Here is a 576716-nt window from a genome sequence, read left to right as displayed (position 1 = left end):
CTCCTCCGTTGGTTTATTGAGAAAACGTTAATTCTGACTCGACTGGATAATTCGATCGAAAGACCCTCATCAGCGAAAATATCTCTTCTTTATAAACAGCCGGGGTTAAATCTCCCGAAAGTTCTTTTCCAGGAACATCAACAAACATCCATGTCTCGAAGATACGACCGATAGTTCAACGTTCATTGGTCGACGATATCCGGTCGCCTGCTAAAAATAACTTCCCGTCACTTGAATACCGGCTAATATCGAAAAGCGCCATCATTTCTCGTCGCTTCCAGAAAGAACGCACACAGTGACGTAAGCTCAGAAAGGATTGCATAATGTTCTAATATTAGACACGGCGAGTGACCTACTTATCACTCAGACCAGCGTATAATGAATACACGTTCAATGAATACAGTCGTTCGTGACATCACCACACTATTCAAATATGAGAAATATTTATTAATAGCAGATAGAAATAATAATCCAGATGCAATAACAAAAATTCAAATAAAAAGACAAAAGTACAAAAATTATAGGTAATCAAATACAAACATTAACACCCATTCCCACCAATGCCTAGAACCATGATTTTAACACCATTGGAAGTTGAGGACAATGTTAATACTACAGAACTGTACAGAAAGAGACTACATTCTTGCTATTCGTTCATCCATAACAGACAAAATCTTTCTCAAAAGATCACCATCTGAAGTCAGGATTAATGGTTACAATAAAGTCTTGCTAGAGACTTGGACAGCTAATATGGATATTCAATATGTCCTGGACCCATATGCATGTGCCATGCACATTGTATCTTACATTAGCAAAGGACAAAGAGGTATGAGTAACCTTATGCAGCGTGCAGCAACAGAAGGAAACATGGACATTAAACAACAAGTTCGACACATTGGAAACAACTTCCTAAATCATGTTGAAATGAGTGCTTAAGAAGCAGTGTATTTGGTATTACAAATGTCACTCAGAAAAGCCTCCAGGCACTTTGTGTTTATAAATACCTCACCATTAGAAGATCGAACCATTGGAATATATTCAACAGTTGACAGATTACTCTACAGATATTGAATGTGCTTTTTACGTGACCCGTCATACGGGATACAAAACGTCACGGCCAAACGGCACTACCAAACCATCCCATTCTTACAAACGAACCTCAGGTCAAGCGAGCCAAAAAAAAGTACATACGCTCACCGACCTGCAGAGACAAAACGCCCAACCCCCCCCCCCTGAAATATTAAAAAACTACAAAAGGACGACCAGCACGCAGCGAAACAAAACACCCTTCCCCAGCACACCACCGTCCAAAAAAGGCAGCCCTAGATAAACGGCGAAAATCGCCTTCAACCTGAAGGCGAATGTCAGACTTCACCGCCTCCAGGACTGCCTGCCAACTGGCAAATTTCCCCCTAAAAACAACATCACATCTATTCCTCCAAATAAGTTTTTTTACAACAGAACAAACATAGATAATACGCTGCAACACAGCAACGGAACAAACTGGAGGATCTAATCCATACAAGACAAAACCCTGTCCCACCGACCAGGAACGGTCTCCCGTTAAACGGTCGGTCCAGGACTGAAACCACTCCCACAAGTTCAAAACAAAGGGGCAATGCCAAAAAACATGGGCAGTACTCTCTAAGCTGTCACAGCCGGTCCTCGGGCACAGTCCATCACCCAATCGCCAGTGATACCTTTTCAGATTGGTCACCAAGGCACCGTGTGCAATTCTCCATGCAAGGTCACGGAGCCTGCAACCATTCAGCCTTGAATGCACCGAACGCCATACTTCGACAGGATGACGTCCCTGTACAAAAATTGCATTCAAGGCCCTATCCCGCAACGAACTGTGAACGAGGGCCGGCTGTGACAGGTCAACAGGGGGCAACTCAATCAGAGCGGAGCAAATGACACGCACCACCCTGTTTGGAGTACTACTATGCGGTTCTCTGTTGCTAAACAGCGCCGGGACCCATCGACGCAGGTGCAAACCGCCCCAAAAACGTACAAAATATGAACAAGGCAACCCTGGGTCAGTTACCGCTACAAACAACTGCTTAAATAACAAACAAGTTAACTTACTTCCCAGATGAACCACCCCTAACCCACCCTTCTCCAGTTTTTGGTACATTACCGCCCTTTTGACAAGCTCTGTACCACCCGACCAAATAAATGAAAATATCGCTCTCTCCAACCGCACTAAGACGCGACGCGGAATTGGATACACCGCGCCCGGGTACCACAAGATGGGCGAAACAAAACGATTAACTACGGTGACTTTCCCTAGGATCGAAAGCCAGCGGGTGCCAAAGGTTTCGAGCCTGCTCTCAAATACCTCAGCCCTCTCGCTCCAGGTGACATCACCAGGTGCATCGTAGCCGAACCATATACCATTAATTTTGATATTCTGATCCGACCACGACGCACCGAATGGTAAGTCTCTGTATCTCCAGCTACCAAGACGAAGGCCCTTTGTCTTTTCTGGATTCAACTTCGCCCCGGTAGCTCTCTCAAAAATAGATAAATCCTGCGAGAGTGCGCGAAAGGAGCCCAGACTCGAAACAACACATGTCACGTCATCTGCATATTGAGCGCATTTCACTTTGGCACCCCCTGGCACAACGAATGGAACAAGTCTGGAGTCCCTTTCCAAAAGACGAGAGAGGGACTCGCTAAACAAAACATAAAGTAATGGAGACAGAGGGCACCCCTGGCGCACCCCCCTCTCTACGTTAAAAACCTCCGAACAAAACCCATTTACGATAACAGAACTGAAACTTTCCTGATACAAAACAGAAATCCATTTACGAAAATTTGGGTGCAACTGAAACGTCTCCAATACATTCATTAAAAAACCGCGATCCACCATGTCAAAGGCCTTCTGCTGGTCCAGAGACACCAATGCACATGGCAGATCACGCTCAATAACAAAGTCGGTCAAGTCGCGCATCAACCACAAGTTCTGCTGGAAGCAATGACCCTTCACTGCACAAGTCTGGAGATCACCCACAAGATGCGGCATAGCCAGTGCAAGGCGGTTGCACAAAGCCTTAGCCAGCAACTTGTAGTCCACATTTAACAAGGTGATCGGACGCTTGTTACGGGGATCCAAGGGGTCCCCAGACTTGGGCAGCAAAGTAATCATGCCCAGACGTTGACTTTGGTTTAACAGTCCGTTTTGGAAGGCGTCCTCGAAGACGGCTCTGATGTCGGGTCCTATTATTGCCCAGAAGGTTCGGTAGAACTCCCTCGGAAGCCCGTCCGAACCCGGGGACTTGCCATTCTTCATCTTCGAAAGCGCCTTCCAAAGCTCAACAGTGGTTATTTCGCCCCCCAAAATATCATTGACATCGTGGGGAACGGTTTTTGAGAATCCCCTCAATAAATCAGCCTGTGCCGACAAGTCGACATTGCCACGCGTAAACAAACTCGAATACTACTCTTTATATACGCGGACAATGCCGTGAGGGTCACTAACCACGGTCCCATCAGTAGCGCGTACAGACGGGACGCGTCTGTCACCTGCCGATGAGCTAACGGACTGGTAAAACCTCAGTGAAGGGCGCTCCTCGGCTTCCACCGCTTCGACACGGGCCCTGACGCGGGCACCGTGGTACTTTTCATCGAGATAAGTCTGCAAAGCGATGACTGCCGAAGGGTCGCCAAACTTCACCTCCGCGCACAGCTTGGAGAATTTCTCTTCGACGCCGTGCGCGGGTCACGCAATACTGAATTGCGTAGCGTTTGATGCGCAACTTGACCTCATCCCACCATTGGGATGTAGAAGCAAAGGCCGGCTTCAATGTTTGCCATCCTTTGTACCTGGTCTCGAAACCCTGGCGGAACTCTGCCTCGCCAAGAATCCGACAGTTAAGCTTCCATAGGCCCCGCCCGATGGGGAAATTGGAAGGCAAAACAAAACGTGCTACTACAGTGTCATGGTCAGAGAGCGGACAGCTGAGCGTCTCGCAACCCGAAAATGTAAAACTTACGGGCGCATACACTCGATCTATCCTGGAGGCATCTTCTCCGTTAGGCCTCACCCACGTATACACCGTACTACACGGGTGCATATGCCTCCAGACATCGGCTAAAAGGTGTGCCGAAGTGAATCTGTCCAATTCTGTGATCCCAGCGTCGGGACTTGCAGACACAGAAGTTCCGAGTCTGTCAAGACCCGAGTCTGGGACACAGTTAAAGTCTCCGACCATGACACACGGCGCACTACCAGGAACAAAGGAAGGCAGCGTGTTAAAAAAATCTCGTCTAGCAGAAGGCCGATTGGGAGCATACACATTGCAAATGGCGATGTTACCCTGTGGATACTTGAATAAAATGCAAACCAATCGGCCCTCGTGATCCGTCTCCACCCTAGTGGCACAACCCGCCTGACGAGCTGACAGAAGGATGACAGTGCCACAGGATGAAGACGAACCAAACGAAGCATGCAGCTCACCACCCCACTCATAAGCCCATAGAGGGACATCTTCTTCCAAAATATGTGTTTCTTGCAGGCAAACGCAGTCGACCTCCATTGATTTACAATACTGGAAAATGCGACTGCGCTTGCGATGATCCCTCATGCCATTCACGTTCAAAGTGGCAACTGAAAGTGTATGGGCCATGAGAGGGCAGTGGGGCAAAACTACGAAGACGACGATTCCGTAAGCTTCAAGCGCGCCCTTGACGACATATCGTCGTCCGAGTCGTCACTTGAAGCCGACCTTTTAAGAGAGGGTTCCCCCATTTCGTCGTACCAGCTCGTCCCAGTGGCACGTTTCGGCTCGCTGATCACCGATTCACCGGAGTCGCTGTCAGACAGAACCTCCGGAGAATAGATGACCACCGATTCTCCGTCAGACAAAGCCTCCGGATCTGGCGATACCGGCGGCGGACTGGGGACGGAACTGGACGAGTTGATGGGGGAAGCTGGTGGAGACTTTCTCGGTGCGGGCACGGGGTTGGGGTCTGCAACGACGGGGGAGGGTGAACCAGGTGCAGGGGAGGGTAAAATCCCACCAGATTCCCCCTCCTCTCGTGAAGTAGTAGGTGCGTCGGAACTTGACTTACCCCCACTCTTAGTCCTAGAGACATAAGAGGAGGGACAAGCTCGAAAGACATGTCCCTCCTTCCCACATAGTGAGCACACAACCTCGTTTGGGCAAGCGGTGCTATCATGCCCAAGACGAAGGCAGCGCCCACATTTCTTGTTTGGGCAGCCCTTGGCTTCGTGCCCGGTCTCCCCACACCTGAAGCAGGTACGGGGCTGACCGGGATACCGCACGTGGGCTTTATGCCCTGCTATAAACAGGAAGGAGGGAATGTCCTGTTTCAGGTCGATCCGAACCTGTCGGTGCCCGTTCAACACCCCAGGGGCTTGTGCATAGGAGCACATTTTGGCAGCCTTGACAGCCCCGAACCGACCCAAAACCGTTACGACAAGTTCCTGCCGCACCTCTAGTCCTACGTGGATGATAGTTACCCATACGGATCGCTCGTATGGAGTAACTGTCATCCCCTCGACGTTACTCAGCGACGTGACACCTTTCTGACGGGCCACGTCACTGGTAAAACGTAAATCGTACGTATTACGACCCTGGAGAGCTTGTAAAGCATCAACCTCTCCAGGCACAACAACACCCTTACTCTTTAAAATACTAAAAACTTGCACCGGTGGAACCGCTTGTTCACCGGTGAAGGTCAACTTAACAATTTTCGAATCACGGCGCGATGCCATGATACCGAAGGTGGCTATGCCACAGAGGAGTAACAAAAACAAACTAAAGACAGGTTTAAACTTAAAACGATATACGATAACTATATACGACAAACGCACACACCCGCCTGGCGGGAAGTATAACACAGTACAGTAAGGTAAGAAAGTAGCTGTATCAGATGGAGAGTGAGAGCGAAAAACACGTCCGCACTCCACGAAAGCCAACTGACAATCTACAGATATTGAATGTATGGGACTTATCAGGAAGTATGCTGTCCGACCTAAAGCACAAGAACATTATTGCCTTGCAGACTTTGCAGCTTGGTTCGATATAACTAGTGACAACAAGAACAATGAGAGCACTCACAATGACTATGAATTAGATGAAAATGCTGATGACCCTTCTGTCAAATTGAACAAAGACAGCACTACCCATGACTATGAATCACATGATAATGCTGATAACCATGATATGCAGGGATACTGGTGAGGCCAAATGCTACACAGTTGGTTTAACAAGGAAAATGATGCAGAAAAGTACTACAGAGAGCAACTGATGTTATTTTTTCCTTGGAGATCTGAGAATAATATCATAGAGTCATGTGATACGTACCAAGAACGATACCTTCAGGTTGAATCCAAGATAAAAGACAAGGAAGCACAATATAACCACAGTGGAGATATCATTGACCAGGCAATTGATGATATTGAAAATGAAGAACACCCTGAGATGTATGATCAGATACCACCAAATACAGAACATATGAACAAGTGAAAATCCCATTGGGATTGAAATCAATAGTGCAAACATAGAAGAATAGCAAAAACCTCGCTTGCCTGATTCTGAATACAGAACTGTAGTACGCAGCCTGAACAAAGAACACAAACACTTCTACTATGTACTGCATTGGTGCAAAGCAACCAGAACCACTGTACACATTTCTGACTGGCGGAGCTGGTGTAGGAAAATCTCAAGTATTGAAAGCTCTGTACAATGCACTTTTGAAATACTATTCTTGCCAGCCTGGAAGTGATCCAGATGATACTCACGTTCTTCTAATGGCACCAACAGGCAAAGCAGCTCATGGTATTAAAGGCAGTACCATTCACAGTGCTGTACTCATTCCAGCTAGTCAAGAATTTCATTACCAGGCATTAACATCAGACAAGCTAAACTCACTTCGAGTGTTCTGAAGTTCTGAAATTCGAAAATCATTTTCATTGATGAAATACCTATGGTTGGTAATGGAATGTTTACATACATAGATAAAAGACTGCAACAAATTATGGGTAGCAAGAACATATTTGGAGGTGTTAGCATCATTGCTGTTGGTGATCTCTTTCAACTCAAGCCAGTGTTTGATGGATGGATATTTAATGATCTAATTTATGGAAAGATCTTTTTATGGCATTTGAACTAACTGAAATCATGCGACAAAAAGATGAGAAGAGTTTTACTCAACTTTTCAACCGACTAAGAGAAAACAGACAAACAGGTGATGATTTGAAGCTGCTGAACACTACAGTTTACAGTCGACAATGTTCCATCAAATGTTACACATGTATCAGACAAACCTAAGAGTGAATGCACGCAATGATGAAGTTTTTCCCAAACTAGACACTCTAAAGCTCATAATTAGATCTGAAGACATTGTCGTAGGTGATGTCCCAAACACAGTCAAACAGAAATTACTGACTTGCATAGCGAACAACCCTCAAAAGAAAATGGGATTATTCACTGAACTATCCTTGGGCATTGACCAACGAATTCACCTCTGTCTCAATGTTTCAGTTGAAGATGGAATTATTAATGGTGCTACTGGTATCATGAAGTATATAGAGAATGTACATGATCAGAACATTCACACTATATGGGTGCAGTTCGATGACATAAGTGTAGGTAAAGCATGTCGACACTCTAAAAGAGAACTGTATCATTCCAAGCTTGCTTGAACATGGACACCAATATCAAGAAGTAGTCAACAGTTCAGGATTGGTCGCACCAAAATGCAGAAGTTATGTGGAAACAATTACCCTCAGACCCGCAACTGCAAAGACAGTCCATAGATGTCAAGGAGATACCATATGGCAGGTGCTAGATCACAAGATTACAGTGACTTCCATAAATGGAATATACATTGTTGATCTTAATCCTGAGAAAATTAATGTTGATCGAAATGTAGTCAAGGAAGTAGAAAGCCTTCGTTCCACACGATAATTGAGGAGACACATTTCTGACATAATTCATGACAGCACAATCACATCTGCTGATATTCTACTTTTCACTGAATGCCATATATCAGAACCAATAACAAATGATGAGCTGTACATTGAAGGATTCACACTTTTCAAAAACATCCCATCTCATGCTCCTGTCTCAATCTCCCCATATGACACTGTAATCTACACTAAGAATAATATCACAACACTGACTGAACATACACTGAATACAAATAATATTGAAATCTCCCTGACAACCAAAGACACATGTGCTGGAAGTATTCAAATTGCACTAATGTACAGGTCTAAAAAGGTTCCCATGCAACAATTCCATGATGCATTGAGTAACTTTGTAAGTCACAGAGATCATTCACAAGAAACATTGATTATTCGTGATTTAAATGTTGATGTACTCGAAAACACGCCAGACAAAAACAGCCTTCTCTCTTTATTGACAAGAACATTCAAATACAAAGAAATCATACTAAACAAGTCGTAGGTGCTCACCTTACAACTAAAAACTGAAACATTTTCATTTAATTGTGAAAAAATACTGTCAATCCACTTTCTTACAGAACATACTGTACTTACTCACTCTATACTAGCAATTTATTGTCATTGTCATACACGATAGCCTCTTTTGTCAGGTACACAAAAGGGCCAGTTAGGAGACTGAAATAAAAAGGCGAATGGACAAGGCATCTTGCATAGTGGAATATGTTTGTCATCCATTAGTGACTACTTGCAGCTTGTTTGAGACAAAGAGATATTTGAGAAAACGAAATATCAATAGTCAGAGGCAAGTTACATCACTTTGAGATATATATCTGAAATAAGGGACAACGTAGGAAAGGCTGAAGTTGAGACCAGCGACCCTAGTATTCAAATACAATTACTTGTTAATTGTTTCCTCTTGAATTTTTCACAACACTATAGCTTTGACAACATGAATATCTGTAATTTATTATATATAACAAAGAACTTCAACAAGGTTACTCCTTCATCCCACACAACCCTTCAATGAAAAGACCTAATCACTGTCATAAATTATCATATACATTGACAGTCTTATCTTTACGTACACTATTTTAACTTATCAATTTTTATCGAAATTGTCTTCACAGATGGAAACAGTATCATCCATTTCTTACGGGCCATACCCAAAGGTAGTAAGAGTCCTTATGGTAGATACTAAAGAACAGGACAACAATGTTGTTATTGGAATTGCTGATCCCACCGGTGCCACTAAAGCAATCTGCTATGAGAACAAACTTGTCCCTAAATTACCCAAAAACAAGTGTCCTATTGCGGAACTTTGATAAGGGAAGATCACGCCTAATTGTAAACAAAACTGTACAAGTAATACCCTCAACTCCACTCAAGGAAATTTCAACTCCAAGAAATACCTGTATTAATGAAACCAAATTGACCCTTTATTGATCAGCTTGATAGACATCAATTGTGGGGGTTTCCAAAAATTAGGCAAATATTTGCAGCAAATATTCTACTTTTTGTAAAGGAAATATTGGCTAAGTTGGCAATGTCCGAATGTTGCTAAGTTGGAACGGCCTACTAAAGTGGCCGCTAAAAGTTGATAGGCATGGAATATTATAGACAGCTCTAATTATTACCTTCAATTCATATATATATTTCGTATTTTCATATTTTTTTGGGGGGTTGATTGCTAAAAGTGTTGATTTTGAAAACAGTTTGCGTTATTCCATTCAAGTTAACACAATGTTCAGTACCTGAAGAAAATGTTCTTCAAATGTAATATTTTGTGGAAAGACCGTAAAATGGTGTGACCTTACATCAAATTTCATTTAGGAGTTTTATTACATATTCCTCGCTAAAATGTTATGAAAATGAGGATGTTGGAACTTTGCAGTGTTCCGAACTTCGCTATACTGTATAATATTGTCTTGCCTGAACTACGTTTACAAGAGACTTAGTGACCATTACAGTGTGTGTGTGCATGCGTATTTGTGCGAACACCATAAATCTTAAACCATAGGAGCTATGTTGAAGAAATTTGGAAGGGCAACATCATTGTTTCAATTCACGCTAATTTGCCTAATTTATGCAATATTCAAGTAAGTGCAGTATTCGGAGATATATAAGAGGTATATTGTTGAAACTTGCATGCTATAGTAAACATTTAGTGCAAACAATTTTGGAGGACGCTTAGAGGTCATCAGGTCATTTGTGCTCAATTCACTAAACACTTACATACATGTATAGTAAAAAATACATGTATAGTAAAAACGATAGCTTGGGCTCGAATCTCTCCGTTGGTGAGCTCTGGACAGCAGTAGCAGCGATGAAGAAGGGAAAGTCCCCCGATGGCCTCCCTGCAGAGTTCTATAGGACCCTTCTGGGAGGTCCTCGGTGGGGACTTGAGAGATGTGTTCGCTACCGCTTTCCAGTTGAATTACATGAGCCAAACACAGCGGGTTGGAAATATTGTTCTTAGCGGATATGATGCCGGATATTGTAGGTCCTCTCCAGACTTGTGCTGTGCGAGGCAAGTGTATTCAACATAACCTCTGGTTGATGAGAGAGACTTGATCGAGTTTGTTAAAGTTCGTGATTTGCCATGTGCACTGGTCTCATTGGACCAGGAGAAGGCCTTTGACATGGTAGATCACGACTTCCTGTTCAGAACCTTAGAGTCCTTCGGATTGAACTCACTGTATATTCCTTGGGTCTCGTTACTATACAAGGACGTCACGAGCACTGTTAACGGATTAACTTCTGGTCCCTTCCCGGTTCGAAGGGGAGTCCGTCAGGGTTGTCCCCTCTCCCTGTTGTATGTTCTCTTCAGCGAAACACTCATTACCTCGCTGGACAGATGCCTGGGATTTCCACCCTTCAACGTACCGGTGGAGCTAGAGTTAAATGCGTGCAGTATGCCGATGTCGGACCTCGCCTCCTTCAAGCCTTAATCGAAGGTTTTGACCACCTTACAAGAGGCTACTGGTGGCAGACTCAACAAGTCCAAGACCAAAGGGCTGCGTTTAGGAGGTTGGCGCGGCCAATCCCTCCCGTTCGATGCTACTTGGTCAGATGTCATGATGAAGGTAAATGGCATCTGGCTAGGTTATGGTGCCCCGGATGCCACCACTTGGGCCGAGAAGGCTGATCAGGCGGAGGCAAGGCTCGACACATTCAGTCACAGGTGGCTCTCCATCCCTGGGAAGATTACAGTTGTTAATCGTTTTATTGTTCCTCTCCTTTGGTATCCTGGTACGATCATGCCTTGGTGCGATTGGAGAGGATCATTTTTGGTTTCATTTGGGGAAAGCGCAAACCAATCCTTGTCTAAAGGACCGTTCTGTATAAGACCCCCTTGAGCGGTGGGCTTGGTTTGGTCCACCTACCTAATCTCTTTTCTACCTGGGGAATGTAGCAGACAGCTTTCTGTGTTTGTTTTTCGAAAAATTAAAGACAGCTTCTACTAGCTTTCCTCAGATATGTTTATTTACTTACCTTTGTTTATTTTCAATCTTGCATGCTTCAACTTTCATACTCCCTTTCTTTCTATTATTCTCCCCCTGTTTTGATGATATGTACACTTGCTTCTAAGTATGCATAACTTCCTTTAATATTCTCATTTGCATAAATTCTTCACTTGTTATATACCTTGATTGACATTAGTTGGAGTTAACTTGTCCTATTTTCATTTATGAACTTAATTTCTCTACATGGCGCTGCGAGCAGGGTAAAAGTATGGACTTTTCATCTGCAAGTCAAGTTTCAGTTAAGATATTTTTCGCATCTCTTCAACCGTTAACTACCTTATCTGTCAAGTGTTCCTGAGTTGCTTAAATTAAGCATGGGCCTGGATTGAGCAAGCAGACTCAGTGTATGTAAAACATTATACAATGAAATCAAGATTTCCGTGACCCACTCAATAAAATTCTCAACAAAGAAGGAATAAAGTTGAAAATGTTGCACTACATGAAGAGAAAATTTATAGCAGTATTGATCCTTTTCTCGACATTTTTGAACATGAAGCTGCATTTCAATTTCTTCATTCGAAAGATGAGTGGTCGCTCTTATTGGAGCCTTTATGATCTGGTGCAGGATCCCCGAGTATTTTTTCGCTGATTCCCTTCAGTTGAAAGACTGTGCTGCAGTCAAATCCAGAATTGAAAGAAGAGCCCAAGGGCACTAAGGTTCCTTGCTTGTAAGGAATATTTACAAGGGGAGCAGCACTGTCCTAAAATTGTTATGTGGTCCGATGTACACACACAATATTATTGCTAAAAAAATAACAAATCCATCGTTGGTACTTTTGAGTACCTGTTGAGGACCAGGTGTCTGATATGACCACGAGTTGGCTGTTTTTACAGAACTCACAGAATCATCCGAACTGTACTTATTTGGTTTTGAGAAAACCTTGATCCGTAATAACTTAGCACACAATGGTTGCAGAGGAGTGAACAGAGGAGTGAATGAAACTATAGAGGTCACTGGAGTTGAACCTGATGTCAAAGGTCACCCAAATGAAGGTCGACTAATGGATTGCAATAGCGTAACTCCCAACCTTGATGGACATTTTGTTCTGAAGTTAATGCCAAAATATTAGTTTTTGACCCCTAACTGACCTTCCGTTGACATGACCGTTATGTTTGGAAACGATCCCTTACCCCATTCAGAAGTACTCCCAAAATATCAACCATGTCGGACCCTGTCAGTGGGAGTTTCACAAGTTACTGCACAGGAAGAAACACATCTTGACCCATAATTGACCTTTGGTGACCTTTTGTGACCATGGTGACCTTTGGTGACCATGATGGATATTTTTTTTAATTTGCCCCTACTTCATTCACAATTTGTCCCAATATATCAGCCGTGTCAGACTTCGTGACTAGAAGTCGTTGGAAAAATTAGCATAAGGTGGCGGTTTTTGGAACATAAGCAACCTTGGATGACCTGATGGTTTTTGTCAAAAAATATTCCCTTCGATGATGTGAAACCTATCCTAAAATTGTTATGTGATCCAATGTACACACACAACGTTATTGCTAATAAGGTATATGAAAACCAACCTTACCCCTCATAACTTGAGAACCGGGTGTCCGATTGAAGCGGGAGTTGGTTTCCTCTATATAGCACACAGAGCTTTATCACATAACAATATAATGAGCATATTTTGCGAATTTGGACATTTTTACTTCACGGACAGATGTAGTTTGACACACTGATTCCAAAAAGCAACATGACAAGTCTGTACACGACCATCCTAACTGTACTGATTACTTCGCACACGAAGGTCGCAAAGGGGTCAACCAAGGACAATTTTGATCGGAAGGTACCTTTTAGATCCGATTATAAGCGCGAAAATTCCAATAACCCCCAAAAATTATAAAGGTCACCGGAGGTCAAACGTGACCTACTGTTGTGTTTCTTGTTGATTCGGTTGATTAATTAGACATCTCAGGGTAATATGCAATAATCAGAAAAACGATGAAGGTCTGATTCGACTCCGATTTATTGAGATTTTCTCTGCGTTTGGAATATTTTACTGTCAACACACTCCCAGAACGTGACTCCTCTCAGTACCTGCAAAGGTCCTTCCAGAAGCTTCGCTCTGGTTGTCTTGACCCAAATCACATGATATATGAATGAATAATTATGAATCAACCAATCACAATACTGATGATTATCTTAGATGATTTTACCGAGAGGCATTGGAATCCTCTACACAACATCCCCTTTGTTTTTTAAAAAAAAGAGAGAAACTTCTCTTTTTGTTCCCCCCCCCCCAATCCAACTGGATAAGATTAATCAATCTAATCAATACAAATTATTGTTTTCTTCCCAAACACATAAACAACTGCAATAAGATTTACAACATGTTTACATAGTAAACACTGGTATGCTTAATGGAATGCACTTCATGCTAATTTTAAAATGTAACCTCTACGCTTAAAGTTGTTTGCTTGCTTTTAAGAATAAAAACAAATCTTCACTGTAAAAATGATATATAAATCTGTTCAGAGTCTACTTGACCTCTGTTAAGAGCAAGACAGTGTTTTAGGTAACCATCTTCACCTTCTTTCTCATTTCTTTTGAAAAACTTCACACTTACAATTCTTCAACATACAGGTGCGCTCTGGACGTGAGTGATCAAGTTGCTCCTAGGAAGGTACCAAATATAATGATTCAAGCAAAATGAAGTCCAACCTGTTTTGATTAACTCTCAAACTAACTTTCTGTCCGACTCATATCATGACATAACTTTCTTACAAGCACACATTTCCTTGAATAAAAACTTCTTGAACATTGTTACAAACCAAATAAATACTTGAAGACAACTGTCCTGGTCTGCAAACATATAACATGTTAATGAAATATTCATGTCTTATAAAAACAAAGAGTTTTCAAGGTATAAGCAATAATTAGGTATATATATAAATGTGGTAACATTGTAAGTTCAAAATTGTAAACATATAACCCTTTGAACAATTTTCTAGGATTACCAAACTTTTGAATCTTGGCATTCTCTAAAACTTCTTTAACCACCTTTTCGGTATCAGCGTACTTGTCTACTGACCACCAAAAATAAATTCTTGTATCTTTCTCGCAAGTTCACTTTTGAAATGAAAGTAAAATTTGCAAATGACCTGATTTGAACCTTGTCTTTTCAATATCCATAACAAGATTTGTTGGAGCTTCCAAAATTAATTTCAACTGTTGCTGTAGTTTCTCTTTGTCAGTAACACGTGGGATTCCCAAACCCTGATTCTCTGAAATATGTTTATAACATGTTCACTCAAATCAACTGCATCTACCTTATCACAACATTCTATGTCTCTTGAACAAACACCTGATAAGACTGAATCGTTTTCATCAATGAATTGAAGACTTTCAGACTGTGTCTTTTGGCTGGGGGTTATGTCTCTCACCCAAAGCTTCTTTCAATTTTTGAACATTTCTAATACTTTTGATATCATTAGAACTAATGAAACATGGTTTGAGACGATTGAAACTAAACACATCATTAAGGAATTCACCTGTTATAGAACATAATGAGTTCGATCTAAAACCTTATGAATGACCAAGGGTCCGCACCATTCTGCTGCAATACGCCTAGAGTTAGCCGTCAGGGAGGAAGAGATAGGCTTGAAAAGATATACCAATTGTCCAACAGTGTAAATTGGATTTTTCGACAACTTTTGAGACAACTCCACATTTTGCTCCACATTTTGCTGGTGTCTCTGAAGTGATAACCTTGTTCTTGAAATATTGCTGAATTTGTCCTTCAAATGAGAAACATAGTCTTGATAAGACAACGATAATCCTGACATTGGATTGACTTTCACATTTGTCAAATTTTGCGGTTCCCGACCAAAAACTAACTCATATGGACTATAGTTTCCCAAAAATGGTGATGAGAAAGAGTTGTACGCATAGCATGTTGTAGGAATATACCTTACCCAATCATTTCCGAACTGATTGAGAATAACCTTCAAAAAGTTTGACAACGTACGAATGTGACGCTCCACTTGGAGGCTTCCATGGTTTTCTACACTTATGACTTTCTGATCAATGTCTAGAGCAGAACATAACACAGCTAGTAATTTGCCTGTTAAAGATGATGCAGCATCTGCGATAAGGCACTGAGGTGGACCAAAATTGCCACTATTTTCTGAATGAATGCCTCACAGATTGTCTTTGCATCTAAGGTTTTCAAAGGTGCACATATCACAAATCTTGTGACCTCGTCGCATACAACCATAAGATGCTTAAATCCACTTACAGATGACGGCATAGTTTTGAAATCAAGACTTATTTTTGAAAATGGCTGATATTGATCTGGTACTCTCTGATGATACATTCGCAATTTATCTGGTTTGTCTCTGAATTGTTGACAACGTAAACATGGCTTCACATAATTGTTGATTCTTTCAAACATCTTCGGCATGTACAAATGTCGCCGGATGGTCAAGTAAGTTCTTACTGTCCCCTGATGACTACTCAAAAGATTGTCATGAAACTGTGAAATTAGTTTCAGACACATTCTCTGGTACTGCTAACTGCACATTGAAATCATTTTTCTTGTTACAGAAAAATAAACGAAACAAAACTCCATTACAGAGAATATACTCTTCAGACTTCAACTGAACTGACTTTGCAGACTTTCTGTCCTTGTGGAATGTGGAATGTTACTAGTACCAATTTCATTTACCACATTGTTTGTGATGGGTAGATTATCTTGGTTTTCTACTGTAGGTTGCTCTAAACTTTGAACACCTGACCTTGAAAAGTTAGTTTCAGATGACTCCTCAGAACTATCTTTATTTCCTGTGACTTCAGTTTGTTTTTCTGGAAACAAGGCAGGGATTGTGATTCCCATTTTCTTAGCATAAGAGCGGGTGACTTGGGTTGGCAAATTCAGGATAGCCATCACCATCTGCCGAAAATGCTACAGGAATGATTTGATCAATTTCGGAATGATCCTCTCTGGGTGATCTTGATAGAAGATCTGCCAAGACTATTTCTGTATCCTTGTTGTAACCAAATTGAAAGGAATAATCTGACAATTTGAGAAGCAGTTTTTGCAAACGTGGTTTAGGTGCTTCAACCTTAGATTTTAAAATCTGGACAATTGCTGAGTGCTCAAAGGCATTGAACGTACACCCCTTAAGTAAATGTCTGAATGCTGATACATTGATGAACAGTCCGAATAATTACAATTCTGTAACACTGTAATTCTGACATGCATTAGGCAGTATTTTGGAATAATAACCAAGTAGATTCTCTCTACCATCAACACTTTGGGTAATATAAGAACCTGTGGCAACTCTAGATGTATCCCTATACACTGAAAATGTACCTTCCTTCTTAGGTAAATGCAATATGGGAGGACTTGTCATTAATTTCTTAATTTTGGAAAATGAAATTTCACACCCTTCTATCCATTTAAAGTGCTTGTGCTTTCTGGACAAACAATGCAAAGGTCGCAAAATTAATTAATTGTACCCACAAAACGTCTAGCTTCTTTGGCAGAAGTAGGTCTTGCCATATTACGAATAGCTGCACACCTATCAGCAAGTGGCTGTATGGTGGCATTCCCTAACTCATTAACTGTAACACTATGTCCCATATAAATCACTTGTTTACAGAAAAACTTGCACTTCTTGGGACTAATCTTAACCCATTCAATGCAAGAGCCTGGAAGATACTGGCTGAATGTTGTTTATGCGACACTTTATCTTGACTGAACACTATTATGTCATCATGGTGCGCAATACAAAAGTTTCTTGAATTCTGCACTTGACCCATTAAATGATGAAACACCTGTATACTTTTGAGCACGTTTAGTCAAAGGCAAAGAAAAAATGCAGACTTAAGATCCATCACACTCAAAACAGTTGCATTTGAATTTCCAATACGCATCATGGTTTCCGCAAGTAATGGAAAAGGATGATTTATTCGTTTGATGCGTGAATTCAAGTATCTAAAATCAGTCACAACTCTCTTTTCATTTGTGCCTTTCTTCGACACAAGCAACACAGGTGAGGTGTAAGATGAATGACCAACACCAAGAATTCCCAAAGTAACTAGTTTATCCATCTCCTTCTCAATGATTAGTTTATCCGACTCAGTCTTAAAGTAAGGTCGAATGAAAAATGGTTCCTTGTTCTCTAGTTCAAAATCAATTTCATGACCATGACAAGTTCAAAGCTCATTATACAAGGAAAATGCATCCCTATGCTTTAATATCATATTGTGAAAATCTGATCTCTCTTCCAAATCAAGAATGCTGTCAGACAAATTCACATGCTTTCTAAAAACACCTGCCTCAGTCATATCCAGTAAAGGATCATGAGGATCTAGATGAGGATACTGCTCTTGGTTGTATTGTCTCAAAGTTTGTTGAGATGTGACTTTTGAACCTGAAGTAACCCTATGAGCAATATGTAAGAAGTTCAAAAACTCTCGAGTAACATCCTGAGTAATATGTGCTACATCATTCAGATTCAAATGAGCCACTGGTTTACTTCGTACAAAGAACTTCCTTATTTGGCTTGTATTTGTAACCCGAATGAAAGTTCTTCCTTTCCTTAAATTTACCAACATATCAGATGGGGACATCTGAGCCAAAAAACAACTTCATGATTTCTCAAAAATGATGGTACTCTAGCTTGTACAATTATTTTCTTTCTTTGACCTGGTTGAACAGTAACATTAGATACAGGTCTGAAATACACCTTCTTCGGTTTGATCTGAAAAGAGCCATCTCTGAAATTTAACATACCACCTAACTCTCTTAAAGTGTTATTTCCCAAAATCAAGTCTAACAGCACTTACTTTAAAGCGATGACTTTGAATTGTAATCTCAAAGTCGATCACATGCGAAGCAGTTAAGAAGTTACCATTGCCCAACTTGAAGTGAATGGGTTCAACTTTCTTTAACGTCACAGATGACAGATAATGTGATTTACGAACAAATGACCCAGAAAGGATCGACCTTGTAGCACCACTGTCAAATAAAATCAACACATTTTTACCACCTGGTAGTGTACCTTTCACACGATTTTTTGAATCCAAGTTAAGTGTAACATCAACATCCTGACCTAAATATTTGGCTGAGGTCACAGATTCTACACTTGGTTCTTGCCACTGGGGGGCCTCACAACGAGCGCTATTGCGGACTCCCCTTACTAAAAATTCTGATTACTCGTGTTGCCAGAACTACCACCTGAGGTATTAGTTTCCGCATTGCCACTATTGAAAAGTCTCTTATTACGTTGTTCCAACATATACTGTCTTTGACGACATTGTCGCCACTTGTGACCAGGTGATAAACAAAAATCACAAATCATTGCTCTTCGGGTATAGTCCCGATTTCGCCTGTTAGGAACATTTTGCAAGTCCCGTGTAGGGGGACGAGATCGATCACTATTCACGTGTGTCATGGGTCGTATCTCACTACTAGTGGCGGAGTATGACGTTTCATCCACATGGATGTGATGAGAATATAGATCAAAATAGCACTGAGCTCTATCAACGTAAGTCTGTAACTTGTCATTTGGAGCTGACATTAATACTGATGCTCTGCACTGGGGTGGAAGAGTACTCAAAAATTGATTTTGCGTGCTGCCTCTCTGATTTTACCTACATGCACTTCTGCACTGTTCCCTTCTGTATATGAAAGGTTTGAGAAGTCATTAACTAAAGCAAACTTTGACTTGCTTGGACTAAACCTTGCAATAAATGTCTCCCTCAGATTCTGGATGGAAGTGAATGTTTTGTCTTCAATCCACAATCTTGCCTGGCCGTGCAAAGTTCTTTTGAACATAGAAATAACTTTCAGTAAGTCATCATCAGACACTGGGTTATTCAACTTATGTGATTCCAGATAATCTCTAAAGAGCAAAAAGTGTGAAGTACATGCATCACTGTTGATGGAACTACCATCAAATCTAGTTGGGAAGAAATCTGTTTGCCGTAATGGCGGTGGCTGTGCCATGATACACATAAATAATACAACTTGAAGCAACATGCAAGCGTGAAAATGGGCGTATAAAATTTGAGAAAATTCACAAGCACAACTTACATGAGCTAAAATACAATGGTCTCACTTTAGGCTAAGTGACCTACTCTGTAGAGCCCAATACATTGTGATTTAGTAACACTAACTAACAGGTACAGACCAATTAATGTGAGAAAATAATTGAACTCACCACAACATATCCAATGTGAAAACAAAATTCAATTTCGAAATAGGTAATACGTACAATAATGCATAAATCAAGCAATGCATGAAAAAGAAAAACTGCTGACTGGTAGTACTGTGGTAGGATCGGTTCTGGTATGGTGATTCGGTACAGTATGATGATTCGGTACGTCATTCGGTACAGTAGTCAGTAGGTGACGATCACTCGATAATAACGTTAGGCCTATACAGTAGGCTAAGTAAGGTGAGACGCTACTTCGGCTAGGTCTTCCAAGTTCGAACTGAACTTCCGAATCGTCTCCTCAAATACGACGCGAAAATGTCTAGCCAGTATCGTCTGGCTCCAGCGCAGGTGTAAGATTTCTATCCAAATATGACAATAGGTTGTGGCTGGATCAGATAACGAAATGTACGTGTTAGGCTGCTATCGAAATATAACAATAGGTTCTGGCTGGATCAGATGACGAGATGTACGTGTTATGCTGCTATCGAAATATAACATTGGTTCTGGCTGGATCAGATGACGAGATGTACGTGTTAGGCTGCTATCGAAATATAAGAATAGGTTCTGGCAGCGATAAAGATAGTCACGAAACTCGCAAACGGGCAGTGAAATATCTGGCAAACTTTACGTTGGGCGCCATGTTGTGTTTCTTGTTGATTCGGTTGATTAATTAGACATCTCAGTGTAATATGCAATAATCAGAAAAAACGATTAAGGTCTGATTCGACTCCGATTTATTGAGATTTTCTCTGCGTTTGGAATATTTTACTGTCAACACACTCCCAGAACGTGACTCCTCTCAGCACCTGCAAAGGTCCTTCCAGAAGCTTCGCTCTGGTTGTCTTGACCAAATCACATGACATACATATTAATGAATAATTATGAATCAACCAATCACAATACTGATGATTATCTTAGATGATTTTACCGAGAGGCATTGGAAATCCTCTACACAACACTACACCTTGACGGACATTTTGTTCTCAAGTTATTGCAAAAATACTAGTTTTTGACCCCTAAGTGACCTTTGTTGACCTTTCATCACATGACCGTTATGTTTGGAAACGATTCCTTAACCCATTTACAACTACTCTCAAAATACCAACCATGTCGGACCCTGTCAATGGGAGTTATTGGTGTTTTGAATATATTGCTTTTTGGCATCTAAGTGGCCTTTGCGGGCACCAAAAACAATAGGGACCTTCCTCTTACTATGGGCTATCCACGCACCAAGTTTGATCATGATACATCTTTTCCTTATTGAGATATCGTGTACATAAGCCAAGCGTGACACACCACATAAAAAACATACCCCAAGTTGAATGCATAGTTTTTTAATTTCCAGATAAAATTTCCGTCAACAATTTCGCCGCTTGGAAAAATCTGCTAGTATGACTTTTGAAGATTATGTTGGTGAACGCACCGACCTGGTAATGAATGAATGGTGTGATTTTCCAGCTGATAAAATCAAATTTGCAAAAGAATTTCGAAAGCGTCGTCATCGAGCGCAACTACTTTTCGATTGTTTGGGATGACAGGCTACGTGAGAAATAACGTAATCTTGAAGCTAAAACCCATTCTCCTGATCGGTTTGCGCAATGTCGGAAAAATGACAAAGCCCTTTAGAAGTCGCCAAGAAAAGGGTGATGTGTGAGATTTTCAAGCAGAAATGAGCAGTCAAGTCAAGGAGTTTCTCAGACCAATCAAGGTTCGCTAAATCTAACTGGATACCGACAAAATTCCAGAGGTGGCTTTTCGACTAACAGAGGTGGCAGAAGATATACTCGCCCTGGTTTACCTAACGTACCGAGTAGTGTTGAATTTTCCCAAAATCGTCAGGACATAAATCCAATGACACCTAATTTGCAAATGCAAGGTAGTTGTAGTCTTTAAACCAAAGTTGACTGTGGTAAATATGTTAATTCTTTAACTGGTATTCCATATCTTGCACTTTTAGATTCAGGTGCTGCCTGTTCTATGATTAACACATTTGTGACCAAGGAATTCACCACATCCAATATTGATAATCTAAATTCTTGGAAAGGTATCTCTGTCAGGCAATATTGCCAATCAAGAATTTTCTCATGATTTTAATGTAATGGAAATGTCAACTCCTGTCCTTCTTGGGCGTGAGTTAATTCCAAAATTGCATATGGTGTATGATCTGATTGATTGAAAGTAAAAAATCACTTTGCAGTTTTATCCAATTGTTACTTTTAATCCTGTGCTTTTTAATTCATGAATTCAGCAAAACGAGAATTCTGAAGGTGAAATTGCTAATGATCCATTTCATGGTATGCTTGAGTGCCAGTCAAGATCTACCCACGCCAAGCAAGCCATTCAGTTGCATGAAATATGACAAAAATTGCTCCACTACAGAATTGGAAAGTTTAGCTACGGTTCGGGCCTTAGAAAATGGCACCATTATTTGGAAAAAAATAGCGTAACGACAATTTATTGTCATCATCAGGCTTTACAAAACATTTGAGAGGTCGACATGCTAGGTGGGTCCTAAGGTTACGGAAATGAAGTATCTGGCAGGTGTGGATATGGTAGCTCCAGATTGTTTGTCTGCAGCACCAGACAGTTCATTTTACTTTTTCCAGTTGTAAATGCGACAAGTCATGTATTGTTCAAGATATTGAATTATGGTTTTGGTACATTTTGTAGTCCAAGGAAGTTTGTCTCTGACAATGCGCAGCAGTTTTTAGCACACAGAATTCAGTATCTTCTGAAAGATTGGGGTGTTTCTCAATGTTTACAATGTTTTCATGCCAAAAATGATGTGCTGTAGGCTCATCATATCACCGAGTTTGAGTTTGCAATGAATGCAGCTGTTCATGATACCACAGGGGTTCTCCTGATTATTTGTGCTTTTTACGTGACCCGCCATGCGGGATACAAAAGTCACGGCCAAACGGCACTACCGAACCATCCCATTCTTACAAACGAAACTCAGGTCAAGCGAGCCCAAAAAGTACATACGCCCATCGACCTACAGAGACAAAACGCCCAACCACAGACTGAAACATTCCAAAAACTACAAAAGGACGACCAGCACGCAGCGAAACAAAACAGCCCTCCCCAGCACACAACAGTCCAAAAAAAGACAGCCCCAGATAAACGGCGAATGTCACACTTCACCGCCTCCAGGACTGCCTGCCAACTGGCAAATTTCCCCCTAAAAACATGACATCTATTCCTCCAAAGCAGTTTTTTTTAGAACAGAACAAACACAAATAATGCGCTGCAACACAGCGACAGAACAAAGTGGAGGATCTAACCCATACAAAACAAGCCCTGTCCTACCGACCAGGAACGGTCTCCCGCTAAACGGTCGGTCCAGGTCTGAAACCACTCCCACAAGCTTAAAACAAGTAGCCCACACAGATGGGAAGTGTCTGTCACCCGCCGATGAGCTTACGGACTGGTAAAACCTCAGTGGAGGGCGCTCCTCAGCTTTCACTGCTTCGACACTGGCCCTGACGCGGGCTTTTCATACTTTCGGTACTTTTCATCGAGATAAGTCTGCAAAGCGATGACAGCCAAACTTCACCTCCGCGCACGGCTTGGAGAATTTCTCTTCGACGCCGTGCGCGGGTCACGCAATACTGAATTGCGTAGCGTTTGATGCGCAACTTCACATGATCCCATCATTGGGATGTACAGGCAAAGGCCGGCTTCAAGGTTTGCCATCCTTTGTACCTGGTTTCGAAACCCTGGCGGAACTCTTCCTCGCCAAGTATCTGACAGTTAAGCTTCCATAGGCCCCGCCCGATCGGGATAGGACTAGCAGACACAGAAGCCCCGAGTCCGGGACACTAACTGTGTCCGACCATGACACATGGAGCACTACCAGGAACAAAGGAAGGCAGTGTGTTAAAAAATTCTCGTCTAGCAGAAGGCCGATTGGGAGCATACACATTGCAAAGGGAGATGTTACCCTGTGGATACTTGAAAAGAATGCAAACCAATCGGCCCTCGTGATCCGTCTCCACCCTAGTGGCACAACCCGCCTGACGAGGTGACAGAAGGATGACAGTGCCACAGGATGAAGACGAACCAAACGAAACATGCAGCCCACCACCCCACTCATAAGCCCATAGAGGGACATCTTCCAAAATATGTGTTTCTTGCAGGCAAACGCAGTCGACCTCCATTGAAATACAATATTGGAAAATGCGACTGCGCTTGCGATGATCCCTCATGCCATTGACGTTCAAAGTGGCAACTGATAAAGTATGGGCCATGTGAGGGCAATGGGGCAAAACTACGCCGACGAGGATTCTGTAAGCTTCAAGCGCGCTCTAGACGACATATCGTCGTCGGAGTCGTCACTTGAGGCCGACCTTTTCAGAGAGGGTTCCCCCATCTCGTCGTACCAGCTCGTCCCAGTGGCACGTTTCGGCGCGACGATCACCGAGCCTCCGGAGTCGCTGTCAGACATAGCCTCCGGAGACCCGACGACCGAGTCGTCGTCAGACAGTCTCCGGATCTGGCGATACCGGCGGCGGACTGGGGACGGAACTGGACAGGTTGATGGGGGAAGCTGGTGGAAACCCCGTGTCCGCTTCGCTGTGTGGTGGAGACGGTGCGGGCACGGGGTTGATGGGGGAAGCTGGTGGAGACTTTCTCGGTGCGGGCACGGGGTTGGGGTCTGCAACTACGGGGGAGGGTGAACCAGGTGCGGAAGGGGAACCCTCACCCGGTTTCCCCTCCTTGCGTGGAGCTTCCTCCGAGGCAGTAGGTGCGCCAGAACTTGGCGCCTTTGCTTGACCCCCACTCTTTGTCATAAAGACATAAGAGGAGGGACAAGCGCGAAAGACATGTCCCTCCTTCCCACAGAGTGAGCACACAACTTCGCTTGGGCAAGCAGAGGTATCATGCCCAAGACGAAGGCAGCGCCCACACTTTTTATTTGGGCAGCCCTTGGCTTCGTGCCCGGTCTCCCCACACCTGAAGCAGGTACGGGGCTGACCGGGGGGTAACGCACGTGAGCTTTATGCCCGGCAATAAAAAGGAAAGAGGGAATGTCCTGCTTGAGGTCGATCCGAACCTATCGGTGCCCGTTCAACACCCCAGGGGCCTGTGCGTAGGAGCACATTTTAATGGCCTTCACAGCCCCAAACTGACCTAAAACAGTTGCGACAAGTTCCTGACGCACCTCTAGTCCTACGTGGATGACATTTACCCATACTGTCAAACCTTCAACCCCACTCAGCAACGTGACACGCTTCTGCCGGGTCACGTCACTGGTAAAACGTAGATCATACGTATTACGACTCTGGAGAGCTTGTAAAGCATCAACCTCTCCAGGCACAACAACACCCTTACCCTTTAAAATACTAAACGCTTGTTCACCGGTGAAGGTCAACTTAACAATTTTGGAATCACGGCGCGATGCCATGATACCGAAGGTCGCTAGGCCACAGAGGAGTAACAAAAACAAACTAAGGACAGGTTTAAACTAAATAAGTATAGCACAGTACAGTAAAAGTGAAAGTAAAAGTGAAAAATTGGGTGTTAATCAGATGTAGAGCGAGAGCGAAAAACACGTCTGCACTCCACGAAAACCAACTACCAACTTATCTAGTAGTGTTTGACACGCATATCAGGTGTGTTGCACCGATTACACTTGTGATGGTACAAAAAAAATGGGAAACCTTACACCCAAAATGTGAGGAATCCTGGTTTCCCGGTGTGGGTTACTTTGGTACACCCGAAAGAGCGGTAAGGTAATATCTTCTGTCGATGACCCAAATGAAGGCAAACCGAGAGGTCCAACCAATGATGGTGATTCTTATATTCTCTGCACGAAACGTCATCACGACAACGATTCTCGAGCAATGACACGGCTTCTAACGTAATACACTAGCTCCGCCCCCTTGTTAATATTTCTTGCTTTGCGCGCGGGGGAATTAACAGACTGCACGTTGAAGTCATACGTACGTACGTATACCGTACCGAAACGTACGTAGACTATAGACGTGACGATGTACAAGAAGCTCGCACGAAAAGGTAAGATCATTTGAGTCTTTAATAATTGACCCCAAAAAATGAAATCGTAGTTAAAATTCTGAACTGTCAACACATTTAAATGTGGTGTCATACACTGGTTGTGTTATGTCTTGTTTAGCAAGCCGCATTATCACAAACTTGCCACTGAGACTTGCCTAATTGCAAATCGACTAAACTACCAATGTCCACGTTAGGCTAGCCAGGCTGTACCTTAGCTAACTAAGGCTAGTGATAATTGCTACTAGCCTAGCCTGAGTTAGCTTAGGCCTAGCCTAATTGTAAAGACAAGTGCATTCTCCAATCAGGGTAAAAAATAAAAACATGGTGCCGAGCCTAGACCGACTCATTTACTTTGTGGTCAACTAAGGAATGTGGGCCGTGGTCTAGGCTAATTAGGCCCCCTATAGTGTTAGCCTATAAGTAATAATACTCGGGAGTATTAATGTGAACATTAGGCTAGCAAACTAGGCCAGCCTAGCCTAAATACTACTAATTGATAATGATTATCTTCGAGATATGTTAGCCTATCACATTGTTCAGGTTGTGTGTAATTTGTTATGGTTTATGAAACATGGGAAGACTAGGACTAGGCCTAAGTAAGGCATTGTAAGGCCAAATAATTGTTTTAATTGTTTAGCGTCTCCGCTTGCTTCCTTTTTGGAGGCCGTCAGTTTTTTTCTCCAAAAACGGCAAAATTTAATACTGTTAAGTGTTAGGCCTAGCTTAACTTTTGTTTTGAAAAATTCATGGCTCACCCTAGCCTTAACCATGTGATAGGCCTATAATTTAATGAATATCTAATTTGATATTTCAACATTAATCTGGAGACAGGTATGCATTACTGAGTCAGGCCAAATTCAGTTTTAGCCCAGAAAAAGATGATAGACCTACTGTAGGGTAGAGTACCCAGAACTTGACCGCCACCCGGAACCCTAATTAATAACAATTAATTGAACAATCGTTATACATTTATGTGATTTATGTATTCCACTAAATTTTTCACATTTATTGCTGATGTTAAAGACCAATATCTTAGCCATTTTGATTATTAATACTGGTAAAATACAAATTAAAAAATGCAACTGATTTTTTTGGGGGAAAATTCTTAAAAAGAACTCTAAAAGGACTTGACAGTAATTAAAATGTGGTAAATATGTAAAAATAACTGAAATCTTTTCCATTTTCTGACTGCTACTATTTAGTGTGAAATCCTTTTAGACTTCTTTTCAAGAAAACAGAATTTTCCCAAAAAGATCTCATATACTTGAACCCATTTATAACTTATGCCTTAATGAAAGTCTTCAATAATTTGTCTAAAATGTGGTAAATATGTAAAAATAACTGAAATCTTTTGGATTTTTTGACTGCTACTATGTAATGTAAAATGATTAAACACTTTCATTAAGGCGTAAATTATAAATTGATTCAAGTACATGAGATCTGGGGTTGGTCATGTTTTGGAACGAACTTAATTGAAATTGCAGTATTCAACCACTATATGGGAAATACACACTGTAGCTGTATTAGCACTGTTTTAACACCAATATGTCATCAATGTTTGAACACACATATATGCCACGATGTTGGTTCCTAAATTATACCAAAATTATTACATAATAGCTTTATTCTTATTCAAGTCAACAGGTGCCAAACACTGAAACCTGGTACTGAGTTAACAATGCAGTGTTTTCTGCCTAGTTAGATGTGGCAGCATGAAACAAGTAATAAATTAATGGTCATACCAGACTAAAACTATGCACTTCAAAGAGGCAAGTAAATCACAAAACCTTGGTTTTCTGGTTATATTTGCATTCTCTTTCAGATTCATTTGTTATCCTCTGTGAAAACTGACCCAGTTATTCACTGACCCAGTAGCTCAACAGTGTTGGCATCTTAGTTTTATGCCATATGGTAGTGAGTACAATGTTCAGTATTACCAAATATCTCAAAACCTTTTCTTTTCTCTTTTTGGAGTCTAATCATTGCTGATGGAGAAGACAACAAAACCCTTAAAAGAACATACAGAGGTTATGAAGAAGGAATTTAAAACCCCCCCCCCAAAAAAAAAACAACGAATGAAAATAGCCTATGCTCAAAGGCGTAAATGAATTAACTCCAAACCACTTATTGTTGAAGTTCAAGAGAATTACCCTGCATTGTTTTCGCCATGCGAAATTGCCAATCAATTCAAACGTCTAACAGATACAGAACTTCACAAAAACATTGAAAGCTCTTTAAGCATGGCTGCAAGTAAAATCTTACCACAAGTAAAACTAAAGCCACAACTTTTGCCAATAGTGATGAAGCACCTGCAAATTGAGGACAAGACTGTTGCTGCACTTTTAGTCCTTCCAGTTGTGTTCGGAAACGAGAGTTTCTTCAAACTTTACGAGGTAAGTGATCAACAAAATCATTGCAACGTAGGTGATTTGTTTCTTCTCTAATTTCTAGACTTGTTATGAAGTTGCAAGGATCTAACACACTCATGTTGGCTTTTTACAATCTATGGACAAAACATTCAAAATAGTATCTTATGGGCCGTGGCTCTGAATTTCTTCCAGAAAACGATTCTTGTGGCACATTAATATGTAATTCACTGATAAAATGTCAAATTTTCCAACAAAGAAAAACAGCGCCCTCACTTCGTCAAATATAGAAACAATGAAAGCAATCAAATAGGTCTAGAATTATTTAAAGTGTTCGTATTTCATTGCTTTCATAGTTTTGAAAATTCTTTAAAAGTTGTTTGATGTACGGTTAGATGATTTCATTGGTAAGCATAATATTCTCTCTGAGAATCAATATAGTTTCAGGTCCGGTAGGTCCGCTAATATGGCAATACTTGAGCTTGTTGATAAAATTACATCTTCTTTAGACCATAAGAAAGCAGCGGTTGGGGTATTTAGAGATTTAAAAATGCTTTCGATACAGTTGATGATAATATCTTACTTACAAAATGAAATCATTATGGTTCTCATGGTCTGTTAAAGTTAACAATAAAGTCTGCTTTATTTAATCAATTGTGTGGGGTTCCGCAAGGCTAAATCCTTGGACCTAAACTATTAATTTTGTACTTGAATGATATTTGCAACGTTACCAATATATTGAATGTTATTTTTTTCGCAGATGACACAAACATATTTCGCAGTCATAGTGATATCAAAACATTATGTAATTTGGTCAGTACCGAACTTAAGCAGATGATTTGCATTTAAGAAATTATCATTGTATGAAAAGAAAACGAATTATATGATTTTCTCCAACCATACCACATGTAACTGTAAGAGTTGCGGGATATGGGGTTCTTGTCAGCAGCTAGCTGTACAACAAGATTATTGGGAATCCCCCTAGTGGTCACGATGTGTGAGGACAACTGACCACTGTATAACAAATACAACAGGCTAAAAACAAGAATAAGACTGGCTGTTAGGTATAGAAAATAGTTATATTGCTCGGTCACACATGTGTGCAACATAAAGAATCTTGGGAAAGTACTCTTTACTGTTACACAATTATTAACAATGAAAACTAGTGATATTGATACAAACAACTAGGGGTGTCAAGTGGCCACAAGACTAATACATGTATGTGCACATTAATAAAAAAGAGATAGAGCTTATCTGGCGGGCGGGTCTGTATAGTCCAGCAGCACGGCACAGCAATGTAGTAGAATAACTGGTAGGCACGGTGATGCAAGGTTTAATAAATGATGAATGTCCGATAACAGGAAATTACGAAATAGAAGGTGAGTAGTAAGAGTTCCGTGAATATACTTGGAAAGTGAAAATAGATAGGAGTGAGAGGTCCAGGAATACTCCAATAAAATATATATATTCAAAGAAATATTCTTCCCAAGGAGAGCAGGTAAAGTCCAGGTAAAAGATAGGTAGAAGAGTAGGTGACGTCCACGTAAAAGAGTAGGTGAAGTCCAGGTAAAAGATATGTTAAAGAGTAGGTGAAGTCCCGGTAAAAGATATGCAAATACAAAATGGCAACTAGCAGGACACAGCTCTCAGTTCCATATAATCCATTAAATAAACGATGGAATGTTCACAAACGTACAGCAATCACTAATTAACAATTAAATCCCCCAGTAAAGTTATATTTATGTAGATATATATGTATTCTTTAAGCACAAGATAGACAGCTTCTCTAACTATTTATATATATGTATACTGTAGTGTACAGACTATGATATCAAGGGTGGCTAATATACAAACAGGCCCTGTTGACTGGCTGACAACCTAACTGCCTCTCTCTCCTAAAACACCTTGGAGGAAGCTCCTAAACCACAGGGTAACAACATGTGACCCTTTTAACACCTCTGATTGGCTATAAACACCCTAGATACCAAGAGTAACACTTAGAACCAATCAGAGCTAAACATACAGACTAAATCTGCATACAAATGCTTACACTAAAACTGAAACAACTAAGACAAGGCATCCCTTATCTAAGAAAAGAAAGTAAGAAGAGAAGATGTTTACTAAAACCAGCAACTTGGCAGAACAAAGAAAGTACTGTTGCCACTGGCTCACTACTAATTATACAAGGGAAAATGAGCACAGGTTGTGGAAGAGTATAGGCATACCTATTACATAACCACTAGGAAGGAGAGAACAAGAAACAAAAATAGAGCTATTTACATAACAATGTCAACATTACCATAGATGGTTTAGAAATTGACCCAAGTTAACTGTGTCAAGTTTCTGGATGTTTTCCTTCACTGTAAACTTTCCTGGAAAGATCACATTTCCCATATTTCAAGTATAACTTTACAAAATTATTGTTGCGATTTTACATAGCTAGCCATGTTCTTGAAACCCATGCTCTGTATTCTTTATATTGCTATTCTTTATATTGTATTCTTTATATTGCTATATTGCTATTTTGCTTCCATATTTTAATTATTGTGTGGAAACATGGGGTAACACTTTCAAAACCAATGTACATCCATTATTTTGAAAACAGAGAAATGCTATTCGTATTGTCTGTCATGCTAAATTTGTAGACCCTACTTCCCCACTATTTCATAAGTTACGAGCACTTAAGCTTTTTGATATTATTGATTTCAATACAAGTATTTTCATGTATAAAGCTTTTCATAATAATCTGCCATGAGCTTTGCAAAGCTCTTTTGTACTTTTTTGTAATTTGAATTATGCAAGAAGCAGAAATACCAAGATATTTTCTATTTCCTTCTCCGGTGTTAAAATTTGGACGCTTCTCAGGTGGCTCCACACAACCATCGATATTCTCTTCATCCACGATGTTGACCGTTCAACCCGGCACGAAGGAGGATTGTGGCTGTTCACCGAAAACTACTGCGTATGCCGTCTCCTTGATCGATTCTTGCACTGTTACATTCAAACCATACTGTATGCGTGGCAACCAGCTGACCCATGGCGTATTCTCCCCGATGGCCTTCATTGCTGCTAATGTGCTTTCTAGCGTCTTCTTGCCGTTTTCTACCAGACCTTGGCTTTGCGAATGTCGGGGACGGCCTCGGACGAAAAGCACATCTCCACCACACTGGTGAAAAAGTGCGTGGAGCAATTCGTTCACGAACTCTCTGCCCTTATCACTGTGGAAAATCTTGGGAACTCCAAGATAACTGAGGACTCTTTCTTGTAACTTCTCTGCTACCTCTTGCGCTGTCTTTTGCTTCAGGGGGAAGATAACGTGATATTTCGAAAGGTGATCCATGAAGTGCCCGATCCACGGTTAAGGAAGCCGCTTGCGATGATGGGACGAATGGGTGGTCGGACGGTCTGTGGTACGGATAACTGGCAAAGTGGATAATTCTTGGACATAGCTTCGTGGAATCCCATTGAACATGCGCTGAACTTTCTCGAAAGTTTTCTTGTATCCGGCGTGTTGTAGCTCAGTGCAATGGACCTGTCGCACTACGTCAAACATCTTGTCAGCGGGAATAACTCTCTTGAAATTTCCGAGCCGAAGTGGATCTTTTTCGTCCGCAGGTACAACCAATGTGTCGACAATATCTAAGGCAGGAATATTGTGGATAGAAAACCGTTTCTTCTTGACCCATGCTTTGAAGTGAGGCGTAACTTTGTCTCCAGTAGTGAGGTGCCGAATTACGCTTTCGTACTTTTCTGTTGACTCTTCATTTTTACTATTGATGCGATCAGTTGAGTTGACTGAAAAGGGATGATGAATTACTGATAAAGTAATGAAAGAAGGTGATAATTTGAGTGAAATATCTATCCTCATGTTCGATAAAAAGAAATGATGCAAATATGACATTTTTTCATGAAATGGCTATTGGCTACCCATATTTATTCATTTCGTGTTGCGTGTTGGTGTGTTTGATATAAAGAAAAACCTTGACCCCTCCTGCCTTGTTCTTTCCCGTATAGGCCTACAGTTAACACTAGCAGCTTGCTATTAACAGCTTGCGCAATGTTAAGATCGGTGCGCAATTATAGGATCCTAACAACGCGCAGCGCAATCTTAAGATCGGTAAATTGCGCGGAACATATGCACCTGTAGTAGTTTCCCGTATACTAAGAACAAAGGCGGCATCGTCCACCGGACTGTTTACATGAAGCTCCGGCAGCAAGAACCAACTCTTGCAGCCAGCAATAAACCGATACCTAAATTACACATACTAGAGACCTCCCAGCTGAAACCAAATGCGTCCTCGCATTTAACGGCAACACAAAATAAAAATCCAACTTCAAGTTACTACCTACATCAGCTACTTAGCAACATTAATACAGTTCTGACCTGCATAAGACCCAAACAGAACACAAGAATGGAAAATCCATAAACAAGTAATAAAAATCCTGCATGTAAAAGTAGCCAAAAAATCTATCTTTCAGTGTCCAACTGTCCATAAACAAGTAGTAAACTTCAAACTCCGTGAAAAGTAAATACCGTAGCAGAGCTTCCAAAGTAACACTTAAAATATAAGTTACCGTGGTGAACAATGAAATTGGGTGGTTACTAAAAAATACAAACGAGCAGAAGTTTCGTGTGCTAAAAGTGTCGCTATAATTTCGTAATTTCGGAAGTAATGTAAGATACACTGCGATTATCAGGCAGGGAAAGTTTTTGCGTTTTCTTGTTACTTTATCTGCCTCACCTCTAAATTGGACGTGTGAGTTTTATTTCAAGCTTTGTGTTTCAATTTGTGGACCCTGAAGTTACTGTTTCGCAGGCTGACGGTTTCGCAAGCGACGTTCAGATCGGCTACCTCTTTAGCTCGTTTAAGGCCCTGTCACATCTCACCGGATTGCGCGAACGGACAAGAGTACGCGCAAAAAACAGTCATCCAGTTATTTCGTTTGGGAAAATTTTTCGCATCTGGGGGTTGCAACGTACCGGAAGTTAAAGGGTGAAAACGGATTACAAACGTACAAGAGACGGACAGCAACAGACGAACAACGGCAGAACAACGAACGAACTAACGAAAACCAACGGATAGTAACGTAATTACAACGGATTATTAACGGATAAAGAACATACAGAACGTAGGAGTACCGAAAAAGTAACGGACATACCGGACTAGTAACGGAGAAGAAACGGTGTAAAACCCGGGCCTCCGGAGTGCCTCAAAATCAGAACCCTTCAAACTCTCAGGGAGTGAACAGGCCAAGAAGTCAACATGACAGAAGGAGAGTCAAGCACTGGTTCCAAGGGGAAAGGAAGGCAAAGAGGACTGCAGCTCCCACTACCCAAGATGCAAGTGTCACAGAAGAAAAATTTACAGAAGAAGATGCCACAGAGAAAGAAGGCACAGTGGAGAGGTGGAAGTTGCTCCAGGGGGGGGGGGGAGACAACTGAGTAGATCCAAAAGGCATCGTCTCTGTCTTCTGTTGCTTCTGATGCCTCAGTCTAGCGCAAAGATAAGGATCCGCAAGTCAAGCCACCTGCATGGCAAGGAACAGGAGAATGAGGTCTTATGATGGGTAGAGGAGAATCCCTGCCTTTGGAATCAGAAGAACAAAGAGTACAAAATGAAAGAAAATTTATACAGTTCTCATGAAGTAAACCATGTGCTATTTTATTCTACATGAAACATTTCATCCCAGGGACGATAAAGTGCAACTACCATAGTGATGTTGGTGTGGACCTTTTTATGTGTGAAAATTCCTGGTTGCATACTCTCCTTGAGCACACTGATGCTGCTGCCCCACTATCTGCGTAAGCTAGGAGGGCTTCTCCATGAACTAAGATTTCAAAATAAGCTCCATCCAGCCTACATTCCATTCCTAAGCCCCACCTTCAATTATCTGCAAGTAATATCTCACAGGTCTCATTTCCTCATGATGAACATTATCAGAAACTATTATGTAGTTGAGTGTCTGGTCTTGGGTATTTGGGCAAGAATAGCTCATATGCCCCGACTGATGGCAGCTGTAGCACCTTATGTTTGGCATGTCAGGCCTTGCCGATGGGTCTTCTTTGGAGTGGAAGATGGTTAGGGTTTACAGTTCGTATAGTTTCTCCACATGAACTGGAATGCCTGTGGCTATCACGGGTCGATTTCTGCATGCCCAGCGTGCAACCAGAATATTGTCAGCCCATTCAGGTATGGTTGTCCACTTACACTCCAGTCTCAGGGTCTCATCACTGAGGGATGCAATATTTTGCTCTGCCACCAACTTGACCATAATGGCCACAAATTCATTATCTGATGACAGGGAATCTGATGGATTTGTTCATCGCCTTAGATATAAAGTTGAGCGTCTAAGCATACTGTGTAAAAGTTTCAGATGGCAACTTACTTGCTGTCCGGAATTTCTATAGGAATCGGCTGTTAATCTGTAGGCACTCAAAATGACATCCATTGTAATTTTGCTTATTCAGCTCAGTGAGGTCATAGGGCTCTACCAGTCAAAAAGGATTCCAATACAATAGTTCAATTCTTTGGTGGGATTGCTACAATTCCACACAGTCTTTCAAATGTGGACAGAAAGCACTCCACATCATCGTCAGAACTAAGTTGGTGGAAACCTTTCAGCTCATGGATTACTGGTCATTTTGGTCCTGTCGAGAATGCTGCACCTACAGTCAGATTTGGTATTGTCTGAACTTTAGTCTTCCTGCAACCATATATCTTAGGTGTGGATACCTCTCCTTTGATCCACTTTCAAAAGAACATTCCTGGTCGGAATTGGAAAATATAGATAACAAACTAATAGCTCTGGAGAGCTACCGTCTCTGCATGATACATGCACACTCAGTTAGTATGCGGTGTAAGAAATCCTGCCGACTACGCCAATGTAGAAACAACTCAAGAAATTCGGTGAATTCAAGGTTCAATGGTTGCAGGCTCCGTGATCTTGCATGGAGAATTGCACACGGTGCCTTGGTGACCAATCTAAAAAGGTATCATTGGCGATTGGGTGATGGACTGATGTGACAGCTTAGAGAGTACCGCAGGTTTTTTTTTTTTGGCATTGTTCCTTTCTTTTAAATTTATGGGAGGGCTTCCAGACCTGGACCGACCGTGTAACGGGAGACCGTAGATGGTCGGTAGGACAGGGCTTTATTTTATATGGGTTAGATCCTCCAGTTAGCCAATTGGCAGACAGTCCTGAAGGCGGTGAAGTCTGACATTCGCCTTCAGGTTCAAGGCGATTCTCGCCGTCTATCTAGGGCTGCCCCTTTTGGACGCTGGTGTGCTGGGGAGAGGTGTTTCGTTTCGCTTCGTGCTGATCGTCCTTTTTGGTTTTTGAATGTTTGAGTATATATCCTGGACGTCTGCACCCGGAAGAAAAATAGGTCTGTCGTCATCGATGGAACTCGAAAAATCATAATTGGAACTCCAACCTCGTTGTGAACGTCTCACTGGAGTAGGTGGTTTTTGGCGCCTTGGTCTATAGGGTTCAGACCAAACTGGTACAGGACAAGGTCGAACTTCACGTCTGTGTACTGATTTCTTTGGTCCAGTGGTGCCATCAGCTGCTTGGATGACGTATACGGCTTAATATGTAGGACGTGCCTAAAACTTTTTATATCTCCCCATTCATTAACCTTTTTGTGTCTTCCTGGTGGGTGATTCCTCAGATACACTCTTGTACCTAACTCTAGCGGCATTTCTTTCGTTTTTCTGTCAAAGTGTGTTTTTCTTACTTCGGCTTCTTGATGCAGTGTCTCACCTGCTTTTTTAAAAGCTACACGAGAGCTTCAGTATGGGAGGCAAGCCAAGCACCAACATCCGCCTCTTGGTCATTATTTCCATCTTGAGTACGGAGCAGGAAGTCTATAGGTAGTATTGGTTCACGGCCAAACATCATATAAAATGGAGAACAATGGAGAAAATCCACTTGATGCATGTTGGGTTGCTGGTCGGAATATAGCTGCTGGGGGATACCAAAACGGGAGAACCATTCTCGCATTAGGGTTTTTGCGGTCGTCTCTGCTGTTTGGTCTTTGGTAGCTGCAGCAATGGTACATTTTAAGAAAACATCTGTCATGACTAAGACATTTCTCTCTGCGGTGTACATCATGGTCCAGTAGAGTGAAATCGACTGCCAGTATCTCATTTGGTCTGGTTGCAAGCATCGGTTTCAGTGGCTCTCTTATCTTTGGTGGCATCTTTGCTTTTGTACACCGATCACAGTTCTCACATCAATGAGCTGTCAGTTGACATAGCTGGCCAGTAACATCTGTCCGGCAACAACTGCAGTGTTTTAGTGACACCTTGGTGTCCAGTTAAATCATGGCATGCCCTGAGTACATCTTTATGTATATGAAAATAAAAGTTCAAAGGAAGATGGACGGATAAGTCACTCTTCATCAGTGTAAACCTTGACATAGTAGCACTGAAATATAATCTAGGGAATAACAAAATAAACAAATAAGATTAGCTTAAATTAATCCAGAAACCAAAGTTACATTGTTGTTTCGATGATGTTACATGAATAATCTTATATGAATGTCACAAGTGTATGCTAAAACCAGGAAGAACACTATACTTCAAACAAAGTGTACATCAAATGCATTGAGATGTCACCAACAATATTCACATTGGCAGCTGATGACACAAATTGACACTTGTAGTATTCTTGTACTCAGCATACAGATACATCACGTTTATAAGGATTTCACATTTTTACTACTTTCAACCGGAGTTTTTTATCTTTACCAAAGACAAAAGGTAATTCTTCTACTCGAAGTAAATATGTAGTAAACTTGAAGTTAACTTCTACTCGAAGTAGATATGAGATCGTTCCAAGCTTCCCATCTTCAGATGTGATGTTTACAAGGGTTTCACAATTCGACCCATGACCCCAAATGTCTTTGCTTAGTAGCCTTCTTGTACTTGAGATTTGTCGAACATCTTGTAATGTCATGCCCTCTTTAAGGACAAACATCAGTCATATTACCGAAACAGAAATGTCAAGCCGTTTACATTAGGAATTTTAGACTCAAAATCCGAACCACCATACGGAGTATTGCTTTGGCTTTTATAAAATAATACTTTTCATTTATACCAATTGTATCCTATTTCTCAGCTTAAAACCTTTCAAACAAGTATAAATGATTATGGTTTTGTTTCCATTTCTACAAGGTGTAGAAGGATACTGTTTCTGATTACTATATGTACATTAAAAAATGTCACTTTCTGATCCAACCAAAGCATTCCCACATATAACCAATTGACTAGTCAAAATCACCGGTTATGACGTACTTTCTTTCTCAACTGCTCCTAGAAATTTAATGATTAAGCAGACACCAACAGTTGGACACTAGTTTGGCAAAGGCAATGGTAATATGTGTGGGAGTGATGTATTGTTACAAAGGTCAATTTCTCTTTTGAACACAGAATCACTGACATCTAACTATGGCAATACCATGGCAGATAGTGGCAAGATTGTTAACTGTCTTTGGTAAGGAATCACAAGTTCCAGTGTTCTTTGAATAGAATAGAAATATTATTTCACGGACTTGTAAGAAGTTCAAAAAAGAACGATTACATGAGCTGACAAATTTCTAGAGATGTGAACACCCAATAGTCACATACTTCCATAACAACTCCCTGCTTTAACAGTGAACCATTTTGGCCAACGGTCACTTGCAAAATTCGTGAAAGGTGGTGCTATCAGTAATGGAAGCATAACAGTGACAAGTGCCTAATCAAGCCATACCAAACGTAGGTGGCTGCATAATTCCACATTTGTTAGCTGAGTAGAAGGGGTATACGAATAAACAAACGTGACCTTCACACCTCTTTATTCTGCGCTGAGTATTATCACCTATCGTACCATCGTCCGTTCCCGTATCATATAAGATTGATTGTAACGAGTAACGGAGCGTATTATAATACGTATAATGATATGGATCCAATAGTAAATAAGCTACACAGGTCCGATGAAATATGTTCACCAATTCCCCGCGCAGTGCCCTGATATATAATATAATGTTCACTCCATTCGAGAGATCGTTGTTCCCGACGTAGAAATATAATGTTCCGAGAAAGAATAATCCAATGGAAAGAGATAAATTAATGGGCGAACAACTCGTTCCGTTCAGCACGATGGATCGTAGAGTTCTCCTGATATGAGAAGAGGGCACTCGAGTATATTACAAAACAGAGCCGTATAATTTAGAGAGTTTGGCCAAGTGGCTTTTTTGTGACGTCACATGTTTACAATGGACGCCATGATAGTTCCTTAACAGTTGCGCGAAATCGTGCAGAAACAGTGTGCCGTACATAACATATGTACAAGACCTATTCAGCTAGCCCATTATTGGTAGGCTAGTAGCGTTTATTTATTCGGAAGAAATGCATTTATTGTTGCACCACGATCGAAGAAATGTCAACGTCTTTCTTTTAACCGTTCGTCACGAAACGAGAAGTTGTTCTTATGATGGTCTACGACCAGGTAAGCGAAGTAACCATGCGAACTAGCCCACAGTAGTAAACTAGGCTAGTAGTAGTAGTAGTAGTAATACTAGTAATAAACAGGCAGGGTTAACTGCTTATGCTGATGGCTTCAAGTCTAAGTTAGCTGCATCTTTGTAGAGATGCAGTTGTACATTACATGTAGGACCCAGCCTCATGCCCACAGGCACTCGTAATGTTATGTAGGTTTATAGTACCAAAAATATGGACCTGTATTTATATACTGTACACCTAGTTAACTTTATGAGTACCTAGGCCTACATCATCGTATAAGGCAGGGTTAGGGTTTACCACTACAGTCTACGGAGTTACTATTGATTTTCAGTGGCTGATAAAAATGATAAAGAAAGTACACAGCTCCTTAATTGAAATTTTAAATCATTATTCATAAGAAACTGTATCACACATGTACAATAATATTGATTTGATCCGGGAAAATGAACAAATGGTCTATACTTAGAATGACATGTGTACATTAAAACTGTCAAATAGTAAGGCTACAACTTTCAAAGGACCTCTCTTACTTTTTGAATACATTGGCTATAGCTGGCTGGAATATTCTGTCAAATTTGCAGTAGGCTATACCCAAATGTTGTTTCTAAATTTAGTTAGCCTAAATAACTGAATTGTTATTTGATTTCAAAATCCTGGAAAGGCTTGGAACACCTGCTTTGGGCCGATTTGAATAAGAAAATTAGGATCCTAATGTGCCACTATACGTACAGTTTCTTTCAGCACACACAAGTTACAGCAAATACCAGTTTGCAGCACACAGTGTACACCGTATCGTATGTATCCAGCAAGGAGTGTGTGTGCTTTTTACGTGCAAAGAAAACGGACACGGACCACAGGTCAACAAAACCCAAAACAATCCCATTCTGTTTAACAACCACCATAAACCAAACTGAAAACCCACAAAGAGAAATCTCTCACTCACCCACAAATGTATACAATGTAGCGTTCAACGTGACGTGAAAAGGACACGGACCCAAAGGCCAACAGAACCAAAACAATAAAGCTCTACAAACCAGCCCCAAAAAGTCAGCTCCTAACCACAAACAGAACCCCCAACCCATATTATGTAACGACCACACAACCCCCCCCCCCCCCCACACACCTAACAACTAACCCACTCCAAAACTTCATCCGGGGTACGCCGTCCCGATAGTAGACAACAGGCCTGCGCATTACCTCCGAAGTTTTCCCAATATGGGTCTTTTCAGGAACCTAGCAGTGTTTCCCCCTTTTCTTACGAGCGAGCAGAATTCTAAGCTCCTCGTCAACCTTGATCGAGTGGACCATCGTGTCCGGTGTATCGGAAGCGGCTGGGGTGGAAGGGCCACTCGAGTCAATGAGACCAGTGGCCTGTTTCGTCTCATCAAACCAGTCGGAGGACTCCTAACCCATAACTAATAAGGCTGTAGTGCAGTCCTCCATTGGCGAGTCAGAATCTGGGCCACTTAATGTCTCTTTGGCCGGTTGACTCGGGACCCAACTAAGATCACCGATAGCGGGCGTAGCTACCGGTGAACCAGTACAAGCGGCATCCTGCGCCAAATGCCACTCCGCTAGCACCATCTCCGCCGTTTTGTCCTGCTTTGCCTCAGTGGGCAAGGCTGGCAGTCTCGGCAAGTTCGATCAGGGGAGAGGTCGGACACGAAAGGGGAAACAAAGCCTCCATCGGGGCGCTAGTGTCGGACACTGGGGCGATGACAGGAGCATTAGGTTGTACGGTGTCAGAGGCCGGGACAGGAGGCAGCCACTCTCGCGGCGTATGAGCGGTCTGGGCATGAACGGGCGAGATGGCCCGTTTTCCCACACGAGTTGCAAACGATATCCCCTTTACACTCGGCCAGGGTATGCCCAACCTGTAAACAGCGGCTACACCGCTTCTTTGGGCACAACCTGGCCTCATGCCCTTCTAGCCCACACCTCCGACAAGTGCGAGGCTGGCCCAGGTATGCAATGTGGGCCCTGTGCCCATTAGCCCACAAGGGGATATCTGACTTGGGTTGAACTCTTAACTCGTCTAGTCCTGGTCTTGACACCCTTACATTCAAGGAATTACGGCTCCTCGTAGCCGGTCACTTTCCTAAAACGCCCCAGTGTCCGCACAACAACCTGTTCAGACATGTCCAGAGGGAGATGGAGGACTGTCACCCACACCGAACTGTCATACGGTGTGACCTTCAGTCCCTCAACTCCCTCCAACACATGGACGCCTAGGACGCGGGCAGCCTTCGAGGTGAACCGAATTTCGAAAACATTCATACCCCGGAGAGGTTAACCTCTCCAAGGACATTTAAACCAACAAAACGCAAAAGTGAAAAAACCTGTCCGGGGACGACCCCAACCTCTCCCGAAAAACTCAAGAACACGGCTCCGCTGCCACGGCGAGCCGCCACGACAGCCAGGGGCGCGGCAAGCCACGCACCCACGAAAAGCAAAAACCACGCAACAAAGCCAAAACTACAGCAAACAAAATACAAACTATTGAAAGGCCAACGCAAAAAACACAAAGCGTGTGGTGAACGAAAAACGGAGAGCAGCCGAAAACACTTCCGCACTCCACGAAAGCAAGGACATTTTCTCAATTTGACTGTGCATAGTTACCAGTGCTGTGGCTGAGTGGATAAAAAAAATGGTGGCATATAAAGCAACGAGGCAGCTGACGGGGGGTGGGGGTGTGGCAAAATCACAAATCAGACTACAATACTAGCGTTCACGAAAGTACATCAGAAAGCAATAGACACAAGAATGTGTATGTTGAGTGATATCAATGACCGGTGCTGTGGACGAGAGGATAATAATAATAATAATAAATGAGACTTATATAGCACCATATCAGTAGACAAAAATCACTGCTGAAGGCGCTTTACAAAAAAAGGAAATTAATTGTAGAAAAGCACAAGTGAAAAAATTAGTGTCATTTGAAGCAATGCGGCTAAGCAATGAGGTGTTTCCGGGTTCGATACCCAGCGTCAGAGGAAGGTGGGTTTTGACTTTGACATCTAAGAGCAATCTGCGGTTACACCATCTGAAATGACTTTCTAAATTGAAAAAGAATCCAAATTTGATGTAAAATATTGAATTGGAAGCCACCTGACGTGTAAGTTGTAATCAATAAGCCCTGTGGATTTCTCCCACATTAGTGGTCGCTTAAACATTTCTCATTGCCATGCTTTTACTACGTAACTCTCCACCATACTTTTAACGCTGAATTTCTGTCTTATTTTCAGCCCTTAACTTGTTACAAAAGATGTGGAGACGGACATTCAGGTATCTTGAAAGCAGTTTCCCCTTTGATGTTGTGACACTCTGGAAATTGGCAGGTTGCAGTTGAATCGATAGCCAAGGTCAACTGTTTCTTGGCATTCCTCATGTTGATGAGGTCATCACTGCTTTACTTCCTGAAGGTCATTTCAGCGCTCTTCAGGTATTGGAAAGCCTTTTGACTTGGATGAAGGCGGTTACCTTCAGTGTACTCCTTATATAGCTTGTTAATGTAGCCAAAATGGAAGATGATGGGGAAGTGGATTGACTGCTGTCGAAACAGCTTGAGCAGTGATTATCTTTTCGCTTCAGTCTAGATATGCAATATCCAATGAGGTACAGTAGTATAAGCTGTTTTCTTCATCAGGTCAGGTGTGTCCCAGATGAATGTTCACCTCCGGAATATCATCTGGCGTTTCAAAACTGAACACTTGGGGTTATTGACATCTCGAGTGTCAGGCAACATTCTTGCTCTTGCTCCTTCATTGCTCCTACCTTTATGGCCAACTTCTGAACACCTGGCTCAAATCTAACTGTTTCCATCTTCCTTCACAGTGTTCGTAATGATGACAATGCTTGATTTTGTGAAAGTACTCCAGACCTTGATAGTTGATTACATTGACTGTTGTTATTTTGCTGATTTGGTGTGACTGATGGTGTTCATTTCCAGTGTCACGATCTTGAATAGAATGCAAAGTCAACATAAACACATAAGTTACTGCAATATGATATTCCTTTTGCTGATCAATATAGAAAAGCATATTTCTGCAAAACCGTTGGAACTAGTAATTAAATTAACTTACTCAATATATAATTGAGTACAGAGAGGATAAAACTATTCCCCTGGACTGGAAGTAGGAAAAAATCATTAGACTTGCCAATTTGAAAAAAAATTGACAATTTTTTCTTATGCTAAAATAAAATGATTGCATCTGCAAAACTGTTATATGCAGCGTATTATCACCGATCAGTATTGGGTCTTATCATGTGTTTCAATATCATCATTACCCTTCCTTCCAGTTTCGGTCCCTTTCTTGGTTATTTGTGAGACCAGTTTTGTGCCCGGGACCTTCTGTAAACTTGCTACTGTATATGATGTTACAAATTTAGAGAAAAACAAATGCTGTCATCAGCTGGGTGGCACAAAATATTTTTCTCAACTGCATGAATAGCAAGTATGATTAGTAATGTACTAACAGCATGATGTTAACATTCGACAGATAAATTTCCAAATTGGTGTGGAGGGAAACAGGAATAAAAAGAATGATGAAGGGATTTTTGTCAATAATGAAGGGTTTGCTTAATAAGAAGTGAGTAAGAATTAAGCAGATACATTTGAAAATTGCTGTGGAGGGAAGCAGGAATGAAATGACAATGTCAGAAGCATGATGAAGGGATTTGGAAGAAGAATGAATACTGTAGATTGAGTAAATGATGCAGAGTTGACTTAAGAAGTGAGCACCAGAGCCATGGTCTCAGTAGCCATGGAGTTGGAACACTGGACCTCCATGCTCCAAGTGCAACTAATCAAGTGGGAAACCTGGAGGTTAAAAACACCTATATGTATAAAATGTTAATGTTATTGTTTTCAATGATCATTTGCTTGAACAAAATTTAATATACTAACTTTGCCCTTTTCCAAGGTCAATTAATATATTACATCAGTAATACTTTCCAAGTTAATCATTAAACTGTAGTTGCAGTTCTTCAAGAATAGTTGTGGTCAAGTAGTACATTTTGTAGCACTGGTGGGACAGAACCTCTCTCAAGTACTCTCCTTCTTTTGGGATGAGTCCTACACTGAATTAATGTGGGGATGGCATCTTGCCCTCACTTTGACACCTTTCAAATTAAATTGGCCATCTTCAATATGAGCGTTTAAAATGAAAGTAAAGTTTTATAAGAAGAAAGTAACTAAGTAATATTGAAAGTCCTATTCTTCATGAAAATGACATAAATCAAGGTGGCACCAGGATTTCCCTTGTGGGCTCCCAAGTCAGTAGGGCAGGCTGACAATCACATAAAATTAATCTTCTCAATGGCCAAAGCAGACCTGCCAACCTAAAAAACTGTTCATCCTGGAGATTGCAAATTTTAAAGCAAGACGTTGGAAATTACCTGGTGATGCACGTGAGGAAAGTCAGAAATTTTTAACATACATGCTGATTCCAAACTCAAAGGTAAAACAAACTGTCATCATTGAAGACTTAACAGTCATAATTTTACAGTGAACTACAAGAGTTGGCAGGCACAAGGAGGCCTAGACAAGTATTTTTTTCTTTTGTAGGATAAGTTAGTTGGCGATGGACTGGACTTTTCTAGGCTAAACCCCAGAGTTAAGTCAGTAGGCCAAAGTGTAGGCCTAATGGAGTTTTCTGTAAATCTGAAACTGTAAGGCATAGCTAATTTAGAACTGTGCTGTATAACTGTTAACAATTCTTCATTCAAATTGCTCTTGCAGAGCCAGCTAAGCCTAGGCGCATATCCTAGGCCTATCTCAGGCTAAGCATAGCCCTAGATATTGTTATGCCCTTCGTAATTAGACTGTGGCCTATATGTGGCCTATGTTAGTACTTCTTTTACCCATAACTCAAATCGTATGATCGAGTGACGCAGCTAATTGTATGCATATAGGAAAGATTAGCCTAACTCAGGACTGCTTTAGTCAGACTTTAGGCCTAGCCTAATTCGAACTATGCTAGGCCAGGCTTTTTATATCTCAGACTGAGGCCTCGAATTATCAAGGCACATGGTTCTTCGATTTGATCTAAAATGGAAGTGAACAGGAAATTCTGGCCTTTTATAACCAAATCATGACGATCTAGTCTTCGATGATGAGGCCTAGACTATATGACTATCCTTGCCTCACACAGCTTGGCACTATTCCCTTCAGACTGCCAGACCAACTTTCGTCATTGGACGTTGGTTGGAAAGAAAGCACAAAAAAAAAAAAAACTCGATCTTCACTTTGCTTGTTACATCCCCAGGCCGCACATCAAGGCATAGTTGTAAAATTGAGAATTTTGTCTCTTTTCTTTAACAATATAAAATAATTGTTACGCAAGTATTGTACGTATTGCATGTTAGTGTTGTCTGCTCATCGCAAAAAGTTTTTCATTTGGAACTATCATGGCGGGACTTTTGTAAATTTTGGAAATAGACGGCTATGTTGCAAAATATATGAAAAGCTAGTAAATACAGAGTCACCACACATTCTGCTACCACATTTGATATGTTGTGCTGTTGGGAAGTTTTAATACAAGAGCACATGTATTAGCAGTTGGGTACATCTTCTCCAAGTCGTGTACAAAGTGTATCGTGGATGTTTCAGGAAATCCCAAGGGTGGTATTGTGTTAGCACCTGTTGAAAATACCAATATCTGTTCAAGTCTGACCCTGCTGTCCCCATCTGTGTAAATGATACAAATTTGGAAAAATTGCATTTGGGTTTTCTTGAAACTTTAGTAGTATCAATTTATAATTTCAATTTTTAGAATACACTGAAGTCTTTGCTATGCCAGAATTGCTAGCCAATAATGGAACTAAACTACTTTAAGCCTCTTGTTTCCTTCTTCTACCATAGGTTTTTCTTAATTAGTTTTACTTGCATACATAGTGTTCACTATACAGAGGGGCTATGTATTTGTACAGTATAATTGTATGTTGTCTGTAGCAGCAAACGTGTCATTTAACACACCCTCCACTGCTACCTCGTGTTGCTAGGAAACTATCTTGTTCTCCCTGGAAACGGCAAATCGTTAACACTGATACTGGCTTCTAAAAGTCATTGGGTATGTATCATGCTGAACTGTGGTGCTTACTTGGACAAAAATATGTTGCTGGTGGGTTTTTAGAGGTCTTGTTAATAATAATAAATACTACTAACCTCTTAGTTCTGTCGAGTTTAACCCTTCTTGGCGTCGGTCCAGAGAACTTGAACTGTCAGTTCCAGGATAGATCCGTATATATAAAATGATCCATAATATTGAATAATTGAATAACTGAATCCGCTAGTAATTGGTAGGTTGCATTGCTACACCCCACACATAAAGTGTCTGGTGGATTCCCGAAGAATATACGAAGTATGGGCCTTTTTAGCCAGCTATCGCTGTGGTGTAGGCAATGGGGTTACATCTCTATGTTCCGACGCCTCTATGTTCCGACGTCTCATCTGGAAAGTTCCATAAGTAGTACTGACAGATGATGGGAATCTATTGCTGGGACTCCTTTTCAGAAGACTGAAGTAAAAGAGTCCCAAACCAATGAAACATGGGTATAGGAGCATGTCTTGGGCAATTTGGAACGTTCCAGAAAATTTTTTTCTCCACAAAGGTACAGTATATGGCTGTTGTTTGCTTATCTGAGTATCCATGGAGATGTGGATGGCTGGTGTGGCAGAAAAGTTTCACATCCAGACACATTTTTTAGGCTTCACAATACTCACCGAAAGGAACGTCTATAACAGACAGTGGTGACACAGCAGGTGAGTCTTGCAAGCCTGAGGTGGCGAGCAACCTGCAAAATAAGGAGTTGGCAGTGCTATTATTATTATGATTATTATTCGTGCAAAAATAGGAAGTTTCAAATTTGACCTTCACAAATTTGACACTTATAGGGGATGCTCAGTCACAGTTACAATTATTTAACAAACGTATTGGAATAATAATCTTTCCACCAAAAAGAGAGCATGGGAGCTATGGTGGATGACAATTACGGGTGCAAACTGCTTAGTTGTGAGCTTTTCTTAGATATGATGGCAGCTGTGGTGGACCCTCCATCTGACACGACACACAGAATGAAACTGTTAGTGGATGGTAGGTCACAGTAGCAGTGAGGAGCTGTTCGAGATATGATGCAACTGACCGCTTTGTTTCCCCACATAGTTACTTTCATTTTTTGGCGAGGTGGATTGCTCAGTCACAGTATGCCACTTATAGTGGATGCTCAGTCAGAGTTACAAATATTTCCCTCTTGAAGTATTAGCTATTATTTGTTCATCTCATTGAGATGTAAGTAAACTGGTATTTTTATCCATGGAAACGTGGATGATCAAGTGTCAGAGAAGTATCATTGCTTGAGACACAATTTTATCTCGAATGTCAAATTTGTTTCAAAGGCATCACAATACTCACCAATGCAAAGTCTTCAACAGTCCGTGACACGACAGGTTAGTCTTGAAACACAGAGTTGGAGGAGTGAAACCTGCAAAATAAAAAGTTTGTAGTAGTGTTGATCTAGGCCAAATGGGCAAAAAAACGGAAATAAAAGCTTCATTCGAGTTTTTGGGAATATTTCGTCATATTTATGTAAAGGTAAGTTGATGAGAACAAAATATGAAAATTTGTTTTTTGGCTCATTTGGCCTTCCATGAAAAAATAAGCTGGCCTGACTGAAGGCTGCGTCATAAGTCAGGGAAAACGGCCACATTGTTGACTTCGGGACATTGGAATTTGATTTTCATGTTCAGGTAAGTTATTAGGAACAAAATAATAAAACTTGCTGACAATACACCCAAGGCTATGCCGAGTCAGGATAGTACACGAACAGCACCAGGTCTACCGTGCGCACACGAAAAGCAACAGGTGTAACGTTAGGCTAAGGATAGTGTATGTACAGTGACGTGACGGTCACACTGAATTCCTGAATTCGAGAATAGCTAAGGATAGTGTGTGTACGGTAACGTCACAGTCACACCGAATCCGAGAATAGCATAATTCGCTCACTGTTTGATGCACTTGTTCACTTGCAAATTGAAGGGCCGATCACACAACTCACCAATCACTTACTAATTGACCCGCTACTGCTGTGGCGTAACATCTACAAACTGTACACCTTCGTTTCATTACTTCGTGATGACTCATGAGTAAACAACTTTAATACCGCAGCGCTACGTCGACGAAGGAGCGCGATTGGCAACCTGATTAGCACATAAAACACAAAGCTCACGATGCGAAAAACAATCTGTAATGGATATTTGAAGATGATTTATTCTTAAGTTACCAAAACGCGACAATTCTATGAGAACTAAACCCCCTTAGGACAATTATAAACAAAAATTGATGTGTTTTCCGAAATTGTAGTCTAATCGAGCAGCAGACGATTGAGAAAAGTGATTTCAAACAATTATAAGCTTACCAAAATTATAGTAAGGATTACCCTTTAATCAATACTTATTGATCTTGTGCTGGGAAAACTCACCATGGAGGGAAAAGGTCACTTTATTGCAATCATATATCCACTCAAAGAAATTCACTCACATCCGTCGGGCTTACTGGAAATGACGTCAAAGAACGCTTACATGTCAATGTCGTTTGTATACCTGCATATCGAATATTCACGATCTTTATCATTATTACCCTTTAATCAATATTTATCTTGTGCTGGGAAAAATGACCATGGAGGAAAAGGGTCAGTTTACTGCAATCCACTCACATCCGTCGGGCCTACCGGAAATGAGGTTAAGAGAGCGCTTACATGTCAGATTCGTTTGTTTACATGAAAAATACAATTGCACATTACACCAACCGTCCTCTGGAACCACTGAAACGAGGACCAGTCTCAATGAACGCGTTAAGATGGCAACATCCTCAGCTCGGAAACAAGGGGCATTTTGTTAAGGTTGCAGACTAATATGTGTAACTGAATTTGATCTCTCTTGACATTGAGTTTGTAGCCTTGGTGTTATGTCTGAAATCATCCTGGACATAGTATAAACGCAATGCAACGTATATCAGCGGTGCCAGAGAGAAAGCATCAAAAGTCACCATCCCCACCCTAAAAATGGCAAAATTACAGCAAGAAATATGAGCATACCAATAGGTCTCCACCATGTCTTATTTTTCGCAGGGCATAGCTGGGTGCCATAACTGGGTGCATATCTCCCCAAATTCGGCCAAAGATCTGCATAGCCTATAGCGCAATTTTGCCTTACAAAATTTTCATACCCCTTCTCCACCAAGACGGTCATCTTAAAATTTTGACATTCAGGCAAGAATGGGTCTAAATCTAACGTAGGGTGTAGCTATAGTGGCGTAACTAGAGGGGCAGGGGCTAGCTCGACCTCTCAGGAGCCCCCCTGCTGCCCCCACCCAATGAGATGTCAGATTTTTTTATATTATCGCAGCCACACACACAAACACCTATCTTTACCCTCTCAATACCACCCCTTCCCAGATTAGGTCTAGTTACGAGGCCTCGAATTTTGTCATTTTAAGGGCAGGCCATTTTGGCCTTAGGTTCTGCCACTTGTGTTATGGCTTTATGAGTTGAAGGCCATCCAAGGCGATGGCGTCCTTGAAATTCGATCCCAGCTAGTTACGTTACTGGGTGTATCCTGGCCTCACCTTTACAGTTTCAGTAACTTTAGTCCAAACACCATCATTATAGTCTAGGGCTAGGCTACACTATTTTCGAACGCTAATTCACTAGCTGGTATTAACGACTCAACATCCACCAACCACCCCCACCCCCCCCCCTCTACCCGTCTGCTAAACGTCAGGCCAATATAGCCTTGTCCTCGATTACGACGTTCATTCCGTTACACTAGATACTATGTGATATGGAGTATTCGTAGTACACAGTCATGTTCAGTGGCTAATAAAGCCCAGCTTATCCTCAACCTCGACTCCGACCGTACTGTTCCGCTAGCAGTTTAGGCGTACCAAATAGACAGAGAATTGTAGTCTATAGCGCACCTGGCCGCGCCCATAAATTTGCTTCCCAGGACGAACGAGGTCAATCGATTTTTCATGATTTTACACAGAAAAAAAGCAAAATTACGGTTTAAGGTTAGGGTAGCTCCCCAGGGGTAATAGAGTATGTTCTTTCATCATCTGGGTAAAGATTAGGAAAAATTATTGAAACTTAGTTTTTGAAACATCGTCACATGTATGAATTCCAATAATTTGATTGGCCCTCGGCCTTGTTGGTCATGGGAATAAAATTACGCGCGCCGTGAGTTGTCGCTCATAATCGCTGTCAATCAGTCGTCAATGACAGGTGACATACAACCTTCCTCATAGAATTTGAATAGCATTTCTCAAATATCTGGGAAAAAACCTGCTCCACTTTTTAGCGTGAAAGTACTTTATAGAAAGCAAATAGTTGTGGGGCCGTTTCGTACAGTGTTTTCATTTCATGCGGAGGGCCATACTTTCCACGTTCGCGCTACAGCTAAAATTAGGTTTCAAGCCTAAGAAAAAACATGAAGATGTGGCGATTTTTAAGAAATGTTGGGCCACCTAAGAAACAAGTAGCGGTGATGTAGGAACTTCGGGATGATAAGGAATGATGAAGAGGGTAAGCCGGCCGGGGAATTAAAGACAGTGCCCATTATATAATTCTTAAAAAGTTGTGAGCCATTACTGATTATTTCTTGGATAATAAATCATACTATAAAGTAAAATAAATAGTGTGACAAAAGCGTATAACAATTCATTGACCTCCATCATTATTGCTTACATTTGAAAGAAAAGAAAACCTTGGAAGGACAACCCGGTTTTCTGAAGGACAAGCAAAATTTACTCTAGTAGATATATATGATGCAGTTGACACTCTGAATTTGACATTTCTTATACTGTGTCATTTGATACCTTTTTTGGTCAACGAAGAGATCACCAAGCGAAAATGCATCTGGAAATGCATACGATTCAACGATTTAGTCTTTCTCCAAAAAAGAAAACGAGTCCGGTTAAATGAGGTCCATACAAGGGTAGACTCCTCTCGGGGAGAAATAGCAATTAGCCTAAGGCTTCAAAACAATGACTTAAACAGAAAGAAACTGTACATGATATGGAAAACCAATAGAAGAAACGTTAAAGATACGTATAATGATAGCGAACCATCTTATGAGTTTGAAACGGGAATTGAAACTGAATGAAACAGAAATAACGACAGCAGAAATAAAAGCACCGAAGCAACAGGTTCTCATGTCTCCCCGGAAGATAGGTTGTGTTTATGCATGAGAGTTAATGATCCCAACTTACCTTACGTACAGTGCGACACTTGTCATGAGTGGTATCATTATCAGTGTGTGGGTTTCAAAGAAAATGTAACTTCATTGAAATTGCCCTTTGTTTGTCCAGTATGTAGGCCAAAAGATAAGATGAACCGTGTTAAATCAACGCAGTCAACGAAAGGTATCGGGAAAACAAAAGCCGTGGGTATACGGATACAACTGAAGGTATTGAAAGTGGTGGTGGTGACGACGATGGTGACAGTTAACACTAGCGACTAGCGACGATGTGAACAATGATAATCAACGTTAGCAGCGACAGTTGACGAAAAAACGCTAGATTTGCGAAAATAAAACCCCAGAAAACGCTAAATGGTAGTTTCCCTAACTTTCGTGTTGTTTCGAGTCAATTTAGCACAGATTCGTAGGAGGAATGGTCACCAATCACAAAATAGATTTTGAATAGTTGATTTGAGTGATAGTCTGACCCAGAAAATTTAAAAAAATATGGAAATTTTCGGTAGGAAATTCCGAAGATTGGACAAAAATACTCTAAAAAATCTGAAAATGGTCTATTTTTAGTAAATTTAACTACTTTTAGGCAAAAAACGATAGAATTACCAAAATTAGAAAAAACGTACGCTAGAACCCCACAAAAGCCAAAAAACGCTACATCTAGTGTAAAAACGCTAAAGCTGGTAACACTGATGATAATGACAACGACGTCGATGATGATTACACTAGTGGTAATGACGAGCACGTCGATGCAGGTTACAAAAATAGCGATGTGGAGGTAGTAGCAGTGATAAGAGACGAGGGACAATTTCAACGTGAAAGTGCTTCTAGTGGTGATAACGACGATGGTTACGGCGATGATAATCAGTGGTGACGTGCCCATTGGGGCCCGGGTGGGCACAGGCCCCCCCAAATTTTGTCAAAGGTGTCGTCAAAAATTTTCCTCATTTTCCTAAGTAGTCAACTGCTCTTTGATGGTCGTTGCGGATTTCCCACACACCTCAAAGACGCGCGGAAGCGTGCAAGCAGACTGCCATTGACTCATTTTGGAACGTAACTCAGCGACGTTTAATGAGAAGTGTCAGCAACTGAATTTCTTGTAGGGTCTACGAGAAATGGGGCTCCTGTTGACTGATTGGTCAATGGTTGTTAATTGTTGATATTCAGTCAATCGAAAGAGTTAAATAATTACTGGTTGATAACTAATTAATGAACCAAATGTGCCATCAACGCTGCCATCGTTGGACAATATTACGTAGTCCCAGAGTAAGTGCAACCCGCTACATTTGCCAAGTCGGTAAATTTTCCATGAAAAAATGGCAGTTTTTTTAATTGTTTTCTAAGTCTGTAACAAAGTTCGGAAACTTAACATAAATGTAGTGAACGGAGATCATAGGACTTCATCTTAAGTAATGCAATCAGTTCGCTCATGATCTGATAGGTAGTTTCGAAAAAAAAAGAATAATAATAATCATTTCAAATACAGTCACAATTAACCTGGAAAAGTAATCACATCGTTATCGCACGTTTTACCTTAGGTTTCGGTACTTTCTTTTTCTGCCCATGTTTTCAAACGGCATAGCTTTTTCTTGACCCATTCACCACTTCTCACGGGCATGGGCGGCGATCATGGATCAGCCAACACAAAGATGTTCCCATTTCTTAAATTTTGGGCGCTTCTGGGAGACGATGATTTGGTACAACTTGGTAAATGGCGATCCCTTCCTTGGAGAATATTTCCCAAAATACAAAATTGACGAAAATTTTTATCAATTTTAGGGGTGTTGCCTACTGCCATAAGGCACGGGAAGAGCCGTCTATTGCAATCTGAGGGGTCCTGCCAGACGAAAAATTGTTTTGTACGCTGCGCGCCAACCCGTGGTGGCGCTCTGCTTGGATTGTTTATCACCTGCTCACGCAGTGGGGGTGCTGATGTTTCTTGTGGGGGGGGGCCGGAGGTTACTATCTAAGCGGAGCGCCACCTTGGTTGGCGCGGATCGTACAGAGAAAATTTGATATGTCAGCACCCCCCAGATCGCAGGAGATGGCACCTGTGAGGCAAAATAGCAACCAAAAAGATGTGCAACTTCGGTGACAGAATTGCTAAAAAAGTTTTTTCTCTTTCATGCTGACTGGCCTTGCCAACTCAGCCAGACTTTTAACTTGAGGGAAGTTGGCATCATTGTCGTTTCAAGGTGTCAAGGCCTTTCTCCCACCTCAAACCCCTGTGGGCTACCAGTAGGTTTGCAGGATATGCCCACATGTCAACACGCATCGATGTTTCGGTAATGGTCCACATTGATGGCTCGGTGCTAATTAGGCCATTTATTGGCTTTCTTGAGGCAGCTGTCATCAGAATGTGGGTTTTTGTGCCAATCGATAACCGATAACATGTATTGTTATGTAAATTTCTTGTTCATATATCTAGAAACACTCTAAAAACAAATGAGTGGATTTCATTCCACTGGAGTGTGATCACTCGGCGCACTTCAAATTAAGAGTGAAAGTTAACTCTATTGGAGTTAACCCTCACTCCTAATATCAGTGAATATAACTCTATTAGGAGTTAAGATTTACTGCAATGGAGTGGAATTCACTCTTATACCGGAATGTGCTCAGTGATCACTCCCATTGAGTGAAATTCACCTATGTTTTTATAGGAAAAAGAATGTTGGGGGGGGGGGGGGCATATGCTACAGATAACGGCTGCCTGCAGGTAATTATGATCCCGAAACCTCAGCCCAAGCCGGACTGTTGTTAATGTCCAGACTACGGGGCCAGTGCTGCCTGGAGCTTGTGCAGTTGTGCCCATCCGAACTCTCTGATTACTCGGACTACCTCCTACCCAGCAAGCGGATTGAAATATTCCTGCCTAGAGAAGGAACCAACATGCTGTACATGTAGTTTGAATCTGACAAACATGAAGGGTCATAATTCTCCAATATGGATATTGTAGTATTGTTAATAGACTGGTGAAACATTGAACATGAGCTCATAACCATTTTATGTTATTCTAACAATTTTCAAATGTCAGATTTGATTAGCAGTGCCAAAACTATTTCCCAATTGTGGGGCGCTGTTTTTAGTCCATAACCATTGGCCATGCGGAGCATCATGCACACATTGACGACAATTCATACCAAGTCTTTGCTATGACCATCCTGAGGTTTAAACCCCAGACCTCTGGCTGCTACTGACAATTTTCAATTCTGCTTTTCTACTAATAAACCAAAATAGAACATTGCTGTAGTAGTTAGTAGTGCCTCATAATTATACACAAAACAATATCCATGCAATTGCAACCTCAAATTTATTATGTATACATATTCATATTTTCACAGACAGATGAAGATAAAAAGAACTGATTATGCCAAATAGTACCACTGATGAGCCACCCCCACCCCCTAATCAAATACAACATCAACATGAAACACTAGCAATGTACTTGCAACCTTAATTCAGTTACATATTATCAGTATATAATCAAGATATTTCCAACAATACACTTATTTCTGCCAAAAATGATGGCATTGTCTAACACTCCAATTATACACTAAACAAGAAATTTCAAGATACTGTTGTTTTTGTCACAGATAAGGTGGAGGTTTTAGACCGCAAAAACGACCTACTTGTTTCTGGTTCCTCTCCAAACTTCTCCGCTCCCTCTATTCTGTTATTAGTTTTGCTATTACATGAATCTTCACTTGTGAAAACAAAAGATAAACTATTTCCATTGAACCTTCATGCTTTGCCTAACAAACTATATTCAATCATTCCCAGACAGCCACACAAATGACAATCGGTAAACTGATGATCTTGCCAAATGTCAGGGAACAACATTTCTCATTGTTAATGTTAAGGAAAATTTTGTGACTGATATTAACACACCACCACTGAGCATGTTACACATTCATGCTAAGTATCACATGTTTACATGCTAAGTATCACATACACAGTATGCTAGCAGGATGACCTAGAAATGTCCAAGGCATAAAAAAAAGTTGAAAACTAAGGAAGACCCTGTTCACTTGATGTATCTTACAAAGTAATGTGCTGCTCTGCATGTCCTTAGTCCATGGCCAAAACAGCGAAGCTCACGATAAACAAAATAGTTGTTAAATTGGTTGGTGTTTGCATAGTACCAGACAAGACAAGGACTAATGGGAGGGATTGGGGCCCTCGAAATGACTAAATCAACATTTAACTTTCATTGGACTGTAGACCCTCACAATCTTACTAGGGGATTGGAAGCAAAGGGCTAAATTACTATAAAAAAACAAGTAACATGTTCACATTTTCAATACAGAGTCGGGTAAAGCTACCCGTACAACTTCAGAACATATACTCTACTACTAGTAGCAGTATATTGAGGTCAAGAAACAAAGTAAAAGGAAATATGCATCAGCATCATGGGCAATTATTTTTATGTGGAATTACAGACTGCACCACACATATGACATAGTGCTAGTCAGCTTGTGCAAAATTTAATCTCCTTTCTACTGAGGTAAGATATCCAACAAATACGCACATTATGGTTCAGTAGCCACAGTATGCTTCCGATACGCGATTGCTACCTGCTGTTATGCGCAGAAGCAAACTTCTCCACAAACAGCTCCGTGTTCAGACCTTCTGCCCTCACCTTCTCTATGGACAACATGCCCAGGTCACTAAGACGGTCATGACCCATGGAGTTCCGCAGGTACGTCTTGATGAGCTTCATCGCCGAGAAACTCCTCTCTCATGAGGCTGATGTGACTGGAATCACTGGTGCAATTTTCGTTAGCCGATACAGTTCGAAAAATGCATCTTGGTACGGCTCCAGGAAAATGAGCAACCCTTGCATGGTTGTTGGCACCATCTCCCCTTTTCTAGACTTTCTTTCAATCAGCCGTTTTACCTGGTGGACCTCATGCTTCAGGTCCTCCAGGGTAATCTTGTAAGTCTCCTGGATAACCTTGAGGCTCTCTAGATCCAGAAAGTTCTCGCTTGTAGGAGTCAGCGCATCAATCCCCTTCATCAGCCCTTGGTTTTTGTCGCTGAACCTTCGCTGTAGCTCCTGGAGCATCCGGTCAAGAACTGGGAACACGAAGTTTATCTTGAAGTCGGCTTTGGTGGTTGCCTGATCCCGCTGACCGGTGGCTTCGAGAACATGCTAATCATCCATGTGGCGCGATGGTCGTGTTGCCCGCCTCGTTCTGGGAGGCGTGAAGTCATCCTTACAATCCTCGATAAGGTGAGTCACGGTATCCCAAATCTCATCGAGACCCTTTCCAATCGTCCGCATGACCTGTAACTGCTGGATGACGACCGCTGACATGATACTCGCTGCAGAGAGGTCCTGGTCATGACGCTGGAACATGCTGGAGAGCGACTTACGTCTTCTGTAACAAAGCTGTCATCAGGACCAGCCTTGCAACAAAGTTCTCATCCAACTGGGCGAGTAGTCCTCTGGCATCCACTGCCCGTTCTCCACGACCTTCACTCAGCAGATGCAGCAAGCGAAGCACTGCTGGTTGCCTGGAGCACCTGGCAGGCATCAGCCCTGCACGCCCATCTTGTGTCGCTCAGTCGTTTCAGCTCTCTGGCCTGCTCTCCTGGAAACATCTCTCGCTGTATTTCCAGCCACTTCTGGTGGATATACGAACCCGACCCATACACGCATAGCTGCTGCATTAAGCGAAAAAATGTCCTGCTTCTATGACAGACTTGCATGCATCCACGATGACAAGGTTCAGTCTATGGGCATGGCAATGCACATACTCTGCTGAAGGAGCAATCTCTTGAACTCGCTTCGCCACACCAGACAAAGCTCCACTCATCACTGCTGCCCCATCATAGCCCTGACCAACAAGATTCTTCCTGTAGTCGAAGCCATATCCGCCCAACAGCTGAATGATGGTCTCACACAGAGAGGCAGCATCCAGACCATCCGTGTCTTTAAAGCAGAGGAAGCTCTCCTTGATTTTCCCACCATGGAAGTACCTCCCAATTAGTGACAGTTGCTCCGTTTTCCGGACATCCTTGGTCTCATCAACCAGAATGGGGAACTGCTCAGCCTCCAACATCTCTGCCAAGATCTCGTCGCGGAGCTTTAGGGCTAGGCTTGCCAACATCTCATTCTGGATCTCAGGACTCGTATACTTGGCATTCCGAGGACCCTCTTCCAGACGCTTCCTGATGATGTCATCATGGTCACTGACCAACCGCAGCAAACGTTTCAGATTACCAACAGTAGCGTCTTCCCGGTGGCCTCGCTGGGCAATGTTCTGCACCCCTGTAACGAGGATGATTTCACTGTCTTGATGAAGTGCTGGTTCTCCCGGACTTCTTTCTTGTGCTGCTCACTCAATAGCTGTTGAACAGAACCTATCTGCATGGAAAATAAAAAATATATACACGTTATTAGAATTGACAAATTGAAGGGAGCTCTTCCAGATCGACAAAATGATTCCCTTGTTGAATGGAATATGTATACAATAAGGAGACTATGAGAGTATGAGCAATGAAAAGAGGCAGACAGTGCTCCGGTTATGGAGGTCTTGAGACCAACGTTGAACTAACAATCAATTATGAATGCAGTTGAAGCTCGACAAATTGTTTTTGCTGTCATTATATACCGATTAACAATATGAAACTTTCTTGTAATGAGCAGTTGCATAAGAACAGGACATTCTTCTTGACTGGGCAAGCAGGGGTCGAAATGAGGGACCAGAGACCAGGGGTAACTTTTCAGCAGATATAGCCCCTAGTTTGTGGATTCTGGTACTGGACCAGGGATTATTTTGGTACAACCAGGGGCTTTGATCACTTCCTCGTGTCCTGCATTGAGGAGTACCACAACTTCGAATGAGAAAGTCAACCCCAGAGGCTATAAAACCTGGCTCACATGCATTATTACATACACAACAGTGTTATTCTGCTCTCAAAACATTAAAAAGTGCATGGTGCATCTGTTACTCCAGTGTGATCAACTGGAGAACTCTGGGCGATCTGCCCCAAGAACTAGCCCCTGGTCTATACAATTTCATCAGGACCAGGGGTTATTAATACATTTCAGGGGGCTCATCGCCCCTGGGCCCCCGCTTATCAAAAACCCCGTGGGCAAGGATACCACCAGAAATTATCCCATGCAATCTGGTAATAGTTTACTATTCCCAATTTAATTTGTTGGGTACATTTTCCAGTTCAGTTTGTCAGTAGGGGGTATCAGGCCGCTGGTGCGTGTGTTCTGGTACCTGTGGCTGAACTACCTCAGTCTAAGATGATCAGATGGCCTGTGGGATTTTCTACACAGCACTGTACTATGCCTGAGAATTGATTTAGGTTTAATATATACCGTATCTACACTACAAGTTTGGATAACCCGGCTGAAAAACTCCCTCCAAGCTGTTGGACATGACATTTTTCGAAGCAAATGGGCAACCTTGCCATACCATTTTAGGGTCTACTAAACTATTTGTGTATAGAAAACACAGAGTGGAACTGCAAGCCATGGTGAGGCTAGGAACTTGAACACAATCTGTATTTAATGTGCCCTCTTCAATACGACACTCTGGGTCTGGGGGGGGGGGAGGACTGGTCGGGTACTACCGTACTGCATCATTTTACTCACACCGAGCGAGATCAGCAATGTGGCAACAGGTCCCCGTTAAGTATTCCAAGTTCCCTCAAAGACCAAAATCAAATATCAGTCTCCTGAAGTCATGGTGCTGTGCAAATTGAGGTGAGATGAGTGTAACCACTTTCTCAAGTGTATCCAGCACCAGCACCGACACAGGTCTGCGGCAATTTAAATGAATAAATTCTTTCAATGACGACCAGGTAACCATCGCGTTGACATGGTAGTCTGCATCACGGAGCTTTGCGAACTTCCCCTTCTTCCCTTGAGCCTTCTTCCAGTTGGAAAATCCACCACTGGTGAAGCTTTCCTCAGCATGTATGTTCTGGCCAAGGAAGTGGCGACAGGCGAAGCAGAAGGCAGCATTGGAACTCTGAGAATATTCCAACCAAGGGTGCACTTGGTACCATGCTGCCTGGAACGCCCGCTTGTGGTCCTGATGCCTGGCGGGATATGAAATCTTTGGCTGTGTTGGACCATCCGATGGAGCCTGTCAAATGTCATCGGGACCAGGTGGCTTATGGTATTCTGTGAAATACAAAAACAGGAAGTGGTAAAGAAAGGGCTAGGGTTATATAAGATGGATGTTTCCACGGTCAACCTCGATGTTCAATCATCGTCTTCAACTAGCAGTGCTTAAATTACCTTTCCCAGCTGTTTATTTTTTTAATTCGATTGCTACGGGTTCAGGAATCCAATTAGGGCTCATTAAAGGCCAAAGATCATATAAATATGACTTCAGTTAATATTGTACCTTAGGGATAGTACACTAAGGTAATGTAAGCCGCAATTCGTAATTCAACCGAAAACTGCGAAAATGAGCAGCAACTGGTATTGCGCAACACGCATTGTGACGTCATGGGGTGGACCGCGGGAACCTCTGCAACACAAAGTCAATACGAAACATGTCCTTTTTGAAACCCTGCAACAAATGAACTATGGATGGGATCTAAATAAAAAGGTACCGAATTGTTCATAGAAAATGACAGAATAATGTCATCCATTTCTTTTTAAATATCACTTTCCGTCTTTCTGTTATAAAGATGCCAAATCTCAGCATTTAGTGTGTACAGGCTATGGGCGACCTCCGCACCGTGCCCCCATGACGTCATCGATTCCCAAAAGTAAATTGAAATAACTCAGCGATGCAACATGCTAGAATCTTCAAATGTGGGGTGTGGGGTTTTCACGTGCCCTCTTTCCACTTATGCTACTTTGAAGGAAATCTATTACATGACCTTTGGCCTTTAAGGAACCCTGGCTGTTTTGATCGTGGATGAGCACAAGCGACAACTCCCCTAGTGCTCAGATGACATCAAGGCAGGGGTGTAATTAATCCGAACCTGCTCCTGCCCCCCCCCCCCATTTCACGTCCCCATTTGACGGCACAATCAGTGAACTCCAGAAACCCACAAGTCCGCTGCGTTACAGCGGATGAAGGAAATCATGACCTCGCCCATCACAACTGCAAGCTGAGGTGTATGCTGGAGTGAAACTCGGGAGTGTTTGCATGCAAAAGCGTCACTGATACTGCTCTGCCACCATTCCGCCCAAAAGTGTTCTGAAAGTGCCCATTTTAACAATTACAATTGCCTTTGTTTGTCGGGGCTGGTCGTAGAGCAGCAGAATTTTAAGAAATAGCTAGCGAATTTTGATCTATTGAAAGCTTTTTTGCAGTGCTCTTGAACAAGGCATGTCTCATAGATGGACTCACTAGCACCACCCACGGGGACATATCAGAGGACTTGAGCACCGTATGTGGTTGACCCTACTGGGTAGTCTTCTGGGAGACATGATGATGTGACACATAATCACTGCTTTAGAAGAGAAGATAAGGAAGCAGCTGGCTTCATGTCTCCTTGATCTTAGAAGGTTTTCCACAGGCATTGTTCGATGACATAGTGTATAGGCTACATAGAGTTGTACGCCACAATCTTTAACCATAAATGCCCACAGCCTTTTTTCCAATTGTGGAGAATTTCACTGTTCTCCCCTACAATACTCTGCCCATACAGAGCATTACGCTTACAACAGTATACGGGCATGCCTTAGCAGTAGGCTGATAGTTTGGTATTGGTCTAAATTACAAAACAAATAACTTGCTTTTTAAGCTCATACCAGCATGCTGGTATGAGCTATTGCTACAGTGCGGCGTCTATCACTCTATCCGTCAACAATTGGTGAAACCGCTCCCACTCGCACAGTGTTTAATGGAATTTCATGAAACTTGGACACAAGGATCATTGGGTATAAGGCCATTAGAGATGGTCCGAAATTTGGGGTGAAAGGTCACCTGTGGGCCGTAATGGGCGATTGTGTGGAAATACGCAAAATGCTTCTTCTCCTACAGATTCCATGGTACAATGTTGAGGGTTTGTGACAATAGTACTATGGAAGTTTTACCTTCTGGGTGTTCATGAATTTGAGATCAAAGATCAACTAGGGGTCTTTTGTGGCCCGGGCCACGGCACTATATTTTCAAATTGCTTCCGTTCGTACAGTGTATGGCCAGTTATAATGAAACTTGGTTACAACGTTCCTCGGGATGAGGGTTACGAGGGGTGTTCGGAAAATTTAGGTCAAATGTCATTTAGGGGGTCATCGGGGTCATTCTTTGTAATATTTTCAAATATCTCAATCTCCTCAAGATTTGGATGGATCATATTAAAAGTTGAACTGATGATTGTTGGATTGTGTATGAATAAGGTGATGCCTAATAATTTTTGGTCAAAACTGAATTACAATTAATCCCCATTGTTGAAAAAAATCTCAGCCTTGACCTTTTTCCAAAGCTCCTTTAATTTGTCACCCAGTCTCTCTGCAGTGTTTGTTTACATTTGTGGTTAAGCTCTGCAGAGGCCGTTAGTGGAATTAAAGCAGGATTGGGAGTTGTTATTAACTGTTGAACTGTAAGCATGAGAGCCCTATAGCCAATCAGCACTTGCCGATTCTTAGAAGGCTTTGAGCCTGAGGTATGTAGGCAGCCAGCCAAAATTTTGGGAAGGAGTGCTTGTGAAGTTATGTCTGCTCAGGTAGAGGGGAGAAAGTTGAATAGGGTAGGTCAGTGGTGTATTGTTTGAGAGAGTGGGTACAATAACATTTAAAGGGGGAAAATAGGAATTATAGCCAGTGGTGTGGCCAGGATTCCGCTAACGGAGGGGGGGGGTTGCCAAAATTTTGGGAAGGAGTGCTTGTCCAGTCTCCCTTACTGGTATAAAAGGCCTTGGGTGACCTTTACTGTTGAAAAGGGCCAGATAATACTTGCTATAAACCTAACCCAGAACTGCCTGGGAACCATACATGTATAGAGCAGTACTGCCTGGGAGTCATGCCCAACAATGAACAATACTGCCTGAAAATTAGTCTTCTAATGGAATCTATTACTGCCTAGGAGTCCTGCTTAACAGTGTCCATTACTGCCTGGAAATAACTTTATATTTGGTATTAACTCTAACACAATGTCGCGTAACTAGGCGAGACTAGAGGTTTGAGAACCGCCTTGTTTATGGAGGGGGGAAAGGGGGGGGAAGCTAAAAAGTTGTCTTTCAACCTAAAATGTTTGGCCTCATGGGCCCAAAATTGGTGGAATCTGAAAAATGGCCTGACATTTTGTGGGCCCTACATTTTTGAGCTCGAAAAGGTATGAGCAAATTATTACAAAACTTGCCGAGGAAAAACTTGGTGTTGATCTCAAACTGTCCGACATCGATAGGAGCCATCGTATTGGAAAACCCAACGGAAAAGGATCAAGATCAATCATAATGAAATTCACCAACTATAACATAAAGTCACGTGTGCTAAGAGCAAGACGCAAATTGAAATCATCGGGCATCGGCATCCAGGAGGACCTGACTGCCAGAAACAAGGCACTCTTACAGAAGGTCAAAGACCATCTCCGTGTCTCATCAGCCTGGACCATAGATGGACGGATTTTTGCCTTAACAAAATCTGCAGATGGAGTTGAACTGAAGAAACGAATAAATGGATTGAACGACTTGAATAATTTGTAGTTCAAGAAGTAATTTGTATTTTCTTTTCGAGGACACTAGGACCTAATGAATCCAATTAACACTTTGGACTCGAACACTTCCAATGATATTTCTACAACTTTGGGAAATCCTACTCTTCTGAACCATATTTTTTCTGAGTGTGATTTAATCTCAAATGAAGATGATGATCAGGTTGATAATTATTCATCTAATTTTGATTCCTCTTTATATTCTGATGTAAGTGATTTACATAATCTACACAATTTTTCACATAGCACCTTTTCTATTATTCACCTTAATGCCCGTAGCTTAATGCGTAATTATGATACTATTCGCGATTTCTTGGCATCTTCATCATTTAAATTTACAGTTATAGCTATTACGGAGACCTGGTTGCATTCCGATACTAATCTTGATTTAATTCAAATCCCAGATTATACTTTTACGCATAGGGACAGGGATACTAAACGGGGTGGTGGTGTTGGTTTTTATGTCCATAATTCAGTATCTTTTACTGTTAGAAATGATTTGATGTCCAACCCTTTATTATTTGAATCTTTATTTATTGATGTAAAATTTGACAACAAATCTCTTTCTATAGGAGTTATTTATAAGCCCCCTGACATTCCAATATCCAATTTTAATGATGAACTGTCCAGTCTAATGATTAATTTAAGTGTTGTCAGTAAGACTTGCTATATCTGTGGTGACTTTAATATTGACTTGTTAAAAAGTGATCATGATTCTAATGTATCCAATTTCTTAGATCTAATGTATTCCCATTCTTACTTTCCACTTATTTCAAAACCAACTAGAATTACTCCACAATCAGCCTCACTCATTGACAACATCTTTTGTAATGATACTTTTGTTAACTTAAGCTCGGGGATTCTATTATCAGACATAAGTGACCACTTGCCTGTTTATTGTTGTAGGGATTTTAAGGCGCACTCATTACCATGCTCCAATAACTTTTTTTACCATAAGAGGACCAGTAAAGATTCTTTACGTAATATCAATTTAGAACTTTCTTCTGTTGATTGGAACCTATTATACAATCTCCGAGATGTTGATACTGCATATAACTTTTTTGTCGATAATATTAACAATATAATTTCTAAGCACTGTGTAGTTAAGCAATTTCAAAGAAAATCCAATACTATTCGCTCACCTTGGATAACATCAAGTATTTTAACTTCAATTTCAAAAAAGAATAAATTATATAAAAAGTACCTTCTTAATCCTTCCAGTACCAATAAATGTAAATATACTCTTTATAAAAATAAACTGACAAAAATTATCACATTAGCCAAGAAGATGTATTATGAAAACTGTTTCAAAGACAATAAAAATAATTTAAAGAAAACATGGTATACGATTAATAAAATTCTTGGTCGTACTTCAATCAATACTCCAATAGATAAAATTAAAGATAATGATTTGTTAATTACAAAGAAATTTGACATGGCCGAGAAATTGAATGACTTTTTTGCTAATATAGGTAACAACCTTGCAAGTTCTATTCCCACTTGTCACTCAAAATTTACAGATTTTCTTACTGATAGTACCCCATCATCTCTATTTCTCTCACCAACCAACTCCTCTGAAATTATCAATTTAATAATGCAATTGAAAATAGGCTCTTGTGGTCTTGATAATATTTCTGTTCAGTTTCTCCAAGAAAATCGTTTTATTATAGCTGCCCCTCTTACATATATTTTTAATTTATCAATATCTACAGGTGTTGTTCCAACTCGTACTAAAGAAGCTAAAGTTACTCCAATTTTCAAAAGTGGTGATAAGCTATCTATTAACAATTACAGGCCCATCTCAGTTCTTTCATCTTTATCTAAACTCTTAGAACGTATAATATATAACCGTACTGTACATTTTTTAGACAAGAACAACATTGTTACTGATAGACAATTTGGATTTCGTAAGGGGCGTTCTACAGATATGGCAGCTTTGGATGTTTCTCAATATATCATTAACGGCTTTAACAATAAGGAATATTCTTTGGGTGTATTTTTAGATTTTTCTAAAGCCTTTGATACTGTCAATCATGGAATTCTCTTCAACAAATTGTATCATTATGGTATAAGAGGGGTTGCATTCAACTGGTTTGTTAATTATCTATCCAATAGACGCCAATGTGTTCATATTGATAATCATTATTCTAATTTCAGTAAAATTACATGTGGAGTACCACAAGGGTCAATTTTAGGTCCACTGCTTTTCTCCTTGTATATAAATGATATTATAAATTGTTCAAACACCTTGTATTTTACACTTTTCGCAGATGACACCAGTATACTGTATAAACACAAAGATATAAATCATGCTGCATCTACTATAAATTTTGAATTAGCTAAAGTCTCTACTTGGTGTCAAGTAAATAAATTATCTTTGAATATTAACAAAACCCACTTTATGATTTTTCACCCAAACCACAAAAAAATCAAGAACATAGATATATGTATTGGCAACTCACAGTTAAAGCGTGTTGAGGTTATAAAATTCCTAGGTTTATTTATTGATCCTGCTCTAAAGTGGTCTTCCCACATCTCCAAGATTAAAACTACCATCTCAAAAACTGTTGGAGTCCTTTATAAAATCAAAGACTTTGTTCCAATGTATATTCTCAAGAACTTGTATAATACTCTCATACTACCTCATCTTAATTATTGTAATATTGTTTGGGGTAATGCATATTCTACCTACCTAAAGCAATTGCTTTTATTACAAAAGAAGGCTGTCCGTGTTATTACACAGTCTGATTTCTTAGCACATACCCCACCACTATTCAGCTCACTGAACTTACTAGATATTTTTGATTTACATAGATACCACTGTGCAGTTTTTATTTTTAAGTCTATTAATAATAAATTACCAGTCAATTTTAATAATTACTTTCATTTCAATTATAATATACATAACTACCACACCAGATCCTCTGGAAATTTATTTTCATTGCCCATAAATACCGATGTCTTTAAACGTTCCATCGTCTGTTATGGTGTTAATTTTTGGAATAGCCTAAGTCATACATTAAGAAATATTAAGTACCTTAATTCATTTTCATTCAAGTTGAAAAATCATCTTTTATACAAGTATCAACATCTTTAGATCTACATTTGTCTCTGACTTTAAGTATTTCCCACATTATCAAAATGCCTTTTTGTTTATTTTAGGGGTGGGGGGGGGGGGTATAGGTCTTCTTTGTTAGGGGCTTTATTATTATGCCCATTTACTTTATACTTGTTACCTTTATTTTTGGTGGGCTTCTTGTACAAGCTACGGCTTCCAAGCCCTTCCACCATTTTCTCTCCGTAATTTCCATTATTTTTCTTTTATTTGAATTACTACTTATTATTTTCTTTGCATGGTATTGTCTTCACAGTCCTATTATTATAAAAACATTGTGAGAAAATGGAAAAATAAATGAAATGAAATGAAATGAGCTTCTGCACCATTGGTGCTCTAGTTATTCCAGTGGTTTATCTCACGAGGGATCTATTGAGAGAATCCACTCTAGGCCTACACTAGGTTACATGACGGGTCCCAGACGTGAAAGACAGAGCAGATTGTCACAGGATAATGTGGCATCCACTATCCAACAATAGTTAAAATGTACAGTAGTTACCTTCTCGCTCTACGATAGGGCCGAGTGGTTCTTCATCTGACAGGTCTTCACTCGAATCTCTGTCACCATCTAGACTGCTTTCATCGTCCTCGATCTGGAATGATGTCCCTGGCAAATCATCTGTGGCTGTGCAGATCTTCTTATGCTGTTCCGTCTCTCTTGCAGGTGGCTCCTCACTCTGACGTTTTCTCATGGCAGAGAACATGGATCGTAAATCTGAACCTGCCATGACTGCACCTGGAAAATAAATGGGTCACTATAGTAAGCGGAGAAGAGCCAAGAAGGCCTCTATTCTTCATCCTACCCAAGGCCATGGCTAAAGATGACCGAAGGCCAGGAGAGCCCAGGGACTCTCCTAGTCCAGTGCCTCCATGATCAAAATCAATTTCTCACTGCTATAGTACTGCTAGTATTAGTATCGCAGGGTACACGTTCAGTGTACATACCCGTCGAGTGCGCACCTATTCCACCTGGAATTACTATTATCACCTTAGCAATGTGTTAAAATGTTAACACTGAATGCATCAGGATACATGTCAGCCAAAGAACTTTGACTAAAATTGAACTATTTCAGCTATATCTCAGTCTCCTCGCGCCGCAGAACGGACAACCTCCTCAAATATAACTTATGACGTGCGCCATCAATTTTTCGCGGTCGAAAAAGGCAAGGAAAAGATGCTGCATGTTTCCACCTTTATTTAAAAAATATAATATCAGGTGAATAATATATACAAGTGGGTTCTCGAACCGCTAGTCTCGCCTATTTCGTGATCAGTGTTTTTTCTGTTGCAATATCTATTATATTCCAACCATTTCAATCTAATGGGCAGGGAAGAGGGACATTTGCTTGTTGGCTGATAATAACTTTGATATCTAAAGCATCAGAAAGGCTGTAGGTTGCTGGCCACCAACTGCGCCACATATGGAAGGGAGGGTTTGATGTGATTGAAGTTCATTACCATTAAAAGCAACAGAAAGGCTATAGGACCGTACCCACAGAATTGATTGAACATCAGTGGAACTTGCAAAATGTGCAGAAATTATGCAAATTAGTCACATTATATGGCCTCTAGTGACCCCAACGCTACAGCCAAAATTCTTGGGACCGAAGATAGACCATTACCACCAAGTTTCGTGAAAATCCGACAAACTGTGAAAAATGGCATAAATTATGCAAATTAGGCTAATTAATTAGCATATTTTAGGCCGGAAATCTGATCCGTTCAAGTACTCCTTATCCTGTACCTATATGCTAAGCTAAATCATCATAGCTCATACGGTTCTTGCGTAATCCTGCTAACAAGCTGAAACAATAAATGACAAAAAATAGGCTAATTACATAACTCAATGGAGGTTTTTTGTGCCCAAAATTTAATCAGTTCATGCACACCGAACCCCGCTGCTACACAAGCCCCGAGTGTCCAATAAGTAGCAAGTAGGGCCTAGAGATGGGGCATCGTATTCTACAATTGTTCAGTTAGGCTGACAGCGCCGGACTGGGAATCAACAGAATATTGACCTGTGCAGAAACTGCAGTGTTCAATCACAAAATATCATGTTTACTAATACTTTAGACCTAGCGTTAAGCCTAGGCTACATGTAGGGCCTTGGCGTTACACGTTAGGCTGAAGAGTACAAAGGAACTTCAACTAGCCTACGGCACGACCGCATGAGGGAAGCCGCGATAGCTTGTGACAGGAAATACTTACCTACGTATTGTAATCTACAGCTCAGTCATCGGATGGAACACCAGTTTTATGCGGGTGATGCGGCTGACGTTCTACAGTACGTGCATGTTGAATAGTTCCGAAATCTCATATTCTGACTGTAATTTCTGAATAAATTTTATCATACGCGTGATCAGTACAGTACAGTGCATATCATCATAGACGTACGTACGTACTACGTACGTTCGTATATCAGACGCACTCGATACCGATACGATACGGTCCTGGAGAAACAATTTCCACTCATCATTTTTTAAGGCGATACAGTAGTGAGTAGTGAACAGGCACAGCCGCATGTTTGCAGCAATTTCCGAATTCCCAATATTTTATATCTCTACCAGTAGTGGAAAATCATGTTTGGACAGTTTCGTGGCCATAAAAAAAGTTGTTTTGTGGAATATTCAATGACATATATTCATTTGACTCGAGGTAATATATGAATACCTGATACCTCGGCTCTGTACAAACGGAGCCAATCTTTTGATATATTGTTGCGCTAGGTGGAAGCACTGAACATATTTTCAGCAGATATCGATATCGCGCAGCACAAGCACAAGGTTCGTGGTGTATGGTCGCATCGACCATTGCCATGTCATGCTATGTGACCATTCTCATGATTACTAGAGATATTGTATTATTGTTATTCTGCCAGATGTAGACGAGAAAATTGTGTAACTGTATTTCCGAAATTATTGAACGAAAAATATTAGTGAATGCACCGATGAGTTTTTGTTTCTTTGTTTTACATTTTTTCTTACCCCATTCCCAGTGGGGGGACAGCCAATTTCATGGGGGGCCTCGGCCTCACAGGCCCCCCCCCCGTAGCTACGCAACTGTGCTCACGGGCCCCCAAAAAAATAATTTTCGCACGACGCCCTTGATGATATTGCAGTTACAGCCGATTGCTGAGGCGACTAGCGATCATGTTACAAAGGATCATGACGACGAGGTGGACGGTGACGACCCTTTTAATGATGATGACGTTCTACATGTTGTTACGAGGGCCCATTGTAGCCTAACGCTAGTCACTGCTAGTGAGGAACCTAATGTTATAATATAGAAAGTATTTGAAGTGGCCTACGTGACAAATCAATATTTGAGAAATTAGGTCGGGTTACCGTATCAGAATGTTATTTATGTAATGAGCAATACACGATTGTTCTGGTATATTGCTTATGATGACACGCTGGTCTCTGGTTCCCGTCGGTTTACGTGAAATCCCGTTGTACGCTGTGCACGAAACTGGGTCTAATTGTTACTCAGATGTATCGAGAAAGATCTACATGATTCTTGACATGGCGAATCGTATAAAAACCCGCCCCAGATCGGAGAGTTTCTCAGTTTCTGAACGAATACAAGCGACGACACACTATACCATTCTACTATATATCGTCAGTGCTCAACTGCCAGTAGTTTCTGAGGGATTGAGATATCGATACCAAGATTGATTCTACACTGCCATTCAGAAGTTTGAAGAGGACTTTGCTGTGAAACTACAGTTTTCCAGTCGTTATTTCGGAGAAGGTGAAGAATTTCTGTGTCCGTTGAGGAAGTTCGTTACGCCAGGAGTTGGTGGCTATAAAGCTGATTTTGGACTCACTGTGGTAAAATTTAGTCGGCGAGAAGTTCCACTTGTGCTTCACTCGATTGTAGCTGGAAGTCCGTCTTCTATTTTGGAGCATCGCCGAAAAGAAAGTGACTGGTGTTTCTGGGATCGCGAGAAACTTCGTCGAGGACCAGTGAATTTCGCGGTACAACGGACCGAGAATCGTCGTCATCAAGGCCGTGGCCGCTGAGGGATATCGCCGTTGGAAGAGACCAGCGTGTTTTAAAGTGTATCCTATGTTGTTAAGTTTGTAATTTTCTACATATTTGTATTTACCACTTGTTGTTGGTTCAAGCTCCATTGTTCAATATAGTTTACGTTCTCATTCAAATTCTCTACACTCGTCAATTTGTCTGTGTTCTCTCAAAAACGAACCCAGGCTTGTGTCTCGTTAAAAATTAATTATCGAGACCTCTCGCATTCCAACGTAACAGTGTTAACGATGAGCGTGACGATTTTGGTTGATAAAACGATGCCGATAATGAAGGTATTAACAGTGATAGTAGAGGCGGAGGTGAAATTAAACGTCATAGTATTTCTGGTCGTGATAGCGAAGGTCATGTAGATGATTGGTGTGATGAAAATAGTCTTGATGACAATGAGGTCGACGATTGCGGTGTTTCTTTCGAAGATGAAGTAGATAGTGATAACGACGGCAAAAAGATTGATAATAGCGAATGTGACGACAATGATGCGATGATGACAATTTATACGCTAATAGCCAAAGGTAAAGTTGGTAGTAATGAAGAAAATGACTCTATAGATTGTGAGTATCATAGTGATTACTATATAGACAGCAGTAGTGACGTCATTGACTATAGTAACCACGAAAAGAATAACTTTAATGATGAAAGTGGTAATGTAAATAACCATTTTGACGATGAAGGTGACAAAGAAGATGGTGTCGACGAAAGTCATGGTGATATCGGGGCTAGTATTGATGGGAACGCCAACAGTGACGACGAAAGAAAGGTCAGAAATTCACCTGCTCATAAATTATCACATGGTTGGACTGAGATGATTGAAAGTAAATTCACCGCCAAGAACAAAACCTGTCTTGATTTTCAAAAGACAACACCACGTAAAGAAAGAAGAACTCTCCTTACTGGAGTGCCACTGCTCACTGCAAGTTTAAACAATGTTGCAGATACATTTTCAAGCTGAACGAACAGCCAAAGCCGAAGCAAAACGTCATTATATCTGTACGAAGATATGACAAAATTACGCATTCCATAAGTGAAACACACCTGATATGCAAAGAGACGCAAAATCGCCAGCAAGCTAGAGAAGGAAGAAACCGCAAATTGGTTTAAGCAAATGTTTCGTTCTCGTCCAGCATCTCGAAGAGCAGGGAACATTAATGAAATGAAATCCTTGCAGGTGCTTCACAAAATCCTTTGTGAATGCAGACAAAATTAGAATTTGTCTCCAATATTTTTCAACAGGTAAAACTGCTCCAAGAAATTGAAGAACTGGACAAACACAAGCAAATACCAGGATTCATTCAGTACTTCTCCTGCAATCCTTTCAAAGCAATTCTCTACACAGAGAAACAAGTAAAGTTATACCTTGCATCTCAAGAGAAGACTTTGTACTTCGACGCCACTGGATCACTGGTTGAGAAAATTCTAGAGAGTAAGAAACCCGTGTTTTATTACGCATGAGTAATCAACAGCCCACTTCCGGGTAAAGGAGCTGTACCAGTAGCAGAAATGCTTACCAATGATCATCATACATCAGAAATGTCATTTTCTCTCGAGAATTGTTGATAGCATGAACCATTTAACATCGTGGAAGATACTTATTACTCTTAAGAAATTGATAACTCCTGGGTGATGATCAATGTCGTGTTAAATGCCTTGAACAAAGAGGATGTTAAAACATATCTTGACATGTGTTGGCTAATTACAGCAACTGGTTCTTTTGCTTCCAGAAGGAAAACGTATCCTCACATATGTTCGGCACATATGATTCATCAACTGTCTAGGCAACTTAAGCAGTTAGAACTACCAAAGGATGTAACACAATTTGTGTTGTGTGTTTTTGCACTTGTTATTAATTGCATGTCTTTATCACAAGCAAAACAAGTATTTGAAAGTTTTGCCGTGTCTTTGGGTCGCCAAAAGAGATCAAGAAAGCAAGGGCAAAGTTGCAACACCACATAAACAGAGAAAACATTGCCAAAACGACTGAGGAAATTGTCGACACATCAGATGTACAAGCTCCAACCGTAGAAGACACTACATCAATAAGAGAGTCATCACCCTTCTTTCAGTATTTCAACCAAATATGGCAAAGGCTAAGAAAAGCCGACTGTAAAGGAATTTGAATTCCTTTATTCAAACATACAGTGATTGATGTCATAATGAAAGGAGTAATGGCAACATTTCCACTTTGGATTGGAATTATGCTTGGTGACTTGTCTCGACACAACTCCAAAGGAATGCATGAAGAATCGTCTGAGTCCCATGCAACAAACAACATGGTAGAAAAGCATTTTGAAAAGATAAAGACATGTTGCCAAGAAGGTTACGGCCCGGCCAGTTCATTAGATTGGAGTACGTCTCAATCATTGGCCATATGAGATTGAAATATTTACGCCATCATGTTTCCGTACCAGTAGGTCCCCGAGAAAAAGGTGTAAGTCTGACAGACAACAACAGGACAAATGGATTCGGAAAAGAAAATCTAAATACTTCAGCAGAGGTATTTCACCTCCAAATGTCGAACCGAGAGACCAAACGAGACCAATGAAAGATCGCAGTGCAAAAACATCGTTGCCTACTGGAAGTAAACGACGCCATCGGGACACCAGTCAAGAAAACGAACCACAGAATCGGGAATGGGCAAAGAAGGGTGTAAGCAGCCAGACAAAAACAGTGAAGCAGTTTTACCAAGATGGGGTGGCAATGCCACATTTAAGGGAGTCCGATTTTTCGTGCAAAATACGTGTCCCATTGATAACCTCTTGTACATATTGTATCGTGTGACTACTGAGCGTGCAGATATTCATCAATCTTGCAACAACAAGAATGGACAGGTAACATGGAACGCGTATGGATCCGAGTATGACAAAGTGATTCAACATCTCCAGGATATCCAATCCTCTCGCCAGAGCTCGAGTGCGACAAACAAGATGTCAGGTGCGTATCCAGGGGGGTGTTGGGGGCGCGCGCCCCCCCGGGTAAGAAAAAGAGAGAAAAAAAAAGACAAGAAAAAAAGCGGAGAAAAAAGAGGAGGAGGAGAGGAAGGAAGGGAAAAGAAAAAGAAGAAAGAGAGAAAAAGGAGAAAAGGAGGGAGTAAAAGAAAAATGCGAAGACACTGGGAAGAGAAAGAGAAACAGTGACATCATTACAGCGCTGAAGGGTAGCCAGTGACGGATCAATGATTTCGTAAAAGTGTGACTCACCCTACCCCTTACACCGACAACTCCATTTTTTGACGTTTCCATTTTCCTCTCTCACTAATGATCTATATATATACTATATATGGTCTATCATAACGCGTGTGTAGAATTGTGCTATGAAACCAACTGTGGCTGGTCTCGAACTCGACCGTGTCGTCGGGGAACATGACGCATTTTGGGATGGGGCGACCGCCCGCCCCCCCCCCATTCAGCATTTTTTTAAATGATATCGCTAAGTAATTTAAAAATAGAAAGTGCTTAGATGCAACTTACAAGGCCTGGGAAGTGTCATTTCCAGCGATCTGGGAGGCATTTTCGGCCAAAATTTGCTTGTACGCTTCGCGCTAACAAATGGTCCTGGGTAGTGCCATTTCCAGCGATCTGGGAGGCATTTTCGGCCAAAATTTGCTTGTACGCTTCGCGCTAACAAATGGTCCTGGGTAGTGCCATTTCCAGCGATCTGGGAGGCATTTTCGGCCAAAATTTTCTTGTACGCTTCGCGCTAACAAATGGTCCTGGGTAGTGCCATTTCCAGCGATCTGGGAGGCATTTTCGGCCAAAATTTTCTTGTACGCTTCGCGCCAACATATGGTGGCGCTACGCTTAGATAATTTGCCTACAGGCTTCACCCCTCCCTTGGCAAATTCCTCGCTACGCGCGTGTTCGAATTTGTAACGCAAACAGCAGATATCACATCATATCAGTGAGCATGAAAATGGCGTTCCAGGATGAAAAGCCTCAAAACTGTCCGACCTGCCTGAAAAAATAAGCAAAAATTTTCGCGCGCTTAGCACGCGTTCAACGTGTTAATGTCAATATCATATAAGCAAGCATCGGTTATTACATCGCATGCCATCGTGTACCGTACGGTCCGTTCAAATTGCGCAGTATACCGCGGAATGCTAATGTAAACAACGACATGTCTCATGTAGATGTATCAAAAAACATGGAGGTCCAATTATGTCAAAACTCTCTTTTACATTTGTAATGGCGAATTAGGGGCTGCACCCCCACCGCGCAGTGGCGGAGCGTCCATACGGTCAGGGGGGCGGATGTCCCCCCCTGACGGACTCAAATGGACTGCTGGCGCCTTTTTCAGCTCTTTACCACTGTTTACTTATTCTAGATTATTGACTTTTTTATTGCGCTCTCATCTACTTATTGACATTTGTCACATTTTTGTTGGTGTAATTTGGCGATGACACCTTATTCTTCGTTTATCTGCAGGCCCGGAAAGGGTCATTTCCGGCGATCTAGGGAGTATCTTTACTCAAAAAATTTCTGTACGCTACGCGCCAACCAGTGGTGGCGCTCCGCTTAGATAGTGTGGAAAGCGCCCCTACAGACCATTCTCGCCCCTCCAGACCAATAGCCCTAGCTCCGCCACTGCCGCCGCACTTCCTACGCCTATGTGTGTAGTGTTCGGTTTTCGGAAATATCTGCTATTTTTTCATTTCCTTCAACCAAGTTTTATAATAGCCGTTATAACAGGTTTTATTATTTGTACATGCACCAAGAAATTAACTGTCTGAATTTTCGAAAATTTATGACCAACATTCTGCATCACACTTCCCTCTACTCGTGCAATTTTGACCGGTCTGTTAGGGGTTGAAGGAAGTTTTTCTATATTGGTTGTCCATAGATGACATTTTTTACAACATTATGGGTATGTTTTCAAGTGAGTTTATTCACGAGAAATGTGAATTTTCAAATTCTAAACAAATACGGGGCTTGAAACCTTCAAAAGTGGGGTTGACGGGTATTGTGGGCCGCGACGTAGAATCACCTACAAAAGCAAAGACCCACAGGAGATGCGATCAGGTCGAACATGATGTGTGCCGGGTTGACAATCTTCAAAAAGGTTATGGATGGGAAAAAACTATTAGGAAATACTTGGTTCTCAGGCAAAAAGTGTACATCTGCTTGGTCATTTCAAGCCTGAGAAGTGCCGTTTCCGGTGATCTGGGGGGTATCAAAACAAGAAATTTTCTTGTACGCTGCGCGCCAACTGATGGTGGCGCTCCGCTTAGTAATTCGCGCCCCCCGGGTTTGAAAATCCTGGATACGAGCCTGGATGTATTGACATATCGTTAAGGTTAGGAAACTTGAAAATATTTCTAAAGTCATTTGTTGTTAAAAATATAAGTTCACACTTTCACTTTTTTAATGCACGTTCAAGACCCATTATATGCCCCTCCTGAAAAATATGTAGGAAAACAAGAGCATTGATGATGCTGTAGCTAAATTAGGAAACTGGTCCCTGGGAGAAGTATTTTGACCAATTTCCACGATTCCACTCGTATCACCTCACATAACCTTTAAACTCTGCTTCCTGAATGACTTTCAACCTACTTTGACCAAAATCAGAATAAATTTCTGGCTGGAGAAACATTGACATATTTTCATGACTTCACCCCTAATTCCTGTACAACGTTTGGCCCGTACTGATGACTGTCACCAACAATGACCAAAATCAGAATTTTCTGGTGGTAGAAGCAGTTTCATCTATTTTCATCATTTGACCTCTCGTAAACTTTGGTCCCTTCACTAACTGATGATTGTCAGCAACTTTGGCCAAAATTAGCATAAGTCCCTGGCAGGAAAAGCATTGGACTTTTTTCAGGAACTGAATTATTAAGACTCCCGACATGCAATCTGGTGCAACATTTTTCAACTTTTCAAGTCAAGTTTTGTTGACGAATTTTCTTATTTTTTTCCTCAATCTCTCTGATATTTTCTAGTTATACCAAAAATACAAATTCAACATTCCGCGGTGAGAAATTGTTCAATAATAAAGGGTCTTTAGGTGTAATCTGATGCTATAATTTGGAGACTTTTTCAGTAAATGTATGTTGAAATATTTTCTGACTTTTTGGTTAGTCTGTCTGATATTTACGTTTTTAATTACGGTGTTATGAACTAGTTATAAAATAATGGAATAGAAATGAATCCTTTGTGATGTGGCGCTATTGGTTTGGAAAAGGCACTATCGAAATTGTTACAGATCCCCTTAACGGGCTTGGCATCAACTTTAGGGGGGGGGGTGGGCCATGAGCCCGGCTCTGTCTTTCTAGAGGGCACCTTTGAAATTGTAAAAGGCCACTTTTGCATGAATTGCGAGAAAGTGGGGGATGTGCCCCATTCCCCCGGTTCTGCCACCCCTGGGTTGAACCAATGGCGGGGGGGGGGGCTAGTGGGTGTGGCGACCGAGAATCACCTACTCCCCTGCCCCTCCTGAGAATCGTACACAGTAAAATAAGAGAAAGATGTGGATGCCCTTGCTCCCACACCCGCCATTTTAGCTGGACCCCCCCGTTCACAAGTAAAATGGTGTAAATTGATTTTTTAGGAGGGAGGGGGGGCATATATAACACAAAATTACACCTTTAATACATCTAATAGTTCATTTAGAAGACAATTCACAAATGTACGAGGAAAACAAACAAAAATAGACCTTAATTGTAAACCCACACTCAGCATTATTATCTCTCGTGAAGGCTACACAAAAAGTTTTAGATATTCGTAATTATACTCTCTTAAGTTGTAAAAATTGTCTCCGTAGCGTTTTTTACTACGGAAGGTGTATATAGGAGACAATTCACAAATATCCGAGGAAAAGAAACCAAAATAGATCTTCAATGTTAGCCCGACCTCAAAATGATTATCGATAACTCTATCGTCAAGGCTAGACAAAAAGTTTTAGATAATCGTAATTATTTACAGATCCGTAGCGTTTTTTTTACTACGGAAGGTACATTTAGGAGACGGAGCTGTTGGCGAAAGAAGTAATATTTGGGAGACTACGTACAGTACCATACACTTTATGCACTAAGATTATATACTCGTACTGTAACCAGGGGTGGTGTAAATGGGAATGTATGTTGTTGATATGTGTGTTGAGGGTAGGCATCAGGGTCACTTGATTGTTTCCTTTTCGAGGAAAGGTTTATCTTAAGCTCAATTATGAAAGGTTACAATTCAAATAATAATAACACAGAAATATAGAACAATTAGAGGGAATGCCAACACTCTTCATAATGCTTTACAATGGGCCTATTTTATCCGTCATCCGTATCATCGTTTCTGACGATGCATTTAGTAATTACACAAGGTTATTAAATTGGTTGCACATGTAACGTGGCTGAATAGATATGCTAAAGACTGGCATACCCCTTTCTCTACCCACCTATGAGCTGAGATAAATATATCTTGTAATATAATAATTCGGCAGCAATGTGCGGATCTCTTCATGTTTTATATGATTATTCTTGTAACAAAGCCACAAATGTTGTCAATATAATCTTACAGATCACGTGTCACTGGGGATTGTACGAGCTTTTCCGTCAACCAATCAGGTCTCGGATTGCACAATTTACACAGACGCGCCATGCTTGATGTAGCCAGAATTACTCCATTCAAAACATGGCACAGTATCTCTTAGTGATTGGGAGGATCGAAGTTAAAAGACATTTCATGTTACCAATTTTTTTCTTATTAAGAAAGAAATTTCAGACACTGAAGTGGTCACGTTCCCAGCCAGCAATCCTAATTGGGCCGCAAATGGGGCCTAATCGGGCTGCCAAGTGGGCCCCAATTGGGCTTCCCAATAGGGGCCCATTCAGATTTGTCAATCCGTTCCACACAGGGCCCAATTGGGCCAACAGATTGGGGCCCACGAGTGGCCCAAACTGGTCCCACTTGGGCCAGACTAATTGGGGCCAATACCAATCCCATACGGGGACCAGCCGGGCCAGCTGTCTGGGGCCCACCTGGGTCCCATTCTGGGCCCAATCGTTTTGGCCCACACAGAACCCATACTGTGCCCAATCAGGCTAACTGCATGGGGCCCGAATGGGACCCATTTCGGGCCCAGTTGACTGAGCTTGACCCAAGTGAAACCCACACTGGGCCCAACTGGGCCAACTGTGTGGTCCAAATTTTAGGCCCAGCCGGTTCACTGTGGCCCTTGAAATAGTTCAGTTATCTACAGGTTCACCACCTCTCAGCATGCAGGAAAGTGGCTGAAGGCCACGTTTCAATCACGACCATGGGGTGGGGACGTAAAATAACAGTCCTGGGAGAATGCAGGAAGTGTTTGTAAAAGTGCTATGTTTGTCTCAGCGTGAAAGTGTAGTCGCCCCTATCATCCAAAAGGACGAGAGAAGAGCTGGATATAGCTTGGTTGCACTTGGTCCCACATGTTATAGCAGGTTGTTGAATGGGGGTGAAGAACACTTGAACCGTTAATGTACTGTCGTGGCACAGCAGAGATTAATTGCCTCAGATCCAAATAAAAATAAAAGTATTCATGTCTACATTCATTGAAATATATTTCTCAAGAAGACAACGATGAAATCTAAACAATAATTCATAAACTCCATAATTACATTTTATTCTAAAGAAAAAATATGAAATTCTCAGAACTGAAACTATATGCATCTTAATTGGAGGGCACATTTTGGCATTTGGAGAAAGAATAGAATGTCCAGGCAAACCCTGCAAATGTTAACGATGAGGGCAAGATGCTATATATTGCACATACTTATAAATTGAATATGCAATGCGAATATTGCTCAGGGCCAACAGTATGTATGCTAGATCATCCTCTGGATCAAATGGAATCATAAAAACATGGACTCGTTTCAAATCGTGACAGAAAACTGAACTCTTACTTTTTCTGGCAAGGTGAGAATAACATCTTCAATGTTTTATGACAAGATAAAGTGCATAGGTAATAAAAAATATTACTACAGTAAATTTGTAATACAAAAAAATATAACCTTTTGAATTTTTCCAAACTGCAAAGAAGTTGCAACTGTTGAAGTTAAAGAAAGGTAAAGGAAGGTAAAGAATTAAGAAATTAAACGTGTCATCTAAATATAAAAAAAACAACATAAGCAACTGTTGAAAGAAGTAAACCATGACATCATACTGTCAATGCTATTTACAGTGTTCATCTGGTAATTTGATAACTATCTCCAAAACTGCGAAACATATTCATGTGGGGTTTCAGCTACTGATAGAAGAAATTTTGCTCTATAGCATATACAGTAGTTTCATTCAGTGTTGGACTATCTTTAAATTGTATATATCGGATAATGCAGGTATCACCAGTGGCTGAGCTACGGGTATTGGTCAAGGGGGGCAAGATTGGTCTGTAGGGGCGCTTTCGACACTATCTAAGCCGAGCGCCACCACAGGTTGGCGCGGAGCGTACATAGATTTTTTGAGTAACGATACTTCCTAGACCACCGGAAATGACCCTTTCCTGGCCTTGCTAATTTGCAAATAAACGAAGAATAAATAGGTGTCATCACCAACAAAATGTGACAAATGTCAATAGGTAGATGAGAGCGCAATAAAAAAGTAAATAATTGCGAATAATTAAAAAGTGGTAAAAAGCTGAAAAGGGCGTCAGCAGTCCATTTGAGTCCGCCCCCCTGACTGTATGGACGCTCCGCCACTGGGTATCACATGATATCCTATGAGGGCTGTAGAATTCTTCTATCATTCCTCCTGAGGTTGGTCTGGTTGCCTTTGCCTCCGTACATTTCTGTAACCATCCCTGTCTCGAGCTCCACTCAACCACTTTGATACGGCCTTTTCCGCCTCCTGTCTGTTGGTTCCAGACGTTGCATCGTTCTTCTTTACAGCTCCTGGGAAGATAAAGCGAGAATTCAATGTACTGTAAATCACACCCCACACAGCAATCCCAATAAATACGGATGCTAAGGATACGTAAAATGAACATAAATTATATCTGATGCTTCATTGCATAAGCAGTGACCTCTTGAATGTTTATGAACCACACTGTCAGTTTGCATTCATCCTAGTTATAGAAGTAAACCAGTCATGGTTCAAGGGGAACTACTCGTCAACTGCAAAATAAGCAAAGGATGAAAATTAGGTACAATATTGAGCATGGTGGACATCGAGGAGAAAAACACAACTGATCTGTGACGAATGTAGGAAGCTCCTGAATATGATGTAGCCCCTGACTAGACAGCAGCACATATGATAAAGGGAATTCCTGATGCACAAATGCTTGGATTTGCTGAGCATTATCATTAAAGGTGAAAGGTCAATCAATGACTTAATTCAGTCCCCGAGTTGACACATCTTCCATGTTCGAGTACTATGGTCACGTAGTGTATCGTCTTCAAACGTTCACAGATTGAAGAACAATACTTAAAAACCTAGCTCTCTCTAATTTGGAGAACCACGCTGCTTGCATTTTTGTGTTGATTTAATTAATTGCTTGTCTTGGGCATTCTCTTACTCTAGTGACATCATAGAGGGTCCTTCACGCAGGTTCATAATAGAACCTATTGTACACACTATATGCTGCTATTTTGAACCTGGGCAGGAGAATTGAAAATGTCTTATGACTTTTGTGAACATTGGCATAGCCAGAGGGGAGCCATGCCCCCCCCCCAATCAAATTCTGAATAAAATGGTAATAGAACAAAAAAAAAACTTCAAATGATGATAACTGTTGCACCAGATTGCATCTGAGGGTACCTAAAAATTCCAAAAAAAATCCACCCCCTCCCCTTATACCCCTACCTCATAGTCCCCCAAACAAAAGTCCTGGCTATGTCAGTGGGAATTTGAACCCTAAACCACCCACTGAGAACACCTGAGTAACACCCCTGATATCTCACTGGATTGCCATACAATGCATTGCACTGAGCATTAACAGTTCCATGTATCACAGCTGATGATGTCACAAGATCTATTACATAAAAGTAGGTTTTCTTATTTCCACATGTAGTGACTGAAAAATGGCACAGAGCTTGGCTTTTCTTAATATACCCATAGTAAGTATTAGGCCAAATTCCGGTCTACATGTCCATAGAGACTTGTAATCCAATTTGTTTGGTTGCAATTTGATCTGCACTTTTAAAATGAGACACATTTCAGGCTACTTGACCTTGTTACGTGACCTGTGACCTCAACAACATGTGAAGGCACATGTGATCCAAGTTTGGTTGCAATCAGTGTTTGTGTGAATAAGATATGAACAAAACAAATTATACACCTTCAACACAAATGACCTTTGCCCTTCTTATGTGACCTTTGACTTAATTAACATATCAAAATACCCATACTGCACCTTTGATTTAAGTTTGGTTGCAATTAGTTTTTGGATGAATGAGATATGAATGACGCAAAAAGTGTGTACCAAAAGTTTGACACACACACATACACACACAAGCAAACAGACACACGAAGGATGCAGCCATTAGGTCTACTCCTACGGACGACCTAATAATATACAATAAAAAAAAATAAAGCAGTTAAAACAATAAAGCACATTACAAAATATTGAAACCAGTGATCGGACTTTGGTTTCATGGAATTTGACATCTTCACAGAATGAAGACTTAAGGAATATCCTGTATGCCTCTGCAATGCATCCTACTTTGAAAAGCAAATTAGGCTAAGTGATTGAATTGCTACAAAATATCAGCATTATCATGCCGAATCAGTCTGGCAAACTGTGCATTACTTCTGCATACATATAAATAATACTGCCAATTGTTTGTGCCATCCTTTGCCACAATTATTTGATGGTATTTTTTGGAAACTTACTATGTACGACTTGGAACAGCTTTGTTTCTCCAAATGCCACCTTTCTATTGCGCCCAATGAAGTTTCTTTGCAATGCCAGCTGTGTGTCCATGATGTACGTCATTATCCGCTTCGTCGTTTCCTGGACAGTTCTGCCTCCCAAATCTGCGAGGAAGTTTCCCTGGAAGAAAGAAAAGACAACAAATGATTGACAAAGTAATTGTCAACTTAATTGAACATAGGATTTTTTTAAAGATCATATAAAAGATTGTAAGTTTGTACAGAAGATGTAAAAATGTCTGCTCTCGAAGCCTCGCAGTTCCCTCAACAAATTTCCAAGTCAGTTATTTATCACAGACATGTGCAAGTTATGAATGTGGATACTTCAGTTGGACTACTGAACAATAGGTTGTCAGTTTGAATCCTCACAGATCGCAAAGCTTTTCTGTTGTACTCTAGGTCTAGGCATTCTATATACATGGCTCCTCTCTACCCAGGTACTAATATTGGGAACCTGAAAATAACTTAATTATACACAGGGATATCCATATCCAAGGGGTAGCAGGGTCACATGTGTATTGCAGTGACCTGGGTGGCACTATTGAGCTGGTGAGAAAACATGTTATGACAACAATACTGAGAAAAAAATTATATTCAAAGATGCTCAGTTCAGGCAAAAAACAGACACACAACTCATAATTCTAGTGAAAGTAGGGATGCAGCATTAAATGTTCGAGAATATATGGTTAAAGTCTAGACCCATCTGCAGTTGTCATGTAATGGAAAGCAAAGGGAAAACAAACAATTCCCAGAGAGCAAGCATGGTTCATGTCAAGTTGGTATAATTCCAGTGAACGAACATGGGACAGAGGACCTTGCCATTCTACCGCCTCTGCCATCTCTACTTCCAGAGATGCAAGAGGGTACAGACTGTACCGTATGGCAGTCAGACTGCCAATGATTCAAGTTTGCATGCACCTCTCCAAGGCTCCAAATTTAACAATTGGGTAAGTTGGGTTAATTATTAGTTAGTTTCTCAGTTACTTTAGGGGTAGCCCACTTCTAGAAAACATGATTAACCCTGCTGCCTCAATATTACCAACTGAAAACTGAGAGATACCGTAACCAGAGACTTGGTCTTTTCCTTGGTCTCTCCATTTTTAACATTCGAGGTAGCATAGTTTTATATAAAAATATTCACATCACAAAGTGTGATGTGATACCGCTTAAAATTAACCCTGATATACCCTTATCATGCTAGCCGAGCTGAGCCTGCAGGTACATCCAATTACTGGTTGAAGCACAGCTTGTAACTTCCAGGAGAGACAAATAACTGCCACGTCTGGTGATGCTCATTGATGGCCTGTACTTCTCCATTGTCAATAGCTCTTGCCATGTCTGTGATGAGGGTTACATGAGCACCATCCAACCAATGCAGTCTAAAGTTCTCTCACCTGTTCTTTATCATTTTCATTATTGTTAACAATTATACCTGCAATACCTATGATGCAATTAAAGATGAATGCACTTACCAACCCAGTTTGGAATGCTGGGTCAGCCAACTTCTCTTCAAATGAAGTCAACTCCGCAGGTGTCTTCAGTGGGAGAGATGCACCATCTGGTAGGGTAAGATCTTGGGCACTGGTTCTTCCTTCCTTCTTGAGCAAATTCTTGAACAGGCCTCCATGAATTCTTTGGGTCTCTCTTATATCCTCGAGAAGTCTGAGTACTTTTTGCAAGAAGGCCTTGTTAGTGGTCGGCCTCTCATGGTCACTGGTTGGGGTAGCTGTGGCCCCGACTGTTGTGTGAGGGGTGATCCTGACTGGTGTGAGAGGGGTGATCCTGACTGGTGTGCAAGGGAGAGGTTGTAGTGAAGGTGTTGAGCTCAGGATGTCGGTGGTTGGTGTAGGTGGTGCCGGCGTTGAGTGCAGTCTACTGCAAGATGGCATTGTTACACCCTGCGATGGGACAGGGGGCTTCTTCTGTAAGGACGATTTCTTCCGTTGCTTTGATTTCACAGGAGAGTCAACTTCGCTTACCTCGCTGTCTGAGGTAACGTACCTTGTGGTCCTTCTGAAAGAAAAAAAAAACAGTTGGTATGTAATGAGATGGGTATATATTCGAACCATAAATCTGGATACCATGGTAGGAATTAGTTATTGGCTTGGTGCCCGGGGCTCTTTTTGGACTGATTAGCTAATATTTGCCCTCCAAATGATCTGTCCTACACTAAACATATGGGCAATTTCGCTCTCCTGGCTCCACTATTGAGGGCTATTCAACCGCGCCGGAACGTTTGAAATGTTGGTGGGGCCAACCCAATTAGGTGTGGGGTACAGGGGCTCGCCTAACGGCACCAGAGTCTCGGGGGACCAACGGCGAAGCCCTGGTGGGGGTCCAGGGAGCGGAGCCCCGGAAGCTCCCAGAAATTCACTGATTTGAGAGGCAATTTTGGAACAAATTTATGACTCGTCTGATGTTTATATTTGTCTCCGAGGCTCAGTTTATTGATGCAAAATGACATTGTTTTGCATTTTAATCAAATCGAACATTAAAAATTATCTTTTATTTTAATTTTATGAGTGAACATTACTTTTGCTATTGCCAAAATGTTGGGGGCCAATTACCCACTTTCAAAAAGTTGAGGGGGCCATGGCCCCCCATGCTTACGGCGCCTATGGGGCTATTTTGCAGGTTTAAGGGGCTAATCGCCCTCTGCCCCCGTCTATTTCCTACCCTGCCCGATACTTGACTTGGTAGCCTCGTGCATATCATGTTTGAACCAGATATTGTGTTATTATTCCACAAGTATTATCTCAATAACAACACATTCTTTTCGATTTTAGGGTATCAATGTCCACTGTACTGCGGATTCTATGATCAACTGTTTCACACATGCAAAAGTACAAATGGTTTGAAAGTGTAGTACCACTACTAATCCACTACTCCCCAGGTCATCCACTACTCCCCAGGTTTCCACTCTGACAATTGTGCTTGACAATACCCATTTCTGTGTCATGGTTATGTACACTCAATAGACCATTCATGTTCCATGTCCGATAGAGACACTTTGTTGTATTCAAAGGCAATTCGATTGAAAGAATAGTCCAACACTGAATACAGTTTCTGGAAAATAAGTGGAGAGAATACCAAACTCAACAGTGCAACTCCTATTGGAATCACATCGCCGCTTATTGAGATATTGGATTTCAAAGTCTGTAGAAATGTCCGCTCCATTTTTGCACATTGCCACATTGGTGGTCTAGTTAAACTTTTGCCGAAATCTCTTATGTAAGTAAGTCATTACAATGTAACTGCTCTTCACGAAAAAGTTGAATACCAAAATGTTCATTATTTGATTTAAATGTTTTTTTTTCTTTGTTGACTGAATTGTTAACTTAAAAACTGCATAAGTGGAAGTAATATATGAATATAATGAATACCATAAGCTATTGTTGACAAAAGTTTAACCGTGACGTCATAGCTATGCTGATGCTAATCAGTGTTTATTCTGTAATTTGATAACTATACAAAGGGAGATATCTCCAAAACTGATTCATGTGAGGTTTGCATCTACTTACAGTGGAAATATTGATCATATGAAGCTTTTATTGAATGTTGGAGTATTCTTTTAAATCTTGCTTCCCTTAGAACCAAGTGCGTTTTGGAATTAATTATTCCTGATGGGAACGGAAAGAGGGCTTATATGAAAACTTCACCTGCTGTCAGCTGGGGAAGGGATACTGTATTTTGTCAGACAGTCCGATGAATGACTACTCCTTTAGCTACAGTACAATGTTACCTTTTTTCCTACTTGCTGGTTCCTCAACATCGGTTTGTAAATCTGAAGTGTCTTCTGCCATTGACAGCTTTACTACAGCACGATCATATGTACCTGAAACATAACAAATAGGGATCCTTCAATAATCATGACTATGGGCTGAATGCGGAAATTTAGATACCATACTTTAAGCCAGTTAAAAAGTTGATTCTCATCAATGACTTGAATGAAAAAATCCATTGCGAGGGCCTTTTCTTCTTTATTCCAGACCAACTTTTAGTGTGGTCTCATTGGCCCATTTCGGTACTATTAATCGTGAATCCCGAATTTATTGTTGTTCTTGTCAAGTCGACTTTCCATTGAGCAGGAAGGCCCTCACTCATCTGATAAAGACATTGTTTTTATACAAATTGAAGAGCTGTGATGTTTATATGACGGAATATAAAACAAACCAAGGTGTTGGTACTGTTGCCAAAATCACATTTTGTTAAAAGGCCTATGGACATGTAGAATACTTCATGAGTTCATAATGGGTATATTGAGGAGCCTAAGCTCAGAGCCAGTTGTCAGTCCCCATAGGTGTGAAAATGCTGTGACAGTCAATACACTGATCGACATGTGCGTAGCCATAAACCATAAAGAATAGATGTGTACAATTTTTAGGGACGCAAGGGATACCAGAAACAAACATTAATTTACCTGGCCTGTAGCCGATACACTTACAGTATTTATACATGCATATATGAACTATTTATATCTCAATGCCAAATTGCTATGGAAAACTTTCATGCACCAATTTACTCTAATATTCACACCAGGTATAAACCATGGTGAAAATGAAATATGGTTACAAAGCTAGAAGAGTCCTTGTTCTGAAAATATTGTGAATTGTGGATGCTGTGATGTCAGTACAGCTGACAAAGAAAACAATTGTGACAATTGTAACAATTTTACGTGTTGAACAACATACATAACAAGAGCCCAAGGGCACTGTGGTTTCTTGCGTAGGGGTATATGACAATACACATATTATCAAGCCAGATTGAGCTCAAATAGTCAAGTAATTGTGGTCCTACATGTACCCATAAAGTAACCAACACTATAGCCAACAATTTTGTGATCACAAATTGTGATCAGATTGTGATCTGTATATGGCGTCGAAAATGTAAGAAATATAAGGCAACCTACAAGCGGGTCAACAGATATGATAACATTGGTGACCACAGATGACATGACCGTTAAGTTTGAAAATGTTCCACCACCCCATTCACAACTTGTCCCAATATATCAACCGTGTCACACCTTGGCATTGGGATTTAATTGCATGTCTAAAAATTAACTTTGAACAGTTTGTATACATAACTTCACACACAAAGGTCACCTGGAGGTCAACCAATTGACATTTTGATCGGTGAGACCTTAATAGAGCATCAAAACTGTAAAAATTCAAACTTTTTTCTTTGCCCATTTTCTCCCCGTAAAATACTAGTTTTTTAACATTCATTGACCTTTGGTGACCTCGGATCACATGACCGTTAAGTAAAATATTTCCCTATACCATTTGCAACTTGTCCCAAAATATCAATTGTGTCACACCTTGGCACTGGGGGTTATTGCATTAAATGTCTGAAAATAAACTTTGACCTCGTATAACTTCACACACAAAGCTCACCTGGGTGTCAACCCATTGACATTTTTGATCGGAAGGTACCTTTGATATCCAAATCTAGCATCAAAACCAAACATTTTCTTTTTTGCCCGTTTTCTCTCAAAATAAGTATATTTTTTCTAATGTGACCTTTGACCTTGGTTTCAGATGTAGTTTGATCTCCTGATTCCAAAAAACAAAACGAAAAGTCTGTACAGCCATCCTTACTCCATATGTGATCAGAAGGTATATACCTTTGACATCTGAAAATAGCATCAAAACTGTAAAAATCTCCAAAACACGTAAAGGTCACCAGAGGTAAAATTGAGGTCAAGGGTCACCTAGATGCGGGTCGACAATTGGATTACATTGAAGCAACTCCCAACCCTAACGGACATTTTGTTCTCAAGTTATCGCAAAAATAGTTGTTTTTTAACATTAATTGACCTTTGGTGACCTTGGATCACATGACGGTTAAGTTTCAAAATGTTCCCATAACCAGTTCACAACTTGTACCAAAATATCAACCTTGTCGCACATTGGCACTGGGAGTTATTGCAGTTTCAATATTTGGGTTTTTGGCCTCTAACTGACCTTTGGTGACCTTCACAGGCACCAAAAACAATAGGGCACATCTTCTCACTATGGCGGTTCTATATACCAAGTTTGAGTCTTACTTTCCCTTGTTGAGTTACAGTGTACCCAAGCAAGTGTCACAGATGCACACACACCCTCACAAACACCAACCTGACTACATAGGTTCCTTTTGCTAAAGCAAGGAAGCAATAAATGGAAAGCACCCAATCACGCATTTTAGGGTTTTCCGGTGATCTATGCACATTTTGGAGAAAAGATACAGCAAATAAGCCGTATATTGTCATTTGAAATCGTCGAAAACCCTAATGCCTAGCCTAAAGTATTCAGGTAGGTAGTCTGAGTTACAGTACAATGCTAGTGGTTTTAACCATGCATGGTTTCATCCAGCTGTCAAATATATTTGCACAGAGTTACTTTACCACAGGTTCAACACATATTTACACTTTCTTTGCCTTGCCTTCCTTTAAATGACTGACAACTAAGTCACAACCCACCTGCTTTGCCAAGAATCCGGATAGTGTAGCGTGTCCAAGAACCTTGTGGACTTTCTCTTGCCCTGACCAGCCGATTCACGTTAGAAGATTTCTGTAAGGAAGGCCAGAAACATTCATCCTCTTCTGCGGAACAAAGCCAATTTGTTGGTATTACAGCAACGGACCTTGATGACGTAAATTCAACTACTACGAAATTTGCCATGATCTGTGAATAGAAAAAAAGTGAGATAGTACATTGTTGGAATTTTTTCAGTTAGTGGGGTCAGTCCATGTCAAATCTTTAGGTGGCTGGTGCAGGGATGTAAGTGCAGCGCAATAAAAAAAAAGGACAACTATTCGGAGACCCCGGGTGAATGCCGTCCTACTCCTAGCTGTGGCTACTTACACACTATCGTTATGTTAGGCTAGCTGAAAATTACAAATACGTCGCAGCGAACTCCGGAATAAAAAAACAGTCTCACATTCGAATGCGATCACGAATATTGACTATCATATGCGTATCCCGTAGATTTCCGCCGCTCACAAACATCACAAGCATTAATTCCGAAACTTATATCGAGCAACAGCAGTTACGAAGATATTAATTAGCAGTCCAATCAATGTGAATTCGGCAAGGTTTTATAACGACAGAAATGAGTGAGCTATGGCGATTTGAAGTTTCGCACATATGCAACGATGTTCACATGGCACAATGCTGTATACAGTGCAATTCGATGTACAGGATATGGTATTTTGGTTGATCGATGAGAGAAAATTTAAGTTAGCTTGCTGCAACTGGCCAGGCATTTTTGCCGCGTTGTGTCTTTGATATTCGTACAATTTTGTGGAACTTAATTGGAATTTAAAAAAAAAAAACGATTTCCGTAAAAATACGGAAGACTTACATCCCTGCTGTTGCTTGACCACTCCTGAAAATTATTATGCTTGCGCAGTTACTTTGTAAATCCTGTAAATTTCACCTCCAAAGCACTTCAAGTTATATAGTTATTGAATTATCACACTTTCAATTTCCGATAAATTAAGAAAGAGTGACTAATTGCCATTTTCTCCATTTTGGAAGCTCATTTCTGGGAACTATCCAGTAGACTGGATAGAATAACTGATTTCAATGAAATACTGTGGAATGTGGCCCCTTTGAAAATGCCCAAAAATGCCAACTTTCATGATCTTCAGTGAAAAATGTCCTATTTTCAGGGATTAATACATGCATTACACACGGCAGTGTAATTGTGAATGAAACAGGGATCACAGAAAATAATAAACGGCCTCTTCAAGTGTCAGGTGACAAACATGTGATGTGTGAGTGAAGAACTCCCTGTGTATGGTGCAAATGGGAATAGTACTATGCTGATACAAATTAATCCATGACAGTACAAATGTACAATAGACAATTTCTGTAGGTTTGGAAATCAGGAATTAAGGATGCAGTGAAAAATGAAAAGCAACTCAGCTACTGTACACCCAGAATCAAACCCCGGACTTCTCGCTTAACACAGCCAACTGAGCCAAGTGGTGGTCTTGACTCTCTATGGACAAGCTACCCTTTACTGAATAGAATTGGACATCCCAAGGGAGTTCAGTGGACCCTACAATTTGAAGCGACTCTTCCCGAGGATCTACTAGATATACAATCCAAGCCCCGCCCCTAATTGACGAATTAAACCCGAATCACAAATTCATCTAGTCAGAATACATGTGTTATTCACAACAATTCTAAACATGTGGCGCATGCATAAGCCCTATAAGGATGATTCAATTTCAATCTATCAGAAATTATGTTCAAGCCTTAGTGATGAACAATTTTTTTTATATGACAGCCCAACACACCTGATTGACTACTAGTATATATTCAGGAATGGAGTTCTTGAATGGAAGAAGAACAAATTTCCTGGATAGTTCAGAGATGTTGATGACTGAAATTTGTCCTTCGGGCCGACTCACAACAAAAGTGTCCAACAATGATGAATTTAGAGGGCTGGTATAAAACTGTGTCTTTGTGCGAAATTTTTCAACTACAGCAAGGCTTCCGCGCTCCCTTGAATGCAGAATGTTCCTGATGAGAAAGATGTCTTCATCATTACCAAAACAGTTGTCTCCTCTATGACAAGAAATAAAGAAGTTCTCCCCAATACATTGCTTATATTGTGTAAACAAATGTAAACCAGCAGGAAGCGGACCTCCTTGATGCATTTTCTTGAACAAACTTTTTTCTTTCACATTCCCCACAAAAATGTTCTGCTCTTTCTCTCTCAAGCGACGAAAAATTTGAGACAATGGATCCTGTGGTCTTCTCACCATCTTTTTTAACTGTCCTAAATAATTTTCATAGCTGAAAGCTGAAACCGAATCAAGTGGGCCAAATTTACGAGCGTCGTCCACTATATGTATCAAACTGTGAGCATTGTATCCTACAAATGCATCGCCATACAACACAGCAAAGTTTTTGACAAAAATGATGAGAAGTTTCTCAATATAATCAAGATGCAAACTGTACAGAGAAGAATTCAGAAGTAAATTGATGGAAACCGAGAGTGCCATAAAGTTCTGGTACAGATTTTTCTCCAAATGTCCATGTAATACAACAGGACCTGTATAAATGAGGAACTGACGAAATTCACTGGCCTTCTATTGCTTAATTTCCAATAAAGATCTTGGTTTCCTCGAAAATTCTCTCGGCAAATAACTCCGAAAACTTGTGAGTCGCTGTGAAATGGTATTGATAACATTCCCTGATAATCGAACAGTTAAGGGTCCTTCCTTCCACAACAGTAACAATCGTCTCACAACTCCGAGGCACACAAGGTGCATGTAGTCAAGAGGAAAGCTTGAAACTAAATCCAACTTGAGATCACATAAGGGAGATTGTTGGATAGAAGAGTCTGTCCACTTTCATTTGTCATTCGATTTTGTCTGTACACTCCACTTTGAGTGCACCTTTCGCATGCACTGTACCCTGTATGGCCTTTGATGCATTTAACGAATGCCCTTGCTGGTGCATCACATATAACAGAATCTAGAGAAACCGGATAGTGCTTTGAATTGAATATGATTCCATCAACTTCAACTTTTGACATCTCATCAACAAAATCTGTCAAAAACTCATTGACAGAACCAGGTTTCGTTTTACCTGAAAATAAACCGATAACAAAAGGGACACAATTTGCGATTTCTTTAATCTTCCCAAGAATCGGCCACAGTGCAACATTTGAGCTCCTGAAGAGAGGAACCCCATCAGTGTTAATTTGTAATGTTACTGTGTCTGAGTGAAAATTATTGGCAAACTTGAGTTAATCTTGCTGTTATTGATGTAACAATGCCAATATGTAGGTAGGAGCCACCAGCAATATTCTTAATGTGCATCTCCATTGGACTTGGGGTGCTCAGGAGAGATCTGGGATCACTCGGAAGGTTCAGATGGGCAAGAATTAAAATTGTTAGTAATGCCGACAAAGCTGCATGGGAAATATTGAAATTGCATGCCCATGCAGCCAACTGTTCTCTCAAATTGAAGTTTTCAGACTCGCTGTCAGAGCTCGAATCATCAGTATCGCTGGAGCTGAGCCCATCACTTTGAAAATCTATAGTTTCCAAATCATCATTGCAGTCCTCTGGTAATTCTGGTTCATCTTCCGAAGAATTAGGGCGTGAAGTATTCCTAGTTCTAATATTTGAGAATGATGAACTACTATTACTATTAGGCGAGGGTGGCGATGCAGTTGCACTGCTAGTCCTACCAAACTGTGAATGTTCAGTAATTGGAGATTCAACCATGCTTTCTGAAACATCCCCAAAACTTGCATTCTCAATGTTAACTAAATGTTCCTCCACTAATTTCCGTATTTTCCGCTTCTTTGTTCTCTCAGAATAAGTGGTAAGACCATCCATCTCCTGTAAGAAGGAGGTCTCATTTCTCAGCAATTAAACATATCACTACCTTTCTACAGATGCATATAGAGTCTATCCCATAGAACAGGAATATAAAAAATAAGGCTACAAAAATATTGTCTTGTGGAGTAAGGTGAGCTTAAAAGTATCAAAATATTTGATTTTTGTACTTTATCACTAAATTTTTTAGTGATGAATTGCTCCTAAACCATTGCTACATGGTACTTGATTCTTTCATAGGTTATTACAAACAATACATAATAATGATTACAATGCTTTCCTATCATATATTTGCAAGTTGTGCAACTCTAAATTTTCTATTTCATGCTGCGATTAAGCATGAGGAAGTGTCTCAGATTTTCTTCTTTCTTGCTAAGGCCCTAGACAGATTGATGGTTTTGAATATTTTGTGCAGGGAATATCTTTAAAAGGAATTTATCTTGCCACTTCTAATGACCAGTGGTGTGATAGTCTTTAGAAAAGAAGCAAAGATTGGCAAAATTTGAGGTTTTTCCTATGCAGCCTAACGCTAAGTAGGGCCTAGGCCTACCCTAGTATAGTATTAGTAATACAATTCATTCGTACTATCGTAGTGTGACCTATACCATAAAACTGTAGGCCCTGGCCGCCTAGCATATCACAGGGACTAGGCGAGATTGGCAAAATTAGTGCCATGAACGGAAGCTAATTCTTCCCATTTATTTTTTGGCGAGTTACCAATGTTAATGATTGAGCGAGTTTCGTTTTCATAACGCTAGGCTTACACAATCGAGTAACACTAACACTGTGGAGTATGGGCTAATTCAATTTCTCTAGCCTAGGCTAATTCCCAAACATTTTGATGAGTTAATTCACCCAAATGACTGCCACACTCACAGAAAAATATTGTTCCAAAATACTCGCCTAGTACCAACTCCTTTCGAGTAAATGGTTGAATTATGAAATATATTTCGATGGATTTCGTTTTTCGCTTTTCGGAAAGCGTTCGCTGTTAGTGTTATTTCTTTAGCTTTCTTGTACGATCGTTGAATGATCACCCGAGTGCATGGAGCAGGCGGCGTATTTTTTCCCCAGGACGAACGTGGGCATCGGCCAATCAAATCTCTAGATTCCAAACATGTGACGCTTTTTCAAAAAACATGTTCTGAATCTTTTTTCCTAGTTTTGACCACAGATTATGAACGACAATCCTTCATTTTCATTGAATTTGGATCCCTAACCCACTTCTAAAACCTTACTCTGATTTCAAACGAATTTGTAACTTCCTGAAAAAACCTGAAACCCACGTTCGTCCTGGGAAATAAAATATGCGAGCAGGCGTGCGATACGTATTGGCGGCAAAAAAACGCGCCTAAATTCGGGAATCAGTGTTGCCAGTTGGCATTGTCATAACGATAGTGCAATGTGAAAACGAGATAGATCAGCCGAAAGAGTGAAACCCAGGGGCGTATCGTACGGGGGGTGTGTGGGGGGGTCATGAGTTCGTCGGTAAAATCATGATGACCTTTTTTTTCTTTTCTTGTCAGTTTTTTCGGCTAACATTCTTACCAATTAAACATATTTTTCGCAGACTATAGTTTATAGAGGCTATGGTGAAACCGTCTTGCTCCCGAATGGGCCCGAAGCGGGCCAAACATGAGGGCTAACCTGATCAAAAACCGAGTCTGTCCCTAGTGGGCCACTGCATTGATGAATTAACTGTTGTCAAGGATTGGTGGCCTAGGGACGAACCTAAGCTTTCCAAAGCAATATACAAGTATGTGCTGAAAATCTCAATAATGTTTTGAAGTATGTTAACCAAAAGGGCCAAACTGTTTTGTGCCCGAATGGGCACTGAGTGGGCTGGCCCTGGCCCAACCAGGCCCAATTCAACTCAGTGAAACCCAAATGGGCCCCAACTGGGCCTGCTGGCTGGGTTGTTTGCGCTCATTAATGTTTCAGATATAAAGAACTCATTTATTGACTGAAAGTCACACAGGCATAACAACCTCTCCCTGCCGTGTCGTGCACTTACTTGATACAAGGCTGACTGTTAATCAAGTATGAAAAAAAAAAATCTCACCACAAAAGTCTTTTTGAAATCAGACAAACAACTGTCACAAATCTCCATTTTTTGCCATTTTGGCTTGCCAAGCAATTTTAGTCAAATTCAACTACTAAACACGACTGGTGGGCGTAGGTTAAGGTGGGAAATTCCCTAGATCGCGTAACTACGCAGAAATTTCCTAACATCACAAGCCTTATTTCATGAGCATTTTCATCATTTTCACCATTGAAATCAGAGCCATCCGTATGAATCCTATAAAATGGCAAAAAGATGTACTGGGAAGCGTCGACCAGACAAAAAGAACAAGTTAAGGGGGATCAACGTTCTAAAAAAGAAGAAAACCCAAGTTTTCTCTGCGTGGGAATTGTTACTTCTAGTGCAACAGCTAGGACACAGTACTATAGTATTGGTAATATTGGCCGAAACTTGCTGCGGCTAATCCGGACCTGTTTTCAGCTGGAACACCTCTTCTACCAGCTAAAACAACAGAAGACAGTGCGAAAGGTTAACACTTGATAGACGTGGGTCGACTTGGAAAGTGTTTGAAGTCCCTTCGTTTTTGCTCTGGAGGTATGTACTAACTACATCATTGAAAATTGTAATGTAGGCTATTTCTTCAAAAGCTGATTGAGAGGTAGGCTAGGGGGAATAATCAAAGCAATATCATGTATGCATAAGACATTGATAGGAATAGAGGGAACTAAACACAGCATACATAGTAGTGAAAGATATAGGGTGGCATACGGTTCTCCTTCAGGAACAGTGCCAAAAAGCAGCAGGAGAACATGTAGTTTTTTGTGGCTTGCATGTTGAAGAGCATGAATGGAAGTACATGTGGTGAGAAAATTGGGTCAATTGAGGCAATTTTAGACCCCTAAATGCCTCCCAGGAGCAGCGTAGGAAAATTGTTTACCACTGAGTGAAGAAGTTTGTTTACCAGTGACGAAAACTTCCGGCTCGGATAGCAAAAAGTCTTCATGTTCATGATTCGGAAAATTGATGGTGCCATGAAAGGCAAACTTGTCAGTGTTGGGTAGTGTTTACCTAGTGAAAACTTGTATGTAGACTAAATCACAAAAGCAATGTGGTCTCTAAGTCAATGGGGCATATAACGGGTGCTAGAGGGCCCTTTCTTTTACCAAAGTAGTTGCTATGGTGTGTAAAAATGGTTTTGAAGCAAACGTCTGAAAATGTCAAGGTTGGGTGATTTTTACGCAGAAATTAGTATTACAGCCTTCAAGTACCACAAAGGGCATGTGCTTTTCTATACATATTAGAAGATACTTTCGTGGAGTGCGGACGTGTTTTTCGCTCTCGCTCTTCATCTATTACAGCTGTTATTGTACTGTGCTGTGCTGTGCTATACTTCCCGTCAGGCGGGTGTGATAGCTTGTGTTCGTGTTCTTTCCTCAGTTCGTATATCGTTTGTATTTTCACTATTGTCTTTAGTTTGTTTGTTTTTTGTTACTCCCCTGTGGCCTAGCCACCTTCGGTATCATGGCATCGCGCCGTGATTCTCGGATTGTTAAGTTGTCCTTCACCGGTGAACAAGCGGTTCCACCGGTGCAAGTTTTTAGTATTTTGAAGAGCAAGGGTTGTTGTGCATGGAGAGGTTCATGCTTTGCAAGCTCTCCGGGGTCGTAATATGTACGATTTACGTTTTACCAGTCACGTGGCCCGTCAGAAGGGTGTCACGTTGCTGAGTAACGTCGAGGGGATGACAGTTACTCCATAAGAGCGATCCGTATGGGTAACTATCATCCACGTAGGACTAGAGGTGCAGCAGGAACTTGTCGTAACGGTTTTGGGTCGGTTTGGGGCTGTCAACACTGCCAAAATGTGCACAGGCCCCTGGGGTGTTGAACGGGCACCGATAGGTTCGATTCGACCTCAAACAGGACATTCCCTCCTTCTTGTTTATAGCAGGGCATAATGCCCACGTGCGGTATCCCGGTCAGCCCCATACCTGCTTCAGGTGTGGGGAGACCGGGCACGAAGCCAAGGGCTGCCCAAACAAGAAATGTGGGCGCTGTCTTCGTCTTGGGCATGATAGTACCGCTTGCCCAAACGAGGTTGTGTGCTCACTATGTGGGAAGGAGGGACATGTCTTTCGAGCTTGTCCCTCCTCTTATGTCTCTAGGACTAAGAGTGGGGGTAAGTCGAGTTCCGACGCACCTACTGCTTCACGAGAGGAGGGGGAATCTGGTGGGATTTTACCCTCCCCTGCTTCACCCTCCCCCGTCGTTGCAGACCCCAACCCCGTGCCCGCACCGAGAAAGTCTCCACCAGCTTCCTCCATCAATTCGTCCAGTTCCGTCCCCAGTCCGCCGCCGGTATCGCCAGATCCGGAGGCTTTGTCTGACGGAGACACGGTGGTCATCGATTCTCCGGAGGCTCTGTATGACAGCGACTCCGGTGAATCGCTGATCAGCGAGCCGAAACGGTGCCAGTGGGACGAGATGGTACGACGAGATGGGGGGAACCCTCTCTTAAAAGGTCGGCTTCAAGTGACGACTCGGACGACGAAATGTCGTCTAGGGCGCGCTTGAAGCTTACGGAATCGTCGTCGGCGTAGTTTTCCCCATTGCCCTCTCATGGCCCATACACTTTCAGTTGCCACTTTGAACGTGAATGGCATGAGGGATCATCGCAAGCGCAGTCGTTTTTTCCAGTATTGTAAATCAATGGAGGTCGACTGCGTTTGCCTGCAAGAAACACATATCTTGGAAGAAGATGTCCCTCTATGGGCTTATGAGTGGGGTGATGAGCTGCATCCTTCGTTTGGTTCGTCTTGATCCTGTTGCACTGTCATCCTGTCACCTCGTCAGGCGGGTGGAGACGGATCACGAGGGCCGATTGGTTTGCATTCTATTCAAGTATCCACAGGGTAACATCTCCATTTGCAATGTGTGTGCTGCCAATCGGCCTTCTGCTAGACGAGATTTTTTTTCAACACGCTGCCTTCCTTTGTTCCTGGTAGTGCGCCGTGTCATGGTCGGAGACTTTAACTGTGTCCCAGACTCAGGACTTCTGTGTCTGCTAGTCCTGACGCTGGGATCACAGAGCTGGACAGATTTACTTCGGCACACCTTTTGGCCGATGTATGGAGGCATATTCACCCGTGTAGTACGGGGTATACGTGGGTGAGGCCTAACGGAGAAGATGCCTCCAGGATAGATCGGGTGTATGCGCCCGTGAGTTTTAAATTTTCGGGTTGCGAGACGCTCAGCTGTCCGCTCTCTGACCATGACACTGTAGTAGCACGTTTTGTTTTGCCTTCCATTTTCCCGATCGGGCGGGGCCTATGGAAGCTTAACTGTCGGATTCTTGGCGAGGCAGTGTTCCGCCAAGGTTTCGAGACCAGGTACAAAGGATGGCAAACATTGAAGCCGGCCTTTGCCTCTACATCCCAGTGGTGGGATGATGTCAAGTTGCGCATCAAACGCTACGCAATTAAGTATTGCGTGACCCGCGCACGGCGTCGAAGACAAAAATTTTCGAAGCTGTGCGCGGAGGTCAGGTTTGGCGACCCTTCGGCTGTCATCGCTTTGCAGACATATCTAGATGAAAAGTACCACGGTGCCCGCGTCAGGGCCCGTGTCGAAGCGGTGGAAGCCGAGGAACGCCCATCACTGAGGTTTTATCAGTCCGTAAGCTCATCGGCGGGTGACCGACGCGTCCCATCTGTGCGCGCTACTGATGAAACCGTGGTTAGTGACCCTCACGGCATTGTCCGCGTATATAAAGATTATTATTCGAGTTTGTTTATGCGTGGCAATGTCGACTTGTCGGCACAGGCCGATTTGTTGAGGGGAATGTTAAAAACCGTTCCCCACGATGTCAATGATATTTTGGGGGGCGAATTAACCACTGTTGAGCTTTGGAAGGCGCTTTCGAAGATGAAGAATGGCAAGTCCCCGGGTTCGGACGGGCTTCCGAGGGAGTTCTACCGGGCCTTCTGGGCAATAATAGGACCCGACATCAGAGCCGTCTTCGAAGACGCCTTCCAAAACGGACTGTTAAGCCAAAGTCAACGTCTGGGCATGGTTACTTTGCTGCCCAAGTCTGGGGAACCCCTTGGGTCCTCATAACAAGCGTCCGATCACCTTGTTAAATGTGGACTAGAAGTTGCTGGCTAAGGCTTTGTGCAACCGCCTTGCACTGGCTATGCCACATCTTGTGGGTGATCTCCAGACTTGTGCAGTGAAGGGTCATTGCATCCAGCAGAACTTTGGGTTGATGCGCGACTTGACCGACTTTGTTATTGAGCGTCATCTGCCATGTGCATTGGTGTCTCTGGACCAGCAGAAGGCCTTTGACATGGTGGATCGCGGTTTTTTAATTAATGTATTGGAGACGTTTCAGTTGCACCCAAATTTTCGTAAATGGATTTCTGTTTTGTATGAAGAAAGTTTCAGTTCTGTTATCGTAAATGGGTTTTGTTCGGAGGTTTTTAACGTAGAGAGGGGGGTGCGCCAGGGGTGCCCTCTGTCTCCATTACTTTATGTTTTGTTTAGCGAGTCCCTCTCTCGTCTTTTGGAAAGGGACTCCAGACTTGTTCCATTCGTTGTGCCAGGGGGTGCCAAAGTGAAATGCGCTCAATATGCAGATGACGTGACATGTGTTGTTTCGAGTCTGGGCTCCTTTCGCGCACTCTCGCAGGATTTATCTATTTTTGAGAGCTACCGGGGCGATGTTGAATCCAGAAAAGACAAAGGGCCTTCGTCTTGGTAGCTGGAGATACAGAGACTTACCATTCGGTGCGTCGTGGTCGGATCAGAATATCAAAATTAATGGTATATGGTTCGGCTACGATGCACCTGGTGATGTCACCTGGAGCGAGAGGGCTGAGGTATTTGAGAGCAGGCTCGAAACCTTTGGCACCCGCTGGCTTTCGATCCTAGGGAAAGTCACCGTAGTTAATCGTTTTGTTTCGCCCATCTTGTGGTACCCGGGCGCGGTGTATCCAATTCCGCGTCGCGTCCTGGTGCGGTTGGAGAGAGTGATATTTTCATTTATTTGGTCGGGTGGTACAGAGCTTGTCAAAAGGGCGGTAATGTACCAAAAACTGGAGAAGGGTGGGTTAGGGGTGGTTCATCTGGGAAGTAAGTTAACTTGTTTGTTATTTAAGCAGTTGTTTGTAGCGGTAACTGACCCAGGGTTGCCTTGTTCATATTTTGTACGTTTTTGGGGCGGTTTGCACCTGCGTCGATGGGTCCCGGCGCTGTTTAGCAACAGAGAACCGCATAGTAGTACTCCCAACAGGGTGGTGCGTGTCATTTGCTCCGCTCTGATTGAGTTGCCCCCTGTTGACCTGTCACAGCCGGCCCTCGTTCACAGTTCGTTGCGGGATAGGGCCTTGAATGCAATTTTTGTACAGGGACGTCATCCTGTCGAAGTATGGCGTTCGGTGCATTCAAGGCTGAATGGTTGCAGGCTCCGTGACTGTGCCCGAGGACCGGCTGTGACAGCTTAGAGAGTACTGCCCATGTTTTTTGGCATTGCCCCTTTGTTTTGAACTTGTGGGAGTGGTTTCAGTCCTGGACCGACCGTTTAACGGGAGACCGTTCCTGGTCGGTAGGACAGGGTTTTGTTTTGTATGGATTAGATCCCCCAGTTTGTTCCGTTGCTGTGTTGCAGCGTATTATTTATGTTTGTTCTGTTGTAAAAAAACTTATTTGGAGGAATAGATGTGATGTTGTTTTTAGGGGGAAATTTGCCAGTTGGCAGGCAGTCCTGGAGGCGGTGAAGTCTGACATTCGCCTTCAGGTCGAAGGCGATTTTCGCCGTTTATCTAGGGCTGCCTTTTTTGGACGGTGGTGTGCTGGGGAAGGGTGTTTTGTTTCGCTGCGTGCTGGTCGTCCTTTTGTAGTTTTTTAATATTTCAGTGGGGGGTTGGGCGTTTTGTCTCTGCAGGTCGGTGAGCGTATGTACTTTTTTTGGCTCGCTTGACCTGAGGTTCGTTTGTTAGAATGGGATGGTTTGGTAGTGCCGTTTGGCCGTGACGTTTTGTATCCCGTATGACGGGTCACGTAAAAAGCACATATTTTCATTCATTTGGTCGGGTGGTACAGAGCTGGTCAAGAGGGCGGTATTGTACCAAAATCTGGGAAGTAAATTAACCTCTTTGTTATTTAAGCAATTGTTTGTAGCGGTGACTGACCCAGGGTTGCCTTATTCATATTTTGTACGTTTGTTGGGCGGATTGCACCTGCGTCGATGGGTCCCGGCGCTGTTTAGCAACAGAGAACCGCATAGTAGTACTCCAAACAGGGTGGTGCGTGTCATTTGCTCCGCTCTGATTGAGTTGCCCCCTGTTGACCTGTCACAGCCGGCCCTCGTTCACAGTTCGTTGCGGGATAGGGCCTTGAATGCAATTTTTGTAGAAGGACGTCATTCTCCCGAAGTATGGCGTTCGGTGCATTCGAGGCTGAATGGTTGCAGGCTCCGTGATCTTGCATGGAGAATTGCACACGTTGCCTTGGTGACCAACCTTAAACGGTATCATTGGCGATTGGGTGATGGACTGTGCCCAAGGACCGGCTGTGACAGCTTAGAGAGTACCGCTCATGTTTTTTGGCATTGTTGCTTTGTTTTAAACTTATGGGAGTGGTTCCAGACCTGGACCGACCGTGTAACGGGAGACCGTTCCTGGTCGGTAGGACAGGGCTTTTATATTATATGGGGTACACCCTCCAGTTTGTTCCATTGCTGTATTGCATCGCATTATTTTTGTTTGCTCTATTGTGAAAAAAACATGTTTGGCGGAATAGATGTGATGTGGTTTTTAGGGGGAAGGTTGCCAGTTGGCAGGCAGTCCCTGGAGGCGGTGAAGTCTGACATTCGCCTTCAAGTTGAAGGCGATTTTCGCCGTTTATCCGGGGCTGCCTTTTTGGGACGGGTGGTGTGCTGGGGAGGGGTTTTTCGTTTCGCTGCGTGCGGGTCGTCCTTTTGTAGTTTTGTGAACGTTTCTGTGGGGGGGGGGGGGGGGTCGCTGCAGGTCGGCGGGCAAAAAGGACAAACTCTGTTTCAATGCATGAAATACCCATAATGTTGTTAGCTTAGGCCTCAGGTTCATAATGGCGCTACGTTTAATAGTATCCTAGACCAACTCTACAGCAGCTGTAGCACAATGTTGTATGAGGTCTGTATCCTAAGTGGAGTGGCCGGTGAGTGCTAATATCTTGCACAGAGAATGTTTTGAGTGTTATCCACAAAGGTATGCATTTTCTGCTCCAGCATATGCGGATGAAGGGGTTTTTGAGCCTACTTACTGTCCTTAATTTTCTGTTGTTTTGTCAATTTTCAGAGAGAGTTCATGTGCTTAGTCATCAGCATTCACAGTTATTTACTTTCAATGGGTGTGATATCAATGGACTCAACTGGTTAGATGAGGTAACAACACATCCCAAAGAAGTGTGACAGCAAAAAGAGATATCCTGATGCTTCCTTTAAATGGACTGGATATGCTACTGAGATGAACAGTCTACCTAGATAGCATTTCAGTAAGTTTTCCTTTACATTACTGTACATACTGTTAGAGTGAGGCTGTGGTTTACAAATCCCGATGATCCGGTTTTGGCAAAGAACATTTTCAAGTCTCTTCTCTTATTCTTAGTAACTTAACAGTTGCACTGGAGTGACAGGCAATATCAGTTTAACATGTTCCAAACAGTTCAGGAATACATTGGGGTATGTCCTGTAGGTCAGCTTGGGAGGAATCAGCTGAGCTAAACAAAAGTAGTCTTCTTCCTTTTTCAGAGCCAGCGACGAAAAAAAACCCCTCCCCGCTCACCATTCTCTGGATGATCTTTCTGCAAGTAGGGCAAGCCAGACCAAGTGGACCGTCATCAGGGAAAACCTGCAAGAATCATAAATGCACCCAAATTGGTCACTGGAAATTTGGCTGCAGACGCAGACCTGGTTACTGCTTACACAGTATTGCTCATGTGTATTTACACATTGCACACTGAAATCTCTGAAAATACATCTTTATGGACTAAAAATGATGATTGCATATAATTCTGTTGTTGTTTATACTGTGACGACAAGAAAAAATATCATTTTGGTATTTAAAGAAAATCATCTCTCACTTAAGGTGGCATACTCCTATCCATTCGCTCGAAGTGCCAAAAAGCAGCAGGAGAACATCTTTTTTGACCTGTTACCAAACATGATGTAGTTTTTTGTGGCTTGCATATTCAAGAGCATGAATGGAAGTTACATGTGGTAAGAATATTGGGTCAATTGAGGCAATTTAAGACCCCTTTAGGCCTCCCAGGAGCAGCGTAGGAAAATTGTTTACCACTGAGTGAAGAGGTTTATTTACAAGTGACGAAAACTTCTAGCTCGAGTTGCGTTAAACGCTGCGTTAGTGAGAGATTGATGGATTTCAGTTGTTGTTTTACAGACTGGGCTTGTTTTTGGTTCTGTTGACATTTGGTCCGTGTCCGTTTTCTTAGCACGTAAAAAGCAAAACTTGTGGCTCGGATAGCAAAAAGTCTACAAGGTCATGATACGGAAAATTTATAGTGCCATGAAAGGCCAACTTGCCAGCTATCCGGTGATGGGTAGCGTTTAGGTAGCGAAAACTTCTATGTAGACTTACAGACCACATTACTCTTGTGATTTATCAGAGCCTATACTTTTCTTCCTCAATTGAAAGTGTGGCAGAGAAGAACACAAAAGAGCAAGCAAGTGTTTTTCTTTTGGTGCCAGCACCATGGTCTACATTTATTAGTGTTCAATAACATCCGGAATCATGCCAATTACTGCCTAATCGGAACATAATCGGAATCAGTAAAAAGTACGTGGAATACCAGTTATGTCATACCGATTATTCAAAAACATATGGAAGGTGAAAATATCATTATTCAAAAACATATCAATATCAACTGGTGTTCAAGGTTGTTCTGTTACTACGAAAGATTAAAATATAGAAACCCTCTATACGTCTATTGTCGTTGAAGAATTGGTACTTTAGGTAAGAAGCAATTCCCCAAATATTCATGAACAGAACAAGGTTCGGTTCCTAAACAACACAGTATCTTTCGACATACTTTGGGGAAGGATAGAAAACACAGTTGAGGAGCAGGGCTTCGACATTGCTGTGGCCGATCCAACACAGAGGAAAAGGAAACGTAGGCTACCTGATATAAGATTCACTTGGAAAGGCTATTCGGGTAAATAAAGAGGCTTAAGAGATGGCTGCCAGTGTACGAGTGGTCTTTATTGTCAAGCACAGTATAAGTAGTGGCGCTATGCCAGAACCACAATACATTTATATAATATTGTGATATCTCCCTTTTTAAGATTAATATGTAAAGTCGGCAACATGTAAACATGATGATAGTATACATTAATTCATGGAAGATGACTGCAAAGGATCAAGTGTTAATAAACTCATTCCTATGTAATAAAACTCACCAAACATGTTAATGAACTATTTATGAATCACGTACTCTGATTATTTACTTTAACTATTGAACTAAAACTTTATGCATAACATGGTTTGAAGAGTGACAATGATCACTAAGCACATGATGGACATGTGGTACATGGTAGTTTTGCTTTCAATCGTCTACCACTACGACTAGTTCGAGGGTGGTCTACTTGTGGTACAGGGTCCTCATTAACCTCAGGGTTGTTTTCCTGCTCTAGTGGAACTGATTCACCAAAGTCATAGTTTTCAACAAACGTCTCGTTTGTTTTCCTGATTACACGCCTGTTCCTCCTCAAATTTACACCTTTAACTCGAACAATATAAGACCTTGGGTCCTTAGTTTGTCTGATAATCTCACCTTGGTCCCAGTGTCGATGTGCTATTTTAACTCTGACCTTATCACCAGGTTTCAGGGGAAGCAATGGTTTAGCATGCTGATCAAAATGATTATTTTGTTGCTGCTTCAGATGTGTCTTCACATTTTTAGGCAATTTTGGCTTGAGTAAGGATGGTACAGTAGGGTTTTGGTTCGCCTCCCCATCAGCCTTTGTGCAGGTGATCCTGCATCACCCTGTGGGGTGTTCCTATAATCTAGTAATGCCAAGTAAGGGTCTCTTTTATCGTGTTTTGCCTTTTTGAGAAGTTGTTTAATTGACTGAACAGCTCTCTCTGCCATACCATTGCTTTGGGGGTAATGTGGTGAACTAGTGATATGTGTGAAACCATAATCTCCTGCAAACTGTTTAAATTCTGCAGCTGAAAATTGTGGCCCGTTATCACTGAACACTATATCAGGTAACCCGTGTCTTGCAAATTGACTTTTGAGAACATCAATGACACACTTTGAAGAAGTACTCCCTGTTAGACGTGAAATTTCAACATACTTTGAATAGTAATCAATCAACAGGACGTAATTCTCATTATACAGATGAAATAGGTCAACTCCAACCTTTTGCCATGGTCGGTCTGGTACATCATGACTCTTTAATGGTTGTTTTTGTTGCGATCTTTGATACTGATTACAGGTAGTACACTGTGACACAATGTGAGCTATTTGCGAGTTCATGTGTGGCCAAAAAGTGACTCCCTGGCCCTCTTACGGCAACTCTCAATACCTTGGTGACTACTATGTATCTTTGATAGCATTTCTTTTCTCAAGCTGGATGGAATAACAATCCTGTCCCCTTTTAGCAGGAACCCATCTTGAACCGTTATTTCATCTCTATACTGCCAATATTCATTCAATTGATTTTTTGACTTTTGATTTGGCCAACCAGCCTTTACTGTGTTCTGGAGTAATTGTAAAATTTCATCCTTCTTTGTTTCGTTTCTGATTTTATCTAGGATTTCATTGCTGATAGGTTTTTGACTGATCGTGTGTACCTCAAACTTATCACATGATTTTCCATACATAATTGCGGGAGCTCTGCTAAGGGCATCTGCAATATGTAATTCCTTCCCCGGTTTGTATTTTACCTGAATGTCATAATTCTGTATTTTAGTCATCATTCTTTGAATACGAGGTGGAGCTGAACCCAATGGTTTCTTATACAAGCATTCAATTGGTTTGTGATCTGTTTCTACATTTACATTAGGCTTAGCATAAATATATTCATGAAATTTGCTCGTACCAAACACAATCGCCAACATTTCTTTTTCTATTTGAGCATAGTTTCTCTCCGCCTTGTTAAGCGAACGAGATGCGTAAGCTATCGGGTGGCCTTCCTGGAACAAGCATGCTCCCATTCCATGTTGAGAGGCATCTACCGATACTAACACCGGTTTTCCTGGGTCATAGAATTTTAGCACCGGGGCTTCAGTTAGTGCTTTCTTTATTTCCGACAAACATGCTTTATGTTGGTCATCCCATACCCATGCAACATCTTTTTCTAGCAGTTGCCTAATTGGGGTACTAATGGTAGCTAAATTAGGAATAAACTTCCCCACATAGTTAACCATACCCATTACCCGTTGGAGTGCCTGTTTATTCTCTGGATCCGGCATCTCCAATATGGCCTGAATTTTCTCGGGGTCAGGGGATAATCCTTCTGCACTGATAATGTGCCCCATATATTTCACATAAGATTGTGCAATTTTGGATTTTGCCTTATTTAGGGTCAAATTACAATCTTTGGCTCTTTTCAACACTTCTTGAAGCCTTTTATTATGCTCTGCTAGATCTTTTCCCCAAATTAAGATGTCATCCATAATTACTTCGACCCCCGATATTCCCTCAAAGATTTGGCTAATTCGCTTCTGAAATACCTCTGGGGCTGAACATATGCCGAATGGCAATCTGCAGAACTGATATCTGCCATATGGGGTATTGAAAGTGACATAATGTCGACTATCTTCGCTAAGTTTTACTTGCCAAAACGCATTGCCTGCATCCAGCACTGTGAATATTTGTGCGTCTGACAACTTACCCGCTACTTCATTTATAGACTTCATAGGGTGGTGTTCCCTTTTGACAGACTTATTTAATTCGCGCGGATCAATGCAAATTCTTACATCTTTGTTAGGTTTCTCAACAATTACCATCCCATTCACCCACTCGGTTGGTTCAGACACTTTTCTGATAACCTGAAGTTTCTCCATACGATCAAGTTCTTCTTTTACTTTGTCCTTGAGTGCATATGGGATCCTCCGTGGTGGCTGAACTGTTGGGTTTGCGTTTTCATCGATCCTGATGGTATATTCATCCTCCAGGGTTCCCAACCCATTGAAAACTTCCGGAAAACTTGCTACTATATCGTCAGGTGTGACAGCTGAGTTCCCGTTGACCTCTGCACTAACTGCAAACGACTTCTTTATTAACTGCAAGGCGAGACATGTAGAAAGTCCCAATAATGGTACCAGATTTTCTTCTACAATCTGAAACTCAACAACATGGTATTTGTCTGCATGTTGCACCAAGAGCCGCTGTCGTCCTACCGTAGTGACCCGATGACCCGTATAGGAGACTAACCTCACTTTTGATCTCCTCAAGCCCTCTTGTGAGATCTTGTCGTAGATAGCTTTGGGCAAAATATTACACTCTGCCCCTGTGTCAATTTTCAGTGTGACCGGGAGTCTCATTTATGTCCAACTTTTTAGTCCATTCATCCTCCTGTGGATTGTTCTCCTTGGTTTTACCTGTCACCATTGATATGTAAAACTCCTGTTCTGAGTCACTGCTCGAGTAATTACTCGCCCCTTGGACTTTGTTAACAGATTTTTGCTTTCTCTCATTCTGGTGCGACTGCTGTTTTCCTCTACATTGTGCTGCAAAGTGTCCATATTTGCCACAATTTAGGCACTGTTTTCCATACGCGAAGCATTGTTTTGGCCCATGGCGGCGCCCACACTTCCGACAGTCAAACGTATCCGATCGCTGCCTACTTTGTTGGTTGACGCCCTTATTATTTTGTCTGTTTTTCGTGGATCCCCGTTTATTCTTCTCAGTTTGACATGCATGAATATGGCTAGTAACATTGTTCTCTTGCAGAGACTGCGCCTGTGTTTGACTAATTTCCGAAGCCCTGCATATTTGTATAGCAGTCTCCAGTGTTAATTTGTCATCACGCAGCAACCTAGCCCTTACTGCATCATTCGTGATTCCACACACAACTCGGTCGCGTATCAATGTATCAGTCAGTTGCGCGAATTCACAAGATTTCGCTTTCACACGCAAATCTGTAACGTATGTGTCAATTGACTCACCCGGTTGCTGATTTCTTTTATTAAATACGTGCCTTTCGTATGTTACATTTTTCCGTGGGTTACAGTATTTCTCAAGTTGTTCCCAAATCTTCCCCAGTTTTTTGTCATCGCCTGCTGTATCCCATTTGAATGTATTGTACACTTCAACTACCTCCGGGCCTGCCACGTGTAGCAGAGTCATGGATTGCACTGCATCATCCTTCTTACCCAGGTCGGTAGCTATGGAATAAATTTCAAAACTCTGTCTGAAACGGCGAAAGTTCTCTGCCATGTTCCCCTGTAGGGACATTGGACTTGGTGGGGTCAACTTGTCCATACTGTCGATTCTGACACCATATAAGATTCACTTGGAAAGGCTATTCGGGTAAATAAAGAGGCTTAAGAGATGGCTGCCAGTGTACGAGTGGTCTTTATTGTCAAGCACAGTATAAGTAGTGGCGCTATGCCAGAACCACAATACATTTATATAATATTGTGATACCTGAGAACTTCAGGGATGCCGTCATGTTGGAGTCTGTCGGAAATTTGGGGCGATCAGCTGACGGTGACTCAGATACGATGGGTACATATGTGAAGGATCGAATCCGAGTGAATTTTGTGTATCCTGTATTGGATCGCATCATTTCCGAGATGAATCGGCGTTTCAACAAACATGCATGTAATATAATGCGATCTTTGCCTTCATTCCATCCTCAGAGCCCGATTTTTGTTAAATATGAAACCATGGAAGGATTCGCCACAGCCTACAATGCCAACAGAGAAGACCTAGTGCATGAACTGCATTCAGTAAAACGTCTATTACAACGCCGTGAAAAGGAAGGGCAAGAACAACCTCATTCATTGTTAGAGTTCGCTAACTCCTTAAAACCATTTCAGGCCTTCTGGGAGATCTACAGACTTGCCAAAATTGCATTGGTTCTACCAGTAACATCCGCCGCATTCGAAAGGAGTTTTTCGGCTCTAAAACTCATTAAAACTCTCGTCAGGAATTCCGTGGCAAACAGCCGGTTGAGTAATCTGGCAGTACTTTCAATACAGAGTCAACGTCTTGAAAAGTTACATCTGGATTTGCGAACGGGCACAATAACAGGAGAATAGCTTTCATCTGATCTTAACAGTGTTCAGCTTGGTAGATTAATCAGTCACATCGACAAGTCCTCCAGGGTGTGGTGACTAGTACAAATATAAGGCAGTTATGTTTGCTTTTAAACAGTTTTAACACTTAGCTTCATGCGTGCTTTTTACGTGACCCGCCATGTGGGATATAAAACGGCACTACCGAACCATCCCATTCTGAACAAGAGCATCAATGATGCAGTATCTCAATACTGGAAATTGTTATATTGAGTATTAATTTCATATCTCTGCGTTGTTTATACAATTATCAATCATGGTTCATCACATAGGGAACTTGCGTTTGCCACAAAGTCTCTGCAGGTTACACTTCAACCTGCGAGTCTAACCATTAACGTTATTGCCTGTTGCCAAGAAGAGTTTAGTAATGTCATAGAATTTGTTGCTTTTGAAAATCCTTCGTTTCCCTTTGCTTTCCTTGTTAGGTACTGGGGTGGGTTTCTTTTTCGACACCATTGGCCCGGATCCTTTTCCAATAACCGGCTAAAGGCGACACGCCCTTGTGGGGTCTATACTCAGATTGGTGACTCTCTTCGTAGAATCAAAGAAGAGGGTGGGCCACATGTTCTGCTGAACGTGGCCCCCTCTGTGTTATACCCACCATTGTTTCGCTCAATGCTCGCGCCTGTGTGCCCGTCGGCTTGCCGGACCGCCATCTCTCCAGATGTGTGGCGGTCTGTGTGTTGCAAGTCACTAGATAGCCGTCTCAGGGACTTGGCGTGGAGGATTGCACATGGGGTCCTCATCACTAACCATTTTCGCCTAGTCAGGTGGCGATTAGGTGATGGGATTTGTCCCCGTGTGGGCTGTAAAGCCATCGAGACTATGCAACACCTTTTGCTGGAGTGTCCCTTTGTCCGGTTGGTGTGGGATTGGTTTCACGCCTTCGTGATTGGTGTTATTGGTTGCACACAGTGGGCCATTAGTAGTGATTTTGTTTTGTATGGTTTGTTGCCCCCTGTGTGCCCAACCTGGGTTAGGGATCTGCTGTTGTTGTTTGCCGCTGTCATCAGGAGACACATCTGGAACAGCAGATGCCGCCTAGTCTTCGATGGGGACGTCTGGAGGGCAGAGGATGTTGTCCCCCTCGTGCAAAGTGACATCAGGTTGCGCATGGAGGCGGACCATGCACGGATTCCCGACACTGCCTTCCGTAGACGCTGGCGCAAGCCTGTCGTCTACTATCGGGACGGCGTTCCCCGGATGAAATTTGGAGTGAGTTAGTTGGTAGGTGTGGGGGCGGTGTGGTCGTTACATAATATAGGTTGGTTTATTTTTTCTCTTTGTGGTTTGGGGTTGGCTTTTTGGGGCTTGTTTGTTTTGCTTCTGTTGGCCTTTGGGTCCGTGCCCTTTTCGCGTCACGTTAAACGCTGCGTTAGTGAGAGATTGATGGGTTTCAGTTGTTGCTTTACAGACTGGGTTTGTTTTTGGTTTTGTTGACCTTTGGTCCGTGTCCGTTTCTTAGCACGTAAAAAGCACAGAATTTAGATCCTTTTTTATGGCATATTCATCTTAATCAGTCTCTATTGGACATTTTGGTCATATAGTGATGATGTATCAGGTCTAGACATTAATGAGCTTATTTTTTATGTTTATTTGAAAAGTATTTCTGATATGTGAAATGTACAAAGGATCTTCTTGTTAACATATCTTCATAGTGGTGAATATGGATGTGCAATTTAGAACAAACTAAAGCACCAATGGTACAGAAGTTCATACCTTTTCAAGCCAAAAATGTAGGACCCACAAAACTTTTGGGCCCATGAGGGATACTCCCTCTCCCTCTTCGGTAACATAATCCTGGCCACACCACTGGCTGTAATTCCTTTTTTTTCCCTCTTTTAAATCCTTTTTACCCATTCTCTCCATTAATACCATAGACCTGCTTTATTTAACTCTCCCCTCTTTACCCGAGCAGACATAACTGCACAAGTACTCCTTCCCCAAATTTTGGCTGATTGCCTACATTCTTCAGGGTCAAAGACTAAGAATTGGCAAGTGCTGATTGTCCATAGGGCTCTCATGCTTACAGTTCAACACAAATTTAAACAACACTGAGTGTTGGAGACAAATTTAAGGATTTTGGAAAAAGGTGAGGACTCAGATTATTTTAAGGAATAGGAATTAATTGTAATTAACTTTTGACAATTATTATGTATGACCTTATTCATACACAATCTACAGTTCAACTTCGAATATGATTCCAAAAAAATTTGAGGGGAGAGATATTTAAAAATATTACAAAGGTTGTCACGGTAACCCCCTAAATGACATTTGACCTCAATTTTCTGAACAACCCTCATCCGCGGAACGATGTGACCAAGTTTCATTTGACATTACATACACTGAAAACGGAAGCAATTTGAAAATATAGGGTTGCGGCCTGGGCCACAAAAGACACCTAGTTGAGCTTCGATCTCGAATTCATGAACACCCTGAAGGTAAAACTTACATAGTGCTATCGTGACAAACTATCAACATCCTACCATGAAATTTTACACATTTTACACATTGACGCAAATATAACAGGAATGTGTTTTTCAAGGTTTATGAAAGTTTATTTATTCAAGTCAAAGAATGAAATGAATTTAAAAGTACTGAATTAAATTATGAAGTACAAAAGGTTAGAAAACAAGTGAATTAGATATAAGAAAATAGGTTTTATATTACTTAAAAAAGGCAGGAATTGCTGGTCATAATAAACATGATAAAAAATATGAAAACTTGATAATGCCCCTGGTTAATAGGACGAAAAGGGATAAGGTCATATAAAATGAATGAATTTAAAAGTACTGAATTATATTATGAAGTACAAAAGGTTACAAAACAAATGAATTAGAGATAAGAAAATAGGTTTGATATTACTTAAAAAAGGCAGGAATTGCTGGTCATAATAAACATGATAAAAAATATGAAAACTTGATAACGCCCTTGTTTAATAGGACGAAAAGGGATAACAAGGTGATATAAAATTTTGCGATTCAAAATTTATAATTAATGATATAGAAGTAGGTCACTTGGCCCAACAACCATTTTGCCCAACTGCCAAATTGTTGTTGGGCGAATGGCTAGAAAGCAACGATATCTACAATGTTAAAGATATATTAAAATGTGAATTAAACCTTAAAAATAAATAAATAAAATGTGGCGTTGCAGATAAAATGTTATATAGAAATGTGATATATAAAAAAAATAATTACTTTATTAAAATCTGAAAATAACAAATAGAAATGTGAATCGCGTAGATCTAATGTTTGTTTGAAGATATCTTATATAAAAAAAAAATTAGAAAGTCTCGATTTAAACCTGAAACTAACAAAAATAAACTAACAAAAATAAATGATTATTTCAGTTCAAGTTCCACGATCTCTTCTCCCTCCAGCGTTAAGTGGCAGTTAACCGGCATCACATTTAGTAGGTCATCTGGAGACATGTCATACTGTCAAACTTGTGTTTCTGACAAAAAGGGAAAGAAAAAAGATAAGGTAAAAATGTGTTATGTTATCATATTACTCTCATAGTTTTTTTATTGTACATTTTCCCTTGAAGTTTTATTGGGAATTTTGGTCCACTTCTAAAATACAGGAACAAAATTTTTGGTTTCGTCTATGTAGTGCAGCAACATCATATATAAGTTATCTCTCTTGGTTTATTTTTGGTTGCGTTTACAGTATTTATACTTTACTGGTGGAGACCCTAAATGACTGTCTTCCACTATAAAAAACAGGTATTTTGTACCTAATTTGGTCCACCTTCATACTAAATATGATATAAATACATGCCTTCTTGTTGAACTATAGTGTTACAAGGTTTCCACAATTTACTTCGTTATAGTACAAGTACAATGAAAAGGGACCACCCACCTGACAAGAATTACATTAATCAATGATTGCCTTGTTAAGTTATCATGCATATAAACCTGTTTCAAAATGTGGCCAGCCAGACTCCTCATATATATGCATGTCAATTTCAAAAACAAAATAAGTGGTATCAATATCTCATAAAAGTGTTAATAAATCACCATGTGGACGACATGTAATTGCAATGTTGAGTTTGGCTTATCCTAAGACCTTATTAATATCCATCACATCAGCAATATAATCTGTATGATTCATTTACTCATTATGGGACACCCACCCTCCACGTATGGCATAAATTATTCATACCTGTTGACTGTCAAAGCTTCACATCTTGAGGTATTTGTTACAAGCAGGTCGTCACAAATACCCTCTTAAGTATGATATGGAGCGACACTGTAAAGAATTTTAACTGTTAATGAAGTTACAAAATTGTTAGCATAACTTACTCTTCTAAGTCTACCCCTACAATTTCAAAATCTCCAGATCTTCTATGTTGGTTGGTTAGTATCTGTAAGAAAATGGCGAAAATGATGTGAGACAATATAGAGGGCTCGTGTTTGGAGAAGGTAATAAAGGTGTCTATATTATTATTGGGAAGGGTAGGTGTAGGCATGTTTTGAGTTTGCAGTTTGTCTTTTTATTGATGCAATCTCGTTAAAATTATGAAATCAGAATTATGAGATCTAAGGTCACTAATCTTTTAATGATGCTTATAACATAGGCTACTATGTATGCATGTATCCAATTTTTGGGACGGTCAGAACAAGATTTTGTTGGATAGTTCATGAAATTCAACCAATATATCCGGTCGGAATCGATTTTTCATTACACAAAAGAAAATCATTTATAAGAAGTACAAGTATGAAACAAAGAGCTAATCTTTGATCAAACCATTCAGGAAATTGAATTTGACATGTTGAACCTTTGGAAGGCATGGGTACAATTGTATATGAGCATAATGCATACCTTTACTGCAGAGAGCGAGGTTGTTTTTAGTTGATGTCTTTCATTAAAAATGTCGACCTCTACATTTGATATTTGAACAGTGGAGCCTTCGCTGACACCCGCAACAGATTCTGCGTGCTGGCCCCACAGCTTGCAGCATATCTTCTTTTTTGTCGACATATCCGACAAAATAACGTCCCTCCTCTTCCATGTTGCCCCTTCTTTAAGCTCGTACACCTTTTCATAAGAAATCAAAAAACAATTTAATGTTATGAAGAAGTAATTAGTTACAAAACATCAAAGTTACTAAATATTGTCACAGTATTCAAATTTCCTATTCTTTGTAACGATGCTGTTTCTTTGTCAATCCTGGTAATAATTATGAACATCTTGAGGGCTCAAAATATATGGCCTTTCTAAAGCGAATGGTTGTGCAATCGATGACGCAAATTCTTCTTCTCGTCCATTGATGATCGATTGCAGGGGCTTGACATAATGACAAGGACGCAGTATTGTGAGACCAAAAATGCTATTTGACATGATGCCATTCTCCACTAGGAACTACTGATATTTGAAGCTTATGTCAACACTTGGGTTTGGAGTCTCTGTAATTAAAAACTTCATTGAAATTTTCCTTTTCAATGAGCATAGGTTACCTTGTCCACCGTTCCCTCAATCGTTAGCCTCCTCTTTTTCGGGGAAGCCAAGGCATCTGGTATGGTGCATTTTGTGGCCATGAAAAATTCTTTTCATTTTTCCTTAGGTAAATCGAAAGTTTTCGATGTTTGGAAAACCTGAAATAAATAGACAAGGAACTGTGTGAATGCTATAAAATTGTTAAAAGATTCTTATTCTTAAGATGACTTATTATTAATTATATCAACATAATAAATGTCTTTGAGGTTTTAATTAAATCTGAAATGATTTGATTAGTGATTGAAGACTATTTGTAATCATAAGTTGCTGTAATCATATGTAGAAACAATCACCTTGGCCTTGTCTGCAGGCAGTAAAATTTCCCTTTGTTCATCTTGTTCCTCAAAGTTTTCGATAGGCTTTTGCCCACAGTCACAAGGAACACTTCGACGATGTCACTCTCCTGCGTCACTCCATAGCAAAAGTGGTTGAGCCCTCTTGCCTCAGGCTCGGTCAAAATGTTTATCATCATGGTACTCATCTGTATATCAGAAAAAAATGATTGAAAAGAGAAAGGTTACATATATACAATATAAGTGGAATGGCTATATCATACTTATTAATTTAAGTTAGTGACAAATCTGTTATGACAATTAATTGTAAATTAAACAGAGACTTGGACAGATTTGTGATCAGACCATGCGCAATGAATTGTTTGACATAAGGCAATCTGTATGTTTGAAAAGACTAAATCTATTGTAGTGTTGGATGATGTCGTAGGTTCATTAACACATTGAGTACACTTGAAGGTTGATGTCATGAATTGTACAATTCTCGAGTCGTGTTGAATGTTGCAATTGAAATCGCCTACAATAATAAAGCGCTTCTTTACATCTATTTGTTTGAACAAATGTTGAAGAATAAACTCCTTTAATTGTCCAAATGAACATGATGGTGCTTTATAAACTTGATATTTGTAAAAAGGGGTCCACAATTGTTAGTGTCATACATTCAAAAAGTTTAGATGTGTATTTCATGACATTGAAATACTTTAGCTTATTTGATACGAACATCGCTATGCCATGGGGGGGGGGGGTCTGATAACATTTTCTTGTCGTTTCGTTCAAAAATGTAGCCTGGTATCTCAAAGTTGTTATCAGTTGCTTTAATCTACTTTCAGCAATACATATCAAATCAGAAGATGTTATGATCTGGTCACTTTTAAGATGATTGTAATGCTTGTAATAAGACCTGCAATTTTGAAAACACAATCTCAGAACAGATGATTGCATAGAATACAAAGGTGAAAAGCATAGTATCATGGGCGCTTCTGTTGTCATTCGTTTCATTTCGACATTAACTGCTTCTTCTACTTTAATTTTCGACTCACTTAGTTCCAATGTATGGAGTCCGTTCATAGTTGTGGCTCTACTAAGTGCTACATAATGTGCATGTGGCATAACCCTTGAACCCATATGAACAGCAACTTCTGCAAGTGTATCTCCTTTTGCCTTATGAATAGTCCTTGCAGAAGCTGGTCTAAGGGCAAACTGTTGTCTTACTGCCATGACCTTTCTCTTAGTTACAAGGAATGTTCTCTTGATTGCGAAAATAGGGGTCCATTTGACATCGATATCAGGGGAATAATATTGTCTATAACGACATCTTGCTTCTCTACCTGCTTGTAGATTATCAAATTGGACCCATATGATACTTGGCCTTGGGTTATTAGAATCAAGGTATTGTAATTTTTTTACAACACAGCTACTACCATTTGTTATTCCATCATCAACATCAACGTTCACGACAGTTTCGTATTTATTTTCGACAGCGATTGGAAGAGCACCAAAAAGACCACAGGTTTTTGACGGATCTGTGGTATGGCAGCTTTTATTCCCTCTTTTATGGTATCCGTCATGTCAGAGCAAATTGAATCATTAGCAGAAACCAACAGTTTTTCTCTACGTGAAGATTGAAATGTCAGGTCGTTATAGGCGTTTACTAACTTATTAGAGGGAAACAATCTGGGGACAGAAGGATTTATAACTTCTTGCTGATTCACTTTTCTTTTTTGTAGCATGTCGATATCTGCTTTTGTATGAATACCTTTTCTTAACCTATTCAACAATTCAGCAAATTGTTTATCATCTTTTTGTCTCATAATTTGAGTTAATTCATGAACAGTAAAAAACTGTTTCGATAAGTTTGGCGTCAGAGGTCCGTAACCGCTGCCCAGATCTAAGAATATCCATTGATCCATTACAGGTTTTAGCTGGAAAAGATCTCCCACAGCAATTACATGAACTCCTCCAAATGGCTCTTTATTGCCCATAATTTCTTCAAGCCTTTGATGAACAACCATGAACTGTTTATTTCCTACCATCGAGATTTTATCTATGATTACAACTTTGAGGTTAGCATACTTCACTTGCAAAGTGTTTAATTTGTCTCCATTTAATTTTTTGTAGTTGAAGCCACGGTTTGGATCAATACTAAATGCTGAATGAATAGTTTGCCCTTGAATATTATAAGCAGCCTTTCCAGTAGGTGCACAGAGTAAAATTCTACATTCTTCGGGGTTGTCACCTTCATTCGAACATAATTGTCGATGTAAAGCTTGAAATAAAGTTTGAATAACAACTGACTTTCCTACTCCAGCTCCTCCAGTGAGAAACACATGCATAGGATCTCTTCTGGTCGTTATCCATTGCATAACATGCATAAAAAATTCTCTTTGCTTTGTATTTAAAGAACACAACGATTTAAAAAACAACTCATCTGAAATACGCCTCTGCACATTCTCAATAACTTGATTTGCAGATTGTAACCCAATCTCATTTGCTATATCTACAGATTGATGTGATTGTTTTGTCGGGCAATAGAAGGCATATTCAATACTTTCTTTCTTACCTCTGACTCATTTGATTCCATTTGTTGTGCTGCAGGAGCAACTGTCGGGAACTCATCTTGAAAGTAGTCTCTACCTACTATTAAATCTGCAAAAGTCAACGTTTTATTTGGCTCATACTCCTGCATCAAAGGGCTTATTTGACTAGCACATGACAAAAAACTTTCTTTGTACGATTTATATCGACCAAGCAATTCTATCTCTTTGCGCCATGGTTTGTAAAGCAATAACTTTTCTGTAGAAAAATTCTCAGGGTCTGTTTCCTTATTGTAATCGACAAATCGAATGACTTTTTGAACTTTACAAGACGAGATCCTTATACCTGAAAGTAAAGTGATGTTAACACTACTATTCGTGGGAAGATTTATATCTGTAGCATCATCATTTTAAAATGTAGGATCATCTGCATAATCATCTGAATACTTGTCTTCTAACTCTTTTGGAAAATGAACATTTAATTTTGAAACGTAATCAACCAGAGACCATTGTTCAAGAATTTTCGGCCTGGTGGCATAGCGTTTCAGGACGTTACCACATTCGATATCTGTAGCATCAGGATTCATTTCTTCAAGTTTCTCCTTACTCTTTAAAAGAAATGTTCTCTCTTCATAGGGAGATGTGTTGATAAAAACAATAGAGCGTGATGACCGTGTAATTGGCAATTGCAACAAAAGATATGCAGCTTCTTGTGCACTAACCTCCACAGCATTAACAAACTTGTTACCAATTATACGAACTTGTTTTCTTACATCTGAATTGCCTTCCCTTGCTTCATCCAACAATAGACTCATTCCTCTTTGTGATTTGCTCATATATGCCACAATATAAACAGCACATGCGTCAGTAACAAACTGAATGTCATGATTTGCTCCATATGTGCCTAACAAATTTTTCATGTAACAATTAACCCTAATGGCTGCAGGGGTACGCTCTAAAAAAATAGTTGGAGTTTTTATGCTACTACGGATTGCCTGTATGTACTCCTCTTCAGATAGATCAACTTCTTTCAGGAAATCATTGTAGGTCATATTTAGCTCCCCATCTTTAGCATCTGCTAATAATTTAGAGACATTTCAAAAGTTCTGGGTAAGTTTTCCATACTCAGCTTCTGTAATTTCAGATTTGATTGGATACAATAGCATCGTTTTCTGCATTGGAGGTTTAGGAAATCCAAACCTGCTTATTGGCTTGCCACCTTTTCGACAAGATCGTGAATGGTTATGTATCTGAAGTTTAAGCAGATCTGCTAGGTCAGGATCTACCACAGAACATGAAATGTATTTGTCAACAAATGATATTATCTCTTTTGAGGTACTACTGTTAACAGATGGAGCATTTTCAATCCAAAAAAGAATGTGAGCATGTGGTGAACCTCTGTGCTGAAACTCTATTCTCACAAACGAATGAACAATTTTCCCAATTGGATGCAGATTGGATTTAAGGACGTCTGAAATGAATACTTGTAGTCGATGATCAAAGAATCTAACACAGCTGACAGGATCTGATCTAACTAATCTACTACGTGTTTGCCAGTTCATATTTTCTAATTCTGCATCTGTATATTTGCGATTGTCGACCAATTCACCAAGAACTTTTAGCAAATCCAACCAACGAGTATCTGCTGCTGAGAGGGATACAAAATATGTGGGAAATCCAAGCTGTCTGACCATTGCTAGGAGGTCTTTCTTCATTTTTTCAAGGTATGGTGGTGAATTCCTGATACTCCTAAAAATCCTGTAACCCTCATCTAATTTTACAAGATTATTCATTGTATCCTGGTCCAAAATCTGTCAGAAATCTGTTTCATTTGTGCTTTTTACGTGACCCGTCATACGGGATACAAAACGGGATACAAAATCTGTTTCATTTGTATTTTCTTTAACTTGAAGAATACATTTGGTATGCAAGTAGCTACACGTCTATCCACACTTCGTAGTTACCACTTCATTTCTCTGAAATATGTAAATATGTAAATCTGTGGCTCTATCCTTCTTTGGCCACAAAATATTGTCGGAAAAGCAAGACACTCTGCGTCCGGGTCATGGAAAAAAGAAATCGGTGTGCTATTTTCTCCAGGAGCAATAGTCATAACCTGACTGCTATCATATTCTGGGTGACATCCCTATGTTCCGACGTCTCTATGTTCCGACGTCTCTATGTTCCGACAAATTGTTTGGACTCTAATTTTTTGTGACCAAATTTTTTTCGGACCCAAATCTTTCTGGGAGACTCAATCTTTTTGTCCCCCATTTTTCGGACCCAATTATTTTTGGGCCCCAAATTTTTTGGGACCAACATTTTTTCTGACCTACCTTTTTGGGGGACACAATATTTTGGACGTACCAAATGTTTTTCAGGAACTTGAAGGGCCCAAAGTTTGTTATGACCCAAATCGTGCTTGTGACCGAAAATTGCTTGTGACCCGAAATTTAATTGTTTGTACTCATTTTTTTTGGGACCAAAATCAGTTTGGTCAAAAAAAATTGTGGTCCGAAAACACGTTGGTGTCAAAAATTTTGGTCCAAAAAAAAATTTTGGTCATAAAAATATATTGGTCTAAAATAATTTTGGTCCGAAAAAGTTGGTCCGAAAAAATTTGGGTAAAAAAAATTACAGTCCAAAAAAATTGTCGGAACATAGAGACGTCGGAACATAGAGACGTCGGAACATAGAGACGTCGGAACATAGAGACGTCGGAACATAGAGACGTCGGAACATAGAGACGTCGGAACATAGAGACGTCGGAACATAGAGACGTCGGAACATAGAGACGTCGGAACATAGAGACGTCGGAACATAGAGACGTCGGAACATAGAGACGTCGGAACATAGAGACGTCGGAACATAGAGACGTCGGAACATAGAGACGTCGGAACATAGAGACGTCGGAACATAGAGACGTCGGAACATAGAGACGTCGGAACATAGAGACGTCGGAACATAGAGACGTCGGAACATAGAGACGTCGGAACATAGAGACGTCGGAACATAGAGACGTCGGAACATAGAGATGTAACCATATTCTGAAGCTGTGCTTTTTACGTGACCCGCCATGCGGGATATAAAACGTCACGGCCAAACGGCACTACCGAAACATCCCATTCTGAAAAACGAAACTCAGGTCAAGCGAGCCAATAAAACATACGCCCGCCGACCTGCAGAGACAAAACGCCCAACCCCCCACTCAATCATTCAAAAAACCACAAAAGGACGACCAGTACGGAGCGAAACGAAAAACCCCTCCCCAGCACACCAGCGTCCAAAAAAGGCAGCCCCAGATAAACGGCGACTTCACCGCCTCCAGGACTGCCTGCCAACTGGCAAATTTCCCCCTAAAAACCACATCACATCTATTCCGCCAAACATGTTTTTTCACAATAGAGCAAACAAAAATAATGCGATGCAAAACAGCAACCGAACAAACTGGAGGGTCTACCCCATATAAAATAAAGCCCTGTCCTACCGACCATGAACGGTCTCCCGTAACACGGTCGGTCCAGGTCTGGAACCACTCCCATAAGTTAACTACAAAGCAACAATGCCAAAAAACATGAGCGGTACTCTCTAAGCTGTCACAGCAGGTCCTCGGGCACATTCCATCACCCAATCGCCAATGGTATATTTTTAGGTTGGTCACCAAGGCACCGTGTGCAATTCTCCATGCAAGATCACGGAGCCTGCCACCATTCAGCCTTGAATGCACCGAACGCCATACTAAGGCAGAATGACGTCCCTGGACAAAAATTGCATTCAAGGCCCTATTCCGCAACGAACTGTGAACGAGGGCCGGCTGTGACAGGTCAACAGGGGGCAACTCAATCAGAGCGGAGCAAATGACACGCACCACCCTGTTTGGAGTACTACTATGCGGTTCTCTGTTGCTAAACAGCGCCGGGACCCATCGACGCAGGTGCAAACCGCCCCAAAAACGTACAAAATATGAACAAGGCAACCCTGGGTCAGTTACCGCTACAAACAACTGCTTAAATATCAAAAAGGTCAATTTACTTCCCAGATGAACCACCCCTAACCCACCCTTCTCCAGTTTTTGGTACATTACCGCCCTTTTGACAAGCTCTGTACCACCCGACCAAATAAATGAAAATATCGCTCTCTCCAACCGCACCAGGACGCGACGCGGAATTGGATACACCGCGCCCGGGTACCACAAGATGGGCGAAATAAAACGATTAATTACGGTGACTTTCCCTAGGATCGAAAGCCAGCGGGTGCCAAAGGTTTCGAGCCTGCTCTCAAGAACCTCAGCCCTCTCGTTCCAGGTGACATCACAAGGTGCATCACAGCCGAACCATATACCATTCATTTTGATATTTTGATCCGACCACGATGCACCGAATGGTAAGTCTCTGTATCTCCAGCTACCAAGGCGAAGGCCCTTTTTTCTTTTCCGGATTCAACTTCGCCCCGGTAGCTCTCTCAAAGATAGATAAATCCTGCGAGAGGGCACGAAAGGAGCCCAGACTCGAAATAACACACGTGACGTCATCTGCATATTGAACGCACTTCACTTTGGCACCCCCTGGCACAACGAATGGAACAAGTCTTGAGTCCCTTTCCAAAAGACGAGACAGGGACTCGCTAAACAAAAGGAGACAGAGGGCACCCCCCTCTCCACGTTAAAAACCTCCGAACAAAACCCATTTACGATAACAGAACTGAAACTGTACTGATACAAAACAGAAATCCATTTACGAAAAACCGGGTGCAAGTGAAACGTCTCCAATACATTCATTAAAAACCCCCGATCCACCATGTCAAAGGCCTTCTGCTGGTCCAGAGACACCAATGCACATGGCAGATCTCGTTCAATAACAAAGTCGGTCAAGTCGCGCATCAACCACAAGTTCTGCTGGATGCAATGACCCTTCACTGCACAAGTCTGGAGATCACCCACAAGATGCGGCATAGCCAGTGCAAGGCGGTTGCACAAAGCCTTAGCCAACAACTTGTAGTCTACATTTAACAAGGTGATCGGACGCTTGTTATGAGGGTCCAAGGGGTCCCCAGACTTGGGCAGCAAAGTAATCATGCTCAGACGTTGACTTTGGTTTAACAGTCCGTTTTGGAAGGCGTCTTCGAAGACGGCTCTGATGTCGGGTCCTATTATTGCCCAGAAGGTTCGGTAGAACTCCCTCGGGAGCCCGTCCGAACCCGGGGACTTGCCATTCTTCATCTTCGAAAGCGCCTTCCAAAGCTCAACAGTGGTTATTTTGCCCTCCAAAATATCATTGACATCGTGGGGAACGGTGCTTTTTACGTGACCCGCCATGCGGGATACAAAACGTCACGGCCAAACGGCACTACCGAACCATCCCATTCTGATAAACGAAACTAAGGTCTAGCGAGCCAAAAAAACATACGCCCGCCGAACTGCAGAGACAAAACGCCCAACCCCCCCCCCCCCACTGAAACATTCAAAAACGTACAGAAGGACGACCCGCACGCAGCGAAACGAAAAACCCCTCCCCAGCACACCAGCGTCCAAAAAAGGCAGCCCCAGATAAACGGCGAAAATCGCCTTCAATCTGAAGGCGAATGTCAGACTTCACCGCCTCCAGGACTGCCTGCCAACTGGCAAATTTCCCCCTAAAAACCAAATTACATCTATTCCGCCAAACATGTTTTTTTACAATAGAGCAAACAAAAATCGTGGGGAACGGTTTTTGAGATTCCCCTCAATAAATCAGACTGTGCCGACAAGTCGACATTGCCACGCGTATACATATTCGAATAATACTCTTTATATACGCGGACAATGCCGTGAGGGTCACTGACCACGGTCCCATCGGTAGCGCGCACAGACGGGACGCGTCTGTCACCCGCCGATGAGCTAACGGACTGGTAAAACCTCAGTGAAGGGCGCTCCTCGGCTTCCACCGCTTCGACACGGGCCCTGACGCGGGCACCGTGGTACTTTTCATCGAGATAAGTCTGCAAAGCGATGACTGCCGAAGGGTCGCCAAACTTCACCTCCGCGCACAGCTTCGAGAATTTTTCTCTTCGACGCCGTGCGCGGGTCACGCAATACTGAATTGCGTAGCGTTTGATGCGCAACTTGATATTATCCCACCACTGGGATGTAGAAGCAAAGGCCGGCTTCAATGTTTGCCATCCTTTGTACCTGGTCTCGAAGCCCTGGCGGAATTCTGCCTCGCCAAGAATCCGACAGTTAAGCTTCCATAGGCCCCGGCCCGATCGGGAAAATGGAAGGCAAAACAAAACGTGCTACCACAGTGTCATGGTCAGAGAGCGGACAGCTGAGCGTCTCGCAACCCGAAAATTTAAAACTCACGGGCGCATACACTCGATCTATCCTGGAGGCATCTTCTCCGTTAGGCCTCACCCACGTATACACCGTACTACACGGGTGCATATGCCTCCAGACATCGGCTAAAAGGTGTGCCGAAGTGAATCTGTCCAATTCTGTGATCCCAGCGTCGGGACTAGCAGACACAGAAGCCCCGAGTCTGTCAAGACTCGAGTCTGGGACACAGTTAAAGTCTCCGACCATGACACATGGAGCACTACCAGGAACAAAGGAAGGCAGCGTGTTAAAAAAATCTCGTCTAGCAGAAGGCCGATTGGGAGCATACACATTGCAAAGGGAGATGTTACCCTGTGGATACTTGAAAAGAATGCAAACCAATCGGCCCTCGTGATCCGTCTCCACCCTAGTGGCACAACCCGCCTGACGAGGTCACAGGAGGATGACAGTGCCACAGGATGAAGACGAACCAAACGAAGCACGCAGCCCACCACCCCACTCATAAGCCCATAGAGGGACATCTTCCAAAATATGTGTTTCTTGTAGGCAAACGCAGTCGACTTCCATTGAAATACAATATTGGAAAATGAGACTGCGCATGCGATGATCCCTCATGTCATTGACGTTCAAGGTGGCAACTGGAAATGTATGGGCCATGAGAGGGCAATGGGGCAAAACTACGCCGACGTCGATTCTGTAAGCTTCAAGCGTCACTTGAGGCCGACCTTTTCAGTGAGGGTTCCCCCATCTCGTCGTACCAGCTCGTCCCAGTGGCACGTTTCGGCTCGACGATCACCGAGCCTCCGGAGTCGCTGTCAGACATAGCCTCCGGAGACCCGACGACCTCGTCGTCGTCAGACAGAGTCTCCGGATCTGGCGATACCGGCGGCGGACTGGGGACGGAACTGGATGGGTTGATGGGGGAAGCTGGTGGAGACCCCGTGTCCGCTTCGCTGTGTGGTGGAGACGGTGCGGGCACGGGGTCGATGGGGGAAGCTGGTGGAGACTTTCTCGGTGCGGGCACGGGGTTGGGGTCTGCAAATACGGGGGAGGGTGTACCAGGTGCGGAGAGTGAATCCTCACCCGTTTCCCCCTCCTTGAGTGGAGCTTCCTCCGGGGCAGTAGGTGCGCCAAAACTTGGCGCCTTTGCTTGACCCCCACTCTTTGTCATAAAGACATAAGAGGAGGGACAAGCGCGAAAGACATGTCCCTCCTTCCCACAGAGTGAGCACACAACTTCGCTTGGGCAAGCAGAGGTATCATGCCCAAGACGAAGGCAGCGCCCACACTTTTTATTTGGGCTGCCCTTGGCTTCGTGCCCGGTCTCCCCACACCTGAAGCAGGTACGGGGCTGACCGGGGTAACGCACGTGAGCTTTATGCCCGGCAATAAAAAGGAGGGAATGTCCTGCTTGAGGTCGATCCGAACCTGTCGGTGCCCATTCAGGTGACATCCCTATGTTCCGACGTCTCTATGTTCCGACGTCTCAATGTTCCGACGTCTCTATGTTCCGACAATTTATTGGACTCTAATTTTTTTTGACCACATTTTTTTCGGACCAATTTTTTTGTGACCCAATTTTTTTTCTGACCCCATTCTTTTGTGACCCATTTTTTTTTCGGACCCCATTCTTTTGGACCAAAATTTTTTCGGACCCAATTTTTTCGGGCAAAATTTTTTACCAACATGTTTTCGGACCAATTTTTTCGGACCAATGTTATTTGGGACCCCAATTACTTTGGACCAAAATTTTTCGGACCAACAATTTTTTGGACCCATATTTTGGACCAACATGATTTGTGACCAATTTTTTCCTGACCCCTGATTAGGACCAAAGGACGGTCGGGACCTAAAAGTGGATCACCGGGACCTGCGACCCCTAACACCAACTCTTTCTTCGTCAGTCCCCACCCCACGGTCCGAAAAATGGGGGTCCAAAAATAATGAGTCTCCAAAAAAACATGGGGTACCAACAAATTGGGTCCGAAAAAAATGGGTCCGAAAAATATGGGTCCTAAAAATTAGGTCCAAAAAAAATGGGTCCGAAAAATATGGGTCCAAAAAATTTAGGTCCAAAAAAAATTGGGTGAACAAAAATTGGGTCCGAAAAAAATGGGTCCGAAAAAATGTTGGTAAAAAAAATTAGAGTCCAAAAAAAATTGTCGGAACATAGAGACGTCGGAACATAGAGACGTCGGAACCCCCATTCAACACCCCAGGGGCCTGTGCGTAGGAGCACATTTTAATAGCCTTGACAGCCCCGAACCGACCTAAAACAGTTGCGACAAGTTCTTGACGCACCTCTAATCCTACGTGGATGACAGTTACCCATACGGAACGTTCGTATGGAGTAACTGTCAAACCTTCAACCCCACTCAGCAACGTGACACCCTTCTGCCGGGTCACGTCACTGGTAAAACGTAGATCATACGTATTACGACCCTGGAGAGCTTGTAAAGCATCAACCTCTCCAGGCACAACAACACCCTTACTCTTTAAAATACTAAAAACTTAACAATTTTCGAATCACGGCGCGATGCCATGATACCGAAGGTGGCTAGGCCACAGAGGAGTAACAAAAACAAACTAAAGACAGGTTTAAACTTAGAACGATATACGATAACTATATACGACAAACGCACACACCCGCCTGGCGGGAAGTATAGCACAGTACAGTAAGGTAAGAAAGCAGCTGTATCAGATGGAGAGCGAGAGCGAAAAACACGTCTGCACTCCACGAAAGCCAACTGCCAACTCGTTAGTTCTTTGTATAGTTCATGTCAAACATCGCAGGTTAAAAGAAAGCTAAACATATTTCTTATAGTTATATATCTTATATCCTTATAAATAAAATATAACCTTATACAATTTTTATAGTCTTATAAGAGTTGTGATGCTATGGCCGGCTCCTCTTTTATACGTACCCCATTGAAAATAGATTATTTTTGTTTTTAATTCTTTTTTTTAGGGGGGGGGGGTTATAGAATATACCAAACAACCTGTTAATTCATAATGACGCTTCGTTCTAGAAATGCACAATATACACTGTATTCCAAATGAATAAGTCATGTGTTATCCCATTAACATTATGTTAAAATTATGGAGTCACACAGTTAATATATAAGTTGGAAACTAAACTGAATTAAAACCTACTGTAAGGCAATCAAACAAACTCACCCTGCCCCTTGCTCGGAAAAGCTGTCTGAACACCAGTACAATGCTAATGTGGCTATTACAAAATGAAGGCCTAATATATATTTTTTAAATGCACTAAGGCCTAAGTAGCCTTCAGCAGTTCAACAATGTGTATACGTAATTATACAAAAATACCTGGCGGGCAATCAAGGGCAGTCAAATGCAATCAAACAAACTTATCATGGCCCTTGCGCTTTTTACGTGACCCGCCATGCGGGATATAAAACGTCACGGCCAAACGGGCACTACCGAAACATCCCATTCTGAAAAACGAAACTCAGGTCAAGCGAGCCAATAAAACATACGCCCGCCGACCTGCAGAGACAAAACGCCCAACCCCCCACTCAATCATTCAAAAAACCACAAAAGGACGACCAGTACGGAGCGAAACGAAAAACCCCTCCCCAGCACACCAGCGTCCAAAAAAGGCAGCCCCAGATAAACGGCGAAAATCGCCTTCAATCTGAAGGCGAATATGAGACTTCACCGCCTCCAGGACTGCCTGCCAACTGGCAAATTTCCCCCTAAAAACCACATCACATCTATTCCGCCAAACATGTTTTTTCACAATAGAGCAAACAAAAATAATGCGATGCAAAACAGCAACCGAACAAACTGGAGGGTCTACCCCATATAAAATAAAGCCCTGTCCTACCGACCATGAACGGTCTCCCGTAACACGGTCGGTCCAGGTCTGGAACCACTCCCATAAGTTAACTACAAAGCAACAATGCCAAAAAACATGAGCGGTACTCTCTAAGCTGTCACAGCCGGTCCTCGGGCACAGTCCATCACCCAATCGCCAATGGTATCTTTTTAGGTTGGTCACCAAGGCACCGTGTGCAATTCTCCATGCAAGATCACGGAGCCTGCCACCATTCAGCCTTGAATGCACCGGACGCCACACTAAGGCAGAATGACGTCCCTGGACAAAAATTGCATTCAAGGCCCTATCCCGCAACGAACTGTGAACGAGGGCCGGCTGTGACAGGTCAAAAGGGGGCAACTCAATCAGAGCGGAGCAAATGACACGCACCACCCTGTTTGGAGTACTACTATGCGGTTCTCTGTTGCTAAACTGCGCCGGGACCCATCGACGCAGGTGCAAACCGCCCCAAAAACGTAAAAAATATGAAGAAGGCAACCCTGGGTCAGTTACCGCTACAAACAACTGCTTAAATATCAAAAAGGTAAATTTACTTCCCAGATCAACCACCCCTAACCCACCCTTGGCCCTTGCTCTGAAAATCTACCTGAACACCAGTTATTGAGCAGTACAATCCTTAAATGGATATTACTACAAGGAAGGCCATCAATTAAATGCACTACGTAGCATTCAGCAGTACAACTATGTGTATATGTAATTAGCGTGCAATACACTACATGCCGCCTACCTAACAACAGTACAGAAAATTGGTCGCGAGGGTTACCATTTTCGTATATCTAATATGTAGCTGCCATGAGTCATAGCCAATCTGCTACAAAACCAGACTTGGAGGCGGGGCTTAAACATTAAAAACAGGGAAACGTGAGCAAAAGTTCCCTACAAACAAGTTTTGGAGTGTGTGCAAAAAAGGCTTGCGACAACTGTGTTTCAGCCCGATTTGCCCATAAATCGGCGAAAAAGTCATAGAATGAGATACAATTCTGGAATAAAAAATAATAACTTTTCTTGGCCTGTATGATATATGCTTGCTGTGGAAATTCCAGAGAAAAAGAACTTTGTATGAAGACGCTGAACCATTTTTAAAAGAGAGAGTCCCACTTACTGTTACAATATCTCTATACATGTAATGTATTGAGATAATAATATATTCTTATACATAAATCGTGGGCAGCCGGCACGTGACACATCATTAGGTGAATAAACAATGTGTGCATCGCTTAACAATTTATTTATTTATTATTTTTATTTCAACTTTATTTTAAGAGGGTAGCTCGTTTAGCAATAGCTAATCTTCCACGAGGCCCTCTGATAAGACATATAATAATATAAAAAGTATGAAAGTTTAAGAAGTCGTAAACACATTAATAATGCTTAGTAAAATATTTAAAAAAAAACATAACAAAAAATAGTTTTTAAAAAGACATATAATAATATAACAAGTATGAAGATTTAAGAAGTCGTAAATACATTAATAATGCTTAATAATCTTTTAGTTTTTTTAAAATATTTAATAAACGTGTACAGAGTAAAGAAACTTAAGAAATTTGGTAAAAGTGAAGTAGGCCTAAACAATATCAGATACAAGGCGTTTAAAAATGGTTCAGATTTCTTGCTGATTTTACTCTTTGATCTAGTTTGTTCCAGTCTTTTGCGGCAATGCATGAAAAACGGTTGTTGTAAAAATTAGTGTGTCCGCCTGTAATGTGCAGGTTACGTGCAGTAGAGGATCTTAAATTATGATTATGAATGTTCGTAACTGGTTTAAACATCTCATTCATGTACTTCGGTCCTTGATCATTAATTGACTTGAAAACCATGGTTAATCTTCTATACATAACGTGTCTGTCAAAAGTCTTCCATCCCAGCCTGGCAAATAAATCACTTGAACAATCTTCATATGTAGCATTTAAAATAATGCGTGCAGCACTTTTCTGTAATTTAATAATTCTATCGGTACTATGGGCAGTGGTTGTTCCCCAAACTAGACAGCAGTAGTAAAGTATTGGAAGAATGTATCCATTATAATAAAGAATGCACGTCTAAATACTGTTTAATTCTTCGTAACAGAGCTAATCTTGTACTATTAGTACTACATAAATGTAATCAATCTAAGCTTGCCATGTCAGGTGAGCATCAATTCTGACTCCTAAAAGTTTTCCGTATCAGAATTCTCTAATACGATATCATTCATCTTGACAGAAATATTTCTTTGTCCTCGTAGATTATCATAGCGTTGTCTGGAACATGTTAACATTGATTTGGTTTTATTAGTATTGATTGCCATTTTATTATTCTTGCACCAATCGGAAACATTTTTAGCATCCAAATTCAACTTGCTTTGAAGAGATTCAACATTGGAGCTTGAAATGTGGAAAGTAGTATCATCTGCATACATGTCGGCTTTGCAGTGAGTTAAACATAGGCTAAAATCATTAATGTAGATTAAAAATAAGAGTGGTCCTAAGATTGACCCTTGTGGAACGCCATTACTAATATTCATACATGACGACATACTGACTTCTGTTCATTAAGTACGACTTAAACCATTCAATAGTAGCACTTGAAAACTGGTATAATTTCAACTTTTTAATCAGAATATCATGATTTACTAAATCAAACGCTTTCCTGAGGTCCAATAGAACAGCCCCAGTCAGTTCTCCTTTATCAATTGCTTCCATCCATAAATCCATGACATGTAATAGAGCAGTTTCGCATGAGTGCTTCGATCTGAAGCCAGATTGCGCAATTTCTAATAAATCAAATTGCTTTAAGAAACTAGTAAGAGCAATATGAACATGTTTTTCCAAAATTGTGGACAAAACAGGTAGAATAGAAATTGGTCGATAATTCGATAAATGTTGTCGTGAATTACTCTTGAAAATGGGTATTACCTTTGCGACTTTCCATCTAGATGGAAATGTATTTGTCCTAATACTTATGTTTATAATACGAGTAATACTTGCATATATATGGGGGCCGCTCATTCTTAAGACTTTAGCACTCAGTTCATCAACTCCTGTTGATTTGGAGGCATCAAGAGTAGTTAAACATTTAAATACAAAATTTTCAGATATACATGGAATTTAGAATGTTTTATCTGGAGGAATTTTAGGACAGATATGTCTTTCAATAGACGAACTATCAAAGTTTGAATGAGTTGTGTCAGTGTAGCTTCTTGCTACTGAAGTGAAGTACGAATTAAACATTTCTACTATATTAGCATTTCCAGTAATGTTCTTATCGTCAACTCTAAGTATACTCGGGCCTTCGTTGTTGGTGTCATGGTTCATTGATTGAACATTTTTTTAAATCTTCCAGATCTCCTTTGTGTTACCAACATTCTTTGAAATTTCCTTTTTGAAATAATTTTGCTTTGCAGATCGTATAAGACATGTTACCTTGTTGCGCCAGAATCGATATAAGTCAGGTTATTTCGTTTTGCAGAGTCGCGGCTTTTCATCGCATTCAACAGATTTATGAGAATTTGGAATAGTCTGCCTTGTCATAAGATTGTTTTTTCCAATTGAAATATTCTGGAAAATGATCACTCAATCGAATATTTGGAACATCTATATCACAAATATGATTTTCATTAGTTGCATAGATATGATGAATTATGGAGGCGGTGTGCTCCGTCACCCTAGTTGGCATATTTACTAATTGTTTAAAGTTAAAATGTTAATGTTAACTAATCGTTTAAAGTTAAAATTATCTCATTCCAACACGAAGGTATATTAGCGTGTAGATAATCAATATTAAAATCACCGATCATTATTATCTCCATGCATGAGCTATATGCTTTGCTAATCATTTCATGACAATGACCATACCATATAACCCTGGAATTTGGTGGACGGTAAACAGCACATACTAAAATTTTGGTAAATGGTAAGACAAGCTCAATCCATATGGCTTCAATATAATCACATTGTAACTCATTTCTCCTATTAAATGGAATGTTTTCATTGATATAAATAGCAATACTACCACCAGCTTTATTTAATCTATCTCTACGGATAGTATTATATAGAGGAACCGTGATTTCCAGATTTTGATAAGTATCGTTTAAAAATGTTTCGCAGCATCCAAATATATCAACATTCCTTCCATTTCTGTTTATAAGTGTGGGGATTTGATCTAGTTTAGGATGAAGGTGTTGGATGTTTATAATCCGAATTGGATACCCTTAGTTATATTTACATATTTACCTTCTTTACTCTGGGGTTGTATTGAATTAGTTGGGAGATCTTGACTTACATCACTCATGAGTGGGTCCTCATACGGCAAAATAAAATGGTCACATTTGTCCAATACATTAAAATGTTTAGGTGTGGGTGATATACTGACGGCACGCTCCTTCTGGCCAGCATCCTATCGGTTCCAGCAGTGGCTTGCCTTGTGACCGAGTCGATGACAGTGATGGCATTCTATCCTTCTTTCGAGACGGCAGTTTGCCTATACATGGTTGCGTTCACCACAGTTGAAACATCCGCGGTGATTGAAGTGGTCAGCAACTGGTTGGCGGTTTTCTTTGCGGTGGCATTCCCGCTGCTAATCTTGACGAGATGAGTTGGATGATCGTGGATGGCGATTTGGTCTACGGTGGTACTGACGTTGGTGATCGTTGTTTGTGAAACCACTCATCCGTTGCTGCCTATGTTCATATCTGGACGTGTTGTTGTGGATAGTCCCATTCGAGCGGTGTTGACTATAGAAGTTGCGGGAGGGATTTGAAACTCCCATATGCCGGGCATTCTCCATCTTTGAGCTCTTCTTTCGAATGCAGATGGGGCCTATGATCGTTAGTTTGTTGATCAGTTTAACGGTGCCTTTTCTGTTGAGATGTACACCATCGCCATGATATGAAGATAAGTGATTTCACCATCTGCGTATGTGAACGACGCCATATTGTCTAAAAACTTACAATCCAGCTTATTGGTGAGTTCCTTCCGGTGAGAGTTCAAATCTATAATTTGTGGCGCATGATCATCACTCCGCGGACAGGGGCCCGAAATATAGATGCTTGGACTATGCCCGTTCAGTAGCTGGATAGATGTGATGAGCTACTCGAAATCAGCGGAAATGTCGTTGACATTTGGATTATGTATGTTAATATCGTTTGTACCAACATTAATTATAATATGGCTAAATGTATGTAAATCTTCCCTTTGAGCCAGAAGAGCGTTTCTCACGTCCTTGACAGTGGCTCCCGGCAGGCAATTGACCTTCACGATCTCATCAGTAAAATCATCCTCAAATACATGTTTTCAAATAGAGTCCCCGATTATCATTACTGGTCGTACGGCTTGGGGTGGTGGTGTAGGTATAGATGAGACGCATTCGGCGTAGGTGTTATGGCGGACTCTGATTGTACATTACCAGTCTCTGTGTTTCTTGGGCTTGAAAGTTTCGCCAGTTCAGATTGCAGAGATATAATAGTTCTTAATGCCTCTTTGAGAGTTGGTGCTGCGTTGATTGAAGCAGGCCTGGAGTTTTAAAGCATCCCTGACAAAACCATCTTCATTTCGCTCCTTTAACAGGCTATTTTTCCAAACCAACACATAAGAGATGGTATACTACACCACAGAAATCGCAGGCGACATGCTTGGCTAGTTCACCATTGGGGTAGCGGCAGTTTGTTGAGCATGGGTCGATTAATGACGGCTCTGTCTGACACTGTGAATTGATTTGAGTGGTAATCCCGTAGCGTGTGTGATATGCTTCCATTGTGATGTACACACTAACTCACTGTAATACTATTGAGCACTGCTTGCTACGGTAGGCACTGTGTGTAGGCCTGTTAGGATGAGTTATTCCTGTATTGCACTGAGACTATTGCTTAAGATTCTCTAAAAATTATGGTTCAAATATATTAACAACATCCAAACCATTGGTATTATAACAACAAACGTTGTCATTAACGTTATCATTAATACAAAGCTGTTCAAATCGTAAAAAATAGCCGTCAATTTGTAAAAATATTGTAAGCTTTGACAATTGACCGCCTGCTTCCTTCAGGGTACCGCCTGCATTTCAAAATATGATAGCTACTGCTGGGCACAAGCGTGCTTTTTACGTGCAAAGAAACGGACACGGACCAAAGGTCAACAAAACCAAAAACAATCCCAGTCTGTTTAACAACCACCAAAAACCCAACTGAAAACCCACAAACAGAAATCTCTCACTAACCCACAAATGTATAAAATATAGCGTTTAACGTGACGTGAAAAGGACACGGACCCAAAGGCTAACAGAACCAAAACAATAAAGCTGCACAAACCAGCCCCAAAAAGCCAACACCAAACCACAAACATAAAACCCCCAACCCAACTGACTAACTCAAATTCATCCGGGGTACGCCGTCCCGATAGCAGACGACAGGCTTGCGCATTACCTGCGAAATTTTCCCAATACGGGTCTTTTCAAGCCCCTAACAGTTTTGCCCCTTTTCTTACGAGGGAGCAGAGTTCTTAACTCCTCGTCAACCTTGATCGAGTGGACCACCCTGTCAGGAACAGGAGGTCCACTAGCGACCATCGTGTCCGGTATAGCGGAAGCGGCTGCGGGTAGGGTCCGATTGAACTCCTTAGCCACAACTAATAAGGCTGTAGTGCAGTCCTCCATTGGCGAGTCAGAATCTGGGCCACTTAATGTCTCTTGGGCCGGTTGACTCGGGGCCCGACTAGTATCACCGATAGCGGGCGTAGCTACCGGTGAACCAGTACAAGCGGCATCCTGCGCCGCGTGCCACTCCGCTAGTACCATCTCCGCCGTTTTGTCCTGCTCTGCCTGAGTGGGCAGGCTGGCAGTCTCGGCAAGTTCGATCAGGGGAGAGGTCGGACACGAAAGGGGGAACAAAGCCTCCATCGGGGCGCTAGTGTCGGACACTGGGGCGATGACAGGAGCATCATGTGGTACGGTGTCAGAGGCCGGGACAGGGACCGCTTCAACCACGCCCGTAGCCACTCTCGCGGCGTATAAGCGGTCTGGGCATAAACGGGCGAGATGGCCCGTTTTCCCACACGAGTTGCAAACGATATCCCCTTTACACTCGGCCAGGGTATGCCCAACCTGTAAACAGCGGCTACACCGCTTGTTCGGGCAAAACCTGGCCTCATGCCCTTCCAGCCCACACCTCCAACAAGTGCGAGGCTGGCCCGGGTATGCAATGTGGGCCCTGTGCCCATTAGCCCACAAGGTAGAGGGGATATCATCTAGTCCCGGTCTTGACACCCATACATTCAAGGAATTCCGGCTCCTCGTAGCCGCTCACTTTCCCAAAACGCCCCAGTGTCCGAACAACAACCTGTTCAGACATGTCCAGAGGGAGATGGAGGACTGTCACCCACACCGAACTGTCATACGGTGTGACATTCAGTCCCTCAACTCCCTCCAACACATGGACGCCTCGGACGCGGGCAGCCTCCGAGGTAAACCGTACATCAAAACAATTCATACCCCGGAGAGGTTTACGCTGAAGCGCGTCAACCTCTCCAGGGACCTTTAAACCAACAGAACGCAAAACTGAAAAAACTTGTACGGTGACGACCTTAGCCTCCCCCGAAAAACTCAACAATACGATTTTGCTGTCACGGCGAGCCGCCATGACAGCTAGGGGTGTGGCAAAGCCACGCACCCATACACAAACCAAAACAAACCCAAAACACACAAACTACACTAAAACAAACTGTAAACTAATGAAGGGCCAACGTAAAAACACAATAAAGGTGTGGTCAACGAAAGGTGGAGAGCAGCCGAAAAAAACGTCCGCACTCCACGAGAACTGAACGGAACTTAATTCATGAGGGGTTTATTTGCTGCATCGAATGTTGTTGTAATGTGCTATAGTGGCAGAAACACGTTTAACAATGTCTTCAAGGGAAGATAATAACAGCAAAATACTTACAGAATGTTATCCCCTAGCTCTAATGTCCCTGAATCACAAGCTACTCGACTTAAAACATCCGACATCTTTCAGCGGTCGTTCTGTCACCTAAAAAAGGAATCAACAATAAACAATCCTCAAGAGGCAGAACAATAAACAAGCAGTACAAAACACTTGTCTCCAACACTAAGACTTGAAGAAAACAAAACCACATGCAAAATGATGAGAAGATCCGAGCTCATGAATATTCATAAGTCAAGAAGAAAAATGGAGATTGGAGATGCTTTAGCAAGTGCTCTGTACAAAGGTTCACAATCTAGGTGATATAAGTAGTGATATACTCTGGAATAGGTTACACATGTATACGCCATGTACCTGAAAAATATCTGTAAGAACTATACATCTCGATGAATGTAATTCCCAAACCCAAACTGTAGCCTAACATATGAAAATTCTACTGGAAAAAACAACCGTGAAACTCGTATATCAGTTTAACGCAGTAACACTAGCATACATTATGCACGAACATGAGCACTGTATGGCAGAACAAGACTGGCGACAAGAGTAACATTAAATCACGGATAATTCCAAAACCATTGCATTAAGAGGAAAAACCAACATATAAATAGGTTCAAAACTCACCAGAAAACATCACACTAATGATCATATCAAACAAATTACGGCATGTAAGCTGAGCTTCTCAAACTATACCGACAGTGACAAACAGGTTGTCTTTATCTCTTGTAACTAACACAGCTCAGTTCCTCCTCGAAAATAGAGGGCGTAGAGGCAAACGACAAGGTCAAAATCACGAAAAGCACACGATTGTTCTTCAGTTTCCTTAGGGCAGCTAGCTCACCTTTGCTTTTTAACGTGCAAAGAAAACGGACACGGACCAAAGGTGAACAAAACCAACTCACCTTGTGCGATGTTGGAGGAGTGTAGCTTTCGACATCATGATTGATGGAATAAATGACTTGGTCCTGTACTCTGACGGGACAAAATGTGATGAAAAATTAGCCATTCATCATTGGCTGCTACTTTTGGGTGCCGCCATTTTCGCATAAGCACCGCAGACTTCGACATATAATACCCTACTGGTATCTAAGAAATCTCCTGTTCAGTATGAGCCGATTGCAGTAGTTTCTTAATTTGATCGTCAGCTTTTTGCCTTTCGATGAAGTGTTGTTGATCTAAAACCAATGGTTTTGACCAATCAGCATTTTTGGCTGGATTCTGAATTTGATTTCCTCGAGATAAATCATTAACATTTTCAAAGAATGTTCTGCCAGATGGAAACATTCATCACCTGTTGGAATATTAGTATCGTTCACAATAGGTGCTTTAAGGGCCCTAGAACGAGTTGTTACACATGCCGGAAAAATACCACGAAATTCTGCTAACAACCGTTCTGTTTCCTCATAGGACTGAGGTTGGTTACATACATGAACACTGGGGGAAGAGTGCACTTGGCCACTAGCAATATCATTGCCAAGGAGAAAATCTTTACCGTCGACCTCTCTGCTACTCCAATCTCGACTACATTAGAGACATAATCACAATCGAGCTGAAGTATAACGAGGGGGCTCTCGCGGTATCCTCTCCCATACCCCTTACTAACACATGACTGGTTTCTACGCCATGACTTGGGGAAAACACATTACGCAACATAAAGGAGCGTGATGCCCAGTATCCCTCAAAATATGAGTTTCTGAAGAATCATTAGTGCCTGGCCTAGTAAGAGTGCCAACTGACATAAAATTATCGTAGCCATGTGGTTTGAGCTTCCCCTAATTGTCTCAATTTAACTACTAGAAAGCTTAAGCTCAAATTAGGGGAAGCTTTTCGAAAATTTGCTATTTTCCTTAACATAGTTCGATTCAATGAGTGGGATCCCATAATTAATTTTTTTTTACTGGCAATAAACGCCGCTGGCTTTGAAATTTCCCTCAACCATTTAAAACAACTTTCATAAACATGGCCAATTTTGTGACAAAAATTGCACGTGGGCCTATTTCTGGAACCTTCATTTACAAAACTGCCCCTCCTTGCGTCAGAATCATTGCCCTCTCCTGATCTATTTACCCTTTCCTTTTAAATATTTTGTAACTCGGATCCTGGGATTGACCAAATGAGCTCTTGTGAACAAGCTCATAATCATCTGCAACAATGTCAATTTTCTCCATTTGCTCTACCCCCCTATCTGAAAGATCAGGAAAGATGAGGTCATTGGAAGACAACTTAAAAAAAAATTCCATCAAAGTTACCTCTCTTAACAGACCCAAATGAATTCCAACTTTCTTACAAGCAAGTCACTTATGAAACAGTTCCGATTTTGTTCTACTAAATTCTACATGCGTTCTGACTTTTAAATAGTCTGAACCTACAAGAGTAGGCTACGACAAGGACGTGTGAACGTATTTTGCTCTTCCTGTAAATACACTATAAAGCAATGTGTTCCAATATTTGTTAGGCCACTCTAACTTTCTCGCCAAAATTTCAAACGATTTAAAAAATCTCTCTACGTCACTTTCATGAGGAACTAGCCTTATGTTCTTAGAGAAATCAAAAGACGATGTGACTTTTCGTTTCCAGCGCCATTTCATGTTGTAATTCCTTCAGTGTTAAATTCTTTCTCTATCTTTAACTTTTCACTTTCACGTATCTCTCTTTCGTTTTGCAATTCTAGTTCCCTAATCTTCAATTGGATTGTTAATTTCTTTAATTCTTCGCCTTTTTCACTAGATTTTGGCATATCCTCCCCTTTTCCTTTGATGAAACCCCATTCTAGTTAATGATTACCAACTATACGCTTCAACTGAGGTTTCTAAGCAGGAGGGGGGGGGGGGTACACGTTGTCAGTCCGAAAATAAAAAACACGTTTTCAGTCGGAAAATAAAATATATATATCTATATCTATATATTGTTTACACCCATTGTAGTATATATGACTTTAATGAAAGAGCCTTATGTATTCTTTGTAATCCGTACTCCTGAGAATCTGTAAGTGTTAATTAAAAGACCTTGGGCATGCCCAGCAAAAAATGTACCGTCATTTACCGCGGTAAACTATGGTAAATGTGTGGTAAATGGGGTAAATGTGTGGTAAATGGGGTAAGTGTGTGGTAAAATAAAAAGTGCGGTACATTTACTGCGGTAAATTTACTGCAGATTTACCGTGGTATTACCACGGTAAAAGTAGGGTAAAAGTGCGGTACATTTACTGCGGTAAATTTACCACAGTTTTACCATGGTATTACCGCGGTAAAAGTGCGGTACATTTACTACGGTAAATTTACCGCAGTTTGACCATGGTAGTATACCGCGGTAAAAGTAGGGTAAAAGTGTGGTACGTTTACTACGGTAAATTTACCATAGCTTTACCATGATATTACTGGAGTAATTAAGTAGGGTAAATTTATATGGTACATAAACTACATAGGTGAAATTCCTACAATTGTGCCATGATTAACCACAGTAAAATTAGGGTAAAACTGTACAGTGCAATTATACTATGGTAAATTTACCATAATTGCACCATGATTTTACCACAGTAGAACATATATGGGTCACACTATGAAACATGATGGTACATTTTACAGCAATTTTTGCATGATTTTGTCCCACACTTTTGCAATACTGATAAGACAAACCTTTTGCCAGCTTATGTTCTACTCATATCTTAATGTTGGCAATGTAAATTACCTGTGGATATGAGTTGAATTAAGAAGAGAGACCAACTGCTATTCTTATATGTTATAGTATGCATCTCTTTTCCTAAAAAAAAAAGCAGAAGATATCTACATAGAGAATTCCTTCATGTAATCCCTGGTAAATTTGAGACAACATTTAATGCTTTTTTTCATCATGAGGAGAACCTAAAAGCCTTTAAAATGAAAAAAAAAAGAACTATATAAACTAGCACACATGAGGCATAGCTTCTGTGCCTCAACACTGAACACACAAAAATTGACCAATCAGTGTCCTCAGATTTGGGTATTTTCTGTCAGGTCCATTAAATGACATGACAAGTCTATGTATCTCACAGTCCACGCTCCTGAAATCATGGCAACCAACAGAAGGCCGTACACCAATCGCCAGACTACCGTTCTCCACAACTCCAGTTCAGAGAAAACCAGAAGTCATCGTGACTCGCATCCACCCCAACATCCCAGCAGAAGAGATCCTCCAGGAGATCCAAAGCCAGGGTTACAAGGCCAAAGCTTGTAGACGATTTTCCCGCAAAGGCACCGATACACCGATTTGGAAAGTGGCTGTCACACTCTCCACCACGGCAGAATGTAAAGACCTCGTGTTTAATGGCATCACCATCCTCGCAAGCAGATACAACATTGAGCACGTAAAGGACACCAAAGCTGCCATCCAGTGCCACAACTGCCAGAAATTTGGGCACTACGCCTCATCATGTACGAACCCCAAGACTTGTCTACGTTGCGGAGGTACGCACAGTCTTGCAGAGTGCACAACACCTCGTGAACAGCCAAATTGCGCAAATTGCAATCAACAACACATTGCCAGTTACAAAGGATGTCCCAGCTATCTCAAAACAGCCAAGCAACAACAACTGAAGTCAACGAGAAACCCGGCCTCCTCTCCACGCTCCAACATGATAAACAACCAAGAAGATATCATCAAACAACTGCAAGACCAACATAATAAACAACTCATAGAAATCAACCTGAAACACCAACGAGAGATAGCAGACCTGAAAGCCAAGCACGACACCTTACTGAAGAAAACGCATGAGGACAACGCTGCGTTCTTCCACCAAATGCGAGAACACACCACCAAACAGATAGAGATCATCAAAGAAGACATCTCCTACTTCACCGCCGACATACTCATGACCATCGCCACATCAGGGACCAAAGAACCAGACCAGGATACTCACCTACACTCCATCATCACTCAGAAAATGAAGTCGCATCTTTGTCTCATCATCTCCAAGGAAACTCTCCGGGCCAAAATTAGCAAAAGATCGATGGATAAACTCACCTCCACCAACTCCCACAAGAAACATTAAGTGGCGGTCACAAGCAGAAACTCTACCATCCACCAACATGGAAAACAGAAAACAGAAAACTCCATCAACAACAAAATACAGGAAATACAGGATTACCTTAACGCTGAAAATATCGACATAGCATGCTTCAATATTACCTTCAACAACGGTAGTGCCGTTTGGCCGTGACGTTTTGTATCCCGTATGACGGGTCACGTAAAAAGCACCTTCAACAACGGAAAAAAATCATGGTACTATGTATCTACTGTAGTCCTACCAAGGCCTTCCCACACCAATTTCTTAACGACATCAGCAATTCCACAAAGCACATCATCATTACCGGAGATCAACGCCAAACACACAACATTAGGGTGTCGCTCGACCAACCTTGCAGGAAAACAGCTCATCAACTTACTCTCAACCAACAGCCTCATTTGCCTCAACACCGGTGAACCTACAAGGTACCCATCTACAGATTACGGAACCCCCGAACAACTGGACTACTTTCTCATCTCTACCAACATCTATCAACTGTACCACACCCTCAACACCGGTAAAGACCTCGGATCGGACCATTTTCCAGTCATCCTCCAACTGAACACCACAACCAAGAAAACCGTTTTACAGCCCAGACCGAATTACAAGGAAGCAGATTGGTCCTTTTATAGGATTCACATCCAGACCAATACTAAAAATTACAAGAACATCACAACTATACAAGAAATCGACAATGCAGCCGAAGAAATAACCAAAGTTATCACTAACGCCAACACAATCGCAGTTCCCGCACATCCGCCAATCAGAAGATTTCAACTCCCAAGACATATCATCCACCTCATGAAACAACGGAGACAACTTCGGAAAGCATTCCAGCGTTCCAAGAATGCAGACATCAAAGCAAAACACAACAACATGAAGAAAATCACGGAACGCATCCGCAAGCACAAGGAAGATCAGTACAACAACAGAAGTAAACAACTCTCCAACAACAAAGATGCCAAAGATTTCTGGAAGACAGTCAACAAAATTTTCAACATCAAATCGAAGCACAGGAATATTCCCACTCTTAACTACGAGGGTCACGCTGCAACAACAGACGAAGAAAAAGCAGAAACCATCAGGAACTACTTCAGCACAGTCCACTCGATTCCGGATAAACCACAATACAACAAAAACATCTACAAACTAGCCCACTTCATCAAACGAGGATACCACTCCACCTACCATCCACAAGAAGATGTTTCAGAAGAAGACCAAGGACCTAAAAAGATATCATTGGCGATTGGGTGATGGACTGTGCCCTAGGACCGGCTGTGACAGCTTAGAGAGTACTGCTCATGTTTTTTGGCATTGTTACTTTGTAGTAAACTTATGGGAGTGGTTCCAGACCTGGACCGACCGTGTTACGGGAGACCGTTCATGGTCGGTAGGGCAGGGCTTTATTTTATATGGGGTAGACCCTCCAGTTTGTTCGGTAGCTGTGTTGCACCGCATCATTTTTGTTTGCTCTATTGTAAAAAAACATGTTTGGCGGAATAGGTGTAATTTGGTTTTTAGGGGGAAATTTGCCAGTTGGCAGGCAGTCCTGGAGGCGGTGAAGTCCGACATTCGCCTTCAGATTGAAGGCGATTTTCGCCGTTTATCTGGGGCTGCCTTTTTTGGACGCTGGTGTGCTGGGGAGGGGTTTTTCGTTTCGCTGCGTGCGGGTCGTCCTTCTGTACGTTTTTGAATGTTTCAGTGGGGGGGGGGGGGGTTGGGCGTTTCGTCTCTGCAGGTCGGCGGGCGTATGTTTTTTTGGCTCGCTAGACCTTAGTTTCGTTTGTCAGAATGGGATGGTTCGGTAGTGCCGTTTGGCCGTGACGTTTTGTATCCCGCATGGCGGGTCACGTAAAAAGCACATAGAACAACTCGAAGCCACACAATGCAGAATAGCCTACCATATGTCACAGGACACAGACAGTGATACAATAACAGCCATCGCCGACATTTCATCAGTCATCGAAAGATTAAACCAACTAAGGGATAAATTCCTAGACAGAGTCGCAGTTCCTACACACCACCTACACCAATTCACCAAGAATCAGCTGAAACAAACACCGTTCGTCCTTGATGCAAGTCCACTCACCGGCCTGGATCTTGAAATTTGGGACCCCCAACTCTCAGAAGACATTTAATTCCAGCTCAGAAACCAGCCAAGTACATCACCTTCAAATTGTATCCTCTGTGACGTCCGTCCGTACCATCCGAAGAACCAACCATCCCGTTCATGTATCTTTCCTCCTTGTCAGCTTCCAGAAATGTTTCTCCGACCCGGCCCACAAAGTTCATATTTTCAGTTCTCTCAAACCTTGGAGTCTAATTTTTACCGGCCAGGGGCTTTCGCCCTTGGGTTGCTGAAGCACCTTACGGTGGAAACAGCGTAATACTAGACATAAGTAAGTATCTGCAGAGTACTCTTTAGGTAAGAAGTTTGAATACAGAGAGGTGGTGGTTATTTCGGAAGTAAGTTAATGCTACATTATGTTTCAATAGTTTATTCATCAATGGATCATTCTGTAGGTTGTTTTTGTATAGTTTGGTATTAAATTCTAAGAGTAGGGTGAATAAGGATTTTGTGTTTCCTGCGAGAAGAACGTGAGAGGTAGCTATATAAGAAGGGATTTTTAGGGCAAGTCGGTAAGCTGTGGTGTGGATTCTACTTAGGATTTGTTTATTGGAGTCTGAGATGGTAAGCAGAGAGATGCTTCCGTAACTGAGAATTGGTTTTATTTTGGAAACCTGATTGAGATGGGGAGAAATGATCATTTAGTTCTAAGTGAGTTCTAGTGCGGTTATCAATTATTCTTTCAAAAATTTTGCCAAGGGCTGGGAGGAGCCTAATTGGGCGTTAGTTTTGTATTTTGGTGCGGTCTTTATTTGGTTTAGGTATTAGAATCATTTTTGCGTATTTCCACGGGGTTGGGAAATAGCCCAGTCTAAGTAAATCGTTCAAAAGAGGGATAATATGAGAGTTGATGAAAATTGGTGGGGATTTTTTAAGCATTAGGTAATTAATATTGTGAAGACCAGGGGAGGAGGTATTTTTGCATTTTTTTATAGCGCTATACCAATCGTTTAAGTCTATTTTTTTTAGTAGGGGAATGTTATCGTTGAGATATCATAAGGGGGGTTGGGGGTAAAGCTGAATGCATTTCTGCTAATTGTTTGGTCTATTTCTTGTTTCAAACTGTTATCGTAAGTGACATTAAAGAGACATCAAAGATATTAAAAATATTTTTAAAGTGTGATTCAATTAGCTTAATTTGATCTTGTGTATTTGTGATCAGGTTACCTGCACCATCTCTAATGCCTTGGTCTGAGTTACCAGTGTTTGGGGTTAAAATGGGATTGATGATATTTTTAAAGTTTTTCCAAAAGTGTTTTGGGTTTTTGTCATTAATGATCGATTCGCATTTGTTTTTTTCACACTTCTTACCTAAAGCCTCTCCCCTTTAGAAAGTCCATTTCCTAAGTGGGTCTAACCCCCAAACTCCAGGTGTACTTATACACTAAGTACAACTCCAAAACCCCAACTAAGTAGCAACCACTTCCGACCCAAACAATAGAAACCGCTCTGTCTTCTTTTCCCCATTTAATTAGAAATTCCTCCCCCTTTAGTGATCCATACCTAATTGGCTCCTCAGCTCCGACCTGTGTATTTATGGCTTCTTAACAATGTTAATCGAACAATACTTCACTTCTCAGCATCTCCCTGTTTGAATAATAGACAACTTTCCCTAGAAAGAAAAAAAAGTGTCTATTCTACAAAACTTAAATATTATCCCCCGTAGGACCTCTTGCGGAGTACTCTCTTCATTGAAACCAAGTTTTTGAGGACAATTGGAGATCAAAAGTCCAATCTGGACTACCAGTTAAGTCTAAAGAAGATAGTCAGGAATCATACCAGCTAGGGTTATTGAAATTCAACAAAGCTTTCTCATGTGTGAAACCTCCATGGATTTGATGAATTAAAAACTGTTGCATGCTACAACTGTGGACTTACATGTTAGGCATACACCCATTAAAATGAGGGTAAAGGCATGTACCCAAATTATGATACAATACACTAATGGGTGAAATTCAAAGAAATTTATGGTGTACATGCTGATTGAAATTAGGACAAAATTATGCTCAATGTGAGGTAAAACTGCCCTACAAATAAAACTGTGGTAAATTTAGGGGTAAAAGTCCCTGTTGTAATTTGTCAGCTACCATTTAGTTTGTTACTTTAGCAGTTTTCTGCAGTTATTCATATTTAGTCTGTGTTACTTGCTCAGTTGTTTAGTTGTTAGTTGTAACTTGTTTACCTGTTGTTATTTAGCCTTTTATGTCAGTTCCTTACATTAATAAATAGAAGCCAACATTAATAGCTGTGTTTCGTGACTTATTTTGGAGCTTGAATGTTTTTCTTTGAACAGTCCATTTTCTGTGAAAGTTTCCTTAATTTACGGTGGAAAGTTCCTTTAAACTTTACAGTTTGGCGGCAACGCTACAATATTATATATTTTTGACTGCGAAGAGTCTCAACTAATTGTTGACTCCACTGTCGAAAAAGAAGCTTTGTTTTGCTTTGTTTCCCCGGCTGCATTCGTGAATGATTAAATCCGATTTTGGTCCAACCGAAGTTTGCAATAACACCACTTCGTATGCGTACAAGAAAAATTCTGCTTTTGACACCCGCAGATCACCGGAAATGGCACATCTCGGGCGGGCTTGAAAATGACCAATTAGATGTTCACTTTTGCTTGAGTAAACGTCAGCCCCACTTTTGAAGGTTTTTAGCCCATTATTGGTTCATTAATATTGCACAACATTTAATCTATGGACAGCCAATACATTAAAAACCTCCTCCAACCCCTAACAGACCGGCCAAAATTGCACGAGAAGTGGGTAGAATGTTTAGGAATGTTGGTGAGGGAAATTTGTTCTCTGATACTATCTAAGCGGAGCGCGACCGTATCGCGCGTAGCGTACAAGAAAATGTTGGCAAAATATACCTTCCAGATCACCGGAAATAACACTTCCCAGACCCAACGATGCTCCCAAACCTCCTTAGGTTTTATATCTCATGGCTTAGGAATTTAGTTTGGGGAAATGCATGTGCATCTGCATAAAAAAATCAGGGGACAAATAATCCAAATAATAATAAATTGGAATTTTCGGTCCCCCTGGGACCTACGTCAGCAATACTTGGCAGTCGAATGAAAAGTACTAAATTGAACACAATGAAAGTATGACGCTAAATAAGTGTAAGTTGCATTAATGTAATTAATTTGCATACTGATAGTTGTTAAGGGGTCCCAAATCTGTGTAGAGGTCGGTGATGTGAGACGGAAGATCCAATCGATTTCTTTACGTCTACGTTCAGTAGTTCATTTGAAGTTCGAGGCAAATTTAAATTATTTAAATGTCGGAAACTGAATCCTGCCAAATTATCACGAACAGATTTTTTCGTGATTATTAAAACGTAAGCGGAACCGGGAGCCTGTTTCACCTACATAATTGCCGTCTTTGCAAGTACACAATAGAAATGTAAATACATTAATAGAATCACAAGAGAGGGAAGGGGGGGGGGGTCTAAAGTCAACATTGGGAATCTTGAACACGGTGCCTTGGGGAAATTGTCTGCGGAGGTGGAAACTGAGTAGGGGAGTGTGGAGTCAGGGGGACCGAAAACTCGTATATATTTTCTATAACTTATGACTCATAATTTACAAATAAAGAGTAATTATTTCGGTAATAATAAATATAATAATATATTATAACAAAATGTATAGATATATATATATTTCATAACTGACAAATAAGGAGTAAAGTTTTAGAAAATATATTTAAATTTTCGGTCCCCGTGGGACCTTCGTCACCAGTACTTGGCAGTCAAGTACTAACTGTAACACAATTAAAGTATGTGACGCTAGGTAAGTGTGAATTCATGGAATTAGAACCAAATAAACCATGACTATACAGGAAACGGATTAAGGAGCAAAGAACGGATTACATGTTTGTCGAACTGGTAGTTGTTAAGGGGTCCCAAGTCTTTGTTGAGGCTGGTGATGTGAGACTTAATACGAAAGATCCAATCGATTTCTTTAATATCAGTTCGCATTATCAGTTGCACTATCGCACAACCGCACTATACACATTCATGTATTGCATACTATCGTATTGTATCGTATTGTTATTATCGTGAAGTGATTGTGATATGATGACACACGCCCTATATCTGCCTTTTAAGTCTAATGTGCGGTGCACCGCCGCCCCTTAGTTGTTTCATGTGCCATACTTCAAGTTCCGGCTAACGGGCCGAATATCCGAATCTGATTGGTTGGGAGTGATATTTACCTGTAATTTTCACTATTGACCAATCAGAAGTCATGATTATACAGTGCATATACTATTGGCCTATACACTGTGAAAGATACATGCACAAAACACACATTATTGAAAGAACACATGACCCTACCCGTATAGCCGCGCAATAAAAAGTTAGGTATCACCAGACGTACCGTGATATTCATCTGATAATCATGGCCGCACAACGGGGCCATATCCAGCCTATTCTTATGGAAGGTTTGAAAAGAGGGGGAAACATCCTTGTTTATGACGGGTATCGTTATCAGAAAAATAAGACAGCCAACAACAAGATCTACTGGCGTTGTGCCCACATGGCATGTAGAGCCCCTGTACACACGGACCACATCGACTTCAACAGCATCAATGCGCGCGTGAGAATACAAGAAGAACGACTTCCACAACATAGCCACGAACGCGATGACGATCTTATCGCTAGGACTCTCTTTACGCAACGGGGACTTTGCAAACGCAAACGACCCATCGATGCCCATTCGGAGGGCGTACACATCGAGGTCCTCCGCGAGAACAACCAGTACAACATCCCACGATTTCCAGAGCTGGAACCGCGCTTGCAGCGCCATAGGAATAGCTTCTGGCCAGGTGTTCCAAGAACGATTCACGACGTTTAGATAGAAGGCATCTGGGCCGAAAATTTACGGGCATCCTTAGAGCCCTCCCTCAAGCGGGAGATCGTTGCTGAGACCGGCCAGCAGTGGGAATGCCGGAATGTCACCACCGACTTCGAGGCGGGCCTGGTGCAAGCAGTTAGAGCAGTGCTACCACAAGCTCGATCCAGTGGATGCTACTTCTGCTCCTAGTTGTATAGGAAGGTCCAGGAGCTGGGACTGGCTGCTTCTTACCAGGTCAATTGTAGACTGAAAGCTTGTGTACGGAAGTTCATGGCGTTGGGATTTCTCCCTCTACTGACCGTGCGGCAGCAGTATGCGTAAGTATATATTAGTTATTCTCCAGTATGCCCCATTGTAATTTCTATGCCTCGCCGCGTGCTCCCGTCGCAAGTGGGAGCAAGTGGGAAAGCTGCCTTATAACAGGCTTGACGTCTTCGCACCCTTTTTCAGTAGTCACACACTCATACCGAAAAAGTTTTAGTTGATGAACCTTTGGGGGGGGGGCTGGATCAATAGGCCCTGCCAATGGGCCCACCCACTCCATCTATTCAAAACAGAAAATAACTGGACCCCCTTGATTACAATGTTTGTGATTTAAAACGTCTATTTAGCAGGAAAAATAACAAAAATCATCAATATACTCCTGTGGATTGATATTTTTCGAGCCTCCCTAAATCAATCATAATATTAGATTTCAGTCTCAAAATGATGAAACAAAACTTGCCAAATCATACCAGTTGTGTGCATGCTAAGACCACAAAAATTTGCCCGCAACTGGAGTGACTGGGCCCTCGAGGGCTCCGAGTAAAACTCAACCGTTTGTCCCCCTGTCCTCAGAGGAATAACTTGTTTTTTGGTGACCAAACTTCTTGTTTCCTGAAAATGTACTTCATAATAAATACTCAAACGGGTCGAAATGAAAGCACCATTTTGCATCCTAAGTCTAATCAATAACAACAGTTGCGCTCCCCTATCAAGAAATCCTGGATTACCTTACCAACTATAGGCTACTATGTTATAAGTAATATTAAAAGTATTATTTTTTTCGACTCGCTTTGCGCACTGAACAAAATGTAGATGTCATATTCCATTTCTTGTACTAATTTCTTGATACGCCTTATAGAAATTCTCAAAGGGGAGGGGTGTTTCCCCTCCATTTGACCCCTCGCCCAGGATACTCCTCAGTAAAAAATGAAGTATACCGGCAAAAATTACCCTTTGACTGTACCTCCTGACGAACGACCCCAGAAACTTAATATAAAGTAATATCCAACAATATACCCCACCATTTTTAGCACGCAATCGTGTTAGTCCTTTGCTGGTATTTTCATGTAGTGTGATTTGTTCAGAATGGGCCGTTCATACCAATCATTTGTGCTTGCTTCTTCTTGTCTTATGGCGTCATTTATTATGTAGGATAAACCAAGACATATGATAAACCCCTTTTTTGCGTACTGTACTCAATACCGTATGGACTGTTCAATCCATATTTGGATGTTTTATAACCTAAATGCATGATCATATTTTTATCCTTTTAGCACGTTATCTACGGGCCGACGTGCTATGGCCCTGGTTGCTCTGTTTCCGGCTCTTGGACAGTTCGTCGAATATTTTGACGAAACATAAATGGGAACATGTTCCCACCATGGTTCTGGAAAACATGGGCAAGGCCAATGTCGTCACGAAGCAACAACTCAGTGTAAAGTAAGTTAAGCATAATGCAGTATACAGCTCGCGTATAACTACGCGTAGACTTACCGTATACTCTACTTTTTATATACGCGCGTAAAGACTTACAATCTAGTATAATGTGTAAACGTAGGGTGTTCGCAGCCGCTTTGCAAAGCAGAGCATCTTTGGGTTATAATAAACAGTGATGAAGAAAACAGTCGGTAAACTCAGTATCGCACCAAGCCCAATTAATGACTTTGAATTTTCAACCACAGAGTTAGCATATACTTAAGTCGATAAGAATAAGCGAGACAAAGTAAACAGCGCAACTAGGAGCACAAACGATCGATGCAATCAGTGCAAAAACTTTAGCAACGAAAGTATAATAATTAAGACAATGTGCCCCAGTCTGTTACGAATTTGTTTCTGCATGTTTCTCGTACTGAGATTTGAAGAGAAACTAGAGCACCAATGGTGCAGAAGCTCATACCTTTTCGAGCTTAAAAATGTAGGGCCCACAAAACTTTATGGCCCACCAAATTTCAGGCCATTTTTCAGATTCCACGAATTTTGGGCCCATAAGGGATAACCCCCCCCCCCCTCCCTCCGTTAGCAGAATCCTGGCTACACCACTGGCTATAATTCCTATTTTCCCCCTTTAAATCCTATTTTCCCCAGTCTCTCAAACAATAGCACAGACCTACCCTATTAAACTTTCTCCCCTCTACCTGAGCAGACCTGAAGCACTCCTTGCCAAAATTTTGGCTGGCTGCCTATATACCTCAGGCTCAAAGACTTCTAAGAATCGGCAAGTGCTGATTGGCTATTGGGCTCTCTTGCTTACAGTTCAACAGTTAATAACAACTCCCAGTCCTGCTTTAATTCCACTAACAGCCTCTGCAGAGCTTAACCACAAATGTAAACAAACACTGCAGAGACTGGGAGACAAATTAAAGGAGCTTTGGCAAACAATGGGGATTAATTGTAATTAATTAACTTTTAACCAAAAATTATTAGGCATTCACCTTATTCATACACAATCCAACAATCATCAGTTCAACTTTGAATATGATCCATAAAAATCTTGAGGAGATTGAGATATTTGAAAATATTACAAAGAATGACCCCGATGACCCCCTAAATGACATTTGACCTCAATTTTCCGAACACACCTCGTAACTCTCATCCCGAGGAACGTTGTGACCAAGTTTCATTATAACTGGCCATACACTGTACGAACAGGAGCAATTTGAAAATATAGGGCCGCGGCCCGGCCCACAAAAGACCCCTAGTTGATCTTTGATCTCAAATTCATGAACACCCTGAAGGTAAAACTTCCATAGTACTATCGTGACAAACCCTCAACATTGTACCATGGAATCTGTAGGTGAAGAAGCATTTTGAGTATAATATCACTTTAACCATTAAAAAACACATTGCAAATTATTCTTCTTTCAGTATAGGTGCCCGAAAAATGATCAGCATATTGCCCCAATTTCAGAAAAAAAAAATTTTCAGCCCCCCGCCTCCTACGCCTATGCTACCCTCTAAGGTCTAACTTCCAAAATTACACTCAGCCCCCACCAGAGTGTACCAAAAATCATATTTTGTACAGGGGGTATAAGGAAAATAGTTGTATTAGGTTGCATTTCTTTGTCAAATATTGTATATTAAAGTTTGGCCCTATTGTTATCTTTCATTTCAACATTCCTATTGAGGGGCACCACCAGATTGTGGGCGGATGCATAATTTTGCATCATAACTGGCCATACACTGTACGAACAGGAGCAATTTCAAAATATAGGGCCGCGGCCCGGCCCACAAAAGACAAAATACACATGCACTTTCACAGGAAAAACTCTGTGGGCCTACAATGCGGGGGATTCTTCAAAAATGCGGGTGACTTGGCAGCACTGTTTTATCCTTCTGTAAATATTCTCACACCCCAAGTTGCGTAGTCGGAAATGTTTCATGTGCGATGTTCCGAGGTGAAGTGTCCGCTTTCGTTTGGACAAAAAATACAATTTATATGCATCTTGGTGCGGAATAGAGCAGTGTGTCGTCTAAAATTAAAAAAAGGCCCCCACTATATATTGGTGAATAGGTAATAACGTGATTTCAAACAATCCCTAGGCTCAACCCATGCAACAACAAGGATATTTAAGTGACTAAGCACCATCCATGACATCCTACGACCGAAGAACGCACAGGCCCGTAGTCAAGGGGGGGGCGAAAGGGGGCGCCGCCCCCCTCGACATATTTTGGCCCCCCCAAGACAATTTCAAGCCATAAAAATAAAATGTCATACTCTATTTGTGAAATGTACCAGCCTTGCATAATTACATATATATTCTGTTTATCTGAAAACAATCCAATACCAGTAACAGGCCATAAGCTTCCATACATACCCCATATCATGTGATATAAACTAACTTGTTACATACCAACGTCGGCAAAGTCGGCTATTCCATGTCACCTTGCCTTGAAATAATTTTGACGCTGCACTGCAATTAGTTTCATGCACCCTCGTTCCCTTGTATGTACTGGTACGGTACGGTATTACTCGTACTCGTAATCTTGCGCACCCTTTCGACACACTCCAACCAGAAAATTCAGGCTCACACTGTTGACTGCTCCGGTGCTCCCCCTTCCAACCAGAATGTGAGTACACGGCACAATCATGTTTATTATGACGACAAGTTTCACATCTATTCTTGTGCTTGTACAAACATGTTGTTAGTGCGGCTATTTTGATGTTTACAGGTCGGTCAATCGTTTTTCACTAGCCTAACTGTTAGGCTAGCCTGCCTGGGCCCATGGGGGCCTTACGTTAATTCTTTTCGAGTTTTTGTACTCTTGTGTACTAGGGCCGTGTCACACAGTCCGAAAATAGTCATCAGAATTGTAACAATCCACATGCGTCTAACTTACGGGGGGCAATTTTACAAACGAGTTGAAGTCGTGGTTTTCCCACACATGACATATTACGTATTGGATTTGTACAGGGTCCAGTTCCACGACATTATTTCACTATAGTACTGTGCACTGTAGCTTTGTGAGAGGAACATGCACATTCAGTCCCTTGTATCCCCACATCGGGATATAATGGTTTTGCCTTCGTCTCCGCCGGATCCGCCGCCGCCGGACGCTTTTCGCCTTAGCGCTCTCACGCTCCGAGACATTAACCGATCGACTTCAAACTTTGCAGATGTGTTCGCCTAAGTAAAATCTCGGATGAGTTCGAATTTGCACATGGTCGCACCCCTGGGGGCAGCTAATTTGCATAATTTGCGCCAATTTTTGTCCGATTTGAATGAAAATTGGTATATGGAGGTAACATTAGATGCAGAAAAAGATGGCACTAATTTTGAGGTCATCCGAGGTCAAATTGGCGGCCATTTTGAATTTTGTGACGAAACGCTTAAATTATCACAGATCTATGGTCTTTATTCATGTTCCCTCAATTTCCTTGCACAGACAACATACTGCACAATGGCCAACAGTCGGCCCGCCAACTTGGACAAGTGGTTTGTAAGAAAACAACGCACACCCGGACTGGAAACCGAACCAAGTGAGCCAAGGGCAGCAGTCCAGGCCCAGGATCAACCAGGCAGTTCTACCAGGGAGACTATCAGGCGTCCCACAAACGTTCCATTTCCAAGTGATGCAAACAACCGTAGATTCCACCCCGAGTGGTACGACAAATATGATTGGCTGGAGTATTCTGTAGAGAAAAATGCTGCATTTTGTTATTGCTGTGGAGTGTGATTGGTTACAAAGCATGGAAGACTGCATTGGGTGACAAACGGAAGGGGCTGGAAAAGCACAACTTATCAGCTCCTCACATCACAGCTATGGTGTCCTGGAGAGAGAAGGAACTGCGGGTTGAGAAAGGCTGCTCTATTTCCACATTGGTGAACGCAGATGTTCTTGAGAAACGTCGGTACTATGTCCGGTCAATTGCGGAAATCATACAGTTCATTGCTGTGAATGAACTTCCACTCAGAGGAGACTATGATATCACTACCCATAATGAAAGGGGCTTGTTTGAGAAACTTTTCCAGTTTACCTTAAGAAAGGACCAGAAACTTGCTGATATTGCAAAAGTCATGCCGAGTAATGCAACCTATCGATCACCGGAAATCCAAAATGAAATAATAGACACACTAGCAGATATGGTCATGAAAGATGTTGCTAAAGATGTGAATAGCACATCCACGAAACGATATACACTTCTAGCGGATGGTGCGCGTGATAAGAACAATGTTGAAAACATCTCGGTAGGCGTACGCTTTGTTAAGGAAGGAAAATGCATGGAATCTTTGGTAAGAATGCCCCATACCACAGAGCTAGATGCAGAAGCATTGACGGAAGTGATTTGCAGCACTTTGGAATATGCAGGTATCCCATTGGATAATGTGATTACCCAGTGCTACGATGGGGCGAGTGTTATGAGTGGAGACAAAAGTGGGGTTCAGAGGCGCATACAGGAAAAAATTGGCAGACAAGTGCCATACGTGCACTGCTACGATCACAGAATCCACTTGATAGTCATCAGCCTGGTGTCATTCATACAAGACATTGGCATATATTTTGACCAAGTAGAGATGCTGTATAATTTCTTCAGAAAGCCGCAAGTAGCAGCCTTGTACAGTGGCACACACATCAAGCGTGTTCTCGAGACACGTTGGTCCGGGCACCTCCAAGCAACCAAGGCCATCGCTGATAACTTCACCAAGATAATGGAAGCACTTACTGCCATCAAGCTAAATACATCAATGTTTGATGGGGAGACCATTGCCACTGCTACAGGCCTTCGACAGACGATCTCGGATTTCAAGTTCCGGTTTCTTATGGTGTTCCTAAAAGAACTACTGGAAGTAATGTCGCCGATCAACAGAATGCTGCAGGCACGTGAAACAGACCTGATCGAGGCATTCAACCTGGTGAGTGCTACGACTGGAGAGCTGGGCGATCTGCGGTCAGATGAGCATTTCACAACATTTGTGGCAAGTGCTCATAAGCTAATGGAGGCGGAAAGTGATGAGATTACTGGACCCGAGACATCCCGCCCAAAGCGTGCTAGATTACCCAATGGTCGTCTGGATGATTACGTAATCACGGAAGCTATCGGTAACAGGAGTGCTAGCGCATCTTCTCAACAAATGTCCAAATTAAAAGCCACCATGTATGAAGCAGTTGACATAACACTGTCGGAATTCAGACGGCGCTTCAGTGACAATGCATGGCTCTATCAAGCAACTTCCGCTGCGAGCCGAAAGTCCGAAGATTTCTTTCATCACGAAAAGTTAGCCCCGTTGGCAGCGCTCGGTGTTACAGTACCATCTGAAGCCGAACTTTCCGTGTGCAAGAAATTCCTTGATCGCAGCCTTCCTGTTGCAGACTCGAGCGACTCTAATGCTGTACTCAAGAAAGTGTATGAGCAGAGAACTGCTTTCCCAGATACCTACAACATGTTGGCAGACATCTCAACGTTTGGAAGTAGCAGTGCTCTCTGTGAGAGTACTTTCTCTACAGAGGGCAGGATTGATAAACCTACACGTCGCTCAATGCTCACAAGCCGGAAAAGTAACTTGGTCATGCTTGCATTCGAGAAAAAGAGAACAGAGGCCTTGAACCTGGATGAATTTTTGAGCATATTTGCACAGTAGCAAAGACACTTGCAATTGTTCTGAATGACTACAGCAGTACGGTGCTAGGTCAACTCCCACCCGGACAATTACCACCCATAGCGAACCCTAACTTTAGACCCTAACCCTAACCCACTAACCCTAACTCTGACCCTAAACCTAACTCATTGACACTAACCATAACCCCTAACCCTAAAACTAACCCTAATTCTGACGAAAATAAAGCTTCAGTTGGGTGGGAACTGTCCGGGTGGGAATTGTCCGGGTGGGACACGACAGCAGTACAGAGTACATGTGTTATCATTTTCACGTATAACACCACAAATTGATGTATGGGACTGAATTCATGTGGTTCAAGATTATCGTATTCGTTTACTTAAAGTGTAACATAAATTTCAATGTGGATGTGGACTTGTACAAATATCAACCATTATTGATATCAATGCCCAGTAACAATCTGTCAGTAGCATCTCCCTGCATGGTCGCACTAAGTCGTGTGAAAGATATTTCAATTAGCTGTTTCATGCTGTAGATTTCACCCTAGAACCGTGGGTGGGTCACTGTGAGACAGAAAAATCCGTTTGGCCAATTCCATAACTTAGCCATTGAACTATGAAAAGAAGCTCATGTTTGGTATATGTAAGGGCACATTCGCACAGTCAATTCTAGAAGTTTGTATGCATGTGGCAACAGGGATTTTAGAGCATTTCAAAAATTTCTGGATGTGTCTCACTGTGCCCCAATTTGTGGGGCACTGGGCACAGCGAGACATTGTTCTCAAAAATAGGAAACACAGGGGATTAATAGAATACCTATTCGTGTCTTTCTATGTTTTTTGTGACTGCTGACTATAAATACACAAAGAACTGGTGTTACTCTCAACATGAATCCCTACCCATCTGGGCTAAAATCATTTTATTATAAATGATTTGATTTGACACATGATTTCAATACATGAAAACCCTTTCAAATTTGATGTTCAGATGTCACAATTGAGTCCGAGAAGTGCTATTTCCAGTGATCTGGGGTGTTGTAGGCATCAAAAATTTTCTGGTACGCTCCGCGCCAACCGATGGTGGCGCTCCGCTTAGATAGTGTACCGATTGTTTGCCCCCCTTGGACAACTCCCAGCCCCCCCAGGCTGAACTCCCTGGCTACGGGCCTGAGAACGCAACCGTGCTTGCTGGTGATGACTTGCCTAAATGTCCGTAACTCCCACCTCGCATTCCAGGGTTGTTTATTGGTGATATTATGGCATTTAAACTGCTTTCATTCCCAAACTGAAAATCATTTACGGAGTGAAAACGTGTATTCAGGGCGGGATTTGAGTTGTGAAGTGGGGGGGGGGGGGGCAAACCTGCCAGCAAGACTATCTAAGCGGAGCGCCACCATCGGTTGGCGCGGAGCGTAGAAGAAATTTGGTGGCTTTACAAACCCTCCAGATGGCCGGAGACGGCACTTCCCGAGTGCTCTAAGCTGCATGTACCCATCCTTGAAATATGGATCTCATGTCTGCAATTGTATCTAGATAGTTAATTATCGTTTAAAAATTTGAAGAAGATTGATAGTACAACATATGGTCAGATGGTGATGTACAACTTTTGTTATACGTCACTATCTAAGCGAAGCGCCATTATCGGTTGGCAAGGAACTTCGAAATTTTCGATGAAAGGTACCCTTAGATCGGTAAAATTAACACCCGTATAGGCTTTAAATTGCATCTAAACAATTAATGAACGTCTGTAAATTTAGGGAGGAAGGATAGAAGAACTTATATGGTGATGTACAACTGAAGCTTATACGTCACTATTTAGGCGGTGCACCACCATCAGTTGGCGCAGCGCGTCGAAATTTAGGCAAAAAGTGAATCCTTAGATCAGCAAAATGACACCTCTGGTAACAATAAATCGCATCTAGACATTTCTTTCCCCATAAAATTATTAGTATATTGTGCATTGGACCGATCAAGAATATGTAACTTGGCAAATATTGGGGGCTGAACATACCTTTTCCCTCACTTTTTTTTTCACGGGGGACAAGCCCCTCAAGTCCACCGGTTCCGTCGCCACTGAATTCGGGGGAGGGGGGTGACTTTGTGGATTTTACAATGCGACTAGGTGCAACATGGAGCAATATTTACGGGGCATTTCATAGTACTGGCTGAGATTTTGAAAATGAAATTATTACCTGGCAGTACCGGCATTATGTTTGAACTATTGCCAGATTATCAGGCAACATAGAAATGCATAATAAATACTTGAATGTTACATACAGCAACGTTGAATATCAATTCCTGAAGCTAGCACTGTAGCACATGCTGCGGATTCATCACATGCAGAATTGAATCGCTAGTGTGTGAGCTCCAGGATTCGTAACCTGTGCTACGAACCATGCATGTGCTAGCTCCAGCTTCAGTTATTCATGCATGCTACATGTTACGATGTTAAACACAAATTCGAGTAGATTCGAAACAAATAGGCCTATTTGGTACAGCTGTTGTGGGGGAATAATTTCGATTAGGGTTGTGCACAATTGTCTGCAAAAAAAGGCAAAAAAAGCTAACTAAGGTCTGAGAGGTGTACCCCGCAGGAGGTACTGTGATACTAAGAGTTGGCATTCGTGGAGTGCAGACGTGTTTCGCTCTCGCTCTTCATTTGATACAGCTATTATTATCACTGTAGTGTTCTATTCTTCCCGCCAGGCGGGTGTGGTAGCTTGTGTTCGTGTGTGCGTCAGTTCGTATATCGTTTGTAATGTAGTTTAACCAACCTGTCTTTAGGGGTTTTTTTGGGGGGGGTAACTCATCTGTGGCCTAGCCACCTTCGGTATCATGGCATCGCGCCGTGATTCTAAAATTGTTAACTTGACCTTCACCGGTGAAGAAGCGGTTCCAACGGTGCAAGTTTTTAGTATTTTGAAGAGTAAGGGTGCTTTTTACGTGACCCGCCATGCGGGATACAAAACGTCACGGCCAAACGGCACTACCGAACCATCCCATTCTGACAAACGAAACTCAGGTCTAGCGAGAGTAAGGGTGTTGTTGTGCCTGGAGAGGTCTCCAGGGTCGTAATACGTACGATCTACCTTTTACCAGTGACGTGACCCGACAGAAGGGTGTCACGTTGCTGAGTGGTGTCGATAGTTTGACAGTTACTCCATACGAACGTTCCGTATCGGTAACTGTCATCCACGTAGGACTAGAGGTGCGTCAGGTAACTTGTCGCAACTGTTCTAGGTCGGTTTGGGGCTGTCAAGGCTACCAAAATGTGCTCCTACGGTTGTTCAACGGGCACCGACAGGTTGGGATCAAACTGAAGCAGGACATTCCCTCCTTCCTTTTTATTGCCGGGCATAAAGCTCACGGGCGTGCTTTTTACGTGACCCGCCATGCGGGACACAAAACGTCATGGCCAAACGGCGCTACCGATGCCGGCAGCGTAATTTTTTTTCCTAGGAGGGTTAGGGGTAATTATCATATATAGGCGTATCCAAACCCTAGCGCATGCGTGTTACCCATAGACACTCGTTACTCATCGCTCGCTGCAATACACATGTGTGGGCCGGGTGTACGTGGGCAGTATGTACGCTGTACAACGCAATAGATCTCCGCTGTACAGTTTTACAATGCAGTTTGCCTTTTTGGCCAAGGATTACCAAGTGAGAATTGAAGAAAACAAGTGAAAGAAATACAAATTAAAGCGCGATCAAATCGTCACCCTCAATATCATCACATAATTATTTTTCATTTGTACAATTAAACAATGATGCAAAGCAGATAAAGTACCGAATGACTGATAGTTCATAAAAGCAGGCTTAAGTTTGTATGTAGGCCTACTATATTAGTACCATGTACATGTTACACTTTACCGTAACATTAAAGTTTACCGTGAAGCTAGAAATACATGTAATGTAGGCTAGCAGATTAACATTAACCAAATCATTAAATTAATGTCAGTCGCGCACAATGATGACGACAGATGAAATCCGTACATTGTGTCTAAAATCTGGGTGAGAGAATTACTTTAGTAAATGCAATTGTATCGAGTAACTTTACATCTAGGGCGAGATTCCAGCTGAAGATTGGCGCAAGGATTGTCAGTCGAACAGGTCTCCATTGTTGCACGAACGCATATACGTATATATGTGTGCAAAACGTGAATCGCGTCGTACACACTGTATGTACGACTACTACTACTAGCTATAAACTTTAAACGAGTAACACGCATGCGCTAGGGTTTGGATACGCCTATATATGATAATTACCCTTAACCCTCCTAGGAAAAAAAATTACGCATGCCGGCATGGGAATTGTATTTGTTTCTAAATAAAAAATTATACACACATTCCTGGATTTGGTATAAAATGTGTGTGCATTCAATGCGAGTCACCATTAATACTAAACAGAATGTTTTATTTGTGATCTCACATGTTTTTATTCTTCGAAACACGTCCTCCTGTTATGACCAACTTTCTTACACTTTCTGCAGGTTATGTGGAATTTGAGACCTCTCTGATGCTTCTCCTCCAATAGTTGTAAGCTATTTTGTTTGAACATTATCTGCTTCAATGCTTCAACACCCTTATGATTGGAGGATCTGAAATACCACCCGGTCATCCTGTCATTGAGCTTTTCTAAGCCCTGCTGAGAGAAATGGGACAGATTACCATGAAGTTCAAAGGATTCGTTAACATGGTAAACAAGTACATGCATGTATGGCGTGACATTAGTGGTGATGTACACAAGATTGAAAGTATTAAAGCCAATCCTTTGTTGTTTCACGGAAGGCTGGAATTTCATCCATTGGGATTTTGTCTTTGAGCATGGTGACAATTGTTACAAATCTAGTCCATAGGGACGTAATCAGTTCTAATTTTGGATGTCCAGGGATCATTTCAGCTAGATCTATATTGTTCAAAATTTTCCAGTGCTCTGGACCTGTCAAATCGCGAGAAGATACTTTTTGGGACTCTTTGTTCACATAGAACTGCCACTCGATATTGAGCTTCTGTACAAAATTCTCGAATCGTCTCATGTTGGCACACTTTTCTGGTGAATAGAGGGTTGAGGAAACAGAAAGGTTATCTCTCTTCCTCAACTCCGTCAACAAATGGTTGAACAGCTGATCAGCAACACGTAAGAATAAGTTCAAGGTGTCAGGAACTACATGGGTGATTGGTATATTGGGGAACAAGGGAGCATGGCTGCAGCTAAACTGAACACTTTTCTGTTTCAACTGAAAGCATTTTACAATTTCCTCAATGGACCGTGCACCCAAGGTGACATCTGTCATCGACCACTGTTTTCCAGTATCAAAACGTTCCTTGGCCGGACATTTACACCATAGACATGAGAATGCCGAACCAAAGCCATCAATACCCATGACTAAATTAAGAAATTTCAAATCCCCACCCAGGAAAAAATCCACTCTATAAATATGTCCATCAACGTTCACTTCTTGTAGGTTGTTAATTTCACTAATTATATCCCCTAGGCCCTCCTTCAGACAATCATACTTCTCAGGTACCTTTACTATACCTTCTTCTGGAGTAACTTCCTGTTACTCCAGAGCAGGCCTGTTCTCCAATAATAGAGAATACAAAGTTCAAAACATGAATTCGCTTGCCAATCCTTGTTCCGTCTCCTGAAATCTTTACCTTAATCCTCCCATCTTGGAGAATATCTTCATCTTGTTTGCTTGCAGACATTTGTCTCAGTTTCACAGTTAACCTTCCTTCAATAGATTGGTAAACACCATTGAAACTTCCAGACACTCCTTGTACATTCGACTGGGCATTAACATCCTTTATGCGATTTGAAACAAGCTTTTCAGTTGGTAAGCTGTCACAACTTTCAGCTAGTTCGTGATACGCTCTACGTGAAATATTAAACTTGTCTACTAGGTGAACAGCCCTATCAGTTTCACAACGGCCTTTACCTTCGCGGTTATCAAAATAAAGTTCCACCTCCTTACTGTGTTCATCTTTAAAGATGACGAGGACTGGTGACATCCCATTTTGTCTCAAGGCTTCCACAACATTTTTAGCTCTATTGATTTCCTTTTTCTTGTGGCGTCGTTTCTGGAAGGCACTATATTTGTGTTTGTCCTTTGTCTTACCCCTGCTCCGCTTTTTCTTCCCATCGGTTCCTACTTCAGACTTGAAGTATCGATGTTGCCTTGACCAGATCTTTCACCACACTGGTCGCAGTTTCCAGTTCATCCTCCAACAATTTTTTCCGTTTCCGTTCCTCTGCGCAATCTTCTTGTAATTTCCGCTTACGTGGTGTATCAGTTTTGTAAGTAAAGTTGATGTCAGATGTGGAGGACTTCAGTTTCGCTAGCAATTTCTTCAGTTGTGTACCTCCTTTACACTTCTTCACTTAATGACATAAAAAACTTTACTTTCAAGGTCAGGGTTTTCATCAATGGATCAGTTATGCACTTTCTCAAATGTGATTCCATTTTGGTTAAAAATTTCTCGTATCATAGACTCAATATTCTTTTCTGCCAAGGGATCCACGGTTTTGACTAGCTGGTATAGGTAATAATTGTTGACCGGCACATGAACTTTATCTGGGTTGTCCACATGTAGAGCAGCAGTGACCAATGACAAGTAAAGACAGAACAGGAAACATAGTCTGGAAATGCTCACTTGGGAATCCATTGTTCAGCTGTGGAGTTACATTTCTCACTTCAGTACCTCAACCAAATCGGCATGAGTGCCATTGTCTTTAACAAATTTAAAAACAAACATGAATCCTCGATGGAGTAGACTTTGGCAACCCGTGGCGGAATATTCTACTACAGGTTTCCTCTCATACATTTTAAACTGAACAGAACCATCCATTATAAAGCAAAAATCTGCATGCGAATTCAGAATTCTGCGGTGCCACCCACTACCAAGAAAACAATCCAAGTCGGTCGGTCAGTTGATTTAACTTATTTCCTCAAATGTTTCTTTTTGTATTGGTATCTTTATTTCCGCCATTGAATCTGTTTTGCGATTTGAAGATGAAGTTGCTTTTTGAAGAGTTCCTTCGCATTTGGTTCAATGCTGGAATTGGGAATGTCTAAAATATCACTAAAATGGCGCCATTCATCGTACTTTCTTGGCCATCCCTTGTAATGGACCAGTGCACTGTCTTGTGTTTGTTCCAAAATTTGAAGTTCAAAATATTTGCTGTGCACCATCTTACCTCTGGAGTTTTTCGAGAAGTGTCCAACTTAATTTCACTCTGTAGAAGGAGACGGTAGTTTTCTTTTCTCCTGGCTTCACGAGGGTGTGACTCGCGTGGTGGAGTCATAATGCCACATTCTTGCTAGGAAAGGAAAGGGGAAAATAAATGAAATATCAAATAAATGCAATCAAATAACTTATAGTGACAGGTAGGGATACTTTTTAAGAAAAAGTCGCCCAGGAAAGAACCTGGGCACGAAAACCAAACTACCAAACGACTGATCCGCTCTCAGCCTAGACTTGCCCCAAGTCTCTCACGTGATTCTCTCTTCCACCTCTCATCTAATGCCTGTTCCGATCCTTCTCTCAGTGACTCCATAACATTGTACCGCTATAATCAGCCTACTTCTACTGTTCCTTGCAACACGCCCTCAGCTCACACGTACTTGTTTCAAGTGGTTCGTGTGCTTTCTACATACACACGCACGTAAGTTGACGTAACGTACTGTTACTGAAGCGGTACTGTTCGATCGAGCTGCCTGTCGTGAGAGACTTGTCTCTTTTGGTTCTGTTGACGTCATCATTTTAAACTTATTTGTTTTCGTCCCTCAAATTTCGGTGAAACCAATCAGCTTCGGTATTGTATGACAGTTGCTGCATATTCATTAATTAAGATAAATATTCACATCTTGCTGTGAACGTCCACCCCACCGCGTCGCGACGCACGATCTCGGAATACTGGACATAAATGTACATAGGCCTATACAAACGTACACAGAGCAAGTGTTGTAAACTAATAATTATGTCTAATCCAATGCAATGGACGAGGCACTCATCTTAAACTCCATACAATTTGCCTCTTCGAAGTTGGGAATACCAAAAGAAAACGTTCACGATGAGCAAAGGGATGCGTTGATTGGTTTCTTAAAGAAATGGGACGTTTTCGTCGGATTACCAACAGGGTACGGCAAATCACTAATTTTTCAAGCTGCGCCGATCGCATTAGATTTCATTTACGATGTGAAAAATAACGTTAGTAGTGGTAACACGAGAGCTGCTAACTGTAATAATAATAGTAATACTAGCAACAGCAGTGCAAGTCGGAATAATTCGGCCAGTTGTAGTACTAGTTGTAGTAGTAAAGTTACTACTCTGAGGTCCATTATTATAATAATTTCACCTCTTGTATCACTGATGAAAGATCAGGTTACATACCTATGTCATAAAGGACTGAACGCTTTTCATCTGGCCGGCCCTTCTTCGGCAGAACAGAAACAAAAACTTGAACTCGGCTATTACAATTACATTTTCACTAGTCCTGAGCAGTTATTCAAACAAGGACTGGAATTTCTAAAGAAAACGACATACAAAGAGAGGCTGGTTGGCCTTTTTATAGATGAAAGCCACTGTGTAGCAAAATGGTGAGTAGCCTAGGCCCAGGGCCTAGGCTACGCCTGTAAGTTGTAAAGACTAGTAGATGATCCTAGCCTAGGCCTATATTATATTTCTCATCAGTAGCAATTGCAAAACATGGTACCCTGCTAAAGACTAAGTCCTTAAACAAAAGTCTGTGTTACCTGTTTTCTCGGCACTAGATGCATGGTACAGAGTAGGTTTCACCGTGCTGTGTAAAAGAGCAGCCCATCCTACCCCACCTTTTCCCACCCTGACACTCTTTTACCCATCCTGCCCGATTTCTCTAGGTTTCTAAAATCTTCCAGTGCAAGAATTGTGTAGTAGACTGTTCTATTTCCTAAAACTTATAAGGCTCTTGAGAATCATGTGACAGTAATTTTCTCACTCAATTGTACAATTTACGAGGAGCAACTGCTTGGCTTACCTTGAATGTGTAATATTTAAGTCCTAGAATATCATAAAAGGTACTGTACTTGGAAGAGAAATGAGGAAAAATTTGTGACATTTGTGACATATTTAGCTATTGCTTCAAAATAAGTTTGGGGCAACTGCTTTTGACCTTTAAAGACAGCACACTGTGTGTTTGCCTTGTATGATTGCTCATGCTCAATTACAAGGTTACATGCAGTCATTATGTTAAAAGAATCAAATTTATGTTTGCTGTGTAGGCTTCAAATCATAGCATACTTTATGAGAACCCCATACAGCCAAAAAATTACCACAGTTTACCATGGTAAAAATAAAAATTTACCATGGTAAACCAGGGTGAATTTTTGGCTTGTAGCTATGAATTGTCTAACATATATTTACTGGCAATGTACTATGTATTGTATCAGGAAATATGTTAAAAGCACAACCCTGTAGTTTAGTAAAGTCCTGCACTACTATGCTATGTCTTCATGATGGCAATTAATATACCACAACCAAAAATTACAGACCAGTTGCATGCTAGTGCTAAATTTTACCACATGCTTCATGAATGGCATTGAACAGCAGCTATACTCACTGTAGCAGATAAAATGATCACATATTGAAAGTCTCAGGCAAACAAACCTCATGCTCATTACCATCTTACTTTCGTACAACTGATATGGAGTTAATTTTTATATTTCAAGAAAATGTACAAATAAACCCACCGGTGTTGTTTGGTTTCGTTTCTCGTATGAAGAATTAACAATGGTGCTGTCAGTGTCAGGCACATTGGTGAGACTAGCCCTATCCGTATCAGCAGTATCTGCGTAAGCTAACTGTCGACGTTTCGATGATGGTTTAATTGCATGGGGAGGTCCTCTACCAGCCCCTGTCATGGGACTATTGACCATTCTTTTCGAAACGATAACATCTTTACTTGATCTTGCTAATTCATAAGAAGATTTTAAACTTTCTTCTACCTTCTTCAACTTTTCAACGTTGTCGAGTTTCGTTTGCATTTATTGCAAATATGTCTAGCAACAGCGAGTACGTCTTCTTCCGTTGTTTGCAATACGTTAGCAAGTCTCTTCAATAACGTTAGTGGGGAATCTGATGAATTTCTCGGTGAAGGAATTAACGAAAAATATTTCTTCGAAAGCAATAGGTCTTGAACACAAATGACGCATTTGCGAAATCTTACATCTTCCTGTCTACCAACTCTCCTGCTGTATAGTTTTACTGGAGTTTTCGCATCCATTTGCCTCGATACACAACGACTTCGTTTTACCAGTGTACACAGTGCCACTTCAGGGTCTAGGCTAGTCTATAGGCCTATGTATTTATACACACATTCCCTGACCACATTGTCTGTATTTACTATACTAAGAACAGGTGGAAGATTCATTTATCGCGTGCACTGTACAAATTTCCCCACACAAATAGCACGCTTATATTAGATGTTAATCATATCAATGCTTGCTAAAAATAATTATTGACGTACAAAATATTAACTTTTGTGTGAAATTTATTTCAAAAGGCATATTAAGTTAAATCATTTATAAAATAATAAAGTATCACCTTTAGATAATGAACTGTCTGTTTACATATTGGAAACTTTTCATTGGCTACAGAAAATAGTTGAATATTCATATTGGAATACCACCGGCTCAAAATGTGACGTCACCAAGACCAAACGTTACAAGTCTCTCGGGGGCGTATAGTATGAGTGTAGAATAAAAGCCCGCTCGTATCATATACGCTCGCTGTGCGTGTTGGTCGATATGGAACGTGAGAAATTGTCGTGCTTGGTGGCGGTGCAGTCGGAGAAGCCTTGAGAGGGTGTCATTATAAAGAGAGTGGACAGTGGAAGAGGAGGGGAGAATCATATAAATCCTATTAGCTGCAGTGGGAGAGAAAATCGCGAGAGACTTGGGGCAAGTCTACTCTCAGCCCCAATCCCCTTCCATCGGGACTGTGACTGTGTGATCATCGTCAGGTGTGTATCACCATTCCCGAAAAGAACAGATACTACACATGATCTTAGCCAAAAGGCCGAGAAGCGACAGGTAGGGATGTACCGGATTCCAAATTTTAAGATCCGGCCAGAGGTTATAATGGCAACATCAATAGGAAGGGTAACAGGCCTAGGGGCCAGGCACATACCCAGGACTTTCTATTGGGAGGGGGTGAGGTATGCTTCCATCTTTGGTTAAAACTTCAATGAAATGGTCACTAGATGGAAAATATTTTGACTTCAAAGGGGTTGTGTGGGACTCATTCCAGCATTATAATTTTTTTTATTCTCTGGCAATTTGTTTTCACCCCATGAACCCATGGAATGCCCCCCCCCCCCATTCGATACCATTATAATATTCAAATGTTCTATAGTTAACAGGCAAATGGCCAGGCTTGAAAATATCAAAATATGGGTGGAACTTAAATTCTTGGAAGGAGAAACGTGCACTCACATTTCTTATGGTTTTCACTCACTTTCATATACACAAAGGACTATGATGATAGTCCGAATTTTATTGGTGTGCTCTTTCATTTTGGTTTATTTAGTAAACTAAGGAATCACTATTTCCTTTTGGACTCTTGGTTAATCATAATACATATTACTTTCCATTTACTTGTGCTGACAGATGCTCATAACATTTTGAAAAAGATCCGGTTCCGGCCGGATTCAATCCATCACATTTTCCAGTAACGGCACTATAATTAATTCCAGATATATCCAGCTTTTTGTCATTTTCCTCATTTTGGAAGCTCACTTTTTGCAATTAAGGAGCATTCCCAAAAAGGGTGTGATCCAGGCTGATCCTGTATGCACACAAAACATTATTTCCCAAAATATTTGAAGAATAGTGTGGAATGACGTGCAGTTGTTTTTGATACAGTACAGTAGCAGGCGACGGTATGTTAAGTGGTGGTGGGGGAGGGGGATTGGGAGACGGGATGGGGCACCATAGCATCAAGAGGTGGGGCGCAACATAACCTAGGATACTGCATCCATGGGCAGAGAGGACAAAATTAAAGTGGTGGCTTTGTTTTGTCGAAAGGTGGGACACACCTAGTTACTTAGCCTGCTCAGGGTTGCAAGACCCTTCCTTCACCAGCCCCGACTAGATTACGGTACGGTACTGGCATGCCAACTTTGTGAGCTTAATTCCCCACAAATCCATTTCATTCATTCTCAGTCATATCCATGTAGGCCCGTTGTTTCTTGTTCATGCACTTGTCAATTGTATGACACACCTACTATACCCCTGGCAAGGTCTGTCATTGTTGAGCCATTGACCAATTACAGGTGACTCACATGTGTGTCACTTGACCTAAATTGTCAGTCACTCATGTGGGTCATTTTTTTCCAAATGTTTGTCAGGTAATTGAAATATGTGTGTCACTTCTGTGACTCTACAGTATAACAAGTCATTTTACAAAAATTATATGCCGCACACTAGTCAATGACGGACCTTGCAGCCAGGGGTATTGGGTGTGTCTCATACAATTGACATGTTCATTTAATACAGCTCATTATTGAATTCATTACTACTTTTAACATACCCGTACTGCATACCAAGTATAGACTAAGGCTGTGCCACACCAAGGAATTTTATTATAGAGGGGCCAGCTCACCAAAAACTCACTGTTATGTGTAACCCTATATGATGAAAACCCCTATGATGAAAATTAATGCCCTGCATGACTACAGCATCATGAGTATACGTCTTACATTATATATCGTGCCAGGGGCAATTGCAGAATACCAGTGAACTCAAAACGACCTCTTTTATTTTTAAGGACTGGCTACACCGTTCAAGACGACTCGTGAAAAAAAGCCCTATGAAACAGTGTTACAATTTTTTAACAAGAGCCCAAGGGCACTGTGGTTCCTTGCTTGGGGTATATGACAATACACATAGTATTATGAAGCAAGACTGGGCTTAAAAAGTCCAAGTAATTCTGGTCCTGCATGTTCCCATAAAGTAACCAACACTATAGCCAACACTTTTGTGATCACATAATGTGATCGGATTTTTTATCAAAAGGCACTTTTGAGATCTAAATATGGCGTCGAAAATGTGAGAAATATAAGAGACCTACAAGCGTGTCAACAGATATGATAACAATGGTGACCTCAGATGACATGACCTTTAAGTTTCAAAATGTTCCACCACCCCATTCACAACTTGTCCCAAAATATGAACCATGTCACACCATGGCATTGAGATTTAATTGCATTAAATCTCCAAAAATTAACTTCGAACTTGTATGTAACTTCACACACAAAAGTTACCCGGAGGTCAACCAATTGACATTTTTGATCGGTGAGACCTAAATAGGGCATGACTGTAAAATTGCAAACATTTTGTCTTTGCCCATTTTCTCCCCCCATAATACTACTTTTTTAACATTAGCTGACCTTTGGTGACCTTGGATCACATGACCATTAAGTTTGAAAATATTCCCCTATACCATTTGCAAGTTGTCCAAAAAAATCAACCTTGTCACACCTTCGCACTGGGAGTTATTGCATTAAATGTGTGAAAATTAACTTTCACCTCAAATAACTTCGCACACGAAGGTCAAATGGGGGTCAACCTATTGACAGTTATGATCAAAAGGTACCTTTAAGATCTGAAAATAGCATCGAAACTGTAAAAATCCACAAAACACGAAAAGGTCACCAGAGGTCAAGGGTCACCCAGATGCGGGTCGACAAATTGGATTACATTGAAGCAACTCCCAACCCTAACGGACAAATCGCAAAAATACTACTTTTTTATCATTAATTGACCTTTGTTGACCTCGGATCACATGACCGTAAAGTTTGAAAATATTCCCCTATACCATTTGCAACTTGTCTGAAAATATCAACTGTGTAACACCTTGGCACTGGGAGTTATTACACTAAATGTCTGAAAATTAACTTTGACCTCATATAACTTAACATACAAAGGTCACCTTGGGTCAACTTACTGACATTTTTGATTGATGAGACCTAAATTAGAGCATCAAACTGTAAAAATTCTAACATTTTTTTCTTTGCCCATTTTCTACCCCCAAAATACTAGTTTTTGGACATTAATTGACCTTTGGTGACCTCGGATCACATGACCGTTAAGTTTGAAAATATTTCCCTATACCATTTGCAAGTTGTCCAAAAATATCAACCATGTCACACCTTGGAACTGGGAGTTGTTGCATTAAATGTCTGAAAATTAACTTTGACCTCGTATAACTTCGCACACGAAGGTCACACGGGTGTCAACCAATTGACATTTTCGATCGGAAGGTACCTTCCGAGGCACAACTGTGATCCAAGCACGTTTCTATGTCGTAAGTGATTTTGTAGGGGTAGTAGCGTTCGTGTTGAGGTATCTCTATACCGAGTTTATCTACAGTGCGGTATGTGTTTGGTTAGATTACGGTTTCGAGTAAAAAGGCGTCGACATCGGGTGCAGCTAAACGTTTTGGCATAGTGTTCTATATCGGTGATATAAGAGAAATGATCTTCGAAATAATTCAGGTACATGGTGGTTTGATAGCGACAGGGAGATCTGCGCAGCAATTCGGCTACAGGTTTACTCTTGTGTAAGAGGTGTTCGGTATCAGTGCTACATTTCAACTCGTATACATATATGTTACATTCAAATATTTTCTCAAGTTGACCTAATTCTAGAAAAGTAACACCTTCGAAAGCATTTACACTTGTAGTCTGCCCGTCGAAGGTATTTTGATATCGATTATACAAGGCTTCTGGTGTTTCCGAACTAATTCCGACAGACTTAAATGATGAGCCAAACATCTGAAAAAAACATAAATTATCTGTGTAGAGTGAATTTCTTCTTTTGTTGACTGCCATCGATAAAATATACCTATGATCTACAATTTCTCGGGGAAGATTGTGAGGTGGGGCACCTACCAATGCAAACGGTCTTAACTTATTAACGTAAACGGTCATGTTGGTGATTAGATCTAACACCCATACAGACTCTGGTCTTTGATTTCAAAGATACCGCTCGACATCAACCTGCTCAAACAGAGACATAAATCGATCGATATCACTGCGTTGTCCGACAACAATAGGTCCATCGAACAGTCTATGGTTATTGAAAGAAGAGTGAAAGTATCTTCGTTCACCTCTCAACTTGTTGCGCAGCATAAAACCAAAAGATGCATTTAACTTAAATTGTGTGGTTTGATCGTGGTAAACTTAACCTAAAATTATAAACATCTTGAACCCGGTTGTTTCTTCGATGGTGAGTTCTGATGGCGCCCCAATTATTTCTATATAACTGTTGTAATGGAGAATCTTCCATCAATTCTTCGAGAATCGCAGATGGTATCCTCGTCGAGATCGAAGTCTGGTGCTGCTTGTGGTAAGGCTTGTGTCGACACAATTCCCGCTCTTAATGATGGTACGAACTGTTGTACCTCAAAGAAAGAAAAAAATAGATAAAATTAAAAAATAATATCAAATAAATGCAAATAAAAAATAATAAAAATAAATCAATAAATAAAATAAAATAAATAAATTAAATAGAAGAATGAAAACTCACCTTATTTGTACTGCTTGAACTGGGAACGTCTTCCAAATCCACCTCTTGTTTGTTACTTCGATTGGGATGACACTTCCCCTCTTTTCATGACGTTTTAAATTGGACTTAGTTTTAAAAGTCAACCAACAACGTTTGCAACAGAAAACGGGTGTCACATGTACCGTTTTGATATGACGCCGGAAAAACTTTTGTGCAACCCGTTTTTTCGCACGATAACGATGTTGGTTTTCTCTTCTTTATATTTGGTTGGGGTTGTACTGGGGAGAACACCTCAAACGGCTCACTGAGAGGAGAGGACGGTTGTGCTGTAGCTGTTTCTGAGGGATCTTCAGAGGGTGTCTCTACCGTACGACTTGCCCTTGATAAATAAATAAATCAAATAAAGAAAGGACAACTTGGGCGTTTCAACATGATGACTAGTCAACACCTATTTTACTTGTATAACCATTAGGCCTACGTGAATTAATACTGGGAGTGTAATATACGGAGAGTTCGTTTGAGGGTTGAATTGTTTTGCGGTTCTAATAGTCGACCCAATCTGAACGAAGGAGCAGTCGTTTATTTTCTTAAATCGTGAATTGCTTCAAGTTGTTTTCGCGAGCGAGTGCTTGTGAATGATGGTCAGATCTCCAAAGACATTCGTTTATATCAAGTAAACTCTTAACCGTTCACATAGTAACATGAAACATTTCTCAACCTGAAATTATGTTGGGTCACACTACGATTAATCAAAGGTTTTGTGACGTTTCACATATGACATATCAACTCATACATGGTTAGACATGACCCCTTAGTAACCTTCCTTAGGAACGCAAACAGAGTTCGCATATATACGGCAGGTAGAACATGGTTTGTTTTTAGCCATTGCATCATCAGCATTTGCATACATACATATGTATGTATGCATATATACCACCCCTTAACGACTAATGTTTTAATCTTCCTTAGCAACGTGAACAGTGTCCACACGAATAGTGGTGGAGAAACATGTATCAACACGACTAGGTGTTATTGCATCATCAAACCTCCACATACAACATAAGGTGCGTTCGACTCCTCTACTCGAGTTACACGAGTTCAGCTGATAAACGTTCGGCTTGTGGAAACGTCACGAAAACGTCACAACTCGAGTAGCAAAAAGGTAACCACCTCCGGGGGTCGGTTACTTATGTAGGTATGACGTTATTTACGTCACAATTAAGATGGCAACACACGAAGTAACACTGCCTTCGGGCAAAACAGTGCCAGTTAAGATACAAAGTGGCCAATAGGAAACATTCTCAAAAAGTAAGTTTGTTATGGGTACAGAGTATTAAGTACCAGAGATCTCCACGTCAGTGTTTACGGCCCATTTGGCTTGTAAACCAGCACATGGCCCTTCATTTTGACCTACGAATAAGATCTCGAACGTGTTGACAACTGACATGCATGATCGGTGTACCGTATCTGTAGTGTAGGCTATTACTCTGATTGAGATTCGTCAACATAAGATTATTATGAAAGTTAAGAAGGTAGGCTAGTACCCTCCAGAAACGAATAGTGCTAGACATTACAGGCTATCGAACGAGATCCAGCGACCCATTGTTGCCTGTTAATGTTACGATAACAAATATAACCATATATTTGTACTAGTAAATTGACAGTCAAATTAGGTAAGCTATACATGCATAGTCTACAGAGATAAAACATTCCAGATTTATAATTAGGTCACGCCAGCATCGCATAGATTAATTGGCCTTCGGCAACCAAAAGTCCTACGTTTGGTCAACAAGGTCATAGGTATGTTCTGTTTTATTGAAAATTTTGTTGATCCTACTTTTTCACCCGGGTCCACTTGTAGGCCTGCCAGTAATATTTTTAATGACTGCTTAATATTCTGTCTGGCCAACAGTATAAGAACAGTATTAGAACAACTGTGTAAAAGTTTGATCTCACAGTAAGTATCAGTTTACAGTTGTACTCTGTGTGCATCATATTTTAAATATATTAATCTTCTGATTTCCAGACTTTGCAAGAGTTGTGCACGTTCTACAAGACTTACCGCTGGGTGTAAGCTACCCGGTAGAACTTGACTTCAGTGAGAAGGCTGCAGTAAGTACACCAGCTGCATTGAATGACAATCTTCTCCAGCCTTCAAAAGCTTCATCTACTACAACCATCACACCATCTACCGAAACCAAGACAAGTGAACCAGTAGCGTCATGTACCCCATATACAGACTTGGTTTCATGGGAAGATAGCCAGGTAAAAACTCTACTGAACATCATAAAGAAGGACCTACTGAAGCTGAAAAACAAGAAACCAATCTGGAAAAATATTTCATCTGAGCTGTCTGACACACTTGGTGTGAAAGTAACTGCTGATCAGTGCTATGACAAATACAGAAACATTAAACAGGCTCTGCGCAAACATGAAGATAAACGTCGTCAAACAGGTAATGGTCAACCGAAGCCGTTCAAATTTCCAGACATTTATGATATAGTTGGTGATGACCCCTCTCTTCAACCAGCCTATACCTGTGATTCAGAGGGAAACATGTCAGAAATTGGGGGCCAGCTAACAAGTGATGAGGACACAGAACCCACGCGTAAGAAGATTAAAACTCGAAACCGGTCATCTCTCATAGTAGATGAGATGAAGGGTATGTTCATGGAAAGCCAAACACAGTTGCAAGAAACCCTAATGGCTATGCACAATGAAAACAAGGCCCTTCTTACAAAACTTATTGATAAACTGTAGATGCATTTGAGCTGAGATAGCATAGGTGTTTTTGTTGAACAAGTTTACTCTTTAATTTTTGTTCTTTCTTTTATTAACTTCATGTATTAACTTCATCTTGAAAAGAGGTTGGATTTTACAAAAGGAGAAACTACTAGACTACATAATCAAGACAAATGTTGTACTAGAAAGACAACCTTTGGAGAAGTTGTAACATATTTTACAAGAAAAAAAAAAGGACAAAAAAAGTTATCTATAATCTCATACTTAAAGAATTATAAGAGCTGCCTTCAATTGTTTGTTGTTTTAATTTTATTTGCAGTAATTGTTCTGTTAGCATCATGCTTTTTATCTGCTAGAAAGCAAACAAGCTTATAATGTTAGTTGAACAATGCCATAAGCTCCTGTCGCCTCTCCTGACCCTGTTACTTCCTCGTTGTAAGGATAATCCTGCTGCTCTCTGTCATGGTCACGGTTTTCTTGAAACTCCTCCATAAGCTCATCGTCATTCATGATGCACACATTATGAAGGGTGCAGGCTGCCAGTATGGTCTTACAAAGAAATGTTGTATCCTCTGCTCTAAGAAATTGTAGGCGAAGAAACCGCCCCTTCAAATGACCAAACGCACGCTCTATGACATTCCGTTGGCGACTCAATTCTTGATTGAATCTTCTTTGCTCAAATCCCAGATTTCCATAATCTCTAAAGGGAGTTATGAGGTACCGCAAAAGTGGGTAGGCAGAATCACCTAACAAGTAATATCCAGGAGGGAATTTGTTATCATCCCCCCATTAAAGAGCAATTTCTGAACACTCTTGCATCGTGAACACTGCCAGGTGCTTTTTACGTGACCCGTCATACGGGATACAAAACGTCACGGCCAAACGGCACTACCAAACCATCCCATTCTTACAAACGAACCTCAGGTCAAGCGAGCCAAAAAAAGTACATACGCTCACCGACCTGCAGAGACAAAACGCCCAACCCCCACTGAAATATTAAAAAACTACAAATGGACGACCAGCACGCAGCGAAACAAAACACCCTTCCCCAGCACACCACCGTCCAAAAAATCGTGAACACTGCCAGGCCATCCCGTCAGGACGTGTGTGAAAAGTAAATTACTGGTACAAACTCCCTGTAACTGCATTGAATAGAAGTGCTTCCTATTGAAATATGACTGTGGGATCTCTCTTGGTGCTGTTATTCTGATGTGTGTGCCGTCGACTGCACCAAGGGTATTTGGCAGCCTCCCAATCCTTCGGAATCCTTCAGATACAGCTCGCTTGCTAGCATGACTAACTGGCCAGGAAACAAGTCGTGGCATAACATCTGTAACTATGGCTTCAGCAACTCTGCAGCAAACATTGTGATATGTGGACTCAGACACCCCAAATCTGTCAGACATTGTCCTGAAGCTCTCAATGTTGCCTATAGAAAAAGAAAATGTGATCTTACTGAAAGATTATTAAGCCACTCTAAAACAGCCCAATCAAAGCCTGCACGACGGCCTGGCATCTAGGTAAAGCTCATATGGACCTATATATACATCGGCATGCTGGCCAGGGTACTTTACAAAGAGTACGTTCGGGCCGGACCAAGCTTATAAAAGTTGTTTACTAGCATAACTTTATGATGACTGATGTATGCGGGTCAATGGAGGCACGTACAGGGAAAAGGATAGTGTTGTAGGTGCAGTACCAGTGTCACACCATTTCTTGGAATGATTTCAAGGGAGACCACAAAGAAAAAGCAGCAGCAACTATAGGCGTACTTACCAACGAACCACAAAAACATTAGGAGCTGTTTTTTCAGTGTCACTGATTTCGTGCCGCCTAGGCAGTTTTCAGGCGTTGGAACATTCGAGCTCGCTAATTGATTTATAAGTATTTCTGCGGTGGAGCTGTCTAGTCTAAAGTGAAACGTGAAATCAAGGTCGTCATATCGATGCACAATGTTTTCTGCAAATCCAACTACTCGAGGAACCTCTTCCCTTTTCAGCTTTCTTGCCGACATGACTGGAAAAATCGCTTTAGTATGCTGCATAGCAATTAATTGTTGCATCTCACATTCCTGGAGATAAATCTGTAGAATCATAGCAATGCAAACTTTTCTCCTTCTTGTCTGGGCATCCATGCTCTGTTGATAACATATAAACCACGCTATCAATACGACTACTTCATGACGTTTTGCCCATTCAGTCGTTCGTGTCGTCTATTCACCGCGCATGCGTAACGAAGTTAACTGACGTCGAGAAGATTACTCGAGTTGCTACGCGAGTAGAGGAGTCCAACGCACCTATGGACACCTCTCTTGACAAACAATGAAATCATCTTTCCTTAGTAACTCAAACAACTCAAATAGCGCATGTGCGAGAGCAATCGTACGCAGCAGCATGGTCACTCGACCTTTTCGAAAGAGTTATCTCCCCCAATGGACGGACGAAGTATTTACCATCGCAAAACGTATAGCTCGTACACCCCCAGTATATGAATTGAAAGATTACAACCAAGACAACATCGAAGGTCACTTTTACGAGCAAGAACTTCAAAGAATATCAAAAGCAGATCACACTTATCGCATCGAGAAGGTACTGCGTCGTCGCACTCGTGGTGGAAGTAAACAATATTTTTTTCAAATGGAAAGGCTACCCAACAAAATTCAACAGTTGGGTATCTGACGTGTTTAATTTGAAAAACATTCAAAGTGCACCGTCCGTGTTAGGTTTGACATTGCTTTTGTAGATTTGACGAAGACAGCATGGCTTCTTCCTTTTACGTCACACTGCCTAGTAACGCTTCTCCGGAAATTTATCCCGACAATACACTTTCACATTATCGCGTAAAACTCCCTCAACCTATTTCACTGGAGGGTCAGTGGGAGGTCGGTTTGACCGAAATCTTATATCCTCACCAATTGTATAACATTGACGAAGACTGTAAGTACACATACACCGTGAATGGACACCAGTGGTGGACGAAACCATTAACACCTGGTTTCTACAGGGATCCTTCGACGCTTTTGGAGACAAATTATGTGGAGGAAATCCGTTACCGACTGGATAGACAAACGGACTGATAAGTATCCAGCTAGCGGAAGGAGCACAGGTCAAGTTTGAGGGCCGGTTAGCTGAGATTTTAGGTTTTCCATCCACAAGTACAGTAACCAGCAGCAGCACTTTTAACCATCCATTTGATCTGAAACATAGTCATCACATTTTCGTGTACAGCGACATTATAGAACCACATGCTGTGGGGCACACCAAAGTGCCTCTTATCCGTGTTGTGACCGTTAAAGGAAAATACGGTGAGGATATCAGTTCTGTATATGACAACGTTTACTATCACCCAGTGAAGCAAAAATATTTTAATACCATCGAAATTGATATAAGGGACAATACCGGTCGCAAAATACCATTTCTTCGAGGCACCGTCATCGCGACACTTCACTTTCGTCTTCGCAAAGCTCCACAGTTTATTTCAAGATTTTCAAGAATAAACACCATGCGTCATTCACAATTTCAGAGTGATCCTCGAGACTACGAAAACCACTACCTACAACAGACAGGTCGTGGTTTACCGGTCTTTCAAGGGGCCCGAGTTCAAAAGGGACATGGTCTAGGTAATGTGTTGGGAAGTCTGTTTCGCTCAGCTATGCCTCTCTTGAAAGAAAGGTGTCAAGTCATCGGGGAAAGAGGCTTTGCGTACCGGCGTCGAAATTGCAGGTGATGTTCTAGACGGACGATCTATTAGAGAATCTGCCAGGAATAGAGGTGTGGCGGCCGGAAAACGAGTGGCAAAGAGGGCAGTGTCCTCGGTGGTGGGTTCAGCAGGTGTTAAAAAGCGTAAACGTGCCACCTCCTCTGGCAGAATCAAGCGAGCCGGGACAGTCAAAAGATCTCGAGACATTTTCGACTAAACACCTTAATTCATCATGGCTCTGCTACACGAACACTCCTGCGAATGCAGCAAGTCAGAATTGGACCTTTTTCTCGTACCTCCTACGCAAACCAGTTTCGAGAAAGGACAGTGGGTAGGTATCACCCGATCGCCAATCTCACGGATAATGGACCCATCGAATTTTAGGTTTCGGGCTCTTCGGAAGAATACATCGACTTAGCGCAAACCCAACTATACGTCAAAGCAAAGATTACATTGTCTGATGGTAATGATTTACCGGAAGAAGCCAAAGTCGGACCGGTCAATCTCTTTCTCCAGTCTGTTTAGTCAAATCTACGTTTCTCTTAATGAACGTCTCATAACACCCTCAACACCGACATACCCGTACCGTGCCCTGTTGGAAACACTCTTGAGTTACGGCTCTGAAGCTAAGGAGAGTCAACTGACATCATCCCTCTTCTAAAAGGACACGGCCGGTTATATGAATGTAGCTGAGTTCCGCCAATCTCGGACTTAAGAAGCGAACCACATTTACGACACAGAGTAAGACGGTCGATATGATTGGACCTATTCACAGCGACATATTTTTTCAAGAGAAATATCTCTTGAATGGAGTAAACATGAAGTTAAAACTCATCAGGAGTAAAGATCAATTTTGTCTCATGTCTGCCGATAACGGGAAACAATACAAAGTCGTTATCAAAGACGCATCGTTATTTGTACGAAAAGTGAAACTGAATCCATCTGTAGCCATTGGACATGCGCGAGCCCTCGAGAAAACCACCGCTAAATATCCCATTCAACGCGTTCTTACCAAAATGTTCTCTATTCCTACCGGTAACATGTCGTTCATTCAGGATCATATTTTCCTTGGTCAACTTCCAAAGAAAGTGATCGTGGGATGTGTGCTTAATACGGCTTTCAACGGTTCGTATACGCTTAACCCGTTTAACTTTGAACACTTTGGGCTCGACTTTCTAGCGCTGTATATGGATGGAGAGCAGGTCCCTTACAAGCCTTTGAAACCAAATTACAGTGCAGATGGTGGAGCTAATTACATCAGAGCCTACCACACATTATTTTCCGGAACCGATAAAGCACAGCACGATGCAGGCAATGCCATCAGTCGAGACGATTATCTAAACGGTTACACGTTGTATGCGTTTGATCTGACACCGGACCTGTCTTCGGGCGGACATTTCAACTTGGTCATGCCGTCAGACTTTCTTCAAACTTTTAAACCTGGTTTTCCGTGTGCCGTGGTTGTCAATTTAGATTCTAGTGACAAGCCTTGGAAGGCCCTCTTCATTTTGCAGAAGCAACAAGGGGAGATGTTTGACTCTTTTGGTCTACCACCCTCGATATACCCAGACTTGGCGCATTTTTTGGATCGAAATTGCATATCGCTTCATTTCAATAGTCAACGTCTACAGAACTTTACATCAACCGTTTGTGGGCAGTATACCATTTTCTATCTTCTACATCGCAGCCGAGGTTACGAGTTGGGCGAGATCGTGTCTTGGTTTTCTCTAAAGCAGGATGACAACGATGAACATGTACATAACTTTATCGCAACCCACTTTTCATGTGTGAAAGAACCTATCCGAGATCTTTCCATCATCAATCAGAGAGCTATATTTTCAGGGGTTGGTTTGAAGGGTGTACGTAGGATGGTGGTGTACGTAGGATGAGGGAGGGGGATGCAAGGGGGTAGAGTGGATAGGCGAGTATCATGGAAGATTAGGTTTGGTAGTTATTGTTTTGTTTTATAATTTGCTATGTTTGCTTGCTGTGCCATGCTCTTTTTTTTCTGTTTCTGACAATAAAAAATGATAAGGCCAAAAAAAAAACAGATTATCGCGTTTGTCTTCTTTCTATGTCATTTTGCATAAAAAAATTAGATACACACACACATAACAACAAAGGAAATATTATGTTAAACTGCAACATTATATTTTATTAATACACTGACAATTTAAAGCTCGTAAGTTAATTCAAATGTTTCTGGAAATGTGATCTGCTCCATCCAATCATAGATCAGTTTGTTTTGAATAGTCCAACGAAGGTTTTCATCCAGTGTAGATTTTTCCATAGCCTCTCTTGACAGTTTTGGGGATTGGGTCCAAGCTCGACGAAGATCTACCATTTCAGTGATGATGTGTACGGGAGTTTCCTTCAAATAGATCCGAGAGGCACCAACAATCCACGACGTCTTAATCAAATGATTAAAGTCTCTAAAATAACCGGAATTTAAGTTCTCAATCCAACCATAATTCAGGCAAGCGTGATCTCGTTGTGCGGGGTATCCTTCTTCGCAACCTTCACAGGTCTTTGTAAGCCACTGATATATGACTGAATCTAACATGGCCGCGAACACAAACTCTACGATGTTATTTTGAATATTGATAACAGCGATCTCGTCTGAGAAGTAAAGAGGAGAGAGGTGGTATAAGTTCACAGCAAACTCAAGAAAATATATATAACGTCATATGTGCTGTCACTTGCTAGCCACATTTACTTCGTTCAATTTCTTTTTTCACTCTACAGCGTCATTGATAGCCTCAATTTGCTCGTAAAGTTTGTTCCATTCTGGAATTCTCAGATTAAGACCTCTCTTGCCCGCTATCACTGGTATCTGTTGGTCGTGATAGTGATATTCTCTGATACACACATACACGATACTTTTAAAACGTTGGATCACAAGAAAAAACTGCCCTCCAAGATGATATCTTCTTTTCATGCTCACGTCGACGTTACTGTTCACATGGATATCAATTTCGGCGTGAATGACGTGTTTCTTAGCATAAAGTTTTTCCCAGTGACAGGCACGTAGATTTATTCCCCTTTTCCCTGGTAAAAACATATCTTTCGCTCCTTTCTTTGTAAAATATTCTCGTATGTTACGGAAAGTAACATGTCGCTTACCTCCCAATGAAAATCTGGTGACCGATTCCTTTTCAAGTTTTTGTTCTGGTTTACCCAAAGGGGATAGGTTGAGTTTCAGTTCGGTAGGGCGTCGAATCTTCTCGGGTGAAAACATCACCCCGTCCTGGTTAATATTCAGCAAGTGCCATTCAGGTTGTACTTCTTCATTCTCCTCGATTATATCAAGCTCACTGGTATTCAACTGCGTCTTTACCACGGGTGGCAAATAAAATTTGAGGGTCAGTATTCATGTTGTCAGGTTGCATGGTGGCCATATTAAGAAAAGTAAGTTCAGCTCCTGTTGGAAGTTAGAAAATTATCGCAACGTAAAAGTCGACTGGCAGCTTCTTTGACTAAGTTTGAAATGAGTGTGTGTTGAAACCTGCTGCTTTTAAACACGATATTTCCGACTGTTTGTTGTGGCAACCTTCATAGAGCTTTGTCTAACACATTGTTTGTCCTTCGTTACCCCAAGAAAATACACCTAAACACATTCTTTCTCCTATAGACCCCTCGGTTTGTTATCGCAACAAGGAAAAAAAAAACATTTATTGTCTACATAACATTTATTGGCTACATTTTCCTAAAATAGCTAATCCCCTCGACAAGGCCAGAGAAACAAAGGTCTGTCTGCTTTGGACCAGGTGTTTGTCGGTTGTCTTCACAACCACCAAAACATTTATTGTTGCAATTGATAGCTAATCTTTACCAAAGGTGAAGCCTTAACAACTAACCCTGTCTCTGTTTTCATCGGTTGCTTCTTCTCTGGCCTTGATCTATCAAGGACATAGTGCTTTTTACGTGACCCGTCATACGGGATACAAAACGTGACGGCCAAACGGCACTACCAAACCATCCCATTCTTACAAACGAACCTCGGGTCAAGCGAGCCAAAAAAAGTACATACGCTCACCGACCTGCAGAGACAAAACGCCCAACCCCCCACTGAAATATTAAAAAACTACAAAAGGACGACCAGCACGCAGCGAAACAAAACACCCTTCCCCAGCACACCAGCGTCCAAAAAAGGCAGCCCTAGATAAACGGCGAAAATCGCCTTCAACCTGAAGGCGAATGTCAGACTTCACCGCCTCCAGGACTGCCTGCCAACTGGCAAATTTCCCCCTAAAAACAACATCACATCTATTCCTCCAAATAAGTTTTTTTACAACAGAACAAACATAAATAATACGCTGCAACACAGCAACGGAACAAACTGGAGGATCTAATCCATACAAAACAAAACCCTGTCCTACCGACCAGGAACGGTCTCCCGTTAAACGGTCGGTCCAGGACTGAAACCACTCCCACAAGTTCAAAACAAAGGGACAATGCCAAAAAACATGGGCAGTACTCTCTAAGCTGTCACAGCCGGTCCTCGGGCACAGTCCATCACCCAATCGCCAGTGATACCTTTTCAGATTGGTCACCAAGGCACCGTGTGCAATTCTCCATGCAAGGTCACGGAGCCTGCAACCATTCAGCCTTGAATGCACCGAACGCCATACTTGGACAGGATGACGTCCCTGTACAAAAATTGCATTCAAGGCCCTATCCCGCAACGAACTGTGAACGAGGGCCGGCTGTGACAGGTCAACAGGGGGCAACTCAATCAGAGCGGAGCAAATGACACGCACCACCCTGTTTGGAGTACTACTATGCGGTTCTCTGTTGCTAAACAGCGCCGGGACCCATCGACGCAGGTGCAAACCGCCCCAAAAACGTACAAAATATGAACAAGGCAACCCTGGGTCAGTTACCGCTACAAACAACTGCTTAAATAACAAACAAGTTAACTTACTTCCCAGATGAACCACCCCTAACCCACCCTTCTCCAGTTTTTGGTACATTACCGCCCTTTTGACAAGCTCTGTACCACCCGACCAAATAAATGAAAATATCGCTCTCTCCAACCGCACCAGGACGCGACGCGGAATTGGATACACCGCGCCCGGGTAGCACAAGATGGGCGAAACAAAACGATGACTTTCCCTAGGATCGAAAGCCAGCGGGTGCCAAAGGTTACGAGCCTGCTCTCAAATACCTCAGCCCTCTCGCTCCAGGTGACATCACCAGGTGCATCGTAGCCGAACCATATACCATTAATTTTGATATTCTGATCCGACCACGACGCACCGAATGGTAAGTCTCTGTATCTCCAGCTACCAAGACGAAGGCCCTTTGTCTTTTCTGGATTCAACTTCGCCCCGGTAGCTCTCTCAAAAATAGATAAATCCTGCGAGAGTGCGCGAAAGGAGCCCAGACTCGAAACAACACATGTCACGTCATCTGCATATTGAGCGCATTTCACTTTGGCACCCCCTGGCACAACGAATGGAACAAGTCTGGAGTCCCTTTCCAAAAGACGAGAGAGGGACTCGCTAAACAAAACATAAAGTAGTGGAGACAGAGGGCACCCCTGGCGCACCCCCCTCTCTACGTTAAAAACCTCCGAACAAAACCCATTTACGATAACAGAACTGAAACTTTCTTCATACAAAACAGAAATCCAATTACGAAAATTTGGGTGCAACTGAAACGTCTCCAATACATTCATTAAAAAACCGCGATCCACCATGTCAAAGGCCTTCTGCTGGTCCAGAGACACCAATGCACATGGCAGATCACGCTCAATAACAAAGTCGGTCAAGTCGCGCATCAACCACAAGTTCTGCTGGATGCAATGACCCTTCACTGCACAAGTCTGGAGATCACCCACAAGATGCGGCATAGCCAGTGCAAGGCGGTTGCACAAAGCCTTAGCCAGCAACTTGTAGTCCACATTCAACAAGGTGATCGGACGCTTGTTACGGGGATCCAAGGGGTCCCCAGACTTGGGCAGCAAAGTAATCATGCCCAGACGTTGACTTTGGTTTAACAGTCCGTTTTGGAAGGCGTCCTCGAAGACGGCTCTGATGTCGGGTCCTATTATTGCCCAGAAGGTTCGGTAGAACTCCCTCGGAAGCCCGTCCGAACCCGGGGACTTGCCATTCTTCATCTTCGAAAGCGCCTTCCAAAGCTCAACAGTGGTTTTTTCGCCCCCCAAAATATCATTGACATCGTGGGGAACGGTTTTTGAGATTCCCCTCAATAAATCAGCCTGTGCCGACAAGTCGACATTGCCACGCGTAAACAAACTCGAATAGTACTCTTTATATACGCGGACAATGCCGTGAGGGTCACTAACCACGGTCCCATCAGTAGCGCGTACAGACGGGACGCGTCTGTCACCTGCCGATGAGCTAACGGACTGGTAAAACCTCAGTGAAGGGCGCTCCTCGGCTTCCACCGCTTCGACACGGGCCCTGACGCGGGCACCGTGGTACTTTTCATCGAGATAAGTCTGCAAAGCGATGACTGCCGAAGGGTCGCCAAACTTCACCTCCGCGCACAGCTTCGAGAATTTTTCTCTTCGACGCCGTGCGCGGGTCACGCAATACTGAATTGCGTAGCGTTTGATGCGCAACTTGACCTCATCCCACCATTGGGATGTAGAAGCAAAGGCCGGCTTCAATGTTTGCCATCCTTTGTACCTGGTCTCGAAACCCTGGCGGAACTCTGCCTCGCCAAGAATCCGACAGTTAAGCTTCCATAGGCCCCGCCCGATGGGGAAAATGGAAGGCAAAACAAAACGTGCTACTACAGTGTCATGGTCAGAGAGCGGACAGCTGAGCGTCTCGCAACCCGAAAATGTAAAACTCACGGGCGCATACACTCGATCTATCCTGGAGGCATCTTCTCCGTTAGGCCTCACCCACGTATACCCCGTACTACACGGGTGCATATGCCTCCAGACATCGGCTAAAAGGTGTGCCGAAGTGAATCTGTCCAATTCTGTGATCCCAGCGTCGGGACTTGCAGACACAGAAGTTCCGAGTCTGTCAAGACCCGAGTCTGGGACACAGTTAAAGTCTCCGACCATGACACACGGCGCACTACCAGGAACAAAGGGAGGCAGCGTGTTCAAAAAATCTCGTCTAGCAGAAGGCCGATTGGGAGCATACACATTGCAAATGGCGATGTTACCCTGTGGATACTTGAATAGAATGCAAACCAATCGGCCCTCGTGATCCGTCTCCACCCTAGTGGCACAACCCGCCTGACGAGCTGACAGAAGGATGACAGTGCCACAGGATGAAGACGAACCAAACGAAGCATGCAGCTCACCACCCCACTCATAAGCCCATAGAGGGACATCTTCTTCCAAAATATGTGTTTCTTGCAGGCAAACGCAGTCGACCTCCATTGATTTACAATATTGGAAAATGCGACTGCGCTTGCGATGATCCCTCATGCCATTCACGTTCAAAGTGGCAACTGAAAGTGTATGGGCCATGAGAGGGCAGTGGGGCAAAACTACGAAGACGACGATTCCGTAAGCTTCAAGCGCGCCCTTGACGACATATCGTCGTCCGAGTCGTCACTTGAAGCCGACCTTTTAAGAGAGGGTTCCCCCATTTCGTCGTACCAGCTCGTCCCAGTGGCACGTTTCGGCTCGCTGATCACCGATTCACCGGAGTCGCTGTCAGACAGAACCTCCGGAGAATCGATGACCACCGATTCTCCGTCAGACAAAGCCTCCGGATCTGGCGATACCGGCGGCGGACTGGGGACGGAACTGGACGAGTTGATGGGGGAAGCTGGTGGAGACTTTCTCGGTGCGGGCACGGGGTTGGGGTCTGCAACGACGGGGGAGGGTGAACCAGGTGCAGGGGAGGGTAAAATCCCACCAGATTCCCCCTCCTCTCGTGAAGTAGTAGGTGCGTCGGAACTTGACTTACCCCCACTCTTAGTCCTAGAGACATAAGAGGAGGGACAAGCTCGAAAGACATGTCCCTCCTTCCCACATAGTGAGCACACAACCTCGTTTGGGCAAGCGGTGCTATCATGCCCAAGACGAAGGCAGCGCCCACATTTCTTGTTTGGGCAGCCCTTGGCTTCGTGCCCGCTCTCCCCACACCTGAAGCAGGTACGGGGCTGACCGGGATATCGCACGTGGGCTTTATGCCCTGCTATAAACAGGAAGGAGGGAATGTCCTGTTTCAGGTCGATCCGAACCTGTCGGTGCCCGTTCAACACCCCAGGGGCTTGTGCATAAGAGCACATTTTGGCAGCCTTGACAGCCCCGAACCGACCCAAAACCGTTACGACAAGTTCCTGCCGCACCTCTAGTCCTACGTGGATGACAGTTACCCATACGGATCGCTCGTATGGAGTAACTGTCATCCCCTCGACGTTACTCAGCCACGTGACACCTTTCTGACGGGCCACGTCACTGGTAAAACGTAAATCGTACGTATTACGACCCTGGAGAGCTTGCAAAGCATCAACCTCTCCAGGCACAACAACACCCTTGCTCTTCAAAATACTAAAAGCTTGCACCGGTGGAACAGCTTGTTCACCGGTGAACGACAACTTAACTATCCGAGAATCACGGCGCGATGCCATGATACCGAAGGTGGCTAGGCCACAGGGGAGTAACACAAAACAAACAAAAGACAGGATAGTGAAACAACAAACGATATACGAACTGAGGAAAACACACGAACACAAGCTATCACACCCGTCTGGCGGGAAGTATAGCACAGCACAGTACAATAACAGCTGTAACAGATGAAGAGCAAGAGCGAAAACACGTCCGCACTCCACGAAAGCCAACTGCCAACCAAAGTTAACAGTGCCCTCACTCCTTTTCCAAACTATTTACTTTATCTGATGTGATATCCGAATCGGTAACACGTGCGCACTCACACGAAACAGAAGAACGATAAGGAACGGTCTCTATCAGTTACACCAGGGAGCTGCTACTCTAACCGTATGGGGTGTTCGTGAATCGTAAAAATAAAAAAAAATAGCTTGTTCACAGGCGAGCCGCGAAGGGATATCTTGTAGTCAATTGTGAGCCGCCACATCTTAACTCGTTTTTATTTTTAAACCTAATCCACGAACAAACCACATCCGATGTGCCCTAATCTCCTCCAGACTCAGACATGCAACAATCAATAGTCTGCACCCAAACAAACATCAACTCGATGGATGTCAAATCTAATTACGTCATTCCCCTTGCCAATCTGTATATGATCCCTATCGTCATCCCTTATGGTCATCTCTATAAAGATGACCATAGGGGATGATCACGACGTCATCCCATCATAACAAATGACGTCATACCCATTAAAACAAAGGGATCGAAGGGAGGTAGAGATCACGACATTATAGTACTACTTCCGGGAAGTAAATAATTTTTTTTGTATTTAAGCAATTGTTTGTAGCGGTAACTGACCCAGGGTTGCCTTGTTCATATTTTGTACGTTTTTGGGGCGGGTTGCACTTGCGTCGATGGGTTCCGGAGCTTTTTAGCAACAGAGAACTGCATACTAGTACACAGGGTGGTGAGTGTCATTTGCTCCGCTCTTATTGAATTGCTCCCTGTTAACCGGTCACGGCCGGCCCTCGTTCACAGTTCCTTGCGGGATAGGGCCTTGAATGCAATTTCTCTTGAACCCCCTCAACACTGAATTTCCCCCTCTCGACTACAATTGGTTAGCACTATACTGTATCCCACCAGAAAGGGAATATTTCAGGGAAAATCTGCACCTTGGTGGAATATTTCCTGAAAACTTGCAGGGTTGGGTGGGGGGTTCACAGGCCAAGTTCCTACACCTTAATGACTTTCTTGCTTAATAGGCATGTGGGTGCATGTTCAGAGTTGATAGTGTTAATCTAGTCTGCAAAATTAAAAAAATGATTGAAATCTATAGTGTTCACTTACTTATTTCTATAGAGCTGGAAAATAACTTTGTCCTGCACCCCCTGTAAAAAGTCAGAATAAAATAAAGGGTAAAGTTGAAAGAGTCATACCATAACCATAAATCTCTAACACAACCCTGACATAAGCTTTTTCCTATTTTTGGGGTTAAAACACTCCTGGTCTCTATCTGAAACTTTGTGTGTGAATTTGCTCAAGAGCTTGAAGACTGTGTATTACTTAATTTTTGGTTTTAAGTTACATTAAACTATATTTATCTCTTCAGGATATGGACTTTTTAGTACAACTTTGTGGTCCAAGGGATATTTTCTCATTGAGTACAGAGGGATCCTTACCAGTGAAGAAGAAGAAGCATTGCATTCAGGGAATGAAGCAACTTACCAGTACTATTTCTGCTATAAGGGGAAGAAAATGTGGTAAGAATCTGTCATTTTTGGTTCCTTGCTTTAGCAAAAGGAACCTATGCAGTCAGGTTGGCGTGTGTGTGTGTCTGTATCTGTGACGCTTGCTTGGGTACGCTCTATCTCAATAAGGGAAAGTTGGATTGAGGCCAAACTTGGACTATAGATCCGCCATATGGAGAATGTGTGCCCTATTGTTTTTGGTGCCCACAAAGGTCACCAAAGGTCAGTTATGGTCAAAAAACCGAAAATATTAAACCTGCAATAACTCCCAGTGCCAATGTGTGACAAGATTGATATTTTGGGACAAGTTGTGAACTGGTTAGGGGAGCATTTTCAAACTTAACGGTCATGTGATCCGAGGTCACCAAAGGTCAATTAATGATAAAAAACTAGTATTTTTGTGATAACTTGAAAACAAAATGTCCGTTAGGGTTGGGAGTTGCTTCAATGTTATCCTTTTGTTGACCCGCATCTGGGTGACCCTTGACCTCAATTTGACCTCTGGTGACCTTTACATGTTTTTGGGGATTTTTACAGTTTTGATGCTATTTTCAGATGTCAAAGGTACCTTCTGATCATAAATGTCATCAGGTTGACCACGTGTGACCTTTATATGCGAGGTTATATGGGGTCAAAGTTTTTCGGTCGGAGTTAGGATGGTTGTACAGACTTGTCGTTTTGTTTTTTGGAATCAGGAGATTAAACTACACCCGAAACCAAGGTCAAAAGGTCAAAGGTCACATTCGAAAAAATGTGCTTATTTTGGGAGGAAACGAGCAAAAAAGAAAATGTTTGGTTTTGATGCTAGATTTCGATCTCAAAGGTACCTTCCGATCAAAAATGTCAATTGGTTGACACCCGTGTGACCTCGTGTGCGAAGTTATACGAGGTCAAAGTTAATTTTCAGACATTTAATGCAATAACTCCCAGTTCCAAGGTGTGACATGGTTGATATTTTTGGACAAGTTGCAAATGGTATAGGGGAATATTTTCAAACTTAACGGTCATGTGATACGAGGTCACCAAAGGTCAATTAATGTTAAAAAACTAGTATTTTGGGGATAGCAAATGGGCAAAGAAAAAATGTTTGAATTTGTATAGTTTGATGCTCTAATTTAGGTCTCATCAATCAAAAATGTCAATAAGTTGACCCAAGGTGACCTTTGTATGTTAAGTTATATGAGGTGAAAGTTAATTTTCAGACATTTAGTGTAATAACTCCCAGTACCAAGGTGTTACACAGTTGATATTTTGAGACAAGTTGCAAATGGTATAGGGGAATATTTTCAAACTTAATGGTCATGTGATCCGAGGTCACCAAAGGTCAATTAATGATAAAAAAGTAGTATTTTTGCGATAACTTGAAAACAAATTGTCCGCTAGGGTTGGGAGTTGCTTCAATGTAATCCAATTGTCGACCCGCATCTGGGTGACCCTTGACCTCAATTTGACCTCTGGTGACCTTTTCGTGTTTTGTGGATTTTTACAGTTTCGATGCTATTTTCAGATGTTAAAGGTACCCTTCTGATCATAAATGTCAATGGGTTGACCCCCGTGTGACCTTCGTGTGCGAAGTTATATGAGGTCAAAGTTAATTTTCAGACATTTAATGCAATAACTCCCAGTTCCAAGGTGTGACAAGCTTGATATTTTTGGAGTAGTTGCAAATGGTATAGAGGAATATTTTTAAACTTAACGGTCATGTGATACAAGGTCACCAAAGGTCAATTTATGATAAAAAACTAGTATTTTTGGCGATAACTTGGGAACAAATTGTCCGTTAGGTTTGGGAGTTGCTTCAATGTAATCCATTTGTCAACTCGCATCTGGGTGACCCTTGACCTCAATTTGACCTCTGTGACCTTTTCGTGTTTTGTGGAATTTTACAGTTTCGATGCTATTTTCAGATGTTAAAGGTACCTTCTGATCATAAATGTCAATGGGTTGACCCCCGTGTGACCTTCGTGTGCGAAGTTATATGAGGTCAAAGTTAATTTTCAGACATTTAATGCAATAACTCCCAGTGCCAAGGTGTTACAAGGTTGATTTTTTTGGACAACTTGCAAATGGTATAGGGGAATATTTTCAAACTTAATGGTCATGTGATCCAACGTCACCAAAGGTCAGCTAATGTTAAAAAAGTAGTATTTTGGGGGGAGAGAAAATGGGCAAAGAAAAAATGTTTGAATTTTTACAGTCATGCTCTATTTAGGTCTCACCGATCAAAAATGTCAATTGGTTGACCTCCGGGTGACCTTTGTGTGTGAAGTTATGTATACAAGTTCAAAGTTAATTTTTTGACATTTAATGCAATTAAATCTCAATGCCAAGGTGTGAAATGGTTGATATTTTGGGACAAGTTGTGAATGGGGTGGTGGAACATTTTAAAACTTAAAGGTCATGTCATCTGAGGTCACCAATGTTATCATATCTGTTGACACGCTTGTAGGTCTCTTATATTTCTTACATTTCCGACGCCATATTTAGATCTGAAAAGTGTCTTTTGATGAAAAATCTGATCACATTTTGTGATCACAAAAGTGTTGTCTATAGTGTTGGTTACTTTATGGGAACATGTAGGACCACAATTACTTGGACTATTTGAGCCCAATCTTGCTTCATAATATTATGTGTATTGTCATATACCCCAAGCAAGGAACCACAGTGCCCTTGGGCTCTTGTTTTTATTTCACTAATGTAACTTACTTTGATTTGTAAAGAATTAATGAAAGAAATAAGTGACCAGAAGAGATTGAGCACCTTGGAACCCAATGATATTATATAGTGTAAGTATACTATTCCAAGTTCTGTAGATCACAAAGTGTAAGAAACCTAACTCAAAATTTTACTAACATAGGTTGCCAATGATATTTTGGCCTCGGCAATGGTTACTAGAAAAGTTTGCACTGTACAAATTCAAACCCAAGTTCAGGTCACATTATATACCTATATGTTGGATAATCATGCACAGTGTGACTGATGGTCCATTGAGTATTTTGTACCTTCTATCTTTTCAGCGTTGATGGCACAGATGCTAGCTGTATTGCAAAGTATGAAAATGATACAAAGAAATGTAATGCTCATGTGAAGCTGCTGGAAGTAGATGACCATCCTTACCTATGTATTTTTGCCTCTAGAGATATAGCTCCGGGTGAAGAATTCGATATGATTATGATGTAAAGTCTCTCCCTTGGCGATACCCCCAACATAAGGTCACTGACAAGTATGCTTTGTGGAAAAATGTTTTGCATTTCACTCATCAGTATTTTTTTAATTGTTTCAGACATTACAGTAGGCCTAGATGCTTATTTAGGATTCTGTGACATAAAGTGGCATACTGCACAGAAACATAATTTTGCAATGTCCAATTACGTAGCACCATGTATCTGCCTAAGTGCAGTGGCGAGTGAAATTTGAGTAGTAGATTTTTCGTCACTGTCACCAAATAGTGTATACTGTTTCAAACATTTTTAGAGGCCTGAAAACCTTGAAAACATGATTTCTCATGGTAAAAATCGTCGATACAGGTTAAACTCTGAAATTCCTTTTACATTATATCTAACGCTGGGAATCGTGGATACCTCTAATTAGTCAGGTTGCTTAGCAACAAATTTTAGGATTTAACGTTACCGGCCGGACAAAGTACCAAATTTGACATGGAGTTTCTTTTCGACCTGTCTATCGATTTTATCCGTGGAACCCACTTAATCGGCTCCGAGTTTTTAAGATGGCGGCCAAAATCCAAGATGGCCGCCAGAAAAAAAGGAAATATCATATATCTGGCTGTAAAAATCCGAAATGAACACATGAGGGGTCAATTCAGATGTTTCCTAGGATCACGGAGACAGATGATGGTCATGGCATGTTGCTTGGGCAACCCATTTCCAAGATGGCGGCCAACATCCAAGATGGCTGCCAGAAAAAAAGGAAATGTCATATATCTGGCTGTAAAAATCAGAAATGAAAAATGAGGGGTCAATTCAAGTGTTTCCGGGGTCACTGAAACAGATGATGGTCATGAAACGTTGCTTGGGTCACCCATTTCCAAAATGGCGGCCAATATAACAGAAAATGCACTTGTTGTCACTGTTTAACTCAAAGATATTCAGATACCATTTGAATCATACTTAAGGTAGTATTTGAAAGGTGAACTGTACTTATTTGGTAATTGTCATCTTGCAGGCCATTGCTAGGTTAGCAGTTGGCCTAATAAAACTTTGGTTATAGTTCTGCCTGCACTACCAATTAGCAACATGCTTGCTTAACAAAATATAAGATGACAATATGTCGTAATCTTATGAACAAAGTATAATGTTACAGAATTCCCTACAATCTAGGTGTCAATGGATTCCACCCCCCCCCCTTTTTAATCCCAACCTGGACGTACTCGACTTACTATCATCAGTAACACATGGTTTAAAGAAAAAATATGATGAAAAAAAAGTCATCAAATGGTGAACCTTTCTTTCATGGTTGAAGCACAATTTCTCAAACACAACATACTTATGTAAACATAGATCATACCTTCCAAGATTCAATGTGACTGTCTTTTCCAGGGACACCAAAGAAGAACTTGCTGTGAACAGCACATTTTTCTCTTATTTTTACAAGTAAGTCCATTGCCTCCACCCATTCTGGTTTCAAGACCAGTGGAACTCTTCGTCCCCTTTTACCAGTCAGTTCAACCATGTGAACTCTATAAAATATTGAAATTAAAACAGTTCAATGAAAACCAAATATAAATATATATATATAATAACAGACGCAGTTGTACATCTTTGAACACAAGGATGAATGCAAATTGTTGGAAACATGTTTCTCATTATGCATGTTCTTTTTGTCTTTTGGATTTGGTAATTAAAAGAAAAATTAATCATATTAAACAGAGGGATAGTTAGTTGTAAAATACATAGCTTTCCATGAAGTTTTATTCCATATGAGCTATTCACTTTCCTCTTGATGTCATTAAAATTTGCTTCAGGTTTTCACACGTTTCCTTTATTGATCAATGAACATAAATTTTTATTCAAATTTTCCTGCAATTTGGGAAATAAATTTAGTAAATTCAAACACTCACAGGACACTCCCATTCAAAAGATGAGTTTACATCCAAAAGTCCTAGAAATTGGTCTAATGCAAGCGAAAGATGTAAACCAGCTTAACATATATTTTCTTCAAAAGTTATTGCCATCACCCCATCTTCACTATTATTTGCTAAGAAATATACCTGTCTGCTATTTGCAGCTCCAGGGCGCTGAGGGCATTCTTCATCTCCTCGTTTCTTATCTCTCGCCACTTTGGCCGTTTTACGTAGAAGGACAGGCTCGTTGCTTTTTACGTGCAAAGAAAACGGACACGGACCAAAGGTCAACAAAACCAAAAACAATCCCAGTCTGTTTAACATCCACCATAAATCCAACTGAAAACCCACAAACAAATCTGTCACCAACCCACAAATGTATACAATGTAGCGTTCAACGTGACGTGAAAAGGACACGGACCCAAAGGCCAAACAGAACCAAAATAATAAAGCTCTACAATCCAGCCCCAAAAAGCCAACTCCAAACCACAAACAGAACCCCCAACCCATATTATGTAACGACCACCCCCCCCCCACACACCAAACAACTAACCCACTCAAACTTCATCCGGGGTACGCCGTCCCGATGGTAGACGACAGGCCTGCGCATTACCTGCGAAGTTTTCCCAATATGGGTCTTTTCAGGCCCCTAGCAGTGTTCCCCCTTTTCTTACGAGCGAGCAGAGTTCTTAAGCTCCTCGTCAACTTTGATCGAGTGGACCTCCCTGTCAAGAACAGGAGGTCCACTAGCGACCATCGTGTCCGGTATAGCGGAAGCGGCTACGGGCCACTCGAGATCAGTAGCCTGTTTCGTCTCATCAAACCAATCGGAGGACTCCTTAGCCACAACTAATTAGGCTGTAGTGCAGTCCTCCATTGGCGAGTAAGAATGTGGGTCACTTAATGTCTCTTGGGCCGGTTGACTCGGGGGCCCGACTAGTATCACCGATAGCGGACGTAGCTACCGGTGAACGGTATCCTGCGCCGCATGCCACTCCGCTAGTACCATCTCCGCCGTTTTGTCCTGCTCTGCCTCAGTGGGCAGGCTGGCAGTCTCGGCAAGTTCGATCAGGGAGAGGTCGGACACGAAAGGGGAACAAAGCCTCCACCGGGGCGCTAGTGTCGGACACTGGGACGATGACAGGAGCATCATGTGATACGGTGTCAGAGGCCGGGACAGGGTCCGCTTCAACCACGCCCGTAGCCACTCTCACGGCGTATGAGCGGTCTGGGCACAAACGGGCGAGATGGCCCGTTTTCGCACACGAGTTGCAAACGATATCCCCTTTACACTCGGCCAGGGTATGCTCAACCTGTAAACAGCGGCTACACCGCTTGTTCGGGCACAACCTGGCCTCATGCCCTTCCAGCCCACACCTCCAACAAGTGCGAGGCTGGCCCGGGTATGCAATGTGGGCCCTGCGCCCATTAGCCCACAAGGTAGAGGGGATATCGGACTTGAGTTCAACTGTTACTCGTCTAGTCCTGGTCTTGACACCCTTACATTCAAGGAATTCCGGCTCCTCGTAGCCGGTCACTTTCCCAAAACGCCCCAGCGTCAGCACAAGAACCTGTTCAGACATGTCCAGAGGGAGATGGAGGACTCTCACCCACACCGAACTGTCGTACGGTGTGGCCTTCAGTCCCTCAACTCCCTCCAACACACGGACACCTCGGACGCGGGCAGCCTCCGAGGTGAACGGAACATCAACAACATTGACACCCCGGAGAGGTTTCTCCAGGGACCTTTAAACCAACAGAACGCAAAACTTAAAAAAAATTGTCCGGGGACGACCTTAGCCTCCCCCGAAAAACTCAACAATACGACGAGCCGCCATGACAGCTAGTGGTGTGGCAAGCCACGCTCCTACCAAAAACAAAAACCACGCAACAAAGCCAAAAATACACTAAACAAACTACAAACTATTGAAAGGCCAACGTAAAAAACACAAGTGTGTGGTGAAGGAAAAGTGGAGAGCAGCCGAAAACACGTCCGCACTCCACCGTCCACGAAAGCAAACGTAGAAGGAGGGGCTCATCCTGGCCACCTCTCCTTTTGTTAAATGTAGTGGCCAGCACAAATGTGCTTTTTACGTGACCCGTCATACGGGATACAAAACGTCACGGCCAAACGGCACTACCAAACCATCCCATTCTTACAAACGAACCTCAGGTCAAGCGAGCCAAAAAAAGTACATACGCTCACCGACCTGCAGAGACAAACGCCCAACCCCCCACTGAAAGGACGACCAGCATGCAGCGAAACAAAACACCCTTCCCCAGCACACCACCGTCCAAAAAAGGCAGCCCTAGATGAACGGCGAAAATCGCCTTTAACCTGAAGGAACTCATCCATTGGAACTCATCCAGAGTTTCACTCAACTTCTTCTGAACCTCCTGGAATTTTTCATAGGTACAGGATCTCAATTGTTGAAGGTCTGATGTGGACGGCAGTCCATCAACTATATTTGAAGAGGTGTTCTTTCAGGCGTTGCAAGGCTGGAGATGAATTTTTTCATATCCAATCTTGCCCTTCCATAAGCTCCTGGAAGGACACCGCCTCCTGTTTCATTTCATGGTTTTTCAGCCTGATCGCCCTTCCACGCTTTATCATGCAGCACTTAACAATAGAATGTCCAATGTGGAGCCCATACGAAGGGCTGGTGAACATCTTTACTCCAGCAACAGTTTGCTCTTGTGCATCGCCACAAACACCCCTCACACAGACCACCACATCGTAAAATCTGCTTGCATCAATAAGTTCCATCAGTGATGTCTGTCCATTTGTTATCTTGAATGTTATTAGCAGTCTGGCCAGCTGCCTCATTCTCTGAGAGATCACGTGCCGCCTCAATGCTCCAAGTCTTTCTAACAGGGAGGCGCCAAACATCAATATGAGCTCATCTGCCTCCAACATCCTCTTCTCTTCATCGTCCCTTATTTTGGAAATGACTTCTCTTGTTAAGTCCTCGAAATTATCACTCAAGAAGAGTGTGTCTTTGCCATGAAGGGCACCACTCAAGAGCATTCTGCATTTGGCAGTGAGCGTTGTATCATTCGTCCAATCTGGATCCATTTCACTTTTTCCAATGGAAATGTGTTCGTTCAGGTTGCAGACATGCCTCCACAGCTCACTGATTTAAAAAAAACGTGGCACTTCAGGCAAGGCAGATAATCTTCCACAACCTTAACATGATGGGACCTTCTTACAACTATGAGTTCTCTAACTCCTTTTTTAAAAACCTCCACATTTTCGTAGGGCCTCCATTTTTTGGGATCCTCTCTCTTTGTTTGAATCAGTAATGGCATCTGCCACAACAGCCTCTGTATCAGCGTGGATACTCAAGTGGCGAGCCATCTTACTTGTTACTACTTTCGCACAGACGAAACACGACTGAAACTTCTCATAACTTCTGCCTCCGTTGGTTTTAGTGTATACTGGTAGAGTTACCCTTGGATATATTGTCACTGTTGAGCTGCAGGCGGCTGAAAATATTTACGGGTTAAAAAAAAAGGAAATTGTTATATACTATGAGCATATAGAATATACTGGATAATTCAATTTAAAATATGTTTTTCAAATTAACGCAAGACATTTTAGATGTACGTAGCAAATTCTTACTGATACTCGGAACTTTATTTTATATCCAGTGCATCTTGCAATATCTCTCTAACAGATGAATTTAAAACATAAAAATTGTGCAGTCTGTCAATTCGGATGCCTTTCAAGGGTTTTACCTGAATTTGTTGTATGTTTTATTACACACTGGTATTATGCAAAATCGTAGCATATAAGCAATCTTGAGGGTCTAAATCATTCCTTTTTGTCTATATGATGTGCTTTATCTGCAAAACGGAGATTTTGACTGTTTAAGGGTTTGAATAATGTGATGACGTCACTCATTTTGCTTTAATTGCCAGCTACCTTCAATGATACACAAAATTTCTGAAACTCTCATATGCTATCAGGATGCAGGAAATCGAGTAGGAATTATAAAAAGAATAATCTTTTGCTGCTGGAATGTTGTTTTAAGCAATATCACTGAAACAGATTGGAAGTCTCATCCAAGGCGGTTTTGCTTAAAAAATATGAAAAAAACTGTTACAGGTTATGTGATTTAACATATGTATTGACAAAATCAACTGTAGAAATGAAAGAAACATGATAATGGGCGAAATAATTGAACTACCTACACTTTCTTGTTTTGATGAATACTTGGTTCTGAATTAAAACAGTGAAGCAGCCACATGTGTGACAAACAATTTATGAACGTAATACTTACAGTTTTGGTTGGTACTTGGTTTTCGTGGAGTGCGGACGTGTTTTCGACTGCTCTCCACTTTTAGTTGACCACACACTTTGTGTTTTTTACGTTGGCCTTTCAATACTTTTGTAGTGTAATTTTGGCTTTGTTTCGTGGTTTTGGTTTTTCTCAGGTGCGTGGCTTGCCACACCACTAGCTGTCATGGCGACTCAGCGACAGCAAAATCGTTTTGTTGAGTTTTTCGGGGGAGGCTAAGGTCGTCCCCGGACAAGTTTTTTTAACTTTTGCGTTCTGTTGGTGTAAAGGTCCCTGGAGAGGTTGACGCGCGTCAGCGTAAACCTCTCCGGGGTATGAATGTTTTTGATGTAAGATTCACCTCGGAGGCTGTCCGCGAACGAGGCGTCCAGGTGTTGGAGGGAGTTGAGGGACTGAAGGTCACACCGTATGACAGTTCGGTGTGGGTGAGAGTCCTCCATCTCCCTCTGGACATGTCTGAACAGGTTGTTGTGCGGACACTGGGGCGTTTTGGGAAAGTGAGCGGCTACGAAGAGCCGGAATTCCTTGAATGTAGGGGTGTCAAGAACGGGACTAGACGAGTTACAATCGAAGTGAAGTCCGATATCCCCTCTACCTTGTGGGCTAATGGGCACAGGGCCCACATTGCATACCCGGGCCAGCCTCGCACTTGTTGGAGGTGTGGGCTGGAAGGGCATGAGGCCAGGTTGTGCCCGAACAAGCGGTGCAGCCGCTGTTTACAGGTTGGGCATACCCTGGCCGACTGTAAAGGGGATATCGTGTTAAACTCGTGTGGGAAAACGGGCCATCTCGCCCGTTTATGCCCAGACAGCTCATACGCCGCGAGAGTGGCTACGGGCGTGGTTGAAGCGGACCCCGTCCCGGCCTTTGACACCGTACCACCTGATGCTCCGTTGATCGCCCAAGTGTCCGAAACTAGCGCCCCGGTGGAGGATTTGTTCCCCATTTCGGGTCCCACCTCGTCTGCCAGCCTGCCCACTGAGGCGGAGCTGGACAAAACGGCAGAGATGGTACTAGCGGAGTGGCATGCGGAGCAGGATGCCGCTTGTACTGGTTCACCGGTAGCTACGCCCGTCATCGGTGATATTAGTCGGGCCCCGAGTCAACTGGCCCAAGAGACATTAAGTGGCCCAGATTCTGACTCGCCAATGGAGTCCTCCGATTGGTTTGATGAGACGAAACAGGCCACTGATCTCATTGACTCGAGTGGCCTTTCCACCCTGCCCGCAGTCGTTCCGCTATACCGGAAACGATGTTCGCTAGTGAACCTCCAGTTCCTGACATGGAGGCCCACTCGATCAAGGTTGACGGCGTACCCCGGATAAATTTTGGAGTGAGCTAGTTGTTAGGTGTGGGAGGTTTTGTGTAGTCGTTACATAACATGGGTTGGGGGGGGGTTCTGTTTGTTGTTTGGAGTTGGCTTTTTGGGGCTGGTTTGTAGAGCTTTATTGTTTTGGTTCTCTTGGCCTTTGGGTCCGTGTCCTTTTCACATCACGTTAAACGCTACATTATATATTTGTGGGTTAGTGAGAGATTTCTGTTTGTGGGTTTTTGGTGGATGTTAAACAGACTGGGGGATTGATGTTAGTTTTGTTGACCTTTGGTCCGTGTCCGTTTTCTTTGCACGTAAAAAGCACACTTACAGTTTTGCATACCCGAATTTGTGTCTGTTTCTGTTAGATCTACTTGGGAAGCTAGGGATGGACAATCATAATCTTCTCCAATTAAGAAAGTAAAACATATTGATGTGAAATAAAGTCCATAAAAGTCTTCATATTCTTCTGGACTGCTGTCCAGGAAACCATTTTCTCTGTTTGAGAGAAAATATATGCAAATCAAGAACAAGATTGCACAGTTTTCCCACAATGCAATATATCAATACTTTACAACAACAAAAAACGGTTTCTCCTGCCGGAAAAAGGGTGTTAACATACTCATAATAATTATTGCCATAGCTACGAAATGATGTGCTGTCTTTTGGTGGTTCACTATGCTATATTTTGAGATACTTGCATAAAATTAAGTGACATCCCTTGGTAAACTTCCCATATATATATGATATCTTCAGCGAGAAAAGTTAATGTCCTTTGTCATGTTATGTAGCCGTTTTCTCAGTATCTTTATATTTTGAGCTGTACAGAGTTACTGAAATAGAAGTCATCTTTAGCTTTCAGTATTGATTTCTTGCATCTCAAAACAGTGAAGCAGCCACATGTTATTTAACACAGAAAGTGTCAACTTAATACATAAGTTTCCATGCCTGAGTGTGTCTCTGTTCCTGATAGCTCCAATTGAGAAGGGAGTGGCAAAGGTGGCCAATTATCATCTCCTGAAGATAAATTAATACATTAGTGAAAAATTAACTTCTTCTGTAATCCTAACAATAAACCCTTTCACTTATACAGGTTACTACCAACTAGTAGTGAAAGAAATTTATTTACAGAAAGTCCAAAAATTAAGATTTTCAGAAATGTGACCTTCATTGTGAAGGTGTCATGTGCAAAAGATGATTTGGTTTCTTGAAAAGTTATCGTAAGTTTGTGTATGTATCGAAACATATCAAGATTCTGACATTCTTACCAAAGATATCAGCCATGAAATTTTCTTGACGGGGAGGTGGTGGTGGCGGCCACTCGTCATTCTCTGATTCTACACAGAAAAAATATAATTGGGTAAGAAAATTTAATCTGTGGCAACTTAAAAATTCAAAATAGTGGCAGAAAGTACAGTGTATGCATCCTCCTTTCACCTTTTTGAAGCTTAGCACTTTCCAAAGTTTCCTTTACTCATTTTGCGGATTTTCAAAGGCATATTCACATTATTAACAGACAGCAAAGGTTTATAGATGCAGTTGTTTTACTACATGAATAAGTATGATTGGTGTGTGGATGGGTTCAATAGGACACACGCAAGAATATTGAATGTGCGAGAAAGATATTACATTTCCTAAATTTCTTGTTGCATCATTCAGTTCTCGGTTCTGGGTATGTATGTAGGTGTTAGAAAAGTTTACAGGGCTTGAGCTTTGAGCTTGTGAATCATGTTATGTTCTTTACCATGAATAAATATGAAATCTGTTTTTCCAGTTTCATAATAAACTAATAAGCTAACATTGACCTACAGGGTGATAGGCAAGTGGAAACATATAAACAGACTCATAAAGTAATGCCAGCGATGATGTCATGCTCACAGAATAATTTTGTAATGACTACCATTTCGAGAAGATGTTGACAACACTTAACAATCAAATTGTCAACCAACCAAATTGTGTTTTGAATGCTTATGAAGCATAAAGGTCGATAGATTGAAGTTGATGTAGCCCTGCTTTATCTAAAACAATTGCTGCACAACTTGTAGGTTAGGATGTGAGAGATACATTGTATACTATTCTGATAATGCAAGTGCATCATAACTTCTCTGTAGATGTATGTAGTGATTAGCCACTGAGTTTACATTTTGGTGAGAAGAGTTTGATTGAGAGATTATTGATACTGATTGAAAGACATTGCCAGATGAGGATATTATCTTTATTCCCATAAACAGTATAATTGTCTTTGCAAAGATTTGAGGACATGAGGGTTGTGTGGAAGGTTGAAATTTCAATAGCGCAAGTAGGATCATTATTTACTGTAGAAGTTGTCATACCTGAGAATGTCTCTGTTCCTGTTAGATCCAACTAAGAAGGTAGTGACAGAGGTGGCCAATCATCATCGTCATCACTATCATGGTCATCGTTATCACCATCATGGTCATCGTCATCACCATCATGGTCATCGTCATTGTTATCACCATCATGGTCATCATCATTGCAATCGTTATCACCATCATCGTCATTGTTATCACCATCATGGTCATCATTGTAATCGTTATCACCATCATGGTCATCATCGTCGTCGTTATCACCATCATGGTCATCATCATCGTCATTGTTATCACCATCATGGTCATCATCATTGTAATCGTTATCACCATCATGGTCATCATCGTCATTGTTATCACCATCATGGTCATCATTGTAATCGTTATCACCATCATGGTCATCATCGTCGTCGTTATCACCATCATGGTCATCATCATCGTCATTGTTATCACCATCATGGTCATCATCATTGTAATCGTTATCACCATCATGGTCATGGTCATCATCATCGTCATTATCACCATCATGGTCATCATCGTGACCATTATCACCATCATGGTCATCATTATCGTCATCACCTTCGTGGTCATCATAGTCACCATTATCACCATCATGGTCATTAACATCGTCACCATTATCACCATCATGATCTATGTCGTCATGACCACTATTGTTGTCATCATCAGCATCATTATCTCCTCCTGAAAATAAGTTAAAGTTTGTAAACAGAAGAGATATTGTACTACACTTACCATTAAAAAAAAAAAACACTTAAACTGTAGGACACCTCAGACCCTTTTAAGTTATTGGAATGAAGGTTGACAGATCTATTACGGTTACCTTATGGTAAACCAAAAGATAGGTTGGGGGATACCAATTGATGGTAGGGGAATACCAATTGGTGGCAGGGATGAAAAACATGTATGATTTTATGTGTGTCTGTGTGTGGATGGGGGATTGGGCATGTGGTTGTATGTGTTAACCGAATAGTTTGTCAGTTGGGAGGGGGGGGGGGGTTTGCAGGAGTGATACGTAACCATAATCTCATTATCATGATGCTTTCGTTTTTGGCACAAAGAACAATGTGTCAACAATATTGTTGCCATGAAGAACATTTATTATGAAACTTTTGTGCTTTTTACGTGACCCGCCATGCGGGATACAAAACGTCACGGCCAAACGGCACTACCGAACCATCCCATTCTCAAAAACGAAACTCAGGTCAAGCGAGCCAATAAAACATACGCCCGCCGACCTGCAGAGACAAAACGCCCAACCCCCCACTGAAACATTCAAAAAAACACAAAAGGACGACCAGCACGGATCGAAACGAAAAACCCCTCCCCAGCACACCACCGTCCAAAAAAGGCAGCCCCAGATAAACGGCGAAAATCACCTTCAATCTGAAGGCGAATGTCAGACTTCACCGCCTCCAGGACCGCCCGCCAAGTGGCAAATTTCCCCCTAAAAACCACATCACATCTATTCCGCCAAACATGTTTTTTCACAATAGAGCAAACAAAAATAATGCGATGCAAAACAGCAACCGAACAAACTGGAGGGTCTACCCCATATAGAATAAAGCCCTGCCCTACCGACCATGAACGGTCTCCCGTAACACGGTCGGTCCAGGTCTGGAACCACTCCCATAAGTTAACTACAAAGCAACAATGCCAAAAAACATGAGCGGTACTCTCTAAGCTGTCACAGCCGGTCCTCGGGCACAGTCCATCACCCAATCGCCAATGATATCTTTTTAGGTTGGTCACCAAGGCACCGTGTGCAATTCTCCATGAAAGATCACGGAGCCTGCCACCATTCAGCCTTGAATGCACCGAACGCCATACTTCGGCAGAATGACGTCCCTGGACAAAAATTGCATTCAAGGCCCTATCTCGCAACGAACTGTGAACGAGGGCCGGCTGTGACAGGTCAACAGGGGGCAACTCAATCAGAGCGGAGCAGAAGACACGCACCATCCTGTTTGGAGTACTACTATGCGGTTCTCTGTTGCTAAACAGCGCCGGGACCCATCGACGCAGGTGCAAACCGCCCCAAAAGCGTACAAAATATGAACAAGGCAACCCTGGGTCAGTTACCGCTACAAACAACTGCTTAAATAACAAAAAGGTCAATTTACTTCCCACTTTTGTTACGCATATTTGCTTGTTTGAATGCTGGAAACTTTTAAAGACATCATTGCACATTGACAAGTTAATGTTTTTGTCTTTCAGAGATATTTGATTTAGTTTAAAATAAAAACAGCCTGATTAGAAGTTCACAACTGCATGATGACATCATAGCCCAATATTTGGTCTGGCAGAAGTCACACATTCATGTTTTGGAAGGGAAATATGCTGTGTTGAGTAATTTGTAGATAAATGTAGACTTAACAGTTGTATCCAGACAATCAAACGAATTAAATCGATATTCACCACAAAACATTTACTCCAATAGTTTGAGTGAGATGACAAAAACTAACCCAATTCAAATTTCATTTAACTACCTTCCAGTTCTCGACACATTTCTTTAACATTACATGAGACCTGCACAAGCTGTTAATACAAGAATAATATACACTTCTTGACAACAATATCTGCTACACATACCACTGTGACTAAAGACTAACATTTTATTTCGACAGTCTCAAAATGACAAAATACAAATGAAATATATCACGTCCATGATATCTCACAACTAAAATTGAAGTTTGACTTACCTCTGGTTCCTGTTTCCATGGAAGGATTACTCTGGAAGCGAGAGGAGTAACTGCTGGTACCTTTTGCAGCAAAACAATGGGTTGGAACGATTTGATAGTTTTCTACAGGAATGAAATTCAACAAAAAATTGATGAGATTAAGTTGTAAATTATTTATCATGATAGCTTCTTCCAATATATCCTTTACCATGCGAAGAATGTATGCAAAATTTGGATGGTATGGCAAGGATGATACCTGTACTTAATAACAACCAAAAAGCTGATCAATTCTGTTCTAAATTAAAGCTTTTTTTTAAAACAAAACTACACATGTTGTATTTTTGAAGAACAATACAACTATGCTTCCACTGCTAATCAAGAAAAGTTTTCTAAAAAATGCTGTAAAGCACATACTTATAAGATGAGGAAAATGTGCAGAACAAATCTTGCCAGAAGATACACTTTAAATTTAGACTTGAAAAGTACAAAGTGTAACAATTCAGAAGGCTTGTTCACAAAGTTTTTGGTTTTTCGACAATGTCCTGGCCAGATTAATAAGTCAGTGCTGCTTGAAGAATCATAGCTGAACATTAAACGAGGAGAATAAATAATTCATTTATGTAAATAAGTACTTTTTAAGAAAAAGTCACCCAGGAAAGAACCTGGGCACGAATACCAAACTACCAAACGACTGATCCGCTCTCAGCCCCAGTCCCCTTGCATCGGGACTGTGACTGTGTGATCATCGTCAGGTATGTATCACCATTCCCGAAGGGAACAGATACTACACATGATCTTAGCCAAAAGGCCGAGAAGCGATATGTAAATAGGTAGAAGATATGGCTAACATTAACATTTCAAAATTTATCAACAGTGAAGTTGACATAACATTGGTGACATAACTTCATATCATTAATGAGGGTACGATGAGTTTTATAAAGATTGATTTAAGCATGGAATGATACACAGAAGGATTGCAACACTCCTTTAGCTTCTACATGGGAGCTCAAACAAACCAAAAACCTGAATGATGACAACACCAAATCCACCATCAGATGAGGGACAAAGTCTCTCTTAAACTATGTGGACCTCTAGCTTTCTATACTATTGTTACATGGTATGAAACCTGACCAAAGCAGTTGCTGTTCTTTACATAACTTGAATGATAAACATACCATTTCATCTACGTTGGCCATGCCGTGGCTTGGAATGCTTGCGCAGATATCTGTGAACATATAAACATATAATGTTATGGGGCATAAGGTCAATTGGTGAAGCTACCAACAGTGCTAAAGGGGGGGGGGGGGGGGAGTGGGTTTGGGATGGACCCTGATGGTTAACAATATTACAATTAAAGGACAGAGGCACTCACTTAACTTCAGTCAGAGAGGAGCAATGATGGGCAGCTTCTTGTTGTAATCGTAAAAGAATATTATACTGTGACAGATCAATATGCAAAAGATGTGAAAAGGTGTGCAAGTTAACCAAGCTCCTATCCTTTGTGATTTTTGGTGAACTCGTTACATAATGCCAAGGCCAAGTTTCAAACTTATGGACCTTGGGTGGTGCTCTGTAGAACACTAGCCAACGCAGCACATCATTGTTACTGAAAGCAGATTTTGAAATGATTGCATTGAAAAGTTGTGTTTCATAACAAAGTTATTTTAGCTATTTGCCCGAACGAATGTCACGATAGCCAAAGTAGTTCGTATTGTTCGGTACACAGTTATAGCAGTTTCGTTTTCAAAACATAAAGTTATATTTAGGTTTTTCAGAGGTAATTATGTACTGGATTTAGAAAATTGTAATATCATTCGATAGTTGACCATCAATCAACATTTACACAATATACAATATAAGCAATTTCATATCTACACAATCAGAAAAGATAATAATGAATTAAGTGTGAAGTTTAACATGTTTCATTCATGTACTCTTAGACAGAATGCTATAACAGCACACAACATATCAATGATGGAAACTAATCATGCAAAATAATGAAAGTTTCATATCTGTAGCTTGCAGTTAAAACAAATGCTGTTCAAAATGAGTCATAGTTGCAAAATTGGTGATTTGAAGTCACAAAAAAGGGGACTTCTAAAGTACATTATGCTATAGGCTAAAGAAAATTATAATCCTGCATTTATGTTAAGGTTTTCCCATAAATCAGTCACATAATGTCAGCATCCATAGATAAACCAGAATACAACATGTAACATATGTCTTACATCTTAAAAAAATTGCTTCATTTGAAGCACATTAGTAAGTAGTGATTATTCTGATAACAAAACAACTTTCCTGAATGCTGAAACTGATTTGAGTTCTGCACATAAATCATTTCGATGGAACATGCAAGAAAATTTAGCACAACAGCATGCAAACCATAGGACTTAGGTTTTCGTTTGAAGGCATAAATTATTAACAACAATCATCTCAAAGTTGATTGCACATGACTAACCAAACATGGATGATATAACATAATGGGGAATAATTAAGCAAAAGAGAACAGCATTCAATTTGGTAGGTGTAACGTAAGTACTCTTACTACATACATATTGGTTGCTCTGATACTGCATACTATTACACTAGTGTCAGTATTCAACAAAATCAACCTCACTACCCTGCATTTACACTGGGCTCGGTGTTTCCCACCACCTTGCACTACAGATCAATAACAGCAAGGTTAGCCGCCTCAAAATGAAGAACCATGGATACCACACATGTGATGTGAAAGAGATTGTTATGTTCTTATACACTGCTGTAATAATTCGTGCCCATTATTAGAACACTACGCTGTTCTGTACCCAACACTCACTAGGAATGCCGTAGATTTATCATCAAAGTAGATAAAGATGTGAGACTGAATGATATAGATCTCCGTGTGGTATATGATGATGTTAATGTCACATTAATGAGACAAAGAGTAGGAGTGTGGCACTGAGAAATCTGAATGCTGCATTGAACTTGAGAAGAAATCGTTTTTTAGCAACATTCTAATGTTCTGATAAAAGAATGGGTACAGAGCTATTTTCAGCACTAGCAGTGACATTTAAAAAATAAGCACCCTTTAATGTGCTTTTTACGTGGTCCGCCATGCGGAATACAAAACGTCACGGCCAAACGGCACTACCGAACCATCCCATTCTGAAAAACGAAACTCAGGTCAAGCGAGCCCAAAAAATACGCCCGCCGACCTGCAGCGACAAAAACGCCCAACACCCCCTTGTTGTGCTTGTTGTGCTCTGGCAAGTCATTCCACGCACTAAATACATGCTGTACTGGCCACAAGTATGCCAGATATTCAGATATGGTCACTTTTGCTCAAATTGGCTTTAACTTTGACCCTGGGGGACTATACCTCACTGAGACATTGTGTTCATGTAGAATGTGTGAAAACAGTTTGGCAAGTAAAGACCTCCTAGAAAGTACTTTTGAAAACTAGCAATTTTAAGCATGCTATAATTTGGGGCCAATACAGACTACATTTAGAGTGGCCAAACGCAGTGTCATCTACATACCAATGCACGAAAGTCCTTTCCGTGTTTTGGATATCATAGGTAAGTGGCACACTGACAGTGATTTACATCAGTCCACTGCTCTACCAGTTGATGAGGTTGCTCCTGCAAGAAATAACCAAAAATGTACATGTGGTTAATAATAGGCACAATGCAGGTATCAGAATATGCTGGCTGAAACAAATTAAAGATTGTGAGAATCTCCTTTGCCATCTAAATTGTGTTCCATGATTTAAAAGCATAATCAGATCAGTCATGGTGCAGCAGGCCTTTGGTTGAAACAGCACATTTGAAATAATGACATCTATAATGAATCAAGATGACCTTTAACGGCTTCAAACTTCTGAACGCCCAAGAATCAACTATTTCGAAACAAACTCATTATTACTGTGCATCAATGAATGAAAAGGTGTGCATCTTTATTCTCTTAATTGGGAATTTCAATATCTCAAATTTATTCCAAATGTAAATATCACAATATAGTAAAATTATATGAAGAATGTTTATCAGTACTTCGTTTCCTGAATTACAAAAAAATATAACTATAACTAGGGGCCAGCTGAAGAGATTTTACATTATTGTTATCCATAGGTCAGTTGCAAATCACGGAAATAATTAACACTGCTTATTATGTTTTAACTTTCATTATAGTAGCCACATAGGAGTGAACAATTTTTTGTGGATTTCAATTATTTCCAACTAGTGATCTCAAATGACCTCTAAAATATATCTGCAGATAATTGTATGAAGGAACTGTTGACAGACATTTCCAGCACCATGTTGAAACACTGGCTACTTATCATACAGTTCATTGGCTTGAAAGAAAATATTTTGGCTACTTGGGATACATGGAGGATTATTGCACAACAAAATTAGTGCAATGAGAGGTTTTGATGACTACTTTGTACTAGGCTTTTGTGTGTTAGTAACCACAACTAGCTGTACAATAGTTGTTGTGAAATGGGTGTAAATAATTGATTTGAAGAATGATGTCTTTGACACGTTGCTGCAATACTGTATGTTGTCTTTCTTTTATTTACGAACTAGATTCAACCATTGTGTAAGATTTCTGAAAGGAAAAAAGGAAGAAAACAGTGAAATAGTAGCATAAAGCATACTTAGTAGTAAGAAAGTCATGCCACAACATGGTTACCAGTTTTTCCCCCCAAAACGGAGAGAAATAAGCCCAACTGAAATAATATGTAACCTTGAAGTATGTGTTTAAAACTTACGGCACTTAAGGGCATCCGTAGTAGCCTTATCAACATAGGACAAAATAGTCAGCCAACTAGCACCCGTGACCTCTAAGTGAACTTATAACTTAACATATACATAAACAAGTACAAAGTAGGTTAATAGCAACTGTATACATCTTTCGACCAGTATCAGGTCATAACGAAGAACGAGCTCAAAGGCCTAACCAAGCAGAACCATAGTAGCCTAGCGCTTTATACAAATAATACGCTGAATAACTCCACTTAACACTCCCCTAATAAATATACAGCTAAAAAAACCTTGAAAAGCAACTAAACAACAACATACCTTAACATCTCCACTGAACGTTATACGTTTGAATATATAAAATGGAATGCAAGGTTGCACCGCAGCGCGGTTGTATGTCTCGTTGAAAGGCGAGCTCTACAAGTAACTATACAACACATGGTAATAATAAAAAGGAAAGTTAAAGTACGGAAACTTATACACAACATAGAGGGAAAACAATTACACGACAATAGTTATGACCCAAAGCACCATTTTTGATACAATAACACTATGGCATGATAAACACAGGTCAGTCTACTGTACGTGACAATACATACCTCCATCGATACATACCTCTATCGATTTTAGAAGATACCTCTAGATATTAAATTTACTTCATCAGAATCGTATTCCTTGTTTCAGCAACACAGTCTTGGCAGTAGGGTGTTGTATCTTTGAGACATTGGTAGTAATGGTTACTGAATCATTCACATTGTCTTTTGCACTTTGCTTACATTCTTTACAAAATGAAATATTGTAGGGAGTTGCCAAAATGTGACAGAAAAAAAGTGAACTCAAAATTTCTAAACTGCATTCGTAGAAAGTAAATTTTCTGCAGATGTCATGCAAATATGGAAACACAAAATTATACATCATACCAACACTACTTATTGATCTACACCTTTAGCCTTCTACAGTACATTGATATATGCATCATTTAGTTAATTGTTGTTTAGGTATATAATGAACTTCAGTAGCAGTTCTTAACAATTAATTGGATGGAATCCAATACAACTTTCATATTTTCTTTTAAGGTTATTCGTGACATGGCAGTTGAGGCCAAATGTGAAAATCCTCAGCTGATTTCCACAACAACAATGAGGAAGTATACTGCCACTGTGCATCAGGTATTGTGTTAACGAGTTCGTCATTTGTATTAAATTTAGATCACCCTGCCGCAAACTAAAATGAACTGTCTTCCTAAAAAGTTGAACTGTTTTCTCCTCGCATCAGCACTTTCTTTCCGTTGTGCGCGTGTGTGTGTGTTCCTTGCTGAAAGCTTAGCGGGAATGCATCCAAGTACTTTGGGGGTGTGTGTTACCTGACAGTTCAGTTTGTATGCACGATAAACTCAACAATGGAAAGATTGATCGATACCATACTTGGTGTGGGTGACTCATAATACTTAGATGAATCTTATTTTTGTTGCTGCTCATATGATGAATATTAATGAGGTCACATGGTGAAATAAAAAACCTTAACATTACAAGAACTTTAGCATTAGTCTTAAGTGTCAGTTTTTTCAAACTTGTTATAGTGATAAAACTAGATTTCCTTAAGATGTTGATATGTGTTTTTATTGATATCATGCATATTTGTGAGGAGGCGGGACTTAGCATTATAACTGTAGCAAATGTTTGTATGCCCAATAATGTTACAAGGCAATGAATAATCACTACCATACCGGTGGATTGCCCGAAGTGAGTAAATAAACCCTGTGGATTTTGGTGCCACTGGGTCAAATGTTGCAATCTTCAAATGACAATAAATTTCACAACCATAGGCTTGTATATCTTCAAAATTGGTATGTGCTATAGGTAGATACTGACTACCCATGTTGATGTGTTTTGAAATTGATATCATTAATATTAATGAGGGGCATGGCCTAGCATTATTTCTTTTACAAAAGTTCAGGAATTTGCTTTTATTTTCTGAAACATTTATGTTTCTCTGAATGTACAATCCATATGAAGCAGCAACCATGAAATGTTGCCATTCTGGCCTTTTCATCTTTTGAATCTCAAACTTAGTGAATCGATGTACTAACAGATTTCAGCATTGAAGAAATGTTGAATGGTTATTTGTTTAGGAAATATCGAAGAATGTGAGCTGCCTTAATGCTTTCATCTATAGGACCCATATTAACTGTTGTTGCATGAACATGTTTAACAACATGCAAAGTCATTGACAACAGTTTGGGGAATGATTTATTATACAGTTGCTGAGTCTTCAAGAGGGAGAACTTCAATGGGTGTCAAACCATTTAGGTCACAATGGTGACATCCATCGAATGTCCTATCGACTCCACGAGTCTACAATTTAATGTACCAAAGTTGCCAAACTATTGATGGCAGTGGAGTCGGGAACAATTGCCCAACACAAAGGTTCCACATTGAAAGACTTGGAGGTTAATGGTGAGTACACAAAGCATATGAGAATAATGCTACTGCTTTTCTGCTTCATATGAAAGTCTTCTAAGATTAATTGAGGTGAATGGTGAGACATATGTCAGAACACATGGTTATATGGCTGTCTTTAATATTTAGAAATATTCAAATTTTACTGTTTACTGACTTGAATAAGAAGGGACAGTTGGCAGCTGAAGTCATTTGGGTTTGGGAAGAAAATGATGTCAAGCAAGAACATATTCTTGTTGCTTCCTTCAGTAGCACTATTGTAACCAATTCCCAAAGTTATGTCATCATTGTGATGATATTTAACCACGAATGATAATTTGGATAAGAGCCCAAGCACAGTCAAGTTGATTTCCGGCTAATTACTACTATAGGTGCAATACATGTCATCAGTTGACTCATAGGGTAATTAGAAAACTTTCCAAACACAAGTCTTATACTAACAATGGAGGGTATGTATAGTAACGAAATATCCAAAGACATTGAAGTCTCATGAGGTGGTTTAGGCTCTAGAAATTGTCAATCAACTCTGTGTCAGTCGGCAGAAGACTGAAAATTCACACCAACTGCGGTTTGGGCAATGAGAGTTCCGGGTGCCCTAATTAATTGGAACTAACCAGAACTCTGTCTGTGACTGTATGTCAGTAAATCAAATATAATACATTCTTCATAGTAAAGGCAACTATATGAAGATCACAAACGTTTTTAATTATCTTTCAGATATTGAAATCACGTTGGAGAACAGTGAAGACAGTCAGTTGCAAGTTGGGGGAGGGGGTTGGGAAAAGGTGGAAGTCACATCCCACTTTACGAATCTTTATCAAAAGTGATACTCATGAAGTGAAAATTGAATCAGGCTCAACAAATTGTTCCTCTTAATCTGATATCTTTCTTCATGTTCATATTTGTTTATTATGCTTTCCTTGTGGTTTGCTTTTGAACTTGGCTTTTACTTCTTTTGCATCCTTTGCATATTTTCTTCTTTGTTTCCTAATGCACTCTTCCTCTTTGTAAAATTCAAATTTTGGTGTAATGGCCTTTTAGGGTAGGTTACCACTTTGCTGCTGTAAACAGAGCTTTACCCTCACAAAAGTGTAAAACATAAATATCCAGCATTAGCAAATGCATGAATTTCATGTGTTTAACCTTCCCTGTACTTGTAATTCACGTACAAGCTGTACCAGAACCACACCCTAGCAAGCGTAGAAGACCATGGGTGGAAGAGAGTGAAGAAGACACCACACCTAGTCCGAGTGGTAAGTGTAAAAGAAAGTAGGCTTGTTTCATACTTTGCAAGTGATGTGGTATGAGAGTGTGCCCCCAAAGATAGTTGATAATACTGTTAACTATGTGAGTGCAGAAAACATGCAGACAAATATTCTGCAAATTATCTGTATGAATCACTAAAGACCTATTTTATGCCATGTATTTTATGTTTCCAGGGAAACAAACATTTATGCTAATGTAACAATGGTTCAAATGAACAAGCTCAATGTATACTGACACTGTAGCACATTATCATTGACAACAGTTCTGTTGTGCATGGTGTACTAGTTAGCTAGCTGTACGGTGGTTTAAATTTGGGGGGTGTGGTATGTACATGCATAAATATCGAAGCATGTTATGAGGCGGTAGAAATTACAGAACTTTTGCACTGGGGACTCACCACTTCAGACTTGCTCACTTGTTTGTGCTTGCATAATATGACAATGTACCCATACAAAGCATGTAAGAAATCTGACCGTCTGAAAAATATTTAAAAGGAATGTACACTACCAATTATAGTACACAAGTCAGATCAATATCTACTTTGACTTCTACAAATGCTAGGCCTATAAGTACTGTACAGATGTTTTTTTTTCTTATTGATTTTTAATTGTTTATTTTCTTTCTTTTTCTTCTCGAAAAGAGAGTGAAGAAGACACCACACCTAGTCCGAGTGCTAAGTATAAAAGAAAGTAGGCTTGTTTCATACTTTGCAAGTGATGTGGTATGAGAGTGTGCCCCAATGATAGTTGATAATACTGTTAACTATGTCAGTGCAGAAAACATGCAGAGAAATATTCTGCAATATAAATATATTTCCTATTTTCAGATGAGATGGCGGCAATGAAGAAAGAAAGAGAATCAATTGGTGAACAGGGGAAATTGGAACATTGAGGAGTTTTAGCAAGGAATATAATAGTAATGTTTTGCCAGGTTTTGCAAAGCTAATGAAAATAATAGAAAAGCACTCGATTTTAAAACAAAGAAACCCAGCACCAGTGAAAAGCCGCTTTCAGTATATGCTGAAGAAGAAATGGCATAAATAAATATAAATCTGCACCTTGTGTAACTATTTATGTATTTCAATACTTTTATTTTCAAACTTAACGGTCATTTGATCCGAGGTCACCAAAGGTCAATTAATGTTAAAAAATAGTATTTTGGGGGGCCAAAATGGGGAAACATAACAATGTTTGTATGTTTATATTTTTGATGCTATATTCTCGGTCTCAGCGATCAAAAATGTCAATGGGTTGACCCCAGGTGACCTTTGTGTGTGAAGTTATGAGGTCAAAGTTAATTTTTAGACATTTAGTGCAATAACTCCCAGTGCCAATGTGTGACACGGTTGATATTTGGGACAAGTTGCAAATGGTATAGGGAAATATTTTTCAAACTTAACGGTCATGTGATCCGAGGTCACCAAAGGTCAATTAATGTTAAAAATAGTATTTTGGGGGGAGAAATGGGCAAAGAAAATTTTTTGGAATTTTTACAGTTTAATGGTCACACCGATCAAAACTGTCAAGGGGTTTAATTCGTGGGTGACCTTTGTGTGTGAAGTTATACAAGTTGAAAATTATTTGTTAGACATTTAATGCAATTAACTCCCAGTGCCAAGGTCTGACACGATTGACATTTTGGGACAAGTTGTGAATGGGGTGGTGGAACATTTTCAAACTTAACAGTCATGTGATCTGAGATCAGCAATGTTATCCTATCCGTTGACCCGCTTGTAGGTGACCTAATATTTTAGAAATTTTGGACGCCATATTCAGATCTCAAAAGTGCCTTCCGATCAAAAATCCGATCACAATTTGTGATCACAAGTGTTGGCTATAGTGTTGGTTACTTTATAGGTACATGTAGGACCACAATTACTTGGACTATTTGAGCCCAATCTTGGTATGATAATATTATGTCTACACTCTAAAAACACTCTGGTTGAATAATCCTGGTTAATTTTTCTAACACTGTTTAAATCAGAACACTTTACAGTCAACCAGGATATTGATCACTCTGGGTACTGTAAAAGAGCCTTGGCATCTTGACAATTTTCCACGTCAATGTACGTTGGCGGGTTTAACAATTACAAAATTCACTACATATGATATATATGAACGCTTGTCTTTCAACTTTAGTTTGCCCATCGCAGATCGAGTCAGTAAATTCAATTGCCGAAATGGATGAATTTGTCAAAGGGAAACTTGAAGAATGGAATCTATCATTCCTAGGTGATATAATTGAAAGTCAGATATTAGTTCATCGACATATTGATATAATATTCGTAATAAATAATGACGAAATGTTACTTGTCTTGTTGGGTTATTGCGAGTTGGCCTAGCGTTATGCTACTCGGATAACGTTGGCCTAAGTACTACGTTAAAGTGTGTTAGGCTATGCCTAGTGTTATCAGCTATGGCATAGGCCTAAGTTTTAATCCTAGCCTAACGGAACTAGCCCAGGAGTATTAATTACTATTGTGTGCTAGGCCTTGCTATGATTCAGGGGTCGAATACCAAAAAAGGGCATGCATCAGGTGCTCCGTGCATTTAGAGTTGAGCCAATATAGTTAGGCCTAGCGTTAGGCTAGCCCAAATCACATTTAGAAGTTTCACTCATTACAGTGAAGCTCTAATCTCTGATATTATTCTAGGCCTAATTCAATCACTTTTTGCATCCACGGGTATATGTTGTTATTAAGTTTTTGGCCCAACTTCGGAATTCGTGGTCAATTTCATTGCTCACCTATGAAGCTAGTTTTCATTTTTCCGGTGAACGTTGTCCAACCAATAACCTGATTATAAACTGTTCATCTTGGTATGTTTAATTTTGATTTCAACTAAAATCAGTAAATTTGTTAAATATCATGTTTTGTTCACCTGCTGAATATTCCGTTTAGGCTAGTGAAGTCAGGGAACAGGGTTGGAAGAAACTGGACTGGAGAGGATTGACCACGTCACTACCCAGATCCTATTTATTACCCGAATTCAACATTTACTGTCAATTTTTCACGTCCGGGTGGGTAGAGAGGCCTGGGTACCCGGGTACAAATTTTCTACCCGGTGCAAACACTAATATTTTCACTCATGCTCCCCCATGTACGAATCCTGTTCAACATTTTGTTAAGGCGTTTCTTAAATGAAAGGGCCTAAAATAGGAAGTACATAGTGATACCATCTCTTTGATGTTCCCGAAAAACTCCATGGAGACACCGTACAGGCCCTTTATATATTTATCTAGGTCAAGGATTCAGTTTTCCCACGAGAAGTTTTAACTTATTAAATTTAAAAAAAATCTTATTCAATCATGTCACGGCCTTTTCCAAAAATAGATTGTGTCTGTAGAACATTCGAGAAGGTTCTACACACGTGGTATGGAAGTTTCCATAAAAAAGGGGGTGGACTTCCAAACTCCCATCCAATCAGGGCAGATCAGTCATTTAACCACTGATTTTTATATCGTTAAGCTAATGCAGGATGAGCAGGTTATTGGCTGCCTTGTGATTATGCGAAGTGAGATTTTCGGTAGAGTAAAATATAAAAGGCGGCATGGGTACCGCAAGTTCTTTACTTCGTCACTCATTTCATTACGTAATTGACGGAGTCAGATCATTGTAATTTTATTACAGAAGAGAATCGACAAAAAGAAATTATACCGAATGACTAAACAAATCCGATCTTGTCAACTTGTTTTTCTGAAAACTCATTGTTTTCTTCTATCTTCCGTTCGAAACGTCTCCTGAAGAAGCATAAAAGACGGCATCAACATAACCCCAGTACCTTTCTATCGCGAGTCCCGATATAATATTAAATGTCGGACGCACCGGGCTCGTCATAATATTACATGCTGGAGATCGGTTGCTTTCTTCAGGAACAAAACGGTAACGAAACTTTTCACAACTTTCGTTCGTTACGCTCAATAACGAACAGGAGATCTTTTGGCCCGAAGTACTAACGAGGAACACAAGGTATGTTCACGACATTGCCTAACGGACACACTCTACGATGGAAGTCAGCCTATACTAGCCTAAGTCTGTACACCGGATGCCGGAACCACTGATCTGTTAACTAACGTAATCAACCCAGCAATAGCAGTTCGCGCTTGAACATTCGCGCAACTAGTACGTAGCATACTACAGCTCTAAACATCAGAACTGAACATTTTCGCAATCTAAGCCAAGGCTGTACCCGATGTTAACGACGAACGAATCTGCAGTTATTTCGAGATGTAGGCCTACCTGCTACTACTACTGCTACTACTAACCGAGGGACTTTAATCATCGTTTGCAGAACCAGTTCTTAGTTAAGGGTGAGTGAAATCATGCCAATTTATATCCCAATACCCCCTATTTGAGATCAGAGTGTACCGATAAATTATTTTAATCTTGTCCATGTATTGCATATTTGTATTTCCGTCGATAGTGTGTTCAAATAAGACTAGGCTCAGGTTTTATACTCGTAACTAGCCTAATTGTATTCGGCATAATGTCCGTCGGTGAACAGGAAACTTCGACCTCTGTTATGCAGAAACATGGGCCCACTGATTTTTTTGGCCATCACGATTTTTGTAGGAAAATATTCCAACACGGGAAATAATGAATTTTCTCCATGAAACGGGATTGAACATTACAGGCAATCCAGACAGGATGTTGCAAACATTATATGGTTAGTATGTATAACTGCATATTGCCTAAGTTCAGATGAACAGGTGATTTAACCCACGATTGTATGAAAGGAATGCGTTATGGCAATTACCCGCATACCTATTAAGTGGAAGTCATTGTACTGTATTGGTGTAACAATATAAGCTTTATTGTTAAAAACACCACCAAGTGACCTATTTTCATCTTTTATAACAAATGTGAATTGAGTATACCTTATTTCTCCTTATGGATTCGGTTAAACGTTTACCCGGCAATTAGAACATATCCGGAATATCACCAACATGGGTTTTCATATATTGAGAGATATTTTAAAGATATTTACATTGCGTCATTGATGTTATATTGAAGGCTATGCAGAGACGGCATTGGTGATGTGCAACTTTTGCTTACAGCAACAGTTAGCCGAGCAAATGAAAGTATAGATCTTTTGAGGAAATTATGTATGTTTTCTTTTCCTCAAGTATTCATGCAAAAGTAAATTTCTTCATGAAGCAAGAAGTTGAAAAGACAAGATGTTAAGTAATATGTCAATTTGAAGAAATATCTGTTGATGTCATAGTCTATGGGGTCTCTTTTATGGTATCGAATATCTAGTACTTTGGTACTTTACTAGATCATTTCGGAGTGCATACCTACGGTCACCATGCTATTGAGTCACATTTTGTTGATTTTCTTCAAGTGGATGTATATGATTCACAAGGTTTCAAAGCAGTTTAGAAACTATGCCTTCATTAAAGAGGAGATTTGTAAATGAGTTTGTAATATTTGAAAGTTCTATTCTTAGTATACGATTTTTTTTATGCAACGCTAAGGTGGTTCTGTTCAGTTAAAAGATAACTAAGTCCAGTACTCTCTGATCTCACCCCAATCACGGCATGATTTCACTTTTGATATAAATGTATTATTGATGTATGAAATGCATAAATGTATTTTGTAAGAGATATGCATATTTTGCTGTGTCATGCAACTTTCAGATACCTTAATGATGTTTATGTTAGATTACATCATATGATGACATGAATATCGAAGAGGTACACCCAAAAAAATTCATGTAGATAGTGTCAATGTATATACCATATCATCATTTTAATAATTCGTAACCAAGATGTTAACCTTTGAGATACATGCAGACCATCTATTGAAGTCAATGAAGATCAGTGAATGTGCTTACACTACCTTCCTGAGATTATGATGAGTTAAAGCAGTATGATGTTAACATTTTTGAGTATCCAAAAATTTTAACAGATTGAGGGGGATGTTCTCAAATAGTGATACCATCTCTTTACTTCGTCATCACTTCTTCGTCACTCATTTGATTACGTAATTGACGGAGTGAGATCATTGTAATTTTATTAGAGAAGAGAATCGACAGAGAAGAAATTATACCGAATGACTAATCAAATCCGATCTTGTCAACTTGTTTTTCTGAGAACTCATTGTTTTCTTCTATCTTCCGTTCGAGACGTCTCCTGAAGAAGCATAAAATACGGCATCAAGATAACCCAGTCAGCACCTTTCTATCGCGAGTCCCGATATAATATTACATGTTGGAGGAGCCGGGCTCGTCATAATATTACAATATAGCTTTATTTAGCCTATGGGTCAGTCCGCCCATGCTTATGTGACGTCGGTGGACTAGAATTTAGGTACAGTGCAAATGAGAGGAGATAGTTGCAATGTATTCAATGACCATTAATGTACATGTATAGTAACTAGGAAGTAATATTGAAGTTTTTCGAATACTACTTGTAAAATCTGCAACAAATTCATATTTGAAGACTTTGGTATATTTCTCAAAGTGTAGAATGAGTGGAATAAATTTCAAGAGTCCTTGGTTAATGCTTTATATTAAAACAAAAAGGCTATGCACTTTGTTTGTTGTTCCTTAAAAAATCCCTCAAAATAGTCTATTTTGCATCTCACCATATGAAAGAATATGCCAAATGGTGCACATAACACATGGTAACATTGTCTGTAGCAAATTATTACATGAACACCCTCACATGTAGTTGTATCAATGGAACATATCCATTGTGATATTGGAAGATTTGCAGCAGCATGGTGCAGGGATGTAATGTATACTCAGGTGGATCACCATGAAACATATATGAGAGCCATAGTATTTCTCCAATATTTGTTTCTATTCTTTTCTGATCTTGAATCAACCTCATTGTTGGATGAATAATAATGTAACAGTCATGACTTACCACTTCACTCATTAAGTAACAGTCATGACTTACCACCTCACTCATTACATATTAAACTTATGTGCTTTGTTCTCTCTTCCTGAAGAGACTTACGTGGACTCCAGCATTTGTTAAGGAGGTGTTGAAATATGCTGATTCACAAGGAAAGTGGCAGTGTTACCTTAGTATTGATAGACAGTCTGGATTCAGGGTAATAGAGGAAGAATGGAAAAATTTCATACATCTATAGAGTATTCTATAGCAGAAGTGAGTACATGGGCCAAAATGTTACTCGTTGAAAGCAAAATAGCAATTAAAATTGCACATCGGGGCGCGTTTTTTTTTTCCAGGACGAACGTGGGTTTCAGGTTTTTCAGGAATTTACAAATTCGTTTGAAATCAGAGTTAGGGTTTAGAAAGTGGGTTAAGGATACAGTTTCTATGAAATTGCACGATTGTCGTTCATAATCTGGGGTCAAAACTAGGAAAAAAGATTCAGTACATGTGTTTGGAAAAAGCGTCACATGTTTGGAATCCAGGGATTTGATTGGCCGATGCCCACGTTCGTCCTGGGGGAAAAAATACTCCATCGGGGCAGGCTGACTAGGGGATAACATACATTGTCTTTTATCCATCATATCCGCCTGCCTGACGAGAGTGGTTGAGGAGGCTGTACCTGATGGCTTGACAGGAAAATATATAGGCTACATCTATAGTTACTGAGAGAAGGGAGATTACATTGTAGTTGCTGACTGGACCAACAGCGACAAGAACATGAAAGCAACCAGGGCCATCTCACAGTGGCGATGATGGTCCGTCTGCTGCTGTGGCATCCTCATCGAGATACACCAAAAAACCGCCAGGTAGTCCGGACTACACTCCATCAGTTCACTCATCTGATGAATCTGAACATGACAAAGATGACCCTTGAAGGAAATTTCAAGATTGATAGTAGATTAGTCTGGAAAATTAATTGGTGCTATCACTTTCTGGAAAGAGGACCATTATTAATTTTAACACCAACACTGGAGCAGTCTGGAATGTGTGGTGAGGCCATCAGTCCTTACTTCAATAAGCGTATACAAACTGTATCTGGTAGAGTTGTCACAGCGGTATGTGAACAAGAAATAAAGGCACAAAGAAGTAGTTGGATTTAACAGAGTATATTACATCTTCACTTGGCTGGATATCTGCTACTGAATACAAATGGTGAAAGTTGCATCTTATAAACTCTTTTACCATGGATTACAAGGGGATGGGACAGGATGTTACTCTGTCCACATGTTTACTTCACTAAATAAACGGTGGTTAAGCTACTGAGACAATGACCACACATCCTGCTAAAGATTACATGATCCATAATATTAGGTGCACAAACAGGTGTAGGGGTTTTGTTGTAATCATTAAAAAATATATTGAAATTGTTCAGGCACAAGTTGTCAGGTAAAAGCTGACCCATGTATCCACACCAATCGAGGTGTATCAGCTGTCGCGTTAGTTGGGCATCCAAAGACTTGACTGACAACTGTGCATTGTGCCATGACTATTGACCAAAATGGAGTGATTGGAATGCCTCTATCTAAATGGTATGTTTTCATGAACTATTATTATATTATAATATTATTCTTCATATCTTTACTATTGTACAGATTACGTATGGAACTGTTTGACTGCTTGCACAACTTCTGCAGAAGTGGAATTCTGGGAGAGGAGTGTCCTGTTCCTGTCAGAAAAGAGCCACCACCACTTGCAAGCTCCTATGTTCATCCGAACAATGAGGATGCCATAAAACAACACCGAAGCAGATTTCAAAAGCTTTGCTGAAGTGGTTGATGGCCTCCCAATTTCTAATTTTGTTTCATTGTAATTGAGAGCAATGGACTCTGTGAATCGTCTGTTCACATGATGTATGGCACAGCTGCAGAGCAGTGATAATTAACAGGTCGCTACCAGCCTTTAGGGAAGTTGCTAAAGTCTTACATTAAAGTTTTACTTACATTATCAATTTCATGCTGACTTAATATTTGTATGCGAATTTGGTGTTCCAAACATGTTGCCAATTTTGGTTTTTTCTCGAAATGAATTGACAGAAATTTGCTGTTTGTTCCCCGCATGGGATAAAATGTTCTTTTTTTCCCATTGTACCTTGATATTCCATGGATTAATGAAAAACATTGATTGTCATTAAATTTTATTAAAATGGAAGCCTACGCTCTGTAGATCCCATTGACATAGTGGTTTAGGCTACTTTATTCAAACTATTGTATTTTAACCTAGTATATTTGAGATTTCAATCATGCAGATTTTGTGTGCAGGCTACTAGAAGTGACAGCTTCGCTTACAAGAGAGAATACATAGAAAAAATTGACTTGAGTATTTATTATTTATTACTGTTATGTACTTCCCAAAACTTGAACATGTAAAAATTCATCCAAGATTGTAGTTAATACCATGAAGCAGAAAACTGTATGGTGGAATTCCAAAACAGACAGGACTGGACCCTGTTTCATTAAACTTTGCAGAAATGACAGTTTCACTTGGCATACAAAGTCCACATTCTCACAGTCTTGGTAATTTAAACCCTTCATACTGTTGAGAAGGAAAAGCTGCTCGAATCCTCCTTACCGCACAGGATGGGAGAACAACAAGAACCTCTTTCCCTAAAAATTGCCAGCACATCCGTACAAGTTGTCTGTATGCTGTGTGTCTGTATTTCCTGTAAAATAATCATATGAAAATCAGCTATGAAAGATGAAGACACACATGTTGTTTTTGCACAAAATGTCCTAATCAGAAGTAGGTTTTCAACATGGTGCACACATTTTCTTCATCTAATCTATATGTTAATGTAATTCCCTCCACAACAATACTAAACTATGAATACAAGCACACCCTCTGTATTGTTACATCATTCAACAGCAGGTCAGAGCAATCAATAAAGGTATAGAACAAATATAATGTATTCTCTACTTACTCATGGATGCTATTTTCCTGTGCACGGCCACCATACTGTTGGCGGTACACGTAGTATGCTGTCTGTAGCACCCATGGGTTCAGGCACACAGCTTCAAAACCTGTGTGTAAGGTGATGCATGCAGCACCTTCTTCATCCATCACATTCCTTACTTTTTCTATTTCCCTGCAGCATCTACAGTCCCTTGCTTCACTAATTTGCCACTACAACTGCTATTTGTTGTGCACTCTTCCAATCGGCTCCTTCAATCTACTAACCAAATGAAATATGTCTGTGTGACATGTTCCTGGGGCATGTGCTGCAACAACTTTTAAGGAAAATAGTAACTTCCTTAACTTAACTTGACCGCACTCTCATGTTAATTTTGCTGCCCCATGAACAAATTGGCCAGCTAAGAGTATAAGCAAAGTTAGGAAACATTTATCGGTTGTAGGCCTAACTAGTGACACAAGTAACCTATACAGTATAATACGCTAGGCGTAACGTTACCATTGTGTTCCGTCAAGACGATCAATTTCGACATCGCTGTCCGATCCCGCTTCCTCTTCGCTGGTCTCCGGTTCGAACATGTAGGGAAAAACTTCCCCACGATCGTCGACCATGTCCTCCATTTCCCTGCCTTCTTCGGTATTGCTATCTCAATACTGTGTGCCAATGCCACCGGCAGCCATTTGGCGATATGTATAAGCTATGCTGTGTATGCTGTGCTGTGTATATGCGTACTACAGTGCGTGTATAGAAACTGTGTGTGGTAGCAATAAGCAGTTCCATGCGACGATACCATGCACTTTCGACTTGGTAAACAAATGACGTCATTTGTTTTCCACTTTCCCTGAACGAGTCAATGTAGCCGATTTTTGCCGAGTTTATGTTGCTTGAAAGGAAGAAAATGCAAGAAATTTATGAAAAAATAAGTCATTATATGTTTTGTTCGAAGTCTTATGTATCACAATTTGTGATTTTTCATCTGAATCCAAATCTTAACTTTCTTGTAACACACTGCTGAAAAAGGTAATATTTTCGATAATTTTGAGATTTCTGCATACCCAATGCACTGCGCTGAACATATACAATTTGCACTCTTCTGCGCTCCCCCCGTGACGTGACTGAATCTATTACGTAATAGTACTTTTTTACCGATTTCTACCCCTTTGGAGACGGAACAAAATCGCGGTGTTGGGTTTTTCGTAATGTAAGAATTGTTAACTTTAATATTATGTAAAGTCAAGTCTACGTGTCACTTGACCCTTTAAATACACTTACGTGAATGTGTAGGTCGTTTACCTTTCATCACATTTGTCATATTTATTGCAAAAGCATTATCATTTTATGATATTTTTCTAACTAAGATCTCGTGTTAAGAGAAGTTTGGGGCCATTAAAAGAGGCTATTCACTACTGTGCTAACAGAATTGATAAATAGGGATTTTCAGTCCATTTTATTGATGACTTTATTGGTGAGTTTAATTTGTCTCAAATACAACAGCACGTGTATGTAAGTTGAGCTTTTTCAATTATTCACAGTATTTGACGAACAGTTTTGTGATGGTAATAATATATGCTTATATATGTTGTATTGCAGTAAATGTATACATGTTGGTCAGGGGTAGTAGATATGTGCAGCTGTTCTCTTGAATGTGGGGCTTAATGTAAAATTTCAATTTAATTTGGCATGACCCCATGCACATGATCTGCATAATATTTGGTATGAAGCTATACTTAAACAAGAATTTATATAGTACATAAGAAGCATTTATATAGTACATGGCATAATCTCATATTAGTGGTGCCACCAATTTCAAATCAGTCAGATAGCCTATATACAATATGTGTTCTTATAAACATGTTTATACTGTACGCGAAGGACACTTTGTTAGTATCAAACTTGAATTTACGCTGGTCTTGAATCGTAAATGAGCCCTATCGTTAGGTCTTCCAATAGTTTGTCTTTCCAATATTTTGTAAGCATGATATAACACATAGATTATTTGGTACAAACTAGTAGTGTGTAAGTGTTAGATAGGACAACACATTATGTCATTAGGTATTTAAGTGATGTTGCACAAGCTCATTTTAAATCAGCTACAGGTAGAAAAAATAATTGAAAACTGGTCATTCATGTAGGTTTATGTCACATTGGGTACAAACTATACGGTAAACCTGTAGGTACAATATGGGTCATTCCATGTCAAATCACGTATGGCTGTTGCTGCACCCTATCCAAAAAATCCCAAATTTTGTGTATGATTGGACCATAATGAAATTAGCATATTCTGAACATTTCAGTTGCATTGCTTTACAAGTAGCCGATTTATCACACCTTGAAATTCCGCAATTTGTCGCCACCATGGCATTTTGGCATTTTCTTGACTTTTGAGGTCTCATTTCTCAGCAATTAAACATTCTACTACCTTTCTATCACAGATGCCTATAGATTCTACCCCATAGAACAGGAAAATAAAATATTAGGGTACAAAAATATTGTCTTGTGGAGTTAGGTCAACTTAAAAGTGTCAAAATGTTACATTTTTGGAATTTTCACTAAAAAAGGTGCTATTTTTAGTGATGAATTCCTCCTAAACCATTGCTTCAGGGTACTTGATTCTTTCACAGGTTATTTTGTTCTAGTACAAACATTACAAAATAATGATTACAATGCTTTCCTATCATATGTTTGCAAGTTGTGCAACTCTAAAGTTGCTATTTCATGCTGCGATTCAGCATGAGGTAGGGGTTTTGATGCCAATTTATTACCAAAGTAACCATGTTAGAGCTGTCAGGGTTTTATACTTTCATTTTAAGTATAAAGTTCTTACACCTAAACAAATTTCAGAGTTGTAGCTGTTCTCAATATTAATTTATGAAGTTGTTAAGCTGCTCCGATGTACAAAAGAGGTCGTCTTTGACGGCCAATAACTCCAAAACGCGTCATGTTGAAAAAATCTGATATTTTTTTCTGGAAGAGATATAGTACTACCCTCTTTGTACAAAGAAATTCAGGAGGGTGTCTTGCCTTATTTTGAAATGAAAAATCGTCAGTTTGGGATTTTTACATAAAACGTTCTTGCCTGTTTTGATGTTCCATGTGTTTTGAGCCTGGGTATTGTACTGTACTTTTTGTACTATTGTTTTGTACTATTGTACTATTGTTTTGTATTGTTGTTGTATTGTTGTTTGTTGTATTGTGTATTGTGTATTGTGTATTGTTGTATTGTTGTACTATTGTTTTGTACTATTGTACTATTGTACTATTTTTTTCTGCAAGAGATATAGTACTACCCTCTTTGTACAAACAAATTCAGGAGGGTGTCTTGCCTTATTTTGAAATGAAAAATCGTCACAGTTTGGGATTTTTACATAAAACGTTCTTGCCTGTTTTGATGTTCCATGTGTTTTGAGCCTGGGTATTGTACTGTACTTGAAGGTCATTCAATTCAATACTGTGCAGTTTTTAATTTCATTTATATGTACGGAGTGCCATGAGTGCCAGAAGACTATGCTTAAACCTAAGACTAATATACACACTTTACATACAGTGTATGTACTTTACACACTGTACATACATGTATGTACTGGTTGAAATTCATTTGATAGTAAAGTCTTGTAATTCAACCAATTGTATATGTACAGTGTGTATATAAGTGTTAGGTTTAAACATAGTCTTCTGGCACTTATGGCACTCCGTAAATATACACCCTGCACAGTGTATGTGCTTTTTACGTGACCCGCCATGCGGGATACAAAACGTCACGGCCAAACGGCACTACCGAACCATCCCATTCTGACAAACGAAACTAAGGTCTAGCGAGCCAAAAAAAACATACGCCCGCCGACCTGCAGAGACAAAACGCCCAACCCCCTCCCCACTCAAACATTCAAAAACGTACAGAAGGACGACCCGCACGCAGCGAAACGAAAAACCCCTCCCCAGCACACCAGCGTCCAAAAAAGGCAGCCCCAGATAAACGGCGAAAATCGCCTTCAATCTGAAGGCGAATGTCAGACTTCACCGCCTCCAGGACTGCCTGCCAACTGGCAAATTTCCCCCTAAAAATCAAATTACATCTATTCCGCCAAACATGTTTTTTTACAATAGAGCAAACAAAAATGATGCGGTGCAACACAGCTACCGAACAAACTGGAGGATCTACCCCATATAAAATAAAGCCCTGCCCTACCGACCATGAACGGTCTCCCGTAACACGGTCGGTCCAGGTCTGGAACCACTCCCATAAGTTGACTACAAAGTAACAATGCCAAAAAACATGAGCAGTACTCTCTAAGCTGTCACAGCCGGTCCTAGGGCACAGTCCATCACCCAATCGCCAATGATATCTTTTTAGGTTGGTCACCAAGGCACCGTGTGCAACTCTCCATGCAAGATCACGGAGCCTGCAACCATTCAGCCTTGAATGCACCGAACGCCATACTTCTGCAGAATGACGTCCCTCGACAAAAGTTGCATTCAAGGCCTTATCCCTCAACGAACTGTGAACGAGGGCCGGCTGTGACAGGTCAACAGGGGGCAACTCAATCAGCGCGGAGCAGATGACACGCACCGCCCTGTTTGGAGTACTACTATGCGGTTCTCTGTTGCTAAACAGCGCCGGGACCCATCGACGCAGGTGCAAACCGCCCCAAAAACGTACAAAATATGAACAAGGCAACCCTGGGTCAGTTACCGCTACAAACAACTGCTTAAATAACAAAAAGGTCAATTTACTTCCCAGATGAACCACCCCTAGTCCCCCCTTCTCCAGTTTTTGGTACAATACCGCCCTCTTGACAAGCTCTGTACCACCGGACCATATGAATGAAAAAATCGCCCTCTCCAACCGTACCAGGACGCGACGCGGAATAGGATACACCGCGCCAGGGTACCACAAGATGGGCGAAACGAAACGATTAATAACAGTGACTTTCCCCAAGATCGAAAGCCAGCGGGTGCCAAAGGTTTCGAGTCTGCTCTGAAATACCTCAGCCCTCTCGTTCCAGGTGACATCACAAGGTGCATCGTAGCCGAACCATATACCATTAATTTGGATATTCTGATCCGACCACGACGCACCGAATGGTAAGTTTCTGTATCTCCAGCTACCAAGACGAAGGCCCTTTGTCTTTTCTGGATTCAACTTCGCCCCGGTAGCTCTCTCAAAAATAGATAGATCCTGCGAGAGTGCGCGAAAGGAGCCGAGACTCGAAACAATACATGTCACGTCATCTGCATATTGAGCGCATTTCACTTTGGCACCCCCTGGCACAACGAATGGAACAAGTTTGGAGTCCCTTTCCAAAAGACGAGAGAGGGACTCGCTAAACAAAACATAAAGTAATGGAGACAGAGGGCACCCCTGGCGCACCCCCCTCTCTCTACGTTAAAAACCTCCGAACAAAACCCATTTACGATAACAGAACTGAAACTTTCTTCATACAAAACAGAAATCCATTTACGAAAATTTGGGTGCAACTGAAACGTCTCCAATACATTCATTAAAAAACCGCGATCCACCATGTCAAAGGCCTTCTGCTGGTCCAGAGACACCAATGCACATGGCAGATCACGCTCAATAACAAAGTCGGTCAAGTCGCGCATCAACCACAAGTTCTGCTGGATGCAATGACCCTTCACTGCACAAGTCTGGAGATCACCAACAAGATGCGGCATAGCCAGTGCAAGGCGGTTGCACAAGGCCTTAGCCAGCAACTTGTAGTCCACATTTAACAAGGTGATCGGACGCTTGGTATGGGGATCCAAGGGGTCCCCAGACTTTGGCAGCAAAGTAATCATGCCCAGACGTTGACTTTCGTTTAACAGTCCGTTTTGGAAGGCGTCTTCGAAGACGGCTCTGATGTCGGGTCCTATTATTGCCCAGAAGGTTCGGTAGAACTCCCTCGGAAGCCCGTCCGAACCCGGGGACTTGCCATTCTTCATCTTCGAAAGCGCCTTCCAAAGCTCAACAGTGGTTATTTCGCCCCCCAAAATATCATTGACATCGTGGGGAACGGTTTTTGAGATTCCCCTCAATAAATCGGCCTGTGCCGACAAGTCGACATTGCCACGCGTAAACAAACTCGAATAGTACTCTTTATATACGCGGACAATGCCGTGAGGGTCACTAACCACGGTCCCATCAGTAGCGCGTACAGACGGGACGCGTCTGTCACCTGCCGATGAGCTAACGGACTGGTAAAACCTCAGTGAAGGGCGCTCCTCGGCTTCCACCGCTTCGACACGGGCCCTGACGCGGGCACCGTGGTACTTTTCATCGAGATAAGTCTGCAAAGCGATGACAGCCAAAGGGTCGCCAAACTTCACCTCCGCGCACAGCTTCGAGAATTTTTCTCTTCGACGCCGTGCGCGGGTCACGCAATACTGAATTGCGTAGCGTTTGATGCGCAACTTGACCTCATCCCACCATTGGGATGTAGAAGCAAAGGCCGGCTTCAATGTTTGCCATCCTTTGTACCTGGTCTCGAAACCCTGGCGGAACTCTGCCTCGCCAAGAATCAGACAGTTAAGCTTCCATAGGCCCCGCCCGATCGGGAAAATGGAAGGCAAAACAAAACGTGCTACTACAGTGTCATGGTCAGAGAGCGGACAGCTGAGCGTCTCGCAACCCGAAAATGTAAAACTTACGGGCGCATACACTCGATCTATCCTGGAGGCATCTTCTCCGTTAGGCCTCACCCACGTATACACCGTACTACACGGGTGCATATGCCTCCAGACATCGGCTAAAAGGTGTGCCGAAGTGAATCTGTCCAATTCTGTGATCCCAGCGTCGGGACTTGCAGACACAGAAGTTCCGAGTCTGTCAAGACCCGAGTCTGGGACACAGTTAAAGTCTCCGGCCATGACACACGGCGCACTACCAGGAACAAAGGAAGGCAGCGTGTTAAAAAAATCTCGTCTAGCAGAAGGCCGATTGGGAGCATACACATTGCAAATGGCGATGTTACCCTGTGGATACTTGAATAGAATGCAAACCAATCGGCCCTCGTGATCCGTCTCCACCCTAGTGGCACAACCCGCCTGACGAGCTGACAGAAGGATGACAGTGCCACAGGATGAAGACGAACCAAACGAAGCATGCAGCTCACCACCCCACTCATAAGCCCATAGAGGGACATCTTCTTCCAAAATATGTGTTTCTTGCAGGCAAACGCAGTCGACCTCCATTGATTTACAATATTGGAAAATGCGACTGCGCTTGCGATGATCCCTCATGCCATTCACGTTGAAAGTGGCAACTGAGAATGTATGGGCCATGAGAGGGCAATGGGGCAAAACTACGCCGACGACGATTCTGTAAGCTTCAAGCGCGCTCTAGACGACATATCGTCGTCCGAGTCGTCGCTTGAGGCCGACCTTTTTAGAGAGGGTTCCCCCATCTCGTCGTACCAGCTCGTCCCAGTGGCACGTTTTGGCTCGACGATCACCGACCCCCGGAGTCGCTGTCAGACAGAGCCTCCGATGACCACCGAGTCCCCGGAGTCGCCGTCGGACAGAGTCTCCAGATCTGGCGACACCGGCGGCGGGCTGGGGACGGAACTGGACGAGTTGATAGGGGAAGCTGGTGGAGACTTTCTCGGTGCGGGCACGGGGTTGGGGTCTGCAACTTCAAGGGAGGGTGAACTAGGTGCATCCGGCCCCCCCTCTTTGCGTGGAGCTTCCTCCGAGGCAGTAGGTGCGCCAGAACTTGGCGCCTTTGATTGACCCCCACTCTTTGTCATAAAGACATAAGAGGAGGGACAAGCGCGAAAAACATGCCCCTCCTTCCCACAGAGTGAGCACACAACTTCGCTTGGGCAAGCAGAGGTATCATGCCCAAGACGAAGGCAGCGCCCACACTTTTTGTTTGGGCAGCCCTTGGCTTCGTGCCCGGTCTCCCCACACCTGAAGCAGGTACGGGGCTGACCGGGGTATCGCACGTGAGCTTTATGTCCGGCAATAAAAAGGAAGGAGGGAATGTCCTGCTTGAGGTCGATCCGAACCTGTCGGTGCCCGTTCAACACCCCAGGGGCCTGTGCGTACGAGCACATTTTGATGCCCTTGACAGCCCCAAACCGACCTAAAACAGTTGCGACAAGTTCCTGACGCACCTCTAGTCCTACGTGGATGACAGTTACCCATACGGAACGCTCGTACGGAGTAACTGTCAAACCTTCAACCCCACTCAGCAACGCGACACCCTTCTGCCGGGTCACGTCACTTGTAAAACGTACATCATAAGTATTACGACCCTGGAGAGCTTGCAACGCATCAACCTCTCCAGGCACAACAACACCCTTACTCTTTAAAATACTACAAACTTGCACCGGTGGAACAGCTTGTTCACCGGTGAAGGTTAACTTAACAATTTTGGAATCACGGCGCGATGCCATGATACCGAAGGTGGCTGGGCCACAGAGGAGTAACAAAACAAACTAAAGATAGGTTGGATAAAATACAATATACGATGACTATATACGATAACGATATACGATATACGAACTGGCGCACACCCGCCTGGCGGGAAGTATAGCACAGTACAGTGAAAAAACAGTTATCAGATGTAGAGCGAGAGCGAAAAACACGTCTGCACTCCACGAAAGCCAACTGCCTGGCTGTGTATGTACTGTACGAACCACTGTACGCAACCAATTTTTTTTGTATTTACTTTGCTATTATTTGTGGTGTTATCTCAAAGTTGTATAAAGCTTCTACTTTTCTTATTGCATGATTTCCGACGCTTTGAATTTTGTAGTTGACCTTCATGTGAGGTCTTTTGGCCTCTAATGGTACATCAATATTGTATGTGAAGTCTATTTTTGTTAACAATATTCTCACAGTGCTCAGACTTGGGTACCTGTCGTGAACAATTAGATTTACATTTACTTTTGTTTGCAAATCTCCTGGCTTTCAATTTTGCTGATGGAATTTTATTTTTAGTTAAAGCCTGCGTCCTGCATTTATACAGTTGTTGATGGTTATGTTTTCTCAAATGCTGTATTGAAAATAACATGATGATAATGACTTAAAGCCAAACATGTCAATTGATCCTAAAGAAGTATGCATGACTGATTGTATTGAAATTGGTTGAAGCACACAGAGATAAGGATTGACCTAAATTGCGTAAATGAGAGATGAGATTTTGTATATTACTAAAGTAAAGGAGAACAGCACTGGCATTTTCAGCAAGCAATCCATGATTATTTTTACTGTGTGAATCAAATACTCCATATTTATCATTTGATTGTTTAAATATTGCTATGATATATTCTCCAAGAACCATAACATTAGTATCAGATACACACAGTGCATGTTGAAGAATAATATCAATTGGTTCCAAAATAGATTTAGACCATGAATCATCATTTGAAAACTTGCCATATATACTTGTGAAAAATTTTACATTATCCCTTGAGATGGAAAATCATCTGTAGTTAAATATTGCGAAATTTCAAGGTGATTCGTGAGTATTAATCTTTCTGTTAATAATTTGTCACCTTCTTGTAAGATTCTATCAATATGAGAGGTAGTTATGACTTCATATATGTTGATTAAAACAAGAGCAATAAGAGCATTGCAAGAAAATTGTCTTCCAGCTGTGTACTCTGAGAACTGCATGTCTCCCTGATGAAATGTATCTATGACTATGTATGTAAAAAAAAATATCTAGAGTAGGAACTTCATGAGATGTTGGTGTCAGACAATTGTGTAGATGTTGTAATAGGGTTTTTGGGTTCAACCTTCCTGCACGTGACCTCCTAGATTTGCGGGGCATTATGTTTTATATTAATTATTTGGACATTTTTGTTTAGATTATATGTAATATAGCTGTTTTGGAAATAAGTTTGGGCTATGAAAAACATGTGTACAAGCTAAGTGTAATGAGTTATTGTTATTAAGTATTATTAATCTGATTGTACAAAATGATATGTTTGTGATATTCATTTTGGCTATGGAAAACTATATATTGTTGCTGTTGCTATGAAAATTTGTATGGTGTATGTCAAAACTATTGCAATCGAACAAAAGGTAGATTGAAAAGTGACACAACTCAGTTAAAATGAAACTTTAAAGCTAAAGAAACTTGAGCAATACAGAAACTTTTAAAGAAATTAAAAGTAAACTTTTTCTGATTTGAGTTAAAATCAAACTTTATTCAAACTTAATTATACTATACCTTATGAATTGGATGTAGGTTTGAGATGTAGAGACAACAGACGACACCTGTAAAGAAAAAGAATGTATTAGTATGAATACGTTACAATTAGACATGCAATTGTTGTGCAAACAATTTATTCCTGCAATGGAGCATCAGAGACCATAGTGATGGGAAAACTCTTTGCAGTATATTTGTAATGTCCAAAATGGGCACATAGTATTTCGTTATACTGTAGCTTTACTGCCAAATTGTACAAAGTTTAACGAGACTGTTCTACTGAAAATTGAGGAAACTTTCACGGAAAAGTTGACTGTTCAAAGTATAACATTGTAGCTCCAAAATAAGTCACAAAACACAGCTATTAAAGTTGGCTTCTATTTATTAATGCAAGACACTGACTCAAAAGGCTAAATAACAACAAGGTCAAGAAAAACTGAATGAATAATTACTAACAGCTGACACAACTAATGAAGTTAAATTTTCACTTTTTCCTTCAAAATAAATAGACTCCCATGTTATGTACATACTAATAAACTATTTCCACAGCCTTACAGAGTGATGCTTAAATCTGTTGAAAAATACTATTTTTTAAATAATTTTTTCACTGAGTGAGTAGCAAAATAAATGGTAGCTGACAACTTACAACTGGGATCTAGCTACTGCCACTGACTACATCCCTTTTTAAACAGAACCCATGCCCAGCTACTGACCACCAATTCTGATAAGCTAAGCCAGCAGTCTTCGCACCTTTTTAGTCATAATTGATCACATGCATACAATGAAACTTTCCCAGGACTAATTAATAAGATAACAGCATGCAGCACATTTCCAAATATTTAATGAAGATAAGATATGCTTATAACACTCATTCTTATGGCTCATTAGGTTTTTAATTAACACTTACAGATTCTCAGGAATACAGAGTACAAAACTACATAAGGCTCTTTCATTATAGTCATATATACTACAATGAGTGGAAAGAAGTTTGTGTAAGAAAATTTAGTTTCTCATCACACTGAAATCGCAACAATACTTCAAAAACTTCTTTTGAAAAAATAATTACAAAAATAGTATTTTTCAACAGATTTCAGATTTAACCTGGCATGTGGTAGTCGCCAAAAATGTGTCAGACAGTCAATTAAAGAAGGGCCTCCTAAATATGTTTTTCACTTGGTCTAAACAGATACATTAACTTTGATAAAATGAAGAATGTTGACTCCCTTCTATAACAAGCAAACCATACTACTAGGACCCTAAATTGAAGCTTGATAGGGGAGCAATAAAGATTTACCACAGATTCCGAAGGTCGTCACGATATTATTACAGAGAAGTTGCATAATACCCTGTAACTCGGGAATATCCCCTGTATACATTTAATACAGACTCTTTCAAATATTGACATTTTTTCTTGTATCCCAGAAACTTTTTCATACATATGTTTCAAATTATTCTAAGCGTGAGGGGAACAGACAGACTGACTACGATGGCCCCAGTTGCACGTACTTATATCTCAAAATCCTCTCAAATTCTGTTTCTAAACTATGAAGGGTCCATCTAGTAATACTACTACTAATAGGCCTACGCTAGTTTTACTCGTAAGTAATATATTACAGTAAGAGTAATGCGAAGTTAGGAACAATACATAGTCTGAACACCTTCATTTTCGTCATATTTCAGCATGAGGAAAATAAATACCTACCAGCTGAAATATATGTAATAAAGGCTCCAGCTGGGCCTAGTTGCATTAACACCCCGCCACAATTTACCTGCCCCCCGTAGGCCTAAGTGGCTGCTAGGTGGCTACATTCTTAAATGGCTATGTTCTTGATAACGATGCAATCGTAGCCACTATCCCTACTCCCCTCTGACTTGAAATTATTTTCTACTGTTCCCTGTACAATATGATACCTTAAATGAGAAAGATGCAACTGGACCCACCCTAGCCACTCTTCCTACACATTGAGATTTAACAAAATTTTCAGCATTTTTCTGTTTCAAAAGATAGGGAGAAATGAGAAGACTGTAATTGGAGCCATCTAGCCACTCTTTCTACTCCCCTCACATTTTTCTTTATTAAAAGATAGGCAGAAATGAGACAGATGCAATCAGAGCCCTGGTAGCCACACTTTCTACTTCCCTCGGTCTTGAAAAGAATATAAAAGGATAGGCAGAAATGAAAACCAAGCCATCGTAGCCACTATCCTTACCTCCCCTCCAACTTAAAATTGTCTTTAACATTTGTTTGTATAAAAAATAGGCCGCAATGAAAACGATGGAATTAAAGCCATCATAGCCACTCTGCCTGCGACCCTCAGACTTAGAATAATTTTCAACATATCTATGAAAAAGTTTCTGGGATAGAAGATAAAAATGGCAATATTTGAAAGATGTTTATTTCAGTTTGTGTTGTCTCTGTTTAGACCAAGTGAAAACAAATAAATTAGGAGGCCCTTCTTGAATTTTTTACATGGCCGCCCGACACATTTTTGGAGACTACCACATGCCAGGTTAATTTTTAACTTTTTCCTTCAAAATATGTAGACTCCCATGTGATGTACATACCAATAAACTATTTCCACATCATTACAGAGTGATGCTGAAGTCTGTTGAAAAATACTATTTTTTCAATATATTTTTCCCAAAAGAAGTTGTCTAAAATCTTGTAGTGATTTCAGTGTGGTGAAAAACTACATTTTCTCACATTAACTTTTTTACACCCATTGTGGTATATATGACAAGTCAAATGACCCTACAAATTTCAGTATCAAAATTCAATTGTGCCTTTCAGCTCCTGTCTATAATATAATGCAACAAATTATAAAGCTAACTCAACAATCTAAACCAGTAAACCATAAACACATGAACAAAAATGCTGATGACAACTATTTTCCAATTTCTTCACTGATAACAGGAAAACAAGTTTCAGCCGAAGCAAGCTACACCATCATTGGCATAGATAACGAAGAGTAAGTTCAATTGACATAGATAATTTCATCATCACACATGAGCATTAGTGTCCTTCCTTACAAGAAAATTGACATCCTCACCAATTACCATATTTAATAGAAATTTGAACAAAACACCAGCCTACTATTAAAGTTCAAATCAGATATGGTTCAGTTGTAGGTTAAAAGCAGATTGAGTTTTGGAAGAAAAAACAGCCTTCTGTACCTTTGTTTTCACTTTCTGTAAAACAATCAGAAATATCTCGGTAGCTGCGGACCATTAACAATCACTCCAATGTTCAACAAAATTCTGTGATTTGTTCTCAATCTGGTGACCTCAAATTCAAGCATTAAAAGAAACTCTGTGAACCAAGATTCATATATATCATTTTTAGCTCATACCTACAGATTTCGTGGTACAATGTTGAGGATTTGTCACGATACTACTGTGGAAGTGTTGCTTTCAGGTTGTTCATGAATTTAAGATCAAATGTCAACTAAAGGTCTTTTGTGGCCAGGGCCATGGCCCTATGTTTTCGATAAGACTCGTAATTGATGGCCTCCAAATTACCTTCGAAATAGTTGCCACCAACTGTTGACTATATGTACCAAGTTACATGTTCATACCAAGTTTCATATTGATTCAACAATGTCTGGTAATTTGCTCCTGGTGGGCAAAAAATTGACGTGCAAAATTTTCAGCACAATGTACCCTTACCGAAATCCCAGATCTGGCTTTATATCTGCTTTAATCTGGCCAGATAAAGTTTTATTTGGCCATATAAAACTGGATATAGAGTCAATCCAGATATGCAGATAAAGTTTTCTCTGGCCATATAAAGCCAGATATAACTGGATATAGTGTCAATCCAGACATGCAGATCAAGTTTTATCTGGCCATATAAAGCCAGATATAACTGGATATAGTGTCAATCCAGATATGCATTTCAAGTTTTATCTGGCCATATAAAGCCAGATATGACTGGATCTATAGTCACTCCAGATATGCAGATAACACTTTAGACATACAGCAATCATAATAATAATTACTTTGAGACATGAAGCTTGAGTTGCAAAATTTTATATTGACTTTAAAGGAGTTGTCAATTAAAAGAAATGTGTTACAGTATTTAACCTGTCAAAAATGGCTGAAAAAGGAAGGACTGATAATTCATGAATTCATGCATGGCTGTGAAACTTGTTAACTTTTAATATATGAAATCCATGACATGACATGACATGACAAACTTTAACCTTGCTGACTGTTGAGAATAATTTCTAAAATATTGGTTCCATCTCTTTAAGTCATGTATGAAATAAGTCCAAATACACTCAGTGCATAGTTAACAGTCTCTTGATCTAGTGTGAAAATGAGCTCAGGTACAGACAGAACCTCACAAAATGTACAGTTAAAATATAACACTTCTTTTCTCATCACCTAACTTTATCACACCATTTTAATGGTGTTGGACTGAAGGTTCTTCAGGAAAGTTTTGAGCTGTGACTTATGCATGTTTCATTCATCCCCCCCCCCCTTACAAGAAAATTGAAAACTATATATTGTAACAAATGTTCCTTCAAATTGAATGCATGGAAATTTCAGATTCCCATAGGCAGCAAATAACTTTCAAGCCTTATCCTCACTCTTAACACTAAGCTCAGTTCAGAAGAAGCTTCAGCCACATTTCAGTGCTTTAGCAAACTGTAACCTATAGATTGTACTCGTATTCATTTGGAGCTTACCAATGTACAATTTGCCACCAACTTCCATGAACAAAACCTTTTCAATGATTGCACTAAGTGGCACAGTGACTTTATTAGCCATTTCCTTAACTACAATTAGATGTTCAACTTCGTAGTTTGTTTGCCTGTCAACAAAACCTGGATTCACCTCTTTTAAACAATTAATTATTACATAGCCTTGCTCATTGTGCTTAAGGAAAATTTCCATCTGACCAATCTTTATATGTTGGCCATCATTATAAAAAACAGTGCTATTGTTTCTTTTGAGCAAATGGCTTCCATTTTCTTCATACTCTTTGCTGTGCAGCATTTTGTTCTTAACTACTGCTCTCTTGTACAGTGGTACTCTATGGACCATTGGTTGACCAATACATCTAAATGCAGCTTCTGATGCAGCAGGGCTGAGAGTCTCAACTACTGGTTTACCCAATAGGAAGAGTTCTGGCCCTACTGGTTCTCGATTTTGAGAATTAAGTTTCCCATTAACTCGGTTAGCTAGTTCAATCACGTCACCATCTTCTCCCATGTGCTGCCTGAAATGTTTTAGCCTTCTCATTATTTCTAGAGCTCCAACCACCTGTAGAAAGACAAAATTGGTAGTTTAGAATTGGGAGTATGCACTGTGCATAATATACTGATGCTAGTAAAATGTGGTATGAGACTACGATCAAACTTAACAACAAGCAGTTTAAACTTGACCTAGTACAGGGCAATATACACTTTCAAATTCCATTTTACCTTTCCTATACCCTGGTCTTGCCCAAGGTATTTGGTCAACGAGAGCTGCACAAAAAATTGTTTAGTTTAGAATACAAAACTACAATGATATAGCATGATATTGAGTTGGGATGATGAATAAATTGTAAACTGAAACTTTGTGCTATGGGGTATAATTCAATATGCAGAGAATGCTAACATCAACATAAAGGTCACAACATAAGCACTGTGCATTTCCCACTGTGCATTTGTTTTAATGAATATTACTTCTGTTGAAATATTTCATGAAATTACCTGCAACTGAACAGATTGGGTGCCATGAATAAGTTTCTTGAAAATCTGATTGTTGTTTTCAAAAGGAAATGCTGAATGTGCCCAAAGAGGTCCCCATCTTTGAACAGTAACAGCTAGGTGTGTCAACTGATGTACATTGAATGAGCAATGTTCCTTTCCATACAATCCAGCAACATCTTCGACAAAAGAATCCAAGAAATGCTTTACCAATTGGACATTTCGCTTATTCACAGAAGATGAAACAAGCATGGAAACAGATACAGAGAGCAACATGAAATGCTGCAGGTAATATACCTTGTAACACAGGTAAAGAATACCATAACAACCAGTTTCTGTACTCTGAGGCTTTCCAATACTTTCGTGTGTTCAACGAACGTGGTGTTCTGGTGATCTCGTTTAGGGGCCGTATTGAAAGGAGTCTTTTGTTGACGTCACTGGTACGATTCCCAATGTACCACAAACTTTGGTGATAACTAGAGTCAATCCATATTGTCATCATAGATCTCACTACTCCAAGAAGGACACTGTGCATGTAATCTGGAACAAAGCTTCTCCCTACAGAAAACATTGGAATGCATGAGGTTACAGATGGACCTTTAATTCCTTTTTCCGGTATGCCACTTTCCAAAGCAATTTGTGCTTGACGGGCTATCTCTTTGTCGTTTCTCATATTTGCAGGTGGGTTGGATAATGGATAAACCCGTACTGTCCCATTACCCTTTGTAACTGACTCTGCTTTCTGTTCACATAGTCCGCAACCGTAGAATCCATTAAACTGGCTCATGTTCTGAAGTGAACATCTTGCAACTGCATCACAACTGCAGACAAGAGTGTTAACATACGAGACAACATTTGCCCTTGTTTCTGGGTGAGTCCAATGAAAGCCTTCATTGAAAAGTTTCGTGCAACATTCAACAAAAGGCTTCAGAAAAATGTCCATGATTGGTTTTTTTGTAACCAAACCAAAGACCACTGAAAAAGGAAAATTTATTTCTTAAAAGTGGAGGTAGTTCCAGTATAATGCACTGTATAGGCCAAAGTTGGAAAGATGATGATTTCAAAATTGGTAAGCCATCGCAATTCCATAAGATTGATAAGTCAAACAGATTCCGTTCAATTTTCTTATATTCTGTTCCATCATAGACATCTTCATAATTTTCACCATTTTCTTTTGTACGTTCTTCAGGGTAGCTCAAACGCTCATACAGCCTATCAACTTGCATAAAACTTTTCATAATTTTTTCTTGGGAAATGTCTATAAAAATGCCACAGCTGCTTCTTGGTGTATTAACTAATGAGTTGTTACAACTAGGACATTCCTGAGCAACAATTTCATCCTTCTTCCCTAAGTAGGTCTGGCAATGATCACAAAATCTATGCAAAATTAATGGTGCATTAGAATCACTAAAAAGTTGCACAAACTTATCGTATGAACTTGGAAGTTTATGTCCACAAGGTAGCAGAAAGCCAATCACAAGTAGTAAGTTTTCAATGAAGATGTGAGATGCAGAGAATGCCATGCACACAGACATTATGAGGAAAGCAGCTGCTCTGAGAGAAACAGAGGTTCAGATGACTGTTCGGTAGCATTTCCACTGCTCAGGTCATCACCTCCGTCAAAATTTCCATCACTAAATTCAGACTCCGAACTTCCGCTTTCCAAGTGTTCATCAGTGTTGCATCCTCTGTCACTGTTATAGACCGGCAGCCCAGTACACTTTGATCAAACGAACGAGGTAGCAATATCTGAGTATTGGAACATTTGTGGAAAAACCCAGTATATCCAAAAGTGGATGTCTGCCGTGGTCGCTCTGCTGCATGTGGCCCCTGGGCCGGTTAAAGGGGGCCCAAAAATGCATCTGACCAAACGAACGAGGTACCACTTGAAACCAATGTCAACTTAAGGCATGAATGCCACATAGTACTGAATGGCCTATGCCAGACAAATTTTATGCTGCTAAGGGCCGCCAGACGCCCCCAAATATGGCCCAAATGCCCATTAGCGTAGCATTGACCCAGATTAAATAAGCAAGGTACCACTCAAAATCGGTTCATGAGTACATGGAGCAAGGGATGACACATCCAGGTGAGGTATAGTGCAAATATATATACCTCATTCTCCGCAGAAAGATTATCCACGACCTACAAAGAGGAAAAGAATGAATACAATTCTTTAATGATTGTTCTGGCTGCCAATAATGATATCAGAGTGAGGCAAAATAATAATAAACATCATTTGTGAATGATTGTATTGTACTTGTTACCATGATGATATTATAATGTGATCGCTATTAATGTGTCGATGAACATTTCGAAGAATGTGAACAAACATTATATTGTATTAAAACTTATGCCATTATCGTAGCTTACCTCATGTGTCAAGAAGTAGAATAGCTCGGTCTTGTTATCAGCCAGTCGCAAGAACTCTTGCAAATTTCCTGGGATCGTGTTTGATGCTGCGACACGTCTTCGAATACCCTTTCCTCGCTTTTCTCGTGTGGTGGACTTGAGACTCCCTTCTAAGTAAGCATCCCAAATGATGTCAATTCTTTTCACTGTTCTCAGCTGAGCTTTGATGTAAGGTAGAAACACCTGTGTGGCATATTCTTGGAAGGTTTTGGCACTGATTGGCTTCAACATGTTGACTATTGCAGCACCATCCAATATGATGACATCGACTGGTGAGGTTCTTCACACAATGTACAGAACGCTTCAAGACATTCTGCAAGATCATCCTTCGTCCCAAACCGGAGTTTTCCAAGCTGAGACAACGATGGTGGGTATGCGTGATTCTCGTGTCTGAAGAAATTGTGTAAGTCTCCATCCCTTGTTTGACAGGAAATGTACAGCCGTAAAAACAATGCACAATCACTTTTAAGTGATGACAAAATTTGCTTCGATTTTGTTTGAAGTCTTCTTGGTGGTCGGCTAAACAATGGCAGTTTGTTTCTGCTGATAGGATCAGATACGGGTGTTGTCCGTTGTGTAACTCGCTCTGCCATGTAAGTTTCGTACTGTTCCTGGCCTGTTTTCTTTATAGTACGAACAGTTTCGGCTACTGCTGGATCTGCAATGTCTCTAGTATCAAGTACTAAAAGGTCACAGCTCTCTTCTGTGAATGGGTTTCCCATTTCGTCAATTACTCGAACAAGGGCCTCCACCATCTTAGCAAATGCACTTTGTACGGCAGCAGTATGTTCATGGTGCTTGAGATTGCTTGAACTAGCATTATGATGGCTGCAATCGAGGCAATTGACGTCAAATTCCTCAATAACCCTCGCCACTTCAGGTCCTGCCACCATCCAGCGCAGTAGAGCTCTCGGGTTCTCCAATCAACCAATTGCTCCCCCGTTTCCTTTCACAACCTTGTTGTTTTGTTCGTGGGCATGGTCGATGGCTATTGCCGAGAGTGGACGTTTGGTTTTGCGCACAACAAAGCCTCCTTGAGCGAACTGGTTGGCAATGTCCGGGTGGTGTTTATGCAACAGCATCATATCTCGAATGTGAATAGGTACCCATCTTGAATAGTGGTGTGATCCAGTGGAAAAAAACCATGGAGTCAACGCTACTAGGGAAGCGACATAGAGAGAGAAGTTGGCAGTGCATTACGCAGTACTGGAATTGTGGGGAAGTCTCGGATCGTCTAATGCACCAATCATCAAAAGGTATAGGCTCAATTTCTTCACTGTATGCATCATATGCATTGTGCAATAATATGGATAATGCACTGGCACTAACTTGGTGTGCATGCCTCGTTCTTTTCACATGTGACGTCTTAAGAATTGATTCAGCTGTTCAAGCTGTAGCAACTTCTGCTAGGGTTAGTGCGTGCGTCCAACCACTGCCATCAAGGAAATCTCCAATAGTCGTTAATGCGACCGACTCAATGTGCAAGCCTCCTAGGAGAATTACGAACCTCTTCTCCCCATATACATCCGGCCAGTTCCACTGGATCTGCATGGCAATCGTGAACAATGGTTGGTCCAGTGTTAAGACAGGCACTTTGTCCATTGAGTGACGAATCATAGCCGCAGACTTGGAATCATATGTGAACAAAGGCAGCAATGACGTGATGGTGACATCAAAGTCAGGTTGTTGTTCTGCATCAGAATGGAATGCAGCCCATGTGATGGGATCATCAATAGTTTGGACCTCTTTGTTTACAAGCCGATATGTAGTGTTTTGCCACTTCTTCTCCTCTTTGATGGCAGATTTAATAAGGTGCCCATCATTTGTGAGTGTACCATCCACAGGAGGGCTAGTGAGGATTTTCTTCGTCATGGTCACATGCGTCAAGTTGGTGTAAGATTCAGGAAGTTGTGGTGTTTCCTTCTTCGACATACTTGGTTGTAATTGGTCAGATTTGTAACGTTTTATTCCATCGGAGGCTTCCACTCACCATTGGATTCACAATGTCAGAAAACATATAAAAACGCACTTTGGTTATATTTTTATGTCGACCATTCACAAAGATAGGTAAATAAATAGAGATTTCTATTCAGACGGCGGCCATTTTGAATTTCCCTCTGTAACATACGTAACAGGGAAAATTCGGCTTGGCACTATATCTTAAATCATCAAGTATGCCTTCAACTTGATATACACCAATTTTGGTGCTTTTACCACAAAACCCACAATTCGACTAAATTTTGACACGTATCCGCCCCACTATTAGGTTATCTAACGAATAATCAACGCTTCTGTGTTTAATGCTATCGCTGTACGCACTCTGGCTTCGCTTGTATTAAACCCAGAGCGTTGATTATTCTCTAGATTGTTAGATCAACATGAAACTTGGTACAAAAGTTTATTGGAGCAAATTTGGTAATTATCATCAAAGTTGACGGGAAGTATATGTTATTAACCGCAGCAGCTATATTGACATGGTTTGCTATATAGTTGTAGGCTCATTTGTTCTGGACAGTGGCGGCGCCAAGGGGGGTGGGGGGCTTTAGACCCCCCTCCCCCCCCCCGCCCCACTGAAGTAGTCAGCCCCCCCATTAGCCCCCCCCCCCAACTGAAACAGGCAAACAAACAAAAACCTCATTGAAACAATATAGCCTACCCAAATTTTGTCAGCCATAACGCAGTGCTACAATGGTCAATGGAAATTTTGTTCTCATACGGCAATGTCGTGTGCGTTTCACAAACAGCATGTATACAGACTAAAACAGGAGTTGTGTCAGAGAGCGCGATATAATAATTGAGCAAAGGAATTGGATCTTTCACAGCAGGTAATATTTTAGTGATACGAAAACTGTGAATTGGTATCTTCCATTCTAATTTGACTAAAGTTACATAAAAAATGGTGACAAAAGCCTTGCTAAATGCCACCATTTTGCATGTAGGCCTTTCCAGGATTGGGAGAAATTTCAAAAGGGGAGGGGGCACCCCCTCCCCTTATACCCCTCCCCCAGGACGGCGATCACTCAATATTGTAAGCCACCCAAAAAATTGGCTCAGCCCCCCCCCCCCTTAGCCTCGCCAATTAAGAATTCCTGGCGCCGCCACTGGTTCTGGAACTGGTGATTTGCATGGATACCGATGAAAAACCACTGATAGCTCAACCAGGCGAGACACTTGGAACGAATCACCTTGATTTATTTTTCAAGAAATGTTCAATAGCATTTTACATCGGTGGAAATACTGTAGATGGAGATACAGCTGCATTGCTGCTCTTGTTGGTTAAAAGGTCCCTGGAGAGGTTGATGCGCTTCAGCGTGAACCTCTCCGGGGTATGAATGGTTTTGATGCTGCCCCCGTCCATGTGTTGGAGGGAGTTGAGGGGCTGAGGGTCACACCGTATGACAGTTCGGTGTGGGTGACAGTCTGCCATCTCCCTCTGGACATGTCTGAACAGGTTGTTGTGCGGACAATGGGGCGTTTTGGGAAAGTGAGCGGCTACGAGGAGCCGGAATTCCTTGAATGCAATGGTGTCAAGACCGGGACTACAACTCAAGTCCGATATCCCCTGTACCTTGTGGGCTAATGGGCACAGGGCCCACATTGCATACCCGGGCCAGCCTCGCACTTGTTGGAGGTGTGGGCTGGAAGGGCATGAGACCAGATTGTGCCCGAACAAGCGGTGTAGCCGCTGTTTACAGGTTGGGCATACCCCGGCCGAGTGTTAAGGGGATATTGCATGCAACTCGTGTGGGAAAACGGCCCATTTCGCTCGTTTTGTGCCGCGAGAGGGGCAACGGGTGTGGTTGACGCGGTCCCCGTCCCGGTCTCTGACACCGTACCACCTGATGCTCCTTTCATCGCCCCAGTGTAATTGCCTTCACTGTTACACTCGGTCCAGAAGGAGCCCTTTGACCCACTTGCGGGTTGTTCAATCCAATTGGATGCTCATTGAGTTGTTTCCAGCTCATCAGTAGGGGTTGAAGGCTGTTGCGCGTTTTCTTGGTTAGGAGGCACTTCTGTCTCGGCAGCCGCGGTCCCAAGTGGTCTCTGAAGATTGTCCTCGGGGTTCGTCGGTTAGTGCGGCTGGGATGTAGTCCTCATAAGTGAAGACTCTGTTGTTGAATGGCCAGAGTCCACACACTCTAATCCCATTCACTGACTTCTCGACGGTTGCTGATCTGTTGTATGCGGAGGCGAATATCTCAGCAATGTCATAACAATTGATACGCTTTCCCTGTTTGGCAACCACCCATGTGTCTGCTGATGCGTTGAAGCCATTCTTCAGGGCTTTGAAAATTGTCTTGTCCAGTGGCTGCATTTTGTGCGTGCAGTGGGGTGGTAGGGTTATCATGACAATCCCATTTGCGCGAGCAAACTCCACAGCTGCCAGGGTTTTGTGGCTATGGTGACCATCTAGGATTAGCGCATGTTTCTCTTCAACAGATGGCTTTACAATCTCGTAGAAATGTCGCAGCCATTTCAAGAAGCTCTCTTCATCGGTCCAGCCACTCTCAGTGCAATGGCCGATGGCTCCAGCTGGCCCGTTTTTCATTAAGGTGTCCACCACGCGCTTTCTGGGGAAAATTAACATGGGAGGAATGTAAATTGCAACGGCATTGGTAGCGCAGATAACAGTGACGGTTTTTCCCAGGCTTCTGAACATTTGACACCCTGGTCTCATCCATGTTCCAAATCCGTGCAGCGCTGTACTCGTGGCTTGTCAGAACACCTCTGTAGACGTCAAAAAACTTCTCAACTTGTGGCCTGTTAAAGCCAACCGCTCTAGCAATGTTCATCGCTTCCGGTTTACGGATGCCAGCTCTGGGTGTCGTGACATGAAGCCGCTCAGCCAATCTTAACCAGCCATTTTGTTGTCTGTGTTGAAGCGATGTTTTATCCCCATTTGATTAGGAAAATCATGGGCTAGTCGTCGGACATATTTCGTCGTTAGACCAAATAAAGCCTTCTCCATATCCTCAATCTTTGCCACAAGATCAGATCAGCCTCATATGTGTTATTTATATCTAGCCGGAATCTTCCCAAAACGACCGACCCTGGCTTAGCAAGCCTTCCATGGTGACATACCATACGCCTTTGCGTTGACTTTAAAGCGGCACCTTCAGCGATAGCCGCAAGTGCCCTCTGTAAGTCCTCTTGTGTATAGGAGGCTCGTTCTGTTTTACGTTTGTACGTACGCGGCATCTTGATAACTCTGTATGTGAAGAAAGGAGAAAGCCTATAAAGATAATGCATTAATACATATCGAGCCTATGCTCTCGGAGTAAAACGCCTCCTCCTTTGGGTAAAGAGCCTGGGGGGGCTTTTTACCCAAATGCACAGTAGGCAGTATGCCCCAATGGGAACCATTTCTAGATTAGTGCAGTCATGGCTGGTCTACGTGAGGAATACAAAACTAGCTATGGAAATCCTCGTAAATCCAAATAATCAGACAAACAAAATACATACACGTATATTGTATGGTCCCCTGGACCTGTTATGACTCATATTGTGACCCCAAATTTTATAACAAATACTTGCAAAAGTGAAACTTTGCCATAAAACTGACCAGCAGTTGTTGTGAGACTCGTAAACCCGTGGTAGTCATGTGTGCGATGAGTCTTTATTGATGAGGGCAACAGGTACCTATTATGACATCCCATTCAGCCAAAAGCGCAGGGAGGATTTTCCCCCAGTCCACCCTATTTATTTTGCTTCACTTGGTATGTAGCTACGCTAAGCTTAATTCTAAGGTGAAACCCAACATAGAAAGTCACATTCTGTTTTGGTAATTTATTTAGTATGCACAATATAGCCTATGGTATGCAACATTGTACCATGTGTTCGTCAGCATTAATTTTAGTATTTGTTTTCAGTAGACCTATGCTTCAGAGATGCGTGGAATACCCTTCTGCCATTGTTGGTAATCTTTGCAAGTAATACATAGTGTATTGAAATCCAGCTTTTGTCCTTCATCTCCACTTCACCTTCTACAACATCTACGTTGAGAGCATTGACAGGAAATCAGCCTACATATAAACTACCTTCAGTACATACAGTTACAGTAGTCTCTTGTTAGCTCATTAGCTGATTACAATGAATAGCCCATGTTGACACCTGGTAGTCCTTCCTCTCCTTAAGTCGAAATATATATATATGAGATGGTGATTAACTTCCTGGACATCCAGCCCAGGTGGCCCTGTATCAGAGTGAATTTAGAGAGTCAGGACAATACTTTGATAAGTAGCATTGCTTCATGGTTCCTGAATGCCCCATGCCAAAACCTAAAAGCTCGTTCATGGTAACAGTGGGCTGCATGGACATCCTTCAACTACCCTGCCAGGTAACATCATAATTTTTTATAATAATTGCTCATGACGGTCTGTGAATAGTTCTTCATTTCTTGCCAAACGGCCAAGATTGTCATGGAAATTTTGTGCGTGTGTATTTGTGTAAATGGTAAGACAACTGCTTGCAAACACAAAAGGTAAATATGACTATGAAATATATTGTGGCAAAGAAACCCTGATAAAAGTTTGCATAATCAAACTTAATAGTTAACATATCACCACAAACTTTGTCATTCTTTATATGTGGCGAGAAAGCACTTGGCAGCCATCGATTTCAACTATCACAGAAACCGTCCCAAAGAATGATGGAGATGGGAATGATGAGTAAGTGTTTCTTTCTATGCCCTCATTATATGCTTATTTAATATGTGTAGTGAATTGCATAAGATGTACAACCCATTTCAAATGATACCTGTTAGGCACATTTGTGACTCACTTAACAACTGAATATTTACATGACTACCATAGATGCAATTGCTGCTTTCTGGATTCATTTATGTCTTAAACCAATGGAACGCGAAAAGGGCGACCTTATTTCGTTGTCTAAACTAAGTTTGTTGCTGTCTAAACTAAAAGTTGTTGGTGCTGTTTTTACCATGTTGTTGCCTAAACTTCCGTTGTTGCCTAACCTTTTGTTGGTGCCTTAACTTTCGTTGTTGCCTTAACTTTCGTTGCTGTCTTAACTTACGTGGTTGTCTAAACTTACGTTGTTGTCTAAACCTACGTTGCCGTCTAAAATTGGTTCCGTGGTGTAAATGAAAAAGCTTTCGCTCGAAATTCAGCTCGCGCTGCAAATGCTTACTATACGCACGTATAGCAATTAATATTTACAGAGCCATTAGTCGACAGTTATGGCGGAAGTCGACCAAATTAAGCATTATATTTTCTTGGCATTCACGAACAGGAAGATTGCAGATTATATGGTGTTGCGAGAAGTCGGGATTACTGCACACTTCAGTTCGATTTAACCTTTTCACATTGATAATTTGTTTGTATTTAGTTTGCGGTTACTCAGAAACAATTATCGACATTCCTCGTCCGGTCGAGTAGTTTACCGTTACAAATATTTTACCGCTTATTGTTAAAGCCTGACAGTCGTAAGTTCATATAACGTGTTTTATTTCAGTATACTGCCAAAGAAGTAAGTTGTTGGTTTGTAATGACATTTTATGTAAAAGTAGCGGGAAATTTAGTATGTTTAGTTTGGTCAAATTGCACGTTTTTTCGATCCAATGAAGTGCAGGCAGGGTTGACTTGCGCGAATTATCAAAGTATTCTGTGTATGTATATGCATTGGTTCATAGACTATGAGGGTTTTAATGACATTTATTTGAAATTATCTGTGTATTAAAAATGTTTAAAGTGCTATTCAGAGTTAAGGACTTTTGCATAATCATTTCACTAATGTAACCTACTAAGTGTAAAGGTTAAGATTAATTAATTTGTATTCTCTTTTTGTTTGATCCCAGATTGAATGAAACTCATATAGACAAGAATAAAGATATTTATTCAGATCAGTCATACAAGTTGTACGCAGTTTACTAAAACCCTGTGTACTCTCTAGTCTTCGCCGGTCCATACGGGATGTTCTGAAAGGACTGTAAAAAGTCCGAGGAAACAAGCAACCTTCGAAACAAAGATGTTGAAAGTGCTTTTTACGTGACCCGCCGTGCGGGATACAAAACGCCACGGCCAGACGGCACTACCGAACCATCCATTCTTCTTACCAGCGAAACTCAGGTCAAGCGAGCCGTAGGCCCACGGACCTGCAGAGACAAAACGCCGAACCAGCCACTGAAACATTCAGAAAACTACAAAAGGACGACCAGCACGCAGCGAAACGATTTCAAAGTTCACTTCTCGTGGAGTGCGGACGTGTTTTCGGCTGCTCTCCACCTTTCCTTGACCACCTTTGTGTTTTAACGTTGGCCCTTCATTAGTTTACAGTTTGTTTTAGTGTAGTTTGTGTGTTTTGGGTTTGTTTCGTTTTGGTTTGTGTATAGGTGCGTGGCTTTGCCACACCCCTAGCTGTCATGGCGGCTCGCCGTGACAGCAAAATCGTACTGTTGAGTTTTTCGGGGGAGGCTTAAGGTCGTCCCCGTACAAGTTTGTTTGCAGTTTTGCGTTCTGTTGGTTTAAAGGTCCCTGGAGAGGTTGACGCGCTTCAGCGTAAACCTCTCCGGGGTATGAATTGTTTTGGTGTACGGTTTACCTCGGAGGCTGCCCGCGTCCGAGGCGTCCATGTGTTGGAGGGAGTTGAGGGACTGAAGGTCACACCGTATGACAGTTCGGTGTGGGTGACAGTCCTCCATCTCCCTCTGGACATGTCTGAACAGGTTGTTGTGCGGACACTGGGGCATTTTGGGAAAGTGACCGGCTACGAGGAGCCGGAATTCCTTTAATGTAAAGGTGTCAAGACCGGGACTAGACGAGTTAGAATCGAACTCAAGTCCGATATCCCCTCTACCTTGTGGGCTAATGGGCACAGGGCACACATTGCGTACCCGGGCCAGCCTCGCACTTGTTGGAGGTGTGGGCTGGAAGGGCATGAGGCTAGGTTGTGCCCGAACAAGCGGTGTAGCCGCTGTTTACAGGTTGGGCATACCCTGGCCGAGTGTAAAGGGGATATCGTATGTAACTCGTGTGGGAAAACGGGCCAGCTCGCCCGTTTATGCCCAGACCGCTCATACGCCGTGAGAGTGGCTACGGGCGTGGTTGAAGCGGACCCTGTCCCGGCCTCTGACACCGTACTACATGATGCTCCTGTCATCGCCCCAGTGTCCGACACTAGCGCCCCGATGGAGGCTTTGTTCCCCCTTTCGTGTCCGACCTCTCCCCTGATCGAACTTGCCGAGACTGCCAGCCTGCCCACTGAGGCAGAGCAGAACAAAACGGCGGAGATGGTACTAGCGGAGTGGCACGCGGCGCAGGATGCCGCTTGTACTGGTTCACCGGTAGCTACGCCCGCTATCGGTGATACTAGTCGGGCCCCGAGTCAACCGGCCCAAGAGACAAAGTGGCCCAGATTCTGACTCGCCAATGGAGGACTGCACTACTGCCTTATTAGTTGTGGCTAAGGAGTCCTCCGATTGGTTTGATGAGACAAAACAGGCCACTGATCTCATTGACTCGAGTGGCCCTTCCACCCTACCCGCAGCCGCTTCCGCTATACCGGACACGATGGTCGCTAGTGGACCTCCTGTTCCTGACAGGGAGGTCCACTCGATCAAGGTTGACGAGGAGTTAAGAACTCTGCTCCCTCGTAAGAAAAGGGGGAATACTGTTAGGGGCTTGAAAAGACCCGTATTGGGAAAATTTCGCAGGTAATGCGCAAGCCTGTCGTCTGCTATCGGGACGGCGTACCCCGGATGAATTTTACATAATATGGGTTGGGGGTTTTCTGTTTGTGGTTTGGTGTTGGCATTTTCGGGCTTGTTTGTGTAGCTTTATTGTTTTAGTTCTGTTAGCCTTTGGGTCCGTGTCCTTTTCACGTCACGTTAAACGCTATATTTTATACATTTGTGGGTTAGTGAGAGATTTCTGTTTGTGGGTTTTCAGTTGGGTTTTTGGTGGTTGTTAAACAGACTGGGATTGTTTTTGGTTTTGTTGACCTTTGGTCCGTGTCCGTTTCTTTGCACGTAAAAAGCACACATTTCAAAGTGCAGTGAATGGTACGTCTGCCTAGTACTAGTAGTACATTATCTATGTTGAGAAATAGAATAAGTTCTAGGCTAGTAATATTGTATAGACTAGTAATATACATGACATCCGTAGCACTACCAGTACCAGTAACAATGTTATTATTTATAATGGTTGCCAGTCTAGCAAACTCGTCCCCTCGATATACATGCCCTGGCAGATTCTCCGCTCTAAATTCCAATCACGTACCCCATTCACAAACTTACCCCAAAGATCAAGGTCTAGAAACATTTTTGATCATGCTGAAAGCATTTCTACTTGAAAGTTGTAAGGCATATGTAGCAAGAGGGAGACATTTTCGATCGTGCTGCAATGCATTTCTACTTGAAAGTTGTAAGGCATATGTAGCAAGAGTGACAAATTTTTGGGGTGGGGAGGGGTGTTACAGTCGCCATCTCTAGCGTTGTTAGTCGTTCAATGTGCTATTTTCTGCCGTATCGGCGTTCCACTCTTTCCTTTCTAAAAATTAATTTTTGTTGTTGCTATGTAGTTTTACCACACTGATGCTACTGCTACAATTTACTAACGATATCATATAATTTCAATAAAATTTAGTGGCTTCAGTCCCCGAAGGAAGACATAAGGTATGATTGCAACATATTATTAATTGTAACCTTTAAGACCAGAAATGTTTTGTTTATCGTTTTACTGTGGCTCCTTGTATTATTTCTTGGGCCGAAATTGTGCACTTGCTCTCCGTAGTATTGCATCCGATTCCTAGTCATGTTAATTTGTATAGTACAGTGTGTAAGGCGTATATTTCTCTATGACTTCAGTGTGTTAATATTAAAGCCTAAGCTTATTATCTTGGAGGTAAATGCATATTATTGACTGTGTGTGCTTACGCACTGTCGATTCATGTCCCGTAGCCTACATATGTCATATAAGTTCCAACTGTGCAAGTGTGAGTAAATCTTATTGGTTACACCTTAATCGTATTCGTTTGCACATGTCCTTGAGTTTGATTGCATATCCGGTCCGGCCGGACTATCCGGACGAATAGTGAGAAATTATCCGGTTCCTGCCGGATATTTTTCAAAATCTGGCCTGAATTATTCTTTAAAAAGGTGTTGGTATTAACGTAAATCAATGTAAACTATTTCAACAAATTCTGTAATAATATGAAGCTATATACAAGAAATACAGTTTGCAGTGAAATAATTTCTTGCAGCCTTCATCATTGTGCAGTTAAAATAGACCATTCATATACTTATCAGTCAAAATACTGTTCCATTGAATCTTTACTTTCCCACTATTGTTGACAATTGTGTGAAATAATCTCTTAGATAGACAGACAGACAGACAGACAGACAGACATAAAAATTAAAGTTATAAAGATACATTCAGAATACAGTAAAATATTAGTATAAACAAAACACAGAAGTTGAATGAAAAGGTAAGAATATGAAGAACAACAATATCCATACATGTGAGAAAAATATACACATCTAACAGCCCTCAGGTTGAAAAAGAAACAGAATTGGGTACAAAAGAAAACCTGAATCTGTTATGCTTAGACCGTGGCATGCGAAGTCTGCTGCCTGAACGGCAGAATACATAGTTTTCGAAAAGAGGATGTGTATGGTCTTTTAATATTCCATGGGTTTTCTGGTGCACCATATCAATGTAGAGTTCATAAATAGTTTTTAAACCAATATCCCTCCCAATAGTACGGCTGGCAGCCCTTACAACCTTCTCTAATTTAATCGAAGAATCCTCTGTAAGCAGCCCGTAAAAACATATAATACTAAAAGTCAGCACGCTTTGTATCACTGACTGGTCAAAAAGTAAAAGAATAGTGTTGTCGACATTAAAATATTTCAGTTTACGTAAAAAGTACAATCGTTGGGAAGCTTTTGATCTAATTGCATCAACCTGGTCTTTGAAGTTAAGTTTACAGTCAATGATAGTACCTACATATTTATAGTGGTGCACCCTTTCCACAATCTCATCATTAACCCTGATTTGAGCATGATCATGTGGCTGTTTTCTGAAGTCAAATACTATCTCCTTAGTTTTTTTGCCATTCAATTTTAGGTACTTTTGGTTGCACCAAGTAACAAAATCCTCGATTTCCTTCTCATACGGAGCAACAACATCGTTGTGCAGGTAACCGGTTATCACTGTATCATCAGCATATTTAATAATAGAACAGACATCGTGTTTACTTCTGCAATCGTTAGTGTATAAGCAGAAAAGGACAGGAGATAGACAGCATCCCTGAGGGGCATCCCTGAGGGGCATCAGTACTAACGGATCGAACATCAGAGCAAATGCCATTTAATTAACAAACTGTGGTCTGTCTCTTAAATAGTTTAAGGTCCACAGCAGTAACCTGCAATTTACACCCATAGCTAACAGTTTATTAATTAATAAGTGCGGCTGAATGGAGTTGAAGGCACTCGAAAAGTCAACAAATGTAGCCCTAACAAAAGAATTTGGAGTTTGCAAGTGTTGAAAATTTTTATGCAAAAACAATAGGACTGCGTCATCAACACTTCTATTAGCTGTACATGCAAATTGCATGGGATCTATGGTAACGCCACTATCATTTAACAAAGTCCTAAGGATAAGTTTTTGGAGACATTTCATTACGGTAGAAGTAAGTGCCACTGGACGATAATCAACTGATAAAATAACCCTCTTTAAATCATTGCACTTATTAAATAGAATTGCACGAAGAGAAAGCTGTTCTTCATTAAAATCGATCTCGTCAAATCTACAATAAAACTGATTGAGTTCATTAATGAAGTCCATAGTAGCATGTGCAGTGTGTGACTTTTTCAGTTTATGACCAGTGATGGTGGACATGACTTTCCACGCTGCGCGACTGTCGTTGCACTGAAATTTACGTTCAAGTTTCTTTCCATACTGATGTTTACACCGTTTGATTTCTCTTTTAATTTCCCTTTGACGAGTTCTCGCTGTTTCGTAATCTTTGTTATGGTAGGTCACGTGTTTCTGTTTCATCAATACCTTCAAATCCTTAGATAACCACGGTTTACTGTTCGGGAATACCCATCTTGTTTTAGTTGGAACAATGGATTCAACACAAAAGTTAATATATTCACTGACAGCTGTAACCCTATTGTTGGTGTCGTCATCTTGAAACACGCCCAGTCGGTGCTTTCAAAGCACCCACGTAACGTCTCAGTGACTTCATCCGACCACTCATGGTATGTAGTCTTAATCGGTTTCTTTTGTTTGACCCTCTGTCTGTAAAGTGGAAGTAAGTACATGGTATTGTGATCGGAATTCCCAAGGGGTGAGCAGAGTTTGACCTTGAATTGAGTTTTAACGTTGCCAAAACATTTATCTAGGATAGCATTCCTTCTTGTACATTTGTCAATGTACTGTACAAAGTTAGGATAACTAAAGTCACCAAAGAAAGCTGTCAATTGTTACTCATTGTTTGCGGTCATCGCAGTATGCAAATTGTAATCTTGGCACTTTTATAAATAGATGAAGCAATAGACTAGAAGAGTTTCCACCAAATGGGGTGCCAGTCACAAAACAAACAGTATCTAATGTTCTCACAGAAAGAGATATTATCTCTTGTGACCATGAAAATTCCTAAAAGTTCATGAAAAACCTAAGTGTTCTCATGAACATTCAATTCCATTTAAAGGATAGATAAAAGACAGATAAGAAGTTTCTTCCACTTCTGGAAAGATGCAATGGTTTATTTTTCTTATTTTACAGATAATATTGCAGTGTAAAAATTTGTTAGCAATTCTAAATCCAGATAGTAGTGTTATTACAACAATTAAAAAATCTTTTTATTCAGTAGAAAGTATGAGATTTGTCAAATGTAGCTTCCCGTTTTAAAAGAAACTTCACAGGTAGTATGCAGTATTTTTGAAGATGATATGCCAGAAATTCCGAAAGCGCTCCTTATCTCGAAATGTAGCATGAAAGGTCGCCTGAAGAGCTTAAACTCATTGAACTCTTCAAGAATGTCCTCCTTGGTTATGTTTTTACCATCCAATAAAACTGCAAAGTGGTTAACAATGTGCTCAACCTCATCATTACCAAATGCTTGAAGGTCTCCAGCTTCATTTGGCCACAGTGTAGTGTCCAGTATTTTGAAGCATTTGAAAACAGGACCTTCTGTTAAATCTCCAAAGCGGTCTGTTATGCTGTCTCTAATTCTCTGTTGATAAGTTAGCACATTCTTCTGAAATGCATTTACAATACCACCTGGTGCAGCAGTCAGCTTGACTCCACGATACTCAATATCTGCTGTGCTGAACTGATCACGGCCACTTTGAGTGGCTTCAAAAGCTGCTCGAGGCACAACAGATTTAACACCAATTTGGTCTGCTTCAGTTTCCGCAGAAGACCAACCACCTTTGCCTTTTCAGTAGCCCCAGTGCTGGCGTCCTCAGCTATATTCTCAAAGTGAGCTATTATATGACTGTATCAATGCAGCACAAGCTCTTTGCTTGTGCTGCACCCACCGTGTTCCATTTGCTTTTGTGGTCGCAAAACTGTTTCATCCAATTATGTCGGCTAACGCTGTCAGCTATCTCAACTTTTCAGGGCTTCTGTGATAGAGTGCATAAATGGATAACAACACGTTCATAATTTCCTCCAAATATGTACCTTTGAACGAGTCTTTAACGGCTAACTCTAGTCGATGATTTAGGCAGTGGATACTCAACAACCATGGAATGTCTTGTTTCAAAAAAGTGGCTAAACCTCTGAGTTGACCGAGGTTTACACTCGCACCATCAGCCATAAACCCTATCAATATGTTCTCTAGGTTTGTGATGCCTAACTCAACAAAAAAATCTGAAAGCATATTCTTCAATCCAACAGCTGTGCCATCATTCACCACTGCCAAACCCAAGAAACTGCAAGTGATTTGGCCTTCTGTATCCACAAAGAGCACAAAAATGGATTCTTTCTCTGTTGCAGAGGTATCAGTTGCCCCATCTATCAATATTGAGAAATACTCTGCCTTGCAAGTTGTTCAGGAAAATCATCTCTAAGTTGAAGCATATATACATTCGGTAAATTCTTTACACTTGATATCAGTGTGATATGTGTTTCCCACATCCACACCATGTCTCTTCTCCAACTGAACAAAGCTTGGAAACTTGTTGAAGGCTATCTCTTCCTTAGCCAATACATATGCAATGCCAACCAGTTTTTTCACCCTTTCTTTCTCTTCATCTTGTCCAGCAGCAAATGCATTTCCAATGGGTGTTTTTGTGAAAAAGTTGTGTAATGATGGACCGCCAACTTAATAGCTCACTGTCGCTTTGTGCATTTCAGGTTTATTATGATTCGCGACATTGTCCTTTTTCAAATTCTGGCTGAAATTTCGATGTCCCTTGAGTCTGTTCTCATATTTCCTGCAAACCGCACAATAAATTTAAGTTACTTTGACCTCTCCTTCTGCTTCAAACTTCAACCAAGTTTTCTTCGATCAAAATCCTCACCCCACTTCAGTACTGTGCTTTCTTAACGGCCATCCATCGATTGCATGTGCTTGACACAGTCACTCACTCTCGTTCAGTAAAACATGTTCCACGGTGAATTGACGATTGTGCATTTTCCAGAAAATTGCTCAAGTTATAATGGCTGTTAAGTCACAACAATGACTGTTGGAAAACTCCGGAAAAAGTAGACTGCCGGAGTCGCTAAACTATTCAATTTGTAGCAGACGACCGATTCGTCCCAAGGAATGTTTACACTAAAGTTTCAAACATATCTTTCCACTTTTAGAGGGAATGCAATTATGCAAGCATTCACGATGTGGCATATTGCGCAAGTAACGTTTATATTGAATTTCGCCGTTGGCCCCATAAATAGTTCACAAATATCCAAAATCGTGATGAATTTCAATTTCATTGTAGGATGTTCACGACATTGACTAAAATACGTCAAAAGTGCGCGAAATCATGTATATCCATGCTACAATCACACCAGGTTGCCGCCTAGCTTGCCAGTTACAATAGTTTGCAGTTTTTATGTCAATAAAATAGTGGAAGCATATCCCAAGTAAATATTCCGAGGCTAGCTACCGATAGCAGCAACTCGCTTATTATCCACTCCTATTGTCCGCCATTAGTATTGCTTATGGGCGGCTGCTATTGTCCGCTGTTATTGGTAGCCAACTTCAGCCCGCACCGGTGGATCGGAGTACGAGTGCGAAAGTAACGTTATATTATTATTATTATTGCGGTAGCCGCGTAGGTCAGATCAGGCATGGGCCTAGGCCAAGTAAATTATTTGAATCAAATGGGAAAACAAAACTCCAAAAGTGTCAGATAAAATAGTAAATATGAGTGTAACATTTCGTGTCAATGAATCGTGCTCTGTGTGATGTGGTTATTTGGGACTTTAGGCTGCTATACTCTAGGTGTGTGTAGTCCAGGGGCCTAACTTGTGTTGTGCAGCAGTTGCGCGATACAAAGTATCATCTTGCATCGCAAATGTTACTAATCGCATCGCAAAGTGCGATACCGCTTAAAATGAACCCTGGTGGTAATACTTCTAGCCGTGCACTGCGGGTTCTTGAAGGGGAAGAAATCACACTAGTACTTGAAAGACAGGGTTAGGGTGTGAGCAACTATCTTATTTGTCAATCTACACTATAAGTCCATACTGTACATTCGTATACAATATGGCAGCCTCCATGAATAGACAAGTGATTCTTTCAAATTCTGTTTTTCGCAAACTAAAAAAGATACTTTCATGGGAATTTCTATCACAGTGTGAACATTTATTTATTCTCAGAACCAGAGTACATGTATCCTGGATATCATCAGTGTGCAAGGCATCTTGCTACATTACACCAGTGTACATCTTTTCTTCAATCATTACCATGAAAGTGAAGATATGTATTTTCTGTTTAGATGCAGAGTTGGATGAGATGGTGAAAGTTGCTGTTGGGAAGAATCCATCCTTTTGTGCGAAGATGGAATTTGCCAAGGGGGGGGGGGGGCAAACTATCTAAGCGTAGCGCCACCATGAGTTGGCGCGAAGCGTACACCAAATTTTTGGCCGATTAAGGCCTCCCAGATCGCTGGAAATGGCACTTGCCAGGCCTTGTAAGTTGCATCTAAGCATTTTGTATTTTTAAATCTCATGTTCTGGAAATTTACTATTGTCACTATAGCCTAAAAAAGACAAGTAATATTTTTTTTGCTTTTCTGTTCATGGTGCGTCCCAGGGGGTTCAATACGGGGCGCAGGACAAATGACCGAAAACGGGACGATCACGTCAAATACGGGACGTCTGGTCAACCTGGCTGTAGCCCCTAAGCAAAGTCTAATTTTGTTGCAATAATGTTGGGAACGTTATGAAAATCCAGAGAAAAAATTACGGTATAGGCTCCAGATTGCATATGCTACAGTGTGTTAAGATAATAGATTTTGTCCACCTGCAGGTTGGATATGCAATGCATCGGTATTGAAAAACGACGGTTCAAATGATACGGTAACACTGTTATTCGAAATTCACGGAGATTGAAAGGTGTAAATCTTGGAGGTAGAAAAGAATTCGCCGAAAAAGCTCATGCCTGTGATAGATGTGGCAAAATCGAAGCTTAACTTCAATAATTTTAACCGTTGAGAACAAATCGGGCAGATTATGATAATAATATACTCCTGCAATGATACCTGTCCAGTAACTAAAACAATCTCTAGCTTAGTTTGTCCACAGTTGGTAAGCTGTAACTACCTATTCAGCAATCAGCCTACAGCATTAAATTCAGCCGTCGGACTTTACTTCTGACAAACATGTCTAGCACAAATTCAGCATCGTCCACGCTCAACATTTGTGGGTGGCAGTTCATCAGTGCCAAGTCTGTCAGACGGCATTTGCTCATCGTGCTGCGGGTCCAGGTTTCCAGTCGCCTGAGAGTGGAAAATGACCTCAGCTGCTGCACTAGTGACTGGCTGACACGCACAAATGTGGAGAAGGGCGTGAATGGTGGGGAAGCAAAGTCGATCACATAAGGCAGCTACAGCATCCCTAGGACGTTCAAACTCTGGCCTATTTAGCCACTCTTGTCTCCACACATTCCATTCGCCAAGTGCTTGCTTTGCTGAAGTCTCTGGAAGGATATCAGAATAGAATGTTGAGTGCATTTAATAGCCATCTGTCGTCCTCATCACGTGTGGATCTTTCTGTGATGTAGTGAGGGATTAAGTTGGAGAGCTACATGGCTTGCTTCAAATGCCTGGTGAATCTGCTTTTCACATTACTAATGATGTCATCGAGTAATGGGATATATACAGTTGTACGATAGTAGGCTTTACTGTCTGACACTGCTGGATTCGACCTGTGTTCCTGTTTAGTGCATGTTCGTGGAGTTTATCGCATCTCCAGAAAGGGTGAAAGTGCACTGTACACACGGCTAAACTCTGCGTCAGCATTGGTCCTCTTCTGTTCAAGTACATCAATGACAATCTGTAGCATAGACACTGCACCCAACATGTCTTGATTCTCCATATGAAACTTTACTGCCAGGGGTCGTAAATTAACCATTCTGTCCGCTATACAATGTAGTGATGTAAGGAACACTGAGTTCTTGGTAGCTAGTAATAATGTGCGGCTCTTTGATGAACTTGATACATCACTCCACTTTGATATCTGATCAAGTGTCAGGATAATGGCATCGTATATCTCAATGAAGGTATCTAGGGCTTGATGACGTTCCACCCATCGTGTTTCATATAGTTGCATCAAGCGTTTGTTTTTTACTAGGGGGTAGCTGCTGCTTCAAAGACTGCAAACCTTTTAGCACCAGCATTTATGAAGTTGATGATCTCACGAACGGTTCCATACATGTTGCGAACTGCCTGCAATTTGCAGCTACCCACCACAGCCAAATTGAATGAATGGCTAGCACAGTGCGTGTACAAAGCTGTAGGATTTTTCTCTAAAATTACTACTGCTGCTCCCCTTGTTTCAGAACTCATTGCAGCAGCCCCATCATAGCCCTGTCCTACGCAGTTGTTTATGTCGAAACCCATCTTTTCTACAATCTCGCTGATGGCTTTTCCAATTACACGTCCTGTGAGTTTTGGTTCCATAAGTTCGTCCTCCTTTAATGTCTTGAAATCCAAACTGAACGACTCCTGTATAATGTCCATGGGAATCCATTAAGGTGGTTCACTGACATCTTCCTAAGTTCTACTGTGTTACGCTTTTTGTGACTGGAAGTTGGCCAGATGAAATTTCCAGGAGGCTTCCACTGGTTCCCGATGATGAAAAGTTTCCATGCGTCACATATTTCACCATCACTGGTCAGTAAACCAATGTCATAAGAAGCTCATAATAGACCTACATCAGATGCAACAATCCATGCCTCTTTGTCATGTCCTGTAAACAAAGAAAATACCTTATTTAGCTCAATGTGTCTAATAGGCCTAAACAGGGTGGTGACTTGGATATTGGATAGTATTTTGGATATTGGATAGATTTGGATATTGGATTTGGATATTGGAAGTATATTGGATAGACCCATAAATAACTGTATTTCACCCATAAAAATTGATAAGGATAGAATGACGTCATGCGACATATACTGAAGCCACTCATAAAGTAGTGTCGCTTTCTGTGTACGGCGCGTAAACTAAAGTGATAAAGTTCACATAAATTACTCAAAATTGTGATATCGCGTGCCGCATTTGGGTGCAAAATCGTCGAAAATGTCGCAGTGGACTGTACTTTCACTTTTTCTTTCTTAGGAAGCAATAGTAGAGGCAATTAAATAGGAATCTTCAATAATTTACTAGTGTCGTCTGCTAATTTGTTGTATTCTTATTTACGGGACCTGGGATGTAGTAAGCCTAGACCCCTATACCGGCTACGGTTGTCCTTAATTACAATGTGAGATATTACAAAATCCTTATAAACAAAATCATCAAAACCTCATATTACTTAAAACTGTGTCCCTAACGATAGATACACATGCCAGAATCACATGGGATGACTGTTATGTCCTGGGCTTAGCCTATCACTAACACTTCAATAATAGGGACATAGGCTAGCATAACTTAGGGTAGGCCTATGTACGTAGTCGTAACCTTGCCATGGTGTAACTTAGGTTAGCCTAGGTCATAACTTAAGCCTAGAATATTTCAGTCTATTGTACCAATATTCAATTGCATTCTCCATTTTCAATGTATTCCCAACAGTCTAAATTGTTGCAAAAGGGCATAAGCAGTATAGCCTATAGCCAGATATCTGAGTTTTGAGGTAGGCGCCAATTGCCTGCTCAGCCTTGCCTAGGTACGTTGTGATGGACAGTAAATTTAAAGGCTATTTTGCCTAAATTTACTCAACTATGATTTTAAGGCCTAATGATATTCACTTACCATGCATGGTCAAAGCTTTGTAAGTAAAACCTAACAACGACACTCAAGCCACTTCTCGTGCTAGCATCTTAGTTCTTTGTAGACACCCACTCTCACTCGATAAGGTGGGATATGTTATCCTGCATAAACTACTACCCACTTTGCAACATAAACATTAAACTGAAAACTGCATGCATACTGCATGGAAGTATTACACAGAAGTAGCTATGTGTTGGAAGGGGAGGGGGATGCTTTTCTACAGCATTTTCCAGGGACAACTATGACATTATCCAAGTGGAGAAGTAAAATAATACAATAAAGACAAATGTTTGCCATGAGCCGCTCAGATACCAGAAATGACATTAACAGTTGCATTAAACATGAGCCGGGTGTATAATGTTCAAAGGATAATTAAAAAATAAGTCAACACACTAGATTACACTGTTTTATAATCTATTAGACTTCTCTACTGCTACCAGGATGTGAGAGACCACAGAAGCAAACAGCTCTCCAAGTAGTGATAACCTCTGACCCTTTCTATTACTTACTGTTATCTTACCCAGTGAGAGGAGTAATAGACAGGGCTGATTGTCTCACTAGGGGAGTTTAATATACATGTTGTGACCAAATTTGATTTCCAGTTTGGTCTTTGCTCCTTCAATTGGTTTATAGCGCCCTCGTTTTGAGTGAGTGTAACTTAGATTTACTTCAGCCATCTTCTTCGGGCTGTTGCTGTTTTTCAGATGGGTGTTTCGGCAGCTTGGTTATGCAATTTAAAGGTTTAGGCGGGTTAATAGTTTCCTTTCTTTATTTTATTGTCTATTGACAGCTTTCTTGGGATATGGGTTTTCCTGTGAGGTTGCTAGGTTTCTTTTTGGTACATGTGACTTTGCTCTTTCTTCATGGTGATAGTAGAGTGTATTCCTATACTTTATATATTAAATGCATATATGTCTTGTTGTATTCCAAGTGTAACGTTAGGACTTAACATTGTTCCCCTATCAAGCCGTCCAGTTCCGTCCCCAGTCCGCCGCCGGTATCGCCAGATCCGGAGACTGTGTCTGACGACGACTATGTCTGACAGTGACTCCGGAGGCTCGGTGATCGTCGAGCCGAAACGTGCCACTGGGACGAGCTGGTACGACGAGATGGGGGAACCCTCACTGAAAAGGTCGGCTTCAAGTGACGACTCCGACGACGATATGTCGTCTAGAGCGCGCTTGAAGCTTACAGAATCGTCGTCGGCGTAGTTTTGCCCCATTGTGCCCTCTCATGGCCCATACATTTTCAGTTGACACTTTCAACGTCAATGGCATGAGGGATCATCGCAAGCGCAGTCGCATTTTCCAATATTGTATTTCAATGGAAGTCGACTGCGTTTGTCTGCAAGAAACACATATTTTGCAAGAAGATGTCCCTCTGTGGGCTTATGAGTGGGGTGGTGGGCTGCATGCTTCGTTTGGTTCGTCTTCATCCTGTGGCACTGTCATCCTCCTGTCACCTCGTCAGGCGGGCTGTGCCACTAGGCTGGAGACGGATCACGAGGGCCGATTGGTTTGCATTGGTTGGTATCCACAGGGTAACATCTCCCTTTGCAAATGTGTATGCTCCCAATCGGCCTTCTGCTAGACGAGAATTTTTTAACACACTGCCTTCCTTTGTTCCTGGTAGTGCTCCATGTGTCATGGTCGGAGACTTTAACTGTGTCCCAGACTCGGGTCTTGACAGACTCGGGGCTTCTGTGTCTGCTAGTCCCGACGCTGGGATCACAGAATTGGACAGATTCACTTCGGCACACCTTTTAGCCGATGTCTGGAGGCATATGCACCCGTGTAGTACGGTCTATACGTGGGTGAGGCCTAACGGAGAAGATGCCTCCAGGATAGATCGAGTGTATGCGCCCGTAAGTTTTACATTTTCGGGTTGCGAGACGCTCAGCTGTCCGCTCTCTGACCATGACACTGTAGTAGCACGTTTTGTTTTGCCTTCTATTTTCCCGATCGGGCGGGGCCTATGGAAGCTTAACTGTCTGATTCTTGGCGAGGCAGAGTTCCGCCAGGGTTTCGAGACCAGGTACAAAGGATGGCAAACATTGAAGCCGGCCTTTGCTTCTACATCCCAGTGGTGGGATGATATCAAGTTGCGCATCAAACGCTACGCAATTCAGTATTGCGTGACCCGCGCACGGCGTCGAAGAGAAAAATTCTCGATGCTGTGCGCGGAGGTGAAGTTTGGCGACCCTTCGGCAGTCATCGCTTTGCAGACTTATCTCGATGAAAAGTACCACGGTGCCCGCGTCAGGGCCCGTGTCGAAGCGGTGGAAGCCGAGGAGCGCCCTTCACTGGGGTTTTACCAGTCCGTTGGCTCATCGGCGGGTGACAGACGCGTCCCGTCTGTGCGCGCTACCGATGGGACCGTGGTCAGTGACCCTCACGGCATTGTCCGCGTATATAAAGAGTATTATTCCAGTTTGTTTACGCGTGGCAATGTCGACTTGTCGGCACAGTCTGATTTATTGAGGGGAATCTCAAAAACCCGTTCCCCGCGATGTGAATGATATTTTGGGGGGCGGAATAACCACTGTTGAGCTTTGGAAGGCGCTTTCGAAGATGAAGAATGGCAAGTCCCCGGGTTCGGACGGGCTTCCGAGGGAGTTGTTACCGAACCTTCTGGGCAATAATAGGACCCGACATCAGAGCCGTCTTCGAGGACGCCTTCCAAAACGGACTGTTAAACCAAAGTCTGGGGACCCCTTGGATCCCCATAACAAGCGTCCGATCACCTTGTTAAACGTGGACTACAAGTTGCTGGCTAAGGCTTTGTGCAACCGCCTTGCACTTGCTATGCCGCATCTTGTGGGTGATCTCCAGACTTGTGCAGTGAAGGGTCATTGCATCCAGCAGAACTTGTGGTTGATGCGCGACTTGACCGACTTTGTTATTGAGCGTGATCTGCCATGTGCATTGGTGTCTCTGGAGCAGCAGAAGGCCTTTGACATGGTGGATCGCGGTTTTTTAATGAATGTATTGGAGACGTTTCAGTTGCACCCAAATTTTCGTAAATGGATTTCTGTTTTGTATCAAGAATGTTACAGTTCTGTTATCGTAAATGGGTTTTTGTTCGGAGATTTTTAACGTAGAGAGGGGGGTGCGCCAGGAGTGCCCTCTGTCTGCATTACTTTATATTTTGTCTAGCGAGACTTGTTGCATTCGTTGTGCCAACGTGAAATCCGTTCAATATGCAGATGACGTCACATATGTTGTTTCGCGTCTGGGCTCCTTTCGTGCCCTCTCGCAGGATTTATCTATCTTTGAGAGCGCCACCGGGGCGAAGTTCAATCCGGAAAAGACAAAGTGTCTTCGCCTTGGTACCTGGAGACACAGAGACTTACCATTCGGTGCGTCGTGGTCGGATCAGAATATCAAAATTAATTGTATATGGTTCGGCTACGATGCACCTTGTGATGTCACCTGGAACGATAGGGCTGAGGTATTTGAGAGCAGGCTCAAAACATTCGGCACCCGCTGGCTTTCGATCTTGGGGAAAGTCACCGTTATTAATCGTTTTCTTTCGCCCATCTTGTGGTACCCGGGAGCAGTGAGTCCAATTCCGCGTCGCGTTCTGGTGCGGTTGGAGAGGGCGATTTTTTCATTCATTTGGTCGGGTGCTACCAAAAACTTGACAAGGGGGGACTTCATCTGGGAAGTAAATTAACCTCTTTGTTATTTAAGCAATTGTTTGTAGCGGTGACTGACCCGGGGTTGCCTTCTTCATATTTTGTACGTTTTTAGGGCGGGTTGCGCCTGCGTCGATGGGTGCCGCCGCTCTTTAGCAACAGAGAACCGCATAGTAGTACTCCAAGCAAGGTGGTGCGTGTCATTTGCTCCGCTCTGATTGAGTTGCCCCTGTTGACCTGTCACGGCTGGCCCTCGTTCACAGTTCCTTGCGGAATATGGCCTTGAATGCAATTTTTGTACAGGGACGCCATCCTGCCGAAGTATGGCGTTTGGTGCATTCAAGGCTGAATGGTTGCAGGCTCCGTGATCTTGCCTTAAGGATTGCACACGGTGCCTTGGTAACCAATCTAAAAAGGTATCATTGGCGATGGACTAAGCCCTAGGACCGGCTGTAACAGCTTTACTGCTCATGTTTTTTGGCATTTCTTTGTTTTAAGCTTGTGGGAGTGGTTCTAGACCTGGACCGACCGTGTAACGGGAGACCGTTCATAGTCGGTAGGACAGGGCTTCGTTTTATATGGAGAGTAGACCCTCCAGTTCGTTCTGTTGCTGTGTTGCATCGTAATATTTGTGTTTGTGATATTTCAAAAAAAGAAATTATTTGGAGGAGCAGATGCAATATAGCTTTTAGGGGGGAAATTTGACAGTTGGCAGGCAGTCCTGCAGGCGGTGAAGTGTGACATTCGCATTCAGGTTGAGGACGATTGTCGCCGTTTATCTGGGGCAGCTTTTTTTGGACGCTGGTGTGGTGGGGGAGGGGTGTTTCGTTTCGCTGCGTTCTGGTCGTCGTTTTGTGGTTTTGTAAATGTTCGAGTGGGTTGTTGGGGGGGGGGGAGTTGGTTTCTGCCAGTCGGTGGGCGTATTTTACTTTTTGGCTCGCTTGTCTTGAGTTTTCTTTGTTAGGATGGGATGAACGTGGTCGCATATTATATACGGAAGAGGAGGTTGTTGACTGTTTGGCGAACATGATAGAAGGGAAATTGTGCAAGAAAGGTTGCTCTCCCATCTTCTGAAACAGTAAGAGGGCCGGGCCGGTAATATTTGATTTGAAGATATGTAACATCTTTGATAGGAATTGTCCATCATACGTTTTGCTTTATAAAATGTTCGGTTTAGTGTTTGGGCTACTGGGGAGAACTGTACTAAAGAAAGTAAATATCATATCTGGAGGTAATAGTACAGTTGTTGACACACATAGCTTTCCACATTTGCATCGTGAGACTATTTCTTCTGTACATAAATGGTAAAAACGTTGGTAACATCGAGGGCACAAGACGGTTGTTTTCGACACTGGTCAACATGTTGAAGAGTTATTAAGCATTTAACTCTTTTCACGGTGCCTTTCCAAATTTTACTTGCTTGACACTTTTGGGTTTGGGATATAGTAGTATACGTACGGTTTGTAGACTCCTCCATAAATGCAGATTTCATTTCCGCAAAAAGTTTCTTTTGAATTCACCTGCTGGATTTGTCCATTATTATGGATTGCGCGGTCGATTTTGGAAGTAGCTTCAGGAGGTGGACTTTCTTCGGGCATGGTATTGTCAGGTTGAGATTTTGCCATCCTTCAATTTTCGTGGTTTGGTCCCTGACGTGCAAGATTCTTTTGCGCTCTGATAGGTGCAGTATTTTTGATCATCTTTGAATAAAACAAAAGATATGCATTTTCTTCAGTAAACTGTTGGTTCCATGGACGAATACGAGTGTCATCAATAACAATAAAGTTGCCGTCGTCTCTTCTGCAAACTGCTGTAAAATTGCCAGTGTTAGTGCATTTTCCAACATGTACAATTGATTCCAGTGCTCATAGTTGTAGATGTAACATACAACGTTTCCTCGATGTCGAAAGGGTTTTTCACATTTTGTCCATATTGATCATATCGTGGAATGACAACAATAAGCAGATCAGGCGCATAGGTGATTTCTTTGTGATTGATAAACTGTTTTTGAGATCCTCGACAAATCTCACTGTGACAAGGCATGTCACTTCTTTGTCCCATATATTCAGGTTTACACATGTTTCACAGTCCGTTCTTACTGATAGAGGTATTACAAGTCTCACATGTTAATACGTTGGATATTTTAATTTGAATCGGATTTCGCCCACAAATACGAAAGAGAGGTACCATAGCTGAAGTTGAACAAAGCGGTGGCATAGTGACAGTATGCCAGTCGGGCACCCATACGGATATAATAGGTATTTTGTGAACAAGCTGTCTGGATTTTTAAAAAAAAGTTCAAATGATCTGCATCTCGATAAACATTGCATGGTAGAATTGAACCAACAATTGTTGCGTGAATTTTCCATTTGTGAGTGAAGAAGTCTGGTAGGATGATGCACGGATATTGTCGCTCGCTGTCCAATCCAGGGTTACTACAGAACATTTACTGAGTGAGGCGTTTGAATGAGTTGATGGTTTCCTCGGTAATGTCTGACGAAAGTTGATTGTTTGAGTTCTGGTTTGTCACCAGTGGCGTAGCTACGGGGGGCCTGGGCCCCCATGAAATCGGCTGGCCCCCCACTGCCACCCCCCACTGGGAATGGGGTAAAAAAAATGTAAAACCAAAATTATCAGTGCGATTGACTAATATCTTTGGTTCAATATTACACAATTTTCTCGTCTGCATCTGCCAGAATAAGAATAATACAATATCTGTAGTAATCACGAGAATGGTGACACAGCATGGCATGGAAATGGTCGATGCGACCATACACCACGAACCTTGTGCATGTGCTGCGTGATATCGATATCTGTTGAAAATATGTTCAGTGCTTCCACCTAGCGCAACAATCTATCAAAAGATTGGCTCCGTTTGTACTGAACCCGAGGTATCAGGTATTCATATATTGCCTCGAGTGAAATGAATATTCCACAAAACACTCTTTATGGCCACGAAACTGTCGAAACATGATTTTCCACTACTGGTAGAGATATCAAATATTGGGAATTCTGAAATTCCTGCAAACATGCGGCTGTGCCTGTTCACTACTCACATATCGCCTTAAAAAATGATGAGTGGAGATTGTTTCTCCAGGACCGTATCGTATCGTGGGTATCGAGTGCGTCTGATATACGAACGTTCGTAGTACGTTCGTACGTCTATGATGATATGCACTGTACTGTACTGATCACGCGTAGGATAAATTTTATTCACAAATTACGGTCAGAATATGAGAAGATTTAGGAACTATTCAACATGCACGTACTGTAGAACGTCAGCCGCATCACCCGCATAAAATTAAAAATTGTCAGTAGCAGCCAGAGGTCTGGGGTTTAAATCTCAGGCTGGTCATAACAAAGACTTGGTATGAATTGTCGTCAATATGTGCGTGATGCTCCCCATGGCCAATGGGTATTGGGAAAAAACAGTATATTAGGAGTGAGGGTTAACTCCAATAGAGTTAAATTTCACTATTAATTTTAAGTGCGCCGAGTGATCACTCCAATGGAATGAAATCCACTCATTTGTTTTTAGAGTGTTGCTAGATATATGAAGAAGAAATATACATGTTATCGGTCATCAATTGGCACAAAAACCCATATTCTGATGACAGCTGCCTCAAGAAACCCAATAAATGGCCTAATTAGCACCGAGCCACCAATGTGGACCATTACCGAAACATCGATGCGTGTTAGTCTTCCGTCCCCTTCCTCTAATGCTATTTAAGTCCACACGTGGGCATATCCTGAGTTGGGAGAAAGGCCTTGACACCTTCAAAACGACAAATTATGCCGTCTGACTGAGTTGGCAAGGCCAGTGAGCATGAAAGCGGAAAAACTTCTTTTGCATTTCTGTCACCAAAGTTGCACATTTTATTGGTTGCTATTTTGCCTCACAGGTGCCATCTCCTGCGATCTGGGGGTGCTGAAATCTCAAATTTTCTCTGTTCGCTCCGCGCCAACCAAGGTGGCGCTCCGCTTAGATAGTAACCTTTATCGTAGTCTTTGTTTCAGCTGTGCGCACTTTTCTCCATATCAGTATCGACGCAGTCAACACTCTTGTTCAGAATCATGTCGGAATTTATCTTTTTCTTTAGATGCGAGGTCTTCGTTGTCCTGTGTGGAGTGCGGTATTTTTGGTAAATATAATTGTTGCATGTTCTTCTTTCTGCAATGGGTGCTTCTGCATCACTTTGCCGTTCATAATTTCGATAAACATTGTCTATCTGTTCATCATTTCGATTAGCAACATTGTTTTGATCTTTTAATCTTTTGATCTTTGATCTTTTAATCAGTTCGAAAAGCGTCATCTATCCGTTGACCATTTCCATTGCATCATAGGAAGAGACTCACTTTGGATTCCCATTGTCGTCAAATTCTCTGACATTCCCATTAGTTATTCAAACCACAAACATAGTGAATTTTCTCATCATTTACAATGTGTGTAGGAATCCCAACACATTTGTAATGGTACCACATTTTGCATCTCTGGCATTGCAAAAGTATTGCAAAAGTTGGTTGTAAACTGATCGACAAATGCAATGCAGCTCTCGCTGAGATGTCCACATTTGTGTAGCGTTTGACTTTCCGAAAACGACACTCTTATTATTGTTTTTTCTTGTAGTAAACTGTTTCTTGGTTGTTGATTAGGATGCAATGTTTCTTTAGCTTCCAGTACACTTCGGACGTTCCCTCGATTTTCTTCCCATATCGTATACGACCGATGAACAGATTGCGAATGTTTGCTCCTTGGCCATGACAATTTCAAAGCGATCTTCTTCCAGAACTTCATATCCCATGGAGGTATATATCCAGCTGATTTCAAAAGTTCTTTTGATATCGTACAGCGAACTTCGTTATAATTGACTCTGTTGCGCAATTTTGCTACTCTCTGTGTGTTTCTTTCTTCTGCTTGCTTCCATTTTGCACATGTCTATCTTTCGATCCTCCCTTAAGGGTGCCGCCAGCGAAATTATTTTTCCCACTTCGACGCGGCCACATTAGCATAATGGGCGTGGACTAGCGGTCGTTTTTACGGCTTATTGGTCCACGTCACAGACTATGCAGTGATATCATTCGGGTGTTTGTTTGGGTGCTGAAAGTTCTCAATTAAGTTACATGTCAGGGATTCTAGTACACGTACCAGTATAATAAATAGTATAGTACAGAGGGACATTGCTATTTAGGCATAGTTATAGCAGGTAGCTGCTACTCTAACAGTAGCAGACGCAAGTGACAACTGTTTAATAAAATGGGTAGAATATTTCAAGTGCGTAACAATACCCAGAAGCGTACGTAAACTAATGATGAAAGCACGTAGGCTTCTTACTGCCGTTTAAAAGGGGGTTCATTTATAAATCAACAAACAATTTAGAATGATGGATAAAACAATATGCGACACGATACAATACATGTATCTTTGTAGGTTTTTAGCATTGAAAGGTCAGTGGGCCTACCTGGTGTAATATGAAGTGGCACATCTAACTTTGACGCCAGAACTTGTGAAGGACGATTAATCAATACCACGGGAGGTTCATTTCTAACTTTTCCAGACCCTGCTGTCACGACCGTAGCACAAATCCTCAAAAAGCATTGGGGGGGGGGGGGGCGAGGGTTGCATGCACTCTGATCCGATGCTCTCACATGCATGTTGTCGAGACTCATACATCGAACACTTTTTTGGGCGAATGGTCCTCGGAGGGGCACCAATGCCCCCAACGTCTCGGAGAGCATGTAAATCTGTAAACATTCTGCTGACGCCACTTAGTCATGTTTCTGTCTCCTCTCGATTTAACTACAAAACGCAAGCGGCAGCGATATGAGCTTAATTATCCATGTAGATGGCAAGAATATTTGTTTTTTGGTATCAGTTAAAGGTCATTGAAGGTCAGGAGAGGTCCAAATTGTGAAAGCTTGTGAGAGACACGATATCAGAAGATTCCAAATATTGATTGAAGTCCCAATTAAAGCATGTTTTTGTATTAGTTCAAGCCAATTTCAGGTCTAACAGTTTTGGGTCATTAAATGGGAATGGGAGGAGCACCATTGACGGTAATCCATTAGTTACTCGCATCAGTTCTACTTTCTACTCAAAATTTGTCAGTAGTCCATGGATGGTCAAAGTTTTTTGCTAACCAGGAAGCCATGAGGCTTAGTGATTCCTTGATTGCATTGACCTTTGATAGTCTCAAGAGTACCTCTGACACCAATAGAATATGGGCCAGGTAGTTATTTATGGGAACCCATATGCCGAGTTTGATCCACTTAGGGGAAGGGGAGGAGGAGTTATTGTGTTAGCAATCCAACATAGGCCAAAACTGGCCACTGGTCTACATCAGAAACAAGAGGGTTCTTGTACTCCCATAAGACAGCTACATACCAAATCTCTGCCTGATCGGATCAAGCACTCGGGACTTATCGTGTTAACAAGATTTCCATAATTTGACCTCTGTTGACCTCAGAGAATCTCTGACCTGGCCCCACAACAATACGGATCATGTACTCATTATGGGGAACACACATCCCAAGTATGAGCCTCATATATTCAAGTGGGGGCAAGTTATTGTGTTAACGAGCCAGGCATCACACACACACACACTGACATGGCTGCATAGATTCCTCAACTGGAGTCAAGGAATGAAAACAATTAGTGCATAATATATTCCTAGATTGAACAATTTTGAACCATTATCAAAGCATTAAATAAAAATATGAGCATAATCACTACCTTTCTTTTAAAGAAATTACATTATATGGAATTCACAGTCGTATATTCCGACTGGCCTCTTGTAATACCTGTAGTAGGGTTTGCTTTTCACAAAATATAAGAGCCATATCACAGATATGGACAACAAGCTAAAAGGTGGGAAATTTTCCAAGAAGAATAATACAAGTAGACAAATCAAGGTTAAGGCAACCCATGCACATGACTACCCACTTCAGCTCCCAACTCTAGATTTTTAGATAGATTTTAGATTTTTTCATTCTACAAAATGTAAATTGCATCCCCATAATTTATGTGGGTGAACTTTGCCCCCCCCCCTGTGCCCCTCCTGGCAGCGCCACTGAATGTTTATGTTCGGAATCGGAGAACAATAAGAGCAGGCCATGAAATAAATAAACCGTGTGAGTTCTCTGTACTGAAAATAATATGTGAATCAGTGCACAAGCCGCGCCCCCCATCCTCCATACACACACCACCAGCAATCCACTCATATGACTACCCACCCAGTACCCACCCCAGTCCAAAACTGTGTTCTTTTTTTCACCCACTTTTTTTTTCACTTTTCAAAACGTTGAATGCAACCCCAAAACTTTTGTGGGGGCACTTTGCGCCCCCCTCCCCATTTGGCTACGTCACTGTTATGTGGATAGGTATGAGCTAAATCCCCCTAGGTGGGGGGTTGGTTACTTGGGTTTCATGTCAACATACTCACTAGGTAAAGTGCAATCTGATAGACCCTGTACCAATACATTGTACAATAAAAGGCGCCAATGCATGCTGAGTATCGCAAGGAATTTAGACACAGGTTCGCGTTTTGTTAACGATTTCAAGTACCTGTGGGATTTAAGGAGCGTCATGGCATCCATCTCAGCTTTATTTCGCTGCATGGGTCTTTCCCAATGCTACATTCTCGGCTACACAGTGTCAGGGAATGTGGCGCAACAGATCTCTTCTTTGGCATACACTGCAGTGATGGTGTTGCTTTCCTCTTGCCATAACCATGGTTCAGCCACAAGGCCTTTGAAGGTCGGCCTGAACTGACTCTACGTCCCCCCCCCCCCCCACATCGCCATTGTCCTTCTAGACACAGCAGTGGACTGAACTCCAATTTTTGAGGAAGTGTGGAAGGATGCCCTTCTTTTTGTCTTAGAAGTGACAACATTTTTTCCAAACATGTGCAATGCACTTACAAGATGACTGTCAGTGGTTATTTTCTTATAATTGCCAAAGAGGGCTGTCACTGCTTTTCCAAATTCCTCCGGGCTGGAGTTCAATTTGTCAGTCATGTCATCAAATACTTTGCCAAGTTCTGCTTGAAGATTTGGCTCCGAAGATATAGTTCCACTCATATCTTGCCTAGAATGATGCTGTCCGGATGAACCGTAATCTAGGACATCATTGGTATGCTGGTCATCATTGCCAGTTGCTTCGACAGTGGCAGAACAGGGGCGTCAGTTTGTAGTTTGCTTTCGTGGAGTGCGGACGTGTTTTGGCTGCTCTCCACTTTTCGTTCACCACACACTTTGTGTTTTTTACGTTGGCCTTTCAATAGTTTCTAGTTTGTTTAGTGTAGTTTTGTCTTTGTTGCGTGGTTTTGGTTTTTCGTAGGTGCGTGGCTTGCCACACCCCTAGCTGTCATGGCGGCTCGCCATGACAGCAAAATCGTACTGTTGAGTTTTTCGGGGGAGGCTAAGGTCGTCCCCGGACAAGTTCAGTTTTGCGTTCTGTTGGTTTAAAGGTCCCTGGAGAGGTGGACGCGCTTCAGCGTAAACCTCTCCGGGGTATGAATTGTTTTGATGCTCGGTTCACCTCGGAGGCTGCACGCGTCCGAGGTGTCCATGTGTTGGAGGAGTTGGGGGACTAAAGGTCACACAGTATGAAAGCTCTGTGTGGGTGACAGTCCTCCATCTCCCTCTGGACATGTCTGAACAGGTTGTTGTGCGGACACTGGGGCGTTTTGGGAAAGTGACCGGCTACGAGGAGCCGGAATTCCTTGAATGTAAAGGTGTCAAGACGAGTTAGAATCGAACTCAAGTCCGATATCCCCTCTACCTTGTGGGCTAATGGGCACAGGGCCCACATTGCATACCCGGGCCAGCCTCGCACTTGTTGGAGGTGTGGGCTGGAAGGGCATGAGGCCAGGTTGTGCCCGAACAAGCGGTGTAGCCGCTGTTTACAGGTTAGGCATACCCTGGCCGAGTGTGGGAATCTGGCCCGTTTATGCCCGGACCGCTCATACGCCGCGAGAGTGGCTACGGGCGTGTTTGAAGCGGTCCCCCTCCCGGCCTCTGACACCGTACCACCTGATGCTCCTGTCATCGCCCCAGTGTCCGACACTAGCGCCCCGGTGGAGGCTTTGTTCCCCCTTTCGTGTCCGACCTCTCCCCTGATCGAACTTGCCGAGACTGCCAGCCTGCCCACTAAGGCAGAGCAGGACAAAACGGCGGAGATGGTACTAACGGAGTGGCATGCGGCGCAGGATGCCGCTTGTACTGGTTTACCGGTAGCTTCGCCCGCTATCGGTGATACTAGTTGGGCCCCGAGTCAACCGGCCCAAGAGACATTGAGTGGCCCAGAATCTGACTCGCCAATGGAGGACTGCACTACAGCCTTATTAGTTGTGGCTAAGAAGTCCTCCGATTGGTTTGATGAGACGAAACAGGCCACTGATCTCATTGACTCGAGTGGCCCTTCCACCCTACCCGCAGCCGCTTCCGTTATACCGGACACGATGGTCGCTAGTGGACCTCCTGTTCCTAACAGGGAGGTCCACTCGATCAATGACGAGAAGTTAAGAACTCTGCTCCCTCGTAAGAAAAGGGGAACACTGCCAGGGGCCTGAAAAGACCCATATTGGGAAAACTTCGCAGGTAATGCGCAGGCCTGTTGTCTACCATCGGGACGGCGTACCCCGGATGAAGTTTTGGAGTTTTTTTTTCAGGTGTGTGGGGGGGGGGGGTTGTGTGGTCGTTACATAATATGGGTTGGGGGGTTCTGTTTGTGGTTTGGAGTTGGCTTTTTGGGGCTGGTTTGTGTAGCGTTATTGTTTTGGTTCTGTTGGCCTTTGGGTCCGTGTCCATTTCATGTCACGTTCAACGCTACATTGAATACATTTGTGGGTGAGTGAGAGATTTCTGTTTGTGGGTTTTCAGTTGGGTTTATGGTGGTTGTTAAACAGACTGGAATTGTTTTTGGTTTTGTTGACCTTTGGTCCGTGTCGGTTTTTTTCTTTGCACGTAAAAAGCACACAGAACACTGCATCCCGTTCAGCCGAGTACTCAATCCAGGAGTATGCACTGTACCACTCCTTGTTGAAAATCCGTTTCTTTTCACCGTATGTGGTCTGAGGGAAGTCCTTCAGATGTGGCTGTTGTGGGTCCTCCACCGGTGATTGGTTTATATCAGCTGGGTCTGGTAGTGTCCGTCTTGGGGCAGTCTCCTTGGCATCGGACCGTGGTTGTTGTGGTGTATCTTGTCCTGTGACATCTTCCTCCTCTGCAAACTCGAGATGCTCTTCAGCCACATCCTCTTCACCACCAGATTCTTCCCAGATCAGCTCTTTTACAGTAGTATCTGTATCAACGAGCGGAAAGTGAATTTAATAATATTCAACGCCACCCATGTACAACCGTGATTGCTAATGCAAATGCTAAACATGTTGTTTTCATACGCCATACGTTCGGCGTGTGACTTATTTTCCAATGCAGCAGATAAGGACTGTGTGTGGAGGTACGGAACCACAATCTTGGTTATGGACTAGTCTAGGCCTAGGCCCAGTTCCGCAAAATTAGGGCCGTGCTTCAATTTCTCGTATACTAGCGCAATCTTGGCATGTATGACGCAGCAAAGCCGGCTCAAGTTGAAAAAAAGAGTGACCATCTGTAATAGTCTGTTTTTCGTACATTCCCTAACCCTATGATCGTGGGTTTTTATACCCTAAACCTCATGATTGTCCCCTAAACCAATTATTGTTATCAACAACAGCTTATTAGAATAACAATTCACCACTTTACCAATCTGTAAAAATGTTTTCAGAACGAAAGTCCCTTTAATATTTTCAACTCAAGCCGCAAAGACGAACGCTTTCCATGTGTCCGCCATAACGTTTAGCCTAGGACCGTACTACGATGTGGTAGGCTAGGCCCAGCCTATGCTACATTCATTATGCTTATCATCTCTCGTGCCTTCATGAACGGCAGCTGCAGGCGGTTCAGTAACATTCTCGATATCGGTCACATCGGTTCGTGGTATCTTGCTTACTAGTTGGTGTAATCGCCGGCAGGTCCGATTTCCTCTTGACGAATTTATCCATGATCAAACTCAATACATTACACACATGATTTTAGTACACTGGATTAGGACAACGAAAAGTCGAAAACAGGTTGAAAATTGTGGACGTAGTTCGCTCGTTTGAGAATTCTGGAATGGGCCGGGAACGTGCAACATGCATAGTATGTTGTCGGATCGAATACTCGTTTCAAAGTAGGATTTTCGACCACTGTAGTTGAAGGTAGTATCGCTAAGAAAACAATTGTAAACTCGCCCTAATGGTTTCTGAAACTTTGTTGCATATATTGCGCATATTTTCTAATCAACTCCGTATGACTGGGTCTGTACTCGGAGAATAAAAGACAAAACAGTCGCATCGAAATCGCTAGTACGTAGGCTACACCACATTCGGCAACGCGACATTCTGCAGCACGCAAAATTTTATTTCATAGGACGGATAAGGGTTAATCAATTTTTTCAGGGATTGTCAAATGTGTTTGGAAATCAAGGTTAGACTTCAGAGCAACGATATTACTCATCGGTCCAGAAAAAATAAAGCGCGTTCCTTCATATTCTGATGTCAGAATCATGAGAAAGGTCCAGAAATAGTGTTCTCTGGAGAGTAGGGGTGGCCTACTTTTCAGGAATTTGATTGGACTGCACCTAGGTATTTTCTGAATATTCGTCCTACTTCCTAGGAAATAAAAACACGGCTGCAGCACAGCCAGAACAGGGAAATTCATTGTTTTGAACGATGAGTCATGTAGCTCGCGAAGCGGACTTGTATATCCGCTGGTATGGCGTGAGCACTGACACATTCAATGTAAATATCGACACCTGTTGCGATGGCGCGGGTTACGAATTACGACTTCGATACCCGACGGCCAAGGATAAACTTTTTCATTTCTTTCGCAGCTCATTTCAAGAAAATACGAATTACTGTGCTTCTTTGTCCTTATGAAAAACCAATTCAGATGAAGGGAGTTGAATATAACAAAATATATATATTTTTTTAGTAACCCAAATCTCAGATGGGGGGCACTAGGTTTTCCAAGGGGGGCACATGCCCCCTGCCCACCCCCCCTGGCGACGCCACTGCCAACCGCACCAGGACGCGACGCGGAATTGGATACACCGCGCCCGGGTACCACAAGATGGGGGAAACAAAACGATTAATTACGGTCACTTTCCCTAGGATCGAAAGCCAGCGGGTGCCAAAGGCTTCGAGCCTGCTCTCAAATACCTCAGCCCTCTCGTTCCAGGTGACGTCACAAAGTGCATCGTAGCCGAACCATATACCATTAATGTTGATATTCTGATCCGACAACGACGCAGCGAATGGTAAGTCTCTGTATCTCCAGCTACCAAGGCGAAGGCCGTTTGTCTTTTCAGGATTCAACTTCGCCCCGATAGCTCTCTCAAAGATAGATAAATCCTGCGAGAGGGCACGAAAGGAGCCCAGACTCGAGACAACACACGTGACGTCATCTGCATATTGAACGCATTTCACTTTGGCACCCCCTGGCACAACGAATGGAACAAGTCTTGAGTCCCTTTCCAAAAGACGAGAGAGGGACTCGCTAAACAAAACATAAAGTAATGGAGTAAAAGGTCTCCAATACATTCATTGAAAACCCACGATCCACCATGTCAAAGGCCTTCTGCTGGTCTTCCCCGGGTAGGGTTTGGAGTAAGTTGGTTTTTTCTGTTTGTGGTTTTGAGTTGGGTTTTTGGGGCCGGTTTGTAGTGTTTTTTGGTTTTGCTTCTTCTGTTGGCCTTTGGGTCCGTGTCTTTTTCACGTCACGTTAAACGCTACGTTAGTGATAGATTTGTGTTCGTGGGTTTCAGTTGGGTTTTTGGTGGTTGTTTTACTGGTGCTTGTTTGTGGTGCTTGTTTAACAGACTGAGATTGTTTTTGGTTCTGTTGACCTTTGGTCCGTGTCTGTTTTCTTTAGACGTAAAAAGCCAATTAGCAGGTGTGCTTAGTAGACATACTGTATAATAACTTACCAGCTTTGTTGATATTTTGGGGGGCAATTGTATACCCTGTTGCAGTTATAGAACCATAAGCAATCAATTAATTCTTTTCTCTCTAGAGACAGGGTATGTAATGATGTTAATGTTTTCAGAATTTTTACAGGAAGAGGCTGAGGATGGCATGCTCCTCCGACAGTGAGGATGTTGAAGGCTAAGATTAATAATAAACTCACCCCCAAACATATGTTACTTTGCTCCTTCGATATTCCGCAATTCGCAGTGTCCACTCGAAGTTCGGGTCCAAACAAAGATGGCGGCGCCTAACGATATCTTCACGTGTGTACAATAAAACGTGGCTCACGTAATGGAGCCTCCATTCAGACTGACACTTAATCCAGGCCCGTCCTTCGTAGTAACTCACTGCTCTTCCTAACCGAAATGTTTATTTATATAATAATTCGGTTACTTGTCCGAAACGTAATAATTGCTCGCTAGTAGTAATAACTCTGTTAATACGCTAGGGTCTGACTTGCTCGCTACCGCTGCGTATACAGTACTGTAAAGGCTATGTAGCTCGCGGCGACGATGAATACTGGCTAGTAGTCGCGGACTTGTATTAGATAATTGCGAGATGTAGGCTCGAATATGAAGAGATGAATGATGATCCCTTGACTGTATAAAATCTCCACTAATTACGCTCCAGCTACTGCTGAATATAGCGTTGATATGTAGTCATTAAAAAGGCTGATTAGTACGTCTCTCCGGTATCAAATCTTACATGCAAGTGGTGTCACGCTAGAAGATGCATAGCGAGAAGAGTACTGCTGATTACGCAAGTCCATTATGCAAAAGGGTGATGATCACTACAGTAGCTCCCCCCTACATAGCTGAAGGATGAAGCAATCGATAACAAATAAATAGTGATAGTTAGTTATGCAAATTAAACGTCAAACCTGATGACCTGTAAAAATTTCTTTGGCCAATGTACCTGACGTCCTGAACGAGTTTTGTATACTGGTCGCTCGGGTGGTGACGGCTTGCTTATGATTTGTTTGGACTTCGTAGCTGTCGCGTCCGACTCGGGGCTAGTAGAAACTTTAGCGCTACTAACCTGTCGAAGTCCTCGCTAAGATAAGCTACTTTTAATCGTTCTAAACTAACTGAATCCTCCTCACCGTTGATGTCTAATATAAAATATTTTGGTGTCTTCCTGATGACTTTGAATGGTCCTTTATACGGGGCTTGCAACGGTTTCCTCACTGCATCTGTTCGAACCCAAACATGTGTACATGTGTTAAGGTCCTTATGTACATAACTACTTTTGTTGCTGACAGATGGCCTGGTCAGAGCCGGTTGTAACTGTGCCATATGCTGCCTAAGGCGTTCTGCGTAGTTCCAAGGGTCTGGAACTTCTTTGCTTTTGAGTGGCTCTTTGAACTCACATGGTTAACTGAGAGGGGTTCCAAAAACCATGTCAGCAGCACTACAGTTCAAATCCGCTTTGAGTGAAGAGCGTATACCTAACAGTACTAATGGTAAGGCTTCCGTCCATCGATCAGGGTGATACTGCGCCTTTAATGCATTCTTCAGTTGTCGATGAAAACGCTCTACTAATCCGTTAGACTTGGGATGGTAAGCGGTTGTCCTAATGCGTTTACATCCTAATAATCTGGTTAGGTTAGGCAGATTCAAATTGCGAACCTCTATCTGTCGTGATGATTGATGGGGACACCAAATATGGAGACCCACCGTTCTATGAATGCCTTCGCTACAGTCTCTGCAGTAATGTTAGATATAGGTATGGCCTCTGGCCATCTAGTAAATCTGTCTACGATAGTTAACAAATAAGAAAAACCGTTGGAAGGTGGTATTGGACCAACAATGTCTATGTGGACGTGAGAGAAACGGGGACCAGGTGTCGCGAAGGTGCCTACTGGTAATCTAACATGGCGATGAATTTTCGCTTTCTGACACTGCATACATGTTCTGGTCCAATCTCTAATGTCTTTGTTAATGTCGTCGTCGTCCTTTTGTAGCGATGCAATTACATCAAAATCTATGCTTTCTGGAGATGGCGATGTGATTGCGTCGATTGTACAACGAGATAAAGCATCCGCTACAACGTTGTCCTTCCCTTTAATATGACGAATGTCCGTTGTAAATTGGGAAATAATCTAAATGTCTGATCTCTCTTGGTGAATACCGATCAGCATTGACCGAAAATGAACGGGTCAGGGGCTTGTGATCCGTTAAAACAAAGAAATGTCTACCTTCTAGCGTATGCCGAAAATAACGAATAGATAGATAAATCGCGAGTAACTCTCGCCCGGATGTGCTATACCTGGTTTCTGCAGGTGCTAAACGTTTCGAAAAAAATGCTATTGGTTGCCACTTACTGTTCACTAGCTGTTGGAGTACACCTCCTATGGCTACATCTGATGCATCGACCATTAAACATAAAGGGTCGCTGGGTGATGGATGTACTAATAATGTTGCCTCTGCTAATTTCTCTTTGATGAGCTGAAAAGCAGGAATTTGGGCTAATGTTAGTTCAATGAGCTTATTGTTGAAAGAATGTCTGTGAGCGGTTGTACTATATCTGCACAGTGAGGTATAAAACGTCTATAACAGTTGATGAATCCCAGGAATTCTCTTGCGCAAAGAGTTGGGCTGTGGAAAGTCTACTATAGCCTTAACTTTGTCCACGAGTGGTCTTATACCTTCACTGTCCACTTGGTGGCCTAAGAACTGCACCAAATACACACTTGCTAGGGTTGATGACTACTCCATACTGATCAAGTCTTTCAAATAATTGCTTAAGATGTGACATATGCTCTTCCGTTGATGTACTAGCGATGAGGAGATCATCGATATATGCATATACAAATGCTAGTCCACGCAAAACCTGATCTATAAAACGTTGAAATGTTTGGGCAGCATTGCGAAGTCCAAATGGCATGCGTATGAACTCGAAGAGACCGAACGGAGTGGTAATTGCCGTTTTATGTACATCTGTTGGTTCAACTGGGATCTGGTGATAAGCTCGAACGAGATCTATTTTAGAAAAAATGGTTTTTCCCTCTAATGCTGCTGTGAAGTCAAAAATATGGGGTATAGGATAGCGATCGGGTACTGTAGCACTATTCAAAGCTCTGTAGTCTCCACATGGGCGCCAATCGCCCGACTTCTTAGATACCATGTGTTCAAACTCATCCTTTGCTATTTGTAATTTCTTCCCTGGTGATCTCCTCGGTCTTGCGCTACGGGGAGGTCCCTCTGTTATAATATGATGTGTAACATCATGCTAAATGGCAGTAGCTTTATAATTGGGCTTAGTGATGCCTGGAAATTGTTTCAATAAACTATGGTAACCATCAGTTTCATTGCTCAATGAACATGTAGGGCTAGGTGAAATAATGGAAGCTTTCATACCAGTGGCATGGAGAGATGTCTTACTGTCTATCAGTCTGCGATGCTTGACGTCTACGATAAAAGAGTAATGATCCAGGAAATATGCACCGAGTATGGCTGTACGAACATCGGCGATGGTGAATATCCATGGAAATGGCCGTCGCAAACCTATGTCTAAAATAAGAGACTTCTCACCATAAGTAATAATAGGTAGTTTGTTAGCAGCTTCCAATACAAAAGATGATGGTTTCTTCTTCTTTAAGTTGGATGGTGGAATAACACTATAATCTGCACCAGTGTCTATTAGGAATTTAAGGCCTGTTTTACGGTCATGAATATAGAACAAACGACTGTCTTTACGGCCAGGCGATGACGTCGCCACTAATCGCTGGCCTTGTTGTTTGATACTTTTTAAGAAAAAGTCACCCAGGAAAGAACCTGGGCACGAAAACCAAACTACCAAACGACTGATCCGCTCTCAGCCCCAGTCCCCTTGCATCGAGACTGTGACTGTGTGATCATCGTCAGGTGTGTATCACCATTCCCTAAGGGAACAGATACTACACATGATCTTAGCCAAAAGGCCTTGTTGTTTGATGACTCTGTAGGGGTCTTGTCCTTTTGTATATGAGCATGGAGGTACACATTTGTGAGCTTTAACTCCATATTTGTAATGATAGAAACAAGGTCCCTCTGGATCGTGGTCGTTATACTTGGAACGTTGATTGCTTGGAGATCGACGCCAGTTCCTATTGGGACTCTGTCTACGATCACCACCAGAAGTACGTCCTCGTTCACTAGAATTACCTTGATTGCGTACTTGATACGTCAACGACTCAACTCTATTGCTTAATTCGGCGATCATGTTGCGTAGCTCTGCTATTTCGCTGTTCGCTGATGCTGATGGGTGCGTTGCGATTGGGCTAGCTGAGTGATGCTGGGTCGGTGGCGCATAATGTGCTGAAGGTGGTTGTGTGTAATGTGCTGTAGGTGGTGGAGATGGCGTGGTTATGGCAGCGATATGTCACGTGGTGGGGGTTAACGTTACTTCTACTATTTTGTCAGCCAACTGTGCTAGCTCCTCCAACTTGACAGTCTCACTAGTTGAGGCAAGAATCAGCTGCATATTGGTAGGAAGGCGCTGAAGGAATAGCTGTTTAAAAAGACTATCCTCCAACGGCTTCCCAGCAAGTAACTGCTGCATCCTGCGCAATAGCTGTGTGGGTTTGCGATCCCCTAATTCTTCTGTGACGAGCAGCTTGGTAAAACGCTTCTGCTCTGAAATTTACGTACGTTTGATCAGTTCCTTTTTTAAGGTGGTATATTGGTTCGTTGTAGGCGGAGTTATGAGCAAATCTCTAACCTCCAAGGCAATGTCTGGCTGCAGGCTTGCTATGACATGGCAAATTTGGTTGCCTCGGTTGTTATACCCCTAGTTGCAAACTGTGCTTCTAGCTGAACAAACCAGACTGTGGGGTCGCTTGCACCTTTATACTGACCGCATGAAGAAGGGTACTGGCACTACCCCCGAAGGGTCTACTGGGGTTGCATCTGGTTTAGACATGATAATAATATATAGTATACAAAGTAATGTTCGCAGATAGTGTTACGATAGGGATTGTTTACAGTGCTAGCGTTGTCGACTACGATGTATGTATTCCTTGAGGGCCTGGCGTTCCGCTGCGAATGCCCGATAAGTCTCAATGAACTAACGCTGCTTCAACTCGATTTTGCCTGTTTTTACGCTTGCTGATTCCACGAATAAAGGTATGCCAAGTTAGCTTCCGTGTTGGGTGGGTTTGTTGAGCTGAATGATTCTTTCATTTGAATCGTCTAAAATTGCATCCAGTTCAAGCTGTATAGAATGTAACTCACTCTCTACCAGGATCTTAGCATGTTTAGATTCTTGGAATTTCGCAGAAATAATTGTAGGTATAGTCACAAATGTAACAACAGTCCTTGGGTGTTTACTAATAATCTGTCGCTTCAAATCTGTCAATAGTGCGATGAGGCCATCCGCATTCAGAGAGGATCTAGTGAGAACGCGCTTATGCGATCTACTGTCCGATACGAAGGCTGTCAGATTATTGATGCCTGCAGCAATCTTTACGACTATCCAGTCATGGGCACTGTAGGTCCCGAGCTTTGCTAAAGTTGGAGCGACTAAATACTGTATTTTAGCACCTCTACGAATAAGAAAATCTATGCTGAAATTATGCTCAGCAGGCTTTCTATAACTGTCAAATGAATGAGCTCTCGAATCAGCTACGAACAAACAACGTACATGCCCCGGCATTGGCTCTATGTAATTATATACGACAAGTGTGTAACTACACACTGTAGGATATGCTGCTATATGCTACGGTGCTAAATCATAAAATGCTAGTGTTTATAAAATAACGTTGTACTAGTCTGGGCTGTACTGCACAGAATGCACAGTTAATAACTATGAACAGGCGCACTACTGTATAGCATAGGCTACCGTACTAGGATGTCTTTACTTATACCCAAAAAAATGTCACCTTCTCAAGGTAATTTATCAGTTCGAAATCACACGTAAATATCGAAGAAGTATCACGTCGGGATCACCAATGTTGAAGGCTAAGACTAAGTCTTCAGGAAGCCAAACATTTGCACCAATATTGACCTGTCAACAGAAAATATGACATACATACAAGCATAGGTACAGATATAATAATGTGAGTTATTGTAATATTGTGTCGAGCCCGGCTCCTCCGATAGTGATACTTTATCGGGACTCGCGATAGAAAGGTACTGGGATATCTTGATGCCGTATTTATGCTTCTTCAGGAGATGTCAGAACGGGCGAAAACAATGAGTTCACAGAAAAACAATTTGACAAGATCGGATTTGATTATTGATTCGGTATAATTTCTTCTCTGTCGATTCTCTTTACAAATAAAACTAAATTACAATGATTTGACTTGACTTGACTCCGTCAATTAAACAATTAGAAAGAGTGATGAAATGGTGACGAAGCAACGAACTGATCACGGAGCGCTGACGGAGTGATAAATTTTCTGATCAAGTCATAAATTTGCTGACAGAGTCCTAAATTTCTGACCTCCTTTTTCTTTTATACCTTCCATAAAAATCCTCTGCGCACAATCAGTAGGCAGCCAATGACCTGACCATCCTGTATTAACTTAACGATATAAAAATAAGTGCGCTGGCACTGATCTGCCCTGATTGGTTGGGAGTTTGGAAGTCCATCCCCTTTCTATGGAAACTTCCATACCACGTGAGAGAACCTTCTCGAATGTTCCACAGACATAATGGAATCTATTTTGGGAAAAGGCCCTGTACCAAGATTCAATAAGATAGTTAAAAACTTCTCGTGGGAAAACTGAATCCATGACCTAGATAAATACATAAGAGGCCTGTAAGGTGTCTCGATGGAGTGTTTCGGTAACATCAAAGAGATGGTATTACTATTTCATAACATTATCGTGTGCTATATCTGTACCTATGCTTGTATGTATGTATGTATGTAACATACGTCCATATTAAAATTTTATAACCTATTGGGTGGTAAACATTTAAATATAGGTCCTCAAATTATAAGCCAGGAATACGACAGTTACCAAAAAATTATAATTTTGCACAGTATAACCTAAATAATTTTTCAAAATTGTTCATAATCATCCCAAACAATCATCAGTAACAATTTCATGAAACTTGTGAAGCTTGCAAATAAATGATATACTAGACTTGTTTTAGAACAGGTTATGAATTGTATCATGTATAATATCATAACATAGTTGGGTACGAAAGTTTAACTCACTTTTCCATCTTTTTTCTCCATGGCACTTGTTCCTTCGCTTTTTTGACTGCTGGAGTATACAGGCGTCAGAGAGACTTTAGCCCTTTTTGGACTCTCGGAGGAACTCTGTGGTCCTGCAAAGGGTACATATAGTTCATCATTTGAAAAACATCTGGAGGCATAAAACCTATCAATTTTAATGCGATGGGGTCCCAAGCTGTCAGAGAAACTACCAGAACGAAACTATTCATTAAATGGATAGATTAAGGTACACTGAAGAACAAAATGAAGACTAAGAAGTCTATAAAGAGGCATGAACTGATTAGCTAGACAAGGTTAGATAAATTGGATATACTACATATTTTATTCAAATTTATATACTACTATTATATTGTAAAACACACAACATCCAAATCAAGCAGCTTATTAGTATTTTAAAGAACAATCTAATTGCCCAAGCCATCTTGATGGGGCAATTATATTATATAGTTTGATTTAGCGTAGTTTGGTGTTACTTTAAACATTGAGGAATAACTTAAAGTTTTGTGAGGGTTTGGTGTTATCACATCAATTCAAAGTATACAATGGACCCTTTAATCTTAATTAAGTAGCAGATTTTTGCCAGTTGGTCATGTGATTATCCTGAGCTCCTGCATATAATCATTAGAAACATTACTGTTCAGCGATCATAAGTATATAGAAAGATCATAGTCACTTTTACAAACCTTCAGTTTCAAATTTGTCCAGAAGTGCAGCTTGCAATCTCTTCTTCAGCTCTTTGTATTCATTAGCCTCTTTCCTGCAATCTCCAAGTTTTCTCCTTAATTTTTCTGATTCAGCTACAGAAGCCTGTAACTGTTTCCTCAAATTGGGTAACTTCTGCTGCAGAACTCCCTCTTGATTAGCAGTGATATCTCTGCTGTCTAGGGTCCTCTTTTTTTGGGTGTTGAAGAGAACAACGGCGCATCTTCTTTCTCTTTCAATCTTTGCCCCAACATAGACCGTAATAATGACGTTGTTGCTTTGGAAGTCTGCTTTCGTTTCTCTTTCTTCATGGCAGAAAAGGGGAACAAAGGAAGGTTTTAAAGAAAATTGTAATGTTTCATTTCAGCATACATGAGCTACAAGTTTGTTTAACTTGAAACAGTTCTTTACCACACAAAACAAGAACCATGAAATTAAGATACCATTTACAATATATTTGAATGAGCTGGAAAAAGGAGCATGACATTTCTTTTATAAATATTTGGGGTGCTTTCTATCATGCTTTCTATGATTTCTATCATATAAAGCTAAAGATATACATGACACTGAAACTAGACTCTGGTTAGTAAACTGACTATTAGTGTTTGTCCTCAATACCACTGTAAAACAATGTACATCAAATAAAGTTCCATATATGCTCTCAAATTGTACCTTTTCTTTTGCCAAAGTCAAACGCTCAACTTCAGCATCATCATCCTCCTCTTCCGTGGTTGCATCTACACTGGTGTCATACATCACGGGGAACCGCACCCTTGACTTCGATAGTTGGTCTTTCACTTCTTTGATTGTTCCTGGAAAAAAGAAACAACAAAGTTAGAAGGCTAGTTGTTAGTAGATGGCTGAGCATCCACTTTTCAATTCGATGAGACAACTGTCAAAATTCCCTTCCTTTTCAAACAATCTGTTTAGGCCTAGAGAAGAACCAGCATTTTGTTAATTATTTTGTTTTCAGTTGTTTTCTTCTTTTCTTCCTATAATACTTACGTCTTAAATACTGTTGACTAGCCAATATAATTTGATCAGCCCACAGTACCTGTAATGTAAGTCTGAAAGTCTAGCCTTGCTTGCAATATCACAGACACATTAGATTCACATGGGAAAGTACAGGAAATCTTTACCAAATTAATGTAGATTTTAAATAAACTCTATAACCCTAATTCTCATTATTTGTTTGAAATAAATTAAGGGATTGTGTGACACTGTGCAATCTAGCCCTAAAACCAGTGTTAGCTTGTTTTTAGAATGCAGTTTGGTGTTGAGAGTGCACAATAGAACTAGGCATAGAAGCCTAGGCTACTCACTGTCTTGACAATTGTGTATTACGAAACGCCAGCCTAGAAAGGTTAGGCCTACACATACTGCGTACACAATTAAGATACTAGGCCTAACGAATAACATTAGTTCACGGTAATTTTGAGAATTTGGACTTTATAGAACTCGTCTTCGTCATTATCGTCGCCCCATTTCACCATGTAGGCTTTTCCCTCAGTGAAATCTTCAATATCCTTTGGCCTGAACCGCTTGATGTCTTCTATTTTGACGATGGTTTTGACATTGCCTATGTTTGGTTTTTGGAAGACAAACTTTGGTATTACAGGTAGACCGATGGGGGCAGTTCATTCCATTTTTCTAGAAACCTTCTCTGATGAATGATAGCTAAGAACCCTTCACCAAAAAATATTTTGTAAATGAAGTCACTTGTGTTACTGTTAGGATGATTGTATAAGACTGTTCCAAGTAATGCTAACGCTGTGCGGAAAGCTGGCGTTGTTTTGCGGTTTCAAAATTTGAACGTGGTCTTGATGTCAAAGGTCAGCCTCGTACAAAATGTGATTATCAGAAATGGAGTAAATAGTGTGAGGCCTCCAAACTTTAAAGTTTTGTCTCATTTCAAATAAATGATATGACTAATTAATACTATTTCTTTGAAAAAATTATAAATGAGTAAGGATTGAATCCCAATCTAATGTATACATTATTTAGTTTTCATCTCGATCTTGACTTGGCAATATGCGGCTTGCTTTCACATGTGAATCACTGATCACAATATAGATCATTGTTGTGAACGCATACCGTACCAATTAGAACCGCAACTCAGTCATACCTGGACAAAGTCAAAAGAATGCCACCAAAAAAGAAGGATTACCGGACATATTTTGAACCAGAAAAGGAGTTTAATGTACCTTATTCAACCAAGACACGTTGGAGTGCTGGAACTTCCGATGAAATGGGAAGTCGAGCTGAATCATTTGAGGTACCTATAATACTAGTGTACTATACTGATCATCTGCCCATGCTTAACCCACAGGCTCTCGTAACGTAAATAGCCTGGTAGGCTACAGGGGTTTTATTACTATACTATACTCACGCATATAATCTTAATGAGCGTATGTGGCCTAGCCTATCTAAGCATATTTAAAGCCGGTAGCCTTGAAAGGCCCCAATTTCGTAATATATAACGTTTTCTATTTGCTGCAAGTTTCAAAAAGTTCTTTTATGGATGTATTAATTCTTGAAGTTGCTCCTAGACTTTCTATATGAACACTCAAGATGAATGAAAATCCCATTGAGATAAATTTCCTCAATCAAGAGTGGTACTGTAAGGTTGTGAAACAGTTTGAAAATGTTGATCAAAGGTTGAAAATCTGGCATATTTGGGGTCAATACAGAATGCCTTTGCAGCCTGTGATACCCAACAACTGATTTACATGTTAATCAGTAGAGTGGATGAAATTGTAGGCATAGTGTAAGCAACAAAATACAAATGTATGTTGGTTGTTACACAAATAGGCCTATAAAGCATGTTTCCTGTATTGTTGATTATGTAATGGTGCAACCAGATATTAACATGCATGCCTTATGACTTTGTTACAGGAAATAAAGTTAATCATTATACTGAACACTCAAATTATTTTATACTTATTGTCTACAGTAGGCCTAAACACTTGATGCTGATAATTCACCACACGATTAAATTGGAGGAATTTAGCATTTAGACCCAAGTTAGATTTGTACAAACAAGTGTTTTATGTAATCTGTATACATACTGTACCTGTGCCTATACAGTGCCACTGGAACGATAATACGGTATGATGCATGATAGAAGACATTTTGCACGTGCTTGATTATTTAGTTTCTATACATTTATTCCTAATTCTGAGGCTACTCGAAGAGGATCCGATGGTGATGACTCATTTTGCCAAGAAATATTGGAGAAAGAGTCTCATCATGAACCACCTGATGATTTTTCCTTAGACGTTGAGGATGAACAAAGTCATTTCATGGAGTATTATGAAGAGGTGAGGATTAAATTAATTGTAAATTGGTAATAAAATTGTACAGTCTGCAACAAGACTAGGATAAATGGACACCCAAAAAATAAAGGTTCATGAAATTAAAGTTAAGATGGTGGCTATTTTGGTGCTTACTCACATCCATACCTAACACTACCAGTGGAAAAATTTATAACCTGTGCACTCAACAAACTGCATCTTTTAAGTCATTTAAGTCACATTTGCTTAATAAATCATGCAATATGCTTGCAAACCATTCATTTGAGGTTTCTGTAGTCATTCTATGAATATCCAACCAATATGACATCTCATCATTGTGTTGATGAGCCTTCTCTCTTGAAAAGGTTTTTTCTTGTACATTAATGTATATTAATTGTCATACCTGTACTAGGAGTTGTATTGGATAGTCTACAATATATTAAAATACACCTTTGCCTACATTCACCCTAATTGACAGTATTACAATCTGACAAAGTTTTAATTTTTTTAATTTCAATGCTGTACTGTACTTTAATGTTACTTGATTTGTCCGATATTGATGATGGGTTAGGTCTGTTTGGACATGACGATACCTTAAACGAAGAGACATTACCTGGCATCAGCACTACTAAAGGAGAAGTTCTGCTGATGGTAATGGCATATGCCATGAGACATTGCTTGTCATCGGTGGGAATAGTACACCTACTAGAACTTATCGATGAGATAATGGGAAGATCAGTTCTACCCGCTTCGAAGTATTTATTCCAGAAAGTGTTTCGGAGGAAATCTGTCCATCTTTCATTCCATTTTTACTGCTCAATTCTGTCTCTCATTTTTATGTACATATTATGGACATGCAGAAGAGAACATAGAATGTCCTCAGTGTGGTACCCCTTGTGACACTGGAAAGCTCTCTGGTGATAATTATTTTATTACTTCATCTGTTGGTCCTCAATTGAAATGTTTACTAGAGAGGCCAGATATTACAAAGCACATTGATTACCGGTTCACACGTCAGAAAATCAATGAAGACAGCTACGAGGATATATATGATGGTGAAATTTACAAAGAACTAAGAAAGGAAGGAAACCCATTAAATAATGTAAACAATTTGAGCTATTCCTTCAACAGTGATTGGGTTCCACTCTTTTCCTCGTCCAAGTATTCTATGTGCCCAATATTTGTAATGCTAAATGAACTACCCCACAAATTAAGGGAAGGGAACCTTATATTAGCAGGTGTGTGGTGTGGAAAATCTAAAGCAAAAATGGAAGTATTTTGGCAAAAGTTTGTAAGTGAGGCAAAGGAACTAGCAACAACTGGAATTCAATGGAAAAAGAATGGTGTTGAAACCCATAGTAAAATATTTGGTCTGTGTTGTGTTGATGCACCTGCGAGAGCTTCAATGCAAAACACAATGCAGTTCAATGGGTATTATGGATGTTCCCTTTGTTACCACCCAGGGAAAATTTGTAATGGTGTAGTAAAATACCCTGTTGATGTTGTAGCCAACAGTGATAGAGAAGAGGATGAAATGTTGAGTGATATGATTAAAGCTGTTGATGAGAATAGAATTGTAAGGGGTGTAAAAGGACAAACACCATTAGCAAATATTCCACACTTCCCTGTCGTTTGGGGTTTTCCTCCAGATTTTATGCATTGCTGCTTGTTGGGGGTGACAAGACAACTAGCGGAACTGTGGTTCAGTAGTCCAGCAGGAGAGGATCACTACATAGGCAGTACAGCTAATATTGACTTGTTAAACAACAGGCTGAATAATATCCAACCTCCAAATGTAATTATTAGAACTCCCGGCCTATATCAATTGCTCGCTAGTAGTAATAACCCTGTAAATACGCTAGGGTCTGACTTGCTCGCTACCGATGCGTATACAGTACTGTAACGGCTATGTAGCTCGCGGCGACGATGAATACTGGCTCGTAGTCGCGGACTGATGATTAGTACATCTCTCCGGTATCAAATCTTACATGCAAGTGGTGTCACGCTGGAAGATGCATAGCGAGAAGAGTACTGCTGATTACGCAAGGATGTGGGCAAGTCCATTATGCAAAAGGGTTATGATCACTACAAGGATAGCGACAGCGAAGAATTGGATACAGCTTACATGAGAACCAAGAAAGCAACATCAAAATATAAGAAGCCTGATCGAAAGTGTCCCTTCTGTAGAAATGAGGTAAAAGCTGCTCTGAGGCTTCCAAAAAGGAAATGGAGAAGGCATTCGATATGTTGAGGAAGAAAGGAATTCTCCATGCCAACCAACTGGACTTTGGTAGTTATTATCACTGTACTGTGCTATACTTCTCGTCAGCTTGTGTTCGTGTGTGCGCCAGTTCGTATATCGTTATCGTTTATCGTTTGTAGTTTAACCAACCTATCTTTAGTTTGTTTCTTACTCCTCTGTGGCCTAGCCACCTTCGGTATCATGGCATTCGAAAATTGTTAAGTTCACCTTCACCGGTGAACAAGCGGTTCCACCGGTGCAAGTTTTTAGTATTTTGAAGAGTAAGGGTGTTGTTGTGCCTGGAGAGGTTGATGCTTTGCAAGCTCTCCAGGGTCGTAATACGTATGATCTACGTTTGACCAGTGTGACCCGGCAGCAAATTTTTTTCCCCAATTTTTTTCAGCCAATCTGATTGCTCGTGACGTCAGCATCAATAAAGGCATACACTGAGTTACACGCTGACACTTAATAATCTCTTGATTTCCCTGCAAACGCCCTAACTTTACTTTTAATGCTTGGATAACATGTTGACCTATCATACGCTACATTCTATCGGGTTCGTGTTTACGTCATCCAAGATTCGTCAGCCGTTCTATTGAATTCGTTTCGTGGAATGGGTAGGCCTACACCAAAATCAACTTCACGACGCGAGTAGTCTTGAATGAATATACGCAAAACAGTATAGTGTACAATATGATATATTACCGTCACTGCACTGTGTAGCATGGTGGGCTCATAGTTGAGGCAGGCACTTAAGGATTTGATCAACGATGTCTATCAAGGAAAAATCAAGATCACTCAACCGTATGTGTTTTTCATGTGTAGTTCCTCAGAAATGTTATGATCTCAAAATATTTAAGGTTCTGTGCTTATGCAACATACACTTCAGCAGAATTTGACCACAAAATATCTGCCGTGTCAAGTTCTTTCATACCCCTAAATTGACACATTCGTCGATAAGCTAACTGTAGTGTAGGCCTTAGTATACATCCATTGACTTTATATGCTGTTTGTTATGCCCTGAGCATCTAAGCTCAGACAGGTCAGGTCCAAGAGAGTAGTGTTATCATATTGAGGTAATGTTGGTTATTTTTAGGGTGTAAGATTTCCAAATGCCCAAAAAACGTGGAAAACTAGGGGAGAGGGTTTTAAAAGTTTCGAAAGTGCAACAATTTGGCCGGCAAATAGCTGAAATGGATTCAAACTCATGAAATATCTAATTCTGCTAGACTGCAAAAAGTTTAACTGGCCTGCTGTATCGTTGCTAGTAATAGTTGAAGGTGCGTCAATTATGAAGCCTTTACTATACACAGTTTTACTACCCCTGTACGAAACTTTCACTGTGCGATGCTATCGATTAATGCCTTCACAGAAATCTTCGATCAAAGTAGATCATACAATACTAGTGAGCGATTGGGCGATGGACTGTGACCAAGGACTGGCTGTGACAGCTTAGAGAGTACCGCTCATGTTTTTTGGGCACTGTTGCTTTGTTTTAAACTTATGGGAGTGGTTCCAGACCTGGACCGACCGTGTAGGACAGGGTATTATTTTATATGGGGTAGACCCTCCAATTTGTTCGGTTGCTGTGTTGCACCGCATTATTTTTATTTGGTCTATTGTGAAAATAAACATGTTTGGCGGAACAGATGTGATGCGGTTTTTAGGGGGAAATTCGCCAGTTGGCAGGCAGTCCTGGAGGCGGTGAAGTCTGACATTCGCCTTGAAATTGAAGGTGATTTTCGCCGTATATCCAAACACATGTACATATTTTTACGAAAAGCTGCGGGTAATTTCGAACGGGTATATCTAAGTGAAGGTTTCTATGGTGATGACATAACTTCTCCGACCAATCATGAGCGACTATTTACACATAATTGCAAACCTGTTTGGGAAAAACAAAATTCGCGACCCGGCAGAAAGGTGTCACGTTGCTGAGTGGTGTCGATGGTTTGACAGCTACTCCATACGAACGTTCCGTATGGGTAACTGTCATCCTCGTAGGACTAGGAGGTGCGTCAGGAACTTGTCGCAACTGTGTTAGGTCGGTTTGGGGCTGTCAGGGCTACCAAAATGTGCTCCTACGCACAAGCCCCATCAAAAATTATCAGTCCAAAATTATTTGGTATTGTCGGAATATAGAGACGTCGGAACTGTATAGAGACGTCGGAACATGGGGATGTTACCCTTCCGGTTAAGATAGTATATGATTTAATACGTAGCATACACCTGCATTATTTTTATGTGATTGAGACGAGCTCGCATCTATATTTAGATCAGTGATTCATAGTCTATGAAAGTAACACGCATATTGCCAAATGAAGATAAAGATAACAACAATTAATGTATAAATATTATGATGATTCAATACCTTCTTATTTATTGTTTCAATTTTAAATTTATTAATTAATTGTATTTACAATATTCACTGACACGAAACTCTGAAACTGGGAGGCCAAAGACAATTTTCTCCAAATCTGATAATCACATTTTGCACGAGGTTTAAGTTGACCTTTGACTTCAACACCATATTCACTCACCCAAGAAGGTCTATAGAAGAATGGAAGTATTAACCGCCATCAACGGCCTACATGTTATTCCTTAAACTTGGAGGTAAAACTAAGTTAATTGTTATTTACACAAGTATTATGGTTAGTGTTACGCTACGCAGTACGTGTAACCGTTGTTAGGCTGGCGATTCGCAATACACAACTGCAATGACAGTGAGTAGCCTAGGCTTCTACTGGGTACTGCAGTGCATTCTGCAGTGCAAACACCAATTAACATTGTGTTATGTGTGTATTGGACTAGATCGAACAGTGGCACATGATGTTCTAATTTATTTGCAAACAAATGCTGGCACTAAGTCTCAATAGTTTACTTGAAGCCTACACTCATTTGGTAATTTTTTTGGTAATTTCCCATGTGAATCTAAATGGGTAGGGTATGTGATATTGAAAAAAAGCAAAGCTAGACCTTCAAACTTACAGTTACAGTAGGCTGAATAAATTATGTTGGCTAGTCACCAGTATTATTTACTACCACTAGTAACACTAAATCAAAACGACCAAAAGACAAACTTAGTGTGACAAAGTACTGGTGCTTTTTACGTGACCCGTCATACGGGATACAAAACGTCACGGCCAAACGGCACTACCAAACCATCCCATTCTTACAAACGAACCTCAGGTCAAGCGAGCCAAAAAAAGTACATACGCTCACCGACCTGCAGAGACAAAACGCCCAACCCCCCACTGAAATATTAAAAAACTACAAAAGGACGACCAGCACGCAGCGAAACAAAACACCCTTCCCCAGCACACCAGCGTCCAAAAAAGGCAGCCCTAGATAAACGGCGAAAATCGCCTTCAACCTGAAGGCGAATGTCAGACTTCACCGCCTCCAGGACTGCCTGCCAACTGGCAAATTTCCCCCTAAAAACAACATCACATCTATTCCTCCAAATAAGTTTTTTTACAACAGAACAAACATAAATAATACGCTGCAACACAGCAACGGAACAAACTGGAGGATCTAATCCATACAAGACAAAACCCTGTCCTACCGACCAGGAACGGTCTCCCGTTAAACGGTCGGTCCAGGACTGAAACCACTCCCACAAGTTCAAAACAAAGGGGCAATGCCAAAAAACATGGGCAGTACTCTCTAAGCTGTCACAGCCGGTCCTCGGGCACAGTCCATCACCCAATCGCCAGTGATACCTTTTCAGATTGGTCACCAAGGCACCGTGTGCAATTCTCCATGCAAGGTCACGGAGCCTGCAACCATTCAGCCTTGAATGCACCGAACGCCATACTTCGACAGGATGACGTCCCTGTACAAAAATTGCATTCAAGGCCCTATCCCGCAACGAACTGTGAACGAGGGCCGGCTGTGACAGGTCAACAGGGGGCAACTCAATCAGAGCGGAGCAAAAGACACGCACCACCCTGTTTGGAGTACTACTATGCGGTTCTCTGTTGCTAAACAGCGCCGGGACCCATCGACGCAGGTGCAAACCGCCCCAAAAACGTACAAAATATGAACAAGGCAACCCTGGGTCAGTTACCGCTACAAACAACTGCTTAAATAACAAACAAGTTAACTTACTTCCCAGATGAACAACCCCTAACCCACCCTTCTCCAGTTTTTGGTACATTACCGCCCTTTTCACAAGCTCTGTACCACCCGACCAAATAAATGAAAATATCGCTCTCTCCAACCGCACTACGACGCGACGCGGAATTGGATACACCGCGCCCGGGTACCACAAGATGGGCGAAACAAAACGATTAACTACGGTGACTTTCCCTAGGATCGAAAGCCAGCGGGTGCCAAAGGTTTCGAGCCTGCTCTCAAATACCTCAGCCCTCTCGCTCCAGGTGACATCACCAGGTGCATCGTAGCCGAACCATATACCATTAATTTTGATATTCTGATCCGACCACGACGCACCGAATGGTAAGTCTCTGTATCTCCAGCTACCAAGACGAAGGCCCTTTGTCTTTTCTGGATTCAACTTCGCCCCGGTAGCTCTCTCGAAAATAGATAAATCCTGCGAGAGTGCGCGAAAGGAGCCCAGACTCGAAACAACACATGTCACGTCATCTGCATATTGAGCGCATTTCACTTTGGCACCCCCTGGCACAACGAATGGAACAAGTCTGGAGTCCCTTTCCAAAAGACGAGAGAGGGACTCGCTAAACAAAACAAAGTAATGGAGACAGAGGGCACCCCTGGCGCACCCCCCTCTCTACGTTAAAAACCTCCGAACAAAACCCATTTACGATAACAGAACTGAAACTTTCCTGATACAAAACAGAAATCCATTTACGAAAATTTGGGTGCAACTGAAACGTCTCCAATACATTCATTAAAAAACCGCGATCCACCATGTCAAAGGCCTTCTGCTGGTCCAGAGACACCAATGCACATGGCAAATCACGCTCAATAACAAAGTCGGTCAAGTCGCGCATCAACCACAAGTTCTGCTGGATGCAATGACCCTTCACTGCACAAGTCTGGAGATCACCCACAAGATGCGGCATAGCCAGTGCAAGGCGGTTGCACAAAGCCTTAGCCAGCAACTTGTAGTCCACATTTAACAAGGTGATCGGACGCTTGTTACGGGGATCCAAGGGGTCCCCAGACTTGGGCAGCAAAGTAATCATGCCCAGACGTTGACTTTGGTTTAACAGTCCGTTTTGGAAGGCGTCCTCGAAGACGGCTCTGATGTCGGGTCCTATTATTGCCCAGAAGGTTCGGTAGAACTCCCTCGGAAGCCCGTCCGAACCCGGGGACTTGTCATTCTTCATCTTCGAAAGCGCCTTCCAAAGCTCAACAGTGGTTATTTCGCCCCCCAAAATATCATTGACATCGTGGGGAACGGTTTTTGAGATTCCCCTCAATAAATCAGCCTGTGCCGACAAGTCGACATTGCCACGCGTAAACAAACTCGAATAGTACTCTTTATATACGCGGACAATGCCGTGAGGGTCACTAACCACGGTCCCATCAGTAGCGCGTACAGACGGGACGCGTCTGTCACCTGCCGATGAGCTAACGGACTGGTAAAACCTCAGTGAAGGGCGCTCCTCGGCTTCCACCGCTTCGACACGGGCCCTGACGCGGGCACCGTGGTACTTTTCATCGAGATAAGTCTGCAAAGCGATGACTGCCGAAGGGTCGCCAAACTTCACCTCCGCGCACAGCTTCGAGAATTTTTCTCTTCGACGCCGTGCGCGGGTCACGCAATACTGAATTGCGTAGCGTTTGATGCGCAACTTGACCTCATCCCACCATTGGGATGTAGAAACAAAGGCCGGCTTCAATGTTTGCCATCCTTTGTACCTGGTCTCGAAACCCTGGCGGAACTCTGCCTCGCCAAGAATCCGACAGTTAAGCTTCCATAGGCCCCGCCCGATGGGGAAAATGGAAGGCAAAACAAAACGTGCTACTACAGTGTCATGGTCAGAGAGCGGACAGCTGAGCGTCTCGCAACCCGAAAATGTAAAACTTACGGGCGCATACACTCGATCTATCCTGGAGGCATCTTCTCCGTTAGGCCTCACCCACGTATACACCGTACTACACGGGTGCATATGCCTCCAGACATCGGCTAAAAGGTGTGCCGAAGTGAATCTGTCCAATTCTGTGATCCCAGCGTCGGGACTTGCAGACACAGAAGTTCCGAGTCTGTCAAGACCCGAGTCTGGGACACAGTTAAAGTCTCCGACCATGACACACGGCGCACTACCAGGAACAAAGGAAGGCAGCGTGTTCAAAAAATCTCGTCTAGCAGAAGGCCGATTGGGAGCATACACATTGCAAATGGCGATGTTACCCTGTGGATACTTGAATAGAATGCAAACCAATCGGCCCTCGTGATCCGTCTCCACCCTAGTGGCACAACCCGCCTGACGAGCTGACAGAAGGATGACAGTGCCACAGGATGAAGACGAACCAAACGAAGCATGCAGCTCACCACCCCACTCATAAGCCCATAGAGGGACATCTTCATCTTCTTCTCTAGCCTAGGTCTAAAGAGACTTGTTAAGTGAGCAAGCAAAATAACAACTAAAAACAACTAGGCCCACAAATAAGTTGGCTTAGTGCATTTGTGTTTGTTTAAAATGTTATCATTTTACATCATAAAAACAAACAATGATGTAGCCTATGTTTTATTATGTCTGTAGTCTGGGCATTTGATTGTGGTTGCAATGATGATGACACGATGGTTCAAATGTTCAGCTTTATACAGTCTGCTTCAAACTTTGGGATTGTTTTTTGAGACTATTGTGGAAGCAAATCTCACATCACTTTGTGGTAACCACATTATTTAATTTTCTTCAAATCATGATTACTTCTGCTTTGCTGTTTACTATTTCCAGGAAGAATTGAAAAGCCGAATATCCAGGTCAAGGGCGTGGTTTCCTGCGATGTACAACACCAGTGTGGAGGCAACAACAGAAGAGAACAGCCTAAAGACAATGTTTTAAGATGATATATTTGTATCCTTTGTAGGACAAAATAGTTTATCCGAGAGTCCAAAAAGCAAAGGAACAAGTGCCATAGAGAAAAAAGATGGAAGAGTGAGTTTAACTATTGTACCCAATTGTATAATGATATTAAAGGTACTTTTGATATCCTGTTTAAAAAAATAGGCTGGTACATCTTTTACGTGCAAGCTTCATAAGTTTGGCCAAATTGTAGATTTGGGATGATTATTAACATTTTTAAGCTTGGTGTTTTGCCGTGCAAAGGTAATAATTATTGTGCTTTTTACGTGACCCGTCATACGGGATACAAAACGTCACGGCCAAACGGCACTACCAAACCATCCCATTCTTACAAACGAACCTCGGGTCAAGCGAGCCAAAAAAAAAGTACATACGCTCACCGACCTGCAGAGACAAAACGCCCCACCCCCCACTGAAATATTAAAAAACTACAAAAGGACGACCAGCACGCAGCGAAACAAAACACCCTTCCCCAGCACACCACCGTCCAAAAAAGGCAGCCCTAGATAGACGGCGAAAATCGCCTTCAACCTGAAGGCGAATGTCAGACTTCACCGCCTCCAGGACTGCCTGCCAACTGGCAAATTTCCCCCTAAAAACAACATCACATCTATTCCTCCAAATAAGTTTTTTTACAACAGAACAAACATAAATAATACGCTGCAACACAGCAACAGAACAAACTGGAGGATCTAATCCATACAAAACAAAACCCTGTCCTACCGACCAGGAACGGTCTCCCGTTAAACGGTCGGTCCAGGACTGAAACCACTCCCACAAGTTCAAAACAAAGGGGCAATGCCAAAAAACATGGGCAGTACTCTCTAAGCTGTCACAGGTAATAATTATTTGGTTAAGCTGCTATTCCTGGCTTATAATTTGAGGGACCTACATTTAAATGTTAACCTCCCACTATGTTATAAAATGTAAATGTATGTTTATGATAATGTCATGTGCTATATCTGTATCTATGCTTACATGTGTATATTTTATATTTTCTGTTCACAGGTCAATAATGGTGAAGATTTTTGGCTTCCTGAAGACAAGTGGGAGGCCATATGTATTTAAGAGAAACACTCGTGAAGACTTTACGTCGATTTGGGGTACCAACACTTTAAAACGAAACTCGTTGGGAAAGCTTGCCCAAGATTCAACAGTGACAGAGATGCAAAACCGCCATTGTCTCCCGCGAAGGTTAATGCTATGAAAGGTTAGTCATTATGAAAAGCTTTCCAACAAGTAACCATTTATATTACAAGCTGATGACTTAGTATGACTGATTAGATTGCATGCATAACCTCACTTGAAATTTCAAGTTTGTACAATTATGTTCATTGCTGTTGGTAAGCATACTACCTTTATGTTGTTATAAGTTCATGGTCACTAGAGGTGTAACTCCACAATGCTTGTCAATGCTATAACTCCAAAAAAGAAAGTTGCTTTAAATCATGGTGTATATTTTGCCCCTGGAGGGTTTCAGAACTTTGTGATTGTCAAAATTCAAGAATCCATTGTTGGTTCAACTTGAAAGTACATCTTTCAATTAGGTGGGAAGGTTGTCCCTTTGGATTTGAGACAAAAGAATGTTCTTGGTTACACTGTGATTGCCAGTCCATTCAGGTTGGATACCAACAGAGATAAATATCGTGAGACATTCTAAACCCTTGGAAAGTTTCAACTTAACTTACCATGAAAGCACTCATCTAGCAATACAAGAGATTTTTTCAGTCTAAGGATCAAACTGTTACTGTCAATCATGATAAATCAATTCTTAAGTGTTCATTCACTTTGTTTCTTGCAGCACACTTCTTGGAACGTTTGAAAGAATGCTGCAATTTACTGAGGAAGCTGAAAGGTTCAGCAAATACATATGCGAGAAGCTGACATCAATCGTAAAACAAAGGCCTTGAAACATTAGTATCATATTATTTGTTTTCAACGGTTATTGCTTGCCATTAAGCAGTCTTTAGTTTCATTCAAAATGACAGCATATGCAATGCTGTCACTTACAAGTTCACTTTTCAGAGGAATGTTTCCAGACAGTTCTTTTTTCAGAGTGGGATTAAACCCATATTATTATTTGGTATTTAACAGTTATTGTTTACCATTAAATGGTATTTAGTTTTTTATTCAAATTCAGGAAATGGAAAGTATGTTGCTGTCACTTACAACTGAAGTTTTCAATGGAGATCTTCTGGACAGTTTTGACTTGTAAGTGGTTTAACCAACACTATTATAGACTCATGTTGACTTGGACTTGGCAAAGTCATCTTTCCAATTTTGCTTCTTTTAAAGAACTAACATTTCTAGTAATCAGTATGTATAAATGCCATTAAACAGTATTCAGATATTTATTCAAACTCCAGAATAGACAGTATATTGTCGTCACATATGTGTTCGAGTATAAATATGCATTAACAAATACATGTTTTGTAGGTAAATAGGTTTTTTGGAAGTCTGATTAATTCCCTCCAAAAGGTTACTGTCTGCCTAGCATGCAGAATTGCAGACTACAAAAGTTGGTAATGCTAACTTTTGAATAACTTTTTTCTATTGAGCTGTTACTTTTATTTTCCTATAATTATTGAGAAAACAAACATTTATATTGTTTTAACAGATATAAGTTCCTTTCTTACTTGCCACAGCAATACATGAAAACATTGTTTTCATGAACATGTTTACTTGGTATATCATAATATAGCTATTTCTTTTGAATGCGTAATATCAAAGTGTTTACTTCAAAAGTTTGCTTTCTTCTTAAACTCAAATTTATGTTTTCTTTTTCATTGCCCTTAACTTTGAATTATTGTGCGGTACTAATAATATTGCCATTCATGTTTCATCCATTAACTTGCCTTAACTTTATTGGAGTAAAATGATATTTTCAGATTTTTGTTAACAGTGATTTTTAATCCATCTGTTGAAAGTGTCCCTCGCCTTTACTTGCTTGGTAAGTGTTTGACCTACATCATGTGCAACTGTGAAAGTTGGCTTTCGTGGAGTGCGGACGTGTTTTCGCTCTCGCTCTTTATCTGTTACAGCTGTTATTGTACTGTGCTGTGCTAAACTTCCCGCCAGGCGGGTGTGATAGCTTGTGTTTGTGTGTTTTCCTCAGTTCGTATATCGTTTGTTGTTTCACTATCCTGTCTTTTGTTTGTTTTGTGTTACTCCCCTGTGGCCTAGCCACCTTCGGTATCATGGCATCGCGCCGTGATTCTCGGATAGTTAAGTTGTCGTTCACCGGTGAACAAGCTGTTCCACCGGTGCAAGTTTTTAGTATTTTGAAGAGCAAGGGTGTTGTTGTGCCTGGAGAGGTTGATGCTTTGCAAGCTCTCCAGGGTCGTAAATTCGTAATACGTACGATTTACGTTTTACCAGTGACGTGGCCCGTCAGAAAGGTGTCACGTTGCTGAGTAACGTCGAGGGGATGACAGTTACTCCATACGTAGGACTAGAGGTGCGGCAGGAACTTGTCGTAACGGTTTTGGGTCGGTTCGGGGCTGTCAAGGCTGCCAAAATGTGCTCCTATGCACAAGCCCCTTGGGGTGTTGAACGGGCACCGACAGGTTCGGATCGACCTGAAACAGGACATTCCCTCCTTCCTGTTTATAGCAGGGCATAAAGCCCACGTGCGGTATCCCGGTCAGCCCCGTACCTGCTTCAGGTGTGGGGAGACCGGGCACGAAGACAAGGGCTGCCCAAACAAGAAATGTGGGCGCTGCCTTCGTCTTGGGCATGATAGCACCGCTTGCCCAAACGAGGTTGTGTGCTCACTATGTGGGAAGGAGGGACATGTCTTTCGAGCTTGTCCCTCCTCTTATGTCTCTAGGACTAAGAGTGGGGGTAAGTCAAGTTCCGACGCACCTACTACTTCACGAGAAGAGGGGGAATCTGGTGGGATTTTACCCTCCCCTGCACCTGGTTCACCCTCCCCCGTCGTTGCAGACCCCAACCCCGTGCCCGCACCGAGAAAGTCTCCACCAGCTTCCCCCATCAACTCGTCCAGTTCCGTCCCCAGTCCGCCGCCGGTATCGCCAGATCCGGAGGCTTTGTCTGACGGAGAATCGGTGGTGATCGATTCTCCGGAGGTTCTGTCTGACAGCGACTCCGGTGAATCGGCGAGCCGAAACGTGCCACTGGGACGAGCTGGTACGACGAAATAGGGGAACCCTCTCTTAAAAGGTCGGCTTCAAGTGACGACTCGGACGACGATATGTCGTCTAGGGCGCGCTTGAAGCTTACGGAATCGTCGTCTTCGTAGTTGCCCCACTGCCCTCTCATGGCCATACACTTTCAGTTGCCACTTTGAACGTGAATGGCATGAGGGATCATCGCAAGCGCAGTCGCATTTTCCAATATTGTAAATCAATGGAGGTCGACTGCGTTTGCCTGCAAGAAACACATATTTTGGAAGAAGATGTCCCTCTATGGGCTTATGAGTGGGGTGGTGAGCTGCATGCTTCGTTTGGTTCGTCTTCATCCTGTGGCACTGTCATCCTTCTGTCAGCTCGTCAGGCGGGCTGTGCCACTAGGGTGGAGACGGATCACGAGGGCCGATTGGTTTGCATTCTATTCAAGTATCCACAGGGTAACATCGCCATTTGCAATGTGTATGCTCCCAATCGGCCTTCTGCTAGACGAGATTTTTTTAACACGCTGCCTTCCTTTGTTCCTGGTAGTGCGCCGTGTGTCATGGTCGGAGACTTTAACTGTGTCCCAGACTCTGGTCTTGACAGACTCGGAACTTCTGTGTCTGCAAGTCCCGACGCTGGGATCACAGAATTGGACAGATTCACTTCGGCACACCTTTTAGCCGATGTCTGGAGGCATATGCACCCGTGTAGTACGGTGTATACGTGGGTGAGGCCTAACGGAGAAGATGCCTCCAGGATAGATCGAGTGTATGCGCCCGTAAGTTTTACATTTTCGGGTTGCGAGACGCTCAGCTGTCCGCTCTCTGACCATGACACTGTTGCCTTCCATTTTCCCCATCGGGCGGGGCCTATGGAAGCTTAACTGTCGGATTCTTGGCGAGGCAGAGTTCCGCCAGGGTTTCGAGACCAGGTACAAAGGATGGCAAACATTGAAGCCGGCCTTTGCTTCTACATCCCAATGGTGGGATGAGGTCAAGTTGCGCATCAAACGCTACGCAATTCAGTATTGCGTGACCCGCGCACGGCGTCGAAGAGAAAAATTCTCGAAGCTGTGCGCGGAGGTGAAGTTTGGCGACCCTTTGGCTGTCATCGCTTTGCAGACTTATCTCGATGAAAAGTACCACGGTGCCCGCGTCAGGGCCCGTGTCGAAGCGGTGGAAGCCGAGGAGCGCCCTTCACTGAGGTTTTACCAGTCCGTTAGCTCATCGGCAGGTGACAGACGCGTCCCGTCTGTACGCGCTACTGATGGGACCGTGGTCAGTGACCCTCACGGCATTGTCCGCGTATATAAAGAGTACTATTCGAGTTTGTTTACGCGTGGCAATGTCGACTTGTCGGCACAGGCTGATTTATTGAGGGGAATCTCAAAAACCGTTCCCCACGATGTCAATGATATTTTGGGGGGCGAAATAACCACTGTTAATTGAGCTTTGGAAGGCGCTTTCGAAGATGAAGAATGGCAAGTCCCCGGGTTCGGACGGGCTTCCGAGGGAGTTCTACCGAACCTTCTGGGCAATAATAGGACCCGACATCAGAGCCGTCTTCGAGGACGCCTTCCAAAACGGACTGTTAAACCAAAGTCAACGTCTGGGCATGATTACTTTGCTGCCCAAGTCTGGGGACCCCTTGGATCCCCGTAACAAGCGTCCGATCACCTTGTTAAATGTGGACTACAAGTTGCTGGCTAAGGCTTTGTGCAACCGCCTTGCACTGGCTATGCCGCATCTTGTGGGTGATCTCCAGACTTGTGCAGTGAAGGGTCATTGCATCCAGCAGAACTTGTGGTTGATGCGCGACTTGACCGACTTTGTTATTGAGCGTGATCTGCCATGTGCATTGGTGTCTCTGGACCAGCAGAAGGCCTTTGACATGGTGGATCGCGGTTTTTTAATGAATGTATTGGAGACGTTTCAGTTGCACCCGGTTTTTCGTAAATGGATTTCTGTTTTGTATCAGGAAAGTTTCAGTTCTGTTACCGTAAATGGGTTTTGTTCGGAGGTTTTTAACGTAGAGAGGGGGGTGCGCCAGGGGTGCCCTCTGTCTCCATTACTTTATGTTTTGTTTAGCGAGTCCCTCTCTCGTCTTTTGGAAAGGGACTCCAGACTTGTTCCATTCGTTGTGCCAGGGGGTGCCAAAGTGAAATGCGCTCAATATGCAGATGACGTGACATGTGTTGTTTCGAGTCTGGGCTTCTTTCGCGCACTCTCGCAGGATTGATCTATTTTTGAGAGAGCTACCGGGGCGAAGTTGAATCCAGAAAAGACAAAGGGCCTTCGTCTTGGTAGCTGGAGATACAGAGACTTACCATTCGGTGCGTCGTGGTCGGATCAGAATATCAACATTAATGGTATATGGTTCGGCTACGATGCACCTTGTGATGTCACCTGGAGCGAGAGGGCTGAGGTATTTGAGAGCAGACTCGAAACCTTTGGCACCCGCTGGCTTTCGATCTTGGGGAAAGTCACCGTTATTAATCGTTTCGTTTCGCCCATCTTGTGGTACCCGGGCGCGGTGTACCCAATTCCGCGTCGCGTCCTGGTGCGGTTGGAGAGGGCGATTTTTTCATTCATATTGTCTGGTGGTACAGAGCTGGTCAAGAGGGCGATATTGTACCAAAAAATGGAGAAGGGGGGACTAGGGGTGGTTCATCTGGGAAGTAAGTTAACTTGTTTGTTATTTAAGCAATTGTTTCTAGCGGTAACTGACCCAGGGTTGCCTTCTTCATATTTTGTACGTTTTTGGGGCGGGTTGCACTTGCGTCGATGGGTTCCGGCGCTGTTTAGCAACAGAGAACCGCATAGTAGCACACCAAGCAGAGTGGTGCGTGTCTTTTGCTCCGCTCTTATTGAGTTACCCCCTGTTGACCTGTCACGGCCGGCCCTCGTTCTCAGTTCCTTGCGGGATAGGGCCTTGAATGCAATTTTTGTACAGGGACGTCATCCTGTCGAAGTATGGCGTTCGGTGCATTCAAGACTGAATGGTTGCAGGCTCCGTGATCTTGCATGGAGAATTGCACACGGTGCCTTGGTGACCAATCTGAAAAGGTATCACTGGCGATTGGGTGATGGACTGTGCCCGAGGACCGGCTGTGACAGCTTAGAGAGTACTGCCCATGTTTTTTGGCATTGCCCCTTTGTTTTGAACTTGTGGGAGTGGTTTCAGTCCTGGACCGACCGTTTAACGGGAGACCGTTCTTGGTCGGTAGGACAGGGTTTTGTTTTATATGGATTAGATCCTCCAGTTTGTTCCGTTGCTGTGTCGCAGCGTATTATTTATGTTTGTTCTGTTGTAAAAAAACTTATTTGGAGGAATAGATGTGATGTTGTTTTTAGGGGGAAATTTGCCAGTTGACATTCGCCTTCAGGTCGAAGGCGATTTTCGCCGTTTATCTAGGGCTGCCTTTTTTGGACGGTGGTGTGCTGGGGAAGGGTGTTTTGTTTCGCTGCGTGCTGGTCGTCCTTTTGTAGTTTTTTAATATTTCAGTGGGGGGTTGGGCGTTTTGTCTCTGCAGGTCGGTGAGCATATGTACTTTTTTTGGCTCGCTTGACCTGAGGTTCGTTTGTAAGAATGGGAGGGTTTGGTAGTGCCGTTTGGCCGTGACGTTTTGTATCCCGTATGACGGGTCACGTAAAAAGCACTGTGAAGAGTAATTTTAAACCTGTTGAAACTCATCGCCACCTGTTTTCACCAGATAAACTTGTTGAAAACAATTGAACCTGTGGAAAATCCTAGTTAGTAGTTAACAGTTAAAACCTGTCATAACCAGTTGAAACCTTTAATACATGTTGTAACCTGTTGAAACCTTTTCAATACCAGTTAAGACCTGTTGAAAACAGTTGAAACCTGTTCATACAGTATGTTATTACCAGTTAAAAGCTATTGTGCCTGTTGAAAACAGTTGATACCATTTAATACCTGTTATTACCTATTGGGTCCTTAGCTTAAGAAAAAAAACTCGGGGGGCAATTTGGAGATCTGTTGGTTTAATGCGCTCAATTTCGACAGCGTAGCGATTAACTGAAGAGAGTAAAAAATGAAGCAAAAGACATAGAAAATAAATTGCTACTAATTTCTCAATATACTTCCCCTTAAACTCTAGAGGACTTCCAAACTCACTACCCCTTTAACTCTATAGGACTTCCAAACTCACTACCCCTTTAACTATATAGGACTTCCAAACTCACTACCCCTTTAACTCTATAGGACTTCCAAACTCCCAAGAAACTGCATATACATAACATAAACTACATAACAACATCCCTGAAAAATATGCATTGTCAAATAGATCACCTTTGATATAAACCCTAGCCAAGTCTAAACTACAAACTTGATAAACCTCCAATTTCCCCACTGCTTGCCCAGGGAAGCTAAACTAAACGAGAATCTTAAAATTAACCCAAGCCCAATAAAAGTACGTATACTCCTGCAACAAACGATTACGAAATAACATCTCACCGAAACAATTTCCCCATCTCCACGTAAGAACCGAAACGTAAGCACCTGACGTACTGTAGTTCACAACCGTAAACTGGAAAAACAAAATACAATTAAGAATAAAAACATTTAATATATAAAGTATCTCCATGAAGAAAGAGCAGTCACATGTACCAAAAAGAAACCTAGCAACCTCACAGAAAAACCCATATCCCAAGAAAGCTGTCAATAGACAATAAAATAAACAAAGGAAACTATTTACCCACCTAAACCTTAAAATTGCATACCCAAGCTGCCGAAACACCATCTGAAAAACAGTCCAAACAAGATGGCTGAAGTAAATCTAAGTTTCACTTACCGAAAACGAGGGCGCTATTAACCAATTGAAGGAGTAAAGAGTAAACTAGAAATCAAATTTGGTCACATTACCTGTCACCAAATACCAGTTCAACAGGTATTAAGTGGAATTTTCACCTGGGGGGTTGTGCCACTAGGGTGGAGACGGATCACGAGGGTCGATTGGTTTGCATTTTATTCAAGTATCCACAGGGTAACATCTCCCTTTGCACAGTGTATGCTCCCAATCGGCCTTCTGCTAGACGAGATTCTTTTAACACGCTGCGGAGACTTTATCTGTGTCCCAGACTCGGGTCTTCTGTGTCTGCTATTTACTTCGGCACACCTTTAAGCCGATGTCTGGAGGCATATGCACCCGTGTAGTACGGGGAACACGTGGGTGAGGCCTAACAGGGAAGATGCCTCGAAGATAGATCGAGTGTATGTGCCCGTTAGTTTTAAATGTTCTGGTTGCGTCACACTGAGCTGTCCGCTCTCTGACCACGACACCGTTGTAGCACGGTTTGCTTTGCCTTCCATTTTTCCGATCGGGCAAGGCCTATGGAAGCTTAACTGTCAGATACTTGGCGAGGAAGAGTTCCGCCAAGGTTTCGAAACCAGGTACAGAGGATGGCAAACCTTGAAGCCGGCCTTTGCCTCTACAACCCAATGGTGGGATGATGTCAAGTTGCGCATCAAACGCCGCGCAATTAAGTATTGCGTGACCCGCGCACGGCGTCCAAGAGAAAAATTCTCGAAGCTGTGCGCGGAGTTGGAGTAGAGACCCCTCGGCTGTCATCGCTTTGCAGACTTATCTCGATGAAAAGTACCATGGTGCCCGCGTCAGGGCCCGTGTCGAAGCGGTGGAAGCCGAGGAGCGCCCTTCACTGAGGTTTTACCAGTCCGTTAGCTCATCGGCAGGGGAGAGACACGTCCCATCTGTGCGCGTTACTGATGGGAGTTTTTGTACGCGTGGCAATGTCGACTTGACGGCACAGGCCGATTTATTGAGGGGAATCTCAAAAACTGTTCCCCACGAGGTCAATGCAATTTTTTTGGGGGGGGGGCGGAATAACCACTGTTCAGCCTTTGGAAGGCGCTTTCGAAGATGAAGAATGGAAATTCCCCGGGTTCGGACGGGCTTCCGAGGGAGTTGTACCGAACCTTCTGGGCAATACTCGAACCGGCATCAGAGCCGTCTTTGAAGACGCCTTCCAAAAAGGCACTGTTAAACCAAAGTCAACGTCTGGGCATGATTACTTTGCTGCCCAAGTCTGGGGACACCTTGGATCCTCATAACAAGCGTCCGATAACCTTCTTTAACGTGCACAAGTTGCTGGCTAAGGCTTTGTGCAAACGCCTTGCACTGGCTATGCCGCATCTTCTGGGTCATCTCCAGGCTTGTGCAGTCAAGGAGCAGGCCTTCATGCTCGTCAAAGTGAAGGAGATCCTCGCCCAGAAAACTGATGCTGGATTCGAACAGGAGTGTATGATGTTCCGGGACGAAGCAAGTGACCTGTACACGACCTGTATCCAGTACTTGGAGGCCTGGACCCAGGACATGTAAGATGGAGAGCTGTCAACGTTCAAATGGATGTCACTGTCCGAGATGCCAGAATGGGACAACGTGGAGGCCACTGTGATGTACCTGAAGAGGATCGGTCTGGGGAAGACAGATGCCAAATGCTTCGACGAGCTCTGCAATCTTCAGACATTCTGCAAGAACAAGGCACAGGATGTGGACTTCAGAGACGCCCTTGCCCACCAGAAATGGTACCTGTACTGAGGAAAATCAGATCCTCAGAGAAGTATGCATAGGTCCATAGATTTTTTGGACTCTAATCTGCCCTGTAGCACAGTACACTTTTTGTTCATTTTTTACTAGACTTGGAGCCAAACCATACCTGACTCAAGTTGTGGACCTCCCTGAGTCCCTATAAGAGCGATTAAGATTGCACCATTTTGCATCTAGGCACAGGAGAGGGAGACCTGCACCGACCGTTTAACTGGATACCGTTCCTAGTCGGTAGGACAGGGTTTTCTTTTATATGGGGTACACCCTAAAGTTTGTTCTGTTGCTGTGTTGCAGCGTATTATGTGTTTTTTCTGTTGTGAAAAAACTTGTGTGGAGAAATAGATGTCATGTTGTTTTCCTGGAGGCGTTCAAGTCTGACATTCGCCTTGAGGTTGAAGGCGATTTTCGGCGTTTATCTGGGGCCGCTTTTTTTTGGACGGTGGTGTGCTGGGGAGGGGTGTTTCCCTTTGTAGTTTTTTTTAATGTTCCAGTGGGTGGTTGGGCGTTTTGTCTCTGCAGGTCGGTGGGCCTATGTACTTTTTTGGCTCGCTTGACCTCAATTTCGTTTATACGAATGGGATAGTTCGGTAGTGCCGTTTGGCCGTGACATCTGGTATCCCGCATGGCGGGTCACGTCATGCACCAACTGCAGATGAAAGCGGATACTCCTAAATATGAAAGAGAAAGAAGAACAGAAGCTGAAAACCCACTAGTGATGTGTGGTTTATGTCAGGGCTTTTATAGCTCCAAGTTCGTCACCAGACACCAAAGCATTTGTCAAGGAGATTCATGCCATTATCAATGACTAAACCTGACCTAACACCTGGTCAAAATCCTCTGAATTTCACGAAGAGATACTTTGAAGATTCACAAGTGATGAAGTTGGCAAAATATGCCGCAAAGATCCTGTAATCGTTTCTATTGGGCAGAGACTGTGGGATAAGGGTTGAAACAAAGCAGATAAGTCAAAAGTCTGTTACGTCTGACATGAGAAGAATTGCTTCCCATGAAGATTAAGAAGCAGGACAGCAACAAATTTGTCTAACTTTGTATTTGGAGATGCAACATACCAAATCAACAAGAATAGGCAAAGTAATCTCAGAAAGCCAGCAGCTCTTTAAGTTGAGGATATCCACAAGTTGAGAAAATTCATGCTGTCCACAATCAGAAGCATGACGAATTCCTCATCTGGGATTCTCATAACTTCAGGAAGTTACATAATGTGCTATTTTCAAGACTGGCTTTGTTTAATGCAAGGCGTGGTGGTGAGCCATGCATACTTTCAGAGTGAAAAGAGGCAATCAGTAATGCATGGATTGATCAACAAAAAGCTGACGAAATTTATGATCCTCTCGATAATCACATGCTGAAGAAGTTAAAGGTCACATATCAGACCTGGAAGGGAAACAACCACCTTGTGCCTGTTCTCTTCCCAGAGGACTGCATAAAGTGTATGGAGGTGCTCACCAAAACAGATGTAAGATCATCACCTGGGGTATTGGAAGCTAATGAGTACGTCTTTGCTTGTATCCTGTCATCCCCAAATCATGTCACTGGCTGGGCATGCATTGAATTGCGTTTGCGGTGATGCAGATGTAACCAACAAGGCAAGACTGAGTGCTACCAAGAATCGCCATAGAATAAGCACTCTATACGCAGCTATGGAGATTCCAGCATCAGAAAGAGCATTGTTCTTCAAACATATGGGGCACTCCTCCACCATCAACGAAAATGTCTATCAGGCACCTCCTGCTGTCATGGGAGTTGTTAAAGTTGGCCGCAGCTTCATAAATTGATGTAGGTAAAACATGCTATTTAAGCATTAATATTAAAGATAAGTAAGTCATGTCTATTGTAAAACCATACCTGAATGCACCTAGTTGCCATTAAGCTGAGATTATGATATTGGTGCATCATTAGGGCACGTACAGACTTATTTCAATAACATTTGTCTGGTTTTGCAGTTTTACCTCACATTCATCACTCTTTACAAGATGAGTCGTGTATAAGCATCGACCAAGTTCTGTCTTGGAGTAGAGGCTCAGTCGTAGTCGCAGTGGCGAAAACATTTGAGAACAAACCAACACCAAACAACGATTAGGTTCGTAGTTTGCTTGGGTTCTTAGACTGTGTTCGCAGTCTGCGTAGTTTGCTTTCGTGGAGTGCGGACGTGTTTTTCGGCTGCTCTCGACTTTTCGTTCACCACACCTTTTTTTGTGTTTCTACGTTGGCCTTTCATTAGTTTGCAGTTTGTTCAGTGTAGTTTGTGTGTTTTGGGTTTGTTTCGTTTTGGTTTTTGTATAGGTGCGTGGCTTTGCCACACCCCTAGCTATCATGGCGGCTCGCCGTGACGGCAAAATGGTATTGTTCAGTTTTTCGGGGGAGGTTAAGGTCGTCCCCGGACAACTTTGTTTTGCTTTTGCGTTCTGTCGGTTTAAAGGTCCCTGGAGAGGTTGGCGCGCTTCAGCGTAAACCTCTCCGGGTATGAATTGTTTTGATGTACGCTTTACCTCGGAGGCTGCCCTCGTCCGAGGATTCCATGTGTTGGAGGGAGTCGAGGGACTGAAGGTCACACAGTATGACAGTTCGGTGTGGGTGACAGTCCTTCATCTCCCTCTGGACATGTCTGAACAGATTGTTGTGCGGACACCGGGGCGTTTTGGGAAAGTAACCTGCTACGAGGAGCCGGAATTCCTTCAATGTAAGGGTGTAAAGACCGGGACCAGACGAGTACAACTCAAGTCCGATATCCCCTCTACCTTGTGGGCTAATGTGCACAGGGCCCACATTGCATACCCGGGCCAGCCTCGCACTTGTTGGAGGTGTGGGCTAGAAGGGCATGGGGCCAGGTTGTGCTCGAACAAACGGTGTAGCCGCTGTTTACAGGCTGGGCATACCCTGGCCGACTGTAAAGGGGATATCGTATGTAATTCGTGTGGGAAAACGGGCCATCTCGCTCGTTTATGTCCAGACCGCTCATACGCCGCGAGAGTGGCTACGTGCGTGGTTGAAGCGGTCCCCGTCCGGGCCTCAACTCCCCTTCGTGTTCCACCTCGTCCCTGGAGGAAGTTGCCGAGACTGCCAGCCTGCCCACTGAGGCGGAGCAGGACAAAACGGCGGAGATGGTATTAGCGGAGTGGCATGCGGAGCAGTACAGGCAAAGGCCGGCTTCAATGTTTGCCATCCTTTGTACCTGGTCTCGACACCTCGCCAAGAATCCGACAGTTAAGCTTCCATAGGCCCCGCCCGATCGGGAAAATGGAAGGCAAAACAACGTGCTACTACAGTGTCATGGTCAGAGAGCGGACAGCTGAGCGTCTCGCAACCCGAAAATTTCAAACTCACGGGCGCATACACGGAGGCATCTTCTCCGTTAGGCCTCACCCACGTATACCCCGTACTGCACGGGTGCATATGCCTCCATACATCGGCCAAAAGGTGTGCCGAAGTAAATCTGCCCAGCTCTGTGATCCCAGCGTCTGTCAAGACCCGACTCTGGGACACAGTTAAAGTCTCCGACCATGACACATGGTGCACTACCAGGAACAAAGGAAGGTAGCGTGTTAAAAAAAATATCGTCTAGCAGAAGGCCGATTGGGTCCATACACATTGCAAAGGGAGATGTTACCCTGTGGATACTTGAATAAAATGCAAGCCAATCGGCCCTCGTGATCCGTCTCCACCCTAGTGGCACAACCCGCCTGACGAGGTGACAGAAGGATGACAGTGCCACAGGATGCAGACGAACCAAACGAAGCATGCAGCTCACCACCCCACTCATAAGCCCATAGAGGGACATCTTCTTCCAAAATGTGTCTCTTGCAGGAAACGCAGTCGACCTCCATTGATTTACAATACTGGAAAATGCGACTGCGCTTGCGATGATCCCTCATGCCATTCACGTTGAAAATGGCAACTGAAAAAGTATGGGCCATGAGAGGGCAATGGGGCAAAACTACGCCGACGACGATTCCGTAAGCTTCAAGCGCGCCCTAGACGACGTCGTCCGAGTCGTCACTTGAAGCCGACCTTTTAAGAGAGGGTTCCCCCATCTCGTCGTAGCAGCAGGTGTCATTTAAGGCTTCCAATGGGATTTGCGAGATCTGTGCTGATCGGCCAAAAGACCGTTTTTTCATGCCCTGTGGGCATACAGCATGTATGCCATGTGCGGTGTTTTTAGAAAAGGAAGGATGCCCTTACTGTAAAGGGACAGTTGACAGGATTGGTCATCTCTTTCAGTAATACATTCATGCAAGAGTGATTTATCAGTGAGCCATCTCGAATGTGGAGTGTGGCATTTTTAAACATTAGTTTTATGGGACCTCATCTTTCTTCACATCTGGTATAAAATCAGGTATTATATTTTGGATGGCCATATGATTTCTAATCATTGTAATAACTTTAATGCCATGTTCAGAAATTGGAGCTTGAAGGTCACTTACAGATCAATTTGGGTTAATTCTTGAAACACTTATGCCTTTTTTCAGCAACAGTATTTTAGCATTCATGATAGTTGGTCATAGTATAGTGATCATTCATCACTGACTTATTCGATGTTCAGGAATTTGGGGTGCATAGAGGATCATCTATCATTTTTAAGTCATTCTTGAAACACCTACTTTGCTTTTGAGTTCACCTGAACAAGATAGCAGATAGCAGAACATTGGTGCTCTCTAATTGTTCCAAAGGCAAGGAATCAGGAAGCCTATGATCTACCTTATTATTAATTGATGCTGAAATTTAAAATACCGTTCAGTTGTCTTGTTTGTTGTTGAATTGTTGAGTTGTCAAGTTTCTTGTTGTTGTTCGAGAATTTTAAATGCTTTTTATATCCCTCTTATATATTATATCATCTGTGGTATGGATTCTGCACTTTTTGAAAGTTACTTGCAGTCACAATGATGCCTGTCTTAAACAGGTCCGTGCAACTGTGACCTTAGTTGTACTTTCCAAAGTAGTTGAAATTTGAACTAGCAGCTTAGTTCTATTCGGTCCATTTATGGATCGTGTTGTGATTATCTTTAACACTTTTAGTTGCACATTTCATACATTTTTTTCGACATACTTTCTTGTTGTTACAAGTTGAACACGTGTATTATATGCTTCTTGCAATGCAGGCTGTGGCATTAAATGGAGTTGTGCATGGTACACGGAGCTTTGGTGATTACACCTTATCTTCCCACATCTTACTGGAAGCTTGATTAAAACACTTGTTTTTTTATGGGCTTTTGGTACTGCCTTGGCATTTTATTTAAAGACTTAAACATTCTCTTTTTATTTTATGAATAATTTATATATAAGTTTAACATGGTAATGCTTGGTACAAAACTCGTCAAAAGGATAGAACTCAGCAAAATGCCAATTTTATGAAATTTGACAAGTTGTCGAGTCTCGTCAAAATGTGCTGAATTTTCCATTTTGATTTTTTTTTCATTTTGCCCAGTAAAATGTCAAAATTCAGATTATTGTCATCTCTCAAAGCAGGTGTGATGTCATCAAGGCAGTTTATAACAAAATTTTCTTTTTATATTTATTTAGAAATCAATTTTTTTGTTTCAAAAGTTAACAAAACCTTTAATACAAAGAATCAAACATCCCCTCCCCTCCCCACCCCCAACAGAAAGTTCAATGTGGATGTTCTCTGAAGGATAGTTCATGAAGGTAAAAAAAATCGACCATTCTGCCCAGATGATATCACACATATTGGTGTTACCAGATGCTGTATTAAAATATATAAAATATTGGTGCTATCAAAAATATTAACTGGTGCTATAACAATAATGTTAACAACATGATAGCAATTGCAATAACAAACAAGGTTGTTCTCGAACCTCCAGTCTCGCTCACCTGTTTATGAGACGGAGGTTTTCACTGTGATTGTCAACATGCTATGATATACGCATGGTAAATTGGGAGATTTTTTTGTATATAAAACATCAATCTGGAATTGTTCTGAAGACCTTCAAATGACTTTCAAAATTGTTGCCAACAAATGTTTACTAAATGTACCACATTACATGTAAATCGAACAATGAACTGATACTTTGACCCCAAATGACCTGCATAAATTTGGGCAATAAGTCTCGACTATATCCCCCTAAGTATGAATATCAAAACTTACAGATTTTTAGATAATGTAATTATTAGTAGTATCATTAATCTTATCCTAATTAGCATAATTAATTAGCATGTGTGGTGCCAAAAATCTAATTAGTTCAAGTATCCATGTATATCCTACTTCTTACCAGATTTGGTCAATATAGCTTCAATGGTCAATATAGCTTCAATGGTCAATATAGCTTCAATGGTTCTGGACATATCGTGTTCACAAACCTAATTAATCCACATTCATCATTAATCCACATTAATTACCTTATAGGACAATGAAATCAGTTTGAGAACCCATGCCCCTCGTGCACGCTACCAAGTTTCATCATAATAGCTCCTACGTCGGTTCAGGAGATCGCGGGCTGGAGGTATTCATATTACAAGCTTATTTCATCTAAATTACTAAATTTACTTAATTAGCATATATGACACTGGAACAGTGTTCGACTTATGGCCAAAAAATTGCATAGCAACAAATTTCGACAATTGCTATACAATATTTTTGTTGCATAGCAGTTCCCCAATATTGAATAGTAGTTTTTAAATTACCACAAACGGACCAAATGTTGGCGATCAATGTATTAACTAGAAAATGTTTGTTTATTATTATTATTTATACTAGTGTTGCTACGATAACCATTTTCAATATCGGTATCGGCCGATATTTGCAATATCGGCAGCATATCGGTATCGGTAAAATTTTGCCTAATTGCCGATAACAGCAAACCGATATTGAACTTTTCTTTTTAACAGCAGAGCTACCTGTACTTATTTATACTTGCAATGATTGGCCTACACACAGCATTAGTGCAGCATATATACACTGTACTAACCATTCATTTCCTCAAAGGCCTTCGTGAAAACCTTGAACATGATGCATACAGTAACTGCACAGTTCAGCAGTGTTGGAAAACCCTGTTCAATTTCCCGCGAACACACTGCCGATTTCCCGCCGTTGTTCGCCTGCCTAGCACGCGTAACGTGCGAGCATAAAGGCGTGGTGTCCAGGGGCCCGTCTTAGGGCTATGGTGGGGTCATGGGGTAGAACCCCTCGTGGGGATCCTGGGGGCGAAAGCCCCCGAAAATTGTCATTTTTTTGCGATGTCTGGCGATGAAAAAATTCGCAGTTGAGGATGCAAAATACTGACAACTTTTTTTATTTCAATTGTCACGAAACTGATGAAAATTTTTAAATGACAAGTTTCAATCTTTAAAAAGTGCAACTTACAAAACTTCCGATATTATGAAACAAACAACGTTCAGCAAAGCCCCGTTTCTAGACTGCCTAACAATGAATAGCGTGCACTATGCGTACATTTTTACAACTGCAATGTTTAACCCTATACCCAACTACTGTACCACGGTACATGTGCTGCGAATTTGCCCAGGTACCTTCCCAACAACTGTGAGCTCATCCCCTGTGTAACACCTGTTTGTTAACATTTTTTTGGCGCGTTGCCAGGGAACCTTTTAGTTACGTGAGATCCGTAACCGCCGAGGTGGTTAGGCTATTTGCTTTACACTTAAACTATGGTAGGATATTATTTTTTCAGCTTTTTTTTCGCTATACGGTCAAGTGAATAAGTTGTACATTGAGTATAAACTCAATAAATTATAACTTCTACATTGTGATCGACAGTTCGTAAGTTAAGGTTTGAGTGTTTGCTCCCAAATCTGACTAGGAATTTGTATCGCACAATTTGGCACAATGTGCGATGCTGATTTGGAAACGTCTCGCAAGTTTGTCGTTTTGGATCGCATTTTGCGATGCGATACCGGAAAAATCGAACACTGCACTGGAAGTATAATCAGTTCGAGAACTCATGCCTCTAGTACATCCTACCAAGTTTCGTCATAATAGCTTCCACGGTTAAGGAGATATAAAAGCATGTCAGAAGCTTATTGATCAAAATTAATTACCCTACCAAGTTCCATCATTATAGCTCTTTAGGTACAGGGCTAAGCATGCATGTTACAAGTTTATGCACACACACACGCCAAAGTTATCCCAAAGTCTCTTTCTGATAAATCCGGCAAGACAAAAACAATACAAATGAAATATGATGGTGAACCCTAAATAGCTTTTAAGGAGGACGGATGGCTTAGTTGGTGGAGCTCCTGCATAAGCGTACGGGACCATTTGAATTTGGAGAAACTTTTCTTGCCCGAATATTTGATTGCTGTCCGAAATTTCGATGGCCGTCCTGGGGGGGGGGGCCTAAGGGGAAGGGGTGTACATGTGGAGAATCGCCAATCTTCCATGGTTGGAAAAAATGACACCCCTAGATTGCCGGAAATAGCACTCTCCAGAGCTTATACGTAGCTTGACATTGTGGTTGAAAATTTAGACAAAACATTCTCTGCACCTTAGAAAATCTGGAATGATATCGAGTATAATTTTAATGGTTATTACTGTAATCCGGTAATTTTAAGTAGCCTATATGGAAATTTCCTATCCATGTACTTCAACTAACTTGTAAGAAGTTGCACTGCATATTATGAATGAAACAACACGCATCACACGGCGAGGTATATATGGCTGATTATTCCAGTAACCCCCCCCCCCCCCAAAAAAAAAAGAAGAGAAAATGGGGTTAAATTGGGAATATTTTATATAATGAATAAATCGAAGGCTAATGTTGAAAATGCACATACACTTATTAGTCAGCCAAAATTTTTCGCAGTCGGTGAAAGGTTTTCATAACCTACTTTATAAATTTTACGCCGTTGTTTAGCATATATACGTACGCAAAATACTAGGGCGGAGCGCGCTTTTTGTTTTTGTCTCCGGAAACTTTAGTCGGCCTAAAATTTGTCTAACAAATAGAATAATGGTTTTCATGCTCTTGACGTGCAAAAATTTAGGGGCAATCTTTATACCAGATTCGGGCAGCACAGTTGGGCAAACCAGATTCGGGCAAACATTAAAGTATAACTTTCATTGAATACACTGACTACCGTCAAAATGCCAGTAAAGTAGTTGCGCCCGAATTGGGGAAGCTATTCTGCCCGAATCTCGTACGCATATTAACTCGAATTCCAAAGTTCCAATCCTCGCAAAAGAGCCGGAAATTTTTCCCGTTGTCTTGGGCACTTGAAGACATGCACTTCACATCCACTGCTGCTCTCCACCCAAGTGGTTATTGGATACCCTGTGAGGTGTGGCTTGTCAGGATTTTCCCGACGAGGGGGCCCGAGTTCCCCGACAAAATTCCCCGACAAAAAATGTTCTTGTACACATTGTATACGGTAAAGCCCCTATTTCCCCCCCGACGGAAGGTAATTTCCCTAGCTGTGTGTTCCCTAGCTGTTTGCAATGTCACAATGTTACGGACATCGGCTGTTAGCTTGAGAAATATCAAACTCAGAGGCGCTCTGTGTACGTACGGCATGACCGCCCATTACACGAGCGCCTAACGTTAGGCGTTACCCTAACTAATTGGCCGTACTAATATTTGGCTCGAAATATTTCCCATAATGCAATATTCTTCAAATTATTGGCTGGAGAATATGCCCTGTTTGCATGTGTTTGAGGCTCGAGTCCATTTTTCCTGGACTGGATTTGGGCACCCTGGAATCGGACTTGGATTTTGGCACCCTGAACTCGGATTTGGGCATCTCGGACTTGGACTCAGGCACCTTGGACTCAGGCACCCTGGACTCGGACTTGGCCGAGCCCATTCGAGTCCAGTATTTGTTTTAAATATATTTCATCTATGTGTTGGTGTGCGATAACGTCCCCTCCACATAATAATACCATAGCCTGTGTTATGTAGTGCATTCACTATTCAGGGAATTTGGATACCTACCTTTCATGGAACATTCCCGAAAATGAATTTAAGAGTCATTCATTATACCGATTATATGAATTATGATATTAATAATTTATAACAAATATAATCAGTCCCAATTATATTTCACACTAATGGTAATTAATTGGTATAATCCATTGCCATGATTAAATTTAGTAGGGGTACGAGTTGACTCTAAATGTTATTATCTATTACACATGGGTTGGTCGGATGGATGGACGGACGGGTAAACATAGAGAGAGAACGAAAAACGTGTAAGATAAAATCTTATAAAAATGAATATGTTCAATATGTCAAGATACCGGATCCGACGTACGATTTCTGTTAGAGCTATATCTTTGCTAGACTTCAAACTCTTCGAAAATTTCATTAAGAGCCACATATAGTCCAATTGCTTCTGTCACATTTTCAGACATTTAAAACTGGTCCAAGTCACCAACTAATTCCGTTAGTGCTTTCGCAAAGAAATCATGGCAACCGTACCGTGGCAATGTTTCACAGTACTCTCGTTGGAATTGTGTCAAGTCTTCGTCAGATTTATCGAGGCTCATCTTGTGGTCTGTAGCTTCGAAAGCTTCAGGGATGTAAGTACATCAGATCAGGCTTACCAGAAGGACACGCATGTTGTCTTTGCTGTCTGTTACAGTGCTGATTCCATTGAATAACAATGCTGTCCAGATCCTTTTGAATGAGTGTGACAAAACAAAACCGTAAACATTCCACTTGTATCGGGTTGCATTCTTCTCAGTTGAGACCACATGCATTCAGTTCGTTGATTAGCAGTTGAGCGACCATATAGGAAACTATTTTCTTTTGCCCTTCCGTCTTCATGGTGCCACCGCAGTGCGACTTGCAATCTATGAACTATGGTGTTCTCACTTCCTGGACCTGCACGAACGATTTTGGGGACACCCTGGGAACGACGAATGAAATCTGTAATAATTTGCAACTAATCTTGGGTTGTTATTGCTATGACCAGCTTTAAGCCACAGTAATCGTCTCGAGAACCCGTCAACGGCTCCGTGTATTGCGATGCCGAAAGGCTTTAACTTATCATAGCCATCAATGTGAATTGTATGGTTTGGTCCAGGACACATATACACACGACGTTGCAATCGATGAGCAGATCGTCTCGATACGCCATCTGGGTCGATGATGTTAAGCATGCTTCTGGTAGTATCTTGTGTAACTTTCAACCCATAAATATAATTCAATCGATGCCACATAAGTCTATAGCCGATATTACGACCACTGCCTTCTAATTCACGAAGAATAACTTGGGCTATGTCCTCAACGGAAGACTCTTGCCGGAGTCTTCTTAAGTTCAACTGTCGCAGTAACCGCTTTAAGTGCCGAATGACTGATACTAATGTTATGAGACAACCCCAGTAGTGCAACAATTTCCTGCCACTGGAACCCTTGCATGAAGTTATGTTCGATTAAAGGCATTCTCAACCCGCGGCCAATTGCTCCTAAATCTGCAGCTGTGTATTCTAGTGGCGCTGGCATAGTTACGTATAGTTTGCAACTCCGATTACCTGTAGGGTAAATAATAACATATTATTGTATCATTGTATGATTATCTCAAACTCTGACCCGCATCCCATGGATCATACTTTTTTAACTAATAACATTATACATGCACACCACGTGACCTTGACGTGACATCCCAGCTGAATTCAGGGTACAAGGGACCAGTGCTACCAAGCTCTATCAAATCCGCGAGATTTTTTCCCAAATCACAGAGTGGTAAAGGGCAATGACCAATTAAATTGTTGAATCCAATCATGTACGTGACGGTTTAAAAAAAATCTAAATGCTTTCCCTAATTTTGACTCCGGTTTATGAAAGACCATGCTCCAAACTCTTACCCTAACTCTTTTTTTAACCCTAAACGTTTTGTCGAGATTGCAACCAGTCGTCTAAATGACAAAGGTAACGTGAAAATAGACGTTTTGACGTGATGCATTTCGTCAAAATTTGTGCATCTCGCTAATTACGTCATTTTTTTGGACTTTGGCATTTTGTCAAATTTGTCAATACTTTCGTTTTCATGAGTGGTTCATCTTGCTAAAAGTATCTTTACTGAATTTTGTCATTTGACGAGTTTCATGACCATGCAGTGTTAGTGCTAGGATCACAATTTAGGGGGTTCCCCCTTCTAAGCGTAAATTTGGACTTTTAGTAACGTTTGAACAAGTTTGCTACTTTTTGCATTAACAATTGACTGTTTGGCATCAGTACACACAAATTGGAGCTGATATAAATATATGTAGATATATATATATACATATGTAGATATATATATATATATACATATGTAGATATATATATATACATATGTAGATATATATATATACATATACATATGTAGATATATATATATACATATATATATATACACATGTATATAGCTTGGCAAATTTTGTAGTAGTATATTTGACCTGTGCAAAATTTAGCTATTAGGGACCCATCAAGATATATCTCGTTTATTTTATCGTCCTATCGATATATGTTTTACTATCGATGCTCTTTTAATCCTGGTAAAACTGACCAATGGAACTGTTACCTTGAAAGTCACAATTTCGATCCCTATCCCTTTCGGTGATACATATACTGATATCCATGTTCATATTGACGCATTTTCATTTGGTATACAAACCTTGTGACGTCATCACCGCGCAATGTCGCTAAGTGTAATGTAGAGCTCATATGGACGTATGTACAGTGTGGTAAACGTGTTGTCCGTGTGGCCGCAAGTGTTCACACTGTATGCAAGCAAGAACGGTAAACCTAACTTTTGTTCGCGAATCGGCGCGGTATCCATGTTACACTATCAAAATGAGAGCCGTCGAGATTGACTTTGGAAGCCTAGGTAATACCGTAATACTTTCTTGCAATTGCTAGATATTAATTCCTTTACCAAATGCTTTATTGACTAGCCTAGGATTAGTAATAGTATAAAGTAGGCCTCAGTTCCCTGTGCAGCTGGCTGATTATCAATCACAATTTGTGCAAATTATAGCTCAGCTCTCACTTGTCTCACTCAGTGTAAGCCTAACATTAACAAGATCTAGCCTAAGTTACAGTAATGTTAGTTTTGCCCTAGATAGGCTAAACTTCATTTTAATTACATGACCTTTGCCCCAAAAACTCTACAAAAACACAAATAGTGATGAATGATGCTTACATAGCACCGTTTTTTGATGCAAATGATACAGTAAATATACCCTAGGCCTAAGTTAAGCCTTAGCCAACAGTAGCCTATTGCTGAAGACAGGCAAGGCTGGACAATGCTTAGCCTACATTAGTAAAATGCCTTATTGTCTAGAGCTATTGTGATTTTTTTGCCCACAATTAACTTAAAATACAAAGCCAATTTTCAATTCTGCCCAAAAATTTAATTTATAACAGCTAGCCTTAAGCAGGGTAGGAATTAATATTTGGCTTTAGGGGACTAGCCTAGTTTGGATATAGAAAAGTTGAAACGCCCCCTTAATGTATTTACGAGGGCTTTTTTAAGGTTTAGGGGGGCTCTTTTCCAAAGTTCAATATATGCTGTTTATGGAAATGGTTGTAAGCATTCAACAGGATAAAGTCAGCATAATTGCCCTAAATAGTGTTGCGACTGTATAGCAAGTTCATTCAAAGTTTGATAGCAAAATTTGCGAGCATTTAGCAAATAATGTCAATCCACCGAATATATGACGAAAACCAATAACCCATGAACTGAAATAGAAAACACAGGTTTACTTCCACTGGTGACTTTTCCTAAGGCATGTATGTTTTCGTGTGTGGATAAAATCACATACCTTCCAAACAACTGCCAATTTCCAGCAAATTTAAAGTTGTAAACAAAGCTATGCAGTTTTTGTTTTGTTTTTGCAAACTGATGGTTAGGCTACATTTCCCATTGACTTAGTGTGGTTGTTAGGCTAATATTTGGTTAAAAATTGCAAGTTTTAATGGATATTTTTAATTTTTATTTTCAACACAACTTCAGCGAGTAAACAGATGGATAGGTAAGATTACCATGTTGACCTTCTTCACCTATGAAGTTAGGCTACTATGTGGTCTGAGATTTGTGGGGATTTTAGGTTATTGGCACTGAAATTGCTTAGTGGAGGCCGTAACCGCAGTAACTACTGTATGCGGAGATTGTGCGTGACCCTCCGGCACTGCTTCAAGTTTTATGCGGTATTGTGAGAACTGTTTGCGCGATTCGCGATGCTACTGCAATGCCTAGCTAAAACAAAAGCATGTCACAATTAATTTTACACAGACACCTGATATAACGAGGGCGATTTTCATAAGGGCGAATCGTCCTTCGCCCTGCTTATTTCCGACCCTGGCCTTGACATTTCACTTCCATGCTGTGCCCGTAGAGGTGGGCAAATGTACGCACAAAGTTAGGAGGGGCACATTATTAGAATAATCCAGTAGCATAGTGGGCTTGTTATTGAGGATTTTAAGGATTAGATCAATGATCCTAATGAAAGATAATCCACAACAATCATCTGCAAGCATTTTTCATGTTAGACCAAATAGTATTTCCTCCAAATATATTGTTCACTGCATACATAATGTGTAGAATTGGGCGAACTTTGACCTCAAGATGTCGCTTTTCCATCACAAAATTGCCCATATGCTTGGCCTATACAGATATTCATGATTGACAAACTTAGCATCAGTTTGTCCAGTTTTAAATTGCATTTTTTTCTTTTAATAGATTATAGTTTAAGGAGGTTCAAGGTTTAAGGTTCAAGTTTAAGGAGTACATATTTCTGCTTTCTTTAATAGGGTTAGATATGCTGGCCTACTGTTCCTGGGGTGGTACTCTGATAAATATGGAGGCACCTCAATTAAGGTTCCAAGTCAATGATGGGCCTAAGCCTGTTACTATAAACCAAGGATAGTTAGGACACAAGTGCTTATTAACATGCGGGAGGGGGACGGTTGACCAAAAATTAGGAGTCAGAGCTGTTTCGCTGATGAGGTGTTTGTTGTGCAACTTTCAGCAACATTTTGCTTATTTTACCTGTGGCCTCCTGACCTTTGACCCTTTAGCTAACTTATGACAACATAAAAGTTTTCTGTCTGATATAGGCTATTTCACATATATGCTATATGGTGAAGTCAAAATTGACCCCCACTCATACACAGACATCAAACATTTTTTTATTCCCCCAGCCCAGTTGGTACTTGCCAGCCAATGGCATACGGTTATCATAAGGTACCCCATTAAGTGCCCACTAGCCCACCAGCTTACAGTTCTATACCACAAGGGATGGAAATTAGGCTACTTGTCTGTTTACAGACCATTGGTTTGTTCAAAAACAGGTGACCCAATGGAATAAAACATCTCCCTGTCTCTAAATGTATACAAGGATGAGATAATAAAGTTACAACACAAAAAGTGACAAATATTTTAGCTCCTTGTGAGAGTGTGGTATTAAGGTGGTGATAACTTTATTAAACAGATCATGGAACATACTTCTTTCTAAAATTTTACAGGGCAGGTTGCGAATGAAGACCGAGAAGAGGCAATGGGTAAGATCAAAAATTATACTTGTAAGAGAAAGGAAACCATTTCATTGTGTTTGGATAAAAGCTTTGTCAATTGAATGATGGAAACAAAAGGACCCAGTAATAGCGCAATTGAAAAGCTTCATGTAAGAAATTTTAGAGGCTCAGCCGTAAGTGTTTGTTTTGTGGATATACTATTTGGTGTCCTTAATAGCTAGGTATGTAAGGAATGTGCAATCACACAACTTTTCATGTGGATTTTGCGATTATTCCTCCATGTTTTTCTCTGGGCACATGCATGCAATGGTAGACAACTTTCACTGAAACGTATTCCTCATGGAAAACAACCCCAGCGAAGTTGTAACCACCTAAAATATTATTAGTGTTTGGATGCACCATTGACCACCATAGAGTGGAGGACTGGTAGTCCTGGGGGAGGGGTGAGGGGTGATGGTTCGAATATCCTATCTAAGCCTCAGTTTCTTTGTATATTTCAAATTTCATAGAAGTTTCTCCCAGCCAGTCAGTAGTTCTAATATGGTGACTCATGTATTAATGTTGTTAGTTCATTTCTTGCTGTGTCCAGCAGAACAGGTGGCTGATGTTCAACAGAGAAAAAAGAGAGCAAGAAGAGAATCCCCATCCATGACCAACAAGTCACCTGTATGTAAGTATGACAGTTTATTATACTGGATATGTAGGGGCACCAAGAATTATGGGAAGAGGGATAAAATGGCAAGAGATGATGTCGAAAAATATGAAATGTTATTAGATTAATCTTCAGCAAATTGAGAATAAAGTCAGACTTAAATGAGGGAAGTCAATCAGCTCCTTTGCATTTTGCAGACTAGATCATTGCCTAATAAATAAAGTGATGTTATTGCAGTTTGTTATCAAGTCAGTTCAAACATAACATAACTGATTTTGTCGAGAAAAAAAAAAGATATTAGAGGGACACAGAAAAAGTTATTAATCTTAACTGAGACAATTACCTGCACTGACCTATAATATACTGAAGTAGAACATGGTAGAACTAGATGTATTAATGTAATAACTGGTGAGGCTTATATTCCTCTAGCTATGCTGTAGATTTTGAAAGCTACAAGTCATGTTCCATGTGAGAAACAGTTATCAGCTTGACATTGTATTAAAACTTTTGTATTTTGTATCTGCTTTAGCTGTTCATTACTCTCAAGACTCAAACATCTGCATTATATCCTTTATGAAATACATTTCCTACCTCGAAACAAAGAACTACAGAACTGTAGTAAACTTACCAGACCCTATAATAAAATACCTATGCTACATCATTGACCTACTCGATATCAAAAGAGGTATTAGTTAACAGTAGCAACTGGCTGTTTGACTTTTGTCATGCAGTCTTACCAAAACTATAAATCAGCAATCAAATTGAAGAATATAGAGTGTAACTTAATAACTAATAAATATACCCCAAATATTTATTTCTTGTACAGAAGGACTCTCATATGCATGTGGCATACAAGTCAGAACTATGTTTTCCCTAATTCCAGTTCCTTTTCTTTCTCAGGCAAATGTAATTGCATTCCAAATGAATTATACTGACAGTCTTAATCTCCCTGACACATGCAATGGTTAACAAGTGGTTACTTTACACAATAACAGAAGGAAGATAACCCTGCAGACTTTGACCTCATAATGCTTGTGTTTTGTAAATTTGGTTGGATGGATCATTCAATTGATATAAATTATCATTATGAGAGCAATTGGGCCACTAAATTTAATAAGTTACAGTAATATACTGTAATTTTACATGTAATTGCTAGTTGAGTCAAGGGATGGATATAATTTGGTGCCATCAGTTCTACTTATTTCCTGGTGTCTGTTATCATTTGGTTGAATAAGATAAAGTAGTTGCATGTTTTAGGAGAGATGAAAAATCTGTGACGTTTGCTTCAAGATGACTATGCAGCTACTGGAATTATCAATTAGTCTTGAAGCATAGAAATTTTAAAAGGCATTGAACACTCGCCCCAAACCGCGTGAGGCCATCTGAAAAAAAGTTAACTTTCTGTTGCTTGTAAGTGACCTTTTGTTCGTGTGACTACAAAATGCAGACAGTTCAGTAATGAAATGCGATACCTTGTTATCTTTAGCTGGACCTGAGATGTCCATCGCTGTATTGGTTTTTACACTATGCTGTGGGTATTGATCGCAGCATTAACATGATTGCCTTGTAACTCTCAAATTTGATTCAAGTTTCTTCATCGGCTGTTATGTCGTATTCTTCACTGAGCATGTCAATTTGGCCTGCATTCAGGCAAAAGGAATATACCAATCACTGCAGTATTGGAATGGTGACAAAATGCTGATCAAATAAGAATTAATATTTACTTTTCTTCACAATACAACTTAATCGCCCTTGTGCGTGGGATCAGATCCTCCTTGCATACTCACAAGGATCGGCAGGAAGCAGCTAGGGTAAACTGATTTCGGTAGACAGGACACACTTGGTTATATATGCTCCATTAGTTTACTTTTGGGCAAAAATTAATCAGTTGCAGTTAAAGGTGGCAATTGCTCTTATTGTGCTATGGAAATCTGTTTAAAACAATAATATTGTTTATGCTTTAGTTTTGTTAGTTTTTATTTTGGGTAAATGCAATAATCAAATCATGTGGAAATCTGGCAAATGAGTCAAAGCAAGGACGGACAGCTATTGTGAAAGAAACACCATTAGATGAGCTCATTTGGCATGCAAACAGCTGGAGTTTATTTGAAAAAAGTAAAAACAAGAAATGCGTACAATTCTTTGTGGGAATCAACTGAACCAAGGAAATGTTTGCAGAAGTGCTCCCATAATAAAGAAGATGTTTTTATGCTTTGTTTACACAGATGACTTTAGGCTTTGCTTGTATAAATATTACTTGAGCATAATGATGCACCTTAGTAAGAAAGCAGGCTAAATTTAGTTGGCACTTTTTCTGGATTTGAAATGACAGAGTAAAGTTTTATTTAAGGACTGGAGACACTCTTCCAGTACCTTGTTTTTATCAATTCGTATGTGATGAAAGGAAGGTTGTTATTACTGGTGCACCTTTATATAATGAAGAAAAGGTTTATTCCTATTAACAAGTTATACAACTTCACATACCCTGACCAGAATAAGGTACATGTGGAGGATTCCCAAGTTTCCTAATTGCCTCTACAGCTAGCTGCTGCAGCAATCATTTCCAACACCAGACAAATTGGGTATTAGATGTTTTTTGTACACATATATTCAGACATTATGACTGCAATAGTTTCAAATCTGCTGAATATTAATGAGCATTCGCAAGACAACACTTCCTCTGGTTGCTTTACCTAGTGTTGTATGTCAGGCGTCAGGTACCTTCCATGGTGTATAACTGTATCATCAAACATGATTTCATATATAGTTCTTTCTCATTTTTGAAGTCATGTTCAAGATCAATTAACATGGATTTCACTTTTTATTTTCCTCATTTGTTTCAGGTAGGAAATACATTAAATGGAGTGAAAAGGCTTCAAAGTGTGTGGTGGAAAATTTTGACTGTTACACCAAAGGACTTGCAGAAAAGAAGCTCCAAAGTAAGTATGCATGCCTAAGTTAAGGCCTGATTAAATTATATAACACATGTTTGCTTTATCTCATGAATATTGATGAGATCAAAACACTTAATGTTAATATCTTTAAATTGGGAAATCAGGCAACCGTAAGGTGTAATTTCTTCAAACATATTCCAATTGCAAAAGTACAGCTACCAAATGTTGGAGGTTCTTCAAACTTTGTTATGTTGACATTGGCAGATATTTGGAAACCTGCTGATATGTGCTGTACAACTTATATCAAGCACGAGGGACAAGTCTTAGCAGTATTTGCAAACACAAATTTTGCTCTTGTTTCTATAGAGCTTTTTGAAAAAATCCTTATGAAACTAATCAGTGAACATCAGCAAGGAACTGTGTTTTCATTCTGGTTGTGTTCCTGTCAAAAAGTACCACTGGAGTTACCTTTCATGATCCTAACCCTCATAAAATTTTATAAGCAAAACAAAATCATTTCTAATTTGTAGAGTGATTTTTTTCCCAACTAGGTCGCAATGAGATTGAAGATTTTCTGGAGGAAGGAGCAATAGACCATATGTTTGATTGGTGGACCGTCAGAACAAAAATATTCAACGAGACTAATAAACATAGATTTAGGGAAAGGGCGAGATCAGTAGAGATGAAGATGTTATAGATTAAGTGTGTTCTACGTTTACTGTGTTGACTGTAATGGATATAATAAACACTGACAAGGGACGTAGCTAAGGCCTGATGATTAGGGGGGGGGGGGGACTACTCACATGAACAATTTTTCAATTGTTCACTTTATTCCAACTGAGTATTTGGAATGAAGTGAACAATTAAACATTTTGCAGAACATTTTTCAATTGCTCAGATGGAATGAAGTGAGCAATTGAACATTTTGCAGCAAATGTCCAATTGACAAGATATGATAAGTTGTCAATGAAACAATTTGCAGAAAATTGTTCAATTGCTCAGTTAAAGCAACTGAGCAATCCAACATTTTCCTGATTTTTGATAAGGTTTTATCTTGTTATCTAAAACAGTTTACTAAAAATGCCAACTTATGGGGCAAGAGTTTTCTTATGTTGATGGCACTTTTAAGCTTCTGTAGATTATCATTTGAGTGTTTTATTGTATTCCATAGAGACTATATATCCTGAACTTACTTGAAGGGTCAACCCAACCAATAGCAAAATTAGTACTTATATAAACCGAATTGAAGCTGGCGAACCTTGTACAGTTGTTCTATTAGGCATTTGTTTTTAGAGCATTCAGAAACATACAGAGTTTTGTATGGTGGAGTATAAGGGTCGCGAGATACAATTTCTCAAAGTGGCAAGGAAAATGTGGTAAATATGACTGATTAAAGGTCAATTTTAACCGAAATATTTAGGTCATTCACAATCACAAGAATATATGAATAGGCCTAGGTAAATTGGAGTGCGACAGTCAGAAATTCTGATTGTCGCACTCAAATTTTCCAATGTCAGTTTTACCAAGATTTGGGGGGGGGGGGGTTGAGACACTCCCAGAACCCCTCTCGAGCAAGGTCCCTGCCACTGCAGTGTGGGCACATATGTTTAGCTGTTCTAGTGTTATAAAAAAGTAGAGAGAAGGAAGAGAAACCTGCTAATGAAGAGCTTCTGTGTTCCAACTTGATCTCATTTTCTCTATTTTCTCATAACTTGGGTAGCTAGGCTACTGAAAGTATTCTAATTTAAACTTTAAGTGTTTACAATTGATGGGTATGTTATTTGCATTATTGAAACACAACGTAATGGTAAAAGAAAAGATACTTACAAAGTTGTAAACAAGAATAACAAAAAGGAGCTTCAAAGATTAAAGGGATAAAGCCCTTGATTTTTTTTTTTTTCAGTTTAATCATGTACTTTATAAGATTATTCATTGTTATATAGCATAATAAAGGTAATCTGATCCATTGAAGGAATATTCTTTGATGGTAAGACACTATCGATAGAGATCAAGCATACCTGTATGTATGTTTTTAACTTTTTATGAGTGATGTGAATATTAACCTGTTCAAGTTTATATTGAGTGGTATCAATGTTCAGCTGTTCAAGTGTGTTAAAACAAAGACAGAAGTGAGAAGCGGCTGCAAATTAAGAGTTTCTTCCAGTTTTAACTGAATACATATTTTTTTTAATGAGTGGTTAAACATCCTATATGTGCCATTTTAAATTAAAGTAATGCACAAGAGGTAACATCACTTGATAAACTCTCAGAGTTATGTACAGTGAGCATTACCAATGTGTTGCTGATACTTAATATCGTGAACTCATATGTTTCAATCTGCAACAATCTTTACCTGCATTAGCGGGAACAGAACAAGTTATAGCAACATATGTGACAGTGAGTTGCCAAATTAGCATTGTTTGGTGTTTTCTGCCTAAATGAGCACTTTGAATGCGCAATGATAGAAGTTAATACTAAAAGCAAAATTTGCCTGTTTAAAAAGGGTTCTCAGTTGACAGCCAAGTTATGAGAAGGAGGTTATGGTTGGCTGTATGTTTGATAACATAGACAAACTTAAAATACTACGTTGAACACCAATTACATTTTCATTACTATTTTCTTATGGGAATGTACTTCTTTGCTCAAATAGTTTGATGCATAAATTGCTAGTTTGCATACAGGGAAAATGTAAATAAACAGTACCTTGTTTCGCAAAGGGAACCTCTTAGAAGTGAATGCAGAGGTCAACATGTTTAAAAGCTGTATGTAATGGTGCATTTTCACTGCTGCTCAATCAGTATTGACAGCCCAGTATCTGTTGCCTCATGTTTATGACATGGCTAATTTTCCTTTTTTTCATCAAGATAGGTCAAGTTTTCCTACTATAGATCTGTTCATGTGATTATTAAATGTTAGTTCACTGTTTAAAATATTTGAGAGATGTTGAGGTAGTTGTACCTTTCTTTTGCTGTATATTAAAAGCATTTCTGGTCACCTGTCTATTCTATTCTTTTTTATCTCATCCTGATAAAGCATGCTAATACTTACTAAAGATCACTCACTGATCTGCTTAAAGTCAATCATTGGTATAAACCAACACACATGCAGACAAGGATACATTGCTTGTGAGAACCTGTACACAAAGCTCTGAACAAGATGCAAGCAGGCAGGTGTAGTTCCAGCAAGTAACTCAAGAATTATACCACAATTGACAATCGATTACGTAATCACAGAAACTTTTTTTTTTCAATTCAGCAGATTTTCAAGCTTATTGTATTGTGTATTGTTTTTCAAAAATACTATGTAATTTTATTGGTCATTGAAACTTCTCACGGAGCACTCACAAAGAATTCACATAAGATATGAATACTTTGCTATACTATGACTCTTGTCAACACTACTGCTAAAATCTAGTTTACTATGTATGTTTTATTCAAGATTTCAAGGCCTTATGTTTCCTTCATTTAATAACCAGCAATGTTAACAGAAAGGGATCCACACTTCTCATGTGGTGTACTTTTGTATTATGTTCTCATTCCAAATGTTCACAAGTTGACTAGTATAGTGTACTCCTGTAAACAACACAAAATATGCATTTAACTTGTATTTTCAAGAGTGTGTATGAGTAATTGATGACCTTTGGAATGGTTCATACTATGGAGATAGTGTCAATTGCATATAGTATACTCTGCACCCAATGATCAGTTTTAATGTACATTAATTTCAAAGCTGCTGATTTTCATTTATTTTTGTTGTTCACTTGCCATAAGGATTTTATTAAAATTAAATGAAAAATATCTTTGTGCTTGAATGTTTCCTTTCTTAGTATTTATGCTTTCTGGCTTGGTTTGTGAAGTAATGTGATCATATGTATTGTGTTTCTGGTAACATTGAAAAAGGCTTAGGGAACATAGGCTGTGATGGGGGAGGGAAAGGATGTATGATTGATGAATTGCTGACCAATGTCATTGAATATGCTAGACATGGATCTTCCATCTAGCCAAATGGATTAAAGCCATATCCGTCAAGCTAGTCACAAGTCTGCCCCCCCCCCCCCACTCACACAACCCCAACATTTTACTCGCTATGCACGCTAGTGGTTCAACAATAGAGCCAAGAGTTTACTGAATAAAATCAGTGGCAAAAAACCTTCACACCCATAAATACAGCCGCCCACACCCCCACCCCCCCCACCAACACAAGAATGCCTCTTATAATGCAACGCGTACCCTCATTTAATGTCATGTGGTGACCACAGTATGCCTGAAGTATACTGGCTTTGTAAAAGACCAAGCTAATTAGGTTTTCCTCGGTGGAAAAATTTGAGCAAGCTATGTCTGAGGTTAAAGCTACACAGATAAGAGAGGTAGAAGTGTGCCATGAACACTACAAACAGACTGCTAAGACTAGAACTTCGTAAAAGACGAGAAGGAAAGCACCGTACTTATCAAAATAGCTACTCCGAGGGAATCTGACCGACTTTTGCTAATTATACATTGACAGCATTTTCTGATCAAGAATAGTGTTCGACCGATAAAAGGTTAGATAATCGGCATCGGGCCGATTATCAGACAATCGGTAACCGGCATCGGCAAAATCCATTGCGCTACCGATTATTTGGAACCGATTATTAGGTTCCACATCAAGGATTGTATTTTTACGCGCTTTTGATTCACCACAACTACAACGGGAGAAGTTCCATTCAGCGCTATTCATAGCCGGCGAAGGTGCGCTGCTAATCTACCGTGAAGCGGTATCGCAAGTCCCTCACGCGAGTTTGTACTAATGCTGTTCAATATACTATCCAGTTTTAGCAGTTAACATCATACAGTATACTCGCGATAAGCTTAGAGGGACGACGTTATTATTATTTTTTCACTTCGCTTCTTGCATCTAACGAAACCTCCTGTTATCAGGTTCAACGATTGATATGAAAGATTATTTGTTTCGAGTAAATGTAAAACCAAATCAATATACTTTTAAACCACTTTGGCCATTTCACCGTAGGTGAAAACTGGAAAGTGAGAGTGGCATTACGCTTTGTTCATTGTGAGTTCTACGTACATTAGGCTAGTCTGGCTAGAGAACTGTTGAGCTAACTGTTTAGTTTGAAAATACGCCCAATTTTCTACAAATGCCATAAAATTATGCAATCAAGGGCCCAAATACTCCTAAAATTCCCTAGAAAGGTTTGGCGACAGTCCTCGGTAGTTCTACTGCATTACCATTTGTGATTACCAATCACTGATTAGGCAAATATTCTTACGCATATTTTTGCGAAAAATCCGAAGCAACTTTTTTTCCCTGACCTAATGTACTATACGTGCTAAAATATCACCTTTGCAGTAATTAAACTCACCGACTAAAGCATGTCTGATTTCCAGGGACTTTAGTGTGTGGTTTTCCCACGTGTAGTTATGTCAATGGAGAAGCGCCATTGACTTACTGTGTATGCTCGTTTAAAGAACGTTCCATCGGAAGGTTTCCCTCGCATATGGCAAAACTTGAAGCAAACGTTCGGGATCGTGTTATCTTTTTCAATAAAATATTAAAATAAAACTGCCTATCCACTAAAGGTTATAGGCATCGGCCCGATTGTCACAGAAACTAATCGGTACTCGGTTAAGCTGATTATCATGTCGGTCGTACTCTAATCAAGAAATCTTTACCATAATTTGGGTTTTTGTCACACCGTAACATTGGAAAATAGTGTTGTTATAAACTAATGAAATGTGTATACTGAATTGAAAGTTCTACATTAGCTGGTTATATTTTGAGCAAATTTATTGCTTAAAATTGCCGATAATTCAGTCAACTTTTTTATATTAAGATTCTTTCCTATAACATGCAATGAATGAATGGCACACACACTTAAACCGTATACCGATCGGAGAGTTGTATCAATGCATACATTATGTGAACATATGTACTGTACTCTTAACTGTTAATAGAGGGACATATGCAAGTGTCTCTCTATCGTACTAAAAATTGTTTGAAGTACGTAAAGAAGACACAGTTACTATCGCTTTTCTGATATATCTGTCAATGAATTGCATAAAAGATGCGATCCAAGTTCCATGTACTGCTATCAATCCCTCCAGTCTGCGGTGAATTTATCCTTAACGACGCATTTGCATTAAGACTTATATGTGGCTTTATATGGAAAGTCCATCCAAGGTGGTTTTTTTGACGGAGTCCTGGTACTGTACACATATATATATATATAACCCTAGATATATATATATATATATATACATATACATACATACACATACACATATATATATATATTTATTTAATTTTTTTTTTTCATCCGTATTTTAAGTTCTCGTATACACATCTATTGGTTTTCGGTGTGAATATGAACTTTGTCATACGTTGACAATTAATATTTAAATTAGCTTGATCACCCAAATTATTTCTCCAATACCTCGGGATTGCCAAAACAATACTCAAGTAATTAAGATAGGAAAAATGTTCAATGTCGTGCTTTTCCACGAAGTCCCTATACTGTAGTATGGTACCATCCTCATTAACAAAAATTACTAACATAGTACGCACCGGCTCTAAAAAGTCTTTCATTGTAAATGATCTGTTTATCAATCTTGATAAAAGAATTATTTAGGATTATTTGATTGCCATAATTAACTACAGGAATATTGTAATTATAATGAGCCCAAGCTTGACAGACCTCTTTTACAAATACATTTGAAATATCATTAACATCTGTGTTCTGAAAATGACAATTAAACAAGAATCTACAGCCATGGGCCTTCAAGCAGTAATCAAACAGATCCTTCCACGGTCGATGATTATCATCTTCATACATTTTAACCGAAGATGTTTTTAAACTTGTTGCAAACAAGGCGACGTCAATCATACGTAGCCCACCATCTTGTTTATTATTCAAGAGACCGCTTCTCCGTATTTTGTCTGGCTTATTATCCCAGATAAATTTATGAAACAACATATTTATCTCTTGAAGAAAATTCACAGGAGGAGACGGCAACACTGTAAGGATATACACCAATTGGGACACTGCGTTTTAATAATAATAATTTTGCCTATAGGAGTTAAATCTGGCTTCGACCATTGATGAATAGGATTGTTTATACGAGATAGCTTTGGCAAGTAATTTAACTTGAAGAAATCTTCCGAGTGATGCGTGCAAATAATACCAAGATAGTTGACCGGACCATGTGTAATAGGAAAATTAAATTCATTGAAATAACCCGGGTAATTGGGGACTAGGGACCCTGTTTTTACGTAAACAATCAATCTGAAGAAGGATTTTTTGGATTCTCTCTACTGTATTTCGTCGATCATCTCACGGATTCAAACAACATCTTTAAACTTGTTTTCTTACTCCCATTCACCTTTCACCCTTAATCACAACTTTTTTATATCTCAATTCCAAACCTAGCGCCCTCTACTCTCGTTTTTAAATCCTTCAGAACAGACCCCATTAGAAAAAGTATGACTTACTCATATTAACCTGCAATCCTGAGCACTTGGAAAAAGTTGCTAATACTGTCATGACTTCATTAAAAGTGTCTCTGCTACCATCAGTTATTATAACACTATCATCAGCATATTGGGAAATTTTGAATTCGCTAGTACCGACTCTAATACCGTTGATGGCCCGATTTATATATACATATATATATTTATATAAATATTATATATATATATATATATAACCTACAACAGATCGCCTTTGAATGGTTAATAAACAGTAGAGACTGTAAATTCAGCTAAAACTCGGCTTTGCCTCGTTCGTTTTCATACTAAATTTAGAGTCTCGATTGTTTATTCCCCAGTAAAAGCCTCCTGGTTGCACTTTATTTCTTAAACACCTTACAATCCTAAGCAGGCCATTAACAATGGGGAGTTAGGGGACCATTTTCACAGTTTAATATACTCGAGTATTTTACGAGTACTTATTAGGCCTATTACCAATTTACGCAAGTTTTGGTATTGAAATAATTGAAATGTAATGGACAATTTGTGACCAGATATGCCTGACTAACCCTTTGTAGTTTACTCTACGTTATTATCTACTTGGAAGGCCGGGCTTGCAGCAAGTGTTGTCGCCTTTCGTTGCATCGAAACAACAAAGCTGTAAATACTTTGAAAGTGACAAAATAGGCACTTACCATCAACGAATCATGTTTTCTGGGGCCAGAGGATGGAGGCAACACGAGAACTGTTAGCCTGTTTGAATACTACCCATGTTGGCTGCAATATACTGCCACCGATCCCTTGTTAATACCCTATATACGCATATGATATATGAGTCGCACATTGCAGAAACAAGACATGTCAGCAGCCGAAGGCCAAGCACTTGCCGAACTCACGGTTACCACAATCAAGAATATGCGCACCGAAGAATGCTATCATCTTTTCTATGCTAAAGTTGAGCAATATGGAGAAACCGCAATTGTGTATGGTTTTGACAATTTATCCTTTACCGACTTCTTCACGTTTCTTAACAGTAGTTGTACTAGAGGTCATTGTCTTAAACTCCAAAAGTCGCATAAATATTCGACATAACTTTTTTTCTAATAGGGTTGTGAATGAGTGGAATGGTTTGCCTGAGAAAGTTGTACTTGCAAGTAGTGTCAATGGGTTTAACAATGCTTTGGACAAGCACTTTAAGCATTGTAATCGGGTCTGAGTGTTTGTGTCTTCAGTTTTTTCCCTCTCTCTCTATAGGGTCCTTGATGGGGACTTAAGTGTCCCTCCTGATCCTTTTTTCTACTAAAGTAAACTAAACTAAACTGCTAAACTGCGGAAACGTAAAGCACCTCGCCGTTACGAAGTTGGGATGGGATGGGATCACAGTTCTAGTGTAGCCGATTTGACCAGCCCGGATATGCCGTTTACCGTAACTTGGAGTATCCTCTTGTCAATGTCGCCAACAACTCAGACTACACAAGCTACTTCCAAGAAGTGACATCATTCTACAGGGATGACTTTGATGCCCATTTGTCTCTCCTCTAAACTTGAAATGTTAAATTTTCTATTTCAAGAAAAGGTCACACTGCAAGAGTGTGTGTCCAAGTTGGAGCTATTACACCAGACCAAAAGACATTCTTCAGTGAAATCTGGCGTGTTGTCCACCTCATTCTTGTCGTATCTCAGAAGCACCATGAGCCAGGCAAGATTAAATCATGTGATGCAACTGAACTTGAACCGCGAGAAACTTGTTCGAATTAAATTACATGATATTGGGAATGAATCTGTTCGAGGTAATGAACATCGATTGCACCATTTTGGGACCTCTGATATGTAAATTAAAACTCGTTAGCCTTCAAATCTTGTTTTTTCATATCACACATGTGAACTGCTATTTCATGCAATCTGGAAGGTATATTTTTCAATAATTTTCAATAATGATGACGGCAAGTAGGCTAAATGTGACTACTCTGGCATGACAAGGTGTTGTTTTCAAGCTCAGGAAGTGCCATTTCCTGCAGGCATTTTTTCAAAATTTTATCCATTACGCTACGCGCAAACCATTGTGGCGCGTAGCGTAGTTTGACCTAAATATTTATTCGCTGCTTTTATTGACTTTAAAAAAGCAGCAGCACTTGTTAACGTTGATTATTCATAACAATTATAAAACCAGGAGCTTAACTCGCAAACCGTGCACTCAACTTTTCAAACCGGGCGCTCAACTTTTCAAACCGGTCGAGAACCCTAAAGCACAAAGTTGTAACCAGTGTTACCAGCGTCAGCGTTTTCACACTACATTTAGCGTTTTTGGTCTTTCTAGCGTAGGTGTTTTACAAATTGGACAAATCTAGCGTTTTTTGCCAGAAATTTATGGTTCAGAAACAAATTCGACGTATCCGAAACATTCGAGGTGAAATTACCGCTTGGCAACACACTGCATGAAACTATTTATATGTTACTGTTACACAATTTTATCGCGGTCGAAAATTTATTAGGAATAATGCACAACGTGTACGTACAGCCAGTGAGATGTTATGAAAACAACTCCCTGATATAATGGATATATTTGACCGATGGTTCAGTACTGTAGTTTAGTATGGGGAAATAGTAATGCCAGAAATGTTCTCAGACTTAGTCGTTTACAGAAAGCTGCAGCAAGAACCATTCTCAATGCAACATTTCATGATAGATCTGAAGACCTTTTTAAAACTTTAAACTGGTCCTCACTTGAAAAACAATTAAAATGTAAAAGATTGACAATGGTGTATAGCTCTTTTAATGGTCTGGCTCCACAGTATGTTGTGGAAATGTTCCGCCACACAAATAATATACATAACCACTCTGTAAGGTCCACCACACGAAATAATTTATTTGTAGAGGCTGGTAATACCCAGTATCACCAGAAAACATTTTGATATGTTGCTGCTAAGGAATGGAAGGAATTATCAAATAAGTGTAACAATGCCAAGCCTTGAAATACTTTGAAACGTTCTATGCTCTTAATTTATATCTTTTCATTTTATTTCAGGGCCTCGGGGAGATAGCTTTACGCTAACCGAGTATACCCTTTAATGTTAATAAATAATAATACAGCTGAGGCGCACGTGTGCATGTAGCGGGACTGTGGGAGCTATTTTGTGAGTAATGTACACACTACATACATATCCTTACCGCGGATTCAATAGCACTGTGTTACCGGGACCTGGGGTTTTGATGCAATGACGTGTTATCGATAAGTATTTGTTCCCTGAGTTTCGGGATCGAGACTGCAAAAATGAGCTCACATAGGAATATCAATAAGCCAGCTGCGGGCTGCAGTCAAGCATCACCACCGCCTTAAAAGGGAAGTGGTATAAACAAAATTTCAGAGAAGCGTGGCTTTGTGATCCTGAAAGACTGGGTTGCAAGAGATGCCACTGAATCTCTTGCCATCTGTAGTAATGTAATATTGTGACGAGCCCGCTCCTCCGATAGTAAAACTATATCGGGACTCGCGATAGAAAGGTACTGGGATATCTTGATGCCGTATTTATGCTTCTTCAGGAGATGTCTCGAACGGGCGAAAACAATGAGTTCACAGAAAAACAATTTGACAAGATCGGATTTGATTAGTGATTCGGTATAATTTCTTTTCTGTCGATTCTCTTTACAAATAAAACTAAATTACAATGATTTGACTTGACTTGACTCCGTCAATTAAGCAATTAGAGGCAGTGATGAACTTTCGGCGGAGTGATAAACTTTCGGCCCCCTTTTCCTTTTATACCTTACTTCTATAAAAATCCCTCTGCGCACAATCAGTAGGCAGCCAATAACCTGACCATCCTGTATTAACTTAACGATATAAAAATAAGTGCGCTGGCACTGATCCGCCCTGATTGGTTGGGAGTTTGGAAGTCCATCCCCTTTCTATGGAAACTTCCATACCACGTGAGAGAACCTTCTCGAATGTTCCACAGACATAATGGAATCTATTTTGGGAAAAGGCCCTGTACCAAGATTCAATAAGATAGTTAAAAACTTCTCGTGGGAAAACTGAATCCATGACCTACATAAATACATAAGAGGCCTGTAAAGGTGTCTCGATGGAGTTTTTCGGTAACATCAAAGAGATGGTATTACTATTTCATAACAGTAATCCCTACCCTAATTGGCTCTTCAGTTCCGACCTCTTGCTTATTTCTGGCTTTTGTACAATGTAATTGAAAAATTCTTCACTTCTCAACATCGTCCCTGACTGAATAATAGACAAGTTTCCTTAGGAAAAAAAGTGTCTTATACAAAACCTTATTATTATCCCCGTAGGACCTCCAGCGAGGTCGAACAGGGGTAAACACCTTTTTTATTGTTGTTGAATCTCTTGCCACCATTTGCACAGTGTGCAATTGTAAGTTGCTGGACGCGAACAAGACAGGGCTACTAAGGCACAAAAAGTCTAATGAACATGCCATCAATTTCACTGCCAAGCATCGGCGATTGCTTTAAACGACCCAACGGAACGGACCCAGCAGAAAAGGCGGATGCAACAGCTGAAGCTTTGTTCGTGGCATTCATGGCAGACCACAAAACGCCATTCCTTCAGGCTGACCATTTGAAGCGTATGTTCCCGTACTGTAAAATTGCACAATGAAGATGAAAAGGAGCAAGGCATCATATGTAATGCAGGTAGGTGTAGCGTATGAGGAGAGCGAAGCATTATATGCTCATTGCAGGGAAAATAAATTTTCTCTGCTAATAGATGAGTCTACTGATATTTCTGCCACCCAATTTGTTGCTGTCGTTGTGAGGTTCTTTCACAACCGACAAGTAGCCGACGCCTTACTAACGAATGTTGAAGAGGAGGATAGTAGCGCCCCGGGACTATACAACGCTGTAAAGAAAGTGTTCGGAAGTGACAACTGTTCTACAATGATGGGAGCACAATCGGGGTTTCAAGCGCGTGTTAAAGCAGATGTGCAAGGCGTTTTCGTCATGGGGTGTGTATGCCATTCGTTTGCTCTCTGTGCTAACCACGGCAGCAAGTTCCTCCCGTCATGGCTAGAGTCGCTTGTCAAAGACATATGCTGTTACTTCTCTCGAAGCAGCAAACGCAAGCATCAGTTTAGCCACATTCAGGACGTACTTCAGACTCCCCAGCACAACATTCTTAAACTCTGCCAAACCCGATGGTTGTCTCGGTGACAAGTTATCCCACGCATCTTACAACAGTGGGATGCATTAGTGCTATTCTTCCAGTCAGAAGCACGAAAGTACATCAGCAAGCAATAGACACAGCTTCAGCTATAATTGTCTGAAGGTGAGATCATCTCACAGCTAAAAACACACAATGTGTAGTACTGTATGGTATTCTGCAATATTTATGATCACGGTAGTAATCAGGTTTGGCCATATTTGTAGGTGGGGTCACCGTTATTTTCACATACTTTTAACAACAAAATTCATGCTACCTTCCAGATCTGCTGGAAAATAATTAAGTAAACTCATTGCAATATTATGACATCAAACTTCTTATGAGGTAAAAGATCTACTTTTGAAAAACCAATCTCATGGTGTTCGTGTTAATATCTCGAGAGTTTGCTGACTTCTCTGGATGAGGATGAGAGTTTAGCTTCTTTAGTGTATCTACTTGAGAGGGTGATATTATTTCATGGGGTTTTCATTTTCTTAAGTGACACGTTTAATCACATATAACAAAAATCAACCGGGTGCATTCAACGTGTACAGTAGTTAAACAAAGCTTTCAAAGAGTGCACAAGTAGGCTTGTGCTGGTGACCATTGTGTACAGTATAAATTGATGTGAGTAGCCGAGTTAATGACAAATCATTGAAGTGTACTTCAATGCAGAACAGCATACTGAAAATAAATCTATTTGGGTTTAAAATACTATGACAAACTTATGTCCTTTATTTACTTGATTTTATTAACCAAATGCCTCATTTACATGCTTTTACTACTGTACCTAAATCTCCACCAGACTTTTTTTCGATGAATTTCTGTCTTATTTTCAGCCCTTACCTTTGTGGAGATGGACAGTCAGGTATTTTGAAAGCAGTTTCCCTTTGATGTTGTGACACTGTGGAAATTGGCAGGTTGCAGTTGAATCGATAGCCAAGGTTAACTGTTTCTTGGCATTCCCCATGTTGATGAGGTCATAACTGCTATACTTCCTGAAGGTCATTTCAGTGGTCTTGAGGTATTGGAAAGCCTTTTGATTGGGTTGCTTGATTGATGGGAGGGTTGCTTGATTGATGATTCCCATGTCACTGTTAACTGCAGCCACGTGTATACCGATCTTCGTTATTTCTTTTATTTATTAAAAGCTTCACAGCAGCACCGTCATAAGAACAGCCTGTGTAGTGGTAGGCTACCACTTGCTTCCAACGACTGATTATCCCACTCAACATGACACTAGGGCATGAGAAGCATTGCCAACATGTCCTGAACACTTGGGGTTGTTGATATCTCGTCTAGTTTCAGGGTGTGTGTAAAACGAAGACCTCTGAAACGAAGACCGAAGATAGAAGACTGCAAAAATCGAAAACAAATAAAGATGTCTTCGTTTTTCGATCTTCGTTTTCGAGATTAGCAGTATAGGCAAATCTCGGAAAGGAAGACCGAATAACGAAGACCTGCAATAATAATCATTTAAAACAGATACAATCGTCATGAAACTCTCGGAGTAGATCATATAAGGTTTAATGGCCGTGTCAGCCCTAGGAACGGGGAGTGGGGATTATGAAACCATCGGTTACGTGGTAACATGGAGGTAAAAACAGCTGTTTTTACCTCCATGGTGGTAAGGCGCAAGTCAGGTAAGCTTATGGGCATCCGTACAACTATACTCTATTACGGCTTTTTCATAATTGCGGTCACGATTGACTTTATTTGTCAGGTTTCCTTCCCTCCTTTTCTTCATATTGTCTGTCTCATCTTCATTGGAAAATGAACATCCAATAAGCATTCTACCAATAGTTGCAGATACAAAACGAATTTAGGTTGAAATATCGAAGTCCTTGTTTTTCGATCTTCGTTTTCGATCTTCGCAGTACAGGCAAATCTCGAAAAGGGAGACCGAATAAGGACGACTTCGATATTTCAAGCTAACTTTGTTTGGTATGTGAACCTATTGGTAAAATGCTTATTAGATGTTTATTTTCCAAAGAAAATGAGACAGACAATATGAAGAAAAAGATATCAGGAACCCTGACAGATAAAGTCAATGGTAATTTTGAAAAAGCCGTAATAGATCACAGTTGTACAGATGCTGATAAGCTTTAATGACTTGCTCCATACCACGTTACCAATGGTTTCATAATCCCCACTCCCCGTCCCTAGGGCTGACACGGCCATTTCGAGATTTGCCTATATTGCGATTCTCGAAAACGAAGTCTTCGTTTCAGATGTCTTTGTTGTAGAGATTTCACCAGTCTTCTGTCTTCTATGTTCGTGTTTGAGGTCTTCGTTTTAGACACACCCTAGTTTCAGGCAACATTCTCGCTCTTGCTCCTTCATTGCTCCTACCTTTATGGCCAACTTCTGGAACACCTCATTCAGAACACCTGGCTCAAATTTAACTATTTCCATGTTCCTTCGCAGTGTTCTTAATGATGGCAATGGTTCATTTTGTGAAAGGTGTACTTGAGACCTTCATGGTTGATTACATTGACTGTTCTTATTTTGCTGATTTGGTGTCACGATCTTGAATAGAATGCAAAGTCTAAATAAATACATAAGTTACTGCAATATGATTATTCCTTTTGCTGATCAATATAGAGTAGCATATTTCTGCATTGAAAGTTAAATTAGTGTTCTTATTATTGGTTCCTTGCTTTTTGCAAAGCAAGGAACCTATGCGTTCAACTTGGCGTGTGTGTGTGTGTGTGTATGTGTGTGTGTGTGTGTGTGTGTGTATGTGACGCTTGGCTTGTGTACACGATATCTCAATAAGGAAATGATGTATCATGATGAAACTTGTTGGGTGGATAGCCCATAGTAAGAGGAAGATCCCTATTGTTTTTGGTGCCCGCAAAGGTCACCAAAGGTCAGTTAGATGCCAAAAACCAATATATTAAAAACAGCAATAACTCCCATTGACAGGGTCCGACATGGTTGATATTTTGGGAGTAGTTGTGAATGGGGTAAGGCATCGTTTCCAAACATAACGGTAATGTGATCGAAGGTCAACAAAGGTCAATTAATGATAAAAAACTAGTATTTTTGCGATAACTTGAGAACGAAATGTCCGTTTCTACCAATAGTTGCAGATACAAAACGAATTTAGGTTGAAATATCGAAGTCCTTGTTTTTCGATCTTCGTTTTCGATCTTCGCAGTACAGGCAAATCTCGAAAAGGGAGACCGAATAAGGACGACTTCGATATTTCAAGCTAACTTTGTTTGGTATGTGAACCTATTGGTAAAATGCTTATTAGATGTTTATTTTCCAAAGAAAATGAGACAGACAATATGAAGAAAAAGATATCAGGAACCCTGACAGATAAAGTCAATGGTAATTTTGAAAAAGCCGTAATAGATCACAGTTGTACAGATGCTGATAAGCTTTAATGACTTGCTCCATACCACGTTACCAATGGTTTCATAATCCCCACTCCCCGTCCCTAGGGCTGACACGGCCATTTCGAGATTTGCCTATATTGCGATTCTCGAAAACGAAGTCTTCGTTTCAGATGTCTTTGTTGTAGAGATTTCACCAGTCTTCTGTCTTCTATGTTCGTGTTTGAGGTCTTCGTTTTAGACACACCCTAGTTTCAGGCAACATTCTCGCTCTTGCTCCTTCATTGCTCCTACCTTTATGGCCAACTTCTGGAACACCTCATTCAGAACACCTGGCTCAAATTTAACTGTTTCCATGTTCCTTCGCAGTGTTCTTAATGATGGCAATGGTTCATTTTGTGAAAGGTGTACTTGAGACCTTCATGGTTGATTACATTGACTGTTCTTATTTTGCTGATTTGGTGTCACGATCTTGAATAGAATGCAAAGTCTAAATAAATACATAAGTTACTGCAATATGATTATTCCTTTTGCTGATCAATATAGAGTAGCATATTTCTGCATTGAAAGTTAAATTAGTGTTCTTATTATTGGTTCCTTGCTTTTTGCAAAGCAAGGAACCTATGCGTTCAACTTGGCGTGTGTGTGTGTGTGTGTATGTGTGTGTGTGTGTGTGTGTGTGTATGTGACGCTTGGCTTGTGTACACGATATCTCAATAAGGAAATGATGTATCATGATGAAACTTGTTGGGTGGATAGCCCATAGTAAGAGGAAGATCCCTATTGTTTTTGGTGCCCGCAAAGGTCACCAAAGGTCAGTTAGATGCCAAAAACCAATATATTAAAAACAGCAATAACTCCCATTGACAGGGTCCGACATGGTTGATATTTTGGGAGTAGTTGTGAATGGGGTAAGGCATCGTTTCCAAACATAACGGTAATGTGATCGAAGGTCAACAAAGGTCAATTAATGATAAAAAACTAGTATTTTTGCGATAACTTGAGAACGAAATGTCCGTTTCTACCAATAGTTGCAGATACAAAACGAATTTAGGTTGAAATATCGAAGTCCTTGTTTTTCGATCTTCGTTTTCGATCTTCGCAGTACAGGCAAATCTCGAAAAGGGAGACCGAATAAGGACGACTTCGATATTTCAAGCTAACTTTGTTTGGTATGTGAACCTATTGGTAAAATGCTTATTAGATGTTTATTTTCCAAAGAAAATGAGACAGACAATATGAAGAAAAAGATATCAGGAACCCTGACAGATAAAGTCAATGGTAATTTTGAAAAAGCCGTAATAGATCACAGTTGTACAGATGCTGATAAGCTTTAATGACTTGCTCCATACCACGTTACCAATGGTTTCATAATCCCCACTCCCCGTCCCTAGGGCTGACACGGCCATTTCGAGATTTGCCTATATTGCGATTCTCGAAAACGAAGTCTTCGTTTCAGATGTCTTTGTTGTAGAGATTTCACCAGTCTTCTGTCTTCTATGTTCGTGTTTGAGGTCTTCGTTTTAGACACATTCTCGCTCTTGCTCCTTCATTGCTCCTACCTTTATGGCCAACTTCTGGAACACCTCATTCAGAACACCTGGCTCAAATTTAACTGTTTCCATGTTCCTTCGCAGTGTTCTTAATGATGGCAATGGTTCATTTTGTGAAAGGTGTACTTGAGACCTTCATGGTTGATTACATTGACTGTTCTTATTTTGCTGATTTGGTGTCACGATCTTGAATAGAATGCAAAGTCTAAATAAATACATAAGTTACTGCAATATGATTATTCCTTTTGCTGATCAATATAGAGTAGCATATTTCTGCATTGAAAGTTAAATTTTAGTGTTCTTATTATTGGTTCCTTGCTTTTTGCAAAGCAAGGAACCTATGCGTTCAACTTGGCGTGTGTGTGTGTGTGTGTATGTGTGTGTGTGTGTGTGTGTGTGTATGTGACGCTTGGCTTGTGTACACGATATCTCAATAAGGAAATGATGTATCATGATGAAACTTGTTGGGTGGATAGCCCATAGTAAGAGGAAGATCCCTATTGTTTTTGGTGCCCGCAAAGGTCACCAAAGGTCAGTTAGATGCCAAAAACCAATATATTAAAAACAGCAATAACTCCCATTGACAGGGTCCGACATGGTTGATATTTTGGGAGTAGTTGTGAATGGGGTAAGGCATCGTTTCCAAACATAACGGTAATGTGATCGAAGGTCAACAAAGGTCAATTAATGATAAAAAACTAGTATTTTTGCGATAACTTGAGAACGAAATGTCCGTTAGGGTTGGGAGTTGCTTCAATGTAATCCAATTGTCGACCCGCACCTGGGTGACCCTTGACCTCAATTTGACCTTTGGTGACCTTTACATGTTTTTGGGGATTTTTACAGTTTTGATGCTATTTTCAGATGTCAAAGGTACCTTCTGAACATAAATGTCAATAGGTTGACCCCGTGTGACCTTTATGTGCGAAGTTATATGGGGTCAAAGTTTTTCGGTCGGAGTTAGGATGGTTGCACAGACTTGTCGTTTTGTTTTTTGGAATCAGGAGATTAAACTACATCTGAAACCAAGGTCAAAAGGTCAAAGGTCACATTAGAAAAAATGTGCTTATTTTGGGAGGAAACGAGCAAAAAAGAAAATGTTTGGTTTTGATGCTAGATTTGGATACCAAAGGTACCTTCCGATCAAAAATGTCAATGGGTTTACCCCCGTGTGACCTTTGTGTGCGAAGTTATACGAGGTCAAAGTTAATTTTCAGACATGTAATGCAATAACTCCCAGTTCCAAGGTGTGACGTGGTTGATATTTTTGGAGTAGTTGCAAATGGTATAGGGTAATATTTTCAAACTTAACGGTCATGTGATCCAAGGTCACCAAAGGTCAATTAATGATAAAAAACTAGTATTTTTGCGATAACTTGAGAACAAATTGTCCGTTAGGGTTGTGAGTTGCTTCAATGTAATCCAATTGTCGACCCGCATCTGGGTGACCCTTGACCTCAATTTGACCTCTGGTGACCTTTTTGTGTTTTGTGGATTTTTATAGTTTCGATGCTATTTTCAGATGTTAAAGGTACCTTCTGATCATAAATGTCAATGGGTTGACCCCCGTGTGACCTTTGTGTGCGAAGTTATACGAGGTCAAAGTGAATTTTCAGACATTTAATGCAATAACTCCCAGTTCCAAGGTGTGACACGGTTGATATTTTTGGAGTAGTTGCAAATGGTATAGGGTAATATTTTCAAACTTAACGGTCATGTGATCCAAGGTCACCAAAGGTCAATTAATGATAAAAAACTAGTATTTTTGCGATAACTTGAGAACGAATTGTCAGTTAGGGTTGGGAGTTGCTTCTACGTAATCCAATTGTCCACCCACATCTCGGTGACCCTTGACCTCAATTTGACCTCTGGTGACCTTTTCGTGTTTTGGGGATTTTTACAGTTTCGATGCTATTTTCAGATGTTAAAGGTACCTTCTGGTCATAAATGTCAACAGGTTGACCCCTCGATGAGCTTTGTGTGTGAAGTTATACGAGGTCAAAGTTAATTTTCAGACATTTCAGGCAATAACTCCCAGTGCCAAGGTGTGACAAGGTTGATTTTTTTGGACAAGTTGCGAATGGTATAGGGGAATATTTTCCAACTTAGCGGTCATGTTATCCAAGGTCACCAAAGGTCAGCTAATGTTAAAAAACTAGTATTTTTTATTTAGAAAATGGGCAAAGAAAACATGTTTGAATTTTTAGAGTTTTGATGCTCCGTTTAGGTCTCACCGATCAAAAATGTCAATTGGTTGACCTACGGGTGACCTTTGTGTGTGAAGTTATGTATACAAGTTCAAAGTTAATTTTTAGACATTTAATGCAATTAAATCACAATACCAAGGTGTGACACGGTTGATAATTTGGGACAAGTTGTGAATGGGGTGGTGGAACATTTTCAAACTTAAAGGTCATGTCATCTGTGGTCACCAATGTTATCATATCTGTTGACCCGCTTGTAGGTGACCTTATACTTCTTACATTTTCGACGCCATATTTAGATCTCAAAAGTGCCTTTTGATCAAAAATCCGATCACATTTTGTGATCACAAAAGTGTTGGCTATAGTGTTGGTTACTTTATGCGTACATGTAGGGCCACAATTGCTTGGACTATTTGAGCCCAATCTTGCTTGATAATATGTGTATTGTCATATACCCCAAGCAAGGAACCACAGTGCCCTTGGGCTCTTGTTATATAAAATGTTAGTACACAGAGGAATCAAACCATTCCCCAGGACTGGAAGCAGGAAAAGATCATAAGACTTGCCAATAAGAAGAAAAAATAACACTTTTTTTCTGCTAAAATAAAGTTATGGCATCTACAAAACTCTTATATGCAGCGTATTATCACCGAGCATTTCTGGGTCGTATCACTTATTTCAATATAATCATGACCCTTCCTTCCAGTTTCAGTCCCTCCTTGGTTATTTGTGAGACCAGTTTTGTGCCCGGGACCTTCTGTAAACTTGCTACTGTATATCATGTAACAAATTTACAGAAAATGCAAAAGCTTTCATCAGCTGGGTGGCAGAAAATATTTGTCTCTACTGCATGAATAGTAAGTATGATTACAAATGTATTTACAGCATGTTAACCTTCGACAGGTAAATTTCGAAATTTGTGTCGAGGAAAACAGGAATGAAATGACAAGTGCTTTTTACGTGACCCGCCATGTGGGATCATAAACGTCACGGCCAAACGGAACTACCCCACTCTGACAAACAAACCTCAAGTCAAGCAAGCCAAAAAAATAAATACGGAATGAAATGACAAGTTCAGAAGCATGATGAAGGGATTTGGAAGAACAATGCATACTGTAGATTAAGTAAATGATGAAGAGTTGACTTACGAAATGAGTACCAGAGCCATGGTCTTAGTAGCCATGGAGTTTGAACACTGGACTTCCCAGCTCCAAGTGCAAAGCTGTAAATGAACTAATGAAGTGGGATTGTTTTCAATAATCATTTGCTTGAACAATACTTTCCAAGTTTATCATTACCATCATCGTTATGGGGGATCTCAACGCTAAGGTCGGCAAGGATAACACCGGGTATGAGAGGACAATGGGTGTACATGGGCTTGGTACACAGAATGACAATGGGGAAAGACTGTGCTGAATGGGCTTGTAATAACAGGAACACTATTTCCCCACGTAGACATCCATAAGGCAACATAGGTATGGGCAGATGGTAGAACAAAAACCAAATTGACCATCTTTTGATCAGCGGACAACGGAGGTCGTCTGTCCTGGACTCTCGAGTAAAGAGGGGAGCTGACGCCAACAGCGACCACTATCTGGTGAGGACTCGCATCAAGCTACGTCTCAGCTCATACAACAAGAAGGCCAAGCCGAGATTAAACGTGGAACGTCTGTAAAAATCAAGAGACGAGGAAAAAGTACTGTAAAGACCAAGCTGGAAGAGACCAGGAACGAGAGCGAAGATATAGAGGAGGTGTTGGCGCAGCAAATGAATACATAACGTCAAGTCTGCGGAAGTGCTCGGTTTTAGAAAGGGGAAAAGCAAGCCATGGATAAGTGACAACACCTGGAAATTGATAGATGACAGGAAAGGCATCAAGACTAAGATCGAAAGTACCCGCTCAGAAAGAATAAGAAGCAGAATGAAGGAGGGTTACAAAGAAGAGGACAAGAGGAGGTGGATATCGGAGAAAGCAGAAAGAGCACAGAATGCAGCGGAGAGCATAGTGTGAAACAGCTGACAAGACAAAACACCAGACAAGCAGCAGCAGTGAAGAACAAGAATGGAGAGCTGCTAAAGAATAAAGTGGCGAGGTTAGGGAGGTGGAAAGAACATTTCCAGGAGGTGCTCAACAGAGATGCACCAGAGGAACCACCACAAGAAGAAGAGGAAGAGACAGAAGAGCTTGACATCTCAGTGGAAGCACCAACTATCCGAGAAATAAAAACTGCACTGAAGGCCCTCAGAGACGGTAAAAACCCCTGGAGCAGACCAAATTTCAGCAGAAATGCTCAAAGCAGACATTGAGCAAACCAGCCTAGAATTAAAGCGGATTTCTGACCTCATTTGGGAGAAAGAGACGGTTCCTACACAATGGACAAAAGGACTCATATGCAAAATTCCGAAAAAAGGTAACCTTCAAGAGTGTAACAACTGGCGAGGAGTTACGCCTATGGCCAGCAAAGTGCTCAGCAAGATCCTTATCACCAGGATACAGACAGGTGTGGATTCATCACTTAGGGAACAAGCCGGCTTTAGGACTGGAAGAGGAACTGTCAACCACATATTCATCCTCAGGAATATTGTGGAGCAAGTTAACGAATGGAATGCTACACTGTACATCCACTTCGTGGACTTTGAAGAAGCCTTCAATTCCATACATCGAGAGAGCCTTTGGAACATCATGCACCAGTATGGAATCCCCCAGAAACTGATCCAGATGGTCAAGACCCTTTATGAGGACTTCCAGTGCTCTGTCATCGATGAAAATCAAAGAACAGACTGGTTCCCAGTGATGACGGGAGTGAAACAGGGCTGCTACATGTCAGGTTTCCTCTTCCTACTGGTAATTGACTGGGTCATGAGGAAAACTGTAGAGGGTGATAAGACTGGGATCCGATGGAACTTCACAACCATGCTGGAGGACCTCGACTTCGCAGATGATCTCGCCCTTCTATCCTCAGCAATGAATCACCTTCAGCACAAGACAACCAAACCGGAAGACAATGCAGCCAAAATTGGACTTAAACTGAATAGCAAGAAATGCAAAGTCATGAAAGCCAACAGCAAGACTGGTGACAAAGTGAAGGTCAGAGTGAACGAAGTGGAAGAGGTAGAGAGCTTTAGCTATCTTGGTGCAAGTGTTTCAAAGGACGGTGGAGGCACAGCAGATGTCAAGAATAGAATAGCCTTGGCCAGCGCACAGATGAAGCGACTATCAAGCATCTGACAGGCCAGCGACATCAGCAGAAAAACAAAAGCCTCCCTTTTCATGAGCCTTGTCTTGTCAGTCCTACTTTATGGATGCGAGACTTGGAAACTGACAAAAGGAGAGGAAAAGAAACTTGACATCTTCCAGACCAAATGTCTAAGGAGGATTTACAAGATCAGATGGCAACAGCACGTCTCAAATAAGACAGTTCTAGAGATGGCAGGGGCAGAGAAGATCAGCGAGGAGGTGAGGGGACGGAGATGGAAATGGATCGGCCATGTGCTGAGAAAAGACCAAAACGACGACTGTGCTGTGGCCCTCGGATGGACTTCCTTTAGAAAGAGGCCGCCCGAAAACCACGTGGCGAAGAATGGTGGAGGCGGAGCGGAACTGCGCAGGCTGGAGTACATGGAATTCTGCACGCCACGCAGCTGCAAACCGGACCCAGTGGAGGATTGATCTCCTGGACTTGTGTGCCTTCTGGCACAGACAGATTTAAGATTAAGATAAGAAGTTTATCATTAAACTGTAGTTTCAGTTCTTCAATTGGTAATACTAATACATTTCGTAGCACTGGTGGCACAGAACATCTCCTTTGGGATGAGTCCTATGCTAAAATAGTGTAGGGATGGCATCTTTCTTAAGCTTCCGCTTGCCTTCACTTTAGACACCTTTCAAATAGGGTATTTTCAAAGTCAGCCTTTAAATGAGAGTAAAGTTTTATAACAAGAGAGTAATTAAGTAATATTTAAAGCCCATTCTTCACGAAAATCCTATAAATCAGGGTGGCGTCAGGGTTTCCCTTCTGGGCTCCCAGTTTCCAAGTCAATAGGCAAGGCCCACAAATGACAAAATGAACTTGGAGATTGCAAGTTTGGAACCAAAACGTAGGAAATTACCTGGTCATGAAAGTGAGCAAAGTAAGAAATTTTGAAGATACATGCTGATGCCAAACTGAAAGGTATTACAAACTCTGAGAATTTGACAATAAACTATAACAGTTCACAGGTACAAGGAGGCCTAGCCAAGTATTTTTGTCTTTTGTAGGATAAGTTAGTTGGAGATGGACTGGGCCTTTTCTAGGCTCAACCCTAACGTTAAGCCTGAAGGCCAAACGAGTTTTGGAGTTCTCTTTCTAATGGAGTTTCCGACTGAAACTGTAAGGCCTGGGTAATTTAGAACTATGCTGTATAACTGTTAAGTCTGTTAACATTACAATTCTTCATTCAAAGCGCACTTTCATAGTCTAGGTGTTTATCCTAGTCCTATCTGAGGCTATAAGCATCGCCATTTGTATTGTTATGCCCTCCGTAATTAGACTGTAGGTGGCCTACGCTAGTACTTTTTTTTGGAGGGCATTGTGGTCAAGTGGTTTAGGCAGTGGACTTGTGATCTAAGGATTACCGGTTCGAGCCCTGGCCAGATCATTACGTTGTGTCCTTGGGCAAGGCGCTTTATCTCCATTGCCTCTCTTCATCCAGGTGTACAAATGGTGATTTCGGAGGTAAGTTGTAAATATTGTTGTTTGCGCCGGTTTGTGGCTGCACCCTATGGGAAGTCCCCCGGGGACACGTGCTTGTGGTGCCCCAGGAGAGATTGATTGTGCACACTTTGGTGTGTAGGTGTGACAACTTACCAATGACCAGGGTTAAGTTGTAAAGTCGTGTGAGAAGGCCTTGGCCCTGAACAAGACTGTAAACCTAAAATTAGAAAATTATTCTTATACTTTTTGGCCCGATAGCTCAAGTCGTATGATCGAGTGACGCAGCTAATTGTCTGTATATAGGTAAGTTAGGACTAAGTAGGCTAGCATTGGTCTAACTCCTGTCCTACTTCCTAGACTAGCATTGGCCTAAAAGCCAGGCTATTTATAACTCAGTCTTAACCTCGAATTAGCAAGGCATATGCTTGTTGGCTTTCATCTAAAATGGAAGTTGACAGGAAATTCTTGCCTTTTAGAAACAAAACATGACGATCCTAGTCTTCGATGATGAGGCCTAGGCTATATGCCTATCCTCACCTCACACAGCTTGGTACTAAAATTCCCTTTAGACCGCCAGCCTGTCCGACCAACTTTTGTTTCCCAAATCTTTCGTCTTGGACGTTGGTTGGAAAATAAACTTCACTTCGCTGGCTACATGTATGTATTGCATTGTTAGTGTGATCTGCTCATCGTTTAAAGTTTTTGATTTGGAACTATCATGGCGTCCTATCAGGGCGTTTGACCTCTCGACCAATCAAAATCGGTCCCCAATTGGCCAAACTCTCTAAATAGACGGGGTCTGCTTTGTGGAGCCCAAATGACACGGAGTTACAGATTTGATTTGTTAGCCAAAAATTGGTTGAAAAACCGTATATAAACGGTACACGAGAATTTGCTTCCCGTTTGGGTGTTAATAACACCCTAAATGATACCGTCCCCCGAGGTTTATTCGTATGGTGTGATAGAGGGTGATGTCAGCTACAACGGGCACCCGAATGATACCGAGTTACAGATTTGATTTTAGCCAAAATGTTGAAAAACGGTATATATACGCTATGTTTGACTTTCAGTTGCCGAGTTAATTGTTAATAACCCCCTGCCCGACATCGTCCCTCAAGGTTGATGGCATACTTCGGTAGAGTATAATGTCAGGTATAACGTTCACCCCACCCTTCTGCATGTTTCCCATTAAGATTTGTTTCCAAATATGTTATCTTTAACCCGAAACTTACGCTTTTCGCTGATAATTTACAGCTGGAATTTGGCTATACCGTGATAATGAGAGTTAGGCTATACCCTGACTTTGGGGATATTTTATACTCCCTTCCATAATTACGAGTTTGAATCATTGACAATAAAGTATTTAATGCATGGAACGTCCAAAAGCCTGTCTTTCCCTCTTAATTGCAATCGATTGAAAGCATTCGATCATTGAATTTGCTTTAAACACATCACTCTTTCCACACGGCCCACCGCGAAGGCCACTACACAACTCCATAGTATCATTTGCACTTTGTAGCATTTTTAATCAGGGGATACAGCGCTAGCTCCTTATGTCACTGAAAAGTTTCCCCCGCCTTCGTATGTCAATTTCACCTCGCGCTCACTGCAAAAACTGGCAGACGACCAACTGTTCAACGCACAACCAATTAGCCTAAAGTTGGTGGGAGATGGAGGGAAATGGGGGGAGATGGAATCTGCGATGTTTTGTAACGTAACTCTACTCTTTGTTAGCTAACGTCCCACCCTACTTCCTCCTCCTATAGTTTCTTACGTTCATATACGTTAGACTATTCCCGTTAGTCTCTCCTTAACGTGGGTTTTTCAGACATGTCTCGGAACCACCTTAAATGTGCGAACTGTTTGTTGTTCCGCCCGGGTCGGGCGTGGGATGATCATGACCTTTGCCCAAGATGCAGGACTTGCAGTCGCAGAGACCCTTGCCTGGTCTGCATCGTGTTCACGCCAGCACAATGGCAGGACATCGACACCTGGGTAGCAGGCCAGAGATCTAAGCTTCAGGACAGGTAAGACCTAATCCCCGAACCCAAACGGTTCCCCTAGAGAGGAGGGAGTCGCAGGAGAGACAGGAGATAAAGAGGAAGTAAGAGAGTTGGCGGGAGTTGAAGTGGAGAGAGGCCATGAAAGGGCCGGAAAGGGAGAGAGAGGGAGAGAGAGATGCAGTTTCATGGCTGCGTTTTTGGTCCGTTTCATCCAGCAAATGCGCAGACGGGCATCAAACGCTTTTGGTGATGTTGGTTAGTTTGGTGATGTGGTCCGTTTGGTTCATCGTTGTAGACAAACAGGCTCGTCCGCGATGATTATTTGTAAATTACAATAAATAAAACGTGCTGCGCGACCAGTTCAACTCAACGTTGTTGAACGCGATATTTCACCGTATTTCCTACTTACCGGAAGATATTATGGATTCTTTGTGGGATGATGTGTGGATAAGCGGCTTCTTTCTTGGTGGGTGAAGTAGAAATAAACTTTTCTTTCTATTTACCAAAGTTACTTTGAATTTGATATCAAGTTAGCGTGAGACCTATGCCGTGGCATAGGACGCCTTACGTGTTACTATAGCCGTATGTACTGTAGGCCTACATGGTACTTCGCATACTGATTCCGGTTATGCTTAAGCATAGGTTCGGGGTTTTCGTCTGTTAGTTAAGTAAAGAAAATAGACATTTTCTTCGGCCAAATCATGATATCATGTCAAGAAATAAGTCATTCATCATGCCTTTGTAAAGGTGGTGCCTAACGTTTTCCCATGGCCTGACAAGACAGTGATTCGCATAGGATACGCTTATATATAGGCCTAGCGTAACTTGGGCTTGGTGTATAACTTTTGGTCTTTAGTTTAGATGAAGCAAAATGTACGCAATCATGATATCTTGCCGAGATATGAAAGTATAATCTTTTAGAAATTTTATGTGTATAATGTACTGCAGTCTTTTCAAAACAAGCTGTAGGCCTAACTCTCCTCCCAATTGTGTCAAGCCTCAAGAGTCAAGGAAATTAAGACGATGTGTCAAAAATATTTCGAACAGGGGGAGTAGCCTAAGCCTTGTTTCCAGGTCTATGTGGTTCAATGCTGGTTATTGTTAAACAACTACTGAGTCTAAGTTTTACACAAATTGACAATCTAGGCCTAGGTTGATACAAGCACACAAAATGGAGGCCTAGGTCTACCATGAATGACACCATGTGTCCAACCCAATTTTGGGAAAGAGAGATGCATAAGATATATCCATGGCAAGAAATACAAAAGTTACATTGAAATACTTAAAACACACTCATTAATGTGACATTTGAACAATAACTTCCAAAACAGGTTACCGTAACACAAGATGAAGTTCCACAATTACTCTCACATGACTCTGTACAGGAGGTGTGAATCTACATAGGCCTCGACCTAATTACTTAAGGCTACGGTGTACCAAAGTGTGCTGACTGAGTATAGGCCTACTGAATATCAAACCAGGTACAAAAAATTGCCCCAACTGGCAAGTGAGAACAATAAGCCCCCTGTTGCATTCATGACACCAGGGTTTACCACATATATTATTTAGCCTTTCATTGACGCCTATAGTAACATTAATAAGCCTCCTACAGTTAAGCATACTAACTTTTCACTCTCTTATCTTTATGCTTATCCCATAGCAATATATCTTTTTGCAATTTCGTTATATGTTATGCTTAAGTTCAAATTTTCCACCTTGCATGGGGCCTTAGGTTGGCCCTTAAGTTAGACCTTATTCTCTAAGTTAGCAGACTTCTACCCTAGGCTTGGCTCAAGTATATATTTCTACTTAACAAGTCGGTGCCCCTTTGGAGGTTAAGTTGTACAGTCATTGTAGGCCTAGCATATTATGTTATATGGATAACTTAATGACAGAGGATACAAAAGTTTGTCAATGTCATGATTTAATTTTAAGTAATGTGAAGAGCAACTTGAAGGTCATGTTTGGCACTGTGTGGTTGCTTCAGTAGAGGATTTCCAGTATATACTGTTCGTATGCTTTTAAACATGAAAAAAATCTGTCAGAAAAAAGCCAGACAAGCTGCTTCTGCAAATCATAGTGTGTACAGTACCTTTCATACATTTTGCTAATTCCATATCATATTTATTTATTTATCAACAGTGTTAAATATCTTTTGCAACAGGTGATTGAACTTGATGATGATGGCATTTATAGTCCCAAGGTACTGTTCCTGTCATACAGAATGGTATCCACACAGATGATCAGATATCTTACGTGGTGTCCAGCTACTGTTCCGTTAGTACAAAATGCTACACACAGTTGACCAGAACAACTGTGTATGGTGAGTGTACATAGTACAGTCAAAATAACGTTATAGCAAGTGCCGTGGGAAGAGAGGGAGGAGGTAACCAAATAGTTTATTCGCCAACTCTTCAACAACAAAAGAAAGTAACTAATAATATAATATCTTAATTTGTAGTCAGCAGGTCTTGACTACTAGTTGCAATTCACAAGACCCTACTAAATTGGTAACATTGTGCAAGGTGGCAGTGCACTTAGAGTCGATCTATAGAAAAATAGAAAGTCTCGCTTATCTTAATTATGTTGACGATGCTGGCAGTAGATGTGACAGGATATCAGAAAATGAAATTGGTAATGAATCGGTACAAACAGCTTTTTTGAGAAGTATATTTAAAGCGATACCTTGCATACTTGCATATGTGTCTCCTCAGCATAAAGATGTAGTAATAATTTTATAATTGTAATTGTAAACATTACACTCACCCTTTTCACCACATCTCCTACCAAATTTACAGATGCAGGCCATAAATGGCAATAACACAGAGCATGAAAATGGGCCAAGATAGAGAGAGTTCACATAGAGATGACCATTGAGTATGCGTAGAACGACATGGATATTTGGAATACATTCTTTTGATACAATGAAAAGGTAGTTACTAAAATTGTAAAATTAGTGTGTCCAACAGTAGCCTGGGTTTGATGGAGCTCATACAATGAAAACATTAATGAGAATGCTTCTTCTCACTGACAGTGGTTGCGTTTGTGAGTGGACTGCATAAATTATCAATTAATGTAGGCTTCAAGATGAGAGTCCTAACAGTGAGTCACAGACACTACACAACATGTATGGGTCACTGCCATTTGTATTAGTAAATGACAGTAAAATATACTGGAATAAACATCTTAAACTATGGTTGGCTAGTACATAAACAGGACATTAACTATAAGTGATGTTCATGTCTAATTCAACCAAGCATAGGAAGAATTGCTTTCTGTCTTTCTCTCTTTCATTACTCCAAAGGAAGAATAGGTGTATCAAAATCAGTATAAATACTATCTATATATATACTATTTGCAAAGGCTGTTATCTCTCCATTAGGAATATTGGTCGCATACATCATTACATTACTGAAGACACATGCGCATTGCTTGTCCAGACACTTGTAACCCTCAAAATTAGATAACTGTAATTCTCTTCTGCAGTCTGTGCCACCATCGCTCATTGATAGCTTTCAACGCGTATAAAAATCAGCAGACCGCCTGATTACTAGTGCTTTATGGGTACGAACATAGTTCGTTAGTTATTATCCTAATTATAAAGTACAGAAATGACAGATTAAACTTAAATCTTTCAAGTCATTCCCCTTCCTGTTAGTGACTTTTATTATGAAATTGAAACCAAAGTAAAATCTAATATAACAGTTCTGAACTTGGGTCAATATGTCAATGACTGGGGGGGGGGGGGGGCTAAATAAAGGGAAACACAAGCATCTGTTCACTTCATTGCACCATTTAATATCCAAATATGTGAAGAATGTTTGATACACATTGTATTTAATTCTTTGTTGCATGTGGAATTTATGTGTTTCCTACATCCTAATGTGTTGAAATATTGCTTACAGGTTATTCCATACAGCTGAAGGGTTTACTAGGATCATTCTGAGATGGCCAGTCCTTTGTTATGGTTGTTCAATGCATGATACTAACCAGGAGTTTTTGTTATGTTTGAAATCTCTATTCTTATTTCTTTCTAGTTACCATATCATACATCTCTAAGTTGAGTTTTATTGAAACAGGATATCGTTTGTTATCTTAGACATTTAAAAGCTTTCGGAGACGTTCTGAAAGGCTCTAGGTTAGAACGATTGCAGTTTATGGGAAAACAGCAGTGGTTAGTCAGGTCTTTCTATGACTATACTAGTCTTTTTGTAAAAAATCCGCATGGGTCATAATAATTAGTGTTACTATGTGCTACGAAATCCTGACCCTTCTTACTTTGGAGCGTTACCATAGTTACTGGGGTGGTCCCACTACGGCCATCTTTTTAGGGTTCCACCGCTAGGGTGTCCCCTTCCCAAAATAGAATGAAACTCCTAGGTGTGGCACTTCTCCGGGTGGTAAGGGGGTAATTTTGAATCAAAAAGGCCAAACATCCAGCACAGAGTCTCAGTAGCATGTGCCATGAAGGCATTAAAAGCACACTCTGAGGTAGGAAATTTTTAGAGGGCGGGCCAATTTCATGTTTCGATGGTTAACCGTTAATCACGTGACACGGTATTTGTAATATACTGCCAGCGTACAGTGTATGTAAATATACGTAATATATAGCACAGTTTCATGCAGTCGTAGCATAACACACGTAACGTGTATATTGCGGCCGCGTCGCCGCGCTGTTGAGGTGGAAGGCACATGTTGCTTTATTGTGGGTCCCAATGCCAAAGGCAGTGAGCGACAAAACGGACATGAAAAGAAAAGTGTACTTGAGCTGGTGCTACGTACGTGGACTGGGTCTCCAAAACGATCTACTGCAGCAGAGATCGGGGATCGACAAAATGACCAATGCTACCTTCGCGGAGCATTTACTGGCATGGCAGATCATACGAGAAGGTAGGCAGCAAATTATGCTAACGACTAACGTTATATATTCACTATTTAGGCTACTGCATACTGTTTTCCAGCCGAAGTGTTTGGTCTGCCGTAGGCTTCATTGTTATATTCTTCAATAGATCATGCTAGCTAGGCCTACTACTACGAGTACTACAAACTAAGGCAACTAATACACCGAGAGACATAGGCTAATACAGTAGTAGTATACCTGTAGTCAGTTTTGCGAAGTTTGGAACACTGCGAAGTTCGGACACCCCTAAGAAATACGCGATTTCACGATGAGACAACCTACAGCAAGAGCCAATTGCACGAAAAACTACGAAGCTACAGTTATTTTCTCTCCAAAATGACCCAACCATATCAAGTATAGTTTCAGGTGATTTATACCATGAGATATAGTTTTGGGGTGTTTTAAGGCTTAGGTGTCCGAACTCCGCAGTGCCCATGCTACTGCAGTGCAGGCTGCTGTACAAACTGTAGCCTAGCCTAGGCCGAACATTTCATGAAGTGTTATTTATGCTTTTCTACTTATATTCGCCTACTAAGCATGATCAGTATGGAAGTGTGCGGTATCATGTGTTTGGTTTATGATTCGGTAGCTTTGCAAATATGAATAGGACTTAGCCTACATTAGTGTAATATGGATTTGGTAGGGAGATCTCCCGACAAGAAAATTCAACTCGAAAGAAATGCAACTTCTCATGAGCGGAGCAATAGCAAAAGTAGGACTACTGTAGCCTAGCTCCAGGCCCAGATTTATAAAATTATGCACCATGGAGGGCCTGCCTCAATTTGATGGTTATTCCTGTCAAGAGCATTTTTAATATGGGCATATTTATTTTGTAACTGTAAGTCTAGTATGCAATGAGACTTTATTGCGTATAGGCCCGTCCCTCACGTAACTGTTTTCATTTCCTACTCTACTTTACCAGCACAATTATAGAGTTGCTAGCAACAAATAAATTAGTCTGATAACTTGAAAATTTACTGCATATTTGCATGCATGGTGACATTGTCAGTTATAGAGTACTAATTTGTGTAGCCATTTCAGTTTTGTCTTTTTTGTGTGTCTGAGAATGGGTTCTTAAGTGGTGAAATAACCTCGAATCTGCTGAGCAACTCCAAGATGAATTAAGTTACTAAGGCATTGGGTTCTTTTACTTTTTTAAGTCTAATATGCATAGGGTAGGATATTTACTTTGCTTCACTTGTTTGTCAATCCGCATAGCCACTTTAGCTGTGGATGATTCTCCACTTGCAAAGAAAAAATTTACGCATTCATTTAAAGGCCGTGGCTATTCTTACGACTAGTCGTAACAATTACAACAATTACAACATCGACGAATTCATGCGCAGTAAAGTAAATAAAGCAACTGCGCATGTAGTAGGGGTAAACCTAACCCAACCCTTAACCGGAAAATATTGTTACTCCTAGTCGTAAAAAGAGCCACGTTAAAGCAACTGAGCATGCGTAAAAGGGAATTATTGTTACGACTAGTCGTAAGAATAGCCACTTTGTAATTTAAACTCTTTCACCCAAATTAGAGTTTGCCTATAATACTCCCAACTTGGTATAGTAACTTAAAAAAACGGTAGCGGCTTTTCCTGTAACTGTAGTGTAAAGTGATAACTGAAGTACTAAGTTTTCCAAATTAATTCAAAACTCAAAAGCCTTTTCAGAAAGAAGCTACACTAGCTCTACAGGCTCCTTTGTTGAATTAGTGAAGGATAGTAGATATTGTTCACATGTTTATGCATTCATAACATGATAGTTTGCTATCATCGTTGTTTAATCATAAAATCAAGGACAACATAAACAAATCAATGTCACCAATAATTGTGAATGCCAGCATTTTATGTTCGACAAAATTTATCACATTTCATTTAAAGGATACACCATGCATGGCACATTGACGGACACTGAAGCACATATTGTACTTGTAATAACGCACCAAATATGCGCTACATCGGACATGACGCACCATTCCGGGGTCGTTGAGTCCGTCTCACAATACTTGCTAATTTCATCATGAGATAGAAATTAAAGACATTTGCCAAAATATAACAACATCATAGGCTTCATAGCTCTACACATAATCTGATCATGCAGTTCCAAAAATTATACAAAATGATACTACTGATTTGTGAGAGGACTAGAATGGTCACCCATTATATACCATATCATGTTTCTATAGTATATATCTTTTAAACACTTCATTGTTTAGGGCACACCTGTAGAATATTCCGTAATTTTTAGTCTTGGAAATAAGCGCCTAGCTATATTTTTGAAAGCAATTATGCATCCCTGAACATGATGAAATTTGGTGACATATTAGTGTATGAGCAAGCCTACTGGGACATTGCCATTGTAACATCAAACGTTATGACATTTAGTGTATGTAAGGTATTAGTAGATGAGTTATAATACTGCAGGTGTATACTACTAACATAGAAATAAGAAATATAATAGAAATTGTTGCACATCACTAGTTTAGGTTTGCACTATATTAGTAAATGGACCATTGTTGAATACTTGAAGAGTTGACACTATACATACTGTAAATCATAAAGCAGATGTGATGAATTTATGCTGCCAATAGCAAAGTTCTGTATTAACTAGTAGTCTTATTACTGTTCTGTGTTTGCAAAATTGATTTGAATTTTTGACTATTTAGTGAAGGGCAAAATGTGGTATTCAGTAATTTATGTTGGAAGTTATATAATTCACTATGTCAGGGATTTGCTCACACTGGGCACCTACTGTACGCCCAGCAGTTCTGAATGCCGCCCCGCACAAACAGTATTTAACCTTTTTCGCCCAGCACTTTTTGATGATAATTTAATAAGTTTTACCATAACCAAAATCTGGTAGAATATATGGCACAGAATAGGAATATAGCACCACCTAAGCATACTTCATGTGCAAAATTTGTCCATTTGGGGGGGGGGGGTACCCCACCCATGAAATCCCTCTCCCAGGGTGTGGATCACACTACCGCCCAATCTGCCTGGCACTCAAATATTCATGAGCACTTCCCTGCTATGCGTACAGTATGCATTCTGATATATTATTAACTTTGCACATCCCGGTAGTATTTGTCTTTTTCAGTTGAAGGTGTGTGCCCAATTAAGAAACTCGAGAGGTTGGTATCCAAATTGATCAACCAGAAAAGATAACACCAGTTCCTCACAGCAATGCTCTCCAGCAGCTATACCCCAGTGCAGACTGGTAATTTTTTTATGTACATACTGTAACCATTCCATGCTGTAAATAAGTCTACATTTTAACTACAGTAGGTCTGCAGTCTACTACTGTAGGACTGTATATGACTAACCAGATTTAGGACATTGGACACATTTATTCATTTATTGTATTATGTTATATTAATGACATAGACAAGTAGTGCTAAATATGGTGCTAATACAGCCACTGGAGGTCTGTAAATGTGAGGGACCCAAAAATGTTCAAACCCCACAAGTTAATGATAACAGTACCTGTAGTATTTTTCCTTATCTCTGAAAAATAAAGACATTTACCAATCTTGTAGAATGTGCTACCTACCTGTCTGAAGCAGTTTGTGTTCAAAAATTGGACATTTATTCTTTTCTCTTTATGTTTTCTTTTTATGTTCATGATGATGTGGCATCATTCGTACATACAGTACAGTACTTGCACTGCTTAAAGAAATTTACTCTTAACTGCCTATACTGTAGTTGTCACCTGATCAGGTTGTCATGTGCATATAGTTTCATATCAGCAAAGACATTGACATTTTTGGCAAATTTTTAGTGTGAGCTATATTTCTAGTTTAACGTGTTAGGGGCATCATTAAGGGGTCTACTTTCACCCAGATTTGAATTTTTATTTTTATTTATTACAATGAGTGCAAGTTACAATCTCAGTGAATAAACAAACATAACATTTATGCTGGCTCCAACCCAGTTACCTTGGCTATTAGCCTGAATGTCTCTTTTGCAATTAAAATCAAATAAATCATATCTTGGAAAATCATTTGAACAGGTATATCTTTGTGACACTTCTGTCCTCACACAATGCCATAAATATGTCTTTTGTCCATTTTCATTTCACATTACAGATGTACAGAACATCCTTTAGAGGAACAGTACAGCACAGCATAGCGTTATGGCATGATGGATGTTTTGCAAGCAGATATAAGGGTTGGAACTGGAAGTATTTGTGTTGGATTGTTTCATTAATAAATGTGTGCTTCTCTACTTTACGTAAGATGATTGTCATATTTCTTGTTCTCCAGTGAAAGCTATGGATTTGCATAGTGAACGTTGTTAACATGGATACGGACAATTTTGAAATAGCTGATGTCAAAGCAGTTTCTCAGCTTATTTAAATACCATACATCAAGGACACAAGAGTGGACAATGGGAGTAACAAGTATCCAGAATGCAGATATCACAAGGCTTCAAGACAATTTAACAAACTGTACCATAACAGACAACAACAAACATGGTGTCTCAGTAAAATGAAGTTACTAAGCTAATGCAATGTATCATAAGAATTTATCTTCTCCATGGTGTCAAACATTGATTGTTGCATTCAGTGCGTTATGTATCCTTCTCCTTTCTGTAGTATTTAGCATTGATTTGCATGATCATTCATAGTGTAAGTAAACTACATAATTGATGTCATCAAAGTTACAACTGTGTCATATTAAATAAGTAAATGATTGAATTATTGGTTTCACTACATCTTTTTAATTACTCTAGCCTGTTCAGTCATACCAGTAGTTCTAATGTGACATTGATCTTGGGTTATTTATTGTTGGTACAGAATAACTTGTCTTTAATTTGTACTGTGTGAGATCAATTTAACATAACATATTTTGTGATGTCATAGAGTGTTGAAGAGGTACTGTAACTTGCAGCTAGTAGTGATAAAACAGTTCATTCAGTGCTCTCATGATAACCCCAGTCGGGCCCAGTGGCAGATGGAGATAGTGGCAGATGGAGATGTTTGAAATGCAGTGGACATTATAGGGTCTTTTGAAGTTTTCGCCAAAGTTCTTTTCCTTGTAAAGCTGCTATACTTACTGTATCATGGAGAAGTTCCACAATGGAGGCATGGCGTCTCCTAGCCTTATTTGGGTATATGTCCTTGCATTCCGTATTTGGAACACTGCCCTACTATTGTTTGTATTGCTTATTCTAAAGTTAGGTAAGTCAGTATTGTAACATGTTTTTATTTTTAACACATTGATTGCATCTGTACAGTTCTTACATTGAGTTAAACTATATACCATAACCATGAGCAGGAAAATCTTACCACTATCTCAGTTGCATTTCTTAATGTTCAAGTGACCATATTCATACTTTAACCAAAGCATTTCTTCCATATTAGATAGTAGTAGGTTACAGGATATTTTCAAGGTGGGCTATGTAGTATTGTCCCCAATTTAGCATGCTATAATTGCTAGAATATTTAATATGTTCCTAGAGGTATTTACTTTCCAAATTGTTCTAAGGCATTCTAATTGAAAGCATAAGATGCCTGAATGTCCCAGTGAGGTAAATTTCCTGGAAGGTGGTAATAAAACCAGTTTCAAAACTTTCACCAAAGGTAACCATATTTGAATATCTGATTTATTTGGGGCCAATACAGCATACTCTGGTCGAGAGTTCGCGTGGAAGCCACCATATGTTTGTAGTAATGCAGTAAAATGTAGTAAAGGCAGCTGGAGGAGTCCAGTTTACCCCTGTGCCGAAGGTCATTCATCTTTTAGGTTTTTTTGGAGAACACTTTAACCTTCCCAACCACAGAGCTCCCAACTGACCCACAATTCGCGGGTTGGACCCGCATTGTAACACCCAAAGCCCCTGACCCGCTCAAGCATCCCAAAAACCTGCATTGTAATTGACAAGTATACATAAAAAAATTGCATCAAATTTGGACTTAGCAACCGTCATTTCTTTAGCATTTAGCATAATAGAGTATAAAACCTCCTTTACATCATCATTTGAACCTGAAATTAGGCTATATTTCATTTCATTGGGGCGATCAGCGAACATTTTCATGCCACGGTCAAGAATTAATTATCATCTACTACTCAATTTATTGATGTAACACACCAAAAAAAGGCATATTTCTCCGAAAATTGTGGGTGACAAAAGCCTTTGTAGGTGCCACCAGTTTACATGTAGGCATCACCAGGATTCCAAAAAAAAAATAAAAAGGGGAGGGAGACACCCCCCATATACCCCTCCCCCAGGACGGCAATTCGTGGCATGGACCAGCATTTGCCTTCTCAAGAGTTGGGAGCTATGCAACCATACCATTAACGACATGTCTCTATAGGCCCAGGGGATTGAATCCTTAGGTAGCCGTCCTGAGCTAGTGCGAATCAGCAGAGAGAGGTTGTGGATGCTACGCCTTCGCACCATTCAACCTCATGGGCTCAACATTCAGGAAGGACATGACTAACTTTTCTTCATTCCCCCTCCTTCTCCCCTTACCCCCCTCCCCCATTACTCTCTTCTCATAGCTTTTTCCACCCCTTTTTTCTCCACACTTTTCTGTCGTTGTCCTTCTCCAGTTTATTCCCTACCCCTTCCCTTAATCCTCTCTTTGTCCCTCCACTGTTTATCTCCTATCTATCCTCTTCCCCTGTTGGTTTTTATCTTTCATTCTTCTCTCCATCCCTTGTCTACTAATCCCCTTACATCTATCTCTTTGTGTTCACCATGCTCATTAACCTGTATTATGTGCGTGTTTTTTATACACAGGCTCTCTAGTGGATAAGCTGTTTGCTCACTGTTTTATTTGATTTTGAACTCAAGTATTGAAGAACGTTAGGCCAGAAGCAAGTCGTTTCGTCAAATAACAATACATAAGCAGCACACATTCAGTGACATGTTTATATGCTGCTACGAGCTGGTATAGCGTTTTCCCAGCAGTACAATATGCACTGTTACATATAGCAAATCGAAAAATTGCGTAACTCGAATAGCACACAGTACAATTACACAGTGTGCCTATAGGTTACGCAACACTGAGAGGCAGATTACAATCTCGGAAATCTGATACCTTCGCGGTAACGGTACCCATTTGCGTATGCTGTTTATAGCTAAGGATGAGAATGCCATATTAAAGAAATGAATATGTTGCCGCTGTGAGAAGAGGGCAGCATTGTTTTTATTTTTTAATCGGGGAATACGTTGAGACAAGATTTTTGATTTTAGCAATTTCCTACCTGAGAGTGTGCCTTTAAATACCCCCACCACTCCCCACGCCTCTGAACCGTCAAAATAATCCCAGATCCATATTCAGCGCCCCAAGTAGCACCAGATGAGGTGTAATTCGTTCGTTTTGAAAACACCAAATTTCGGGTTCCCGCCCCAGTGATTTTTTCCTCCTAACGCCCCCACACAACACCCAATTCCAAAATAAACTTCAGAATCGTGATCAGCATGTGAAGAACTACCAGAAAAGATCCACATTGCCCGCGTCTTCGCGACAAAAATTATTTTCACCCCCAAAAACGTAAAAAAAAACAGTTTTGGCCAAAATTGGCTCAAAAAATTGATTTCGTCAAAATGACGTCACAAGGGGTAATCGATGCTCAAGAAGCCCAAATCTGCAATTCCTAGGTCCATATCTGCTTCTGTTCGGGAGATACGTGGTCCCAAAGGACCTGATAGAAATACGTGTTCTTTATAAATGCAAAAGTTGGTGATAGGGATCGCAGGTCTCGGTTGTGTATTTTTAGGAGCCGGTCGTCCTTTGGTCCTTATTAGGGTTCTGACACTTTGTACCAATAAAATATAAAAAGTAAATATCATTGAGATCCTATTTGAGTATAAAGTAACCCAACATGAACAATAACAGGTCATTTGTCAATAGAGTAACAGTAACGAAATGCAACCTAGACTGGTAGCTGTTGGTTTTAACAATCTACAATAAGTGGCCCTTCGAGTAGAATTTATGCAATGGTTTGAGTTGCAGGATTTATCTGCTAATAGCTATTAAAAGCAATCCCACAACTCCTGTCAGTTATACTTTTAGGATTAGTCCAGGTGCCACAAATGTTTATCTTATATGAAAGAGGACAATAAAAGAAACCCAATAATGAAGAAATTATTCCAATTCATTTTCCGCTTAGGAGATTTTCAAATTAAAAGTTCTATCTGATTGTGTAGAAACTGCTGAAATCAGACTAGCTGTCACGTCATATCCTCACGTACCTGAAAAGTATTATTTTATGAAATTTGATCAGGTTATTTTATTAAGTTAAAAGTAATTTTATGAAAATATTTTGTACGATTTTATGACTTTTTTTTACTTGTTATTGGTCCAAATCTTGTGAACCAACAGTTTTCTGGACCAAATTTGGATAATGCCATCGGGCTCTTGTATTAGCATATACTTTAGTATAAGAATTACTGAATGGTACCTGACCATGTGTGATACTATGAATATTCAGTAGAGTCAGTGTCATACTGTATCAACTGAAGTTGGTATGATGATAATATTGGGTGATGACATAAACAACATATTTGACTTCATCAATTGACCATAGTGCCCATTGGGCCATTGTTTTAAATCGTTCGTAGAGTTGCAGAAACTTTAATGTCCATTGTGACTACTGTCACATATATCAGCTGTACATTTTATATGTTATTAGTCTAGCCTCCGTCAGTAATGGGGAGTGGGTGGTGTATTTTATAGGCACTGATCACCCCATCCTTGACCGAGAGGTGTTCATCTACCATCTGGATGCCCGAACTTTTCTGAATCTCTGGATGCTTTCAGTTTAGGTCATGTTTAGTGCACACCTCCCACCGCACCGCTTATGTGCGTTTCTGGGGTGAGGGGGCCAGCGATCCCCCCACCCGTCAGTAGTACCTAAGCTGCTGTGAACCACTAGTAGGCCCATGTTGATTTCTCTTATAGTGCCGCACAGCCTATATTAGCTCTTGAGTTATCTTCATGGGCTATTGATCACGATACCTTTTTTTAAATGGATATATGGTGCATCGTTAAGTGATTTATTGACTTTACATTTACACTACGGCTTGTAAATACACCGTGTTGTTGCCGTGGAGATGAAGTCCCTACCAGTAGTTTAGATTTTTGATTTCTTTCTTTTTGTCTTTTAAGTGTTTGTCTTGTCATTGTACCTTCCATTGTACTGTTTTCTCTTTACATTACTTTGCTGACAAAAATACAGTAACTTTCCCCTGTCCCTGCATGTACAAAGCTAAAACTAACACGGCTTGTAAATACAGTCTTGTTGTCGTGGAGATCAACTCCCTACCAGTAGTTTATATTTTTGTCTTTCTTTTTCCTTTTTCTTCTTAATTTACAGATCCCAGTGATGTATTCCTTGTCTCTCTGTTTGTCCTATGTGGGTTTTCCTATCCTCTAACTGAATAGTTGATTGATAGTTAAACCCACATAGGAAAAAAATAAAGCGAGAGAAGACAGGAAGGGAATACACTTTACTGAGATGTGTAGCCACTGTCAACCATCATAACTTTGTCAATAGTTTGTCAATGAGTTAAGCTGTATAAACCAACTGCTACCTCACTACCTCACTGTCATAACGGCACATGACAGTATGCATACAGGCATGTAAGCTGTACTCATACTGTCATGTGCCGTAGAAACTTCTAAGTACATTCCTTCTCTAGTCATAGAGAATTTGTGTTTTTTTGTCTTTAATTTCATAATTAACCTTTAAATTAGGGGTCATTTTTGTTATGTTATGTGCCAATTGTAGGCGGAAGGGGGTTATTTCATTTAGAGCAATGGTTGTCTGTTTTATTATGTATGTGGATCTTAATGTGTATTTCTGTTTACTTCTCAGGGTGTCTGTTCTCAGGGTTCTGTGTTGTTTTTGTTTACTAATTATTTCAATAATGATGCATTTAATTTAATTGTAATAGTTTTTATGAATTTCAATTTGTACAGATTCATGAATTTGAATTGTAAATGATTTCAATAAATAGAAGAGAAGAAAGAAATAAGGTCTTTAGTCTTATGTTGGAGTCATTTTGTTCTGCAGACATAATTTCACAGTGCTGCTTAAGCTTAAGTATTTATTTGTTTTTCTCAGCTATAACTATGTTATTGTATTTATAGCAGAATTTGCATGTCAGCAACAGTTTCAGCTATTCAGTTCAAATTTTCACAGAACCTCTGTTGAAAAATTAGCCATTAATGCATGAAGCCAGATATTGATTACCATGTGTAGTTATCAAGTAATGGTCATTTCTCTAGCTCGCCAAATGAAGATGTTAATTAATTTAGTACTTAGAGAGGAACAAAAGGCGTCGTTAGGCACATTCGAACAATTACAAACAATTACCACATTGTAGAAAATGAGTTGTTAACTTATGTTTTATTCTTCACTTGAAAAATTGAGTGTTAAGCAACATTTAAAGTGCTAAATTCGAATTTACATCACATACATTACAATCAAAATTAAACACAATATCCTTTTCACTATCATGCTTTCTTTCACTATCATACGAAAAGTATATAATTGAAAAGTAAATATGACAATATCATTGAGATCATATTGGAGCATAAAAATAACCCAGCATGAACAATAACAGGTCATTTGTCAATAGAGTAAAAGTAACGAAATGCAGCCTAGACATTTTGATTAAAATTTATGTAAAGGTTTGAGCTGCAGGGTTACTCTGCTAATAGCTATTGAAAGCAATCATATCGCATAACTTTCGACCTACCCCTATATATATAGAGGAATATTTTGTCACGAGTTTGCCTTTAAAATTCCACTTTGTTTTTACATTTACAGACACATACAATTGTTACAATAGATATCACATGACTTGAATACCGTTTGGAAAACATGCATCACAATGTGCTTTTTACGTGACCCGCCATGCGGGATATCAAACGTCACGGCCAAACGGCACTACCGAAACGGTCACGTCTCTGTGTTCCGACGTCTCTATGTTCCGACGTCCTGTTTGGACTCTAATTTTTTTTGGACCAAATTTTATTCGGACCCCATTTGTGACCCAATTTTTTTTCGGAACCCCCATCTTTTTTGTACCAACATTTTTTTGGACCAACATTTTTTTGGACCAACATTTTTGGGTACCCCATTTTTTTTCTGACCCCATTCTTTTGTGACCCAATTTTTTTGGACCCAAGTTTTTTTCGGACCCAATTTTTTCTGAGCCCATTCTTTAGTGACCCAATTTTTTTCGGACCCCATTTTTTGGACCAAACTTTTTGGGGACCCATATTTTTTTGTGCAAAATTTTTACCAATACTTTCTGACCAATGTTTTTCGGGACCCCAATTACTTTGGACCCAAATTTTTGGGACCCAAATTAAGTCCGAAAAATGGGTCCACAAAAATTAGGTCCCAAAAAAATTCGGTCCACAAAAAAATTTGGGTGAACAAATATTGGACCAGAAAAATTCGGTCCGAAAAAAATTCAGTGCAAAAAAAATGGGCCCGAAAAAAATTGGGTCCGAAAAAATTGGGTCCAAAAAGAATGGGGTCCGAAAAAAATTGTGTCACAAAAATGGGTCCGAAAAAATTTTGCCCAAAAAATATTTGCTCCAAACAATTTGTCGGAACATAGAGACGTCGGAACATAGAGACGTCGGAACATAGAGACGTCGGAACATAGAGACGTCGGAACATAGAGACGTCGGAACATAGAGACGTCGGAACATAGAGACGTCGGAACATAGAGACGTCGGAACATAGAGACGTCGGAACATAGAGACGTCGGAACATAGAGACGTCGGAACATAGAGACGTCGGAACATAGAGACGTCGGAACATAGAGACGTCGGAACATAGAGACGTCGGAACATAGAGACGTCGGAACATAGAGACGTCGGAACATAGAGACGTCGGAACATAGAGACGTCGGAACATAGAGACGTCGGAACATAGAGACGTCGGAACATAGAGACGTCGGAACATAGAGACGTCGGAACATAGAGACGTCGGAACATAGAGACGTCGGAACATAGAGACGTCGGAACATAGAGACGTCGGAACATAGAGACGTCGGAACATAGAGACGTCGGAACATAGAGACGTCGGAACATAGAGACGTCGGAACATAGAGACGTCGGAACATAGAGACGTCGGAACATAGAGACGTCGGAACATAGAGACGTCGGAACATAGAGACGTCGGAACATAGAGACGTCGGAACATAGAGACGTCGGAACATAGAGACGTCGGAACATAGAGATGTAACCACCGAAACATCCCATTCTGAAAAACGAAACTCAGGTCAAGCGAGCCAATAAAACATACGCCCGCCGACCTGCAGAGACAAAACGCCCAACCCCCCCACTCAAACATTCAAAAAACCACAAAAGGACGACCAGTACGGAGCGAAACGAAAAACCCCTCCCCAGTACACCACCGTCCAAAAAAGGCAGCCCCAGATAAACGGCGAAAATCGCCTTCAATCTGAAGGCGAATATCAGACTTCACCGCCTCCAGGACTGCCTGCCAACTGGCAAATTTCCCCCTAAAAACCACATCACATCTATTCCGCCAAACATGTTTTTTCACAATAGAGCAAACAAAAATAATGCGATGCAAAACAGCAACCGAACAAACTGGAGGGTCTACCCCATATAAAATAAAGCCCTGTCCTACCGACCATGAACGGTCTCCCGTAACACGGTCGGTCCAGGTCTGGAACCACTCCCATAAGTTAACTACAAAGCAACAATGCCAAAAAACATGAGCGGTACTCTCTAAGCTGTCACAGCCGGTCCTCGGGCACAGTCCATCACCCAATCGCCAATGGTATCTTTTTAGGTTGGTCACCAAGGCACCGTGTGCAATTCTCCATGCAAGATCACGGAGCCTGCCACCATTCAGCCTTGAATGCACCGAACGCCATACTTCGGCAGAATGACGTCCCTGGACAAAAATTGCATTCAAAGGCCCTATCCCGCAACGAACTGTGAACGAGGGCCGGCTGTGACAGGTCAACAGGGGGCAACTCAATCAGAGCGGAGCAAATGACACGCACCACCCTGTTTGGAGTACTACTATGCGGTTCTCTGTTGCTAAACAGCGCCGGGACCCATCGACGCAGGTGCAAACCGCCCCAAAAACGTACAAAATATGAACAAGGCAACCCTGGGTCAGTTACCGCTACAAACAACTGCTTAAATATGAAAAAGGTCAATTTACTTCCCAGATGAACCACCCCTAACCCACCCTTCTCCAGTTTTTGGTACATTACCGCCCTTTTGACAAGCTCTGTACCACCCGACCAAATAAATGAAAATATCGCTCTCTCCAACCGCACCAGGACGCGACGCGGAATTGGATACACCGCGCCCGGGTAATTACGATTAATTACGGTGTCTTTCCCTAGGATCGAAAGCCAGCGGGTGCCAAAGGTTTCGAGCCTGCTCTGAAGAACCTCAGCCCTCTCGTTCCAGGTGACATCACAAGGTGCATCACAGCCGAACCATATACCATTAATTTTGATATTTTGATCCGACCACGATGCACCGAATGGTAAGTCTCTGTATCTCCAGCTACCAAGGCGAAGGCCCTTTGTCTTTTCCGGATTCAACTTCGCCCCGGTAGCTCTCTCAAAGATAGATAAATCCTGCGAGAGGGCACGAAAGGAGCCCAGACTCGAAATAACACACCTGACGTCATCTGCATATTGAACGCACTTCACTTTGGCACCCCCCTGGCACAACGAATGGAACAAGTCTTGAGTCCCTTTCCAAAAGACGAGACAGGGACTCGCTAAACAAAACATAAAGTAATGGAGACAGGAGGGCACCCCTGGCGCACCCCCCTCTCCACGTTAAAAACCTCCGAACAAAACCCATTTACGATAACAGAACTGAAACTGTACTGATACAAAACAGAAATCCATTTACGAAAAACCGGGTGCAAGTGAAACGTGTCCAATACATTCATTAAAAACCCACGATCCACCATGTCAAAGGCCTTCTGCTGGTCCAGAGACACCAATGCACATGGCAGATCTCGTTCAATAACAAAGTCGGTCAAGTCGCGCATCAACCACAAGTTCTGCTGGATGCAATGACCCTTCACTGCACAAGTCTGGAGATCACCCACAAGATGCGGCATAGCCAGTGCAAGGCGGTTGCACAAAGCCTTAGCCAACAACTTGTAGTCTACATTTAACAAGGTGATTGGACGCTTGTTATGAGGGTCCAAGGGGTCACCAGACTTGGGCAGCAAAGTAATCATGCCCAGACGTTGACTTTGGTTTAACAGTCCGTTTTGGAAGGCGTCCTCGAAGACGGCTCTGAGGTCGGGTCCTATTATTGCCCAGAAGGTTCGGTAGAACTCCCTCGGAAGCCCGTCCGAACCCGGGGACTTGCCATTCTTCATCTTCGAAAGCGCCTTCCAAAGCTCAACAGTGGTTATTCCGCCCCCCAAAATATCATTGACATCGTGGGGAACGGTTTTTGAGATTCCCCTCAATAAATCGGCCTGTGCCGACAAGTCGACACTGCCACGCGTAAACAGACTCAAATAATAATCCTTGTATACGCGGACAATGCCGTGAGGGTCACTAACCACGGTCCCATCAGTAGCGCGCACAGATGGGACGCGTCTGTCACACGCCGATGAGCTTACGGACTGGTAAAACCTCAGTGAAGGGCGTTCCTCGGCTTCCACCGCTTCGACACGGGCCCTGACGCGGGCACCGTGGTACTTTTCATCGAGATAGGTCTGCAAAGCGATGACAGCCGAAGGGTCGCCAAACTTCACCTCCGCGCACAGCTTCGAAAAATGTTCTCTTCGACGCCGTGCGTGGGTCACGCAATACTGAATTGCGAAGCGTTTGATGCGCAACTTGACATCATCCCACCATTGGGATGTAGAAGCAAAGGCCGGCTTCAATGTTTGCCATCCTTTGTACCTGGTCTCGAAACCTTGGCGGAACTCTGCCTCGCCAAGAATCCGACAGTTAAGCTTCCATAGGCCCCGCCCGATCGGGAAAATGGAAGGCAAAACAAAACGTGCTACTACAGTGTCATGGTCAGAGAGCGGACAGCTGAGCGTCTCGCAACCCGAAAATTTAAAACTTACGGGCGCATACACTCGATCTATCCTGGAGGCATCTTCTCCGTTAGGCCTCATCCACGTATACACCGTACTACACGGGTGCATATGCCTCCAGACATCGGCTAAATGGTGTGCCGAAGTGAATCTGTCCAATTCTGTGATCCCAGCGTCAGGACTAGCAGACACAGAAGCCCCGAGTCTGTCAAGACCCGAGTCTGGGACACAGTTAAAGTCTCCGACCATGACACATGGTGCACTACCAGGAACAAAGGAGGGTAGCGTGTTAAAAAATTCTCGTCTAGCAGAAGGCCGATTGGGAGCATACACATTGCAAAGGGAGATGTTACCCTGTGGATACTTGAATAGAATGCAAACCAATCGGCCCTCGTGATCCGTCTCCACCCTAGTGGCAAAACCCGCCTGACGAGGTGACAGAAGGATGACAGTGCCACAGGATGAAGACGAACCAAACGAAGCATGCAGCCCACCACCCCACTCATAAGCCCATAGAGGGACATCTTCTTCCAAAATATGTGTTTCCTGCAGGCAAACGCAGTCGACTTCCATTGAAGTACAATATTGGAAAATGCGACTGCGCTTGCGATGATCCCTCATGCCATTGACGTTGAAAGTGGCAACTGAAAAAGTATGGGCCATGAGAGGGCAATGACGCAAAACTACGCCCACGACGATTTTGTAAGCTTCAAGCGAGCTCTAGACGACATATCGTCGTCTGAGTCGTCGCTTGAGGCCGACCTTTTTAGAGAGGGTTCCCCCATCTCGTCGTACCAGCTCGTCCCAGTGGCACGTTTTGGCTCCACGATCACCGAGCCCCCAGAGTCGCTGTCAGACAGAGCCTCCGGAGACCCGATGACCACCGAGTCCCCGGAGTCGCCGTCGGACAGAGTCTCCGGATCTGGCGATACCGGCGGCGGACTGGGGACGGAACTGGACGAGTTGATAGGGGAAGCTGGTGGAGACTTTCTTGGTGCGGGCACGGGGTTGGGGTCTGCAACTACGGGGGAGGGTGAACTAGGTGCATCCGGTTGCCCCTCTTTGCGTGGAGCTTCCTCCGAGGCAGTAGGTGCGCCAGAACTTGGCGCCTTTGATTGACCCCCACTCTTTGTCATAAAGACATAAGAGGAGGGACAAGCGCGAAAAACATGCCCCTCCTTCCCACAGAGTGAGCACACAACTTCGCTTGGGCAAGCAGAGGTATCATGCCCAAGACGAAGGCAGCGCCCACACTTTTTGTTTGGGCAGCCCTTGGCTTCGTGCCCGGTCTCCCCACACCTGAAGCAGGTACGGGGCTGACCGGGGTAACGCACGTGAGCTTTATGCCCGGCAATAAAAAGGAAGGAGGGAATGTCCTGCTTGAGGTCGATCCGAACCTGTCGGTGCCCGTTCAACACCCCAGGGGCCTGTGCGTAGGAGCACAGTTTTGATGGCCTTGACAGCCCCAAACCGACCTAAAACAGTTGCGACAAGTTCCTGACGCACCTCTAGTCCTACGTGGATGACAGTTACCCACACGGAACGCTCGTATGGAGTAACTGTCAAACCTTCAACCCCACTCAGCAACGTGACACCCTTCTGCCGGGTCACGTCACTTGTAAAACGTACATCATAAGTATTACGACCCTGGAGAGCTTGCAACGCATCAACCTCTCCAGGCACAACAACACCCTTACTCTTTAAAATACTAAAAACTTGCACCGGTGGAACCGCTTGTTCACCGGTGAAGGTTAACTTAACAATTTTGGAATCACGGCGCGATGCCATGATACCGAAGGTGGCTGGGCCACAGAGGAGTAACAAAACAAACTAAAGATAGGTTGGATAAAATACAATATACGATGACTATATACGGTAACGATATACGATATGGCGCACACCCGCCTGGCGGGAAGTATAGCACAGTACAGTACAGTGAAAAAAGTTATCAGATGGAGAGCGAGAGCGAAAAACACGTCTGCACTCCACGAAAGCCAACTACAATACACAATGTATTATTTATAATTGAATTTATATCCGTTTTAAAACGTGCATGTTTGGTGATTTTGATCTTTTATGGACAGAACGTATTTACTAATCAATCATTCCATTCCCAAGGGCGTAGGGACCGGGTGGCTGGGGGGCGTTAGCCCCCAGTGTAAAATGTGGAGTATCATTCCGCCCCCCCCCCCCGCTTCGCGGGGGGGTCAGAAAACCCCCTTTTTCAGTCAGAAAACCCCCTTTTTCAGGCCAGGTGAAAATACCAAATTCAGTTTACACTAATGTAAGCAATGGGCACCCTATCTCTTGTCCAGAAAGGGGAAAAAGTGGCCTAAAAACACATATTTGTAATTTATCCATCAACTGATCATATGTGACAGTTTAATACTTTGTTCAGTTTGTTACAGTGTTCCTAAGGGAGATCAAGTCATCCATTAGCATATGATGGTACACAAACAGCAGAAATGTAAAAAATGAAGTGTTAACAATCTTGTGTCACCTCCTAAACATTCATTTACAGTTTAATTCAAATTTAACATTATTAATAAATAAAGTACCTTTTAAAAGATATCATACTGGTTGCTACACCTCTACAGAAATACTGTAATATGAGTTTTAGCCAAGGAAGATGTTTATTGGATAAGTACAGATCACATATTCCAACTAACCTGTTTTAGAGGTGACGCATGTTAACGGAAGGTCAAGAATCTCCCAGAATTTAAAACGACTGGTCATGTTGTCACAAATGAGAAATATTTGAGGGCCAAGATATTAGACACATTAGTTAGTGTAATAATGCAACGTTACTTAACAAAATTTACACTGCTTAACTAAAACTTAGTTGCAGTCAAACTTACGTACCAATTGTTAATGGTTAGCTTAGACCCTTCTTCATAATATCAACCAAATAAGAACTGGAAAATACCTTCCACCAAAAAGTACAGGCTGTAACAAAAACAGTGTAGTTGAGAGTGTACGGCTAAACTAGCATATTTTAAGCATACTTATGGCCACCAAATCCACCTGAAGAAACTGAGGAAGTTTGTTAAAGTACCCCAAGGTAGACTTCACTTAGGATGGTAAAATTGCAAAATATCTTCGAATTCTGGTATTTGGTCACTGAGTTACAAAGCAATACACGTGGCAATATTATAAGATGCACCAGTTATATCGGATTCAATCCCCTTGTTTAAATAGACTGTTTTAAATTTTCTGTAGCCAAAAAAAAAACATTGTTGTAAGTGCACAGAAGTCTTTTCGTTAATTTTACCATAAAGGTTGGCAAGACAGAACCAAAACTTGAACTATTCCACACTCCATATATATATATTACTGTAGTCCTTGAAAGTACCATCCTGTACTACATCTTTGATATTGGATTTTGCACTGTATCTTTTTTTGGTGTTATTATATATTTCCATTATTCCCTTGACCTCTTCCAAAGTAAACATGGCCCTTTGGCGTTTTTCTAGAGTAAGAAAAGATAGCTGTCAATGCCTAAAGTAAATAACCTACTCATATAAACTGAAATGTCTCTTAGGAAGAGGGACTGTCCTGTCAAGGTATTACTATATGTAGCTCTATTAATTTATTCCTACTGTAATGCCGCTATGTGCGTCTCCATTGGAATGAAATAAATGTGTAGCAGTAGAGCATTCTCAAAATATAGAACATGGCAGTACTTAAGAATGCTTTAAATCTTTTCAAGATAAGTGATGTACATTTATGCATCTGGCGAAAGGTTATCGAGGATAGTGCACCGAATTGCTAGTTGTCTGGACACTTTATACTGAACTCATCATTACAAGTAGGAAGACTTTTTTTTCTAATACACCATAACACATCTGCTTCATGTGGTGTACCTGTGAATGCAAGACTACCTTTGCTAGGCAGCCTCTCAAACACCTCCACTGTTTCTCAAAGATTGATTACGCTATACTTACACCTTTGTCTGTGGACGTTGAAGGTAATGTGCTGAACTGTGAATACAAATATATAATTACCTCAATAACTCCTAATGATTGTATATGAATGAAAATAGATGCTTATCTTCAAAGTGTTTTTTTTTCAAAATCAACTGACAGTCAAAAACAAAGATCCATAGTAGCACTCTGATGTTTTAGCGATTTTATATGGATATTTAGAGCTAATAGTAGTATGATTCTGCACTTATCCTTAGAGACCAAGATGTAGGTTGGGGTGGGGTGAGGCGGGTAAGGTTATGTTATTTATACGGAACTCGTATCGTAGGGTATCTTGTAACCCTCACAAGGCCCACATTGTAACTGTTCACTTGCAATTACTGAATGACATTTCAATTTGTTTTACAGTTTATTTCAATGGAAAAATTACGGTGGTTCTTTGTGCTTTCAAATAGCAAACACGTAAAGCTGTCCTTTATGAAACAAATGCAACTTTGTTTAAGCTGCTTATCTGACGAACCGTCATAAATGAGGTTTCAGCTAAATTTTTCGAAAATGTTTCCTTAATAAAGGAATTGAAAGAATGCAATAAAACATTTATCTGCTGAAGACAGATTTCATTCCTATATGCTGTAATGCCTACCTTGATTTCAAGAAAGTAATGATGTATCTCGTTTCATGTCATTGTTTTAATATTTTATGAGACGTTTGAACTTATACAAATATGAATTTTACAATAAACCCTACCTTCATGAAATAGGACTCCTCCCCGTACAACTCCATCACTGCATCTTGGAACTCGCCCAGACTTAGTTGAGTGATTACGCCACTGCGGTGGCCAGACACTAAAAGAATTAATGTGATGAGAATATTTCTGACACTGGCCACCTGTGACCTCTCAACTAAGTTGGGAGTGTTCTGTAATGCACCTGGAAGATAAGTGTTATAAGATTTGACAAGATGCATGTGCAGTACTTACATATCCATTTTATGGTTTTTTTTTTATTCCATGGAATATATAACACTAAGGAATTGTACTAGATGGTGTATGTATGTGAATGAGATGCCTTGGTTTTTATACAAAATATTAAAAAGTATAGAGTTGGAACGTTTTATTTCTTATGTAGATGCACCTATAATGTTGAGGACAACAAAGGTCATTTGATGTCAACAGAGGTCAATATCGGGATAAAAACAACTTATTAACTTGATAAAGCAACTTGGATAAACTTCACACTTGCTATGAAGATCCAGTTTAACAAGTGCTATAGTTCTTTCTTTTTCTGTCAATATTCCCATACAAAACTGATTTACAGAGGTCTACCTAACAAACCTTGTTTTCATATTTGCTCAAATTATACAACTTTGGTGAACTCCACAATTTGTGTGTGGACTGGCCAACAAGATATCCCTATTCAGAATTTGAAACCTTCAAAACTTTGTAAAAGTCAGGAACTTCATACTGGGTTTACCGATCCACCTTATTAAAGGCTTTTGTGTGCAGTGCCACCTTAAATGCTCTCACAAGACACATGGCTCGGTAGGAATCACTAAGCCAAACGGCTTTCTTCTTTTGTGAAGCACGCATGTACTTTCTACCACCCCTCCTCGAATCCATTGTAAATGGTTTAGGTCCAAGCATACACATAAATGGCATACTGTTACTTTTCATGTTGACTAGTCATCTGTTAGGTAAAGGAATATTTTTTGTTATATTTTTGCTTTAACTTCGATTGGTTGGAAGGATGGGTGTTACCATTCAAATTACCTTTCTGCCATTCACTATTTATACTTAATTTAATATTTGCAGACTTACGGATGGTTGCCTCAAGCTCAAGGTAGACACTTTCCTTAAACCTTGCCACCTCATTTGAAGGAAGGACATCTGTTTGTATGGAAAGATACATAAATAATGTAATATGTTGTTTTGATTATATCCAGTGAAATGGTCCTGGCGTGGAAAAGAAGATACAGAGATAGATTAACAATGGAATGTAATGATATTGTACTTGTGAAGTGCTTTATGAATAATGCTTATGGTTAAGAAACAAAAGGTGTATGTATTAAATCTTGTTTTACTGAAGGTCTAGTCTAGTTAGATTATTTCATAAAGAGAAAGGAGTGCATGATCATCTGTTTAAAGAGGCACATTACATTGTAATATTACCAGTTATCTTTGCCCCCAGTTCCAACTCCCTGCGGACAGTCTGTGCACGGAGTGAAGCTGTGAAGTCATCTGCACTGCTTTGCGTATCACGAATGGTGGCCCTGCTGTTGATCCCTAAGACAGCTTGCCACCTCCCTATTTGCAATTAAAAAATTGCAGAGCTTCTTCACAGAAAGAAGGTAGCTTCCAATAGTTTTGGGTTGCTTCGCTTCTTTCTGTAAAGATTCCACAATTTTGAAACAAAAGAGAGATAGATGCATTACTTACAGAGGTCTGACTTACTGTTGTTTGTTTAGCGATAGTCCTGTTGTGAACATGCATTAATGATTAAAGAATATAAAAATGTGCTTTCACATCCAAAAAACCCCACAAAGTTCACTTTGCAGATGTAAGCATTCAACTTCACATGGAAGGTTGTGTCTCTCCTTTTCATACTTGGCATATGAATGCATTTTATTTGAATAGAAGAGCTCAACTGTTGTTGGTGTAGGTCCAAGGTCAGTTTTGGAAATAATAGAAGTGAAAGTTTGTAGTACCTTATAGGTGTATTAGGGGTAATCAGCTGCATAGTGGTCACGCTGAGACGTCTCAGTAGGGCCTCCACCTGCTTTCGATGCTGCAGTGCAGACTTCCTTGCAGCAGCAGTGTTCCCTCCGCGCACCTCATAGTACTTCTGGAACTGTCCTGTGAGAATTAAAAGAAATCATATATATACTACCATTATGCTCTTACGATTGTGCATGTAACGTTCAAGATAAATCCACAAAGTGATAAGTTAGTTTTGTTCCAGTTTTCTTAGTTTGTATGCGTAGAGATAGGAGGTATATGAATAAAAAGTTCCGTCTACAGATAACATTGAAATACTGATTGCCTCAAAACTGGGCCCAATATGTTTAGATAACTACAAGAGGAATCAAAATAGATTTCTTTTATTTACCTAAAGTGTTGTCCTGCAAAAGCTCTGTTGACATCTCAGGATATGTTATTGAAGAGGCAATTGACCTTTCATCCTGGGCAGTCCTGTTACTTAATAGCAGCATCTCACTATATAGGCGGGTGTCTCTCTGTAGGATCCGAAAAAGTAATGATAACGAAAAAGTAAAAATATGCTCTGCATTATTACAGTTTACCAACCAGAAGAAAGATGGCATCATGAGGCCCATTTCAGCAGTACTTTCGGACCATGGATAAGGAATCTTGGTAGCTATAGGACTTGTTAGTAAAGTTCACTTCCAGGCTAAAGTCCAGCCACTGGGAGGGGTTCCTTTGTCTTTTGATGTTATTTACTTCTGGATTTGCCGGGAAAGGGGCAGTCCCTCTCCCTGTGAAGTCAGTTTCCCTTTCCATTGGCTGGTTCTTTACATGTTTTTGCTTCTATTTGACAGGAAAATACGCATGTCAACAATTGCACCTTCTTCAGTTTCCCCTTAATTCAGTTTGATATATCCACCAAGTTGCAGGATATTAGATATCAGTTCCATGCAGCTGAATCAGACTCCCCCCCCCCCCCCATTGTCACAGACAGAGTCATGAAATTACGGAAAATGACAGTGAAACGCCGATGACAAAGACTGTATAGTCAAGAGCTTGGTTAGTTTTATACTAGATTCACTGAAGTTACAGTCTTATTTGGTATTTCCGTAATACACTACTCACATTAAGATTGTGTACCCCGGCAAGATGATGGTTAATTCTCTTCAACCCTTTTGCAGGACATCCAGTCATAGGACAGTCCCGAAGTCGCCTTCCACAGAGAATTGGCTTACCGATAGGCATTCCTCATATATATATATACAGAAAGAAAGTTTGTACAATGTTGCATCCAATACCTAACGACAAAATGTTACATTTACAAAACAATTTTAGAGAAGGCCCTGGCATATTTTGTCTTTAAATTTTGAGGACTTCATGTACAGAACTGCCAAAAGTAAGCTATGCCTACACTGCATTGGGCCTTGACCCTTTATTCTAAAAGCTATTGCAATATACAACAATAGTAATATTTAAAACAAACTACAATGTATGCTTACCCTACCTTATACAATGTTATTTTCAATTTAACCCCCCCCCCCCCACCAAAGGGTATTTCTTGTTAAACCATTACAGCTTCCAACAGAAACAAAAGTAGACATAGTGGAAATTACTTTTCTCTTGCGGCATACAACATTCTTTGCCTTTCTTTGGCGCCTCGTATGTTGTGCACTCTGCGTAAGTGGGTGCCGAGGTACCGTTGCCCACGGTAACACAGGGTGCACAACCGTCTCCTTCGTCCCTGGGAATATTAACAGAAAAACCATGAAATTTATGGTACGTATCAATTTTTACTTCCTGTGTTGTGTATGACATAGAATAAAGGTGACCCTTAAAAGGTGTGAAGACTCGCGCAAAAAGAAACATCTCATGCCGGTAATCTGACCTAGTTTCAAATGAGGTGTAACAGAAGTGTTAGACACCACCATCGATCCCAGATAATACACACACAGCTTGCTACCTTCGATAATTAGACACTAGTGTACAGTCAGTATACATACAGCTGCGGTCAATGCCCACAGCACAGTAAACGAACAATACAGCGATGGACATCTCAGGTCTAGTTAAAGATAAGAAGGTATCACGTTTCATCATTTTTAGCGACACAAACAAAACGTCACTTGCAAGCAAACGAAAGTTAACTTGTTCAGATGGCCGCATGCGGTTTGGAGCAAGTCTTCAATGCCTTTAACAACCTGCATTTTATCATTTAAGTACACATTTCCATTCATTTTAGTATGGATCTTTAAATGGATTACCTAGCAACATGATATCATTCCAATAGAGCAATTAACAGCTTTAAGTTGAGTTTTAAACTGCTCTCTTGCCGAGGATTTAAGTGCCTTAACATCAACTGCTAATAATCCATGTTCTCAATATGAGATCATACACACATGCTTATTGAATTCAACGAAGCAGATTCCTGCACTGAGTGCTTTGGCTTGCACACTATATTAAATGCAGCTTTACATGTTGTATATCACCACTGATTGGCTTATCATTATCCATACTGATCCTCCAAAATTGTTATTCTGAAGGTCAACTTAAAGTAGTTTCAAATTTATCCAGTGGCTGGACCAGCTTAGGCAATTGTGGTAGGTTGTAAAGGGCAAAAATAATACTGATATGAGGGAAGAGGTTCCATCATTTTCAGGATTCTTGCCTAAATAACAAAACTCATTTATAAAATGGTGGTATATCATTTTACATTTTTCAATTTTTCACATGAAGGATTTGTATCGGAAGCTGTTTCTAGTACAAATCATTAGCCTAACTCTATATAGTTTGGATAGGTATCAGATCTGTTTTAGGGGAAAGGGGCTGCACAGAAAATTTTCTCCTACCATATCAGCACTACCACTGAATTGAGTACTCCATAAAATCCATAAAAGGATTACATAAGCAATCAGTTTGAAAATGCTTTTCATATTCATTTGGCATGCCAACTAATTACTTACTTGTACATTGCGATGAGAAGGCAAACAGGACCTACAATGAAACAGAATCCATAGGATGAGCCCAAACAATATGAGATTGCTGGTCATGCTGAAAATCTTAATTGCACTTAGGATTTATGTTACTGTTTATTCCTCCTGCATGAACACATAATTAAACCAAAGACATCCACATGTTCTTGGCTCAAAACTTTTTCCTAGCTTTAGCCCTATATTCACCAGTTTTAATTCCTCCTGTTCGATTAATTCATTGTTAATTCTTCTCTGAGAGCTACAGTTTTTTTTTCTCTGTTTGCTGCAAACTTGCCCGAACAAATACACAGACCGTTTCTAACCAGTTCATTATTTAATATTACAAAGTGGTGTTACCTGTAATGGCTGCACCGTACCTTATAGTCGTATCTCTTTTTTGCTATTCATGCATTTGGAGAAAGCAGACCAGTCTACCAACAAGAGCCCAAGGGCACTGTGGTTCCTTGCGTAGGGGTATATGACAATACACATAATATTATCAAGCAAGATTGGCCTCAAAGAGTGCAAGTAATTGTGGTCCTACATGTACCGATAAAGTGACCAACACTATAGCCAACACTTTTGTGATCACAAAATGTGATCGAATTTTTATGAAAATGCACTTTTGAGATCTGAACATGGCGTCGAAATGTAAGAAATATAAGGTCACCTACAAGCGGGTCAACAAATATGATAACATTGGTGACCACAGATGACATGACTGTTAAATTTGAAAATGTTCCACCACCCCATTCACAACTTGTCACAAAGTATCAACCGTATCACACATTGGCATTTGCGATTTAATTGCATTAAATGTCTAAAAGTTAACTTTGAACTTGTATACATAACTTCACACACAAAGGTCACCCGGAGGTCAACCAATCGACATTTTTGATCGTGACACCTAAATTGAGCATGAAAACTAAAAATTCCAACATATTTTTTCTTTGCCCATTTTTCCCCCCAAATACTTTTTTTAACATTAATTTTTAACATAATTAACTTCGCACACGAAGGTCACACGGGGGTCAAACCATTGACATTTATGATCAGAAGGTACCTTTGACATCTGAAAATTGCATCGAAACGGTAAAATTCCCCAAAACAAGTAAAGGTCACCAGAGGACAAGTTGAGGTCAAAGGTCACCCACATGTGGGTCGACAAATGGATTACATTGAAGCAATTTCCAACCCTAACGGACAATTCATTCTCAAGTTATCGCAAAAAGAACTACTTTTTTATCATTAATTGACCTTTGGTGACCTCGGATCACATGACCGTTAAGTTTGAATGTTCCCCTAACCAGTTCACAACTTGTCCCAAATCTCAACCTTGTCGCACATTGGCATATCATATGTTCTTTTTCCAACTTGGCACATTAGAATTCAAAATGATAGTTACCTGATCATCTGCTGGTTTACTTTGGCACCAGACTGTAAGAAGATTAAATGAACAATTCCTCATTATTAGAGCAGACAAAACATTTTTCTTCATTATGTGGTAATGGGCAAACTACGACCACTTTTGGAGACCCTGGAAAATAGCAATGCAACTGAATGGGTGATATGGGGACAATAGGTCAAAGTTGCAGACTGTTTGATATTTTGGCAATCTTTGTGATCCTTGTTGTATACAGTGGTCGAAATACAGTTTTATGTCGCTTAATAAATCTGGGCTTAGCTTTTTATGCAAAAAGCATAATTCTATTTTCAAATACAGAACTATAGTTCATGGAAGAAACCTTCAAATATTACATCCAGGGGCTTTATGAAATAAACACAATTCTGACAAGGGGGAGGAGATATCAGCTGCCCTTGCACCCCTCGTTCAGGTACCCCCCCTCCTTTCAGACATCATATCCCACCCATGGTTATTTATTTTATGATTCTTATCTGAAGCTTTTAGTGTATTCCTCAAAAAGTCTTCTGGCCAACAGTGTGGCAAGTTCACCTTTCCTGTTGGTGGGGGCAGTAAGGAGTCGCCTGGACCAGGGAATACCCCCGCCGGCATTCATGCCATAGAGGTGAAGAAGGATGTTGTCTGCAAGATTGTCAGCACCATCATTCAACACCTGGCATCGCACCAACTCACTAGAGCTGGATTGATGCACAAATGACATAAATGTCACAGCAGGCTCCCTCTGTAAAATTGTTCCATTGTTTCTTGGAAAATGGTTTCCAGGCGACAACTCTTCTGTAACTCGTACAGGAAAGTGACAACTGCAATGAAATTACAAGAGAATCAGCGTTTTAACATGCAATGTGTTTCCGATAACAAAATTGTAAATTGTTAGCAAAACTACTTGTGTACTTGTGTATGTGCATAAAAAGCTACACAAGTGCCAGCATTTGGCATCTGACTTCTGAGCACCTTGAAAAGTCGGGACACCCCCTCTCCCATTAGACCCGGCACTCGGGAAGTCCTGGGCACCCCTGCAGTCCAAGCATGAACAAAAAACCATGACACTGCTTCCCAATCAAGGTTCAAAATCATACTGAACTTAATCCATTCACCACCAACAGCTTAACGATTTTGATCACTAAAATATCAAATTTGGTAAAATAAAATGGTATTTTCAGACAAAAGTCACATTGTCAAGATCAATCTTCAAGATTATGAGCTAACATGTTCATTTATGTTTACGAAAAACAAACAACATTAAATTGAGCACATTTCCGGTGTAAAACAACGTGTGGCAACCCTAATATAGGGAATTGTGAGGAGATGTTGACTGAAGAAAGAGGATAAAACAAAGATAAAACTTAAGAAAAGAAGAAAAGGAAAAGAAACTTACAGAGTAGTTAAAGGCAACCGTCACACGTGAACAAGTTGAAACATTTTAAAGTGATTTTACACTGAACGATAGACTCATCACCTAAGTACGGAAGCGTATAGGTGCCATCACATCACAAAGAAATAAGTTAACAAAATGCAGAATATCGTTACTTTGACAACTTAGTTCTCGTCAAAATACAGCAAAATGTTATTAAATATTGGAAATTGTTATTTTGATGAGATAATATATCTGGTGAACGGAACAATTTCTTGCAAAATGTTCGAATGCTGACTTTTTCTAAGTCTGCAATGCAACAAAATATTGCAACTTGTCATTTTGATGAGATAATATATCTGGTGAACGCAACAATTTCTTGCAAAATTTTCGAATGCTGACTTTTTCTAAGTCTGCAATGCAACAAAATATTGCAAAATGTTATTATGATGGGATAATTTATCTGAATAACGCAATCATTTCTTGCAAAATGTTAGTTTTGTGTTGAAAAGTCCATTGATCCCATACATGCATTTGAAGTGATATAGAACGTCATCAACCGTCCATACATTGCAAGGAAGTCGTGCAATCATGTCTTCAACTAGTTCGTCGGAGGGCGATGATGAGCCGAAAGATGCACGAATGGAGGTGTTGTTTTGTATGGGGGACCACAAACATGTTGCGTGGGTCCCGAGTGGGGAAAAAGCATCTGTTTACGAGAGAGCGAAAAGGGTAAGTTGCAACTGTAGGAATTTATTTTGCCTAAGTTAGGCCCTACGTTAGCTTTATCATGTCTGAAGACTGAAGTTCAAACTAGCTAGGCCTATGCCTTATTAAGTTAATAACGGTCATATGAGTGCCTAGGCCTAGAGTAATTAGGCCTAGGCCTAGGTTAACATACGTGTTTATTTGCAATTATAACTAGAAGTAAGTCACAAATGTAACTTACAAAAGTTGCAGTAGCCAACCTAACAGGTCAATGACGGAGACTAGTCAAAGCAGCTATAGTAAAGGCTTAGCCATACTCACAATCACAGTATAGATAGGCTCAAACAATTACTTTACAGTGCAGCCCCCATAATTTTGCATGCATTCTAAAAGATTGTGAGTTTGGTAGACTACTTTCTCAATGCTCTGTACTCTCGGCCAAATAATTCTCAAAACTCAAAAGTTGGGGAAGTTTCACATTGTACAATTGGGCCCTGAGAACCTACAGTACAGACTCTGTCTTAATCACTATCATTATGGAAAGATGGTCCTATAGAAAGGTGTATGAATTAAAGCCAGAGGTGTAATATAGTTTGATCTCATATTGCAGGTGAGTACAAAATCTCGAATATAGGACTACGAGTATGAGTACAAGGTCACGAGTAGGCAGTGGCGTAGGAAGTTACTTTTGAGTGGGGGGCTGAAGACTGATGGCCGGCCTGGGGAGGGGTCTAAGGGGAGGGGGTGTCCCCCTCCCCTTTGGATTTTCTTGCATTTCCAGGTGGCCTCAGATGCAATTTGGTGCAATATAGCACACTTCAACACCCACTCCATTTTGTAAACTTAATTTTGTATTTTCACCTGGCCTTAGATGCAATTTGGTGCTCCAAATTAGATTTTTTTTCTCATTTGGAAATGAAAAAGGGCTTTTTTGACTTGCGAAGTGGGGGGCGGAATGATACTTCCGCCCCTCCATGTTTTTCACTGGGGGGCTTGCGCCCCCCGGTTCCTGCGCCCTTGTGAGTAGGAGTATGCTCAGCATTCATGTCGAGTAGGAGTACTTGATTTTCAATCCTATGAGTACGAATACAATTCCCATGAGTACGAGTATGAGTACGAGTATGAGTACGAGTACAATTTCATGAGTGCGAGATGAGTACAATTTCATGAGTGCGAGATGAGTACAAGCTTGACGTTTGACGACATTCCTATGACTTAAGAGTAAAAGCATATAAGCACTTGTAAACCAGAATGAATGTATTACTTCTTTCATGGAATGAATCACTTTCCAAAGTGTTTAAGACACTAGTGGATACTAATTACTATACTGGTTTAATTTTTATTCTCTCTAGACCTTCCAAGAATTTGAACTGCAAAAATTCCAGTTACAAGTTTTTGACAAAAGCTGGGAAGAGTGGATCGATGTCGACGAGAGTCATGTTGTTATGGATAGGGAGAAACTAATGATTGGTTTGTATTTTAATAAAAATTTTAATTGCATTTTTGTTTGCCATGAAAGTAACTAAATGAACCTATTGCATTAAGGTATGTGTCTGGGTGTGGGAGTGCATGTGGGTGTGACACTCTAGTTTGTTTATGTGATAATACTCAACAAGGGAATGATTGGTGGTATGGTGATACTGGTAGAAGGCTAGAAGCCATCACATGCTGATGTGTGTTGACATTTGATATGCATTTTTATGAGGAGGAAGAGCTTAGTATTATTTGCTTAGGTGACAAAAGTTTGTATGTAGGCCTACATGGCCCATAATGAATATTATTGGAGCCATGTGGTCAATATGTAAAAATCTTCAAATTGTAATAACTGTCCAACCATAAGTTGAAATTTCTTCAAACTTGGTATGGTGATCTCTAGTTTGCAACTTAACATAAATGCTGATATGTGTTATAATTGATATCATGCATATTTATGAGGGGGTGGGGCTTATTCGTTCTTGTAACAAAAGTAATTTTTTGGGCATGAATTTGCCCTTGTTTTATGAAAACTGAGGCCTTCTTAAAAGTGATCTGGTGAAAGTAATCAATGAATAGCAGAAAGGAACCATGAAGAGTTTCCATTCTAATTGAATATCACATTGTTAAAGAATGTTATGTATGTATGCATTCATTCCAAACTGTAAGTCACAGATTGTCAGCAGTATGCTGGAGAAAATGTAATATAGTCTTGCCAAGTGGTTTCCCAGTAAAGGATAATATTCATCAATATGAAACTCATTTAAAATGGCAAGTACTAAAGCTAAACAGCCTAACTTAGTTTCATTTCATTGAAAATGTATATGCTTTGAGAAATTATCATAATCAACAGAACATTTATCAGACAAAGAAGTATACCACTGACAGCACACTGACAAAGTAGTGGCTACAGTAATTCTGAGTAGCAAAAGAAGTTGTATTAATGAACAGTTCCACAGGAAAAAGTATTAAAATATTAATTAATATAATATAAAATATTCAGTGCACTGTAGTTCCACATTCTGTTTCCTCAAATGGACAATAAAGTTTCTATCTATCTAAAGGTGTTCATGCGACAGTACTATTATTGCTGATTTGGTCATGATAGCCTGCTATGTCTGCATGCCAAATATCTTCCATCATGATATTTGTTTAGATGTTTTGTCTTATTTAATTCCTTCTAGTGATTGGCAACCATTCATTTCATGAGGAACCATCTAATGGTAAGTGATGCGTTCTTATTGATGGGCAGTGATGCAGTATATGCTATATGTATAACCTAGAAAGACTGACTTGTAAGTGTGTAAGTTAGCATGCATGTTGCTGTGCATCATAATTCTATCTAAGCATATTATGTACTGTACCTCGATGAGTGTGGTTGGAAGGGCAAACTGTTGAGTCAAATCTGCTTAAGTAAAATTGTATTTTACTCAAGTGTCATAGCTTAAGTGAAATAGAGTGTCGATTTTACTTCATCTGGTGAAATAGTACTTTACTTTTAAAGCAGGATACAATTTAAGTAGAATTCAATTGTATATTACGAGAGTAGCATACAATTTAGCTTAAGTAAAATTTAATTCAACCCAAGCTTACTACGAAATTGATTATATTTCTTAAGTAGAATACGATTAAGCAAAGTAGAATTACTTAAGAATTTGGAGGTACATGTTAAAATGGCTTGCCATATTCCCATGCATAGAAGAGACTGTAACCTGTTGACATTCAGAAAAGTGTTGTCAAATGCACAAAAGGACACTATGACATTGACACAGTGTAGTAGTGTACTACAAGTTGATTTTGATGTTGGGCATTCTGTACCTGCCACTAGTACTACAATGAAAGACCCCAAAGTGAACTAATTGAATCGATTCCTGAGACAGTAAACAGAAAGCAAAAAGATACTTATACCATTTGTGCTGAGACACATTAAAGGTATGCTGTATTGGCCCCAAATGTGCAAAATTTTCAACTATGGTGACATTTGGTGAAAATTCTTAAACTACTTTCATTACCACCCTGGAGGAAATTTACCTCACTGGGACATTCAGCCATCTTGTGTGTTCATTTAGAATGTCTGAGAACAATTTGGAGAGTAAAGACCTCCTCCAGGAGAGTACTTTTTGAAAACTTGTAACAATTATTGCGTGATATAATTTAGGGGCCAATTGCAGACTACCTTTAAAGGAAAACAATAGGACGAGGATATATTCGCTCAACTTCAAGAATTTGAGACTACCCTATAATCAATGCAAGGTGCATGCTCATCAGCTGTTTCTATGACATTTCAATGAAATTTATCATACCAGTTCTGGGACTTCAAAAACATATTTTTAGTAAAAACAAATGAGTATTAATATTTTGGAACATGGGCATTCTCTAGCAATTGTTTTGAGTTACAAATTTATTCCTTAATTGATTATGTGTGTATGTAAGTGTGTGTGCTTATATGATGCCTTGTAATTTTTTTCATGGAAGTCAAAAGGTTCAAGTCTGAAAACCTTTAAAGTACAATATCTCAATAAGTGAAGTAGCTTGAACTTCAAACTGAGTATGTATAGCAAGCCCTTGGTGAGCAATTGAATGCTATTGCATGGTTTTCATAAAGTTCAAAGTTCACTTGAGATTATAAGTAAGAGGTTAACTCTGAATATAGTCTGATCACTGAAAAAAGTGCTACCTTCTATGTATACGTAGTCCAGATAATATACTATTTTCCCTTCGAGTTGAAATCTCGCCAGGCCCTACATGCACAGTCTTTGGAACAATTGTGTTCCCTAAAAAAATAATTTGTTATAATCTTGGAATATGGTTGTATCAATTAATTTTTAGGATTTAAGTCGAAAGCTTTGCATGGTGAACTGATGTGGTACCCACTTGCATACATGTGTACTTTGTTTTCTCAAATATTGTGGTTGGTTTTTTATGACAGTACTAGTATTTTGTTCCTTTCCTTTGCACACTGCAGAGCATAAGCGCCCAAAACTGAGCCACCTGGTTGAAAGTCTCACAAGGAATAATGCTAATCAGGTATTTTGATTTTAGTTATCAGTTATGCATCGGTGGTTGAACTAACCATGCATGGAGCTAAAAACCTCCATGAACTAACATATCTAGGGACATAAGGGAGATTTTGTCTCTCAGGTACCCCAAAGGCTCTAACTAGATCTGGTACCTATCCAAATATATCTAATTATGCTTATTGTTTGTATTAGAAACAGCTTCCAGTGCATTTCATCAGACTTATATATCCCCTCCCAAAGTATACCTTTCCCACTTGAGTCCCCCAGATTGCTAAGGTTGGTGCTGCCACTATTATCGATGTTTTGTATATGCAGACTCCACATTTGAGATGCTATATTGTATTCATACTTTCATTGCTGTACAAGTGAATTAAGCTTTTTGGAGATGAGGATCACTTTATCTCACCTATTCTAGGGTAAAGGCATTTTCAGAAGACAGAAACAGACAGATTTGTTACTGTTTAAAACTTTCAGCTATTTACTAATAGCTGCATTAATTTACAACATAACACCTTGTCAAATAAGTCGTGCATACATGTTCATGAGTACAATTAAGTTAATGAAAATACGGTGTTAAAGTTTGTTGCATTATTGAAAAGTTTCTTTAAAACAAACACAATGACTATAGTCTAGACAAGAAATACAGTAACAATATTTCACATATACAAAAGCCAATCCTACTTTGGTAAATATTACCTTAGCTGTAAATGTTATGTCTACTCTACATGTACTTTATTGGGCTTGAAGAATTTCTTGGCATGGATACAAAACATATTGTATGGTACTAGTAATCAAAGAGTGAATGAATCTATAGCTAGATTAAGAAGTGGAATCTTTCTTCATTATTTGCATGTAATTAGTGTCACATGCAATTTTCATTTAAATTGCCATGATGGGAATCAGTTGTAACTTTCATACAAATCACCAAGTCCCTGTGTACTGCACACTGTTCTTTCTCTTTTCTAACACTGTAGGTGTTGTCCGCAAACCAAAGCCACAAATAAAGCTTCAAATAGGATGGCAACACTACAACAGATATAAGAGAGGATATAGCCAGGTCAAAACACAGAACGGAGGAGGAGTAGCATATGTAATGCTAGATAGATCAAGTACCTTTGAGAATGTTCTTGACAAAGCAAGAGACCTTTTTTTTCATGGGAAAGCAGCAGAGATGCAGTTTAATCTTGCAAATTCCAGAGGCCACACGTTGTGTTCCAGTGACTTCTCACTAACTGACATACACTTGGAGGGTGGGAGCAGGGCAAAGGTTTACCTGTTCTCAAAGTTCAAGGTATGACAATTTCTAATTTTCTTATCAGTGGTATTTTGAAGGAGGAAAAATAGTTGTGAAAAGCATTATAGGCCTACACAAATGGTCAATGTTCTTTACAAATCATCAGCTGTACCCATGTCTCCTGAAATGTCCATTAAAAACTGCCTGGGGTGTTGAATTTTCATCATTAATGTCCTATATTGATAGAATTGTTAGTTTTTATTCCACCTTCCCTTAAATTTGGGACATCAAGTTATTCATGATGTATGCCTGCAGACTCTGCCTTCTTTTCAAATGAGGGGCAAATCTATCAATTGGTCTAATACAAGCCGTATAAACAACATGTGGCATCAAACAAAAGCAAAGTATGATACATTTCTGCAAGTTCTTTTTGCAAGAGTTCTCCTCAACAACTTATCCTCCTTTAAAATTCCCTGGCATTATAGTGGTGTTATAGTGATAGCTCAGTCAATATTCTTGTGCTGGTATAGCCGCAGCACAAAATGTTGTTGCATTCAGCATTCATTAATTTTACAACAAAGATATATATTTAGCCCTGGTCAGTTGTCAGTACCATCACTTTTTCATTCCCTGCCGATGGCAAAAGGAATCTATGCGATAGCGTGTGTTTGTGTCATATACCTTTTGGCTTGTATGAAACATATCTCAAGATATAAAGGTTGCTTGAACTTCAAACTTGGTTTGTAGGACCTTGGTCATTACATTATCCCTGTTGTTTTTCATAGAGGTCAAAGGTCAGTTGAGGTCAAAGAGGTGTCTGCAAACCTTATAAGCACAATATCTCCAGAAATGAAATGTAGGTTGAACTTGATGAGAAGATGATCCTTAGGGCATCAAGCCAGGTCAATTGAAGTCAACAGAGGTCAATTACTACTTAAAAAACCATTGTAAACAACGTATTTTGTGGAGGTCAAAGTCAACAGAGGTCAAAGTATAAAAACCTTGTAAGCATGATAACTCAATAAATTGAAGTGTGTTGATTGAATTCAAATGTGGTATTTAGATTGCACTCGGGGAGCATGTGACCGACATGCTGTCCTGGTGGAATCAATGTCAACTGGTGAAAATTGCAAAAACTGGTCTCCAAAGTAAATGCTGCTTCTCATACTTACCCGGCCTGCAGGAATTGCTAGGGCAGTTGGCCTTATTATTTCTTCCTTGCTGGAGGCTGCCGAAACTATGTAATGGTAATGGTGTGTGTATGTCTCAGTGTATCCATGTGTGTATATGTGTCAGATGCCTTGCTTGTAAACTCATGCATTATCTCAAAGGGTAAAATATTGGTTTAAATTTAAATTTAGTGTGTGACTACCATTCGCTGGTGATTTTCATGGAGGTTGAATTCACATGAGGTCAACAGAGGTCAAAGTCTAAAAAACATGTACACATGAAATAACTAAAATGTCGATTTTGATGTAAATTTATTTTATGTAGATTACTCTTGGTAAATAGATAACGTTTTCAATAATCACATCAAAAGTCATTTGAGGTCATCGGGAACTTCACATTAGTACTGAAAAAGAATAGAAGGTTTTATGTCAATCTCATATCATGTAATTATGACCAGGCACACAAGGTCAACAATTTGAAAAACTGTGCTTATAGACAATGAATCACTAAGCCACTGCATTCTGAAGGTGGGGTGAATGTAGAGTGTACAGGTTGTGTAGTATGCCCCCCCTTCCCCCAAGGGTGCAGAGATATGGGACCTTAGGTACATTCACCCTGTGATACAGTTTCTCCCTGATCCAAAGCATTTAACTTCTCATTGCATTGATCCAGACACCATCACCTGCCTGTGAAGCATCTTCACCTGAAGCACCTGTGAAGCATCTTCAGACCTACCTGATCCAGAACTTGACACTGATTTTCCAGTTTTACCATCAGAATTTTTGGATTTCCCATCTGCAGTCTGTAACCTACCAGGACCCAGCCACAACCAACCCTCGCAGAGTGGTACTCCAACGGTATGGCCTGTAATCGTTAAATGTGTCACGAGTGTACTTCTTTCATTGGATTTGAAACTTTAAGTAATACGTAGTTGGTTCTTGCTTTCTTGCTGATGAACTGTCATGCAAATTTTATTTCTAAACAAGACTATGTATAATATTATGAAAACAAACAAAAGGTTTATAATATCACTGCTGTAAAGTTAGAAGCAAAATTAAATATTGATTATCCTTTTTGTTTTAAACTGGTTTTGGGTTTTAGTGAAATCGTAATGCAATCATTAATGGTGTGTGTGACTGTGTGTTGTGATGCCCCAGCTTTATAAGCACGATCATGAGAAGGGAAGCTGGAAAGATCTCATATTTGGTGTATTAAAAGGTGAACCAAATTCAGTATGGAAGCCTATTGCTTTTGGTGGAGTCTTTTAAAAGTCATTTGACTAGGTCAACAGGGATGAAATTGTGAAAACCTTGTAAACACGATATCTCCAGAAAGGAAACTTGGACAGGTCTCATAATTTGTACGTAGGTAAACCACATTTAGTACAATTAAGAAGCCTCTTGTTTTTGGTTGAGGTGAAAGGTCATTTAATTGTGATCAACAGTGTGAACTTGTGAAAACTATGCAAGTTAACACAATTATCAAAAAGGAACCTTAGGCGATCTTATTGTTGGTATAAGTGTACTATATATTGCATACAAGTATAAACCAGCAATGGTCATTTTAGGTCAGCAGTTGTCATTGTCGATATAAATGTTTGTCACATCTCAATTCCTTTGGATGTATCATAACTGTACTAAGAACAAGTATGTTATACACCCGCACAATACAGTATATTAGATTCATTAAAGATTCTCATGTTACACCATCGAAACCACAATTCATTAGTGCATTCTGGTTTGTATTGAAAACATTGCCCTAGGCACATTCATTTTGGAGATTAGGCAGTGCAGGTACTGCAGGGTGACTGCTGTATGAACCGTCTAGTCTTATAGAAAATAGAGCTCAGCTCTATTTTCTATATGAAATAGCTGCATGGTCACCTTTTCTCTTCTTTTTCACAACCAGATTGCATTTAAGGAAAGTCAAAATAGAGACACATCCTGTTCCATTTGTGCAGACAGAGAGAGAAAATTTCTTTGTGCCATGTGGACATTCAGTGTGTAAGCAGTGTGCAGAGCGAATTCTTCAAGAACATCAGGATTGTCCATTTTGTAAAAACAGTATTTTAAAGATCGGAACATTATTCTAAGATGATATAATTATGTTGTTGTGAAGTGTTAAAGCATTTGTGAGCTTATAATTGCTCTCTTTGGGATTATTTGTGATAATTTGGGGATGGGGGGGGGGGGTTAACATGACTGCTGCTTCGAACTGATCTGACGGAAACAGATGTTACTCAGCCTCCGGAGGTTGAAAAACGGCTCACTATATAGACTGAATATTACAGTGAGTTTGATGAATAATTTCTTGCCACCTTATTCAATATGTACTGTTATAGTTATATGAAAAGAATGATTGTCCCAAATAATTGTTAACTAATTGTACTTAATATTAACAACATAATTGTTTTTTACCTTTTAATATACTGATCATTGCATAATCACCTGCAGGACAGGATACGATACATCATACAATAAAAGCCAGTTGTGTTTGCAAATGATACGATCGTCATTTCCTGTATAATTTCTTGCTTTCAAAACTCCTTATATGTCTACTGTTGCAATGTTACCTGTTTCATTTGTCAATGTTACCTCATCTATGACCAAGACTCTAGATGGTATGGTATTCCCATAGGAAGGTATGTGTTTTCAACTTAACGTATCGTCAGCCAGTGAGTAATAATCTGAGGTAATTTCAGACTGAATTTTTCTTGTTCATTGGGGTCACCCAACTGTTTGACACAGAAGCCACACAAATTTTTCCTTCCAGGCGATCAACCATTCTCACTCTGAAGTGTATAGAATTTTTAAACAAAGGCTTATGTTTAAGTCAATGTGATTGTATAAAGTTGTGTAAATTTTGTTGTGGTAATACTCTTATTTGAACCGGTTTCAGATGGTATCGCATTTTGTCTATCATGAGAGATATTTTGTTAATTATACTCCAGTGACAATGGGGCTCTTTTAACATTTCACACAAACGTGGGGGAATTCATACCCCCCCCACCCCGGTTCATACACCTACGATTTCCCCTGTTTAGTGGCTTTACAAGATTGAAATTTAGCTTTCAATGCAGAGGTAAAAAGCGTAGGCTAATGTTAAAAAACTTTTTCAGTCATTCAGTGGAAAAAAACTGGAAAAAAAATAAGAGGCTAATCGGCGGAGCTGCATGTTGGAACGTGGCGCTATCAATTGGAAAGAGTCCAAATCAGTTAATTGTTGACGCAGGTAAGCAAACATTTAAGCTACAAACTGCTGTTTTGCGGTGCCTGGCTAAAGTTGGGCCGCACTCCCCACCCCTTACATTCAGCCCCTCCCCCTCTCACAATGGGTACTCAAATCACTTCTTACAAAATATATTTCATTACTTTGCACCCCTCCCATTAGACTCCACTTCCAGGACACATTTCCCTCAGGGCTGTATTTACCAATCACCTCGATAATTTATTACTTACCTGCCCCTTTAAAAGGCCCATTCAAATGTGTAATAACCGAGTGTGTTTTGGGGCGTACCTTTTACATCTGTTTCCAGTGACGTGAGTAAAACAGAAATCCTGTCCTGATTCTACCTACCAAGATATGGACACTGGCACACCTCACATTCTTAACTCCTCAGCATATATAGCACTATCAGAATGCCCAATCGTGCTTTTATAACTGGTCACCGACATAAAAAATTATTACCCTCAATTATGCTATTTCTTTTATTTTTTAAATTTCTAAACATAAGATCTCAAAATAAATGTCTATATATAGATGCAACCTACAATGCCTAGCTGGGAAGTGCAATTACCAAGGGCGGCGGAACCGGGGGGGGGCACAGGGGCACGTGCCCCCACCCACTTTTCCTCAGGTTAAAAATGTGCCCTTTTTCTACATAAAAATTGAGGTGTCTCAAGTTAGCAAGAGGCCAGGGAACCAGAATGAACACTCGGCAAGGGCCGTTTCCGGCCTTGTGGGGTTTTTTTAAAACCAGAAATTTTCTTGTACGCTCCGCGCCAACCGATGGTGGCGCTTCCCTGAGATAGTCGTGCATATAACTTTGTAAATCCTGGCTACGCCACTGACTTTGAATAAATATCCGTGGGTCAATCTCAAAGCTATTTTGAATGGAAAAAATTTGTTAAGATATTTAACAAGGAATAAAATCTTATCGGAAGATTCCTACATTAGCAAGTAGCATGATTTCACCTCATTTTCAGTGTCTGAAAAGAAAACTTGTTCTTTGCTTCCCAATTTGCACATTGGATATTGCAGTGCTAGTATATGCATATTTTCCTTGAACGGGGGGGGGGGGCGTTGATGGAGTGATGTGTATACGCAAATAAGATAATACAATAGGAGTTATAAATGGTACTAAATATAAGGCTGCGTCAGTCCAATCGAATTTCTGCAAAGTGCCCTTTGATGTCGGTGCCCCCCCCCCCCCCAGATTAAAAGTGCTTCCACCAACCTTGGCAATTGCTGACAATCTGGGAGGACTTGGCAAACATTTCTTTGGTGCACTACGCGCCAACTGATGGTAAAGCTCCGCTTGGATAGTGTCGTATGATGGTCCTTGGAGAAATGCTGCCCCCCCCTTCCCCAACACACACACTGTGAACTTACGTAACAGGAGCAATAATGATCGTCCAGCTTCACCCTTACCGTACTGGCAAAGTCCTATGGGACTGAAACTAATACAGAAATTGTTGTCAAATTGATGTAGATAAAATCGATTTTAAAAAAATTATGTCTTTGACACGTTGCTGCTGTGTGTGTGTCGTCGTGTCTCCAATACCTCTACCCCATCAACATATCAATGCCCTCTCTATACCCTCTGGCGGGAAATCCTGGTGTCAACCCGAACTACATTCCTCTGTCGGTGCATTGTTATCTGCCCCTCCAGTTGGGGAACCAGCCCACACCACCACACCGTTTGGAAAATCATATCACCACAATGCAGATGGTGATCGCGTGTGCTGAACTTTTACAAACTGCCCTATAGATTCACAAACCTCAATGAAATCCCAGGGAATTCGATTCCACAATGGCTTGATTGTTTCAACGAATACTTTTGTTTTATTTAGCAAATGGTTCCACTCTTCATCTCATCATGTGGCACATTGGTCAAAAAGAGACATTGTTTGGACATGTATATGTGTAGGCCGGGTGCATGCACAGAACTTAATGGTGCATTAGCTTGTGATTACAAGTAAATCAGAGTCGTAATTACCGTGAACGCAAAATCTTGACGAAATTTCTAACATCATTAGCTGTATACTTTCCTATTATTTCAATAAGGATTTACATAACTATCATTTTGACATTCGTTTGGAAATGTATAATTTAGATATCAGAAAAAGATCTTGACAATCGCCAAAGACATGATAGAGATGAAACAGAACAAAACAAGGCTGAAGTTAACTGTTTATATTGCAACGTGTGAGGGCTACCACACGACTGGAGTACTTATTAAAGTCAAAATATGAAATTAATTTGCCCAAGTAAACAAGTAAAGCGAACTTCTTAGGTAACTTTACAACCTGCCAAGCCGCTCAGCAATTGAAATGTGATATGGGCAAGGAAAAAAGAGTCAAATGACTAAGTGATCAAAATTCCATATTGCTGACCAGAAATGTCTAGAAGTACAAGTAAGTACTTACTTAGGGCTACCTACATACCAAGTTTGAGGTTCAATCAACTCTTACTTCTTCAGAAATCTTTTTAGAAGCTTTCAGATGTTGACCTCTGTTGACCTCAAATTAACTTTGACCTCCATCGAAAGCAATAGGTATCATCTACTGAACCAAGGGCTGCGTAATACACACCAAGTTTGAAGTTGAAACAACTTGTACCTCTTCGGATACCTGAGTTACAAAGTTTTCAGAATTTAACTTCCGTTGACATCAAATGACCTTTGACCTCTATGAGTTACAATAGGGATCATTGCTAAAGAGCATTGAGAGCGTTTGGTATAATGCGCTACATAAAAAAGTATTATTGTCATTATCTACTCAACAAGGGGTGACTACATAGTTGTTTGGAGTTGATGCAGCTTCTATTTCTTCAGTTTTCTAGGTTACATACATGCATAAATAAGGACATACGTACATACACACATGCATACATACATACAAGGATTCAAACGGAAAGATTAAAAACAATGCAAAATGCATTGAGGTTTCGATGACTTCAATGCACTAGACTTCTGCTTGTTAGTATAACCAGAACTAGCTGTTACAATAACACTATGGCATGCTAACACAGGTCAGTCTGTACGTGGTTGTACACACCTCCATCAAAAACAGTAGGGCTCTTGTACTCAATGTTATGAATCCGCACACCAAGTATTACAAACCAAACCAAATCTCTAATAACTTCGCACATTAAGGTTGCAGAGGAGTCCACTTATGGACAATTTAGATTGGAATATGCCCACAAAACTTCAAAGAATCAACTTCAAAGAAGCTAATACAGGTCACTGGAGGTCAACCTGAGGTCAAAGGTCACCCAAATGCAGGTCTACTATTGTACTACAATAGCTTAACTCCCAACCTTAATGGACATTTGGTTCTCAAGTTATTGCAAAAATACTAGTTTTTGACCCCTGATTGGCCTTTGTTGACATTGGATCACATGACTGTTATGTTTTGAAACAATCCCTTACCCCATTCACAACTAGTCCCAAAATATTAACCTTGTCACAACTGTCAATGGTAGTTTCACAAGTTATCACTCCATGGAGTGAAAGCAAATCTCAAGTTCACAGGTGCTTGACCTAGTTTCTCCTTGGCAGCTGGCCAAGAAATGTTTTGAAATTCGTGGTACCTGTGCAACTTACATCCAACCAGAACTACCAATGATCTACAAATATTTTCTAGAGAAAGCATGCTTCGCCATTCAAGTGCACTATTCAATCGAAATCACATCAACTCTTTAGAAAAATATCCATACGGATGAGTCACAAGTGTTGAAGTAGCTCTAGCACTTTTATATATCTATGGTCTGCAAGCAAGCCTTGGAAGACACTGTACATGTATGTAGATATGTACATAGCAATTCAGGACTTCTAGCGACACACTTAAGTCAATGGGGATATTGTCGCGAGTTCAGATTCAAATCTACGGATGCCCGTAAGATCATTTTCAATTGTCAGTAGGCTCTCCTATTCTTATGAGGCGAATCGCCCATGTCATATACTTATAGGCTGGACGATGGGAGATACCGTATATTATGAAAAGGATTTTACAAGTTGACCCCTGGTGACCCTAAATGACCTTCGATATCCACCAAAAACGATAGGCTTTTTGTACTTAATGTGGTCAACCTACATACCAGAAATGAAATCAATACAAGCTTTGCTTCTTGAGATATCATGTTTACAAGCTTTTCACTATTTGACCCCTGGTGACCCCAAGTGACCTTTGACCTACACCAAAAACAATAGGCTTCTTGTACTCAATAAGATACTCCTATGTACCAAATATGAGAACTGTCCAACCTTCCCTTCTTGAGATATCGTGTTTACAAGCTGGGCGTCACAAACGCACACACATACACACACACACACATACACACACGCATGATTGCAAAGGTTACGATTATCATCGAAACCAAAAACAACAATAATTAATCACTTAAAAATTCAACGATGTCTTGGTACAACTGAATTGCCTCTTCGACGGTGTCAGGTAGCTGGTCATTTCCAATTTCCCCAAATAGTTCATGAATCACCGCAAGTAGTTCGGGGCTGCAGTTATGTTGAGGATACACAGAGCAATACTGACGTTCAACTTCTGCAAGTTCTTCCATTGAAGCGTTAAGAGGCATCTTATAATCACGAGTCTGGAAAACTTCTGGCGTGAAGTACATAACATCTGGTATTTCTCGAAGATTGCGGTACCTTGGACTTCTTATTAAATGTTGGTTCCATTCTTGGACAACACGGTCGAAATCACGTTGTATGAGCCTATTAAAGCATAGTCTTATGCAATCCACGTGGATCGGGTTGCTATTGTCAAAACTTCCATTATCTTTCATACGCGAAAACAATTGCATCCAGTAGTTTGCGGACATCCTTCTTAGTTGTCCCCACCATGCCTCGATTCTTTGGTTTGCAACTGAACGTCCATACAAGAAACTTTTATAGCGCCGAAATGCATCATCATGGTGCCATCGTAAAGCTACCTGTATGTCACGAACAAGAACATTCTCGGTCCCACGATCGCCACGTATTATTCTTGGCATTCCTTCTATACGTTTGACAAAATCAATGAAAAATGTTGCAATTATTTGTGGATTGTTATTAGTTTTTCCAACATACAACCAGAGAATTTTTCGAGAAAATCCGTCAATCGCTGCATGAACAGCAAATCCAAACTGCTTCAGCTTATCATATCCGTCTATGTGAATGAGATAATTCGGTCCCGGACAAATGTATTCTCGACGAATTATTCGGCGACTACTCCTCAAAGCTACTCCTTCTGGATCCAAGCCACGTAGAACAATTCGTGTTGCTTCCTGCGTCACTGGTAAGGAATAAGTTGTACGAAGACGGTGCCACATAGCTCGATAACCTAAGTTTTGACCGCTGCCAGCTAGTTCGTTTTGAAGAACTCTAAACACGTACTCATAATTCACTGCAACATTTCGTCTTCGTCGCCTGTGATGGGCAAGAATTCTACGTAATTGTCTTAAACTAATGACGTCAACCCATCACTCCAGTAATGTAAAATCAAATCGTCCCGCAACAACGGTGCGCCTATACCTAATTCGACGGCAGTGTACAATGGTGGATGTGGAGCTGATATGCCAGGGATGAGTAGCAACAGAAACAAACATATCTATAAAATCAAGAATAAATAAAGGGGAAAATGTTCAGAAATGGTCACAATGCAAATTGGGAGGACAACGTGATCCAAGAAGAAAAAAGGAACCTGGCTAATAAAGTTGCTAAGAATTTATCACCATATACGACAGAGTCACTGCATGGTGGAGTATATCACTATAGATGATCTTTCTTTTCAAATAATTAATTTCCCGAAGACCTCGTCTTCCGACAGTATTTCCTGAAGAGTACATTATAATTACATATGATAGCAATAATCCTCATCATTATTGACTACATAACATAGCCATTAACGGAACTACATTTACACGAGGTTGCCAGTTTGGTGGAATTGTATTTTTCCACGCTAGAAGTTCTTTTAATTGATCACCTATAGAGCACTTAATGTTTCTGCAGTTCCTTATTTCATATACATAGCGACTTTTTCTCTTGTCTCCATATGCCCAACAGATACTCACTTAAAGGAGGATAGGTAGCTGAGAGAATGTCTTTAATCGGCCAAAAAAAAAACTGTTTATATTTGAATTTCCTTAAAAACGGGACGTCAATTAACTTAAGAAAAATTCAAATATAAACCGTTTTTTCTGGCGATTAAAGAAATGTCTGGTGGAAATTGCTTCTGCTGAGGCAGTTTTATTTTAAATCTTTGCAGGATGCATATTTATAGCTTCCAATGTTACAAAATGTACAGTACATTTAAACCCTGACCCTTGAAAACGTACTCATCAATAGTTTGATATGAATATATTCAAGAACGCATTTAAATTTAACTTACCATACATGAAGTCATCTTCGTTTGTTTTTGACGAGTCTTGAGATGTACCGTTTAAACACGCCTCACTACAGTCAACGTACCGTACCGTTAACACAAGGTTGCAGTATTATTGTGGCAGTAAAATGTCAGTAAGCGAATATCCTGAAGAGAATTGTTGCGTTCACCAGATAACTCATCCTCTCAAAATAACATTTTGCAATATTTTGTTGTATTGCAGACATAGGAAAAGTCAGCATTGTAACATTTTGCAAGAAATTGTTGCGTTCACCAGATATATTATCTCATCAAACTGACAATTTGCAATATTTTGTTGCATTGCAGACTTAGAAAAAGTCAGCATTCGAACATTTGCAAGAAATTGTTGCGTTCACCAGATAAATTATCTCATCAAACTGACAATTTGCAATATTTTGTTGCATTGCAGACTTAGAAAAAGTCAGCATTCGAACATTTTGCAAGAAATTGTTGCGTTCACCAGATATATTATCTCATCAAAATAACATTTTCATGTGTTTTCACGAGAACTAAGTTGTCAAAGTAACGATATTCTGCATTTTGTTAAGTTATTTCTTGGTTATGTTAAGTTATGTGATGGCACCTATACGCTTCCGTACCTAAGGGCGCCAGGAAATCTCATCGCGTGTAGAATAGTTGGATTTAAAAAAAATAATAATCCATGCACCCTTGTTTAAATGTCATTTCATCACTTCAGAAAGACTCTGCTCCCATGCCTATATGAGTGGAATGATGCGTCAATCACTTTAAAAATTATAAGGTTATTGTAAATGGACCAATTACTGCGTGTAACGAAAGCTTATCAAATTACACCTCACCAATAGATGCTTTGCGTCAATACCAACATGTAAAAATGCAACACGTAACTCTCACCCAGAACAAGATAGGAGTGGTTGCCCCAACTACGGCAAGGTATATTTTGAGGGCAAAAATGTATAATTATGATATGGGGGAGGCAGGTACGTCGCTAGAGAGGGGGGGGGGGATGTCTCACCCCAAACCTTGGTGCAACTGGCGATAGTTGTAAAATTTGAATTTCCGATTGTCGCACTTGAGTTTATCTAGGCCTATTCATATATTCCTGTTATTGTGAATGAGCTATGAAATTCAACAATTTCGGTCAAAATTGACCTTTAATCCGGCATATTTACGACGTTTTCCTTGCCACAAGTTGTATCTCGCGATCCTTATACTCCAGCATACAAAAATTCGTATGAATTTTAATACTGTACAAAATTCCTTATAGAACTACCGTCATAGGCGTAGGAGCCAATTTGATTGGGTGGGTGGGGGGGGGGCTCTGACAACTTGTCCGAAAAATATGTGTTAGCTCAGTGGTTAACAGTGGTTAACACCGGTGCCTTTCAATCATTATAAGGTCCCCGGTTCGAGTCACTCCCAGATTAATGTGTGTCGTCCAGTTACATAGTTGTTGACAATTAACAATTCATATTCATGGACGTTAAATATGAATGTCAGAGACTGACTTCGGTCAGCGGCTTTCATATGCCAATTACGCTTCCTCGCGAGTTCCTGCTTGCAGGAGGATCTAATATACATACATACATACATACATACACAACATTTTTCGCGCGCATTCAATATGTTAATGTGCATATCATATAGGCATACATCGATTATTACATCGCATATAACATAACATCGTTTTCCGTGTTATTACACTTCCATATTGGTAAGAATTAATGTGGAAGTCTTTACAATAATAATTATGGTAATAATAAGTTTAACCATTGAAAAATACATTGCAATGATTTTACTTTCAGTAGGTTTGATCAGAAATATTACCCCTTTTAGAGTTACCATCAACGGTTTCATTTTTAGTGTTCCTTTTTGAGAATTTAAGACATATATTTGCGTTGAAAATTATGTATGATGGAATTGTCTGCCTTTTAAGATTGATGCACAGAATAATAACAATGAATAGTAAAGCTGTGAGACTGAAAATGATACAAACTTGATTTTAAAGTAAGAAATATTTATTAAAACCTAATAAATAATACCACGCAAAGATAATCAATGAAAATTTAAAAATGAACAGTTAAGTATTGTATATGTAACACCAAAGATAACAAACACATGGAACAAGCACCTATGTGGAAAAGGGGCCCCTATTACAAGTGAAACCTAGAGAGTGTGTTTTAAACTGACAAAATTGGTCTCCAATACTTTTGTCCTTATTTTAATTCCGACGACCTTTAGTTCTAACACCCATCTTATATACATGACTGAGTAAAATCGTTCCAATGACATCATCTCATGGCTTGGGAAAGTCAGAATGAAAGGACTGTTAGCATTACATCCCTCACCCATAAAAAAAAAGCGAATTCAAAGAAGTTAAAAATAATCAACTACAAATTAGAAATATAACAAGAATTGAATCAATTCCAATTTATAATATACAAACATTCACGTCTAGCATTATCTAAAATAAAAAAAATAGCATGAAAAATCCCTTAAAATGCGGTGGAGGATGCTGTGACCATACAATCTAGAATTCTAAAGAGCTTCTCGATATATAACATTGATTTCAGGTCAACTGATGATATAACATTCATCTCAGGTCACCTTATCACAACCATATCTCACATCTAAACACCTACTATAGCAAATCATGCCTAACCAACAATTTTTTTCTCATTTACCCAAGACTACATGTATACAAACACTATCATTTGAAGCAAGAACAAACAATCAATTACAATTAAAACATTCACAAAGACTAAGTGATAAGCGTTATTTCAATCAATAAACAAAATGAAAAAGTTCCATATAGGGTGGAGGGTGGGAATGACAATACCACCGAACACATTTTAAATACCACCTGTCTACTCGAACAATTTTCCTACTTTAACCAACAGTACACCTCCCCCATAGACAAAATAGGTGTATACTGCAAAGTATCATATGAAGCAAGAACAAACAAGCAATTCCAATTTCAATATATACAAATATTTTATGTGATCATTATTTGAAATAATTCATCTCAACACCACTTAGCATCCCATGTGTACTGTCAGTCTACTAACAACAATTTTCTTAGTGATCCAACAGTGTAACCCCTGACCCAGATTTAACAGAATAGATGTTGATCATGTGACCCTTCCAAAAAGGTTGCTTAAACCAAAGTGCAGTAAATTCTTCTTTTATCATAAACTTTTTAAATAAAAATATAGAAATATATATTACTAATATTAAATATATTAGTATTACATAAATTAATATTATGAAAAAGCTGAGAGCAACCTGATGACTGACCACAGTTTTTATTTTCTCAGAGTTTATTATATGATAAATTTGCAATGAAAGGGCTTTGCCCCTGGAGGAATAGATTTTCGAAAAAATGCAAATTTGCTACCCTTCCACCCCCTCAAAATATGTTTGAAAATTTATCAATGCATTACTTTTTCATCAGTCACTCCCAACCTAAAGAAAAATGCTGAATCTACACAAGGCCTAGCAAAGAACTCTAAATCTTGAAACCAATTTTTTGGTTTAAACCAGATAGATTGTGCTTCCAAGCTTTTGTATAGTCGCTTTCATTTTCCAACTCTCTTTCCTGCTATGGTGTGCTGGAGCTGAATTCGCTTAATGTTGTATGTTGAGACCGCTCGTGGTTAATCATCTATTGGATAGCGACTTTTCTTACAAAGGTTACCAACTTAGCGGGTACCTTCCTATTGTCAGTGATGTCCAAAATCGCCCTTTGTACATATGTAAATGTCTCGGGTATTCGATATTGACAACCTAAAACATACGAATGAGATGAATGACGCTGTCCACAAAATCTCCTTCCTTGACCACTTGGGACTCAGCAGCAATTGCACTTTCACTGATTAGCAATTTTGTGGTCGACACTCGGTGTGCAATCTTTTGAAATTCGTTTGAAGTCTGAAATGAATAAAAACAATAGATACATACAAAATGTCATAATGCAACAGGTTTATACATATGAAATAACTAAGTAAGATGATTAAATAAAGATGATAACTTAAGTGAGTTATATTGAGGTAACATCACTTCAAGATCGATTGTTACCTCAAATGACATCTACCACACAATAGATGTGCTCAAGTTATATACACTTTCGTATAATCTGGTATATTTTTACAGCCCTGCTGACAAAGAACACTGTACATCTACCCTATACATATCATTAGATGCACCAAGTGCCTAACAAGTAACGTTGGGCTTTAGTATACGGGCTAAGATACTACAGATGCTGTACGCTCATGCAAGCCTAACCATTTCCACCACATCAACGAACCCGACGTGACGAATTTGACCACGAAAATACAGAATTTATCAAATACTTTGAAAGAAATGCGTTTCACTTTGGTTGAGCATAACCTTCGGTGCCATGAAAGAGCTTATGTGACTTGATTTCATGGGTGCAAGCTGTTTAAAACTCAAGATATTTACCTCGTTGGTAACCTGTATGTTATAGCGTATGTGCGCTTTTGTCAACAACAAAAAAGCTTGCAGAGATAAACATTATCTGTTGGACAAAGTAACAGTAACTTTCCGGATAACTTGGTAAAACGTTTATCCGTATATTAAGTAATAGAAAGGAGTTCTGATAGATTTTCTTTCATCCAGCTAAATTTCTCCTTTCTTACGCGTAAAAACCAGGAAACCTTGCGTTCTACGTTGGCTTTAAACAAATCGTTTTGTGATCTCAACTGAGAAACATCCTATCCCTCTGTAAACAATAATTAAAATCAAGACAAACCTTTACGATTTCTTTTTCAGTGTATGAGCGGAATGGTATCAATCGGTTTACAAGTTTTAACGTTAGTGTTTAAATTGACCAATTACTGCGCGTAGCGAAAACGTACAATATACTCATCGCATAAAGCGACTGGACATTTCATTTCAAGTATTTACTACGCAAATTCGGCCTTCTGCATCCTTTACAACTAGCGATACGTAGTCTTTAATTGTGGACTTTTATACCGTGGACGAGCCTAGCGAGAATTGTAGGAAAAATCACCTAAAGGACCAACCCAGACGCCCTCTAAAATTGTAACTTTGACCATTGCGCGATAGCGCTACTTCTGTCGCTAAAAAAAGCATATAGATAATTGGCGGACGACATTTTCAGATAATATCCTCTTTTCATGAAGGAACCGCCTCTAAAAAAAAACCCGTCGATTTATCAGTTTGTACATCACTTCTGTCACATTTTATTATAACCCTAGGGTTAGGGCCATATTTACCATGAAATACCGAATTTTGACATCGGATCAGGTCAATGATGTAGAAGAACGTGTCAGTTACTGTATATGTTTGTCATTTACCGTTTTATTCAGTTTAAAATGAATGAAAGGGCATTTTTGGAGGTAAATTGACAAGGGCATCAAAAGGACCACTCAAAAGCCTTCCAAATTTGAGTAAATTATCATTCAAAAAATTGACGCCATGGACACATACTTCATTGTAAATGTATAAGATTTGAAAATATCGTGGATAACAAAATGGTCTTTCTGAAAGTACCAAATTTAACACAATAACACAATGGTATCAAAAGTTTCATGATATCATAACACCCTTATACATGCATCAAAATTGAGTCTTTGCTACCGACCAAGACGTACCTGCATTATACGTTTCAGGCACACATTTTATGAGGTTTACAGTCAAATTTGAAGTAAAGATAGGCATATGAGATTCTCTTTTTAGTCTATCGCCGATTTTTTACAAGAAAATCCGGACTTTATAAGCCATGAATCAAACGGACCATTCTATTGCGCAACGACACTGCACTGTAAACAATAGTTAGTCAATATGACTACAAAAAATTAGTCACAACGATGCCTCTATCGACCAGTTTGATCTAGTCATTTGACTATATAACATTAGTTTTGTGACTAATTAAATCAAGTTTTCTGACTAATTAAAATTAGTCCTACTACGATGCCTCTATCGACCAAAGCTTAGTCCAGCGACCAAAAATATTAGTCATTGCAACTGTGACTACTTATTTAGGTGACAAGACTAGTTTAAGATTAAGTACTTTTTAGTTAAGAAATAAGATAGTGACACACATTGTAAGTTTGATGGTAATTTTTATTAACATTCAGTATTAATGCAAAATGTGAGAAATAAGCATTCCATTTAAAATTCATCTCATAAAGATGTAACAAACACTAAAGGTTTAAGAACATTTAAAACTGAAATTAATATTTATTGGACAATTGGGAAAACTTATCTTTACAAAAATGTCAAAATCTTCTCCGAGAAAACATCTTGACACTACTCATGGGATTACTTTGAAACGCTCCTAAGTTGGCAGTGTTCAACAGTTTTCAAACAATTAGATCATGCATCATTATGGGCTCCATAAGTTTCATCAAAGTAGCAGCATGGAAAAGATGTGGAGAGACAGATAAAGGGAAAGTTTGGGAGTAAACAGCTCAAATATAAAAATAGAACTTCAGCCAAATAAATTTTCTTAATTAATATTTTAATATAAATATACATTATACATTATTTATAATTTATTTATAAAAATAATACCCCATGTCAAGTCAAATGGTATAAAAAGGCCTTGAGTAGCTCTATATGACCTTAGCTGTTAAAAGGGCCAGAAAATTTCCTTATAATCATCTCGAATTAGGATGATAAATAAAAATATGACCATGACAAGCTGAACCAAAAAGTGAGCTTTAAAGAGAACCATTGACCAGAGATTAAATTTCTATGTCTAACAACATCTGACAACTACATTTAAAACAAAGAATAATATAAGTACTTTTATGAACTTGGAAGTGATCTTATTCTGAGTTTCTGACCATGAGATGTCATGGTACAATATTATTGCAGAACATGCAAGTTGAACATGTTGTTATCTTTGAAGCAACACTAGGGTGGAACAGTAAACAAAGTATAGTTACATTTCTAGAAGTACTTTATCACAAACCATAAGCTATGTCTTGAATGGTAGACAATTACCTTGTAGGTCAATTTTTTGGGGTACATTTTAAATGAGGTCCCCACATTCAATCACACTAACCTCATTTAATCATTGTAATTATTTCCAAGTATACTGCAGAAGTCTTTGTTAAAGACTTGCCCGATATATCGAAAATCATTTGCTGATAATTTGAACTTTGCTTGATCCCAAACGTGTGCGCAAGTACACAAACAATACTCTTATACACTACACTTATGTGGGGCTTAGGCATGCACTATAGCATACTAGTAGTATGACCGGTGTGCATTATTGAATATAACCGGTGTGCAGTATTATGTGTACGTGTATGGCTAGACAAGTATATTTTTGAATTACCTCGCAGGGTACCCTATACACCGGAGTAAATAGAGGCAATTGAGATTAAGTGTCTTCATTAAAGATACATACAAATCGACCAGGTTGGTACATGAACCCACGATCATGGAATCATGTGTTCAGTGCCCTAGCCATTCCACCACAACTTCTGTATGTCTTTACGTACTGTGGTTATTTCACTGATTGCATAATGCGCACTGTATGTCACGGATTGTTCCTTATATTGAATGTACGGTTATACTATCATAACTACTACAAGAACAAGACACAACATTTCTATACGTGCACACACCATTGGGGTGAAAGTTCAAGCTACCAACATATGATATTTACATATTCATATTTATTTTTTATACAACTCTCATAACTGTGTTGTCAACTGGGAGTCCATCCTGGATGTTTAAAATCATCCTCTGGTGGAAGTTTAGGGTTTTCTTTAGAGCTGTTGGATAAACCAAGTTAAATATATAAAATGTAGCCAAGTAGATAGCAAAAGCTGACATGAAATTGGATGATTCTGTGACTTTGAAGCCATCAACTTTAACTGTGTAGCTGCTGACTTCTTCTTCACCTTCAAACATTTCCATGATCACTGGAAGTTTAACTTCATGCTGCCAACAAAGAAAATGAAATGAATAAGTAACCAATTATTTTAGGAAGCACAATGGCAGATTCAGGATGGGATTTGAACCCATGTAGTCAAAGCAAACGTCATGTTTTTAAGAATGATTGTGCAAGTCACCATATTACATGTGTTATTATTTAATATATAGTATGTTTAATAATAGCATTAAAGACGATATCACATATCATTGACAAATTTTGTTAACATTATGAGTAATTTGACCTACATGGATAAATTTCAATGGTATCACAGTACAAACGTTAAAATGTCATTAATATGCAGTGTTGCAGTTGTGGTTGAGGCAACAGCCTCCGAGGCAGAGTCCACAGCCTCCAAGGCAAAAATTTAATGAATTTATTTGCCTTTATATATTATTAAAATTTCCTTGCTTTTCTTCAAATACTTTATTCAACTCAGACAGAACTAGTTGTTCATGCTAAAAGGTCCGTTTCCATTTATTGTTTAATGAAACTCATACACATATCAGTTTGTCTTTTGTTTCCCTTCAATTTAATTATATAGGGGGAAGTTAATGACAACCCATAAGAAAAATATGAGATCAATTTAGGGTAATCATATATATAAGTTACTTACAGTTTCATCAACCACCGAGAGCATATTTTCCAACTTCTCGTTAACAAGGGTTGGTACTGCAATCACTGCAGCATATTTAGTGGCCTCTATAAAAAAACATAGGTGAAACTGTTTTGTAATTCCCTGTAATATTAAATATCATGATATCCTCACTCCTCAGAGGTGTTTTCTTACAATATATTTGAAATACAAATGAAGACAAGATCAGATAGGCCTAGCTTATTACATTTTAAGTTTGAACATTATCAACGGTTATGTGAGTGGTGTGGCAATGGACACACTTGACTCACACAGTTAATACAAACCATCAATTTGACCTGACTGAAGTGTTACAGAGCCCTCTAGCAGTGGCTACCTAGAATGGGTGGGTCCTTCTTTAGTCCCCCATGCAGGGATGCCACTCTGAGGAGGGGTCTAAGGGGGGGTATCCCCTTTGAGAATATATCTTATTATGATATAATTTTATTATTATTTTGGGGGCTGTGTGACGCTTGGCCCTCCCCTGACTGTTACCCTGCAGGGCGGACTGCCCCCCCCCTTACTACGCCATGGCTCTCTAGACCAGCGGTCGGCAACTTTTTTACCCATTAACTAATGAATATCCCAGGAACCAAGCCACGACACAAGAGGTCCTAACGCCTAAAAATATTATTGCTTGAAAATGTCATGTTCTATTGATGTTAAAGTACACTAACGACTCACATGGTGTTGTTTATAAACACTGATCATACTAAGGAAGCGTTGTTGTTTATGAACAAATTTCCTGTCGGTGTTCGCTTGATATTTTTTCTGCTCTAGACCATACCTTCATGCAATAAATTACTAACCATGCCTTGTGCTCTCATCCTTATATTTGAAAATGTCTCCAATAGCTTTGTCTACAAGGTTTGGTCGGCTTTTCTTATTCTTGACCGTTGCTGCAATAGCATCAGCATATTTAGTGAAGCCATCATGTATCAGGTCCCTATTGAGGAGGATCCAATTCTCTGCAATTCGAAAATTATCTGAAAATTGAACAAGATTGAACATTACATTTAATAACTTTACCATGCTTTTGGTACTCTCAACCCTAATTTTGCTTTCCCTACTCCATCCCACCCCACCCCCCCCCCCAACCTAAACAGAGAAAAGAAGAAAAATTAGACCATGGATCTGTCAGAGCAGGCGTTCAAACCCCCTCATGAAAAAATGGTCACTAAATATATATATATACTGCTGACATACCTGAACATCTCCTCTTGACATATTTGGCTGGTTGGCAAGCTTGGGGTAGACTTTAAACAACTTCTGAATAATACGCTCATACTGCATAGTCTTCGGGTAACTATGAAAAAATAAACCAGAAAACCAAAATGTTTAGTGATTCCTTGCCATGTTAAAACATCAAAGGTAATTGCACTGCACAAACTGGCACATATCAAATTTATTTCTTTTACTGAACTATTTATTCCCTCAAAAAGCACTTACTAAGTATATACTTTGACTGCATTGTAGATGGCTTCCAGCATCGCAGACCGTTCTGCTTCTTTCAGAGGTGGAGACCCAGTTTGAAGTTTATGAACAATAGCCGATGAAAACTCTGGTAGCTGAAAATGAAGGTCCCAGTTGGAGTCAGTACAAGTTGAAAAAATTGTACTTGCAGATGAGGTTGGGAGGTTTGGTAGTGGATCTGTCAACAGTGATGGTGACACGTCACTAGCAAGAGGGCATCTGTACAAACAAAATAATGATATATATAACCAGAGATGCCAACCTCTTGACACAAACTAGAGCACCAATGGTGCAGAAGCTCATACCTTTTCGAGCTTAAAAATGTAGGACCCACAAAACTTTATGGCCCACCAAATTTCAGGCCATTTTTCACATTCCAGCAATTTTGGGCCCATGAGGAATAACCCCCCCCCCCCTCCGTTAGCAGAATCCTGGCCACACCACTGGCTATAATTCCTATTTTCCGCCTTTAAATCCTATTTTACCCACTCTCTCAAACAATACCACTGACCTACCCTATTAAACTTCTCCCCTTTACCCGAGCAGACCTGAAGCACTCCTTGCCAAAATTTTGGCTGGCTGCCTACATACCTCAGGCTCAAAGACTTCTAAGAATCGGCAAGTGATGATTGGCTATAGGGCTCTCATGCTTACAGTTCAACAGTTAATAACAACTCCCAGTCCTGCTTTAATTCCACTAACAGCCTCTGCAGAGCTTAGCCACAAATGTAAACAAACACTGCAGAGACTGGGAGACAAATTAAAGGAGCTTTGGGAAAAGTTTGAAGGCTCAGATTTTTTTAAACAATGGGGATTAATTGTAATTAATTAACTTTTGACCAAAAATTGTTAAGCATCACCTTATTCATACACAATCCAACAATCATCAGTTTCAAGTTTGAATATGATCCATCAAAATCTTGAGGAGATTGAGATATTTGAAAATATTACAAAGAATGACCCCCTAAATGACCATTGACCTCAATTTTCCGAACACCCCTCGTAACTCTCATCCCGAGGAACGTCGAGACCAAGTTTCATTATAACTGGCCATACACTGTAGGAACAGGAGCAATTTGAAAATATGCGGCCCGGGCCACAAAAGACCCCTAGTTGATCTTTGATCTCAAATTCATGAACACCCTGAAGGTAAAACTTCCATAGTACTATCGTGACAAACCCTCAACATTATACCATGGAATCTGTAGGAGAAGAAGCATTTTGCGTATTTCCCAAAAATGGCCCATAACGGCCCACATGTGACCTTTAACCCCAAATTTCGGACCATCTCTGATGGCCCTATACCCAATGATCCTTGTGTCCAAGTTTCATGAAATTCCATGAAACACTGTGCGAGTGGGAGCGGTTTTACCAATTGTTGACGCATAGAATGATAGAGTGATAGACGCTGCACTGTAACAATAGCTCACACCAGCATGCTGGTATGAGCTAAAAAACAGACTGAATATACTAAAATGAAAAACAGATTTTGGAGATAAAAAAAATCTGATTTTCACGAAAATTCAACACTACCACAGGCCCGTTGGCCCTGGGCCAGTAAAATGTCAGAAAAATGTTCTACTGTTAAGAACAGGCAAGTAAAATAATGACAAAGTTTTTTGGTTTTGCCCTGCATCTGCTAAAATGAGCATATTTTGCAAGATTTGACCTTTGACCTCAGGGTCAGATGTAGTTTGACACGCCGATTCCAAAAAGCAATATGACCATCCTAAGTCTGTATGACCATCCTAACTGTACTTATTCCCAAAAAATCTATATACCAAGTTTGAGTTAAGTCCAACTTTCCCTTGTTTAGTTACAGTATACCCAAGCAAGTGTAAGGTCCACCACACGAAATAATTTATTTTTAGAGGGTTGTAATAGCCAGTATCACCAGAAAACATTTTCATATGTTGCTCTTAAGGAATGAAACGAATTATCAATGAAGTGTAGGAATGCCAAGTCTTCAAATACTTTTAAACGTTCTATTTTATATTCATTGTCGTCTTATTTTTTATTATTATAATTATTATTATTTTATATGATTATATTTTTTCATTTCACTATTAGTTAGTTTATTTCTGGTCCTCGGGGAGATTAGCTTTACGCTAACCGATTATACCCTTTAATGTAAAATAAATAAATATATAAATAAAAGTTTGTAATAATGTACCCGGAAAACAAATGAGACTCGTAGCTAAATGTCAGTGCAATGCATTTTGAACGGTGTTGTAACAACAGTCGATCAGATACTGACAGTCTATAGGCTGAGTGATGCGTTGCTGGACGTACGCACGTGAGCTGTACAGTAGTAAACAATCTAAATCGTACGTACTTGAACGATAAATTATTTATCATTCTAGTTGGTAGGATTTATATTGTTTATCATAGACAACACTTTTTGTATGCGACGCACGTGTCGTTACAGGTAATTCGGATATATCACGAAACACATGCATGCTGTGAAGACGTGTAAAACCTAAAAATTTCATGATAATTATTTATTGTAGGCCTATAGTAATTTATAGAGAGCAATATCACAGAAAAGTCCGTCAATGTCACATGCAAAACCGTGAAACAAATATAATACTTGTATAACCCCTTCCACATACTGTCCAGTAACGTTAATCAATACACTTAAGATTTCGCAACTGTGATTGGCTGTGAGTGTACGTAGTATAACACGCCACAGGGTGGGAAACTTACGGATATTGTAACACAGTTACGTGAATGGCGCCAAAAACTTCTGTAGTTATGTGAAAGAGTATTTTGAATGACATGAACGTAATTCGTGTATTGTTTGCAGCAGCGCACATTTACAGTAATAGGCTAGCGGAACTTGGGCAATAGCCAGTGTAAGCTATCTTAACCCGAACAGTGTAAGTTTGACGAGATCTCAATGGCTAGCCGAAACCCAGTCCTTCTGACAATCAGATTGAGCATAAATTTTTTTGTTTTTGTATTATTTGTGTTCAATTTCAATTTTGGTTGAAAATTCGGAAGGACTACCAAGTTTTTGGCAGGACTACCAAATCTCTCAAAATCTTTGAAACTGGTAGTCCTTCGGACAACCTCCTCAAATTCCTGAAAATCAAACACTGATATTTATGCTTCTTCCTCTCCTTCATCTGCTGTGTTCATTTTACTCTTTATAAGTAGTACTTAAACTTTGAAAACATTACTTTCTTTGTTCTGCCTGTTTGCTCTGTCTGTAGTAAACAACTTCCCAACTTCCTGCCTTTTTTCTAGAAACAGCGTGTCCCGTATTCGTATGCAAATGTGGTATTTGAAGGGTAACCCTGATTGGTTCTGAGTGTTGCTACTAGGACCAAGGGTGTAGTTGGGCCAATGAGAGGAGTTAAGTTGATCACATGTTTATATGCTGTGGTTTAGATGCTGACTTCCAGGAGTCTTAGAAAGAGAGGCAGTTTTCTTTTGAGCCAGTCAACAGGGCATTAATAAAATTTGGGCACTCTTGAGGTTAAAGTTTGTCCACTGTGTAGATATATATAGAGTTGTTGTTAACTAAGCTGTCAATCTTGTCTAATAAATTGTATCCTAACTTTACTGGGGAAACTATTTGTTGGAGGAATTATTTGTAAATTGAATATACATCTTGTTTACTGTGCCTATTCACACTTATGGAATTGATGGATCTGAGAGCTGTCATTATTAGTCGCTGTTTTGATAATATCGTACCTGGACTTTCTACTCTCCTTGGAAGGACACCATTCGAACTTATTTGTTATTTACTGGAACTTCATCTATCGCTATCGTCGCTTTTTGTACTTGCTGTTATCTACCGGACATTCTTTATATTGTACCTGGACTTTCTGGAAGTTCATCTAGCGCTATCGCCCACCGTCGCGTTTTGAAGTTGCTGTTATCTGCCGGACATTCATTGACCCTTTTATCATTTGTGGTGCATGTTGAGATATAGATCACCTCATATGTATATAGGAATCTTCTCACTGCACTCATTTTACTTGTATGCACCCGTGTTCACACTTGGAATTACCCACAATTCCCTAAAAACAACAAACGAGAGATTATAACAAGAGCTTTATTTGTACACTTATCGAGCGTTTATTTCCTTTATTATCGTGACAATCGTCGATTATGGCAGCGAATTATATCCAGAACTCAACAGGTTATGGGCCCAGCAGGTTCCAGAGGCTCGTATTCAATGGTAATCCGGACGATTACGAACTTTGGGAAACGAAATTCACTGCTTACCTCCGCACACTGAAGTTGAAATGTGTGTTAGCGACCGAGCCGCCTACCGAACCAGTCCAAGCGGTCGAAGAATATAACCGCAAGAATGAGGAAGTATACGCAGAACTAGTGCAATGCCTGGATGATAAAAGCCTAGGCCTCATAATTCGGGAGGCAGACAACGATGGTAAGAAGGCCTTCGGGATTCTCCGTGAGCATTATCAGGGTACTACGAAACCGAGAATCGTGAGTCTCTATATGCAGCTCATAAACATTCAAATGGCTAAGAATGAAAGTGTGACTAGCTACATCATCAGAGCTGAAAAGATCATTGGGGCTCTGGAACGGGCAAAAGAAGTCCCTGGCGAGAAGCTCCTGATATCAATACTTCTCAAGGGTCTGCCGGCGAGGTATAAACAATTTTCAATCCATGTCACCCAGTCCAACGAGGACATTACTATCAGCAGATTTAAGGTGGCATTGAAGAATTTCGAGGAAACTGAGTGCTTTGAAGTAACGGACAGTGATAAAGAGGGGGATGCAATCCTCAAAATGACTAATCAGCGGACATGTTATGGTTGTGGGTCGACCGCTCATGTGGTAAAAGACTGATGAAGTAAACAAACAATGTAAATACCACAAAGGGGCCAAACATCTGGAAAAGGACTGCAACCGGCACAAGATGGTCAAGGACAGAGTCAACGTTACTTCGGAAAAACACCCAGGTAACACTGACCACACATTCAATTTCTCAATCAGTGAGGGAAAGAAGGGCAACGGCCTGCTTGTCGATACGGGTGCCACTTCCCATGCATTGAACGTTGACACTTTCGTGAGTGTCGATCCAAATTTCGCACCAGGCAGCCACTGCATCGAACTGGCGGACGGGACAAAACTTTACGGGAGTGCCATCAAGAGGGGGGATGCGAAGGTCTCGCTGGTAAACAGTGACTGTAAAATCGTGGAAGTCATCTTACAGAACGCGCTGTACTGTCCGAGCTATCCCAAGAGCATATTCTCTGTGAAGTCTGCGACAGCGAATGGAGTCGAGTTGACGTTCAACAAGGACCGGAGCTGGATGGAGAAAGACGGGATGGTCTTCAACATCGACATCGAAGATGGGCTGTACTATCTTCAAGTAGGTGAGGAAACGGAACAAATGAACTTGTCCATAGATCATTGGCACAAAGTCATGGGACACTGTAATCACAAGGACATAATCAGACTCAAAGATGTTGTGATCGGAATGAAAATTGAGAAACAATCACAAGGGGAGGATGTATCATGCAATGTATGTGTTGAAGGGAAGTTTGTAAACACCCGAAACAGGGAGTCAGACAAGAGAGCAAATAGCCCATTGGAATTAGTACACACCGACTTGTGTGGGCCGATAAACCCCATTGCAAAAGATGGCTTCAAGTATGCCCTGTCATTTACCGACGATTACTCAGGTTTGGTATTTGTTTATTTTCTCAGATCCAAGAGCGACTCAGTAACTGCCTTCAACCAGTTTCTGGCTGACTGTTCCCCAATTGGGCGGGTTAGGCGCCTCCGTTGTGATAACGGCGGAGAATTCACTAGCAAAGAATTCACGTCACTCCTGAGAGAAAAAGGTATCAAACAAGAATTTTCATCACCAGAATCACCTCATCAAAATGGTACTGCATAAAGGTACTGGCGCACACTTTTTGAGATGGCTAGGTGTCTCCTGCTGGAGGCTGACCTCCCCAAGCACTTATGGACCTATGCTGTCAAAACAGCAGCATACATCAGGAATCGGTGTTTCAACAGTAGGGTACAGAAAACACCATATGAAGCATTCACAGGAATCAGACCAAATGTGGGAAACATGCATATCTTTGGATCACTTTGCTATGCATACACCCATGACACAAAGAAACTTGACCCAAAAGCCACACAAGGTGTATTTGTTGGTTATGACACTAAAAGTCCAGCCTACCTAGTGTTCTACCCTGATGCTGATAAAGTACAGAGAGTAAGGCTCATTAAGATTGTCTCCAAACCAACCAGCAATCAGGAAACACAGACACCACAAGATCTTGTCAATGAAGATGAAGTTCCCATCCGGGAACGGGCTGCGGCCACAAATATAGGCCAGTCTGGCCACTCTGGTGGGGCAATTGAAGGAAGGTCAGAGGATCACTACCAATCCTCAGGTCAGAACCAAACTGAACTTGGAGAAGTAGAAGAAAACCAACAGACACCAGATGTTCAGAATGAAACTGATCAATCCAAAAGGTACCCTCAGAGGAAGAGGGCACCACCCAAATACCTAGAAGACTACAAAACTAACTGTGAAGGGGATGATTCATTGTTCAAAATTGGGAATTGTGATAAAGTCCCTACAACTTACACTGAAGCAATAGGTTCAGAGAGCTCTGTAGACTGGAAGACTGCCATGGACAATGAAATGAAGGCTCTGGAGGAAAATGACACCTTCAAATTTATGAAATTACCAGATGGCAAAAATGTAGTTGGAGGCAAATGGGTATACACCATCAAAGACTCTGCACAAGGCACCAAGTCCTTTAAAGCCAGGTATGTGGCAAAGGGATATAGCCAGATAGCAGGGGTTGATTATTTCGAGACATTCGCCCCCACCGTGAACATGACTTCTGTTCGCGCCCTGATGCAATTAGCAGTTCAGCAAAACCTGACAGTACATCAGATGGATGTCAGTTCCGCCTATTTGAATGCTGATATTGACACAGAAATATTCGTGAGACAGCCTGAAGGGTATGAGGTGATGTCTGAGGATGGTGAAGAGCTTGTTTGGAAGTTGCAAAAGTCTCTCTATGGTCTCAAACAGTCGGGCAGAAACTGGAATCAACTTCTACATGAACATTTGACAAGTGAGGGATTCCAAAGAAACCCTGCTGATCATTGCTTGTACCACAGAGGGGTTGGGGATCAGGACATTTATGTCTTAGTTTGGGTCGATGACCTTGTCATTGCGGCCAGTAATGAAACTCTCATGAGTAAATTTAAGGACTGTATGAAAATTAAGTTCAAGATGAAGGACTTGTTGGAGATATCATATTTTCTGGGCATAAATTTCATACAAGGAGAGGGGGAAGTTTCAATGGACCAGAGTAAGTACATCATGAAAATTTTGGACAAATTTTCAATGTCAGATTGTAAACCTAGATCCACACCCTGTGAAGTGAAAGTTGGAAATCATAGTGATCAAAGTGAGAAGGTCGACCCCAAGAGGTACAGGGAAATTGTGGGTAGCCTGATATACCTAGCAACTTGTACTAGGCCTGATATTGCTTGGGTGGTGGGGAGACTTTCCCAGAATCTTGCAGACCCCCGGGTAGATGATCTGGTGACAGCCAAACATGTGTTAAGATACTTGAAAGGCACAGTTGAATACAAGGTTAAGTACCGAAAGTCTCATCCAGAGTCAGTCAAATTGACTGCCTATAGTGACTCTGACTGGGGAAATTCAGCAGACAGGAAGAGTACCACGGGGTATTGTTTCTTCCTGAACGACGAGAGTGCCCCTATATCATGGAGGGCAAAGAGGCAAGCCACGGTTGCCCTCTCTACCTGCGAGGCAGAATATATGGCTTTGGGGGCAACTACCCAGGAAGCACTCTATCTTCTTCAGTTGTTGGGGGGTATGTTTGGGGACAAACTGCATTGTGCATACATAAAAGGGGACAACCAAGGGGCCATCGCTCTTTGCAAGGACCCAGTATTTCGTCAGAGGTCTAAACATGTAGATATCAAATATCACTTCATTAGGAGTGTGCTGAAGGAGGGCAAAATTCATCTGCAGTACTGTCCCACAGAACAAATGGTTGCTGATCTACTTACAAAACCAGCCACAAAAGCTAAGCTGCAGACATTCAAAAGGTTTATATTTGGAAGTTAAGACGTTTTTCATTATGAGGTGAAGAGGGGGTGTTGAGATACAGATCACCTCAAATGTATATAGGAATCTTCTCACTGCACTCATTTTACTTGTATGCACCCGTGTTCACACTTGGAATTACCCACAATTCCCTAAAAACAACAAACGAGAGATTATAACAAGAGCTTTATTTGTACACTTATCGAGCGTTTATTTCCTTTATTATCGTGACAATCGTCGATTATGGCAGCGAATTATATCCAGAACTCAACAGTGCATACCACTAACAAGTACCAGTCATTGGGTGTCTACCATTTAATTGAATAACTTTGGGACACAAAAACCGTTCAATAGGACTTATTCACGTTGTCAACAGGTTTCTAGTCACCAACAGCAGAGCAAACAGCCGACAGGAATACAGTGCTACTGGAAGATACAGACCCGCCTGCCGGATAAGCCTATCTCTTATTTTATTAACTTACACAATGTACTGTAACTTGTGGTCACTTGGCACTCCCCTAGTTAATTGTAACTTTGATCCCACAATTAAGTGTAAATTGATACCTGTTCTAAGTATATTTGTATAACAGTGTGTTAATTTGAAGTATACTTTGCCAAGTTTCTCGAGTTGCATATTTACTTAAATACTGAGGCCGAGTTAATATAGCCTAGTTACATACTGAATCTAACAGCAAGTGTTATTCTTCATTTAATAGCCTGTTGTATTCAAAATACAGTGGTTAGCTCTCCTTTGTAACCAAATTGTAACCACTAGGTTCCGGGAGTAGGGGGAATCCCATCAAGCCTGCCGGTCAGCTCGCTGCGGGCAAGAACCCCATAGGCCTATCTCGCATCACTTACATATGCATAAATTGACTCAAGTCAAAGTGAACACTGACCCCAAACCCCTGATTGAAGCACAACCCAAGCATCACTGTGACAAACACTAAATATTCTGCAATTGAATCTGTAAGAGAAGAAGCATTGTATTTCCATAAAATGACCCAAAGTGCATAGAATACCACTGACCCACCCCCCCCCCAAAAAAAAAAATTAAATGCCTCACCACTACTGATGATCCAATACCCATTCATCATTGTGTCCAAGTTTCATGAAATTCTGTCCAAGTATGTATGCACTATGCAGGATGTAACTTTGAAACAAATTGTTGACAGAGTGATAGAGATGGATAGACGCAGTAAGATCACGATAGCTCCCACCTAATATGTGAGCTAAAAACATGTCTGCTGAGCATATTTTGCAAATTCGAGTCACTATGCGTCTGTTACTATTTTTTCCATTCTTTGGCCACAATTAGCCAAATTTGGCATTATTTAACCACTTTGGACATGGATTAGGAGAAACAAAAATTCTTACCGATTACAACTTGAAGTGCATTGAGAAGCAGATAACAAAATTATCAAAAACTTTGTGTCAGTTGGAAATGCTTCTTGGGGTTCAAGGTCCCTCCATTCTTCAAAGCTCCTATGCCAACACTGCAGCTTAAATTTTTCCTTCAGTTGGAACACTTCAGAAGCCTTGACTTCCAATTGTTCTTTTGTATTACTGCCTTCTCTTCTATTTTTTGGTTTTCATTGCCATACATGAAAAGATATCTGGAATACAAAATATAAATTTTCATAGCAAAACGAATACATACCAGGTAATTAAATGCCACTCCATTGTGCCATTTAGGATTTACTGTAGGAACATGTTTACTTGAGAATTTATTGCACATAGTCAAACTACCACTTACCAGTGTGGCAATTTTATTCAATAATGGTGAGCTGTTTTGATTTTTCAATAATATATGTTTATTTAAATAATTGAGCCTTAAGAATAATTCTTGTCTGTCCCATTTGTGGTTGTATTTAATGAGAGAGAACGAATCAAGAGAATAAACAAGCACGCAACTGTGAATAGTGATTCCTTGCCATATTTTTTGAATTTTATTATTGAATGCTGACAAATGTGAATCAATATTGTGAAGGTTGCAGCAAATCTGATTTTTGGCTATCTGACAGTCCTGACAAAAAATTTATACACCACTGTGTTTTTGTTGAGTCAAATGACAAAGTTAGTGGTGGTATGTTCAGGTATGTTTACAACCCGTTGACAGTGGTGTATGCTTTAATGTCACCAAAAACTAGCAATAAGACCCAAAGGCACTACTATGGTAGTAGGATGTAATGTCTAATTACTATAATACTTTGTTCATTTCCCTGGCATGGATACACACTGAGAGGATAGTGATCCAGAAGACTGTCAGTAGTTCTTAGTGAATATTGGCCGGTGTCATTGAGTACGTAAGCATGAAGATGATTGCAGTAATCAGATGTAGTAGTTTGCCTACACACAAAATAAACCATACCACCAATCCAGCAAATAAGTTCAACAATGCCAAATTTAATTAAACCCTCTGGACCTACATCAGTGATCACTGCACATCCTTTCCAATAGGAAGTACCATTGCATTCACCTTTCTTTGCTGTGTAGACCATTTCTGCTTCACCAGTAACTGGTAGCAACACATCCTGGATGGACTTAAGCATTAACCTGATAGGATAGAAGCTGCCGGGTCCCGGCGCTGTTTAGCAACAGAGAACCGCATAGTAGTACTCCAAACAGGGTGGTGCGTGTCATCTGCTCCGCTCTGATTGAGTTGCCCCCTGTTGACCTGTGACAGCCGGCCCTCGTTCACAGTTCGTTGAGGGATAAGGCCTTGAATGCAACTCGGTGCATTCAAGGCTGAATGGTTGCAGGCTCCGTGATCTTGCATGGAGAGTTGCACACGGTGCCTTGGTGACCAACCTAAAAAGATATCATTGGCGATTGGGTGATGGACTGTGCCCTAGGACCGGCTGTCACAGCTTAGAGAGTACTGCTCATGTTTTTTGGCATTGTTACTTTGTAGTAAACTTATGGGAGTGGTTCTAGACCTGGACCGACCGTGTTACGGGAGACCGTTCATGGTCGGTAGGGCAGGGTTTTATTTTATATGGGGTAGACCCTCCAGTTTGTTCGGTAGCTGTTTTGCACCGCATCATTTTTGTTTGCTCTATTGTAAAAAAACATGTTTGGCTGAATAGATGTAATTTGTTTTTTAGGGGGAAATTTGCCAGTTGGCAGGCAGTCCTGGCGGCGGTGAAGTCTGACATTCGCCTTCAGATTGAAGGCGATTTTCGCCGTTTATCTGGGGCTGCCTTTTTTGGACGCTGGTGTGCTGGGGAGGGGTTTTTCGTTTCGCTGCGTGCGGGTCGTCCTTCTGTACGTTTTTGAATGTTTGAGTGGGGGGGGGGGTTGGGCGTTTTGTCTCTGCAGGTCGGCGGGCGTATGTCTTTTTGGCTCGCTAGACCTTAGTTTCGTTTGTCAGAATGGGATGGTTCGGTAGTGCCGTTTGGCATCCCGCATGGCGGGTCACGTAAAAAGCACAGTATAGCGAAGTTAGGAACTCTGCTAAGATCGGACACCCTCATGCTCGTAATATTACCGAAAGGGAAAATGAAAACCTACCAGTTTTCAAATGTGTAATAAAAACCATCAATAAATTTAATGTTAGGTCACAACCGATTTACGATCTTCCCACAAAAAAATGACCTTTGAAAAATATTTCCGTCAGGTATTTCAACATTGTGTTAACTTCAACCTCGCAAAACAACACTTTTACCAATCAACCATAATGTTCGGTGAATAAAATGAATATATTATAAATTGAAGGTAAGAATTAGACAAGTCTATATGAAATATTTAATGTCCTAAACTTTTGGCCGCCATTTTAGTTGGCCGTTCCAATTATACTCCGACGTTGTCAACCTAGGCATAGGGTAGGCTGAGCCAATATTTTCCTGTACCGAAAATACAAAATTTTTCCGTAAAATATTTACCGGAATTTCAGAAACTTTCACAATTTATATCTGCTGAGCAGATCTAATGAAGAGTGAATTTTGTTTCACACGGGTATTTCTTCAGTTGAATGGTTGAAAATCCTCTCATATTCTCTTTCTAAACTATGCAGGGTCCATTTAGTAATACTACTAGTACTAGGCTAGTTGTATTCGTAATTAATATATTACAGTAAGATTAATGCGAAGTTAGGAACATGCATAGTCTGAACACCTAATATTTCAGCATTAGAGCCAAAAAATACTTACCAGTTCAAATATATGTAATAAAGGCTCCAGCCAGGCCTAGTTGCATTAATACCCCGCCACAATTTATTAAATGGCTACGTTCTTGATAAAGATGCAATCGTAGCCACTATCCCTACTTCGCTCTGACTCGGAATTATTTTCTACTGTTCCCTGTACAAAATGATACACACAAATGAGAAAGATGCAACTGGACCCACCCTAGCCACTCTTCCTACACATTCAGATTTAAACAATTTGAAAAAAGATTTCTGTATGAAAAGATAGGCAGAAATGAGAACGCTGCAATTGGAGCCATCTAGCCACTCTTTCTACTCCCCTCACATTTTTCTTTATAAAAGGCAGAAATGAGACAGATGCAATCAGAGCCATGGTAGCCACACTTTCTAGTTCCTTCGGTCTTTAATAGAATGTAAAAGGATAGGCAGAAATGAAAACCAAGCCATCGTAGCCACTATCCTTACTCCCCTCCGACTTAAACGACTTAAAATTTTCTTAAACATTTGTTTGTATAAAAAATAGGCCGCAATGGAATTAAAGCCATCTTAGGCACTCTGCCTACGACCCTCAGACTTTCAATATTTTCCATTATTTCTTCTGTATAAAAGGATAGGCAGAATTAAGTACGTGTAACTGGGGCCATCATAGCCACTCTGCCTGCTCCCCTCAATAATTTTCAACATATCTATGAAAAAGTTAGTGGGATAGAAGAAAAAAAAAGCCAATATTTGAAAGATGTTTATTTCAGTTTGTATTGTCTCTGTTTAGACCAAGTGACAAAAAAAAATTAGGAGGCCTTTGTTTAATTTTTGAAATGGCCGCCCGACACATTTTTGGAGACTACCACCTGCCAGGTTAATTTTTAACTTTTTCCTAGTTTTTTAAAGTATTGTAGTGATTTCAGTGTGGTGAGAAACTACATTTTCTCACATTAACTTGTTCACACCCATTGTAGTATATGACTTTCATGAAAGAGTCTTATGTAGTCTTTGTAATCTGTACTTCTGAGAATCTGTGAGTGTTAATTAAAAAACCTAATGAGCCATTAGAATAAGTGTTATAAGCATATCTTATCTTGATATAAAAGCTGGGGAAAGTTTAACTGCATGCTCTTATAGTACTAATATTCTGCCCTCTCTATTGTGCACAGCCCTGAAAGCTGCATTCCAAACCAAGTCAAATGACCCAACAAATTTCAGTATCAAATTCAATTGTGGCATTCAGCTCCTGTCTATAATATAATACAACAAATTATAAAGCTAACTCAACAATCAAAACCAGTAAACCATAAACACATCAACAAAAATGCTCATGACAACTATTTTCCAATTTCTTCACAGATAACAGGAAAACAAGTTTCAGCCGAAGCAACCTACACCATCATTGGCATAGATAACGAAGAGTAAGTTCAATTGACATAGATAATTTCATCATCACACATGAGCATTAGTGTCCTTCCTTACAAGAAAATTGACATCCTCACCAATGACCATATTTAATAGAAATTTGAACAAAACACCACCCTACTATTCAAGTTAACATCAGATATGGTTCAGTTGTAGGTTAACAGCAAATTGAAAGTTTTGGAAGAAAAAACAGCCTTCCGTTACCTTTGTTTCACTTTCTGTAAAACTATCAGAAATATCTTGGTAGGTGCGGACCATTAACAATCGGTCCAATGTTCAACAGTATTCTGTGATTGGTTCTCAATCTGGTGACCTCAAATTCAAACATTAAATGAAACTCTGTGAACCAAGATTCATATATATCATTTTTAGCTCATACCTACAGATTTCGTGGTACAATGTTGAGGATTTGTCACGATACTACTGTGGAAGTGTTACTTTCAGGTTCTTCATGAATTTAAGATCAAAGGTCAGCTAAGGGTCTTTTGTGGCCAGGGCCATGTCCCTATACTTTCAATAACACTCTTAGTTGATGGCCTCAAAATTACTTTCGAAATAGTTGGAAATGTACGAAGTTACATGTTCATACCAAGTTTCATGTTGATTCAACAATGTCTAGTAATTTGCTTCTGGTGACCAAAAAATTGACCTTCAAATTTTCAGCCAATTACTTTGATGTTGATCCAACAATGTCTGCTAATTTTACCTCAAATGACCCCTGGTGACCCTTGGAATTTTCAGCACGAAATGTGGACTACATGTACCAAGTTTCATGTTCATCCAGCAGCACTTATAGGGCCCAAAGAGTTTTGATCTATGACACATACCTAACATATGTATCAAGTTTGATTCAATTCCATTCAATACTTTTTGAGTTATGGACATTTGTTACGAACAAGGAACAAAAGGAAAAGGAACAGAATCACAGAAGGAGAAACATGATGATTTCTTGAGCTGCTCTCTCGCAACTAAAATGTACCCTGGTTCATATCATATCTGCTCTGACCAGGGGACAGTAGAACTTGATTTGAATTTCAGCTTGAAACTTCTTCAAACATGCCTTTTGCTGATCGCTGATTATCAGTAAACATGCAAGTGTACCTTCCGAACTGTGTCCGACAACCTTCTCCCTGTCCTTAGAAGGAGACACTTACAGTATCTTGAGTACCTGTACCAAGGAAACAAATTCATCTGCCCTAGTTTATTTCTTCTCAAATTTCAGACTAGACAATATCTCCATCATCACAGAGTGCGGGAACACCTTCGATCTACCTTCCAGTCTGCTCGAAGTCACTGGCCTTGACCTTATTGACATGACTCCGCTTCAATGTCAATTGACAGTGGAAGGAGATAACGTCAATGTCAATTGACAATAGAAACTAGAGTCAAAGATAAACAGTTTACCCTGTTGCTACAGGTGTATACAGTAGTTAGCAAGACATCATTGGCGATTGGGTGATGGTCTGTGCCCTAGGACCGGCTGTGACAGCTTAGAGAGTACTGCTCATGTTTTTTGGCATTGTTACTTTGTAGTAAACTTATGGGAGTGGTTCCAGACCTGGACCGACCGTGTTACGGGAGACCGTTCATGGTCGGTAGGGCAGGGCTTTATTTTATATGGGGTAGACCCTCCAGTTTGTTCGGTAGCTGTGTTGCACCGCATCATTTTTGTCTGCTCTATTGTAAAAAAACATGTTTGGCGGAATAGGTGTAATTTGGTTTTTAGGGGGAAATTTGCCACTTGGCAGGCAGTCCTGGAGGCGGTGAAGTCCGACATTCGCCTTCAGATTGAAGGCGATTTTCGCCGTTTATCTGGGGCTGCCTTTTTTGGACGCTGGTGTGCTGGGGAGGGGTTTTTCGTTTCGCTGCGTGCGGGTCGTCCTTCTGTACGTTTCTGAATGTTTCAGTGGGGGGGGGGGGGGGTTGGGCGTTTTGTCTCTGCAGGTCGGCGGGCGTATGTTTTTTTGGCTCGCTAGACCTTAGTTTCGTTTGTCAGAATGGGATGGTTCGGTAGTGCCGTTTGGCCGTGACGTTTTGTATCCCGCATGGCGGGTCACGTAAAAAGCACAGTAGTTAGCAAGTCAAAGTAAGAAACTGACAACCAGGGCTCGAGCCGAAGGAATCTATGCAATCATGAGTGCATGTATTGGTATGTGTGTGTGACACAAAGCTTGTAAGTAGGTTTTATCGCCACTCCAAAAGTGGATTGAGGTCACACTTGGTACAGAAGTTGCCCATCACTAGTAGACGATCTCTATTTATTTTGGTTCCAATGTCATGAATATTTATGAGTGGAAAGGGCTTAGATCGAATTCCCGGAAATGTCAATATATCGGCAACTGCATGTCCGATTTTGATCAAACTTTGATGGCATTGGTAGGTGGTTAGGTACGTTTGTGTGGTACAAAATTTCATATCATGAAAATTCTGAAGGTTGGAACGTTGTGGAATTTTGCTCATGACCAGACGTTATTTGTTTTTACAAAAGTAGCCCCTGTTATTTGGTCATCTGTATAATCGGGTTAAACATTCGTTTTTACAAACTATTACTTTTCCATTAGACACGGTTTTCCATAACATGTGATACACTTCTTCATTTGGAAACTATATGCAAAAGACAGCTGAATCATATTCATGTACAAATTTTTGACTGAAGTTATTGACTTCATATCATAATTCCAGTCTTATCAAACTATCTATTTCCAAATAAATTATTTCGTATTCCTTGCCAGAGGCTCAAAGAATCTATGCAATCATGATTGTGTGTCAGGATGTCCTCCTGTAGGTATCAATACAGGTTGTATTGTATTGTAAACCTGATTCAGTAAATCTAGGTTAATGGTATTTTTTTCGCAAAAATGAGTATCTTAAGCAAGTGTACAACAATGAAACTTTCTACATACGGTTCGATAAGAAGCCTACCAGACAACGTCAGTAGTGACCTCATTCTGTTTGGGAACACCACCATTCAAAACGCGGTGTTTACAGATTTCTGGTTGTAACGTGCAGTATACACATATACCTTTCATTATCTTGGGCAGTCTCAAGGAAGTAGTGTACCCCCATTGTTTATTTATTGTTCCAGTAATCCAGTAATAAGAGGTTGAAATTAATTTTCCACATGAAACACAGCTATGGTCAAACTTCATATTTGGTGGATAGGTCCACAATCAGTGGTGGCTGTGCATGATATTAATTCAGAGAGAACAAACCGGAGGGGGGCTTTTACCTTCACAACATATCATTTTATACTTCCCCAGTCTTCTCAACCGATTCTTTCCCCCAAAATAGTACTTATTGATCATGTGTGCTCCAAAAGTCACCTATATTTCAACTAAAAAATTTATATCAGCTTGCCGACATGTAATATCCAACACATTCCTGCCATTTAGTCTTTACACAGACTATGACATTGTTATTGTTTTAAGTTTCTTTTATATTCCTTTTACATCGTTTCTTCTTCTTTATTTTTATGTTTATAGTTCTATCAGCCATTTCTAGAATAGTGTTGAATAAAACGAGCCTATAAAACAAACAATTACGACTATGTCATTTCTGTACATTTTAATATGTTGAAAATGCTGAAAATTTGAGGTCAAATTACTAGACATTGTTGGATCAACATGAAACTTGGTATCTTCTGCCAACATTTGGTGCTGCAAATGGGGAGGTCATTGTACTAGACATTTATTCATGCTTGAATAGAATCCTCAAATTTGATTGGTGTTATCGTGAAGTTATCTAACGAATAATCAACGCTCTGTGTTTAATGCTATCGCTGGATGCACTCTGGTTTCGCTTGTATTAAACCCACATACACCCTAATTGTTAGATCAACATGAAACTTGGCACATAAGGTCATTGGAGCAAATTTGGTAATAATCATCAAAGTTGACAGGAAGTATATCTTATTAACCGCAGCAGCTATATTGACATGGTTTGCTATATAGTTGTAGGCTCATTTGCTCTGGAATTGGTGATTTGCATGGATACCGATGAAAAAACCACTGATAGCTCAACCAGGCGAGACACTTGAGACGGATCCACCTTGATTTATTTCTCAACAAATGTTTCAATTTTACATCGGTGGAAATAATATAGATGGAGATACAGCTGCATTGCTGCTCTTGTTTATTTGGTGGGGGGGGGGGGGATTATACCACTGATATTGGAAGGAGTTTCCTCTTGGAGTTTGCAAAAATTTACCCATAATCGATTTCGCCCAAATGACGCAACAGGGGGGGGGGGTAATCGATACTCAGAAGCCCCAATAGGCTTTTTACCTCATATCCACATGATTTGTCTCCTTTGAAGCGGCCTAGCTCTTGCAGGGTGCATGTGAAGCGTCAACATGTCTTGAAACTGTAGGTATGGTTTCCCCTAACCCTAATATGCAACCCCCCTCTGCTTCTTTGTTTTTGGGGATACCCCTTGGGTCCCTGTTCCCCTCCCTAGGTTTTTTGCTCCCTACGCCCCAAACAACACCCAATTCCGAAATAAACTTCAGATTTGTAATCACCGTGTCGCGAACTACTAGAAAAGATACATATTTATCGCCTTTGCGACAACAAATTTTTACACCTAAAAAAAACTCGCATTTTTGGCCAAAATTTATCAAAAAATGGATTTCGTCAAATGACGTCCCAAGGGGGTAATCGATGCTCAGGAGCCCAAACCTGCAACTCCCAGGTCCATATCTGCTTCCGTTCGGGAGATACGTGGTCCCAAAGGGACCGATAGAAATGCGTGTTCTTTATAAGCCCCCTCTCTGAAACACCCATCGACTTTAAAATTAGTGGAGTAGAAGACACCCTTGTCTTTGTTATACACCAGTTTCGTGTAATTATCGGACAGGAAAAAGCTTTTTGTCTATATGATTTCTATCTGTGCCAAAAATAGGTGTTATTGTCTTGAAAAGTTTTAAGTACCTCTTTTCGGTACCCCTTCCTTTCCACCGAGGGTATGTGACAGGGCTATTTTTTGGGTTATGTGGGAAACGAGAGTCCTAGGTACGTGAAGACAACTCATACGGTATTATTAATTATCGGGAAGGGGGCATAGTCTACGTTTCGAATGCCCCCTCAAAAATAGTCGTTTTCACCGGTAGTAGCTACCCTATACAAAGACGCCTGCGCTGACGTCAACATTTGATTATTTTTTTTTACCACCAGTAGTGAGTAGTAGACACACATAGGTGGATGCACTGTCAATGTCAAGTCCGAGGCCACTTCCCCTAGGGGCTGTAGGGTACACGATTTCGCTGAATGTCGGCTTTTTACCACATGTCGACATGATTTGTCTCCTTTGAAGAGGCCTAGCTCTTGCAGGACGCATGTGAAGCGTCAACTATGTCTTGAAACTGTAGCCTCATTCCTTGTTTGTTTTTGGGGACACCCCTTGGGTCCCTGTCCCCCTCCCCCTACCTAATTCCGAAATTAACTTCAGATTCGTAATCAGCGTGTCGCGAACTACCAGAAAAGATACATATTTATCGCCCTTGCGACAAAAAGTTTTTGCCAAAATTAACCACAAAATGGATTTCATCAAAATGACGTCACAGGGGGTAATCGATGCTCGAGCCCAAATCCGTTCGGGAGATACGTGGTCCTACAGGACTCGATAGAAATACATGTTCTTTATAAGCCCCCTCTCTTGTCCTCTCTAAAACACCCATCGACATTAAAATCAGACGTGGAGTAGAAGACACCCTTGTATTTGCTACGTAGCAGACAAACTTTTAAGGGAAAGATTGAGAAGGGTCGGTAAGTCTCCTCCAACGTGAAAAGGGGCCCTTAATGAATTCTCCTTCTTTTAGTTCAATTTGACTTTATGAACGAAACATATATATGAATGGAAGCGTTGAGCAGATAGAAAATGCAGGTCATTGGCAGGAATGCTATTGCCAGATTTGATTTTCCTAGGAATTTCTTATAAGCAATGAACATACCAATCATCTTTTTGTATTTATTGCTTACTTCATCCCTTCTGTTAAATTTCAAGTTAAACATCAGAAACCATATGAAATTCCTAGCCAACCACAATTATAATTGTCGAGTGTAGTTCACTATGACCAACCTGCTAGTGTAGTGCTTGCATCTTAAATTTTAGCAAGGTGTCACACTTATCTAATTTTATTTATTTATTTGTTTGCCACAAAAGTACAAAGTGGAGGAAGTCTTAACAATGTGGAAGACTCCCTGAAGAAAGAAAAGAAAAGAAAAACAAAACAAAATATATATATGTGTATGAATACATACATAGATATAAGTACAAATTAAATGTTCAATATATATATATATATATAGTAATTACATAGAGGTATCATTTAGTTTTAGTCAGTAACTAGCAATTATTTCCTTACAAAACCACTTCTTAAAGGATGTGACTGACTTTTTACTCTTTAAATCGTTCATTAGAAGATTCCATGTTTTTGTTGCACGGTTTTGTAGGCTTAAAGTTCCAGTGGTGGTATTGTAGAGATTATAGTGGGCATGATTAGCATGCCTCGTGTTGTGATTATGTACATCTCTGTTACTGGTTAAAAAATTGTCAAAGGCAGCTGGTAGTAATCCATTCCAGGTCTTGTAGGCAAATAATGCAAGCTTAACTTTAATGAGATCGTGCAATTTTAGTAAGTTGAGTTTCTTAAATAGGGGACTGGTGTGCTCACGTGGGGCTGAGTGTGTTATGTGTCGAATGGCTGCCTTTTGCAGTATTATAAGATTGTTAAGGTTGGTGTTGTATGTACCAGACCAAATAATGGAACAATAAGTGAGATGCGGGACAACCAGGGTCTGGTATAGTGTTCTGAGTATGTTTTCCGATAGATAATATTTCAAGTTAGATAATATGCCAACATTCCGTGCAATTATACTGCAAATAGTTGAAATATGGTTGCGCCAGCTAAGTTTACAATCAATATTTACACCTAAAAACTTGGTAAAATAATTAAGCAAGTTTATCCATACATATATCTTTATTCCAAATAAGTGTATTACGAGTATTAAAGACAATGTAATTACTTTTTTGTACATTTAGTGATAATTTGTTGGCTAAAAACCAATTACAGAATTTATTTAATTCATTTCACACGTTGGAAGATAATGTGATTATGTCGTCGCTCTCGAAGAAAATACTGGTGTCATCAGCAAAGAGAATGATTTTGGCTAGTTTGGAGACATGACAAATATCGTTAATATATAGAATAAATAACAAAGGACCTAAGACTGAACCCTGTGGAACGCCGCAACGAATTTTAGCAAGATCGGATCTACAGTTTTTATACAAGGTATACTGATATCTGTTCGAAATATAGCTTTCAAGCCAGTTGAGAGTAGTTCCTCTAATGCCGTATGAAAATAATTTATTGATTAGGATGGTATGATCGATCGTGTCAAACGCCTTCGGAAGGTCGAGGAATACACCAATGCAATTTTTGCCATTATTAAGACTACTATGTAAACTGTTAAGTGCATCTGCCAAAGCCAGTTCAGTAGAATGTTCGGGTCGAAAGCCGTACTGTTCTTTACAGAGAATATTATATTGGTTAAGAAAATTAAATATGCGATTGAACATAAGTCGTTCTATGATTTTAGAAAAACAGGAAAGCAATGAAATCGGTCCATAATTCTCATATACATTTCAATCTCCCTTTTTATAGATTGGTATAAAAGGAATAACATTTTTTATAATACCAGGTTTGAAATCATCATATCCTGCTGCTTTATTGGGTTTCAAGTTGGAAGTTGCAATTTTAATAAGTTCTTCTTCAGTGACTGGGAATGTGAATATTGAATGACTATTGTTATCACAGATGGTTTCATGTGATTTACCTTTGTTTTTTATTTTACTAGCAAGCGATGGTCCAAGATTTACATAGAAATTGTTGAAGTTATTCGCAATGATATTTTCATCACTGGTTTCTTGGTCACCATCTTTGAAAACAGCAGGATATGATGATTCTTTACGGTTGTTGTGCAACATTTCATTAATAGTACGCCATGTATGATTTGTGTTATTTCTGCTCTGATTACTTGATTGAGCTTATTACGATACGTTGTATACATAGACTTGTACATAACTGTAGGAGACTTTAACTGACGTCTGTAAAGTTTGTGCTTCCTTTTAATGGAAGTCAAAATACCATTCGTAATCCATGGGTGTTTCTTTCTACGACGCTGTTTATGATTGATTTGGCGAATAGGAAAACAATTATTATAAGTTGAACTGAGATAATTAAAAAAGGTATCATAAGCAGAATTGACATCATTTTCGTTTAAAACAGTATCCCAATATGTGTCCCTTATTTCAGAAGTAAACCGCTTTACGTTGTTAGTATTGTAATTACGTCTATAGATGGTGTTGTTAGATCTGATTTTCTTCCCTACCACTTTTAGAAATATCGGAAAATGGTCACTTATATCAGTGATGAGAACCCCTGAAGTAATCGTAGAATCATCGTTTGTAATGATGTTATCTATCAGGCTTGTAGTAATGCTACTAATGCGAGTTGGGACAGTTATTGTAGGGATGAATCCGTTCGAATAGAGAATATTTAAAAACGTAGTTGATTTGATTGCATTCGTTAAATCAATATTATAATCTCCCATTATGTAGGTTTTACAGTTTTTATTCGAAATGATATTGAAAATATTTTCCAGATTAACATTAAACTCATCTAAAGAACCATTAGGTGGTCTGTAGACTATGCCGATAAGAAATTTATCTTTTTAATTTATATTAGTAGTCTCTATAAAGAGAGATTCTATAGAATTATTAAAAATTGATAGGTCGGGTCTACAAATAAAACTTATATCTTTATGTACAAATAGACAGACTCCACCGCCCCGTTTATTGTTACGATGTTTTTCAACAACTTTGTAATCATCCAATTTTATGAGGGGAGAAAAATTATCATTGAACCAGGTTTCTGTGAATCCAATTACCGTAAAGTCATTATTTAATACAGAAATGAAAGTGTTAACATCGTCAAACTTATTCTTTAGGCTACGACTGTTGTGGTGGTACAGTGATATACCGTGATGAGGGGGCAGATTGTTATAAGAGTCTATGTTATGGTACTTACACGAGACATTATTTTCCCTGAGGCCGTGACGCCATTAGTGATAACATTAAAATTGGTAAGTAAGAGAATATAAATCTTATTTTGGTTCTGTTCGTTCCCTTTCCCTTGTGTGATATCGCCTGGTGGTTGTGACGTTGGGCCTGGGGATGTTCTTCCTCTGTTGCTGGTTTGTGCTATTCTTTTTTACGACTATCCAGTCTGCTCCGTCATTCGATGACAGGGTTCGCTTTATCTTTGCGCCGACTTGTTGATTTAATTCGTTCTCCGTTATCGGCTGAAATTTAGTCTGCCGACTTCTCTCTTTCAGGTCACTAATACATTCCTCATCTTTATCTTTTGTTAATACCCCAGTATTCGCAGGTCTCGATTCACTTTCCTGTGCTTCATAAGTCGTTGGTTTCTCTGTGTCCTCGTAATTGTCCCTCTATAGTGATTGCGTACGGTAGAGACTTTACACTGTTTGGTAATTCGAGTCTAACGTATCTGATGCCATTTTCTATGTCGGGGTAGTCTTCGTAATATTTACGTACCCATGGGGATCTTAGTCTGCATCCGTATTCTTCCAGTTTTCCGGAGATTTCATCATCGGTAATGTACATTGGGACTCCAAAAACACTTACGGTTATTATGGTCTTGGTCACTCCCATGATGTCACATACCTCATTCCCTATTTTTAATCCAGTTTCTTGAATAAGTTCTCAATCTTCTTTGTTTTTTACCGTTAAGATCCACTGTCCTTGAGTCTTAACACACCCGAGAATATTTTTCTTTCCAATGTCGTTGGCCAAAGACTTCAATATGTCCGTAGATTTCAAATTGGCATCAACAAGCTTCAAACTGTTGGTTTTCAACACGAAACTATTTGGCGGCATTTTCGCGGATCCGGTACTCATTTTCTGAGATAAAGCCTGGCGCCAAGTGGCGCCTTGGCACTTGTATCGTTTGAAAAAACTTGTACAAATTATATCGATGTTTTGCCAAATTCGTAATAAAATCCTCCTGTTTCACAGGATAATGTTAAATGCCTCAGAATGAGGCCAGAAAAATGCACGAAAGACAGAAAATAAGTAAATAATCGAGAGCCGTTGAAGAGATGTTTCCGCTCTGATGTCAATCAGTGTGTATCTATCAGTGTATCAGTTATCACCTTCACTTGTAATGTCAAAAAAGTCATGACTAACTACAGAAAGTTTTAGTCATTTAGTCTTTACCTTACATTATCATACAGCCTAGTTAGTATAGGCCTAGGCTACTGTAAGTGTTATTACTGTATTAACACCGTAAGTTAGTAAGGCTTGGCCTACACGTTAGTGTTACAGTTGGGGACTACAGTTGTACACACAGCTAGACTAGGTCTACGCAACTTAGAAGTTAGACATAGGTTTTATGTGCAATTTCAAATTTCAATTCAATTGTCAGTGATCACTTGTTTTGGCTATAATTTTATGATCTTCAGACGGTTACAGTACGTAGTATCACATTTTAAGGCTTCGAATTCCTCGGTAAGACACGTGATGAAGGATGCACACCAGCTGATATTCTGCTCTATGAATGATGTATACATGGAAAGAACGTATTGAATAAAGAGACAGGCGAAAAATAAAATACAACACAATCAACACGTTGCACATGGTTTAAAACGTTTATTTCAAAAAGAAGGAAAAGTTTGGGCCGATTCACTTCAAGAACTAACTATGCATTTGGTGTGAGCCGGAATGGCTTACCTCGTTAAGAAAGTTTTGTTGAGAAAAGGGGCATATTTTACGAAATATTGTAGTACGTTGTGAAAGATGTCAAAGGAATTAAAATATTAACAGATACGAAGATTAACAAAACAGGGAAACTGTTAAAACTGTGTAAACTATGAAGTTGGATGAAAAAATGGACGATGTTTTCCTTTGATTGTTAACCGAAATTGTTGGAAACGATAACTCTCGCCGAATTGGCGTCAAAGAAGTGAAAACGAAGTCGAAGATACATGCAGTTGGAATGTGCATTGGCAACGACCAAACCATTATGTGCGAAAGCATCAAAAGGACCAACAAGTTACAAGCGTATTAGATGCTCTCTATGACGGAAAAACAGCAAAAGGACCACCGCGCTAGGTGGAGAGAGAAGTGGAGAGTTTGCCACCCAAGGTACCGGCGCCGTCCGGAGATAATACCAAGGGAAAAGGGCAAGGGCAAGGCTTCGGCCAAGACAAAGCCCGTCAGGAAAACGACCGGAGCGGACAGATCGTCCGGGTCGCAGAGGGTGGCACCCAGTGTGGTACGAGGTCCCCGCGGCGAAGGAAGAGACATCTATCTCCAGCCTTTGACGAACCATCACCTTCCGATGATGGGTTTCGGAAATCTAAGAGGAGACGCCGATCCCCGGGACGGCGACAGGAGGAAGAGCCAGCGTGGATTACACGGCTGACAGGCCTTCTCCGCCCCCTACTGGAGGGGGAACGACTTAGACAGGCACCTAGCGCGGACACCGGGGAACAAGTGCGACTCACGGAAAGTCCGTCAATGACACCACGATCAATCCCGGATCGGAGAGTAGAAACCGATTCGTTCCCTTGCGAGTACGTGATAGACTGCAGAGCGTCAGTCAACCTGTCCGGTTTGGACGACGAGGTCGACCACTCAGACTTTCATAGAGGAAAGTTACCCTCACTTCCCAGAAGAGGAAGAGGCTCCTATGTCAGGAGGAGCACTACCTCCAGAACTCATGTTCACTGGTTCGATGAACCAGAGCTACAACCACAACGCCCAGCTCGAGTCTCGAAGCTCACTTCGACAGGGGAGGCTTCGTCTCGCCCAAAGGCCACCATGCCGATAGACGCCTCCTGCTACTACAGGTTTGAGGCCATCGCAGAAAAGCGTCGATGGACGGCATTTCCAGCGAAGGCGGAACGGGCCGTCAGAGTCCCACAGGTGGCCTGGAAGGAGTTATTCAAGTGCCCATCCATTCCCCAGGAAGCAAAAGAAAAGCTACGGGCAGACCAGGGACCTTCCTCTTCGTCCTCTTCCCAAGTCTTTAAACATGAGGACCAACGTAAGCTGGAAGACCTGCTGGTTGAGTTCGACTCGGCAGCCCGTTCCGGCATGAAGTTTACCTCTGTGCTCATGCTCACGGCAGAAGTCCTGATGCGTTACCATCAGCAGCTCCCTCAGGACGAGAGCCAGGTCACTAGACCCGAGGCAGATAAACTTCTACTCATGTTGAGTCCACTAGTCCGACTGGCCTACGACCAGTTCGCCAGGGTAGCAGTTCGGCCGGTGAAATACCGACGCGAGAACGTCGTCTCATCAATCATATGGCCCTCAGTAGTATAGTATGCCCTTTTCACACCTTTTGGAGGTGGAGGTGGAATGAGGTGGATTTGTTGGGGGCGTCTTTCGTGAATGATAGTATTCGGTGATTACGTCACTATAAGAGGTGTGAACAATGTAATACATTTATATATTGTTAATATCATTTTAGTTTTTCCTTCATATTCATCACTTGTAATTGTTTGAATTGTTCCTAGTTAAGTAAATCTTTTGAAAAATCACAATTGTTTTAATGAAAAATCAAAACAAAATAGATCAAACAAAATGTTGTGCCATGAAAATCGTTAGAGATTTTCAACATTTATTTTCCTTACAAGAATTATTGAACAAAAAACCAGTTTCATGCCACCGTTATGTTTCAGAACAATTATTATACAATGTATCAGGAAGTTTATACGTTAACAGAGAGAAAAGTACTAAACAAGTTTCAGATAAAACTTAAACTTATTAGTGTAGTTTGCAGAGTGTAGAGTTCTACAAAATATGCACAAACACACGACACAGTAGAAAACATGTATTCCATATTGCATACAATTCATTAAATATCAAGATACGTACTCTAAAACCGTCTTCTTGAACTTTTCTCTTCGGGTAACAGTAAGTCTATATGTATATACGTGATTGTCTTTAACTCGAAAACCTTTATTTTCCCCAGCTTTGCTTTGTTTCGTTGTAAGAACCTCATACGTTCTCTCATCGATTCTGTTTTTTTTCTTATTTACCCCTTTGCAACTATATTTGTCTCCCTTGACCCCACCGAAACAGTAATACATTTTACTGGATAAGGCAACAATACCATCACCTTGCCATTTAAAGAATCCAGGGGTTCGTTTATCAAACATTTTAGTTTCTTCAGTATCATCACGTGGAAACCATAAATGCTTTTCTTTGCGAAATGTTTCATACATGTTCGGTTTCAAAATCTCCTCTAGACTGTTACCAGCGACGGAAATATACGCCGAATCAGTGTCCATTTCCACGTACTCCCATTTACTTACATCAACAAATTTACAGAGACAGTAGTAATAAAACTCTTACATGCGTAATTTGGCATACTGGTAGACAAACCAGCCTATTTGAATTGGAAGATCCATCTTAATGCTACTTTTGGCTAGTTCTACTTCGTAGCAATCATCAACGATGAAATTAAAATCTCGAGTTGATCATTTTGGATGAGGAACTAGCATCCGACATTTTAACGTTTGTATGTCTTTCCCTGTTAGGCAATTCTTCTTGCGGTAAAACTATTACTAACAGGGAATTTCATAGTATCTGCTATGATAGCCCTTCATGGATCGCGGTCACCTGCTCGCCGAGCATTCGACACAGAGTCAGCAAAAGCAAGAAGACATGCTTGAGGAGTATATTCAATGACTTGATAACCATTTGATAAGAGGAGTAACCAACAGTATCTTCTTACCAAACATGCTTCCTATAAGGCTCCGTGTAGGTTTTTGCATTATTTTATTTTCCTCCGCGAATTGTTTCATGTGTTCACCGATATTTCATATGGAGATATTTGTGTTTTTGAAAAATAGGACACATTTCGGCAAATACAGGTTTCAACCTATCAGGAACGTGAATATCGCACTCAACAAACCCAAATAGTTAGTTATCCTGAATAGCTCCAATAATTTGACTTTCAGTTCATTTATTCCTAAACTCTAACGGGCGATAGAGTGTACTGAAAATATGTCTCAAGTTTTGGTTGTGTTTCTTCATTTCACGGAATTGACATTCCCGTATATCTTCATACTTGTATCCTTGGTCTATTATATGTTGTCGAATCTCCCTAGTATTTTCAAAGAGTGTCTTCATTCCAGTCTTTTCGTTTACTTTCCTGTAGTAAGATAACAATCATGACCATGGTAATAACATCCATGGAACTGTAAAACGGTGTTTGTTTCTGTACAGTAACCGTCTACAGGAGTTCGACGCAAGCCTATTCGCTTCTGAGTATTGGGTGACGAATTTTTACGTCACTTACATAGGCCTTCCATTCTAACCACTCGAAACTTATTGGTGTAGTTCGTGAGGGCTTAAACCCGTTATCTGATTTGCGCCTTGTAAAACTTCCACAAGGCATATCCTACATGATCGCCCAAAGATACAGTGCATTAGCATCATTACCGATAATTTTTTGCCAGACATGACTTGGGTTGTTACAAATAAATGTTTTTCCCTTAAAGGGCCACCAACTAAACTTGAAACGTTGGGTTTTTGAAACCTTAAATAAATGTTTAATTATTAGCCCAGGAACTGATATCCCATCCTTAAAAAGCATCAATACTGTTGGATCTGCCATCGTTGTATTGAAAGTGCGGCGATTGTAATGGATTTAGAAGCGACACAGAAACGACATTTCTCCGAGGGAATGATCTAACGAACTCGTGTATATTTATAACGTTAATAGTATGACAAAAACACAACTTGGGAGCACACAACTAACAAATACCCCGTTCCTTGTAGAACTCCGTCATCTTTTGTAACGCTTCAACAAAGGGTTCTACATCACGGTTGTTGTACCATACAAGAAAATCTCGCATGGTTTTCATGTTTTCCCTTTTCCATACATTAACCTTAACATTAACCTTACTCTCATTAACCATTGTACGAATAAAATGGTACTTGACATCAATGTGTTTTGATCTTTGTCGGTGAACAGGATCTTTACTCAATGAAATAGCACCCTGGTTATCTTCAAGAATATTAGTACAGTGATAAATTTTCTTGTCCATACCATTCAACAACTGAGTTAAGTACAAACTTTCTTGTGTTGTAGCTGCCAATGCCATGTATTCAGCCTCGCAAGTGGATAATGCAACTGTGGGTTGCTTCTTAGATTTCCATGAAACGAGTGGACCATCCCCAGTCAAACTAAAACAATAACCAGTTGTGCTTCTTCTGTCCTCCACTGAAGATCCCCAATCTGAATCACTGTAAGCAAGTAAACTTAAGGGTTGACTTGATTTCTTGAAGCATAATTTGTGATCAATTGTACCTTTTAGATACCTAAGAACATGTTTGGCAGTATTCATGTTCTCTACTTTAGGTTCTGACAAATGCTGTAAAAATCTACTTACCACCCAACTTAGGTCTGGTCTAGTGCATGTCATTGCATAAATCAAACTACCAACTGTTTCAGGGTAATTCTTTGGATCAACAACTTCACTACTGTTATATTCCAATTTCTGTTCACATGGAGTGGATCTGGGCTTACAGTTTAGCATTCCAAATCTTTCTAGCATTTTGCTGATATATTTGTCCTGGCTCATCTTGATTTCTCCCTCTTTTTGCTCAAAATGGATTCCAAGAAAATATCATATCTTACCCAAAAAATAAATTTCTTCTGCATAACTTCCTTGAACAGATTTACCAAGTGTGTGTCACTAGCTGCCATAATCAGATCATGAAACCAAATAATGCTATGATCATGTCATTTTTAATCTGCTTAGACACAATGATCTGATGAATTTTGAACAAAATCATTTTCAACAAGGTACTCATGTAATACTTTATTCCAACCCGATCCAATCCAATTTCTACCCGACTGTTTCAACCCATACAGTGATTTCTTTAACTTATAATCCAACTTTTCTCCTGTGTCTGATAAAACTTCTGGTTGCTCTAAATGGATTTCTTCAGCAATAGGAGCATGCAGGTAAGCAGTTTTGACATCCATCTGATGGACAATCAGATCATTTTGCACTACTAGTTGCATTAAAATCCTAATTGATGTGATATTAGCTGTCAGGGCAAATGTTTCTTTGTAATCTATCCCCTTCACTTGATTGTAACCCTTGGCGACATATCTTGCCTTAAATCTCCTTGTACCTTCAAAATCCTCTTTAATTGCATACACCCATTTCCCCCTACTGGATGTTTACCTTCAGGTAAAGTTGTTATCTCAAATGTATCATTCTCCCTTAATGAATTTAGCTCTTCTTCCATGGCATTTTTCCATGTTGATATATAAGGTGAATTCCACATACTTTATAACAGTAATCAATACCAGTCATAATAGAATCTCCATCTTCAACATGTCATACATACTCATCTAAGTATTTGGGAGATTTTCTCTCCCTCTTGGGGTAGTAACGTCCTTGACTTACATCACCCTTACTTCTTTGACTGTGGTTTTCCTCTGAACCACTTTCCTTTAAACTTTCTCTTGTTTCTCTTTGAGACACATTTGTCTTACTTCCTTTATTGTTTTCATGAGCATCACCACTAGACTCCCCAGATGTGTATTGTTGAGGAAACAACTCAATTTCATCATCCAATACATCAGTTTGGGTTTGTATCTCAATACCTCCTTTCTTACAGAACTTTGCCAGCCTGTTTTTAGACACCTTTCCACTGTTTGCATGATACACTAGGTATGCAGGACTATTCTTGTGATACCCAACAAAAATTCCTTTCTCACACCTAGAATCTAGTTTCTTTGGTTCGTGCTTATACGCATAACATTCTCATCCAAATATCCCCATTTTTGTTGGATCAGGTTGGTTCCCTGTTAACATGTGATAAGGGGCTTAATGCGGTTGTTGAAACATCTGTTTCTAATATGGGCAGCTGTTTGGACTGCATATGTCCACAAGAACTTGGGCAAACCCTTGTCTATTAATAGACACCTCCCCATTTGAAAAAGAGTTCTCCACTGCCTTTCAGCGGTACCATTTTGGAGGGGTGAGTACGGTGAAGAGGTTTCATGCCTTATGCCCATTTTCCTTAGTACTACCGACCAGGAACGGTCTCCCGTTAAACGGTCGGTCCAGGACTGAAACCACTCCCACAAGTTCAAAACAAAGGGGCAATGCCAAAAAACATGGGCAGTACTCTCTAAGCTGTCAAAGCCGGTCCTAGGGCACAGTCCATCACCGAATCCCCAATGATATCTTTTTAGGTTGGTCACCAAGGCACCGTGTGCAACTCTCCATGTGAGATCACGGAGCCTGCAACCATTCAGCCTTGAATGCACCGAACGCCATACTTCGGCAGAATGACGTCCCTGGACAAAAATTGCATTCAAGGCCTTATCCCGCAACGAACTGTGAACGAGGGCCGGCTGTGACAGGTCAACAGGGGGCAACTCAATCAGAGCGGAGCAGATGACACGCACCACCCTGTTTGGAGTACTACTATGCGGTTCTCTGTTGCTAAACAGCGCCGGGACCCATCGACGCAGGTGCAAAGCGCCCCAAAAACGTACAAAATATGAACAAGGCAACCCTGGGTCAGTTACCGCTACAAACTGCTTAAATAACAAGAAGGTCAATTTACTTCCCAGATGAACCACCCCCAACCCACCCTTCTCCAGTTTTTGGTACATTACCGCCCTTTTGACAAGCTCTGTACCACCCGACCAAATGAATGAAAATATCGCTCTCTCCAACCTCACCAGGAATTGGATACACCGCGCCCGGGTACCACAAGATGGGCGAAACAATACGATTAATTACGGTGACTTTCCCTAGGATCGAAAGCCAGCGGGTGCCAAAGGCTTCGAGCCTGCTCTAAATACCTCAGCCCTCTCGTTCCAGGTGACGTCACAAGGTGCATCCGACGCACCGAATGGTAAGTCTCTGTATCTCCAGCTACCAAGGCGAAGGCCCTTTGTCTTTTCCGGATTCAACTTCGCCCCGGTAGCTCTCTCAAAGATAGATAAATCCTGCGAGAGGGCACGAAAGGAGCCCAGACTCGAAACAACACACGTGACGTCATCTGCATATTGAACGCATTTCACTTTGGCACCCCCTGGCACAACGAATGGAACAAGTTTGGAATCCCTTTCCAAAAGACGAGAGAGGGACTCGCTAAACAAAACATAAAGTAATGAAGACAGAGGGCACCCCTGGCGCACCCCCCTCTCTACGTTAAAAACCTCCGAACAAAACCCATTTACAATAACAGAACTGAAACTTTCTTGATACAAAACAGAAATCCATTTACAAAAAACCGGGTGCAACCGAAACGTCTCCAATACATTCATTAAAAAACCGCGATCCACCATGTCAAAAGCCTTCTGCTGGTCCAGAGACACCAATGCACATGGCAGATCACGCTCAATAACAAAGTCGGTCAAGTCGCGCATCAACCACAAGTTCTGCTGGATGCAATGACCCTTCACTGCACAAGCCTGGAGATCACCAACAAGATGCGGCATAGCCAGTGCAAGGCGGTTGCACAAAGCCTTAGCCAGCAACTTGTAGTCCACATTTAACAAGGTGATCGGACGCTTGTTTTGGGGATCCAAGGGGTCCCCAGACTTTGGCAGCAAAGTAATCATGCCCAGACGTTGACTTTGGTTTAACAGTCCGTTTTGGAAGGCGTCCTCGAAGACGGCTCTGATGTCGGGTCCTATTATTGCCCAGAAGGTTCGGTAGAACTCCCTCGGAAGCCCGTCCGAACCCGGGGACTTGCCATTCTTCATCTTCGAAAGCGCCCTCCAAAGCTCAACAGTGGTTATTCCGCCCCCTAAAATGTCATTGACATCGTGGGGAACGGTTTTAGAGATTCCCCTCAATAAATCACTGTGCCGACAAGTCGACATTGCCACGCGTAAACAAACTCGAATAATACTCTTTATATACGCGGGCAATGCCGTGAGGGTCACTGACCACGGTCCCATCGGTAGCGCGCACAGACGGGACGCGTCTCTCACCCGCCGATGAGCTAACGGACTGGTAAAACCTCAGTGAAGGGCGCTCCTCGGCTTCCACCGCTTCGACACGGGCCCTGACGCGGGCACCGTGGTACTTTTCATCAAGATAAGTCTGCAAAGCGATGACTGCCGAAGGGTCGCCAAACTTCACCTCCGCGCACAGCTTCGAGAATTTTTCTCTTCGACGCCGTGCGCGGGTCACGCAATACTGAATTGCGTAGCGTTTGATGCGCAACTTGACATCATCCCACCACTGAGATGTAGAAGCAAAGGCCGGCTTCAATGTTTGCCATCCTTTGTACCTGGTCTCGAAACCTTGGCGGAACTCTGCCTCGCCAAGAATCCGACAGTTAAGCTTCCATAGGCCCCGCCCGATCGGTAAAATGGAAGGCAAAACAAAACGTGCTACCACAGTGTCACGGTCAGAGAGCGGACAGCTGAGCGTCTCGCAACCCGAAAATTTAAAACTTACGGGCGCATACACTCGATCTATCCTGGAGGCATCTTCACCGTTAGGCCTCACCCACGTATATACCGTACTACACGGGTGCATATGCCTCCAGACATCGGCTAAAAGGTGTGCCGAAGTGAATCTGTCCAATTCTGTGATCCCAGCGTCGGGACTTGCAGACACAGAAGTTCCGAGTCTGTCAAGACCCGAGTCTGGGACACAGTTAAAGTCTCCGACCATGACACACGGCGCACTACCAGGAACAAAGGAAGGCAGCGTGTTAACAAAATCTTGTCTAGCAGAAGGCCGATTGGGAGCATACACATTGCAAATGGAGATGTTACCCTGTGGATACTTGAATAGAATGCAAACCAATCGGCCCTCGTGATCCGTCGTCTCCACCCTAGTGGCACAACCCGCCTGACGAGCTGACAGAAGGATGACAGTGCCACAGGATGAAGACGAACCAAACGAAGCATGCAGCTCACCACCCCACTCATAAGCCCATAGAGGGACATCTTCCAAAATATGTGTTTCTTGCAGGCAAACGCAGTCGACCTCCATTGATTTACAATACTGGAAAATGCGACTGCGCTTGCGATGATCCCTCATGCCATTCACGTTCAAAGTGGCAACTGAAAGTGTATGGGCCATGAGAGGGCAATGGCGCAAAACTACGAAGACGACGATTCCGTAAGCTTCAAGCGCGCCCTAGACGACATCGTCCGAGTCATCACTTGAAGCCGACCTTTTAAGAGAGGGTTCCCCCATCTCGTCGTACCAGCTCGTCCCAGTGGCATGTTTCGGCTCGCTGATCACCGATTCACCGGAGTCGCTGTCAGACATAGCCTCCGGAGAATCGATGACCACCGATTCTCCGTCAGACAAAGCCTCCGGATCTGGCGATACCGGCGGCGGACTGCGAACGGAACTGGACGAGTTGATGGGGGAAGCTGGTGGAGACTTTCTCGGTGCGGGCACGGGGTTGGGGTCTGCAACGACGGGGGAGGGTGAACCAGGTGCAGGGGAGGGTGAACCAGGTGCAGGGGAGGGTGAACCAGGTGCAGGGGAGGGTGAACCAGGTGCAGGGGAGGGTGAACCAGGTGCAGGGGAGGGTGAACCAGGTGCAGGGGAGGGTGAACCAGGTGCAGGGGAGGGTGAACCAGGTGCAGGGGAGGGTGAACCAGGTGCAGGGGAGGGTGAACCAGGTGCAGGGGAGGGTGAACCAGGTGCAGGGGAGGGTGAACCAGGTGCAGGGGAGGGTGAACCAGGTGCAGGGGAGGGTGAACCAGGTGCAGGGGAGGGTGAACCAGGTGCAGGGGAGGGTGAACCAGGTGCAGGGGAGGGTGAACCAGGTGCAGGGGAGGGTGAACCAGGTGCAGGGGAGGGTGAACCAGGTGCAGGGGAGGGTGAACCAGGTGCAGGGGAGGGTGAACCAGGTGCAGGGGAGGGTGAACCAGGTGCAGGGGAGGGTGAACCAGGTGCAGGGGAGGGTAAAGTCCCACCAGATTCCCCCTCCTCTCGTGAAGCACTAGGTGCGTCGGAACTCGACTTACCCCCACTCTTAGTCATAGAGACATAAGAGGAGGGACAAGCTCGAAAGACATGTCCCTCCTTCCCACATAGTGAGCACACAACCTCGTTTGGGCAAGCGGTGCTATCATGCCCAAGACGAAGGCAGCGCCCACATTTCTTGTTTGGGCAGCCCTTGTCTTCGTGCCCGGTCTCCCCACACCTGAAGCAGGTACGGGGCTGACCGGGATACCGCACGTGGGCTTTATGCCCTGCTATAAACAGGAAGGAGGGAATGTCCTGTTTCAGGTCGATCCGAACCTGTCGGTGCCCGTTCAACACCCCAAGGGGCTTGTGCATAGGAGCACATTTTGGCAGCCTTGACAGCCCCGAACCGACCCAAAACCGTTACGACAAGTTCCTGCCGCACCTCTAGTCCTACGTGGATGATAGTTACCCATACGGATCGCTCGTATGGAGTAACTGTCATCCCCTCGACGTTACTCAGCAACGTGACACCCTTCTGACGGGCCACGTCACTGGTAAAACGTAAATCGTACGTATTACGACCCTGGAGAGCTTGCAAAGCATCAACCTCTCCAGGCACAAAAACACCCTTGCTCTTCAAAATACTAAAAACTTGCACCGGTGGAACCGCTTGTTCACCGGTGAAGGACAACTTAACAATTCGAGAATCACGGCGCGATGCCATGATACCGAAGGTGGCTAGGCCACAGGGGAGTAACAAAAAACAAACAAACTAAAGACAGGATAGTGAAAACTACAAACGATATACGAACTGAGGAAAACACACGAACACAAGCTATCACACCCGCCTGGCGGGAAGTATAGCACAGTACAGCACAGCACAATAACAGCTGTAATAGATGAAGAGCGAGAGCGAAAACGCGTCCGCACTCCACGAAAGCCAACTGCAATTAGCTGACATTGCTTATTCATTACCGTGCGGGCCACTGATTGCAAGGAATTGTTGGGGGCATTTGGCCTGCGGACAGGTTATCACTATGCACTGAAGAGACTTGTGTAGTAGCAGAATTAATTTGCATGCACATAGTTTCAACTTTTTACAGTGGGAATGTGAGATGCCTACAGACCAGTTGTAATGTCCTATGACCAAGTCCTATGAGGACAATCTGATGTACCATGTGTGCTTAGGACCACTTTGAACACAATATTGACAGATAGTGGCAGAGACAACTTAGCCAGGCAGCATCCTCAATGCAAATCACCGTCCTGGGGGGGAGGGGTCAAAGGGGATTGGAAGGTCTCAATGGCAAATGGTGCCATATATGAGCATTATTTAGGATTTAAAATGTAGCATAAATTCATAATCCATGTAATATTATACTTGGGTGCCTACCATCGTCATGTCTCAATCCAAAAATCGTGTGATGTTCAGTAAGTATCGGCAAATGTTCAATCGTGAAATCATATCACAGGAGCTCACATAATTCTGCACCCTTCCTAATAGGCTATAGCAAGAAACAACTTACCGTGTGCTTCTTGTTTAACAGTGTTGGAGTTATTCGGGAACCTACGGGACAGTCAATTTCATTGCTTAATAATAATAATAAACTATTTGAGTCATGTAACTGCTAGTCTGATTCATTTGCCGATTCATTGGTATAGTGTACTACGATAAGTCGGTAATTTGGGTTGAAGATCGATTCCGACTACATTTTTATCAGACCAACTGTTACTGGCGTAACGGCTGTAGTTGCAGGGTGCTTTTTACGTCACCCGTCATACGGGTTACAAAACGTGACGGCCAAACGGCACTACCAAACCATCCCATTCTTACAAACGAACCTCAGGTCAAGCGAGCCAAAAAAAGTACAGGGTCGAAAACGTGGGCAGTCACACAGTGTCAGCATGCATTATTTCTTTTTGCTTGTTTGGATTAGCCTAAAGGAATATATATGTAGTCACATGGCGTGCATGTATGTGTTGTGACGCTTTGCTTGTAAACACGATAAGTTGACCATGCCTATTGCCTAGTCAGTTTTATTGACTTGGTGTATATGTTTCTCATAATGAGTACATGATCCCTATTGTTTTTGGGAGAGGTCAGAGGTCATTTGATGTCAACAAATGACCAATGACCATTATGTAGCCCGTCACACTCCTTTAGTAGACTTAATTTTTGACCGTTAGGTGTACTTAAGAGGCCTGAAGACACCAATTTGCCAAGAAATTCAGTTTGTGTTCTGTAGTTACTACTGTAGTGTCTATGTTGTATAAAGTTACTTAAAAAGTGGCAAAATTTTGCATCTATAAGCACACTCCCTTATTCAAAAATCTCTGAATGGGAAGGGGGTCACCCTCCCATTAGACCCCTCCCCGAGGCGACGAACACACAACTGTTGGACCCCTCCCTGCAGAAATTTCTAAACATTGCACTGTGCCGCACATCTTCATAGAATGGGGCTTAAGTAGTTCAAGCAGATATTCATTCCAGTGCATAAGGCTCCAACATTTTTAGAGCTTTAGAGACTTGAATGTAAACTACTGGGACACGTTTTCAATGTTTCACCACAAAGATGCATCTTCCTATGACCTGTCACGTCAAAGCAACTATACATGTTTTTCCTACTGTGGCATTTTATCCAAACACCTTTTCGCTACAAGAAAAATACAACTTACTTGACATACCAGGCTTGAAAACTGGTGGTGGTGGTATTTCCACAGAGTCATCACTTTCATTTTCCTCTGAAGCTGAATCTTCATCATCCAGGTCTGCATCTTCATCTCCATCATCGTCTAAATATCTCGCTGGTTTGTTATCAGGTCTTGCCACTTCCTCATCTGTATCCACAGCTGACGTCTCCTCGGCTTTCCTGGCCATCTTTACGCAAGTTTCGTAATCCTTGTACTCTAATTAAAGTCAACAAGCAGCATGTATTATAACACTGGCCAAGACTGCGACAGTTAACCTAGATTAGTAGATATGTAACTGTGTGACAAACTTCAGTTCAAATACTACTACTTTATAGCTGTTGCGAGTTGTAGAAGGTATTCAAATTTGAAAGTACATGGTGTCCTTGAAATGTCTGTACAAAGCTTGAAATTGTCATTGGAGACAAGACAGTTCTATTTCTTCTAGGGCTGTTGATTTAGGAGTAATTTACCAATCGATATTCGTTTCCGAAAAATGAACTCATACACGTTTTCATGATAGCGAGTTCCGTGAACACCAGGGAGGTAGCCACGCCGGGCAGCCCCGACTGACTCTTTAGGCGCTTTACATATGCACTTTACATATGCACTTTACATATGCACCCACATGCACTTTTTACATATGCACCCGGCACCTCTGTCAAATATGCACAAATCGTAACACTAGGGCATTAAGAATTAGTGCCTTGGCATTAAAGAATAAGTGCCCGGACATGATTAAACAATGCCCTCTTTCGGGGTTAACCTGTGATTAGGCCGCCCAGCACTGTCATTTTCCTAGCTACAACCCCTGGGAAACACTAAGGCCAAATCAAAAATGAAGTACTTTCTCGTCCCTTTCCGCATCCTTTTTACAGCCTCATCAATTCTTGAAATTTTGAAATGAAAAATATCTTTCTTCACCAATTTTGATTTCTTGGTGCGCAAATCTTGTCCGCTGATCATTGCGGTGCGATTGCATTGGTATTCAATTTCATTACGTAATGAACAAATACTTTGAAAAGTTAAGACGAGAAACTACTCTTTTTTCACTTATATAGGCTACACCTTGCCTAAAATAAACAACTTTTTACCAATGATTGGTTTAGGTTCCTTGGTAAAAGCAAAGGAACCACCTGTATGTATTCAGGTTGGCGTGTGTGTGTGTGACGCTTTAGCTTGTATGCACAATAACTCAACAAGGGAATGACCGATCATTACCATACTTAGTGGGTGGGTGGCTCATAGTGAGTAGATGAACCCTATTGATTTTGCTGCTCATATCATGAATATTAATGACGTCACAGGGTCAAGAGTCAAAACTAAAAATTACAATTACTTGGCTACTATTAGTCATAATTTCTTCAAACTTGGTATGATGATATTGGAAAATGTATCCACACACCGATGTGTGTTGCAAGTGATATCATGCATATTTATGAGGGGGCGGACTTAGCAATATTTCAGTAAGAAAAGTTTGTATGCACAATAACTCAACAAGGGAATGACCGATCATTACCATACTTAGTGGGTGGGTGGCTCATAGTGAGTAGATGAACCCTATTGATTTTGGTGCTGATATCATGAATATTACTGACGTCACAGGGTCAAACGTGAAAAACTACAAATTGCAATAACTTGGCTACTATTAGTTGGAATTTCGTCAAACTTGGTAGGATGATATTGGTACAGTAGAAAGTCTGCACACACTGATGTGTGGTGCAATTAATATCATGCATATTTATGAGGGGGCGGGCTTAGCAATATTTCTGTATGAAAAGTTTGTATGCATGATAACTCAACAAGGGAATGACCGATCATTACCATACTTAGTGGCTGGGTGGCCCATAGTAAGTACATAAATCCTTTTGATTTTGGTGCTCATATCATGAATATTAATGAGGTCACAGGGTCAAACGTGAAAAACTCCAAATTGCAATAACTTGGCTACTTTTGGTCGGAATTTCGTCAAACTTGGTATGATGATCTTGGCTTATAGCATATACACATGTTGTATGTTGCAATTGATATGATACAAATTTATGAGAGGGCAGGGCTTAGCATTAGCAAACAAAAGTTTGTGTGCATGAATTGCTGTTTTTGTATTAGGGCTTTCTTAGAAATTTCCCTATCAATGGAACTAATGAACTGCAGCAAGGAACCATGAAATGTTTTCATTCTGGTTTTAAATAGACAATCACTTTCAGTGGAGGGACAAAGAGAGGATTAACGTTGGATTAGGCAATTATCACTACAATCTTCATTTTTTAGTATTCTGTATCATACTCTTTGTAATAATTTTTACTGATTTTCGAGTAAATACAGAATACTCAAAACTTGCCAACAGCCCTAGTTTCTTCACAAACATGTGATGGAAATGAGAGAAATTTTCCAGCCCTGGCAATTGGCAAATTTGCAGAGAGTAGCTACATTGCTCTGAGAATTATTCATTTTTGCATGTACCTGGTTTGCCAACAATTCTGACAGGGTAGGCCATCCATTTCTCCTTGTCAGGGTTGACGTTAAATGGATGTGTGCCGAGAGATTGGCTTCGGTCAGCTTGCGAGTCCTACAAGCCTCCATGGCTTCTTTCGCGAGTTCCTGCTTGCGGGAAGATCACATATACATACATACAGTACATACATACATACATACATACATACATACAGTACATACATACATACATACATACATACATACAGTACATACATACATACTGAGCGTCTCGCAACCCGAAAATTTAAAACTCATGGGCGCATACACCCGATCTATCCTGGAGGCATCTTCTCCGTTAGGCCTCACCCACGTATACCCCGTACTACACGGGTGCATATGCCTCCATACATCGGCCAAAAGGTGTGCCGAAGTAAATCTGTCCAGCTCTGTAATTCCAGCGTCAGGACTAGCAGACACAGAAGTTCCGAATCTGTCAAGACCCGAGTCTGGGACACAGTTAAAGTCTCCGACCATGACACACGGCGCACTACCAGGAACAAAGGAAGGCAGCGTGTTAAAGAAATCTCGTCTAGCAGAAGGCCGATTGGGAGCATACACATTGCAAATGGCGATGTTACCCTGTGGATACTTGAATAGAATGCAAACCAATCGGCCCTCGTGATCCGTCTCCACCCTAGTGGCACAACCCGCCTGACGAGCTGACAGAAGGATGACAGTGCCACAGGATGAAGACGAACCAAACGAAGCATGCAGCTCGCCACCCCACTCATAAGCCCATAGAGGGACATCTTCTTCCAAAATATGTGTTTCTTGCAGGCAAACGCAGTCGACCTCCATTGATTTACAATATTGGAAAATGCGACTGCGCTTGCGATGATCCCTCATGCCATTCACGTTCAAAGTGGCAACTGAAAGTGTATGGGCCACAGCGGGTTGGAAATATTGTTCTCCTCCCAAAGTCGGGAGGACCCTTTCGACCCTAATGGGCGTCCAATATCGCTGTTAAATGTGGACTACAAAATCCTGGCCAAAGCATAAGGAAATTGCTTAGCGGATGTGATGCCGGATATTGTAGGTCCTCTCCGGACTTGTGCTGTGAGAGGCAAGTGTATTCAACATAACCTCTGGTTGATGAGAGACTTGATCGAGTTGTTAAAGTTCGTGATTTGCCATGTGCACTGGTCTCACTGGACCAGGAAAAGGCCTTTGACATGGTAGATCACGACTTCCTGTTCAGAACCTTACAGTCCTTCGGATTGAACTCAGTGTTTATTCATTGGGTCTCGTTACTAAATAAGGACGTCACGAGCATGGACACTGTTAGAGGATTAACTTCTGGTGCCTTCCCGCCTCCTTCAAGCCTTTATCGAAGGTTTTGGCCACCTTCCAAGAGGCTTCTGGTGCCAGACTTAGCAAGTCCAAGACCAGCGTTTAGGAGGTTGGCGGTTCGATGCTACTTGGTCAGATGTCATGATCAGGGTAAATGGCATCTGGCTAGGTTATGGTGCCCCAGAGGCCACCACTTGGGCCGAGAAGGCTGATCAGGTGGGGCACGGCTCGACACTTTTAGTCGGAGGTAGCTCTCCCTCCCTGGGAAGGTTACAGTTGTTAATCGTTTTATTGTTCCTCTCTTTTGGTATCCTGGTACGGTGATCGCTGCACCGGATCATACCTTGGTTGCCTTGATTGGAGAGGATCATTTTTTATTACATTTGGGAAAAGCGCAAACCAAACCTTGTCAAAAGGATCGTTTTGTAAAAGACTCCCTCGACCGGTGGGCTCTGGTCCACCTACCATCTAAACTGCGCTTTCTGTGTGTTCTGTGTGTTCGTTGCGTTTGAGAATCCTTCATTTCCCTTTGCCTTTTTTGTTAGGTTCTGGTGTGGGTTTCTTTTGGCCACCACTGGCCTGGATCCTTTTCCAATAACCAGCCAAATGCGACACCCCCTTCGGGGGTGTATACTCAGATTGGTGATTCACTTCGTAGAATCAAAGAGGAGGGTGGGCCAGATGTTCTGCTGAACGTGGCCCCCTCTGTGTTATGTTCAATGCCCGCGCCTGTGTGCCTGTTGGGTTGCCAAACCGCCATCACTCCAGATGTGTGGCGGTCTGTGTGTTGTAAGTCACTAGATAGCCGTCTCCGGGACTTGGCATGGAGGATTGCACATGGGGTCCTCATCACTAACCATTTTCGCCTAGTCAGGTGGCGATTAGGTGATGGGATTTGTCAACATGTGGAATGTGAGGCCATCGAGACTATGCAACACCTTTTGCTGGACAGTCCCTTTGTCCGGTTGGTGTGGGAATGATGGTTTCACGCCTTTGTTATTGGTGTTATTGGTTGCACACTGTGGGCCATTAGTAGTGATTTTGGTTTGTATGGTTCCCCTCTGTGTGCCCAACATGGGTTAGGGATTTGCTGTTGTTGTTTGCCGCTATCATCAGGAGACACATCTGGAACAGCAGATGCCGCCTAGGTTTTGATGGGGACGTCTGGAGGGCCGAGGCTGTCGTCTCCCTCATGCAAAGTGACATAGGTTGCGCATGGAGGCCGACCATGCATGGCTTCCCGACACTGCCTTCGTAGACGCTGGCGCAAGCCTGTCGTCTAATATCGGGACGGCGTTCCCCGGATGAAATTTGGAGTGAGTTAGTTGTTAGGTGTGGGAGTTTGTGTGGTCGTTACATAATATATGGGTTGGTGGGGGGTTTTTCTGTTTGTGGTTTGCAGTTTGCTTTTTGGGGCTGGTTTGTAGTGATTTATTGTATTGGTTCTGTTGGCATTTGGGTCCGTGTCCTTTTCACGTCACGTTAAACGCTACGTTATATACATATGTGGCTTAGTGAGAGATTTCTGTTTGTGGGTTTCAGTTGGGTTTTTGGTGGTTGTTATACAGACTGGGATTGTTTTTGGTTTTGTTGACCTTTCATCTGTGTCCGTTTTCTTTGCACGTAAAAAGCACACACGCAAATGTTGCAAGGCAAATCTGCCTTGCATATCTCTTTATCGATGCAATGTTCATCCAAATAGTGCACATCGACTGTGAACTGTCTGGTAAAGAAACATCGTATTGAAACATTGTACACAGAATTCCCGAATACTTCGAGAATGTACTTAAAAGGTCAGTGGAAGTGTAAAGTTACATTTTTTAAGGTCACTTTAAGTGCAGCGGATTGATTTGAAACTTACATAGATGAAAAGAGTGTATTTCATAACCCCAAATATAAAGGTTTGAGTTTTAAACTCATTTCGTTTTTGTGTTACCTAAATATCCGGGTCCGTTGACGTCAAGAGGGAAACGAAATGAATGTCGCTATTGAGTTTACACAGTACTTGCTGATTTTTCGTTCCTCCATAGGTGAAAAGTTCAAGTTAATGTTTTCTTCAAATTCAATGAATGCCTGCATGTATATATTCTTCAAAATTCTGTAACGTTTCATTCAAATCAGATTCGCCATTCTTAAGTGGCAGAGTTTTGAAATTGTAAATTATGCATTATCCTTTGCTTCCCCCCTTGACGTCACAAAAACATTACGTAATAGTAAATCTGTCTAATTTTCACACTGCTTCGACTAAAAGTCAGTCTGTTGGTTGGATTTCAATACTAATCGGAAGGAATCAGAATCTTCAAAGTCAAGTATACACTTCCACTGACATTTAACAGTGACAACAAGTGTATTTTCTGTTATATTGGCCGCTATCTTGGTAATAGGTGACCCAAGCAACGTGTCATGAACATCATCTGTTTCAGTGACCCCGGAAACACCTAAATTGGCCCCGCATTTGTTTATTTCTGATTTTAACAGCCAGATATATGACATTTCCTTTTTTTTCTGGCGGTCATCTTGGATTTTGGCCGCCATCTTGCAAGTGGGTTACTCGAACAACATGCCACGACCATCATCTGTTTCAGTGACCCCGGAAACACCTTAATTGACCCCTCATTTGTTCCTCTCCGATTTTTACAGCCAGATTTATGACATTTCCTTTTTTTTTCTGGCGGCCATCTTGGATTTTGGCCGCCATCTTGAAAAATCGGAACCGATTAAGTGGGTTCCACGGATAAAATCAATAGGTACTTTTGTCCGGCCGGTAACGTTAAATTTGCGAAACCACCTGACTAATAGTATATACTTAGCCAGCTACACACTGATGGGACACTAGTAATTATACCTGTAGTGAACCCAAATGGTGTAACATCCCTTACATCTGCACATATATTTAAGATCTTGATTTTATAACATATACGTGTCTGTCATTTTGGTCACTTGGTTATTTGCCAATTTGGCCACACATGTATTCTAACCTGACTATATAGATGTCTACCTCATTACATAGTCAAACTGATACAAGGTAATAAACTTCATGTACTTCCTCACTAAATGTTATCTTGTAACTTCTAAGCATGGTTTGGCTTTCATAGCAATTGCATCAGAGGTGGTGTGCCTTTCATAAAAAAAATTGGGCCAACTTTCATGTGCAAGTTAATTATTATATTATCTATCTTTTAAAGTTTGGATACGATATAGTTTTAAGTAGTGGCATAGTTCTTGTTACAGATTCTGTTGTAAGTTGAGGTTTTGCTACAGTACAGCAGTTTTACGGAATTCTATCATTTGTAGACTTTCAACAAATTTTTATAAAATTGTGTGCACACATGTTGCCTTGTGATGCTTATATAAAAGATATCACTCATATATATGTTATTTTCTGCTTGTTAGTGATGCTGGATTATACCACTAAGGTTTCTTGACACATTCTTGACACATTCAGAATCGCTGCGAGGCAGCGGTGGTAATTAACTGGAGTCACTCCTTAGACCTGTTAATATTCCCATGCAGAGTGAGAAATCTTTCTTTGCTGTCCAGTTGGTCATTAATTATTGAGAAAGAACATATAACTGCTCATGACTCTCACATTTGGGTAGCGCCATGTGGTTCATATGCTGCAGTGAACCTCACATGCACTAGGAACCAAGCTCAAAATTTAACAGTACCCAGGTCCATTGACCTATTAAGGATTGCTGCACTGCGGTTGTAATTAGCGGAGTCTGATCACTTAAAACAGGAACCTGCATTATTTTTTTTTTTCAACATTACTTCTTATATTCTGCATGTGTGAAGGTATTGCTGAAGTGTAACCTTGCATATGCTTTGAGCCTTGTTCAAAACAACAGGCCTATCAATGAATATAAAAGTTGAAAAGGAATTCAAACATCTATTTTTTTTTCTTTGATTGGTGTGAGTCATTGTCAGCCTATGATTAAATAGATAAGCAACTGGTGTTATAAACAATTAAATGCTCACCATGGTCAAAGGGGTGGGGGGGGGGGTTGATGAGCTTGCATACTACAGAATAAAGTACTTAAGCATTCCCATGAAATAAATTTATTAAGGCCATTGCCCGCTTTACTTGGGGTATTGTGCACACGAGCAGCCTCACCTAGGTGTGCCCCATCTGACCCACCATATGTCTCCACTTCCCACTTCTCCTGCCATAGCTTTAAACATGCACGTATACTATGGAAGAAACCGACGCTCGTTTGCCCCCACTTAAAGTTGATGTAATTTGAAATTGCATTTTAAATCCTATCTACTCATCCCTACTTCCATCAGGAGAAACGCGCCGATCTAAAACGATATAATGTATTGTTTACACATGCGATCAAACCACGAGAGAAAATGTTCAGCTGAAATACCGCGATAACATCAAGTCGAAATTCGATATGGCCGCCAGACAAGCTAACGAACGCATAATCTGCTTCTTAACCAACTGTGAAAAGCCTTCTTAAGATGTTTGATGTTCTGAATGCGATCAAATCGATAAGGTTTTAATATTCGGGTCACTTTCGAGTTATTTTCAGGCTTAATCGTGTTTAAAGAATGATTTTTAAGCATCCTCTGGCGAGATCGTGAAACTGCTATCGAATTTTATTCAGCTAATTGCTCCGGCAATATTTACGAAATTTTTTTGGTTTCAGTGGGTGGTTGGGGGTTTCTTTCTGCAGGTCGGTTGGCGTGTACTTTATTGGCTCGCTTGACTTGAGTTTCGTTTGTCAGAATGGGATGGTTCGGTAATGCCGTTTGGCCGTAACGTTTTGTATCCCGCACGGTGGGTCACGTAAAAAGCATTGTGCAGATAGAGTGTGCTGAAAACTTTCTACCTGGTCAGTGTCATCAATGCGGCGGGGCGCGTTTTTTTTTTCAGGACGAACGTGGGTTTCAGGTTTTTCAGGAATTTACAAATTCGTTTCAAATCAGAGTTACGGTTTAGAAGTGGGTTAAGGATACAGTTTCTATGAAAATGCAGGATTGTCGTTCATAATCTGGGGTCAAAACTAGGAAAAAAGATTCAGAACATGTTTTTTTTAAAAGCGTCACATGTTTCGAATCCAGGGATTTGATTGGCCGATGCCCACGTTCGTCCTGGAAAAAAATACGCCGGCGGGGCAGTGGTTAACTATCTGGCAGTGTATAGCAATTTATAGTCTGAGAACAATCTAGGCCTAGCCGTTTCTTGTGGTTCTCATATTTTGTTACAACCACTTCGGCCCGCAAGGGTAAGTTACTTATCAGGGTGAAGTGTGCGAACAATGAGAGCGACCTATAGTAGCGAACAATAAGATTTTCCAGCGACCAATAAGGGCGACCAAAAAATGCCATCAGGGGTTACGGCTTTGCACAGCTCCAGCTCAGTGCATTTAATGATCTTAAATTATGTGAAACCATTGTTGTGTTAAGCCTCGCCCCGTTTTTGATTCCTTGGCTGTAGCCGAAGGTCTCTTTGCGGTCATGTGTGTGTGTGTGCGCCTGTGTGTGTATAAGTGAGTCTGTCACACTTGCTTGTAACTACAGTAGGTTTTTTCAGGAGTTTAAAGATATTATAATTGGCATGTGTGTTTCCAATATTGAGTAAAGTTAAAGGTTTACAGTCTTGTATGAGACTAATGCCTCCTCACACGACTTTACAACTTAACCCCTGGTCATTGGTAACTTGTCACACCCACACACCAAAGTGTGCACAATTCAATCGATCTCTCCTGGGGCACCACAGTGCACCACAACCACGTGTCCCCCGGGGGACTTCCCATAGGGTGCAGCCACAAACCGGCGCACGCAACTATATTTACAAGTTACCTCGCAGGTCCCCATTTATACACCTGGGTGAAGAGAGGCAATGGAGATAAAGCGCCTTGCCCCAGGACACAACGCAATGATCTGGCCAGGGCTCGAACCTGAAATCCTTAGATCACAAGTCCACTGCCTTAACCACTTGACCACAACGCCCTCCTATTATTGTTGTATTATTGAGTAGATGACCCCTATTGATTTTGAAGGTCAAAGGTCATATGAGGTCAACATACAGCAGGAAAAACATTGAAAACCTTGTAACCACATTATCTCAGTCATGCTACAGTTGATTAAACTCATGTACATTATTACCAATATTGGATAGATGATCCCTATCGATTTTGAAATATGTCAAATATCATATTAGATCAACAGAGGTCAAACACTCAAAACCTTGTAACCACATTATCTCAACTGTCCTACAGTGGATTGACCTCATATTTGGTATGTGTATTCTTTAAATTGAATAAATGATTCCTATTGATGGGTGTCAAAGGTCATATAGGGTCATATCTCATCTGCTCCTACAGTGGATTGATTACATGTGTATTCTGAATGTGATTCCTTCTGATTTTGATGGATCATGTCAAAGCTCGAAGACAAATTTGTGCAATATGCAGGGTAGATGACATTTCAAACATCAATCCGAGTAACAAACGTATGTCTAACTATACATTTTGTAAATAATTTAGCAATGCTGAAGCCTTTCAGCACCTTAACCTGCAAAGCGTCTCCATCATGTTGTGCAGAGATGCCAGCAATTATGATTTGGGCATAATGAATATAATTTTTGCAATTACTATTACGATTTGAAGGTAAAGGATGAAATTGATTTTATATGTCTCAATTCTCTGACTTTTAACACAGGACTACCCAAGTTAGTTATAATAATAATTCAAAGGGAGCCATTTTGCTTCCCTCCAAGAAGCAGACAGTAATCATTGACAACAAAATGGTCACCTTTTCTGACATTTATTTCATTAGTTAATCATGAGCAAACTCTACGACTGATTGAAGGTACCGAACGATTCAAGGTATAGTACGGGCTTTTAGTATTCTACTACTAGCTGTACTACGCTATCTTTGGCCTAGCCAAAATAAGGCCTAGCCTAATAAATTAGGCCTAATAGTTACAGCTAGGTAATAACATATGTAACTCAGGGCAACATCTTGCCCTAACTTTAGGCCACACTGCTGTATGGGCTCAAAGTTGTCCTGGTTAGTTATTGGCGCATGATAAAATAATTTTCGTAATTGTTGGAAAGGTGAATATAAACTGATGAATCTGAATATAAACTGATGAATCTCTGGAAAATATTTTTCTTTAATTTCAGGATACTGTGTTTCTTTATTTTCAGGAAATTGCTTGTCAAAAAGCATTATAGAGGTGCCTCGAATACAGAGTGATGATGAGAGTGAGATGTGAGTCATTGCCCCGAGATACCATCAGATCAGACGTATCAAATATTAGCAGCACTTCAGAAGGGTATATGTTGTGCTTTTTATTAAACTCCTCTCCTTTTGTGGAAATTTTTCATTCAACTATGAATGAACACCAGCAATATGCAGACCATTCTCCTTGATGTCCAGGGTATGGAAAATGGTAAAGACAAGCTTTTGGTCAATTTTCACCTTGTGGTACTTCAATCATCACCTGGTCTGATCCATTAACGAGCAACAAAGCATTATATATATCTATATCCATATTATATCCAATGCCTTTAGACTTCTCCTAAATGTAAATGCAAAATGCAATACAGATTTGCCCAGAACATCACACTTAATACATACCTGTACAACTGAAAATACATCTTTTGGCCCACCCCCCCCCCCAAAAAAAATATATATCAAAAATAAAGCAGTGTTCTTCACTATCCGTTTTGTCCTGAGCTCCCCAGGACAAATTCTGAGAGCCCGGACATGTATCTGAAAGGTGCTGTTTCCCCCAATTCTAAATTTGCCATTCAAACAAAAGAATTTGGCTACCTGGACAAAATTTGTTTCATTTATCAAAAACAATTTACTCCAGCATTATAAAAAAGTATGCACCATGAAGCACATGAGCATACTTTATTTGGGCCAAAAAATATCTCTTAGACACCCCCTCCCCATGGATAGCGATTACTCTACTACAAAAATTCAGAGCCACCTGATAAAGCCCTGGCCCATTTTGTATGCATTATGGGGTGCATGCAGTTATGTCCAAATTTAAAAGTGATAGTGACTTTCAAGGTAAGGCACTGAATGTATAGTCATGTAAGGGGCGCTTAAAATAACAAACCGACAAGATTGTACATACTGTGCATTAGCAGGAATATGAGTGAAGAAAAGATCTTAAGTCGGATAGCAAAATTTATCTTTTTACGTGAATCTTTTATGTGAATATCTGCCACTGTTCCTGAGCTATCTCATTCTTAATATTTCTTGAATTTGTAATTTTAGCGAATATACACTGTTTAGCATCAATCCTACTATGTCAATGAGGCACTTTTTCTAAATAGCCTATGTATTTCTTTATTATTGGGAAAATACATCTTTTTGGACTTATTTTTAGCACATGAGTCACTCACTATGCTTAGAAATTATATTGTTCAAAAAAATTCAGAACTTAGACATAACTTTCTAGTTCATACACTGACAACCAGTTAAATTATAAATAATCAGAAATGTTGCCGGATGCTCAATTTGATATGACGATTTTTTGGAAACTCCAAAAGTGAATAACTCAACAACTGCAAATGCTATTGTGATGGGACTTTGGGGTTAAGGTTTTCATCCTCTCATTTGTCTGAAGTTTTCAAGTTATTACACTATACTGAACTTTGTGATAATGTATCTGGCAACCCTCTTAACAGAGGCGGTGGGGCAGTGGCACACTCTTCCTTCCTTTTCTCACATTTGGATGTGATTTTGCTATTTTGGCAATATTTAGGTTTAAAATTACCTATTCCCTTAGGTTTAGTATAGTTACTTGCTAATTGGGAGAGTAAAAAAGCTTGCCAAATGCATTATCACAATAGGAGAGGACATTGCGAGCGTAGTTATACAGGTTAGTATGTAGTTATGTAAATTTACGTACAGTAAGTGTACTGCTAATTTTGCTCGGGACTATACTTTTAAATAAATTACAAATTATTGGACTGAACGTCGACCGGTGTTATGAAAAACATCAGCCGTCCGGACTGGCAAGCAAATTGAGTTTTTAGTTCTCAAAGAATACAGTACAGTAGGACAAACATATCAGACGATTTTGAAAGCTCTCGACAATAATGAAGTCTTTTCCCCTTTTCAGTCATAACTCAGGTGGACCAGATCCATGACCTCTTGACAAAGGATGCACGTGGAGAAGACAGTGCGGTGGATTCCCTGGAGGATATTCTGCCCAACGGGTGTCCAATGACCTCTATGGAAGAGCTTTGTACCTTTGAAGAGCTCCTCGAGGATCAGGGTATGAATAGACGTATGGTAAGTTCATAACTTAAATGCATGTCCATGTCAAGCTTGTGAACAGCATATCTCAGGAACCATAGGAGTTATGATGACAGATGACAGATGGAAATGTCTTCTGGAACTGATTAAATTTTTAACCCAAAATACACTAATTAATGAGGCTAATTTGCATATTGAGCTTTTGAACAGCCTATCTCCCGAACCACAGGAGCTGTGATTTGTATTTTCTCAATCTAAATATGTTAATTATAACATTTTTAACATAATTGTTTCACCCTAAAAATGTTCACTGTAAAAAAAGTCAACTCCACTCTCAAATTGTCTACTGTGATTTTGTTACTCTGAAAATTTGTCACTCTTAATTTTTCCACTCAACATTTTTCACTTCAATAATTTTCACTCAACTTTTTGGCACTCTATGAAGTTTTCACTGTGAATAGTTTCACTGTAACAAATTTTCACTAGGTTTGTTCACTCAGAAAATGTTCACTCGGAAAGTTTTGCACTCGGACATTTCTTTTTTTTCAATTGGAAAAGAATAAAACAAGTATAACAAATAAAGAAATACATAGGACAAAATGGCTCATAGTCCCTGTGTGATATAATAGACTTGCTGAAATTCAACTTTTTCAATTTAAAAAGCTCGATACTCAAAAACTGAACAAGATTTCAAGTTTAGTTCTTTTGATTGCTCTACAATATATCTCTCTCTTCATTTTGCCTCCAGTCCCCCTGCTATTGAAGTGAAATTTTACAAATATCCATATTCTGTATACTGATCTATCAAATAATGCAGTATTGTAATTTTGGAGGGGGTCAAGCAACAGCCTCTGGATGGATGATTTGACATGGAACCCTTCTGCTAGTTGAGCTTCCAACACTGTGGAAAATGGTAACAAAACACTTTCTCTTCAGTTTGCCAAATACCAATAATTAGAAAAGGTTCATCAGTACGGCTGAAATCAGTATGGTGGTCGTTTCACAACTGTTCATCTAATTAAATTCCCAGTATGCATATGAAATAGGTTTCATGGCAAGATACTTTTTTGGAAACATGTCAGTATTTTCATTAGGGTCCCACATCCAAGAGTCCCGGGAATCTCCATTTGCTGTCAAAAGTCCCAAGAATGGAAAACAACAACAGTGGGAACTCACTAAAAGTATTTCAAGCCAAGTAAAAATGTATATTGTCTTTATTTTGTTTGATTTTCACTCAACTGTTGAAAGCACATAATTGTGTGCACTAGTTGGAAGGTCAATTAACCAGCCAATCTGCAGGCTAAACTTCCCATCTTTCGGAGAGGAAAATTTGTTCAAAAGCAACATTGATAAATTTATTATTCACTATTGCAAACAATTGCAGTTGATGGACAAATATTTTTTGTAAGTTTCGCACTTGGCATGAACCTTAAGTTCCCCTAATCTACCCACGCCAGTAGGCTATTGAATTGTGTACAATGTAGCTAAAGCTAACTATAAGTTATGGTCTGTACAGTACAGTGCATATACCCTAAAGTACACAGTACAGTCAGTGTTGTAGCCAGGAGAAAGTGAGTGCTGGCTAATTTGAGGAGAGTGTAGGCTAATTTGTCTGACGATGGCGAGCGAGCCAGCCTGCGAGTATAGCGAGCCCTCCTCTGCGTGAGGTCCAGGGGCCCTTGATGGGATTCGAAGGGCGAAGCCCCCGAAGCTACAGGGTTTTAGCTGATTTCAATGGCCTAAGGTGGCTCTATTCTACCCCTATTTTTCACCTGAGTCTTTGTGAATAGCTAAAATTAGGTATGTTATTCAATGCCCCACCGACATCACTGAACGTAACACCCTACGCCCACCGGTATCACTGAACGAAAAAACCCACCCCTAGTAAAGCCCTCACAAGTCACAATTACATTAATTATCATTGTAATTTGTATTGTACAAGGAAAGGCTTAATTAATATGATTTTGCATCACAAATTCTGTATTTTGATTTCATTTAATAAAAGATTGACTGATTTTTGTGGCGGTCGGTAGGATGCTGATTTACTCTGAGAGCCGGTCGGCCAGCACTAGTGGCGGTTACGCCCGACCGGCGTGGCTACAACACTGATTACAGTACCTATTTGCAGAATTACTGACAGGCATCAAATCACAAGCCGAATATAGTGACTGTTGACCATTTACCTACTTCCGTTTTTTAGGAAGTGAATTCAGCCAGTTTAGCCTTCTCTATGTGCAAACACCTACTGATCAACTCAGTGTTTTCATCAACTTAATCCATTCTTCCACCTGTTAAATTGCACATTGTATTTCTTATTGCACAGAATCGCTCCGAAAGTGTCTCAACGACAAAACAAATGAGAAAGACCTCAAGTTTGAAATTGGGGGAAGTCTTGCGGCATGCCCCGAATATGCCAGGGGGATTAAATTATGAGAAGGTAAGTCATAAGCATGTGAATCACATGAAGCAGGCTTGTATGAGCTTTGTCTGTCCTTAACAATTAACAATTCTTCAATTAATGAACAAAGTTAACAAACTTTGATGTTTATGGAGTACAACTGTGATGGAAAAATTGCCAGTTTCCCCTACAATGTGGGTTCTGTTGTAGATTTATAGTCATTTGAAAAGTGATGTTTTAGGTTCTCAGAAATTTGTGATACACTACCTTTAATTACTGGTTCAGATTCAAGCAGGATGTATAGCAATTTCAACAATCCATGATATTGTAATACATTCAATCACTTTTCATGAATTCTGTACATAACTAGCAATATCAAATGGCAAGAAATCTGGGGATTAACACTTTGTCCCGATACATGAAACTTGTAGTAACTTACCGCACATGGCAGCCACGCATCAGGCAGTGCACAGGGGTAAACTCTGGCAGAAGGAAGGGTCAGTCTGTTCGTTAAGACCAGAATCAGAGACGGCAGTATATGAATTCATCAATATATTAGTACAGAAAAGTAGAAAACAGCTTCTGCAATATCAAAATACATTAACAATAAAAGTAAAGACAGACAATACGATCTGACATTCTTTAGGGAGGATCATCATATTAACAGTAAAATGATAACAACACCTGAAATGCTGAAATTTTCAGTACATCCTTCCCTACCATGCTCATATAACCACAATGTAACCAGTCTAGGCTTATCTCTCTGTTCCTTTCCAAGGTCAAATAGTGAAACCTAGGCCCTCTAAGAATTGGGGAAATTAACAATTACACAAACTGAATTTGTGACATGAAATATGGATAATTCAAATAGAAATTTAAACTCTCATCGGACAAATATGGAATGTTACCATGCTGTTATATGAAGCTGTATAAACCACATCGAAATTCATACAATTAGAAACTTTTATCATGTTATCACTGAACTTAGTAACGTTAAATATCGTGAAACTGATACACACACTATTTAAATGGCCTATTTGCACTTAAACAATATCGTGATTGTATACATTTTTATAACAAATAATCTAATAGCCTCATTCTACCCCAAAACAAGAACAGGTGTGAAACTGACAGTATTAATTTTTAACACACCAAACGGAACCAGCATAAACTCTTCATCATCGTTAAACACTGCAAGCGGCGAATTCTCTTCTCTCAAACTAATAGAGACCTTGCTTCTTAAAATTCTCACATGCCTGTCTAGTGTCTACACCACGCCAAGCCATGAGCTAGGGTGCATTTGCATAACCTTAGGGCTAACAAGTGCATGAATATTCCAACCCCTGTATTATTGCAAAGAAGTGACTCTAGCACCAAAATATACGTAATTATAAACAGGCGCGTATCCAGGATATTCTAACTCGGGGGCGCGAATTACTATCTAAGCGGAGCGCCACCATCGGTTGGCGCGCAGCGTACAAGAAAATGTCTGGTTTTGATACCCCCCAGATCACCGGAAATGGCACTTCTCTGGCTTGAAAATTACCAACCAGATGTACTCTTTTACCTGAGAACCAAATATTTCCCAATAGTTTCTTTTCGATCCATAAGCTTTTTGAAGATTTTCACCAGTCACACATCATGTTCGATCATTGCTTTTGTAGGTGATTCTACGTCGCGGTCCACAATACCCGACAGCCCCACTTTTCAAGGTTTTCAGCCCATTATTTGTTCAGAATTTGAAAATTCACATTTCTTGTGAATAGACTCACTTCAAAACATACCCATAATGTTGGAAAAAATGTCATCTATGGACAACCAATATAGAAAAACCTCCTTAAACCCCTAACAGACCGAATTACACGAATAGAAGGAAGTATAATGAAGAATGTTGGTCAGGAAATTCAGACACACTCATTTATTGGTGTACAAATATTGAAACCTCTTATAACGGATATTATAAAACTTGGTTCAAGGAGACGAAAAAATAGCAGATATTTTCAACCGAACACTACACACATAGACGTAGGAGGCGGGGCTCCTACTGAAAGAAAAATAAATTGCAATGATGTAGCTAAAGGAAATGAATAGTTTAAAAAATATCTCCTTCATAATTAAAATAAAGTTGTAAGCTTGGCCGACTAATTCGACATTACTAATGTAAAAGAGAATTTGACATAATTGGACCTCCATGCTTTTTCTCCATCTACATGAGACATTTCGTTGTTTACAGCATCCCGCGGTATACTGCGCAATTTCCACGAACCGTACAGTACACGATGGCATGCGATGTAATAACCGATGCTTACTTATATGATATTGACATTAACATGTTGAACGCGCGCGGGGCGAGCGAAAAATGTAGGTTATATTTTTCGGGTAAGTCGATACAGCCCCCCAAATCAAAATGGGTTACTATCACTGCACACATCGACAGTTTTGAAGCTGTTCATCCTGGAACCTCGATTTTCATGCTCACTGATATGATGTGATATCTGCTGTTTGCTTTACAAATTCGAACAGGCGCGTAGCGAATACTTTGCCAAGGGAGGGGCGAAGCCTTTAGGCAAACTATCTAAGCGTAGCGCCATTACGAGTTGGCGCGAAGCGTACAAGAAAATTTTGGCCGAATGCCTCCCAGATCGTTGGAAATGACACTTCCACTGCCTTGTAAGTTGCATTTAAGCATTTTCTATTTTCAAATTACTAGCGATATCGTAAAAAAAAAATATGCTCGGGGGCGGTCGTCCCCTTCCCGAAATGTTCCCCGACGGCTCGGTCGAGTTCGAGACCAGCCACAGTTGGTTTCATAACACAATTGTTTAAGGCGTCCATACACACACACGCGTTATGGTAGACCATATATAGATATAGATACATTAGTCAGAGTGGAAATGTAAAAAATGGAGTTGTCGGTGAAAGGGGTAGGGTGAGGCGCACGCCCCTTCCGACATCCTCGATCCGTCACTGGCATACCCTGTGTATATAATAGGGATCAGCGCTATAATGATGTCACTGTTCGTCTTTCTCTTCCCGGTGTCTTGGCGTATTTCTTCTACTCCCTCCTCCTTTTTCTTTTCCCTTCCTTCCTCCTTCTCTTTTTCCCCTCTTCTTTTCCCTTTTTCTTCTCTTTTTTCCTCTCCTCTTTTTCTTACCCGTCCCCAACGCCCCCCTGGATACACGCCTGATAAACATGTATACATAAGAGAAGTTAGAATCAATAGTAAAACAGATTTAAAGGATGAAATTTAAGCAGCACTACTTTAGCTTAATGATGTACCTACATTATCACGATAAGGGAAGTGAGGTTGCAGACAGAGGTTCTGCTTACCACATGATGCCCATGTGGACCAAGCTATGAATAATTCATTAGTCAGTCAATAACAGTACAACAATCCCATTACTCTAACTAGGGTCCTACTTCCAAATCAGTACAATCCATTTCTAAGAAAACAATTAACTGTAATATGCACGAATGTAGTAGTCTACAATAATATATATATGTCACAAAATAGTCCTTCAGCAGACCCTGGACCCATCATGAGCCTGTCACAGTCATTAGCCCTTAGATAATCCTTCTACAATTTTTTTTAACTTGACCAATTTTCTACTCAGAAGTAGTGATACTTTCTTCTCTCTCTGAAATCAGCTGGAAGTAAGGTCCGTTGATATAAGGTCCGAGTTTACTTGATCATAAATAGACATTATTGGATTATCAATTTCATGTTACTTAACATTATTTTATTGCTATTGACTTCCCTTTCATAAGCTTTTAATGCCTGCTGTATGCATATCGAAAATGTTTTGTCCTCACTTATCATTGGTCGATTATTGGTCGATATTGGTAGTGGGGTAATTTACGCACTTAACTTATGCCCAATAACGTGATAAGTTTTAATCCTCATTGATTTTGTTTTGAAAATATATACAGTTTAAACAAAAAGACTTTTTTTTTACCAGGAATATAAGGTTTTAGTCGGTATGAGTAAATAATCTATTTTATACCTTGTATGCCAGAATACATGGTATTTTCTATACATGGGTTTGAAGCAGAATTCCATTTCGTCGGTATGGGTAAAATACAGAGTATATCGGTATATTGACGGACCTTACTGGAAAGAGGAAGTACTTACAAGAAGACCCTGATGAGGATTGAATTTCACGAAATCAATGGCCATGTGATTTTTAGTAACACAAAATCTTAAGATTGTGTACTCAAGTGTTCTCCACTGGGGTTTTAGGGAGGAGGCGGGGGAGCTCCACCTGTGGTACTGGCTGCCCCCCAAGAAAATGGTTGCTTCTCTAAAAAAAATATGAACATACTATTCAATTGAAGTGACAAAATAAGGTCACGTTCACATCTTAAATTATATAAAAGTTTTATAATAGTTCAAAAACTTTTGAAAAGGAGGGTCACACTACTCTCTACACTCAAACACCTCCCTGCCGATTTCTAAGTGGTGCTTACGTGCCCGGCGTGAACTGTTTTCAAAACCTGCAGAGAACACTGGTACGGTACTGTTGAATTTACTCATGAATTATAGGATAAATGTTAGGTTGGGTTAAACTTTGAAGACTACCGAGACTAGTCCATTTACGAATTGAGTCATGTAAACCTGATGCATTGCAGAAATGAAGTGACTGCTGACATGCAAGACTACGATGGCCACATTGTTATTCTTAGGTATAACTTGCAATATTGTATAGGGAACAAGAAGTATTACAATAATTCTTATGGGCTGACTGCATAGCAACGTTATGTAAAATGTGTCACCTAGCCTTATTGCTCCTTACTCATTCGCTATATACATGGTGGAATTTATTTTCTAAACACCAAAATGGAAGGAATGTCGAAACGCACAACTTCCATACATTCTGGCTGTAAGTTACTGTACATTATATAGAGAGAAGTTAGTATCAACTACAGATTTTAGTGCACCTAATTGCCCTGTTTTCAACTTTTGCCTAGTATGAAATTACTCATAATAAAGCAATAATAAGTTTCAACAAAACTTGGTTTCTTATGTTTCTTTTTATTGTTGGATTAACCAGCTGGAGTATCATTATCACCAGATGCCTGTCAGCTGTGTTTCAGAGGTGGACACGACACAATCCTACAATGCCTCAAAAATGTGAACGTTTTGAAAAACATAAAACAGTTCTCAACATTTGCAAAATTTTGTTAAATGTAATGTCAAAATATTCTTGAAAACAATCAACAGCAGGCTACTTTTTTTTATAACATAATCACAATGTTTGAAAACGCAACAAAAATAAAATCATGCAACATTCGCCCATTGCTTCAAGAACGTGTTTTGGAAAAATTGTGAACATGGTTAAAACATTCCTTTTATATGACCCACCAGTTTACTTTCTCGTTGTGTCAAGGTTCGAACAACATTGTTAAGACGTTTTTATTGTTGTGCTAATGTTGACATAACTTTTAAGAGAAAAAAATCTGTTGCATTTATATGACTGAAAGTTTAGGTTTGCAAACGTGATAATGTTAAAGCAAAATCTTGTAGAAACGTTTTTCATAACGTCATCACAACATGAGCATAATGTTTTGAAAATATTTGATAAATGTTTTATAGAAGTTTTAACGTTTTCTTGTTGTGCTAATGTTAAAATAACATTTTTAAAATGTTTTCAAAACATTTTGTAAATGTTTGAACACGTGTTTAAAATGTTGTCCTAATGTTGACATAACATCTAAAGAAAGAAGACGTTTCTGTACCATCTATAGGACTTAAATGTTACGTTTTTAAAGGTTGTGTTAATGTTAGTTTAGTGTTCTCAATAACTTGGTAGAGGCGTTTCCATATCATTATGACAAATGTTACGAAAAAATTGTTTACATGTTTTACAAACGTTTTTAAAACGTTGTCAAGTTGTGCTAATGTCAATATAACATTTTCAATACATCAACACAATGTTTTGAAAATATTTTACACACGTTGACAGAACTTTTAAGAAAATGTTTCTGTTCCATCTATAGGACTTTCGTTTTTATGTGTTTAAAACGTGCTAATGTTAATGTAACGTTATCAATAACTTGGTAGAAACCTTTTTGATAACGTTATGACAACATTAGCGCAATGATTGGGAAACATTTGCAAATGTTATAAAGACATTTCTGAAACGTTATAAAAAAGAGTTTAAAATTACAGCACATTTTACGTTTTTACAACGTTTTATAATAATATTCTGAGAATATTCTAACAATGTTCTCACAAATATTTTGTTTTCAAAATGTTTTCACAACATTGTCCAAATGTTAAAACGTTGTACCATTGTTAACAACTTGTTCAAAAGCGTTATATAAACGTTTTTGGTCCATTAAAATTGTACCACATTTAACGTTTTATAATAACATTGTAGAAACATTTGTCAAAACGTTTTTTGTATGTTTTAAAAACGCTCACCATCACGTTATATAAAAATTGGGAAAATGTTTTCACAAAGTTGTCCGAATGTTGAAAAATGTATTTAATTGCGTTTTTAAAACGTGTTACTAATGTTAAAATAACGTATTCCAAAATGTTATAGAAACGTTTACGGTCAATTAAAGTTACACCACATATTACGTTTTCAGAACGTTTTAAAATAACATTTTGAAAATATTAATGAAAAAGTTTTTGCTATGTTTTCAAATCGTTATCAATAATCTTATGTCAACATTTCACAGAATGTTTAGAAAACGTCGAAATGTTGTAAATTTTGTTTTTTTCGAGTTGTTGAAATGTATTAATGTTAGAAAAAGGTTTTCCAAAATGTGATAGGACCGTTTTCGCTCTATTAAAATTACACCACATTTTCCGTTTTTATAACGTTTCGTAATAACAATAGTCGAAACGTTTGTTGGATGTTTCAAAAACGATCACCATGACGTTATACAAACAATTCACACAATGTTTACAAAACGTTGTCCGAATGTTGAAAAAACGCTTTTATTCGCGTTGTTAATATGTTGTACTAATGTTAAAAAAGCCTTTTCCAAAATGTTATGGAAACGTTTTCGGTCTATTAAAATTACACCACATTTTCCGTTTTTATAACGTTTTGTAATAACATTGGTAAAACAATAGTTGAAACGTTTGTTGGATGCTTTCAAAACTTTCACCATGACGTTATATAAACATTTCACACAATGTTTAGGAAAGGTTGTGCAAATGTTGAAAAAATGTATTCATTCGAATTGTTAAAATGTTGTACTAATGTTAAAAAAAACCTTTCCAAAATGTTATAGGAACGTTTTCGGTCTATTAAAATTACACCACATTTTCCGTTTTATAACGTTTTATAATAACATTAGTAAAACAATAGTGTAAACGTCATTTGATGTTTTAAAAACCTTCACCATGACGTTATATAAAAATTGCACACATTGTTTACAAAACGTGCAAATATTGAAAAAATGTTTTTATTCCAATTGTTAAAATGTTGTACCAATGTTAACAAAACGTTTTCGAAAATGTTATAAAAACGTTTTCGGTCTATTAAAATTACACGACATTTTGCGTTTTAATAACGTTTTATAATAACATTAATAAAAGAATGTTTGTTGGATGTTTTAAAAACGTTCACCATGACGTTATATAAACATTTCGCATGTTTTCACAACGTTGTCCAAATGTTGAAAACATGTTTTTAATCGCGTTAAAACGTTGTAATAATGTTCAAATAAAGTTTTCAAAAATGTTATAGGAACGTTCTGGGTGTATTAAAATTACAGCACATTTTACGGTTTATAGTAACATTATTAAAACATTAGTCAAATGTATTTGCTATGTTTTAAAATTGTTATCAATAATGTTATGTAAACATTTAACAAAATGATTACGAAACGTTGTTCTAATGTTAACAAAACGTTTTCGGTCTATTCAAATTACACCACATTTTACGTTTTTATAACGTTCCACAATAACATTTGTAAAACATTAGTCGTAACGTTTTCTGGATGTTTTAAAAACGTTTGTGTTAGCTGGGGCTAGTCCTACGCATACAAAGCTGTGCATACACATAACTCTGCCAAAGTCTAAATTAAAACGCTAACTTATTTTGGGGCTCTTAAGTTATGCTCTGAAATAATCCAAGACCTAGTACTTTAGTAGGCCTATATTCAGGCCATTTGTAGAACACCTGTATAACTTAAAGAAGTAACAGTTTTGGAATATTATTTGAACTTTAGCACATTAACAGTACCACCTCATCGGGCTTACATGAATTTAAGTCTTTCTTTCTCAACTGTTAGTCACGTCTTCTCCTTCTCACAGTATTTTCACTGACACTCAGAATTGCTGCCCAGTTGTCGATTTGTGAAACCCATGTTCACATATTCCTCCACTTTTTCATCTCTTTGAAATGACATTTTCAACATTAAATTTTGTTACGATGATATCTTCTGCAGGATTGCAGGTGTATCTCTCGCGTTTAATTCGGTCCAATTCTACACTCTAAAAATAAAGTGCTGAATATAGCACTAAGAGTGCTATTTTCTAGCACAGTTCGTCTCTACTGCTCAGTTCGTCTCTACTGTAAGTGCAAGTGCGCTAGAATTATCAATATTATGAACAAAATATAAATAGGTTATACATAAAAAAAATGACTGAACGACAATATTTGTGAACATTTTCTTCCTTTATTGCAAATCCTGTGTAAAAATGCAAGAACAAAAGTAGCACATTTAACAATATAATTCACAAACATAACAAAACTTCAGAAAGGTAGATATTCCCCAAAAAAACTGACATGAAATTAGTGGATAATTCACAAGTGTGACATTGCCACATTAACTTGTTATAGAGAAGTTGTGGCAAATTTTTAAAAACAAATTAATTCCATTCCATTCCTTTTCTTTTCGTGTGCTTGATTGCTTTCAAAATATAGTATTAAACTATAAAACTCGGAAGTTTCTACTGCAGTGCATTTTTATTTTCTCAATCCTAATATTGTACTGTTACTAAAAAAAGCTTATAAGGAGCTAACATTTAAACAACACTCTCCAATATTTCTCTTTCTTAATTTTCTTTGGGGGAGGGGGTCACCATAAGCTTGTGTTGCTTGAAGTCTTTGTGAACAACCAACATAGTTCTTTTCATCGCAGAACTCCATTGTAACAAATGTTAACATCCTGTCTAATGGAATTAGCTGCTGTAATCTTTTATCAATTCTTATTTACTGCTATTAGCTTTGCCTTTTTTCTCACTCCTTACGATTATAATGATGAAGTTCATTTTGTCATGTGCTTAAACTAAATTTCAACGAATATTGGGTGAAAAGATGAAAGAAAAAATGCAGAGCAGGTACATGTTACTTGTCTGAATAGTAAAATACGATACCTCAACAACACTAAGTTAGCAACCAGACTTAAAGACGTTTTTTAGAGCAATTCAAATTTTCCGGCATATTCCCATTTTCTCATTGTCTTGGTCCAGGGTGCACAGAGATTTTGTATACCTCTCTCCCTTAAGGTTATATAAATTTTAAATGAAACCTGTCATCCGTTTCCTCACAATTGCGATTATAATGATGAACTCAATTTTGTGAAGTGCGCAAAACTGAGTTACAAAGAACATGATATTGGAAAAAATTTTTCATTACGATGCCCTTATAAAGGCATTTCCCAGCACGATCTGTATCACCAGTCCATGAATATCATTGAAACTTGTCCATTGTTTTAGCAAACTGGACATATAGTGAGCGGCATATTGACATTATGCAATGTTTTTCTAAAATTTTAAGATCAGCAGACAATATTAAAGATGTTCAGACTAGTGTAACAAAATTCTTAAACTGTTTCTATTTCCACACTGGAGGAAATATATCTTGTGTGTTCATTTAGCATGTCTGACAACTATTTCAAGAGTAAACACCTCAAGGGAGGTTCCTTGTGAAAACTTTCAGCAATTATAGCTCATGCTATAATTTGGGCCTATACAGACTACGTTTAATGTCTGAACGGTTTCTATATGTAATGTAGACTTTTCCTTACATACCCAAATATATTTCATTTTCAGGAGAAGATGCAACTTTGAAAATCAAGTCGCACTTCTTGGTTTACTTGCCGAGATAATCTATGCAGTCAAGCCTGAAGTCGGCATGTGTGTATGGGTGAATGTGACACTGTAGCTTGTAAACACGATAAGTATTAATCCTATTGTTAAAATTTCCTATAGGGTCAACAGAAATGAAAAAGTAAACATCTCACAAACCATTATCTGTAGAACCTGAACACCAACAAAGGTCGTACATTCTTCTTAGATTAAGCATAATAATGTGTTGACGTTTTGGAGCAGGCGAAGGCCATGGACGGCCTGTAGAGGTTAAACCTCAAAAATCTATCATTTTGGAAGAAAGTCAAAGCTATAATGTGAGGTAAACAAAGTATCACAAGAAGTAAATGTAAAAAGTAAAAAGACAGCCCTTGAAGAGAAGATGGTCCTTATGTTTTCAACGGAGGTGAAAGTCTGAAAACCTCGTAAGCACAGTACCTTGAAAAGCATACGTTTATCAACGGCGAACTTGATGGGTGGGTAAATGATCCCTAAACTTGCAGGATAAATTTCGTTGCAGATCAAGCACAGGTAAGTCTTGATAAGTTTGATCACTGAAGAATTGTCAAACTTATTGGCAAGGAATCAGCAAGTCATTTGACTTCCAGGTTCAATAACAAGTATTTTCTTCATGAACCAATTTAAACTGACAGAGGCCACACTGCGCCATGAATGACACTACTGTTATGAAGTTACTGCATCAATGCTTATACAAGTTAACTTTCTTATCTTATCCATGCAGCCATCTCTAGTTTCAAGAAATATAAACCTTACTGGCTGGTTATGAAGAAAAAAAAACCCCGATGTGTTCTTCTCTAATGCACTTCCCTTTCTTTCTTGTATTAAAAGAGGGAAGCAGATGTATAAGGCCACGCAGTCCGTACCAGGTAAAAGCTCTAAAAGTAAGAAAACAAACATACTGCAGTTTCAGTCTTAGTTGATGTTTTATAACCACAAACAAACTGATGGTGAAAGTATAACATTGAATGAACCTTATGCTTATGATGCTTATTATGGCCTCTTTGAAGAAGTTAATTCGGGTTGCACAATATCCCGTGAGCTCTATACCAAAAGAACTTTTTAGGGTATGAACGTTGTTAATCTCAAGTGTCTTTTGAAGTTGAAAACTTCAAAGCTATATCAAATTTACTTTGAGGAATATATGAGCCACATTTAGGAGATTTATATAATTAAGTTCATACTGCCTGGTTTCAACATTGTTGAATCAAATGATATTTGAAAATACCATCAATGATAGGGTAATGAAAGACACCTTTATGAGATATGCTTCATAACTTTCTTGATTTACGACGATTTTTCTTTTTCCATTTCGACTCCCTCCAAACATATAAGGTGCTTTAAAAGAGGATCATATTTGATAACTATGAAATCATGAATTGACCCTAGTTAAGTTATCGTATTAAAAGAGTTTTCAGTATGATATCTCAATCATACATAATACATTACAGCTTTTTTAAGAACAGTACACATGGACTCATAAAGAAAGATGATGCCAACCCTCTGATTTGGACGTTGCTTGGTACTCATCCTTGAGTTCCACAAGTAGGATTTTGACTACTGATATATGCAAGTACTTTTGATGCGTGTTGTCCCCACTTCAGAAGGAAGTTATTACCAATGTCAGTCCCAAACATTTGCTCAAAGTCTTGTGTTATCTGTTAAAAAGGAGAAAGAGTATGAAAAACAAAAGAAATGTAACAGCATGTGTGATGTGTCATTTTCCATTATGAACCAAAGATTGCAAATCGGTATATATTTTTTATCTCCTGCATTGCCCGAGGCTATCAAAACATCCATCTGATAATTCTCTACAAAAATAGTGATCTTGTGAGCATCCATGGATTCAGTTACACTTAAAGAAATTCTTTAAAGCTTAAAGGGAAGAATGAAACTTTGGTTCACATTATTGGCCACCAGTGAAAAGTGAAGCCAATACCCTGGATGTTAGAATGACAAATTTGGTCATTATCGTCCACATTTCTTTTAACGGTTAAATATAGTTTGTACATGCCCCATATATTACAGCACGCTATAATTGGTAGAATGTTTATAACAAAAAATACTTTCCTGAGGTTATTTTCGAAATATAGAAAAAGATATTGTAAATGAACAATGAAGATGACTGCATGTCCAAGTCAGGTAAATTTTCTTCGGTGGGGGGGGGGGGGTTATAAAATAGTTTGAACTTTGACCAAAGGTGACCATATTGAAATATCTCATATATTTCGGGCCAATACAGCATACAGTTTTGATTTTCTTCATTTCCAAGAATTGACCTGATGAAAAAGTTGTACTCACTAGCTCTGGGATCTCAATATACTGTGGATACTCTTTAAATATTTCGGTTACACTTAGTCCGTGTTGCTTTTATCCACCTCTTTTTGTTCCCTGTAGAATTCTTCATTGCAGAAAGAATTGCATCTTTGCTTTCAGCCGGGGCGATGCGACAAAAGTTGAATAATCTCCTTGCTTCGTCCTCTCTTCAACAGTTGGCAGATATGCCATAGGTAAACCTATCTGCTTGTCTGTGGATACGATTTTGGTTTTACAGCGTGGTCTATGTTTGCCATCAGTTGAAAGATGTCGTGTAATGTTCTTCAATCGGCTCTGAATATAGCCACTTTCACCTCCTGCAGTAAAGAAATGCTCCTGAAATGTCAATATGGTCAGTTTAGGTCACATGACTTTTTATTACAGCCAAAAAATGCAAGTGACTTGGTATATGACCTTACTGTTTCATTTTTGAAAATGACTACCCCTAGGGTTAAGGTCGAAAATCGTAAACTTTCACCTCCAAATTTATTGTGGATTTTAAGGGTCAATAGGGCACTGACATATGCAAAGAGAAAGTATATGTCACTTCCGGTTCATGTGTTATAGGGGTGAAAGGTCAAAAATGTCGTTCCTTCCAAAGAAGGTCAAAAATCGTGAGTGACCGATTTCCACGAAACTTGCAACGATGACGTGTGAGGTCATAAGGAATGGTCACCTGAAAAAAATTTCGGCCATGAGGTCATCGGGCCAATCAGAGGTCAAAAATTTAGTTCATCCATTTTTTTTACTTATTTGATATGATAAGTCGGACCACCATAGCATATTTCACTCCTGTGTGTACACGATATGAATTTTCGGGACAGAATTTAGTGTCGTGATGTAACTCGAGGCGTACTATCACGTGATTATGTTAAACTTGTTTCAAGTCGTTTTCTTCCGGAATGACGGCGCTTTAAAGTGTTACCTAGGGGTCCGTTTCTGATACGGGAGGAATGAGCTATCGACCTGTAACTCACACCGAAGACTTATATCACTTGAGTCTGTACAAAATAAGTTCCGGTTTTGACCCTTTTTTTATTCTGACCGGAAGTGACGTCACAAACACAATATCGTCGATTATTACAATACTAGATGATTGATTACCTTTTAAATAGCAGGAAAAATATATCGAGACGTGTACTATCGATTTCGTGAATTCGAAAAAATTTCATAAATATTTCACAAAATGCCGGGCAAAATAAAATATTAATAACAAAATATTTAAAAAAAGAGTAAACAAATAATCAAAGACCGGAATTAGATGAAATGACGTTTTATATAATCTCTAATTATTAGTTTTTATTAATGAGAAAATACTAAAAACATATATATAAAAACGATCACAGACCAAAAGCGGATCAAACGAGGTTTATATAATCTCTAATTATCAGTTTTAACTTAATCTGGAATTTGGAGCAAATTGGAATTTTTCGCCGAATATAGCGCCATGAACGATGACGTCAGAAATTAGAAAACTTGAAAAATACATGAAAATATTGTTCCCGATAGTTTCGGACATGCCGAATCCATTGGTGCTATTTTTGGAACGATCAAATGTTCCGTTGTTGGGATATGGGTGGAGATCAGTCTAAAAGTGGGTCGGTGTGACGTCACGCTACATCAAAACTTGTGGGAACGGGACATCCGCTGATAAAAGGTCACAGATAGGGCTATCCATCGATTCAAATTTTGGCTAATTTCGATTTCACCTAAGGTGGTAAAAAACCTACTCAAAAGTTGACGTCGGCGCTGGCGTCCTTGTTAAGGGTTATCATAGCTACCACCTGTAAAAAAACACCTATTTTTGGGGGGTTGTCCAAAACGTATAGACTATACCCCCTTCTCGAAGATTAATGCAACCGTATGAGTTTTGTACACGTAGCTACGACTCTCGTCTCCAACATAAAAAATCAGCCCTGTCATATACCCTCTGGCGCAATGAAAAGAAGGACTACTACAGTCTGGAAATCCTGTTATTGTATAAGTTTTATTCAATCTATAACAAAAAGAAAGAACACATCCACAATTACCACAAGGTAAAATGTTAACAAAGTTTGAAAAAGGAAAAATGTGACTGAACATCATTCGTGTCTCGCATACACAAATAAACACCATACACAGAGTATATATCAATAAGCAGTGACTTCGGTAATGTTATATAATCGATAAACAACCAATTGACTGCATTAAAAATTGACTGCCAACTGTTAAAACAAGTTTAAAATGGTGGAAACACCATCAACATAACGTGACATACCTGGACACTGAGTCCTGTAACAATACTGACATGAAAATTACCCTAGTACATTGGTAAACAAACGATGACTGCTTAATTAATGAGCATTTCAACCCAAACCCAACACAAGATTGTCTGAACTTCAGTAATCCACAAAACAGTGAAACCTGTATGGCACACCAACTACTCCGTACTGACAAAACAAAGATGTTATGGACCGGTGCTACGCTGAACCCACTCCCGTGCTAGCATCTGGCTAGCTTCAACTCGAACTATGACTCTCTTGAAACATTTCTTAAATCGACAACACATGTCTCATGCTAACATACTAATATATATGAATTGGGGAATATAAAGTACATAAGTAACCCTCGGTAACAACCTAGCGTTATTCCCTAGATAACGAATACTCTACAAAGCAGATTTTGATTAATACAAATGATTTAACACCTTAACGTCTTCTCAAAACAAACAATACTCACTTCTTGGCAGGATAAACCAGCAACTCGTGACAGAAACAAACCCTCGCGGGATCAATTACTGTCAAACTGACAGATACTACGGACAGACAAGAGTTCGCCGAAGTCAAATCTTTAACTGAACTGAAGCTATCGACAAGGCTCGACATCGACAACTTTTACAAACAACCGAAAACTACGGAAGCGCTGCAAAACTATAGTTACGTGAATTAAATTAAATCAATAATAAAAGTGTATAATAAACCCAAACTGTACAACGAAACACCCTCCGTGGAAAGGAAGGGGTACCGAAAAGAGGTAGTGGTTGAACTTTTCAAGACAAAAACACCTTTTTTCGGACGCAAATAGAAATCATATAGACAAAGAGCCTTTTCCGGTCACATAATTACAGGAAATTGATGTATCAGAAATTTCATCTGATACATACATCTGATACTTTACATCTAATTTGGATATTGATGGGTGTTTCACAAAGGACGAGAGAGGGGGGCTGAAAAGAGGGGTTTTCCAACTTTTCCACTTATGAAGAACAGGTACTTCTATCGGGTCCTCTGGGAGCACGTATCTCCCGAACGGAAGCAGATATGGACCTGGAAGTTGCAGATTTGGGCTCCTGGGCAACGATTACCCCCTGTGACGCCATTTTGAGGAATTCCATTTTTTGGCCAATTTGTTTTTTGTTTTTTGGGGCTGAAAAGAATTTTTCTCGCAGAGACGGGCAATGTGTATCTTTTCTGGTTGCTGGGAGGGGGTACGAGCCCAAGTGGGTGTCTCCAAAAACGAACGAAATACACCTGCTCTGGTGCTTTCTTTGGGGCGCTGATGATGAATCTGGGATTATTTTGGCGGTTCGGAGGCGTGGGGAGTGGTGGGGGAATTTAATGCCTTCCGGGCGTTCCATGGCGCACGCTACGGAGAGTTTTTTGCTGACTGTTTGTACTTTTTCTCAAAATGACCCCCCTACCACCCCGGAGAAGTCACACACCTGGGAGTTTCATTCTATTTTGGAAAGGGGACAACTTAGCGGTGGTACCCCGAAAAGATGGCCGTAGTCGGACCAACCCAGTAACGCTCCAGAGTAGAGGGGTCGGGATTTTCCCCTACATAGTAACACTAATTATTATGACCTCTTCGGATATGACCCCCTACCACCCCTGAGAAGAGACCCACCCACCTACAAGCTTTATTCAAATGAGGGAAGGGGAGACCCTAGCGGTGGTACCCCGAAAAGATGGCCGTAATCGGACCACCCCGGTAACCACAGTAACACTCCAGAGTAGAATGGTCGGGATTTTCCCGTACGTAGTAACACTAATTATTATCACCTTTTCGGATTTTGTTTAAAAATGACCCCCTACCACCCCGGGGAAGTAACGCACCTACAAGTTTCATCCCGTTTCGGACAGGTAACACCCTAGCGGTGGTACCCTGAAAAGATGGGGGAAATCGGACTGACCCAGTAACCATGGTAACGCTCCAAAGTATAAAAGTCGGTATTTTCCCATATATAGAGTCATTTAGTGTTAAGCAGATAGGTTAATGAATTGTAATTAACTGAATATGCAAATGAGCCGAAATTTTTATGACGTCATCAATATGATGTAACGGAAGGGTAAAAAAAGTTTGAAGATGCCCCCAAGTTTTGCACTGGGGGTTGGATCTAAATATTTGAATTTAGACACCCCCACCCCCGGGGAAGTATTTTTTGGATAATATTTTGTCACGTCCCGACTGTCCATTTTCTTGACGTCCCGATTGGGCCATTTTGACATCCTGAGTGGGCATTCTGACGTCCCAAGTGGCTCTGGTCTTAACCCAACTAGTATCACCGATAGCGGGCGTAGCTACCGGTGAACCAGTACAAGCGGGATCCTGCGCCGCATGCCACTCCTCCGGGGACGACCTTAGCCTCCCCAGAAAAACTCAACAATACGATTTAGCTGACACGGCGAACCGCCCTGACAGCTAGGGGTGTGGCAAGCACGCACCTACAAAAACCACGAAACAAAGCCAAAACTACACTAAAGAAACTAAAAACTATTGAAAACGTAAAAACGTAAAAAACGCAAAGTGTGTTGTCAACGAAAAGTGGAGAGCAGCCGAAAACACGTCCGTACTACACGAGTGCATATGCCTTCAGACATCGGGTAAAAGTTGTGCCGAAGTGAATCTGTCCAGCTCTGTGCTCCCAGCGTCAGGACTAGCAGACACAGAAGCCCCGAGTCTGTCAAGCCCCGAGTCTGTCAAGCCCCGAGTCTGGGGCACAGTTAAAGTCTCCGACCATGACACATGGTGCACTACCAGGAACAAAGGAAGGCAGCGTGTTAAAAAAATCTTGTCTAGCAGAAGGCCGATTGGGAGCATACACATTGCAAAGGGAGATGTTACCCTGTGGATACTTGAATATAAAACCCAAAACCAACCGGCCCTCGTGATCCGTCTCCACCCTAGTGGCACAACCCGCCTGACGAGGTGACAGAAGGATGACAGTGCCACAGAATGAAGACGAACCAAACGAAGCATGCAGCCCACCACCCCACTCATAAGCCCGTAAAGGGACATCTTCCAAAATATGTGTTTCTTGCAGGCAAACGCAGTCGACCTCCGTTGAAATACAATATTGGAAAATGCGACTGCGCTTGTGATGATCCCTCATGCCATTCACGTTAAAAGTGGAAAGTGAAAATGTATGGGCCATGAGAGGGCAACGGGGCAAAACTACGCCGACGACGATTATGTAAGCTTCAAGCGCGCTCTAGACGACATATCGTCGTCCGAGTCATCACTTGAGGCCGACCTTTTTAGAGAGGGTTCCCCCATCTCGTCGTACCAGCTCGTCCCAGTGGCACGTTTCGGCTCGACGATCACCGAGCCTCCGGAGTCGCTGTCAGACAGAGCCTCCGGAGACCCGATGACCACCGAGTCCCCGGAGTCGCCGTCGGACAGTCTCCGGATCTGGCGATACCGGCGGCGGACTGGGGACGGAACTGGACGAGTTGATGGGGGAAGCTGGTGAAGACTTTCTCGGTGCGGGCACGGGGCTGGGGTCTGCAACTACGGGGGAGGATGAACTAGGTGCGGAAGGTGAATCCTCACCCGGTTCCTCCTCCTTGCGTGGAGCTTCCTCCGAGGCAGTAGGTGCGCCAGAACTTGGCGCCTTTGATTGACCCCCACTCTTTGTGAAAAAGACATAAGACAAGCGCGAAAGACATGTCCCTCCTTCCCACAGAGTGAGCACACAACAGAGGTATCATGCCCAAGACGAAGGCAGCACCCACACTTTTTGTTTGGGCAGCCCTTGGCTTCGTGCCCGGTCTCCCCACACCTGAAGCAGGTACGGGGCTGACCGGGGTAACGCACGTGAGCTTTATGCCCGGCCAAAAAAAAGGAAGGAGGGAATGTCCTGCTTGAGGTCGATCCGAACTGTCGGTGCCCGTACAATACCCCAGGGGCCTGTGCGTAGGAGCACATTTTGATAGCCTTGACAGCCCCATACCGACCTACAACAGTTGCGACAAGTTTCTGACGCACCTCTTGTCCTACGTGGATGACAGTTACCCATACGGAACGCTCGTATGGAGTAACTACCAAACCTTCAACCCCACTCAGCAACGTGACACCTTTCTGCCGGGTCACGTCACTGGTAAAACGTACATCATAAGTATTACGACCTCTCCAGGCACAACAACACCCTTACTCTTTAAAATACTAAAAAATTGCACCGCTTGTTCACCGGTGAAGGTTAACTTAACAATTTTGGAATTACGGCGCGATGCCATGATACCGAAGGTGGCTAGGCCACAGAGGAGTAACAAAAACAAACCAAAGACAGGTTGGATAAAAATACAATATACGATAACTATATACGATAACGATATACGAACTGGCGCGCACACCCGCCTGGCGGGAAACATAGCACAGTACAATACAGTGAAAAAATAGCTGTTATCAGATGTAGAGCGTGAAAAAAAAAAAAAAAATCGATCGAAGTGGGGATAGTTTCGTCTATAGAGCACACAGAGCTCTACCATATATTAAAATGTCGGACCTTGTCAATAACAGTTATTGTTCAGCCTTTGACCTCTGGTGACCCCAAATGACCTTTGACCTCCATGAAAAAAATAACAGGGATCATCTAATCACTAAGAGTTACCAAAATACTATGTTTAAAGCTCAAGTCAACTTTTCTATTTGAGATATCGTGTTTACATAGTTTTCAGACCTCTGGTGACCTGAAATGACCTTTGGCTCCCATGAAAAACCATAGGGATTACCTGCTTACCAATGGCTATCAACACACTAAGTTTAAAGTTCAAACATCTTTTACTTCTTGAGATATCGTGTTTACAAGTTTTTTAACTTTTGACCTCTGGTGACTCCAATGACCTTTCACCTCCATGGAAAAACAATACATATTGCTTGCTCACCAAGGGCTACCTACACACCAAGTTTAAAGTTCATGCATCTTTTACTGCTTGAGATATCATGTTTACATGGCTTTCCGCCTTTGACCTCTGGTGACCCTAAATGACCTTTGACCTCCATGAAAAAAGTTGCGATCATCTGCTATCCTAGGTCAATCCACAGTCTAATTTTCAAGTTGAAGCATCTTGTACTTCTTGAGATATCGTGTTTACAAGTTTTTCCGCCTATGACCTCTGGTGATCACTCGAATGACCCTTGACCTCGGTGAAAAAAAGATAGATCTACTCACTAAGGGCTACCCACATACTAAGTTTTAAACTGCCAACAATTTTACTCCTTCAGATACTGTGCTTACAAGGTTTTCATACTTTCACCTCTGTTGACCTCAAATGACCTTTGAACTCCATGCTATCCTAGGTGAATCCAGTCTAATTTTCAAGTTGAAGCATCTTGTACTTCTTGAGATACCGTGTTTACAATGTTTTCCGCCTATGACCTCTCAAATGACCCTTCACCTCCGTGAAAAAAAGATATATCTACTTTCTAAGGGCTACCCACATACCAAGTTTGAAGTTCATCCAACTTTAACTTCTTGAGATACCGTGTTTACAAGCATAGCGTCACATACACACACACATACACACACACGCCATCACCATCGCATAGATTCCTTTCGGCCTTCGGCAAGGAATAAAAAAACCTGAAGGCTGCATAGGTGGGACCTGTGAGAATCTCAATTTTCATATTACAATCTATGCTTTCTGTTCCAGTAACCAATAGGAAAATAATGCACACATCCATACCCACAGTGTAAAGCACACTGCGTCATTACAAAATGGTTCTTATCCCTGCAGTGCGCAGTGATTCCGGCGGCACAAGGCGTAATACTAAAACAGCTGCGGAGGCTTAATCTGTCATTTTATATCATATCGCTGGCCTGGTGTAGGACTGACTGCTGAGAAGCCCCCACCAACTGCAGCATGACCACAATGTGTGTCGATTAGGAGGTAAACAAGACTGGGTGTATTAATATTACGGTATGCTTTATAAACGTCCATATCAGTATATATGGAGTTAGTCTAGGCCTATGTGCAACTTAATCATCGGAAATTAGGTCTAGTCCTAAGTCTAAATAACACCGACAGTTAATGCATAGCCTAAGTTGCGTCACTAACCTGAAGTATGCGTTGCATTCATCATCGTTATAATCTTCCAAATCCAAGGGCTCGTAATCATAACATTGCAATTCAGGGTTTCACGGTTTGTTGTAATCGTATAGTACGAAGACCTACAGAGGACATGGTTAAAAAAATAAAATATTACGTACGTATGTAATAATTACTGCGTACTTATGTTGACACTTGTCGAACGTAAGCGAGCCTACGTTATATACTGCGGGATACATCTTGATTTCAAAGATGGAGAGGGATGAACTTGTTCGCATGTACTTTAATTTAGGGTTTAGCCACAAGGAAATCCTTTATTTTTTGGCAGCAAAGCATCAGATAATAGTTAGCGAAAGACATCTCAGACGCATTCTGATGAGCCTTTTCCTGTATCGCAGGAAACATTCAGACATTGTGGATGTTGCCACTTTTATATTGGACAAACTGCGAACGTCTTCGCAGTTACATGGATATCGTTGGATGCATTCGCATTGCGTTGCTAATGGACTAAAGGTTTCACGAAATCATGTATGCCTCTTACAGAGAATTCTTGATCCTGATGCAGTAAACCAGCGACGTCGACGAAGGCTTCAGAGGAGACGATACCGTGGTGTTGGGCCAAATTTTACCTGGCATATAGATTCGTATGACAAACTAAAACCTTATGGTATTTGTATTAAGGGATGCATAGATGGATTTTCGCGCAAGATGATATGGCTGGAAGCGTACCATACAAGCAATGATCATCACTTGATCGCGGGATACTTTATGAAAGCTGTGTTGAATGAATCAGGATGCCCCCGTCGCATACGTGCGGACAGAGGAACTGAAAATGGGACGTAAAAGACCTGCAAACTTTCTTGAGAAGGAATCACCAGGATAGTTTAGCTGATCAAAGAAGCTTTGTGTACGGGAAGAGCATTGCAAACCAACGCATTGAAGCTTGGTGGAACATTCTAAGAAAAGAAAGTGTGCAATTTTGGATCAAAACCTTTTCAGATCTAAAGGAAAATGATCAGTTCAGTGGGGATTTCCTGGACAAGAGTTTAATCCGGTTCTGCTTTATGGCATTAATACAGGTACGTTTTTTCCATACTAAGCAGGCTTGTTGAGATAGCCTAATCATGTATAAATATGAAGATCAATAACGTGCTTCAATGCTACCATATCACCACAAATTCAAGTTGCAGTTTAGTATTGTAGATGTACACAATAAATTCCAACAGTTGTGACCACCTTCCCCTCCTCCCCCCGCCAAAAAAATCGTGTATTTTCAATTTGGCAAAAGTAAGCAATTTAATTTGAATAAGAAGCGCACATTATGCTAGTAAGTACAAAAATGGCAACATCAATTATTGCGCGGGACTTCATCTTTGCAACGGAATAACCTATGAATTGACCCAATTTTTATAATATATTCAACTTTGTGATATGTACTTAGGAAATTTGTTTTTACTCTTTCAGAAGAGCAAAACGATGTTGTGTGACGACCTTTATGTGAGATGTCGGTGATCGCTCAACCCCCCCCCCCCCCTCCCGTATGCTTTATTTTTTGTTTGCCAAGAAAAGGTTCTGGCGAAAAAGGTTCGCAGTACCATGTTAGAAGACCGCCTCGATGCCTTGATCCTGTTGTATTTCCATAAGGACATTGCCTTGGACTATGATGAAATTGTCAACATCTACAGTCGCAAGCGTCCATTTCTTAACCCAATGGAAGAGAAGTAATTATCTGTGCATCAATTTCAGTCAAATTTAGCAGTAATGCAACCACTGTACAGTCAGACCATTTTGCTATTGTTGCCAAACTTCATGTTGTAAATCATTGATAAACTAAAGCAAAATTCATAAATTTCTTAAAGGCTTTGATGGTGAAACTTGGCAATCACCAGATTTCCCAGTCGGTCACAAGTTTTACAAACAGTAAGTGACATGCCAGCCATACTAAATTGTGCATTTTGTGTCCATTTTTACTACAAATTTGGCTTATTATTAAGGTCGAAAAATGGATCACATATGGCACCATTTTGCATTTCAGCCCTTCTTCGAAAGCCAAAATTGTCCACCCCTCCCCTTAGACCCATCCCCCAGGACGGTGATCATTCATGCCTGACGCCCCCCTAGTGGAAAATCCTGGATACGCCCCTGTGGGACTGTGAACGGTTTCAATGCCACCGGAATATGGTACATCCATCTGGGAAGCCAATTATCATGTACACATCTGGGATTACTTACACATGTAAAGACTAATAGGATTAAAGGATAGAGCTACAGATGAGGAGAGTTGTTACAGGCAGTAAGACTGGCTTTTGTGAGGTGAGGAGCCAAGGTATTACGAAGAGACGAGAAAAGTCCAAAACCAAAGGGCTGCGATTGGGAGGTTGGCGCGGCCAATCCCTCCCGTTCGATGCTACTTGGTCAGATGTCATGATCAAGGTAAATGGCATCTGGCTAGGTTATGGTGCCCCGGAGGCCACCACTTGGGCCGAGAAGGCTGATCAGGTGGAGGCAAGGCTCGACACATTCAGTCACAGGTGGCTCTCCCTCCCTGGGAAGGTTACAGTTGTAAATAGGTTTATTGTTCCTCTCCTTTGGTATCCTGGTACGGTGATCGCCGCACCGGATCGTGCCTTGGTGCGACTGGAGAAGATCAGTTTTCATTTCATTTGGGGAAAGCGCAAACCAAACCTTGTCAAAAGGACCGTTCTGTATAAGACCCCCTTGAGCGGTGGGCTTGGTTTGGTACACCTACCATCTAAACTGCGCTTTCTCCTCTTGAAAGGTGTTTTTCTTGCTTTTGAAAATCCTTCGTTTCCCTTTGGTTTTTTTGTTAGGTACTGCGGTGGGTTTCTTTTTCGACACCACTGGCCCGGATCCTTTTCCAATAACCGGCCAAAGGCGACACGCCCTTCCGGGGTCTATACTCAGATTGGGGACTCTCTTCGTAGAATCAAAGAAGAGGGTCAGGGGCCACATGTTCTGCTGAACGTGGCCCCCTCTGTGTTATACCCACCATTGTTTCGTTCAATGCTCGCGCCTGTGTGCCCGTCGGCTTGCCGGACCGCCATCTCTCCAGATGTGTGGCGGTCTGTGTGTTGCAAGTCACTAGATAGCCGTCTCAGGGACTTGGCGTGGAGGATTGCACATGGGATCCTCATCACTAACCATTTTCGCCTAGTCAGGTGGCGATTAGGTGATGGGATTTGTCCCCGTGTGGGCTGTAAAGCCATCGAGACTATGCAACACCTTTTGCTGGAGTGTCCCTTTGTCCGGTTGGTGTGGGATTGGTTTCACGCCTTCGTTATTGGTGTTATTGGTTGCACACAGTGGGCCATTAGTAGTGATTTTGTTTTGTATGGTTTGTTGCCCCCTGTGTGCCCAACCTGGGTTAGGGATCCGCTGTCATCAGGAGACACATCTGGAACAGCAGATGCCGCCTAGTTTTCGATGGGGACGTCTGGAGGGCAGAGCATGTTGTCCCCCTCGTGCAGAGTGACATCAGGTTGCGCATGGAGGCGGACCATGCACGGCTTCCCGACACTGCCTTTCGTAGACGCTGGCGCAAGCCTGTCGTCTACTATCGGGACCGCGTTCCCCGGATGAAATTTGAAGTGAGTTAGTTGGTTAGGTGTGGGGGCTGTGTAGTCGTTACATAATATAGGTTGGTTTAATATTTTCTCTTTGTGCTTTGGGGTTGGCTTTTGGGGCCTGTTTGTAGTGTTTTATTTCTTTTGCTTCTGTTGGCCTTTGGGTCCGTGCCCTTCTCGCGTCACGTTAAACGCTGCGTTAGTGAGAGATTGATGGGTTTCAGTTGTTGCTTTACAGACTGGGTTTGTTTTTGATTTTGTTGACCTTTGGTCCGTGTCCGTTTGTTAGCACGTAAAAAGCAAAAGTTTGGACGAGTAAAGAAACCACTTCATTATACTGTTCTGAAGTTGGATACCTGCGCAATCAAAATTTATCGACATAAAATATATTTCGCTGTTTTTATTTGAAAGTCATGATATTTTGATTTTAGATCAGTGTGGTTGCCTTCACAAACAAGAAATATCTCTGCAATGGCTACAATGCTGGAAAGTGATGAAGTCATTGTATGGTTATTTAAAGCTTGTAAAGAAGGTGGCTTAAAGCAAATGTGAAGCAGTTTGGATTCACAAGAAAATAGATCTAACAGCAAGTTATATAATAGCAACAATAACATACATAGCAAATGTTCTCACGGACAGCATGCCCACAGTGTAAGTAATTATCCAAAAGGTCTTTTCTCTCATGAGTATAGTGGTCCAATAACATTTGTGCTTGTGTCCCGCTGTTTGCTGGAAACCATCCGCCCTCTGGCTACAGGTCCAGGCAGATCCATGGCTCACAACAGCAGGGGTTTCACTGCTTCTACAGCCCTGTTCGCAGGCTTTCCGATAGTGGACATCTGCAAGACGACGGCGTGGAAGACTTTAATCGCTTCGTCGCCTGCTACTTGTGAAAAGGCCGATTTGGCTTTGGTCGCTCGGTGATACGAGGTCCGGGGGTCCCACCCCTCGGTCCTCCCACAATCGGGCAGTGCCACTCGGTGCTTAGGCTGTGGGGAGACAGGTAAGGGGGGAAACGAAGTAAATATTATAAAACTTCTGCTTGATATATTTACGAGTGACCCACTTACCTGTCTCCATTTCCCGCCACCCTCCCCGAGGGAGGTGGGACGCAGCCGGACGGGGGAGCGGTCGTTCACCTGACTCATGACTCCTCGCGTTCTCGTCGATAGACATCGCCACCCACTGGGTCGCCTGCGGCTACTTGTCTATCGGTGAGTGTTGTTTCCTTACTTTGGTATACCAAGTTACTCTTTACCATCTAAGGCAGTATGGGCCTCGTCCCCTTGTTCAATTAGGCCTATGTAAGTGTAGGGGGAGGCACGCCTACGGGGTGACGGAGGGCGGACCCCCACCCTGACTGTTCGGGGTGGGTTCCACCCTCCGCCTGGAGGCGTCAGCAGTCTTTGTTAGCGGCGATTTTTCCTGCTCTGCGGGTGGCGGGTTGTACCCGCCACCCTCCCCGAGGTCGCGTCAGGGGCCACTTTGGGAAGTAAGTGGTCTCAAATGAAGGGGGTCACTGAGGGTGTACAGTGTTAAAAGATTACCAGGGCATACTAGACACGGTAGAATGCCGGCAAGGAATTTGCCTTGTGCTCATTACAGTAATGTGACCTCTGACTAATCACAAATTTTGAGGGATATTATTGTAATGAATGTATTTCAGGATGAGGGAAGTCTGCTAGTAATATTGACTTAGGTTTAAAATGGTGTTAAGTATGGCTCAGATAGAACTATATTTTAAAGGAAAATTGAACTGTACACTCAAAACCCAACATTTCGTTAAACAAGCAGCTGATGATAAGCCTTCTTTCCCTTTCATCTGGAAAATTTCCATTCTTCATTTTCGTCACTATTCTTGTTGGTATAGTAGGTAGTTCAAACTCTTTCGGCAAAACATTTCTCAAGGTGTATACATAGAAAGAAATTTATAAAAACATATACATGTTACAGTGCTCATTACCGGCTGCCTGTATTTGGGTCATCAAAATGCAGCAATATTGTCAGCATATACTGTCTGCATATTAAAAAAAAATGACGATGCACACAGTGACATAACCACTGTTGGATCTAGGAGAAAGGGTTGGGAGGGTTGCTCCAATGGGCAATACTGGCCTAAAGCTAGCACAACTGACCTCTTTTTGGGTGGGCAAGCTGGAGGTGGAGGGGGCAAAAGCTCTGAAGGGAGCTTCCCCCACCCCCCTCTATTTACGCCATATGTTGCACATGGGAAATGTCGAGTTTTGATAAAAATAGTGAACACCTAAATACTAACTGAATCAAACAAATTCAGCCTAGGACCCACAAATTTAATGGACCCAACATGTCAGTCATTTTAAAGCTTCTTCATATCAAAATTTCCCCACCTTATGAGAATTACACATGATTCCCTTGCAACTACAAAGGGAGATGCTGCACTGTGTTTGTGATGACTTTATACATTGCACCCATTACAGGTATATGAAATATACTGTTCTCTACTCAAAACATGAATTAATCACAAGAACCACTCACAAATGTTCATGTGACTTATCATGGCTTTGTGCTGACATGGTTGCTGTTGTGGTTGCTGATGGTGGTGTAGATACCAAAGGCGAATATGTCCTTGTAGTGTCACAATCGCTCACTGGAGAAGAGGCACGACTGCTTGAAAGGCATGATATCAATGGTATCTCAAATACCGTGGACAATGATTCAAATTCATCATCACAACTTGGACTACTATCTTCCAACAAAACGGTAGATGTTCATCCCAGTGAATGGACATCCTCTAGGGGGCTAAATGGTGTACTGACTGAGACAACTTTAATCTTCATGCCCTGCTGCAACTACACAACTGAAGCACCTACATCAACCCAGTCCTTCCATTCCTCTTCATATTTTTGTAGTTTTATGGGGTTTGAAAGGCTACAAATATCACTATAGAGACCAAATGCCCTTCTTATTTCTGCTATGATATTCTCAGGCAAATTATCAGAAAATTTGACAATTTTCTTTGTATCTCCATGAGCAATATGACATGTGAAAGTCATTTTAGTCCCCGTTTCTAAAATGGACTCGAGCTCCAGAAAACCTTTCAAGTACTGTGTTTATAATGTTTAGGAATGCCTCAACGTTGTAAAAGACAATTGAATCATTGTCAAGAATTTTAGTGTCAGTAACATTAGAGCAGGCAGTGAGCATCTCTAGGAAAGCTTCATGCTTTGCAAAGCTGATGCAAACTTGCATCTGTTGAAACAATGAAAACGTTGGTCAAATCTTTCAAAGCATATAAATATTTATGCTAGTGACTTTAAAATACCATCTGAAGAGTGAAATGAAAAGTACCTCAGTCTGAAAACTGCATCAAACATTAAGCAAGGATGAACTGCCCACCAATTTGCTTGAAATACTATTAGTAGACTGTGATAAATAGTTTTAGTCAACTTAATTCCTCATGAAGTTTGTACTTCATAATGATCAATTTTTCCTGATCTTGTCCATGCTGCACGTATACAAAGGTAAGGGATATGAATCTGCCAATTCTTTTGGAGTCAAAATACTTAGACGGCTGCTTTCAGGTTTGCACACTGCATATGCATGGTAATGCATATCAAAGGAAAGTGTCTCCATTCCTTCAATGATAAAATGGACAACTGAGTATCACTTTCAATTCACACAACCTGTGCTGAATATCAGTGACAAGATAACATCCAACAGAAAATTCTCGATTCATTATTTGTACAGCCCTAGCTGTATAGACGCTGCTTAAATTTCCAGTGTCTTGTCACCACCAGCTGCAAAGGCACAGGCAGCTCAGACACATGCAAATTATGGCCACCAGTGTGGCTATGTTCATCATCAAGAATTTCTGAACTTGACAAAGTAACACTTTGCCTTAATTGATGCCGATTAGGTAATGTGAAGACAATATTTTTCATATTCTCAGTGGTATGTGCAATCTTCTTAAAAAAGCTATGCTTGGCCTCAAATGGAAGAGTCCAGCAGTGGGACAATGGACCAAGATAAGCTATTTGCCTCGAATAATGCTGCAAGTAATGCATTTTTGGAGTCAGCCACACTCCCTTGTAAGTAAGAAAGGGTATAGGCAGAAATTGAACTGGAGCTGCAGCTAGATCACATATTTCTACAAGATAAAGAAGCAATTGCCAATGTTCGTTTTCATGTGACATTGCCCAACAAAACAAATAAAAGTCGCATGAAACACCACATCTGTGCTGCCTTTTGTTTTACAATTACATGGCCACCGTACAAAGATACTGGTGAAGGCTTACTGGACTTGTCTGACAACTGGTAACGAAAGCTATCAATGATTTCATTAACTTTTTCAATTTGAACCAATTTCACATCAATGAAAGTGTTTGGGCAAATCCCCTCAAACAAGTCATGGGCTAAGTCTGGTGGCAGTCCATTGGTCACATGATAGTACTTCAAGTCATTAAATGGAGAGTTTTTCCTTATTCCATAAGTGGTTCTTAATTGATTATCATTTTCAACAAGTTTAACATGGTCATCATATGAAGATGAGGACCTTTCTACGATGTTTCGAGGGGGATATCCATAACCGAGTTCCTGTGACGTACACATGCAAAACCTGCAGATCCTAAACCCAGAAAAACTCTCATTGAAACCACCAATGCCATGACTAGCTAGATTGTCTGCCACTATCATGGTAGCAGTACCTCTGAACACTTCTGTTACACCATGTACTTTTATTTGCAATCCAACTGTTTCTAAAAGGGTTACATCTGATATAAGAAGTGAGACAATTTTATCTACACCATATAATTTTACGAAGTCACTTTTGCACAACCAAACTAAATTGATAAGCTTCACTTTTGATCTATACCTTGGTGGTATGTTTCCAAGGATAAAGTAGCAAGCACAGAGCTTGTGTTTTTTTGTGTAGGTACCAAGAGGATTTACCGTTTCAAAGTCGTCAACATATAATTGCACTTGTAGGGAACACACATCATTCGAAAATAATGCACTGTTCGCAAATAAACTTACATCACAATAATCACCTAATAACCCAGGGGTATTACTCCTATGCCCATTTATAACCTCTGCAAGAACATGAGGATGTTTCAATAGGGAGAAAGGTGTTTTCATGACTGGTACGTAATAGACAACATCATTTTTGCCACTTTTCTGTCCTAGAACATACTCTACTCCCGCAATATGATCTAAGTGTTCCTTTGCAAATGCAACCTGGTCTGTGTTTGAGCTACTCAAAAGTAAGGAGTCAATAAAGATAGCTTGTTCATGTTTGAACTTGAAAATGTGCTCTGACATTGGCAACAATTTTGGTTCTCTCCATCCTGCACTGCCTGCAGATGAATGTTTGAACTTACATTTGAAAACATACATTCGCTGTATACTTTAAGCAATTGTAAGATTTCAGATGTACATGCATCTACAGTAGAACTAGGAACAGCATGCAATTTTCATCCAAGTTAAATATGTCATGTTCAGCCTGATCAGCTTCAGCTTCACATAGCTGTGAGAGACTGCTCCCAATTTGGGGTGAGCTTTCTGAACCACAGGTGTGGAGATAGTTCTTGCCATGTTTCCTTCTTATATGTTTTTTTACAGAATTGACAATGCTATATTAGGCTTCACAATGATTAATTCCACAGTTCTCCTGAGTGGAGCATTTGAAGATGGTTAAGAAGGTTAATTCGAGTTCTGCTCTCATATCTACAATGGCAGCATCTGAAGATGCCTGAATGCTGTGTGTACACATTTTCTGAATCAGTAAGACTGAAAGAAGAAGACGCCATTCTTAGTTGAAGACTTGAGAAAGTATTTCAGTATTGTCACAATGGACTCTTCCAGCTAAAATTTTCAATCAAATCAGGGAGGCCAATTAAGAATGTACCAACTTTAATGTGAAGAAATCAGTAAAGGGCACAGGGGGTCTGGGAATGAATATATATGAAATTTCCTTTTTTTTCAGGCGGCAATCTTAGATTCTGGCCACCATCTTGGAAGTGGGTGACCCAAGCAACGTGTCATGACCATCTCCTGTTTCAGTGACCCCGGAAACACTTGAATTGACCCCTCATTTGTTCATTTCTGATTTTTACAGCCAGATATATGACATTTCCTTTTTTTTCTGGCAGCCATCTTGGATGTTGGCCGCCATCTTGGAAATGGGTTGCCCAAGCAACATGCCATGACCATCATCTGTTTCAGTGAACCCCGGAAACACCTGAATTGACCCCTCATTTGTTCATCTCCGATTTTTACAGCCAGATATATGACATTTCCTTTTTTTCGGGCGGCCATCTTGGATTTTGCCCGCCATCTTAAAAAATCCGAGCTGATCAAGTGGGTTCCACGGATAAAATCAATAGATTGGTCGGAAAGAAACTCCATGTCAAATTTGGTACTTTTGTCCGGCCGGTAACGTTAATCCTAAAATTTGTTGCTAAGCCACCTGACTATACCGCGGATTGAGACGAGAATCGTTTCTTGCAGTTAAATTTCGTCTAAATTAGTTGTCATTTTGTTGATTCTACAGTTGTTTTGTTATGGTTCTCAGCAATTATGACTTGAAATTTATTAAAAAAATCATAAAACTGTCTATGATATGAATAAGTGCAACTTGTGATGGAAGGTTATAGGCTACATTACATATGTTCATGAGGTTTTACTTTTGCAAATCTAGCGTTTTTTGGGGCATATGCCGCTGGTAACGCTGACTACATTGTTCAATTCACAGTAGTTACCACACCAATGACATCATAATAATGTGTCCAATACTTTCACATACTACTTTTATAACTTGGGCAGTACGTGTAGGCCTAAGGTGGTGGGCTTATTACAGTATCACTTATAATATGCACTTGGATCCTACATCTTTCGCGAGTTCCTGCTTGCGGGAAGATCACATATACATACATACATACATACATACATACATACATACATACATACATACATACATACATACATACATACGTTCAATGCAGTGCATTGCTGCAGTGCAAAGAGAACGTCAAATTAAACGTAAATTGTTTAGGCCTATGGAGATTGCTTCCACAGCAGTACGCCAGTAGTCATGTGATGATCATGTTGTTAGTAATATTTTTCCGCCATTACCTTTGACTATTTGGAAAGGCGAAATTCGGTTCTTGCCGTGTATTTCCGCAATAACACTAACTTTGCTACACTCATTGGGCAGTTTGTTGTAAGCTGACTTTGTTTGGACGAAATGACTGCTTCCAAAATCAGGCATATCATTGTGTTGGGTTAACAACTGTAGTTGAACCATGACTCAATACGTTAGGCTAACCGCAGAGTTTAACACGAGGCGTCTCCCGCTAATGATCAGTAAGATGTTCAGAATAATGTGATATAATTGCATCAAAATTCGAAACTATTTATTTCAACTACTTAAAAATAACATACATCATAGTACTAAACAAAACACATGACAACTTACCTTGATTTTCCAAAATATCAACAAATATGTCCATAAATTAGAAGGAGCAGTTGTGTGTTATCGTGCATGTCTTGGTCGTTGCGTCGCTCTGGTACTACATAGTACTAACTGAATGGCATGGGCAGTACTTCTACGAAAGGCAGTTCGCACAATTACGAGGCGGGTAGTTTAATCGCTATGAAGAGTTGTACAATCACTAGTTGATCACTCTTAATACTTGGAAACAATCTGTAAATGTACGTGTCACGTTATTATTTCGACCAACTACAACATTCTTAATCTACTCACGATGAGTAACTTCGTTCATCTCGTTTATTGTAAGCATTAAGGAAGTATCGAAACTCAATGCATGAGTAAGTTTACGAATTAGATCAATGGGTTGACTACCTTCGAATTCGGCGTCTAGCATCTGTACACATTGCCCCATGTATTTTCAGTACTGATTAAAATTTGCAAGTACATGTATGCGCATATTTTGTGAAATACGCACTACGAGTTGAGGTGCATCCCTACTCATTAAAAGGTATAACATGTTACTAACAGACGAGTAAGCAGATTTTCTGTGTAGGCTACACACTATGGTAACGTGCATATACATATGCATTTAACCACGATAGGATACGTTCATGCCCGTTAAGAAGAGCAACCTTCAAAATGTCACTTTAATTCAACCCAGAATGCTGGAACAACTCCGAATTTAACTACAAATCATTCTTTAACTTGTTTTAAACAATCGACCGTTTCGTTTTTATTTTTCAAGCCGAGGCAAACAAATTTCCGAATTTCATCCACATTGTGAGTCCAACATCGTCGCAAACAGATATTTAATGAGTATTGAACTTCTTTTGTTCAAAGTTTTGCTTGATGCAATTCGATTGCTGCTTTATGAATATATATTAAAACGGATTTTCAGACGATATCCAAGCCACAGTGTACTAAAATATAGTGCTGGGCTAAGCTCCCACAATGCATTTCACCGCTTTTGCGAAGAGTTTAAAGATTGCGCAATAACACAAGTTTCGGAGCGTGTGGAAAAATAGGCTTGCGACAATTGTGTTTCAGCCCGATTTGGACATAAATCGGTGAAAAAGTCATTGAATGAGATAACATTCTCGAATAAAAAATAGTAACTTTTGTTGGCCTATATGATACATGCTTGCTCTTTAAATTCCACAGAAAAAGAACTTTGTATGAAGACGCTCACAAATTTTTAAGAGAAGAGAGAGTCCCACCTACTGTTACAATATCTCTATACATGTAATGTATTGATATTATATTGGGTTCAGCCTACTAGATCTTAACTGTGAGAGATATTGTAGTAGTCATAGACGAAAGTCTACCTAGGAATTGGTGGCTCCTTGGGCGAATTGTAGAGGTATATTCTGGTCACGACCAATTGGTCAAAAGTGTCCAGGTAAAAACGAAATCTAGCACGCTTGTAACACCAGTAAGAAAATTGTGTTTGCTGGAGTTCTGTCGAGAAAGCAGAGGCAAGTAGTGCCTAATCATCTGGATTTCTATAATTGTTATTGTTTGTGAAGAATATGATTATAGTCCCATTTATTCACAGAAAGGTCTGATGAGTCCAATTTTCGAGGTACTTACCGTGCATGCGTATTTAAGTTGAAGGACATGAGTGTTATTATTGATTAGGTTGATTCCATGTTATTTGTTAAGTTACGTATTAAATATTACTTCTGTTTGCTTTGTTAATTTGATATTCCGACTTACTCGTGAATTTTGTTAAATGTTTTCAATCACATTTAGGGGCCGGATTGTAAACTCGGAATAGTAGCATATACTTTAAATTTTGAGGGCGTCTTCCATGTTCAGTTATATTTTGCCCCTGTGCTACGGCATTCGTCACACGTCATTTCAATCGTCCATTTCGAAATCACATTTTTCAGGCACAATGTCGTAAGTTTTACCTTTTACTATATATTGCTGTTGCATCAGCTGCATTTATGTTTAAGGGAAACCTATATTTGAATTTAGTGTTCGATAAGCCATATTCGCCGAGTCTATAAGTTTCTGAATAACATAATTCCGTATATTAAGCGTGAGATTTCTCGTGAAATATTCTGGAATTTTAACTCTCAACTCGGACCTGTAGTATCTAGGTTAAGACATATTCCTTCCCATGTGTATTATATCCTTTGTTGTTTAAGTAATTATGAACCATGTGTAATGTAGAAATTTCAGATACAATTTTGTGTATTTTCTGTATAGATTGAACCACCACCTCACCATACCTATATACCGTACTAAACTACGTATATATACGCCATCATTATTGTCACCGTCAAATTCTTATCAGTGGACAGTGCAGTGCGTTCAATACAAGGATGGAGAGATCATTTCTCGCAGTCGTGCGTTTTTGTTTCCTTTGTTTTCCGGAGTCAAGAGTTTTTATCGCTAACAAGATGGTTTCGTTTAATTAGCAAGCGCTGCATTCGAAACCAGCTAAAAAAATACTCAAAACGAACTCAAAGTATGTTTTCTGATCATTTGAAAATGTTATCAATAAGTAACATTTGTGATGTACACTATGATGAAATTTCCGTGAAACACACATTTGGGTAAAACCAAGTACGCATTTAAAGAGCCCTTAAAATTAAAAAGATTGGTGTGAGATAATCTCCATATGTGGAGATTTTAAAAAGAAACCATACTGAATATCAATGCTACGCATGCATCTTCATAGGGCCTCTGCAATATATGATAGCGTAAATTCAATTCAAGCGAGTCAGAGTTAGCAGACCCTAGCGTTATAGTACATTGTAAAGTTCTTGTATGAAAGCTGCAATGAATCTCAAATGCACTGCATACTAATTGTTTGCTATTATGGAACATCCTATGTAGGATTTGTGTTCATAGTCTTGAAAATGGTCATGTTAAAAATGTTCATGGTCATCTTAAAAATGGTCGTCTTAAAAATGTTCATGGTCATGTGACTTCAAAATAAATGGAAATGGATAAACTTTCACGGAGCCCTGACCTTCGCTCAAATATACAGTATTCATTTGGTGGGAGTTGTGACAACTACACTTCTATAGAACCCTGTGTGAATTGAACATGTTAGATTAACACGCAAGGTACAGACAATTGTTCATAAATCTTAAATGGAATTACTATCATTAAATTGCATTGAACATGCAACAAATACTGGGCATATTACAAAATATGATAAAGTTACGTAACGGAGAAATGTAGCAGGTTTTTATGCCAAAATTGAAAACAATTGTTACTGGAAAAAACAAATTCAATGTACAAATCAATACAACTTTGTACATTTGTTGGCTTTTCCACTAGTGAATGAGGATTTTTTTGAGGTCCTGGTGTTATCAATGGGGAGGAAAGGATCTGACCACCCTACCTCACTATGCCGTTGGCCTAGTATGTGGTGTCTCTGTAATGGACATCACCCCCATAGCTCGCCTGCTAGCCAAACACAGATTTTGTATCTATGCTCAACATGTCAAGTATAACACTTTAACATATATTTAGTTTGTTCACTTGCATCCTTATTGTCCTTGCAACAGGGAGTTGATCATCGATCTCCAGGGTTATACGCTGAAGAAATATTACCGAGTTGCTCACACATGTCGATGATATCTCACATTGCAAATAGAGTGGCTGCTCCAAGTAATGTTATTTGAACGGGCAAAATCGATCCCATCTACCACAACAGTAAATTGTTCACTTTTGTAGGGTGTGGCTGCATCCATCCTAATATAGACATGACTGGGATTGACGGTCTGTAGAAAAATATATGTAAAACACAATTGGTAACGTGTGATATTATGGATTACCCAAAGTGTTCATCACGGGATGAGGCCGCAAATATTTCACTTATACTTTAACCATAAAGATATGTTGACAGTAGTGACCCAGTATTAGTGAATGACACCCATAGACAGTGGTGGCGCTAGTCATAAACAAATGGAGGTGGCAAAGGAGTGGCAACCCAATAAATTTGCGAAAAAACGTGGAATTCGCCGAAATGCCGCACGGATTTTGCAGTTTAAAAACGCGGATTCCCTTGGGCCCTAGGTATACCGTTTTTTCCCCTCATTTTCTTGTAAATTACGTACGGCGTAGATTACACCTGTATTAACGTAACGAAATATGATAAATGAATGTTATAATCAAAAGACTTGAAACGTCACAGCTCACATTGCTATTTTTTTTATAAATTCGCGCGACGTGCGTATCAGGAAGTTCTACGCACTAATACCGTCTGTTTAGTGTTTGTACGCAGGCCTGGGCCTATAGATATAAAAATATTTAAAAAAAATTAATAAATAAATAAAAAACTAAATAAAAAAAAAATTAAAAAAATCAAAAAATCAAAAAAAATCAAAAATCAAAGATCAAAAAATATAAAAAAAATATAAAAAAAATTAAAAAAATAAATAAATAAAAAAATAAATAAATACAAATAAAAATTAAAAAAGAAATAAATAAATAAAAAAATAAAAAATATATATATATAAAAATAAAAATCTAATTCGATTTCAAAGATTCCAGAAAGCCAGGCCATTTCTAATTGGCAGTGCATTCCATTGATTAACCCCATGGCAAGTTTGACGACGTCTCCCCCAAATAGTGTTGGAATGTGGAAGGCAGAAACCACCAGAGGTAGAAGCTCTTGTGGCAGATTCACTCGAGGAGACATGGTCATACTTGTCACAGAGATAGTCAGGAGCAGCTGCTATGTGGATTTTATGCATAAAAACCTGACGGTGATAATTCCATCTTTGCTCTATAGGGATCCAGGATAGAGCTGAGAGAACATCAGCTGTAGGTGCAGTCCTAGGAAGATCTAGAATAATTCGACCAGCTCTTCCTTGCAGAGAATACCAGACATTTTTTATACTTGGCACAGGTGTTAGACCAGGTACAACTAGCATAATCAAAGTGGGGGCTTATCAAACTATTGTACACCATAATCCTGTATTTGTGTGGAAGATACTTCTTAACCCTCCGAAGTATCCCAAGACGGCAGGATATTTTCTTGCAAATCATAGATAAATGGTCTTTGAAAGTTAAGGTACTGTCCAAAAGCACCCCAAGGTACCTAAAAACATGAACCTGTTCTATATCATGTGAGTCATAATGGAGAATGAGAGGGTCAGCTCTCTTCATCATGGTTGGTGTGCCAAAAAGCATACTTTTGGTCTTTTTTACATTCAAAGTCAATTTGTTTTTGACCAGCCACTTGCCAATCAGAATAAGATCTGTAGAGAGAACCTGCTGTATTTCACTTATTTTCTCAGAGCTATAAAAAACAGCTGTGTCATCTGCATATAAAATTGCCTGGCTTTCACTTGTGGCAGATGGCAGATCATTTATGTATATAGAGAATAGTAATGGCCCAATGATAGATCCCTGTGGAACGCCAAATGCAATTCCCATCATATCTGAATACTGGTTCTCAATCTGAACAATTTGGTATCTGCCCGCAAGATAAGAGCCGAACCAATCCAATGCAGAGTCAACAACTCCATATGACCGAAGTTTGTCAAGGAAGATGTCATGATCAACTGTATCAAAAGCTTTTTTAAAGTCAAGGAACAAGATGCCAGTGTAGTTCTTTCTTCCACAGGCACCGTCCATGTTTGACAAAATATCATCAACCACATAGCTGAGAGCCGTAGTAGTGGAGTAACCAGGTCTGGAGCCTGATTGCCATTTGTTAAGGATCTTGTTACTAGTTAGATACTGATACAGTTGATCATGAACAACTCTTTCCCAGATTTTTGACACAACTGGCAGAACTGAAATAGGTCTATAATTGTCGACCTGACTGCGTGTCCCATCTTTGAAAACTGCTGAGACCTTGGCAGTCTTCCAGTCAGAAGGGAAAACCCCATGAGAGAGTGAGAAGTTGATGATATAAGTAAGAGAAGGAGCAATGTGGGAGGCAGATAGCCTCAACAAACGAGCATTTATGTTGTCAAGGCCAGTGGCTTCCCGGCAGACAGGCCCTTTAGTTGCTTCTCAATCGAGTCAATGCTAACTGTCTGGAACCGGAAATTACATAAAGTATCATTTGTGGAAGGAGTGTGGGGTCTAGAATCGAATTTACTAGCTAGCTCACTTCCAATGTTAGCGAAAAAATTGTTGAAGACATTAGCAATTTCACACTTGTCATTAACAACAATACCATTATCAACTATGCTAGCAATGTTATGGTGTTTGCTACTATGCATTGCTTCTTTAAGGGTAGACCATAATTTAGAGGAGTCATTTTTAGTGTCCTCAATTTTGGTTTTGAAGTACTCACATTTTAGTTGGGAAGCCAGATTATTGAGTTTGTTTCTACATTTTTTGTACCTGGCCCAAGTGTCCAGTGAACCATGTTTCTCAGCGACCTTCTTCAGGTGATCCCTCTCCCAGGTCATCGAGATGAACTCATCAGTGACCCAGGGAGTGTGCTCACCTTTAACAGTCACAGTTTTCAGAGGTGCATGGGCATCAGACACTTCATTAAAGAGAGTTTTCCAAGTATACCACATGAGGTCAATATCATCCAGACCTTCAATACAGGAAAATGGGATTTTGGAGATATCATGAATAAAAGCTTCCTGATGGAACCGTTTGAAAGATCTCGTAGTGATCTTTCTGGGAATATGTTTGGGTTTGTTAGCCCTTCTAACAGCATAAATCAGCCTATGATCACTCAGACCAGTGGGTATCACTCCTGACTGAGTGACATAATTTTTACGGTTCACATAAATGTGATCTAAGAGGGTTCGTGAGTGAAGAGTCACACGGGTGGGCTCGGAAATCATTTGACTGAGTTCATTCCGACGTGTATAATCATGCATATCCTTAGTAAGACCTTTCTTGCAAGTGGGAAGAAGATCTAAATTGAAATCACCTAAAATCAAAGTTTCATAATTACAATCCAATGCATTTCATATATTGTTCAATATGTCATTCAGGTAAACAAAATCTGAGTTGGGAGACCGATACACCGAGCCAATCAAAATTGGTCTGGTCTTCGGTAAAATAATTTCCGTCCATAGACAATCGAGGTGGTCTACCTCAAGGTCCAGACGTCTACGTCCCACCAAAGTGTTGGAGATGAATGTCGCTATACCATGAGATTTGGAGGTGGTACCATCTTTCCGTTCAAAGGTGAAGCCAGGTAGGGTTATGCTTTCATCCGGTACACTATCATTCAGGTTAGTCTCTGATAGTGTGATGACATCAAATGGCTTACTAGCCATACTCAGTTTCAGTGTATCATAAGATGAGCGGATTCCCTGAATGTTCAAATGGCAGATTTTGAGTCCCCTTGGTAGGTCTATATCAAAGGGATTACCGTTGGTAATGTTGGTGCTAGTAGCTGTATCAGTGGAAGCGGAGTCCAGGCTAGTGTCAGATAATGACTGATCTGAGTCAAAGAAGGAATCTGCAAACTGGAATGGCACTTGGCACTGATTACACAACCAATCCTCGTCAGTTCCGGAAAGTCGGTCGTAAGTGGCAACAGATACATCAGTACACTTAATATGGTACCATATATTGCAGTTGTCACACTGGATACCACGTTGGTTGATTCGGACTGGTTTACTGCACAGCCCGCAGGGGAACTTGTAGTTTGGGCCTGGATTTGTGTGGATATCCCCTGCCATCAGCAATAGGTAGATAAAAGCAAGTTTATAAAATTTGAGTGGACGCTCCTGGTGCCGGTAGGTTCATTATTTTCTCTTTCCTGTAACTCTTGATGCGTTAAAACGGTTCATAGTAGTAAGGAACAGGTCCAGCCATCTTTCATAAAGACAATAATTATCAAATCGTTTAAATAATTTGATAATTTAGCAACATCAATATATATTTATTAACAGTTGAGTTAGGCAAATTTCACACAGTGTGCATTCGCGAAGCGAAACGTAAACAATACAAGTTGTCCATCTACTACGTCACAAAAAGCCCGGATTCACGCTAATTAACATTAACATGGCGACTTCCATGATCTGGGGGAAGTCGTAACGCCGAATTAACAATTAATTATCTTGAGTAAGAAAGAAATGTGCTTGGTATGATTATGTAATATTCGTCTTTCAATGGTGGGAAACAAGTAACAATGGCTTAATGTCTTGCCTACAGTTCTTGAATTGACGCCAGTACTAACTTTTGACTCTCTTATCTTTGTGCTTATCCCATTGCAAAATATTGTTCGAAATTTCGTTTTCAAAGTTTACACCTTGCATGGGGCCTAGGTTAGACCTTATTCTCTAAGTTAGCAGACTTCTACCGTAGGCTTGGCTCAAGTATATATTACTGGTTAACAAATCACTGCACCTTTGCAAAGTTAAGTTGTACAGTACTTGTAGGCCTAGCATATTATAGGCCATGGTACATAGGGCATTTATGTGCTCTGTTTTCAATTTCCGTGCAACTGATCGAGGGAGGGGCTAAATTTATCACAGAATGATGAATTAGGAGTTGCTAATCACAAATTGCTTTATCCCCACGTATGGTTGTGGTTAAGCGAGAATAAAATTCATGGAAAAGGGAGTTACATTACCATACTTAAAACCCATATACCAGTTCCACTACTACTGTTTTACTGAAGTGAGAAAGTACACTAACACTGCAAGTTTCATGGGAGTTCACTCAATTTTTTTTTATTTCAGACCTTGCATGAAATCATAAATGAATTATGACTGCTAAAATATGTTAGCTAATTAACCAATTGGTTAATTAGATTAATTACTTAAAAACATTGTTAACTAGTTAATTATATTAATGCATTAATTATTAAAAATCCTACCAATTTATTAGCCAGTTAATTAATTAAGGCCATTTTAATCAGTTGGAAGGATTGATTATATATGCTAGAGAACAAAAAGGAAGGAAATTTCAAATAATCTTCAAAACTTCATCCACATCTTTGTTTGTATATAGAGAAGTTGGACTGAGTAGGTTGTAACATGGAGAATGCTATACCCTCCCAAACCAAATTTGACTAGAACTCAAACTATGAGCACTTTATTCATTGAAAAGTGAAATACTTTACCAAGCCTGATGACTCAAAAGACAGATGCTTATCCACTCTATTCGAGATGCAAGAAGATGAGAGATACTACCTCCCCTGGACGACACGATACCATTCCTAGTTAAGTCCAAGCATTGCTAAAATAAGACTCTCTTTCATCAATTTTCCTGAAAGAATGCTTACATCCTTCCAAATACAATATTCACTATTAAATACCAAAAAAAACAAAAAAACTACCACACTTCCGGGTGGGGACTGATACAGCACTCCAAGTAAAATACTCAATTTTCCTGAAATATGGCCACATCATCCCAAATACAATTTTTTTCTAGTAATTTACAACAACAAAAAACTTCCAATCTCTGATCATGAGCATTTCGTTCATTCGAAAAATCCTTACCCATCCTGATGACTGCCAAGGCTGATTGTTTACCAAAGTGAAATAATACTCAAAAGGAAATTTGCTTGTTCTCTAATTTATTTCGTTGCTCATCTCTCTCTTTTTCTCTTTCTCTTTTACTCAGTCTTTTACAATTTTTTTTTGGTATTATACTCATTTCTCACTCAACCTTTCTCTCTGAAGAACAGTTTGCAACTGACCACTGTCTCTAACTCAATACAATACATGCTAATTTTACATAAACAAAAACAGAATGGTTGGGCAAACAATAGATGGCATTTTGAAAGCATTTGCCTATTTTCATAACATAGCAGGTGCAAAATTGTTAGACTACTTTACTCTCTAGAACATTCTCCCCTTCAATGAGGTACTCTACCTCAAGTATAAAAAACAAAACAAAATTAATACATTTTACTCATACATTAACCATCAAGAATCTTTCTTCATTACTGCAAATCTATGTACAGTAAAATATTTTTGGAGTATTTATATCACATAATATTGAACTTATATATAACACTTTCCGTCTACATTCGACACAAACACATAGAAACACTTTTTTAAATTACACATGTATGCTTATATGGTATGTTCTTATACCAAAATTCACTGATACAAATGCAATAGATCTTGGACTGTGTACAGTCTGAAGGGAATTTATAACCGCTTCTAAGTAAAATTTACTTTACCACAAAAACTTAACTTAATGTAGGATTTCCACACGACAAATCTTTGTAATGTTTCTCAAATAAACAACTCTAAACTAAATAGGCATGCTTATAGCTTTTACAGGAGCCACCTTCGCTTTTAAAGCTACTAGCTGCACTCTGATTCCATTTACCCCCATGGTTGTTAAATAAACCACAGCTGCATATGCATCACTCTAAGCATTACAAAACACATGCATTCTTTGGTCTGCGTTACCCTTTGGGCACAAGCATATTCCAATATCAATTTTGTCTAAATTAATTAAATTTTCCAACCACCTTCTGATTTCAGATTCTAGACCCCCTACATTAAGATCATCCCAATCAAGTCCTTTTTCCCCAATTATTTTGCATTCAAATATTAGCTACTACTATAATAGGCCCAATAATTCAAAGAGGGTCAAACACTGATGATAGCTTGCTTAAAACAATTTGCTTGGTTAAGGTTTCAACATTACTACCATTACTGGCTTCTTCAGTTGAAATTTGTCTGACTCTGCATGCCAAGTCAATCCTAAGGTCTTTGTTGACGGCAACCTCTGTCTAGTTTTATCAACTGACTTAGCCCTATGTTCCTTTGGAATCCCTTCTAAAAGCGTCTTTGAGTTTGATATCCATTTCATGGGTTTCATGCCCGCTTGGCGCCGTAGAGCAACCAACTGGGTATACAATTCTTATATCCTTTCCACCATTAACAATCTCACACCTCATAAGTGTCACTACCAGTCTTTTCCCTGTGAACTTATAAGGTTTCATTTTGACGGAATGACAAATGAAGCATTCATTCGGAAACATGTGGCGTTCCCTCCACTCTCTTGGACCACTTGTATTGTCGGACCAGAGGGCGCGTTTCCTCGGCGGTTCGTTTTCATCTGCGTCATCAGTCAGCTTGTTTACATCCGTTTCTATATGAGTAAAATTGAAAATTTTGAGCAAGGATTATTTGCCTCCAGTTTTTGTTACTTAAGATTCAAAGCATTTCGCCCCCAACTTTCACTCCCTAATCATTAGGATCATTCAATAATCAAAAAGGAAAATAATATTTAGAGTTTAACTTTTATGTTGAAAAATTTGAAGGAAGAATAAATTGCCAATGTTCAGCAACATGCTGTAGCAAAATCTTTGAATTTCTTAAAGGCATTTAAAGTTACCTGGCAATCTTAACACAAGTTGACAGAAAAGGTTACATTTCCAAATTCAAAATGCATATACTCTTGTAAATACTGTTGTTATTTTGTTTACTGTATTTGCCGTAACAACAAAATTAATCTATATATGTCTTCTTCCTATTGAGGGCCCATTCCCATAAGTCATAATGAACTAAGAAGTACATGCATACCATCAGTGTATCAGGACTATAGTACGTATATTGCTCATGTTTGAACGATGACAAGAAAATTACAACAAGAAAATTAAATTTTGCTGATAAAATATGCTCTATGTAGGCTATATGCAGTAGGCTATATGCAGTAGGCTATATGCAGTAGGCTATATGCAGTAGGCTATATGCAGTGTTTTTTATCAAACCTATAATTTGCTTTGTCAGCCTGGTGTAACCCACAAGTTGAGACATTTGAAAGAAATATGCTGGTCAATGGTGTTGTTTACATCACAGTCAAACTGTTTACTAATAGACCTTATACTGTGTGTGAGCATATCTTTTCTGTCCAGATTGAATTTGAAAAGCCAGATTTGAATTAGGGTAAAATTTACATAGGCCTAGTACTAGTAGTAGTAGATATTATGCCTTGCACCAGCAAGATATTTCTATCGCTATATTACCTTTGCATAGTGGTTATATTGTGTACGTTCAAATTCGCCAAGTTTAGTCAAATTGGCTGGGCTCTACGCCGAACATACATTTCTTTTCCAAGTGGGCAATTTGGAAAAACAGTGGTAGGGCCTAGCCGCCTAGGCCTAACTAAAATTAAGGGGCTGGTTGGAGGGGAAAAAATGGATTAATACAGAATCTTACACATTTTTGACAAAAATACTAGTACATACCTGCAGCGCGTTTTTCAGCGAGTTTTGCCTGCCTTTTGACTTCAGTTATGTCGCAAAACCGTTTGTAACATTCAATGTGGTATCATCATATACGTCTCGATGTAGTAAAACTTCCCCCAACGCATTCTGGAATTGTTAACGTTAGGCCGATCGCCGTCGCGGAATTTCTGGCTATTTCTGCCTCCTTGCAATCAAATTGTGTCCACTCCAAGGCAAATTTCTTAAATCTCTCTTATGAATTACTTGTCAGTTCAATAAATTTTGATTTAGAGCAATCTTTAACGTGTATAATACAGTTTTCTCGAAGCGACTTTCGTGTAACACCTCCACTACTGAACGCGGCCATTTTTGTTTTCGGAACAATTCTTCTGTCAATATTAACAAATGTTGTGATTGGTCGATTCGCCGAAATTTCGTGTATGCCGCAAGAATGTCTCTCGTACGACATTTCTGATTGGTAGAAAATAGCCTCGTACAATAACGCAAAAGGACCCGATTTCTGTTAGATTTTTACCAATTTTTAAGCATATATACCAGCATCGCAAGTGGGAACAACTGAATATCCATTTAGAATAATATTTTCATATTTATCATTCACATATTATCCCCTCCCTCTTTGAGTTGCACGGAATGAAACGAAATCAAGGGATGTACCACGGCCTATTATGTTATATGGTTAACTTAATGACAGATAAGATGATACAAAACGTTGTCAATGTCAGGATTTAATTTCAGCAATGTCAAGAGCAACTTGAAGATCATGTTTGGCGTTATGTAAACAGCACTGTGTGTTGCTTAAGTAGAGGATTTGCAGTATGTACTGTTGTATGCATTTAGTACTACTAAAAATACTCTTTCAGAACAAACCAAACAAGTTGCTTGTACAAAACATACCGTGTGTACCTTTCATACAGTTTGCTAATTCGATATCATATTTGAATTTATTTATTTATTTCTCAACAGTGTTAAATATCTTTTGCAACAGGTGATTGAACTTGATGATGATGGCATTTATAGTCCCAAGGTACTGTTCCTATAGTACAAAATGGTACACACAGATGAACAGAACATCTGTGTGGTGAGTGTACATACACTTAAAATAACGTTAAAGCAAGTGCCGTGGGAAGAGAGGGAGGAGGTAACGAACAATTTTATTTGGCAACAATATAAGTACCTAAACATTAAAGCATGTGTCTGCATAATAAAGTGTGACGAGAAGAAGGAAATTGATAAAAATGTAACATCTTCATTTCTGCTTTTTACGTGACCCGCACTGGCGGGTTCCAGAACGTCACGGCCAAACGGCACTACCTAAACATACCATTCTAACAAAGAAAACTGAAGTCAAGCGAGCCAAAAAGAAAAATACGCCAACCGACCTGCAGAGACAAACCCCCATCAACCCACTGAAACGCTAAAAAAAAAAGAACGACCAGCACGCAGCGAAACGAAACATCCCTCCACTGCACACCAGCGTCCAAAAAAGGTAGCCCCATATGAAACGGCGAAAATCGCCTCTTCATCTTCATTTGTAGGAACCTTTGCAGACAGTTTCCTTTCCTTTTTTTTTCGTGAAACCAGTCCGTGTAAAGTAGGCCCCGTACTGTCAGTTCCTTAAAAAGTGCATTTTTTGACTGTATGTCATTGCACACAATATATAGAATATGTTCTTGTACACATTACCTTTTGAAACATAATAAAAAACTATTTCTTTAACCCAAATGTCTCTGCAGTATTTTGTCACCGTTGAAGTTATTGAAATGCCAAATGGGTGGTTAGAGACACAACTAAATGCAGTTAATTAATTGGTAACTTTCTTGCAAAGTATTGTTAATGAAACTGTTGTTCGTATATCAATTTTCTTTTTTCGACTATTTTTATTAACTTAATTTAACTTGATTTGTTTTGTATTTTTATTTCTACTTATTATTGCTTTATTCTTCATCATGTAAAGCGCATTTGAATATATATATGTTATAGTATTTGCGCTATATAAGGAACCAAGGAATAATAATAATAATAATAATTTCTTTAGCTGTGTACGGATTGAGTGAGCTGACTACTATTTGCGATTCACAAGACCCTTCTAAATAGGTTACATTGTGCAAGGTAGCAGTGCACTTGAGAGTCGATCTATACTATGAAAGGTCAAGTGACACGTTGCAGATTTCCTTCAAACTTGCACAAATTGAGAAGTTAATAACCAAGCTCATCCCGTAAGATAATGACGTCACGAGGGGAACTGGCAATGTTGCCAAAACTAAATAGGCCTAATATGCTAACCGAGATCCAAACGTAAACAATACGTCACGGACAGTAAACAGAATATCATATGAGAATGGGTGCACAACAGTACAAGAAAGTTTCGTGTTCGTCGAACATTGGATACAGCGATAGCTTAGTACCAGTGCACTTAGCCAGCCTAGCTGCCTAAGTAAAGATTGGCTTGGACCTTCGAGCGAATCTTTTGTGTGCAGTGCACACTTCACTAGTTAAAGTTTCGTTTTCCATCGCCTATTCGAGCGACTTGGACATCAACAGCTCGCCGTCTACAAGACAATGCCGTTCCTTCTCTATTTGGAGAAAGTATCTCCAAATCTCGAGGAGAGATAGAAAACAAGTACACCAGTACTTAGTAGTTGCGAAGCTGGATCGGAAAAGAGTAAGTTTATTATCTTGCCTAGGCCTACTAGTACTACATGGACTAACTTAGTATTATTACTAACTTAGGCTAATTCTTATAATTTCGTTCACTTAGTTAGGCCCTAAATTAGGTATGGCGACGATAAAGTTAGGCGTAGGCTAGGGCTTACTAAAGCAATTGATCAGTGGTACATCATGAAAAATCCACAACAACATGCATCACATGTTTACATGTCATTTGGCCCAATAATGTGCTCCCGTCTATCTTCGTACTCAGAGTAATAGCTGATATGTTGCACAGTAAATGACATCCTTATATTTTGCCATTTTTCGTGGTAGGGCGGCAATTTTTGTTACCAGAGAAAACACTTGTGACAGGTGCTTTCAAACAAATCAAACTGCTTTCTTAAATGAACTTTGATAACTTATTTTCTTTCCCAATTTTCACTACTTTCATTAATCTAGAAGCTGTTCCCCTACCAACTGCAGTGAAAATACAAAGGCACGATTCTGCATAATGTACATCTCCATCTAAAGGTAGCATGATCTTATATACATGTGCTTGTAATTACCGAAAATCAGTTGGGAAATGTGCCCGGGATGGTGGTGACAGGCATTAAAGATTTAAGTAGTGTTTTGAACAGGATACAAGGAATTTCCACCAGTATAACATCAAGGCATATATATGGGGGCAAGCTACCCGACAAAAGGGAGGCAGCAGTATGACGCCCGAAAGGTCCCCATAAATAGGCATAAATAGAGTGATTGATGGGCGGGGGTGGGGGAGAAAATGTGTTGGAGAAGTGTAAGCTAAGGTAATACTGTAGAGATCATAGTCTAATTCTCTCTAGTTTCCACCATTCAACCCTTTCACATGTGTTGCATGCCAGTACATTCCAATCATAGTAATAAATTAGTGATATGTACAGTACTTACCTGTAAACACATACCTTGCATATATATTCTAGTAGAGGGTCATTGTTACTTACCTCTTTGTAAATACCTTACAGTCCTGTATGAATGCTTTAGGTATTGTTTTCTTTATATTTGTTTGTAGGGTGGACCCTTCCTGCATTTAAAGGACTCGTATGTTTTCATTGGTTACTGCTTTTGTACTATCACTTTGATTGGTTGAAACACTGATAACCAGCCTGTGTCAGACTGGTCATCAGGTTCTTGTAAATAGTTTGATAGAAAAATACAGCGGAGTAGCACAGAACCCCAGAGTGTGCAGATATCATATTTGTTCTTTGAGTTTTTCCGCTCGGTCTCTACAATACAAGGAGGAAGGAGAAAACTAGTGAGCCTCACGGCATTGTCCGCGTATATAAAAATTATTATTCGAGTTTGTTTACGCGTGGCAATGTCGATTTATTGAGGGGAATCTCAAAAACTTTTCCCTAAGATGTCAATGATATATATTTTTTATTGGGGGGGGGGGGGCGGAATAACCACAGTTGGCAGTTGGCTTTCGTGGAGTGCGGACGTGTTTTCGCTCTCGCTCTTCATCTGTTACAGCTGTTATTGTACTGTGCTGGTGGGTGTGATAGCTTGTGTTCGTGTGTTTTCCTCAGTTCGTATATCGTTTGTTGTTTCACTATCCTGTCTTTTGTTTGTTTTGTGTTACTCCCCTGTGGCCTAGCCACCTTCGGTATCATGGCATCGCGCCGTGATTCTCGGATAGTTAAGTTGTCGTTCACCGGTGAACAAGCTGTTCCACCGGTGCAAGTTTTTAGTATTTTGAAGAGCAAGGGTGTTGTTGTGCCTGGAGAGGTTGATGCTTTGCAAGCTCTCCAGGGTCGTAATACGTACGATTTACGTTTTACCAGTGACGTGGCCCGTCAGAAAGGTGTCACGTTGCTGAGTAACGTCGAGGGGATGACAGTTACTCCATACGAGCGATCCGTATGGGTAACTATCATCCACGTAGGACTAGAGGTGCGGCAGGAACTTGTAGTAACGGTTTTGGGTCGGTTCGGGGCTGTCAAGGCTGCCAAAATGTGCTCCTATGCACAAGCCCCTGGGTGTTGAACGGGCACCGACAGGTTCGGATCGACCTGAAACAGGACATTCCCTCCTTCCTGTTTATAGCAGGGCATAAAGCCCACGTGCGGTATCCCGGTCAGCCCCGTACCTGCTTCAGGTGTGGGGAGACCGGGCACGAAGACAAGGGCTGCCCAAACAAGAAATGTGGGCGCTGCCTTCGTCTTGGGCATGATAGCACCGCTTGCCCAAACGAGGTTGTGTGCTCACTATGTGGGAAGGAGGGACATGTCTTTCGAGCTTGTCCCTCCTCTTATGTCTCTATGACTAAGAGTGGGGGTAAGTCGAGTTCCGACGCACCTAGTGCTTCACGAGAGGAGGGGGAATCTGGTGGGACTTTACCCTCCCCTGCACCTGGTTCACCCTCCCCCGTCGTTGCAGACCCCAACCCCGTGCCCGCACCGAGAAAGTCTCCACCAGCTTCCCCCATCAACTCGTCCAGTTCCGTCCCCAGTCCGCCGCCGGTATCGCCAGATCCGGAGGCTTTGTCTGACGGAGAATCGGTGGTCATCGATTCTCCGGAGGTTCTGTCTGACAGCGACTCCGGTGAATCGGTGATCAGCGAGCAGAAACGTGCCACTGGGACGAGCTGGTACGACGAAATGGGGGAACCCTCTCTTAAAAGGTCGGCTTCAAGTGACGACTCGGACGACGATATGTCGTCAAGGGCGCGCTTGAAGCTTACGGAATCGTCGTCTTCGTAGTTTTGCCCCACTGCCCTCTCATGGCCCATACACTTTCAGTTGCCACTTTGAACGTGAATGGCATGAGGGATCATCGCAAGCGCAGTCGCATTTTCCAATATTGTAAATCAATGGAGGTCGACTGCGTTTGCCTGCAAGAAACACATATTTTGGAAGAAGATGTCCCTCTATGGGCTTATGAGTGGGGTGGTGAGCTGCATGCTTCGTTTGGTTCGTCTTCATCCTGTGGCACTGTCATCCTTCTGTCAGCTCGTCAGGCGGGTTGTGCCACTAGGGTGGAGACGGATCACGAGGGCCGATTGGTTTGCAGTCTATTCAAGTATCCACAGGGTAACATCGCCATTTGCAATGTGTATGCTCCCAATCGGCCTTCTGCTAGACGAGATTTTTTTAACACGCTGCCTTCCTTTGTTCCTGGTAGTGCGCCGTGTGTCATGGTCGGAGACTTTAACTGTGTCCCAGACTCGGGTCTTGACAGACTCGGAACTTCTGTGTCTGCAAGTCCCGACGCTGGGATCACAGAATTGGACAGATTCACTTCGGCACACCTTTTAGCCGATGTCTGGAGGCATATGCACCCGTGTAGTACGGTGTATACGTGGGTGAGGCCTAACGGAGAAGATGCCTCCAGGATAGATCGAGTGTATGCGCCCGTAAGTTTTACATTTTCGGGTTGCGAGACGCTCAGCTGTCCGCTCTCTGACCATGACACTGTAGTAGCACGTTTTGTTTTGCCTTCCATTTTCCCCATCGGGCGGGGCCTATGGAAGCTTAACTGTCGGATTCTTGGCGAGGCAGAGTTCCGCCAGGGTTTCGAGACCAGGTACAAAGGATGGCAAACATTGAAGCCGGCCTTTGCTTCTACATCCCAATGGTGGGATGAGGTCAAGTTGCGCATCAAACGCTACGCAATTCAGTATTGCGTGACCCGCGCACGGCGTCGAAGAGAAAAATTCTCCAAGCTGTGCGCGGAGGTGAAGTTTGGCGACCCTTCGGCAGTCATCGCTTTGCAGACTTATCTCGATGAAAAGTACCACGGTGCCCGCGTCAGGGCCCGTGTCGAAGCGGTGGAAGCCGAGGAGCGCCCTTCACTGAGGTTTTACCAGTCCGTTAGCTCATCGGCAGGTGACAGACGCGTCCCGTCTGTACGCGCTACTGATGGGACCGTGGTTAGTGACCCTCACGGCATTGTCCGCGTATATAAAGAGTACTATTCGAGTTTGTTTACGCGTGGCAATGTCGACTTGTCGGCACAGGCTGATTTATTGAGGGGAATCTCAAAAACCGTTCCCCACGATGTCAATGATATTTTGGGGGGCGAAATAACCACTGTTGAGCTTTGGAAGGCGCTTTCGAAGATGAAGAATGGCAAGTCCCCGGGTTCGGACGGGCTTCCGAGGGAGTTCTACCGAACCTTCTGGGCAATAATAGGACCCGACATCAGAGCCGTCTTCGAGGACGCCTTCCAAAACGGACTGTTAAACCAAAGTCAACGTCTGGGCATGATTACTTTGCTGCCCAAGTCTGGGGACCCATTGGATCCCCGTAACAAGCGTCCGATCACCTTGTTAAATGTGGACTACAAGTTGCTGGCTAAGGCTTTGTGCAACCGCCTTGCACTGGCTATGCCGCATCTTGTGGGTGATCTCCAGACTTGTGCAGTGAAGGGTCATTGCATCCAGCAGAACTTGTGGTTGATGCGCGACTTGACCGACTTTGTTATTGAGCGTGATCTGCCATGTGCATTGGTGTCTCTGGACCAGCAGAAGGCCTTTGACATGGTGGATCGCGGTTTTTTAATGAATGTATTGGAGACGTTTCAGTTGCACCCAAATTTTCGTCAATGGATTTCTGTTTTGTATCAGGAAAGTTTCAGTTCTGTTATCGTAAATGGGTTTTGTTCGGAGGTTTTTAACGTAGAGAGGGGGGTGCGCCAGGGGTGCCCTTTGTCTCCATTACTTTATGTTTTGTTTAGCGAGTCCCTCTCTCGTCTTTTGGAAAGGGACTCCAGACTTGTTCCATTCGTTGTGCCAGGGGGTGCCAAAGTGAAATGCGCTCAATATGCAGATGACGTGACATGTGTTGTTTCGAGTCTGGGCTCCTTTCGCGCACTCTCGCAGGATTTATCTGTTTTTGAGAGAGCTACCGGGGCGAAGTTGAATCCAGAAAAGACAAAGGGCCTTCGTCTTGGTAGCTGGAGATACAGAGACTTACCATTCGGTGCGTCGTGGTCGGATCAGAATATCAAAATTAATGGTATATGGTTCGGCTACGATGCACCTGGTGATGTCACCTGGAGCGAGAGGGCTGAGGTATTTGAGAGCAGGCTCGAAACCTTTGGCACCCGCTGGCTTTCGATCCTAGGGAAAGTCACCGTAGTTAATCGTTTTGTTTCGCCCATCTTGTGGTACCCGGGCGCGGTGTATCCAATTCCGCGTCGCGTCCTAGTGCGGTTGGAGAGAGCGATATTTTCATTTATTTGGTCGGGTGGTACAGAGCTTGTCAAAAGGGCGGTAATGTACCAAAAACTGGAGAAGGGTGGGTTAGGGGTGGTTCATCTGGGAAGTAAGTTAACTTGTTTGTTATTTAAGCAGTTGTTTGTAGCGGTAACTGACCCAGGGTTGCCTTGTTCATATTTTGTACGTTTTTGGGGCGGTTTGCACCTGCGTCGATGGGTCCCGGCGCTGTTTAGCAACAGAGAACCGCATAGTAGTACTCCAAACAGGGTGGTGCGTGTCATTTGCTCTGCTCTTATTGAGTTGCCCCCTGTTGACCTGTCACGGCCGGCCGTCGTTCTCAGTTCCTTGCGGGATAGGGCCTTGAATGCAATTTTTGTACAGGGACGTCATCCTGTCGAAGTATGGCGTTCGGTGCATTCAAGGCTGAATGGTTGCAGGCTCCGTGATCTTGCATGGAGAATTGCACACGGTGCCTTGGTGACCAATCTGAAAAGGTATCACTGGCGATTGGGTGATGGACTGTGCCCGAGGACCGGCTGTGACAGCTTAGAGAGTACTGCCCATGTTTTTTGGCATTGCCCCTTTGTTTTGAACTTGTGGGAGTGGTTTCAGTCCTGGACCGACCGTTTAACGGGAGACCGTTCCTGGTCGGTAGGAGAGGGTTTTGTCTTGTATGGATTAGATCCTCCAGTTTGTTCCGTTGCTGTGTTGCAGCGTATTATTTATGTTTGTTCTGTTGTAAAAAAACTTATTTGGAGGAATAGATGTGATGTTGTTTATAGGGGGAAATTTGCCAGTTGGCAGGCAGTCTTGGAGGCGGTGAAGTCTGACATTCGCCTTCAGGTTGAAGGCGATTTTCGCCGTTTATCTAGGGCTGCCTTTTTTGGACGGTGGTGTGCTGGGGAAGGGTGTTTTGTTTCGCTGCGTGCTGGTCGTCCTTTTGTAGTTTTTTAATATTTCAGTGGGGGGTTGGGCGTTTTGTCTCTGCAGGTCGGTGAGCGTATGTACTTTTTTTGGCTCGCTTGACCTGAGGTTCGTTTGTAAGAATGGGATGGTTTGGTAGTGCCGTTTGGCCGTGACGTTTTGTATCCCGTATGACGGGTCACGTAAAAAGCACCACTGTTGAGCTTTGGAAGGCGCTTTCGAAGATGAAGAATGGCAAGTCCCCGGGTTCGGACGGGATTCCGAGGGAGTTCCCCAGATAGCACCGTGCGTTGGGCCAATGTTGGCTAATGGATGGCAGACGTTGGCAATGGTTGGTGTTATGTTGAGTTGGCAAACAAATGTTGGGCCAACATTTAACCAATGCATATTCTCAAACTGTTGGTCTTTACACGTTACACCAACATTGGGCCAACATTTACCAGCCAATTGTTGGTCTTTAAACGTTAAAAGAACATTGGGCCAATATTTACCAGCCAATTGTTGGGCGTTACACGTTAAACCAACATTGGGCCAGCGCTGGTCAGCCAATTGTTGGGCTGTATATGTTGAACTAACAATATGCCAACATTCGCCAGCCAACTGTTGGTCTTTACACAATAAACCAACTTTGGGCCAATATTAACAAACCAACTGTTGGGCTTAACACGTTAAACCAGCAATGGGCCAACAATGGCCAGCCAATTGTTGGGCTATATACGTTAAACTAACAATAGGCCAACATTCGCCACCCAACTGTTGGTCTTTACACAATAAACCAACTTTGGGCCAATATTAACAAACCAACTGTTGGGCTTTACACGTTAAACCAGCAATGGGCCAGCAATGGCCAGCCAATTGTTGGGCTATATACGTTAAACTAACAATAGGCCAACATTCGCCACCCAACTGTTGGTCTTTACACGTTATACCAATATTGGGTCAACATTTACCAGCTACCTGTTGGTCTTCATACCTTACAAGAACATTGGGCCAACATTTACCAGCCACCTGTTGGTCTTCATACCTTACAAGAACATTGGGCCAATATTTACCAGCCAACTGTTGGCCTTTACACGTTAAACTAACATTGGGCCAGCAATCTGTTGGGCTTTAAACGTTAAAGACCAAATATGGAGGCAATTTTTTTTGTTGAGATTTTCCATTAATTTAGGAGTTTACATACCCATAATCAACATGTGTAAAAAATAATCTTCGAAAACCTACTATAACCCATCAAAAACGACCACGAAAATGGACATTTTGGGTAGTCACGTGACATGAACCTCTGGAATGTCTGAAAACAGAGATTGACCCAAAGGAGCCTCTGGTCACCGTGTGACGTCAAAGTTTGTATACCGCGAAAATCAAACGCTGATATAGGCACTGTTTGTACACAGATAGCGAACAATTGTACTGTTTTTGACTTCCAATTTCGAGCGTTTGAAAAGCTGTTAGCTTAAAACAAGAACACATGAAGGTTAACAACAAGTTTTAAGACAATTATAAGCAGAAATTTTAGTTAAATTGCTTATTTTATTAGCAAAATTTCCACTCAAATGGAGGCATCTTTTACATAGCGTAGCGTCAATAGGTCCGTACGGTACAATATACTTACATAGTACTTACTCGTTTTAATATCCAAAAGTATACAAACACAGAAAAAGTATCCTGTCAATAAACAAATTTAGCAGTGAATATCCTAATCCACGTTTCTTGTTCAATCCTGGGCGAAAAACTACCGTGAGTCTGTGTAATTCCATAGAGTTAGGTCTAGTTGAAACAGGCCTTGACCAGTACTAACATCACACAATCACAAGACAGTCACTAACGAAATAAAACGTCCGATCGCTACATACTACCGTTTTTATTCAACTCCTTGGACCATGCAGATGTCGGAATAAACAGAACGGACAATATTACACATGTATCACGAACTCACGATACTGGAATACAACAAATGAAATAGATAAATCCTAACATGGCTATTTACACATGCTGTGAGCCAACGCCGGCGAGAGTTGTAACTAACTACCGTACATGTACCAACAATGCTATACCCTTGGCACGGTATATACAGGGAGTTGTTATGGACCATAACAACTCCCTGGTATATATATACGAACATCTCTTACAGTAAATATATTACTGTCAATTGCGTGATATAATGTTACATGTAAGGACGTCCAGGGCGTGTTTACGGTCAATTTCACATTAGCTATGTCCGACCATGGTCCGACACAGCTATCGACAGTATATAATTTTCACAGAATGAGACATTTGCAGCATACACAGAAGCAGGGTCATGCATGTGGACTCATGGGCATAAGCTACTCCGGGTGCTGAAAAATCTTTCCGCGTGGATCTCAAAAAATTGATCCAAAGTCTGCGGCGTTTTACGTCGGTTCTTTTACTCGGAAATCTAAAAAAGCTGATGCTTTTGTTGGATGAGGTATAACTGCAACCTCCAACAACACAGAATTGTGACATTTTGAGGAAAAAGGAGTAATATCGTTGATGTTTTTGGCAGCTCAAGTATACGACTTTACACACTAAAAGTATAGTTGTGAGTGAGGTATACAAACGTTGACGTCACATGGTCACCTGATGTCTTAGGAATGTTTCTGGAATGTCTGAAATAGAAGCTGACTTTTCGTCCCATTTTTCACTTATTTAACTTCCGAAATTGGTAAAGTTAATTACAGCAATGTAATTGGAGTCAGTTAAGGATTACATACATGAAAAATGGTGGGATTTTATGTTCATCGAAAAGTCTCCATAGTTGGTCTTTAAATCGTCATTGGGCCAACATTCGCCAGCATACTGTTCTGATTTTAAGCCAAAACTGGGCTAACATTCTCCAGACAAATGTTGGGCTATATACATTAAACCAACACAACAACACGGGATAGCATTTGCCAGCCAACTGTATGGCCTTGCGCGTTAAACTAATATTGGAGCCGATATTCGCCAACCAACTGTAAAATGCCGCTTAGTTCCCTCTTTACTTGTAATTTTGAACTTTACCACCGATCGGCAGCGAGGTTTCAGGCATGGCATTTGACATTACTGCCTGTCAATTAATGACGTAACCATCTTAATCCTCCCAAAGTGTTGTGTTGTCCAATTACTTTGCAAACCGTTGATAGATGATGCAAAAAATAACCAATTTTTTGTCCTATTTCAGGACTTGAAATATTACCAGACGGACATGGGACGATGGCACCAAAACAATTCCCGATATTCGAGGAGATTTCCTTTGGTTTAATTATGGGTGCTCAGAGAGATAACATATGTACATTTACATATTCTAATTGTGTGTATGTGTGTGTTTTATTATAATTTAGCCTCAAATTAAATTTACAATAGTCCCTTCACTACAGGCTGCACAAATACAGAGGGGGTGACTCAAGTCAAGATATTTGTTGCGATATCCACGGCCCAGTATAAAGATAGGTATTGGCCAAATGGTCGGACAGTCGGTAACATAACTGCCTATAAGCTGTTCGGGTTTTTCTTCTGAGTGGTTGAAGATATAGAATAATATAAAAAAAAAAGTCAACAAAGACTGAGCCAATTGCTTGTTTCTTTGAATTGTCCAACTGACTCGAAATACGACCATGAGATGGTGATAATTTAGAGCGCAGAAATTCAACACGAGTAAGTACGCGCACAGCGCGCTGAATTTGTTTTACCCATACCGGAGAGTGGTGTGGATAGCAAGGTGTTCCAATATCTTATTGGGGGAACAAGGGATGTGGGGAAGGGGCATGTAAATTGAGAGATTTCAAACATATTTCTTACTTGTACAACAAACAGACTGATAGTGACTAACTACTAATCATCCGACTATCATATAGCTGATACGAAAATACTTTGCCAGGAGCGGATGAAGCATATGGAAATAGAAGGGGCTTAATTTGTTAGGGCAAAATCCAACATAGCGAGCACAAAAGACACGCGGCCCGACAAAAAAAAAAGGAAGATGCCCTGAGATGCGATATCCTGGAACATGAGAAATTAAAGTATATCCTTTTTGTGGATAGAATGTTTAGGGGTCTACCAAAGAAGGGAGAGGAGGTCGGGCTGGGTGCCCTCCCTTTGACCCGCGGCTGTTTATATAGTTAAACACAGCAGGTATGGACTTACTTGTTGCTAAGTGGCGTATAGGTAGACATTTTGTGAATGTGGGCGGTACGAGTGGATCAAGGACCCACATTTCCCGACAGATTACTATCTTCAAATAGCACCAAGAGGAAATGTTGCGATTCCTGTCCTGTGGGAGAGGTCTAAGAGGAGGGGGTGTCTCCCTCCACTTTAATAAATTTTTGAATTGTTAATTAAGGGTCCTTAGATGCAATTTGATGCTATATTTTGCATCTTTGAAGTAATTGATGTTCAAGAATTTTTTAGGTTATTTTCGTCAGCCGTTTGAACTATTGTGTGCTGCATATAATGATATTTTATAGAATTAACGTTATGTATAAGTTTTCATATGTTTATTCCAAATTTTCGGACGGTTGAACACAGTTTTGCAGGATTATAAACCTTAAACAATAAGTTGGTATACTAATTCCGTTGTAAGAGATTTAAATTAAGATGTAAATATAGGATATTACAACACTATATATTACAATTGAAAATGAGATAAACTACAGGAACCATAAACATACAATTGGGCAGATAGCACGCGAATTGTTTGGGTTTAATTGCATTAAAATAATATATAAAATCACTAACAGGAATAACTTAATAAACCTAGTTGGAAAATTAGTAGTGGCAGTCGGAAATTCCGACTGTCGCTCTCCGATTTCCAACTATCAGCAAGTTTTCCAGATTGAGGGGAGGGGGTGACACACCCCCACATCCTCCTTTATCGTCGTCCCTGGTCATACCATTACGGTGGCCAAGAGGTTCATGTGCTGAAATCTATGTTCGATTTCGCATCTGTTGGAATTCATGTGTTGAAATTGAAGTTCATGTGTTGAAACTGTATTAAAATGAAGTTCATGTATTTAACTCACATGTGTTGAAATCGAAGTTGATGTGAGATATGATGATTTAGGCACATGTGATTTCAACACATTTTAAATCAAGTTTAAAACATCAACCAATGTGTTGAATTGAATTCGATGCATATAGGAATCTTACATTGATTTCAACACTTGAACTTCCAGGCCACCGTATACCGTGGAGATACATCACGGAATTACCTGAGTACATGTACCCATAGTATAACATGCTGTATGTAAACAAAATATTTAAACCTTAACCAATGATTCTAAAAAAAGAATATTCACACTTTACCAAATAAAAATTTGCAGTGCTAAAAATAAATCCCTAATTCATATAATAAATACACCACCGGGACGACCTGCCTGATAGGTACAGTGGCCGAGAAGTTCATGGCGTTGAGTACCCGCTCTCACGCAAATCACAACCAAAGAACGTAGAGTGTCACAGGCGCCTTTGGCGCTCTATAATATTTGACCACGAGTGGCAACGTTACATACAGTCCACGTCACATTTTACCGCCATTTACTAGTTGCACGCGCGGTTAACTGATAAGCGAAGTAAAAATTCAAGAAGGCATCATTGCAACGTCTTTTTAGCAACGAGGGAGTCTACATTCCGTTTCATAATACCACAGAACTGATATTTTGGCTAGCAGGTTTGATTAATTATTGATAATTTGACTATCTTTAGTAAAGAATGATGATATAGGACTAGCCAATGTCCAACTGGTGTCGCTGATACTAGGCTAGGCCCAACGTTAGCACTTGTGAATGTGATTGTACTACCACGTCAGGCATATGATTGTAGGCCGTGGTTATTCTTACAACTAGGCCTAGTCGTAACAATTAGTTATAAACTATTTTTACGACATCGTCGAATTCATGCGAATTCAAAGTAAATAAAGCAACTGCGCATGTAGTAGTGGTAACCCTAACTCGAACCCTCAATCCAACCCTAACGCTAACCTTAACCGGAAATTATTGTTACTCCTATCGTAAAAATAGTATAGACAGTATTGCGAAGTTCGGCATACTGCGAGGTTCGGACACCCTAAGAAATACACGATTTCACCATGAAAATCTACAGGAAGAGTCAAATTTCACCAAAAAGTACGAAGCTACAGTTATTTTCTCTCCAAAATGACCCGCGTGCAAGAAATTACTTACATATTTGTCAATAAAATGACGAAGATCTATGAAGTCTGTTATAATTACTGAAAGAGCAACTGCGCCACCAATTTTATCACCAGCGCCACACTGTGGGTTGCGTGTCCGAACTTCGCAATACTCTAGCAAAGAAATACGAGTTCCACAATCACGAAGAATCTTCTTGGAAAACAATGTGAAAACAGTTTGCAGGAAAGAAAGTTTGGCCGTGTATCGTACTATAACAAAATTCTCCCACCTTATGAAGTATATTTTCAAATGATTTATACCAGAAGATTTAGTTTTGGGGTGTTTTAAGTCTTAAGTGTCCGAACTTCGAAGACACCATGTACTCCAAGTTTAAACTGAGGTGATTGTTGCTATGGTAACAAATGTAAATCCAGACTGGAAAGTTGTCATTTTGCAGGGGCAAGCTACAAGTGACTCGATTTGTAGTCGATTTAGGCAGTCCCTCACAGGTGAAGAAATTATTAGAACTCTCTATTCTGTTTAATTCTGTTTGCAGATGCATTCAATGCAAATCTTCATAAATCAGTGATGTCTCCTTACAAATTCTGTGTTGACCTGTTGCAGAGTTGGACTTAATGATCCTACTTGGTGTGATTCTAAAAAGAATCAAGTACTCTTCTTTCAGTTTTCAATGTTTACTATAAAAACTTGTATTTTAAAATACTATTAAAACTTATTTTTATAGAATTGGTACAGAAGGATTGTAGTAGCTACATGGATTGGTGGTAGGAAATTTAATCTTGTTAATAATAATGAGGTGGTGCCGTCAACTGTAATTTTGCCCATTATGGCTCAAATCACATTTTCTCAGTAGTGTCAAGGTATGGGCTAAGGTCATACTTGGCATGTAAGTGGCCACAGGGATTAGACAACCTATTTAGTTGTTCTATCTAGTTAGTTAGACCAACTATTTTAGTGCTAATGTCATGAATATTAACGGTGGTAGGGTTTGAAGAAAATTCTTTAAAATTGTACATAATGAACTTAATTTTTAGATGCTAAGGAATCTCAAACCTCATGGTTATCTTGTTAGGCCTTAATCCTCCGCTTCACGTACAGGCATGGGAACTTTTTATGTAACTGTGTGGGAGATGCATGTTAATTAGGCTTTAGCCTAATTACGTTGGCAGATATAGTAGGCGTATTTAACATAGTACCGAGTGTTCAGTATGCATTACCGGTATTGGTCGTATATATATCAATCAGGGTTCATTTTAGATTTTTCAATTTGCTTGGCAGTACTGCTAATCAAAATCCTGAATTGATTAGCAGTTTGGTAAAAATGGTTAGCAATTTTTTTTTCTGTGCACGTGCGCTGCACGATAAAGATGTCATAAATGTATCCCTGGCACTGGGGGCGGGGGTCTCCCTCTTTGGAAATATTGACTCTCAACTCTCAGAAGAAAGTTTCAAACATATCTTTCCACTTTTAGAGGGAATGCAATTATGCAAGCATTCACGATGTGGCATATTGCGCAGTAACGTTGATATATCGAATTTCGCCGTTGGCCCCATAAATAGTTACACAAATATCCAAAATCGTGATGAATTTAAATTTTATTGTAGGATGTTCACGATATTGATTAAAATACGTCAAAAGTGCGCGAAATCATGTATATCCATGGAACAATCACACTAGGTTGCCGCCTAGCTTGCCAGTTACAATAGTTTGCAGTTTTGATGTCAATAAAAAAGTGGAAGCATTTCTCAAGTAAATATTCCGAAGCTAGCTACCGATAGCAGCAACTCGCTCATTATCCACTGCTATTGTCCGGCACTAGTATTGCTTATTGGCGGCTGCTATTGTCCGCTGTTATTGGTAGCTAACTTCAGCTTGATGCCGACTGAGCCCGCACCGGTGGATCGGAGTACGAGTGCAAAAGTAACGTTATATTATTATTATTGCGTAGCCGCGTAGGTCAGATCAGGCATAGGCCTAGGCCAAGTAAATTATTTGAATCAAATGCGAAAACAAAACTCCAAAAGTGTCAGATAAAATAGTAAATATGAGTGTAACATGTCGTGCCAATGAATCATGCTCTGTGTGATAGTAATGTATGTGGTTATTTGGGACTTTAGGCTGCTATACCCTAGGTGTGTGTAGTCTTGGGGCCTACCTTGGGTTGTGTAGCAGTTGCGCGATACAAAGTATCATCTTGCATCGCAAATGTAAATAATCGCATCGCAAAGTGCGATGCGATACCGCTTAAAATGAACCCTGATATCAATGATATCGGTATACTGGTGTTATAGAACATTAACATATAAATGTTCTATAGAAGGAGGGCTACAGCATTAAATCAATAACTTGAAATTATATTGAAAAGTTCTATGCTACAATGTGAAAAATACTACCCAAATGTGCAAAGGTAAAAAATTTGTACTGTTCCTTTAGTGTAGGTGTACTTCCTGCCATTTTCATGAAATTGATATCATTATAGGGACCCAGTTTTTCTGAACAATTTGATACCAAATTGAGCAGTGTTTGGTCCAATAGTTGTGAGGATATGTCTAAATAAGTATTTTCGATAAAAGATAAAATATGGCACTTCCAGTCATTTTAGGGGAAAATGTACCTTGTACCTTAAATGCAAATTTCTATAAACCCTCAACATGTGCGCATGCTGGCATTATATCACAATAAGTTACAAGTGCTGCCAATTGCAACGATATCAAATTTTCTGTGATCAGACACCAAATTTATTCCTGATAGCCAGTACGTTATATATGTATCTTTTCTTTTTAAAGTTTTCCTTGTTTAATCCACTAATCCATCATTATAAATTGAAAAATGTGGCTATATCTTTTTGCATGTGAACTATGACAGTTTACCATTCTAGGTTCATTTGAATACTTAAGTGTATTGATTATATTCCTTTCAGATTGAACCCCCGTTACATCAGTGACAGCAGTGATGATGATACTGGACCAATTAGAACTGAACCCAAAAAGAATGCTGGTGCTAGCCTCGCTTCTGCCCCATCCACCCCTGTCTTCAGGCCGGTATCATCGCCATTAATGTCAGATCCACTATCAAAGAGAACACAGTCTGTTGATCTCACTTACACTGCATTGACTTTATCGCCAATTATAACGAAACCACATCGATCCATTTCAGCTTGCAGTGAATCAATAGCAGGAGCATCAAGAACACCTGTTTCACCAATTTCATCCACTGTAGAAACTGCACATGGTAAGTTGAAGATTATGAAAAGTACAGAGATTTTTATTGATGAAAAAGCAGTAAGTCTGTATTGACCAATATTTAATATTGACAATAGGTCATTGAGTTTTGAAGTTGTACGTGGCTCATCACGTTTTGTTGATGAAGTCTTTAAGTCAGATTTACATGCAGAATTGTATGATCACTTTCCCACTATTCAAGAAAGCTATTGATGCAACAGTCCAGTTAAGTTGAGTTCAATGCATCACATTCAAGATGTCAATAATCCCGCAAAGTCAAAATTTAAAATCTTTAAATTATAATAACTCTGTAACAGAAGGTTGGATTGTATCCTTACTTGGTATGGTATTGCAATTATAGCTTTATTTCTATATGTGCATTAACTTCAACTATTGTGCAATACGGCACATGATAAATGACAATAGAGTGACATACCCAGGGGTTGAAATAAGGAATTGGTTACCGAGGGCTAATTTGAGAAAAAGCCTCTGGTTAATGGGCTATTGCTTCAAATCGGTGGAAATTGTGTTGTACCAGGGGCAGTTATCTCTCACCACTTTGGCCTTTGGACTGTTGTTTTGTCACGATAAAAGAAGTTAATACATGATCTCAGATCAAGTGTTATAAAAACATTACAGTGGACTTGTGTTTACATTGTAAAGACAAGAAATCCCAAAGCCGTTGGCTTTCTTGTTTAATAGAACAGAACAGAACAATATTTCACATTATTTCCTTTCTGTTTTAATAGTATCTGCATCTGAGAGAAGAATGTTTCTAATTTTAGAGACAATAAAGGCTAATCAGGAGGACATAATTTCATGCCAGAAGGTGCTGGAGAACAAGGTAGATGAGTTGTTGAGATCATCGGATGTTTCTCAAGAAGACAAACAGACAATGATCATCGATGAGCTTGGCTTGCCATTAAACCTGCCTACTGACTTGGAAGAGGTGGACATTTGATTTCATTTGATGTATTTGAGGTCAATGATCATCTACGAGTCTTTTGAACTTGTTTTTCACAAGCAGTCATCTTACCGTTCTTTTTGTATGATCAGTGTAACCTTAAAATTCTTGAGGGTTGTATGTACTACAGGTGTGCAGAAGAGTTTAAAGGGGAAGTCAGCTACTTTTGGCTTACTAAGCAGACATTGAAAAGTGTAATTGGACACAAGATGAAGGAATTATGCAGAACAGTATAATTTAGCTGCCTGCATGCAGGCCTCACATAATGGTATTTGCAGTAAAGTCTAAAATCTTTCATGGCTCACAAAAGGTATAGATGTGACTTGACATTGGCTCATTTCTTACGTCTTTGATTCAATAGATTTAAAATGTATATACTTGATTAAGTCTCCCGCACGGGGCACATGGATTGTCGGTAAAAAGCAGGCGGGGGATTTTCACGTAAATATCTGAGCTAAAAAAACTACTGCCCTAATGAACGGCGGCGATGATTTGTGCGATGTTACAAAAATTGATGCGGCAGGAAAAAAGGGATGCGGGCAGCGACGAGAAACTGCTATTTTTTTATTTGGTCTTAATTGCCCATGCAGGTAGCCTGGCCACATACTCCAGTAAATACAATAGGCATTGCAACTGGTTAAAAGGAAGATGGCCGTAAATACTGCCTCCCAACCCTCCCCTCCTTCCCCAACCCCCACCAAGCAATAAAAACTGACAGAAAAATAAGAAAAGGGTAAACGTATTTTTTTGTCTCCTTATTGAATGCAATACTTTGTTACTCTTTAAAAATATTTAGACCCCTGAAATTTCTGTGGGACTCTTGAAATTAAAAGGTTAGGGTCTTGGGACTCTTGGGTTTGAAACACTGATAGTTTCAATTAGCAGTGCATATTATTTTTCATAAATTCCTGACTAAATTTACTGGAGGTTGAAGGTTGCCCAATATACTTGACTAATATGTCATGTACATGAAAAAGTTTTGTTGTGACTTGACTGATTTTAATGCAATAATTAACTCCCTTTTACATATGCTTGTAATACACCTTTCAGTTACGTAATTACCACTTCCACCTACAAACAGATCTTGTCTTCAGTGGTAATTGTTTTACTTGTTGGCAGGGTTGGCGATAGCTGTCAAAATCAGGGGGGGTGGGGTAATTCCCCTCTTGGGTAAATTTTTTAAGGGGATTTTAGTGGAAAACTCTTGCTTTTTTCTGATTTCCTGCACCTTTCTCAACATCAATTGGTTGATGTGTCTATGAGTGTATACATTCATGGTCACAGTCGCAACATGAGACAGTCACAGTGCAGTATAACCAGCAGAAATCATGTCCTCTCAAAAATAAAAAATACATCTATATCCAGTGTCCCTAACTGGTATAAAAAGGCCTTGTGTGGCTCGATATGACCTTAGCTTGTAAAAAGGGCCAGACAATATCCTAATAACCTAACCCCCCCCCAAAAAAAAATAGGGGGTAATTCCCCTTCTCATATTTAAAATGTGCAGGAATACACAACAACACTGCAGGATTACTGCTCCTAATGCCAACCCTGCTTGTTGGTATATTTTTTAGTCTGCAATATGGAAAACACTCTTAACCATGCAGTCATACCATGTCTTTTCAATTCTCTTTTTAGGTAGCATGTCTGTCACTCATTGGAGGGAGAAATAAAGAAGACACTGTGAGACGCATCATGGCACAGTGCCTGACCAATACACTTGCCTTGCAGTGTAATTGGATAGGCAGGAATAACAAGATTGCTTTTTCTACCCTCCATCTGAACAAGGTGGTAATGGGTAAGTACATTCTGAACTACCAATCAGATTGGGCAGGAAATTCATTATCCATGTTTGTCAGTTCCACCTTTTTCATGGAGTTTAGTATGTCTTTATAGCCCAAGAAATCAATTTATGTGATGATAGATTAGTATACTTGAGGGATAGCTAGCAGTGTTGGAGCAAAGGCTCTGACACACAAGGCCAGGATCATGGCATTGACCTCAAAGCACAGGCAAAATGACCACTGTAATCTTATGTCAAGGCAGATCCAGCCCAACCCTAAAGCTGACAGTTAACCATTGGGATGGGGGAGGATCCATCTATATACCCTTTCATCACTCTATCTGTCTATCAACAATTTGAAAAGTATCTTACTCAGATAACTACTATTTTTGGTTGAGATTAAATGTTCAACTGTGGTCAAATCATGAGAAGTTCTTGTAATCAAGCTAACTCAATGGGGAAAACGTAGATGAAGCTCATGTTTGGTACATATGGTGACCATAATGAGTAAATGAATGCTATTAATTATGGTTGATATCAAATGTCAATCGTGATCAAAAACCGGTAAACAATTGGTAATCAGACTAACCCAATGAGAGAAACTTGGATGAACCTCTACTTAGTATGTAGGTTACTCATATTGAGTAGATGAACCCTACACATTTATCCAAAGGTCAGGTAGAGGTCAAATATTAAAAACCTTGTAATCAGACTAATTCAATGGAAAAAAATGAGATTGAACCCATACTTGGCACATAAAAAGATGTTCAGTCCACTGACATACTTAATTTATGAATAGCTATGAAAGTTGATTTTAACTCCCTGGCTCTGTGTATTAACTGCATCTAGTATCATATTTTTGAGTAAATGTTAATATTACAGTGACAAGGAATAACACAATGTCTTCATTTTGTGGTTCCCATGCTTCCCTTCCTGCTATGTTGATTTTTGCACCTTGAATTTGTTCCCACCTTTGTTTGAATCTTACTGGCATAGTTGCAGTAAACTGCAAGAAACAGACAATCTTTTCAAACATGTGTTCATTATTATTTTTTTTTTTTTGGTATGGCCAAAATTCCATTTATGGCTATATGTAAATACCACAATACTAAAGTGTTTAGATAAATGTTTATTTTCTTCTGCACCCAGGTGCAATCAGGAAAAATCCTTTGACGCAAAAGGTAACGGCATCTGTTGTGGAAGAGGTGCAGAAGTCCTGGCTGCGGTTTGCTGGAGACAGGGATGGAAAAAGAAAGAACAGACAGGCTGCCAATCAGTAAACCCAACACGGTATCCCTAGCTTACACTCATCCAGTATGGACAAAACCTGTTTCATTTCATTTTTTTTTTAAGTAACACAAAGGGTTTCAGTTGGAATCTGTCAAACTTTTTGTACAGGTATTTGGACAGGTGGCAACAACATCGTGATGTAATATGGTTATAATTTTGGTTAAATCTATTGTGACAGACAGGATAGGATTACACTACTTCTTTACCTGCTGGAAAATTCTGCAAGCTAGATCGAACCTTCTAAGTTGTATAGTCAATTAAATGGTCTGTAAACTAAACGCATTCAGTGAATTTAAGTCAGTGTTACAGATGGGACTGAAATTCCCCTGTTCTTTGTCAACTTCATACAAATAGGTAAGCACATATGACCTTGTTATTCTAAAAATTGTTTCTGGAAATCCCAGGCTCATAAGTGTTGTGATATACAGGACATTTTGCACACTTAATAATAAATATAAACACTTCAGGCCATGCAACAGTCCTGTTTTTACCAATCGCTGAAAGGGCTAATGTAAATTACTTAAAACATCAACTGTGCAGCCATATTGTGAATTATCTTCTTACATGATTTTGTGATGTTAGTAGATGGAAGGTACATGGGCATGTTATCATGTTAAGTTGTTAAACTTCATATTCCACCAATAATAATTATCCTTGAGCAGGAGAACTCTATGAAACTTTCAACCTAGAAAATGTATAGGTTGTATAGGTTGGTGTGTTTAGAATTTACAGCTATTATTTTTATGTATGAATATGTCTTATGTCAAAAACAAAACCTTGCCTTCTGGCCATAAACTGATTGCAAATTCCTAATTTGGCTTCAGCTATCAACCTGAAGCTTCAAGCATTTAACCCTTATCATCAGAATTTATTAAAAATCTGATCATTTTACAGAATTTTCAAGGACCTATTCAGAATTAATTCAGCTGTGGTAATTTAGTGACATCACACAAAGTTGCTTCATTTCTATAAGCTTGAAACATTTATTGACCATAAAAACAAAACCTACTACATTGCCAGTGTTCTTGCAATAACAGCATTTTGATAAAGTTTTCACCAATGTCAGTACCTCATGATTTCTTCAATTATATACTTGCCATATTAAAATGGAAATAATACTAAGACTTACCGTGGCTGTATTTTGTCTTCATGAACATAGCATTATTTTGTAATAGGATTGAAATGATACAAGATTATCATTATTAATTCAACTCGCCATTGCTGATTTTAAGGGTTTGGTGAATGGCCGGTCACCCTATATATAACCTTTGCGGTTAGCCTGTTGATGTGCTATTATGTATCCTATCTTTGTAATATCCCTAATCTTTCAAGAAGAATGCTGGCAGGAAATTACTGTAAAAAGTTCTTCACTTAAATAATCGTTACCTCATTGTTTCTTGCCAGGAAAAATTAAGCAGTATAATATCTTATTAGCCACTAAAGATACCTTGATTTTCCTCCCCTGCTTCATCTTGTCTTCACAAACTAATCACAAGTGTTATTTTTTATGATAATTTGTGACAAGAAAGATTTGTGATATTCGTGATCCCATCAAACCTTCATTCACATTTCCCAGTGGTACCTAGTGTGTCAGGGGAGGATGCAGGAGTGGTACAGAATAGAAGCTTGAAATGTTAAAAATGACATTAAATTTTTGGTTGGTAATGTTTGGCAAAAAACACTAGTATTTGCTCGATAAAGCCCCATGCCTTGCCTTTAAGTGCTACTTCACCTAACAACATAACACTTTTATGAAGTAAGATTTAGTAAGAGTAATAAGATAAAGTAAACATTTAGTAAATATTCTTGTATGTTTTTTTATATTTCAAGTTGTTGTGAATTAAAAGAAGTTTGTTTATGTTAATTCTGCTTGTTTTACTTCATCTTTGTAAATGTAAGAACAGAGCTTTTGTTTGGTGTTAGCCACATATCAGATTTTTTTTTCAGCTTCACAATATTATTCAGAAAGCAATTAGGCTCATGTTGGGACAAACTAATATGTGCTTTGGTGAAATGTTGACATTCTATCTGCATGTTTGGTAAAGGTTGTTGGCCCATTGTTGGATTAACATTAGTGTAAATTAGCCAATTACAAAACATGTTGGTTTAACATTTGTTTAACGTTATGTTGGCCCATTGTTACAACATGTTGGGTAAACGTTGGTGTAATGTTAGTCCAATGTTACAATAATGTGTTGGTGTAGCATTGGCCCATTGTTAGAACATGTTGGTTTAATGTTGGCCTATTGTTACAATAATGTGTTGGGTTAACATTAGTGCAACGTTGACCCATTGCTACAACAACGTGTTTGGTTAACATTGGCCCATTGTTACAACAATGTCTTATGCCAACCGTAAGCTATGATGAGCCAACCTTCAAATAACATTTTGCCAATAAAGTTCCAATGTAAAATACAACCAATGTGTTGGATTAATATTGGTTCAGTGTTGACCCATTGTTACAACAACACGTTCGGTTAACATTGATGCAATGTTGGCCATTGTGTTGGTTTAACGTTGACCCATTGTTTATAAGGATGTGTTGGATTAACGTTGGCCCATTGTTACAACAACTTGTTGTGTAATGGTGGGTGTAGCATTGGCCGATTGTTACACCAATGTGTTGGGTTAACATTGGTGTATTGATGGCCCATTAATACGACAGCATGTTGGCCCAACCGTAAAACTACAAGTAGCCAACCTTAAAATTACCTATTACCTATAAAGTTCCAACATAAAATACAAGCTTTGGCCAATGTTGGCCCATTGTAACAACAGCATATTGGACTAACATTGATTTAACGTTGGCCCATTGTTATGACAACGTGTTGGGCCAACCGTTATACTACAAGCAGCCAACCTCAAAATTACATTTTACCAATAGAGCTCCAACATTAAATACAACCTTTGAACAATTTTGGCCCAATATGTTGGCCCATTGTAACAACAAAGTTTGAGCTTAACGTTGGTCTAACATTGGCCCATTGTGATAACAACGTGTTGGGTTAACGCTGTTGTAATGTTGACCCATTGTTAGGACAACGTTTTGGGCCAACCGTAAAACTACGAGCACCCAATCTTAAAAATATATTTTACCAATAAAGTTCCAACCTAAAATACCAATGTTGGCCCAACATAATTGTGCTATCTGGGTCTACCGAACCATCTGGGCAATAATAGGACCCGACATCAGAGCAGTCTTCGAGGACGCCAACGTCTGGGCATGATTACTTTTGCTGCCCAAGTCTAGGGACCCCTTGGATCCTCATAACAAGCGTCCGATCACCTTGTTAAATGTGGACTACAAGTTGCTGGCTAAGGCTTTGTGCAACCGCCTTGCACTGGCTATGCCGCATCTTGTGGGTGATCTCCAGACTTGTGCAGTGAAGGGTCATTGCATCCAGCAGAACTTGTGGTTGATTCGCGACTTGAGCGACTTTGTTATTGAACGTGATCTGCCATGTGCATTGGTGTCTCTGGACCAGCAGAAGGCCTTTGGCATGGTGGATCGTGGTTATTTAATTAATGTATTGGAGACGTTTCAGTTGCACCCAAATTTTCGTAAGTGGATTTCTGTTTTGTATCAGGAAAGTTTCAGTTCTGTTATCGTAAATGGGTTTTGTTGGGAGTTTTTTAACGTGGACAGGGGGTGCGCCAGGGGTGCCCTCTGTCTCCATTGCTTTTATGTTTTGTTTAGCGAGTCCCTCTCTCGTCTTTTGGAAAGGGACTCAAGACTTGTTCCATTCGTTGTGCCAGGGGGTGCCAAAGTGAAATCCGTTCAGATGACGTCACGTGTGTTGTTTCGAGTCTGGGCTCCTTTCGTGCCCTCTCACAGGATTTTTCTACCTTTGAGAGAGTTACCGGGGCGAAGTTGAATCCGGAAAAGACAAAGGGCCTTCGCCTTGGTAGCTGGAGATACAGAGACTTGCCATACGGTGCATCGTGGTCGGATCAAAATATCAAAATTAATGGTATATGGTTCGGCTGCGATGCCCCTTGTGATGTAACCTGCAACCAGAGGACTGAGGTATTTGAGAGCAGGCTCGAAACCTTTGGCACCCGCTGGCTTTCGATACTGGGGAAAGTCACCGTAATCAATCGTTTTGTTTCGCCCATCTTGTGGTAGGTACCCGGGCGCGGTGTATCGAATTCCGCGTCGCGTCCTGGTGTGGTTGGAGAGAGCGATATTTTCATTTATTTGGTCGGGTGGTACAGAGCTTGTCAAAAGTGCGGTAATGTACCAAAAATCTGGGAAGTAAATTGACCTTTTTGTTATTTAAGCAATTGTTTGTAGCGGTAACTGACCCAGGGTTGCCTTGTTCATTTTTGTACGTTTTTGGGGCGCTGTTTAGCAACAGAGAACCGCATAGTAGTACTGCGTGTCATTTGCTCCGCTCTGATTGAGTTGCCCCCTGTTGACCTGTCACAGCCGGCCCTCGTTCACAGTTCGTTGCGGGATAGGGCCTTGAATACAGTTTTTGTACAGGGACGTCAATCTGCCGAAGTATGGCTTTCGGTGCATTCAAGGCTGAATGGTTGTAGGCTCCGTGATCTTGCATGGGGAATTGCACACGGTGCCTTGGTGACCAACCTAAAAAGGTATCATTGGCGATTTGGTGATGGACTGTGCCCGAGGACCGGCTGTGACAGCTTAGAGAGTACCACTCACGTTTTTTGGCATTGTTGCTTTGTTTTAAACTTATGGGAGTGGTTCCAGACCTGGACCGACCGTCTAACGGGAGAACGTTCATGGTCGGTATGGGGGAGACCCTCCAGTTTGTTCCGTTGCTGTGTTGCATCGCATTATTTTGGTTTGCTCTATTGTGAAAAACATGTTTGGCGGAATAGATGTGATGTAGTCTTTAGGGGGAAATTTGCCAGTTGGAAGGCAGTCCTAGAGGCGGTGAAGTCTGACATTCGCCGTTTATCTGGGGCTGCCTTTTTTGGACGGTGGTGTGCTGGGGAGGGGTTTTTCGTTTAGCTGCGTGCTGGTCGTCCTTTTGTGGTTTTTTTAATGTTTCAGTGGGTGGTTGGGCGTTTTGTCTCTGCAGGTCGGTGGGCGTATGTTTTTTTGTTTTTTTGGCTCGCTTGACCTGAGTTTCGTTGTCAGAATGGTATGGTTCGGTAGTGCCGTTTGGCCATGACGTTTTGTATCCCGCATGGCGGATCACGTAAAAAGCACATCTATAGAGTATTTTATAGCAGAAGTGAGTAGAGGGGCCAAAATTTTAGAAAAAGTACTCGTTGAAAGCAAAGTAGCAAGTAAAACTGCATATCGGGGCAGGCTGACTAGGGGATAACATACATTGTATTTTATCCATCATAAACGCCAGCCTGTGTCATATCATATAATATATGTTCTATTATAATGTTTGACATGTCATTTCACTTCATATTGCTGTGTGCACCCTCTCTCGTTTCATGCCTTAACATACCAGCACGTTATAAATAAACATCGATTAATCATACATAAATATCTCAGTCATCTTTACTCGTCGAGTCCTCTTGGAGCCAACCCAAATATCACCCGCTAATGTTACATGGTGGCAGCGGTAAACTTGACCATTTTCATCACGGAACAAGGACACTAAAACCAGTTAGAAGTTACGATATGCAGGTGCGTATCCAGGGGGGCGTTGGGGGCGCGCGCCCCCCGGGTAAGAAAAAGAGGATAGAAAAAAAGGGAAAAGGAGGGGGGAAAAGAAAAGGAGGAGAGAAAGGAAGGGAAAAGAAAAAGAAAAAAAGAGAGAAAAAGGAGAAAGGGAGGGAGTAGAAGATAGCCAAGACTTCGGGAAGATTATATGCACAGGGTAGCCAGTGACAGATCAAGGATTACGGAGGGGGTGTGCGCCTCACCCAACCCCTTACACCAACAACTCCATTTTTGACGTTTTTTTCCCTCTCTCACTAATGTATCTATATAAATACTATATATGGTCTATCATAACGCGCGTGTGTGTATGGACGCCTTAAACAATTGTACAATTGTGCTATATGGAACCAACTTTGGCTGGTCTTGAACTCGACGGGGTCGTCGGGAACATGATGCATTTCGGGAAGGGGTCGACCGCCCCCCCCCCCGAGCAAATTTTCTTTATGACATCGCTAGTAATTTCAAAATAGACAATGCTTAGGTGCAACTTTCAAGGCCTGGGAAGTGTCATTTCCAGCGATCTGGGAGGCCAAAATTTTTCTTCTACGCTTCGCGCCAACTCATGGTGGCGCTTCGCTTAGATAGTTTGCATACACAGTCTCCAACTCAGACGCTTTCCGTGATTCATTTTGAACGATACACATCCCCGATTTCCGTTACTCCAAAGCTTACACGTGGTGACCGAATTTTTGAACTGCCGTAACTCAGCGAAACATTATTCGATTTCACTGAAACTTTCGGTGCTCTCTTAAAACATAATCATAATGCAGATTCCGAAAGATTTTTATAATCGGTTCAGTAGTTTTCGAGATATTAAGAGACTAAAAATCGTTACCCCCAAAAACCTTGCTCAAAAAAAGCTGTATCCCGATATGTTGGGTACTTCTGTCAATCATTTTTGTGGCTTGTATATGTAAATGAAAGTCTATTCAATCTTTGTGAGAAAGTTCAGCCCCTTTGCCTATTTAGTTTGAAAATTATTCATATTTGAAATCTTGCTCCGTTTCGGATTGGTGCTGGCATCTGCAAGTAGAAAAACGACATGACGTCATATGTAAATTTTGAGCCCCTATGTAAATATGTGACCTAGCGTCATTTACGCATCTGGAACAACAAATAAACTTGCCACCGCAAGTCTGTTCATGGAACGAAAATGTTGAAAATGAAGCGTTTACTCCGCAAAATCTTGGCTTAATTGATGGTAAGTGACATTTAAATACCTTTATTACAACGTCGGAGGTAATTTGGACGTACAATGTTATGATTTTGTTGCCGAATTCAGCAATAAAAGACTCGGAAACTGAGCTGCCAGTTGCGCGAAAATTATATGTTGCACTGCAGTATAGGCTACGCAATGATAATGTCAGTGAAAGTAGCGTTACCCTAGTCCGTAGTACGCCTAGGCCTACACTTAACGAAGTCCATTGAGTGATAAAACTTGAACATTTATCGTATTGTTAATTGAAGGGAAACATATTCAGTCTTATTAGCACCATTTTTGGTAGGGTTTGATTGTATTCGCTAAGGTGTGATTGCATTTGGGTCAGGGTGTGGTTTAACTTTCTCTTCAGGTGAGTTCAACTTCATGGCATATATTTGTCTAGGCTAGGCGCCTTCGGAGAAACATATCGCAATAATATATTTCAGTAGGAACTTAAAAGTGTTAACTGTTCAATCTTCATTAATATTATAAGGCCCATTAGGCATTTACTTATGAGATGGGATTATAACTGGTTAAACCCAATCAATGCCTAATTCAGAGACTGTCCAGGGCAAAAAGTTATTTGTAAGGTTTCAGTTTCTGACCGTGGGCCCTTAGTCAAACTTGTATTGTTATATCCGGTAAAAAACACCTCCTTTACCCAGTCAAAACTGTTAGTAAGTCTTCCAGGTAAAAATTATTCAATTTCAGAACCAATAGTTTTATATTTTATTTTGGAGTTTGAGTAGTCTACATTGCTTGAAGTATTTAAATGCAACGTAGGCATGTTACTGTTATTACTTTTAGCACTCTTATGGGCATCAGTGTTGGAAGAATCCCATTACTTTTTCTCTCTTACTGTACACTATAGAATCAGTCAATAAGCATCCATATTCTCATATAAATACAAACAATGACAAATAGTTTTCAAGCTTTATTATTAACATGAATGAATAAATCCGAATCAAACCTACGGTAGACCTATAGGCTATGGAAGTTTATGTTGTAGTCTGGGAAGCTCATTCCAGGGAAATAATCTTTGTGTTCCGACACACCTTATGATATATATACCAACATGCTAATATTTAGGCAGATATAGTGAAAATTAAGTTACATTTTGTAAGTTTCTGTGGCACAGCGAAGTCCTTTTCAATTTTTTGTAATATTTTTTTTTAAGTATCCTCACTGTTTCAGTGTGTTTCACTGTTTCATATGATGAATTGTGTTCGCCTTCCAGTTATTAGAAAAAGACAATTGTTATAGAAGAATTTCTTTTCTACCAACAGCAAACTGTATCATGCAGCATTCCAGAGAGAATTACAAAGGAGCAAAAAACCTTGAACAAATATGATTTTCACTGGTAAAGTTTCAATCTGTTATTCCTTTTAGGTCCCCCCCTCCCCCCCCCCAAAAAAATAGTTGGTCTCTGGTCAGCGCGTGTGTAAATTTTTATCATGCGCGCCAATGCTTTTATTTTTTAATTTTCCGCAATATCTTCAAGAGGGCCCTCTTTTTCCAAATCGTCTCAACTATTCGCACCTTAAAAAAAAAACGCGTCCCCATGGCCAATTTCAGAACTTTGGTCTGACCAGAGACCAATTATTATTTTTTGGGGTCCTTACTGTAAGTGTTGGTCATTATTTAATCTGTTAAAGTCATACATGAACTTTAGTCTACAGTACCTTTTCACATTGAAAATCTAGACTTAATGAAGCTCTGTCAGTGCTTTACTATGAACAAAATTGTACATAATTTGCGGCACAAAAAAAATAATTCAACATGACAAAATTGTTTGAGTGGATTTTTGTATAGAAGTATAAAAATAACCCATATTTTATAAATGGTTGCCTAAAGAAGTGGCTTACTTATTGATACATTGTATGTTACTGAACTTGTTGCAAAACGTAAATTATTTTTACTTTTAAATCATAGTGTGTGGTTATGCATTTACCGTCAAGTATAGAGTATTAAGTAAAAACTTTTGGTTTTCTGGACCCCTTGGATGGCACATGTGCCATTGGTTGATTAATCTTTTCTTTACAAGTACTTATTTGAAAACACGCATGGGAGGGGAGTCAAAGTTGGGGCACCCAAAATGGGGATAAGATCGCTGTGTGGTAGAGTAAAGGTTTAGCAAAGACATACTTTATCTTAAGAACAGTATAAATGCATCTTATACTGTAAAAGACTGTACAGTAGTTGGCAAAACTCATTTATGATGTACTTGACATACTGTAAGTGTTATTGTGAATTTGTGACATCATTCATGCCCATTAAGACTGATTGTGTCCATGGAAGTCTAACAGTCCATACACTTTGGGAAAATTGAAAATTGGAAGAACAAGTCTTTGAAATTCCAAAATAGACATTTTAATTTCCAAAGTATGATGGGAGAAATTTTCAACATACTGAATTGGTGATGTTAGACTGTACAGTATATACAGCTATATATTGTGTAATTCTTTGAATTTCTTCCCTAAATTTCATTTACTGATATTAATGATTTGAAAGCTATGATCGACAGTTTGTAGGATTTACATGAAAATTGAAAAAATGTAAAATTGTTCATATTTTGATGACATTCTAAGATGTTCCTTTTTTATCATTTCAGGATCAGAATGTCAAGAAAACGGAAAAGACAAGTTCATGCACATCACAACAGGTCCTGCAAAGATAAATGTGAGGCAAACAACTGTGACTCCATCTGAACTCATTCCAGAGTGTACCATATCAGTAACTTTGAACAATGCAAAAAGGCCTTTTTCTGAAAAGATGTGTAATCCAGGGAGATTCTTGCATTTGTTGCAAATGCTATCAGAAGGTGAACAAACAATGGAAAGGTAAAGCTGCTGAAGATGTCCCAGTTACCTCAACTGATGATGTTCCTCATTAAGGAGCCAGTACACCAGAGGTTACCAGTGACGATTCACCACAGGTTCCTAGTGACGAAGCAGCAAGTACACTTCATGTTGCTAGTGATGAAGGAACCAGTACATCATACATGTGTGATGTTAGTGATCAAGGAGCCAGTAAACCACATGATGTAAGTGATGAATTGGATTCTATCATAGAGCAACCTCCTAAAAAAGCAGGGAAAGCGCCATGTCTTTTTCAGTCATTTGACATGTGTGATGCATACAGTGTGGCTTCAACATCAGTCGGGGATTGGCCAACTTTTGCAGCATGTATGGGGATTCACAAATTTCATCCTGTAGATGTCACTAAAGTAGCACTATGCAGAAGCCACTACATGAAATGGTATGACTCCCAAAGGGCAACAAAATGCGGTATGTGCCAGAAGTACTTCAGCAAAAAGGTTCAAGGTTACACAGTTCCAGAATTGGAAAGGATCAAAGCATACTATAAGGAAATTGGTGACAAAAGGGACAACCTAACTACTGAAAGCAAAGTGTGTATGAAGTGTCTGAAAGAAGTTTCAAACCTAACAAGATTCTTTGATGAAAGCAAAGTGTGTATGAAGTGTCTGAAAGAAGTTTCAAACCTAAGAAGATTCTTTGATGAGGGATCCTTTTTGGACCAGAAAGCTTATGACTTGGGTTTATCAAAGCTTCTGGATGTGTACCAAGGATATGTTAGCAACCCAGCCAACCCCGAAAATATTGTTAACCTTGCAATTCACCATGCTGTTGTTTACTGTATACAGAACCTTCACACACACACCATTTCTTTTGAGTGACGTGTATGCATATTATAAGGGTGTTCTTCACGATCTTAGTAGAAATTTGACTGGCAGAGACACTTCCCCTTTGTATAGTACTCAAGCAACCTTGCTATCAAAGTTACTAAGTTATCTTGGGGACTATATGAGATCCTCAACAATACGGAAGGAACCTATTCTTGGCACGATGCTTTGGAGAAAAGGTGATGATGCAGTGGAAGCCTTATTACGTCAACTCAATGTAAGCAAGAACAATGCACAGTCATAAACTACATCTACAGCACCGGAGAAATTCCAGGGGAACAATGATTCAGAGATCGTTCAAATTGCCGCCACAACTTTGAACAAGAAAATACACAACATCAGCAAGACATTCAAGGAAAACACCAGACTTCACAATTTTTCCAGCTTTTGACATAGATAGTGTTATTCAGCAACTGCCACCTATTGTCTGGAATTTTTTCTGTGTCATCACCCAGACAGAAACACAAAGAGCAGAGAGAGAGTACATGCCAACATCAGACATGTTACAGCAGCATCTGTTTCAAACAAAACTCAACAAAGACAGTGCTTTTTACGTGACCCGCCATGCGGGATACAAAACGTCACGGCCAAACGGCACTACCGAACCATCCCATTCTGACAAACGAAACTAAGACAAAGACAAAGACAGTGATCATCGACACAAGCTGCGTACATTTTTTGGACTGTGCCATGCAGTCTATACCCATGATGACAAGTGCGGATATCCAATTCATACACTCCTTGGAGAAACTGTTCATGGATTAGGTGGCTCAGATGAGTTAGTAAGGATCTTGAACCGGTTAGGAATTGTGTCATCTTTGTCAAAAATAAGGGACTATGAATTGGATTATATTTACATGTGGCTTAAGTATGGATGGGGTAATGTGCTCAGCAAATATGCATTCTCTTTTGCAACTGTAGACAATGTTGACAAATCGTCTGTTCATGCGAGTGTAAAGGCTGGAGGTGGACCAAGAGGGATTCATGCAACCAGCTACCAAATTGTGGAGCCACAGCCAACTAAGCTGACAAATGCTGTTTCTGATGAAACTTCAGATTCTGACATGGGTCCAAGAACTTCAGCCATTCCCCCATCTATCTTTTCTTCTGATGCAGCTACACAGAAGAGCCAGTCAGATCAAGAAGTGTTGCTGCCACCTTTTGTAACTGTAAAAGATATTGATGATCTCAGAAGAGCTGCAAGACCTTGTGTAACATGGGAGCGCAAGAGAGCAACCCGCCCTCATGGCAGAATTGATGACTTCAGTATCCAGCCTCAAGAGCAGTGTGCTGTTGATCAAACAGTGTCTAGGCTAATTGCATATGCCACTGCTAAGCATTGTACTTGTACATCAGAGCCAGGTTTTACCACAGGGAAGCTGGTCTTTCCAGACATTAATATTATATGCCCTAGTCCTGCGGCAGTCAGTATAGAGAGGTCGAACGTTCACTACATTGGAGTCCTCAATGAGCATGCTGACAATATCAACACAATCAAAGAAGTAGTGGAAACACTTCACGAGCAGATAGTATCACAACAGCGCCTTGAGTACCTAGTTGTGGTAGGTGATGGTAAGACATATGCTGATCTTGTCAAATTAAAGCATGAGCATTCTGTGGAACTGGACTGGATGATTCCATTTCCAGGAGACTGGCATGTACTGAAGAACATCCAGCCAGTGCTGATGAAGATTTACTGGCATGCAGGACTGATGGAAATGGCATCGACTATTCATAAGGGAGCAACTTTGGCATCCCTATTCTATTGTTCAGACTTCAGAAGGACGCACGACTTTATCATCCTTGCATGGGAGGCACTCCTTCGAACGCAGATTTCTAGTTTTTGTCAGTATGTGCAATTACATCCTGAATTGCAAGTAAATGCTGCTTTCATCAATGAAGTTAAAGAAAAATTGAAGAACATCACCAAATTAGACGCAAGAACATCACCTCAGCTAATGATTGAAATCTGGGAACTAATTGGTGGTGAAAAGTTTGCAAAAGAATTTTGCTCCTTTCGTACCAGAATGTCAATCAACGAAACATATAAGATGTGGGATGGGTTCATTCATCGTGATGCCCTGGCATACATTATGTTATTTATAGCCATACGAACAGGAAAGTGGAATTTGCGTCTTGCTGCTTTGAAGAAATCAGCACCTTTATTTCATGCGTTCGACAGACCAACATACTTGAAGCTTATCCCGCGTCATTTGGTGGACATTCTACAAATGCCTCACACTGTGCTCAATCAGTTAAGACACGGTGGATTTGTTGCAAGTCTGAAAGGAATTAGAGGTCGACATGTGGCCGCAGATGAATGTCACGAAATGAAAATCAATAAAGAAGTGAAGATGGCTATGTGCAAACCTGTGCCAGGAATGATGGATAGAATAGCTCTGGTTCTTCCTTACAGAGCATCTGCCATAGAGCGAATGAAGCTTCAAATTGCATCTGAACTTTCCTCAACTGTTGTAGAAAAAGCCAAAACGTCAGAACTTTTAAACATGGAAGGAAAGGTGCAAAAGTTTATGATTAAAGCAAAAGAAACAGACTTGGCTTTACACACTCCTGAAGAGGACCAAATTCCTCTGAAAACATTGAGTGGAGAATTGGCAGACCCGGTTCAGAGAGAAGATATGCTTAATTTCTACAAGATTGAGTCTCAGTCACTTTCATCGTACATATCAACACGTCTTCTACATGACCCAAGTGTCCCAGCACCTGAAAGGAAAAAGAGACTGAAGACCTTTGTTCCAAAAAGAAAAAGGCAAACCAAAGTCAGTTTGAAAGACAAAAACCAACAACTTGTTACCAGATGCCTGCGAAAAATTATTGTGCAGTCGAAGAACTCAAACAAAGCATTTGACTCTCTTGGACAGTTCATATAACTTCCGCTTGCTATTCCAGTCCGAAGGGTGCTATGGTTCATGGTACAAAGGCCAATAGCACCAATGTATACAGGCGCAGGTAGAACCAGGCATTTACAGATACACTACCAGCAGGATGGAAGCCTGAGTGTGTGATCCTTGAAGGTATGTTTCTTATCAATTCCAGTCCCATGCGAACTTCAAGAACCTTTAGGGATTACACACAGCACATTTGACCACCCAAGAAGAAACGGTGTGAGTCCCAAAGACTTGGAACGTAACCGAAGGGATGTAAGCTGCACTGAACACCAACGAGAGGTTGACTTGCCAGAGATTATCTTACCCACCACTCCACTACCAGACCTTTCTTCTCTGACATGGAGAAAATCGATGCTCTCTGATCGAACTGTGAAAAGAAAACTTGTCAATTTTCTTGCAACAGACATTTTGTGTGCAGGACAAATGCACTTGAAGGAGGGACAAAGACTTGTTACTGCTGGTGGTACTGATAGCGAACTGACTGATCTGGCGATGGTTGCTACTAAGAAGGAAGTGACTTGTGATCCTGTTTTCACTTCAAATCATGAAGAGAGTGACAGCAGGGTTTGGCTCCATTGCTTGAAGTCTCCATGCAGCAAAGTCCTTATTTACTCCCCTGATACAGATACGTACCACATTGGATTAAGAGTTTTGATTGGAAGCAATGGAATTCTCCACAAGGATGCAGTTGTTCAGCTTTCCAATTCAATAGTGTTTGAGTCTTTCCCAGTTGGCTAGTTGTCTCCTTAGTGATCCAGATCTGGACATGCTGCCCACAGATGATCTTCCAACTATCACGCAAATTATCTTCATTGTTTCAGGCTGTGATTATACATCTTTCTTCCATGGTTGTGGCAAGGCTTCTTTCCTATCTTCATTTTTCATGCATGCAAACTTTATTTCTGTTCCAGAAATGCCAGGGTCACTGTCAGAAACATCTGTTACAAATGAACAAGGACTGCTTTCTTTCTATCGTCTGGTTGGGAGTGTGTACTACAAGAAGTTTTCTTGTGTAATGCTGTCAGAGCACAAGTCACCCAAGCAACTCTACCAGAGTGTAAACGAAGCTGCCTCACTTCTTCAGCAACACCACCAGTGGCTAAATATCATCAGAGATAATTCATGGGAGAAAGTAACAAGTGAAGAGGAGGTAATGCCATCAAATGATGCTCTCGAGTTTCATTGGCAACGCTGTTGCTGGGTGAGCAACCTTTGGGGACAAGCAGGAAAGTAGGAGGTAATCCATGCATCCCTATGTGCTCATGGATATAAAGAAGAAGATGGTGGGTTGAGCATTGTATGGGACTCTGCTGAAACAAGCAAAAGGTAGACTGACGAAAGGGTGTAAATGCAAGACGGGAAGTGGAACGAAGCGTTGCAGGTGCAATAAAGAGCATAAGACTGTCGACCTGGTTGCTCATGCAATAACTGTAAACCCACATTTGACCAACACCTGCGACCAATGCAATGAGGATGAAGAACAACATCAATACACGGAACCTTCAATACAGCAGCTTGATGACTTGACATTAGAGGAAAATGTGATGATGCCAGAAATGCAGCCAGATGACATCATTTATGAAGAAAGTGATGTAGAATCAGATGAATCAGACTTTTATGATGAGCTGATAGAACGTACAGGTGGGGACCAGTTTGTGATAGAACAAAGTTACACAGACAACCTTGATTACAATTAAAGTTTTGTGGCCAACATAAAATATATGTTAGCTAGTGATATATTTTTTTTCAAAATCCTAAGGCTCCTGAGTATAAAAAGAAAATCATTTTGCAATTTTTTTATACCATATCTCTAATTGAAAACTTGTATGCTTTGCAGGAGAAAACCAGTACAAAATATGAGGCATAATTGTGGGACAACTTTATGGGAATTCATAATTCGAAAACACAAGGGATGTTAGATTTTATCAATGATCTATTTTTGCTCTTTGATATTTTCAGTTCAAATAAAAAAATTAGGGTTTAGCTTTTTTTATCTGTCAGCTAAAGCAAGTGGAAACCTACATATATTTTTTTTTTGCCTGTTGCGAAAGTATCAAGTTTAAATTCTGCAAATGACAGTTGTCACAACTACACCTGGTCTGCAGGCTCATGATATCTTGAATAGTAAATCAGTTTTGGTATAATTTATTAGTCTATGGATGCACTTTGTAAATTGTTGTATAAACATCTTAAATATGATTAACATTTTGAGCACATCAGTTGTTGGGAAGATAACCTCTCATTTGAGCTATGGCTAATCATAGTTGCAATTTCCTTGCATCTTTAAATTCCATTTCTTGATCTCAGGTAACCTAATGGCTAAGGCTGCAGACTGTACACCATTGTATTTCATATATGCATGGGTTCAAGATTTGAAAATTCCCTTGATATGCCAATACGCCCAATAGCATTGTAAAAGCCTTTAATTATGTTACCATAACATTTCCCTATACCTATAACCTTCTCTTTTTTGCTCCTTGGGTTCCAGTCAAGAGCATGCAAGGCTGTTCTTTGTAACGGATGTTATAAGTTCTCATGCATTTGTAGAATTAAAGATACATTTCTGTTTGGTTACTTGTTATTAATTTGAAAAATGTATTTTAATCCCACTGTAATTTTTATAAAAATGCAATGACCTGTAAAGTTTGTTTAATGGGCATGGAGTATGGGGACAAGTTGGGGGTATATGCAATGTTGCAAACTTGTATATTTTTGTATTTAACTCAGTGCCTCTTAGATATTAACATTGGCTCATTGACAATTGCAAGAAAATTTTTCTCTTTTGAGTCTTGAATTTTTGTTCTCTTATATCAGACTGTTTTTTGTATTGGTACGTTAGTGTAATGCATACAATGATTTCTCATTTTGTGCATTTCCCCTTTTTTTCTGGTGTGGTAATTTTTTTTACTTGGTATTTTACAGTTGAAGATTTATAACCGAAAATTTATGAAGTACAGTACATTACGTGTTTGGCTCCTTATTTGAACACGAGAGAATGCTATACTTCTTACCTGGCTTCAATTTGTTATATGTTTTGTTAAAGTGTGCTTTAATTAACATGAATTATAATTTAGGAATAGTTTGTTTTGAGCTATCTGAATTTGAATATTCTGCAGTTCTTTTGAATCTCAGGTTTAAGGTGAAATAAAATTTAATATTATCTAGATGAAACACTACTTGATGTTACTATGGAATTACATCCATGGTATTATATAGCCTCCGGCAGCATTGAATTCAATAGATTCATTGAGATTTCCAACAAGCATCTCCAGATTTATTCCTGACATATGAAGGGAGTAAATTTGTAAAGTGAACTTCAATTCTTTTATGGCTCAAGTTCAAATAAACCTTCGGAAAATTTTACGAAAATGGTAACTTCCCTGGTAAACTTTATTAAGGCAGTCGTTTGGCAGAAATTTTGCTGAGTTTCAGAAATTATATTCATCATTAACAAAAGCGAAATATAAAGGAGTACTCTGCTTTTGGGAATGGGAAAGGAGTTCATAATTGCACAGGTGACATGACAGTTAAATCTAGGTTCTAAAATATTCAGACAACATGGTTTTTTGCATTAAGTTTGATGAAAGTTTTGATAAAATTATTTCATTATAAAATTGTGACATAGTCTATCTTGAAGTCAATGCTAGCTTTTGGATTTTGTTATATGTATATATATGCATATATTTCTATATTTTTCTCACATGTATGGATATTGTTGCTGTTGATATTTTGGTGTTTTGTTTATACTAATATTTAACTGTATTCTGTATGTAACTTTTAAACTTTGATTTTTTATGTGTTTTGTTGCAGGGCGACAAATATCTATCTGTCTGTCTGTCTGTCTGTCTGTCTGTGGCTTGGGTAAGCGAGACACCACATTTCTGATTGCTCCAGATGACTTTGCTGCAATTAATACCAGCGTGCTGTGTTGTTAGTCTGTTGTATACTTGCATTGCATCCTGTATTCTGATCTGCTTTCTGCAAGGAAACTGCGAGTCGTGAGGATAATCACTGGTCTCTTCAAACTTCATGTAAATTCAGCAGGATTAAATCTATTTAAAGTAGGATAAAAAAATCAATGCTGGATCTAGAAAGGGGGGGAGGGTCAACCACCCCCTTGCAGCTTGTGAAAACAATTATTTTAAGCCAAATTTTGTGAAATCATCATGTGGCATGCACCCTGGGCCGTGGTCGAAAAGGAGGTGGACTGGCCCCATGTTAACCATTTTAATGTAGTGACCTTTCTTCCCCTTTAGAATATTGGTTTCCAAAATTTCTTTTTATTTTTTTAAATCTGGTGGGGGTGGGGGGTGCATCAATTAAATAGTTTTTAGAATTGTGTCCTCTATGGTCAAACTGCAGACAAAGTTTATCCCTGGTAAGCATTTTGAAATTGTTAGGATTTGGGTGGCATGTGCCCCCCCCCCACCATGGGTCACCATGTGCACAAATATCCATCTATAAGACTTAAGGTTATTAACAAATGCCTCTCTACAAAAGGACTGTTATCCTCTTCACAAATTGGGCAGCCTTAAAGAAGTGGAGAGGGGGTTGGGGATTATAAATTTCCTCAACAAATTAGGGGAACAGTATTTTTCCGAACACGCCAGCTGGAAAGTGAATGGAGTTGGTCCCACCCTATGACAAGAATTTTGACCGTGCTGTGCAACCACTGAAAATGTTGGTGTGTCTGTTTATTATGATATTATCCCTCCCCCATGAGACAAGCCTGCTTCATGTTCCCCTACCAACAAAATCCATGCTCCGCCATTAGAACCACCCAATTATGAATAAGATATGACATTTTTTTTTATACCTTTCCCCTTAAATATTTCAAAAAATATCTCCAACGGGGGCTAGAACTCTCCAACGGAGCAGGGGGTGAGGGCCTAACCCCATGCTGGCACCACCCTTGTCTCCGAGTTCTTGTATCAGCGTAGGATGATGATTGGAGGTGGGCCGAGATCGATTTTCCCAAAAAGTTCCATATATGTAAAGATAAAAATACAAATTATTGGGGCTACACCTTCCTGAGTACTTGGCACCATCCAGACAGAATGGGTAAATATTTCGCTACAATGTTACAATAATCATGTATTCACTTCAACTGTGTCAGTGTTGTTTACTTGTTTAGGGACCACTTTAGTACAAAATGTCAAAGTCCGGTAGTCATTTATACGTTGCAGATTTTATTCAGTCAGCATTTGTGCTAAGAAAAATGTAAACGTGTAAAAACGAACCATAAATCTTCCCAAACAATATATTTCATGATTAAATTTAATCACAATCGTTACACAAATTCCATTTTGGTAGGTTTTGATTCCCATGATTAGTATAATACATCAACCCCGTACGAGATTACGTCATTTCGCGGAACCGATATAGCCCGGTGCATTTGTTCACAGTTCATTTACCCTTAGTGATAGAACAAATTGTATCGTGTTCGTTTGCGTTATACTTTCTTTCCGAGACTTACGTATTTTATAGTTGATACATATGTTCAACTTGTGCAGAATGGAACAATTTTAGAAAGGTTGGAAAAGATACTTTTGGGAACGATTTTAAGTACCGTTTTATTAAGTTTGTGTCGATTTTCATTTGGACATCACACGTGAGTTTCTTACAGAGATTTCACCTAGTACGAGTTACCAATTCTCGTGATATTTACGTGAGTGAAAGTTGTATGTGTTTTTAAGTCGTCTTTATCGTAACTTGCAATATTATTAATTAATGAATCCACAATCCACAAAACAAAATGGGTTGTAATTCGTATCAAATTTCACTGGGGCTATGCAAGCCTACGTTGCCGTTGCGCACTATTACATAACCCAATTAACTCACGGTTAGTAACGGCCGTATAATGACCTAGCAACCTGGAGACTGTACAGGCTTCGCCCCTCCCTTGGCAATTACTCGCTACACGCCTGTTCGAATTTGTAAAGCAAAGAGCAGATATAACATCATATCAGTGAGCATTGAAATGCCTGTTCCACGATGAACAGCCTCAAAAACTGTCTATGTGTGTAGTCGAAGGCGTAGCCCAATTGGATTTGGGGCTGTAACGACTTGCCCGAAAAAAAAACCCAAATTTTTCGCCCGCCTCGCGCGCGTTCAACATATCGATGCCAATATCATATAAGCAAGCATCGGTCAGTACATTGCATGGCATGGTGTACATTACGGTCCGTGAAAGTAGCACAGTATACCGCCGGATGCTAATGCAAACAACCAAATGTCTTATGTAGATCGAGAAAAAGCATACAGATCCATTTATGTGAAACTCTCTTTTACAGTAGTAATGTCGGCCAATCTTAGAACTTTATTTTAATTACCAAGGAGATAATTTGTAAGCTATTCATTGCTATTTATTTTTCTCTCAGTAGGTGCCCGAAAAAAATGGGAAAAAAATTGGTTGCGGGGCGGGGGGCTGCAGCCCCGCCTCCTACGGGACCTACGCCTATGTGTGTAGTGTTCGGTTTCGATATACCTTATATCGGAAATATCTGCTACTTTTCATTTCCTTCAACCAAGTTTTATAATAGCCATAATAAGAGGTTTTAATATTTGTACACCAATAAATTAACTGTGTCTGAATTTGCAAAAATTTTCTCACCAACATTCTTCAGCATACTTTCCTCTACTCGTGCAATTTGTACATGTCTATTAGGGGTTGAAGGAGGTTTTTCCCTATTGGTTGTCCATAGATTGAATTTTGTGCAACATTATGGGTATGTTTTCAAGTGATTTTTATTCACGAGAAATGTGAATTTTCAAATTCTCAAGAAATAATGGGCTTAAAACCTTGAAAAGTGGGGCTTTCGGATATTGTGGGTCGTGACGTAGAATCGCCTACAAAAGCAATGATCCATAGGACATGCAATGAGGTCGAACATGATGTGTGACTGATGACAATCTTCCAAAAGGTTATGGATGCAAAAAAAATTGAGAAATACTTGGTTCTCAGGCAAAAGTGTACATTTGGTTGGTCATTTTCAAGCCCGAGAAGTGTCCAGTGTTTGTGATCCAGTGTTTGTGATCTTGACGGCTGTGCGGGTCTCCAGAGACGGCTCAGGGTTGAGGTTATCACCGAAGTACTACAGTAGGCTACCTTGCTGCTTGCGTGCCGAGGCTATCCAACGTATTCTGAACGAGCTGGTCATCCTTGAATATTGTGTTGAACTTTTGCAGCTAGCTCAACGAACATTACCTTAAACATGAACTCCATGCATATGATTCTGAACACCGTTCTGAGTGCACCTTCAAATTATAACTTGTTGTTTCATATTAACCAGACTTTTGAGTCGTTCTGGTGAGTTATTTTCGCATTCTCGCTAATAAGAAGTGACTATTTCTGCATATGTCAGCCCTATCTCTCACATGCTGTGTTAGGCATAGGCTAGCCTAGATAGTAACAATTGTATCAGGCACAACCAAACTGCAGCTAGGCTCAGACACATAGCTGGTAGACATTTTGGAAAAATTGGCAGTTGTTTCATAAAGCTCAGTCATTATGCGTGAATTATCGGGCATAACGTCCCCAAGTCTGGATTGGTCATCTGCAGATTTACCTACCGGCTTCCAAAATTTCAAACAATACACAAAACTTATCTTTTCTGGGCCACTGGCCAAAAAGTCTGCAAAAGAGAAGGCAACATACCTTTTGCTTTGGCTAGGCCAAGAAGGCATTAACATTTTTCAAACGTGGAATCTGCCACAGGAAAAAAAAAAAAGATGACCACAAAGAAATCTTCAAAAAGTTTGAAACACATTTTCAGCCAAAAGTAAATTATCGGCTGAATCGTTTCCAACTGCAGAAACTAAAACAACTGCCAACAGAGAATGTTGATGATTTCATGACAAAATGTCGCATACAGGCTGACAAATGCAAATTTAGCATTGAGGAATTTAATAGTAGGCTAATTGAATAACTCATCACTGGTACGCCACACAAAAAAAGTGCAAGAGAAACTCTTAAATGAGGATGAAAAACTCACACTTGATGAGGCATTGAATACTGCCACGACATATGAGGCAACAAAAGCCCATATGGAGGCTTTCCACTCTGCAACAGTATCAGTTGAGTCTTTTAGTTATAGGTCCCAGCAGGGACATCGCCGTTCTGGACCCTTTCATGGTAACTCAAAGAAATGTGGAAAATGTGGTCTCAGATACTCCCACAAAGGCAAGTGCCCACTACATGCAACTACTGTAAAAAGGCTAACCACTGGGAATCTGTATGTAGACAGAAAAAGAGATAATCGGGTTTGTACATCCAATAGAAACAATGGGAATAACACTAACAGAGGAAGGTGAAAGTCACAAAGGCGTCAGTCACGTTATCGTGACCAGCATTACGAAGGATATCAACCAAGACATGTTGATAGTATTAACCTATACCATTAATCAACGTAGACCAAAGTATTAACCTAGACCAAAGTATTAACCTAGACCAAAGTATTAACCTAGACCAAAGTATTAACCTAGACCAAAGTATTAACCTAGACCAAAGTATTAACCTAGACCAAAGTATTAACCTAGACCAAAGTATTAACCTAGACCAAAGTATTAACCTAGACCAAAGTATTAACCTAGACCAAAGTATTAACCTAGACCAAAGTATTAACCTAGACCAAAGTATTAACCTAGACCAAAGTATTAACCTAGACCAAAGTATTAACCTAGACCAAAGTATTAACCTAGACCAAAGTATTAACCTAGACCAAAGTATTAACCTAGACCAAAGTATTAACCTAGACCAAAGTATTAACCTAGACCAAAGTATTAACCTAGACCAAAGTATTAACCTAGACCAAAGTATTAACCTAGACCAAAGTATTAACCTAGACCAAAGTATTAACCTAGACCAAAGTATTAACCTAGACCAAAGTATTAACCTAGACCAAAGTATTAACCTAGACCAAAGTATTAACCTAGACCAAAGTATTAACCTAGACCAAAGTATTAACCTAGACCAAAGTATTAACCTAGACCAAAGTATTAACCTAGACCAAAGTATTAACCTAGACCAAAGTATTAACCTAGACCAAAGTATTAACCTAGACCAAAGTATTAACCTAGACCAAAGTATTAACCTAGACCAAAGTATTAACCTAGACCAAAGTATTAACCTAGACCAAAGTATTAACCTAGACCAAAGTATTAACCTAGACCAAAGTATTAACCTAGACCAAAGTATTAACCTAGACCAAAGTATTAACCTAGACCAAAGTATTAACCTAGACCAAAGTATTAACCTAGACCAAAGTATTAACCTAGACCAAAGTATTAACCTAGACCAGTAATCAAAGCTTAGAGCAGGAAATAAGTAGACTTAAGTTCGAAAGTATTTACATACATAATGTGAATGATGACCAAAAGAAGGCAAAAGATGAAATTTTCGTAAACCTTCAGACTCCACTTCGTAGCAAACAAGCGTCTCTTAAGGTAAATGTTCATACTGGGGCACAAGGGAATATCCCTTGCGCGTATATTGCGTATATTCCCAAGTGAATATACCCTTGCGCATATTCAAGCAAATGCATCCGGACAAAGTTAACGCCAATGGAATACCACTTCCAAGTGCAACAATACCATCAGACACACATGTCATTGCTTACAACAACACTGCCATACCTCACTATGGTAAGGTTAATATTGAATGCAAATTTTACGGTACACACACACATGCTGATTTTTTTCATTGCAGACGTACAAGGATCAGCTATTCTAGGCTTACCTACATCACTGTCATTACAAGTACTAACGTTACATTGCAGCTTGACCACTGAACAAGATATTCACATATCAGATTGCGCCGACCTCATCAGCCAGTATCCCGATCGATTCCAAGGCATCGGAAACTTTAAAGGGAGTTACCATATTGTGACAGACGAAAACGTACCACCAGTTGTACATCCACCACGTAGATGTCCCATCCATATCAAAGATGTTATCAAGAAAGAACTGGATGATATGGTACAGCTGAACGTCATCACCCCAGTCACAGATCCAACGAGTTGGGTCTCAAGTCTTAGCGTTTTCCCAGAAAGCCAATGGGCAATGGCGGATCTGCCTTGACCCCAAAGACCTGAACAGGGCCATTAAGCGTTCACATCATTATACCCCGACGTTGGAGGAGATAACACACAAATTCGCGGGCAGCACAGTCTTTTCCAAACTCGATGCTCGTGATGGTTACTGGTCCATTTCCCTAGACAAAGAGTCCGGCTACCTCACCACCTTTAACAGTCCCTTCGGAAGATTCCGCTTTCTAAGGCTTCCCTTCGGCCTGTGTGCATCACAAGATATTTTCCAGCAGCGCATGGACCAAATTCTGGAAAAGTGCCCAGGAACCGTGGAAATTGCAGACGACATAGGAGTATTTGGTTGAACTGAAGCTCAACATGACAGGAACCTCCACAATCTAATGCAAGGTAGCACGGGAAGATGGGCTTGTATTCAACCCGAGCAAATGCGATATCAAGAAGGACAATATCACATTTTTTGGTCTCCTCTACAGCAAAGACGGTGTTCAGCCAGACCCGGATAAAATCAAGGCCATACAGGCATTAAAAGCACCACAAACCTGCAAACAGTTGCAAGAATTCCTTGGGATAGCAACATACATGGCACCCTTTATCCCAAACCTGTCCTCACACACTGCGATCCTCAGAGAATTAATGAAAAAAGACGCCCAGTTTGAATGGACTGATGCCCAGCAAAAGGAGTTTGAGACCATCAAGGAGCTAATTTGCAGAGCCACTACACTTGCATAATTTGATCCAAAGAAGGACACCATTCTGCAAGTCGATGCTTCCCTCAGTGGGCTAGGTGCCGCTCTTCTTCAGGAAGATAAACCAATATGTTTTGCATCCTGAGCACTCACCGATACAGAGAAGAGGTACGCGAACATTGAGCGTGAGATGTTGGCCGTGGTTTATGCCTGTGAAAAATTCCACACGTACATCTACGGCAAATCATTCATCATCCACAGCGATCACAAACCTTTGGAAATGGTACATTTGAAGAATATATGTGCAGCGCCACCAAGACTTCAACACGATCCAATACAGACCTGGTCGAGAGTTACTGATAGCAGATGCTCTGTCAAGGCTGAACCCGATTGATGAACACAGTGGTGAGGAAACACCCCTGAAAATTCAGTTTATTCATTTTTCAGAACACAAACTGAACACCATCAAGGACGCCACCAAGGACGATCAAGAACTGGTTGCCCAAACAGAAATCGTAGTCAACGGGTGAACGTCAACGAGAGGTACCTCAAGCGATACGCAAATATTGGGCATATCGAGATGAACTCTCCGTAGAAGACGGACTAATCATAAAAGGAGATAGATTTGTCATACCGAAGACAATGCAAAAGGATATTCTGAGAAAGTTACATGAGGCTTACCAGGGAATCACAAAGTGCCAGCTGAGGGCCAAAGCGTCTGTATTTTGGCACAGTATCAACAGAGACAAACTAATCAGCGACAATGGCAGCCAATACAGTAGCCAACTCTTTAAATCTTTCTCCCACAAATGGGGATTCCAACATGTAACGAGCAGCCCCCTGTACCCCCTCCCCCCAATCAAACGGAATGGCTGAACGTTTTGTACAGACTATCAAGAAAATACTAGCAAGGACAAAAGGGATGTTTATCTGGCACTACTCTGCATCCGCACCACACCTGTTGACCACCAGATTCCATCACCAGCAGATCTTCTTTTCAACAGGGAGATCCGTTCAACTTTACCGACTCAAATCCACAACAACAACCCTGACAAGGACAAGGTTGCTGAAAGACTACAATCCTGTCAATCAAGTCAGAAAATACGTTTTGATGATAGAACTCCGCTACAGCCACCCCTTCTAGCAGGGCAGAATGTGTACGTCCAAGATCAAACGGGAAAGAAAAGATGGCAACCAGCGACTGTCAACAGAGTCAGAGAAGAACCTCGCTCATATCAAGTCACAACACAACAAGGATCAAGCTTAAGACGAAACAGACGACATATCAAGGAAGCGCTACAAAAACATGTCAGATTCAACATTGAACATCATCAACAGCGACAACACGACACCACCACCAGCAAACAATAGAAACACCATCACTCAACACAAAGACAACAGATATACATACACACAACTCAGCCAACCAAAACAGACTAGGTCAGGTCGAGTTACAAAAGCCAAAGACTTGCTAGATCTTTAGTAGCCATTTTGTTGTCAGTTTTTATTGTATATATTCCTACCGTTACTGAATCAATAGTCCTTTTTTGTTCTCTCTTTTGAACTCCTTTGTTCATGCCCTATCATATGTCATATCATATAATATATGTTCTATTATAATGTTTCACATGTCATTTCACTTCATATTGTTGTGTGCGCACTCTCTCGTTTCATGCCTTAACTTACCAGCACGTTATAAACATCGATTAATCATACATAAATATCTGTCATCTTTACTCGTCGAGTCCTCTTGGAGCCAACCAAATATCACCCGCTAATATTACAGCCTGACGAAAGTAGTGCTTTTTACGTGACCCGCCATGCGGGATATAAAACGTCACGGCCAAACGGCACTACCGAAACATCCCATTCTGAAAAACGAAACTCAGGTCAAGCGAGCCAATAAAACATACGTCCGCCGACCTGCAGAGACAAAACGCCCAACCCCCCACTCAAACATTGAAAAAACCACAAAAGGACGACCAGTACGGAGCGAAACGAAAAACCCCTCCCCAGCACACCAGCGTCCAAAAAAGGCAGCACCAGATAAACGGCGAAAATCGCCTTCAATCTGAAGGCGAATATCAGACTTCACCGCCTCCAGGACTGCCTGCCAAATGGCAAATTTCCCCCTAAAAACCACATCACATCCATTCCGCCAAACATGTTTTTTCACAATAGAGCAAACAAAAATAATGCGATGCAAAACAGCAACCGAACAAACTGGAGGGTCTACCCCATATAAAATAAAGCCCTGTCCTACCGACCATGAACAGTCTCCCGTAACACGGTCGGTCCAGGTCTGGAACCACTCCCATAAGTTAACTACAAAGCAACAATGCCAAAAAACATGAGCGGTACTCTCTAAGCTGTCACAGCCGGTCCTCGGGCACAGTCCATCACCCAATCGCCAATGGTATCTTTTTAGGTTCGTCACCAAGGCACCGTGTGCAATTCTCCATGCAAGATCACGGAGCCTGCCACCATTCAGCCTTGAATGCACCGAACGCCATACTTCGGCAGAATGACGTCCCTGGACAAAAATTGCATTCAAGGCCCTATCCTGCAACGAACTGTGAACGAGGGCCGGCCGTGACAGGTCAACAGGGGGCAACTCAATCAGGGCGGAGCAAATGACACGCACCACCCTGTTTGGAGTACTACTATGCGGTTCTCTGTTGCTAAACAGCGCCGGGACCCATCGACGCAGGTGCAAACCGCCCCAAAAACGTAAAAAATATGAACAAGGCAACCCTGGGTCAGTTACCGCTACAAACAAGTGCTTAAATAACAAAAAGGTTAATTTACTTCCCAGATGAACCACCCCTAACCCACCCTTCTCCAGTTTTTGGTACATTACCGCCCTTTTGACAAGCTCTGTACCACCCGACCAAATAAATGAAAATATCGCTCTCTCCAACCGCACCAGGACGCGACGCGGAATTGGATACACCGCGCCCGGGTACCACAAGATGGGCGAAACAAAACGATTAATTACGGTGACTTTCCCTAGGATCGAAAGCCAGCGGGTGCCAAAGGTTTCGAGCCTGCTCTCAAGAACCTCAGCCCTCTCGTTCCAGGTTACATCACAAGGTGCATCACAGCCGAACCAAATACCATTAATTTTGATATTTTGATCCGACCACGATGCACCGAATGGTAAGTCTCTGTATCTCCAGCTACCAAGGCGAAGGCCCTTTGTGTTTTCCGGATTCAACTTCGCCCCGGTAGCTCTCTCAAAGATAGATAAATTCTGCGAGAGGGCACGAAAGGAGCCCAGACTCGAAATAACACACGTGACGTCATCTGCATATTGAACGCACTTCACTTTGGCACCCCCTGGCACAACGAATGGAACAAGTCTTGAGTCCCTTTCCAAAAGACGAGACAGGGACTCGCTAAACAAAACATAAAGTAATGGAGACAGAGGGCACCCCTGGCGCACCCCCCTCTCCACGTTAAAAACCTCCGAACAAAACCCATTTACGCTCACAGAACTGAAACTTTCCTGATACAAAACAGAAATCCATTTACGAAAAACCGGGTGCAACTGAAACGTCTCCAATACATTCATTAAAAACCCCCGATCCACCATGTCAAAGGCCTTCTGCTGGTCCAGAGACACCAATGCACATGGCAGATCTCGTTCAATAACAAAGTCGGTCAAGTCGCGCATCAACCACAAGTTCTGCTGGATGCAATGACCCTTCACTGCACAAGTCTGGAGATCACCCACAAGATGCGGCATAGCCAGTGCAAGGCGGTTGCACAAAGCCTTAGCCAACAACTTGTAGTCTACATTTAACAAGGTGATTGGACGCTTGTTATGAGGGTCCAAGGGGTCACCAGACTTGGGCAGCAAAGTAATCATGCCCAGACGTTGACTTTCGTTTAACAGTCCGTTTTGGAAGGCGTCCTCGAAGACGGCTCTGAGGTCGGGTCCTATTATTGCCCAGAAGGTTCGGTAGAACTCCCTCGGAAGCCCGTCCGAACCCGGGGACTTGCCATTCTTCATCGTCGAAAGCGCCTTCCAAAGCTCAACAGTGGTTATTCCGCCCCCCAAAATATCATTGACATCGTGGGGAACGGTTTTTGAGATTCCCTTCAATAAATCGGCCTGTGCCGACAAGTCGACACTGCCACGCGTAAACAAACTCAAATAATAATCCTTGTATACGTGGACAATGCCGTGAGGGTCACTAACCACGGTCCCATCAGTAGCGCGCACAGATGGGACGCGTCTGTCACACGCCGATGAGCTTACGGACTGGTAAAACCTCAGTGAAGGGCGTTCCTCGGCTTCCACCGCTTCGACACGGGCCCTGACGCGGGCACCGTGGTACTTTTCATCGAGATAGGTCTGCAAAGCGATGACAGCCGAAGGGTCGCCAAACTTCACCTCCGCGCACAGCTTCGAAAAATGTTCTCTTCGACGCCGTGCGCGGGTCACGCAATACTGAATTGCGAAGCGTTTGATGCGCAACTTGACATCATCCCACCATTGGGATGTAGAAGCAAAGGCCGGCTTCAATGTTTGCCATCCTTTGTACCTGGTCTCGAAACCTTGGCGGAACTCTGCCTCGCCAAGAATCCGACAGTTAAGCTTCCATAGGCCCCGCCCGATCGGGAAAATGGAAGGCAAAACAAAACGTGCTACTACAGTGTCATGGTCAGAGAGCGGACAGCTGAGCGTCTCGCAACCCGAAAATTTCAAACTTACGGGCGCATACACTCGATCTATCCTGGAGGCATCTTCTACGTTAGGCCTCATCCACGTATACACCGTACTACACGGGTGCATATGCCTCCAGACATCGGCTAAATGGTGTGCCGAAGTGAATCTGTCCAATTCTGTGATCCCAGCGTCAGGACTAGCAGACACAGAGGCCCCGAGTCTGTCAAGACCCGAGTCTGGGACACAGTTAAAGTCTCCGACCATGACACATGGTGCACTACCAGGAACAAAGGAAGGTAGCGTGTTAAAAAATTCTCGTCTAGCAGAAGGCCGATTGGGAGCATACACATTGCAAAGGGAGATGTTACCCTGTGGATACTTGAATAGAATGCAAACCAATCGGCCCTCGTGATCCGTCTCCACCCTAGTGGCACAACCCGCCTGACGAGGTGACAGAAGGATGACAGTGCCACAGGATGAAGACGAACCAAACGAAGCATGCAGCCCACCACCCCACTCGTAAGCCCATAGAGGGACATCTTCTTCCAAAATATGTGTTTCCTGCAGGCAAACGCAGTCGACTTCCATTGAAATACAATATTGGAAAATGCGACTGCGCTTGCGATGATCCCTCATGCCATTGACGTTGAAAGTGGCAACTGAAAAAGTATGGGCCATGAGAGGGCAATGACGCAAAACTACGCCGACGACGATTCTGTAAGCTTCAAGCGAGCTCTAGACGACATATCGTCGTCTGAGTCGTCGCTTGAGGCCGACCTTTTTAGAGAGGGTTCCCCCATCTCGTCGTACCAGCTCGTCCCGGTGGCACGTTTCGACTCTACGATCACCGAGTCTCCGGAGTCGCTGTCAGACAGAGCCTCCGGAGACCCGATGACTACCGAGTCCCCGGAGTCGCCGTCGGACAGAGTCTCCGGATCTGGCGATACCGGCGGCGGACTGGGGACGGAACTGGACGAGTTGATGGGGGAAGCTGGTGGAGACTTTCTCGGTGCGGGCACGGGGTTAGGGTCTGCAACTACGGGGGAGGGTGAACCAGGTGCGGAAGGTGAATCCTCACCTGGTTCCCCCTCCTTGCGTGGAGCTTCCTCCGAGGCAGTAGGTGCGTCAGAACTCTGCGACTTTGCCTGACCCCTGCTCTTTGTCATAAATACATAAGAGGAGGGACAAGCGCGAAAAACATGTCCCTCCTTCCCACAGAGTGAGCACACAACTTCGCTTGGGCAAGCAGAGGTATCATGCCCAAGACGAAGGCAGCGCCCACACTTTTTGTTTGGGCAGCCCTTGGCTTCGTGCCCGGTCTCCCCACACCTGAAGCAGGTGCGGGGCTGACCGGGATAACGCACGTGAGCTTTATGCCCTGCAATAAACAGGGAGGAAATGTCCTGCTTTAGGTCGATCCGAACCTGTCGGTGCCCGTTGAAAACCCCAGGGGCCTGTGCGTAGGAGCACATTTTGGTAGCCTTGACAGCCCCAAACCGACCTAAAACAGTTGCGACAAGTTCCTGACGCACCTCTAGTCCTACGTGGATGACAGTTACCCATACGGAACGTTCGTATGGCGTAACTGTCAAACCATCGACATTACTCAGCAACGTGACACCCTTCTGCCGGGTCACGTCACTGGTGAACCGTAAGTCATACGTGTTACGACCCTGGAGAGCCTGCAAAGCGTCAACCTCTCCAGGAACCGCAACACCCTTACTCTTCAAAATACTGAACACTTGCACCGGTGGAACCGCTTGTTCACCGGTAAAAGTTAACTTAACAATACGGCTATCACGGCGCGACGCCATGATACCGCAAGGTGGCTAGGCCACGGAGGAGCAAGAAACGAACCAAAACAAAAGTAATAGTAAAGTAAGAACAGTATATCGAAAAACAAACCAACGCCTGTAGCACGCACGGGTTACATCTCTATGTTCCGACGTCTCTATGTTCCGACGTCTCTATGTTCCGACATCTCTATGTTCCGACGTCTCTATGTTCCGACATCTCTATGTTCCGACGTCTCTATGTTCCGACAATTTATTGGGACTCTAATTTTTTCGGACTTTGTTTGGACCAAAATTTTTGACCAACATGTTTTCGGACCAACTTTTTTTCTGACCAAAATTATTTTACACCAAACTGATTTTGGTCCAAAACAATTTGAGTACATACAATTAAGTTTCGGGTCACAAGCAATTTTCGGTCACAAGCACTATTTGGGTCATAACAAACTTTGGGCCCTTTTTTTTTCGTGAAAAAAATTTGCTGCGTCCAAAAAATTGTGTCCCCCAAAAAAAGATAGGTCAGAAAAAATGTTGGTCCAAAAAATGGAGACCCCTCAAAAAAATTGAGTCCCAAAAACTTTGGGGCCCAAAAAATTTAAGTCCCCAAAAAAATTGGGTCCGAAAAATGGGAGACCAAAAAGATTGAGTCTCCAACAAAAAAATGGGTCCGAAAAAATTTGGGTCAACAAAAATTAGAGTCAAAACAAATTGTCGGAACATAGAGACGTCGGAACATAGAGACGTCGGAACATAGGGATGTCACCCACGCACGTACTAACAGAAAATACCACTCCCACAGTGCAATACAGTATAAGTTAATATAGTACAGTGTAGTATATGGAGAGCGAGAGCAAAAAACACGTCTGCACTCCACGAAGCCAACTGACGAAAGTAGTTGAGGAGGCTATACATGATGGCTCCACAGGAAAATATATAGGTTACATCTATAGTTACTGAGAGAAGGGAGATAACATTTTAGTTTTACTATATGAAACCAAGCTGAAGTCGTTTCAATGCTCATTGTGAGAGGCCCAAATTTTTGCAGCCACATAAAGCAGAAGGATATGCTCTCCTTTAGAAAAAATAAGTCAACCACCTAGGCGGCTGACCCCTGTCCAAGAGCAACCTACTGTATGTATGTGGTATAATAATCGTTCATTCTAATTTTCAGTGAATGTAACACATTTTGAAGTGCAGTGTTCACTGGTCCCCCTACCACCATTGAAGTTGCTGACTGGACCAACAGAGACAAGAACACCATCAAAGCAACCAGGGCCATCTCACAGTGGCGATGATGGTCCGTCTGCTGCTGTGGCATCCTCATCGGGATACACCGAAAAACCGCCAGCTAGTCCGGACTACACTCATCTGATGAATCTGAACATGACAAAGATGACGCTTGAAGGTAATTTTCAAGATTTCTATTAGTTTAGTCTGGAAAATGAATTGGTGCTATCACTTTCTGGAAAGGGGATCATTATTAAATTTTACACCAACACTGGGGCAGTCTGGAATGTGTAGTGAGGCCATCAGTATCTGTATCTGGTACAGTTGTCACAGCAGTATGTGAACAAGAAATAAAGGCACAAACAAGTAGTTGGATTTTACAGAGTATATTATGTCTTCACTTGACTGGATATCTGCTACTGAATACAAATGGTGAAAGTTGCATCTCATACACTCTTTTACCATGGATTACAAGAGGTTGGGACAGGATGATAATATTGTATTTATGTGAAACAAGATAAATGATGCAAAATAATCCTACAGCTTTACGAGATTAATTACTAAATGAAATAGGATAATGAATGTACTCAGAAAAGTGACGTGCTAACAATGTCGGTTATGATTAATATAGCATAACTATGACTGAGTATGAAAGAGACGAGGATAAAGTAGGTTACCTCTAAAAGCAATACTACAAAATGTACCTTCAGATTAAGTAACTGATTAACATAACGATCTATCCGATAACACCCTTGAACTTGAAAATAGAAACTACAAAGGCTGAATATTAAGTCAATTAATTAGAACATGAAGTATACTGTTAGAACTGATACCTAACAAAGACTAGATACCCATGTGATTTAAACGGTGAGCAAGCACATAGCATGTAACCTAATGGTACATACTGAGTCGCCGATAAATAAGGTGATTAAATAATCCTAATATGTGGCCAACGTTGTAAACAATTGATGACAACTCAGTAACAGGTAATTTCCTACAATCTAGAGATAAAAAAAAAAAACAACGAGTACTTACAAACTACTCATTTGCCAGGACCACACGAACCCAAGGGCACTATGGTTCCTTGCTTGAAAGGAATATTTACTAGGGGAGCAGCACTGTCCTAAAATTGTTATGTTGTCCAATGTATAATGACACAGTGGCATAATATTGTTGCCAACATTATCACCAATCCACTGTTGGTCGAGGTTTCGAGAACCAGATATCTGATATGAGCAAGAGTTGGCTCTTTTTACCGAAACAACAGAATAATCGTAACTGAACTTAACATTTTCACCCATAATTGACCTTTGGTGATCTTGGATCACATGACGGTTATTTTCGAAATAGTTCCTCTACTGCATGTACAAGTTGTTGCAATATATAAGCCATGCCAGACTTTGTGACTAGAAGAAGTTGCCAAAATTAGCATAACTTAGCAGTTTATTTACATAAGCAACCTTGGATGACCTGATGCTTTGTATCAAAAATGTTTCCTTCGATGATGTGATTTTTGTCTTCAAATTGTCATGTGCTCCAATGTGCACACACAGCGTTAGTGCTAATAAGGTATCAGAACCACCTTTGGCCCCTCATAACTTGAGAACCGGGAGTCTGATCGAAGGGGGAGTTCGTTTCTCCTGTAGAGCACAAAGAGCTCTAAGATGTATTAAAATATTGACAAACGGTTTTTGTTTTGCCCGTATCTCCTTAAATGAGCATATTTTTCAAGTTTTAACTTTGTCCTATTGATCTCGAGGTCAGATATAGTTTGACACACTGATTCTAGAAAGTCTGTACGACTGTACAAATTCAAAAAAGAAACTTCACCTTTGATAACTTCGCACAGGAAGATTGCACAGGGGTGAACCCATGGACATTTTTGATCATAACATATATCTGAGATCTGATTATGGCTTCGAAAATTAAAATAACAAAAGAAACTGATATAGGTCATCGGAGGTCAAACTGAGGTCGAAGGTCACCCACATGCTAGTCAAGTAATGGATTACAATAGTGTAACTCCCAACCTTGACGCACATTTTGTTCTCAAGTTAATGCAAATATACTACTTTTGACCCCTGATTGACCTTTCTTGACTTGGGTCACAATAACTGTTATGTTTGGAAACTATCCCTTAACCCATGCAAAACTTGTCTCAAAATATGAACTGCATCAGAGTTTGCACCGGGAATTATTGCAGATTTAATGATTGGGGTTTTTGGACCATAATTGACCTTTGGTGACCTCTGTGGGCACCAAAAACGATTGGGATCTTCCTCTCACTATGGGTTATCCACTCACCAAGTTTGATCATGATACATCATTTTCTGTTCAGATATCGTGTACACAAGCCAAGCGTCACATACACACACATGCCAAGTTGAATGCATAAAGTTGATAGCTTTGCAAAAGTCTACCCCTACTTCATTGACAACTTTCAAACCTGGGGGCTTCCAAGTTTTAAGGCCTCACTGAGCAATGCCTTAAAAATGGGTCTTATGCATGACTTTTTCCATGATGTTGCACAGCTTTGTACATTTATATATGTTCTTGAGTTAATGATTATGATTATGAAATTTTCTGTTTAAAATCACACAATCATCAAGTTTGGAAATAGATATGAGATAGACACTTTTTTATGATTTTCTTGTTCATTTATTGAATGAAATGATACCAAACTACTACTGATTGCTGACAAAGTATTGGAAATACAATAAACATTGTATTCTTGTAGTTTAATACAAAGTTTCTTATGAGATAAATATTGAACTTCAAAATACTACATGACATTCTACATGTTCGTATGTTATTTCAGGTGGATAACAGCAAGCCAGCATCTGCTAATCAGATCAAATGAAGTAAATAGGTTATTTTTCATTTTGTGGTTTTTCTCGTTGTCTACATTAGGCCTACAGGCTATTACATATCTGTGTAGTGTTCTGATGCGTAATTTCGTGCTTCTGTAAAACATCCTAACAGATCAGCAAGCTGAAACAAGATTGAATAACTACAAAGTCTTTTCCTTTTCTATATGTTCGGCAATGTAAAGGTACATTGTCATTTTGTGCGATATGTAAATGGTTTTCTTGAACTATTACTGTAAATAATACTATAAACTAGAGCACGAAGAGTGCAGAAACTTAATCACCTCAAAATGGTCCCGAAATGGTGCCCTTTCACCTAACATTCCTAAATATTCCTCACATGAAGGCAAGAGCTTGATCACTGTGATTAACTATTGACCTTAATTTCATGAACATTGCATAGGAAGCACTACCTAACAGACATTTCAACTAACTTTCTTCAACATCATCAATATATTATTGTAAATATCTTGTTAATACACCATACTACACTAAATCATCATACAAAGACTATGAAATAGATGTTTCAAGATTGGCCGTGCTGAGGTTGCCATTAATAGCCACTACTTTCCCAGCACATACTTTGATATTTATCGTGGCTGGAATTACTTGCATTAGTCTATCTTCCATGGAAAGCGTTGCATCGAAGTACTACTCACCAAGAGATGCAAGCATAGTGTTCATTATTTCCGTTGTTGCCTCATAAGTATTCATGTCTTCGTCTACTTGGCAAAGCAGCTGATAAGTTCCGTCTTCCACATCAAACGCTATTATGGTGAGTGGCATGTCTTCATTTGGGGGTGTAGATATGTAATTAAAAAGAAAGGTTTTTGTATAATGATTCCGAAATCAGAAAAAGCTAGAGCACCAATCGTGCAGTAGCTCGTACCATAAGTTGTGTAATTACTGGTAATTTTCTTCAATAGAAAAATCAGCATATATATAACCAAGCAGAACTGAATTTAGAATAGGTCCTTATACCCGTCATTATCATTCCTTTATAGCCTTATAACATTTGACCCCTACAAGACATTTGACCTTTACTTCTTGAACTACCCCAAAATGAATATAATAAACTTTCATCAACATCAATTTAATCTGTGAAGAAGCATGTTGCTGCATGGATTTAAAAAGTGAACCTGAGATGATCTTTGACCACAAATTCTGGAAAATCTCATATGAAGCTATACTAAATTCTCACCAAACTCAATTTTTCCAAAACATTCTATGAAATTGCTGGAAGAAGCATTTTAAAGATTGTGAAGTATTTCAATACCTAATATGACATTTGATCTTTAGAAATTTCTCTGTAAATTTATACTGGAATAAAGAAATGAAGCACAGCCAGACGGATAGAGAGATATATAAATAGATGAGAGAGACAGATGAGACAGATAGATAGATGAGATAGATGACATAGTTGAGAGAGATAGATGGTATGGATGGATGGAAAGATCGATAGATGATATAGACAGAGCCTTATAGTGACAACACAACTATGCAGCTATATGGACAGTTAGTTACGACTGTTAGTGGATGTTATTAATATTTAGCCGCCTACATTTGACACGTCTTCCTTTTAGTCCTTTCAACAACATGCATGATCGTTACAGTGGTCGATTCTTAACCTGCAAAGCGCACAAGCTGTGGTAGGGGCAATTTCAACAAGATTTAAATCAAATAACCCTGACCATATCACACTCTGTGTGGGTTTCTACCTATGCCAGATGCACTGTTGGGAAAAGTGGTTAGAGGATACCCCCATTTTGGCCCATTAACCCTGCCCAGTGTAGCCACAACTCTGCCCATGTTTAATAATTTGTGATAGAATGTTTAATAGCTGTAGCATCCTTCATGCATATGTGACACACAAAAGTTGTGAAGGATAGCACCATTTCACTGGTCACCTAATCAATCTCAAATACTGACTTGTGTTACTGTTTTCAGGCAAGTTAGTATTGAAGTATTGGTTCACTATGCATGCATATATACCAGATAATGTACACAGGGCATGCCCATATATTAGGAGTAAGACCAATTACTTGACCTATATTTTTGTCCTTCAAGTGGTGGAAACCTGCCTCTTGTTCTGGTATTCTGTTGTAACCACATTTTCAGCGGTCCTAAAATCCCCCGGCTTCAATTGATGGGCGGTCAAATCCTTCCACAAGGACAGTTTTATGTCATCAGCCTTGTCCTCGATTACTACGGTGGGAAATTGCACATTTGAATCTGGCAAAAACTTGTCTTGGGGCTTCATCCTGTTAACAAAATAATGCAAATTTTTGTAAATGGAAATTGTAAAGTCAGTTGGAAGTTCAGTAAAGAGAACATATTTCAGTCCTGGTACAAAATGAAGTTTGATTGGTAGTATTTTGGAAGAAAAGTGATTATAGAAAGAAGTAGGTGACAGAACTGTCCACATTTGTTGGTAACGGCAGGCTTCCATGTCAGTAAAATGGCCCCTTGTCACATGTTATAGTTTAAACTCTGGTGATAGTTACAGTTCATTTCTGTCCATTTGCAATATAAATTTGACATGAAATAAAAAAGAAAAATCTTTTCAAGTGGTGGTTGACAGGGGGGGTCTTTAAGGCTTAAGTGTTGGTCAGCATAGCAAATAGTAGCCCATTCATTAATCATTCATCCCTAGAACAATAGATCTAATTAGGACAATATAAAATAAAGTATGACTTCCACCTGATCAACTCCAAACAGATTAACGTTATCTACATAATTCAAGCATTCATCATTAATTTCATTTCGATAACAATATTTCCATTATCACAATTCCTTTGACCATAGAGATCATTCAACCAGTACAGCTTGTAAGAATAATTTTCCACATTCAAAGCCATTTTCCTGAACACAGGCAAGGAATACTGTTTGAATCGTTAAGTCACCTATGCAATGTTCATCTACTAAATCTCTTTTTAGAATTATGTACAGGTTGTAAGAAAAATATGTCTACCAATCTTCCTTCATGCAAACCTTTCACAATCATGTAGTTTAGATTAGTTTTGTACATAAATGCACATCATTCAGTGGCGTAGGAAGGTACTTATGAGTGGGGGGGGGGGGTTGAAGACTGATGGCCGACCTGGGGGAGGGGTCTAAGGGGAAAGGGAAATTTCTTTGCATTTCCAGGTGGCCTCAGATGCCATTTGGTGCAATAAAGCACACTTCAACCCACCCACTCAATTTTGCATATAATTTTGCATTTTCACCTGGCCTTAAATGCAGTTTGGTGCTCCAAATGAGATTTTTTTCTCATTTGGAAATGAAAAAGGGGTTTTCTGACTTGGGAAGCGGGGAGGGGGCGGAATGATACTTCCGCCCCTCTACATTTTTCACTGGGGGACTGGCGCCCCCGGTTCCTACGCCCTTGACATCATTATTAGCTACCTTTTGATGGTCAGTACCTGTACAGAACAACATTGTAGGAATGGAGTGAGAAATTACTTACTCTAATAACTTTTCCTGTAATTGACTGCATCGATTTTATCGCTGATTTTTTCACAGTTGGAATATCTGAGGGTGGTGGAGGAGTAGGCCTCAGGTAATTGACTGCCTCTCTCAAGACAGCGTCGTCAAGAGCCATGCTCGGTGCCCGGTACACTTTAGTTTTTGAGGTTATTAAAATGGAATCCGGTTTTGTAATGTACTTTTTTAGGATAACAGTAGCATTCTCTTTGACGTGTTCTGTTTTCGATACGTCAAATGTCACTGCTTTAATAAGTAATAAGTGTTGCATTTTTTTCCCCCACACCATCCTTGGTGTAGGTTGTGGGTGGCAACATAGATGGCACGACACACTTCAATGGCAGTTCAAAAGGTTGAGACTTCCCTCTCATCTCCTTGATCTTGGCTATGGTGATCATCTGTGTAAAGAATAGAGAATAATTGAAACGTAAAGATTTTCAATCACTCGATTTTAATCAAGTTTAAAAATCAATTTTGCCTATTTTGAAGTGAAATTATAGCTTCACACTAAAACGTGGAGTTACAGAATTTGAAGACTGACTTCATTAAACACTCAGTGAGCACTAACAATAACTAGTGTTTTGTGTATATTAAGTTTCTATTGTTATACAAAAAGTGTCAACATTTAAAATTCACCTACAAACATTGACATTATGTCACTTGAGGTTTATATAAAAAAAAAATCTTTTCAATATCTGCTGATGCTCTGCACGAAATCTGCAATTGCAAGTCACAATATTTAAATTTGTTATGGTGCTAGTTGTCTGAATTTTTAGGTGTAAATAAGAGGGGGGGGGGAGATGACTGATAATGAGGGTTTTTAGTCATACTCTATAGGTGGATGAGCTATGATGAGTAGAACAATTTTATTGTTGTGGTGATCATGTCATGAATGTTAATGAAGTCACAGGTGAAAACAAATCTTACAATTGCAATAACTGTGCAATTGCATCATTTGATTTCTGCAATATTGTTAAGTTGCTATTGGTTGATAACTGACAAGTGCTTGTATATATTTACTATATTTACTTGAATATTTGTATGCACGATATCCACAAGATGGAAATTATTTCAACATACTTGGTATGCAGATGTCCCATGAGTGACCATATCATATATTTGAATGAGGTCATAGGGCCGAATATGAACATTTTCAAATAACTATGTGTTATACATAAGGTCATAGGTCATACTTGATTTGATGCTAGATAATAACTGACCACACAGATCATAATAATGTAATTGTAATGTTATGTTTATTATTACAGAGGTGTGTTGAGGAAGAGAATCTGGATAAAGGCTTTGGTTATGATCCGACCAGTGTTTGATGCATTGATCATTTGACTGCATAAGCAAACACTACTGCTAGCTAACCAGTAGATGCACATATGCTTATAGACAGCACTGTAATAGCTCTCAAGAACTCCACTACCAATTATTTTACTTGTAGGAATGTTTGTGTAGATATGATCTAAGCATGAGTTATAATCTGTTGTAAAAGTAAGTAGGAGTTGTTTGTAGTTGAAAGTTTTTGTTAATAGACAAAGAAGGCTGTTTTTGTCTGGTGTGTTTTGGAGCATGTCAACATTGACCTAACAAGTTATTTAATGCACCTTGGAATTGCTGCATTGGCAAGTGTTTTTTCAACATTTCAACATTGTTTATATTCAGTGTTTGCTCCGACAATGTTGTGATCTTATTTTTAGTGTAGATTACAGTGCCATATGGGGAGTTTGAGAGAGGAGCATGAGATGGGATGTTTTTGAATAGTGTAAATCCTTCAATGTACAGCTTATCACTTGTTATTGCTTCTGATAAATGGCATTCAGTGAAAAGTAGAATATCAGCAGATGTGATTGTGGTGTCAAGTACAATATCAGAAATGTGTTTCCGTAATGATCTTGTATTTTGATGTATGATTGTGGTGTTGCCGTCAATTGGTTGGCTGTTGATCTTCAATAATCTTGTAGAACAAAGGTCTTTTACTTCCTTGACAAGTTTCGGATCAACATTTATCTTTGCAGGGTTAAGATGAAGTACGTATAAGCCATTCGGGGAAGTGACTCTACTGAATGCAACATAGTGGATGTGACATTGTGATCTAGCACCTGATATATCAAGAACTATCTCTTTCATTGTGTCTCCTTGACATCTATGGACTGTCTTTGCAGTTGCTGGTCTAATGGAAAATTGTTTTCTCATAACTTGTGCATTTTGGTTACGGCCAATTCTAAATTGTCGACCAACTTGAGATATTGGTGTCCATGATGGAGCAATCTTCGAGTTATACAGTTCTTTTTTAGCATGCCGACAGGCTTTACCTACATAAATTTCATCAAATTTGATCCAGATAGTGTGAATATCATGTACATTCTCTACATACTTGATAATACCAGTGGCACCATTAATCATTCCATCTTCAAGTGAAACATTGAGGCAGAGGTGAACTCTTTGATCAATACCCAAGGATAGTTCAGTGAATAATCCCATTGTCTTTTGAGGGTTGTTCGGTATGCAAGTCAGTATTTTTTGACTGTCTTTGGAATATCACCTACGACAACATCTTTTGATGTAACTTTCAATTTCAGAGTGTTGATTTTGGAGAAAACTTGATCATTGTGTGCATTAACTTTCAGGTTTGTCTGATAAAGATGTATAGCATTTGATGGAACACTGTCAACTGTAAACTGTCATTCAAAATGGCGGTGTAGTAGAGTGGTCCACGTTATTTGGGCTCCGCGGAATTCATTCTTGTTAACGACATTGGGACATCTACATACTACTTATATCTGGTGAGATAATCATATTCACTATCCTCAACTGTTTGTCACCATGAGTCCCTCCTCCCGTACTAGAAGAGCAACTAAAATGGCTAAAAACAAGAATCAGCAGACAACGCCTTCACAACGTACGTTACATTTTGTTAGGCGAGATAGCCTATACAACTCCTCCGACGAGGACCATAACCAGGAGCAGGTAGACGACTTGGGCATGTCCATTCAGGAATCCATGCTTCGCATTAAGGATGACCTGAATCGTATCGATCGGGATTTCAATAGAGCTTTGGCTTTGATTACCACCCGAGTTGAAGTGCTCGAGACAAAAGATGTAAAAACTCAACGACATATCTCTGCCTTGGAAACTAAAGTTTCCAATTTTGAGAAATTTAACGAAAATTTATTGGCAGCTGTGAATAAAGAAGAGCGCTTTTCTCGAAAGTGTAACCTTCGCTTAGTTGGTTATCCACATTCTGAGGGTGAGGATTGTGTTGCTATTTCCAAGGGAGTGTTTTGTACAGTCGGCCTTCAAGATGCTGAAGTTCTTTGAGCTCATCGTGATGGTGCTTCCCGCCCTAACCAGCAACGACCTACACACATTTTGGTGCGACTTACCACATTCCAAGACAAACTTACTATTCTACGGAAGCAGCGAACCTCGCTCATCGATAAAGAATATTTTATCACAGACGATCTCACCCATGCTGATTTACTGGAGAAGCGGAAATGGAGTGATCGTGTTTCCAAATTATACTCGGAAGGCATTAAACTGCGTTTTTTGTCAGGCCAATGGCGTGATCAAAATGGTAAACCATTTAACTTCTCCTAATTGCCAGGATGTTGTCGTGTACTTTCTCCAGCGCTTTGGGCCCGATTTATCTTCCTGATAATCGTAGTACTCTGCTGGTTTTCGACGTTGACCCGCCCCTGCTCCAAGACTGCCTATCTCTCAAGGTCAGCCTTTTCTGATGGCTGTTTGGTGTTTAGAACTCTTCTTTCTCATTCTTTTTCTGTTTGTTTTATACCACTGTATCTATCGTAACTTTATATATTTTTTGGCCAGCAAAATGAAAAAACTTTATCCTATTAGTATAGAAGTACATAATGATTAAAGTAAAATTTGTTTCGTTTAATGCTCGTGGGTTACGTAACTATATGAATAGAAGAAAGTAATTTTTTTTTGGCGTAACCGTCGTTTTCACGTTATTTTACTACAAGAGACTCACTATGTTCCTTGTGATGTGAACTCTTGGTGAAAAGAATGGGGTGGTAATCTTTTTCTTTCCCATGGGGATAATAACAGTAAAGGTGTTGGTTTATTTTTCAACCCGAAACTCAATATCGCTATTATACGATCTAGGGTCGATGAAAATGGAAGGTATATTATTATTGATTTAAATGTTTACGATCAGATTTATACTGTAATTAATGTTTATGTAATATTAGTAATATTGCACAACATTTAACAGGATTTGATTGTACATCGATTATTTGGGGCGGTGATTTTAATGTTGTAGGTAATTTAACTCATGATAAATTTGGAGGGTTGCCCGCCAAATTATGCTTCAGATAGCAGAAAATCTTGATTATCGTTGATGTTTGGCGTGATCGTAATCCTAACGCCCGGCTTTTCAGCTGGCATTCTTCTGATAATTCTATTCACTGTCGACTTGATTTCTTTTGGTGTTCTAGACACATTGTTGAAACTGTGAGTGCAGCTGACATTGTTTCTATATTTAGGTCCGACCATTCTAGCGTTACTCTTACTATTAATTGTAAGATTGAGCCAAGGGGCCGTGGCTACTGGAAGTTTAATGTTTCACTCTTTGAAGAATTGTGCTATTCTGATTCGATTATTGATATTATTAACAGAACTGCTTCGTGTGATTCCTCTTTGAACGATTCCCTTCTCTGGGAAGCACGTTCTTTTAGTATGCGTTATTCTTCCATTCGTGCGAAAGAGCGTAACAGATATGAATACTATCTAGTAAATGAGATTGCCAGGTTGGAAAGTTTAATCACTATCTGCCCATGTGAACGTTTAAATAGCATTATAACAGATGTGCGAAATTTTTTGGATATGTTATGTGATTATAAATTTCAGGGCATGGTTATTCGCTCTAGGGCTAGATGGTGTGAATATGGTGAGAAAAATTCACAGTATTTTCTTAATCTTGAGCGTTATAAGAAGGTAAATAACATATCACAGCTTCGCAATGAAGATGGTCATATTGTTTCAAATTGTCAGGATATTTTAAGTGAAGCTGTTAGTTTCTATCGTAAACTTTATACTAAGTGTCCTGATATTTCTCCTGTCTCGTTTTTTGATGATGTTTGTACTAATCACAAGTCTTACCGATGATCAGAATTATTTGTGCGAGGGTCTTTTTACCATCAATAAATGTAAAGAGGCTATTGGGTCCATGCATAAGAATAAAACCCCCGGTTCTGATGGATTATCAGTTGAATTTTATGTACATTTTTGCCACATTTTAGGTAACTTTGTAGTTAATTCTCTTCATTTTGCGTTCAGTTGTACACACTTAGCCGATGAACAGGGCAGGGCAATAATCTCTGATTCCAAAGCTTTCAAAATATTTGCAGTATTTCAAGAATTGGAGGCCTATAAGCAATTTTAAATACTGACTACAAGATTGGAGCCAAATTGCTTGGCAACCCGTATTAAGCGTGTTTTAAATTACATTATTAGTGATGAGCAAACTGGATTCTTAAAAGAACGTTTCATTGGTGAGAACATTAGACTAGTTTTAGACCTCATTGATCATTGTAATTCCAACAATATTATAGGTACTCTTCTGATTGTTTGGACTGGGAGTTTCTTTATCAAAGTTTTTAAAATTCGTCAATTTTGGTCCAAATTTTATTAGGTGGGTTAGAAGTTATTATGGGAACGTCACATCTTGTGTTATTAACAATGGTCATCTCTCTCAGTATTTCAGTATTTCTCGAGGTGTAAGACAGGGTTGTCCACTCAGTCCTTACCTCTTTATCTTATGTTCAGAATTTTCTCACATTCATGGTTAAAACAAGCTGTCGTATCAAGCAAGGGTATATCTATTAATAACTCTGAAATAAGAATTTCACAATATGCCGATGATACTGTTTTATTTTTAGATGGTTCACGCGCTTCTCTTGTAGAGGTTGTAAACATTCTTAATAATTTCTCTGCCGCTTCAGGTTTAAAAGTTAATTTCAGTAAATAATTTTTTTCCATTGAGTGCTATGGTTTCAAGGGTTCCCTGGTATTTTCATGAGTATGGTTTTAATGTTAATCTTGGTCCTGTGAAATATCTTCATGTCACATTTACTACAAAGAATGAAGACTTCTTTTCGTTGAATTATCTTCCCAAATTATCCAGGTTCAAACAGTTACTTGGGATGTGGTCAAAACGTGACTTAAACACCAAGTGGTAAAATAACTATAATTAGGGGTTTGGCCATTTGGCAACTTGTTTTTCTCTTTAGTGTTCTACCAAATCCTCCTCTTAGTTTCATTAAAGAGGTTAATAACATTTTGTATAATTTTATTTGGAACAATAAACCTTATAAGATTAAACGGAGCACCCTTATTAATAAGAAAGTTAATGGTGGCTTTCATATGACAGATATTGAATCTTTTATTAAAAGTCTAACCTGTAGCTGGGTAAAGCGGGTATTTAGCCCCTCATAGAGGAAAGTGGGAAATATTTTTTGATTTATACCTAAAACAGTTCGGTGGTGCTTTTCTTTTTAAATGTAATTTCAATAAGGAGGCAGTTTCTTGTATTTGTAATATTTTTGGCAGAGAAGTGTGTGAGGCTTGGGCTGAGTTTCATTTTTATCATCCAGACAGTAATTATGGTAATAAAATCATTTCAAACAACAGTCATATATTGGTTAACAAGAAAGTCATTTTCCAGTATAATCTTGTAAATCACTGAACAACTTATGTGAAAGATTTCATTAAAAATGATGGCTCGGTAATTCCATATTACACGTTTCAAGCGAAAAAATATATTAGAAATTTTCCTTTTACTTCGTACTTTGGGATTATTCACGCCATTCCTAGTTATTGGAGGGGGTACCATCATTCTGTTTTGCTCCCAATGAGTGAAAATAACTTTAATATGTGCATGGGCACACAAGCTAATTACCGGTCTCTGCACGCCCCCGTCGTCTATTATGAAGTGGTAAGCTATGAATTTTCCAGTGAAAATAGTTTGGAATAAGATTTGTAAACTGCCTTATACGGCTGTGAATGACCCCAAAGTATCATATTTACAATTGCGTTTTGTACATCGTATTTTAGGCATAAATAGCTTGCTTTATAAAATGAAAATGGTTAATTCTCCACTTTGTTCATTTTGCAAGAATGCCGATGAAACGCTTACACATTTGTTTTATAATTGTAGTCACGTTGAGCGATTCTGGGAGGCAGTGAATTAAAATTGCATTAAAACATTCAAACATTAAAAATTGCACATTGACGAACATTTGTTTTCGTGATTTTGCTGATATAGATAATCCTGTGAACTTTTGTAATTTTTCATGCTAAAAAGTACATTTATACTTGTAGGTTGGATAACAAAATCCGACATATGCACGAATTTGATTTTAAGTTTCGCTTCCAACTTGACCTGCACTATTTCATTTCTAAGCAAAAGAACAATTTGTGTAACCTTAACGACTTCTAGGATTTCTTTATGTAAGCTTCTTATGTAAGTCTTTTGGCTGATTCTTTTGTATTATGTGTTACGGTATTGTAAGTAAATACAGTGGAAAAAAATGTAAACTGTGTAGTGTTCAGCAGCTTTAAATCATCTTCTGTTTGATTGCCTTGATAGTCGGTTTAAAAGTTTAGCAAAGCTCTGGTCATCCTTTTGTCTCATGATTTCAGTCAGTTCAAAGGCCCTAAAATGGTCTTTCCATAAATTAGATGCTAGTGGACCATAATCATGAATTAGATCATTAAATATCCATCCATGAAATACTGGCTTGAGTTGAAAAAGATCACCAACAGCAATAATGCTTACTCCTCCAAACGTTTTCTTACTACCCGTGATTTATCTATGTATGTAAGCATTCCATTACCAATCATAGATATCTCATCAATAAATATGATTTTCAAATTTCGCAACTTCACTCGAAGTGAGTTCAGCTTGTCTGATGTTAATGCTTATAATTGAATCCTTGACCAGCTGGAATGAGTAAAGCACTATGAATGGGCTTTTTACGTGGCCCGTCATACGGGATACAAAACGGCACTACCAAACCATCCCATTCTTACAAAGGAAACTCAGGTCAAGCGAGCCAAAAAAAAGTACATACGCCCACCGACCTGT

At 40.8% G+C, this 576716-nt stretch overlaps 14 protein-coding genes, 3 long non-coding RNA genes and 3 pseudogenes across 25 annotated transcripts; 8 read left to right on the top strand and 12 right to left on the bottom strand.

Moving 5' to 3' along the window:
- Window positions 1–30936: 30936 nt before the first annotated feature.
- Window positions 30937–31362, bottom strand: LOC139954703 (KRAB-A domain-containing protein 2-like). Its single transcript, XM_071954624.1, has one exon. It carries the CDS (start codon window positions 31360–31362, stop codon window positions 30937–30939), a length of 426 nt encoding a protein of 141 aa, XP_071810725.1.
- A 45930-nt stretch (window positions 31363–77292) lies between these two features.
- Window positions 77293–93187, bottom strand: LOC139984712 (uncharacterized). 2 transcript variants are annotated; one of them, XM_071998733.1, is made up of 6 exons: window positions 92649–93187; window positions 87861–88065; window positions 85144–85235; window positions 82873–83415; window positions 81362–81521; window positions 77293–79422 (listed from the first exon to the last, which is right to left on the bottom strand). In XM_071998733.1, exons 2-6 carry the CDS (start codon window positions 88060–88062, stop codon window positions 79274–79276), a joined length of 1146 nt encoding a protein of 381 aa, XP_071854834.1. In that variant the 5' UTR covers window positions 88063–88065; window positions 92649–93187; the 3' UTR covers window positions 77293–79273. The 2 variants fall into 2 exon arrangements, with proteins under 2 accessions (XP_071854834.1, XP_071854833.1); XM_071998732.1 differs by lacking the exon at window positions 92649–93187 and adding an exon at window positions 88322–90726.
- Window positions 93188–111430: 18243 nt separating this feature from the next.
- Window positions 111431–117649, bottom strand: LOC139984725 (uncharacterized). 3 transcript variants are annotated; one of them, XR_011799155.1, is made up of 6 exons: window positions 116422–117649; window positions 113865–114052; window positions 113532–113669; window positions 112897–113112; window positions 112377–112438; window positions 111431–111526 (listed from the first exon to the last, which is right to left on the bottom strand). XR_011799155.1 is itself a non-coding variant. In XM_071998757.1 (5 exons), the coding sequence occupies exons 2-5, from the start codon at window positions 113610–113612 to the stop codon at window positions 111505–111507; spliced, it is 381 nt and encodes a 126-aa protein (XP_071854858.1). In that variant the 5' UTR covers window positions 113613–113669; window positions 113865–114534; the 3' UTR covers window positions 111431–111504. The 3 variants fall into 3 exon arrangements, 2 of the variants coding, with proteins under 2 accessions (XP_071854858.1, XP_071854859.1); XM_071998757.1 differs by lacking the exon at window positions 116422–117649 and having other exon boundaries at window positions 113865–114534; XM_071998758.1 differs by lacking the exons at window positions 113865–114052; window positions 116422–117649 and having other exon boundaries at window positions 113532–113715.
- A 20601-nt stretch (window positions 117650–138250) lies between these two features.
- LOC139984714 (uncharacterized) lies at window positions 138251–139499 on the top strand. The gene has a single exon (XM_071998738.1). The coding sequence runs from the start codon at window positions 138477–138479 to the stop codon at window positions 139494–139496; it is 1020 nt and encodes a 339-aa protein (XP_071854839.1). The 5' UTR covers window positions 138251–138476; the 3' UTR covers window positions 139497–139499.
- A 12523-nt stretch (window positions 139500–152022) lies between these two features.
- LOC139954702 (zinc finger MYM-type protein 1-like) lies at window positions 152023–153840 on the top strand. The gene has a single exon (XM_071954623.1). It carries the CDS (start codon window positions 152023–152025, stop codon window positions 153838–153840), a length of 1818 nt encoding a protein of 605 aa, XP_071810724.1.
- Window positions 153841–163338: 9498 nt separating this feature from the next.
- On the top strand, window positions 163339–389777 carry LOC139984726 (uncharacterized). 3 transcript variants are annotated; one of them, XR_011799157.1, is made up of 4 exons: window positions 163339–164756; window positions 386362–386479; window positions 387667–387705; window positions 389448–389777. XR_011799157.1 is itself a non-coding variant. In XM_071998759.1 (4 exons), the coding sequence occupies exons 1-4, from the start codon at window positions 384893–384895 to the stop codon at window positions 389516–389518; spliced, it is 369 nt and encodes a 122-aa protein (XP_071854860.1). In that variant the 5' UTR covers window positions 384744–384892; the 3' UTR covers window positions 389519–389777. The 3 variants fall into 3 exon arrangements, 1 of the variants encoding a protein (XP_071854860.1); XM_071998759.1 differs by lacking the exon at window positions 163339–164756 and adding an exon at window positions 384744–385033; XR_011799156.1 differs by lacking the exon at window positions 163339–164756 and adding an exon at window positions 385309–385675 and having other exon boundaries at window positions 386037–386479.
- LOC139957804 (U2 spliceosomal RNA) lies at window positions 164727–164886 on the bottom strand (annotated as a pseudogene).
- On the bottom strand, window positions 170903–175009 carry LOC139954701 (putative nuclease HARBI1). The gene is made up of 3 exons (XM_071954622.1): window positions 173883–175009; window positions 173164–173535; window positions 170903–172891 (listed from the first exon to the last, which is right to left on the bottom strand). The coding sequence occupies exons 1-3, from the start codon at window positions 174238–174240 to the stop codon at window positions 172476–172478; spliced, it is 1146 nt and encodes a 381-aa protein (XP_071810723.1). The 5' UTR covers window positions 174241–175009; the 3' UTR covers window positions 170903–172475.
- On the bottom strand, window positions 197438–199372 carry LOC139984733 (uncharacterized). The gene is made up of 3 exons (XR_011799165.1): window positions 199128–199372; window positions 198063–198131; window positions 197438–197811 (listed from the first exon to the last, which is right to left on the bottom strand). It is a non-coding gene; the product is annotated as an uncharacterized lncRNA (long non-coding RNA).
- LOC139957807 (U2 spliceosomal RNA) lies at window positions 202427–202640 on the bottom strand (annotated as a pseudogene).
- Window positions 234437–237485, bottom strand: LOC139954700 (uncharacterized; annotated as a pseudogene).
- LOC139954699 (uncharacterized) lies at window positions 242363–243022 on the bottom strand. Its single transcript, XM_071954620.1, has one exon. It carries the CDS (start codon window positions 243020–243022, stop codon window positions 242363–242365), a length of 660 nt encoding a protein of 219 aa, XP_071810721.1.
- Window positions 281375–284158, bottom strand: LOC139985082 (uncharacterized). Its single transcript, XR_011799284.1, has 4 exons — window positions 283982–284158; window positions 283291–283614; window positions 282587–282699; window positions 281375–281428 (listed from the first exon to the last, which is right to left on the bottom strand). It is a non-coding gene; the product is annotated as an uncharacterized lncRNA (long non-coding RNA).
- On the top strand, window positions 295372–299157 carry LOC139985081 (uncharacterized). The gene is made up of 3 exons (XR_011799282.1): window positions 295372–295935; window positions 296872–297073; window positions 297665–299157. It is a non-coding gene; the product is annotated as an uncharacterized lncRNA (long non-coding RNA).
- Window positions 318973–330910, top strand: LOC139984724 (uncharacterized). Of its 2 annotated transcripts, none has more exons than XM_071998756.1 (5): window positions 318973–319377; window positions 322017–322052; window positions 322618–322695; window positions 325521–325616; window positions 326123–330910. In XM_071998756.1, the coding sequence occupies exons 1-5, from the start codon at window positions 319275–319277 to the stop codon at window positions 326266–326268; spliced, it is 459 nt and encodes a 152-aa protein (XP_071854857.1). In that variant the 5' UTR covers window positions 318973–319274; the 3' UTR covers window positions 326269–330910. The 2 variants fall into 2 exon arrangements, with proteins under 2 accessions (XP_071854857.1, XP_071854856.1); XM_071998755.1 differs by having other exon boundaries at window positions 318975–319377; window positions 322615–322695; window positions 326123–330909.
- A 9149-nt stretch (window positions 389778–398926) lies between the features above and the next one.
- Window positions 398927–401549, bottom strand: LOC139984715 (uncharacterized). Its single transcript, XM_071998740.1, has 2 exons — window positions 401515–401549; window positions 398927–400734 (listed from the first exon to the last, which is right to left on the bottom strand). The coding sequence occupies exon 2, from the start codon at window positions 400454–400456 to the stop codon at window positions 399521–399523; it is 936 nt and encodes a 311-aa protein (XP_071854841.1). The 5' UTR covers window positions 400457–400734; window positions 401515–401549; the 3' UTR covers window positions 398927–399520.
- A 6523-nt stretch (window positions 401550–408072) lies between these two features.
- Window positions 408073–415316, bottom strand: LOC139984721 (uncharacterized). 2 transcript variants are annotated; one of them, XR_011799154.1, is made up of 6 exons: window positions 414255–415316; window positions 411525–411767; window positions 411282–411381; window positions 410885–411061; window positions 410058–410143; window positions 408073–409449 (listed from the first exon to the last, which is right to left on the bottom strand). XR_011799154.1 is itself a non-coding variant. In XM_071998748.1 (4 exons), the coding sequence occupies exons 1-4, from the start codon at window positions 414362–414364 to the stop codon at window positions 411014–411016; spliced, it is 501 nt and encodes a 166-aa protein (XP_071854849.1). In that variant the 5' UTR covers window positions 414365–415316; the 3' UTR covers window positions 410538–411013. The 2 variants fall into 2 exon arrangements, 1 of the variants encoding a protein (XP_071854849.1); XM_071998748.1 differs by lacking the exons at window positions 408073–409449; window positions 410058–410143 and having other exon boundaries at window positions 410538–411061.
- A 351-nt stretch (window positions 415317–415667) lies between these two features.
- Window positions 415668–416375, top strand: LOC139954698 (uncharacterized). The gene has a single exon (XM_071954619.1). The coding sequence runs from the start codon at window positions 415668–415670 to the stop codon at window positions 416373–416375; it is 708 nt and encodes a 235-aa protein (XP_071810720.1).
- A 70-nt stretch (window positions 416376–416445) lies between these two features.
- LOC139984723 (uncharacterized) lies at window positions 416446–418207 on the top strand. The gene is made up of 2 exons (XM_071998754.1): window positions 416446–416905; window positions 417240–418207. The coding sequence occupies exons 1-2, from the start codon at window positions 416446–416448 to the stop codon at window positions 417257–417259; spliced, it is 480 nt and encodes a 159-aa protein (XP_071854855.1). The 3' UTR covers window positions 417260–418207.
- A 106815-nt stretch (window positions 418208–525022) lies between these two features.
- On the top strand, window positions 525023–533501 carry LOC139984716 (uncharacterized). Of its 2 annotated transcripts, none has more exons than XM_071998742.1 (5): window positions 525023–525503; window positions 526017–526327; window positions 527103–527266; window positions 528920–529079; window positions 530214–533501. In XM_071998742.1, exons 1-5 carry the CDS (start codon window positions 525466–525468, stop codon window positions 530342–530344), a joined length of 804 nt encoding a protein of 267 aa, XP_071854843.1. In that variant the 5' UTR covers window positions 525023–525465; the 3' UTR covers window positions 530345–533501. The 2 variants fall into 2 exon arrangements, with proteins under 2 accessions (XP_071854843.1, XP_071854842.1); XM_071998741.1 differs by having other exon boundaries at window positions 527067–527266.
- The last annotated feature ends 43215 nt before the right edge of the window (window positions 533502–576716 follow it).

Source organism: Apostichopus japonicus, chromosome 17, assembly GCF_037975245.1.
Source record: "Apostichopus japonicus isolate 1M-3 chromosome 17, ASM3797524v1, whole genome shotgun sequence".
Classification (NCBI taxonomy): Eukaryota; Metazoa; Echinodermata; class Holothuroidea; order Aspidochirotida; family Stichopodidae; genus Apostichopus; species Apostichopus japonicus.
This window is presented reverse-complemented; position numbering and strand designations above follow the sequence as displayed.

What these genes read in the sequence shown, in the direction of transcription:
- LOC139984724 (XM_071998755.1), top strand. Translation starts at nt 319,275, where the DNA reads ATGCAAGCAAGAACGGTAAACCTAACTTTTGTTCGCGAATCGGCGCGG. An exon ending in AGACCGAGAAGAGGCAATGG is followed by an intron (nt 322,053 to 322,614) that starts GTAAGATCAAAA and finishes TGCTGTGTCCAG; the next exon opens with CAGAACAGGTGGCTGATGTT. An exon ending in TGCAGAAAAGAAGCTCCAAA is followed by an intron (nt 325,617 to 326,122) that starts GTAAGTATGCAT and finishes TTTCCCAACTAG; the next exon opens with GTCGCAATGAGATTGAAGAT.
- LOC139954701 (XM_071954622.1), bottom strand. Translation starts at nt 174,240, where the DNA reads ATGGATGCCCAGACAAGAAGGAGAAAAGTTTGCATTGCTATGATTCTA. An exon ending in AATGTTTTTGTGGTTCGTTG is followed by an intron (nt 173,536 to 173,882) that starts GTAAGTACGCCT and finishes CTTTTTCTATAG; the next exon opens with GCAACATTGAGAGCTTCAGG. An exon ending in TCACGATTTTTTGGACGGTG is followed by an intron (nt 172,892 to 173,163) that starts GTGTGCTGGGGA and finishes CTCTTTAATGGG; the next exon opens with GGGATGATAACAAATTCCCT.
- LOC139954703 (XM_071954624.1), bottom strand. Translation starts at nt 31,362, where the DNA reads ATGGATCACCTTTCGAAATATCACGTTATCTTCCCCCTGAAGCAAAAG.
- LOC139984712 (XM_071998733.1), bottom strand. Translation starts at nt 88,062, where the DNA reads ATGGCAAATTTCGTAGTAGTTGAATTTACGTCATCAAGGTCCGTTGCT. An exon ending in CCGGATTCTTGGCAAAGCAG is followed by an intron (nt 85,236 to 87,860) that starts GTGGGTTGTGAC and finishes GTTATGTTTCAG; the next exon opens with GTACATATGATCGTGCTGTA. An exon ending in AACCAGCAAGTAGGAAAAAA is followed by an intron (nt 83,416 to 85,143) that starts GGTAACATTGTA and finishes TTTTTTTCTTTC; the next exon opens with AGAAGGACCACAAGGTACGT.
- LOC139984726 (XM_071998759.1), top strand. Translation starts at nt 384,893, where the DNA reads ATGTCTTCAACTAGTTCGTCGGAGGGCGATGATGAGCCGAAAGATGCA. An exon ending in TTTACGAGAGAGCGAAAAGG is followed by an intron (nt 385,034 to 386,361) that starts GTAAGTTGCAAC and finishes TATTCTCTCTAG; the next exon opens with ACCTTCCAAGAATTTGAACT. An exon ending in TAGGGAGAAACTAATGATTG is followed by an intron (nt 386,480 to 387,666) that starts GTTTGTATTTTA and finishes AATTCCTTCTAG; the next exon opens with TGATTGGCAACCATTCATTT.
- LOC139984723 (XM_071998754.1), top strand. Translation starts at nt 416,446, where the DNA reads ATGGTCAAGGACAGAGTCAACGTTACTTCGGAAAAACACCCAGGTAAC. An exon ending in GCTGTACTATCTTCAAGTAG is followed by an intron (nt 416,906 to 417,239) that starts GTGAGGAAACGG and finishes TTATTTTCTCAG; the next exon opens with ATCCAAGAGCGACTCAGTAA.
- LOC139984715 (XM_071998740.1), bottom strand. Translation starts at nt 400,456, where the DNA reads ATGTGGCACCGTCTTCGTACAACTTATTCCTTACCAGTGACGCAGGAA.
- LOC139984714 (XM_071998738.1), top strand. Translation starts at nt 138,477, where the DNA reads ATGACAAGTCTATGTATCTCACAGTCCACGCTCCTGAAATCATGGCAA.
- LOC139984721 (XM_071998748.1), bottom strand. Translation starts at nt 414,364, where the DNA reads ATGTGCGCTGCTGCAAACAATACACGAATTACGTTCATGTCATTCAAA. An exon ending in GTAACTGTGTTACAATATCC is followed by an intron (nt 411,768 to 414,254) that starts GTAAGTTTCCCA and finishes TTGTTTGTACAG; the next exon opens with ATGCCCTCTTGCTAGTGACG. An exon ending in GCAGTCAAAGTATATACTTA is followed by an intron (nt 411,382 to 411,524) that starts GTAAGTGCTTTT and finishes ATTTTTTCATAG; the next exon opens with TTACCCGAAGACTATGCAGT.
- LOC139984716 (XM_071998741.1), top strand. Translation starts at nt 525,466, where the DNA reads ATGCTACAATGTGAAAAATACTACCCAAATGTGCAAAG. An exon ending in TGCCTACTGACTTGGAAGAG is followed by an intron (nt 527,267 to 528,919) that starts GTGGACATTTGA and finishes TTCTCTTTTTAG; the next exon opens with GTAGCATGTCTGTCACTCAT. An exon ending in TCTGAACAAGGTGGTAATGG is followed by an intron (nt 529,080 to 530,213) that starts GTAAGTACATTC and finishes TTCTGCACCCAG; the next exon opens with GTGCAATCAGGAAAAATCCT.
- LOC139954699 (XM_071954620.1), bottom strand. Translation starts at nt 243,022, where the DNA reads ATGTTCAGAAGCCTGGGAAAAACCGTCACTGTTATCTGCGCTACCAAT.
- LOC139954702 (XM_071954623.1), top strand. Translation starts at nt 152,023, where the DNA reads ATGGTGTCCTGGAGAGAGAAGGAACTGCGGGTTGAGAAAGGCTGCTCT.
- LOC139954698 (XM_071954619.1), top strand. Translation starts at nt 415,668, where the DNA reads ATGGCAGCGAATTATATCCAGAACTCAACAGGTTATGGGCCCAGCAGG.
- LOC139984725 (XM_071998757.1), bottom strand. Translation starts at nt 113,612, where the DNA reads ATGGCCACAAAATGCACCATACCAGATGCCTTGGCTTCCCCGAAAAAG. An exon ending in TTGAGGGAACGGTGGACAAG is followed by an intron (nt 113,113 to 113,531) that starts GTAACCTATGCT and finishes TCTTATGAAAAG; the next exon opens with GTGTACGAGCTTAAAGAAGG. An exon ending in GTAGGGGTAGACTTAGAAGA is followed by an intron (nt 111,527 to 112,376) that starts GTAAGTTATGCT and finishes CCTTTTTGTCAG; the next exon opens with AAACACAAGTTTGACAGTAT.